Source organism: Peromyscus leucopus, chromosome 16_21 (genome assembly GCF_004664715.2).
Source record: "Peromyscus leucopus breed LL Stock chromosome 16_21, UCI_PerLeu_2.1, whole genome shotgun sequence".
NCBI classification, from domain to species: domain Eukaryota; kingdom Metazoa; phylum Chordata; class Mammalia; order Rodentia; family Cricetidae; genus Peromyscus; species Peromyscus leucopus.
The window spans coordinates 69,976,019-70,552,734 of NC_051084.1; the positions used below are offsets into that span (position 1 = coordinate 69,976,019).

General features: G+C 39.7%; 3 protein-coding genes and 2 pseudogenes across 3 annotated transcripts; 1 reads left to right on the plus strand and 4 right to left on the minus strand.

The window, feature by feature from the left end:
* Nucleotides 1–40,844: 40,844 nt before the first annotated feature.
* LOC114707454 (R3H domain-containing protein 2-like) lies at nt 40,845–43,242 on the minus strand. The gene is given in 2 exon segments (XM_037199580.1): nt 40,845–41,438; nt 43,180–43,242. Coding segments are annotated over 2 exon segments (657 nt in total).
* Nucleotides 43,243–59,479: 16,237 nt separating this feature from the next.
* LOC114707467 lies at nt 59,480–59,571 on the minus strand (annotated as a pseudogene).
* A 19,827-nt stretch (nt 59,572–79,398) lies between these two features.
* LOC114707455 (3-hydroxyisobutyrate dehydrogenase, mitochondrial-like) lies at nt 79,399–87,906 on the minus strand. Its single transcript, XM_028890184.2, has 2 exons — nt 87,837–87,906; nt 79,399–79,925 (listed from the first exon to the last, which is right to left on the minus strand). Exons 1-2 carry the CDS (start codon nt 87,904–87,906, stop codon nt 79,399–79,401), a joined length of 597 nt encoding a protein of 198 aa, XP_028746017.1.
* A 15,661-nt stretch (nt 87,907–103,567) lies between these two features.
* Kcnh8 (potassium voltage-gated channel subfamily H member 8) lies at nt 103,568–477,134 on the minus strand. The gene is made up of 16 exons (XM_028890182.2): nt 476,302–477,134; nt 351,737–351,970; nt 331,608–331,739; nt 277,626–277,753; nt 271,832–272,072; nt 231,555–231,712; nt 227,004–227,211; nt 181,091–181,288; nt 170,525–170,724; nt 168,995–169,244; nt 162,069–162,283; nt 132,878–132,916; nt 125,859–126,217; nt 123,840–123,946; nt 121,660–121,736; nt 103,568–106,356 (listed from the first exon to the last, which is right to left on the minus strand). Exons 1-16 carry the CDS (start codon nt 476,375–476,377, stop codon nt 105,670–105,672), a joined length of 3,309 nt encoding a protein of 1,102 aa, XP_028746015.1. The 5' UTR covers nt 476,378–477,134; the 3' UTR covers nt 103,568–105,669.
* LOC114707450 lies at nt 254,723–255,353 on the plus strand (annotated as a pseudogene).
* Nucleotides 477,135–576,716: the final 99,582 nt, after the last annotated feature.

The following is a 576,716-nucleotide window of genomic DNA, read 5'->3' on the forward strand; positions in this document are numbered from 1 at the left end:
CCATCTTAACTTTTGCTTCTTTTAAGTGATTTCCCTTTTCACACCTTTGTCTAGCTTCCCCCAATCCTTTCTGCTTTTGTCTCTATCCCAGAGTGCTTCTGTCTCTCTCTCTGTCTTTGTCTCTCTCTGTCTCTGTCTCTCTGTCTCTCTGTCTCTGTCTCTCTGTCTCTGTCTCTGTCTCTGTCTCTCTCTCTCTCTCTCTCTCTCTCTCTCTCTCTCTCTCTCTCTCTCTGTGTCTTCATCATCCTGCCTTTGGTCTTAGTTCTTTTTACTGCCTCTGTTGCTCCCATTCTGTTGCCCTTTCATGAACATCTTCCTCTGACTTCTTACACTCTACTTGATGTCTCTAGCTCCATCCAGCTGCCACCTCCCCATCAAACATATCAACTTCAATTTCTCAAGTTATCTTTATCAGTTATTTATCACTATTTCTGAGTGGATCCAGGATGGAAAATGAGTGATGGGTGTTTCTAAAAATGAAAATATTTTTCAAAAGCACTAGGGTGCAGTCATTGACATTTGGTAGCAGGGGTTCCTGGTGGCAGACATCCTCTAACACACACTATGTACCTTAGAAAAAAGCTGGTGACACCTAAATGGAATTTCTGGCTGCAAATGAGAATGAAGGTGCTCATTGTAGTTCCCGTGGAACTCACTCTTTCAGGGTCACAGGAAGAGGTGAGCCTAGAACTCATGGATACAAGTCTGACTGCACTGTCACCCCAGCAGAGCCATGGAAGACTACTAGGCTCAGAACGTGAGAGTGGGGGAAGGCACTGCTTCTGTTAGCTTTGCTTTCTGGTGTTCAGCTGTGAAGAAGCTGAGATCTTGCCATACATGACTTACCTACTGTGTCTTACTAAATCATTCTGCATGGATCACACAGGCTGGTGACCAATGGGTGTCTGTGAAGAGGCTGCTTTAGTTCTTCTAAGGACCATTTCAGATACTCTTGGTAGTGGAGAAGCAGATTTTCTCTGATTCCAAGGAAGCAACTCCCATCCTTGTATCTGATTTCACCTGGGTGATTTATGTGTATGGCCAGTAGTGATAAGTAATAAAAGGGTCCCACTGAGTCCTGTTTCTCTGGTAACAAAGGCTGATCTTATCTAGTCAAAGAAATTAAATTTGGAAGGAAGTCTATTTGCAGAGGGTGGTTTCTCAGTTATTAAAAATGTTTGCCCATGTATTCACCTTTACTAATATTTTTTATTTCATCTGGATTCAAGTTGCTGCCTTGTATCTTTTCATTTCAACCTGAAGAACTCCTTTGAAATCTTTTTGTAGGGCAGGTCTAATAGTAACAAAGTTCTTGAGCTGTTTATCTGAAAGTGTCTTAATGTCTTCCTCATTTATATTTTATTATATATAAATAAATATATATACATATATGTTTGCTTATGTATATAAACACACAAATATATATGTACATACATATATGCACATACATATAAATATATATGTATACACACACACGTACGTATATACATACTTGTGTGTGTTTACACACACACACATGGGTGCATGTGTGTATGCACATGTGTGTTCATGAGTACTCGGGGATTCCAGAAGAGGACACTGGCTCCCCTGGAGCTAGAGTTACATGCAGCTGTGACCCCCCTCAATGTGAGTGTGCTAGGAACTGAACTCAGGTTCTCTGCAAGAGCAGCAATTACTATTAATCACTGAGTCATCACTCCAGGCCCTCTCCAATGTCTTTGCTTTTCCATGAATATAAGAGGCATTATTTCATAAATCATCTATAGAACATTTCATTTAAATCATAACTGAATGCCACTAGAACTTTCAAATAAGTTATAAAACTTTCTTATCAAGAGAGATTTTTCCTAAGTTCTCTTCTCCTCTCACCCTCTCCAAAGACTCATGTAGCCCAAAAGAATAACCTTGAATTCTCACTCCTCTTATCAGAAAGTGTGGGTGCTTTTGATAGATCAGCAGAGCCATGTGGTACAGGGTCTTCTCAGTGGTACAGCTCTCATAAAGGTAAGTCTTCCTGAGATCTACATCTCCCCTAGATATGTGGAACCCAAACTCTTGGTTTCCAGAGAAGAAAAAGATAATCAAAGTCAATGGTTTTCACACTAGGCCCTCAGGAATACTTGGCAATGTCTAGAGACCCTCTCAGAGTCATAACTGTGGAAGGAGTTGTTACTGCCTTCTGGGGAGTTGAGTCTAAGGTTGTAGCTGCTATTGGATGAGTCTCCCACCTGCTACTGAAACAACCAAAGTGTCAGTAGTGATACAAAGAAGAAAATCTGACATAAATCATTGTTCCTAAACCCCTCATTTCTTAGAAAAATAATTCTTTAGAGGACATTTCTTTCCTTTCTTTTAAGGTTCACTATCTAGAAGCACACTGTCTGATAGAGTAGCAATGAGCCACAGGAAATACTAGTCTGTATCAAGGGATGAAACATGTGTACAACACATATTGGATTTCTTAGTACAAAAGTAAAGTAAAATATACAACGATTTAAAATATTAATTATATCTTAAAATGATAATTTTGAAATATAATAAATTAGATTGTTAAAATTAATTTCACTTAATTCATTTTTACTGTTTTTCAGCATGGCTACTAGAAAATTTTAAATTAAAAAATGACTCACATTGGGTTTCTGTTGGATAGCTTAGGCCTAGAACTGAAGAAAAGATCATTTAGAGGTTTTAGACATCCTGCTCTCATTGCAAACAATAATAGCTTTTTCAGTTTCTTCACTCAGAAGATATTGCTGAGCACAAATTATGTACTAGTCATTGAAAGTATGAAAGATAAGCACACCTTCCTTGTGGATAATTCATAGTCTTTTGAAGAAGCCAGAGTAGGTTATTAAAAGGATTGTAGAAAAATGTATCATGAGTTTGTATGGAAAGCAAATTGTATGGAGAGAGTGATTGGCTACATGGATGAGCCAGCATACATGACTACAGAGGAAGATAAGGAATTATACTGGGGTCTTTCTCTCCATCCTTGGAGTTTGACCTGCCCATTCTCTCTTCTGATGCTTATTGTCTGGAATGTGGTCTTCATTCTGTCTGTATGAATGAATGGCTGAAACACTGCTGTAGCTGATCCTTTGTGACTTTGAACTTCCAGAAGTCTTCATTTGTTGATCTAAGTAAGCACTTAGTGATGTGGTTTTGATAGGATTCTCCTGTTATAAAGTGTTGAGAAGCATTGAATGGAGTACAGACCAATGTTGATTATATGAGAGAGTACTCATTCAGGAAGTCCTTATTCAATTAGTACCTGCTTGTAATTTGTTCTTGGGTTGATAGGATAGGAAAGTAATGAGAAACAGAGTATGCAATATATTATTTGAGAATTTCATACCTGAGTATAATATATTTTGCTCATATACCCCTCCTCCCTCCTTCAACACAGGTATATATAGCTGACTACCTGGGCTTGGTCAACATATCACCAGGCTTGTCCCTGAAGAAAACTGACTTGTCTCTCTCTTAGTGGCAGCCAGCTGTTCATAGTTCTTTAACTAGGGTGGAGCCTTTTGTGCCTTTCACCCAACCATTCTGGAATGTTGACTGCCTTGGTCTTGTGCAGGTAACCATATTGTTAGGAGATGTTGGATGCAGCATCTCTGCCGTGTCCAGAAGACACTATTTCTCCACAGTCCTCCTAATTCTCCTGAATCTTACAATCTTTCCACCCCTTCTTCCTCAATGTATCCTGAGCTTTGGGTGTAGGGTTTGTGTTGCAGATGTTCCAGCTGGCAATGGGCACCACATAGCCACTCACTCTCTGAATTCATTCTCTGGACCAAAGTGTTTCCCTCTCTACTGATAAAGAAGCTCCCTTGATGAGAGTGGGAGCCTGTCCATCAATGTCTCTGCTGAATGATGTCCTGTGTGCTTGATTCCCCATGGAATCTTGCACTTGAACTCCCTTTGGAAGTTTGTCACTGTCATTCGGCCATACAACTCCTTTTTATCTTTTAGACTTCAGCTTCAAATGCTACATTTTTAGTAAGTCTCCTGATCACTGCCACCCAAAGAAGAACATTTACTCAATACTCAAGACATTGTATCGCTCAACACAGCTTTTCATCCTCTGTATGAATGAAGATTCAGCATTTCACATTCTTCATTAGACCATGTGTTCCAAGCAACAGTGCAAATATCTCTTTTCATTCTGTTCCTAGCATTCATCCCAAGTCTGACAGTGTGTCTGAAGATAGGTTTCACAGTAGCTAGGCACCAAAGCAAGGGTTATTTGCAGATGATCTCAAAAGAATATATTCCAGAGGAAGGAGAGATGAGGGAGCAGGGCAGGGCAGATAAGAGAAGAGATCAGCCAAGATACACTTTCAGGTGATGTCACAGCCTGAGCCTAACTCACTGAGAGCACTGAAGTCCTTATTTGTCCCAGATCAAGGCAAGGGAGTTAGTCCCCTTTAGGCCGGTCACTGGAAATGAGTCACTCTTGGGGCACATAAATCCCTTGGGTATTCCAGGCCTTCACCTTTATAAGAAAAACAGGTAAATTGGCTCTGGAAGCCTAAGGAGGTTGTCTGAGGCACATAGTAAGGATGAACTAACAAAAGCACGGCACAGAAGGTAGAGAGTGGTAAATAAGTATCTGTTAATGGATAATTAAAAATTATCTTTCAGATTGAGTGACAAGAACAGAATTAATCCAAATTATTATGTGGGCATTCTGTGTGGTATAATTACAAGAGTGACAAACATGAGATTGTGTCTTAGAGATGTAAGAATTGGGAAAAAATTATATTTCATTTTAGAGAATAAATAATCAGCAGCTGATTGGTTTACTTGAATATATGTAAGAAATATTGAAAATATTTATTAATTATGAATCCAAATATGTTTCTCAGGAGAAGTCAGGTTAATTCAAATCTGTCTAATATTTTCAATGGATTTTGAAGGAAATATAACAACGTGTTACAATGATTCAGGGATGAAATGTCTCCCTGAGGCTCACGTTTTAATAATCAGTCACCAGCTGTTTGGAGAAGATTGACCCTGTAGGATGTGGATCATTGTGGGATAGGCTTTATAGTTTTACATTCTAGCTTTACTTCCTGTTTACTATTTCTGTTCCTTGACTCTTGATGTGATATAACTGACTGTCTCACCCACCCACTGTCACAGCCTTGAAATTCCTACTGCCATGCCTTCCTTCATGTGACTGAGCATTCATCCAAGCCATGTACTAAATACACATCTCAACCCTTAAGTTGTTTATTGTATTCTTGTATGATATTAAAAGGCCTTAATAGCATACTTCCCAGGGACTCAGGAGAGAAAACTACGAATGGCAAGAACTATTTTCTGGAAATAAATCTAAGTAGACCATGCTCTTTGTCCATCTACTTTATTCCTCTGGGATAAAATCCTATCTACACAGCTTCAGTTCTGTACTTAGGTCTAGTTCCTTTCTGTTTAATTCTCTCTCTATTTATCTGCTGTCCCCTTTAATTTCTTTCTTAATTCTCTCATCTTAGTTCTGCCCCATCTAGGTTCTCATTCATCTAGTTCTTTCCCATCTCAGCTCCTCTCCCATCTCTTTCTTTCTTATCTTGTTCTTCTCCACCTGGCTCATCCTCATCTTCCATCTTGTTCCTCTAGTACTCTCTTTTAGCCCTTCAATCTAGTTCTTTCCATCTAGTCTGTTCCTCTCCAGTTCTTACCCATCTAGTTCTTCTGTTCTCTTTTTCCCTCTCTTTCCTCCTCTCAGTCTCCTTATTCTCTCAGTTCTCTCTAAGTTTCTCAGGAATCCAGTTATAAACCCAAGCAATAGCAATCCTCTGGCAGAGAAAGGTCACCAGGCTTGAATTCTTACAGGGTCATAAGGGCAAGTAAGAATTTTCTCAGGCAGTGACCACCAGGCTTTCTTTTACAACCCAAAAGGGGAGTGGTAAAGGAGGAGGTCAATAGAGAGCTAATGATCAGTTAGTGTATGAAGAAGGGGATCTATGTGCTCAGTCTACATTCCTAGAAGTGCTTAGGTAAGGAGTTAGGGGGTCTATTAGTAAGGTTGTATAAGAAAGGAGGGTCTCCACTTGGGAGGCAGAGGCAGGAGGATCTCTGTGAGTTCGAGGCCAGCCTGGGCTACCAAGTGAGTTCCAGGAAAAAAGGCGCAAAACTATACAGAGAAACCTTGTCTCGAAAAACCAAAAAAAAAAAAAAAAAAAGAAAGAAAGAAAAGAAAAAAGAAAGGAGGGGACAGATGTTTCATTTGGCCTTGGGTGCTTGATAAGTATTTTAGATAAATAACAATGTTAGGAATTCTAAGAAGCAAGCATAGCATTATAAGAAAATCACTGTAGGAACCAGTTAATATGCATACAAAAGCTAAAATATCACCAAGACCTCTTAAGCCATGGCTTGACCTTTGGGAAATTCCTTGGCTTTTCCAAGTAGTAGCTTTTGTGATAGTAGCTGAATTCCATTACGTTTTCCTGTGGCTTGCAGTATTGTACTTTATTTTTTTCTTTTGTTTTATTAAGAAAGTTTTTATTCATTCTGCATACCAGCCACAGATCCCTCCCTCACCCCTCCTCTCGCTTCCCCATAACCACCCCTCTCAGCCCACCCCTCCATGCCCTCCTCCGAAAAGGTATGGCCTCCCATGGGGAGTCAGCAAAGCCTAGCACAATCAGCTGAGTCAGGTTCAAGCCCCTCCTCCTGCATCAAGGCTGTGCAAGGTGTCCCACCATAGACAATGGGCTCCAAAAACCCAGTTCATGCACCACAGACAGATCATATTCCTATTGTCAGGGGCTACTGTACAAGTTAGTTTAAATTGGATGTTCATGCTGGTTGATGAACTATTATCTCCTCTAATTAAGAGGTTTCTCTTGTTCAAATCGAACCTTTATCAATTTTGATGGTACCCACAGCTTATCTTCTCCTGTAGAAACAAAAGCAAAACCTCGTCCCCAACGTAATACATACCCTGGTTTCCATTCTGAGGTCAGCACATCCTTAAAGTATATAGGCTGATTTAATTCTGTAGTTTTTTCTATTACCCAATGTCTCTCTGTAGCTGTTGTTCCTTTCTCATTGGCATTCAGAAAATTCAAAGTTAATAGAGCATTATGCAGTCTATTTCTGGGGTTTTTGTTACTCCTTTTTGTTTATTTAGCATATCCTTTAGAGTTCTGTTTGATCTTTCTATAACTGCTTGACCTGTAGGATTATGTGGTATACCTGTAATATGCTTTATATTGTAATAAACAAAAAACTGTTTCATTTCAACAGAGACATATGATGGAGCATTGTCAGTTTTGATTTGTGCAGGTATACCCATAATGGCCATAACTTCTAGCAAATGAGTGATTACAGAATCAGCTTTTTCAGAACTCAGAGCAGTTGCCCATTGAAATCCTGAATAAGTATCAATGGTGTGGTATACATATTTCAATTTTCCAAATTCTGCAAAGTGAAACACGTCCATCTGCCAGATTTCATTCCTCTGAGTACCCTTTGGGTTACATCCTGCTGGTAATGGTGTTTGATTATAGAAGGAACAAGTAGGACATTTCTTTACTATTTCTTTGGCTTGTTGCCAGGTTATGGAAAAATCCTTTTTTAAACCTTTACTATTGACATGATGTTTTTTATGAAATTCTGAGGCCTCCAGCACATTTCCTATCAATAATTTATCAATCTCATCATTGCCTTGTGCTAAAGGGCCTGGCAGACCAGTATGAGATCGGATGTGAGTTATATATAAAGGATGACTCCTTTTTCTGATTGTATCTTGTAATTGAATAAATAGTGAAGTTAATTCTGAAGCATCAGGGATAAATTCTGCAGTCTCAATATGTAATACCACTCTTTCAGCATACTGAGAGTCAGTTACTATGTTGAGAGGTTCTGAAAAATCCATTAATACCAACAGAATAGCATACAATTCTGATTTTTGCACTGAATTATAAGGACTTTGAACCACTTTACTTAAATTTTCTGATTTGTAACCTGCCTTTCCTTGTTTATTGGCATCTGTATAAAATGTACGAACTCCAGATATGGGTTTTTGCTGTACAATTCGAGGCAAGATCCAATCAGCTCTCTTTATAAAATCAATTTTGTTGCTTTTGGGATATTTGTTGTTAATTTCTCCCAAAAAATTACTGCAAGCTCTTTGCCAAGGTTCACTTTCTGTCCATAATTTTTCAATGTCCTCCTTAGTTAAAGGTACGACAATTTCTGCTGGGTCTATTCCTGCTAATTGACGAAGTCTCAATTTTCCTTTCCAAATCAAGTCAGAGATTTTTTCCCCATAAGTTTTTAATTTTTATTTGGTTTATTTGGTAAAAATATCCATTCCAATATAATATCTTCCCTCTGCATTAATATTCCAGTAGGGGAATGCCTAGAAGGTAAAATAACCAAAATGCAATCCAGCTTTGGATCAATACGATCCACGTGCCCTTCATGTACTTTCTTTTCTACCAAAGCCAATTCTTTCTCAGCTTCAGGTGATAATTCTCTTGGACTATTTAAGTCCTTGTCACCTTCTAAGGTTTTGAACAAATTAGTCAGTTCATCATTTTTTACCCCAACAATAGTTCGTAGATGAGAAATATCTCCAAATAATCTTTGAAAGTCATTAAGAGTCTGTAGTCTATCTCTCCTAATTTGCACCTTTTGGGGTCTAATTTTTTGTAGCTCTATTTTATATCCTAAATAATTAATAGAATCTCCTCTTTGTATTTTTTCAGGAGCAATTTGTAATCCCCAGCAAGGCAAAATTTTCTTTACTTCTTCAAACATTCTTTCTAAAGTATCTGCATTTGAGTCAGCTAATAAAATATCATCCATATAATGATAAATTATAGATTTAGGAAATTTTTTATGTATCACTTCCAATGGCTGTTGTACAAAATATTGGCACAGAGTTGGGCTATTTAACATTTCCTGTGGGAGGACCCTCCATTGAAATCTTTTAACCGGTTGAGAATTATTATAAGTAGGCACTGTGAAAGCAAATCTTTCTTTGTCTTTTTCTTGTAAGGGTATTGAAAAGAAACAGTCTTTTAAATCAATAACTATGAGAGGCCATCCTTTTGGTAACAGAGTAGGCAAAGGAATTCCAGATTGTAGAGAGCCCATCGGCTGAATTACTTTGTTAATTGCTCTAAGGTCTGTTACCATTCTCCATTTACCAGATTTCTTTTTAATAACAAATACAGGAGAATTCCAAGGGCTGGTTGACTGTTCAATATGGTGAGCATTTAGCTGTTCTTCTACCAGCTCTTCTAAAGCCTGGAGTTTCTCTGTTGTTAAAGCCCATTGCTGAACCCATACAGGCTTGTCCGTTAACCATTTTAAAGGTAGAGCTGTTGGTATTTTTGGAAGATTATCAGTTGTTGTGCCCTGTTCTTGTATAATATGGATGGCTGGTGACCACTCAAAATAATGTCTTTTAATATTTCTCTCAGAAACATGTGCTAGTTTATGATTTGTTTCTGAGATTGGAGGGATTTTAATCTGAGTATTCCATTGTTGCAACAAGTCTCGACCCCACAGGTTCATAGCTATGTTAGCCACATATGGTTTTAATTTTCCTCTCTGTCCTTCTGGACCTATACATTCCAGCCATCTTGCACTCTGTTTCACTCCAGATAATGTCCCAATTCCTAACAATTGAACGTTTACCTCCTGAAGAGGCCAAGCTGGATGCCAAAATTCTGGTGCAATTATGGTAATGTCCGCACCTGTGTCTACCAGACCAGACAACAAAACACCATTTATTTTTATCGTTAATTTTGGTCTCTGTTCATTAACAGAAGTTTGTCAAAAAATTTTCTTTATGTTTTCTCCTGAATTTTTTATTCTCTCTGTTTCATCATCCTGACCAGCATGATTTATTCCAATAGTCATTTGGTTATTTAATCGCTCTCCAGAGCAGGCATTTCCTCTACAGCTGCAGGAAAGGTTTGAACTGGTTTTGCTATGGGGGCCTGCATGAGGCCCTCCGGGAGTTTCCCGAAAACTGAGGCAAAGGATTACCCTGTCTGTCCTTTGTTGATCTACATTCGTTGGTCCAGTGTTTTCCCTTACCACACCTTCTGCATACTCCAGAAAGAAGGGGCATTATGTTGCCATTGTTCCTTGAAGAAACATTGCTTCTAGGAATGACCTGTTTACAGTCCCTTTTCAAATGTCCTTGCTTTCCACACCCAAAACATCTAACACTCCTCAAACCTTTTGAAATTACTTCTCCTACCCACGTATCATCATGCTCATCAACCTCAACATTAATTGTTTCTCTAATCCAATCTTCCAAAGGTGCAGATCTTGCCCTTAACGGCCTGATTATTCTTTTGCATGCTGCATTCGCATTCTCAAATGCCAAAGCTTCAATTATTGCCTTACTAGCTTCTGATCCTGAGACCATTCTGTTTACTGCTGAAGCCAGTCTTTCTAAAAAATCTGTGAAAGATTCTTTTGGGCCTTGCATAACCTTTGTGAATGACTCAGGTTTTTTTCCTGGTTCCTCAACTCTGTCCCATGCATTCAAGGCTGCCATTCGACATAAAATTAGGGTTTGAACATCATATAAACATTGTGTTTGTATTGAAGCATATTGGCCTTCTCCAATAAGCTGATCCTGACAAACTTGTATTCCTTTATCCCTCCATTGTGTTTCTACATTTCTAGCTTCCTCCTTAAACCACGTTAGAAATTGAAGTCTCTGGCTGGGTTCCAGAACAGCTTGTGCAAGGTCCCGCCAGTCCTGTGGTATAATCCTATTATATGTTGACCAAGAGTTTAACATTTGCTTTACATATGGGGAATGCATGCCATAAGATACTATTGCCTCCTTAAACCTTTTAAAATCCATCAGTTCAATTGGAGCCCAGGTATTTTGTGTAGCCATTTGATCAGGCATCTGCTGTACGGTTACAGGATAAATTAAGGGTGACTGTGTGAAAACAGGCTTTCTTTCTGTAACCTTATGATCCAGACTTGAACCAACTTCACTGTTAAAATTAACAGGTTTTTCTAAAGCTGTTATCCTGGCACTTAAATCGACTATCTTTTTAAATAGTAAAATGAGAATAAGCATGGTGATAAACTGCATAATTCGATCAACATTAATCTTCTCATATAGTTGTTCCATTGTCAGACTGCCTAAAATTTCAAAAACCCAATTTTCTTCCAATGTACACAGAAAACCCATTTTTTTAAAATGTGGAAAAAATTTGTCTTTTAAATAGTTTCCTTTATGACTTACCAAATCTGCGTAGAACAGTAGAAATCCGAGCGAATTTCAAAACAGCCACCTAGTGTCCTAGGTGTGAATCCAGAGAGAGAGAGAGAGAGAGAGAGAGACAGAGAGAGACAGAGACAGAGACAGAGACAGAAACAAAGAGACAGAGAGAAAGCAAGAGAGAAAGCAAAAGCGAAAGCAAAAGTGAAAGTGAAAGTGAAAGCGAAGGGGTAGCCGGCTAAAGCTTAAAGCCAGCCACTTGTTCCCTCTTGAGCCGAGTCAAGGCTTGGCTTTACAGACAGGGGCCCTGTTTAGCAGGGCAGGCCTGAGTTGTTTGTAGCACTGGCTTTAAGCAAGCAGCTCACAGTCCACCCTGAGGCCAAGCAGACCTTGGGCCGGGGCTAGGGAGCTGGCTGCTCCGGCTAGGGAGCCGGCTGCTCAGGCTAGGGAGCCGGCCCCAAGCAGTTTTTAATGGATTCGCCCCATGTTGGGCGCCAGATGTAGATGTAACCAATCAAATAAGAAACACAGAGCCAATGTAAAAGAGAAAGCCGAGAGGTCAGAGCTCAGAGATAAAATCTTACCTCCTGCGGTGCTCCTAGCTTCCCCGAGAGAGAGCTACTTCCTGTTTGTCTGTGTTTAAATAGTCTTTCTGTTCTACCTTCTCATTGGTTGTAAACCCAACCACATGACTGCCTCATCACTGCCTGTAAGTACCGCCCTCCAGGTCTTAAAGGCGTATGTCTCCAATACTGGCTGTATCCCTGAACACACAGAAATCTACCTAGCTCTTCTAACCATCACGCTCTTGCTATGGCTCTAATAGCTCTGACCCCAGGGCAACTTTATTAACATAAAATTAAAATTACATTTCAGTACAAATAAAATATCACCATAAGGGGCTCCTCAAACAGACCAAGCTACATAACTTCTTGCACATGCAGAGGGCCAGTCCAGTCCCATGCAGGCTCCACAGCTGTTGGTCCAAAGTTCATGAGTTCCCACTAGCTTTGTACCGCTGTATCTGCAAGTTTCCCCATCATGATCTGATGCCCCTTGCTTATAGAATCCCTTTTCTCTCTTTTCCACTGGACTTCCAGAGCTTGGCCTGGTGCTTGGCCATGGCTCTCTGCATCTGCTTCTATCATCTACTGGATAAAGGCTCTGTGATGACAGTTAGGGCATTCACCAATCTGATTACTTGGGTAGGCCAGCTCAAGCACCCCCTCCACCATTGCTAGTAGTCTAAGCTAGGGTTATCCCTATGGATTCCTGGGGTCTTCCCTGGCACTAGGTTTCTCCCTATCCCCATGATGTCTCCTTCTATCAAGATATTTACCTCATTGCTTTCCCACTCCACCCCTATTCCAGCTTGATCATTCTGTTGCCCCATGCTACCATCTTCCATCCCCTACCCTCCATTAACCCCCATCCCCAGTTTACCCAGGAGATCTCATCTATTTCCCCTTCCCAGGGAATACCATGCATCCCTCTTAGGGTCCTCCTTGTTACCTAGCTTCTCTGGAGCTATGGGTTGTAGTCTGGTTATCCTTTGCTTTACTTCTAATATCTACTTATGAGTGAGTATATATCATGTTTGTCCTTGTGAGTATGGGTTATCTCACTCAGGATGATATTTTCTAGTTCCATCCATTTGCCTGCAAATTTCCTGATGTCATTGTTTTTGTTTGTTTATTTGTTTTTACTGCTGAGTAGTACTCCATTATGTATCACATATTCTTTATCCATTCTTCAGTTGAGGGATATCTAGGTTGTTTCCTAGTTCTAACTATTATGAATAATGCTGCTATGAAGATAGTTGAGAAAGTGTCTTAGTGGTATGATTGAGCATTTCTTGGGTATATTCCCCAAGAGAGATATCATTGGATCTTGAGGTAGATTGATTTCCAATTTTCTAAGAAACTACCATACTGATTTCCAAAGTGGCTGTACAAGTTTGTACTCCCACCAACAGTGGAAGAGTGTTCCTCTTGCTCCACATTCTCTCCAACAAAAGCTGTCATCAATGTTTTTGATCTTAGCCATTCTGACAGGCTTTAGATGGTATCTCAGAGTCATTTTGATTTGCATTTCCCTGATGACTAAGGGTGTTGAGCAAATTTCAGCCATTTGAGATTCTTCTATTGAGAATTCTGTTTAGCTCTGTAGCCCATTTTTTTAAAAATTGGATTGTTTGGTATTTTGATACCTAGTTTCTCGAGTTCTTTATATATTTTGGAGATCAGCCATCTGTCAGATGTGGGGTTGGTGAAGATCTTTCCCATTCTGCAGGCTGATGTCATGTCTTATTTGTTGTGTCCTTTGCCTTACAGAAGCTTCTCAGTTTCAAGAGGTCCCATTTATTGATTGTTGCTCTCAGTGTCTGTGCTACTGATGTCATATTTAGGAAGTGGATTCACTTCCTATGCCAATGCATTCAAGATTACTTCCTATTCTCTCTTCCATCAAGTTCAGTGTAGCTGGATTTATATTGAGGTCTTTGATCCACTTGAACTTGAGTTTTGTGCATGATGACAGATATGGATCTATTTGCAATCTTTTACATGTTGACATCCAGTTATGCTAAGACCATCTGTTGAAGATGCTTTCTTTTTTCCACTGTATGGTCTTGTCTTCTTTTGTCAAAAATGAGGTGTTTGGATTAATGTCAGGGGCTTCATTTCGATTCCGTTGGTCCACATGCTGGTTTTTATGCCAATACCAAGTTGTTTTTATATACATCTATTTTTATAAATATATATCTATATATAGAGAGATATTTTTATATATATATCTACTATAGCTCTATAGTAGAGCTTGAGGTCAGGCACGGTGATGCCTCCAGAGATTGCTTTAATGTACAGGATTGTTTTGGCTATCCTGGGTTTTTTGTTTTTCCATATGAAATTGAGTATTATTCTTTTGAGGTCTGTGGAGAATTGTGTTGGGATTTTGATGGGGATAGCATTGAATCTGTAGATTGCTTTTGGAAAGATTACCATTTTTATTATGTTGATTCTACCTATCCATGAACATGGGAGATCTTTACATTTTCTGATATCTTCTTCAATTTCTTCCTTCAAAGACTTAAAGTTCTTGTCATACAGGTATTTCACTTGCTTAATTAGAGTTACCCCAATGTATTTTATATTATTGTGGCTATTGTAAAGGGTGATGTTTCTCTGCTTTCTTTCTCAGCCTATTTACCATTTGTATGTAGGAAAGCTACTGATTTTTTTGAGTTAACCTTGTATCCTGCCACATTGCTGAAGATGTTTATCAGCTGTAGGAGTTCCCTGGTAGAATTTTTGGGATCACTTATATAGACTATCATATCATTTCAAATAGGGAAATTTTGACTTCTTCCCTTCCAATTTGTATCCCCTTGATCTCCTTTTGTTGTCTTATTGCTCTAGCTAAAACTTCGAGCACTATTTTGAATTGATATGGGGAGAGTGGACAGTCTTGTCTTGTTCCTGATTTTAGTGGAATCACTTTGAGTTTCTCTTCATTTAATTGGATGTTGGCTGTCAGCTTGCTGTATATTGCCTGTATTAGGCTTAGGTATGTTTCTTGTGTTCCTGATATCTCCAAGACCTTTACCATGAAGGGGTGTTGGATTTTGTCAAAGGCTTTTTCAGCATCTAATGAGATGATTATGTGATTTTTTTCTTTTGGTTTATTTGGTGTATTACATTGACAAATTTTTTTTTAAAATATATATTTTATTTTACACTACCATTCAGTTCTACATATCAGTCATGGGTTCCCCTATTCTCCCCCCTCCCACACCCTCCCCTTACCCCCAGCCTACCCTCCATTCCCACCTCCTCCAGGACAAGTCCTCCCCTGAGGACTGCGATCAACCTGGTAGACTCAGTCCAGGCAGGTCCAGTCCCTTCCTCTCAGACTGAGCCAAGTGTCCTTGCATAAGCTCCAGGTTTCAAACAGCCAACTCATGCAATGAGCACAGGACTTGGTCCCACTGCCTAGATGCCTCCCAAATTGATCAATCCAATCAACTGTCTCACCTATTCAGAGGGCCTGATCCAGCTGGAGGCCCCTCAGCCTTTGGTTCATAGTTCATGTGTTTCCATTCATTTGGCTATTTTTTTTTCAATAATTGAGTAAAACTGAAATTTATTATAAGCCACAGTTGTCCTAGGGACCTCCATGCTATATATATAGCCTCTATGGTTCTATGGGTTGTGGTCTGATTGTTCTTTATTTTATATCTAGAATCCACCTATGAGTGAGTACATACCATAACTGTCTTTCTGGGTGACAATTTTTTTTTTTTTGTATGTTGAGCCATCCATGCATCTCTGGGGTGAAGCCTCCTTGATCATGGTGGATAATTTTTTTGATGTGTTCTTAGGTTTAGTTTGCCAGTATTTTATTGAGTATTTTTGCATCAATGTTCATGAGGGACATTGTAATTCTCTTTCTTTGTTGCATCTTTGTGTGGTATGGGTATCAGGGTAACTGTAGCCTCATAAAAAGAGTTTGGCAATATTGCTTCTGTTTAGATCATGTGGAATAGTTAGAAAAGTATTGGTAGTAGCTCTTCTTTGAAATTCTGGTAGAATTCTGTGCTGAAACCATCTGGCCCTAGGCTTTTTTTTTTTTTTTTTTTTTTTTTTTTTTTGTTGGAAGACTTTTAATGACAGTTTCTATTTCCTTAAGGGGTTATAGTTCTATTTGAATTGTATATCTGGTTTTGATTTAATTTTGGTATGTGGTACCTATGCAGAAAATTATCCATTTCTTTTAGTTTTTCCAATTTTGTGGAGTACAGGTTTTTGAAGTATGACCTGATGATTCTCTGGATTTCCTCATTGTCTGTTGTTATGTCTCTCTTTTCATTTCTTATTTTGTTAATTTAGATGTTCTCTTTGCCTTTTGGTTAGTTTGGATAAGGGCTTATCTATCATGTTGATTTTCTCAAAGAACCAACTCTTTATTTCATTAATTCTTTGTATTGTTCTGTTTTTATTTTATTGATTTCAGCCACCAATTTGATTATTTCCTGGCATCTATTCCTCTTGGGTGAGTTTGCTTCTTTTTGTTCTAGAGCTTTAAGGTATGTGGTTAAATCTTTAGTGTAAGATTTCATCAACTTTCTTATGTGTGTGTTTAGTGCTTTGAATTTTCCTCTTAGCACTGCTTTCATAGTGTCCTTTAAGTTTGAGTATGTTGTACATTCATTTTCATTGAATTCTAGGAAGACTCTAATTTCTTTATTTCTTCCTTGACCCACTGGTGATTCATTTGGGCATTATTCAGTTTCCATGATATTTGTTGGCTTTCTGTAATTTTTGTTGTTGAACTCTAACTTTAAGACATAGTGGTTTGATAAAATATAGGAGGGTATTCCAATTTCTTTGTATCTGATGAGATTTGCTTTGTGAACGAGAAGGTTCCATGAGGTGCTAAGAAGAAAGTACATTCTTTTTTGTTAGGGTAGAATGTTCTGCAGATATCTATTAAGTCCATTTGAGTCATAACATCTGTTAGATCCCTTATTTCTCTGTTAAGTTTCTGTCTGGCAAATCTGTCCATTGGTGAGAGAGGGATGTTTAAGTCTCCCACTATTAGTGTGTGGTGTTTGATGTGTGATTTAAGTTTTAGTAATGTTTCTTTTTCATATGTGGGTACTCTTGTATTTGGGGCATAAATGTTCACAATTGAGACTTGGTGAATTTTTCCTGTGATGAATATGTAATGTCCATCATGATATCTTTTGATTGATTTTAGTTTGAAATCTATTTTGTTAGATATTAGTATAGCTATACCAGTTTGCTTCTTAAGTTCATTTGATTGGAAAGTCTTTTCCCAGCCTTTTACTCTGAGGTAGTGTCTGTTTTTGAAGTTGAGGTGTGTTTCTTGTATGCAGTAGAAGGATGAGTCCTAATTTTGTATCTGTTCTCTTAGCCTGTGTCTTTTTATAGACAAACTGAGTTCATGGATATTAAGGGATATTAATTACCAATAACTGTTAATTCCTGTTGTCTTTTGGTGGTAGTTTGTGTGTGTGTGTGTGTGTGTGTGTGTGTGTGTGTGTGTGTTAGATGGGTGCATCTAACTTCCTTAGGTTGGATTTTTCATTCTAGTGCTTTCTGTGGGGCTGGATTTGTGAATAGGTATTGTTTAAATTGTGTTTTGTCTTGGAATGTGTTGTGCACTCCAGCAATGGTGACTGAAAGTTTTGCTGGGTATAGTAGTCTGGACTGGCATCCATTGTCTCTTAGTGTCTACATTATGTCTGTGTAGAACCTTCTGACTTTCAGAGTCTCCATTGAGAAGTTGGGTGTTATTCTGGTGGGTCTGCCTTATAAGTCTCTTGGCCTTTTTCCTTTGCTGCACTTAATATTTTGTCTTTATTCTGTATGTTTAGTGATTTGATTATTATGTGGCAAGGGGACTTTTTGGGGGTTCTAATCTATTTGGTGTTCTATAAGCTTCTTGTATCTTCATAGATATTACCTTCTTTAAGTGGGGAAAGTTTTCATCTATGATTTTGTTGAATATATTTTCTGTGCCTTTGTATTCTTCTCCTTCTTTTATCCCTATTATTCTTAGGTTTGGTCTTTTCATGGTATCCCAGATTTACTGGATGTTTTGTGTTATGGCTTTTTTGGCTTTAGTGTTTTCTTTGACTGACAAATCTATTTTCTCTATTGTATCCTCTACATCAGAAATTCTCTCTTCCATCTCTTATATTCTGTTGGTTATGCTTGCATCTGTAGTTCCTGTTCATTTACTCAGATTTTCTATTTCCATCATTCTCTCTGTTTGTGTCTGCTTCATTGTTTCTATTTCACTTTTCAGGTCTTGAACTGTTTTCTTCACCTGTTTAATTGCTTTTTCTTGGCTTTCTTTAAGGGATTTATTGATTTCTTCGAATTTTTTGTTTGTCTTTTCCTCAACTTCTTTAAGGGAATTTTTAATTTCCTCTTTAAAGTCCTCTATCATGTTCACAAAGTTATTTTAAAGGTTGCTTTCTTCTCTTTTTTTTTTTTTTACATTATGATGTTCAGTTCTTGCTGTTGTAGAACTACTAGGTTCTGTTGGTGCCATATTTATGTTGTTGTATGTATTTTTGCACTGGCATCTACCCATCTCTTCCTCCTATAGGTGCAAGCAATGTCTGTGTCTGGGGGAGCTTTTCTTGGTCCACTCTGTCTGGCTTTGTCTGTGTCTTAAGGCACCACTCTTGGTCCAATCAGAGCTCTTGGTCCAACTGGAGCTCTTGGTCCAATCAGGGTTGGTAGATTCTGTGTCTCAGGGAGCTGCTCCTGGTCCTATCAGAGCTCTTGGTCCTTTGGTCTAATCAGAGCTGGCAGATTCTGTGTCTCAGGGAGCCACTGAGGTTGCAGGGGGATGGATGGATTTGGGGCAGGGAGTAGGTCTTATAGATTCCAGGGTCCTGTCCTATATGGGGTGTTGGTGGGAATGCCTGCCTGCAGGAGTCTTCACTGCTGCCCTGCATCTGGGCCAGGGATGTGGAGGGGGGATGAGCTTTGCCCCCCGGCCCCTGGGTCCTAGAGACAGGACTCTTGGCCTGGGAGAGGAGACACTTACCTCTTGGTCCTGCTTCTTATACTTTAAAAAATGTTTTTTGGTAATTTCATACATGAACACAATATATGTATACCTTATTCACCTTCCCTCCCCCAGCTTCCCTATTTCTCTTCCAGGTTTCTCTTTCTCCCTCTCTCTCTCTCTCTGTGTGTGCATATGCATGTGTGTGTGTGTGTGTGTGTGTGTGTGTGTGTGTGTGTGTGCGTGTGTGTGTGCATGTGCGTGTGTGTGTGTGTCTTTGCTACCAACTCTGATTAAGGATGTCTGTATGCCCATGGGTGAGAAGTACCAGCCACTGGAGCATGGACTATGGTACTGAAGAAAACTAATCCTCCTTCTTTCTCAAGCCATCAACCACCAGTATCTCTTCAGCTAAGGGCCTTTGTGGGAGTTGATTGGCTTGTCTTAGTGCAGATTTTGTATCAACACAGCACTGTGAGTTCATGCATGCAGCAGCCATGTGATGTTCAGAAGACAATATTTTGCAGAATTCTCTCCTAACCTCTAGTTCTTACAATGTTTTAACCCTTTCTTCCATGATGTTCCCTCAGCCTGTCTTGTCCATTTTTTGTCATAGTGATGAGAGAAGGACCTAACATGCATATATATTTATGAAATTTCCTTCAATATTCTAATATTGAAATATTATAGAAATATTCTTTAGATGAGCTAGTAATGTCATCTACTGTGCTACTGTTTATAATAGAAAACCCCAAAATGCAACAATACAAAAAATTATGACAAGTGCAAGAAAAAAAATGGCATAGTTTCTCACTTTGCCTTAGGGCTGAATAGAAAATGTGATGATTGACATCTTTGGTCCATATTAATCATTTGAACTAGTGAGATCCTTCCCTGAATCTCTGTGCTACACCTGGTGGAGGGGTCATTATGAGCAGTTCGGTCTCACCAAAATGACTTCTGAAGGAGGCATACATATCCAGAGTTTGCCTTCACACCCGATCATATAGCAACATGTAAGACATGGACGTGTATTACAGGAAAGAGGAGTAGTTACAAGGGAGCGGCTGGTGTAATGAAGATTGCAGGATGGATGGTGCTAGGCCATGAACTTTCCCATGAGCACAGATCTTCTTTTTACTAGTTTTCACGGATGTCAGCACCACACAAGACTATGTACATGTACTGACTCTCAATGTTCATTTCATATCTTTTAGTAATACAAAAACTTTTAGGAAAATTACACTTAAAGCTACATAAATTTAAGGGGAATATTATTTTGGCTGGGTGGATTTACCCGTGTTAGCCAAGATTTTTGCCTTTTCTTCTTCTTTCTTGAAAGCATTACTGACATTCTTGCTGGTGGGTGAATAACCCTATTTTATCAGAAAATGATGGAGAGAACATAATAATAAGAACACATCTATCTTTTGAAATTTACCATTGATTTTGTTATGTATGAATGTTACCAACAATAGTGAAAAGGAACATTTAGTAATCCCAGATGAAATCAAATCTATACATATATGTGGCAAATACCTTCAAATTTGAATATTTGGTATGGGAGAGATGGCTAAGCAGGTAAGAGCACTTACTGCTTTTTTGGAGAACCTGAGTTCAGTTTCCAACACCCATGTTAGGCAGCACACAACTATCTGTAATTCGAGCTCCACAGGGATCCAGTGACATCTTCTGGCCTCTTTAGGCACCTTCATACACATGGCATACAGTCACATGCATGCATGCACACACATGTATACACATGTGTACATGCGCACACAAAATAAATCTGTAAAAAATCTGAATATTTGTGATTGAATTTTTCACTTGCAAAGAAAAGAAATTATAAAACATGTAATGCTGAAGAGAAATGATATGCATAAAATCAATAAAGTAGAAAGATAATATAAATCAATGACTAAATACAGGTGAAGAATTAGAAATAGGAAATTCTGAATTGTTTTGCGGTACTTAGGATTAAACTTAGGACCTATACAACTAGCTAAGGGGGTACTCTTACCCCCAAATACATTCTCAGTGAACATTTTGATCTTGAATGCAACAGAGTGAGGTGTAGCAAATATACAAGAACAGTTGTCAGATATGGAAAGTACAGTGAGAACATCAACGTGTCTGCTCAGAAAAAAAATGGAGAGAATTTAAAAACAGATTTGAAGCACTGGTGGCAGATTTGAAGACAGTTATGAACACTCAAAAAAGAAGGATACTGTAATACTGGCTGCTATAAAACCAAGAACTACAGGACACAAAAATTGCAAAGAAATATTTAACTACTTCTACAGAAAGAGGATATATTACTTATTATTAATGTCAAATAATAAGACCATGGACTTCATAGCATGGAGCAGATATGCCCTTAATTATGATGAAATATTGTCAAAGCAGTGAGGAAAATTGACTGATGGCTTATACTTTTATAACCAGCTATGCTGTTGTAAAAAGGGGAAGAGGGAGCAAAATATGTCACATATGAGATACACTAGGACTTTCCTTTAAAAAGTTATTCACTAATAGTTTCCTGTATGTATATAATGAATTTTAGTCACTTTCACTTCTGTGCTGGCTAGTTTTATGTCAACTTGGCACAAACTAGTCATCTGAGGGGAGGAAACCTCAATAGAGATATTGTCTCCAAAAGATCTGGCTGCAGGCAAGCCTGTAGGGAATTTTCTTGATTAGTAATATGGGAAGGTCCAACCCACTGTGGGTGGTATCACTCCCAGGCTGTTGGTCCTGGATGCTATAAGAAAGCAAACTGACCAAGCCATGGAGAATGAGGCAGTAAGAAACACTTCTGCATCTGATCTTACTGTCATGTTCCTGTCTTGCTTTTTTCTACCCTGACTTCCCTCAGTGATGGACTTATCGTAAGTGTCAGTGAAATAAACCTTTTCCTCCCCAAGTTGCTTTTGGTTGTGTTGTTCCATCATAGCAACAGAAACCCTCGCTAAGACAATCCGCATTCCATGCCCTCATGTCCCTCCCACTCTTGCTGGCACACTTTTTCCTAACAAGTGTTCATGGCCCACTGAATCTGGGTGGGAAGTTATCAGATGGACCATGTATTTGTGGCTATACCACTGAAGAAGCTGACAACTCCACCCTACAACCATTAATTATAGTTATTCTTTCTGGGAGAGGTGAGGACTCCTGAGTCCCTCCCTTATCCACGATGAAAGTTTGGTAGGTAATATGTGCTCTCTAGTGCAGTAGTGGCATGCCTGTTTTGGGGTAACCAATCACTTTCTGAGTGGATTTGACCCTATTCCACGAGAAGAACTCATGTCTGAATCTGCAAGCCTGGTCAAGAGCCCATGGCTGCAGATGTGGCAGGCCCTAGTGGGGAGCCTACAACTGTTGTTTTGCTAAACAGACAAGTGTTGTCATTTTTTAAAATTGTTGCTGCCTTTTTAGCCACAGCAGTCTGAATCAGCAACTGCAACTCTGCCCACTACTAGCAGTAGTTAGGCCCCAAGTGCTGAAGCCAGAGGGAATTCTGTTCCCTCAGATGCCAACTCTTTCAAAGCTATGAAGGGAACTTAACTAAATCTGTCCCTCTAGTGAACTCAAGATTCAAAAGTTAAGATGGAATTCTGTTCTTCAGAGAAGCTGAATAACAAGTAGCTCACCTCCTCTCCTTGCTCATGTCCTCCAGAAAGCCCTCCTGCTTCTCCTTGACCCTCCTTAAAAACCTTTCCCCACCTGGCTCCTCCCTACCACATCCTGTCAGCTAGTTGGTGACTCAGCCTCCTGACCAAAGAGTTAAACAAACACATCTTTCCATCATTAGACAAATGTTCCAGAGTATAAACAAAAGTAACACACCTTAAAATAATATTCTACAACAGACAAGTTGTCAAACTGCCTTCTAAATACTCAGGTTTATACCCATGATTAATGCTTTATCAAATCTTCATCCCAGAAACTTCATAGCACAGCAAGGTTAATGCATAAGCACTAAGAGGCTTTTCTATCAATTTTCGAGCAAATGTCTCTCACTAAATCATTTTCTTCATCCAGAGGAAAAATAAACAACTGAGTGGAATGAGGTACAAGAAATTAAAACCATAAATTCAGTGAAATATAAAAATTTGTAGTTAAGTTTTAGTTGTAAAGATAATGAAAAGTAAATATTATCCATGTAAGGTCACAATGATAGTGTATTGCAGGCAATTGGCTGCTGTTAAGGCAAAATTTATTGTCAGAAAGGGACTATCAGATATCTTCAAAGTGAAAGGATGAAGACCCACTACTTTGTGGAGTTAATTTTTTTTGCTTATTTTTTTATTTTCATTGTTATATGTTTGAATTTCTTATGTGGTTTGGATGTTACTCCTTATCAGATGTAGTTTGCAAATGCTTTTCCCATCCCCTGGTTCTCTCCTCAGCTGTGCTGATGCATTTTGCATTGATGTAATACTATTTGTGTACTTATGGCTTTGTTGTCTGTGCTTCTAAGTTCCCCATCCAGAGTATGCTTTCTCAGACAAACATCATCAAACATTTCCCATCTTTCCTTATAGTAATTTTATAGTGTCTGGTCTTAGGTTTAATTCTTGAACTTATAATTTCTAACACTAAAATACTGATAACTATAGTCCACATAAAGAAAACATTTCATATTTTCTTGTAACTTTAAGTGTAAAGAATCCTGAAACCAGGAGTTTGAGACCTGATATGAACTAATGTGCTGGGGCTTTACAAAGCCGATTGTATCGGGAGCACCTGTTTGAAGTGACATCTTGCCCAGGTTGGGCTTTTTTGGATATTGCTCCCGGCCTGTTGAGGCCAAGGGTCCTGATCACTGCCAAATATTCACTAAGTTTTCTTCAAGTCCACAGACTTTACTGCCCTGACTAATCCCCCTTGGGGAATTACAGCTTGAGCTATCTAAAATTCTTTCAGCTTTCTTTGAAATGGAAATAGTTCACTTCAGTGGCTACTTTCTTGTGAAATGGTCCCTGCATCTGTCCCCTGTGATGGGAGCCACAGGACAGTGGCAGAGGAAAGCTAAGTCCTAACTAGTTTCAGCTAAGAAGCTGTCCTACCCCCCCAACAAAACCCCACAAAAAACAAAAACAAAAACAAGCAAACAAACAAAACCAAAACCAACAACAACAAAAACTTCATGGAAACTTAAATGTGACGATGGTTGTGTTTAGAAGACTTCACTTTTAAAATAAAGGCACCCAGATTTCCTTTAATACATAATTTTCTTGGATTAAGTATGCTTGCTTCTTCATTAATTACTTGAAGATGCAGAGATTTATATCTAATTAATAGAATTCATAGTCAACTAGTAAGCTACCAGAAATGAGCTCCCATTATTAATTTCATGTAAATTAAGGAAATCATAGCATTTAATGTATAGTGAGTAGGCTGATAGTCAGTTTGTTTTAAGAATGAGCAGTCTGCATGCAAGAGTGATATGCAAACTGTATCCAGCACCTATAGCCACTGACAATGAGTTTTTAAATGAGGTTTCTTAGAATAGCAGGCTTACATGTCAAAGGGGGTGGTTCTACACATATTAGAAAATTCTGTAGAATACAAATTATAGAAGACATTTAATGTATTTTCTTTATAAATTATCTGAGTACCTGAGACAAGGGCATCAATGTCATCAGTTTTGTATCTGTTGCTGAGCTTACCAGGCTGCAGAGGATAGCTCCAAACTTGCAGTCACACAATTGGCCTTGGTTAAACTCAGTGGGTCACAAAACAAAACTAGACATGCATGTCAAGAAAGATGTGGAGGGAGGAAGAGTAGACAGGAGAAGGAAGGATTGAAAGAGGGTGAGAGTGATCAGTATGCATTAAGTACATGGATGAAATTTTCAAAGAGCACATTTAATTAATACAAATCTTAAGAAAGAAATCACCTGAGTACTCATAAATATTATTAATGTTCTGGGTGACTAATTGTCAAAGTAATTAACCAAGCTGTGGCAAAGGCTATGTTTACAGTTAATAGTCTACCAAATTTATTTTAAATTAACTCAGGTTCTGCACAAAGATTTTTTTTTTTTACTCATTATAAGCCTCAACTTTCAATTAAGGAGCTGTTATTATTCAGCTACAAAATTAATAATGGAAGATAGAATTGATTGAGTGCTTGCTGTATTTGCAGGGTTTGACTCTCAGCACTTTACAGATGTTGTGCCATTTAACCCTCTTAATGAACATTCTGAGGTGTGTACTATTGCATCCTCTTTGGAGATGAAGAAGTAGGTTACCAAAGACTCAGAAGCACAAAGCCAATAAATTACAAAGTCAGGATTAGGAGACAGCCTGACTAGCTGCAGAGTCAATGCTTAATCTTTACTGAGCAAGTTGCCTTTATGATAGGGTAGGACATATTGTGTGTTATAAGTAACACATTCTCTCTCTCTCTATTTCCTCTTTCCCTTCATTCTTTTTTTCTTACCACCCTTCTTTCTTCTCCCCATTACCCTTTCCTCCATCCTGTGTGTGTGTGTGTGTGTGTGTGTGTGTGTGCGTGTGTGTTCCCGGGGGTCATAATCTGGGCAACTTCTCTACAATTGACCTGTGCCCCCAGCCTGTTATCTCCAGTGTTTAATGCTTCTTTGCCAAAGAATTTGTACTAGTTATCTTTGGCTGTTAACTTGACTCTGGGTAAAGTCATCTGAGAGGGGGAATGCCTAGATTAGAGTGGCCTGGGTGCATGTCTGTGGGACACCATCTCTACTGTTAAATGATTTAGGAGCGTAGCCACTGTGGGTGGAAACATTTACTGCGTGAGTGGTCCCGGAATTTATAAGAAAGCTAGGTAAGCATGGGTCTCTGAGTGAAGCATCCAGCAGCATTCCTTCACAGATTCTGCTTCAGTTCCTGTTTAAGTTCTTGCCCATCTTGATGTTTTTTAATAACAGAATGTGACCCGAAAGTGTAAGTCAAATAAATTATTTCGTCTCCCAAATTGCTTTTGTCCATAGTGTTTTCACAGCAAAAGAATAAAGCTAGACCAGAACAGCGTTTCTATAACCACATGTTGTGTTTGGTGACTTGTCATGACTATAACAGCATAGAAGACAACTTAAATGAAGGAGAAGGGTTTTTTTTTCTTTCACTTTTTTGGAAGTTTCAGTCCAATGTCAGTGGGCCTGTAACTCATGATGGGAGTGCAAAGGGAAGAACCAGCTTGCCTTAGGGAGGCTGTAATGTAAAGGAGACCTCAACTCCTTAGGGTCGTGCCTCTCCATGATTTAAAATCTCTCATTTGGTCCCATTTCATTTTTTATTCTTTAGTCTGTAGTAATGGCTAATCTTGGTTGTCAGCTTAACTGCAACTGGAATGAACTAGAATCCAAGCAGCTGAGCACACCTGTGAAGGATTTTCCTAATTGTATCATTTGAGGTAGGAAGACACCCAAAAATCTGGGCCACCCCTTCTGGTGGCAGCCTACATAAAAGAGCATGGAAGAAAGAAACTTTGCTTTTGCCTATTTGCCCTCATTCTTGCTGGCAAGTCCATCTATGCTGCTGCTGCCAGTGTTAAAACCAGCTCTCCAACAATTCTCCAGGACTCTAGTGCCAGACTGTGACTACTGAGGCATCCAGCTTCATAGACTGAACAACTATTGGATTCTCAGCCTTTCTATCTAAGATAGCCATTGTTGGACTACCAAGATTACATGCTATAAGCCAGTCTAATTATACATATATTCATTATATGTATATTTACTCTCTGCCATCAGTTCTGTTCTTTTAGAGAACCTCAACTAATACATCTTCCTTATTTATTTACTCATTTGTTTGTTTATTGAACATATGGTAAGATTTGCCTTTGGGGAGTGTAAAGTTCTGCCAATATTAGTACATACATATCTTATAACTGTCATATATGGGAAGCAGAGTAATTCTCACACCTCATTGATTCCTGTCAGGCTGTGTGAAAGGTTGATTTATTGCTTTGTGGTTGCTGTTTGTTTGTTTGTTTGTTTTAACCGGCTTTTTTGACTTCTAATTCACATACAGCACAACTACCATCCACAATGCAAATATGACTACAGTTGATTTTAGAAAATGTTCATCACCACAAAGAGAAATTCTTTATCTTTTCAATACCATCCAAGCAGTGCCAACCAGACTAAGACTGCCAAAATTGTGAGCTAAAACAAAGCTTCCTTTTATCTAAATTGATTGCCTCAGGTGTTTGCTGCCTGTGGCGGTTTGAATGAGAATGGCCTTCATATGCTCATGTATTTAAATGCTTGGTCTCCAGGTAGTGGAACTATTTTGGAAAGTATTAAGAGGCATGACCTTGTTGGAGTGGTGTGGGCTGGTTGAATGAGGTGTGATACTGGGGTGTGGGCTTCCACATTTCAAAAGCCCGTGTTAGGCCCAGTCTCTCTGTCTCTGTCTCTGTCTCTGTCTCTGTCTCTCTGTCTCTCTCTCTCTCTCTCTCTCTCTCTCTCTCTCTCTCTCTCTCTCTCTCTGTGTGTGTGTGTGTGTGTGTGTGTGTGTGTGTGTGTGCCTGTGGATCAGGATATAAACTCTCTGTTATTGCTCCAGCATCATGTCTGCCTTTCTGCTGCCATGCTCCCCACCATGATAGTCATGGACTAAGCTTCTGAAACTCTAAGAGATTCTCCAATCAAACACTTCTTTTTATAAGGACCTTGGTCATGGTGTCTCTTTACAACAATAGAACAGTAGCTAAGATGCTACTGTACACAGCTGACAAACGCAACTAACACATACTCCAGTTTGGAAATCAGAGTCAGTGTTATAAATCACTATGTAGGACATGTGTCCCACTTGTAAGTGTTCATTTCTTTTCCTAGCATTCTCAACTGGAGGACCACATTGCTGGGGGATGTCTTTCTTTACACTGTGAATGTATGTTGTTCCCATTGGTTAATAAATAAACTGATTTGGCCTATGGCAAGGCAGCTTAGAGGCAGGTGGGAAATCCAAGAAGAGAAACAGGAAAGAGAAAGGAAGGGTGGGAGAGAAGACAGACTGCCATATTGGGAGCAACATGTAATGGGATGCAGGTAAAGCCATGGAACATGTGGTGATAAGTAGATTAATAATTATGACTTGAGTTAAACTATAAGAGCTAACTAGCAAGAGGCCTGCCATAGGTCATACAATTGGTAAATAATATTAAAACTCTGAATGATTATTTTGTAAGTGGCAGTGGGACTGCAGGGCTGAGCAGGACCAGAAAAACCTTGTGCTACACCACATCTCAATGTGGCATTTGGCAATTTGAGGGTTCAGGTGAAGTAAGTGAAGTTCTAGAGTCGGGGTTCTGGGGTGGAGATGACTGGGCATCATGGAAATGACTGTTATCAGGAAAGTGACCTTATTTGGAACATACAGATTTGTTTGTTTGTTTTTTTGTTTTTTCGAGACAGGGTTTCTCCGTGTAGTTTTGGTGCCTGTCCTGGATCTTGCTCTGTAGACTAGGTAGGCCTAGAACTCACAGTGATCCTCCTGGTTCTGCCTCCCGAGTGCTGGGATTAAGGCGTGCGCCACCACTGCCCGGCGGAACATACAGATTTAATTACCACTAAGAAATGCCAGTTTAAAGATTTTCCAAAAAGAATGCATGGATTGTTAGATTTTATTTGTTGAAAGTAATAGGGTTCAGTTTTGTAGTGATTTGAAAGACAAAGTCCCTCATAGGCTCATGTGTTTGAACATTTGGTCCCCAGTTGGGTACACTGCTCGTGAAGAGCCCAGAAATATAAAAACTGTAACCCTGTACATTCTAGGAAGACAGGAACTGACAGTTAGCTGCCACTACAGACAAAGGTTACCTTTTTTTTTTTTTAACTGTTCAGCATTTTTTTTTATTTTTTTTATTTTTTTAAGTAAATTTATTTTACAACATCATTTAGTTCAACATAATAGCCACAGATTCCCCTGTTCTCCCACTCTCGCCCCCCTCCCCCTCCCCCCATCCCACCCCCCATTCCCATCTCCTCCAGATCAAGGTCTCCCCGAGGACCGGGATCGACCTGGTAGACTCAGTCCATCCAGGACCAGTCCCCCCTCCCAGACCGAGCCAAGTGTCCCTGCATATGTCCCAGGATTCAAACAGCCAACTCATGCAACAAGCCCAGGACTCGGCACCAACACACGGCTGCCTCCCAAACAGATCAAGCCAAATGACTGTCTTACCCGTTCAGGGGGCCTGATCCAGTTGGGGGCCCCTCAGACTTTGGTTCATAGATCCTGTGCTTCCATTCGTTTGGTTATTTGTCCCTGTGCTTTATCCAACCCTGGCTTCAACAATTCTCGCTCATATAAACCCTCTTCTTTCTCACTAATTAGACTCCCAGTGCTCCACCAGGGGCCCAGCTGTGGATGTCTGCATCCAGATTCCTCAGACCTTCCTTGGATGGGGTTTATGGCACAACTAACAGGGTGTCTGGCCATCCCATCACCGGAGTAGGTCAGTTCCTGCCGTCTCTCGTCCATTGCCAGCAGTCTTTTGTGGGGGTATCTTTGTGGATCTCCGTGGGCCTCCCTAGCTCTCTGCTTCCTCCCCTTCTCATAAAAACATTTAAAGAATTGCTCAACATCCCTAATCATCAGGGAAATGCAAATCAAAACAACTCTGAGATACCACCTTACGCCTGTCAGAATGGCTAAGATCAAAAACACTGAAGACACTTTATGCTGGAGAGGTTGTGGAGCTAGAGGAACTCTCCTCCACTGCTGGTGGGAATGCAAGCTTGTACAACCACTTTGGAAATCAATATGGCGCTTTCTTAGAAAATTGGGAATCAATCTCCCCCAAGATCCAGCTATACCACTTTTGGGCATATACCCAAGAAATGCTCAATCATACCACAAGAGCACTTGCTCAGCTATGTTCATATCAGCATTGTTTGTAATAGCCAAAACCTGGAAACAACCTAGATGCCCTTCAACTGAAGAATGGATAAATAAATTGTGGCACATATACACAATGGAATACTACTCAGCAGAGAAAAACAATGACATCATACGGTTTGCAGACAAATGGATGGATCTAGAAAAAATCATCCTGAGTGAGGTGACCCAGACTCAGAAAGACAAATATGGTATGTACTCACTCATAGGAAGACACTAGATGTGGAACAAGGATGACTGAACTGCTACTCACATCACCAGTGAGGCTACCTGGAAAACGGGACCCCAAAAAAGACATGGAGAAATGGATGAGATCTACATGAACAGCCTGGTCATGAGTGGGAACAATGAAGAGCGACGGTCGAGGGAAAGAGAGTGGGAGATCCTAGCTGGATCAAGAAAAGAGAGGGAGAACAACGAATAGGAGACCATGGTAAACAAAGGTTACCTTTTAACAATAGCTCCCTGCCTTGCAACTGACAACTACCATGGACCAAGGATAATCTTTACCTCTACATGACTTTCCGTCTTGCATTGTCTTGCATTCTTTCCAGCTGCAGGGAAAACAACTGCATTAAGATAGTTACAGGCTTTTGCAAATATCTTAATGTAACACCCTGTAAGTAAGCCTAGCCTCAAGATTTTAAAAAGCTCTTTGACCCATACCTGATGCTTAGTTTTCACTATAATAAGAGGTTCAAAACCTTCCCTCACTGTCACAGTGTCAGAAGCCAAAACTCTGACTGTGGCCCCAGGGAGCGAGAAATTTCTTTTTGGCCCATGGTGTCTGGAATAACTCTTGTATAATATTAAAAACAATATAATATTAAAATATTATACTTCCCAGGGGCTTAGGAGAGAAAACCACCAACAGCGAGAACTGTTTTCGGGAAATAGAATCTCACCACACGGAGTTCTTTAGTCCATTTTCTTTAATTCTATCAGTCTCTAGCTTTACAGTTATATACCCAAACAATCACAATCCCCCCCTCCAGCTAGGTCACAAGCCTGAATTTCTGCAAGGTCGTAAAGGCAGGTAAGAGTTTCCTCAGGCAGTGATTGTCAGGCTTTCTTTTACAACCTGAAAATGGAGTGGTTAAGGGAGGAGGTCAGCTGAGAGCTAATATCAGTTAGTATATCAAAAAGGGAATTTATGTGTTCAATTCTATAAATCTAGGAGTGGTTAGGTAAGAAGTTAGGGGTCCATAAAGTTAGTCAGGCTGTAAGAAAGAAGGGTCTGAGCTAAATTGTGTAAAGCTATTACTTAGAGTCCACCTGACCTAGGCAGTCTCTCCTTGTGGAATTTACCTTAAATCAGGAGACTAGCATGTGGTGGTCTGGACTGTTATTTCTGTTAGTCCTTGAAAGTGGCTAAGGGAGATACCTAATTCCAGTGCTGAAAGGGGAGAAATGGATGGGCTTGGGGGGAGCCGGGGAAGAAGCCTTTCCTGAGGCTGTTCTCCAAATATCTTGAAATAGTCCACACTGTTAGCAATTCTTAGGGAAAAATAATGGGAAAGCTATGAAGGCACACATGATATTCATAACAGAAGACAGCTGATATAGAACAAGCCAAATAGCATCAAATGCTCCCTGGGATTTGGCTTCCTTTGGAGGAATTCCTTGATCCCTTCAGGTAGTGGCTTTGCCATAACCAGCTAAGTTCTTATAATATATTCCTGCGGTCTGTAGCAAATAACATTTGCTCTGGTTAGTAGACTTCGGTGGTCTCTTCCCCATTTGCATGTCTCTGGGACTCAACACTTGGAGAAGTTATGGAGCTCTTAAAGGATGCAGTCCTGCTGGTGGAAGTACATCCCTGGGGTTGGGCCTTAAGAACGTATAGCCTGTTCTACTTCCTGTACTGTCTTTCTACTTTCTGTGTGGATGGAAATATGATCAGCCAGTTCCCTGCTTCTGCCACCCTTCCTTCCCGTACATTGTGGAAGCTGTCCCTCAGAAACCCGTAAGTTAAAATAAACCGTTTCTTCTTTTGGTTGCTTGTGTTGGGGTATTTTATCACAGCAGCAGTAAAGTGATTATCATAATTCTTAAGCAAAAATCCCTGTAGCTTATGTTTTATGTATGGTAGTTTCATTAAGTGCATGCTGGCAGTTTGTCTTTTTCCAAGTGCTTCCGTTTGTCTTTAGATCCAGAAAAGTCCCCAGCAGCAGAGCTATATTGAAACTTTTAGTTTGTAGATGAGACTCAGGGATGGAACTGACTGGGGTGGAGAATGCAACTGTTCCCCGAGACAGAGCCTGCAAGCGCCCAACTGGACTAAGAGGCCAGTTGGCAGACAGACCTCCTGCAGACAGGTCAGATTACCACCATCTACCATATGCTAAGACTGCAGCTACTCCCTGAGACAGAGCCCACTAGCACCAGTTGCACTAAAAGCTGCTTCGTAAGATGAAAAGTCCATCAGCATCGACTAGACCAAGAGCTCCCACTGGATCAAGAGTATCAATCAGACCAAGAGAGGCTTCCTCAGACACAGACATCGCTTGCACCAAGTGGAGAAAGAGAAGAGTAGACGCCAGTGCAAAAATACAGTCAACAACATAAAAACCAATATGGCTCCATCAGAACCTATATCAGCAAGACTTGAACATCCCAACACAGAAGAAATAGAAGATATCTACCATAAAAATGACTCTAAGAAGATATTCGAGATCTTAAAAGAGGAAATGAAAAATTCCCTTAAAGAAATCGAGGAAAAGTCAAAAAAAAAAAAAAAAAATGGGAAGAAATCAGTAAATCCCTTCAAAGCCAAGAGAAAGCAATTAAACAAGTGAGGGAAACAGTTCAAGATTTCAAAACTGAAATGGAGTCAATAAAGAAGACATAAACTGAGGGAATGCTGGAAGTGGAAAATCTGAGTAAATGAACAGGAACTACAGATGCAAGAGATGGAATAGCAGATCTATGGTGTTGAAGATCCAGTAGAAGAAATAGATTCATCAGTCAAAGAAAATACTAAAGCCAACAAAGTCATGACCCAAAAATGTCCAGGAAATTTGGGACACCATGAAAAGACCAAACCTAAGGATAATAGGGATAGAAGAAGGAGAAGAATACCAATTCAAGGGCACAGAAAATATATTCAACAAAATCATAGAAAAAAAACCAAAATCATAGAAGAAAACTTTCCCAACCTAAAGAAGGAAATGCCTGTAAAAATACAGGAGGGTTACAGAACACCAAATAGACTGGATCCAAAAAAAAGTCCCCTTGCCACATAATAATCAAATCACTAAACATACAGAATAAAGAAAAAATATTAAGAGCTGCAAAGGTAAAAGGCCAAGTAACATATAAAGGCAGACCCATAAGAATAACATCTGACTTCTCAATGGAGACTCTGAAAGCCAGAAGGTCCTGGACAGATGATATGCAGATACTAAGAGACCATAGATGCCAACCTAGACTATTATACCCAGCAAAACTCTCAATCAGCATAGATAGAGTAAACAAAATATTCCATGATAAAACCAGATTTAAACAATACCTGTCCACAAATCCAGCCCTACAGAAAGCACTTGAAGGAAAAATCCAACCAAAGAAAGTTAGATACACCCATGAAAACACAGGCAATAGATAGTCCCATACCAACAAATACCAAAGAAGGGAAACATACAACACTATCACCAAAAATAACAGGAACTAACAATAACTGGTCATTAATATCTATCAATATCAATGGTCTCAATTCACCTATAAAAGACACAGGCTAACAGAATGGATATGAAAACAAGATTCATCCATTTGCTGCATACAAGAAACACACCTCAACTTCAAAGACAGACACTACCTCAGAATAAAAGGCTGGGAAAAGACTTTCCAATCAAATGGATTTAAGAAGCAAGCAGGTATAGCTATTATCTAATAAAATAGACTTCAAACTAAAATCAATTGAAAAAGATCAGGAAGGACACTACATATTTATCACAGGGAAAATCGGACAAGATGAAGTCTCAATTCTGAATATTTATGCCCCAAACACAAGGGCATGAACATTCATAAAAGAAACATTACTAAAGTTTAAATCGCACATCAAACCCCATACACTAGTAGTGGGAGACTTCAACACCCCACTCTCACCAATGGACAGGTCTGCCAGATAGAAACTTAACAGAGAACTAAGGGAACTAACAGACATTATGACTCAAATAGACTTAATAGATATCTACAGAATATTCCACCCTAACACAAAAGAATATATCTTCTTTTCGGCACTCCATGAAACCTCCAAAATTGACCACATGTTTGGTCACAAAAAATTGAAATAATCTCCTGTGTCTTATCAGACCACCATGGTTAGATTTCAACAACAACAAAAATTACAGAAAGCCTACAATCTCATGGAAACTGAATAATGCCCAATTGAATCACCAATGAGTCAAGGAAGAAATAAAGAAAGAAATTAAAGTTTTCCTAGAATTCAATGAAGACGAATGTACAACATACCCAAACTTATGGGACACCATGGAAGCAGTGCTAAGAGGAAAATTCATAGCTCTAAATGCCCACATAAAGAAGATGGAGAAATCTCATACTAGTGACTTAACAGCACAACTGAAAGCTCTATAACAAGAAGAAGTAAACTCACCCAGGAGAAACAGAAGCCAGGAAATAATCAAATTGGTGGCTGTAATCAATAAAATAGAAACAAAGAGAACAATACAAAGAATCAATGAAACAAAGAGTTGGTTCTTTGAGAAAATCAACATGAGAAATAAGCCCTTATCCAAACTAACCAAAAAGCAGAGAGAGAGAGCATACAAATTAACAAAATCAGAAATGAAAAGGGGGACATAACAACAAACAATGAGGAAATCCAGAGAATCATCGGGTCATACTTCAAAAACCTGTACTCCACAATTTGGAAAAGCTGAAAGAAATTGACAATTTTCTGGATAGGTACCCCATACCAAAGTTAAATCAAGACCAGATAAACTATTTAAATAGACCAATAACTCCTAAGGAAATAGAAACAGTCATTAAAAGTCTCCCAACATAAATAAATACATACATACATAAATAAATAAATAAATAAATAAATAAATAAATAAATAAATAAATAAATAAATAAATAAGCAAGCCCAGGACCAGATGGTTGACTTCTACACAGAATTCTATCAGATTTTCAAAGAAGAGCTAACACCAATACTCTTCAAAGTGTTCCACACCATAGAAACAGAAGGAACATTACCAAATTCTTTTTATGAGGCTACAGTTACTCTGATACCCAAACCACACAAAGATGCAACAAAGAAAGAGAATAACAGACCAATCTCCCTCATGAACATTGATGCAAAAATACTCGATAAAATACTGGCTAACCGAATCCAGCAACACATCAAAAAAATTATCCACCATGACCAAGTAGGCTTCATCCCAGGGATGCAAGGATGGTTCTGTAGCTGGAGGGCTTCTCTCCAGGTTCCACCAAGCCCCGAAGTCCCACAATCCACGTATAAAATAATCACTCAGACGCTTATATTATTTATAAACTGTATGGTCGTGGCAGGCTTCTTTCTAACTGTTCTTATATCTTAAATTAACCCATTTATATAAATCTATACCTTGCCACGTGGCTGGTGGCTTACTGGCGTCTCAACATGCTGCTTTCCTGGCGGTGGCTGCAGTGTCTCTCCCTCCTTCTTTCTGTTTTCCCAATTCTCCTCTCTCCTTGTCCCGCCTATACTTCCTGTCTGGTCACTGGCCATCAGTGTTTTGTTTTATAGGGTGATATCCACAGCCTGGTTCAACATATGAAAAATCTGTCAATGTAATACACCATATAAAGAAACTGAAAGAAAAAAAACCCACATGATCATCTCATTGGATGCTGAAAAAGCCTTTGACAAAATCCAACACCCCTTCATGATAAAAGTTCTAGAGAGATCAGGAATACAAGGAACATACCTAAACATAATAAAGGCAATTTACAGCAAGCTGACAGCCAAGATCAAATTAAATGGAGAGACACTCAAAATGATTCCACTAAAATCAGGAACAAGACAAGGCTGTCCACTCTCCCCATACTTATTTAATATAGTACTTGAAGTTCTAGCTAGAGCAATAAGATAACATAAGGAGATCAAAGGGATACAAATTGGAAAGGAAGAAGTCAAACTTTCATTATTTGCAGATGATATGATAGTATACATAAGTGACCCCAAAAATTCTACCAGGGAACTCCTACAGCTGATAAACTCCTTCAGTAAGGTAGCAGGATACAAAATTAACTCAAAAAAAAAAAAATCAGTAGCCTTCCTATATTCAAATGAAAAAGGAGCTGTGAAAGAAATCAGAGAAACATCACCCTTTACAATAGCCACAAATAATATAAAATACCTTGGGGTAACTCTAACTAAGCAAGTGTATGGTAAGAACTTTAAGTCTCTGAAGAAAGAAATTGAAGAAGATATCAGAAAATGGAAAGATCTCCCATGCTCATGGATAGGTAGAATCAATATAGTAAAAATGGCAATTTTACCAAAAGCAATATACAGATTCAATGCAATCCCCATCAAAATTCCAACACAATTCTTCACAGACTTGGAGGGAACAATACTTAACTTTATATAAAAAAAAAACAAAAAACCTAGGATAGCTGTTTTAAAAGAATTAAATAACTGTATTAAAAGAATCTTGTATAATAAAGCAACCTCTGGAGGCATCATGATCCCTGACCTCAAGCTCTACTATAGAGCAATAGTAATAAAAACAACTTGATACTGGCATAAAAACCCACATGTGGACCAATGGAATGGAATTGAAGACCCTGACATTAATCCACACGCCTATGAACATATGATTTTTTACAAAGAAGCCAAAATTGTACCATGGAAAAAAGAAAGCATATTCAACAAATGGTGCTGACATAAATGGATGTCAACATACTGAAGATTGCAAATAGATGCATATCTGTCACCATGCACAAAACTCAAGTCCAAGTGGATCAAAGACCTCAACATAAATTCAGAGAAAGTAGGAAGTAGTCTGGAATGAATTGGCACAGGAGACCACTTCCTAAATAGAACACCAGTAGCACAGACACTGAGAGCGACAATTAATAAATTCAGTTCTTCTTAAACTGAGAAGCTTTTGTAGAGCAAAGGACATGGTCAATAAGACCATACAACAGCCTACAGATTAGGAAAATATCTTCGCCAACCCCGTATCTAACAGAGGGCTGATCTCCAAAATATGTAAAGAACTCAAAAAGCTAGACATCAAAATACTGAACAATCCAATTAAAAAATGGGCTACAGAGCTTAACAGAGAATTTTCAACAGAAGAATCTCAAATGGCTGAAAGGCATTTAAGGAATTGCTCAACACCCTTAGTCATCAGGGAAATGCAAATCAAAACAACTCTGAGATACTGACTTACACCTGTCAGAATGGCTAAGATCAAAAACATTGAAGACAGCTTATGTTGGAGAGGATGTGAAGCAAGGGGAACATTCCTCCACTGTTTGTGGGAATGCAAACTTGTACAACCACTCTGGAAATCAGTATGGAAGTTTCTCAGAAAATTGGGAATACATCTTCCTCAAGACCTAGTTATACCACTCTTGGGCATATACCCAAGGAATGCTCAATCTTACCACAAGGACACAAGCTCAACTATGTTCATATCAGCATTATTCATAATAGCAAGAACCTGAAAACAACCTAGATGCCCCTCCACTGAAGAATGGATAAAGAAAATGTGGCACATATACACAATGGAGTACTACTCAGCAGTAAAAAAAAATAATGATATCATGAAATGATATCATCAAATGGATGGAACTAGAAAATACCATCTTGAGTGAGGTAACCCAGACTCAGACGGACAAACATAGTATGTACTCACTCATAAGTGGATACTAAATGTGAGGGAAGGGATGGCCAGACTGCAACCCACAACTCCAGAGAGGCTAGCTAACAGGGAAAGACCCTAGGAGGGACACATGGATGACCCTGTGAAGGAGAAGTAGATGAGATCTATACAAATGGACTGGGTGTGGGCGGGTGGCAAAGGGTGAGGAGTGGGAGATGAGAACATAGGGAAATGGGAGGGTCAAGCTGGAACAGGGACAGAGTGGTAGGGTAGGGAGGAAAATACCATGATAGATGAGGACATTATGGGAATGGGAAGAGGCAGGGTGCTGGGAAGGCCCTCAGGAATCCACAAGGTTGACTCTACCTTGGTTCGCTAGCAGTTTTCCAGAGGGTGCTTGGACCGGTCTACTCTAGTGACCAGCCTAGCAAATAACCTAGCTGTCATCATAGAGCCTTTGTCCAGTGACTGATGGAGACAGATACTAAGATCCACGACCAGGCACCAGGCTCTGGGAATCTAATTGATGAGAGAGAAGAGAGATACTGCAGTTGAGGGATGTCGAGATCATGATGGGAGGATGTGCAGAGATGATAGGCCACACTAGTGGAAGCCCATGAACTGTGGACTGCTGGCTGTGGAGCCCCCATTGGACTGGACTAGGTCCTCTGGATACAGAAGATGGTTGTTTGGCTCAAACTGTTTGGGGGGCACCCAGGCAGGGGGGATCAGGATCCATCCCTGGTGCATGGGCAGGCTTCTGGAAAACGGTGTCTGTGGTGTGACACCTTGCACAGCCTTGGTGCAGTGGGAAGGGGCTTGGACCTGCCTAGGCTCAGTGTGCTGGGCTCTGCTGACTCCCAATGGGAGACCTCGATTTGGGGTGTGTGGGAATGCAGGGTGGCTTGGGAAAGAGGGCTGGGGGGTGGGAGGAGGGAGGAGGGTTGATCTGTTGATAGTATGTGGAGTGAGTAGAAAATTTCTTAATAAATTAAAATGAAAGAAAAAAAGAAAAAACACAATGACAATGAAAAAAAAAGAAGCAGCAAGATGGTGTAGCCATTTTAATGTTGGACAAAATAGACTTAAATGGAAACCAATCAGAATATATAGGCAAGGAGACCACATACTTATAAAAGGAAAAATACACAAAGAAGGTATTGCGGTTCTTAACATCTATGGATCAAACACAAGGGCGTCCAAGTTTGTAACAGAAATGCTACTATGGCTTAAAACACATATTAACCCTCACACACCGATAGTGGGAGACATCAGTTCCCTCTTCTCACCAATAGGCTGATCATCCAGACAGAAAATAAGCAGAGAAGTACTGGGTCTAACAAATGTTATAAACTAATTGGATCCAACAGATATCTATAGAACATTTCACCAAAACACAAAAGAATATATCTTCTTGGCACCTCATGGAAATTTCCCCCAAATTTACCACATACTTGGACACAAATAAAAATTCTCAATAGATACTAGAAAATTGAAATAACTCCCTGCATCCCATCAGACCACCACAGATTAAAGCTGAATATCAACAACCACAAAAACAACAGAAATGTTAAAAATTCAACCAAAATACTCTTTACTGAATAAAATGGATCAAGGCAGGAATTAGAGACTTTTTAGAATTGATTGAAAATGAATACACAACATACCCACACTTATGAGACAGAATACAAATAGTTCTAAGAAGAAAGTTCACAGCACTAAGTGCCTATACTAAAAAAATTGGAAATATCTCATACTAGTAGCTTAAGAGCACACCAGAAAGCTCTAGAACAAAAAGAAAGCATCACACCAAAAAGGAGTAGACTGCAAGAAATACCAAACTCAGGGCTGAAATCAATAAAATAGAAACAAAAAAGTCTACAAAGTATCAATGAAACAGTTACTCCTTTGAGGAAATCAATAGGGTTGACAAACCCTTACACTAAAAGGCAGAGAGAGACTGTCTAAATTAAGAACATAAGAAATGAAAAAGGGGACATGACAACAGATGTCAAGGATATCCAGAGAATCCCAGAGACATAGTTGGAAACCTGTATTCCAACCAAATGAAAAAATCTAAAAGAAATGGAAATTTTTCTATATAAATATCATTTGCCAAGCTTAAATCAAGATCAGATTGTAATCTGAAGAGACCTATAATCCCTGGTGAAAAAGGAGACAGTCATTAAAAGTCTCCCACCCACCCCCAAAACAAAGCAAAACAAAACAAAACCCAAAAAATCCATGGCCAGATGGTTTTAGCACACAGTTCCATGGAATTTTCACAGAAAAGTTAATGTTAATACTCCTCAAATTTTTCCATAAAATAGAAACAGAAGAAACATTGCCCATTCATTTTATGAAGCCATAGTTACTCTGATATCCAAACCACATAAAGAAAGACCCAGCAAAGAAAGAAAAAAATACAGACCAATTTCCCTTCTCAACATAGATGCAGAAATATTCAATAGAACCTGCAAACTGAATCCAAGAATACATCAAAAAGATCATCCATCATAATCAAGTATGCTTCATCTCAGAAGTGCAAGAATGTTCAACCTACAACCTCCCCTCAGTAACTCCCTGAATAAACAAAATAACAGATTAAATAAAATGTACAGTGAATACACCCAGCAAACATCTGTAGTGCAATTGAATACTGTGTCTGTTATTGTGGCACAAACCTCAAATGAATGATATACAGTGTTCTGGGGATCGTGTGTGTGTGTGTGTGTGTGTGTGTGTGTGTGTGTGTGTGTGTCTGTGTCGGAGTTCCAAGATTAAACTCTACAGGATTTTGGAAGACAATGTAGGAGAAATGACAGAATGGGGAAATCAATTTATTTTTTTAAATTCTGTCCATATAAATATTTACATGAGGACCAAAAGAGGACGGGAGATTGAGATGGCATGGAAATGGGAGAAGAGGGGAGTATAGGACCTTCTCAATTATACTTCACCAAAAATTAATTTCATGGTGGGAGAAGAGATAAAAAATGATAGAAAAGAGCCAGGCAGTGGTGATGCACGCCTTTAATCCCAGCACTCAGGAGGCAGAGGCAGGCGGATTTTTTAGTTCGAGGCCAGCCTGGTCTACGAAGTGAGTTCCAGGACAGCAAGGACTAAACAAAGAAACCCTGTCCTGAAATATATATATATATATGAAGGAGAGGGAAACAGAAGGGGACCAACCAGGGAAAATAGGGACGGAAAGGAGTTCCGTGACAGTGTGAGAAGGTCTGCTTCTCTTTTCAGCCATAAGGTGGTAGACTGGCTCAGTTGTTCTGCCTTGGCTGCCTCTACTGCCCCCACTCCTACCGTGCCAGTCCCTCCCTTGGTCCATTTATTGGGAGCTCGCTGGCTCCAGGATCCTCAGGTGGTAGTTCTTTTTAGCCCCTCAAAGTTTAAAGTGACTCTAGGCAGCCAGGGGACTGGGGAATACACCCACTATGGTGTTCGAGACAGCGAGGTCCGAGTGGCAGCCATTCTCTCCTGTCCCTCTGCTGTTATCCCCACCTGCACCAGGCAGCCCCTGAGCATCCTTAAGCCAGTGGATCTTGGTGCCAGACGTGGCAAGCTGGGTGAAAAGTTTGTCTACCTCTGTACGGGTGATTCCTTCGAGGAGGTCTGTTGCCTCCAGCACCCTTCCCAGCACATCTGCTGTCCCCAGGTCAGTGGCGGCAGATTTGAGTGCTCGTCTCTTTCTTTGGTTTCCGTGCTTCAACCCACTCTGTCCTTGGTGCATGGTGTGAGTTGACTGGTCATGGAGCAAGGGATGACAGATGGACAGATTGTATTGCGATGGCTGATCCAGCAGGGAATAGCACCCATCATCCTGTACAGGACACTCAGACTGGGGGAATGGCATGAGGACAGGCAGGGGACGGAGTCCAGTGCAGACATTGCTGAGGCTGGTGACAGAAGAGGGTGCTGGAGACTGGATAGACAAACAAAAAAAGAAATACCACGTGACCATCTCATTAGATGCAGAAAAGGCCTTTGATAAGATCAAACACCCCTTCATGAGAAAAGTCCTGGAGACATTAGGTATTTAAGGGGCAAACTTCAACATAATACAGGCAGTTTATAGCAAACCCACAGTCAACATCAACTTAAATGGAGGCAAACTCAAAACAATTCTACTAAAATTAGGAAAAAGACAAGGTTGTTCACTCTTTCCTTATCTATTCAATGAAGTACCTGAAGTCTTAGCTAGAGCAATAAGACAACTAAAGGAGATCAAGGGAATGTAAATAGGACAAAAAGAAGTCAAAGTATCTTTATTTGTAGATGATATGATAGTATATTTAAGTGACCCAATATTCTGTTGGTTTGTTTTAACCAGCTTTGGTACTTCTTGTTTTATCTTATTATATTTTATTTTGTTATGTTTTGTTGTTCTTTTCTAATGAGAGACAGAAAAGGAGTAGATCCAGATAGGAAGGGAGGTAGGGAGGAACTGGGAGGAATAGAGAAAGGGGAATCTGTAATCAGGATATATTATATGAGAAAAGAATCCATTTCTGATAAACGGAGTGGGAATATATTATTGTGATCCAATAATTTTCCAAAGAATTCTGGGTTAAAATTTGGAGGCAGGAAAATGTTTTCCTCCCAAAGTAAACAAATTGTTTTATGCTAGAAAGACATATTATATTAATATTAATAACATATTAGTCATGTTTTATGGAAGAAGTACTTGTTTGGGGAATATGATTCCATTGACATTGATTTTGCTGCTGAACCAGAGGGTGTCCCCATGGTTTACTTCAGTTCCTGCTTTCTCAAGGTATCAGTGTTATTGTAAAAGGAAGACTCACAGGACTGCTGTGCAGTGACTCACTCATCGACTCCTTTTAATACACAGTTCATATGGACTCCTCCCATATATTTTGAGATTTGAGACACAAATGACCTGTATATAAAGGTTAACTGGTGCCAACCAACTACTAATATATTAAGAATGGGACTTACTTCTGAAGCTGTCTTAAATTTTTTTTTTGTTTATTTGAGAGTATGCCTAAATATCACCAACCTGTGGCGTGATGAACAGAGCACACAGCTCTGTACATGGAAATAGGAGGCAAGAGTTTGAAGTCAGCTGGAAGCAAATTGTTGTAAAGATGAAAATTCCTTTACTGGAAAGAGAGAAACTAGTAGAGATAGAGCTGAAAGATAAAAACCAAGCCAGGCCAGTGAACCTAACACTAACTGGATATTTTACCACAAGAAATTTAAGCAGTGGCTCCCATAATTTGGAGTTGAAGTAAAATATTTTATTAAGTAGTTCCAGCTCATTCATCTCAAAATAATTTATTGGATATACATACACAAAATAAAAATAAGTACATTTAATTCAAATATCTTGGACTATTAAAATATATTAATGTTAATATTAATCAAGTAACAAAATTAATAAATGTAAATGGATCCTCAAAAACAAATAAATAAGCAAAAACCAAATAAAATGGAAAGACTGATAGTGCAGAAGCCAGACAGAAATAAACAGACTAGAAGTGCAAACATTAATCTTGATCATGATTAAATTAATTGAAATAGAGAAATATGATGCAAGATATTATAAAAAGAGGTCATGTACCCTAGAGAACCACCTGTTATTGCCCCTTCCCTAAAATAAATATAATTTCTAATTGCATTCTAAGCACTTGTCTTCATACCTGTAGAGAGTTGTAGCTCTCGCCTCCCAAACCAAAGAAGCTTCTTTTTGCAGCAGAGACCATTACAGAAACCTACAACATGCAGAGAATGGTGAGGTGCCCAGCACCAACTGATAACATTCACAACATAACCTCTACACCTCAGGCTCAGAGAACATCACAGAAGAGGAGACAGAAAGATTGTAGGAGCAAGAGGACCAGGAAGTGTGCTGTGGGATGGTCTTTCTGTATGCTGTGAATATGTGCTGCTACCATTGGTTAATAAAAAGCTGCTTTGGCCTATGGCAAGACAGGTTACAGCCAGGTGGGAAATCCAAGAGACATACAGAAGAAAGGTGGAGCAAGGAGATGCCATTCAGCCATCCAGGGAGAAAGATGCCAGCAGACTGGTAACACTGTTGTTTATTAAGTGGCACAATGCTTTCTTTCATTAAGTGGCACTATTTACCATGTGAGAAGAGCCACAAGGTACAATAAAACCCACTATAAGGGTTTATTAAGGGAAGGGAACAGAAGGGATATGCTTAGGCCTATGGGAATGATCTTGAAGGAAAAGGGGAGAGGGATAAGTGGGAACTGCTATTATAGATTTGCTCACACATGTGCACATGGGCTTACATAGCTATGCCATGCATGAGCATAGATTATGTGATCACACTGCACACAAATTACATGATCGTGCAGCACATGGATTACATAGGACATAAGGCCCTGGGATAACTAAGCATCTTGCCTGGCTACTGGACAGTGCATGTGTGGTCATGTAGCTAGGGGAGTGTCTAGGAATTCTAACAAACACCATGGCTACATGACAAAATATAGATTAATAGAAATGGGTTAATTTAAGATATAATAGCTAGCTATCAATAAGCCTGAGCCATAGACCAAACAGTTTGTAGTTAATATAAGCCTATGTATATTTATTTGGGACTGAATGGTGGTGGGACACAGGAAAAGATTTGGCTATATCTGGTATTTTAACGTGGGGCTGGAATTTCCACATAAGTCCTGACAAAAGCTTAAAAAAGGATTCTAGACCCACAAAAATGTGAGTCAAATGCAGCTTCTTAGTAGCCAATTTTTTTTTTCAGATAGGCTCTGTTGCTGGCAGCTAAGAGATGCATGGCTCCTTTAACCGACAGCTTCCTGGTTCATGCTGGAGGCACTGAGGGTTCTTTCCAGAGGTCCTGCTACAGAGCACTTAAGCTGGGTTTTTGGGCAATGTTCTGCAAGCTGCTTGATGGCTACATAGACCTGCTGCTTCCCAGAATTGGGGCAGTAAGCATGACTACCAGAATTGGCAGTGCACATACCTCTGCCACGTTGAAAAGCCAAATGGGGCAGAGGCAGCAGCCAGGGCTCCACTTCAGATCAAGCCATGCAGCTTAGCAGTTTAAAAACTCTCTTGGCAGAAAAAGATTAAAGATACACAATAAAATAGATTCAGATGGATAAAAAAAACAACCTCCAAACAGGTTATACTGTGTTTAAATATATATACATACATACATATATATATACATATATATATATACATACATATATATATATTTATATAGGTTTGGGAGAAAAAAGAAAAAGGGTAGAGAAAGTCCTTAAAAAAGAAATAAAATTTTTAAAAAGCCACATAGAGATGGAAAATATAGAGAGAGTCTGGATACTATATATTATTGTGTTGTCTTTGTGATTTTTTTTTTTTTTACTGCAGAGAAACATTTGATTTTAGGGACTGCTAAATTAAACTAACATATATATTTTAAAGGTATCTTGACTTCAAAATTTGGGTCTAAGGATATGTTGCTTTGGAAAAGAAGTTATGCTTTTGTTTCCTCAGAAGATGAGAAGCTGTGGACTCCTTCTAGGTTAATATGGTTCCATCAAGGAAGACCCCCTGAGAGGTCTCCAATGGAATCTATGGCCTAGATTATCCAATATCCAGAACAGCTTCAAGACAAATGGCTGAGACAATGCAGGCTCATAGACTACTCCAGTCAGGACTTGACCATTATCCTAAATTTTCTCAGGGTTCCTCCAAAGATTACAAATGCCCCCAATCAGCAGGAAATAGTCTAGAAAACTGTGCCCACATTTCCAAAAAAATGGATTATGGATGTCTGCCTTTGTTTAGGGGGTTTGGTTACAAATTGTTATTGGTCATAGTCAATCTCTTTCTAAAAGAAGAAAGGGGCATATGATATAGAAATGATGAAAAAAGGTAGATTATTAAATCTACTTTAACCCAAAATATAATTGTTAATCTCAAAATACTTTACATTGGTACAGATTTTGGTTTATTAATACAAATTTAAGGTAAATTTTATTATACTGCATATATATTTCTACTCTTGTTTAAGGTATTATATTTATGCAACTCATTTAGAATTATAATTTATCATTAAGAAATACAGATTAATAGTCACCTATGATAAGCTTATATTCATATTAAGTTTTTTAGATATATAAAGATATATTTCAATTAGATAGATAATCTTCAAACACTTTGAAATCCTACAGAATATGACTTTTAAAATGTTTTAAGAACTTAGACTTTTCTGGACAATGAGACACATCTCCTCCTGGAAGTATCAATTACTTCAAAAAGGATGATGGACACCGAAGAAACTCATTATGGAGTTTGCTTACAATGTGGAAAAGGCTACCCATTTGGGCAAGAAACTGCTCTTGCCTGGACTGCTTGACAGTATGTTGTATAAACTGGACATGTAGGACCCATAGGAAAGTGACCATTAAACTTTGCCAAAACAAGGTGAGATGGTCCTTCAGGTTCCTGCTTCACAGAAGAAACTGCCAGGCATTCTGCAGGACACAGAGAAAAGCAACTGATGAATTTTGCCAATAGGCAGAACAGTCCTTCAAATTTCATGCTTCACTGAAAAGTATGCCAGAGACTCTAGGCCTGTAGGCTGAAGATAGATTCTTCAATGTTACAAAAGAACTTTAGATGACTGTCCAGACAGCCAGATGTCTCTGTCATTTCTAGAATTATGAAAGTTGATTGTAATGCACTTCCTATTTACTCAGGTAATATATCCTTCAGGGTCTTTGATATAGTTGAAGACTAGATAGTTATAATTATGATCTTAGTTAGTTATAATAAAAGATAAATTAGATATGAAACTTTAGACTCACAAAGATAGGATAAAAAATAGAATATTTTCTTTAATTCTGCCAAATACAGATAGACTATATATTGTAACTGTAATTCTTACTTGGGAATTGTTTTGTTATATGTAGTTTTACTATGTTGAAGTTAAAACCTTCTTTTTTGATTAAACAAAAAAGAGAAAGTGCTGTGGGATGGTCTTTCTGTATGATGTGAATGTGAATGTGTTGCTACCACTGGTTATAAAAGAAGCTTCTTTGGCCTATGGCAAGACAGGTTATAGCTAAGGCAAGAAATCCAAGCAAAGATATAGAGAAAAGAAAGGTGGAGTCAGGAGACTTTATCCAGCCACCCAAAGAGCAAGATGCCAGCACATCAGTAATGTCACAACCACATGGCAAAATATAGATGGATAGAAATGGAGTAATTTAAGATGCCCTTTGGCCTTCTGCCATCATGAATAAATATGTGACTGATGTCTCCCAATGATATAAACCAGAGATAACAAGGTTACCATGTCTAATTCTAGTCCTTAAAATCAATAAAACATTGGGCACTTCTTCAAAGCTACTCCTCAGTAAAATAAACAAAACCCAGATGTTCATAATCTGATTTCTAAAGATACAGAGTATCCTTTGTGGACATGATAATAATGGAGTTGTTTTTCAGATCATGAATAGACTTAACCTTAGTGATTTCACAATCTCCATCCTTTAAATTTATCTTCTGTTTTTGACAAGCTACCCTTTCTAAAGTCTGACTTTCCTGTCCACATTTTAATAAGTAAATCTCTTTTTCAAATTCTTTGATCTCTGAGTTCATATTTCACATCAACATATTTTTATATTTCCTAGGATGGAGATAGAAATACATGTATCCCACATGAACATACTTTTGTGTTTCTTGAGATAGAACTGCACATAACAGCTGATGAAGTGTGAGAAGGGAAGTTGTATTTTTCTCTAAGGTTGAGTTTCTATCACAGAATGACTTGAAAATCTCTTACTGGTGTTTCTAGTGATGCAGTCCCTATGAAGACCTACCTTTGGGAATTTATGTTCTCATAATAGAGATGACAGGAAGATTGTGGGAGAAAGATATAGCACCAGGTTGGAGTCTGCCTGTCTTCACAGTGTTTAGAATGGCATATGTGTTGTCCTACCTTCTGAGTTCAAATTTGAGCTCTGTAAGTTACTAACTATGAAATAATAATTCATGTAAATGCTCTGTGACCTGTATTCCTTGCCTAATAACTGGGGAAAGTGAGGCACCTGCTGGACAGTGTTCTGATGAAGAGTAATTGGAATAAATGAACATAGGTTAGTAATAGAGTGCTATGTGAATTGTAGTTACAATTAGTTTGATGTATTTTGGATTCAATTTGAGATGTTTTCCTTAGATAAGACTTAAGATCAGTTGAGTTCTGTGACCACACATGTGGTGTTGGTGGTTATATTTTTAAAGAGCCAAATTAAGTATGTATTTAACTGTTTGCCTCAGTGAAAAAGAACATAAAGTTGCCTTAAATAAGACAACCTGTCAGTCATATTAGGAAGCAAAACTTGGGGGAAACTGGATGGGAAATCCTACTTTGATAGTCTAGGGGCAAGATCAGCTTTGTCTTGGAGATAAGTGTGGTACAGCAGCTGAGCAGAGGTTTGAAATTAGAGCTGGCTAGAAAAACGCCAGGAGGCCTGTGGAGATCTCAGCCTTCCTTGGCCTTTGGCAGGACTTGGGAGCAGGCACAGCCTGGACTGTGAAGTCAGAGGCCACACAAGTTGTTACAATTTGGATAATTTATGAGTAGATACTGGAAATACCTACACAGACAGGACACAGAAAGGACTTAGTACTTGATATAATGCAGGTCAGCTTTACCATAAATTCAAGCATTGTATATATTCATATTCTCAATTTTCCAAATCAGAAAACCAAGGATGGGTGAGTGAAATGTAATAGCTCTGATTATTTTGATTGCATGTGATCCAAACCAGTGTGAACTAGTTAAGGCCAAGTGAGGAACTTGGGGCTGATATCTAATCCATGGAGTAGCTAGGATAACCCTGAGTACCAGCTTTTTAGAACAAGAGAGAATAAAGGTATCAAATCCCATTCTCTTCCTGGCCCCTATTCTCCATACACTTCTCTACATGTCAACTTCACGCATTCACAGTGATTTTTTGCCATATGGTTGGAAACATGGGTTCTGGAAGCTCACTGCCTCACACTTTCACTACCCAAGAGACATAGAGGAAAACTGTCTAGTGTAGGCCACATGGCCACTCCTAGGCCATTGATGGAGAAGGGATCAGATATTGACCTTGGTTGCCTTCATAGTGTCAACAAGTCTGGAACTTCAGTTTCAGATGGAGAATTCAGAACCAAAACTCTTTAATTCTGGGTGACTTGTCCTAAGTCTTACACAGCTTGTAGATGATGGAACTGGAATTGCAGTTTGTGCTGTTCTGTTCTGTTCTGTTCTGTTCTGTTCTGTTCTGTTCTGTTCTGAAGTGCCTTCCTTTCCTTCCCGATGTGTAGTGCTACTAATGATATCCAACAAAGGTTTCATGTCTTTTAAAGTATGCTCATTAGTGGTGTGAAGTCCCTGTATCAATGCTCTCAGAAGACCCCTGTCATGTAACTTCTGATTTTTTGTCTCTCAAGAACCTCAAACTTTGTCACAGGGCAGAATTTAGCAAGAAACAAAGCCTAAGGAAGTGTTTATCTAAGGATCTTAAAGCTATGCAAGTCATTAGCTTGTATGTAAACTTAGTGAGCTGTTTACTTATCACTGAGAGGAATATGGGACTGTGGTATTCTGGAGGGAAGCATTTAAATTTTATGTTTTTCAGTTATAAAAAGCCAATGACTTTTTAGGAAAGGATTTCATATCTTTAGCTTTTATGTCTTCAGAAAGTCACCCACACAGCTCACTTGCTCACCTGTCTGTCCTTAGAAATCTTGCCTCATGTTCATATATTACCATTGCATTTTCTATGATTGTGGCTGGGATTAGAAAATTCTGCTTTAATCCATATTTCTTTTTTTTTTTTTTTTTTGGTTTTTCGAGACAGGGTTTCTCTGTGTAGCTTTGCGCCTTTCCTGGAACTCACTTGGTAGCCCAGGCTGGCCTCGAACTCACAGAGATCCTCCTGGCTCTGCCTCCCGAGTGCTGGGATTAAAGGCATGCGCCACTACCGCCTGGCTTAATCCATATTTCTAATGCAATCTGAAAAGTGAGCCACTATCTTATTTCTTTTTGTATTTAATTTTGCCTCCAGATTGGTATGCCCTTCAGTTCTTACTTAATATTTGCCTGGTATATGGCTTCAAATTTTATTTTTGGTATGTTTGAATTAAAAAGGAGAGCTTTGTGTTCATTAGTATGTGACTTTCACATCATGCAAATGCATCAAGGAAAAGCCCAAACAGTGAGAGTTCTGTACCTTAGAAAATTTGCTCTGGTTTCTGATGCCTCTTATCACACTGCCTTCCCATTTCTAGGATGTGGAAGCCTAAAGATATTCTGTATGTTGGTTGAGTTATAACCATTGCTGAAGTCAAGCCAACAACTCACTCTCTTTTTTGATGTGCATTCTACTTTCTATGACTTCTTACTTTGTGGGGGTATTCTCTTCAGGATAGAAGGACATCTTGACAGTGACAGTGAGGCCCTAGAGGGGAAAGTTTGAGTCTGCAAGTTTCTTTTGGAATGTGAGTTCTGTGTACTTATCTTGTCTTCACCATTTCTTAGTCTTTGTGGCTTTGGATCCATGCCAACAATATAAGTTTCTTATTAATCTTGGAATATAGCAACTCATCACTTACTGTTTCACAGGCCAGGAATTGAGTACAGTTTAATTGTGTTCAGCATCAGTCACAGCAAGGCTCAATTTAGGGAGAATCAGCTTCCAAATTTTCTCACATGGCTACAGAGAGTCTCAGGCTTCCCCTGGATATCAACTAAAACACAGCCCGGAGGGTCTCACAACCTTGTACTGGCTTTCTGCAGAACAAGTGAGCAAAGAACAATAGAGATTATGGGATTATAAGTGTGCACCACCACCATACCCAGCCTAAGAGTAAATGTTTAGACTTTCATAATTTAGAGAAGTTATATAATATTGCTCACATCCAGTTTTATCTGCCTATAGTTTAAAATAGTATTCCTGACCAAACTGTCCTCCAAGATTTGCAATGCTATATCAAGAGCCAACCCCATATATACTTTGTAGGTCCTGGTACCATTTGGCTGGAGTGAGTCTGCATGGTGGGTAGGGCACTACAGAGTTGGTGTATTTGTTTGTCTTCATGATATAGGTCAATACTGTGCATGCTTAACTCTACATGTTGGTCCTAAACCTATAACCACTATAATGCAGTTACTTAGTGATTCATATTATATTAAAAAAATTCCTGTCCATTCTTGGAATCTTTAAAGAGTAGTGCTATCATTATTATAGGTTTCAAGTAGAGTTCAATTTAATCTAATTCAGAAAACTTCCTGTAAACACCCTTTTATTAGCTACCCTTTTCATTATAGAAGCAAATTATAGAAAGAAGGATTGGTTCTGGCTCACAGTTTCAGGGTATTTCAGTCACTTATGGAGAAAGAGGCATAGCAAGGTGAGTGTGTGGCAGGGCTCCTCACATGTGGCTGGATAAGGAAGCAGAGTGTAGACTTAGAGCCCGAGACAGCTATACCCTGCTAAGGCCTGCCTCTTGTGACCTATGTTCTTTAGGACAGTCTCATGTACCAAGGATTTCACAAACTCTCAAAATAGAGCCACTTCCTGGGAGCAAACTAAAGTGAGCCTGTGGGGTCATCTTCCATCAAACCCTAACAGTAACTCTTTCTCTGACCTTGAGGATTTTAAAATTTGTATTGATGACAGATGTTGGAAGCCTTTCACTTCTCTCTTATTCTTATATTGTTGACATTCTTCTCCCTAACTGCACAGCATATAAAGTATAACTTCCAATGGTAGCTGTGTGTGACCTTTGAGAAGAAAGTCTATCCTCTGCTTGAATGGCCTTTCTCTTGATATTAGACAGCCACAGTGGCTTCAGAATGACACAGTACTGAATACATGTTGTGTAACTATAAAAAGGGCTGCCACCAAGAAACTGCCATTTGGATTTGTGTTCTTTCTCCTTTGGCTCTTTTCTACAAACTCAAATAAGAATAAAAGGAAGAGAACCCTTTTCATGGCAATCTATGTAATAGTAACAGGCTCCAGGAAAAGTATCTTTATTCTAAGCACCAGCCTGCAATTCCATGTTGGAAACTCCAAGATGTTCTCACACTTCTCTACACTCTCCATTAGGCACCAGATTTTTTTTTTTCCTTTTGTTTTTTGAGACAGGGTTTCTCTGTGTAGCCCTGGCTGTTCGAGAACTCACTCTGTAAACCAGGCTGGTCTTGAACTCTCACAGAGATTTGCCTTGTTCTGCCTGCTGAGTGCTGATATTAAAGGCATATGCTGCCACTGCTGAGTATAAGCAATATTTGAGGTCTCATCCATAAACATGACATTTATACCACCCTCTAAGGCACGGGGAATACTATGAAAGAGAGACTGGGAAGTATATGAGTTGTAACATAAAGGTGAAGGACTATGAAATGCCAGTCTCCTCACTTGATAAAATATTTTTAGTCATGACCTCACAGCATTTGTGGTTACTCACAATGAACCCTCACATGACTGGCCCTGTCAACAATCAGTTGAGAACTAGAAAGAGTTTGCAGGGGTGGACCACTCATTCCTGAACTATAGACTTTTGATATACTCTGGGAGAGTGAGAGTCATGATCTTCAGTTTTGTACCCAGTGCTGAGCCCATGAGGCAACAGTGGATAGTTACACAGACTGTCCTAGTTAAACTAAACGGGTCATGAAACAGAATGTACAGATATGAATATGAGAGAGATCTGTAGAGAGGAGAAAGGGAAGACAGGGTAAAGGGGTGTGAGGAGGGGAAGGGGTGAGTGGTCAGTATGTATTATGTATGTGTGTGAATGATCATCTTTAATTAATTTTAAAGCAAAAGTATATGCTATCAAATTTCATTTGAGTTTGAATTAGGAATGTGCTCTGCTACAAACAGAAGAAACACCATAAAACAGTGGCATAAATAATTTTTTGTTTCTATTTTTTTTTCTGAAAAAAATCTTAGAAGCCAGCAAAGTTAATCTTAAGTTAACAAAATTAACTCAAAAAATAAGTAACCTCCTATATACAAACAACAAATGGATGAAGAAAGAAATCAGGGAAACAACATCCTTCACAATAGACACAAATAATATAAAATACCTTGGTGTAATTCTAACTACAGAAATGAAAGATCAGTAAGAAAAGTACTTCAAGATTTTGAGGGGAGAAATTGGAGAGGATATCAGAAGATGGAAAGATCTCCCATGCTCATGGATCAGCAGGATTAACATAGTAAAAATGGCCATCCTACCAAAAGTAATCTACAGATTCAATGCACTTCTCACCAAAATCCTAACACAATTCTTTATAGATCTTGAAAGAACAATTCTCAATTTCATATGGAAAAAAAATCCCAGGACAGCTAAAACAATCCTTCCTGTACAATAAAGGAACTTTCAGAGATATCACCATTCCCTGATTGAAAGCTGTATTATAGGGCCACATGATATTGGCATAAAAACAGACAGATGGATCAATAAAATTGAATTGAAGACACAGGTGTAAGTCCAAATACTTATGAACTCCTGATTTTTGACAAAGAAGCCAAAATGTTCAATGGAAAAAAGAAAGCATCTTCAACAAATGGTTCTGGTGTAACTGGATGTTGGCATGTAGAAGAATCTAAACAGATCCATATCTATCACCCTGTACAAAACTCAAGTTCAAGTGGACCAAAGAACTCAAAAAACTCATAAAACCAGATACACTGAGCCCAATAGAAAAGAAAGTGGGAAATAGGCTTAATCGAGTTGACACAAGAGACAACTTCCTAAATAGAACACCAATAGCACAGACAATAAGGTTGACAATAAATGGCACCTCAAGAAACTGAAAAGCTTCTGTAAGGCAAAGGACTCCATTAATAGAACAAAAGGACAGCCTACAGAATAGGAAATTATCTTCACCAATCCCACTTCGGACAGAGGGCTGGTTTTCAAAATATATAAAGAACTCAAGAAAATGGACATCAATAAACCAAATAATCCAATTAAGAAACAGATCTAAAGAGAGAATTCTCAACAGAAGAATTTCAAATGGCCAAGAAACACTTAAAGAAATGATCAGCATTCTCAGTCACCAGGGAAATGCAAATCAAAATGATTCTGAGATTCCAACTATCAATGGTTAAGATCAAAACCACAAGTGACAGCTCCTCTGTTGCTGGTACAAATGCAAACTTGCACAGCTACTTTGGAAATCAATATGGTGGTTTCTCAAAAATTTGGAATTGGTCTACCTCAAGACCCAGCTATATCACTCTTGGGCATATGGCCAACTAATGCTCTATCATACCACAAGTACACTTGCTCAATTATGTTCATAGCAGCTTTCTTCATAATAACCAGAATCTAGAAACAGCCTAGATGTCCCTCAAGTGAAGAATGGATAATGAAAATGTGGCACATTTACACAATGTATTACTCAGTATTACTCAGCTGTTAAAAAAAAATAATTGTGGTAGATAGTTTTCTCCTGTCCTGCAGTCCCACAGCTGCTTATAAAATAATCACTCAGAGGCTTAATATTACTTATAACTGCTTGGCCATTAGTTCAGGCTTATTACTGACTAGCTTTTACACTTAAATTGACACATAATTCTTATCTATATTTAGCCATGTGGCTTGGTACCTTTTCTCCATTCTGCCTTTTCTTTTGCTTTCTCTGTGTCTGGCTGGTAACTCCTCAGTCCACCCATCCTCTTCCCAACATTCTCCTAGTCTGCTAATGTCGACTATACTTCCTGCCTGACTACTGGCCAGTGTTTTATTAAACCAGGGCAAGAGCATTATCCTACAGAAAATAATATGAAATTTGCAAGCAAATAAATGGAACTAGAAAAAAAAATCATCCCGAGTGAGGTAACCCAGACTCCAAAAGAAAAACATGGTATATACTCACTTATAAGTAGCTATTGATGCTGGGCAGTAGTGGCACATGCCTTTAATACCAGCACTCTGGAGGCAGAGGCAAGTGGATCTCTGTGAGTTCAAGGCCAGCCTGGTCTATGAGTTCATTCAGGGATATTACACAAAGAAACCCTATCTCAAAAACCAAACAACAACAATAACAACAAAACCAAAACAAACAAAAAAACCCTATTTCTATAAGTAGCTATTAACTGTAAAGTAAAGGATAATCATGTTACAATCCACAGACTCAGAGAAGCTAAGTAACAAGGAGGACTCGAGGGGGATGCTCAGATCTCCCTGGGAAGGTAAAATGGACTAGGTTTTGTGGGTCGTCTGGGGGCTGGTGGGGATGGGAACAGGAGGGATCGGGTGGGACAATGCGGGGTGAAAGTGCTGACAGAGAGGGAGTGAAAGTGCTGTAGTGAGGTAGAAACCTAGTGCAATTGAAACCCCCAGGAATCTACAAGGGTGACCACAGCTAGGACTCTTACCAACAGGGATACATACCCTGAACTGGCTATCTCCTGTAGTCAGGCAAGACTTCCAGTGGAGGGATTGGGACACCAATCCAGCCACATAACCTTTGACCTATAATTTGTTCTGCCTACAAGATGTGCTGGGGTACACAGATTGTGGGAGTGGCCAATTAATGACTGTTCTAGTCTGAGACCCATGACATGAGAGGGATCCCACCTCTGACACTGACTGGACCACCAGGATCTACAGTCTGGTTGACCCAGAGACCTAGGATAAAACCAAACACAATGGGAGGAAAACAAATAATGTCAATGTAATGATACCTAACGGTTTCTGCTGTACTCATTGATTGGTTCTTAGCCCAACTGTCATCAGAGAGGCTTCATCCAGTAACTGATGGAAACAGATGCAGAGACCCACAACCAAACATTAAGCTGAGCTTGGCGAATCCTACAGAAGAAGGGAGGGCATTATAGGAACCAGAGGGCTGAAGGACATCACAAGAAAACCCACAGAATCCACTAACCAGGGCTCATAGGGACTCACAACTGAACCAACAGTAAGGGAGCCTGCATGGAACTGACATAGGCCCAGTGCATATATGTAACAGTGGTATAACTTGGTCATCGTGTGAGACTCCTAACAGTGGGAACAGGGGCTGTCTCTGACTTTTTTGCTGACTTTTGGGACCCTATTCCTCATACTGGGTTGCCTTACTCAGTCTTACTACAACTTGACATGCCATGTTTGGTTGATATACATTCGAGGCCTGCCCTTTTCTGAATAGAAATGGAGGAGGAGTGAAAGGGAGGCAGATTGAAGGTGGAGGGAAGGGACTTGGAGATATAAGTAATAATAATGATGATAATAATAATAATAAATCATTTTTAAAAATCTTAGAAGTCAATTGGACTATGATATAACCAGAGACTCTGGTTTTTCCTTCTTCCTATTCTAAAAAATCACCCTGTCCTACCCACACCTCCACAAGCCTCTTGCTCCATCAGAGGCTGTGCCACCACCCTATCCTTTCCTCTCCCCATAGCCCTATCCTGCCCTAGCTCCACTAGAGGTCAAGCCAGCACCAAGATTCCCAGAGGCCACTTGACACCCAGAATCCCAGTGGACCCCTGACTAAATCAGAGGCCACTCTGTCAGATCTTCAGCTCCCCAACTCAACCAAACCCCCCTACTCCACCAGTGGCCACAGGCCACTCCAACAGGAAGACCAGTGAAGAAACAGAAACCAAAGAACAAAACACCCATCCACCAAAAACAAACTCAGAAATTGGCTCCTAGACCTATAATCATCTCAAAACCAAATGCCTAGACATCAGTGTAAGAAGATAATCAACAACAGCCAGAGCAACATGTCACCACCAGAGCCCAGCTGTCCTACTGCAGCAAGCTGTGAATATTCCAACATAGCTAGAGCACAAGAAAACAACCTGAGACCACCTTTATAAAGATGACAGAGGCCCTTAAAGGGAAAATGAACAAATCCCTTAAAGCCAAGAAAAAACAAACAGGTGAAGGAAACAGTTTAAGACCTGAACTGAACAAATCCCTTAAGGAAATCCAGGAAAACACAAACAGTGGAAGGAAACAGTTCAAGACCTTAAAATGAAAATAGAAGCAATAAAGAAAATATAAACTGAGGAAATTCTGGAAATGGAAAACCGAGGTAAGTGAACAAGAAATACAGATACAAGTATTACCAAACAGAATACAAGAGAAAGGAAGAATCTCAGGTGTTGAAGATACAATAGAAGAAATAGATACATTGGTCAAAGAAAATGTTAATCTAAAAAAAAAAAAAATCCCTGACACAAAACATCCAGGAAATCTGAGACACTATGAAAAGATGAAACCTACAAATAATAGGAATAGAGGAGAAGAATTACAGCTCAAAGAAAATATTTTTAGCAATATTATAGAAGAAAATTTTTCTCACCTAGAGAACAACATGCCTATAAAGATATAAGAAACTTACAGAACACCAAATAAATTATACCAGAAAAGAAATTCCATGTTCCAAATAATAGTCAAAACACAAAATACACAGAAAAAAGAAAGAATATTGAAAGCCTCAAAGAAAAAGGCCAAGTAACATATAAATGCAGACCTATTAGAATTACACCCAAGTTTTCAGTGGAGACTCTAAAAGGCAGGAAGTCCTGGACAGATATCCTGCAGACTCTAACAGAACACAGATATCAGCCCAGATTACTATACCCAGCAAAACCTTCAATCGCCATAGATGGGAAAAACAAGATATTTCATGACAAAGTCAATTTTAAACAATACCAGTCCACAAATCCAACCCTATAGAAGGTGCTAGAAAGAAAACTCCAACACAAGGAGGTTTACACTACCCAAGAGAATACAGGCAATAAATAATCTTACAATAGCAAAACCCTAAGAAGAGAAACACACACACACACACACACACACACACACACACACACACACACACACACATTCACACATACACACTCTCTACTACCACCACCATACTAACAGGAAGTAACAGTCATTGTTCATTGATATCTCTTAACATCAATGGTCTCAACTCTTCAATAAAAAGACACAGACTAACAGAATAGATGCAAAAAAAAAAAAAAGATCTACCATTCTGCTGCATCCAAGAAACACATCCTAACATCAAAGATAAACATTTCCTCAGAGTAAATAGTTGAAATAAGATTTTCTAAGAAAATGAACCTAAGAAACAAGCTGCTATAGCCATTCTAATATCTAACAAAATGGACTTCAAACCAAAGTTCATCAAAAGAGACAGTGAAGGATATTTCATATTAATTACAGGAAAAGTCCATCAAGAAGATTTTTCAATTCTTAACATCTATGCACCAAACCCAAGGGCACCCACGTTTACAAAGGAAACTCTACTAAAGCCTAAATCACACATCAATTCTCACATGTTGATAGTAGGAGACCTCACCGATGGACACATTATCCCAACAAAAACTAAACAGAGAAATAATGAACCTAACAAACATTATGAACCAAATAGACCTAACAGATATTTATAGAACATTTCACCCAAATACAAAAGTATACACTTTTTTCTCAGAATCTCATGGAATTCTCCAAAATTGGCCACATAGTCACAGTGCAAATCACAACAGATACAAGAAAACTGAAATAACCCCTTGTATCCTATCAGACCACCATGGATTAAGACTGTCTACTAACAACAAGAGAAACTCTACAAACTCATAGAAACTGAACAACTCTGAATGACCACTGTGTCAAGGAAGAAATAAAGATAGAAATTAAGGACTTCTTAGAATTCAGTGAAAATGAATGCATAACATACCCAAACTTATAGGACACAATGAAAGTGGTGCTAGAGGGAAAGTTCATAATACTAAGTGCTTTTATAAATAAATTGGAGAGATCTCATACTAGTGACTTAATAGCACACCTGAATGTTCTAGTAGTAAACACACACAAGAGGAATAGATGGCAGCAAATAATCAAACTAAGGGCTGAAATTAATGAAGTAGAAATAAAGGAAACAAAACAAAGAATAAATGAACCAAAGAATTGGTTCTTTGAGAAAATCAACAAAATAGATAAACCCTTATCCAAACTAACTAAAAGGCAGAAGGAGAATATCCAAACTAACAATATCAGAAAGGAAAAGGGTACATAACAGCAGACACCAAGGAAATCCAAAGAATCATTAGGTCATACTTCAAAAACCTGTACTCTACAAAATTGGAAAAATAAATGGACAAATTTCCTGATAGATAATTTAAATCAAGATTAGATAAACAATTTAAATAAACCTATAACACCTAAGGAAACAGAAATAGTCATTAAAACTCTCCCAAAGCCTCCTGCCCCCCAAAAAAGAAAGAAAAAGAGAAAAAGAAAAACAATAGAAAAGAAAATAGCTCAGAGCCAGATGACTTTAACACAGAATCTATCGGATTTTCAAAGAAGAGCTAATACCAATACTCCTTAATAATCTTCCCAGGGGCCCAAAAGAAGCTACTAACAGTGTGAATTATTTTCAGGAAAAGAATCCAAGTACACCATGCTCTTTGTCTGTCTACTTTATTCCTCTGGGATAAAGTCCTTTCTATACAGGTTCAGTCTGTTCTCAAGCCTAGCTCCTTTCTTGCCTGATTTCTCTCTACCTTTATCTACTGTCTCCTCTAAGTTCTATCTTAATTCTCTCATTTTAGTTCTGACCCACCTTGGTCTTTCTCACCTCTTTCTTACCCACCTTGTTCTGCCCCATCTGGCTCTTCCTTATCTTCTGTCTCATTCTTCTAGTTCTCCAGTCCAAATCCTCAAAAATCCTCTCTAAGTCTCTAAGGTTTACAGTTACATACCTATGCAATAGCAAGGCTCTAGCTAAAGCAAGGTCACCAGGCTTGAATTCTTACAGGGTCATAAAGGCAGACAAGAGTTTTCCTCAGGCAGTAACCATCAGTCTTTTACAACCCCAAAAGGGAGTGGTAAGGGAGGAGGTCAACTGAGTGCTAAAATCAGTTAATATATCAGAAAAAGGGAATTTATGTGCTCAAACTACATTCCTAGAAGTGGTTAGGTAAAAATGTTATGAGTCTTTAATGTTAGTAAGGCTGTATAAGATACTACACTTGATCTTAGCCAAAAGGCCGAGAAGTGATGTAAGGCTGTATAAGAAAGGAGGGTCTCAGCTTAAATTGTATAAGAAATAAAGCTATCCACCTCACCTAAGAGACAGGTGTTGTTTCCATAAGGGTGTTACCTTAGTTCAGGAGATCATTTGGCCTTGGATGCTTGATAGTATTTTAGATAAATACACTCTAAGGAGTTCTTGGAAGCACACATAGCATACAAGAAAAATCATTGTAGGAACCAGATAATATATATACAAAAGCTACAATATCACAAAGACTTCTTAAGCCATGGCTTGACCTTTGGAAAAGTCCTTGACCTTTCCAAGTAGTAGCTTTTGTGATAGAAGCTGGATTCCATTACATTTTCCTGCAACTTGCAGCAAAATTATTCCACAAAATAGAAACAGAGGGAACATTGTCAAATTCTATGAAGCCACAGTCACCCTGACACCCAAACCACACAAAGACTCAACAAAGAGAATCACAGACCAATTTCCCTCATGAACATTGATGCAAAAACACTCAATATAATACTGGCAAGCCAAATCCAATAACATATCAAAAAGATCATCCACCATGATTGAGTAGGCTTCATCCCAGAAGTTCAACACACAAAAATCTGTCAATTTAATCCACCATATAAACAAACTAAAAGAGAAAAAATTCACATGATTATTTCATTATATGCTGAAGAAAACCTTTGACAAAATCCAACACCTCTTCATATAAAAGTTTTGGAGAGATCATAGATACAAGAAACATATATAAACATAATAAAGGCAATTTATAGTAAGCTTATAGCCAACATCAAATTAAATGGAGAGAAACTCAAAAGCAATTCCACTAAAATCAGGAACAAGACAAGACTGTTGACTCTTTTTGTACCTACTCTATGTAGTACTTGAAGTTCTAGCTAGAGCAATAAGACAACTAAGGAGATCAAGGGAATACAAATTGGAAAGGAAGAAGTCAATGTATCTTTATTTTCAGATGGTTTGATACTATACACAAGCAACCCTGAAATTCTACCTGGGAATTCATACAGCTGATGAACACCTCCAGCAAATAGGCTGGATACAAGATTAACTAAAAAAAAAAAAAAAAAAAAAAAAAAAAAAAAAAAAAAAAAAAAAAAAAAAAAAAAAAATCAGTAGCCCTCCTGTACACAAACGACAAACTCAAGGGTTATCTTTTGCCTGCATTTGGGACACTTTTCCTCATACTGTGTTGCCTTGTTCAGCCTTAGTATGAGGGGAGGTGCCTAGTCTTGCACCTTGATATGCCATGGTTGGTTGATATTCATAGGAGGCCATTCCATTCATTCTGGAATGAAACTGAGAAGAAGTAGAGGGGAGTCAGCAGAGGGAAGGTTGTGGGAAAGACTTGGAGGTGAGGATGGAGGGTAAACTGCAGTTCTGGGATGCAGACAGGACCCTCCTATGTAATCTGGAGTCCTTGAAGAAATTTCTCCCATATGTATTTTAGTCTTATCATAAATATTATAATGTTTGTTGTCTTGCACAGTGACTCACCATCTTCCAGTGGCTAATCAATGAATAAGATCAAGGACAATTATTTTCCATATCAATAACATATTCATCTACATGATAGCTGAAACCTTACATGCTTACTAGTTTGAATATTTCTGTAGAGATCATGATAAAACAATATATTTATAACAGGAGAAATTAAATTTAAATGCTTAGCAATGTTATTCTTGCCTTATTCAATCCACTTAGGTATCCATGTGGTGGCAGAAAGGTGTTGGCAGTGTTTTGAATGTTCTTATTCATTTACATATATGGTGGACAGCTGAAATAGTCAAGTAGGTGTTTTGTTGCCTCAACTGTATAATTTGGGAAGAAGTTGGTGTGATACCTCAGTAAAACCTCCCACTCTATCCCCTACAGACAAAGAGAAGCTTAAACCAGGATTCCTAAGTATAGATAAAAACTTAGACCCCTTTTCCCCAGGTGGCTGTATCTGCTACAGGGACTTTGGAAAACACAGTCAGGATATTCAACCAAAAGACTAAAAAGGGAGGCAGGTTAAAATAAATTATATGGTCTGTGCCTTTAAGAACTAGCCTCACAAAGAAAGGGGAGCACTCCTTCCAACCTCCCTGCTGTGAGTGAGAGATTTGGAAGAGCCTCCCTGGAGGCTTGTATACTTAGACAACACCTTACTTTTGCATTCTGTACCTAAAGTCTCCAGTGGCAGCTTTGGGGATTGTGATCTATGCACAAGACCCTCACTCTATTGTCTCAAAAAGGGGGCTTTAGACAAAGATATCTCAATATAGATAGACCCAGGCCAGTTTCAAGTCCCCAGAAATGATGGCGCCAGCCCCAGGAACAAAAGAACAGAGTCAGGATGTCTGATGGTAACCAATTAACCACGAGATGCCCCTCTCTGGAGATAACATGACCAGACCCCAGAGAGGAGTTGTAAAACTCCTGACAGGGCAAGCAGATAAGCTAGAATAAGATAAAGTCCAGGCCCAGGAAAAACTGGACCAATCAAGGATGGACCCGTACTAACCACCTCCCCTCTAAGAAATTTTATGGGTTTTGCCTATAAAAATTAACTTCCCCAAGAAAGAGGAACTCTTCTCTGCCTCACTTGAGATGGCTTGAGATGAATTCCCTGTCATGACTTGTAACAGATAAACCTTGCTTTTGCATTCTGGTATGCTCGTCCTTGGTGGTCTCTCTGGGGGTTACGATCTGGGCACAACAGTTGGCAGTTTTAACTTGGGATAGCCTCTCTGTGGTTCTATAACTTTACAAAGCTGGATGTGGGGTGCAGCCAATTGCCTCTGTAATTCATGCATTGATGTCAAGGCAAGCAAGTGCATGACTGAGATTTGGAACCATAGAGAGATGCCTTTAGGATATTTGTATATAGAAAAAATTTTTCCTTCACTGTTGTCTTTGTTACTGCCATTCCTAAAAGGGAGTGTCCATATATTCAACATACATATAACCCATAGACACTTTGGATGGCTCAAAATCAAGACAGCATTCCTAGGATTTAAAATTTAACAACTCTCAGTTTTGTGTTGCAGATAGTTATCAGATCAGAAGGCACTCTGGGCTCTCAACACTCTTTTACAACAGTTAAACAACAATAGCTTTTAACAACAATAGGCTTTTTGTCCCCCCATGACCTCATCTCAGAGACCTTGGAGACTGACCAGGATTCTTCTCACCATTCTCTGCTTTTAATCCCTCACCTGTATGGGCCACATCCACCCTCTTTGCAGAAGGCATTTGTCTTGTTTCAATGACATATTTCTCACAGGATTTGATTCTAAAGCATCCCATATAGAATTTTTTTCTCCAGTTTGGTCTAACATTTACCCTTCCAGCAAGCACCACAGCCTCATTTGTGTTGGTCTGAATTAATTCTGTAATTATTTTCTTATTTTTTGTCTCAAATCTTGGTGCCCCTTTCATTACTTGTGCTGTTTCATGATGATATAAAATATTGAAATTGTATAGAGAAAAATAATAAAAGGAAATTCTTACTCATGACATGACAATCCATTTGGAATTCACAGAGAGTAATTCTGGGAGATAGCTGCATTATCACCTTCAGGCATTGTGTGCATAGTCATACTCTGATTCTTCAGTCCCTATTCTTTCCATGACATCGTTATTCTTTGTCCCTATCTCTTCTGTTTTCCCAACTGCTTGAGCACATTAAAGTTACAGAATAAAGAAAAGGAAAGAAATGCTATAGAGGCAACAGTTTGAATGTCAATGGCCCTCATGAGCACTGGTAATATACCCATTCTGACCGCATTTAAATTGGAGACTAGGTATGGCTTCTGGTGGCTAATCTTTCTGTGTCAGTAGACAAGGAGTCCTGAATGAAAAAACAAGATTTCCAGCATCTGATTATCTTTTTAGTCCTGAATTTGAAAGGACAAATTCTTTTTACTTAACCAGAGTGGAGGCCAGAGCACCTCATGTTTCAAATGTTGAGAAATGTTTTAATAAGGAATTAAATTTGATAACAGCATACAGGTTTTAAGGATGGGAGAGTAGCTATAAACTTGGTTTAAAACTTAGCTAAATTCAATTACTCAGAAGAGATTTAATGATAGAGGGCTGAAAAATTAATATATTCACAGAGAATAATGGGAATTAACGAGTTTGGCTCAAAAACACATTCTTCAGGAAAAACAATCTTGCATCCATCCTCTTATATATGCTTTCCCAAGTTGTATCACCTGAGTCCATTATTTTAAATTATGGAAGTCTTAATGGTTGTTCAAATGATGCAGATTAGGAAATTCAAGCAAGGAAACCTAGTGTCTAGGGATAAAGAGAAAAGACTGACTTGATCCATTCTACCCCAGAGTACAAAAGTGAGGTGGGTGGGAGGGATGTCTCAGAGAGATTCCATTATTACTGTTTCTGACTGATACCAAATTCACAGTGATACAAACTTCTCCCACTTAATTTAGTTCAATTTATGGTTGAACGAGTCTCTCTCTCTCTCTCTCTCTCTCTCTCTCTCTCTCTCTCTCTCTCTCTCTCTCTCTCTTTCTCTTTCTCTCTCTCTCTGTGTGTGTGTGTGCATGAATGGATGTAGATTATTACAGAATGTTGGTTTCATCTTGTAAAATAATTACATGTTCATTTGATGGTTGTCCTGAGCATTTACAACAAAAGATAGCCAGAGAACCATGCAACAGAGCAGATGTGCCGGAAAAATGGTCTATATTCTTCCTCCCAGCTACAGAAGACAGCAGCTCTCCTCTATCTCCACCCAGTGCCTGGGAATTTCTTTCTCTTGTTGATGACACCACCTAATATGACCCCAACGCCAGTGGTGCTCTACTTGTCTTTGTCAGTGCTGAATGTATGTACCCTTTAGGTATGTGCCTGTTGAATTCAGTTTAAATCAGTTAAGGTAAGAACAGACATTTTGTAATGATGTATAAAAGAGATACAAAAGAAAAAGAAAACGACCTGATTTTCCTGTTATAGTTCCTTTTGACTGGGAATAAATCATTGACTTCCCTTGTATTTTTTGAGATGATTTTCCCTTTTCTCAGACAAGACTTAAGATGAATGATGTGCAGGTGATACACAATAGATTTTAGAAAACGGCCGTGATAGAAGAACATAGGAAAATTGTGGAAGGAAAGGGTACAATTCTTCTGCTAACCCATTCCTATAGTCTCTCAAAATATTTAGCAAAAGCAGTGTTACAAAAAGTCAGATCACTACAATTCCACACGAGGTGGAATACGGACACACACAACAGCAGCAACAACAACAATAGTAATCAATGCCACACACGGAACACTAAATATTAAAAAGATAAGCAAGTAGGAAACAGTCACGTCTCATTTTATCTCAGATAAAACTGAAGCACTTTCTAAGATACCTGGCTGTTCCATCTGTCATAGTGCAAACATTTCTTATGCCAGTCTCATTAAAAAATTAAAGCCCGGCATGGTGGTGCCTGACTTTAATCCCAGCACCCAGGAAGCAGAAGCAGGCAGATCTCTGTGAGATTGAGGCCATTCTGGTCTACAGATGGAGTTCCAGGACAGCCAGGGCTACACAGAGAAACCCTGTCTTGAAAAACAAAACTAAATAAATAAATAAATAAATAAATAAATAAATAAACAAACAAACAAGCAAGCAAATTATCAAAGGAATTAATGTCTAGATAATGCTTACATCTCTGCCATATTATAAAAAATTGAAGTGGTAGAGAAATACTTCAATATTCTCAAAATGCTGCATAAACAACAGAGATCTGACACACTTCATGCTGGCCATTTCCACCTGAGGAGAAATTACTCTATTAAGCATTGTTTATCATCACATAAAAAAGTTGCCTTCTAAAACACTTTTCATTAATAATTTATTGGTTTCCAATGATTTATTAAGAGGGATTTTTAAAGATTGAATTTGGAAATTATCATGGAAAATACATATAATCTCTAAATCATCTACTGAATCTAGAGATGAGTAAATAATCTTACAATTTAGGTTATAAAAAATAGCATAATTAGGAAGGAGGGCAAAACCAGACATATGCCTTCCCTAACTACTACATATTCAAAATGTGAAAGGCTAGGAGCTCCACAAACAGACCAAGCTATACAACTGTCACACACATGCAGAGGGCCTACCTTAATTAATCTACTACAGGCCTAATGAAAAATATTAAATGCATGAAAAAATAAATAATATGTTAACAAAATAAAAGATAAGTGACATGTCTTAGTTTGAAATCTGAAAGTGCTTCAAGCATATTTTCTACAGAAAATATGTTATTAGGTTCCTAACCAGATTAAATATCATAGAAAATTAAAAGAGGAGGACAATGTCAAGACTTAGTGAAAAACTTTAGAAAACAAGAAAAATGTTCTGAGAAAATAGGTGTAATACACACAGAGAAGTATATACAGAGACACAATCAGCAGTTCAAACAATAAGTTATTTGTCACAGTTGTGATATAAAACATATTAAAGTGTGTTTCTATAACTTGTTCTGATCAGTCTCCAAGATCTTCAGGAAAAATATGTAAAATAGTACAGAAAATCATAAGGTTCAAATAACTAAATTTAAATTTTGTGAAAAAAAACTTAGTCTATTGAGTGTTTAAAAAGTAAGGACTTGGCAGGATGCTGGGGAGATACTCAGTGATTAAAAACACTGGCTATTCTTTCTGAGGACCCAGACTTGGTTCCCAGCACTTACATATGAAAATTCACAAACACTTATAACTCCAGTTCTAGGGGGATCTGATACCCTCCTCTGAACTCCTTGGGCACATGTATGCATGTGGTGCACATACAGATAAGCAAGTACGAATATACAACTAAAATACAAATAAATCTTTTTTATTTTTATTTTTAAAGTAAGACTGTGGGTATGCCTCAGTGTTAGAACATTGTCTACAATGTCAGGGTTTGATCTGCATCTCCAGGAAAAACAGTAAGTAAGACCTTTTTGCAGATAAAAAAAAAAAGAGAAAGCTAATTCCTGGATGGGTCTCCATATTTTCAACATAGTTTTTTTTTTAACTGTTTGAATTATGTAAAGTATAGAGAAACCTGAAGTCCAATTACTGTATATGAGTGCCAAGCCAGCATTTGTGTGTGGTTACAGTATAGACATACTTTTAAGTTAAACAACAAAACAGTTTTTTCACCACCCTGTTTCTTACTTACTAATACAATGCATATAAAGGGACATAAGAAAGGGATGCAAAACCTGATTAACCTGCAAACTAGATTAGAAAAAAAAAAAAAAGAAGAATTACCTTTGAAAATAAAAAGAGTGAAAAGGAAAGCTACTGGTTAAAAATCTTATTCATGGAAATTTATGGGAGCCAATCTGAAAAAGCACAGTTCTGTGGAAAGGGGGGAAATTATGTAGACAACAAAAAATATGTATTTTTGCCAGGAGTAAGAGGTGTGGGAAGCAGGGTAAGAAGAATATTTGGACTACAGAACACACTGTGGGTGGTGAATCCACTCTGTGTGAAGTAGGATGATGAATGCGTTTGCATTTGTTAGAATCTGGGCAACTGTGGCTCTGAGGGAAGGCTAGACTGTAGACGCCATTGTATCAATGTTGGTTCATCAACAGCACCAGCTGTATCATACTGAAGACATTAATAGCAAAAAAGCTGGGGTGAGGATGATGAGTCCATCTAGGAGCAGTTTTTACAGCCCCCTAGACATTAACAGGCCCCCAGACTTTAGCACAACTAGAAAACAGCATGTAGGCAGCACCACCTCCCAAAATGAGAACAAAGACCTACTCCATCAAAGTCCATAATTCTGGGAAGGTCTCTAAATGTACTAACTTTTCTTTTTGACTTCTGTTGTTCTGCTTCTGACTAACTGTTCTTGCTAACTGAGGTGTGTGAACCCAGGATATGATTTTTGGACTTATCAACCTGATAACATCTTGGGACTGCACTCACTCAGGTCCTGAACAGCTGTGTAGTTGCTGACTGGCTAACAAAGACTTTCTATTGTTTTAAACCCATGTCTAAGGACTCTTCTCTGGTTGATAACCTCATAACATTTCTGAAGGTCCCAGTGAGATTCCTAAAGACCAGACCTTGAGACATCAGGGGTCTTGGAGCCTCTTGGAGTGAGGAAGAGTGTAGTAGTCAAGAGACTTCTGGGGGTGGGCAACATGATATGTTTCAGGGCCCCAAGACTCCATTTGATCAATCAGTCTGTCACCTCTGGAGATAAGTCTGATTAAGGTGCCTTCTGTTTAGAACACAAAGGAAAGTTAGGACTGTCATGGCCACTGGTCCAGTGTCTGGGATCCATAGGAGATGGCACCAGACTTCCCTTGTCTGTTCAGGTTGTATGGTTGTCTTTACTATGTGTCTCTGTGTTTAATTCTGTCAGATCTGGAAAACAGATCTAAAATGGAAAGGAGAGTGATACATCCTAGGACTATGGCTGCTACTCAGGAAGATTTCCTTTCTGTCAGGATCACAGGCTCTGTCAGGCTGCCTTTTTTGTGTGGAGTCCTTTCCTGCCCCCCACAGTTCTGGTAGCCACTTTCAGCGCAGCTGCTGATGTTGCTATGGTGATGCTGGTGCTAACAGTGGGTGCTGGGCTGCCCTGGCCCAAAGGGAGTTTTGTATATGAGAGCAAAAATCTCCAGACCTGCAAAATTTATTGGTTCTTTTTTGGAGTTGGGTGGTCCAGTGATGATTTTTACTATCTAGAACACAGTGACTGGCCCAATCAATTTCCCTGTGTTGATCAGTGCCTTTCTCTGGTGTGAGATTCACCCGCTTTTCTCTCTCTCTCTCTCTCTCTCTCTCTCTCTCTCTCTCTCTCTCTCTCTCTCTCTCTCTCTCTCTCTCTCTCTCTCTCTCACACACACACACACACACACACACACACACAGAGTTTAAGACCTGTGCCCTCTTGATGGGGATCTGGATTCTTTTGGCTAGGCCAGGTGGCTCAGAGAAACTCAAATCCCCTGTCTATTATCTTAGCCACAATGAGGAAATTGATCTCCCCAGGTCTGTGCCCAGACTGACTGTGCCCTGAGCACTGACTTCAGGCTTTAAGTGCTTTGTGGCTGGTTTTTCACTTCTGCTTATGTTCCTGAGGTCCTGGTCCCCTTCCTTGTGTGGAGGTGAGGAGGAATCCAAACTGTTATCCAGGACCCAGCTCTCTAAGCAGAGTGTGCACAGGGAGGAGAAAATTGTTCCCTGAGCTGCTTGCTCCCTCCACCCCTTCCTAGCTCTCTGCTCTAAGCAGCTGCATTGCATCTGGGGAAGGAGGAGGCAGCCCCACCCCTACCCTGTTCAGACCCAGAGAAGAGAGGAAGTTCTGCTTCCTCTTTCATGGTTTATGTCACCTTTTCAACCAATGACCTGCATACTTTTAAAATTAAACACCTACCATTCTCTGAAAAGAATGGAAAAGCTGCTTCTGGGCCAGGCAGGGGGGATTGCTGCCTGACAGTGTAACCCAGATAGAATTTTCCTTTCTGTCCAACACTGACCAAGATAAGAAGGCTTTGGACAATTTTTACCAATCCCTTCCTATTTTTTAAAAGAAAGATTAAAGACATGTGGTAGAAAATAATGCTTTTGTTATGTAGTTGGTCCCAGATATTAGAAAAAATCTTCAAAAATTAGAAGGTTTGAGATTATAAATACATCTCAAGTATTGGAGATTGCTCAAAAGGATTACAGTAAACACACACACACACACACACACACACACACACACACACACACACACACGATAAAGGAAATTCCAGAGGGGGAAGAAGGAAGGAAACTGTCCTGTAAAGGGGGTTCTAGCCCAGGCATTGTCACCTTGGAAGAAGCCAGTGGCCTGTCTGTCCAAGTTGATCACACTTCCACTGGATGGATGGCTTTTTTGCAGGCATTGCCACTACAGCCGTATTAGTAAAATAAGCTGACAAACTGTCTCTGGGCCAAGAACTGTTCCTAACCACCCCTACCATGTAGTAGCCCTCCTGAGGGGGAAACTAGAGAGATGGATGTACAACACGCAAATAATGCAGTTCTATAAATCTTCAGCCATCAGCCCAGCTAGCTTGCTTCTAGATGACAACCCAACAAAGCCTCTCCAAGACACCAGCCATGTTAGGGTCATCAGATTCTACAAACCAGATAGGCGCAGTCAGGGTCCCCCAGTGTTCACTCTGAAGGGAGAGGTCCTGGCTTCTCTGGCTTTAGCCTGCAGGAGATTACAGCTCAGCTCATCCAAGTAGGCACTGACAATGAGGGAGCACTACTGGCCACAGTGAAAGATGGACTTAGATCCCATCTCAGGCAGGTCCCTGGCCCCAGCTACTGCTGTCTCTTCAGTTGTGTCTGCTGCAACCTCCACTCTGGTCAGAGGTTGGCAGACCAGGAGCTTCCACCCACTCTCCACACTTTCTGAAAGTGACTGATGTGGTTTGGCCTGACCTAACAGATGTCCCATTAAGAGAAGAGAAAGAGGTACTGTATGCTGATTAGGACAGTTTTGTTCAAGATGAAATCAGGTGTGCCAGGGCCACAGTTGTCACCTTAGATAAGACAGTATGGTTGCAGTCCCTCAGTCCCTTATCCTTTCATCCCCTTTGCACCCTCAAACTCCCCAGTCTCTAAGACCCTTTGCCCCTCAGTCCCTCAGCTGCTCAACCCATCAAGAGAAGAATACTAGCACAAAGAGCTGAATTATTGGTGTTAACCCACACACTTCAAAGGAGTTCTCTAACCCCTAGGCCACAGGGGCACATTCTGTGCCCCTACCTCCCAGCCAAAGCCCCAAAGAATGGACAACAGATTCTTTCCCCACCTTACTCACCAAACCAACCATCCCCTGTGGTACCAGTGACCACCAGAGCCATAAACCCACCCTGCACCAATTGGGAATAGCTGTTCCGCGAGACAGAATCCATCAGTGCTGATTGGACTAAGAGCTGCTCCCTAGACACAGAGTCCATCAGCACTGATTAGACCAAAAGCCCTGATTAGAGCAAGAGCTCCCATTGGACCAAGAGTATCAATCAGACCAAGAGAGGCTCCCTTAGACACAGACACTGCTTGCACTTAGTGGAGGAAGAGATGGGTAGACACCAGTGCAAAAATATCATCAACAACATATATACCAATATGGTACCATCAGAATCTAGTGGTTCTACATCAGCAAGACCTGAATATCCCAACTCAAAAGAAGCAGAACAAATTGACCTTAAAAATAACTTTAAGAAGATGATAGAGGACTTTAAAGAGGAAATGAATTCCCCTAAGGAAACCAAGGGGAAAACAAACAAAAAATTGGAAGAAATCAATAAATCCCTTTAAAAAAGCCAGGAAAAAGCAATTAAACAGGTGAAGGAAACAGTTCAAGTTTTAAAAACTGAAATAGAGGCAATAAAAAAGACACAAGCTGAGGGAATGCTGGAAATGGAAAATCTGAGTAAACAAACAGGAACTATAGATGCAACTATAACCGACAAAATGCAAGAAATAGAAGAAAGAATCTCAGGCATTGAAGATACAATAGAGGAAATAGATTTGTCAGTCAAAGAAACCACTAAAGCCAACAAAGTCATAACACAAAACATCCAGGAAATTTGGGATACCAAGAAAAGACCAACCTAAGAATAATAGGGATAAAAGAAGGAGAAGAATACCAACTCAAAGACACAGAAATATATTCAACAAAATCATAGAAGAAAACTTTTCCAACCTAAAGAAGGAAATACCTATGAAAACACAAGAAGTTTACCGAACACCAAATAGACTAGACCACCCAAGAAAGCCCCCTTGCCACATAAAAATCAAATCACTAAACATACAGAATAAAGAAAAAAATATTAAGAGGTACAAAGGAAAAAGGCCAAGTAACATATAAAGGCAGACCCATCAGAATAACACCTGACTTCTCAATGGAGACTCTGAAAACCCGAAGGTCCTGGACAGATGTTATGCAGATACTAGAGACCATGGATGCCAACCCAGACTATTATAAACAGCAAAACTCTCAATTACCATAGACAGAGTAAACAAAATATTCCATGACAAAACCAGATTTAAACAATACCTATCCACAAATCCAGCCGTACAGAAAGCACTAGAAGGAAAATACAACTTAAGAAAGTTAGATACACCTATTGAAACACAGGCAATAGATAATCCCACACCAACAAATACCAAAGAAGGGAAACATACAACACTATCACCAAAATATAACAGGAATTAACTATCACTGGTCATTAATATTTATGGTCTCAATTCACCTATAAAAAGACACAGGCTAACAGAATGGATATGAAAACAGGATCCATCCTTCTACTGCATACAAGAAACACACCTCAACTTCAAAGACAGACACTACCTCAGAGTAAAAGTCTGGGAAATGACTTTCCAATCAAATTGACTCAAGAAGCAAACTGGTGTAGCTATCCTAATATCAAACAAAATAGACTTCAAACTAAAATCAATCAAAAGAGACCAAGATGGACATTACATATTCATCACAGGAAAAATTCACCAAGATGAAGTCTCAATTGTGAAAATTTATGCCCCAAAGAAGATGAACATTTACCTCTGAGGAGGCCAATCTAGATGTCACAATATTGGTGAAATTATTGTTATATTCATGCCTTTGTGTAGTAAACTTTCAATTACAATGCCATTTATTTGTATATTTAGCTTTGGTCTTTGATCAGTTATGGATGTTTGCCAAAATACTTGTTTTATGGTCTCTCCTAAAAATTTTGTTTTATCTACTGAAGCTGTTCTGTCATCCAGGCAGTATGGCTTTTAACAACAGGTATTAAGTCTTTTAATTGCACTGCGAATGAGTTTTCCCTATGCTGACAGGGAATGATTGAACCAAATTTGATGTTGGGGCCTGGAAGAGGCCCCTTAAGGCATTTCCTAACGGGAAAGGTTTACCTTGCCTATCCCTTGTTCATCTGCATTCATTAGTTCAGTGCCCATCTTCACCACACCTTATGCTGAGGCCTTCTGTTTGAATTATCTCTAGAAAAAAAACATTGTTTATTGGAACATCTTGCCTACAACGCCTTCTTAAATGACCTTGTTTACCACAATTAAAACATCTGACCTTTTGATATTTCTTGAAACTTTTAGATATCACTTCTCCTCTCTAAGTATCATCATAAGTATGAGATCCAGAGTGGCATGTGTTCTAGAAAGCCTGACTAGCTCAGTTGGTAGAGCATGAGATCCTTAATCTCAGGGTTGTGGATTTGGGCTCCACGTTGGATAACACATAATGCATTTACCTTAATTGTTCTAGTATTACTAAAAAGTCAGGAGTCAGATATTGGGATAAACCCCCCATAAATCCACAGAACAGGAACAATCCACTGACCCTACTCTCCACATTTTGTCAATCAAAGAGCCCGAGTAAATTTTCTAAGCCTTATCCTTATTCCTATGTCTCTCTATCCTAATCCGAGTCCTTCAAGAGCTACATGGCTTACTCTAGACAGCCAAACCTGAACTCAGCCCTCTGATTCACGTTTAACTTTATTGGCACTCTCAGAGTGACAATTGGAACAAATCTCCTGCAACAATGTACCTCCTCCATCTATATAATCCTCTTTAGAGTTGCTCACACTGTTGTAAGATTATTCTTTTCACTGCTGAATACATTTGTTCATCCACTCCCTTATTGATAGAAGTTCTAGAAGTTTCCATTTAGAGACTTTCATGAATAAAGCTACTCTGAGCATTGGCATTTATTTTGTGTGGGATGTGTGTGTGTGTGTGTGTGTGTGTGTGTGTGTATGTGTGGTGTGTATGTACATGTGTGGTATGTGTGTACATGGGTGCTTACATTTGCTCTTTTGATTACTTTCCTTAGAATCTGTGTCTTTGTTTGGTTTCCTATGGCACCAGAGAGCTGAACCTTGAACAGACATGGAAGAGTTAGCAACAAGTGTTCAAGTGTTTTCAGGGAAACTGCTTGAGGTTCACAGTTTCATTAATAAAAGAATTCAAAATTGGCTTATAAAGAAAATCAAAGATGAGATTATAAGATAAAACAGTACCCATATTTGTACTTGTTTTTTCTCTTTTGTCTCTTGGTCTTTTGGCTCTTTGGGGGCCCACCACCTAGCTCCCAAATAAATACATGAAGACTTAATTCTTTTTTATGGATGCCCAGACTTAGTTTGGCTTGTTTTTTTTTATCTTATAAAGAAAATTTTTATTCATTTTACATACCAATCAAAGATCCTCCTCTTCCCTCCTTCCTCCCCTCCAGCCTCTCCCTCCCAACCCACCCCCCATTCCTCTTACAAGAAGGTAAGGCTTCCCGTGGGGAGGTACATTTAGTAAAGGCAAGCCCAAGCCCCTCCCCCTACCTCAAGGCTGTGTGAGGTGTCCCATCATAGGTAGTAGGCTCCAAAAGGCCTGCTCATGCACCAGAGATGGATTCTGATCCTACTGCCAGGGGGCCTCTTAAGCAATCAAGCTATACAACTGTCTCGCTATGCAGTCCCATGCAGGCTCCACAGCTATTGATCCAAATTTCATGAGTTTCCACTAGTTTGGTTTGGTTATCTCTGCAGGTTTCCCCATCATGATCTTGTTGCCCTTACTCATAGCATCCTTCTTCTCTCTCTTCGACTGGACTCTTGGAACTAGGCCTGGAGTTTGGCTGTGGATCTCTGCATCTGCTTCCATCTGTTAATGGAGAGAGGCTCTATGATACCAGTTAGGATATTCATCAATCTGATGACTAGGGTAAGCTAGTTAAGTTCATGCACTGTCTCTACTATTTCTAGTAGTCTAAGCTGGAGTCATCCTTAGGGATTCCTGGGAACTTCCCTAGCACCCAGTTTCTCCCTATCCCCATGATGTCTCCCTCTATCATGGTATCTCTTTCATTGCTCTCTCACTCCATTCCTGTTCCAGCTCGATCATCCTGTTCCCTTATGTCCTCATCCCCCATCCCCTACTCTCCATTGCCCAACCCTCATCCCCAGTTTACTCATGGAGATCTTGTCTATTTCCCCTTCCTGGGGCAATCCATGCATCTTTCTTTGGGTCCTCCTTGTTAACTAGCTTCTCTGAAGCTGTAGGTTGTAGTCTGGTTATCCTTTGCTTTACATCAGTTCATTTATATGGTATATTACATTGAGTGATTTTTGTATGTTGAACCATCCTTGTATTTCTAGGATGAAGCCTACTTGACCATGGTGGATAATTTTTTGATGCGTTCTTGCATTTGCTTTGCCAATATTTTATTGAATATTTTTGCATCAATGTTCATGAGGGAGATTGGTCTGTAATTCTCATTCTTTGTTGCATCTTTGTGTGGTTTGGGTATCAGAGTAACTGTAGCCTTATAAAAGGTGTTTGGTAATGTTCCTTCTGTTTCTATTGTGTGGAACAACCTGAAGAGTATTGGTATTAGCTCTTCTTTGAAAATCTGGTAGAATTCTGCACTGATACCATCTGGTCCTGGGCTTTTTGTTGTTGTTGTTGTTGTTGTTGGAACTGTTTCTATTTCCTTAGGGGTTATTGGTCTATTTAAATAGTTTATCTGGGGCCGGAGAGATGGCTCAGTGGTTAAGAGCACCGACTGCTCTTCCAGAGGTCCTGAATTCAATTCCCAGCAACCACATGGTGGATCACAGCCACCTGTAATGAGATCTGGTGCCCTCTTCTGGCCTGCAGGGACACATGCAGGCAGAATACTGTGTACATAATAAATTAATAAATCCTTAAAAAAATAGTTTATCTGGTCTTGATTTAACTTTGGCATGTGGTACCTATGCAGAAAATTGCACATTTCTTTAAGATTTTCCAGTTTTGTAGAGTACAGGTTTTTAAAGTATAACCCCATGATTCTCTGGATTTCCTCATTGTCTATTGTTATGTCTCCCTATTCATTTCCGATTTTGTTAATTTGGATTCTCTCTCTCTGCCTTTTGGTTAATTTAGATAAGAGCTTGTCTATCTTGTTGATTTTCTCAAAGAACCAACCCTTTGTTTCATTGATTCTTTGTATTGTTTTCTTTGTTTCTATTTCATTGATTTCAGCTCTCAATTTGAGTATTTCCTGGCATCTATTCCTCCTACATGACTTTCCTTCTTTTTTGTTTAGAGCTTTTAGGTATGCTGTTAAGTGACTAGTGTGAAATTTATCCAACTTCTTTATGTGGGCATTTAGTGCTATGAATTTTCCTTTTAGCACTGCTTTCATGGTGTCCCATAAGTTTGGGTGTGTTGTACATTCACTTTCATTGAATTCTAGGAAATCTTTAATTTCTTTCTTTATTTCTTCCTTGACCCATTTGTGATTCAGTTGATTATTATTCACTTTCCATGAGATTGTAGGCTTTCTATAATTTTTGTTGTTATTGAAATCTAGCTTTAAGCCATGGTGGTCTGATAGAATACAGGAGGTTATTCCATTTTTTTTTTTTTTTTTATCTGTTGAGATTTGTTTTGTGATCAAGCATGTGGTCAATTTTAGAGAAGGTTCCATGGGGTGCTGAGAAGAAGTTATGTTCTTTTGTGTTAGGGTGGAATGTTCTGTAGCTATCTATTAAGTCCATTTGAGTCATAACATCTGTTAGGTCCCTTATTTCTCTGTTAAGTTTCAATCTGGCAGATCTGTCCATTGGTGAGAGTGGGGTGTTGAAGTCTCCCACTACTCATGTGTGGGGTTTGATTGTGATTTAAGTTCTAGTAATGTTTCTTTTACATGTGTGGGTGCCCTTGTATTTGGGGCATAAATATTCAGAATTGAGACTTCATCTTGGTGGATCTTTCCTGTGATGAGTATGTAGTGTCCTTCCCAATTTCTTTTGATTGATTTTAGTTTGAAGTCTATTTTGTTAGATATTAGGCTAGCTACACCAGCTTGCTTCTTAAGTCCATTTGATTGGAAAGTCTTTTCTTTCCCAGCCTTTTACTCTGAGGTAATGTCTGTCTTTGCAGTTGAGGTATGTTTCTTGTATGCAGCAGAAAGATGGATCCTGATTTTATATCCATTCTGTTAGCCTGTGTCTTTTTATAGGTGAATTGAGTCCATTGATATTAAGGGATATTAGTGACCAGTGATTGTTAATTCTTGTTATCTTTTGGTGGTAAATCTCTTCTTTGGGATTTACTGCTGTGATGTTATCTATTGCCTGTGTTTTTGTGGGTGCATGTGACTTCCTTAGGTTGGAATTTTCCTTCTAGTGTTTTCTGTAGGGCTGGATTTCTGGATAGGTATTGTTTAAATCTGGTTTTTTCTTGGAATGTCTTAATCACTCCGTTCATGGTGACTGAAAGTTTTGCTGGGTGTATTAGTCTAGGCTGGCATCCATAGTCTCTTAGTGTCTACATTACATCTGTCCAAGACCTTCTGGATTTCAAAGTCTCCATTGAGAAATCGGGTGTTATTCTGACGGGTCTGCCTTTATAGGTGACTTGGCCTCTTTCCTTTGCTACTCTTAATATGCTTTCTTTATTCTGTATGTTTAGTGGTTTAATTATTATGTGGCAAGGGAACTTTTGGGTGGGTTAGTCTATTTGGTGTTTTATAAGTTTCTTGTTATCTTCATAGGTATTTTTTTCTTTAAGTTGGGAAAGTTCTCTACCATGATTTTGTTGAATATATTTTCTGTGCCTTTGAGGTTTGGCCTTTTCATAGTGTCCCAGATTTCCTGGACATTTTGTGTTATGACTTTTTTGGCTTTGGTGTTTTCTTTGACTGATGAATCTATTTCCTCTATTGTATCCTCTACACCAGAGATCCTCTCTTCCATCTCTTGTATCCTGTTGGTTATGCTTGCATCTTGAGTTCCTGTTCACTTGCTCACATTATCTATTTCAAGTTTGTGTCTTCTTCATTGTTTTTATTTCACTTTTCAGGTCTTGAACTGTTTCCTTCACATGTTTAATTGCTTCATGGTTTTCTTGGAGTTCTTATAGCTGAAGTTTTTCTGCTCATGCCTGGTCCATGGTTATGTCAAATCTCCCACTCGAGTCTCCCAAGTAAACACACAGAGACTTATATTACTTATAAACTGTATGGCCATGGCAGGCTGCTTGTTATCTGTTCTTATATCTTAAATGAACCCATTTCTATAAATCTATACCTTGTCACGTGGCTCATGGCTTACCAGTATCTTACATCATGCTTCTCCTCATGGTGGCTGGCAGTCTCTCCCTGCCTCAGCCTTGTACCTCCCAGAATTCTCCTCTTCCTTGTCCTGCCTACACTATCCTTCCTGCCTGGCTACTGACCAATCAGCATTTTATTTATCAATCAATCATAGCAACATGTATTTACAGTATACAGGACATCCCACAGCATGTTCTTTAAGGGATTTATTGATTTCTTCCAATTTTTTGTTCGTCTTTTCCTCAATTTCTTTAAGGGAATTTTTCATTTCTTCTTTAAAGACCTCTAGCATCTTCATGAAGTTATTTTTAAGGTCGCTTTCTTCTGCCTCTTCTTCATTGTGATGTTCAGGTCTTGCAGTTGTAGAAGAACTAGGTTTTGGTGATGCCATATTGCTCTTTATGTTTTTATATGTATTTTGCACTAGCTTCTACCCATCTCTTCCTCCAATAGGTGCAAGAGGTGACTGTGTCTGAGTGAGCTGCTAGTGGTCCAATCTGTGCTTGTTGTGCCTGTGTCTCAGGGGGCCACTCTGGGTTTAATCTTAGCTCTTGCTCTATTTGGAGCTGGCAGATACTGTATCTCAGGGAACTGCTCTTGGTCCAATCCAAGCTAGCTGATTCTGTGGCTCAGGGGACTGCTTTGGTCTTATCGGGGCTCTTGGTCCAATCAGAGCTGGCACATTCTGTGTCTCAGGAAGTCTCTCTTGGTCTAATGAGAGCTCGCAGATTCTGTGTCTTAGGAAGCCACTAGAGTCCCAGGGGGTTGAGTAGGTTTGGATTAGGGCATGGGTCTGTTAGACTGCATGGTCTGATGGGGGCTTTTGGTAGGGGAGCCTGCCCACAGTAGTCTTCCTTGGGCAACTTCCAACTGAGAAATGGGAGACAGATGCAAACAACTTTTAGGAGTCTTGTGAGAGTAGAAAGAGACAGCTGGCAGCCTGGACAGCTATGCAAAGTTCTTTTGTAAAGTTGGGGCATCTATCTTCAGCCCACAGGCCTAGAGTCTCTCAGTCACTTTTCTCTGTGTCCTGTAGAATGTCTGGCAGTTTCCTCTGTGAAGCAGGAACCTAAAGGACCATTTTGCCATGCAAAGTTCAGTGGTCACCTTTCTATGGGTCCTGCATGTCCAGTCGATACATTTTTTCAGGCAGTCCAGGCAAGAACAGTTTCTTGCTCAAATGGCTATTTTGCCAAGGTGAAGATAAATTCCATATGGAGTGTCTTTGATGCCTATCCTCCTCTCTGAAGTAAATTAGTGCTGTCAATCCCAGACAGGAAGTCAGCAACCAGGAATGAAGGAATAACCTCACTTGGTTAACAGGACAAACTTTCCTCTTGTTTGTCTTTGTAATTGATTTCTTTCCTTTTTACCATGGGTTCCATCTTGTTGAGAAAACATTTGGTTTTATTTGCAAAGTGGAGTAAATAAAATATCCTGATCAGAGTGTTCAATTTTGTTGAAGGTGCTCAAGGATCAGACTTTTTAAAAAAGTCAGCTGAGCTAGTTAGCAGAAACCATCAGGTATGTTTGCTAAACAAATAAAAGCAGCATCATTTAAAACTGGGTGAGAAATTCCAGAGATTACTGTAATGTAGACAATCAAAAGAAGGCAGATGACCTTTGATTAAACCCATCAGAGGGTGAGCTAGGAGAAGGCTCAGGATAGAGCCTGATTTCCAAGGGTCTATGTCCAGAGGGCACATCAGAAGGTCTCCTCCTCCCACAGATACTGGAACACAGATGAGAAGTCTTTCTTTGAGTAGCCTTTGGCATATATCATCCTGTATATTTGGTGGGCCAGGTTTCCTAGAAGAATTGGGGTCTTGGTGCTAGTGGCAGAGTCTTGAGCCAATCCCAGATCCTTAGTCATGAGTGTTGTTCCAAATCCACCTTGATAGTTATTAGATGAGGGGACTCCATCCATCACCCCAGGCACAGGATTGTAAGTGTCACTGGACCAACATTGTCCAGAGCTCATATTCAGGATCTTAGCCAACAATTTTGGGTCAAGCCCTGACGTGATTCCAAGATTCATAGCTTCAGTGGTTCCAATCATGCTTATAGCCAACAGCATGTTGTTGTAGATCTTTGCAGACTTCCCAGTTCCAACAGCTCCACAGTACATCACATCAGAGCCCATGCACTCCAGCAACTCTTTGGCAGCAGCAAATTCATCTTCAACTCCTCCCACCATAAATGTCAGGTTTCCAGACCGAGCAGGTCCAGTATCTTACATCTTGCTTTTCATGGCAGCAGCTGGCAGAGTCTCTCTGTCTCAACCTTCCATTTCCCAGAATTCTTGGCTTTTTTTTTGCCAGCTACTATTAACTTAAATTATCCTGTCTATCTTTGTCCTCAGGGCTTTTATCTTTCACTATTACTGTATACCTTTTCTTTCCTTCTTACTGTGTGTCTGGCTGACTGAGTGGCTGATCCCTGACATCCTCCTCCTTCCTCTCTTGTTCTTTGATCTTTCTTCTTGTTTCTCTCAGATTTCTATTTCTATTTCTTCTTGCTGCCTGCCAGCCTTGCCTATCCTTTTTCCTGCCTCACTATTGGCCATTCAACTCTTTATTAGAACATTAGGTTTTTTAGACAGGCAAAGTAACACAGCTTCACATAGTTAGACAAATGCAACATAAAAGAATGAAACACATGTTTGCATCATTAAAAAAATGTTCCAGAGCATAAACTAATTTAACACATCTTAAAATAATATTCTACAATACATAGTTACTTGAAGATCCCAGCAGCTTCTCAGAGGAGAGGTGGAAGAAAAGCCATGACTTTTAAGCTAGGTGTGGATCAGAAATAGTCAGGTGATTGATAAAGGAAAAAGCAGGCCCAAGGATGGAAGTAGTCTAGTAGGCTGAGAAGGAGCCCTCAGACAACAGCCTCCCACTATCTGTTTAAGTTTCCTAACTCTACTTCAGGCATGAGTCAGAAGACAGGCTGGAAAGGAAAGGCTTCCCTACTTATTAATGATTGCAGAGCCTTTAGTTTTCTGGAATATTAGTGGAGCTTCTTTTAGTTCTGTTTCACAGGTAGAACAACCACTTCAAAGAACCTCATTTCTCTTTCAGTTAGGATCTAATCCTCTCAGCTGACCTAGTAGACAGTGGTTCCACAGAGGAAACAAGAGTTTGGAAAGGGCATGAGAACATGGAAGTACAAGCCAGTGATTATTTTGATCCAAGCAAGAAGGCCAGCCTCTGTGAGATATTTGCATGCTCAATTATACTGCAAAGAACCAAACGTGAATCTAAGTGGAGATATAACTAACTTCCTAAGCCACAGAAAGCTAAAGCTCAATTAGTGTCCATTTTCTTTATCCATAAAACTCATGAGAGCCCAAGGCAAATGATAACACAAAACTGTAAGTCAATAACATGCATGTGTCTTTTCAAGGTGCAAATGAAGGGACAGAGATTTGTAATGTGAAAAGTCAAAGAATTTGTGTATTTGGTTGAGAGAATATCTAAAGCTTATCCTAGTCTGGTTCTTAACTTACATTCTAACCCCAAGCAAGGTTCTGAACACATCAAAGCCCCTTTGAAGGAAGGAAGAACTGAACATTTTGGCTTCTATGGTAACAGATGCCACTTACCCCTGACAATTTTATTCTTAGACAAAATCTACCAGCACCAGATATGGAAACAGAATAGAAGGGGAGATAAAACGTGTGATCCCAGACCTCAGACCCAACCTCTGTACAGAGGATTTACTATCAATAAAGACAGAATTCCCAGGGCAGGAACTTCCATTCCCACCTCTAATTATATTTGCATACTGAGATAGCTAAGAAATTTTTTGTTATTCTGAACCACAGTGTTCTTATCCAATTTCCCCTGATAGAATAAAAACAGAAACTGATATTAAATATAAACAACAGGTATCTTAGTATGTTCCCAGTAGCAACGTCTTCAGTTATAGGAGAATATATCCAATTCAAACCTGCATTGGCCAACTAAAATCCCTAAATTTTGAGAAAAGTGCCATAATTCTTTGGTAATTGTATAGCTATATAACTAGTTAAAAAAGATTTATTGTGTTCTCCATTTCCAGAGATTGTGTCTCTAAAATTATGCACTCTCTTGGAGTTAGCGAGCTGGCTCACTGGTTAAGAGGACTTGCTGATTTTCTAGAGGTACTGAGCTTGATACTCAGCCCACCTCTGGTAGCTCACAACTGAGGATTGGATGCCCTCTTCCTGTATCCAGGGGCACCTGAATTCACATGCATATACCCACTCAGATATAAATATATATAATATATATATAAATATATAATTAAAAACAAAATAAGTCTAGAGATAGCTCAGTAATTAAAGGTTTGTACTCACATTTAAAAGGATGTAATTCTGTTCCTAGAACCCATAGAGGTTTCTTCAGCTTCCCTTTTAGGAGCTGAAGAGATGGCTTAGTGGTTAAGAGCACTTGCCATACTTGCAGAGGACAGGGGTTTAGTTTCCAGCAATCAAACAATGACTTTCAACTGTTTGTAACTCTAGTTTTGCATGACCCAATACCCTCTTCTGATTGCTGAAGTCACCAAACACACATACAGTGCACATAAATATGTGCAAGCCAAACACTTGTACACATAAAATAAAATTATCTTTAAAAATAAAATATATTCTTAAGAAAAACATCTGCACTCTCTTTTGTTGCCTTTCTCTTTACTTATTTCTCTCTGTCTCCACTTTCTTCCTCTGTTTTCAAATATGGCTAAGTGCTGGGACTAAAACTCCTTTTGGATGGGGAAAAGCCTTTGATTCTGTGCAGTCTGTTTCGTGCTCTTTGGAGAAGAAGCTTAGACATTCTGGATGTTATTAATGGTCCCTTATTCCATTCTGCTGAGTTGGGGTGAGCAGTCACGTGCCACAGGTTCCCTGTGGTCTTGCAGATTCAGCCATTCCTAAGTTCTGCTGGAGCACTCAGTGTTCTGTGAAGCAATGAACCTAGTAGAGGACATGATTATGAGATTAGCTTAGTGTCAACAATATTTCTTTTAATTTTTGGTGCAGGGGTTGAACCTAGGGCCCTGTGCATCATAAGCACGAGAGTGATAGTTTCTGATCTTCTGCTGAGCTATACCCAAGGCCCTCTGTTTTGTTCTTTTTGGTTCTACTATTTGAGAGTCTTGTTGCTGTTGTTGCTCTTAGAAGTAGGGTTCCAAATGAGGGCTGTGTGTGTGTGTGTGTGTGTGTGTGTGTGTGTGTGTGTGTGTGTATGAAGAAAATATGTCCTTAACCCTTTCACAAACATTTCTGAAAGACACAACTTCTATTGACATAAAAGACATAAGAAGTCTATTTTTGAATTTTTATTCATTTATTCATTCTTTTCATTCGCTCATTTGAGCACATGACTAGTAGCATCTGTGTTCTCTCTCTTTCTGTGCATGTGTGTGTGTGTGTAGAATAGACAGAGTATCTAAAAGTTTATAATCAGGTGAAGAGAGTATTAATCAAGTGAGTACCCTACATTTAAACTGAATATTCTATGTCAGGAAATATCATAGTGGTATAAGAATGTAAGCCTTAAAATGTAACATTTGGGCTGGAAACATGGTGCTGGAGTAGTAGCAGAGAGCTACATCCAAATCCATAGGTGGAAAAAGTGACCCTAGGTCTGGCATGGGCTTTGGAAACTTCAAGTCATACAATCTTATAAAAGAAAGCATTTACTTGGGGGTTTGTTTTGTTTTAAATGGTTAGTCCATGATTATCTTAGTGGGAAGCAGACAGGCATGGTGCTAGAGCAGTAGGTGAGAGCTTTACATCTGTATTAGCCAACAGTAGGCAGAGAGAGAAAGGTATTGGGGGCTTTTGAAACCTTAAAGCCTACCACCAGTTACATACTTCCTCCAACAAGGCCACACCTCCTAATCATTCTAATCCTCTCAAATAGTGCCAATCTCCAATGTTACCCATAAGAAATACATGAACCTTCAGGAGCCATTCCCGTTTTTTTTTTTTTTTCCTTCAAGACAAGGTTTCTCTGTGAAAGAGTCCTGGCTGTCCTAGAAATCATTCTGTAGGCCAAGCTGGCCCTGAGCTCACAGAGATCTACCTGCTTCTGCCTCCTGAGTGCTGAGATTAAAGGCATGTGCCACCACTGTCCAGCTTTTGGGAGTGGTAAAACAAACAAACAAACAAACCTTAGAAACAATATTACAGAAATTAATGTTGAAAGAATCCATCTATTTAGAACACTAAACATGTACTCAATATTGGGCTTTGCCATGGTACAGAAAGAATGAGTTGTCCTAGGAAAAAAAGACCTGCTTTGTCATTTCATGTTGCAAAGACCATGAAAGAGGTAACAGCAGTGATAGTGACTGATAAGATAGCTGAGAGCGATTGGTTACATTGAAAGCTATAGACCCTATGTTGTCATTTTGAATTTGATTTCTGTTTTAGTTAGGGTTTCTATTGCTGTGAAGAGACACCATGACCACAGCAACTCTTACTAAAAAACAAACAAACAAACAAACAAAAAGCATTTAATTGGGGTGGCTTATAGTTTTAAAGGTTTAGTCCATTATCATCATGGTGAGACATGGCAGCTTACAGGCAGACATGGTGGTAGAGAAAGAGCTGAGAATCCTACATATTGACAGCAGGCAGCAGAAGTGGTCTGAGACACTGGACATAGCTTAAGCATAGGAGACCTCAAGGCCCACCCCCACAGTGACATACTTCCTCCAATAAGTCCACACTTATTCCAACAATCTCTTAATAGTGCCACTCCATTTGGTGGGAGATATTTTCTTTCAAACCATCATAGCACCTCATTACTATCAAAATACATATTATTCTTACCTTGTTTTGTATGTGTTAGGCTTTACTAAATGATTGAAAGGTAGGATCTAAATCAGAACTTAGGAATGTTAGATTAAAATCTGTGAGTGTTCTGAGCTTTTCACAGAGGCAAAACAGAATACTAAGACTCTGCATTGTAAGTGTCTAAGAGCCTAGATATGAAGTCAGAATTAACTTTTGGGAAGAACAAGCTGAGCCAGGAGCTGCATTACCCAAGAAGGTAAAAGGATGGTGGCAAACACAGGGTGTGAGTTCAGACACAGGTAGTGACAGTATTGTGATTTAAGTAGCAGACAATAGTTTGGTGGATTGAAGCCAAGGAATGCGTTAAAGTCACACCATGCAACAGATCTCACGAGAGAGGTTAATTGGGTGACGGGGGTATGCTGATGATGCCTCTGAGTGAGGGTGGAAATAGAAAGAGAGCTGAGAGATAAGGTACTTGCTTTTGATAAGGGGATCTAGCACATGCTCACAGGGAGGATACAAGACTCATGGTGACAGTGGAAATGTGTCACATCTTGGTGGCTGATGATGACATGTCCTATTGTTGCTAGGTTACTAAAATCAGGCTTAGGGGTGGGCTTATCAACATTGCTCCCTCTTATTTATTATAAAAGGTGAGGAAATATTTAGGTGTGACTGGTGAAGCAGGGATGGGACACCATGCTCTTTAGACTACTTCCTGTTGTCTAGGGCCATCAACATCTTTGGGCATTGTTGATCCTCATTGTCAGGGCATATTTGGTAGTCATGAGCTTCTGGCTCTGTGGCTACCAGCTGGTAGTCCTGTAACATTAGCTGATTAATTGTTTGATTAGAGCTTTATTTTAATTTGTCATTGGAGGAATGCAGAGAAGAAATTGCTAAATCAGGGTGTGATTAGTAAAAGAAGGAGAGGGGTCAGGAAGGGACATATCTACTTCCATATGGGTACTCAAGGGCCCAGGAGCCGGATGCATCAAGTTGTTCCTTACATTTTTATAAGTCTGTCTGAAGTTGTTAGATTTTTGTTTTCTGCTGTACCTTGTTAGTTGACATAGAAGCAGCATTTTGGAAGAAAAGACTTTTTTTTAGCTGTAAGAAGATCTAGTTCCTATTGGTTTTGGAGTACCACTGCTACCAAAGAGTCAATTTGTCCTTGAAGGATGAGCGTGGTTTAGGCCACTTGCTAGAGGTACTAGATGAACTAGGAAAAAATGATGATATGAGGCCAGGGAGACGGTTAGTCCTGCTGTCCCAGTGGCAACACCTACAGTTATTCCTGCAGCAGCTACAAGAGCAAGATTTGAACCACAGTTTTATTATGTCAGGCAGCTATTGAGTCCACTATTAGAATCAGGGGCAGAGTTGGCTCTGGTTCCAGGGCCAAAGTGTATTTCTTTGGCTCTGGTTTCAGGGTTAGAGTGTGTTTCTTAGGTTCTGTGTTCAGGGCTAAATTTGGATTTCTTTCACTGGTTCTGGTTTCAGGTACAGGGTAGATTTCTTTCACTGGCTCTAGTTTCAGAGTCAGGGTGGGTTTCTTTCACTGGCTCTGGTTTCAGGGTCAGGGTAGGTTTCTTTTGATGGTCCTTTTACCCTACACCCACAACTAGGGGAAGAGAAATATTAGCACTCAAACTCCTGACTGACTAGCAGCTAGGCAATGGTAGACTTAAATACTAAAAATAATCGAGGTGTTTAGACACTAGGGCACTGAGCTGAGGGTGTGTGTGTGTGTCAAGGTTTACTGTTTTGTTGCATTCTAGGGGATTTAATGCTCCTACAAAATGTGGCCCAGATGCCTTAGAGCAATTTGCCACACCAAAGAGGGTGATATAAAAAAGGTAGCGAGTTGTGGCAACACTGCACTTGAAGCAGTTGGTAAATAGAGAGGTAAGATTATTTGACAAGGAAAAGCTGTAAGTGGCAGTTGTGAGCCAGTCCCAGGAGAAGCACACAGACAGTAATCCCCAAAGCAAGCAGATTGTGTGACATTAAGGAGCCAGTAGGCCAAGGTCAGAGTCTTTAGAAGGAGAAGAAATGACAGGCTTGTATTATTTAGGAGAGGGGAAGTTGAAGAGGTTATGACCCTAGAAAAGTGTTAAATCCCCTTCCTGCCTCCCCAATATCCAGGGGTTCAGTAATCAGGATATATTTTCTCTGGATTTTAATTGTGCTCTCTGTGTGCCAGGAGTTGAGGAAATGGTAGAGCTTACTAATAGCATCCATTCCCCACCTGGGATCCCATGGGCTCATGATATAGGAGGTAGAGGGCCCCATCTTGTTGATAGAATTGGAATGAGGATGTGTATATACAAATGATATTGGCAAGACCAGTATGGGCAGTCTCCATATCTGTTTGGCCACTATTGCAGCCCAAGAAGAACAGCTTCCATTCTGCAGACAGGGCTCAAATGGAAAGTCCACAGTATATCAAAGCTAAGACTTTTTCTGTCTGAAGGGGTTAGGGAAAAATAATCACACACACTCTCTTAATGGTTTCACTTCTTTATTCTCTCATCCTTTTATTATGCTGTTGTCTCTTATGTTGCACTACTCTGTTACTACCTCGTGTTGTGTTCTCTCATTGCTCCATTACATATCTCCATCCTATCATGTCTTTTTACAGTTTGTATGTCCCAACAAACTTTTTCAGGAAATATAAGAGTTCTAATTATCCATGAATACCTGCAATCCTCATTTGGGGCTAAAGAGTCAAATTATTTTCTGTAACCTTGACTGGTCAGAATTTATTTTCACAAATTGAGGTCAGGAATGGGTGCAAGGACTTAATCATTTGCCAACTAGCAATAATTGGGCTGTCTTTGTATTTACAACCTAGCCAGATAGTACAGCTGTGTGTCCTTGTGAATTAAAAATCAAAAATATTTATCTAAAAAACCGTTAGCAAGGCATCTGGTCTAATCTAAAGCTCATTTGAAGCTTTGTATCAGCTTATGGTTCTCAGCCATAAAATTAGAGGAATTTGAGCCATTCTGGCTCCTAGTTTATCATTAATTTGAGCTATGATCAGGAACAGCTTCTTAGTGGAACTCAGTAGGCCCTCAGTGTGTCAAAATTATACAGCATCTTCCTGACAATCCACAGATATAAATGAACAGAAGATTGAGATGTTTTCATGAGATAAACATACTTCGATACAGGCAGTGGGGGACTCCCCACATACATATACATTATATCAGATACTAAAGGTACAACAGAAGTGAAAGACATTCATTCTGGAGTCTGTTTTCTCATAAGCCTTGCTTGAATGAGATATATCCATCAGAGTTTTCCTTTTGGTGGACTGACACCTGAACTTCAATTGTTGCCTGCTGTTCCTCCGACATGGATACTGGCTACTGGCAAGCCACTCTTTGCAATAGCCTTGTGTCTGGTCATAGTGAAAGCAGACAAAAAGGTCAATAAATGAAGGAGGGATGGATATAAGGTAATGGGGATTTTAATTGGCTCCATAGCCTGCTATGGAACAATTTCCTAATCCTATTTGGAGGGACTGCTATAAGTGAGGGTTTCTTCAACCTCAAATCTCCACATGTAAGAGTTGCCCTGGACAGAAATGGTCAAGAGGCAAAGGAGGAAAATCTACATCCAATCCAGTGGAGTCAAGCATGGCTGTTAGGCTGAAGCTTCCTTCTTCTGGAAAGAGGGACAAGGCAGTTGACTTTTGTGTCTTTAGAAACTTAAGGGAACAGGGTCCTGTTGGGGATAATGTGTAGGAAGGGAAGTTATCTTGAGACAGATGAGTAAAGGGCTTGAGGTGAAATAGGTTAATCCAGTGAGGAAGACTCTTAAGTTTAGCAGCTGTGGTGGTTATAAGAATCACCCTGGAGGGGCCCTGCTATTTAGGAGAAAGGGGAAGGGATGTTGGTCTAGAGGAGAGAGAAATACCTGGTCCCCAATGCTGATTGGGGATGAAAAGGAGTTGGCATATGTCCAGGTTAGTCCGTGGTCAGTAAAGTTCCATAGGACAGAATGGAGATGACAGAATAAGAGAGTGAGTAGGTGATCAGAGAGACATGAGAGTCTGGGTGAAAGATCAAGAGTCAGAACTGGCTGTCTGTACATCTACTCAATGAGGTGGGAAGAGGTCATTTGGGGAGAGCCTGTAGTCTGAGAAGGGCCAGCAGCAGGAGCTTTATCCAATCAAGGTAAAGTTCTAGTTACAGTTTGACAAGGATATATATATATATATTTTTTTGGTTTTTCGAGACAGGGTTTCTCTGTGTAGCTTTGCGCCTTTCCTGGAGCTCACTTGGTAGCCCAGGCTGGCCTCAAACTCACAGAGATCCGCCTGGCTCTGCCTCCCGAGTGCTGGGATTAAAGGCGTGCGCCACCAACGCCCGGCTACAAGGATATTTTTTAAAGAGCAGTTAGTTTGTTCTGTCTCTTCTGAGGAGTGGGGATAGCATGGGTTATGGAAATGTGAAGGGATATTGGGGGCTTGGATAGGGTTCGGGAAGTCTGGGAAGTGAATTCAGGGCCAATGCCCAACTGGAGGGAGGCAGAGATTCCAAACTGGGGAACAATCTCCAGGAGGAGGAGGTCAGAGACTGAGCCCATTTGTTAGTGATTGGGATGCCTCTATCCATCCTGAAAATGTGTCCACCAAGACTAGGAGGTACTTAATGCATCAGATTGTGGGCATGTGGGTAAAGTCAAATTGCCAGTCAGTTCTAGGGAGAGTGCCTCTGGCCTAGTAAGTATGAAAAGGAAAGCTGTGAAAACTAGAGTTGGGGTCTGACATATGACAGATTTTACAAGATGCAGTAACAGCCCTTAAGAAATGCAAATCCTCAGGGATAAGCTGTAGGTGAGCCTTAACTAAGTGAAATAAGGCTTGGCTATCAGGATGAAAGCAAGTGTAAATAGGACAGAATTTGTCAAGTGTCAAGGGGTGATAGTGGGGATGTGGGTTGTAAAGCAAGGATGTTCTGTCATAGGCTGCAGCTCTAGCTGCCTCTTTAGCTTAGTTATTTTCCTCTGAGATGATTGACTTGTAGGTCTGATGGGACTGGCAGGTGGACAATTCCTTTAGCCATGGGGAAATGACTTTTAGTATGGCCATGCTTTTGTTGGAGTTGGTTGTTGATCCTCCTTTTGTTGTAACTAGTCTGAGCTCTTTCTAGATGGCAAGGAGGATGGGAAAGGCATATTTAGAGTCTGTGTAGACATTTAGGGATTGTCTTTGTGACACTTGGAAGGCACAGGTGAGAGCTATTAGTTCAGCCTGTTGATTAGTGGTGTGGGCAGGGAAGGTTTATGCCTTGATGACCTCAGCACCTGACACAATAGTGCATAGCTCTCTTTTTGGGTATCTTTGTGTAAAAAGGAGCTGCTGTCTGTGTACTAGGCATAGACAGCCTGAGACAATGTGTGCATGAGGGATGGAACAGTAGTTCCTCTAAGGTTTCAACACAAGAATGAGAAGAGAAGTAATCTGTGTTTGACTGGAGAAGAAGGTTTGAGAAGGGCATTGTTCTCATAGCCCTGTTTGGTGGAAAATCCCATCCCTAAGCCAACTTTCAGTAACCTGGCAACATCAGAACTCCTCATCAAAGCCCAGTACCCAGTTCCTGTCATTGGTGATGATAGGGGGAATGGTGTTCGGCAACAGAGGAGTCTTGGATAGCCAAGACTTGGGGGTCTACCTGGGAGGCTGGCAAAGGAAATCACAGGTTGGAACCTCTTTGTTGGGGAACTAGGAGAAGGAGGAAAGGAGTTCCTGGTGAATCTGGGGCTAGTTAAATGAGAGAGCAAAGGAAATAGAGGCTCCCACTTTGACTAGAAGATGCCTTCCCAGTAAAGGGATAGAACAGGTTGACACTACCAGGAAAGAATGAGTGAGAGGAATGCCCCTAAAAATGCAATTGAATGGTGGGGTCTGTTGAGATTGGTAAGTTTGTCCCCTTAAGCCAGCAATAGGCAAATGAGGAGAGAGGGCTCCCCAAAATTCCATCAGGACTGAGTAAGTGGTCCTGGTGTCTAAGAGGAAGGAGATGGGTCACCCTGATACCATAATGACTACCTGGGGTTCCTTGTAGGAAATGACAGTGGTCAGGCCAAGAGCGCCTGGGACCCCTTTAGTAGTCCATGGCTGGGCCTTAGAGATTGGATGGAGGGTAACCTGGGTCTGATGTCCTTGTGCTACAAGGGACACAGAGGCAGTCAACAGCCCAATATCCCTCTTGATGGCACCTTGGACATGGCCAGGGTAGCCTTTGGGGATTAGGGCAAGCCTGGGCCTAGTGATCCTCTTGACCACATTTGAGTCAGGGACCACCTTGAGGGTGGTCCTCGACCCTTAGGAGGCACAGGAGCCACAGCCGTCTCTGAAGCTGGTTGAATGGCCTTGGCCAACATTTTGTATTTCTGTTTGTGGGCTTTTTATCTCTCACATGGTAGACTTGAAAGGACAGCACTAAGACTTAAGCCTGCAGGGTTAGGAGTCCTCTCTCCAGATGCTTAAGCTTGGCCCTAATGTCAGGGAAACTCTGGGAAATGAAATAGGTCATGACCTCTTTGAGTTTCTTATAGTTCACTGATTTAAGGGCAACTTTACAAGACCAACCAGGAGGCAAGTTGTAAACAGATCTCTACCTAGAATGCCCTCTAGGGTTCTGTAGTACCACTGGGCATCTCAGTTGGGGACTGCCTCAGCCCCACCTGGGTGTGCTGTGTGAGTTTGGTGGATTTCATCTGCATGTGCTCTAGCCTGATCCCAAACTCACTTGCACTCCTTGGGAAGTAGGTTGTTTGTTAGAATCGTGTGTGTGTGTGTGTGTGTGTGTGTGTGTGTGTGTGTGTGTGTGTAAGGTGAGATTATAGGATTGGATGATAAATTGGAATTCTTTAATGAAAGTAGAGGAGTTAGAGGGGAAAACACCAGTTTTGTTTTGTTTTTTCTATTTGAGAGAGTTCACTTAAAGAAAAGGGAATATGTACTTGACCAGGCCATCCACCCTGGTAACCTCTCACAAAGGGAGAAAGGAGGAGGTCAAACTGCAGAGTGGGGTGAGTGGTGAGGGGGGGACTGAAGGCTGCTGGTGGGGTGAAAGTGGGTGATGGAATGAGATGGTTAGGGTAGGACATTGCAGGAGATCGAGAAGAGAAGACCAAAGGAGCCAGAGAAGAAAAAGAAGCTCTGTGTTGGAGCTGGTTGTGGGGGGGGGGCACTGGTTAGCAGAATCAATAATGGTGGAGATTTCCTCTGGTTCAGACTTTACAGCTAGAAGGAGCTGAGTAGGGGAACAGGAAGAACAGAAGGAAGGCTTGGAGCGAAGATAAGAGAAAGCTTGGACATAGGGAACCTCTCTCCATTTACCCAATTGCTGGCAATAGTTGTAAAGGTCCTGTATAATACTGGGATCTAGGGTGTCATTAGGCTGCCATTTGGATGGTTATCTAAGGGGTATTGAGGTCATATTCAACTGCAAAGGCAGATAAGGTTAGAGGCCCTTAACTCAGGTGCTAGGTGTAGCTGGCTGAGGTTCTCCAAAAGGCATCCCTAAGGAGAACCTGGAGGTACAGACTGTGATGCAGTTCCCATAGGTGATGTGGAGAGGAGGTCCAGAGCCTGAATTCTGAGGTTTCTGAAGGACTCAGGGGGAACTGAATGAAGGCACAAGTCAAACAATGGGTTGTCACCTCACAGTTCGAGGGCAAAGACTAAGGAGCCCAAGAAGATGTAGATGGCTGGCTGGTACCAAGCCTTTTGAATTAAGTCGAAGGACAAAAACCATGTTCAAAAATTAAGCCTGACCCAAGGAAAATGGTCAGTGGTGGGGACCTTAGGATTAAGAGGATTAACTATAGCCTTAAAGACTGTGGCTGGGGGTACCTCCACCTCCAAGAATACCAGAGGGGTGCCCAACACTCAATAGTTACTTCCTCGGACTCAGGGAAGCTTTTTTTTTTTTTTGCCAACTGGGAGGGGAATTTACCAATTGATGGTCTTGGATGGGATGCACAGAGATTGGTTAGTGGGAAAATGAGCCTGTTGCAGGTGGTCCTGGTATGGCTCAGACCCCTGAGAAGAGATGGCATATGCACCAGGATATCCTACTGAAGCTTGACACAAATGTTATGATTTAAGCAACAGGTAGCACCTTAGTGAACTTAAGCCAAGGAACAACATAAACTCTATGGTGATATTTCATTTGTACTGAAATGTGATTTTATTTGTATGTTAATAAATAAAGTTGCCTGGGGGTCAGAGCTAATAGCAAGCCATCCCAGAAGCTGGGCGGTAGTGGTGCATGCCTTTAATCCAGCTCTTGGGAGGCAAAGCTAGGGGGATCTCTGTGTGTTCAAGGATACAGCCAGCATGGAGACACACGCCTTTAATCTCAATACCAACTATAGAAGACCTGGAGGTCTGTAGAGACAGGCAGTGATGAGGCGGTCATGTGGTTGGGTTTACAACCAATGAGAAGGCAGGACAGAAAGTCTATATAAAGACAAACACACAGGAAGTAGGTCTCTTGGCTGAAGAGCATAGCTGCAGAGTGAAGGGTAAGGCTCTTAGCTCTGAGCTCTTGGGCTTTCATCTTTGCATTGGCTCTGTGTTTCTTATTTAATAAGATGGTTATTTCTACAAAAGTCATACTATGCAACAGATCTCATGTGAATTTTATTGATGGAGAGGAAAGTATGCAGAGGATAACTTTAAGACAGGGTGGAAAGGAAAAGAAAGCAGGGCGTAATGGCACTTGCTTTTTATAAAGGATCTAGCTTAAGACATAGGGAGGATCTGGGACTCATGACAACAGTGGAAATGTGTTGCATCTTGGCTCTGATGATGAGTCCTGCTATTGTCAGGTAACTGAAAGTTGGCTTAGGGATGGGGTTTTCCACTAAACAGGGCTGTGAGAACAATGCCATTCACATGTCTTGAACTGCTTTTTAAATTTCTGCAGAGACCATCCGTAATTGAGAAGCTGAGGGACAAGCCCTTGAGACTGGACTTTCACTTCAGTTCTTCCACACATGCTGAATATGATCTCTTTCAGATTTCCACGTGTATAAATGGAGCTGATAATTCTGTAGTTAATGGGACGAGGTTATGATGTAAACAGGTATCTCAGTGGACAGATCTACATGAAAGTTGGAGACCATGTTAGCTAATTGATGAAGTGAGAGGGTTATGAACACTGGAGGGACAAATACAAGAAGCTGAGTTCTAATTGGCTATACTGTAACTGGACAGTTTAAAAAACAAAACAAAACAGGAAAACAGAAGCTAACAGGCCCCTATCTTGTCCAAAAGAGAGAGCATAAGTTTTCAATTCCAGATGAGGATTCCATTTTACTTTATGCCATACTTCCCAAGCAATCCACCTTGAAGTGAGTATTCTGTGTTTATTTCATTTTGTTTTGCTTTGTAACTCTTTCAAGGAGAAATTGGCTTCTGCTCAACTGAAAAACAAACCGTCCCATTTTGAGTGCATAAGTTATCACTTGCTGTGCAACAATTTATCCCAGAGGGTAATGTCATGAAAGAACTCCATTGCATTGGGTCTGGAATTGGAAGGTAGGTTGGATAAGCCTTGTGTCAGAGTCTCAGTCTCACACAAGACTGCATTGAAAACACAGGCTGGGATGCTATGCAGTGTGTTCATCATAGCTGTTATTGTTGTAGCCATCACAAGAGCTAATGTCCAGTTCAAGGGTCTCCTGGATTAAGACGGGATTGTTTGCAACTTGCAAAGACTTCAGTCCCTTGTAAGATTTTAGCAGACTCTGACCTCAGTAAGTAAGTTCCCCAAATGAAATACTAGCAAGAAAGGTCACACTCCTTTGTTATGTCACAGTTGAGGTGACATCATTTCACTTTTTTTTATTTGCTGGAAGAATTCATTAAGTCCAGCCCACAGTCAAGAGGAAGGGGTCATAGGAAGGAGTAAACACCAGGAGGAAAGCATCTCTGGGCCTCTCAGCAGTTGGATTCAGTACATTCTCTTCCTGCAGATTGTTATGTCAGAGATAGGAGCCCATCATGATGATTGAAAATGAACACAGCTAATTACCTAAAAAATGAAGACACTCCTGTACTGTATTGAAAACCCTCTATAAATGAAAAATGGAGTTCTTCGCTTTCAATACATGAGTTATTTCAAGTGAATCACTCCTGATTTCATTTAGAGCAATAAAAAGACAGCCACACAAAAGCTCCTGTGTGTCTACTGTGGCCTCTAACATGGCCCTCTCCTTGAGTAACCTACTTTTAAACAGGCCCTAGTGAATAAAGGAAGTGAGGTCCCTCAATATATGGTTTTCAAAGTATATTTACACTCCATTTAAGTCAACAACTTTGATATTTGGCAGAGGTCTCTGAGTAGATGATGGAAATATTTTATCTCACATTTGTGCTGACTTTCTTGTGCTGATATTTCAACTTACAGGATAGGGATTTAATGAGGACAGGATGAGGGAGGATAAAGAACCTTCATTAACTCTCAACACTTAACAATGATTTCATTCTTTTACAAAGAAGATTCTGGCAACATACCTGAGAATTTGGAATCCCCCCCCTCAAAAAAAAATCATGTTTATCCCAGAATAGTTAAATTAGGACAGGAAGACTCACATTTAACTTATATTTTAATGAGAGAATGAGGAAAAAGTTGTTTGCCCATTTTGGGTGTTTGCATGTGAGTGTCAAGGGCATGCCATTTTATTTTGGAAAAAGGAGAAGTCTTGTATGCATTCCATCCTATTGTCCCACAGCAGGAACTAAGCTATCAATGGCAAGCTATTGGAGGACCTTTACACATTAGGAAAAGGAGTCAACTCCTTTGACTTGTAATTTTTGAGAAATAAGAATAAAATGCTATGCACGTAGGTCATTTATTTTCTAGACAGTAAAAATCCCTCAAAGGGACTATGCTCAGGGAACAGGTTAGTGATGCTGAAGACAGTGTCTGAAAAATGCTGTGTGGAGTTCCTGCCTGACCCTGAGAACTACAGTTCAAAGTTGAGATATCAAAGTCCTGTCTCCACTCAGTCTTTACTCCCATTTGATGTAGAATTAGATGCACAAAGAAAGCATGTCTTTCAAAGAGCCTGATGTGAATGCTACTTTGGTACTGAGGAACTGTGCAATGACAGATCTTATAAGTCTCCACATGGACAATGACCCTTGCCTAGGTCACATGGTTGTTGAGCATGAAATACATGCCTGCAGACTGATTTCATCTGTTGTGGAAAGCCTTAGCCATAACTTGACTCAAAACCTAGACCGGCCACACTAGAAATATGTCTGTCTCTTTTGTTTCCCCCTCAGTTTCATTAACTATGAAATGATGATGAGAGTAAATATCTGATAAGATTGTTAGGATAACATGAATTGACATATAAAGTTTTGGTCGTAGCACTAGCACCTGCCACCCTGTCTTGGCATATTAACTCTTAACTATTTTTATAATTCCTTAAAAGTTCAGGCTCATTATTCGATTTTGGCTCCAATATCTTCATCTATATAATAAACTTCATATTACATGCTCTGAGCACTTGCAGACTTACACTTAGAAAGGGTTTTACAAATCGATGTGCTTTTGTGGTTTCTCTTGATGTTGTCCTGAGGTAGGATGTCATTATATTGGTAGGGCTGGCATTAAAGTAAAAGCATCAGCTTTCTGTCTCTGTGCCCCCAGTATGGAATTATAGAAGTCTGCCACTATACCCCAGCTAAGGTTTCTCTTCCAAATTTAGGTTCAGGACAATGTCAAGTATATACTTATGAACATCCAGGAGAGTCTGGGAGCTTCAGTATGGAGCTGTGTGGAGTGTAACCTTTGGAATCTAAAAGGGATGAGTGTGGATTTAAGGGAAACCTGGAAACAAGAAGGAAGAAGAAACATGTTTTGATTATCAACAGCCTCTAAGACAAATGGTTATTGGTTTATAGATGACTATGAACTTGAGTGGAAGGAAACAGTAAGTTAATAATCAGAAACATACTGATGGGTCAAGAGATTAATTAATTGAGAGAAAGGTTAATTAATTGGATGAATATATGACAAAGACATCACAAGTAGATGTTTTAATTGATAGTTACATCACTAGTGAGGAAGTTAAGGGAGAAAAGCATGCTACATCAGATTTCACCCTGGTGCTTTGGACTCTGCTAGCAAATATATCCAGTTTACTTCTCTGTTGCTATGATAAAACACTGATGAAACCAAGTTACGGGAGAAAAAGCTTTTTTTCTTTCTTATGAGTTTCAGTCCATATCAAGGAAAGCAAAGCAAGGCAGATGATTGAAGTAGAGATCACCAAGAAACGCTGCTCACTGACCTACTCCCTTCGCTTGCTTATTTACCTTTCTTATATAACCCATGACCATCTTCCTAGGAATGAGACCACCTGGATTAGACTGGGCCTTCCTATATCAATTAACTACCAAGAAAATGTCCCCATAGAGCAGTGGTTTTCAACCTTATTAATGCTGTTAACCTTTAATAGTTTCTCACCTTTTGGTGACTCCCAACCTTAACATTATTTCACTGCTATGTCATAACTGTAATTTTGCTAGTGACAAAATGCAATGTAAATATCTGATAGCAACCCCAAAGGGTCACGGCCCTTTGAACTACTTTCATAGTGTTATCCACAGGTTCGTTTGATGGAAGTGATTTTTCAACTGAGGTTTCTTCTTCCTAGTGTGCCAAGCTGACAATCAAGACTTGACATCACAGAAGGTAAGAGACACAGATCTGGTTCCCTGAAAGTCTTTGAGAACTGAGCACCAGCTTCTCATCTGCTTGGCAGTTGTTAATCCTCCTCATACCCACCTATCTTCCTCATTTTCCCCTTTGCTTATCAAAACCTCCTGTAAAAGAGATAAGGAAATGTGGGAGTGTCTTCTATATGGATTCAAATGGGTATGTTGTATTTGTCATCGATTGCAGAAGAAACCCTTGGGTCTTCATTAAACTTACTTTTGGTAACAAAAGATGTCTACGGACCAGGTAGTGGGAGATACATTAGTTACATTTTCACAAAGAATATAAACCCTTTTAGAAAGACTCTATGATTTCAAAACTAGTAAATTAAACTAATAAAATAATGATGTTGATAAATATGATCCTTTTGTAAGCAGTAAATCCAATGAGCTTTTGAGTGATAGTTTTTATTTAAAATGACTGTCAAGGAGTATTTTAAAAATTTAAAGCTAATTGAAATCTTCATTGTTCTAGTTACTTTACACAGTAGGATTTTATGTAAATAGGGTCATCTGTTGTCAGTTGTCACCTTGCATTGTGCCCTGCTTGATTCTGGACTGGAACTTGTAGTATTCCCACATTGCCTGTAGAGGGTGCTGGAGAGGTGCTGCAGAGAGGGGCTCCTTCCCTTGGTGCACTGCATTGCTGTGTGGGTGGTTTCTACATCTCAGAGGTGCCCAGTAATATCTGAGGCACTCTCTGCTTCAGCTCCTTCTGTGTTCTTTCTTGAACTTACCTTGTTCACTTTCCTCCCCCAAGCTTTATTCCTACTTTCCCTCCTCAGCCCTTCCACTGCCTGCCTGCCAATCTTATGGAGGCAACCCAGAAGACGTCTTTGTGGCAACATCTATATCTTTACCAACAAAGTCTGGACCCATCCCTTGAAGGCCCTGTTCCAAATATGCCCTGGCATTGGTACCCTTCTTCCACCACAGGATGTCCTTTACCGTTCTCTTTTATCCTTTCTTAGGATCTGATCCCCTATTAATAATTAATGTTCCTTTACATTAAGCATTCCCTTTTCAAACTATTACATGGCTTCTGTCTTTTTACTGGGCCTGTTTGTATCAAGTAGCAGATGCTATTAACCTTGCCCATATCTATGGTATGCACACCATTTCATGTCATGGCCAGCACATTCCATACAAGCACCTGGAACTCTCTCCTCAGGCGTTGGCTTATCATACAGATGAGGCAAGCCAGGAATATGGTGGAGTTCAAGTCATGAAAGCAGCCTTCAGATCCCTGACAGATGGAAGTTGGATGATGAATAATCTGACTTCTGCTTCATTACATGGTCATAGTCCTTTTAAAAAATATATTTTCATTTAGAATTTCATACTTAGATACAATGTATTTTATTCACCCCCTACTTCTAAACACTCCACTGACTGAGCAATTGTGAGTTCCTGCATTAGCTCCTGTCTTCTGCAGCAATAGTTCTCTCAAGAGGTCTGAGAGCCACACTAATTCAGTCAGTCCTGCTCTATGATACCCCAAACTCCATAGGGTATTGAGTCGATGTGTACAGTGATCTTCTACAGTGATAAAATCACTCATTGGTCTTTCCTTGCCTGCCTTTCTCCCCACTTTCCAACCAAGGTTTTCTGATGTCATCCCCTAAATCATTCACTAAAATCTCCAGACATGCTTCTATGCCTCAGCCTCAGAGATGAACGAAGAAAGTATCTAAGAAACCAAATAGTCAAGCAGTAGAGTTAAGCACTTACTCCATCTCTGCCCATTTCTCTTTATGTTTCTTCAGGAACCAGCTTTATAAGGATAATTTTATTATGCATTCGAGAGATGAAGACCTAGTAGGCCTATTCTAAACATATAAGCACTATGTATGTTCCACAGAGAAAAAATTAACTTGTTTAAATGTGAATCTCTCTTATGCATGGTGGCTCTGTAGTGCAACCCTGTAACTCCCACACCCAGGGAGCAAGGGAAAGAAGATTGCCACATGTTGGAGGCCAGACTGGGCTGAAAAATGAGAGCTTGTCTTAAAACTCAAAAGCAAAATAGTGAATCTCTGTGTTCTAGTTTCTTGACTTGGGGAAGAAAGGGTTTATTTCATTTTACAGGTCACAGGCCATCATCAAGGGAAACAAAGACAGGAACTCAAGACAGAAGCTTGAAGCAGAAACCACTGAGGAATGCTGCTTACTGGTCTTCCCTGCTACACACACACACACACACACACACACACACACACACACACACACACACACGTTACCCTGCCTAGGGATGGCACTGGCTGCAGTGGGCTGGCGTCCTCCTATGTCAATGAACAATCAAGGAATTCTCCGTAGGGCAATCTGATGGGGACAATGAGGTTCACTCTTCACTTGGTGTGTCAAGTTGAAACCCAAGATTAGTCATTACACCCTGTAAAGTTTTTTTCATGGCAGGGACCTAAGTAACATTAAAATAAGAAATAATTTTTAATGACAGAAGAATAATTTTCTGTATGATATGCCATCAAGGGGTACTATCTCTAATCAGATCCTAGATGGCACATTATTTTCTGTGAGTGTGGTCAAAATATCATGGTGTTGTTGTTGTTATGGATGATAGTTCTGTTATGGCTGATAGTGGCATAATTGTTTGTTGAAACCTGAAGCTCTGGTGTCTGAGTAAAACAATTATTTGAAATAAACATGAATGAAGCCTTGGAACTACTATCTTCAGGCTTGGGGACTTGATGTCACAAGTTCTACAGTTGTGAGCCTCTGTTATAGTCTGTAACCATTTTTCTCTCAATCTCAGCCTCATAAGCCATCTTAAGACAGCATTTTCATAAACATGTCCATGGCCTACACCTCAGAAATAGGACAGATGGTGTGTCAGAGGTCGATTCTAATTGGAACACATGCCCATCTCTCAGCACAGTTTAAAACGGAGAATAGTTCAAAGAGAAAGTGATGAGTCTCCAGGAAGAAATTGGTGAGCATCTTATGATAGAGACACCATTACCATGCACACAACTCCTCCTGCCTAACATCCCCCTCAGTTGACATCTCCTGTCTAGATAGAGTGGTGGTTCATATCCAGAGTTCAAGTTCTGCTTGGCTATCAGAAGATAGTGGTGACTATTTGATTTGACTCTACGGGCTCTCTGATTAGAGTAGGAAGAGACAATGTCGCTTATTCAGGGCAACAGGTTACCAAGGCAACATTCAGGAATGGAGATTTCAACTCCTGAATATCACTGCAAATGTTAGTAAGGGGCCCTAATAGACCCAGGGAACACTAGCCATGTGGCTGCAGTGACCACAGGCAGTTCTCTGAATAGGACAGTCAGGTATGTGCCTCTCAGCACTATTCAGACCATGACCTGTCTGTTGAGTTCTAGGATTTTTCTCCCTTGGGACAATAAACCTCAGTGTAAGAGAGAGCTATATCTTGAGTTCAGGGGTAATACCAAGGGGGATATGATACTCTTCACCCTAAAGGGAATTCCTAAATAAAATAAAATAAAAAACCCAGTTCTTTCCAATTAATTTTGTTCTCAAGAATAAAAAGCATGGACACACTTTTAAGTCTCATTTTCTCCCAATTTATTCTTTGTTGTGCCCACATGTATCATACACGTTTTACTTTTTCAAGACAACTAGGGAGAGAGAGAGAGAAAGAGAGAGAGAGAGAGAGAGAGAGAGAGAGAGAGAGAGAGAGAGAGAGAGAGAGAGTATAGAGACTTAATCAACTTTAGCATAAAATTCCCTCTAGTCCCAGGCTCTTCTCTCCAAATGGAGGAACCTAAGCCAGAAGGAAACAGCCCAAGAGGAAAATGCTTTACCTTCAAGCTATATTTTGCTTACCTGTCTTTTTTTCTTTCTTTTTAGAATGTATAGCATATTAATTGCTAGAAAGAACAGGTGTGGATGTAGGGTGTCTCTGCCTTGTTGGCCTGCCTTAACATCTTTCAAGAGCTATTTATTCAGCTCTGTTGTTGAAAGATGGAACCCAAGGGACAAGTTCTTTCAGGACACTAGCTGCAGGGAGTGACATTTTACTCATTTCTTCTGGAGGTACCCACTGGCTTCCTGGGGTTTCAGGGGAAGCTTTGAAGGCTTCCCTGTGAACTGCTGAGTGTTTCATCAGCTCTGAGGGTCACAACCACTTACCACTGAGAAACTTCTGAGGACTTTCTTAATCTATACAGTTTTTTTTTTTATGGCCTTGGGTAGTGGATATGACTTCTCTGTGAACTCCAAAGCAATAGCAAATATCCTAAGAGAAATTTGAAAACGAGCAATAGAAAAAAATGGCATGTGTTTATGGAACCCATTCCTCTTAATGAGTAAATTCCATGAGTCTATGTAATTGTAAAGAGGTTTGCAAAATACCTCTTGCTCAAATAAACCCAAGGCCACATGGTTTGGGGCTAAAGAGGCTGGGAGCAAGTACGATAGATTTTTTTTCTATCTTGTTGCCTCCGTTACAAATTTCTTTATTACAGGTGAGTGCTGACCTGGGTCCCGGCACTGTAAGGGCCTGTGATGGGTTGAAAGTTGTGTTCTGATCTGTGGAGAAAAGACATGTTTTGGTCTCATGTTTCAAACACTAGCCTAAGACAAGGAACAGAGAATAAGAGAGGACAGGAGGAGAGCAGAGGGAAAGGGAAAAGAGAAGGAGGGTCAGGGGAGAAAAAGGAGCTGGGGCGGAGGCTGCTGGAGGTAAGGAAGAGTAGAAGAGTGTGGGGAGGAAGAAACTGAGAGCATGAAGGGAAGTGGGAGAGGACCTGGAGGTGAAGGCCAGGGGGATACATTGGCATTTGCTTAGTATTCCTTTTACGTGCCAGGCGGTGGGCTCTCACTTAAACTGCTTCTGTAATTCTCTGAGGTGCTGCAAGTTAGATGTGGTGTAAGCCCTAAGTTTAGATGAATAAACTGAAACTCAGAGGTATCAAATAACTGCCTGAGGTCATGCAGCAAGGACCATCCAGACTATATCTTGAAGTCAGAGTTCTGAATGTCTACCTTCTTAAGATCCTCTGTGAAATGCATGATTTGAATGAAAGTTGGAGACTAACTTAACTTTGGGGTTAAGCAAGCTTATGAACATGTGACTACAGACTCATGGCTCTCTTTTATGGGTTTTAGATGCTGGTCCATTTATATACACATCAATAAAATGTAAACTTGTATTTCAGGAGAGTTTAGACCAGTATTTTTAATTTTTATTATATGTTAGTCACCAGGGAGCTCACCAAGTGGTAAGTCCCTCAGACTAGGCACTGGCTTAGAGCCAGATGTTCAATGTTTCAAACATACTAGCTCACATCTGATAGTCTAGAACATTCAGAACAGTATCATTCTGTCCAATAGCCAATATTTGAGAGGACACTTGCCTATTAATAGCAAGGTAATAATAACAAGCTGTATTTATAATTAGCTTCAATTATGAGAAAATTCCTCTTAACATTGAACAAATAGATCTCACATACTCTGCCTGGTTTACTTAAACAGAACTACATATAGAAGATTTAAATAATATTATTACATTTTATTTTTAAAGTGTGTGTGTGTGTGTGTGTGTGTGTGTGTGTGTGTGTGTGTACACATGCATGTGGATGCCTGAGGAAGCTGGAAGAGAGTATGGTATTTCTTGGAGCTGAAGTTGCAGGTGAGCTACCTGGTATAGATCATGGTAATTGAACTCAGGTCATCTGAAAGAGCAGCAAGTGTTCTTAGGAGCCCCCTTTCATTTTTTAAAATAATTTTTTTCTGAATGGTATTTTTAAGGAAGTGAACTTGTAAAGAAAATAACTATTTATGTTACTTATGGATCTGGAATTTGTTCCTCAGCAGTCGGTGGGTGAGGGGGAAATGCTGGAATCCCAAACTGCACCTGTGATGAGAAGATGGGCAGCTATGTTCTTTGCTGGGTAGCCATCAGAGAACCTCACACAAGAAAAAGGTACGATTTCTCATCTCCTATAGCAACATCATGGCTTGCATCGCCTAGATCAATCAAGTGCTGCCTCAGATGTGGAAGAATCTTGTGTGTCACGGTGGAGGTGAGGTTGGTTCTGAAGAGGAAGGCACTCTCAAATAAGGGACCTTGGGAGCCCTGCCATTTCTGAGGTTTTGTTTGCTTTTATCCAGCTGGTTCTTAAGCCACTAAAATCAACTGAGAGAAGAGAAGATGCTGTCTAGAAAAATATCATGTGTTTCCAAACATGTCATTGGCCATCCCAAATCCTTAGAGAGTAAGACTTCCTACTTAATCACCTACTTAAAAAACCAGAAGCAAGTATTTATTTATTGATTTAGAAGAAAGTTAATTACTTATGAATTTTAAAAGGCAGCAAAGGGTGGGTGTGGATATGAAGCATCATTAGTGGTCATTTGTGTATATGTTCTAAAATTTAAAACAATATGATGAGGAAAATTTAAAAAAAATATCCCAATTGTTTATTTTTAAAATAGGAACGATGATGACTATTACTATAATTTGGTGGTTATATGAGAGAGACTAATACATGTAATTTCCAAACATCTCTTGCTATACAGTCAATACCAGAGAATAGAATGTGAGTCTCTGTACTTGGCATCAGTAATATTCCTGCTGGTTCATCATGTGGAACTTCATGAACCTGTTGGTTCAATGAACTCTCTTTGAGTAGCACTTAAAATAAGTCAAACATAAAGAAGAAAGGGAGATGCAAATGAACACATGAAATCTAGACCGTTGCTCTTTCCTCAGTTTCCCCCAAACTTAAGAAAAGACTGAAGGTTGAAAGTGTGAAAAATAGACTGCCTCAGCCTTTGGGTAGGTTGCCTAATCCTGTGTTGTTTCCTTAAGAGTTCTTTTCTGGTTCTGCCGCTCCAGCCAGGTTAGGGTGTACAAATCACAACACCAGAAACCTCAGCTTGTTTTGATATTTTTTAATGATGAAATTCTGCATTGTTTATCCTCTGTAGTGGATATAAGGCCAGAAGAGCTCCAGAATATGGACTAATTGGGAAACTGGAGAAGATGAAGGCCTAAATGTCCTTAAATACAATATGCAGCTTAAATGAATGTGTTTATATCATTGCCAAACATAGCATTGGAATTTGCATGTTGGTGTGTGTGAAGTACTGGAAACATTTTGGGTTCTAGCTGTGAAGATCCTAGCCATGTAATCCCAAGTTTCCCTTCTCTTGCCACACACATGGCATCTGCTGTGTAGCTGTCAGCCCCATGGGGAGCTTTAACTTCAAAGGTTCAATGCTGCCCTAAGTTAATCGAGTATCATGGGCAGTCTTAAATGGGTACTGTGCCCAGCAGTCATAGTCCACAAGTCTTGGCCTCATTTGGAGATGTATGTTGCTCCATGGCCTTTCCTAAAATGGGGAACTAGAGTAGGACACATTCATAGTTTTGAACCCAAAGGCTCAGTGTAGGTTATGATCACATATTATACACACAAATTTTAGGTTCTTAAACCACATAATACACTGCTCAGAGGACTGTTACATCTGCTGCTGGCTCCACAGCATTGCACAAGTCAGCAGAGATGAGTAGCCCTCTCCATTACCAGGCCAAACCTCATGGAGTTCACACTGAGTCCATGTTTTTATTTCAATAATAAAATGTGACCCCACTGTCATATTTTGGTAGTCCAGAAATGTGAGGGTTCACTTTTTTTTCTGTTTTCTAAACTGCATGCAGATAAAAGAGGATTCCTTTAGAAACTACAACCTTCTAATGATAAATAATTTTTGATTTACTGTACATAACAGTAGTGCATTTCTTGTTAAAACAGCAAGCTTTTTTTTTTACCAAAATGAAAAGAAAACATTCATTTTTTATAAATAGTTTAAATACATATTTCATACCAACGTTATAAAAATAGCTTTTTTCAATAAATAAAGACATTTTCATTTACATGGCAAATAACGCGTGGCTAGCTAACCACTGGCTACCAGCTTTATTTTACTGATTGTCTAGGAGATGACATGCAGTAATAATTGTCCCTCTACCTTCACAAAAAGGAAAATAGATCAGTGGGAGCCATGCACCCCCGAGGCCAACAATGCTATAGATACTGTTCAGGAATGACAATCAGGCACTCAGGAAAGACTTTTGCTGCACTTCACAAATGCACTATGACAAAACTCATCCCTAAACTCTTTGTCTGGGGTTTCTATCTACTCAGACCCTCAGGGTCATAGGATGGTTACCAAAGTCTGCCAAACAGACCAGTAAGTTAATACCTGTACATAACAAGGGTTGATGCTTTTCAAGATCTAGAAATTGTTTGCTACAGTAGAGAAGTGGATCTGCCTTTCTCTGGCCCCTTGCCCTCTTTTCTGCAGAATTCCCAACAATGCTTGGGCACCATGCCTACTAGAGGCCCCAGAGGCCAACTAGAGCTGTCATGCAGCAGCAGTTTGGCATTGGAAGCTGCCCTTATGTGCTGATATCATACATTTATGGCTTTGCTGTCCTTTGCATCTGCTGTACTTGTGACAACTTCTGGAAAGTTCTCCAAGGATTCTGTAGAGGCTGACATCATTGCTTCTTGGTCCCAAGAGCCTGGTAAGTTTTCCAAACTGAAGGAACTCACAGGTCCGTGGGTGGTGCTGCCCTCTTCTGATCTACTTGGGAGAACCAGGTGCAAGGATGTTTCTGATGAGGAGCAGATGGAGGATGAGAGAGTGGCTGAGATGGACTGCAAAGGTGTCAGTGTGGTATCAGAATGGGGGGAGATGCACCTTAGGAACTGCAAGTGACCTTCCTGGATAACCTGGCAGTGGGAAGGGGAATAATCAAGGTTTGGAGAATGATGCAGTTCTCTGTCTGCTGGGTTTTGCTCATGAGCTTCAGTTCGTTGAGGGCTGCTGCCCAAAGAGGAGGGATCCACACTCCAGATGTCAGAGGTGACATTACCATGATAAAGCTGCGCTCCACCTGCCTGAAAATGTAGGCAAGGCTGGTGAGCACTCCAGCTCACCCTGGTCTGTAGGCTTTCTCTGGAAGGACACATTGGAGCAGGATGCAGAGAACAAAACCTTGATGGCTGCTCAGGTGACAAGATGTTTTCTAGAAGTTGCATGATGTTCCTCATATCTTTCCCTAGTTGCGAGACCTCCTGAGTCAATGTTGTTACCTGTGTGGAGAGAGCAGAGCCAACAACAATGGTCACAGGTACACAGAGTGGACAGGAAGTGAGCACTGAAGACAGGAAGTGAGATTTCTTAGTAAGAAGGCCACTCCAACTCAGAGCTAACCAAGCTCAAGGTGAGTGAGTAGGCTGGGCATATAGATGAATGTATTTCCTGATCTAAAGACACACCCACTTTGGAGAGATGAGTGTGGTTAGGGGTTTTAACCAGTGACTGGGGTATCATTGCAAGGAATTAGTGGTTTTGAACATCAATGACAGCTTTCACTTCCTAAGAGTGGATGGAATGCAGATAGGTACACAGATGTCACTCAGTGCCTGGAGGGGCAAATACCATGTGCAAAGCACCAGACTCACTGAGCCTTGACTGAACAGAAGCTCTCTAGCTTAACATTTCCTAGGGGAGGTCTTCTGACAACAGATCCAGAACCAAAGGGACCTTCAAGAAGGAGAGGGTGGTGAGAACTCTTACCAGATTTTCTAGCAAGAGAGTTCTTGGGAGAAAGAGACTGTGAAGTGGTTAACTAGAGGCAAGCAGTATGAGCACCCAAGTGCCCTGGGGTCTACCAGATTACCAGAAGGTCCTTTAGTTGTATCTCAGATTGTATTGTATCTGCTTTATAGATGTAACCAACCGTCTTATTAATATAAGAAACACAGAACCAATGTAAAAGAGAAAGCCGAGAGCTCAGAGCTCAGAGCTAAAATCTTACCTCCTGCAGTGCTCCTAGCTTCCCCAAAAGAGAGCTACTTCCTATGTGTCTGTCTTTAAATAGTCTTTCTGTTCTGCCTTCTCATTGGTTGTAAACCCAAACACATGACTGCCTCGTTACTGCCTGTAAGTACCGCCCTCCAGGTCTTAAAGGCGTATGTCTCCAATGCTGGCTGTATCCCTGAACACACAGAAATCTCCCTAGCTCTTCTAACCACCACGTTCTTGCTATGGCTCTAATAGCTCTGACCCCAGGGCAACTTTATTTATTAACATACAATAAAAATCACATTTCAGTACAAATAAAATACCACCATACTGCTTCACTTGCTGTAGTGGTGAATATTTAGCATTTATCAGATTCTCAAAGAGATAATCCCTAAACACAAGAACCACAGAAAAGTATTCATTTAAAACAATAATAAAATCCACTGAAAGGTTGTATTCCTAACCTTAGATTTAAATTAAGACAACAACAACAAAAGCCCACAGAGTCCACTAGAAGACTGAATGTGGCTCCAATCTGTGCTTTCTGAAGGAAGTCTGCATCCCCTCAAACAGGACACACACAAATTTCCACCTCTTGGGTTACCCAGCACTAACACAATGTTGTAATGCTTTGCCATCTCTATTTTAATACATCATATCTTATGATGGTGTTGCTGTGAATTGATTTCACTATCACAACCCACAAAGGTTCCAATGGAAGCAGCTGAAGCCCCAAATAAATACCATCAAGACCCAAACAGAGCAGTCTCAACATCATGATACCAAAACCAAAACTACTGTCTGGGGCAGGCTGCCAGGCTTCTTTATCTCTCTCTCTCTCACACACACATTTAAAACATATCTATGTATCCAGTTTTTGTACAAATGTATACCTTATGATGAATATGCCCTTGAAGTCCTCCACTCTCCCTCTTCTCTCCCCAGTCAGTCCCTTTGTTTCCCTGGACAGCTTTATTTTCATTGTCTAGACATTCCTAGTTTATCCATCCCACTTTCTGTGAGAACATTCTGAAACTAATTCTTTTTTTAAATTTATTTATTTTTTGTTATTAAGAGATTTATCTATTTATTTTACATATCAACCTCAGATTCCCTGTCCTCCCTCCTTCCACCCCCCATTTCCATCTCCTCCAAGGCAAGGTCTCCCCTGGGGAGTCAGCAGAGCCTAGTACATTCAGTTGAGCCAAGTCTAAGCCCCTCCTCCCTGCACTCAGCCTGTGCAAAGTGTCTCACCATAGGCACTAGGTTCCAAAAAGCCAGCTCATGCACTAGGGGCAGGTCCCAGTCCCACTGCCTGGGGCCCCCCAAACAGTTCAAGCTAAACAACTGTCTCACTTATCCAGAGGGCCTAGTCCAGTACCATGGGGGTTCCTCAGCTATTGGTCCACAGTTCATATGTTTCCACTACTGAAAGTAATTCTTTGTAGCCCCAACAGGAAGTGGCCCTGCTCAAATTCAGGCATTTAGAAAAGTCTAGAAGGAAGTCATTCTGTGGTTCAGGCCACCAACTGTTAACACATTCACTCAAATTTTAAGAACAAAACTCTTTGTGCTGGTGTGGAACTGTAGGGAACCAAATGGATGCTTGTTTGGCTTATTTTCAGTGGATCTGCAACTACTGGAAGCAGAACATGCCTCTCCATCTCATGATGGAGTGGAAGAGTGAGTATGAAGAAATCAGTAATTTTGCCAATTCTACATGTGTTGATCACACCCACTCAGGGTCACAGGATCCATGCCCCACATACATGCTGATGGTTCTATAGACTCCTTAGCTCCATTATCAGCATTTCAGGTTATGTTCTGCCACCAAATGGGATGATAGAAATTACATCTGAATGGCTCTCTCTGTGGGCACAGTGAGCCCATTCCTGAATCAAATTCACCTGGGTTGGTGGATTAGCTGAGCTTTCAGTCAGGATGCCCCATGTGGTGGTTTGAAAGAAAATGGCCCCCAAAGGGAGTGGTACTAATAGGAGGTGTGGCTTTGTTGGAGTAGGTGTGGTCTTGTTGTAGGAAGTGTGTCATTGTGGAGGTGGGCTTTGAGGTCTCATGTATGCTCAAGCCATGCCCAATGAGACCCACCACTTCTTGTTGTCTACAAGTCAAGGTGTAGGATACCTGGCTACTTCTCCAGTAACATATTTGCCTGCACGCTGACTTGCTTCCCTCCATGATAATAATGGACTGTAAGTGAGCCACCCCAGTTAAATGTTTTTCTTTATAAGAGTTGATGTGGTCCTGGAGTCTCTTCATAGCAACATAAACCCTAACCTTTCATTCAGAACTGGATAAAGATAGAGCATTGGAGGACTGAATTTGAACTTTAGGTATATTAAGAATTATAGTATTCAGTGAGAGTTTTAACAAATCTATAATGATACAACATTTTAATGATCAAATAAACCAAAGACAAGCAGGGTTCAGTATGTGAAACCTAATACTGAGTCCCAAAAGTGAAATGATGTTTTATTTTAAAAATGAAAAGTGTGTGTGTGTGTGTGTGTGTGTGTGTGTATGCACATGAGTGTGATACCCTCAGAGGCCAGAAGAAAGCATCAGATCCCCTGGAGCTGGAGTTATGGGTAGTTACGAGCCCCCTCACATGGGTGCTGGGAACGGAACTCCTACCTATTGCAAGTGTAATGTGGTTTCTTAGTTGCTGAACCACCTCTTCAGCCCCCAAATGGTATTTTTTAAAGATTGCTTATTTCATGAAAGACATCAGAATTCAGGCCTTATCTTTTGCTGTAGTATGTTTTCACATTCATTCTGAAGGAGTTAGGAGATGCTTGCTAATGTGTTTAGAATCTCTACAGAACACAGTGACATAAACCATTGCCTCATGGATAAGAGTTATATAGACTGTCAATTCAACATCAGATAAGTAAATAGTGTAATCTCAGAAAACAATTCCAGACTGATTAAACAGTAAATTCTCTTCAAAGCAAATTATATGAACAACAACAACAAAAGATTTGCTACAGGGTAAACACCATAATTCAGAATAAATGCATTTCTAGCTTTCAAAATAAAAATTTTCCATTTATTTAGAGCCATGTTCTTGACATCTAACTTAAACTGTATAATCACCATAACTTTTGGGCCATGAACTCTGAATGGGAACCTATGGACTGCCCTGGATCCAGGAATATAAACACATATTAACTGTTCCAAAAGGCAAATTACTATCTTAACTGGGACTAAAAACAACATAGGAGTCAAGAGAATAGAGTTCTTAAGTGATGTGAAGGAAGATTTCCATCATTGTGCTCCTGGGGACACGCCCCTGCACCCTATTAAAGTTCCATGAGGGAATTAATCCTTTGCAAGGACAAGGTCTGTTGCCACAAAGAGAGACAGCATCTCCTGAAGGCGGAAACGATGGTGACATTGATGGGGACAGGGACTTCCACAGGAGACACTGTGGGTTTGAATGCAGTGGTGTGTGCTGGTTCCTGCTGGGTTTCCTGACAGAGTCTATTCTAAGATAGGAAAACAAGTCCTGATTAAGTATGAGAAACAAAGAGTTTACTTTTTGAGGGTTGTAGAATTCAAGCCTCTACCTTCTTAAAAACAAACAAACAAATAGAATTGTCAGTGAAGATTGTTGAGGCTGCTTTCAGTCTAGGACTGTCCAGTTACAGAGTCAACATGGAACTTAGTGCCAGGGACTGTGAAGTGAAGCAACACAGCCAAGCAGAGCCATCCAGACCAAAAAAGGGCAAGCTTTCTTCTTGCCCAGCAGCAACCTAAAATCCTTACATATTTCTGCCACTCATATTAGAAAACATGAGTCTTCCCAAGCCCCACCTCTTTTCTATCATTTTTTGTTTGTTTGTTTCTAGAAACTTTGCACACGGGAGGCTATGTTGATGTGGACTTCTGATTCAAGGTAGAGAGAATGGATAAAAGGAACATTATTTGATGTGTATTCTCCACTTGTAGATTGCTTTTCATGCATTCATTTTCTTTTTTCTTCCTTCATCTCTCTTTTTCATTCTTTCTCTTCCTCCCTTTTCTTTGTCCCCTCTCATCTCTCTTCTCCTATGGATGAAAATCCAGCAGTCTGGATTTAAAACTGTTGGCCAAACCAGTTTCACCTTTACCACATGCCAGCAAACTGCTCACACCCAACATTTCCTCTTGTCCCAAGTCCTGCCAGAAAGGGGAGCAAGGAAAACACTCTTTGTGCTTCCAAGTGACTCGCTTCTCTGGTCCTGACACCAGAGCATCCTAAGACTCCCCTCTTTTATTTTTGTGGAAGGATCATACATTGAGGTCTCAGTTCACCAGGGCCAAGCAGTTGTGTTGGAAATGCCTGTACTATTAGTAGACATCACCTCTTGTCACACACAATAAACTTGCCAGCAGTGATAATCCCACACACCGCACTGACCTTGACACACGTTTAAGAAGGGAACCACTAACTTACCACACTTTCTTATTTCTCCCACATCCAGGATTCCTTAGAACGTCTGTGTCCTTATTGGCCTACATTTCCAGAGTACCTTGTTTACTGCTGTTGTATTTAATCAGCTCTACTGATATATTTTTACTTGTCTCCCTCTCTCCACTGAATCATTTTCCCATAAGAACTGTGGTGTATGGCTTAAATAACATAGATGTAAACTTTAGTCCCTATATAATTGGTTTTATGTCAGCATCCCATGTGGCTGGATTTGATAATGGATACAGAAACTAAGCTCAATTGAGAATTTCTGCATGGCAGAGAATAGTAATCCAGAGGACAGTCCGGAGGAAAGGGCAACCACAGTCTTCCTTTGCATCGGTCTGTTCTGTTAACACTGTTAATATCAGAAGCTCCTTGAATTTTAGCATGGTCTGGCATGGATTCCTGTGGTAGTGCAATAGTTGGGGCTATTGGAAACTGTGCTTTAAGATTCTATTTTGCCAGGTTAAAGTTTGAATAATTGCAGTCAGACAAGTTGGGGATTCTCTGACTGTGAGATAAAATGTAAGGATGTACAAGTTGGTGTTGATCAGAACTGAACAAGGACCTGTATGGGCTAAGTGCAGGGAGGTCAGGGACTTTACTAGTTTTTTTAAGTAGCTCAAGTTTCTGTACAAATATTGCCATATAGCACACACTCTAAACTTTGTTTTGGTAGATGGATAGTTTAATTGAGAGTAAATTGTATGGTGAATTTCTTAACATGTGTTTCTATTTTTTTTAACTAAATTTAAATATTTTTCCTACTGATTTAAACTTGCAAGGACAGAAATAATTATCACCAAGCTTCTAGCAGGAAAGAATGCTTCATATGGTCTGAATATCTTATCAGAGTTTCTACTGCTTAAAACTGAGAGATTCTGGAGCACATAATTTATTATTTACATGGTTCATCTGTGAGGCTGACCACTATTTTTCACAGTAACTGCAGACACTGTCATACATTCTATTGTGGCTTTTGGTGGAGACTGAGATTTGCTGTTTTGTTGTGTTTATGGCATGTGTTTTGGGAATAGGAGTGTAAGTCAAACCACATCCTTAGCTATACTGTTTGTTTCTTGTGAAATAGCTCTCCTTCTTCTGTACACTTTCTCTTTCTGAATCCTATCACTATCACTATAACCCATGAACTCTGGAACTTGGTAGTCAGAGAAAAACATAGTATTTTCATTTTCATGTGTTAGTAAGCAGATGGGAATGCATCTGGTGACGTAATCTTCTTGGTATGAAGAGTTCGTGACCTGCCTCAATGTTTGCCAAATGTGCATATTTTCCTGCTGGACACTATTTTCTTAAATTCAGGGGTACTAACTGCAACACACACACACACACACACACACACACACACACACACACACACACACACACACGCACACACATTTTATAGGCTGATTCTAATAATTAAGTGATCTTTCACCGAATTCCTTGTCATCTTTATTTGTAACGAAACTGTATACTGCCTAAGTGTGGTAGCACACGCTTATTTCCCAGCTACTCTGAAAGTTGAGGCAGGAGGCTCATGAGTTTGAGGTTAGCCTCAGTATCTTATCAAGAACTTGTCTTAAAATAAAAAATCCTGGAGTTTTATCTCAGTGACTGCAGAGCCCCTGACCACATGTGCAAGGACTTGGGTTCCATCCTCAGTACTGCAAAAAGTCACATATATTTACAGTGAAAAACATGGTGGTGACTGATGTGTATTCACTGTGCAATAACTATCTCAAGCTAATTTATGGACCATACTTAGCATTTTTCATTGTTAGGAAATTTAAAACGTGTGTTCTTAGCAATGTATCAATATATAACACATGCTTAGCTATAAACAAACAGTGCATCTCCTGAGCATCTTCCTTTGTCAAGCTGAACCTTGTGTCCTTTGCCTACCACCCAGGCCTCACAGTTCCTGGTAGCCCCAGTCTGCTCTCAGTCTCTCTAGTTCATTCCCAGTTCTCACAGAATTACGTCCTTTGGTTAAGCCCTCACACCCCGAGCTGTCAGCAAGCATGTGGCCCTCTTTTGTTTTCTGTCATGTTGGTGAATCTCTAGGTAGTATTGAGCTGTGTGCACACGGCTCTTGGCAGCTTTCTTACGATATTGGTGGCAGGCATGGCCTTGAAGGGAGAGATCAGAAGTGCAGTGGGACTCAAGTCTGATTATATTCAACCACACAGTTTCATGTAGCTGAAATAATTTTACAAAGAGATGTTTCCTTACAGGTTATCTGGCTTCCCCAGTCAATACAGGAATGAAAGGAAAATGTTTGGTTTTTTCCTTTCTCCCAAATCAATGTTTAAAAAAGCTTATCTGTTGCCCCCTGAAAGTAATCAATTGGTTGCTTATTGATAAACATTAGAAAAAAATTCACAAATATAGGATATTAACATTGTATCCACTATATTTATTATTTCCACTGAAACTCATGTTTGACAAGTATGCATATGTTGTGATAATCTGTAGACTGGTACACTGCTGGGCTCACTAATGTTCAGTCATGAATTGGGGAGAGACTCACAAGGGTTTGCCTTTCCCTGAGGATATGCAGGGACAGCTAACAGCTGTTCAGAGTCGCTCTTCAAGTTGTCCACAATCCTATAAGTAATCTCGGCTGTGCTCACCTACACCCCTGTAAGTAACCCATGCTCCTGAGGGTAACTCCTTATCTTTATCCCTCTAAATAATCCTAACTGAATTCAGTGGTTCACACGGAAAGAGTTAGGTGGGGTAATTGCTTTGGTCTGTTGTTGGTGCCTTTTTTTGATGTGAATAGACCTGTTTGTCTTCTCAGGAAAAGATGCCCAAACAATATGCTACTGTATCCTTCACAGAGTATAGCTGCCTCAAGGTCCAATGAGGAGTCTGCTCACCTCTTCATGTGAATCTTTTATAAGAAATCCATTGAATAGAGGTCCGAGGGACTTTTAAGGTCCAGAAGCCCACCCCCAAACTACTAAGACTGGGAAATACATTAAACAGACATACATGACAAGCTGCAAAATCAATGATTAAGAATACAATTTCATTTATAGTAGAACCAAAGGAATGGAATACTTGGAAATAGATACAAACAAATAGGTGTGAAGCTGGGAACTGAAAATTATAAAATATTGCTTGGAAAAACCCTAGACACATACTGAAATCCTTAGTTCATGAATCAGAATATCTTCACATGGCAGTATTCCTAACCATGGTACATAGGCAGAAATCAAGGGAACATCACAGAAGAAGAGGCAGGAAGAAGGTAAGGGTTGTAGGGTAGAGAGAAGCACTATCAAATGTCTTCTTGGTTTGACATGGCTATTTTACATATGAACTCCCAAGATCAAGGTGAACCCACTATTATTATTCTGCTAAATGGATATAGCATCAAACTGTCCTCTAAATTTGCCTCTCTACCTATAAAATAGTACAGATCTCAGACCTCATGAGATTAAGTTTCTTTGGGTAGTGGATGGTGATTAACACAGAAACTCACAACTGGCCAAAGTGCAGAGAATAAACATCAGCAGAGTGCTCAGTCACAAATGGGACATCTGTATTACATCCCCTCTCAAAGCTCAGGGGCCATCATGGAAGAGATTATAATAGCCAGAGGTCAGAGAGGACTCAAGAAAAAGCATGTCTTTATGACATGATGGGGCCTTTGCACTAATAAACTAACAGCAGCTGTGGGTGCCTGCATAAGACCAGCACAAGATCAAGTCATTCGACATTTTAGTGTGGAGCAGGAAGATGTTGACAAGAACCCTCCCAACTGGGGAGCTGTGGGCAGTTGATAACCTCTAAGGAAGGGAGGGTCAGGTATATTTAAGGGTATGGCTACTGGTAGATGGACCATACTCCAATGGATGTCCCCATAATCGGGCAATTTATGGGCAGCATAAATTAGAGTTGAAGGGTTATGAAATAAAAAAAGAGAGAACATATGTAGGAGGTAGGATGCTGTGGGATGTTCTGTATGTCCTGTGGGAGCCCGTTCTTGGGTTCCTCATGGCTTTACCCAGCAGGTCCGCATAGAGGATGATTAGGACCACGGGCCTAAGTTCAGGTGTCTGGGATGGTCTGCACTTGGCTGTGCTGGGGAATGGTCTGTATGTCAAATTGCTCTGATTGGTTAATAAATAAAACCTGATTGGCCAGTGGCTAGGCAGGAAGTATAGGCGGGACTAACAGAGAGGAGAAAAGAAAGAACAGGAAGGCAGAAGGACCCACTGCCAGCTGCCGCCAGGACAAGCTCATGTGAGAATGCCGGTAAGCCACGAGCTACGTGGCAGGGTATAGATTTGTGGAAATGGATTAATTTAAGCTATAAGAACAGTTAGCAAGAAGCCTGCCACAGCCATACAGTTTGAAGCAAACTGTGTTTACTTGGTTGGGTCTGAGCGGCTGTGGGACTGGCGGGTGACAAAGATTTGTCCTGACTGTGGGCAAGGCAGGAAAACTCTAGCTACAATAGGAGGTAGAAGTGGATCTAGGAGAAGTTAGGAGGAAGAGTAGGGTGAATATTTTCAAAATACATTGTCTGAAATTCTCAAAGAATTAATAAAAATATTTTTTAAATTTCAGTATGGAGTGCAGAGGAGCTCACAAAGCTCCATCCCATCTGAGGAACTGTTAGCAGTTGATGGCTGCTGAAGGAGAGAGAGTCACTGCTTTTTGGGAGCGTGGCCACTGGTAGGATGACACCACAATCATATGAGTACATGGGCAACATTAATTGGACTCAGAGGTAAGTAAGTAAATAAATAATGGTATGCATGAAGTTGGGAGGGAGATAAGAAGATGTAGTCAGTCATTCGGAGATCAGTTGAGATTGATATGATCAAGATACATTGTATACATACATGAAATTTAAAATAATAACTAAAAATATTAAAAGAAAGCATGCTTTCCTATTAAATAAGTGTTTCTAAAGTTGGCACAAAACCCCAGACAGCTGAAGCTATCTTGAAAGAGGAAACTGAAGATGGAGGACACTTATCTTTCCATTTTGGAACTTGCTACAATGCAAAGCAATAAAGACAGCAGAGAGCTGGGACACAAATAGACTAGTCAGCAGAATATAATTTTGAGTCCAGAAACAGGGAGGTATGGTGGTGCACACCTGCACTCATCTCAGGGGGCTGAAGCAGAAAGATCACAAGTTTGAGGCTATGCTGAAAAAAACTCTAAGTAAAAAATTTAAGGTCAGAAGTAAACTGCAATGGTTAATCTAAATTGGTAGTGTCACTGGATTTAGAATTGCCCCAGAAACAATCCTTTGGTGTGTCTATGAGGATATTTCTAAAAATGTTTAATTGAAGAGGAAAGACCCATGCTACATGTGGTGTCACTGTCCTATGGGCTGTAGTCCCTGAGTGATATAAGGAGAAGTGAGCCGAGTGCCAGCATTAACTTTTCAGAGCCTCCTGAGTGTGGACGCAGTGTGACAGTCACCTCCCCTGCTGCCACCCTCCTTCCCCTTGAACTGCAAACCAAACAAATCTTTCTTCCTAGCATGTTTCTTGTCAGACATTTGGTTATGGCAACAAGAACAGTAACACATGCATTAGTCTTCACATTCACAATCCACTGATTTATGAACATCGCTTTCAGACCTCTCAAATGGAAAGAGTGTTTTAACCAATGGGGCTATGAAAATTGACATACAAATAAAGCTAAATGCACAACTCATACAATATGTGCAACTTAATCCAAAATAGATCAAAGGCACAAACACAAGTGATTACAGTATAAAACAGAGAAGAAGAAAACAGAGGAATAAATATTCATTACACTGGATTTCTCACAAATATGACCCCCAAAGTACAAGAAAAGAAATGAAGACAGATTAGCTGTCTCTACAATCAATACTCATGTGCTTCAAGGGATACCATCAAGGAAGTCAAGCTTAGATCCACAAAAAGAGGAGAAACTCATGTGTTTCATAAGGAACTTGGTTCTGTAAAATGTAAGGAACACTTAAGAGTTAATAATCAAAAGACAACCCAATTGAAAATGGGGAAAGGATGGAAAGGAACAGTTCTGCAAAGAAGATCAATGACCAAAACACCGGCAAAGGTGCAGAGTGTGAGCAACTGTAGGGAGCTCTAACACAGAAGGAGGCAGAGTCTAGTTCTCAGGACTAAAGGGGCCACCATACTTCACACTTGGTGTTTACATCCTCCATACAGTCCTAAGTTCACACTGGAACTCCTAGTGCAGATTTTCTTACCTGCTAAGAGAAGAACAGTATAAGATCTGGGAAGACAAACACCTTGCTGAAGTAACTGAATGTGAACCTTAACTATTGTTTCCCTCCAGGGCAGCTTTTCCTTTTCAGCAGTGTTTATGTTTTGTGCTCACTATGCCAAAGCACTTTTTCCTTAAACACTTCGCCATGTCTTTCTGGGTCAGCCAGATTTGAGAAACTAGAGCACATGTAGCATTTACCGACAAACCTCTTCAGAAATGTAGCGTTTGACTCTCAGAGTCCACAGCCCCTGAAGTGACTTTTATTACTGTCAAAGACTTTCTCAGAGTCACAGCTTCACTGAGCTATAAAGCGTGGACACTGTATCTAAAGCAGGCTAATACTGGTGCCTGCTTTACAGCTTTAAAATTCCCTTACGTGTTCTGGGAATGTAGGTTAAGAGCAATATTATGCCTTTTCTGACATTTAAAATGTATTTAACTAGTTAATTATGATGTCTACACAGCAGGGAACAATTCCATATATTTGAATTATATACATAAATACATAACTTATTCATCATATTTTGTGTGTGCATGCATGTATATGTGTGTATATGTATGTGTGTGTCTGCAAGTGCACATGCAGGTACCCAAAGAGGCTAGAAGAGGCTCCAATCTCCTGGAGCTACAAATACAGGAGGCTATGAGGGCATGAGCACCCTGACATGGGGGCTGAGAACTGAACCCGGGTCCTCTGGAAGAGTATAAGTGCTCTTAACCACTGAGCCATTGTTCCAGACCCTGTATGTTAAATCTTTGAGCAGATATCAGAGTTCAGATTCATCAGTGCTCCGGCAGTGCACTCGGTGCCTACAGTGAGCACCACAATCTCTGCTCTGCCGCTGTCTGGCATTTTGGTAACAGACTTCAGGGTCATGCAGTAGATTTCACATTTACCACCAATGTATGTCTTCCTTAATAGTAACCAAATAAAGTATAAAGTAAGAGTAAAGCAATCAGCTGATTCCATCTACAAAAAGTAGGACTTACACAAAGCAGAGTGTTAGGCTTCGACTTGATTATTTTCTATGTCAACAATATGACTTTGTAACAGATGTGAGGAAAACACAGGTAGGAGGTTGTAAGGAGTAACTGCACATTCTGAAGCCACTTTGTATTTTTACTGTACCTGGCTTGGTGCCTTTTAATATACTACACACAAGGTCAAGGCTATATAAATTAAATTGTGTGTAAAGATCAAAGTTGTTTATTTGTTTTTTGTTTTGCTTAAGATACAACCGTGAGGAAATCAGATATTTTACTCTAAGAAAAAATCTAATCTTTAGAAGGAGGTGATTGGTCCACTAATAATTTTATTTTGGCCTTCTTACTTTGATGAATATTTCTCAACAGAGGAACAATGATGAATATATCGAATTGCAAGGCTCCTTTGTTTTCCAAATGGATCTCTGTTTACACAGACTGCTGGGCCACATTATCAAAGAGCAATAATACAGTGATCACTTCTTTAGCCTGACTTGGGCAGTGACCACACGCGGAAGAAATAAACCTCCTTTTCCAAGAACAGCTGACTCTAAGATTCAGTTAAGAAGTAGATCACTTAGAATTCTTACATGTTTGTGTCAAATGGGAATGGGAAGAACTCCAATGGCATTATGGGTGGTTTTAGCCAGGGCAATGTCTGAAGAGAAACTGCTCAAAGGAAAAATGATGTGCAGATTGCCAACAAGATCTCTAGCTGTTTTTTGTCCCCTCCTGCTTCAAAAAGCTACTTTATTTTAAAATCTTAGATATCTGCATGTATGTCTATGTACTATGTGTGCCTGGTGCCCACAGAGGCTGGAAGAGGCCCTGGATCCGACAGAAGTGCACTTGTAGGCTGGTGAAAGCTGCACCTGTGGATGCTAGGAACCAAACCTGGGTCCTCTGCGAGAGCAGCTGGTGCTCCTAACCCCAGAGCCATCTCTCCAGCCCCTTCTGTAGTTTTCAGTGGGAGGTTATTTGGGTAATCCCCATACAGTTTGGACTAGTCACTATGATTTAAGAACTGTCAGTCCAGTTAGGGAGTTCTCTAATACTGTCATTTCTGTTCTTCTCCTGGTACTTCCCCTCTTAGTCATTGTCTCACTTCAGAAACAACAGGATGGAAGGAGATGGTGCAGCTGAGTGTAAATCTTCACTAAGAGAGACCTGGGCTATGCCAGCTGCACTACTGTGTTACTACAGATCATTGCAAGTTGGTGTGACCACATGAATTTCACTTATAAAATTCTCAGTATCAGTCCATGGTGATCCTACCTAAGATGATAGCATGTGAGTTCTAACTTCAATCTGGAAGGGGACTCTTTTACCCTCTACCTCTCCACACGTCCTTCCTGTGGTCCAAAAGAATCCCAAAGCTTCTTGAATTTTTCCTGTGAAAGTTTCTCTAGACTGCTCTGTAGCTCGGCCTGTGAAGAGTCTCAGTCCTTCTTTTCTTTGTTTCTGGGATGAACATGTTTGAGTTGTCCCCTGCAATCTCTCAGAGGTCCCCAGCAGGCCTGAGTTCCAATTACCCACAGGTTAACTCATTAACACACATTTACTTTTCACCTTCAAGCTTTTCTGTTGTTTTTCCAGCATGCTTCATTGGCCACTTCCAAAATAATTATTTGCATCTAAAATGTCCCAGAATGTGTTTTAAACTGCTGTCATTTGGGGAAAGCAATTAAAACCAAGGCAGCAACCAAGAAGCTACCTTATTCTATGTAAATGGACAGAAAGGTGAATCTCATCAAAACAGAAAAGTAGGCCCATCATTCCCCAAGGCATGGTCTCCTAGATCGAGTACACATCTGAATGAGAGGCATCACTGGGGAGACAAAGCATATTCTAGAGTTGACTCTTGATGGTGGTTAAATGAATAAAAAACTAAAACTTACTTAATCACATATTTTAAAATAGATGAATTTTATGATATCTAAATATATCTTAATAAAGTTGTTGAGAATACTTTATTTTACATGGACAACCCTAAGGTTCAGAGAGGTAAAGTTCCAATGCTACATAGCAAACAAGTGTTGGGTAAAAAGCAGAACTTAGGCAAGAATGACTCTGAGAAATTACATTCTCCCATGGACTAACAATCTTGCTTTAACTCATTGAAAACTGAGGGACATCAGTTAAATAAAACATCTGCTCAAAATATAGGTTATATTGAAAAAAAAAGTTGCCACGTGCTGTCAAGGTTGGAGAAAGCACACTCTAACAGCAAAGAGGACCTGTGTAGTATCACACTCAATCACATTCAGGTCAAGTGTCCTCTAAAAGTCCCTGTCCTGGGGCAGACTGACCCCTCGGCCTATGACAGAAAGAGGAGAAAACAGCAAAAAGACAAAGAGATTTAAAATACACCCTTGAGAACAGCTAGAAGATAAACCATTTCTAATAGAGGTTGCTATTATAAAAACATCTACAGTGGGAATAGGAAGCCAGATGCTCGCCCATGGAGAGACCTCTTTGCTTTGCACAGGTCCCTTAGTGGGGAGCATCATCAGGCTGCTTATCAGGGCTTCCTTAGTGCCTTTCTGCTGGATGTTGTAAGCACCAGTGCCATGATGGTGCTTCTGCTTCTTTTCCCTCTGTGGTTATTCCCCGTGTCTTTGCTGGGTGTTATAAGGGTCTCAAGTGACTGCACTTTGTTATATATCTGCTGTATCTGTCTTGGACAATGGGTCAAAGGGCATGCATAACTATCTCCCTACTTATGCACGGGGAAATGGAGCTTGCTGAGTTACAGGATAGGGAAAAAGTCCCAGGGCCCTTTGAGGCTCAGGCAGTTTCTCTCCAGGGGCACAGCTGGTTATCCTGTCACACCACTTCTGCTGTAGGTAGAATTCTGATCTCCTTCTCCCCTCCATACCTCACTGTTGAGCTTGTTTATTTGCTGCTTTGTTTCCTCAGCCTTGATGAACAGAACAGCGGCTCCGACCTCCGGGTCTGAAAAGTGACACACACAAAGTGAGTCCTTAAGGAATATTCAAGCTTTGGGATGTATTCAAGCTTTGGGATGGCTGCAGTGTGGAAGGAAGGCTGTCACCTCAATGTCCCTGCTGCCTGAGCTCATGGGTTCTTCCTCCCCAGGACCAGACAAACCTTTGTTCAATTTTTGGGCAGCACCTGCTGTACTCTCAGGGGCAGTCTCACAGCACAGTGGTTGGTGACCACACTGGCTGCATGTGTTCCCACACACAGTCAGCATGTTCCAACGTCATACTCTTGTCTCTTCTCATTCTCACTGTCACTCCCCATGCCACACACACTGACCATGCTTCCCTTTTCCGTCGGAAAAGGGATTTGCTGTGCCCATGAGAACACTTCCATGTCTGTTTCAGGGGCTAATCTCTTTTGCTTCATATCTTTTACTGCACCACTCCCTTGCTCTTGTTTTTTAGTTCTCTTCTCTATCCAGGGTAAGAAGCACAAATAAATTATGTCTTTGTGAAAGAAAAGATTTGATGGGACAGATTAGCCTGTCCCTGATCAGCTGTGAGTAGAACACTTGTTTGTGGAGGAAGAAAAATCACTCAAAACAGATCAGAGTAGTCATAAGAGCCAATTTTACATAGATGCCTTGCAGTCACTCAACAAACCATTCCCATCATACACAATAGGCCAATACCCCTTTATAGGAAATGGCAGTGAATAAAGAGCCCAGCAAAGGGAGGAGACATTTAAAAGCAATTAGGCAGTGGGTTTGGATTTCATGCTAAAGGCTGGTATAAAACACTCAGGTTTTAAGCACTGAAGTTGAGCCACACAAGTATACTTATACTTTAAAAATGTTCTCTCTGCATTAAAAAGCAATGTGAACTCAGGGAAGAAATTTGGTGGCAACGAAAGCAAGGTGTAAGTGTGGTCGTAGAAGGACAGGTCTAGGCAGAACTGAGAGTCACTTCCAAGGCAGAAAAGAGAAATTGTTGCTTAAATATTTGAATATTAATGGTGGGACAAGGGAAAGGAGGAAGCCAAGAAATGAGTGGGTGAAAAGGGCAAGGCTCTTCATTGACCCCAGGGAACCACAAAGAAAACGTTGCTGCAGAGATTCATTACTGGCTTTTGTATTTTGTATTTTGATGTGACTATTATTTCCAAAGTAAATTCAATATATATAATTAGTTGAGTTAATGAATTAAGACTCTACTCTTTCTCCATTTGCATCAAGTCTTATGTGGACCCTCTGTTTTCCCAGAAGGCAATGAGTGCTAGGAAGGATTGCTAATTGCCAATAAAATGCTGAATTTACTAAACAGTAGAGCCTCATCCCTGTTGTTAAAACTATCCATTCAATATCTTTCTTGGGTTTGGGCTTATACAGGGGGCTGCTAGTTGGCAGGAGAATGGAACACAAGGATGTTAGCATTTGCTCAGAAGTGAGAATGACATGGCCAGGGAGTGCTGGTCTTGCATATCAGTTTTATTCATTTTGTTTTATCTACAAGCATTTAACAACTATTCAGTGCCCCATCTTTATTAACTGAAGGTATGTTTTCCTTATTTGTCATTTCTGGTCTTGATCATATTGACAGATCCTTTTTGTGAGGTTGACAGAGGGGGGAAGAGATCAAATTGGGCTTGAGTTGGAGATATCTTTATACTAATTCACTATCCTTACAGGTTGGTGTTTCATATTCAATTGTCCTACATCATTGCAAAGTTATTTATTCTGACAGTCTATAAGTATATAACCTCTCACCAAATAAATGTTTAAGTATTACCAATGTTTTCAGAGCATGCAACCAGAATGGTATTTCTTCTAGATAATGTTTTTGTAAATTTATCTGGATTTATAATAGGAAAATAGGGACACCCTCTGATGAATACCAGAAACTGGATACTCTGTTGGCCAGGGATGGTAAATGGCAGGGTAGGGGGCCCGATCAGAGGACAATTACAAGCAATGACCTTAGTAGCTGGAAGTGGCACAGATGCCAGTCAAATCACTGAGTGCCATGAAGAACCCCAGGAGATCAGCAGGCAACAGTGCCAGACAGCACACATTACAGAGAACATCACTCTTGAAGATGACTAACAGGTGCTTACCTCTGAGTGGAGGAGAAATTCTGGGCTCTGGCCTGATTTGTTCAGAGCCAAAGTCAAAAGTCTGAGTTTCCTCATTGCTATCGCCATCTTCAATTCCATCAACAATCCTGGGTCAAGTACAGGAAATCAGTCAGCTGTGCACTTACATTTATGAGTTCCAGAACTTATATAAGACCTCTAGGACATTTCATGTTCAATTTCTAAATTCTGGGTGCTACAAAGTTATGCTAGCCCCATAGTAACCAGTTTCTGAGATGACTCTAGGGGGCCTGACTACTAGTTCTGTATGTATAACATGCACTTCAGAGTTTGAAAACAAGTTTTAGAAGGAAGCATAAGCCATTTAAGGATTTCTGTATTTTTTATAACTAAAATTATAATATTTGGGACATATGGTATGACATAAAATATAATACCAAAGTTAATTGCATTTAGGGTTTATTCACTTTAAAATGTGGCAATTAGGAACTTTAAAATTATATATGTGGCTCACATTTTAGCTTACATTTTATTTTTGTTGGACATTGATGCTATAGAAATTAGATTTATTTATTCTAAGATTTAAAAATCAGATTAACACACACACACACACACACACACACACACACACACACACACATTTTACCTCCATCTAAAAGAAAACACTTTAACTTAATGACTGAAACATCACAGAAAACAAGTTCAATGATACCTCTAGACAAAGACCTAAAACTACTTATTTGAGTGTTAAAGAATTTCATTTATTTTCTCAATATGTTTGTTGTTGTTATTCTGGGAACTGAAGCTAGGGCATCATGAGAGCCAGGCAAATATGTTCCACTTAGCTCCAGCCCCAGCCTTAGTGTTTAAATCACTGAGAGTAGTTGAGTCTTTTTCCTTGGTAAATGGTATCTAGTTTGCTCACTGCTGAATATAAGTATGTTGTAGAAAATGTATACAGAAAGACAACACAATTCAAAAGTGAAAGTCCCCAGTCATTTACTGCAGCTATAAACATTTTGGCAAGTGTCCTTGTAATGCTCTTTATCGAAAAGAACACCAACTCATGGGACCAGCGTGCGATCCTCGTGTCCCTTCTCTTCCAGCTCTGAGACTTTTCTAACTAAAAGTTGTCATGCTTTCTTCATGTTCAGCCTAATGTGCAATACACAGATGCTGTAGTGTCTTTTCTGCAAGTGGATAAAGAACTAGTATATTAGAGTCATCATTTGGTTTACAAGTAGAGAAAGAATTTGTATCCAGTTTCCAGTCCTTACTGTTGCTGAGGTCTTTGACAGAATTTTTAAGTCTTAAGTTTATTTTTACAACATTATAGGAAGAAATAACATAAATGACTTCTCCAGACTCCAGGAAGACTAGGTACAAAAATGAATAGAAAATCACCTCACAAGGTGCATGGAACCTAGAAGCATTCAGGATATTTTCCTCACGTGGGTGCTCAGCTGGTGGGGTTCTAATGGTTCTCATTGCCTTCCTGGAACCACAGCATGGGTTTTCTACCATCTTAATATCCTGTAGTTGATTCTAAAGTGACTTTATTTCAGTGCAAATAAAACTAGCTTTACTAAAAAGAACAGAAATAAAACTAGCTTCAGTTATGCACAGTAACATGAAAGGACAACAGCCTGCAATCATTCATCATATCAACCTGTTGTTCCATAAAGACTTGGGGGTTAAGGGGTAACACTGAAGGGTCTTTCTCTCTTCAATTTTTATTGTGAATTCAATTATAAATTGCATTATATTAAGTAGAGATAAATTAGTACAAAAGAAGAAGTGATGAATATTTACTGGAACCCATTTAAATTATCGTACAATTTTCATAGCACACAATACACAGAAATCTGAGTAGATATGGTTAAAAAATTCACACATGGTTCAGGAAAACTGAACAACTGAGGTTGTGAACTTATGGGACAGAAAGGCTCAGAAGGCCAAATAATTTATTAGGCATGTATGTGAGCACATGCAGAAGTGTGGGTGCTCCCTTGGGAGACTGCTGTGCTGGTGAACTCTTACCTTGGACTGAGCTCTGGGGTTCCAGCACTATTCAGACTGCAAAGCTGCACTCTCAGGTTCTTCTCTTTCCTTCGGCCATGGTGAGGTGGTTCAGCCTCTTGCTTGGCTTTCCGGGAGTTAGCAGCGGAGACTCTGATGGGTGAGTGGAAAGGTACTGTCCCTGAGGCTAGTTGCTTTAGGCTTAATCCTAGGTAGCTCTTGTTGCCTACAGTCTTCTTGTGGTGTGAAGCAGAGGGTCCCCTTGTGTAGATAGGAGAGAGGGAGGTGGTCTCCTCTTCTTCCACCTCCTCCTCCTCTTCCTCATCTTCCACAATGGCTGGCAGTCTCTTGTTGATGCTTCCATTCCCCTTGGGCTCTGCCTAGATCAGTGGACAGTACAGATTAGCACAGATTGCCAAGAGGCACATCACTCATACCAGAGGTTCTACTGAAAAAGATCGAATTCCTTAGAGACTAGTAAACCTTTGCACATTGTGCTATTATTTTCCAAGTTTTAAAAGGTTTCCTAGTTTTCATCCCTGGGTTTACCTTTTCTGCTTTCCTGGTTTTAGCCCCCAATCATTCACTTAGACCTTAAAAATATTTGGGTGGAGAGCTGTGTGAAGATGTATTGTACATGCTTCACACCTAGATTTACTCAGCTACCCACTCATAATCATAATAGATGGCACTCTTTTAGGAATATGGACATTTTAATTTTATTGCAGGGTCTTGGGTTGTAGGATTTAAGGCTGCAGTGTCTTTAAGAGGAACCCACACTTGAGAATATAAGTCTCTATATTGGACTTCATGGAAACATGAAGCATCTGTGGCTTCCTTGCTTCTAGCTCCCCTTGTTTTTATAAGTCACTAACAAGATATAGAGCAAATTCCTGCTCCTTTGGAGAACCTTGAGATATGTAGGAAAAACAGTCTTTCCAGAATCCATCTCAAGAGCACCATGCTGTGAACCAGGGCATTCAGTCTCATCAGTCAAATAAGAGATGATAGGAGAGAAATAACTGATATAAAGCGAGAACATGGGTGGAAGAGGCTAGTCCCTCTTAACTATAATAACTAAAGTAAAGGCAGAGTAGCTGAGCAGCAGGTAGAAGAGGCTAACCACTCTGAATTATTGCAATGTTTCTTGCTTAGACCTAGACATGATCTCTCGACATGTTCACTAGTCACTTTACTTCCAGAAAATAAATTCATTATTCTGTGCTTCAGTTTCCTTTCAAAATCCAATTGTGTATATACACTAAACAATAGTTCCTAATGAAAATAATAGTTAACACTGAAAACACCTAGGATTATTATTGAAGTTTCATGATCTGCCATGGTGATTATGCAACAAGTACTTGGTTTATTGGTGTATTTGGATGTGTGGTATCTATAATAGTTACAATAAAACAAACAAACAAAAATACTGTGGTGGCTTTGAGTCCCTAGCTCATTTAGTTTAGGTGTTAGCCACTAAATCCAATAGACCATTAGTTCATTCAATTTTTTTGTTAATCTTAATACATAAAAATTTTTGAATAAAATAATGTTCCTAGCTACATATTCTTTGTAGCTACATATAATTATTCTAATTAACATTGAAGCTATGCATTCTTTACTGTAAAGTCATGGTGCTGCTTTTCTTTGTTTATTCTGTTTTTAATACCATTTAAAACTTTGTACTTTAACAAAAATTGGACCCTCATGGAATTATACAGGATCACTGTGTACTTTTATTGTAGAACAGAAAAATTAGCTTGCCCTGCTAAAGACACAACAGGGCAAACTTATCAAAGAAATAAAAAACCTGAGTACAATCTCTAATTAGGTCTGTTTATACTGGCATTGACAATTTATTCATTCCTTTATTTGAAGAAGTCTCCATTGGTTCTAATAGAATCCTCTGACTGATAACTTACAAAATATTTGTACTTATGTGAGTTTATTTAAGTCTTATAATTACACTTTGTCAAGGAGTCTTGGTGCCTTGAGCAAGTTTCTGGGAAACTGACTTTTACAATTAAGATGACAGATACTACTTATACCAAGAATTCATTCTCCTACAAGCATTATTGTAGACAAAACCTAAATGTGTGCTATTATTAGATAGCTAGCCTGTCATTAGCCTCTGTTTAGGAGAACTGGTGTGTAGTTCAAATGAGAAATGTTCCTGATGGTTTCAGATGTTTGAACACCTGGCTCCCAGTTTGTGGCTTGCTTGGGGAGGTGATGCAGCCTGCTGGAGGAAGTACATTAGTGGGGGTGAGTTTTGAGAGTTCATAGTTTCGCCCTAGTTCCAGTTTGCTCTCTCCGTTTAGTGTTTGTGGCTGAGATGTGATCTTTCAGCTTCATGCACTGGTCACCATGCCTGCCTGTGGTCATGCTCCCTGTCATGATATCCCTCATCTCTCTGCAACTGTAGACCAAATAAACTCCTCCTTCTATGATTTGTCGTGGCCATGGTGTTTTAATCACAGCAATGGAAAAGTAACTAAAGCAACTAGTTACTTTCTTCAGGGCATCTGTGTGGAGCACGTGCTTCTCCATGTTGCTGCAATACTCTTATACACTACCAAGAAGTTCTACTACAGAGCTCTCCTTTCACTGCGGTACTTTTCTTCACTGACTGTCAAATGCTTTCATGAGGCTGCACTGGGATTTTGATAGTCAAATTTGAATCTCAAATTGGCTTCTTGGTGTTCTGCTAGAACTGCTGCCTCAGACTCACAGATGTCTGGTCAAATGGTCTAAAAGGCAGGACAAAGTCTTGTGCTAAGTGTATGGTTACACATATTCCTGAAGTCCTAGGCCTTACTTTCTAGCTATAACCTTGGTAGGAACATAATCCTTATGAATCATGGCTTCCTTATCTTCAAATTAGGAACAGAGTGAAGAGAATATTAAACATTGAACATTAGATTATGTAAATTAGATATTAAATAATATAAAATTAAGTGCTCAATATTTAAAACATTAGGAACTGTAACCTGGAATTTTGATCTAAAATAATCTCTTTCTCCCTTAAGTTTTTTTTTTCTTTTATTTTTTCAAGACAGGGTTTCAATGTGAACAGTCTTGTCTGTTCTGGAATTCACTTTGTAGATCACACTGGCCTCGAACTCACAGAGATCCTCTGCCTCTGTCTCCCAAGTGCTGGGTGTAAAGGCATGCACCACCACTGCCCAGTTCTTACACTGTTTTTTTGACAGAGAATTTTAGGATAGCAATAGAAATGAACCAGGACAGTGATGATGATGAAAATGGCATCTACACCAGGGTAGAGGCTGGTTACTCCTTCTTATACAAGCTTTCCTCTGTCTTACTTAAAAGGTTGGTAGCAATCCCTGGGACTATTGGCAACAGAATGTCCTAGGTAGCTTTAATTGTCAACTTGATACAGCCCAGAGTCATCAGAGGAAAACCTTCAGTGAAGAAATACCTAAATCAGAAGTACAAATCAGACCATGTACCCATACAGATCTCAGTATTACGATTGCTTCCCATTATTACCAACACAGGTAGGGAACACACCTCCATTTTGACCCTTAGCCACTCCAGGCAGTGAGTCTTGGGAAGGTAAGAGCCCAGTCCTCTAAGCTTCCATGTGGCTAATGAGAACCCTACTATACACAGAAGGGAAACTTCTAAACTAAAGACAGCTAAAATGGAGAGTCAGAAAATTCCTGGGATCCGTCTCAGCACCAGGGCTGCACACACATGCTATCATGCCTGGCTTTGATGTGGGCTCTGGGGATCTTATGCCATACAAGTGTTTTACCCCTTAAGTCATCCCCACAGTCCTTCAGATAAAGATTTCCAAAGTGTACTCGTGAAAATTCCCACAAAAGAAAAAAAAGCAGATCAATCCAGTCTAGGCTGTATAGAGGAAAGTTAGCAACACAAGGAAAAAGTTAGAAAAACAGATGGGGCAATCAGCAATGTGGAAGCAGAAGTCAGCAACATGGAAGAGAAACTTAACAAGAACACTTAAATTTTGAAAGAAATTAAAATGTCGAATGGAAAGCTTAGTGAACTAAATAAAAAAAAAAACACAGTGGCAATCATCATCAGTAGATTTGATAAAACAGAAGAGACTACCAGGGTTGGGACACGATATGGAGGAAATACTATAATTAAATATCAATTAGGGAGAAAAATAAATGAACATAACTCCAATATCCAAGAATTCTTAATATAATCAAAAGTTCAAACTTAAGAATCTACAGTATATAAAAATAAACAGAGATTAAAAACTGAAGTAGTAGAGAATCCAGACAATGGAATGATAGTAAAAATTTCCCTAACTTAGAGAAAGAAATGGACACCAGAATGCAAAATGTATTTAGTACCCCAAATGGACATGGGCAGAAAAGAACTTCTCTGTAATAAAATAGAGCCAAGATGTCAGAAACACAAAGCAAGAAGCAATATTTAGGGGTAAATTCCAACTCACCTTACAAAGACAAACACATCAGAATAACATCCAAACTTTCACCTGCAACCATAAAAGCCATGGAAGAGGGAATGACATGTATTAAGTCATTAAATTAAATAACTGTCAATCAAAATTGTATACACCGTAAAGCTGTCTTTCAAAATTGATGGTAAATGAGAATATTTTAAGACTAGCAAAAACTAAGGTGCTCCATGACAGCAATGCCAACATTAGAGAAGGCACTTAAAGGGAGAGAAAAGTCTCCTGGGAGCACAGGAAAGAAAACACTTTATGAGAAGAGAGAGGAAAAGAGGAAAGCTGAGAAAAAATCCACAATGTCCAAAATGTAAACCAGAAAATCCCTAATATTAAGAGAAGAAAGAATATACACAATGATCTAATCAACCAGGAAGACAAATAATAAAATCACAGTACTTGATAAATATCTCTCAATAAAAACCTTAAATATAAATAGCCTCAATTCACCAAAAAAAGAAAATTAGACTGATTTTCTAGATTAAAAAATTATTTCTGGCTATCTTTTGTCTCCACAAAATATTGGCAAAGACACTGATAGGCAGACAGTGCCTACAAGAAGAAAGTCTCTATGTTAAGGGAATGGTAGGCCAAAACAAGCTGTCTTGGCTATTCTGATCTCTAATAAAGAAGACTACAAGCCAAAACTAGAAGGGACGAAAAAAAGGCTAGGGCATATTAACAAAAGGAACAAAAGATACAGCAATTATAAATATAAATGCATCAAAATTACAACTCCTAATTTCATAAAGTAAATATTAATGGGCCTAAAAGCTCACATACGTTCTCATATATCAGTAGTGGGTGACTACTATTATTCATGTGCTTAGCATTTACAAGTTAAACTAAATTATTGTGGAATATTATTTTAACTATGTAAAGATGTGTTACATTTGTTTATGGTGCATTTCCTTAATTATGTGAAGATGTGTTGCATTTGTTTCATGTTGCCTGCCTAAGGCACCTGATTGGTCTAATAAACACCTGAATGGCCAATAGCTAGGCAGAGAGGAATAGGCATGGCTGGCAGGCAGAGAAAATAAGTAGGAGGAGAAATCTAGGCTCAGGAGAGAGAGGAAGAAGGAGAGAATCAGGAGAAAGAGAGGGACATGCCCAGGGCCAGGCCAGGCAGTCAGATACTGGAGGAAGCACAAAAGTAAGATATACACAAAGAAAGAAAGGTAAAAAGCCCCAAGGCAAAATGTAGATAAATAGAAACAGATTTAAATAAGAGCTAAGATAATGCAGAACATTCATAACTAATAAGAAGTCTCCATATCATGATTTGAGCAGGTTGGTGGCCTAAAAATTTAAGCCTGGTACACTGAATGCAATGCTCTAATTTTAAACTATGACCCTTTCATGCCACTGACAGAATAGTGTGTGTGTGTGAGAGAGAGAGAGAGAGAGAGAAAGAGAGAGAGAGAGAGAGAGAGAGAGAGAGAGAGAGAGAAGGAGGGAGGGAGGGAGGGAGAGAGGGGGAGAGAGGGAGAGAGAGAGAAGGAGGGAGGGAGGGAGAGAGGGGGAGAGAGGGAGAGAGAGAGAAGGAGGGAGGGAGGGAGAGAGGGGGAGAGAGGGAGAGAGAGAGAGAAGTGGCTAAATATAATATCATTGATATCATTGCTGAAAGCAGTGGACATTAAAAACAATGATTTAGCCACAGTAAATGTTGGAAGCAACATATGGATACAGATGGATAGCATCTGTGTGTTATTTGGGTCAGAAAAGCACTTCTCTTGTAAAACTCTGGTAAAAATTTTAGACAAAGATTTCTCATTCTTTTCCCATACCATGTTTTATGTGATGTTTAAAAATAAGGAGCAGTGCTATCTGTGTGGCTGATGTGACACAGACAGACAGACAGGCCACATGGAGAGAAGCAAAGAGATCAGATCAGGCTTGAAGTGACTCCAATCAGAAGATTCATTTCTTTAATGTGGCATCACCACAACAAGCCTAGTGCAAAGCAGTTGGCATTAAGGAATGATAAAGACCAGGGAAGTAACTGATGAAATAGAGAGCAAAGTACCATGCATAGACTCAATCAAACAAAAATTAACATTTTGAAATAACAAAGCAAATTGGCAACCCTTTTTCAGAGGAACTGAAAGTAAAACAAAATCCAAATTAATAAAATTAGAAATAATTCAAAAGAAATCCAAAGGATTGAAAACAAATACTTCAGAAACTTTATTTTTAAAAAAATATAGAAGAAATGGATATAATCCTAGACATTATGCTCTTGCATGATATAAACAATGTAAGCAAGAAATGGGGCTTGAAGAGTTATCTTTGCTTCTCTACAAAGAAAACCTCAGGGCTGGACTCACTGCTGAATTCTATTAAACCTTTAAGGAAGATCTAACAGCAACATTCCTCAAAATGCTCTGTAAAATGGAAAGAGAAAGAACACTACCAAACCTCATTCTATGAGGCCAGTCTTATCATGACACCAGAACTAGATAAGAACAAAACATTCAGAACCATGGTTGAGTTCTAGGTCAGCCTTGGCCACATAGCAAAGCAAAATCAAAAATCAAAAATATAAAACAAAAGCCAGCCATACCTGTGAGACTGCTGATTTGTTTGATAATCTTGATATTACCTGAAAGAACAAACAGACTGTTTAACAACCATTTAAACCTTTTCAATGGAATATACATTTCAAGAAGCGTGTGTTCCTGTAGAAGAGAAGAGTTTGCTAAAAGGTGCTTCTAAAAGGTCCCACCCTCTAAGACCTCTACTGATCAATGTGCATCATAATAGAAATGGCAAGTTGATTGCCTCTCACCGGACATACCATAAGCCACAGCACCAAGCTGAAGCCCACCATGGTCTGCAACCCAAGTTGAATGTCTACCTACAGACACAGCAGGCGGGTCCCCCCCCCCCCCCACTGGGCTTTCCTAATCTCTCATGCAGAGTTCTCTTGTTTTCCCTTCAGCTCTGTGAAAGCCAATGTCCTCCTTGATTTGACTTCTTCACCATCTGCCTCCCTTCTTGCTTGACTGTTGGCAAGAGATGAGATCTGTTTCACTCACTGAGGTGTTCTTTTTGGGATAAAGTCTCAGGGATCACAGTCTTCAACAACTGAATTTAAGATCACATTACTCACAAAAAAAGAAAAAAAGTCCTGACAATCAAATTGAGACATGCTATCAAACACAAGATAGATTTCAATCCTCGACATGCAAAGATATACCTTAGAATAACTTATGACCTCAGAACATACCTGTATAAAATTAATCTGCAGAACTGCAAAAATTACCCTAAAACACTTATTTTCTATGATTTATAAAAAGCTCTAGAAATTATGACATATCCTGACATATCTGATATAACCCATATCTTTTAAACCTAATTACAAATTCTTTTATTTTTATGTGCTAATAGAAGCTATAAATTAACATAATTTTATTCACATGTGCAAATACACTTGAAAATAGTTCACATGGTGAGCCAGACATATTTTCTAAATCTGTCTCCCATTCATTATTTTCACCCTGAGATGATTAGGGAAGAAGATCTGTCATTATTTATGCACATGTGGCATCATTATTGCTGTGCAAATACATGTTTCATCAATGTTTAATTTTATGAAAGTAGTCAGCCCATTCTGCATCTGCTTAGTTGCCTAAATATGCATTAATCAGAAGCGTTTTAGACATAAGTTTGCAATAATTCCCCAAACAGTGACAAATAAGACAGCTGAATAATTAAAAATGTGAAAAACAAGACAAAATTACGGTGCTCTTGATATTATGGTAGACATGAAAATGTGCTTCAAAAAATCCTGTTAGTTACAGCTTGGGCTAAAGAAAGAACAATGATATCTAGGAAGTTTTAATACCCCCTTGTTACAGATGTCTGAGAAAGGATGAGAGAGATGGTGAACTTAAAGTCCTGGGATGTGGGTAAGCACCCAACTCCATCCAAGTCTCCCAACTTTAGGTTGATTTGCGTCTGAGTCTCAGGTGAACTTTCTCTATTAGTGCCTCTCAGGCATCCCTGTGTCTATGAGTCAACATGGGATCTCATTAGAAGATATGTTATGATGCAGCAGGTCTGAGCTGGGTTTGAGAGTGCATGTTTGCAGCACATTTCTAGGTGTTATTGATGCTGCTGACCATGAGCAAATAAATCTGAGGGCAAAGCACTATGGATACATCATTCTTTGCCTGCCAATTAAGAATTCAGCATTTGATTTGAAAACACCTTGGCAGTGGTTTCCAGCATTATGCCTTTTTACTCTCATTGTGATCCTTTAAGGTAGGTGTTAGATATAAACTTTAAAATATCTATATTGCTAAACAGGAGATAAAATTACTAGATAATATAAAAACTTTCTCAAGGTTTCAAGCCAGCAACAGATTAGGAGCTGGGAAGTGAGAGCAGGTTAGGCAGCTACAGGGAGCAAACATGAGCACACATTTTTATTTTACTTTTTGAAGTTTTATTATTGTTAACACTTATATTAAAATATCACTAAAGCATTTCCTCCTATTTCCTTCCCTTCTTCCAACAATGCCCACCATGGCTCCCCACATCAATACCTACCAAACTACTGGCCTCCTCCTCCCTTCTTGCTATTGTTGCAGGTATCTAACATATTAATGCACAAATATATAGATATAACTTGCTGAGTCTGCCCAGTGTTGCATGTGCATGATTTCAGGAGTGACCACTTGGTACTGGATAACCAATTAGAGTATTCCCCTATGGGGGAAGACTACTTCTCTTGTTTTCAACATGCCTTAGTTGCCTGTAATTATTTGTTTAGATGTCCAACCATATTTTCAAATATGACTTGTATGGGATGTATTTCTACTTATTTACTTTTTTGTTGTCCTTGATAAACAAACATGGCCTTATGTCATCTCTTACTGGACTCATCCATGGTCTAGAGTGAAGCCGGGTTAATTATATACTATAACACACACACATATATACATATATGTAGTTCATATACTATATATGTGCATTTGTATTTGGTAAATTTCCAGCATAGATTCTTTGAATTAATGCAAACAATAATAGGTTCAACCTATATTGTTTGCTCCCAGGGTCTGTGGAAGAGTCTAACAACCAGCTGAGGATTCTAATCTGAGGGATATTCAATGGATCTAAGCACACTGAGTTCTTTAGTCCATTCACTTTATTCTTCTAAGTCAAGTCTATCTATCTGCACAGTTTCTTTTCTGTTCTCTTACTTAGCTCCTCTCGGTCCCTCCTGCTCTCAGTCTCTCCTGCTGTTCTCTCATCATTCTACCTAGTTCTTTCCATCTCCATCCTCATCTCTGTTGTTCTCAATCAATTATTTTCTTGCTTTTCTCTCATAACTGTCAAGGTCTTTTCCATCTTCTCTCTCTTTGTTCCCCCAAGCATATATATCTCCATTCATTAACAACTTGTCAGTAAAAACTGCAAAACAAACTCTCAGGGACAAATATTGATAAGAGTCACACTTGGCAAAGACTTAGCTTATTTGGTGATTGACAACAGCTGTAGGTTGTAAAAAGTTCTGGCTATCTCTTAAAGGGATAGCTACAAAGGTTACAAGGAAAGAAATTAAACCAATGAGGGATTTAAGGAAAAGGCAAAGAATATGTGTACTATTTTATGTGATTAATAATATCTAGATATGGTTAGTCAGTTAACAGCCTTTTTCTGTTAGTCACCTGAATCTCAGGACCTATATAATTAGTCTACTGAGCCAAAAATCTTACATTAAAAACTGGTGTAGAATTAAATACAAAGTGTTAATTGTTATTTGAATTAGAGTGGGGAGGTGCCAGTGGAGAAGGCTTAGGGCAACATAGGTGCTATTGATCTCTTGAGGACTAAAATATATAAGGCCAGACACCTGCACTATCACTTCTGGTTCTCTATAATTCTTCTGAAGAGTGTTGATCTAACAAGGCTAGGCACCTGCAATTCTGCTCTGTGAAAGTTCTATGAAGACACTTTGTCTGGCCGATATTTACTGTGTCATTGGCTAAAGATGGAGAACAAGACTTCTAAGTGTCTACAGTCCACATGGAACAATAGATCTAGTTATGAAGTCTATTTTAGTATGTTTCTATTCATAAAAATTGTACAGTTAAACAAGAAACCACCTTCTAGATTATCTACAATTATGTGTGCTCATAAGATTGAGATGCAATCATGAGATTACATGTACACATAACATGGCAATGCACATTAAATGGGGAGAATCATAGCTGTTATTGCACAAAAATAACAAGAGACAGCCAGATCATTCAAAAGGCAGTAATTCCATAACACCTTGCATGATGATTCCTCTAACAGAACCCTTAGTTCTGATAGGTTGACCTTCTGAACACTATTTGTCATTGCTGTATACTCTCATGGATTTTTGCTACCAGTGGCTCTCAATATTGAATAAATAAATTTATTTACATATGATATTAAATGCTCACGTTTAAAAAGTACCATGATGCATTCATTCTTGTAACTAACACTTCATGCTGAGCTAGCTCATGTAATGGAAACCCAGGAATTTACAACTAAACTTGACCCAACAGCTTCTGGCACAATGTGTTCCACACCTACTTGGTAACAGAACACCTTGAGAACTTGAAAAAATGTCTTTAACAAATCAGACTCTAACATGCTAACTCTAGTAGAAATCTCTTTCAGTTAGTACTGGGTGGGGTATAATAACCCAGTCCAGGTTAGGTTAGAAGACCTGCACAAGGTAGACCCAATCCATTTCAGCATCGATAAAGAAGGGCCTCATGAGAACCCATCCATAGCTGAAGAGCTATTGTCATTTGATGGCTGCTGAGTGGGGAGAATCAGTTTTCTTCAGGCATATAGTCTCTCCGCGGGTTGCCTTTGCTTCCATGGATGATCCCACGCTCAAGTGTTGTAGACAGCACTAATTGGACTTAGTGGGTTATATACTAAAAAGATAACCGTGAAGTTATATACTAAAAGGATAACCAACATGAAGTCAGGAGAGGGAAAAGGTGGTGGGGAGATTCATTTCCCAGCTCCAACTGTTCCTGATTTGAAGTCAATTTGAAGTCAATTCCTGATTTGGTCAGAGTAACCTGACCAAAAGAATTTACACTGCTTAAAATAACTATATTCAACTGAATCCCACATCCTTGTGATCTGTTTCCAATCATGCTACATTGGCTCCACTTTAGTCTGTAAGATCAGACACTGGCATGGTAAGAAAGCACAAGAGCGGGGTTTAGAAGACATTCAGGATACCCTCTGATCAGTTACCTTCTGAACCATGTCAATTAAATAAGATGCTTGGATTTGGTGTGAAAAAATCACACATCCCAACTCCAGTGGGTATCTCAATACTAATGTAAAACATAAAGCATAGTATGCTGCCTAGGAAACCAATTCCACAGTGACTGGGAGCACTGAACAGTTCTTTTTGTTGAATACTGTTGTAGTCAGCAGACTGAAATGGGGGCACTTTGCTTATGTAGACTTAGTAAAGCTCACCTAGCCATAAGAAAGTTACCACAGAAGGTAACAGGCAAGCTCTACATGGCCAAATGCACATGTACATTTGCTTAAGAAAATCTCTGAAATTTTAGCATGAGAAGGTGTTCATCATGTCCTTCATACTTTTACCAAATATTCAATGGCTGCTCACAGTCAGTATGATGTAAGGTTTCTAAGATTAGTTTTGTTATACTCAGGATGGTGACACACATGCATTATGTGGAAAGTATTATTGACTAAATATTTGGTTAAAAATGCATGTCTGTGAAAATTTTCAATGAAATTATAAGACAATGAAATTTAGGATGACTCATGCCTGTAGTCGTATTTATACATTTCTACTGGGGCTCAAAGATGGATGTTGACAGAATAAAAAATTGTATGGTAAAATACACCTGACATATCTCCAATTTTCACCCTAGGTCTCTTTCTAATATCTCCACAAAAACTACTTTCTTTATGGGAAAAAAGTCATTCTCCAGTTATGTACACATGAATGTGTGTTTCTATTTCTTTTCTTATGCAATTTTATATTATGACTTGGGATTTTAATTAGAAGTTAGACATTGCCTAAATGTCTTAAAATAAATGGTGAAGAATCTAAGGAAGAGGTTTGTTGGAAGAAGAGTGAGCAATGGCTCCTTCCCTGAATTGTGCTATATAGACAAGTTAGAGTTATCATATGAGAAGTGTAATGACTGGTTTTAACTTTGAACTTGACACTCTAGAACCACCCAAGAAGAGAGTCTCAATGAGAGATTGTGTAGATCAGGTTGGCCTGTGGAGATGTCAGGAGGAAGCTAGCTGAGCACTAAGCATTCAAGCATTCATTCTCTCTTTGCTGGTGACTGTGGGTATGACTGACCAGCCTCTTCAAGTTCCTATACCCCTGACTTCCCCACAATGGTGGACTACAGCATGGAATTATGAGCTAAAATAAACCATTTCTTCTAAAATAAACCATTGCTTCTGTCACATAAAATGGAAAGGACACTCTAAGAAAGAAACCTAGTGACAAAGTCACATCTGAAGTATAAGGAGAATCACAGTTGACACCCAGGAAGTGGCCTCCTCTTATCAATGTAGGAAAAAGATGGGGCAAGTCAGTTATAAATGAGTATAAAACATTTATAGTAAGTCATTCTTAAAATGGTGGTTGTTGTTGTTTGTTTTTTACTCTTTTGGGAGGCCTGCCATCCAGCTCCCAAATAAATCACATATGGAGGCTTATTCTTAATTATGAATGCCCAGCCTTAGTTTGGCTTGTTTCTTGCCAACTTTCCTTAACTTTAAATTATCCTGCCTACCTTTTGCCTCTGGGCTTTTCTTATTATCTTACTTCTGTAAATCTTACTCTTACTCCATGGCTGGCTGTGTAGCTAGGTGGCTGGTCCCTCAAAATAATAAAAAACCATCAACAACATTTTGACACCCAATGTGGGGCCATATTTCCATGTAGGGCCTGAGATAGCTGAGGAAAACAAAAAGATATGGCTCCTTTAAGAGTTTCTGCCTTAAAGTAAGCCCTTGAGCAGCCAGCATGTTAAGTAAGAACAAAAAACTAAGTAAAAATGCCTGCCACAGTGCAAGCATCAGCATTTTAGAGCTCTAGGAAGGTCAAATGCGGTTCCTGGTCAGACAAACCTCTGACCATGAGTTTCACACTTGGTTTTTACAACCCGAAAAGTGGGCAGTGCCAGCCAAGAGCCACATGCAGAGGGTTAGCAGTTTAAAGTTTGCTCATGTCGTCAAAAATGACTAAAGATATGCAGTAAAAGAGGTCCAGATGGAAAAACCTCTAACAAGATTCCAGTGTGTTTTGCAATGTGTATAGGCTTAAGAAAGAAAGAAAAAGGGTATGGAGAGTCATAGAAAGAAATAGTTTAAAAATAGTAAAGTCTTTAAAGAGAGAAGTAAAGAAATATAAAAGAGTATAAGCCACGTAGAGATGAGAGATACACATGGAGTCTAGATTCTGTATGTTATTGTGTTGATTTTGAATTTTTTGATGGTTAAAAAGTAAAGGACAGATGCAAAGAGCCCTGGAATTGAAAGAGGAACTGTTGAAATAAATCAGCCTATAAACTTTAGGAATGCCTTAACTTTTAAAAAGTCAAAAAATGTATTTTTCAAGTGGAAATCAAAAATGCTTTGGAGTTTTGTTCCTACAGGAGATGACAGGCTGTGGATTCCTCCAGGGTTAATATAGATCGGGTCTGATCAGGCAAGACCTCCTGAAACTTGACAGGTGATATCTATCAGCAAACGTTACTGCTGGTCTTCCTGGGACTTGATCATTATCTCAAAATTTTCTTTCTGAGACCCTAAAAATACTTCACCCACAGACAGCAGAAAGCAGTTTGCAGAATACTATGCCCACATACGGAGGTACGTTGTCTTTGGTTATTTGGTGGGTCATGGATGTTTGTTATATTTAGGGGAATATAGGAATATAGGATAAAAAGACAACTATTAATCTCAGATGTTTTGCATTGGCATGATTTTGGTATATTGATACAAATTTAAAGTTAATTTTATACACTGTATATAGGTTTTGATTCTTGTCTAAAGGCTTTTTGTATATTGATGCAAATTTATGGTTGTTTTTGTTACCACATATTGTATATCTATTTATACTCTTGTTTAAGGTATTATACCTATGCAGTTCATTTAAAAATGTAAGGTAAAGTTCTAGTTTTTAAAAGCTACTATTATGAACTATATAGGATAATCAGGAAACATAGGTTAGCAGTTATTATTTATAACAATCAAATTTGTACATATGTTAGGTATGCTTTCCAGATCATATAGAGATCTATTTTAGATAGAAAGATGGTCTTCAATCCTTTCAAAGACCTATAGAATGTGGCATTTAAAATGTTTTACTAATGCCGGGCGGTGGTGGCACACGCCTTTAATCCCAGCACTCAGGAGGCAGAGGCAGGCGGATCTCTGTGAGTTCGAGGCCAGCCTGGACTACCAAGTGAGTCCCAGGAAAGGCGCAAAGCTACACAGAGAAACCCTGTCTGGAAAAAAAAATGTTTTATTAACATAAAATTTTTCATGACAATGAGACACATCTGCTCCTGGTAGCACCAATTTACTTCAGAGAAGATAATGGGCATTGAAGAAACTCCTGAAGGAGTTTGCTTTCATTTGTGGCAAGGTTAGCCATTGGTCACAGAAACTGCTCTTGCTGTTGACTGCTGTCAATGTGCTGAGCAGACTGGACATGCAGGACACACAGGAAAAAGACTATTAAACTTTGCCAAAACAAGGCAGGACAGTCCTTCAAAATTCCTGCTTCACAGAAGAGTTTGCCAGATATTCTGCAGGACACACAGGAAAGTGACTGCTGAGCTTTGCCAAAGCAAGACAGGATAGTCCTTTAAACTTCTTGCTTCACTGAAAAGTTTGTCAGGTACTCTGGGCCTGTAAGGTGAAGATGAATGCCTCAATGTTGCAGAGAAACTTTGGGTGACTGTCCAGGTAGCCAAATATCTCTGTTGTTAAATAATATTACATCCTTCTGGGTCTTTGATGGAGTTGAAGACTAGATACTTATAACTGAAGTTTTCTTTTGTTATGATAGAAAGTAAGTTAGGTGTAAAACTTTGGACTCACTAAGATGGGATAGATAATGGATTTTTCTCTGAATATGGTAACTACAAATGGACAGAATATTGTGAATGTAATCCTTATTTGGTAATTGACATTGCAGATAGTCTTACTATGTTTAAGTTAAAAACTTTTTTTTTTGTTTAGACAAAAGGCGGGGGGATGTTGTAGAATATTACTTGAAGGTATGTTACTTTTGTTTATGTTGCATTTGTTTAACTCTGAAGCTGTGTTATTTTGCCTGTCTAAAACACTTGATGGTCTAATAAAGAACTGAATGGCCAATAGCAAAGCAGGAGAAAGGATAGGTGGGGCTGGCAGGCAGGGAGGATAAATACAAGGAGAAATCTGGGGTGAGAAAAAAGCAGCAGCCAGAGAAGGAGGAGAACTCCAGGGGCCAGCCACACAGCAAGCCAGGAAGTAAGAGTAATGAAAAAAACCTAGAGGCAAGAGATAAGTCAAGGAAAGCTGGCAAGCAACATACTAAGCTAAGGCCATGCATTTAGAATTAAGAATAAGCCTTCATGTGTGATTTATCTGGGAGCTGGGTGGCAGGATCCCCACCCACCCAAAAGAGCACAAGAGAAAAAAAACAACATGACCTAATCCAACTATGTATATACTCCTACAAAATGATTGCTGTTTTTTTTTTTTTGGTGTGTGTGTGTGTGGTGTGTGTGTGTGGTCTGTGTGTGGTGTGGTGTGTGTGTGTGTGTGTGTGTGTGTGTGTGTGTGTGTGTGTGTGTGTGTGTAGTTCTTTTTAAAAGAGCTTTTCTAGTTTTTTGTTTTCTAAGCTTATGTCCATGGTACTGAACAGGGACAATCTGCTCTAATGGGGAAGATGCATGCATGAGTATTTTCAGAAACCTATGCTCTTTAATTTCAGTTATTTAGCCTTTGAACCTATTGCACCTGACCACTTGCTAGCCTGTTTTTTTAGGGTTTGCAACATTTCATTTTTTGAAGGAATGACTCTGGCTTTAGAACTATGAGTATTAATCCTAATCCAACCCTAACCCTAATTATAGGTCTAATGCTTAAGGCTTACAGATCTTCATCCATGGCTCCCTGACAGGATTCTGTTTGGTTTTCTTCCATATACAATGCCAGCATTTGTTATTAATCACCAGGAAGGAAATGTGGCTAGTAGGCTTAAAGAAAAATGTAAACTGTATAATCTAGGATACGAAAATATTTCATTTGGCCATCCGGATCTGGAAGTATTTATGAGAGAAAATACAGTGATACAGAACAGTCACCATATGCTCTGCTTTCAGGGACTCTAATCTTAGCAGAAGAAAATGTAAGTGGGATTACCACATCATGAAAAGCTTAACATCTTGCAGATGTTTATCTTAGAGGTTTTCTTAATCATTTTTCTCAATGACATGGAGCCAAAGCTTTTAAATCTCATTCACTTGTTGAAATGCACCTTCTCCCCCCCACCCCACACCCCAAGCTGGTTTTCTGGCTCATCATTTTAAGGAACTACAACTTTCCCTCAGACTCAACATCTTGTTTGAGTCATGTTTCTGACTTCTTGGCTGCTGTTTCTCCCACTCAAAGCTACCATTCTTTTGGTCCCAGAATACTGGGTTTAAATGGTGAACAAATTAGATATCTTGAATCTATCAGAGTGTAGATTGCAAGATCTGCCTGCTGAGCACAGTCTGCTGTATTGTAAGCAGGCTGTCTCTGCCATATGCTGTTCTTTCTGCTGCCTCCATCCTTTTGAAGAACTTCATGGAAAAAGTACTATTAAAGCTGTTTATCCTGGGATTTTATAATTTGTTTTTAATTTTAATTTTATGTCTACCAACTTAGTTAACTTACAACTGCTTTAATCATGCCACCCACTACCTTATGCTGTAACAGCTGACTCAGGTTTTGAGAGATTAGGGACCTAACAGGAAATGTTCCAGGTGACCAAGGATGACCTGTGAAGCATTCCTAGACTCACAAAGCTCCATGCAATGAAAATGTTGGTTGCAGCAAAGCATTCAGGATTCCTATGAAAGTAAATTCTAGGACAAATAACACAATAAAAATTTTGTTTTATGAAAGTTCTAATATACTCACAGGTAAAGTATTTGCAATTTGACTGAGAAGTGTGAACAAAATATAAACTAAAAACAGTGCTTTGTTCATTTACAGACTCAATCCTTCAACACAAACATATGTGCACAAGTGTGTGGGTGTCTCTAAAAAGTACTGAGAATGGATTATTTGTTGGCAAATGTGATATACTCACATTTAAAGAGTACTTTAAGAGATGTTTATTCAGTTTAATTAAGACTTTAAATTTCTTACTGGAATATATCTGAGACCATAAAAGAATTAGAATACTATTTGGTATATTTGAAATGACAGTAGACTGGAGATTTTACATGTTTCCTCTTTAAAAATGGGGTGAGGTAAGGGAGGGAAGAAAGGACAGCAATGTACATAGCACTCTGAAAAGCACATTCTTGAGTGGGAAGAAATTTTCCCAGAGTGAGACCGCAGTCCTAGAACTACTAATGAATGGATGTCTGCAAACAAATAGGAACACATACACTACAGGGAGAGAATTAGATAAATGACCAAGACATAATAATGCCACCATGTTTCTTTCCTTCTGGTTGTGAGATACATTTCCTGAAATACTTGCTTGCACTGGACTTTTTATGGGCTAAGACAAGAAATAGAATTCAGGCTAAAAAGGTTGAAGTGAATGGATTTGGATGCTGACTACAGCTTCTGACTGAATCATGTCTAGAGTAGACAAGGGCCTTTCTCTTTTGAGGTGGAAGGTATTCATAGACAAATCTATCAGGTTTTATTCAGAAGACTAGAATTTGATTAGGTTTGAATCCTTCACTAATTCTGAAATCTCAGAGAGTGCACCAGACACTCAGTTGCCATGTCTATGAGCATGATCCAAACTCCCAGAGATTAAAAAATAAATTAAATGATCTAATGTAACAAATCATATATAATATACAGTTAGTAGATATTGGCATCTTTTCCTTTATGTGTTACTACTATATGTGCTACTAAATGTTCATTTGGCAGAAGAAAATAAAATATGGTGAGATTTACTCTTTTTGAAACATATACTTGGTGTGGTTCATGGGAGAATTTATTCAAGTGAGCAATTCCTCTTTGATGCATAACCCACTCAGGTCAGAAATCTAACCAAAGACTGGTTTCTAGTTCTATGAATAAAAAATTGCTGCTTCTCTTTAAGCTAGTTTGAGTGGGTTAATGGCACCAGTGATCAAACAAAAAACTTTTTTTAGGAACTCTTACATTCTAAGTTTCTATTATTCTGTAGAAAATGAAATTGATCTCTATCTATATTTCTATCTATCTATCTATCTATCTATCTATCTATCTATCTATCTATCTACCTACCTACCTATATATCATCTGTCTCTTATCTATCAATCACCTATTATCTATCAATATATCATATATCTTTTATCTATTGATCTATCATATATCTTTTATCTATGATCTATTTATCAGTCATTTATCTATATATACCATATATCTATAAAAAGCATATATCTTGATTACTGTCAAAAAGTGCTGTGGTTGGTTCCTTTACCTATGTGTTTGATTTTATAAAGCTTTATTGGTGGAATTTTTTTTTAAAAAAATTATTTTATTTTACTTTAATTTAGTTCTACATATCAGCCACGGATTCCCTTGTTCTCCCCCCTCCCGCCTCCCTCCCCTTCCTCCCAACCCACCCCCCATTCCCACCTCCTCCAGGGCAAAGCCTCTCCAGAGGATTGAGATCAACCTGGTAGACTCAGTCCAGACAGGTTCAGTCCCCTCATCCCAGGCTGAGTGAGCCAAGCGTCCCTGCATAAGCCCCAGGTTTCAAACAGCCAACTCATGCACTGAGCACAGGACCCAGTCCCATTACCTGGATGCGTCCCAAACAGATCAAGCCAATCAACTGTCTTACCTATTCAGAGGGTCTGATCCGGCCCCCTCAGCCATTTGTTCATAGTTCATGTGTTTCCATTCATTTGGCTATTTGTCCCTGTGCTTATCCAACCTTGATCTCAACAATTCTAGCTCATATAAACCCTCCTCTTTCTCACTAATTGGACTCCGGAGCTCCACCCGGGGCCTAGCCATGGATCTCTGCATCCAGTTCCCTCAGTCATTGGATGGGGTTTCTAGCACGACTATTAGGGTGTTTGGTCATCCTATCACCAGAGTAGGTCAGTTTCGGCTCTGTCTTGACCATTGCCAGCAGTCTATTGTGGGGGTATCTTTGTGGATTTCTGTGGGCCTCTCTAGCACTTTGTTTCTTCCTATTCTCATGTGGTCTTCATTTACCATGGTCCCCTATTCCTTGTTCTCCCTCTCTGTTCTTGATCCAGCTGGGATCTCCCGCTCCCCCAAGCTCTCTTTCCCTCGACCCTCACCCTTCATTACCCCAACTCATGTCCAGTCTGTTCATGTAGATCTCATCCATTTCTCCATCATTGGGCGATCCCCGTGTCTTTCTTGGGGTCCTGTTTTCCAGGTAGCCTCCCTGGTGATGTGAATAGCAGTCCAGTCATCCTTGTTCTACATCTAGTATCCTCCTATGAGTGAGTACATACCATGTTTGTCTTTCTGAGTCTGGGTTACCTCACTCAGGATGATTTTTTTCTAGATCCATTCATTTGCCTGCAAACCTCATGTCATTGATTTTCTCTGCTGAGTAGTATTCCATTGTGTATATGTACCACATTTTATTTATCCATTCTTCAGCTTAAGGGCATCTAGGTTGCTTCCAGGTTCTGGCTATTACAAACAATGCTGATATGAACATAGCTGAGCATGTGTCCTTGTGGTATATTTTAGCATTCTTTGGGTATATGCCCAAGAGTGGTATAGCTGGATCTTGGGGGTTGGTGGAAAATTTTAATGTAGAGTTGGTACCCCATGCTTTTAGGATTAAGGGACTGAGCAAGCATTTGCAACTTTATTTTAAATATATACTAAGTTCCAACTGGGTTTCAGGTGGAATGATTTGTGCTTGAAGTTCAAGTTTCTCATCTCCCTTGCCTACTTGCTGAAGAACTCTGGACAGTTTTAGCTTCTCTGATCCTTAGCCAGCTATCTTAGCTGGAATATAAACCCACTTATTTTAATATGCACTGCACCCTACAGGTTCAATTATTTGAATGCTTAAGCAGGTGGCATGGTTCTGGGTGGTTGTGATAACTTTGAACATGAAGACTAACTAGTGCACTACTGGGGGCAGACCTTTGAGGTATATGACCCAGACTTCTAGTCTTGGCTTTTTTTTTTTTTTTTTTTTTGGTTTTTCGAGACAGGGTTTCTCTGTGTAGCTTTGCGCCTTTTCTGGAACCCACTCTGTAGCCCAGGCTGGCCTTGAACTCACAGAGATCTCCCTAAGATGCCCACCATGTCTTCCCTACCAGCATGGACTGAAGTCCCCAGAACCTGGGAGCCAGAATATACTCTTCCCTTAAGCTGTATCTGTCATGTATTTTATGTCAGTGATGATAGAAATAACTAATGTGACATGTAACTTATTTATATAAGTTTTTGAAGGGCTAAAATAACTTAAGGTTTGCAAAGTGCTTGGCACAGAGCTGGGCTCATGGAGCTACTACTATAGGTCGAGGTGAAGGTAGGGCTGTGCTGTACTAGCAATGGGGCAACTCCAGAGAGGGCATTTGTGCACTTCTAAACCCTAAACCACCACCCAGAGCATATTTGTGGTAGGGGAGCCTCCCTCCCACATTCTGCATCTCAGTGGGGTGAGTCTGAGAATTCCTGGCAGATAAACTAGACAGTTTTTCATTCTGAAGGTCTAAATACACAGAGCCAAGCCTGTTGGTGAGTATGTGTGTTCATATGCAAATCTGACACTCTTTATTTCAGGCTAAACATCTGCTGTTCCCTACAGGATGGAAAAAAAACAGGGAAGGAAAGATGTTTTTTGGGTATTGTTTATGGAATGGCAGGTGACCTTTCTTCCTCTACCTTTCCCAGCCCAACTTACTTCCCCAACCTCTGAAGGAGCTCAAATTTAACTTCTTGGGTCTCACTCTGCAAGCACAGCTTGGATTACTCAGATGGCACCAAACATGATTGATTATTTTTGTAGGGTAGGTGCTGTCTTTGTTGACAGCAAGGGAATGCACAGGAGAAAAATCCAGCAGATCGTCAATGTCCCTCATATGCTCAGGTGTTGAGGGCTTGGATTCTTGTGCACAGGTGAGGTTTTCAGTAACTGAATGAAGACTATGAGGGCTAAGACCTGACAGATGGGTTAACCCAACTGTTTATAAATCAGTGGGCTGTTGGAAGGTGGCAGGCCCCGTTGAAGAAGGCAGTTCATGAGGGTTTGCCCTTGGAGAGTAGACCCGTCCTCTCTCCTCTCCTTTGCCACCACAATTTGTACTACCACAGCTTTCCACTGTTTACTCTGTTCACCACAGCCCAGAAACAGCAAGAGCCCAAGTTAGACAACTGTGGACTGAAATCTCCGATGCCTTCAGCTAAAAGTAACCTTTCTTACTTAAGTTGATTTTCTCACATGTTTTGTAACAGAAGCAGAGAGCTTACTAACAGAATGAGTCACTACAGGATGGCTTAAAACTTTGTACGTATGTACGTCTAAGTGGTATTTAGGTGCTGTGGCAATGCCGCTGAGATACATTTTCATGGGAACCTCCAGTGATGCAAATACACAGAAGAGACCCATCCTCGCCATTACCTGCTCTGCCTCTTTTATCCAGCAACAACTCTGCCCACCAGCCTTTCTCTGCATCACCTCACTTATCTCAAGTCTTCATGCCACAGGGTTTCCATTGAAGCCACGAAGCTTTATAGTGTGTCCTTTCCCTATTTCATGCCCCCCTCCCACACACAATGATTGATGAAGGTGGCCATTTGACTCAAGCTTTACCACCTAGTGTTTCTATTCCAGAATTAGTCTAGAATTCCAGAATTAATCAACAACCCATTTCTTCTGTTTAGATGAGTAAAGAAAAATGGTGAGTGTAGGAATAGAAGAATAGGGATATGATACAGAGAAAAGTTAAAGTAAAAAATTGAAAGAAAATTCCACCAGAGGTTTGAGATGCTGAAGATTAAGTTTCTAAGATCTAGGATGTATGTGGTGTGTGTGTGTGTGTATGTGTGTGTGCGCGTGTGTGTGCGCGCACGTGCATGTGTGTGTGTGTGTATACTGTATGTGTGTCTGTGTCTATATGTCATTGTAAATAGTGACTCCCCTTTCTTACTACTCCATTTGGGTTGTTTTCAGTCAGTATCCTCACTGTGAATCACCCCAACATTCATTAAGAGTCTTAGAATGATTTTGTCAATGTCCTTATACTAGCTCTAATTCTAACATAAGTTCTCTTTAATTGTAGAAGTGGCTGAGGCCAATCATATCGCAGAGGATAAAGCAGAGAGCCTGAGTTATCATTAAGAAAAACTGGGCTAGGTGGTACCCTTGAGATGGTTCAGCAGGTAAGAGTGCTTGCCAAACAAATCCAATGACCCAAGTTCAATTCCTGGAAACAATGGTAAAAGGAGAGAGCAAACTCATGAAAGTTTTCCTCTAACCTACACACATGCACATGCACAAGCACATGCATGTACACACACACACACACACACACGCACACGCATGCACACACACGCACACGCACGCACGCGCGCACACACACACACTGTTAAAAAGAATAGAAAGAAGCACTGGGCCACTTTGCTGGTAGAGTGGTAGGCAGTGTCCACTCTGAGAAGCTCACCTGTTCATTCAACGTCGTGAGCATCAACACAACCCTGGGCTCTGGAGATGCTAAATGAGACATCTTTGCCTTCAAGGTACCATGTTTGCTTCAATTCCTTCTGAAACCACCTAAAAACTCCAATATGAGAAGTTTCCAAACATAATTTGGATACAAGGACCATGTCCAGATTGTTACCCACTGACTCTCCCTGCTTGATGCTCTTAAGGTTTATAGGTGAAAGGCTGACTACAGGAAAATTTAAAGACTTTTTATTTTTGTTTCCTAAAGGAGGAAATTTCAAGAGAGACAACTGAAAAACCAAGACATCTTGCTGGGCCACAAATGGCAGGAAAAGTTGACATGATAAAGTGACATGTGAGTCCTTCAATGTCAATTTTCCGAGAATACTTCTCTCAGAATGGGACAGTATTAATTATGTTCTCTTACTACCCAAATCTGTGCTAGCAGATGTGTACCTATACACAGGCTACTCTTGGAGAACTAAGAATCTAGACTGTCAGATGTGATTTGTAAAATTATTACTATTTTGTAAATAATCTTAAAAGAAAATTGCTTCCAAGCAGCCTGATTTTGTTTCACATTGAAACAGGGATAAATTTAAACCAAGTGCCTTCCCTCTCCCCATATAGTCTTGAAATGAATTACATCATAATATAGTCACACCAACAGTATAAGATGACTGCAAATCAAAGCTTTCACCTAAAGTATCTAGTCAGTCTCCATTCTAGGAAGCATGGAACTGAATACCATAGATTTAGGAAAGCTTAGTCACAGAAGAAATTGCCTAGACCAGATGCAGTTCAACAGCACACAAAACTCAATGCTTTCTCCAGTGACAAGTCTGCCATAAAAACACAAAACTAGGGCCTGGGGAGATAGTTCAGTCAGCAAAATACATGGGGACCTGAATTCAATTCCCAGCCTCCATATAAACATCTGAGTGTGTTGCTGTGAACTTGTGCTGGGAAGGAGGAGCCAGGGCATCCCTGAGGTTTTCCAGCCAACCAATCTAGTCAGGTCAGCAAGCCCTAAATTGCAACAAGAGACTTTCCCAAAATCAAGATGGACAGTTTCTGAAGAAAAGAACTTAAAGTTGATCTCTGGTTTCCATGCACATATACATGTGCACATATAATCACATGTACCTGCACACATGCATAGATACCATCACACTTGAATACATATACAACTGCACACACATACTAAATAAATAAATAAAATAATGAAAAAAGAAAAAGGAAAAATGGAGATAAAGCTTGACTTTTGTGTGTTAGAGACCTAGGGTTCAGACCTGGATAGAAATATGCATTCCCACTTTGATACCTCAAGCTAACACCAAGGAGGGATGTGAGGAGGAAGACTGGACAGATTTCATCACCTGCACTGCAGATCTGTTCCCCACAGCTCATCATTGAGGGCAACATATGGATGGATTATACACTGGTGAATTATTTTTTAACCACAGGTAAGTCACCTTTTCTAGAAGCTTGGGTTTGTCAGTTTAAATTCATTTCTCCTTTCAAAATGTTTTTCTAATGAATTGTTTTATCTTTTTCTTCATATGTGAATGCATTATTTTGATCCAATCCACCCCTCACTCCAACCCATTCTGGGTCCTTCCCCCAAATCATTCCTCTCACCTTCACGGTCTTTTTTAAAGAATACACACACACACACACACACACACACACACATACACACAGACACACACAGAGACACAGACACACACATGCATGCACACCACACACATACAAACCATACACACATCACATACACACACAAACACACACACACACACATATACACACACATACACATAGACACACATACAGACGACACACACACAGGCACACACACATGCAGACAGACACACACAGAGACACAGACACACACACACATGCATGCACACCACACACATACAAACCATACACACATCACATATACACACAAACACACACACACACACACACACACACACACACACACACACACACCTTCTGAGTCCAACTAAGATTTCATGCAGTATTTGTACGCATGAGTCCACTATAGTGTGAGAAATCTACTAGAAGCACCACCTCTTAAGAAAACTTTCTCCAACCAGCCATTAATTGCCTATAGCTTCTCAAACAAGGAGTGGGGCCTTATAATCCACACCCTCCTCAAATACCCATGCTAGAATATCAACTAGATTAGCTTGTGCAAATCTTGGACCAGCAACCAGAGCTCTGAGAGTTCATGCAGCAACTGCTTGCTGTGCCTGACACTCTTTTGCAGCTGTACTCCTCAATCTCTGGCTTTTTTTTTTTTTTCCAATTTTCTGTCCCTTCTTCCCTGTTTCCTTAGCCTGGTAGGAAGAGATTTGATGGTACCCTCAAATGACTGTGTTGTGGCCCAGGCAACACAAAGAGTGATTGGTGGATAACAGTTCTACTTCTTTGGTCTCTGGGGCAGCAGTGTTTTATGGGTTGACCCATTTCTATAGAACATGGTATGTTTGCTAGAATTCAAAGACAGATATTCTTTCATCCTCCACTTGGAGGACCTATATCATTCATACTGCAAGCTCTTGTTTCCATTGTTCAGTTAAAGTCACCACAGGGCTCTTGAAAACCCTGTGTTATAAACTTCACATAAGTGAAAACCTGTTGTTTTTCAGTGAAACTGGTTTTTATTTCATTGTATTTCTTTTGAACGTACTGACATTCTCTCTGGCTTGTGGCTTCTGAGGGGTGCAAGCCTAACTTCCCATAGTATTGCACTTTAGACACTGCCCTGGCTCTATAGCCAATCAGACCCTAATCTCAGCAGGGCATCTTGTGTCAGCAGTACGTTTGGCCACATGGGATAGAGTGTAGGATATAAGAAACTTCATAGAGTAAGCATTCTATTAGGACACACTGATCATGAATAAGAACACATACAATCCAAACAATTTTGCAACCTGTTAAATGCTTGGCAAACCTTAAGACAATGTGACAGGAATGTGGGAGGGACCAATGCCAGCATGTGGTTATGTAAGGCAAGAGTAGCAGCACTTCATGTGGGGGAACAGGTGAGGAGGTGCATAAACCAGGAGCCCTGAAATGCAGGATTGAGTGAGGCAAGACAGGCTGGATTCCTGCCAACACCACATGCACCAGGTGGCCTGGGAAGGCAGGCAGGGAAGGAAGGCATAGGACCTTGACAGTTATGGTAAGAAGTCTGGATTTGCTAGTTTTTTGTGCAGGGTTGAGGCCTCCTTAGGTTGCACCTGTCCACCTGTTGTTTTTGTTCAGCTCATGCTTTGGGGTGATGCTGGTGAGACTTTTATGGGTGTAGTTTCTGACATTACTAGGAGACACAATCTCACAGCAAACTGTCTGAGTGTCTAGATCTTACAATTTTTCCATCCTCTCTTCTTCCACTATCTCTGATCAGGAGTTGTATTTTTAATGTGTAAGTTAGGACTCAATTCTGAAACTGCAATTTGATCGGTCGTGGTTTTCTGTAATTGTCTCTACCTGTGGGATTGCCTGTGATCCATATGTGTTTGGGGGGGGCCTAGTGAGACCCTGAAAGTGTAGTATAATATTATGGTATATCATATTCATGTATTTCATAGGTTCACAGATTTTTTTCAGATACGTGTTGTGGAATAGAATAATTGTTAAATATATAAAGATGTATAAAATGTATAAAAATGTGTGACATTTGTTTATGCTGAATTTGTTTAATTATGTAAAGGTGTGCTGCTTTTGTTTATGCTACATTTTTTAGTTAAGTAAAAATGTGTTGCTTTGCCTGCCTAAGGCACCTGACTGCTCTAATAAAAAGCTGAATGGACAATAACTCGGCAGGAGGGAATAGGCAGAGCTGGCGAGCAGAGAGAATAATATGAGGAGAGAAGAGGAGAAGAGGAAGAGAAAAGGAAGGAAAAAGAGAGGGAGATGCCAGATAGCCACCAGCCAACTAGACACAAGTAGGACATACAGAATGAAAGAAAGGTAAAAAGCCCCAAGGCAAAACATAGATGAAGAGAAATACAGCTTAAAATAAGTTATAAGAGCTACTGGAACAAGCATAAGATAAATCCAAGCATTCATAACTAATAATAAGTCTCGTGTCATGATTTGGGAGCTGGTTGGAGGCTCAAGAGAAAGCCTGCTACACACAAGTAGTTTGTGACATATGATAGACCACTGAAGTAAAACTGGATAAGTTGGTCAGTACAATAAAGATGTATGTAGCTTAGGGTTTTTATTGTTGTATTAAAACACAATGACCCAAAGCAACTTGAGGAATAAAGGATTTGTTTTAGCTTACAAATCTACATCACAGTCAATTACTAAAGAAAGTCAGAGCAGGAACTCAAACAGGCCAGGAACTGATGCATAGGCCACTGAGGAGTGCTGCTTACTGGCTTGTTTCCCATGGCTTGCTTAGTTCATTTTCTTTCAGCATCTAGGATGACCATCCCAGAGGTGACACAGGTTACAGTGAGTTTGGCTTTCCCACATCAATAATCAATGAAGAGAATGCACTACAGGCTTGTCCACAGGGTCATCTGGTGGGGGCATTGTCTCAGTTGAGATTCTCTATTCCAAAATGACTCTAGCTTGTGTCAAGTTGATATAAAATGCTGCGGGCCACAGGAATATATCATACGAACTCAGCTGGTTATGGCAAAGTCCCTGGCAAAGATCCCTGGAGGGATCAAGGATTTCCTCCAGAGGAAGCCAAATTCCAAGGAGCTTTTGGTGTTACTTGGCTTGTTATATATCAGCTGTCTTCTGATATGAAAATCATGTGTGCCTTCATAGTTTTCCCAGTTGATTTTTCCCTAAGAAGGGCTAACAGTGTGGACTGATCACTCTCTGGACATACACATTTAAGGTATTTGGAGAACAGCCTCAGGAAAGGCTTTCTCTGGAATCAGATATCTCCCTTGGCCACTTTCAAGAACTAGCAGTAATAACAGTCCACACACAAATCTCCTGATTTAAGACAAATTCCACAAGGAGACACCACCTAGGTCAGGTGGATGTTAAGTAATAGCTTTACACAATTTAGCTCGGACCCTCCTTTCTTACAGCCTTACTAACTTTATAGACCTTTAACTCCTTACCTAACCACTTAATTTTCTGTGCTGACAGCTATACTCAGCCAGAACCCCAGTTCAAGCCTCCCTGTAATTATCATCATTGGCAGTATCCATCCAGGTCCATCCCCAGATGGAGGAAAGAACCTTATCAGAGATACCTCTGTACTCTCTAAGAACAGACTTAATCATCCAGACTACCTGTTTGAGAAGGCCTGGCAGATGTGCCAATTAAGCTTTACTTACTTCTTTCCCAAACCTTGCCTCTAGTTCCAGATCTCCCTTTAACTATCACCAGAGGCATCTATCTATACACAGGTTGCCTAGCGACTGAGTACACTTTCCCCCACCCTGCAGAAAAAATGGCAGATAGCTTGGACAGATATGAGCCACAGGAAAAAAGAAGACAGTTTTATTTTCCCCCATTGACCTAGCAACTTAAAGATTCTTAACATTTTCTACTAATCATGTTTAAGACTATAGTTAAACATATAAGATGCCTCTTCTTAGATATTACCCAAATTTAGCCTTTAGTTAATTCATTTCCCCATTGGTCACTTCCTTTTGGGGTTGCAAATGATAATTAACAGATATTGCCTCTCTATGTGGTTCTTATCACCCCTCCGTTTGACCCTGGAAGCCTGGTTTTACACTGCGAAGGGAATACTACTTGTGATTGTATATATACCAGGACTTCCAGGGCACTGGAGGACAGAGAGGAGAAAAGAGAATGAAAGAACTAGATGGGTAAGAACTTGAGAGGAACAAACTGAGATGGGGAAGAACTAGATTGAAGGGCTAGAAGAGAGTACTAGAGGAACGAGATGGAAGATGAGGAAAGCCAGATGGGGAAGAACAAGATGAGGAAGAACAAGACCAGAGAGAAGGAGATGGGAGAGGAGCTGATATGGGAAAGAACTAGATGGATGAGAACCTAGAAGGGGAAGAAGTAAGATGAAGGAATTTAGATAGAACCTAGAGGGGACAACAGATAAATGTATAGAGAAACTGGGCAAGAAAGGAGCTTAAAATGAGAGCAGAGTATAAGCTGTGTAGAGAGAGAACTGACAGAATAATAAAGTGTATGGACTAAGGATTGATGATTGATAGGTAGATTTATAAATGATAGTTAAGAGGGAAAGAGGAAGAAAAGGAAGGGGAGGAGAGAGAGAGAGAGAGAGAGAGAGAGAGAGAGAGAGAGAGAGAGAGAGAGAGAGAGAGAGAGAGAGAGAGAGACTGAGGTAGGGAGGAGAGGGAGAGAGGACCTAGACATATGATAGTGAACAGAAGAACGCTAAAGACAAAAAGACACTAAAATAGCCATGGAGGAAGTGATGGCAAGTTACTTAAAAGAGCAGCAATTAGACTGGTAAAAATTTCTCAACATAACGGAGAAATGCAGATTAGCAACTTTGAAGAAATGAGAGAAAAAAAAGGAAATTCATACTTATAAGCATGAAGAAAAGTCAGAGATGGATTCCTGCTTCCCTAGAAGCTGAACATTATTACAAGTGTGAAATAATAAACACTGGTTGCTATTGTGCAAACACAGATGACGGACACTATAGAGTGATATTTGGAGCAATCTTAGAAATCAGTGCACTTATATGAACTAGCATGTAATAGACATGGCATAGAGGTAAGTATGGAAAGTAAGGCCTCATTCAATTATGATGCTGAGAAAATTCATTAAGTATACAGAAAAAATAAGTAAGAGTTTTACCTCATACCATTAACAAAACAATTCTGGATAGCTTAAAGGAAGGTAAAAGGGCAAACAAACATTAAAATAACAGAAGGAAATAAAATCAAATATCTTTATGGCCTCATGTTGTAGAATCATTTTTTAAAAATAAGATATAGATTAAATTAGCCTTAGAAGAAAATATTTACAAGCTCAACTTATTAAAGTAATATCATCTATGTATTATATGGTACTAAATGTTTGCATATTCACACAATGGATGTTTTAGGTAGCTGTGGTAGTGAGGGAGAAACGGCTATTTGTAAGAGCATGGGTCAATCTTGGAAGCAATGCTGACTCCAGTGGAGGGAGCCTTGCAACATGGCATGTGCTGCCATTTGAACATCATGTGTGTCCCTAACCCCCTCATGGTGGGGCATTGGCCAAAAGAGTAAGCTCTGAGTTCACTAAGTGACTCTGTCTCAAACAAACAAACAAACAAACAAGATGGAGACTGAGGGAGGGAGACACCTGGCATTGACCTCTGACCTTCACACATGCATACCTGGATGAAAGCCCTGAAACAAATATCAGACACTAAGGGAGAGTTCACACAGACAAAAACAAGCAAGACCATGAAATGAGTTTGGGTGTGGCACTGGGTTTGATGAGGAAAGGGAGAAGAAAGAACAGGCCAAGTTTGTAGAGGAAGATAGTGTGCTTTGAACATACTAAGTCCTAAAGGCCTGTCCTCAGCAGTTTGATATATAAAGCAGAGTCCCAAAGAGACAAAAGCATGGAGCCAAGAGCCCTGTAATACTCTTATTTTGTAAAAGAAATAGTTACATTTAATATATATGTTTCACAAAACATATATATTACATATATTGCTTACATTTGCTTACTTTTTGTCATTTTAAAAATAGTATTGCATGTAGCATCATGACTCTCCACTTAATACATGAGACTATGCTGAAACGTGTGTGTGTGTGTGTGTGTGTGTGTGTGTGTGTGTGTGTGTGTGTGTGTTCAGTACTGGGAAATGAAACTTGTGCTTTACAACGCTAGGTGAATAGTTTACTACTAAGCTATATCCCCCCACCATCATCCCCAAAGTCTTTTATTTTTGATTCAGGCTCCTTCATATTTGCTCAGGTTGGCCTTAAACTTCCAATCCTCCTGCCTCAGTCTCAAGAGTAGCTGGGATTGCAGGAGTGTGCAATTATTCTGGGCAAAAGCAAAACAGAACTCTGGTGTATTCAGTTTTGCAAGTGCATCACAAAACGATGGTGCTTATGTTCAGAACAGTGGGAGGACTTAGGCATTGTGATGAGTTGTCAGATTTGTAGCCACTGTGAGTTGGCAGCAGGAACCACCCAAGTGCCATTAGAAGATGCTGAGGGTGAGTGTTTCTCACACACACCCTTGCTTTCAATCCAGAGTCTCTCTCAGATTGTTGGGGTTACTGCTTGTGTTTCCTGTAAATAGCAGCTCAAAGGACATCACAGTGAAGACTGGAAGACACTAAATCTCAGGACCTCTTCCCATTTTAACTAAAGAAGCAGGGAGACAGAAAGAGGTAGTTTAGCATTTTATGCTCCTCAGATAATATATTGTGAGTGGAAATTAAAGAAGAGATGAGATGACAAACACATTTATAATGTTAATAGGTTCTAGTCATCATTAGAAACTTCCCGGTATGATAGGATTGAAGAATTTACCCCATTGTTGGCATTTATTGCTGCACAGCCACCATGCCATCAATAGCCAATCAGCACCCACCATGCACAGCAATATAATATTTATGTGTGGTTACGTGAACATCTGAGTTTTAGCCTTCTTCATTTTTGAAAACAGTTATTTTGGATGCTCTCCAATCATTTTGTTTGTTTATCTCAAGTTCCAATCTCTTTATGTGAAGGAAAACTAGATTTCTCAAAAACAGATGAATTTGTGTTAAAATCAATTTATAAAGCTTACCATAACAAATGGTGAAGCAAGTAATCTGCGTAGACAGAAATGGCTGAATTAACCAATCACTGTGGGCCACCAGGAGCTACAAACGGGGCCAGTACGGAAAATATGCCAATAATATAAGATACATAATCAGCATAAGGTCAAAATAGCAATAGGTAGTTTTTCAACAAAGTTAACAAACATTTTATATACTTTAACTTTCCTGTGAGAATGAGGTAAGAGGTCCTTCTAAAGCTCTGCAGTTCAATGGAGCTGCAGGAGCCGCGTCCCAGTGTGCCATAGCTCCACCAACTGTAGACAGCTCCTTCCTGCTTCTGCTTTATTTCCAAATGGGCTGATGTCAGTCTTGTTTTCATTATTTTGTTTTTATTGTTTATAGTTAGACAGTTTCATCCACTATGTGATGAGACCCTGTGGACATCTGATAGTTTATGAGTTACTTTGTACAAGTAGCCACTCAATTTTTCAGAATAAGTGACTTTAGGTAGTTACATTTATTCTGTTTCCATGTCTGTTACAGTGCCATTGCTCTACCAGAAACCCTTGTGATTGGTTAGTTCTGTGTGTGTGGGAGAATTAAGGAATAGTATTTGAGTCCAAACTTGTTGACAACAGAGCCACATAGTAGATGGAGCAGCAGGACTCTTTATGCACAGACTGGTGTCAGGATGTAGCTTTTCCTGAAAGTCAATAAACACTGGAGCAGTAGGAAGGCTTTCCACGGGGTTATGGATTACACAGAAGACAGGTCCAAACTTATCCAGCCATGGAACTGTATCCCAAGATTTTGGAGATATATATGTTATATTTCTTTTAAGCCCTCTCAAAACACTATTGGCTATGCTTTATAAAGGCTATCTCTTTGTTGTATTTTCACCTCAGTCACTGGGTCCCTGTCACCAAGTAGCAGTCTGTCCTGTCCTAAGTACTTGGTGACATTAGCTCAGGGAGGGACAGCTACCTGCCTAGGCCCAGAGCAGCAGTATGGTTCCCACCGTTGCATTCATCCTTCTTTCCTGGTGTGTCTCCTCAGGCTCCCGTTCTGTACTAGGGACACTCCTTACAAAGAAGCAATGCTTTAGGGTTCCAGCCACAATGATATAGCCTTCACTGAAAAACACTGTGGTCAAAAGGCACTATAAAGCTGGACATAATGCACTGATGGAGTAAAGATTTCAGTGACTGTGATCTCTGGGAAAAGGGAAAGACACCACCCTGAGCACCATGTTGAGGTGCTTTTCAGGGTGGGCAAAGGGGACTGTCCACTGTTGCTTTGATAGACAAAACAGCCAACTAGAAAGGGGAAGTTTTGCAGGGCAAAGAGTTAGGATAAAGATCAGAGGAGCCATCCTGTGTAGAATTTGGGGTGTATATTCCCCAGGGTGGGGGTAGCTTCATCATTGCAGGGTCTGAGTATTAGCCAACACCTAACTGGCATATGCAGGGCCCAGCACACCAAGAACCTTAAATGCAAGGATGTCTGTGAGGAGGCTGGGTTGCAGAACATGAATTTCACAGTCACATTGGCCTGAGGACCTGGAATTTGAAGCCAAGTTGGACCAAGAGCAAAAGACTTAAAACACATTGAGGTATTAGCAGAGTTCAGAGAAATCATTTCAAGAGGGAGGGAAACACTTCAAGACTAAGGGCAAACTGAAGAGTCTCACAAGTCCAAGATGATTGTGAACATGACAGAGGTGACCTGCTAATGTTCCATCAGAAGAAGAAGCCTTATCCCACAGAGAGGAAAATGATGTGGAGAAGCTTTCATAGGTGACACTGCTTTAAAAAGGAGTGAATGATAGTGAGGAAAGAAGGAGAGGAGAGAAGGGAGGAGAGGAAAAGGAGAATCAATAATACATTGGATGAAATTAGATCTTAATGTCACATTATATTTAAAAATCAACTCAAATAAGAGACTTAAATGTAAGACCTTCTTGACATTGATCTGGCTAATGACTTTTCTTTTGAATGTGACTCTAACACACCAGTAAGGAAGTACTAATTAAATTATGTCAAATTTAAAAGTTCACAGCAAGGGAAACAACCAATGGAGTAGGAAAAACTGCAGAATGCCAGCTAACTATACATCTGATAGAGGTTGATATTCAAAATATGTGGGGAACTCAAAGAAACCAATGGCAAGAAGACAAATAGACTGATTAAAAATGGACAAAAGAGCAGTATAGACATTCTTTCAAAGAAGATATTCAAAAAGAGTTGGGCATCATTCCTAATCATGGAAATGCAAAATAAACTAGCCTGGTCTACACATGCTAAATTCCAGGACAGTCAGGGCTACATGGTAGACCCTGTCTCAAAAAAAAAAAAAAAAAAGGAAATGCAAAATAAAACTGCAATGAGCTATCCTCTCACAGCAGCTGGAATGACTGCTGTCACAGAGCTGAGACATGACTATTGGTGGAGATGGGAAGAGGGACTCCTCACATACTGTGGGTGGGAACACACAGCAGACATTGAAGTATAGCTACCACTTATCCAACAATTCTACTACTGGCTATGTATGCAAATATGCTGAGACCAGTATGTGTCAGAGATACGTGTGTGTTCATGCTCATTGCCACATTCTTCCCAATATTCAAGATATGGGTCAACTTGAATGTCTATCAATGAACAGATGAATAAAGAAAACACAGTATTTATTCACTCTCGATGGAGAAGGAAGTTCTATCATTTACAACATTGGTGAACTTGGGAGGGGGCTATGCTTAGTGAAATAAGCCTCATGTGATCCTGTATGATTTCACCTTTATGTGGAATCTGGAGAAAGCTGGAATCATAGAAGCTGAGAATAGGATGGCAGTTACTTGAGGCAGATAGGAGATATTGGTCCAAAGACACAAAATTTCATCTCTATTTCATCATGATGACTATCATTAACAATGATAATGTATGCACATTTCAAAACATTGTATATTTCTTAAAACTGTGATTTTTATACTGTCATGGAGAACACAAACTGCACCTTGAATTTTAAGATTCAGTCTATTGCATGAGATGCATGGGAGTTATTTAAGGAAAAGGCAGGACCTTTGTTACTCAAGAGTAGACTTTAAACCTGGGTTTTGTTCTCACATACTGACCTAGCCACCTGCAAGTCTGCATGACCACAGCCACTCTGAATCTGTCTGTTCTGCTACAGAAATGAATTGACACTTATCTTAAAGGGTATTTTAATTAATAAAATGCTTTATATAGGAAGATTGCTTAGAGTAATAGGTAGCCAATAAATATTGACCCTCATTTTCTATTACCAGTGGAGAGGATGGGATAGCATGTATTTATCTAACATCACTTATACCCCAAACCTAGATGAAAGAATATACAATACCCATTTTCTATCTGTTTTTCAAAAGAGAGAAAGCTAATGATTACCCAAAATATCTGCATATTGTGGATTAGTCATAACCACAGTTTCTTAAAGCTCTGAGTGCTGCAACTATCTGAGATAAGACACTGATTGTTACACATGAGCTGCATGTTCTGGCTTGCCTTTCAACAATCATGCCTGTTAAGTCATTATCACTGACACATCTAATGAAGTCATGCTCACAATCAGCTTAAACACAAGGCACAGTATAGTACATATTTTGACAGGAAAGCTGTTTGTATAAACTGAAACATGAAGCAAATATATAATTGCACAAAATGTTCATTATGCTTTAAGTGTGACAGTCTTTGGCTTGAATCCATTTAGGAAAATTTGGACACTCTGAAATAGATTGTTTGGGGTACCATTTTAACAAAAAGATTAGTTTCTTGCAATTTCCTGTCTAGCAGTTGAAGGGCTGAACACGCAGCAAACTCTGACCCACATACTTTCTCCTGAAATCTTCAAATGCTGGAGGCGTTACTTATTTCCAGATAAGTACTGTGTATCACTGAAACTGCAATTAGACATGAGCACATGAAGATGAGCAAGCAAGAAACTGCCTACAAATAGTCCTTTCCTTGCATGTTAGCAAGGATTGCAGGTTCTAGTGAATCCATCAATTAGCCAGGGGCTGAATACCTTACCTGTAGAGCCCTTTACAAAGAGGCTATGACATTTGTCTCTGTTATATCTGATCCCCAGTGTCACGTGCTAATTAGAAAGGGGACTTACATCGCTCTCATGACCTTCTCGAAGGTTGTATGTGAGGTCGTGCTGGATGTCTTCTACGAATTTGTGTGCGTACTCAGGGTAAAGGCCCAGGACCTCAAAGAGACCTTTAAGGATGATACACTGAAGATCACAGTAAGTCAGAGCCTTCACGTCAGCATTGGTCTTGATCACTTGGTCTTTAATTGATAGATTTGCTCCAATTAAATCCCCCTTCCCTAGGAAGAGTGAAAAGAAAAAGAACCATATTGTTTTGAAAAAAGGCAGAACAACTGGGGCCCAGTCCCTTCATTTGCCTTACAGACTCCACTTCTCTCAATTGTACAAGAAAGAGAAGATCACTGTGAGCAAAGATACTCAATTTCAGCAGTATTGAGAGTTGGGGCTCCATTGCTTTTTTGCTGTGGTATGCAAGATGTTAATACCTTCAAACGTTGTCAAATGTCCTGTGCAGATAAAACAGTCACTGGTTATGAACACTGGTCTAGAGGACATGGGTGGATGATTCAGGTATCCTAGATCATCCATGGGTTCTAAGCAGCTCTCTGACAGAATTTGGAAAATGACTTTGGACCAGTCAATTTGTCAGTCACTTTAACCATTCGGGGGTAGTAATAACTAATTTTCCTAGGTGGAAAAATGGCTCTGAGCTTCTCAGGTCAATGCATCAGGAAACCTATTGTCTAGATTCTAGAACTTTTGGTAGTAACAGAAGTGTGATATTCAACAGACTAAGGTTCTTTCATTTACTTGTGACCATGTCTCCAAGATGGATAGGGGGGTGAACTGGAAGGAGAAAATTTCCATCCCTTTTCTGAGTCAGGGGTAGGGGTTGAACATTTCGGGCCATGGTTTGCATATGTAACATCAGAGCATGCCTCTCAGTTGTCATGTTTTGTGACAGTGAAAGAATGTCTTTCTCCACTTAGACAGGAAGTCAACAGACCAAAAACTAGGGTCTCACATGATGACTACTCATGGGTCCAACGTACCCCAATTCCCCTTATCTAGCAGCAAGCAATACTGCTGTCTACAATAATTCAGCTGCCTTCTGGGAGCTAATATTGGACAATTTCATCTTTTAAATCTTTTAAGTGATTTCAAGATTTGAAAGTATCAGAAAGGAGAAACAGCCTCCAGGGCCAAGATATTATTGAATTTAACTTATGCTGTACTTTGGACACAGCCACAAAGTCACCCAGAAGCCACACAAAAGACATGAATAGACCTTTAATTCAAACTTGGGCTGAAGGCTGGAGGAGCAGGAGTATTTCACAGAGATCATTAGACACTGGTGTTAACCTGGGTTTCTAGCGAGTCTTCACAAAGAACACTGTTCCCAGGGATTAACTATGATTATCTAAACAGTCTTTTTGCTATCTTGTAAGCAACTGAGGTCAACAGCTGCACAGTCCTCAATACTAAGGAGGCCATGCCACTGAAATATTATCAAGTGGGCTGGAGAGATGGCTCAGCAGTTATGATCACTGGCTGTTCTTCCAGAGGTCCTGAGTTCAATTCCCTTCAACCACATGCAGCAACCAATGGTGGCTCACAACCAACTATAATGGGATCCGAATGCTATGCAGACAGAGCACTCAAATACATAAGATACATAAATAAATAAATCTCTTTTTTAAAAGGGAATGTTATCAAGTAAATTGCCCCACGTCCATATTCCATTATTTTCTTTAATTTATAATTTTCCTCAATATAATATATTAATTCATTATTTGGGAATTTCATACAGTGCACCCCAATCACACTTGATTCCCATTCCCCCCAGATCTACCCTCCCCAAAAAAACCCAGAACCAAAAAAACCCACCAAATCCAATTTGTGTTGCCCACATACTCTTTGTAGCATGGTCAAACTCCCAGTGGCGAGCCTCTTAAAGAAAATTGAGTACAACCCCCACCCACCCCCTCATCCCCGCCCCTACCTCCTGCCAGAAACCATCAACTGTGATGAGCTACACATCAGCATCTTTATAACAGTTTTTGAGGACTGTCTTCAATAGCTTCCTGCCTGGACTGTTTCTTTTTTTTTTGGGTGGGGGGGTTGTCACAGAAGCCTTTAATGTCTCTCATTTTCAGTTATGAGTCTGCAGTCATTGATACTGCTGCAAAAGAAGCTGCCAACAGCAGGCGGTGGCAGGACAGATCATGAACTTCCACATGGTTTCTACCTGGTCCCCAGCAGCATCAGGGATCACAGATATCAACTTGGACTCTGGCGGCAGTGTGGACCATGGAAGTCTTTTGAGTAAACTTAATCCAGAAAATGAACTATTCTTCATCTCTGGTATCTTGCTGCTCAGAGTCAGGGCGATCTTGTGGCTGGGCAGTGAGTCTGCTGGCAGGATCTGCTCGAATCCCAGAACATTGTATTCCACCCTGCCCTTGGTGCTGGCCACCCCGGGCATAGCCACCGTGTCAGTAGTCCTTGGACAGTGGCCTCAAGCTCTCCTCCCCGCAGCAAGGAGAGCCACGCTAGGGGCGGCAGTTACAGCAGAGAGGCTCTATGCTGTGGGTCAGGTCTGCAGATGGAGCAGCAGCACCGGCATGGTGTGTGACAAAAGGCCAAGGCAAGCCCAGTGGTAGCCTGCAACTCCGGGTGGCTCAAGGACCAATATTACTCAGGATGACGTGGTCTTTTCCCACCACTACCACGTGCCCATACCTGCCTCCGACTTCACATCTCTAGTTTGGCTTCTCTCTGCTGTGATTGCTGCTCCATTATGCCATCTCCCCCCCCCCGCCCCCAATTCCATGAAATCACTTTTTAAAAGCATCTTCCCATAATACCTGCCTTCTTTTAGTTGTTCATTGAAGCCTCCGTGGATCTTTTAGGTTCCTCAGAGCGGCTCTGAGGCCCTGTGGGTACTGGCAGCTGCTGCCACATTATTTATAATAGACAAAATTCCAAGTCATGTTCCTCACCTGGCAGTGCTCTGGCTCTGGCTTGGGTTCTGGTGGTGGCAGTGGTGGCCACAGCTCCTCCATCTAATTTCTAAATGTTTATATTTTATTATATTCAGCATTTTTGAAACAAAATTCCTGACCAGAAACTCATAAAAGCCCATTCTATTTATTAGCAAAAGGAAACATGAAATTAATCACATATGCTTGATATATTCAGATTGTTTATGAAATAAAAAATTGAAGGTAAATTATCAAATTCTATCAAATATTAACTTCAAATTAATATTAGATTTAAACATTGAAATTAAGTCTACTTTGGCAGAAGAAAACAAAGCATATTATAGTTTATATTTTTAGTTTCTGGTCACCTTTGAAAAAATTCAAGCCTGATTTATTGTTGTCACTAATATTGTTAAATTTGAAATTATGTTTTCTGAAAAATCTACACAGTCGCTTAACAATGTAAAGTAGAGGATGGACGTAAGATACAATCACAGACAGGGAATAATCAGCACAGCGACTCTACATTTTTCTATTTGAGGATGATTACCAGGACAGTGTCATGTAGGAGATTCTGTTATGCCAGGGACATTTGGAGCAATGTTAAGGCTACCATACTTTCATATTTATGGTTGCTGTGGTATGACTATAAGCAGAAGAATACTGCAAACACTTAGCTAAATTTGGCACCTTGGAAAGAATTCCAGTTTTGTTTTTGACTTGGTGAGTTGTTCATGGAGCATGGATAATGGGTTGAGTCTCACACTGAGTTCTGGCTAGGCTTCCTTGCCTCAGTAACTGCTCTGTAGATTCCCCCCTGCTTTTATTTTGAGATTCCTGAACTATTGTCTTAACTACTCCAGGTCTTAGTATCCTTATTTCCGAAAGAAAAGAGTTATTTCTCTGTCCGCTGTGGGTTATGGGTAGTCTCCATCTTTTCAGAGCTGGTCTTTGAGGATCAACAACAGTAACAAAAAGGGATATTAATTACATAGAGGAAGATAAGTATCATCTGCCAGGACACTGTTTATCACTCATTGCTATTTTTTGCCTTCATGAGAAATTCCTGGGACAAGTCTCTCCAGGCATCAGATCTGGAAATGCTTTTGTGTGCCGATTGGAAGATGGTGTTGCTTTAGCTCTTATATAAACACTCCTTCTCACAAGACTGCTAATTCATTTCAGTGGTAGAATGAACTCTTGTTAAGTAATTAGAGACCAAAGATGAAGCTGTATGTGCTGTGGGATAATGCAGTGTAGGCTGAATGAGCTGCATGAAATAATATTAAGATGAAGAAAGTCACAACATTCCATTAACATGTTAACTTTGGATCTTCACTTGTCTGTGGCATCATACCAGAGTTTAGAATGATCATGGGACAAGCTGAACTTACACCAGTTTGGGTATATACATGGTGGGAGCAGAGCAGTGAAATACCATCATAAAATCACAATTTATGGAGAAATTTGGAGCATGGAGCAAAAGAGCAATGGAGTAAATCTTTCAGCAACAAGTAATTTTTAGTTATAAGAATTATTACTATTGGATCATGTTTTATAAGCTATAGCAGTGACATAGAAGCCATTAAATTTGCACCTTTTTGCTCTAATGTCATGGATACCTTCATTTTTCATCCCTAAAACTGTTGCTAGTCACCAAATTTAAAAATGGATAAGAATTAAAAGAAAAGCTTGACTATTTTTAAATGGTGTGTTATATCTGCTTGCATGTATGTCATATCTGAAAAAATGGCCAGATGCTCTCAAAAGTAGGCTGTGTCAAGAGGAAAATCAGCAGGCTATAAAAATTTCAGTGGCACTAGGGAAACCCAAGGGGAAATATGATTTAAACAATGTTTTGGAAGCAAATTAGAAATCGTTGTCAATTCTAAGCCAGAATCACAAAATGGTAGAATGATTGTTCTTCAACTTTACAAGTCAAGAAGAGGGAGAGTTCCATGTAGGTTCCCCAGCTGTGGATGTGTGTGACAGCTGTGTGGCTTGATCTGTTTGTAGGGCCCCTGGCAGTGGGACCAGGACTTATCCCAGGTGCATAAGCTGGCTTTTTGGAGCCCATTCCTTATGGTGGAATACCTTGTTCAGTCTTGATGCAGGGAGCAGGGGCTACGTCCTGCCTCAACTTGGTATGCCAGACTTTGTTGACTACCCAAGGGAGGCTGTACTCTCTTTGAGGACTGGATGAGGGGTGGGATTGGGGGGATGTGGGGTCCAGAGAAGGGGAAGGAGGGTGAACTGGGGTTGGTATGTAAAATGAAAAAAAATTTAACACAAAAGAGATAATAAAAAGAAAAAGATGGAGGGACTGTTTTAGCATCTTCTGCACTTACACAGAGGAGAACATCACAGAAGGCTAATAAAAACTGAGTCAAATCTTGAAGGGCAAGCCCCACCTTTCTGCTGTTAGTGAAACTGAAGTTCACAGGAAGCAGTGAAAGCTGCAGTCACAAGGTTCTGACAGCACTCAGTCACCAGCTAGTCCCTTTTAGTTGATGCAGTCACAATGTCATAGTCTATTAGCTATGCTGTAGCACAATGAAGCTAAGGTATGATTTATTTCTCATGGTTCTGGAGCTGAAAAGTCCAAGGTGAAGGCTTGGCAGGTTCAGTGTATAATAAAGGCCAACTTTCTCTTTCTTACCCACTGACTTATTGTGTTATCATGGCAGAAAAAGCCAAGTGCTTCTCTGAGGCTTCCACTTTCATGTTCTAGGTTCCCACATCCTAATTCCATCTTGCCAAGGACTGGGTTTCAGGAGATGAATTTGGAAAACACATTCAGATCTGACAAGATTTTAGGACTTGATATTGGACCTAAGGCACTGGTTTATATTTGGGCCTCAAGAATTATCACTTCTCTCTTCTAAAATATAATCTGTCTGGAAGCTCACCACCTCAGTAGCAGACTGACAGAGCTGACATAATATGAGAAGTATTCTTTAGATAAGGAAGGGGCAGTGGCCTACCATACAGAATCAGAACATGCTTCTATATCTGTGTCTACATTCTGTGAAGGTTTAAACGTCTCATGTACTGAAGTACTTTGTAAAGCATTGTTCACAAATCAGTTTCTTAGAAAATTAGAACAAAAAGTGCTGTGTTAACCATTTACTGACATGATTTTAGACATTGCTGTATTACATCACAGTTTAAAAGGTACCTGGGATTCATCTGATGCTCAACCTCCCCACATCCCTGGGCAAATTTTCCATCTTGTCCTTCTCTTGAATTTAAACCCAATAAGGGCAAAACTTCTAGCAATTTCTGTTATCCACATTCTTAGTGCTCAGACCACTGTCCAGTTCACTGCCATCCTCAGTAAATAAACAATAAACAAATGAGAGTGAATTAAAAAAAACTCATCAAGTTGAGAGATGATTTTTTCCAGATTAGCCCACATAGCATTTTCTGCCAGCTGCCTTTTATATTTCAATGAAAAACAATTATGTCTAGTATTTGAAGTCAACGTCATGGCACAGAGTTTTCACAGTTATGAGTTTTCTTTGAAGAACTAAAAGGAGCTTGTGTAACCCTAGCAGTATTAGATTAATGGCAGTGATGAAATTTGTTCTCAAAGTTAAATCATTTTTTTTTGCGCTATTTCTGGCACAGATAAAAATTCTAATGTTCTTGGGACTGGCTCTCCACAAAATATAGAAACTCTCCATACAAAATGAGCTGCTGTTCCATAGGAGGCTGTATGCATTGTGATTAGAAATCAGGAAGACTTTACTATACATGGAATCTGGGTACAGTTAACTAAGGGGACATTTACTCACTTGTAAAATGAAGATGAAATTTACTGCCTGAACTTTGATTGTATAAAAATAATGATATGGTGTATATATAACACTTAAGTCAATTGAACACCATAAGGGGTCCATATATGTGTCTGTAATTTGTCAACTCTTATTAGCATTGCCTTTTCCCTACTTTGTATTCCTCATACTCCAGAGTAAAATTTCAGAGTTTTCAGCCCAAACCTACCTAGAATAGCCAATACCATGCTGTCTTTAAGAACTTCCATGGAGCCTGAGCACACAAAGTAGATGGCCTGCAGAGCATCTCCCTGGCGCAGCAGATACTCTCCTGGAGCACAGAATGATGTTTTGATGTGGAGAGACAGAGATCTAAGGCAGCCCCGGCTGGCACATTCAAACAGGGACAGCTGTAAGATCTCCTTGTTTAGATGCATTGTGATGTCAGAGCGCAGCTCATCTGGAAAGTCTTTCAAAAGCTGTTGGGGAGAGGAAGGGAGAAAGAAAAGTGTAAGTTGGGGCTAATCAGTGATTTTGCAAGACACCAATGGCGCTCTTCGTACTTGGGTCAACTGCACTATATAAGAGGAGGTTGATGTATTCTTTGAGATTCCTCTGTACAATCTCCAGGGCTATATAGTGACAATGACCTTAATTATGTATTACCAAATAATAAATAATAAACCTGATAATAATAATAATAATAATAATAATAATAATAGTTATTATTGATAATAAACCTGGAGAAATTTTTAAAAATTCTAAAGTATCCTGGTAGGAAGGCTTGTGACACTTCTGTCAAGAGTCCTATTGCGGATAGATACACGGGTTTGGACCCACTGTCCTTTCTCAATGTGTCATCATCATATACAGAGATCAAATATTAAAATACTTGTTACTAAGTTTCAAATATGAGAGAAAATGTGGTATTTGCCTTTCAGTGTTTGGCTTACTTCATTAAACATATTAATCTCTAGTTCTATCCATTTGTGCCCTGAAAATGACATAATTTTTTTTCATGGCTGACTAAAATTCCATTGTATGTGTGTGTGTGTGTGTGTGTGTGTGTATGGGAGTAGCTATGAAAGTAGAAAGGGGACCATCATAGAGGAAGAGGGGATCTTAAGGGAGGGTTGGGAGGGGAAAAGAGAGGATCGTGGACTACATGTGGCATGAAAGCAGAGGGTTTAGTGGGTCCCAAAAAGGAACCATCAGGAAGGGACTCCCATCCCTCTTCCTTGAGGGGTTGAGAAAGCAGTAAATAAAAATATAGCATGTATAAAGCTGGATTATTTTATAAATTAACTAAAAGAATATTGGGTTGGTTGATGTGTTGGTGGACTAGTTGTTGTTTGGGGCTGTTTCTTGAATTCTACAGATAACCATATTTGCCTGTAACTTGTTTCTTTTTTAACTTTAGATCATGGTAGCAAGTTTACATTGAGTAATCACTGAACATTATGACATTAAACTGTCTTAAGGATGAATACTTTCAAAAAACACAATGAGAAAGAAAATAAATCCATTTGATTGAATAAACTAGTAAAATGTTATGAAACTGTCATCACAGAGTGGCATTGTAAAAACATCAGTCCTAATGCATAAAGGATGGTAGGATGTAGGTCCATGATGGCAAAGACAAAGAGATAAAAAGGCTGGTAAATGTGTCCCTCTCTTATGCCTACATTAGAATACCTTCCCTTTACTTGACAATATGTGATTTCTGCCTGAAAATGTCAAAATAAGAAAGGCACAATACCTCATTTGAATCTATTCCATTGTTGACTGACCAGGTTGTCTGAAAGTACTCAAGCATCCTCTGCTTGAGCTGCTGAGGCAGGTGATGCACACGGATGAAATCCTTTAGGTCCTTGGTTCTAGTGTGATACAGACTCCACCTGGAGTACATTCTCTGTATAATGGCAGTCACATTTCCAAACACCAAGGCATGCATCAGAGCTAGAGAGCACAACAGAACACAGGATAGTAAGACAAAGGCTCCTTGTACATATAAGTCTAGTTTACAGATGGGTTAGAGTAAAGCATGCTTATGTGGCCATACTGATATGATTGCTTTGCTTAGGAAGTTATGGGCATAGCCACTCTGTCGTAAGATCACTCAATCCCCAAGCAGTTGTTTTCCCTTCCCATGGCTTGATCCAAGTAAAAATAGCTTTAATAATAATAATAATAATAATAATAATAATAATAATAATACATGAAGTAAACCCTTTGACACATATGCAGTCTCTTAGCTGTCATGTGGATCTGAAAACTTTTACTTTGAATTCTATCAGCGTATTATTTCAGTAGTTACACATAGTCTATGAATCTATGAACCACAAAAACAAGTAAGTAAATAAAAATAATAACAGAATATTAAAACTGGTGTATTCACATTACTGTTAATATTAAGACAGTTGTTATAAATGTAAGGATTCCCTGATAAGTGAGAAACTGAGGTGATTATGAGTTCAATTCTCATCCTCACTTCAGCTTTGCAAGTACTTTAATCTTAAGGGAGAAAGCTCAAAATCTGAGACCATGAAAGTTACAAAATAGTGTACTCAAGCACAGACACTTGATGTAGGGTGCTGTCACTGTCCTGGTAACCAGCCCACCTATGTACACAGGGATCCTTGTTTCAATGAGGCTGGTCACTCAGCTGGTATTTGTTTTGCTTTCTTTTCTCCTGCAACAGTGAAATACCCTGTCCAACAGCAACAAAAGGGAGAAAGGAATTCACCTCAGCTTACAATTACAAACTACAGTCCATCATTGTGGGGAGATCAAGGCAGGGACTTCAAACAGCTTGTTACATCACATCCGTAGTCAAGAGCAGAGAGTAATGAATGCATATATGATTGCTTGTATGCTTGATTTCAGCACTCATAGGGAGTTCAGTTCCTCCTGCCTAGGGAGTGGTACCATTCACAGTGGACTGGGTCTTCCCATACTGATTAACAAATCCTCCTAACATGTGTTCACAATCCAACCAGATCTAGACAATTCCTCTCTGAGACTCTTTTCCCAGGGGATTCTGGCAGATAAGTCAATCCATGTCTAAAACTACTAATAGAATTTGGCAAGATACATGTGTTTGTTCACCAGAACTATGGGGTGAATGGGAAGGGATGGAGGGGGTTGTTTCTTGTAGAGAGAATCACAGTTAGAGGACTGAGTTTGCCTTCCAGGAGTTTTCCTGTTTTTGGAAGTAGCTGGCAACAAAGCAGAAAAGACACTGTCAGATTTTGCATCTCATAGTGATTGGCAGAATGGAATGAGAATAGTTTGTGTAGATACCAGTAGATGACTCAAGAAGGCTCAGCTTTACCTAGGGCTACAAAAATAGAAGACAGAAGAGAGCCTGAGTTCTTATATTCACAGGCAGATCAGTTCACAGTGACACTAATTTTGATCCCTGGTCCCTACCCTGGAATAGAACACAGATGAGGTAAGAAGCACAGGTTCTGTAAAATCTCCTGTTTCAGTCATTTTTGCCTTAAAAGGGGACTACAAAAATAATAGCATATCTGTGAGGGTCTATCAAATGGTCCTGGCACCATAATGTCAGTATGGAAGGAACGGCAGTAGAAGTTTCCTGTCACCAAAGTGTATGCTCTGTAAACATGTAAAGACATGAACAAACCTATCCTCCTAAATATTTTAGGACAGCCCCAGTTCAATATTCCCTCATAGTCACCAGAAATTGCCAAACGCCAATGTATAAATTCCATTCTAATCTAACATTTGGACTAAAATTCTGCAGCAAGTTATATATCATATATTTTTTTTATAAAATAATGGCTACTATGCCTATAAAGTCACATTTTAATGACAAAATCTTAGCATTTTGCAAAAGTTACTTGAATAGAGTTAAATTAGGAACTTCTATCCAGGAGGCAATGTAATACAGCTGAGAGAATAGAGGTTGTGCAATCAGACAAATCTAGATCTGAATCTTACCTCTCATTTTCCTAATTGTGTGAATGTACCAAGTTAAATCTCTTTTTAAAATGATAAAAAATTAGAGTAGGGCTCTTCTTAAGATGGCTATTGCTTGCCATGGAAGCCTTTCATCTCATGTTTGATACAGAAACCCTTACAAACCGTAAGGAGAGAACCAATTGCACAAATTTGTCACCTGATCTTTACACACATGCTGCAATATAAGCATACACGCATATGTAGACATACTAAGTAAACATTCAAAAATAAAAATGTCTTCATTAAAAAAAATCTGACGTGGCCCCATTTCTTTTACACATTAAGTAGACAGGCTATTATCTTAAGTATAGGGCTATTCTGAGCTATAAACCATGGAGTACCCCAGTCTGTGTAGAAATATCTAATACATGTATGAAGCAGGAGTTGTTCATGCTAGCCTTTTACTTGAAAGTACAAAATATTAAAAATGTCAGTGCACTCAGGGAGTAAGATTTGGGGAAAGGATTTAAGATTTTGCTGGGAACTCTTCAAGAGTTACCTCACTCTTGGTAGAAATCATTTCTTGATGAAAGAATTCAAGAAGTATTTAACTAGTGCCGGCACACATAAGAATACAAAAGCAGAATGCTTCCCAAATGTCCAAAACATCTAAAAGAAAACGGATAGTCCTTAACAACTTTCTGGTGTGTGGCTTTGTGGATTCTAAGCACAACAGCTCAGCGGCTTAAATATTTTACTTGGAAGAAAAGATATTTACTTGCAAAAAAAATTCACTGAAGAAAAGAACTGATTATGCTCCAAGTCAAAGAAATAAGACATAGATCCAGGCTCTGCTAATGAGCTTGGGCAAGGCTTGGACACTCTGCTATCTTTAACTGTGTGTAGTAGTCTTCTTCCAGAGAATAAATCAAGTGCAGAGAATAAGCCTATTTCATTTATTTTAACACTGCTCTTCTTAATTACCTGTATGATTTTAACTTTTCTTTGCTTAATTATAATGTGTAAAGTGCTTAACTCAGAGAAGTAATACGTTCAGACCATTTAGCATCCTAATTGTACACTATCAATGAAATAAATTACTGGATTAATTGTAGCATTAATAAATGTTGTTGGAAGGATATCATCTGTCTGAGTCACCACAATTTCAAAGTCTTATTTTTGCATAGGAACACTTCTAAATTAAGAATTCAAAAAATAAAACCCCAGCTCTCATAGTTATTATGGCCTTTTGGGCCACTGAGGCTCACTCGTCATTCTGTCTTGGCAGAGAGTGTGTGTGTTAAGTGTCAGGCAAAATCTTTCCATCTGTGAAAGTTTGATTCAAAAACTTCTGTATCCAGGTCAGTTTGGAAATTATCAATCGCTTTCCCCTCTCTCAGAAAACTTGATATATATAATTCTTGAGTGCTACACTTGCTGAGTATATTGGAGGCTCTTTTCCTTTGTGTGGGAGTTTTACATGAAATGCATTTTGTAAAATTTTATCTCAGTATCAGGTCTTTGAAAGAACCGTCCCAACTGTGGTTTCAGGAAAAGGTAAATAGGTCTCAGAGGAAACAAAAACCACCAAAGTCTGGCACTGACTTTTGTCTTTTCTTTCTTCTCCTTTCTCTTCCACTATTCTCGTTCCTTCCTTGAACTTGGGCACCAATGCTTTCCCATGCACAATATTATTGCTGATGCTTTTAACAGCTATTTTGCTGTGACTGCATAGTCTGTACAGGGCCTCCTTTCTCTTTATAGGAAAGGAGTCCAGAGCTCAACTTTCAGATGACCTTGTTGTTTCCTGTCTTTTCTCCCTCCTTTTCATCGACCTGGAATTTTCCATTCTCAACTAACTGTCCTGGGTTAATACTGAGTTGTAGATGCCAGAAAATAGAGGAAACAAAATGAGAATGATTTCTTGAAAGTTGAATTTAAATGTTTCAAAGACATGTTAAGAATGGCATGAATTTAAGTTCAATAAAATCATGGCAGGGAGTGTTGTGTTGCCAGATCAAAAAGAAGTGTGAAAATAATGCTCCATTGGAACTAGATATGTCACAATTGTGAGCCATCTTCACAGGAAGCTCTGTCCAGCCATCAAGGCCGAACTGACCAAGCAAACTTATCAGTTAACTCTATTCAGTTAGTACTTAGTTTTAAAGAAAGATTTTCAAAAATATGAAAAAAAATCATCTGTTTAGTGTCAACAATAATATAAGGAGCTTTGTTAATTATTTCAGAAAAAAAGATACATTAAAAACTACATTTTGGTCATGCATTATGCATAATTCTCAATTTTTGTGTAGTACCAATTTTTCTAAATGTGTATTACAATAGGAAATATGCTAAAGAAGCCAGGTAACAGGTCTCTGATCTGAGTGAACACCCGTATTGCCAATAAACTGTGACCTTGAAGGGCAGCATTTGTCCACAGACATCTCTGTTTCCAACCGTCTAGCCTGCTTGGCATCATTACCACATAGCATAAATTTTTATTGAGCTAAATGAATCAGTTGCAACTCAGTAGTGTCATCAATAGTTTTATAACTGTAAACAAAAAGCTAAAAATTTTATGATAACTGGTTCAGAAAATTCATGCCCACTTCCCTTGAAAATGGCAGCCTTTTGAAATCTTAGGTCCTTGTGGTTATCATCCACATGTTAGACAAAATGACTTGCTTCAATCATTTGGATCATCTCTGTTAATAAAAACTAAAAACAACCTCATATGAAAAATAAGAATTTGGCTCTGTTCCCGAGCTCTCATCCTCACTTGATAGCTACATTATTTTTAGCTTGTCTGCCCCAAGTTTACAAGGTAAAACTAAAGTAACACACACACACACACACACACACACACACACACACACACACACACAAGCACATGCATGCACATGCACACATGCACACACAAACACACAGAGAAAGATACACAATGCTGAATGCAAAACTCAATGAGATTTCATATCTGATGGAATGGCTTTCAGATTGGTAACACATTCTGTAAGGCTCATGTCTTTCAAAGCCATCAACCACCCTTCTCACTAAAGGTAGCTACACTCACAAAACAAATTGCAACCAACAAACTGATCAAATTTTGAATTTTCTCTACCCAAAATCATACAGGATGTAATCTAGCTTCTCTGCTCAGCAATGAGTTTGTGATTCATCCATACCTTTGCAGAACAGTTCATCTTCATTCTGATATGGTTCTTAGTATTTTAACTGTCTTATAAGTTACTCATTTATTCTGTTAATGGCATTTCCTGCTGGATATTCTGACAATTACTCTTCTATAGAGAACTCTCTTCCTCCTCCCTCATCTTCTCTTCTTTCATTCCCCACTCCCTCCATGATTCCCTCCCTCCATTCTCTCCTCCTCCTCCACAGGATCTTGGCACCATGATGTTTTGACTCATTGATCCAAAGTAGTGGAATTGATGACAATGTATTGAAACCTAAGAAACCAAGATGCAAAGAATATACATTCACATATGCACACAATTCATGCTTAGGCATACACACACACACACACACACACACACACACACACACACACACACTTCTACTGGCTATATACATGGAAGGGGCATCATTGGGTCACAGAGTACAGGTGTATTCATATTTGATGGATTTTGATAACATGATTGCTGACTGGATAGAAATGCCCACTAACAGCATGGATTCTCTCTCAAAGCACAGAGGGCTCCAGAGTTTTCAAGCATGCAGTTCTTGTGAGTGCAACATGTGTCTGCTTCTGGTTTACATCTCAATGAGTGACACTGGACAGTGTTTTTACAAGCCTGTTGTTAACACAAATGTTAAAAATCTTTCCTTGAAACAGTTTTTCAAATGAGTTTTAATGTTCCCATATGGATTAGTATACTTTTAAGAAAATATATCAGAAAGCAGCCTTTTGCATGGTAAATATGTGCAAATACCTAAACTCTTGTAGTTTACTCTTCAAGCTTTTAGTGATGTATTCTGATAAGGAGAGATGCTGCAGTTCAATTTATAGTTTTTTGTAAAGACAATGAGGCATCTATGGCATATTTTAGAAACACTTGGGAAATTCAAGTTCATGAGAATGCGCTCTCATGCTGTCTTCTTATCCTTTCAAGTTCATTCTCACAATCCCATTTGTAACTAATTTTCATGTTGTTTAGCAGGGGTCCAAGTTAGCGTTAACAATATATATACACTGGACACAGCAACACTTTCTTTAAAAAACATCTTTATTACTTCATTTGTCTGTCTGTCTGTTTGCCTATCTGTCCTGTCTATCTATCTGTCTGTCTATCTATCTATCTATCTATCTATCTATCTATCTATCTATCTATCTCTCTGTGTGTAAGTATTTGTATGTGTATTTGGGTGTGGATATGAGTGTGAATGTACCATAGTACATGAATAAATGTCAGAGAACATTTTGTGGGAGTCAGTTTTCTCCATCCACCATGTGTGTTTCAAGGATTAAATCAAGTTTTCAGCCTTGGCAGCAAGCACCTTTGTCTGGTTCCCAATAACACTCATTGACCATCAATCTTCCTTCAACTATAGTCTAGAGTCAGTCATGTCATATCTGAAATGATCATATAGATGTGGGCTTTATTCTAAACTCCCTTCAATGTCATCAGTTCACTGGTGAGCTTTTCACCCCACATCACATTTTCTTAACGACTGTAACTTTCCAATATGCATTGTTACTTGGAATGCAGATCTTTTGATTTTGTGTCCATTCATGTTTTGTTGTTTTGGCTCTTTTCAGCTCTGATTCCCACTGCTTTTAAAAACACCTATTAGTTTGCAGACATACGTGCACACAGATACATGGCTGCTTAGACTTTTGTTATAGAGATCATATGGGAATTTTAAGTTAACTGGGTAAAACTGGTATCATTGCAACATTAAACTCATCACTTTGTATACTCTCCAACAATCTAAAACCATTTGTAAAATTTCTCACTAATGTTTTGTAGTTTTCTGTGTACTTCTACAGAATTCTAGTTAAAAACTTCTTCCATAGTTGAAGTTTCTGTATTGTTTTTAATCTACATTGTGATTAAATGTTACTAGTAGATATGCATACAGTTGATTTTTTTGTTTGTTTTTCAAGACAAGGTTTCTTTGTGTAGTTTTGGTGCCTTTACAATGAACTTACAAACTATCTGAACCTTTTGAATTACTTATATACTGAATATTTTCAAGGTTCTTGTAGGTTTTTCTATGTACGAAATTTTAAATAATTTTGCTTAATTTCTTTACTGTGCACTTTAAAATATTTTCCTATATATCATTTATGTTTACATTCCATAATTACAGATACTTATAGAATATACATATTTGTGGATATCAACATGGGAAATTTTGATTCATTTATTTTTATTTTATATGCATGAATGTTTTGCTATTGTGCATGTCTGTGGTACCATATGCATGCCTGGTGCCCACAGAGGTCAGAAGATGTCATTGGATCCCTTGGACCTGTAGTTATAGATTGTTGTGAACCACCATGTGCTTGGTGGGAATCAAACACAGGTCCTTTACAAGAAGAGCAGGTGCTCTTAACAGCTGAGGTGTCTCTCCAACCTCTTAAAATATAATTCTATCCATGTGCAAATTATAAAACATGTGAAGCTTCTGAAGAGATTTTGGAGCAGGGAGTTTTGCGTCTTCCTAGGTGGGTTCACCTTCACTCAGCATTGGTGTAGCTCTGTCTTAGGTGGTCATCTGGTCATTTGCTACTCCCTTTGTCCTCTAACATTGCTGTTGTTTACTATAATAGTAACCATTTCTACTGTTACCAGCTTCAGCAGCTTTGTATGGGACTAGGGATTCCTAATAAGATACCCTAGGTTTAAGTCCATAGTAATATACACTTTAAATTTTAAGTTTTACCTTTTTTTCTTTTTAAAAATTCATTTGTGTATATTTATAAAACTTAAGTAAATAAAATTAATTCATGTAATATGATACAGTGGATGCTTTACCAAAAAAACTGTCAGGTCTTAGTGAGTCTTGGCATCCATATTTAGTCTTTTGTGGCTTTTAGTCTAACTTAGGATTAATATTATCTGTTTCTTAGTGCTATGAGAATTACATGAATAAAGTGTACTATATTGTGAATTTTTTATAATTAGTTCACAATGATGTGTAAGTAATTTGTTAATTAGGAGATATTAAAATTTGGGCTTCATTTCTTTTAGCCTAAGGTAGTTTCAAAATAATAAAAAGTTATTCCCACAAACACAAATGGAAAAACCTCAAGAAATTCAACCCACTTAGGTCATTTTGCACGAGAGTAATCTACATTTCCACCTGCTGTTTGGACACCTCAAGTCCCAATGCCACTTACACACTGTTTTTGCAACAGGAAATTTGATGAAAATCAATTTAACAAAGAATTAACAAAGTGACATTATCAAATTATATCCTGTATATTTTGGGTTTGTGACCAGTATAGTTCCCGTGTTCAGTGAGAAGCTGGGAATAGATTATACATTTACAATTTCTGGTCGAGGATCACTCACTAAGGTACGTTGGTCAAAACAGTATGCCCAGTTGTCTAACAGATTTCTCAAATGGACAAATTAGTAAGCTTTAGCATTGAGCATTTCATAACATTTTCAACAGGGGAAGAAGAAACATGGGCAACCTTTTTTTTTTTTTTCTCCTTTTTGGTTTTTTGAGATAGGGTTTCTCTGTGTAGCTTTGCACCTGTCCTGGAACTCACTCTGTAGCCTAGACTGGCCTCAAACTCACAGAGATCCACCTGCCTCTGCCTCCCGAGTGCTGGAATTAAAGGCATGCACCACTGCTGCCCAGCTGGGCAACCTTCAATAAGTATAGACTCTGTGTACTTGCAAAGTGCTTCCCATTTTGTTAGGCAGGAAAAAAAATGGGCCACTGTGGAAAGTGGAATTATGTGAATCCTAACACTAGATGTGAACAAGCCACCATGGGTTCTGGTGAGTTGTAGCTCTTTAGAGATGAGAATTCTTGTTCTCTGCTCTCTAGGCTATAAGCATTTGGCATCAACCAGGAGCCTTTTAAAATCGCTACAGTCCCAGCACACTGCTTCAGCATTCTTTCCAAGGAGGACTGCAGATGCTGGCCCTCCTTGCTGACTGCTTCTCAGCTTCCTCACTGATTTGGCACTAAGGATCCCCTGCTTGGTGCTGTTCAAACTCTTCATAAATTCCAGCTTCCCCCTGTAAGCCAGGTTATAAGTTCACCAAGTAAGCCTTGTGTTAAGATGCTGATTTCACTGTGGGGATGAAGATCTCTGCAAGTGCTGCATACTTTCTACGTCCTATCTCCCGTGACACTAACTGATACACTTTCTACTAATATTTGGGATTGAGGGCAGTAAGTGAATATAGTAAGATAGGCTTTGGGGAGATGCAAACAATGTCTGGTATAAGGATGCTTACTTCACCCAGATGGATGTGTTAAAGCTTTAGATTTGATAGGTCAGCAACAGTAGTATCAATCATGGGTCAATTCAGGAGGTTCAGAAAAGAGAAATTACGCTAAATATTTCATGGTTTTGCTGGTGGCACAGGGCTGAAGGAGCAAAGCTGAAGTGTGGAGGTCACTGGACATATTTAAGGGAGGTGCTGGAGCTGTACGAAGTAGGTGAAGAGGCGTAGGCAGATTAACTGTGACTTGAGGTATGGTGGCAGCCCCAGAATACAGAGGTCTCTGGGGAGTGTCTGGAGACTGTAAACTGAAAGCTACTGCACCCCAGAAGCAGGCAAACCTTGCCCATCTTCCTGCCTATCAGTCTCTCACTGGTTCCCCCTACCAGTAGAAATGAAGTTGGCTGCCAAAGTAGAAAGGTTTGTGGAGTCACACCGCAGATTTTCATAGCAGAGTATCAAAAGGAGTTTAGGGCTTTTGAAAAATGGTGCAATAACATGCTGGTTGTAATAATGCTGACCCCACAGACATGCCTCAATAATTACCCCAGTATTGCACCAAAGCACTCAGAACAAGAGGTGGGACATTTAAAATGATGAAAACATGCAAATTACTTGCTCCTTGGAGTTTTTTTTAACAACAATATATTAAGCATCCAAAGTTTACCACACTAGTATGAGTAAAATTTGGTAACACTAACTTTTGTGGGAGTTTCTAGCATATGCCTACAATTCAGACTCAGGGAATTCCCATGAGATAAATGATATGTGGACTCATCAACACCACCATGGTCTCTGCTAACTTACGTGTGTACATTAAATTGCCTGTCACTTACTTCCTATGTAGTGCTTCTGGTTAAGTTCTAGTCCAGTATGGAGCAGTGTATTGCTATTGTGTTTCAGACCCAAGCAAAACATTAGGGCATCTGGAGACTCAGTTCCTTTTCTTGCTTCAGAATAAGGTTCCTCACCTCCAATCAGCATTGTACAGATGGAGAAGATCTTCTCTGCATCCGTGTTAGCAGACACATTCCCAAATCCAACGCTGGTGAGGCTGCTGAGAGTGAAGTACAGGGCAGCAATGTAGGCACTTCGGATGGATGGGCCCCCCATCGTGTTGTTGCCATAGTACGGAGATTCCAGTCTCTTTCCCAGCTCGTGAAGCCAGCCTGCAATGGAGGAAAAGGGATAGGTTTAGAATGGAAAACTAAGTCCCAGTTTAGCTCATGTGGATTTCTACATATGAACAATTGATAGTGTGATTAAGGGGAAACAGAGGTAAGAGGAAATTAAAGGCACATTATATATTGTTGCTATAAAATCAGAAATATCATTTTTATTCATTGCAATACAAAATACAATAATTTGATGATCAAAGTGGTTAGTGGCTGCAGAAGATGAAATAGAGAGCTTAGCAACTGTGAGTGGCACACATGTCCATGAAACTCACCTGCTGTTTTAAAGGAGCATAAGGGCAGGATGGTGTTGTATTTTACTTTATTTGTTTGTCTGTTTGGTGCTGAAATAGAAAGAGCCTTGCCTACCTAGAGAGTACTCCACCGCTTAAGCTACACCCCATTCCTGAGTACATACTTTAAACCCTACATGATAAACAACTTCACACAAAGGGCCTTTACTCCAGTTGGGTAAAACCCTCTCCATTTTTTAAATTCAGTGATACTTGGTTACCTTCTAAGCCCCATCTGTTTACCTTAGGCCTCCTTGTTTAACTCAGCAGATCTCTCCAAAAAACGTCACTCTTTGTTAGGGTCTAGAGAGCAGGGAACCTGGAAGTATTAAGTGGTACTAAAACAATGGTTTTAGGATACAGTGTAACATTATCAAGGGAGATGTTTTAAATATGTCTAGTTGTTATAACTCAATTATATTGTCATGGAATTATAAAACTTTATTAACAAAATTGAGAGAATAGTATGTATAATGCTGGTATCATCTCAATGGAAACACAGCACAAGACCATTTTAAAATATTTTATTGACCTAGGCCACTACCCAGGGCTAGTGAAGTTATAGATCTGAAGTTATGGATCTTGGAGGAGAACTTATAACCACCACTTTACTAATTCAGCATAACCCCAACTGCATTCTAAGTATTTGTCCTTATACCTACAGCAAGTGTAGTCCTCGTCCTTCCTCAAGGAAACTTCTCTTTGCAACAGATGTAGAGCCTTACAGAAAACGAAACCAATCAATATGCAGTTATGGAGTCTCGTCCCAATAAATACATTTACAATACAATGCCTGCATGTAAGTCTCAGGGATCATTGTAGAAAAATTGTAAGATCCAGAGGATGTGAAAGTTTGCTGTGAGACTGCCAAAATCTGAGCAGGACAAGGACAACAATCAGCATAACCAACATGGATGAGGGAAGCCCACGAGGCCTCATTCCTACACAAAGAACTCTATAACCGAAGCGGCCCACTGGGCCTCAGTCCTAGACAAAGAACTCTATAACCAAAGTGGATGAGGGAAGCCCATGAGTTCTCAGTCCTACACAAAGAACTCTCTAGCCAAAGTGGATGAGTGAAGCCCAGAAGGCCTCAGTCCTACACAAAGGAAAATGAGCAACTAAGCAATGCTGAGTGGGAGAACTAGGCTTCCCCAGGGAAAATCACACCAAAGGGTTATCCAAGTCTAAAGGGTCAGCCCTGAAAACACATGCATATAAGTAATGTTATACAGACCGAGCAGGTTGTATTTATGTATCTAAGAATGTAGATGCATGTAACAGCAGTTAAAGAAAAAAAGGGCCAAGAATTTGAAATAGAGTGAGGAGGAGTATATGGGAGGATCTTGAGGGAGGAAAGGTAAAGGGAAAATTGTTTAATTATAATCTCAAAAAATGAAAAAAATACAAAAACAGAAAATGTCTTTTAAAATCACATTTCTTATCATCACAATTAAGTAAATTAAACAATTCAGGAAGCATAAGATATTTTATTTAAAACATTTGCCATTTAAGATTTTCTATTTTATAATTCTCTCTGTGATAAGCATGCAGGCTTCATATGACTTTGGGATACTATTCACAAACAATATGCACTTTATTTAATGGCTGCCAGGAAAAGATGGAATTTTTGTTAAGCTTTTTAAAAGTAGTTATAAGTTATAGTTTGTATAACTGGGTTGGGTAATTAAAGCTCAAATTAGGAAGAGCTGAGGATTCCTTGACAGCCAGAGAGAAGCTTGGTGAGAGCATCATTGCTGGTGTCCTTGTCACCAGAGAAGTTTTTCCTAGCCTGCAGCTTTTATCAGAAAGGTCTAGGAAGGGTCTAGCAATGGCTTGCTGGCAGTCCCCCTCCTATCCTAGCTCAGCATTTGCTGTTAAGCAGGTGGAGGAGGGCAGAGGAACTGCCTTTGTAAAGGTCCCAGCTGTTTCTGTACTACACTTCCAATGAGGGCTCTTAAGACCCGCTACTGCTGGGAAAGCTTCACAGAACTACATAGCCCACCCAAGTTCTATCTGCATTAACTGAATCAGAACAGCTGCAGGAGGATTTTAAATGTTCCTAGTGGGATCTAACGTGAGAACTGGGCTTGGAGACACCACATTTTAAACCTTAGCAAGGTCCTGACAACAGCAAGATTTAATGAAGTTCGGTTTATAGAGTGACTCATTAATAAATGAATAGCCAGTTATCATTTTTATGCTAATAAGAAACCAAGGACAACATTGCTGTGGACATAACAATGCATGGACATTTGGGAATCTGTGTTATGTTTCTACATGAAGAGCAATGAAAGTATTTTTTTGATGAAAGAAAAGCAACAGGATGTAAGTATGACATTGCTAAGAGATGGCCACTCACTCTGTCTAGAAAAACATCATGGAAGGAATGTTCCTAGGTTGAAACACAGACCTAAAACTGGACTCTGATATTTATATGATGTGGAAACAGCTAATCCCTTTAATTTCTCTGTTGGGCCCTGACTCCTGTTCCTTGGGTAGCTGTTGCCTTGCTTGCTGACCTTGATCAGATGTCCTCCCTATGCTAATTCTCTGACGATTTCCTTCCTCCTAAACATCTTACCTGAGGGTCCTTGTTTGTGTATCCTGTACATTGGTGTAAACAGCTAGGATGCAAGTATGTAAAACATCTGTAGCGAACTTCTGCCCTCCAGGGTTCTCCCACTGTGCTGCAAACCTGTATTTAAGGCCTCCTCCCTCCTTCAATAAACGGCATTCTGCTGAGATGAGTGACTTGTCTTGTCTCTCTGTTTTAATCCTCAGGCCCTCGCTCAGACATAGTGAATGGGTAGTAGTGTGGGCACTACATTTCTCATTTTAAACGTTGGTCTAACCTGTGGGATTACAGTGACATTAAATAAGATGTCACATGTCACATAAAAACTGCTTTACTTCTCATTTTCCCCTTTTTCTTTTCTTCAGGCAGGAAGAAAAGACAGAGGGAATTATAGGAACAAAACTGGCAGGAACCCCCTCATCTGGGATTCTTGTTTGCAGAGGAGCAAGAACTTCAAAATATTTACAACTGCTCAAGACCTTTCATCCTTCTCAGTTGTTGAACTTGCAATTTTCTTCTCTGTCTCTGTCTCTTTCTGTGAGACAGAGTCTCAAACCCACAGAGTTCCACTTGCCTCTGCCTCCTGAGTGCTGAGGTTAAAGGTGTGCATCACAGGCAAACCACGTTTACAGGGAAATGTGCTCCACCCCCTTGTGCAACTCCAGTGACTTCTGGTTTTATTTTATCAGACTATAATTCCATCCAAGGTTTTGCAGAGTCATGCTATGATTTAGCTTCTCAAAAGAGAGAAGAAAAATTAAAGTTTCCTACAAGTTTTGAAATTTAAGAGCCACCAAATGGTATGCATAGCTAATACAACACAATTAACTGAGACTTGCCCTTGAGAAGTCCATCCTACACTTGAGTATGCTTTACTTTTCATGAGTCTCTTAGAGAAACCCTTGCCTATGCTCAAAGTATTCTTCTTTCATTCCTCGACATCCTCTTTTTATCTCAGTCCTCATCTTTAGGCCTATATTAAGATTATCTTTAACAAAATATGCAAGTTCTCTTTGAAGAAGATAGGCCTGGAATTCTTTCCTGAGTCAAAGCAGAAAATCCCACTTTGACCAAAGCCTGTAAGAGATTAGACCCCGACTGCTGAGGGGATAGGTGTCTCTGTCATCGCCACTGACACTGTTACCTAAACTGAGACACAAAAGGTGCAGAAATTCAGAAAATTATGAGAAAAATGTAAGAGTAGCTATGAACTAGAATGAAAAAGAGAAGAAGCGGTAAAATTTACTGGTAAAACCCGGGAGAACAGATGGTATATTTTATCATTTCCTAAATACAGGACTTGGAGAAGAAAAAACCCAAGGAACAACAGTTCTTAATATTTGGAGAGTTATGCATCCATTTATATATCTAAAGGAGGCACAGGACTGTGTGTAAGTGGAGACATACATACAACTTTTGCACCTCCTTCTGTAGCGTATGGGTTCTTATACATTTTTATACATGCTCCATCCAAGAGCCCGGATTAAAAAAATCTGCTCTAGAATTTTAAGTGGAGGAATTGGGAAAGAGCTGACAAAAGACGATTTGATAAAATTTGGTTAACTGCCTTGTGAAACAAGGCTTAGAAATAAAGACAATTTATTAAACAGTAAGAGATAACACAAATGCAAGAAACCAAATGTGTATTTATGCCCCACCCTCAGCTTAGGAGCTATTGGCAGTTGATGACTGCTAGGGGAGGGAGAGTCACTGTTCTTCAGGGGTGTGACCCACGAGAGTGCTCATGCTCTAGTAAACAACCATATAACCATATGTGTATGTGTAGTGCTAATTGGGTTCAGTGAGTTACAAAGAAGAAGAGGAAGAGGAGAAAGTTGGGAGGGAGATGTGATGTTGGTAGGTTTAGGAGAGTTTGTTTGGAATGGTGACTAGGAGGTGGATCTGATCAGAATACATAGTATACATAAAATATTTTTTAAAAAGCAATGGAAGTGCATGTGTAGAAAGAAGGCATTATACAACAATAAGGCTGCTCTCTCAAGAGTGCTCAGAGTGAAACAAACAATACAACAGGGACAGCAGATCCTGGTGTGCTCTAGGAAGAGGCAGGACACAGCAGTGAAGTAGGAGCAGAGTCTGCATCTGTATGCATCACTTTCAGGATGGGGCCCTCTGCAGAATTTGACTCTCTGAGGATAGCAGTGGGAGGCTGAGTAGCCAGGGCCAGGTTCTTCCTCAGGACTCCTTCAAGCTGTGCTCCAAGGGAGCATCACTTCATCTTTGCCTGACAGAGACTTGATTGGAGAAGTGAATTCCTTTGCTGCTCTTTGGTCTTCCTTGCTAACCACAGGAAGGTGGAAAGATGTCCCTGCCCAGAGAATAAATATTGCTTGACCTACTTTTTGGTTTTAGTCAAAGCAAAAGGAGGAAAAGTTGCCACACTGAAACCTCCACATACTGTGCAAGTCCTGTAGTCAGACCTGGAACTAGGCACTAGAACCTTCTGCTGACTTTAGTTGATTAGAGTAGCTACTAACTTGCAGAACTCAGCTTTCTCATTAAAAATAAGTGGACAAGGTGTCTAATACCTTTCTTTACTTACATGCCTTAATTTGAACGAGAGTGAAACATTTATGTTTCTGCAGCAAAAATGGTAGTTTGTTAGGACAAACACAGACTATATTTTCATTCCCTGCCTAGTCTTTTACACGTGTGAGATTACATTTGCGCAAACAACACACAAGAGAACAGACCTACTTTTGTTGATACTGTATCTCTTTTCGGTCTAGCCAACTGTTCCATCTATTTTGAGAAACATCTTGTTTTTGTAAAGGGTTGCTTCAAATTGCTGTAACTGACAGAACAGAAGCAGTGGTGGTAATGATGAGGGGGAAGAGCCCTGGTAGTTTGAAGGGAGGTCCCACCCACAAATCTGGAGACTGGTTCTGGACTAAATAAAACTTCACAGAACAGCTTGTCTGAAATGAGCACTCATGTTCTATAGTGAGACAGTTCTCGGCAGAAGACATTATTTAGCCAATCTTGACTCCAGTCTTTTTTTTACACCCAGGAAACTTGTATTTCTAAGGGGAAGGGATACCCAAGACCAGTCTGCTGCCTCTGCTCAGGACTTCCTTCTCCTAAAGAACGGTGGAAAGAAACAAGCATATGCAGAAAGACATAAAATATATGGAACACACTGTCATATGACAAAAACAAAAGATTTACAATAATCTTGCTGCTAAAATAGAGTAGCTGAAGAGCAGAGAAGAGATTTCTGAAATAAGCAGGTGGTGGATCTAGACAGAATGGTTCTTTTTTTTGTCTAACGTTTTTTCATATTTAGTTCATAAAGAATGACAAAGGGACATTTAGTTATAAATATAATTCGGCCTGCTGGACATTTTGACACTCACTACAAATACTTCAGCTCTTACAAAAAACTACATTTAACTTAAATTGAGCCCCAATTAAAATGAAGTTCAGATGGAGAGATGGCTCAGAGGTTAATAGCACTGCTTGCTCTTCCAAAGGTCCTGAGTTCAATTCCCAACAACCACATGGTGGCTCACAACCATCTGTAATGAGATCTGGTGCCCTCTGGCCTGCAGGGATATGTGCAGACAGAACACTGTATACATAATAAATAAATAAATCTTTGAAAAAAAAAAGTTCAGAGTGATATGTGTGAACAGGCTTCTCATGATGGCACAGAGGTAGGCTAAAGATAGAAGTCACCCCCTCTGAGCACGTTATCCTGGTTTGAAGCACATTCAGCTAAGTTGTCCATCATAGAAAAGTCAACAGCATTCAGATGCATGCAGTAAAATGGGAGTTTCTTGTTCCTAGGTTGTCTAGTTACTAATTCATCATTTAAAGCTAAATTCTTGTGTTTTAATATAAATTCTGAAATTAACTTCATTGGACCTGAACTCCTTTATTATACTGGATTAAATAATATCCAAGGAGACCTTAGGAAAAGTGTTGGAAATTTGGGGCAATTGAATTTTGGTGGATTTTAATGTGAGCAAGTCTCTGCATTTCTGAAAAGCTGTGGTCTTATGTTGCTTGAGAGCCTCTGGAACAAGAACTCATCATCCCACAGACATTCACACACAGAAATCTGCCTTTCCACTCCCACAGCTGCTGTCCACAGGGTCTGCTCCTATTCCTAGGAGTTACACAGGTAAGTTGAGGTTCCCTTTCCTACAGCAGACTTCTAATGTTGGAAGACATTCTTCCCACATGAGCACACTTAGAAAAGCTCACAATGTGCATGATGGTTCAACATGCATATTTGGTTGCATACTTGCTGTGGACCCAGTATTTTGTTTAAGTACCTATATTTAACCCTGAAAAGAAGTTTTAAAAATTTTTCTCTCTAGGGTTCCCACATTAATATCTATAGCCATATTGCTTACATGTATACATTCACAATCTGTATAAGTAGGGCCCACTTTGGAGACAAATGTATCCCTGGAAGCTGATTTATATTAGCATCCAGTAAATGCTCACATATTTTAGACTTGGAATGTAATGTGATATGTAAGAAAATAGGATATGAGTTTCTTTGGTTTTATAAAAACATCAAGAATCTGAAAACAACCCAGTAAAATGCAAACAATTTAGAGATTTACATGTGTCTCTAAATATGTACCTACAGAGAAAGGAAGAAATCAGCAAATATCCAAACCTATAATTCAAGCATGGCACTACTTAAGACTGAACTGTGTTGTAATTGAAGGGACTTTATCCAGCAAACATAGCTCTGGCAGGCCTTGCCGTTCTCCCTCATTACTTCTGCCTTGCTAAAACCCAAGAGATTACATTCTTAAAGCTAGCCACACAGGTCTATTCTCTTATTTGCTCAGTTCTTCCTCATGAGGTTGACTACCAAGGTCCAGCTATCAAAGTATTGAAGTTCAGCAATCAAAAGCCCCCTTTTGATTACCCTAAATAACATGCCCAATTAACATTAAACACCTCATCCTAACACAGGGTTTCCAATTTTACCTTGAGAAATTGCCATTTGCCTATGGGCCAAGTCTGTGTCCTCTTTATCCAGAGACAGTCCTTCCCTACCTCCCTGTCCTCTTCCCCTTCTCCCTTGTCCTCTATCTCCTGTCTTTGTCTCTTATTCCCCATGCTTTGTTCCTATTGGGAAAATAAACATCCTTTGTACTGAGAACTTTGTCTTGGGGTGCTTGAAATGAATATCAGTCCCTTCAGTAATGACAGTAATCTAGAAGCAAGAATGAGGCAGACTAGGGTTTCCTTGTAGTTTCTTAGCGAGTAGTTGATTTTCATCTGCCCCTGCTAGAGTTCTGCACCACGCTTGGATAGTGCCCTTTTCATGCTATGGATGCACAGTAACCCTAGGGAAGAAGCACAGTTGCTACCCAGTTTTTGATCCATTATTTCACTAATGATTGCATTTTAGGAATTGCTATCCATATTTGAAAGATAAGGAAACTAAGACTTAGAAATTATAAGTAACTTGTTCCAAGTGGCTTTGCAGGGGTTTTAAGCCATCTCTGTGTGCTGCTTGGCTCAGCAAACATCTTTAAGAAGCAGTAAGGAAGGCACTCTGAGCAGGGAAGGCAATGAGACAAGCACACTCAGGAAAGTTGGTAATGTACACATCTGGAACTCAGTCCCAGTGGAAGAATCTGCAGATAGAACGGACACTGACTAGATAGTATAGGTCAATTAGTGAGTGCATCTTGTAATTATAAGGTGGCCTCACCAGTGGAGGCTGTACTGGGCACTGTATCTCCACTAGTGAATGAGAGCAAATGAGACTTCCTCAGTTTGGACAGCTAGCCTACGTGTGAAGTCTATCTACATGTGGGAATCACCTAGTGGAGGGACCCTGGATGATGCACAGATGTCTTCTAGCAGGCACTGTTTGAATGCTAAGTGCGGAACTTCTTCAGCTTTCATAATAACTAACTGTTTGGCTTTTGGATGGGTCTCAAGAGATGAATTATCAGTTTTATCTCTTTATAAAGAAAGAATTAATTCTGAGAGGCAAACCAATAACTTTCTGACTTAAGTAACCCTGTTCTTTTTGTTACCCCAGAAGAAAAGGTAATCACTTCATCTGTATTTTTTTTCCCAGTCTGCTTTGATTCTTTACTTCCAGGACATTGAGATACAGTTAACAAACATATGTGTGTGTGTGTATATATGTATAAGTACATATATAAATACATATGTATAAATACACACATATATTTATATATAATCTTTGATAAACAGTATAGCAGTTTGACATAATGTATACATTGTGAAATGAGTACCAAAATGAAGATCATTAGCATATCTATGAACCCACAGTCACATCATTTTTAGAGGTGAGAACTTTTAAGATTAGCCTTCAGAATTTTCAAATTTACATGTTTACATTAACTCTGTTATCTTTGACTATATCATTCACATCATCAGCTAAAATGCTCATTCTCTATACTACGTGATCTGTAATTATCATTTACAATTGTGCTGTGATGAAATATTTTGAATAAATTTGCACTTTTAGTGTCCACTGTTCTGAAAATAAAAAATGTGTTCCCAGAGCTTAATGTCATACTAGAAATGGATTATTTATCAAAATGCAAACAACAGTATGAACCTGGCATATGTACATACCTTGATATTTAGAATTTGAATCCTACTGTAAAAATGGTCAAACTGTTTCAAATAAAATGTACTAAGAATAAAAAAAAAAAAAAAAACCCAGCACCATAGTTCATAATTGTCCCTGCTGTGGGAGAACTCTTCTGTATGCTGTGAATGTATGTTACTCTCATTGGTTGATAATAAAAGCTGATTTGGTCCATAGCCAGGCAGAATAAGGCTGGGTGGAACAGTCAAATGAGATACAGGAAAAATAAAGGTGAAGTCAGGAGGGATGCAAGCCAGCTGCCAAAAGAGCAGGATGCCAAAGGACCAGTAAGCCATAGGCCGTGTGGCGATGCATAGATTAATACAAATGGGTTAATTTAAATGTAAGAGCTAGTTAGTAATAAACCTGAGCCACTGGCCAAGCATTTATAATTAATATAACGTTCTGTGTGATAATTTGAGAAGCAGCTGTGGGACAGAGTTGGGACAGAGAAAAGCCTCCATTTACATGTTCCCCTTCTTCCTTCTGAAGGCCCACTAACTCCCCTTGTATCTCTTTAGTAGAAGCGGAAAAGCACTGTGATCCTTGTGACTGGAAAGATGTCAGGTTACTGGATGACAAAGGACTGGTACTGGAGCAGTGGCTGTGTGCACCATGGGGCCTGTCACCATCTCAGCCTTCCTATCAAGGGGCTGAGGCCAGGCAGGGACCATTCAGAATTCAGAGGTGAGTGAGGGACATCGTGAGAAGAGTCCAACACTCGAGTGCATGCAAGTTTTCATATGTATATGTGTATGTATGAGGGAGGAGGTATAGCTGAAATCAAAAGCATTAGAGGAGTGTTATATTTTCTGCTGAAGATAACTTTTTTCCTCTCCTTTGGGGCAGTGTTTGGGACTGAATGCAGGTCCTTGGGAATAGGAAGCAAATACTACCACTGGGCCGTACCCACAGCCACAGTGGCCAAAGATGTAATGCTCAAGAGTAAATGACATGGAATAGGGCCCTCTAAACCAACAGGATTGATACACATACGAACTCACAGAATGAAGGCAGCATACTCTGAACCTGCAAGCAGCTGCACCAGTTGGGGTCCTAGAGCTGAAAGGAGGCGTGGACACAGGCCCCCATCTCTAACCCAGAAATAATTGATAACTACTTGCAAAGGAAAACTTAGTTTTCTTCAAGGGAGTCTCACTGGGGAAACAAACTACTCTTAAGGGCAGGCTGCATGTCCAGCAATAGATGGCCAACAGAAGACAAACTAGCATCTTTGGGGGTTCTTTGTCTCATAGTCAGGGCCTTTAAATTTTTTTATCTTATATTTTATCTTTATTTAATTTATATTTTTCATTCTTTTTACCTTACAGGTCCTTTGGGTATATAATATAGCTTCCAGTTTAGGGTTTTTAGGGGTATCCTGAGTATGCAAACAAGTGAGTTTCTGCATCTATATCTATTTCTCATGCTTTTTCTAGGGCTCTTTTCTTTCTATTTGTCCTATTCTGACTTGTTTGATTTTGTTTTATCTTATTTTATTACTATCCCTTCAAAGCCTGTTTGTTTTCTATTGAGAGACAGAAAGGGGGTGGATCTGTATGGGAGCAGAGGAGGAAAGGAAGTGGACTAGAGGAAGGGCAAACTGTAGTCAGGGTGTATTATATGAAAAATAATCTGTTGTGGAATATTATTTTAAGATGTGTTACATCTGTGTATGCTGTGGAACATTTGCTTAATGATACAAAGATGTGTTACATTCTTTTATGTTGCATTTGCTTAACTCTGTGAAGCTGTGTTACTGTGTCTGTCTAAAACACCTGATGGTCTAATAAAGAACTGAACAGCCAATAGTGAGGCAGGAGAAAGGATAGGTGATTCTGGCAAACAGAGAGAATAAATAGGAGGAGAAATTTGGGGAGAGAGAGATAGAGGAGCAAGAGAAAAAGGAGAAGGACATAAGGGGCCAGCCACCCAGCTACACAGCCACTCAGACAGACATGGAGTAAAAGGAAAAGAAAGATATACAGAAATAGGAAAAGGTAAAAGCCCAGAGGCAAAAGGTAGATGGGCTAATTTAAGTTAAGAAAAGCTGGATAGAAACAAGCCAAGCTAAGGCTGGGCATTCACAAGAAAGAATAAGCCTCCCTGTGTTTACTTGGGAGCTGGGTGGCAGGCCCCAAAGAGTAAAGAGCCAAAACAGGAAGAGTAAAACAACAACAGCTATAAAAATCTATTCCAAAAGGACAAAGAAGAGTGAACACCACGAATAACATTTCGTCTTCATTGTCTGTCTCGTACAGCCCTGTCGCATGGAGTATAGAAGAAACACATCAGGCATCACCCAGGTGCCTGCCACTAAGTTATTTTTTTCTTTAAGAACCCCTTAAATTTTTATATAGTTTAGCGGTGCACGACTGTAATCTCAGCACTTAGGAGATAGAGGCAGGAGGATCACTCCAAGCTCAATACCATCCTGGTCGGCACAGGGAGTTCCAGACCAGCCAGTGCTACACTGAGAGTCCCTATTTCAAATAATAACAATAAAAAAGAATTAGAGCATAGAGTTCCTTATGTATCCTTTATTTTTTACCCAATTTCCACAATTTTGCTATTCTATATTATCATGTATGTTTGTCAAAAAGTGTGCAATTAGTACTGGTACCTTATTAACTAAGCTGAAGATTCTTCGTATTTTAATTTAAACTAGAGTTTGTTCACAGACTTAGCCTTCAACACTGGAAGGCACTATGTCTTGGCTGTAATACTGGGCTGATGGCTAAGGGAAGGATCAGTGATTTCAGGTGACAGGGAAGCAGTCCTTACTTGTGGGTGCCACTAATTCACTTTGATTGTCACATTTTTAAGGGACAAAATTTTCTTTTGAGGCAAACTACTGAAACAAAAATAATTTATTGTAACATAATGGAGACTGTTCTGTGAGTCCTGTCTATGGCATTGTCAGTAATCAACAGCCAATTCTTTATGCACCACAAGCTTTTTGTATCTTTTGTCAGATTTGGATGTGAGGTGAAACAATATTGAGAAATCTTTAGGTTCTGTTTCACACCTAAGATCTTATGAAATAAGTTGCTGTAATGTTTCTTCACAAATGGTTAATACTGTTAAAGGCAAAATGCTGGTATGATTGTGACTTCATCTTTCAGTTTTACAATGAACACTTTCACTGTAACCTTTGTTTCATAATAGTATATCATCAACTAGGGTAGACTTGAGGTGAGATGCAAAGGGAAATAAAGATAGCCCAATTCCTTAATTAAGCTATTATTATAGATTATTAAGTATTGCATGTCTAAAGAATGACATTTTTCTCAATACTAAACAATCGTGATTCTTATAACAGAATCCTAAACCCAGATAATTGTGTTCATCCATTGTTTAACCCATGTTTTGTTTATGGTCATCATGTGCCAACCAGAGGGCAAAGCAAAGTCTAGGTTTTGTGACCATGCCATTCTATCATAAAATAAATAGAAATTGGATAATGTAAGGCCAGATAATGACAATGTCATAACTTCCAAGAGGGAAAGATGACAGTGTAGAGGCAGTAAAAGAAGTCTATATTGTTTACCCTCAATGTGTGAGGTAAGCTGTGCAGTAGTGACAGTAGTGACAGGAATCCAATTCCCACGAGAGGCTGGTATTTGAAAAGCTAACATATTTTTTTTCAATGATGAAGGCTCATCAGCAGCTACTGCTGAGATAAAGATGAAGGCTATTACACTATGGAGCACATGATACTTCTACCCCATTTCCATGGCTAACCAATCCTTCAGACCAAAGGATCATATGTGCTCTTAGAATAATCAAGAACAACTGACTACTTATGCTAAAATGACTCCTGTATTTGCCAGTCTCTGTGGTCTACTGAGAACTTGAAAAATTTTGCACAATAAAAAAAGCTCTGAATGTTGATTGGGGGTGCCCTTCAGTTAAGCACGGTGTGATGGCTACTGCTGTCTCCTGCAAACACCCAGAAGACAATCCTCTGAAAAGACCTGTGAGGGATTTTCTCCATTTAGATTAACTGAAGGGAGCTGCACTATTCCACAGACTGGGGTCCTGAGCTGAATACAAGGGAGAAAGTGAGATGAGCACTTCTTTGCTTCCTGACTGCAAAAGCAATATGATGAGATGCCGCCAGCTGCTGCTGCCATGACTTCCCTGCCATGATGGACTGTGCCCTCAGACTGCGGACCCAAATAAACCCTTGATTCCTTAAGTTACTTTTGTTAGACTATTTTATCATAGCATTAGGAAAAGTCACTAATTTTAAGGATTACACTGCCAAAATAGGTCATCATGAAACACACACACACACACACACACACACACACACACACACACACACACTGCCACCACTAACAACCTCCCCAAACATAAACAACCCTAGCAGGAATGAGAAGCATGAGATGATCTGAAAGCACAGTTCAACAGTTACTGTGGAGTTTCCTGATTGAACACGCAAAGAAGCACAGCATACCATATGTTTCTGACTAACTAGGGCACTTCCAGATGCTTTCCAAATCTCAACTAAAAATAGAGGAAATTGTAACAAAGATTAGGTTCATGGATAAGTTGGCAGAGCACAGACTGTGGACTGCTTGCTTCAGCCTTCTTACGTAAAACATGTGCAGTTAGCAGTACCTTCAGAGCTGTACCCCAACATGGACATATCTTCCTTAGGTTAGTTGCTCTTGTGGCTTAATTGGTTTCTAGGATATGCATCCATGATTGAGCTTGGAGTATTATTTCCAAAGATGAGTTCTCACTCAGAGATAGCTTAATCTAAAACACTTGGTACTTGGTGCTTGCATTGGGCCAAAAAATCTGCATGAGGAATACAGATTAGAATAAACCTAACGGAATCCAGCCACATCACTTTATTTCATTATTGATGCACTAAAGGGTCCATTATCTGCTAACAGTTTTCTTCTTGATGTTCCCTTTCCCCAAGAGTTTAGAATGACAAAAAAACTAGAGAAGAAAAGTTCAGTGACATGTTTCCAAGGTGTGAACAGTTTTCAGCTGATGTGTCTAGTTGTATGGCAGCCATTTAACTTAAAAACTCTGTTATCTGTTGAAAAGGTGTCTTAAGTTACTCTTGTGGGCAAAAGTTAAAGTTCTGATAATATTTCTTTCAAGTGATTAGAGAGAGGCACATTGCACCATAACAAGAGGTACTCCAAAGCACACCACACCATGCAACACACTTGAATGTTGTACTAACGGTCTATTGGATGTTCTTTATCATAGTTCGGTATCATTACTCTCCCCAAGGCCTTTTCTTCAAGTTTCTAGGAAATGTCAAAATCTCTGAAATGTCAGTCTTTAGTCTCCTTTAGAAGGGTATATTCTGACTCTGAAAACAACTCTCAAGACTTGATGGCTTACGGAATACAATAAATAGTGAGAGTTTGCTTAAGTACATTCCAAAATGTTCTTAGCCATGACTGACTAAGTGGCTGTCCTGGAAGTAAACACAGCAATGGGAGCACTGAAGAGATCTGAAGGTCTGACAGAAAACTTCTAAATTACATACACAGTGCTGAGGAACGGACACCATGCAGAAAAGCAAGAAATACAGGAAAGATAGAAGAGAAGCATGAATGTCAAGGTGCTTTACGACAAGCCCAGAACAAGAGTACCACAGATGGATGAACATGGGAGAGCTGTGTTGGAAGGATGCTGTCTACAGTTTTCATTTCCCAGTCTGCGCTTACTAGCTGATATTCTCTTAGTCTCCTTCACTCTAGATGGCGATGACAGCAGCTCATGTCACAGGCTGTTTTGAGGTTAAGTGACACCACTCCTGCAAAGTGTCCAGAGGAATGCGTGTGGAAACATACACAGCAGACAACAGGCTGTGCCCGGAGGAATGCATGTGGAGGCATACACAGCAGACAACAGGCTGTGCCCGGAGGAATGCGTGTGGAAGTATACACAGCAGACAACAGGCTGTTGCTTTAAAGAGAGAGAGGTTTTGTTGGACTAAGACACATAGAGACTTAAAATAGGCTCCATTGTTGAAAACTTACAAAGTATAAAGCCAGTATTCTGATAAGAAGAAAATAACATATACATTTGCTTCACTCTTGGGAGTCAAGGACTTGTCAGCTACATTTACAAATGACAGCTTCTATCACACACACACACACAAAAATGAACAAGACATAAAGAAATTTTCTGTTATCAGTTTGATTTGCTGCTCCTCAACACACAAAGATAAATGTTATGTGTTGAAATATTTTCATTTGTGCTTTCATGATGCACTGATCACATAAGGTAATTATAGACTTCTATTTAATCCTATACCATATAATTTAATTTCTTGGAATTGTAAGAGCAAAGGGTTATAGTCCCCAATGTAAATATTAAGAAGGTTGAAACAGAATACAACCAAGGGTAGCTATGTGTTGGAGAGACCAATCAGGTGTGGGATCTGGACTTGTCAAAACTGAAAGTCATTATGCTGTTTGGTATGCTGTTCTATGTCCCCATCTTTTTTGTCTGTCAAGATTTTGATATTCACAGTTGCCTGATTAACTCTATCTCTTTCACAGAAATGGTGACCCTTGTCAGTTTTTCTCTTGTATCAATGTCCTCTTCTCCCTGCAGATAGGAATGTCTGTTTCATGATGCCCTCTCCCCTCTGCTTACTGTCATCATACAAAGGCTTGTGGCCTTTGTGTTCTTTATGTGGATGGAAAGTTTTGTGAGGTCTCTCTCCCTCCTTCCCTTGGGAGCCCTAGCTTTTTTCCAAGGGTAGAAAGTGATGTGTTAATGTTCCGTGTAGGCAGTCGTGGGTAATAGAAGAGCTTTTTGGAACCACAGATTGAACTCTAGCTTCTTCTTGATGCTCCATTTTCCAGGAATAGACTTCAGTTACTCTCTTACCAACTTTGCAAGAGATTTTATATAGGTCAGATCTACACTGCAGGACTGTATTTTTCTTATGAGAATCTACTGCTTCATGTAATTTTTTTTGGGGGGGAGGTGGATTTCAAGATAGGATTTCTTTGTGTAGCCTTAGATGTTCTGGAACTCTCTTTGTAGACTAGGCCTTGAACTTACAGAGATCTACCTGTCTCTGCCTCCCAAGTACTGGGATTAAGGCATGTGTCATCCCTGCTCAGCTTTTCATGTAATTTCTTTGACAATATTAAAGTTATTAGATAAACTAGGCCTTCCAAATAACCTGTTAATAATAGAAGTATTAATAATAGAAGTTATTTAATAGTTAGTTAATATTAGAAGTATTTGACTTCTATTTTCAGTCACGGTTACCAACTATTTGACTATAGATCTGTATGTGGCCATGTATAATGCCTCTTTAAAGAGAAGATAGGATAGTGAGAAAGTGTTTTAATCCCCATCCTGGTACACAAATGCTGGTTTAACTCACAGTGTAACCCAAGGAAGCACATTATTTAATCAGAAGTCTGATCAGGGTCAACAAGAGCCTTTGAAAGTAGTGCTGAATGATGGAACATCCTTCAGAGCAACCAGAGCCCATCTCCCTCTGAGGTCATTTTTAAAAAATCCTATGAGGCTGCTCCTACACTAGGGTTTCCCTCTTTGAGCATTCTGAAATTATGTAGACTGTCAAAGTCCTCCTTGGTGCTTTGTCTCCAGCAATGGTGGTCTGTTTTCTCTTTGTTTTGTTTGTTCAGGTTTGTTTACGTTGTTGTTTAGGGCCTTGGCAGCAACTGTCCCTTCATGACAAGACTAGTTTCTGAATTCTCTGTTCTTACCTTGGATTCCCAGCCAACTGACAGTCACATCAACTCTGTTTGCTTTTCCTCTGGTTACTTCTGATCTATTTCCTTTAACCAGGAAAAGTGAAATTTTAACTTAGCATTTCCTCTGTCCAATTTCTGCATCCCCTAGTGAGTTTGAACATAAACCATGTTCTTCACCACGCTTTGCATGTTAAAGTTTCTGAGAGTGCAGGTGCGGGGATAACCCTGTCTTGCTGCCATCCAGGACACACTTCTGTCCATACATCCCTGGTAAAGCATACTTTATGCAATCCTTGATTTGTCTGTGTCTTTAGTTCATCATCAACACCTTCTGTCATTGGCAGCTGGTTCTCAAGGACTGTTGAGCCAAAGTAGTGTGGTGCAAGAAGTTGTGTCAAATATATTTAACATTCAAGTTCTCAAGTTTAAAAATAGTCTCATTTCCTTCAAAGGTATCAAAATCAGAAGCTACAGTAAAATATGTATTTAAACTGCTATAGCAAAGACAGATGCTCAGTATAATGGCTGACACCCTACAAAAAACTTTGAAGAAAAGTAGCAGGAAAAATGGTGAAGTAATGCTCCCCTGTGTATGTGTAAGTGAGTGTGTGTGTGCATACACAAGTGGGAGAGAGAGAGAAAAGAAGAGAGAGAGAGAGAGAGAGAGAGAGAGAGAGAGAGAGAGAGAGAGAGAGAGAGAGAGAGAATAATGTGGGAGGTTAGCATAATTCTCCCTCGTGCCAAGGAGTTTATTGCGTTTTACCTTGAGGATAATTACCAAAAAACTTAAGGTACATTTTGTTTTTCAACTTAGGAAACTTAGAAGTATCCAGTAGATAATAAAGCGAATAGCACTGAAACGTGGGAAGCTGTGGGGAAGTGATTCGTGTTTGTTGTTGGTGCTCCTGTGCACAGAAAAGCCAACACAGAAGCACAAGACACCCTTCAGCCTCCAGAAACCTTCCAAATTGCTGGGACTGAACCCTCATGCTGGATTCTAGATAGAAACTTATAATTACAAATCATTGCTATGATGCAATAATTATACACATTTTGAGGCTACTTCAAGATGCGGTAAATTGTTTTATGTGATGTGATCTTATTTAAAAGAGTTTTGTCATCTCAAGTTTCAGCCTCCTATGGAAACTGTCCTATTACCCACACGTCATTCATTCCCTTAGCGGTTGTGCTCAGTCTCCATGGAGACCTTGCCAGACATCCCTAGGAGCACTGGAGATAGAATCCTGACTGATCTTACCCAGGAGGCACAATTATCCAAAAGTAAAATTCCCAGTGATTAAAACTATAGAGAAAAAAATCACTTATCGATGGAATAATAAATTTTCTAAAACTTTAATTGAGAAAATTAGATTTCAAAAAGTATCATGAAAAAAAGCCGCATTGAAGCTGAAATGGGAGATTTAAAATGCTATGGGTTAAATCTTTACTATAAAGTTATCACAGATAAAAAGTCACTCTAATAAATACAAACAGAATTGAAAAGATTATGATAAAAACAAACCTTTTACAGATATGTAATCTAAAAGTTAGATTAACTTGCTCAAATTCTGGAAAGTTCTCTGTAGGTAAGAGGTCTTAAGTGAGCTGCCATGCAAATGAAAATGCCTGAATTAGTGCACACCAGGAAATGTGCTTCGGGATCAAAAGACCTCGGACACTGCACGCAGGTTAAAGTGAGGGCTTCAGTGTTAGAGAGTCATGTTTACACTTAACCAAAATCAATTCAGTACTTGATCAGAGATTGTTCAGCTGTCCAACAAATACTTTTTGAATTAGAGACTCACAGAAAACAGAGAATTACTAAAAAATAATTTTATAAGGCATGTTACTCAAAGAGAGAATATTCATTTTTGTTAGTCCAGTCAGGCCTGGTGGCATACCTGTGATCCCAGCACTCTGTAGGCTGAGGCAGGAGGATCAGGTGTTCAAGCTCAGGATACTTAGTGAAAGCCTGTCTCAAAAGAATAAAATTTTTACTAATTATATAAGTGGGTTATTAACTCCTCTCACTCACTGTTCCTCCCTGCCCCTGCATCGGCTTCAACACACACACACACACACACACACACACACACACACACACACACACACACGCTGGCCCTAATCTCTGTAACAGATGACTACCATGCCATTGTAGTGGGTAGCCATTCCAGCTTTGATCTGGAAGTTCCAACCCCCATTGAAGCTTCGGTAACTGTCATGCCTACAAGGTGGGGCCAAAAGAAGACCCTGAAGACCCGAGATCCAGAAGCGCCATCTCTCTTGGTTCCTGGACCCTGGATGCCGAAGGTAGACCAAGCAGAGTTCTCCAGAGAACACTGCTGGACTGCACCACACCTTTCCAAGATCCTGTTACCTATCCCTTTACTTGTAAGCTACCCCACAAAATAAACCTCCCTTTTAACTACGTGAAGTGGCCTTAATAATTTCACCAATATGCCATCACTTGTTTCTACCAGTCACTACATATATTGACAACAGAGAAATTACAGAACATCATCTGTTCTCAGTTGGCATATTAATTTGAGTTAATAACACTGGCATATTCATTTTTTATCTCTAACTTTTCTAAATTCAAACACATTATGTTTTGGATAGTCATATATCTGTGTTGTTCTGCACAAACATTTTTGTATGACACCAGTAGAGCCCCCCTCCCACAATTGGAGTGTGACATCCTGACACCTGTAGCACCACGTCTTGGAGTGTGGTATTATGTACTCTCATGAATGACAGAATCTTGATAAGACACACTTGCTAATTGACTTTTGGAACAGTTCTCTGAATCATTCTCCAGTGTGTCACAAAGAGTCTCCACATATCCCAAAATACACTGTTTCAGCCACAGAACAGTCTCACTAACTGTAAACCTAGACAAGTACACTTTAAAAATCAATGAAATTAGCTAGCACTAAAACATGATTTTATGGCCAGATGATAAAATTAGAAGTACTGCCCTTCTTCTGTGTGTCATGCTCAAAAAAGCCAACCTTGACTGAATTCCATTTCAGTCTTGAAAAATTGCTAAAAATAAGTCTGTAATCCTTGACCATTGCCAGCAGGTTGTTAGTGCAGACTTCGAGAAGTTTGGGCCATTGACTTGAATATGCTAACAAGTTGTGCAGAGCTTCATATGAAGCAAGTCTAGTTGTCAGAATCAACAAAATCCCACCAGGTCAATACCAATAAGGGCAGCAGTGGTCCTGAACACAGACTGGGTGGTCAGTGACCCCTTCTGTATCACTTAAGGCAATGATGTCACTAATATCTTTATTTTATAATCTTTGCTTTAGACATATAGCACTCATATTTGCATATAGAAAATGAAGAAGTGAGATTTTTAAAGTATGAATTTTAAATGCACATTCTTAAAAACAAGCATGCTGGAAGATTTTTCACAGGTATCAGTCCTGAATTCACAGAGGATTTCATGGTCAAAGGTCAGCTATAAGTCACACCTGTATAGAGTTTGATGCACTACTGAAAGCTACATGGAGCTAGATGTGAAATGACTGGTGCATTAGCCTTTACCGTCTCAATAGGCTCTCTGTTTCCTCATACATAATGAGTAGGTGGTAGACAAGCATCACAGGACTCGAATCAACCAGTAATGGAAAGGTACGCTCTTAGATCTGGGTGGGATTCTGGGCTCTGAAGTTCTGAGGAATTTGACTTGAGTTTCATCTATTTATTTCTAACTAATCTCAGCAGGAAAGCAAAAAGAAATAACTTTCCCTCAAATATATTAGGTCTATGTAAAGGTCATGTCAAGCAGGAGATTTTGGCATTTATTTCCTTAGAGCTGAAGACTGTGAAGTCTGTTTTAATTATTCTTCCTTTGAGAGGGTACTTGGAAATTAAATCTCTTAAGTGCAAAGAGATTTGCAACACTGGCACACGACAAGAAAGGAGAGAAGAGGAACAGAGTATTGTATGCCAGATGTCTAATTAGTTCAGATGAAGCAATTATTTTTTGTTTTCTATCATGTGTTATATTCAATTTTGTTAAAATTTCATACTGGGGAAGGACTGCAGTGGAAATGCTTTATTCATATAAGCATTCCCACAATTAGGATGTCAAGAAAGTTCTTCCTAAGTTCAAGGGCAAAGTGTAAGATCATGAACCTCAGACAACATCTGTGTGCGAGTTCATGGTGGGGGCAGCCATATGAGGTGTTTAGGGGGACACTGAAGGGCATCTCTCCCTACATTTCTTTCTCTCTTGACTTTAGATTAAATTCCTAATGTCTTATTTAATCAGCCAAGCCCCTCTCTCTGATTCTGCTTTCCTAGGGTTGAGCTGTACATTCCAGCTCAATCCACAGCCCATTATGGTGGTTTCAGTCATCTGTTTACTCATTTTTTTCTCTGGGACTAGGAGAGTGACCAATGGTCATGATCATGTTTCCCAATCTTCAGTGCTTGTGCTATGCTTTCATTTTTTATTCATTTGCCACTGTTTTATTTTTAACTATTAGAGATTTATTAGCATAGTTGAATTCCCAGATTTCCCCCAGAAAACAGTCCAGTTTAGCCACAGAACATTACTGTGGTGCTGGAGACTTTGGCAAGTTCCTTGATGGGAGTTAGCACTCTCTACTGTAGTGGGTAGCTGTTTCAGCTTTGACCTTGAAGCACTGCCTCAGTGAGGCAGCCAGTAACTGCCTTGCCTACCTATGACATGCCCCTGGGGCGTGGCTGAGATGGGAACCCATAAGACCCGAGATCCATGATCCGTCTGGGCTTGCCCTCGTGGCTTCTCATGATCCTGCATGCTGGATGGCAGACTGAGTCAAGAGTTCTTCAGGGAACTGTGGACTGCACCTCACCTCTTCTAGATCCTGTAACCAACCCCTTTACCGGCTGTAAGTTACCCCAAAATAAACCTCCTTTTAACTACATGGAGTTGCCTTGTTAACCCCCCACATTACTCCACTTCTCCCAGAACATTGTTTCCTCAACCTATAGTTTAATCTCACTCTGTTTTGACCTAAGTGTTACTTTCTCTGCCAGACATTCATTGCATGTTGTCACTGCAGCTGTTCTCTACACTAAAAAAATGAATCCTTGCGACAATCACTTTAGCATGCTGTGGGAGTTCCTGCTTCTGTACTTTCCTCACACTCAGCCTCTCACCTGAATGGTTTCTAATGAATCCTCAAAATGGCTCCATTCAGGTGTTGCCTTTGGATTGTATTGGAACTACCTCCACTCTTTTCTGATCCTTTACATAAGTTTTTATACATACAAATACATAAGAAAATTGATTTTTTGTCTTGTTTGTTTGTATATTTGTTCCCCACCCCTTTTTGGTGCTGAGGATGCCACCTAGGACTAAGCATGTGCTCTACCACAAGCTATATCCCTAGCCCTTACATTTTTGCTCTTTTAATTTTTTAAAAAGTTCTTGGTGTGTGTACATTTTTGTGCAGTCTGTTTTTTAATTTTTAATAATGTTCACTGTCAATAGCACCATATTCTCTTGAGAAAGTCAACAATATGCATTTCATAGGAAATCTGGGAAATCTGGCAGAATTTGATTGCAACAATCTCAAAAACTTCTCCTCTGCCCCCTGTACTCTATTTTCTCTGTAATTATTCTCTCAGAAACATAACATGAACTATATGAATTTTCATACATTCCATAAGGGTTGCTCTGGTGAATGCAGTAGCTGAAGAAATGATTTTCCAGAAAACCTTTTGAGGCTCTCCTGTCAAGACACCAGCATTATTTATGTTCCTGGTAACTGGAAATTTTGTTTGAAGCATTAGAGATTTAATGTCTTAAGTTTAAATGCTTTCCCCACAAACGTAATCCAAGTGGGAATACATTTTAGAATAATTAACTGCTATTTATGTAACTTCATTTCTTTCTTTTTTTTTTTTTTGGTTTTTCGAGACAGGGTTTCTCTGTGTAGCTTTGCGCCTTTCCTGGAACTCACTTGGTAGCCCAGGCTGGCCTAGAACTCACAGAGATCCGCCTGGCTCTGCCTCCCGAGTGCTGGGATTAAAGGCGTGCGCCACCACCGCCCGGCCTATGTAACTTCATTTCTATATGTCAGAAAAAAATTGTCAACAAAAGTTATGACAGAATCTATATAAGATTATTTGGAAATAAACTGACACCATTGTTCTAGAAAGATCATGAGCTTATAGGATATATGTATGCTAGGCCACCCCATATAAACACTAGCAAGTTCTATAAGTGAGTGTGTGTGTGTGTGTGTGTGTGTGTGTGTGTGTGTGTGTGCATGTGTACATGCACAGGCATGCTTGCATTGGTCTATAAAGAGAAGGGAAATGTTCATATGCAAAAATGAGAAGCAGGAGGTCTATCACCTGTTGATGCCACAGGGAGGACAAAGATGGACAGATGGACAGCTAGTTACTGGCAAAAAACTATGGGTTTTCCAGGCTGTGGAAGAGACACTAAAGAAAACACTGAAATCGACAGGCAGGACACAAAAGAAAGGACTGCTGAACCTTGCCAAGACAAGGCAGGAAGGCCATTTAAAAATTCTGCATCACAGATAAGTCTGTCAGATATGCTAGGCCTGTAGGATGGATGCCCCAATGTTGCAGAAGAAACTTGGGTGACTGTCCAGGCAGTCAGCTGTTTCTGTCATTTCTCACATTTTTTGGAAGTTGCTTGTTTGCACTTCCTGATTACTCAGTTAATACTATTTCCTTCTCAGGTCTCTGAGGGAGTTGAAGACTAGATAGTTATAGTTATAGTTTTCCTTGCTAACAAATTTAGAAAAACTCACTAAACAGTTGTAAAGTGTAGAAGTTTGAAAGACATCAAAAGATAGTTTTTGGTTGGTAACACAAATTAGGATAAAAAGTGAATTAGGTACAACATTTCAAACTCACCAAAATAGGATAAATAATGGAGCATTTTCTCTGAATTTGTCAAATGTTAATGGACTGGACATTGTTAATGTAATTCTTGACTATATATTTTGCATATACTTATTGTATGTAGTTTTTCTTATATTAGTTATAACCTTCTTTATTAGGGTACACAATATATCACCACATTGATATATTGTGTACCCTAATAAACTTTGCCTGAAGATCAGAGAACAGAAAAGGCCACTAGATTAAACATAGAGGTCAGGCAGTGGTAGCACACACCTTTAATCCTAGCACTTGGGAGGCAGTGATCTGTCTGGGTCTCTGGGTTCAAAGCTACCCTGGAATACATGAGAGTGACTCAGTCTAGGAGAGAAATAGAGCCAGGCAGTGGTGGCACACATCTTTAATCCCAGTACTTGGGAAGCACACACACCTTTAATCCCAGTAAGTGATGGCTGGGTGGAGAAAGTTATATAAGGCATGAAGAAACAGGAACTAGGGTTTTTTTTCAGGCTGAGGAGTTGGTGAGGTAAGAGGTGGTGGCTATGGCTTGTTCCTTTATCTTTCTGATCTTTCAGTATTTACCCAAATATTCTGGCTCTGGGTTTTTAATTAAGACCATTTAGGAATTTGTGTCCCATGAATTAGTAGTAAAAAAATAAAATAAAAACAGGGAAATATAATGGGTTCTTTAAAATTTCAAATTCCATTCAGGAATTCGACCTAAAGGAAATGCTGGAAACTTTCAAAGTAGACTACATACTGAGGGACATAAAGAGATCTGAAAAAATTTCAGATAGAATCTACATACTTGATTTTAAGTTGTTGTAAGGATCTTCAGTAAGTATATAACTAAATTCAGAACTTGGATAATAGACAGATACATGCAGTGGCTTGAATAAGAATGTTCCCCATGGGCCCACACATTTAAACTCATGATCTTCAGTTGGAGGTGCTGTTTGCAGAGGTTTAGGTCCAGGCTTTATAGAGGAAATACTCCATTGGGGGTGGGCTTTGGAATTAGAAGCCTAGCATCACTCCCAGTTTGTTCTGTTTTATGCTTGCCCTTGAAGATGTGAGCTCTCAGCATCCTGTTGGTGCCGCCATGCCTGCTGCTTACTACCATGCTTTCTTGACGCAATGGACTCGTATCCCTTCGTAACGGTAAGTAAGCTCAAATAAGCATTCTCTTCTTTCAGTTGACTTGGTCATGGTATTTTATCACAACAACAGAAAAGTAACTATAAAACTTTGAACTAAAAATTATAGAAATTATCTCAACAAGTATTAAAGAATGACTACCAAATAGACTAAGATCACTGATACTAATGAGCATAGTTAGAACTTAGTAACAATGTGTTGTCAAAGCTAAGTAACTTGGATAATAATTTCTAAAGATTTATTTGCTTAAAATGGACAACATTAAGTGTATTATCTAGAAAAGGAGGGAAAATGAACATCAGTTAGCCCAGTGTCTAAATTCTCAAAAGAAACAGAACTAGCCAAAACAATGCATAAAAGGTGGTCCATCCAGGGAAAAGAAATTCAAACCCATTGTTGTGCTATTTAATATTCCTGGAATTTCACACCCTGAAAAGCACTGAGGAAAAAAATGAGTAAAGATAATGGAATATTATGGGCTTTTTCAGAGAGGAACTAGCAATAGATGTGACATCAATAGATGTACAGCATGTACACCTGTGCATGTTTACCCAAGAAAGCTGTGTGTGTTTAAGAAAACTTATACTTATTGCTCATTGATCACTATCTGTGTAATATGAGGGGAAAAAAAACAACCTGATATTCTCTCAGTGGAGGGAGAACAAATCCACCAGGAGAATCAGGACAAATCAGAGAGAGGAAGTAAAAAGCTAAGAAAAGAAGACAAAAGCCCCAGTTTGAGGACGTACAGCCTGTCTGATCTCAGAGAAGTTAGTCCATCAACATGTATCTGTTTTCTTGTATATACAGAGGTATTAATAATATTGGGCTCTGATTGACCCAGGCTCCAAGGAGGAAGCATGTTCCTGCCCAGTACTATGATGGACTGAGGCAGAGACCCACATTCAGGCCTGGGGATGACAGCTCCAGGCTTCCAGGAGAAAACACCATCCCACCTGGTTCCTTGCATCATTGTAAGGTAGCGCTATTATGTTGAGCAAATGTCTGGCATGTTATGGGAAAGAGAGAGACAGAATGGTTCATGTCCTGTGGAGAGAGGCATAGCTGAAGAGGAAAAAGCAGTGAGCAGCTGGCTGAGGTGGGTGGCTTGATTGCTATCCAGGGCCATGGTGATGTCTAAGTCTGGGCTGCTGCTGTGGCCCATGTCTGGATTCATGGCCCTCATGCTGCCCCTGTCTGTGTTGATGTCTATGGCACCTGATACAGATGGAGGCAGAGAGCATAGGGCTGTACAGAGTTGGTCCAGCCCTTCCCTAGTTGCAACATTGGGGAGAACTGGACCTGGCCCTCAATGGCTGAAACACTCAGGAGAGACAGTCCTAACCTCACCTGGGAAGCACAATAGGAATGACTGTTTGCAGAGGCATGGGTAAGCTGGCCCTGAGGGCATGAGCATGGGAGAGCAGGTCATGTTTCCCATCTGCTGTGTGATGGCCTGGGTGAGGACCTGGCTGACTGGGACACAGGTGAGCTGGTTCTGCGAATGTGGGCATGGGGGATCTGGCCCCACCCCTTGTATGCCATATGGTAATGTGGGCAGGGGAGAGATTCTCCCTCCCCAATGCCTGTGAAGGTGAGAGAGTTGGCCCTGAGATCATAAGAGTGGATGGAATAGCTGTCCCTGCCCCTCATCTGCCATAGCACTCAGGAGAGTGGCCCCTCCCCCCATCTTGCCTGGACAACACAGTAAAGCTGGCCCTGAAGGTGTAGGTATGGGAGAGCCAACCATGAGGGCCTGAAAGCAGGAAACCAAGCCCTCCCTTTGCTCATCAATGCAAGGGATGAACTAACCAGGGCAATGCTGGAAGGCTCACTTTGGTGGTGAAGATGGGAAAGCTGGCTGGCTGACCAACCCTGCAACTACCCAGGCCCAGAACCAGGGTTATGAGTTGGCCCATCCCAACATTCACCTCATCTGTGATCTGGTGGACCATGTAAAGGGGCCAGTGCTGCAGAATCAAAGATGCAGGATCTCCATGACACAGGACAGCAACAAGATATCCAAGAGGCATCCCATTGAGAGTTCAGCATTGATAATGCAACAGAAACCAGAGGCCTTGAACCAGACCAATGATTCTTCACAATAAATACTTACAAGTAAAGATATATGGACAAATGAGTATACTGTGTGACTCACTGTGACACACTACAGCTTCCATGATGAGATTTTTCCTTTTTTCTCTTAAATTTTATTTTATTTTTTGGGGGGAGGTTGGGGAGGAGGAGGTTGCAAGGGCAGAGGATGGATATGAAGGGATGGGAAGTGAATGGGATCCAGATGCATGATGTGAAAGACACAAGAATAAATAAAAAGAAAGTTTAATAAAAAATATTGGCTCAAAGAATTATTTCACAACTAAATGAGTTAATTTATATATAGTACCTAATGTACTTGGTGCAAAACAAGTCCTGTATGTATGAATTATATGTTAATAATAAATATTATTATTATTACCACTATGGCTTTTTACATTCATGATTATTAACATAGATATTGTTTGACAAGTAGCACATATTAGTTTCATAATATACTTTACTTTTACATTTAGCATCTAAGAAAAATTTTGACACCAATTTTAGAAGGATGAGAAGAAAGTGGGTACACTTGGCAGCAAGTCCATTTCCCCAGCGAGTTATCTTGCCAGCACTCTCACTTTGCACTGGCATATAATGGTCATCTAATCATACAGAGAGGAAACAAATTCTTGAACCAGGATGAGACCTTTCATTTCCAGACATTCTTTTCAGAATGAAATTTTATGATAGGCAAAAAATAAATAAATCCAAGGTTTAGAATATCTCATATCTAAGATCCCTTTGACATCAGCAGCCATTGAATGTGTGAATCAAGCTTGGTCTAAGAGAAAGAGTGGTTTAAACAGAGACAACTCAGTTCTATGAATTTAGTGAGCACAGGCTGAAATCATCCCCTACAGTGAGGGGCTGATAGGCAGGATCTCAACTACCCTGGAGAGAGGAGGGAATGCTTCCAAATGCCAGAATCAGATGATATGGGAGTCCTTCACTGCTTCTGGATATACTTGAGAGACCGAATCAGAAAGTCTGGAACATTTGAGTCACAAGTGACCTGGATACCCAAAATTGTTTTCTCTCAGTTTAAGAAATAACCCTATCTCTCAAAGTTACATACAAGGTGAAGCTGTGGGTTGCACCTTTGCATCACACAAATGAAACCATGCTGCTATATCTAAAAGTCTACAGGAGGACAGACTCCATGACACCAGATTTACTATTAATGAAATACATGCAAACCTCTGGTATCAATTGTTCCACACAGATAAGAACTTAAGACTCAGGTGCAAGACAATTTTTTTAAGGTCAAATCTTTAAGTTGAAAACAATCTGAGAGGCCAACTACTTCTAGAGTATTTTTATTTTATTTGCTTATAAGGATCCCATGAAAGAACATAATGGAATAGACAGGCAATTTCTAACTCCAATAGAATAGACAGGCGACTTCTGACTTCATGTAAAGTATTATTTATATGTGGGTAGATAAATTTGTCATTAGAGATGATCTCCAGTTCTCACTCATTTTTCTAAGGGGTTTATGACCCCAAAAAAGTCATATTCACTAATAATTAATAAACATCTAATTTTGAGAAACAATATGGTTTGAAGGAATGGAAAGTCTAAGTCTATAGTGCTAATTAGTGGAAGGATTTGGCTAGAAGTCAACCTCCAGGCAAAGAATTTGCCCATCATTCTTTGTTCTTCTAAGAAATATATACATATTACTTTATAATTATTTTTCATTTTTGAAATTAATATATAATTGCATTATTTTTCACCCTTCTCTTTCCTCCTTACAACTGCTCCCACATACACCCCCTTGCTTTCTCTCAAGTAATACATAGCCTCTTTTCCTTTAATTATTGGTGTGTGTGTGTGTATGTATGTGTGTGTGTGTGTATGTGTGTGTGTATTCTTCAATATATAACTAAAACTTGCTCAATCCATATAATGTTACTTGTATGTACATTATTTCAGGGCTAAATATTTGATATTAGATAACCAATCAGGGAATTCCTTGTTGTGGAAGATGATTCAGCAGGTAAAGGCTTTTGTAGTCAAGTCTGATGACATGATTTTAATTTCTTGGACCCACATGGTCAAAGAAGAGACACTATTCTTTACAGTTGTCTTATGACATGTATGCCACAAAGAAATAAATGAATATAATGAACTTTTCTCTTACAAAGAACCAAACTTTTCTGAATCATCAAGCAACAATAATAATAATGATGATAATATGTTGGTATTTAAACCATTTTCAGTAAATCTCTTAGTAGTTAATTAAGTAAATAACTTTCTCAAGCTAATAGACAAGTGAAATTTGTTAGTATTTGTAGATGAACTGATTATCTTTTGAAACTACAAGGAACTAATAAAATCTTATGAAGCACATTAGATATGTATTACTTGATATTTTTATGAAATATTATTTAAAAGCCACCAACTTTTTATTCAGTCATAATTATAACAAAATTGCTGTAAAATGGATTGCACTCATAAAAGAACAAAAATGTAAAATAATTAGAAACAAACTTAAGAATAATATGCAACTTGTGTGAAGGAAATGCATAATTTTACTTAATTATAAGAGAATATTTTAAATAAATGGAGACTGAATACCATAACCTTCTGCCAAAAGTATCTCAGTGTTACAAAAGAATTATTCTCAATCTTGTTTCTAAAATGAACTCCAAATAAAATCCCATTTGGATTTTGATGAAAGTATTTTCTTATAATATTGATTTAAATAAAAAGACAGATTTGAATGGTTCCCACTCTGCTTACTCTACCAAGTTTTAAACAGCACAATAATTAAAATGCTGAAATAATAGTGCAAAATTAGACTTGATGGAAGAATGAAGTCTAATAATGTAATAAATCATAATTAAATATTATTAAAATGCCACATTTAATTAATACGAATGAATGAAGTATTCCAAAAATTATATTTGGAAACTGGGTGGGCATTTAAAAATCAATTAATTAATTAACCAGTTATAACCAAGCCTCAAATCAACTAGACCTGACTCACCTTTAACCCCTCCCCCCAAACCAAACTGAATTCTTCAAATGCTCTCCTTGACTTTGGGGCCACTGTAAAGGTAGCATTTTCTGTGTGACATATCTCAAGTTTGACAACATCATTGGTGATCCTACCAGTTGATTTACATGGGAAAACACCAGCGTATAGAAGGGACAAGGCCAGAAGGAATAACATTTCCCAGGACTGACATTATAGACTCTTTTAGGGATGGCATAGGAAGCCAGACTATAGAGAATATACTTCCAAGTCTGAAATTGCAGCAGTGTGAAAGATGTTTAAAATCCAAGAGCAGTCTCTGTAGACTGAAGAACAAGAGGTATCTATGGGTGAGAGCTCTGGATTGAAGTGCTATGAACACTGCCAATCAAAACTTAACTGCGGTTTGAAGATGGACCCATGTTTGGCATTTACTCTAACAGGAAATACAAAAGAGTGGCAAAACAAGATAGGGAGCAAAGAGGGGGCTTAAATCATCAGCACCCTCTTGTTCCTGGTAAGGTTAAAGTCACACATGGGTGAAACCATTGCTTGTAATTTTCTGCCTCAATGTGACCACATAGTATGAAATTGTGTAAGAGGTAGGCAATAGGGTGGAGGGCTGCAAAATGGCATTCTTCATATCCAACCCTTGCGCTCACTAACTCACAACTACCTGTACCATTCCCACACAAGAGCATCCGCCAATCATTCAAGGAAGGGGGAGTCACAGGCCCCTACTCTTTACCTCTGAACTAGATTCTAGGAAAGGTATAATTAATCACTCTCTTTAGTTATATACTCATTGCCAAGCCTACCAGATTTTAGTGAATAATGCCAAACTCATGGTAACACAGATGACCCTGGTTAATCTCAACAAAATGAATAGACATGAATGTGAGAGAGATTTGTGGAGTGGATGGGAAGAATTAGGGGAGGTAGGGAGATAGATAGTGAGAGTGGTCAGTATATAATATGTATATATGCAAAGTCTAAGAACAAATTTAATTAATAAAAATTATAATAGCAATAGACAAATTTAGTGCAATATAAAAATATAAAGACATTAAGGAATCACATCTCTAAAATCAACATTTTAAATTTTCATAGGAGGCATAATGAGACATAATATAAGAATTTTAATAAAATATACACATTTTAATACAGCTCAAGTGACAATACCATCGCTAGAGAGTAATAATTAATCTGAATCACAAATCTTATCTTCTCAAGAATCTTTTATCCCCAGGAAGATGACATGAAGGTTCTAGAGTTTAGTTCTACCACTAAAGTTTATCTGTCTAAATTGTTTGGGTAAAGTGTATTAGTGTGAATGATACAAAGACTGGAAGCATTTGTAAAATATATACATATGTATGTGTACATATATATATGTATGTATATATATGTATATGTATATATATTATATATATATATAGCATTTTTACTTATGTATATGCATGCTTGTACGTGTTTCTATGTGCAGATAGTGTGGATGCCTACAGAGCCCTGGAGAGGGCATCAGATTTCCTGAAGCTGGCCTTACATATGGTTGTGAGCTACCCATCATGGGTGCTGGGAACTGAACTCCATTTCTCTGCAAGAGCAGCAAGCAAGCATTCTTAACCACTGAGCCATCTTAACCACTCTAGCCTTTCCTGGAAATGTTTTGAAATTTCATCCTTAAATTTTAAATCAGCGACTTAGCCTGAACATAGAGGTAGTCAGTGCTCATAGTCTTTTACTCTAAGAATTAATTTTCACAATAAATTATAAATACATCAATAACTTAAGAGCTTTCAATGCATTCTTCCTTGACTGGAATAATGACTGACAATTTTTCTTTACTGAGATCATAAACAAAAGACTTGTTACATATATAAACTTCCTAACAACTTAAATTAATAAATGAAAAACCAGTTATAATTCAAATTAAGTGGGAGATAAACAGTTGAAAGTAAGCAGTTGGGGGTTGGAGAGATGGCTTAGTGGTTAAGAGCACCGCCTGCTCTTCCAGAGGACCTGGATTCAACTCCCAGCACCCACATGGCAGCTCACAACTGTCTGTAACTCCAGTTCCAGGGGACCTGACACCCATGGCAAAACACCAATGCACATAAAATAAAGTTTAAAAAAAGTAAGTAAGCAATTGTTGTCAGAAGGTCTGAGGAATGCATTGGCTGGAATCCAAGTTGATTGAGAGAAGAGGTCAGCCCAGACCACCTTCATCCTCTTGGGACTCTGCCTTTTGGTGAAGACTCAGGACCTCCCCCTAGTTCTTCCCTGCTGCCCCATTCATCCTTCCATTCCATCCCATCTCCAAACATTTGTGACTCCTTCAACCCCCAAAACCATTCTTTACTAGGGACCCACAGTCATACCAGACTAAGACTCAGATCAGAACATCATTCAACCCTCATCAGAGAAGCTTCTAGCAATAGACTGCAATTAACATGCAGACCTACAACTGGACTATGTCCAGAGAGATTTTAGAGCAATCAGTCCTAAATGGGATGTCTTCATCAAACCCCTCCCCTCAAGAAGAGGCAGAAATATCATTGTGGTGGTATTCTAATTGTACTGAAATGTGATTTTGATTGTATGTTAATAAATAAAGTTGCCTGGGGGTCAGAGCTATTAGAGCCATAGCAAGAGTGTAGCAGTGGTGGCACACACCTTTAATCCCAGCACTTGGTAGAAGAGGTAGGTAGATCTCTGTGTGTTCAGGGATACAGCCAGCATTGGAGACATATGCCTTTAAGACCTAGAGGGCTGTACTTACAGGCAGTGATGAGGCAGTCATGTGTTTGGGTTTACAACCAATGAGAAGGCAGAACAGAAAGATTATTTAAAGATAGACACACAGGAAATAGGTCTCTTTTGGGAAGCTAGGAGCACGCAGGAGGAAGGGTAAGATTTTAGCTTTGAGCTCTGACCTCTCGGCTTTCTCTTTTACATTGGTTCTGTGTTTCTTATTTAATAAGACGATTGGTTACATCTACATATTGTAAGAGCCATACATAGGTGGTGGATGACTCTAAGGTATCAAGATCTTCCAGGCACAACAGGGATGTTGTACATATGATTCCAGAGAGACAATGACAGCATGCATAAGACCTTTATTAATGCTAACCAGACAAAATCTCAGATTGAGAAGGAAAATGTGGGCACCAAGTCCTACCCCTCACACAGAAACTAATTTGCTATTGATACCTGCTGGGAAATGGAAAAATATCCATTTTCTCCAATAGAGTGTCTCTGAATAGATCAACCACACTCCAGGTCAGGTCACATGCACAGGAGTAGTTGGCTAACAAAAAACAGACTCAATTTTTTTGTTTGTTTTGGTATTTTTGTTTGCTTGCTTTTGACTTTTTTTTTTTTTTTTTTTTTTAGATATTTTGTCTTTTCTTGAGGGAGAAAAAGAACATAAATGAGTGGGTAGGGAGGTGGAATCTGAAAGGCTTTGGGGGAGGTGAAAGAATATGATAAAATATATTTTCTTTTTATCAAAAATATTTTTTTTCATTCAAAAATATATTCTATAAAATTTTAATAAAAATATTTTAAAATATTAAAAGGTCAGAGGTAAATATTCAAAAGGGGCATTAACCAGGTTATGGTGTTACAATGCAGATAACAGTGCAATAACCTGGACGGTGCAATAACCTGGACAATGTTTTATGAACCAGAAAAGCAAAATGGCTTAATACTGATATATATGAACACTTAACTATATCTGTACTTACTGTAATGACTACCTGGTTCCATGAGAGAAACAAACCAACTCCTTCTTTAAGTGGTATTGAATACTGAAGAAATTAAAAAATTGCACAGCAAAAGACCCCAGAACAAAATCACAATTTAACAGCAACAGAATCCCAGAGTCTGACATTTTTTGCTTTCATTGCCTGTACTTCCTAGTAGTTCACTTTTAACCACAAGAGTAATTAATATGCTGCCTTTTAACTGTACAAATAATGAGGTATCATTAAGAAATATAGAAAAATATAGGTGGGATTATTTCCAAGCACTTAACAAGGACTGATTTTTAGAAATTCTTCCCCTATTAGTAGTATACATGGAATGACTCATCAGGAGATATTCTACATTCACCTTGATCAGTCTGGATCAGAGAGAGCACATGCAGGTGTTTGTGGTATAAAGATGATCCATATATGTCTATTCACACATGTATCTGTATTCATATATACTTGTGTGTATACTGCTAATTATAACACAATCCCACTCTGTAATCCCATGGCATTCCTATGTTTGCAAGTCATTTTACATGGTCTTATTTAAGCTTGTTTGAGGCTCTTCAGATGGATATTATTTATTGTTTCTATTTTATAGATGATGATAATCTTTTTCTAGTTCTAGTATAGATTTACTATGAGATAATATGTGTAGTGTTCTTTATTATTAAAAAATTAAAAACATTGGTTTTCTTCCCTATTATAATATGGAGTTTAAAAACATTTCCCATGGCATTTTTTTTAACCCCAATTATACAAGCTGTTAATTTGTCAGCAGAAACTAATAATATGCACCAAAGATTTGGTAAAATACAGCAGTAGCACATTCTTCAGGGTTTTGTAGATTACACTGTGCCTTCAAGTCCTCCAGGACAGGGGTAAAAATGGGTCACTTTTCTCAAGCCTCTATGACAATAGAAGCTTTGTGGCTGACAGCTTGTGTTCTAACGTATGAGGATATGCAGGAACTCTGGGGCAAAGAGTCTATGCATTGAAACCAGTGTTCTCTGGGTGTGTCTTTGTCTTTGTCTTCAGAAGCCCTGGTGACCTGGAATCTTATCAGCTGCCTGCCTACTATCTGATACACAGAAGTCTTTTTAGAAAGGACTGACACATGTCATTGAAAACTCTTTTTTTTTTCTTTTTTGCTTCATTATCTCAAAATGCTCAAGTAAGTTTAAACATAAGATCAGATTGCAGCAATGATGAATGGACATTTCTATTTCTTCCATTTCTCCAGTATCTATGAGGAAAATGTGTTGTATACTACTCAAAATAATAAGGGAGTCCGAGTTTTTTAAACAAACCATTTACTCTCTGTGGCAAAAGAGAATAAAAACTTGAGTCAAAAAGCTGGAACTATTTTCTGTTTTCCAGAAGCTTCCTTCCGAAGCTGAATAGAGAATTAGAGACTTTTTCCAATAAAGATGCAGTGCTTGATTTTCAATTCCCATCACTAACAATCACAGGAACAGTTCCTGATGACGACCTTCAGAGCTGTGTTTAACTGTTTTAGCACTGATGGTTGTTATTTTCTAGTGGACCTCCACAATCTATTGGGAACAAAGAAATGTGTTGACAAGCTGGGGACTGGAAGAGGCTGAGGCAATGGAAGAAGGAAGGAAACACTGAGCTGCTTCAGATTAGAGCTCTATTACTGGCTGCATATGATCCCTCCAACCTCAATACTTCCACAGCATTTCTACTCAAAGTACAGAGAGATGAACTGGCAACACCCAGGTCTCTTGGGAGCTTGGTGCAAGGAAAGGGACTGGGCTACACCAAAGACCTACTGACCTGTATTTTGAGATCTGTGGTGGCCCTAGTGAGACTTTAAAGTCAAAGGCACCATTTTTAACAGTTAGAAGCTAGGAGTGCTGTCAGCACCTACAATCCCAGAACTCAGAGGGCTAAGGCACAACGATCATGACTTTGAGGGCAGCCAAGGCTACCTAGTATGGATGGCACTGTCTCAGGAAAAAACAAAGCCAGGTAATTCTCAGAGGCCTGGAAGTGCTTACTTCAATCTCTGGGAGACATATTTGTATGTTCTCTATGATCTTCCTTCTTCAACATTTATTTTTAAGTGTGTGTGTGTAGGGTTATGTGCATTGCATGCATGTGCCCACAGAGGTCAGAAGAGTAAGCCTGATTCCATGGAGCTGGAGTTACAGGTGGTTGGGAGTCACACGAGAGTCACTCAGTGTTATTGCTGGGAACTGAAAGTGAATCCTTGCCAAGAGTAGTGTATTAATTACTTTTCTATTGTGATAAATCACTGCCACAAAGGCAATTCATAGAAGGCTTTATTTGGGGCTTCTAGTTCCAGAGCAATAGGAGTCCATCACAGTCATGGTGGACAGCACCATAGCACACAGGCAGGCAGGTATGGTGCTGGAGTAACTGCTGAGATTTCACAACCTCAACCATGAACAGGGAGCAGAGATCACATTTGGGATGGCAAGAAGCTTTTGAAAGTTCAAAGCCCACTCTCAGTGATACACCTCTGACTAGTCCATGTATCCTAATCTGCTGTGGGATGGTCTGTATGTCAAATTGCTCTGATTGGTCAATAAATAAAACACTGATTGGCCAGTGGCCAGTCAGGAAGTATAGGTGGGACTAACAGAGAGGTGAATTGAGAGAACAGGAAGGCAGAGGGAGACACTGCCACCCGCTACCATGACAAGCAGCATGTGAAGATGCCGGTAAGCCACAAGCCACGTGCCAAGGTATAGATTTATAGAAATGGGTTAATTTAAGATATAAGAACAGTTAGCAAAAAGCCTGCCATGGCCATATAGTTTGTAAATAATATAAGTGTCTGTATGTTTATTTTATAAGTGGGCTGTTGGACTGCTGGGCCTTGGGGGCTTGGTGGGACCCAGAGAAAAAACTCCAGCTACACTAATCCTTCCCAAACAGTTCCACAAACTTGAGACCAAGTGTTCAAATGCTCAAGAACTATGAGGGACATCTCATTCAAATTGCCACAAACAGTAAATGCTTTAGCTGGATAAACTATTTCTCCAGTCCTACCCACAACATTTTCAATCCACCCCCTTCTTTATTTCATGGGTCCTCACAATGTGAATCTTATGGAAAAGCCTCATCTTGAAGAGTTTTTATAATCCTTACTGTAAAACCTGTGAGGTAGCGTGCCAATAAATCCTGTCTGCTCCAGGGAAATGTGATTCACTTAGTGATGTAATCAGGCTATCATACATAAGTCTGGTCAGTTTTCCCTCTGTTACATGAGGCATATACACTTAGCAGTTAATAATTTAGAGAGCCTCCAAATCTATCAGATTTATAATGCTTTATCCAATGAGATACAGGTGTCTCAGCACTAAAATTATCAATGAAACATCCTAACTCATATACAAAGTAATTTTTCTCCTTTTCTAGGGTCTTCTGGTGTGTTTGTCTATGATTGACAAAGATGCATTTTGTATGTCTACAAAAGATAAGCCTATTAAAATGTGAGAATTAAGAGACAAACTAACTCTTCTCTTATCAACTACCTTCTATCCCTTGGTAGATCATCTGTTTCAAAGTTCAGCCTGTTATAATCTTAAATTGAAAAATTTGAGAAAGAACATAAAATAATATGTTATATTTATATATATTATGTTATATATCATATATATATATATATATATATGTAATAAATACAAGATGGACCTAATGACTCGGATCAGTTTAGCTAGGGAATTAAACACTAAGAAGGAGTTCACTATTGTACCTGCATAAGGAGTGCAAACTGTGTTCTAGCAAGCAAGATGTATAGAACTTGACCCAATCCCTGCAGTTCAGCCAATTCAACCTCATGTCATGACATCGGTGAAGGGTGTGATGATTCAAAGAAGGCTTTTAATAAATATTTTATCAACTTTTCTGAAGCTTTTAAGTATAAGATTAAATATGTTAGCTATTTGTCCTTTTTTTGCCTTTCTTTTATTATTTTTGGCCAGCTGGCTAGTATACTACTTAAGGGGGGAATTTCTCTACTACATATGTACTACAGAGTCTGAATAAGAGGAAAGGAGTCTATACTGGTTAGTTTTAACCGTTAAGATGCCATCACTTAGACTCACCTGCTGACATAGTCTTAGGAATTATCTTGATCAGACTGGTCTGTGGACATGTTTAAGGGGGATGGTCTTGATTGTTAATTGATGTAGGAAGATCAAGCCCATTATGGGTGGCACTATTACCTTGATGAGGAGTCCTGATCAGTTTGGGTGGTGGGGAGCAATCAACCAAGCAAATAAGCCTGCATAATTCATTTCTCTCTACTCTTGACTATGGATATGATGTGACTAGCTGCTTGAGTTCATCTCTTGACTTCCCCTTAATCATGGACTATAACCAGGAATTATAAGCTGAATAAAATCCTTCTCCTTTAAGCTGCTTTTCATCAGGACATTTTCTCACAAAAACAGAAATGAAACTAAAACCAAGTCTCTTTTTTGTCTTGGCAGTCTATTGATGTAACCAACCGTCTTATTAAATAAGAAACACAGAAACAATGTAAAAGAGAAAGCCGAGAGGTCAGAGCTCAGAGCTAAAATCTCACCCTTCCTCCTGCTGTCCCAGCTTCGCGAAAAGAGCCCTACTTCCTGTCGGTTCGTTTTTTTATAGTATGTCGTTCTGCCTTCTCATTGGTTGTAAACCCAAACACATGACTGCCTCGTCACTGTCTGAATGTACAGCCCCCTAGGTCTTAAAGGCATATGTCTCCAATGCTGACTGTATCCCTGAACACACAGAGATCTTATGGGATTAAAGGCGTGTGCCACCACCGCCACACTCTTGCTATGGCTCTAATAGCTCTGACCCTGAACACACAGATATCTATGGGATTAAAGGCATGTGCCACCACCGCCACACTCTTGCTATGGCTCTAATAGCTCTGACCCCCGGACAACTTTATTTATTAACATACAATCAAAATAATATTTCAGTACAATTAGATTACCACCACATTTCCCCTTTTCTATTTTAATAAAAAGAAAAAAAGCAAAGAGTTATAACTAACAAAAGAAAAACTATATACAAAAGTACAATAACTATATACAATATATACAAGATAAATACCTAAACAGGTATTTGACAAATCAGAGAAAATAATTCCATTATCTATCCTATTTTGGTAAATCCAAGATGTATCTAATGCACTTTTTATCCTAATTAATTTTCAACTATAACTAACTAATCTTCAACCATAACTAACTAATCTTCAACTCCCTCAGAGACCCAAGAAGGGAATAATATTAGCTAACAAAAATAAAAACAGGAAGTGCATGCAAGCAACTTCCAAAAAATTTTGTGAGTTGACAGAAACAGCCAGCTGCCTGGGCAGTCACCTGAGGTTTCTCCGCAGTGTTGGGGCATCATCTTCAGCCTATAGGCTTAGTGTATCTGACAGACTCATTTGTGAAGTAGGATGTACACAAGGTCAACAGTTCAACCTCACATTGGGTGGAGCCAGCCACCGCAGCGCCGTTTCAGGCTTAAAAGGCTGCAGTTTAAAGCAATAGGCTCAAGGTAATATAAAAAATAAGCCACGTAAAGATGGCTACCACACAGAGAATCTGGATTATGTTCTCTTTGATATTTGTAACTGAAGAAAAACATTTGATTACAAAAGCTGTTGAGTTATGCAAAAATGTATATTTTAAAGGTACCTTGACTTCAAAATGTGGATGTAAGGATATGTTGCTTTGGAAAGGAGGCTCTGCTTTTGTTTCCACAGAAAGCCAGAGGCTATGGATTTGTTCCAGATTAAGATACATCAGGTTTGACCAGCCAAGACCACCTGAAAGGTCTCCGATGACACCGTGGCCCAGATGATCCAACATCCAGAATCATTTCAAGGCAACTGGCTCAGACGATACGGTCTCACGGACTACTCCATGATCCTAAAATTTTCTTTGTGTCCCCATAAGATACAGCGCCCCCCTCCAGCAGGAAGTAGTAAGAGAAGCTATGCCCAAATTCCCAAATATACCAAGCTGACTTTGGAGATGTGTAAAAGTTAAAACCTTCCTTTTAAAAAAAAGAAAGGGGAAGTGCTGTGGGATGGTCTGTATGTCAAATTGCTCTGATTGGTCAATAAATAAAACACTGGTTGGCCAGTGGTCAGGCAGGAAGTAGGTGGGACAAGGAGAGAGGAGAATTCTGGGAAGCAGAAGGCTGAGGCGGAGAGACACTGCAGCCGCCGCCATGACCAGCAGCATGTGAAGACGCCGGTAAGCTATGAGCCACGTGGCAAGGTATAGACTTATGGAAATGTATTAATTTAAGCTATAAGAACAGTTAGCAAGAAGCCTGCCACGGCCATACAGTTTGTATGCAATATAAGTCTCTGTGTTTACTTGGTTGGGTCTGAGCGGCTGTGGGACTGGCGGGTGACAAAGATTTGTCCTGACTATGGGCCAGGCAGGAAAACTCTAGCAACAGCAGTCTGATGATATTAGACATTTTTTGGCATGTGACTAATATGTGGTCATTATGTATTCACTCTTCAGGGACCAGGAAGCATAGGGTGAGATCACAGGGAATCCCACTCCAACATATGTAGAACAGATGTTGAGTTTCTTGCCATTTTTACTGTGTCCCTATAGCTCGTTTCTCAAGATTTGTTCTAAGAACCAATGAGTCCATGGGTCCTGCCCACTGATCTCTTTTTTATTTCTATAATTCAGAATGTGAATGAAGAACAAGACTCATGTCCTCACTAAATGTGGAAAGAGCTGTTGTTTTCCTCTGGCACTGTTCACTGGGGTATGGAGGTCAGAGAATTTGAAGATGGCCTTATTTCCTGATAAGAACAGAAGTGGCAATGGTAGGAGCCAGGAGCAGGAGCACCTAATGCACCAGATGCTGTGTGAGGGAGCTTCTGGGAAGAGCTGTACACCCACACCTGCAACAGATGAGGAAACCAGATTCACTCAGGTCATGCCACAACTGGGGCCACAGACCTAGCAAATCCTTGAGGTGGATTCAAATCTAAATTGTAGCAGCTTGAAACTGAATTCTTCCTAATTAAGATCCCAGGAGAGTGCTTTAAAAACAATTTCAATGTCATTAGCTGAACTTTACAGCTGCCATTAATTGAATTCTAGAAATGATAATAATTACAACAAAATGCACACTTATTAACTGAGACATATGGAAGCCTGAGAAATCTCACACCTGTCATTTTTGCAGCACTGAGGGTGGATCCAGTGCCTCTTGCATAATTAGTAAGTGCTGAGTAATACTCCAAGATCTTGTCACATAGCTTGCCTGTATTGAAGTTTCTTATAGGAAACAAACAAAGCAGCCCTCTAAAAGAGGCCAATAAAAACATTTTCTTGCAACCAAATAAATATTCAACTTTAAAAAATACTCTCAAATTTACTTGTGATACATTTCTTCAATGTAGAGTTAAATATAACCCTTAACACTCTTTATCCACATTCCATAAAAACTGTCACACCTTAGCAGGAGTTCAGGATGGGTGTTGGACCTACCAATTATGTTAATTTTAACTCTGTTAACACTCAGAACAAAACATCCTATAGGTAATGCATATGACTTGTTGAGCACAATACCCAAATCAAATGGCAACACTTTACAATGATCTTCTAAATAACCTTCCTATGCAAAATGATATTCATTGGTTTCTTTCATAAGAGTAGTTGTCATAATACTATCATTATGACAGCTATATCAGGTAAGATTTATTGACAGTGACTAGGTGCTAGCTACAGTGCTAATGACTTTATAGAGCTTCCCTTTCCATTTTTTCACCTTTGCATGTGTGTGTGATGTATATATATATGTGGGAAAGTATGCATGTGCATGTATGTGAGTGTGAATGCACCAATGACAGCCTTGCTTGTTGGTCCTCTATACCACATCTTGCTTTTACAGGGAGATCTAAATACAGGATCCCACACTTGCACAGCAAGCACCGAGCCAGCTTCCAATATGCTTCACTTATGTTTATATGTTTGGTAACTTAATAATGACAACCTCAAAGAGACTTAGAGCATTATTGCCATTTTATAGACATTGGAGAGGAAGCAAAGTTAATGGTTTCCTGCTATTCTATATTAAAGGACCTCAGCTTCTAAAAGAACCCTCTGACCTGTTCTGCCTTAGTACAAAGCACAAGCTGTAGAGGCAATATCTAAAGGCAAAATCTAAGGATTTGCTCCATGACATCCAACATACTAGTTTTGGTAGAAAGAACCAAGTATGCAATGAACAGTGTTATTTTCAGATAAATGAGCAAACCCATAGTGATCAGCCTGTTCTCTCTGTCTTAGCCAGAAAAGTTTTCCAAACAGTCTTTCCTTGTAATCTTCCTAACAGTCAACACTATAGAGAGATTTCTAGACAAGTTTGGGAGTCTAGGTTCCTGAACCATGAATGCCATTTAGTCACGAATGACGCTGACTATGAATCTATTCAACCATGCCAAGAGTTGTATCCCAAAGAGTAATCATGTAGAGAATAAATCAACACATATAGAGCTTGCATAACCTACAGCTAGATTTTTCTCATTTGATAAAATAAGTTGGATTTGGGTCCTCTTAGTCTAATAAAAACACCTAGACAAACCTCAAAATCACCTAAATAATAGGTTCATATATATGAAAATATGAACTGAAATATAGGCACATCATTTCACAACAAGTTTCTAATAAAATAATCCAAAAAATACAGTCTTCATTCTAAAAAAAATGACATCTTATAAAAACTGGCATTGACCAGGCATAAAGATGAACTTCTGTTTGTTTTGAAACAAAATGCTAAAGCACTTCAGCTGTCAGTATTGAACTTGTCAAGGACAAAAAGAGAGTAATTGGATAATTGACAATGATTAAAAAGAGATTTGTCCTTCGGACAGAAGAACCTGTTCTATGTGTTAGCCACAAAAGTAAAGAACAATGTGTTCTCTAACAGGATTTTATTTATGTGCTGAATTTTTTGATTTATGGTAATTGGAGGAGAAAAGGATAAAACTTACCACTACCAGAAAGAAATTACACAGTAAAAATAAACTAACAGGTAGAAAAGCTCCAATTATTTAATATGCAGACAAATCTTAGCTAGGAAACAATTTAGTAAGTACACAAGTGATACAAGTAATTTTAGAGGAAAGGCAAGTCCTTATCCAAACATATTTACAGGCATGATGAGCATGATTCCTTTCTAATCACATCACAAGAACTATTTAGACAGGAAATCTAATCTCCAAAGAGATTACTTTTACCTCATCTGAGTAAAAATAGTGATTCTGTGTTAAGCCATGATCTTAACAAAACCTCCAGATATACCCTCAAACTAGCTGATTTTGGGTGTCTGCAGCAGATGGTGGATGGACACTAGCCTGTGATAAGAATACATATATATCATATATTCTTAGGAAGCACACAGTTTTGAATTTGTGTTTTCATGAGAATCATGTATCATGGAATCCAGAAAAAGATTTTCAGTTATTTAGTGGAGTTCTTACATTGCAGACAAGGGAACTGTGGTCCAGATAGCTGAACTAAATTAGTGAAAATCTAAGAGGTTAGGAGGGCAGAAGAGGTTTACAGATGTGAACCCCATGCCTTCCCACCACTGTGGTATGCCATTCTGCCTTTGCCAGGATGAGACCAGCTTACAACCTTCCTGTTATAGTGAACTCTAACACCACGGTCAAGGTTGGGGCTAATATGGTATACTTTCGGTTGCTGTCTCCCTCTTAAAATATGAAAACAGCTCTGCATATTTGTGGGAAGTAAAACAAGAGCTAAATGGCATCTCTGTAGCATAGCTTACACAGTAGAAGGGCAACGAAAAGCATTCCTCATCTAACTCGGATTTTAGAGTGTGAGAAAGCTGAATTTCCCAGCTGGAGACTCTCAGATGACAAACCTTACTTACAGGTCTGGAGCCTGAAGGAAATCAGACCAGGCCTAAGATAGAATCAGATGTGGACCACAAAACAGAATTTTAATATAGACTGAAAACAAAAGGCAGTTCAAATCCTGCAACTCACTGAAAACTGTTAAGACAACACCAGAGCATCCCAGGGAGGCCAGCGGTGTCAGCAAAGTCAGACCCCAACTCTCCCATCCATCTCCTTCCCTCTCCCTCTCCCTCTCCCTTTTTCTCCAGTTGGATCTCATTTTTTTAATCTAGGACACCTTTGCTTCTACACTGCAGTTTTATTTATGTCTTTCATTCATTCTGAGAATTCAGAACCATAGCAAGATATTTAAAACATGCTATGTTATAAAAAAAAAAAAGGAAGAACAGAAGCCCTTCTGAGAAGAAAATCATCATAACACATCAGTCACTTTGTGGAGCTCAGTTGAGAAGAATAAGGCTATTTTGTTTTGTTGAGGACCTGGTAAGAAAATTAACTTTCTTCAGCCTACTTCCTCAAGATCTCCAGCTTGTGTTTAGGGACGCCCTGTGAAGGTTTTGTACATGCTCTGTGGTGAGAGAGTGACATTTAGGATAAAACACAGGATGCTCCAAGCACAAGCTGCCCAGCAGCTGGACATATTGGGCACTTCTCTTGCTGAGAGTCTCCTGTGGTTTAGTCCTCTGCAAAGGGCTGAGCTTCCTCCAAAAGTTCAAAATTGATTTTTGATGGAGAGGATAAGTGAAGAAATTTCAGCCAACTAAGATAGATTCTTTTGATTAAATGTCAAAACAAAAGTGAAAACAACAGCCCTCCAATAGACGGTACTGTGGCAATTTTAGAGAGTGCGGAAAAGATGATGGTTGCTTCAGTGTAAAAAGGTATCTACCTCTTGAGAATTTTCATTCTCTGTAAAAATCCACAGATTAAAATGTGTTTCTGTGCTTGTCTTTACATATTCATTTACGCTAAATTATGTAACACTTGAAAGAGAAACTCCAACATTTTATGGATTGTGGAACTACTAAATGTTTGAAATATTTGTAAATAATCCTGTCTTCTGCTACATTACTGATCCTCTGAGTATGATATGTCCTTTTGTCAGTTCACTTTCCTAATGAGAAAGAGAGAGGCTCATCTTCTTCATTAGAAGACAAACTCAGACGTGAACCATTGTTTTCTTGTGGTTCAACAACTTAGTGAAGGACCTTGGAACAGTTTCCCACGATTTCCTGCTACTAGCTCTACACTGGACAATGACAAGGCAAGACTGCACATTTATCCCAATGCTTCCATAGCCTTGCTGGACATTTTGAACAACTTAGAGCTTTTTCAAGTTTCTTTAGCCTAAAGGTTGAACATTATAAATTTTGATAACAATGCAAGGCTCCTGAAGGAAACTTTTGTCCCTTGTATTTTAAACTGAAAAAAAAAAAAATCAGTGAGAAGGAATGTATTCATAAAACCATGTAGGGAAAAGAGGATTGGCAGGAGGGGGAGGGCATGGAAACGGAGAATGGAGGATTGAAAATGCACTGAGAGTACATTATATACAGATGAAAATAGTCTACACATCCAGGTATAGTAAAAAAATTAATATATAAATGACTAGAAGAGATTCACAAACACCTTTCACTTCCCTCATACTCTACACAACATTCCCTTTTAACTAAAAGTGGAAACTTTTAGACAAGCCCTTACCGACTTCCCACTTGAGAAGGCTGTTGTCCTCCCTCTCCATTTTTCCAATGACATACCAGATACATGCCATCCAGTGTGCAAGGAGAGCAAACATGGACATGAGCAGGGTGAGGACGATTGTGCTGTGCTGAGAATAACGGTCCAGTTTCTGCAGGAGGCGCAAAAGACGCAGCAGCCGGACAGTCTTCAGGAGATGCACAAGGGACACCTGCAGTGGGGAAAGAGAGCCGTGGCTGGGCACAGTGTTTCATGTAACCCACGCCCAAGGCGGGAAGTTTCTGAATGGAGAACGATGCTGGTTTCACCCTGTGGCCCTACTGAGAGTGTTTCTGCTCCTCAGATACCATATCAAAAGGCGAAAGGATGAAGTAAGGTAGACTAAAGGTTACAGAGGTTCATTTAATTTTTCCTGCAAACACTTGACTTTATGCATTATAATTGACTTTTTTTTGCCTGATGGTATACAATTTTTAATATAATGCTCTGCAACTAAGACACACTGAGTGTAAGATGTCTCTCTCACATTGGACACATTTTCTGTCAAGTCTGCTTTCCCTCTACAGAGAATAGATTTGTGTTGTAAGTAATTCATACATATTGAACAAAATCTTAGAAAGTCATAATAAAGGTAATTTTAATTTAAGATTTTTTTTTGGTATTCCTTTTCTGAGGCTAGGTTTTCATTAACTCCATGCTGACCTGGAAAGATTCATTTCTTTAAGTCAGGTGATCCAAAAACTTGAGTAAGTTTTTCACACTCAAGCACCAGTGGCACTTTCTGTGCTATTGGCTAAATTACTTTGTTCCTACCACTATCAATGAACAGAGAAAACACTCAGTGAGGCATTCAGACCTGGAGCTTCTCTACAGAGTGTTTGGAAACCAAAATCAATGGAATGAAAAATTTTGGTGCATCTCCTATTCCCTATCTTTTCCTATAGTTAAATTATAGACTTCTGACTCAAGGGATACTTTCCCGAATTCAGGCATAAATTGAAAGATACAAGCCATTGGTGAACCCAGGCATGGTCAGAATTAGTGTTAATGAGAGGTGCACCTAATACATGCTCTCTAGCCACCTTCACAGAACTGCAGAGAACATTCTAGAGTAGAAAACACAGAGTATCAACACAAGTAGAAACAGTTTGATGGACTCCTTGACCATTTACTTTCTTGGTGGAGCTACAACAGAGGAGGAGAAACTATAGCTTGTGGCTACAATTAGTCTCCTCTTTAAAGAATATAATCACAGACAAGGTCAACATTTTCGGAGGAATTACCTAGAAACAAGCTGGTCAATTGATTTCAATTATTTCCTCTGTTACTTATTTTTCCTTATATCTAAGAAAAATATATGTAGAACATTGCCAGTGTTTGAAAGACCTGAGCAAATAATTGATATAAGAATGAATGGACAAAAAAATGAATAGACAGATCAACATATGAACAGAAGTTCAACAATATTGTGCTCAATCCTAATCTTGTGAGTTATTCTGCACTTAAACACAACACAATCTTTTCTTAAACCTACTTTTCTTCTTCTTCTCTCTTCCTTCTCTCTTCTCCTCCTCTCCTCTCTCCTCTTTCCTGTCCCTTCCTTTCCCTTCTTTTCTCCTGCCTGCCTGCCTGCACACAGGTGTCCTTCCTGTGTGAAAGTCACAGGGTAATCCTCAGGAGTAGGTTCTCTCTTTCCAGTATGATTGCCAGGCTCAGCAGCAAGCACCTTTACCCAATGAGCACTTGGGAACCTGGTGGCTATTGTGCTCTTTTATTTCTTCTTGATATTCTTTCTGGTCAAGTTTAGCTTTCTCTTTCCCTTCAGGGGCAAGATTTCATCTACCACTTATCAAGCTGGCGTGGAACACATGATCACATGCTAGGATTTTATAATCTCTACATTTTCATTTAGAGAATTATCATGAGTGGAGTTTGTTTGATAGGTAGCTGAATTTGATAGACAAGTGACAATTCTTAAGTGAAATGAACCTGGTACGGAACTCCCAGTGAAGGATGTCATCTGATTATGATATTGATGCACATGCCTCATTTTCTCTGGCCTCCGAGGGGGTGGTTCAGGAAAGAATATGGAGCTTTCCTTAAGTGCCATTTCCACTACAAGCAGGGAATGCCAACTCTGATTCAGGAGGACATCCTGGTGATAGACTGGGACATTTCAAACAGACAAAAATATCGCTGAACTTGCTCACACCAGCTTCCTGCTGTGAATGAGGACTCAGGCTTTTGATGAATGGGGGGAGAGATCATGATTCTTATTCCTTTTGGGATGGCTATCCTGAATTTGTCATGAAAGAGCTACTTGTGGACAGGTGTGTCTGTCCAAATTGGTAGCGGTTTCCACTTTTACTAACTGGACATGATCATCTTCCTGACTGGGGAAGCAGAAGGATGTGTGAAAGAGGGGTGGGATTAAAAGATTTCCTGATGCCAGAAATTAGGCAAAGTATTTGATAGACATGTTTTATTTTTAAGTTGCTCAAGAACTTTAGGAATTTTTTGTGCCCATTTTGTGAAGTTTTGATATTTCCTCAGATGGTAAGTGATCTATACCCTGGCGTTTCCACTGTATTTGTCTCTCACAGAACCTTTCACAGTCAGATGCATAGTAGATTTCAGTAGGTGAATACATGAATGGATTGAAAACAAGGGCAATTAGGAGCAGGCAGAGCCAAAGCCTACAGAGCACTTTGTGATGGCCGTACTACATTTTGAATTTCTTCTATGGAAATGTTTTCACTGGACATATTTAAAATCTGGTAGGAGCAGGCTTATTTTAGCTTCCATGTCTAAGAACATTTCTTATAAGTTGTTCTCATCACATGTTTTGTTGTAAAGGGAATAGAATATCTTGAAAAAGCTTTTCTGTTCAAATAAGACATTTTTTAAATTATTAACTTAGTTAAGGACAGCAGACTTGTGCTGCTCTTTAAATGACCAGGCCTGTGAAAAGTAGGAGCAGTGTCTTTGGTGGAAAGCTCCTCCTTCTCTCTCTTGTTTTTCTTTCTGACTTACAGCATTCACAAAGTGTTTATCCAAGATTCCTAATACACTGAGCAAGGGGGAAGCCAGTGAAGTTGTCACCAAATATGAGGATCTCCCCTGTTAATTTAGACAACAATGAGGCTAATAGTATAGAAACACACACTGAATATCTCTTGTATATATTTATCATTCTATATTGCATATACATATTTAAAATTATCTTATTTCAGTACCCAAGAAAAACAGACCATAGAAACCCTATTAATATTTAGTAGAAAAGCAGAAAATTAATTTAAAACCAAACTGTGTTAAGCAGCATTTATTTGGCCATTTCACCAGAGAACTCAGAATACTTTAATAAACTTTTTTAACTTATATACTACTTTTAGATTATTTTGCAGCTTTGAAAAATCCTTGTTTTAAGTCATTGCATTTTCATTAGGTACTTATCTAGACAAATTCAATCTCAAAATGTGCTTTAGAAAACATAGGTAACTCTTCAGTGTCATTGGGATGGATATTACATGTTAACTTTCTCTCTTGTTAGCTTTCCTCCTAATGATGTCACCCTCAAGCTCTCAACTCAAAAAAAAAAAAAAAAAAAGGACTAATCAAATTCTCATGGCACAAGCCATTAACACATATGCAAATATGTAAGCCTGCACTAAGCAGTTGGGATAGAAGTTGTATGTTCATGTTGAAGCCAATGATGTCTGCATTTGAAATTCTGATTACTTTGCTACATAAATTCTTCAAAAAGGATATGATTTCTATGAGGGGGTATCAACTGAGAAGGAAATTTGTTTAATTTGAACTAATGTTTAGTACATTTGTTTTTACAGGCTAAAGTTGGTTACCATAGCAAAAACCATGTGCCAAATCAAAAGTGGTCTTCCTAAACATGTCTCTGGTGTAAAGAAGCAATTGATGGTTTTAAAAATGTCATCACTGATTGTAAAAACAGTTACTACTGCAAATGGAGCACTTTCTTCCTTGTGAGGAGACAAGGTGACAGTGGAAAGAAGAGGGAGTACCAGTGTCAATCAACTCAAGAACCTCAAGATTTATGTTGAGGTTGTGCCATTTAAGGGGGTGAATTCCTGTACTCTAATGCTAGCAGTCCTCTTGTCTGATCAGCCTTCTATTAGCTTTGCTAATGAATAACGAAATAATAAACAGATACAGAGTTAAAGAAGTGTTTTGCAATTCCCCACCAAACTCTCCAGCTGATTTTCTTTTAGGAATCTAAAGTGAAACTTCTATCCTTAGAGGTGGTTTGGTATCAAAGGATTTGTTTCGTTAGTAGAAATTTATGATAAATTCAGGCTTTCTTTCTGCATATGCTATATCTGGTTCTGAGATTGAAGGAAAGAATTAGAAAGAATTTACGGCCTCAAGTGTGAATCTGGCCTGTGTGTCACTGGACAACTCAGAACCTTATTACAGAGGCCACAAATCCTAGTGAGCACACACTGCCAACGACAGTTAATACCAAACATATGAAAATCAAACACAACATTTAAAGGTCACATGGAAGATGTCTCTACTCACCACTGTGACATTGAAAGCATATAGGAGGTCAAAGGGCAGGGCAGCAATCAAATCAATGATGAACCAAGTCGTGACGTAGTGGATGCAAATAGATCTGGCTTCAAAGATAACTTGGCCAGACTTGCTGACATAAGTTGTTCGGAAATTTAGAATAATATCTGTTAGGGGAAAAAGATAATTAGGAAAAAATAGAGGGAAAAGAAGAAGGAAAAGAAAAAGTGAGAAATAATGGAGAAGAGCATAAAGGAAGGGGAGAATTGAGGAGGCAAGCAATTAGAGAAGAAGGGGGAAGAAATGTGTATAAAACTATACAAAATCAAGCAAAAAGTAATTTTAAGCTATTTCAGATTAGTGTCATCATGGATTCATTGTAAATTAATGAGAAAATACTAAAGAAGGGCAAAGGACACTTGGGACACTATGTTCAAATGACTGAACAATTATAGCCATCAGAACAGTAGCAACATTACCAAGTGCCCAACATGCAATATTCTAGAGCTCGTCTGGTGATTGTTCCATCCCCATGGTAGAGGTAAAAACAAATTTATATATCCATATCATTGTAGCCAACAGATGTCATGTGCATAACATTACTTAATTCCATGCACAAAGTTTAGCAGATCACTGTGTGGACAGGAAATTTACCCTTGACTTGAAGGCATGTCTCTTACCAAGTCCAGCAGTTACTAATTTGGCTCTATAGCTTAATCTTTCTCATTCTCTTCTTGCATTTTAGGTAATTATTTTAAAACATTCCCTATATAACTGTTTCATTAAGTGTTTATTGAGTCTTTTACTACATATAATACCCTCATAGGTGCTAATCAAAGGACAAACCCACAACCAATCATGCTTTCTTAAGTTTGAAGTCCTCTTTGTAAAGATGAGTATTTCACAGGTTGATATCTTGTTTTCTGGGTTAAGTAAAATTAAGATGTATGTTTTCTTTAAGACCAAAGGCATGCAGGTCATAGTGAATTTCAGGATGGTTACACACATAAAAGAATGGCATATGTGGGCAGCTGACTCACAAAGAGATATTACTCCATGAGCCTTATTTTGGGGTAATACACTGGTTCAACTCACAAATCAAATCAGGATATATGGTGAAATCAGTATCTCAGTTAGTGAAACTAGGAATTGAGGTAATTACAAAACAATAAAAGCTCTGAGTTATAGAATGGATCAGCATTATCATATGAATTGGCATACTCTGTGGCTAATTTAAATGATTGAAAATAATCAATAATAAATAATAAATAAATGTTCTGTGAGGTGAAAGATATATTCATGATCACATGAATGACCCCATGAACACAATGTTGACTGCTGAAACCTGCTCATTGGTTAAACCCCAGCAAAACAACAACAATAAAAACAGCCAAGAAGATACCAAGTTTTGTTAGGGGATTAGATGGGGAGATAAAGGTGGATATGATCACATTTCATTGAATTTATTTATGAAATTCTCAAGAATAGAGAAAAATATTTAAAACTGTTAAAATATACAAAACAAAATTAAAAATTTCATGGTTATGTTCATTATTAACTTGAATTTCATTTTGATTTTCATTTTTCACTCACCCTTCTGTAATAGACTAAGCATTCATGGCCTCCCTTCTGCACCCAGATATTTGCTGGTAGAATCTATGTACATAGTAATATGGGTCCATTGTCAGGCTATACTTTAAAGCAGAAGGTGGGCTGTGCTGAAGGGCCTCCAGTGGCAGGCCCTCTGAAGAGACTTTTCTTCAGCTCAAGTGACAGGGAATTAAAAATTAATAACAAATAACAACCATATCATGGAGCGAGCTACACAGCAGGGTCAATAGGTGGCTTCTAGGTACTATGTGAAACCCAAGACTGATTGCTAAGTAAATGTCTATTATGGAGGATCCATGATGGTGTGTTAGAACCTAGAAGCACTTCCAGTTTTTGTGTCTCAGAAGCCAAAATCATAGCACAGCTCCTCAGTAGGGGTAGGGTATGGAGCTGTGGAAGACAAGCAGAGGAGAATATCACCTAAAAGTTGACATAGAACTGAAGGACCATCTGAATTGACCACAAGGAGCATCCTTGTTTCTCAAGTAAAGCCCGTTTAGAAGGCTGTGATGAAATGTATGTTGCTTTGGAGACTGTCCCTGCTTTATTCTCATAGAATTCATAGCAAATACGTCTACACTGTCTGCACAGCACCTACTGTGTGATAAGACATGGTACAGCAAGCGCACTAGAAAACATAGGCAGCTGATTCCAGTTGTAAACAAGGAATGAAGCTCATTCTTAAGAGGATGGGTCAGCGGGTCCCCTAAGGAGTCTCAGTGGACTGAGCAGAAGTACATGATCCATACAGTTGACTTGGCCTTGTGAACCAGAGCTGTCTTAAGAGGAACAGCATGGGTCCTGTCATGCATTCTTCACCCAGCCCACTCTGTGGTTTGACCCTCTCTGTGGAATGTCTGAGATCTAGATGGAAAGAGAAGTTACAAGTGCACAGATCCCATCTATCCCCACACACTCTCTCTGAAGAAACTTTTCTTCCATGCTACCATGCACTCACTAGTGACCAGGAAAGTGAAGCTGTTCCATCCAGCTCTGGTCCTGAACAATTCTTGATCCAAAGCGGGCATCACACAAAAAAGAGAAGAGTGAATATCCCTTAACCACTGCCTTCTCCAGGGCTGCAGAGCCCAAGCAGACCAGGAAAGAAGTGTACAACCTGGCATGGAGGGTTCAGCCATGCCACGTGCCACATGCCACATCCCAGCAAGATAATACATGGTCTCTCACCCCCACTCCTCTTTTTTTCCTATTTTCTAAGTTGGTTTGTATATGGACAGCCATATGTAGTCCCCTTTTAGTCCTATTATTGATTTCTTTGTTTGTTGCTCTTCCCTCTTTTTCTCTTCCTCTAATAGTTGATCTCTTTTATTCTCTCCATATATATCCTTTTTCTGTTTTAACATAATTATGGCCTTCACTTCATACCTTTTGTTTGATTACTCCCTGTCTACTTTTTGAATATTTTTGTTTTTGTTTCTATTTATTATTTTCTTTCATCCTAAGATATTGCAATCTTAAATTCTACCACAAACATAGTGACAAAGCCACCATGGCATTGGCTCAAAGCAGACATGGAATAGAATAGAATATCCAGAGATAAACACCCCAGTGTTCAGGAAACTGATTTTCAATATGGGTGCCAAAAACATACATTGGGAGAAAACAAAACCTCTTCAACAAACAGTGCAGGAAGGCAGATATTCCCATGGGGAGACTAAAGCTAGCTAGATTCTAACTTCACCCCGAACAAAAGTCAATTAAAAAAAAAAGGTCTGAGCAGGAGAGGGAAGATGAATAAGAGAGAAATGGGAGATAAAATAATAGAATTCATAATGACCATGTATGGAATTTTCAAGGAATAAAAAATACAAAATTGCACTAAGAACTGTAATATGAAAACAGAATCATTAAGAAAAAAATGTTCAAGGGCTGGAAAGATGACTCAGCTGTTAAGAGTACTGTCTCTTAACTTCCAGAGAACACAGGTTTAATTCCCAGAACCTACTTGGCAGCTCACAACTCTGTATAACTCCAGGATCCAATACTTCACACAGACATACATGCAGGCAAAACACCAATGCTCATAAAATAAAAATAGATAAATTATAAAAAATTGTTCCAAAGGAAGGAAGGAAGGAAGAAAAAGAAAGAAAGGAAGGAAGGAAGGAAGGAAGGAAGGAAGAAAAAGAAAGAAAGAAAGAGAAAGAAAGGAAGGAAGGAAGGAAGGAAGGAAGGAAGGAAGGAAGGAAGGAAAAAAGAAAGAGAAAACGGGGACTTGAGTAATAAAACTACAAAGATACAAATTCTCCCAATGACCATGCAGGTGTATGGAGAAAATGCAAGGTCCAGGAGAGACCACACAGCGCCGGAATGCGGGAGCTTGCACTTCAGCCATGTGAGTGTCTGTGTGGCGGACATGCAGCTAAGCTCTGCCTGGGTTTCTGGTGTTATTCGGACAGTGAGACGGTCAACAAACATTGCTTTACACTGAACATCTGTGGTTACTTGCCATGCATCAGTAACAACGTTGTCAATAGCATCTGCCATGTCATTTGTCACTCATCCAGGGTGAGACAACGTGATAGAGGACTTACAACAGACTATGTTTGTAGTTATAAATAACTCAGTAGTACACAATGATGTTTTAATCTTTAGAATCATCATCTCATTGACTCATGAAAACAATACTAAGATGTGTACATTTTCTTTATTCCCTTTTACAAGTAGGGAAACAGTGATAAAAGAGATGACGTAACTTGCCCAGATGACAATAGTGCATATATACTTAAATTCCACAGCTGACTAACATAGGAGGAGGTGAACTCCACACCTCTGAGTTCCAATTCAGAACTTTGGGTTTTGTGCCTTGGTAGAGACCAGTCACATCAGTAGTCTGGAATCATGGTCTCAGGGACCCTGAATCCCCAAATTACTGTTACTATTAAACATCACATTTTATCAGATGTAAATACATTTAGACATCTGCATTGTTACTATTGAGAACATGAAAGGGTGATGCTGAAAGAAAAGGAATGCTCACACAAGACGGGGGTGCCCAGGTGGTCTCCACCACAGGGTAAGATACTGTGGTGACCCAGTATCACTGCAGCACCAAGCCCGGCCACAGTGGGCAGAGGAGGAGAGAGAATGCCACCAGACCTTTGAGTGTTGTGGACTTTGTATACCTTCTCTTCATCTTTCTAAGCTTGCAGATTTCTGCAGCGTGAGCAATGTAACATGTGCAGTCACCACTTTGGAATGAAAGCAGGCATTGCCATTTCAGTGGGACTGCAAGGAAGCTCAGGCTAAGTAATCAGTTCTAGAGAAACAGTGTTAGCTATCAAACCCATGGTAAAGTTTGGTGCCCATGGTACAGGTTGAGGTTAGTGTGAGAGTTTACCATAAAGTTCAAAGGACTGTATAACTAGAAAGAAGGAATGGCTGTCAATGTTATATGGCACAAGAGAGTGACTGGAATTGATGAAATTAATTAAATATTTCAAAAAAGCTAGTACAACTGCTTGTTCTTCAAACAAGGATGTGATGAATACTCAAGACATGCCAGCTATCCCTATGCAGCTATTATACACTGTATGCATAAACGAAAGCATCACACTGAGCTCCATGTATATGTGCATTTACTGTGTGTCAATTAAAAAATAGATATACATTAAATTGAAGTGATGAACCTACAGAGATGGCTCAGTGGGTAAGGACATTTGATGCCAAGGCTGATGAACTGAGTTTGATTCCTGAAACAATGTGATGGAAAGAGAGAACTGATTTCACCAAGTTGTTCTAGAATCTCCACACATACGCCATGGCACACACAAGCATATGTACTAACAAAATAGACATGTGCATGTAAGGAAAAATTTAAGATAAAAACAAATGCAATGATAATTTCTTTCATGCTTACTAAATTAACATGTCTATCACAAATTTTATAGAAAGCCTGTTGTGTTAATTCACATACTGGCATATCTTTACTGATGTCAAAAACAAACAAACAAGAAACCTGAATAAAGTGAATAGTTACTTAATTGACATAGCAGCACTTTTTCAGGCTATGTGCTTATGTGGTAGACAAAAATCAGAAGTTTAGACTTCTTAATAGAACAGGTAATGGATGAGTCATTACGAAGTACTAATTTAGAAAGCTTTTTATAAGACAATTGTTAGTCAATTGAATTTACTCGATGAAAATTGACCTGCTTGTTCTAACCTGAAAAGAAAGCAATCATAAACTTTTATGAACAGATAGTGACGACACTAACAGATATACTTAAGGATCTATTTTTATTAGCCTGCCTTTGAAACTTGAATACTATTTATTTTCAAAGGGTAAATCCACCTAATTATAATCTAAAGATTGCACTTTTCTCGGACAATGATAAAATGGTACAGTGATTGATCTAAATAACTAGTGTCATTTTCGAGTAACCAGCTTGAAAACATCAAAATACTTTTTGTCAATCATAATAAAAGATGTAGTTCTGGAATATCTACAAGTCTTCACATTTGTCTGTTTTGTACATCTACCCTGATAGTAGTAGACTGACATCATCCCCAATTTACCAAAGTTGTAGAATTGCACAATGAAATCCTGCAGATATAATCGTGTGTGTGTGGGGGGGTATCTTTTCACACTTAGTCTCATTTTTTTTCCTATAATCTAAAAGAAAAGATTGTTGCACCAGTGGATTTTTCTGGCAGAGAATTACCTTAGGTTGGCCCAACAAAAATGCTCAAAAAGAAACAGGTCATTAGGAGCAGATTTTCCCTGAACCTTTTGTGTCTCATTCTCCCCATCAAAGTACTAACCAGGCCTGATCCTGTTGGGCTCCTTACATCAGTGATTGGCATGCAGAGCGCAGTGTGGTTGCAGACCAGTCTCTGCATACTTTCTGCCATGATATGAACAGCTCTGCTCTGTTATACCTTCCCAACTATGATGAACTAAACTTCCAAACCTAGGAGCCAAAAATTCACCCATGAAGTAGTCCTTTTGACTTCCATTCACGGCAATGCAAATGTAGCATTTGATCCAGGAAAAACACTGTCAGATCCAAAGCAAATTAACTAAAAGGAATTCTCCTCCTCAAATTTTTTTATGTCCCCATGTGTTGACATCTGATACATCATTCACTGTGGTCCATGATATGTGGGTCCTATGTAATAAGCCATTAGCAGAAGGACAGAAAGTTATGGCAATTCTGTGGATTACAGCCTTTACAAAGGGCTGGTCCTAATCCACTGCACCAAAATGAAGATATAATTGAATTCTCTGCTGATGCAGATCACAGGTAATTATATTCTGAGATAATGTGCCTTGTTGTCTTCATGTTTTGTATAGTACAATTAAAGACAAATAATAGAGAAATAACTGGATATGTTATTGTTTTCAGATTTCCAAAAGTATTTCTTTTTCCTCCCACTAACTTGCTATGTGTGTGAGCTGAAAAGTTAAGAAGTTAAATGCACTTTCCCGAGTTTGATTTCCTGTAGAGCAATGTCATTAGAATATCCACAGTTCTAAATAAAAGGAAAGGACAGGTTAATTTGATACAGCATAAATTAGTAGATTTTTTTTTTATTAGACTTCATGTCAGGTGGGAAATAATTTAAAAATCATATTGGCTTACTTGTTAAAATGTAAATTAAAATATAATGGTGTGTGCAAGAGCATGTGCTCTACATTATAAATAATTACTAACTTCATTTAACCATTTCTTTAAAAATTAATTGATGTGGTACAGCATGGGTGGAGGGACATTTAACTTAACAAGCTCCAGCTGATGATCTAGAGATATTCTGGGTGTTTCCATTGCTTATAAGGCAGTCCTTTTAGCCTAGCACCATGTCACAGCACATTTGGGCCAGAGAGTGTGGGGAAAATGAACAGAGAGAAGATTGATTAAGAGGCTGGAGGTGAGGATAATCCTAACAAGCATTAGAATGAACCATTGGTGTTATGTACAAAATTTCCTATCATCTAACCCCTGCTAGGCACATCAGCATTCATCTTGCTTTCTTACTCTAAAATGAAAGATTTATGCAAAAGAAAGAGCAATAGATCCAGTGGGAGACAGCAGCATGCAAGAACAATGGAACTCACAACAAGAAGACTAGGGGGAGAAAAGGTCAGATGAAAAGAGGCGGACCCATGCTGATGCTTATTTCTGTTCTGTCAGTGGCATCACTGCTGTCACAGGGATTCATACATATCATGGTACCTTCCATCACCCTTGACATATTGCTCAATTTGAAGGGAAGGGACCTAGAAGTCCTGTATCCTAGTGGTTTGCTTTATGTAAGAATGCCACCATATATTGTGCTTTTAATGATAAATATCCCCTTTCAGCTGATATGTTTGAAATAATTTAAAAATAATTCCAAGATGGTGGCACCATTTGGGGAGACTACAGATAGAACCTTAAGGAGGTGGAACCTTACAAAGAAGTATTGCACTGGGGCTGGGCTTTGGAGGGCTTAGAGCCTTGTCCCCCCTTCCTTCTTGTTGCTCTCCACTCCTTTTATGTGGATGAAATGTGGCTTCTCTGCTTGCTGACTACTGGACAGGCCTGGTGCTCCTGCCTCTATGCCCTTTTCTACCATGATGGGCAATCTCATGTCCACTGGAACTGTAAGTTAAATTAAACTCTTTCTTCTATGAAAAGCTTTCTGTTAGTGTATTTTATCTTAGCAACAAAAAGGGACTAATTCACCATCTAAGTAATCTTTAGCAATGGTGCGCCCTCTGGAGTTTTTGTTTTGTTTTGGCTTTGAGACAGGGCCCAGCTATGTAGATCAGGGTTGCCTTGATGATCCTCCCATGCTAGGATAGAAAGCCTCTGTCACCATGTCTGGTTCCCTCCTATCTACCCCTATCCCTCCTGCCTACCATGAGGCAGTGTGGTGAGCCACAAGAATCTGTCATAGAGATTCAGCTGTGTATTAAAGCTATATGTTGAGCCGGGCGGTGGTGGCGCACGCCTTTAATCCCAGCACTCGGGAGGCAGAGCCAGGCGGATCTCTGTGAGTTCAAGGCCAGTCTGGGCTACCAAGTGAGTTCCAGGAAAAGGCGCAAAGCTACACAGAGAAACCCTGTCTCAAAAAAAAAAAAAAAAAAAAAAAAAAAAAAAAAAAAAAAAAAAAAAGCTATACTTTGACCTGCCAAGGGTCTGTCAAAAGGCAAGCCATGTATTGAATATTTGGTGTTATCAAGCTCTTAATATTTCAGCTGTCTTCTGCTATGAAATTCTTACATACCCAAATATTTCCAGGCCTGCTGAACTTCTAGGTAACTTACTCCCCCGCTGAGCCTAGGAGACAAGCTGACCATTTCCTCACCTTGAGGCTTAGTGGCTCTCCAGAGCAACTGACTGAGAACAAAAGAGGTTTTTACATATCAAGGAGGAAGGTAGGGTAGAGGAACATACCTGAGGAGGTAGAGAACTGCATGGCTGGAAAGAGAAGACAGGCATTTTTCTGTAGAGCAGACAGAATGGCTTGGCTAGAGAGAAGAGAGGAAGACAAAGGTTTTGTAGATGGTAAGGCAGAACTCTTGTAGAGTCCATCAGTACCAGGAGGAGTGGAGATTAGCAGAGATGGAGAAAGAGAATTCAGAGGACCAAGATGAGGCTGCAAGCATAAGAGCTTAGTCATTAGCAGGACTATGAGAGGAAAATGGATGGAACTGAAGCTATGAAGACAGGATTTCAAACCAGAGAAATAAAGTAGTTGGATAAAGAGCTTGGTATGTCTAGAGTTATTCCTGCCCTGAATGCCTTATGGAGCTATAGCTGTATTGATAGAATTTTGTCTTAGAGGAATAAAGTTAATATACATAAAAGCATAGTGCACGTAGATTTTTTTTTTCCTCAGATATCCCACACTGGACATAGCAAAATCCCCAGGACCCCTGAGTAATCAATAAGGTAGTCCTTTCTTCAAGTCAGAGTGCTTGGCTTACTCCTATGAATTCCTTAGATCTAGTTTTACTTTCATCAGCAGCACAGAGCACACTATCCTTGCCCAACAAATGGTCCTCCCTGTAAATATTTACAGTTGTAGCCTCTTTTCTGTTGCTGTGATACAACACTAGAACCATGGCACAGTACAGAAGAAAGCTTATTTGGGCTTGTGGTTCCAGAAGGTTAGAGTGCATGATGGAGGAGTAGAGGTAGAGGATGGCAGGTGTGTTGACTCAGCAGAAGCTGAGAGCTCATATCTTGAACCACAAGCACAAAGCAGAGAGTGAATTCAAATCTGCCTGAGTCTTTAATGTCTAAAAGCCCCCCTACAGGGACATACTTCCTCAGAAAAGGCCATACCCCCTATGTCTTCACAAACAGTACCACCAACTAGGGACTTATAAGACTATAGGAGACAACTTTTTCAAACTACCACAGTTGTCAAACTTAGCTCTCCATTCCCTCGACTGAGGACCTTCATTTGTTCAACTGTGACTCACTGATAATGATCAGCTTCCTCTTTACAAGGCATAAAATATCCAGTGTCTAGTCTGGTGAGTTTCACAGCAAAGTACCATGGGAGAAGGGATGTGGGAATCAACGGTCTCTTTCATGTCTTTTGCTTCACTCTAGATACCAAGCTGCCTCTATTTTTATATTTAGAAAAAAGGTTAAATATCTTAACATAGTAAAGAAGATCACTCTTGAAGGTAATTACTATTCCTTTAGAGGTGAAGTACTAAGAGTTCAACTGACCATCCCAGCATGGGACACCAATACATCAGTGTCCTTCCACTGACATTCTTAGAATCCAGTTACTGTGGTGGTATTGTGTTCCCCAAAATATTGTGCACCTTTTGGGGTCTAATTTTTGTAGCTCTATTTTATATCCTAAATAATTAATAGAATCTCCTCTTTGTATCTTTTCAGGAGCAATTTGTAATCCCCAGCAAGGCAAAATTTTCTTTACTTCTTCAAACATTCTTTCCAAAATATCTGCATTTGAGTCAGCTAGTAAAACATCATCCATATAATGATAAATTATAGATTTAGGAAAGTTTTTACGTATCACTTCCAATGGCTGTTGTACAAAATATTGGCACAGGGTTGGGCTATTCAACATTCCCTGTGGGAAGACCCTCCACTGAAATCTTTTAACCAGTTGAGAATTATTATAAGTAGGCACTGTGAAAGCAAATCTTTCTCTGTCTTTTTCTTGTAAAGGTATTGAAAAGAAACAGTCTTTTAAATCAATAACTATGAGAGGCCATCCTTTTGGTAACAGAGTAGGCAAAGGAATTCCAGACTGTAGAGAGCCCATTGGCTGAATTTGTGTTCACAATATTTTGGGGAACACAATACCACCACAAGTTACCCCACAACCTTCCAATTGAAATGATTCCTTTTAGTGTTCTAACATATTAAATACTGCTATGGAGAGTCCATGGTTTTCTACCCTACATGGAGTCCTTGGAACTCAAAGAAAAGCAAGTCACCTAAAATAAGCATGCCTTTGTTTTTACCACAGGCTTTCAAAGTCTCATGATCTTATGCCAGTACATCCTTATATGCACAATGAAAAGTAAATGTTAAAAATACCTAGTACATCACCATTGAAATTCTTCCCTTACTATCTAAAACTATTCATTTGTATTAGACTGACCCTGTACATGGCTGTCACTTTATTGTGCACTATACCATATCAAAAGACTTCTGTGTATCATGCATAAAACTACTGATTTGGGTTCTCTATAAATTGTTAACTTTTTCAGTGATGTTTAAATCCAAATTAGATGTTGAGGTTTAATTTAAAAATACTTTAATAGGTGTTAGAGAGGTGGCCTAGCAGTTAAGAGCACTGGCTGTCCTTCCAGAAGACCCATGTTCAACTCTCAGCACCCACATGACAGAGACCATGACTGACCGATTGTGAAGATGCTTGAGACTTAAATCTTCCATTATATCCCAGTGAGACACTGACTGTGCTTGTCACAGAGCAGACTCTAGCACATCTGGGCTGCTAAGAATTTCTTAATGACTACACAGCAGAGTGGCTGACAATATAGAAAGAGGAGTCCAATCCCTTGTGCTGTAGACAGCAGGACAAGCATTCCCCATTACTGCTGCTGCGCTTACAGGCTTCCAAACCAAGACACGGGATCTAGGAATGACTTGTCAGAGTTGCCTAGCTCACTCACTGTCATTTCTCTTTCTACTTTACAGACCTGGGATACACCATTCAGTCTTGCTGCCATGCCAATAAAACACTAATAATATTCAGCATTTATTACAGCATTATTCTGTGACAGAGCTGTTTAGGCTGTTTCATGTGCATTCACTGTTTTTAGCCTCATGAGGTCACTGTAAAGCCAGTGGTGTTTCCTTCTAACAATGCGTTCTAAGCTCAGGTCATCTGTAAAGATCACTTACAGTGGCAGGGCAAGATTTCATGCTCTGAAGTGCAACTAAGGCCCTCACCCTTCCTCCCACGTGGTTTGACCGAGTGTGGCTTTGATGAATCTTATTACTCAAGCTAACGTATATTGCTTCCTCAGCATTTCAGTGCTCGTTTTTGTGACACTCATCTTAGAAAGCAAAGGCCCAGACAGGGGTCCAGTGAGATGGCTTAGTGGCTAAGCATGCTTGTGGCCAAGCCTGACGACCAGAGTTCAACCCCCAGAACCACACGGAAGGAGAAAACCAATCCTACAGGTGTTTTCTAATGTTAAGGGGCAGCTGACTGCATTTTCTTTTTAAACTATGTTAGATTTTGATCATGTCCTTAGCTAGAGGTCATCTTTTTTGACTGATTTTTCCTCAATAATATCGTGAATTACATATCATAAATTGTTTCCATTGTTCTGAGAATTGACTGACCATAAGGTGTTTTGTGGTATGTTAACTGTCTGAACATAAACCCATAAAGTAACTGTAAAATTCCACTTTTAACCACTTGCTCACTTGGTATAAAGAAACTACTATGCCTTTCTATGCCTTTAATCTGAACAATTTTCATTCTCCTACTACGGAAAACTGAAAATATGGCCTGGCCATTAATTTTTTTAAATCTGTTTATTCTACATTCGGATCACAGCCTCCTCTACCTCCTCTCTTCCCATTCCCCTCCACCCCCTCAATTCACCTCTCTTCCATATTTGCTTAGAAAGGAGCAGGCATCCCATAGACATCAGCAAAGCATGGCATATCAAGCTGCCATAAAGACCAAGCCTCCCCCACTGTATTCAGACTGGGCAAAACAATCCAGCATGAGGAATAGGTTCCCAAGAGCCATCCAACACACCAGGGACAGCCTTGCTCCCATTGCCAGGAGTAGCACAAATAGACCAAGCTACACAACTGTCACATGTATGCAGAGGGCCTAGGTTGGTCCCCTGCAGGTTCCCTGGTTGTTGGTTCAGACCATGAACCATGCTAACCTTTTCTGTGTTTTTTCCTCTTATGTCCCCAAGCACCCCACCTCCTCCAATCCCTTCTCCCTCTCCTCAGCAGGACTCCTGGAGCTTGGCCCAGTGTTTGGCTTGGCCATCTGAGTCTGCCTCCATCAGTCACTTTATGTAGGCTCTCCCGTGACAACCGAGGTAGTCACCAATCCAATTACAGGAAATGGCCAGTTCAGGCCATGTGTCCACTGCTGCCTGGAGGCTTAGCTGCAGCCATCCTTCTTTCCCTTGTTCAGGCTTCTACCTATTGCATAAAGCCCCCCTGTCCATCTTTCTCATCACTCTCACTCTCTACCCCCTTCTCCACCCCTCCCCCCCAAACCTGATCCCTCAAGTTCCCATGCCCACCTGCCCCCAGTCCAACCAGGAGATCTCCTCTATTTCCCTTTCCCTGGGAGATCCATGTGTCACCGCTTGGTCTGGCCATAATTGAATCTTTGCTTTGAGACATCTCTGTGTTAGCTCCTGATTTTAGACACTATCTCATTAACCTCCACATGCCCAGCATGTGCACAGCACCCACACTCACAATTAAACAAATAAATATGACTTTAAATTTTTAAGAAAAAGCAGGAGTAGAATCTAGATCAATGGTACAGAGCTTGCACAGCCTGTGTGGCCTTAGATTTAAGCACCAGTACAATCAATCAATCAATCAATCAATCAATCTATCAATTAATTCAAATTAATAATCTTCCTATTCTATAGGAAATGTTAAAGAAGATAAACTCAGAGCACCTCAGAATATGGTCACTTATTTCAGTTCTTATTACATATTCTTCTTTAGTTCAAAGATGAGGAAAATTGCATCTAATATTTAAAATTGCTTTTCTTTTCTTTCCTTCTGTCTAAAAGCCTTATAATGTGACTCTAAAATTTGATACGAACTATGTCCAAAAATAGTTGGCTCCTTTTTTCCAGAGTAATAGGATTGTAGCTAGGATGATGCTACCCAACCCCCCTTGCAGTAGATGTGGTTTCATGTCTGGGTTGTTGCACTGGAAATAGTATGTGACAAGTTTGTAGTGTGCCATTTGCTTTTCCATGCTCTTTTGGCTTGTTGGTTTTTGTTGCTGATGGGAGCAAAGACAGATGAAGAGACTTTAGAAGCAACCCATCCAAGATGGTAGATCAGCAGTCAGCCTCAACTATAAAATTATTGTGTAAGATTTCTCTCTCCTCCTCTTCCCTTCCCAACCTCACACAGCCTACTCCGCACCCCCACCTCCCACCCCTGCCCGGATCATTGGATATGAATTGCCCTCTTTATCCCACCAACCCTGTGGCCGCCTTTCCTCACACCCACACATCTCATCGTTCTTTAACCATCAGGAGAGGAGACCCACCCAGTTCTGAGCCCCTACTCCTTAGCAGTCTTCCGTTGCAATTCTTTATCACTTGGTGAGCAGTGTCATCACAGCACAGGTCATTTCTGCAGCTGTCCTGGTGCTGCTTGGTAAACCAAGGCAATGCAGCCACACACAGGACATGTATGTATTTTGATTCTCAGATGAAGGAGGGATACTTTATTAGCATATGTCTATCTCGTACAAAAGAAAATATCATTACATTACTACACCCATTTTCAGACCCTTGAACTATAGTGAGATGACCTGAAACTGACCTTGTATAATGAACAATAACTCTTGCAAAGAAGCTTCAAAAAGCCTGGCTGGCTGTTAGAACTGCAGTGATATGCAGAGGTTTGAATGATGCAGGTCCACAGTGTATCTCGAACTAACTTTATACTTTATCTTGGGCTTGGTCTAGTCCCCTAAGTAAAACTAGAGATACCAATGGCAGGGAGGCAAGTAAGAGACAATATTTCATGTGTGTGACCTGGGAACATGTTGCTTCACCGTAAGGCACATCCATGTCATATGATGATCCACACTTTCATGCCACTGAATGATTCACACATCCACATCATATAATGATCTACTTGTTCCTATCATACAATGATAAAAACATCCACTTCAGCTGGGCCACATTCCCTGGCCACCTCTATGTCAGAACTAATATCCTGTGACTAAGAGATAAAAACCTTTTTTGGAATTTATTAACAGAACAGATCACTAGCCTCCACTGACACAGAAGCTAAGAACGTCATTGGATAGCATCTGAGGCCTCCAGGAGTACTTCCCACATCTTGCTATAACTGCCTTTCTGATGCATTCACCAAGGTATCTTTAAATTGATTTAAGATTTTCTGTATTTTGCTACTGTAAAACTTCACGACACTCTTTCCATGTGGGAATAGGGCACCGGTAGTAACCTAGCTCCATGTTTCCCAGGCCATGATCACTCAAATTTGGCTCGAGAATAAATGTTTATTTCTGTTGAGGTAAGAACTGTGTCTTGATGGTGTCTCCCTCAAACATGTGCAAGAATACACATAATATGCAAATCAGAAACCGAAAATATGTTTGTTTGTATATGTGTGTATATGCATATAGCTGGGTATTTGAGTAATCACATGTGTGTTTATGTACATGTGTGTGATCCCATGGTATAAAGAAGTGGAGGTTTTTATCATTGTATGATAGGAACAAGTAGATCATTATATGATGTGGATGTGTGAATCATTCAATGGCATGAAAGTGTGGATCATCATATGACATGGATGTGCCTTACGGTGAAGCAACATGTTCCCAAGTCACACACACGAAATACTGTCTCTTACTTGCCTCCCTGCCATTGGTATCTCTAGTTTTAGTTCTTTGAAAAAGATTCATTTGTCAGCTGTTACAATCAGTAATTTCCCTGTTTCTTGCCAATTTGTCATTGCCTGGTGCATCTTTTATTTTATTTATGATCTAGCTTTTCAGTGTAGTTTAGATTCTCCATTGTATTATCATGAAGTAAAAATCACCCCTACCTTTTTCCATGCACTTCCTTGGTTATGTACTCAGGTTGATCACCTTGTCTGTTTACATCAATGTCCTTTATCTTTAGATGGACTAGATGTTCTCACACCTATTTTTTTAAGTCACTAACTTAGATATTGCTACTGGCCAAATAAAAAGTGAATGACAGTTTCCTCTTGATTTACCAATGAAAACACTATGTTTCAAAGTTTCTACACAGGAATACTAAAGAAATACTGGTTTCTATGGAAATCAAAATGATGATGCTGTCAGCCCAATGTTATCAATTTTCAAATGTGCATATATCCTTTGTATGTTATTATTTAAAATCATAATATTTTATTTCAGCTATATGTGGTCATATGATAAAATGTCACATTCCTATGGGATCAAACATGGATTTATAATAAAAATATGTATGGGTTTTATCTCTAGCTCTACCACAATGTGACAAAATATCATTTGGAAAGTTAATTATTTTTTCTAAGTAAAAATTTTCATTCGAGTAAAGCAGAACTAGAAATGTTTGCCCTTCATCTACTTATCAATATTCATCAAGTATCTATCTGTGTACCTGTTCATCTCTCTGACTAGCTATGCTAGAGTCTTAGAACACAGCATGACGAATGCTGTTCCTTCTTCAAAGAAATTACAGTTCAATAGCAGATACAAGTGAATAGGCCAGGAAGTACAAAGTCATTTGATGAATGTTTAAGAAATACCACAAAGGGATAGTTCACACAGATTCACAAGACAAACTAGAGATAAATGGGTGACAAGGACCATGATTAGGTAATGATGAGCAAGGTGGGGGCAACAGTTGTATATTTATTTAAAGGTCAAGAATAATATGTGACAGGACTTAAGCAGAGCCATGACATGACCAGCTACACCCTCTATTAAAACCAAGACAAGAAAGCTCTGACTATAGCATGGTAAGCAGATACCAAGAGTGCATGCAGAGAAGGAATTGAGAAGTTGTAGGAAACAGCCAGAGCTAATGGCCACCAACCAGTTCATGGATATGTACTTGGGGACAGAATCAGGTTCAAGATATTGTTTTGAGAGCAATCAACATGGTTACAATAGGAGCCAGTGTAATCACTATCCATGTGAGTGACCTGGTGGAAAGAACAGAGAGAAAGCCAAGGATAAAACCTGGGGGGAGAGGTGTCATGGACTATACAAGGAAAGGGGAAAGAATTCATTGCAGAGAACCACCAGGAAGGAGAATAATATTTGGGAGGACACAGTATAGAATGGAAACCAGGAAAGGGATCCTCATATAAATCAAACTAGATCATTTGACAGAGGGGTTATGGGTGATTAAAAACTCTTCTTTATTCTAATAACACCCAATAAATGAAATAATCAGTGCCCAAATGCTCAACTTAAGTCAGCACATAAGATTTCTCTTCAATTAATGTTTCTACCTTATCGCCCTTCACATTTACTTTTTTTTTTAAATGAAATAGTTTAAACTGTCTGAGCTTTAGTCTTGCTTTTTAATCTATAACTTGAAATGACCCAGCTTAGCTGTCACTTATAGGAGACAAAACAAGAAAGAGGTCAGTCTTTTGGGAGGACCTCTGCGTGCTTAAAGTGGGCATACTTTAAATAAATTTGGGGCATACCATACCACAAAGTATGAAAGCATATCCAACATCTTGTCTTTCTTTTGCCGAGCACATATTTTTATTTATGTCAATATTTAATTTAACATGTTAATAATAAAAAATTGAGTTCGGCAAAGCAATTTTACTTACTACCAGAATCCATTCTCAGAAATATCCACTTTTAAACACTCAGTATCAATTTACTGAAAATATCAAATATAAGCTACCGAGAATCCAGTACATTTACACTCAGCCCTGATTCTAAGTAAGACAGTTTTATTTGTAGAAGGTCTCTCAAAGCTTCCTATACCAGAGATGCATTGCTTTTGTCCTGCAAGGATGAGCTGGGGGTTGGTGGACGCTGAGGAACGACACACCTAAATTCTTCCTGTTGCCACCAGAAAAACTCCTCCCCATGGCGTGGACTCTACATTCATCAGCTTTCTTCTCTGATCATGCCTTCAAAGTCAATGACAAATATGGAGCAGCTTCACCTGTAATTCAAGATGTACCACAAATGCCTTCACAACTTGGAACAAGGCAGTCATTGCTCTTTTACTTTCTGCTAAGCAATTCCATGCTGTGACAAATTTCTTCTACGTAATTTCTTCTACCTTTCAACTATATAACACTTTTGGTTTCTTCAGCCTATCTTTTGTTAATGTTGGTTTTAATTGTCAACTTACCACAAACTAGAACTACCTGGAAGAAAATCTCAAGGAGGGATTGTTAGATAGGGCTGGGCCATGGGCAGATCTACGTGGGATTGCCTTGACTCTGCTGACTGATGTGGGAAGAACAAGCATAAAAGTGGATTACACTACTGTCTGGTTTGGGACCCTGGACTATGTATAGAAGAAGCTGCTGAGTACTAGGCATGTGTGCTTTCATTCATCTCTGCTCTTGCTATGCATATCATGTGACTAGCTGTTTGACGTTCTTACCTTGACTTCTCTGCAATGATGGACTATAATCTGGAATTGTGGATTAAAATACACCCTTTCTCCCCTAAGTGGCTTTTTCATTGGTGTACTTTTTAAATACCCAAAGCATGGGACCAGGTTTGTCAGGCCTCATGCGATTAAATTAAGCCACCTATTAATGAATAAATAATTCTTGTTAATTTAAAAATATGCTTAATTTTGTGGTAGCCATTGTGTCCTGCTGAGTTGGAGACACCACTTTTTCTTGATCACCTGGGTATCCAGAAGTCTTTATTCTGGGGCTGTCATCACAGAAAGATGATGTCCTCATATTTACCACTTAGAGCTGCTAGAATTCCTCATGCTGTCTCTAACGTGTCATTTGGAAGAATTCTCAAGACACCTGCCATTTACTTTGTGGTACTTGATTCAAGAACCTGAGACTCTAATGTGTGCTCTCAACAGTCTAAAAATAAAGACCCATCATCTAAAGGAAATGATGCATACCTACTTTGAGTAATAAGGTGGTTACTCACCTCAATAAGTATATTTCATGTTTTATATATGAACAATGTGATGGGTAGGTAAACATCTGCTTAGTGACTAATATATTTTAAACAGAAAATATTAGTTGTTACAACTAGATAAGCACATAGTTCTTTATATTTATAGACAGACAAAGAGAATAATGATATCCATGGGAATAAAGAATGGGAGAGGGAAATCATTTCATCCATGCCTGAGGGAAATCTAGAATGGATTCATGGTGATGAGGGAGGAAAGAGGCTTTTAGAGATGATGTTTCAGTGACAAGGTAGATGAGACTAGGTAAAGAAGAATTAAGGAGCTCTATCTCATGGGTTCCTAGGAGTTGAAAACATAGAGTATATGCCTACAGTGGAATTAATAGTATAGCTGGAGAAATTCAAGTGGTTCAGCTGCCTGAGGTGTAGGAAAGCAGAGCCAAGTGATAGGAAGTAAAAACAAACAAACAGAAACACAGAGTCCAGACCATGAGTGTGTTCTACATTGTGCTAAGGAATCCCTATATCCACTCACCTGTAAACATCTTGATAGCCCCAGCAAATATTTTAAAAAGTTGAACAATAAATGATGACTTTCTAGGCCCACCCAGGGGCCATAATGTTTTCTGTCATCTAAATGTCTTTAAACAAAAATTTCCTGTATTCAAAATACATTTATTTTAAAATGTCACTACTATTTCTATGTTTATTTAACCCATGGGGTGACAGATCTTCGACTATCCTGCTGCTCCTCCAGATGCAGTTCCCTAGTCTCATCCCTAGCTCTTTGGCAGTTATCTCCCTTTCCTCTCTGACTCTGTCCCCAGTGGATCACAAAGATCTTCTCCAACCTGCCTTCCTCCAACTCATTCCATTATCTCAGCCTCCAACACCAGCAGGCATTCCATGGGAATACACCAGCTGAGCAGGCCAGAACGCAGGCAAGCGAACTGAAGACCTTCACAGCTCCCTCCTCTCTTCAAACTCCAATCCCCAGTCTCATTCCTAGCTCTGCAACAGAACATCTGCTGCAGCCTTCCTTCCCAACCTGCCCATATCTCACGTGGATCCCAAAGACTTTCTGCTCCTACCTCTCTCTCCTGACTAGTTGCTTTATCTCAGCCCCAACTCCAGCATGCACTCTCTACTACTCCACAGGCCTCTGCTACAGGGGAACCAGGTAGGCTGACTGCAGATCTTCCCTTCTCCCTCTGCTTCCCCACACTAAATGCCCCAGTCTGTAGCAGAACACCTACTGTGATCTCTTTTTTCCCTTCTGACTCTATTTCCAACTGATCACAAAGATGTTCTCCTCCAACTTTCCTTCCCCAAACTCATTTCATTTTCCCAGCCCCCAACATTAGCAGGCATTCCTTGGGAACACACAGTCTGAGCAGGCCAGGGAATCAGAGCCATAGAAATTTCCTACAAAGCAACACACAGATATCATACTCTCTGAAAATCCAGAGAAGAAACAGAAACCAAGGAGCAAAAATACCCACCCAACAAACACAAACCCAGAAATCAGCACTTATACCTGTAATCATCCCAATCCCAGATGCCTAGACACCAGCATAAAAACAAAATCAATAACAGCCAGAACAATATGTCTTCACTAGAGCCCAGCAATTCTACCGCAGCAGGCCCTGAATATTCATCCATAGCTGAAGTACAAGGAAAAGACCTTAAAACAGCCTGTGTGGAGATCATAGGAGTCTCTAAAGAGGAAATGAATAAAACCTTAAATAAATCCAGGAAGACACAAACAAACAGTGGAAGGAAACAAATAAAACTATTCAATATGAAATGGAAATGGAAAGAGAATCAACAAAGAAAATGCAAACTGAAGAAATTCTGGAAATGAAAAATTTAGGAATTCAAACAGGAACTGCAGAGGTAAGCTTCACTAACATAATACAAGACAGAGAAGAAAGAATCTCAGGCACTGAAGAAGTGATAGAAGAAATGGATAAATAGTCAAAGAAATTGTTAAATCTAAAAAACTCCTGATACAAAACATAGAAGAAATCAGGCACACTGTCAAAAGACCAAATCTAAGAATAAGAGGAATAGAGGACAGAGACAAAACTCCACTCAAAGGCTCAGAAAATATATTCAACAAAGAAAATTTGCCTAACTTAAGAAGATGAGTATAAAGGTATAAGAAACATGCAGAACACTGTAACATGAATTTTAAAAGGCCTTATTAATAAAAAAACAAAAAACAAAAATGCGGAGTCAGGTATTGGGGTGAAAGCTGAAAGATCACAGAAACAGTACAAGCCAGCTACATTCTTACCTTTATGAAATCCTCAGCCTCAAGAGAGTGAGTTCCTGTTTTCTCATGCCTTATATACATTTCTGTGTCCTGTCGTATTACTTCCTGGGATTAAAGGCATGTGTGCTTCCCAGTACTAGGATTAAAGGTGTATGCCACTACTGTCTGGCCTCTATGTCCAATCTAGTGGCTGGCTCTGTCCTCTGATTCTCAGATAAGTTTTATTGGGGTACACAATACATCACCACAGAACACCAAATAGATTACACCAAAAGAGAAAGTTCCATTTGCACATAATAATCAAAACACTAAACGTACAGAACAAAGAAAGATATTAAAAGCTGCAAGGGAAAGAGACCAATAATAAAGGCAGACCTATAAGGATTATACCTGTCTTCTCAATGAAGACTCTAAAAGCCAAAAGTACTTGGATGTACTCTAAGATATTAAAGATTCCAGACCAGACTATTACACCCAAAAAAACTTTCAATTGCCATAGATGGATAAAATTAGATATTCCATGACAAAACCAAATTTAAACAATACTTACCTACAATTGGTAGGTAAGTGCTAGAAGGAAAACTCCAGCCTAAGGAGGCTAACCATAAACAAGAAAATAAATAATTTCAGACTAGCAAATCAAAAGAAGGGAACCACATCTATCCACCCATTCATCCCCACCACCACTATCATCACTACAACCACCACCACCACCACCACCACCACCACCACCACCACCACCAAAAACAAAATAACAGAAATAGGAATCAACAATCATTGGTTATTGGTCTCTCAATATAAATGATCTAAATCCCTCAATAAAAAGACACAGACTAACAGAATATATATGAACACAGGATCCATCCTTCTACTACATCCAGGAAACACAACTCGGCATCAAGGATATACATTAAAGAAAATCCAAGCAAATGGACTTAAGAAGCAAGCTGGTGTAACCATTTTAATATCAGGCAAAATGACTTTAAACCAACACTAATCAGAAAAGATAGAGAAAGAAGCAAAATATTCATCAAAGGAAAAAAAAGCCACCAAGAAGACATTTCAATTCCTAACATCTATGGTCCAAACAGGAGGGCACCCATGTTTGTAAAAGAAACACCACTACAGCTTAAATCACATATTGACCCTCATACATCAATAGTGGCAGTCTGTAATTCCTCACTCTCACCAACAGACAGTTCATCCAGACAAAGACTAAGTAAGAGAAATGCTGAAGTTAACAGATATCATAAACCAAGTGGAACTAACATATATTTTCCCAAAGTTCACTTCTTTGTACCTCATGGAACTTTCTCCAAAACTGACCACATACTCAGATACAAAGCAAGTCTCAAGCAACACAAAAAAAAAAAAAAAATTGAAATAACATCCTGAGTCCTATTAGACCAACATGAATTAAAGCTGAATATCAACAACAGAAAGCATATAAACTCATGGAAACTGAACAACTCTCTGCTGAATAAAAAATGGGTCAAGACAGAAATTAAGAAATCAAAGACTTTCTAGAACTGAATAAAAATGAATATATAACATACCTAAACTTATGGGACACAATGAAAGCAGTTCTGAAAGGCAAGTTCATAGCATTAAATGCCTACATAACAAAGTTGGAGGTACCTCATACCAGCAACTTCACAGCATACCTGAAAGTTCTACTCCAAAAGGAGTAGATGGCATGAAATAATCAGACTCAGGGTTGAAATTAATAAAACAGAGACAAAGAGAACAATGCAAAGAATCAATTAAACAAAGAATTGGTTCCTTAAGAAATCAATAAGATAGACAAACCCTTATGGAAACTAATTTTCTTAATAGGTACCATTTACCAAAGTTAAATCAAGATCAGATTAAGAAATTTAAACAGGGCGGCTGTCGTGAAGGCAGCTAGTGCGAGGCTGGGGATTGCTGAGTGTTGTGCCCTGCACTGCCCAAACTAGCGAACAATACAGTCAGGATGGCTAAAGGTGACCCCAAGAAACCAAAGGACAAGGTGTCTACTTATGCCTTCTTCATGCAGACATGCAGGGAAGAACTAAGAAAAAAAACCCAGAGGTCTCAGTCAATTTTGCAGAGTTTTCCAAGAAGTGCTCTGAGATGTGGAAGACAATGTCTGGCAAAGAGAAATCGTAGTTTGATGAAATGGCAAAGGCGGATAAAGTATGCTATGATCGGGAAATGAAAGATTATGGACCAGCTAAAGGAGGCAAGAAGAAGGACCCCAATGCCCCCAAAAGATCACCGTCTGGATTTTTCTTATTCTGCTCTGAATTCTGCCCCAAGAGGAAATCTACAAATCCTGGCATCTCCATTGGAGATGTGGCAAAAAAAATCTTGGTGAGATGTGGAATAACCTAAGTGACAGTGAAAAGCAGCCTTATATTACCAAGGCCGCAAAACTGAAGGAGAAGTATGAGAAGGATGTTGCTGACTATAAGTCTAAAGGGAAATTTGATGGCACCAAGGGTCCTGCTAAAGTTGCCTGGAAAAAGGTGGAAGAGGAAGAGGAGGAGGAGGACGAGGAAGAAGAGGAAGAGGAGGAGGAGGAAGATGAATAAAAACTCTTGTCTCCTTGTGAATAACTTAGAGTAGGAGAGTGCTGTGATTGACACATCTCTATTTGAGCTGTGTCTATTGCCCTTGTTAGGTTTAATTACAAGATTTGATCATGATCATATTGTAGTTTCTCAAAGTGTCAGTGGTTTACATGAAGTGGCCATGGGTGTCCAGAGTGCCCTGAAACTGTATCAAAGTTGTACATAGCTCCAAACATTTTTAAAATGAAAAGGCACTTTCATGTTCTCCTCACTCTGTGCACTTTGCTGTTGGTGTGAAAAGGCATTTGAAGATGTTTTCAACTCGTAAGGTAGTGTTAACTATATGGTTGATTATTGGCTAGAAACCCTGAGTTGTCAGGTGTACATATCTATAGTTTGTAAAGAGAAAAAAACAACCCAGACAGATTCCTGATGCTCTTTGATTGGCATGAAGGCTGTGAGGGGAAGATGACTTTTGGAGGGGGCCATAGCTCAGGGCATGCACTGTGAGGCTGGACCTGTTGATACTGCGGTGGGGCATCCATTTCGCTTCAGGTTGTCTTGTTTTTGTATATAGTGTCGTAGCATTCTGCTGATATTCTTAGTTGTGGAAAAGGGGGGAGGGGTCAGCTGGCATGAGAAGTGTTTGGATTTTTTTCTTCAGTTAAGTGCCGTAGATTTTAAACTCTTTTTAAACAAACTGTAGAACTCATCATCTTGTCAGCAAAGCAAGGAACTACTGCATCAATGAAAGTTCAAGAACCCTCTGTACCTAAATCAATTTGCAACATTCTGTTATTTTTTTATGTTTAGAATGCTGAAATGTTTTTGAAGTTAAATGAACAGTATTGCATTAAAAAAAAGAAATTTAAACAGAACTATAACCCTTACTGAAATAGAAGTAGCAACTAAAAGTCTCCCAACCAAAAATAAATGAACAAAAGCAGCAAGCAGAGGCCTGCACAGGTCTGCACCAGGTCCTCTGCATATTTGTCGTAGCTTTGGGTTTAGTGTTTTTATAGGACTCCTGAGGTATTTCTGATTCTTTTGCCTTCTCTTCAGGCTCTTTTCCTTCTGTTGGTTTGCCTTATCCAACTTTGATATTATAGTTTTTGTTTTATATTATTTCTTTTACTTTGTTAAAAACATGAGACTATAGTTTCTGAATTTGGTACATTGTAGATATGCAATATATTTAACTTCCATTTTTCAAAATAAAATAAAACCTCCAGGGGTGATTAGGAGAGATGAGGTTACTTTAATGGCAATTGCTAACTTCAAGGGTTGGACTGAGAAACATCAGTCATCTTAATAACGCCATTTTTACTCAGAGAACAGTATGTTTTAGCTGTGCTTGAAAGAGCAGGAAGAGGAGAGAAGGACATAGCAAGTAATAGCCAAGTGGAACAAACCTCTCACTCCTCTGAGATACCTCTAAATCAAGAAGTCACAAGTTTCTTCTGGGTTTCTAAACTTAGTAACATTCCACTCTTCATATCCCTGCCTCTTTCAAAACAAGCAGCAAATGTTTTCATATTTTATGAGCACGTGTCCCTTCGTATTTATAGTTACAGGTGCATTAGGGGTGAGCACCTCGGGGGATTCTGGGCATCTCACACATGCTTAGATCCAGGCATTCGTGTGCATTGTGAGGTTAGCTTTGTGTTTGTCAGACAAATACAACTCTGGGCATAAATAATAATATACAAAAATCTTGATACTATTTTAAGTAAACGATTCTGTTAAGTGAAGTCACTTTAAAGTACTGTAAAAAAAATCAGAAAGCAACAATGCCACCTAGAATTTCTCAATATAGTTATCACCACAATAAATACTATCAGGGACAGATTGCATTTTGACTAGAGCTTTATTAACCAAGAAACATCACTTAGAATAATTTGATGGAAAACAACTTTTGAGAATGTTTTATATGTATGTGTGCATGTATATATAACCAATATTCCTGTCTAATAATTTTGCTGGGTTCCTTCTGAAAAAATCACTCTATACAAAGTCTTCTGCACTTGTTGTTCCCCTTGCATAAACTCTTATCCCTTCAATCATGAGCAAGTTATTTCATTTCCTTGCTCCTTTATTTAAGTATCAAATTCTCTATAACACTTTCCATAGCCATTCCTCAAAATTGCAGTCTATTCATTCTGTTGCTCAAATTTTAAATGATCTTATAATAAAAAACCAAGTACCAGATATTGGAGTAAAAGCTAAAAGATTAGAGAAGCAGAGTAAGTCACAGCTACCACCTATTACCTCACCAACTCCATGAATCCTCTCACTGAAATCCTCTGAGTCTTCACCAGAAAAGGTCTCAGCTCAACTACTTTAGTTCCTGTTTCCTCATGCCTTATACTCCTTTCTCCATCTTGCCATCACTTCCTGGGATTAAAGGTGTGCATGCTTCCCAGTACTTGGATTAAGGGTCTGTGCCACCACTGCCTGGCTCTGTTTCCATTGTGGCCTTGAACTCACAGAGATCCAGATGGATCTCTGCCTCCCTAGTGATAGGATTAAGGTATGTGCCTCCACTGTCTGCCCTCTATCTAGTGACTGGCTTTGTTCTCTGATCCTCAGGCAAGCTTTATTAGGGTACACAATATATCACCACATGTTCCTATTTTTCTGCTTTATATTTCTGCATCAATTCACCACTGTCTGGCTTGGTATAAGTTTTCATTTTTTTTTGTTTCCTGCTTGTTTCGTATTAGAGAGTAAATTCTAGAAGGTCAAGGGTCTTGTCTGTTTGCCCTGGTCTTCCAGCTCATATCCAAGACAGTATTTGAAAAATAACAAGAACTTACTATAGATTTATTTAGTGAGTGAACAAATATGTTTTCAGAGCAATGTTTATTATAATTTTTTACTTGAGTGGCAAAAAGTCATCTTGGATTTTTAAAATTAAGATATAGGTAAATAGGCATTTATATACCATGATATAATATTCTACATTTATAAGAGGTTTTTAGAAATGTTCATAGAATGGGGAAATATTCCTATTAAAATGTTATGAGAAACCATTTCCAAATGAGCACATACCATGGTGACAATACATTGAGGGGAGTATAAGACGTAACTTCCAGGAAGACGTATCAGGGGTCACAGATGCTTGGAAAGGATGACTAAGGACCATTTGTTTGTTTTGCTTTGTCTTTTCTATTTTAAAGCTTATAGAATTAGAATAATATGTGAACAGATGTCAATTTAAATCAATCAAGACATGATACTGCCCTTGTGTGTGCTGGTACAAGCTTGTAATCCTATCATTCTGGAGGCAGGGGCTCATAGGCTGAAGACAAACCTGGGCCACAATATAAGGGTTTGTCTCAAAAAACAAGCAAAATAAAACAATACCAAGACCTAGGGATATAGCTCAGCAGAAGAATGTTTGTTTAACATGGGCAAAGGCTCCAAGTTAGAATCCCAGCTCTGAAAAAAAAAAAAATCTTCAGAACACCGCTAATGAGTATGATTTTGTTTATTGCAAAGAATGCTGGGGATGACATCAAAAGTTCATGGGTCTGACTAATAGGAACAAGGCAAATAAAATACTTTTTAAAGGCAAAAATGAACCACTTATGCTTTGCTCAAGAAAAATATCATTTGCTAAAACTTAAGTCAGTTAAAGAAAACACTGCCATGAAGTTTCACACAGTTAAGAAGCCCCAGCAGGTCACAAATATTGATAGCTCACTCACCATAGCACTTCATCTGCCCATAGCGATGAAGGTTCTAGAAAGGTCAAGGAGGTAATACTTGAACCATGTTTGAACATTATGATTACAAAATAAATATTCTGTTTCAAGAAGTGTTTAAACAGGTGTTTTTAAGGTAACTTGTTTGGCAGCTTAAAAAAAAAAACAACATGGAAATAGTAGTTTTCTTTATGATGTCCTGTTTCCTGCAGGTATTCTGATATATTCTCTCCCCCTTTTGATATAGGGCACTGTGTTATACTTTGATAGGAATCTGAAGTAGTGAGGTTGTTTTCTGGGTTTTGAGGACTTATTCCTGGATTCAAAAGGAAATAGTTCTTTTTTTTTTGTTTGTTTGTTTTTTTTTTGTTTTTTTTTTTTTCGAGACAGGGTTTCTCTGTGTAGCTTTGCGCCTTTCCTGGAACTCACTTGGTAGCCCAGGCTGGCCTCAAACTCAGAGATCCGCCTGGCTCTGCCTCCCGAGTGCTGGGATTAAAGGCGTGTGCCACCACCGCCCGGCTAGGAAATAGTTCTTTAGTAGCCCAGTAAGCATTGCTTCATTTCTGGTCAGAAATTAAGGTATGCTCAGCATGATTTACTCATATATCAGTTTTCAAGATATATATGATCTTGGAATATGGAAGTATTGATATTCTAAGAGTTATAGCCACAATTGGGGTCAAATTCAACCGTAAGCCCTGACTATGAACAGTTCTTTGAGTTGGTAAAAGATGATTAGTCAACAAAAGGTTCACTATGAAAGGATGTACAAAATGCTGGGAAGAGTCTCCTACACCTGCTCAGGGTTCAAATGTGCATACTGGACTGCATGCAGGTGTAGGCCTTGTTACTACCCTGTCTGAGTATAAAACAGGTAGAAAATGTGAAGAGGAGGAATGATGGGACTGAAAAAGGAGAGAGGTGGGTATGAGGTCCTGAAACCACAAAAGATAATGAATGTTAGACAATCAACATTTCTACCTGCCCTGGTCTCTGATCCTTTCAATGGTAAATAATCCCCAGGCACTTGTGTTCCTGAAGACTGTGACATGGGACACCTTGCTGCTGCTCCTTAGATTCAAAATCCTTTGGTTGATTCAGAATGTATAATCAAGTCATTTAAGATAAAACTGAATTCTTTTATTACTATGAAAATTTGACTTTATTGTAACCTACATGTTCTTCCAGTGTCTAAGTCAGCATCATTAATTTTAGTTCTTTAACTAAGGGGAAAAGCAACGTATCTTTGTATATTTCAGGAAAATGACTATATGCAAAGGAATGACTCTAGAACACCCATTTTCTTTCAGGTCCTTTTGAGATTTGAAAAAAAAAGAAAGAAAGGACACATGGTGTTCCTGGTAGAAATGTACTCCCTCTTTAAGATTCAGGTTCCAATACGGACCACAGCCCTGACAGGAGTTGGATAACATAAACAGTCCCACATGAGGTAGGAACAGCAAAGTTACAAAGACTTACAATAAAGAGCACAATGTGGGGAGAGGAGGTTATAAACAAGCATGTACTTGTGTGTACTCCTAGGTGTTGAGGGCCAGGTTGAACCAAGTCTTTCCCTGAGGCCCTGATACATTGAGAAATGTGCTTCATATGTGCTTGATAGAGCAACAATAGCCAGGGGCTAGGGCCTTGGGGGAGCTGCAGCTTCAGATCCTGAGAGTCTAACTCCTCCCACCTTAATGGACTATGGTTATCAGTCCAAGTCCACTATGTGCTTGGTCTCTGATGCCCGGGAGACATCCTGTGTTCCCCTTACGCAGCAGTCCTTGATTAGCTTCTGAATGACTTCATCCCATTGGTATAGCTTTCCGCCAACTGTCCCTTTCCCCCCCATAAATAGTATATAAAATGCTGTACTTCTTAGTAAACTTCCTTGGTACAGGGCATGGCTTGTGTAAAACATCTTAGTCCCAGCTTTTCTTCTTCTTCTTCTTCTTCTTCTTCTTCTTCTTCTTCTTCTTCTTCTTCTTCTTCTTCTTCTTCTTCTTCTTCTTCTTCTTCTTCTCCTTCTCCTCCTCCTCCTCCTCCTCCTCCTCCTCCTCCTCCTTCTTCTTCTTCTTCTTCTTTTTCCTGTAGCACTGTATTTCTTTTTTTCTTTCTTTTATTTATTTATTTATATTTTTAATTTTATAATTTAATTTTACGTATCAGCCATGGATTCCCTTGTTCTCCCTGCTCCACCCCACCTTACCCCTAGCCCACCCCCCATTCCCATCTCCTCCAGGGCAAAGACTCCGCTGGGGATTGAGTTCAACCTGGTAGATTCAGTCCAGGCAGGTCCAGTCTCCTCCTCCCAGGCTGAGCCAAGTGTCCCTGTATAAGCCCCAGGTTCCAAACAGCCAGCTCATGCACTGAAGACAGGTCCTGGTCCCAGTGCCTGGATGCCTCCCAAACAGATCAAACTAATCAACTGTCTCACTTATCCAGAGGGCCTGATCCAGCTGGGGGCTCCTCAGCTATTGGTATCTTCTCATCTTCTGGTCTTCCCCTCTCACTGTCATGTCATTGAAGAATGACCTGTGGGTCCAGTTCTACTAGGAATCAATTCAGATTTCACAGAGGATGAAGTTGTTAAGTAAACAAGTCCCAGCTATTCTAAAGTTTGTGATTAAGCTTTTAGATTATGATGTCTTCTAGACTACATTACAGGAAGCCCAGCTCATACTTTCAGATCTCATCAGACTGAGCAGGGTGAAAAGATCTGGGGCGAAATCTTTCTCTTGTTCCTAGATGTGCTGATGGGAAACAGGATGAGGGTGCTCTGGATTGAATGCCTCAGATGTTGGATATTGGGGTCATTCTATGCACACCAGCCTTGTGTCACAGCACAGGTGAAGGAAGCTTGTCGGGATTTAGATATGAGATGATAGCATTTGAGGGACCTTGTATTCTATTTTTCACAAAGGACGCTGAGTAGACTGTGTATTAGTAAATGAGACCCCAGGTACGTTGCTCCTGAAAGCTGTGGGTGGGAAATGTCCTAGTGTTCCTCAGGTTCAGAATTATCTGCTTTATTCAACATGTACAAATGAACTCCATGTTTTTCTTTCTTGAAAATTATGTTATTAAAATGAACAGAAGATATGGTATTAAGAGCATTGATGGGTTTAGACTGTGCCACCCCAAGAGGCACCACTTCGCATTCTGCTTTGAGCTGAAGGCATAAAAGACAAAGCAGGGAACGTCCTTTGTTGTCCCTTTTCTGCCTGTCAGTAAGTCCTAAAGTTCCTCATTCTCTGTGTCTGGAGTCCATTTTTAATGTGGAAGACAGCGGTGATGCTGAAATGAAGCTGCAGTGGTGTACATATCAAAATGCTGCTTATCTTCTACTAAGCCCACAGTATCTTTCCCACACACTATCACCAAAATTACCATCCCCAGCCCAAGGCTTCTCTGTTGTTGTTGCTTTATCACTACATACTGTTCTTTATTTTAAAAGTATGTGGAGCTGGGTGATGGCTCAATCACTAGGCAGGCGCTAGGACCTGAGCTGTCACCCTCAGCACCAGTATATGAAGCTGGGCTTGGTGGCACGTGTCTGTTAATTCCAGTGCTAGAGGAACACCAGCTTCCCTTAGAGCTTGCTGGCCAGTCAGTCTAAACAAACAATGAAATCTGAGCTCGGGGAGAGACCCCATTTCAGAAAATGAAGTGAACAGCACTGAAGAAAACACTAATGTTGACCCCTGGCCTGAACGTTCACATGCTCCACTGAGTGGCCCTGCACACACGTATGAGAGCACATACATACAAAGCAAATATATAGATAAATCAGCTCCAGCCTAACAGCTTTTTTGGGCTCTACCTTTTCTTTTTTGAGGACCCCTGCATATAAATAAAATCTGGAACAAAACTTGCCATACGTTTCCTGTCTTGTGTTAATGGGTATTTCGGCAGAGGATGCTTCTCTCAGCAGTTGAACAGTGAGTGAGGCTTCCCAATATAACAGTGCTAGAGATCCGCATGACTCTCCGTTTTCCAAATGAAGGCTTTCAGGTTCTAGTCTGGCTCGAGAGTAATGAACCAGCTGTGCATAAACTGCTTGGTTTTGCTGTAGCAACAGATATGCCTGTGTTAATTACACCCAGAAGGTTATAATAAAAATTAGGTGATATAAAAAGCAGATTCCAACACAGCAAAATGTGGGCTTTTATAAGTCAACAGAAACATTGGTTAATAAAAATGTTATTAACAAAAATAAGAATAAATAAAATAATCAGATAGAATAAAAGTATCTTTTACTTTTTATTTTTTATTTATTTTATTAAAGAAATACTGTGGTTATGATAAACCTGTTCATATTTTTTGAGTAAAATCATTTGTGAATATGTAAGTTGTAATTAAATCAATACCAAATGACATAGTCTTGATGGCTGAATGTAAACTGTTCCCTGTACTTGTGTGTCAAAACCCCTCTGGAACTCAGTAAACTAAGAGTTCCTAAGTCAACACAGGAAGCTAATTTAACTCATGATAAAGGGAACAATGTGCTTCTCAAGCAGGTACAGGATGTCTGGATTGTGACAATGGTCATGGGGTCAGTGGGCAAAGGTGCTCATGTTCAGTCCTGGGCAGGATGGTCTCACATACCAACTGCCCTAGTGAACTGGACCTCCACTGTATTTTGTCACTTCCTCACTCAAGGTCTGGTGCTCATCATGACCCCCTCTCCCTACTTGAATTACCTACTTCTTAGTCTATGTTATCATGTACAATGTGTCTGCTCTTATGGATACTTAGCCAGGCAGTTCTTATTGCCCAACCTTCAACAGATGTTCATAAATCCAAGTTAATTTATTAAAATAATGTGGAAATTTTGACTCTTTCTGTCTTTGGGTACTGTCATACTACAGACATTAAAAATTGAAATATAGAAGAAATACCATGAATGGCTTATTTTGTACTCTGCCCCATATTACGGTTACAGTGTTGTAGTGTTTAAGAAGACATTACATAATATGTATTGCGAAAGGGGGTGTTGATGAGAGGCCAGTGCTTTAGATCAGATAGCATTTCTATTTCTGTGAAGGCTTAACTGTAAAAAGTTGTTTTGTTGGATATTTAGCCTCTGTCACACACAATTAGTTAAACTGATGATGCAGTGTGAAAGTAGTAGCCTGGACTAACAGGAAAGGATGCAACCACCCTAACACAGAAATGAACGTTACTCACAAAAGTTTTCTTTGCTCATCTTCATGCTAGATTCCTTTTCTCATTGGATGCACTGAGCACCAGAGTCCATGCTTGCTGATGGAAGTCTGCTTTTATTTAAAATTGTGTTGCTTCTATAAATAGTAAGTCCCAGTAAACCTCCACGTTTCCTTGCATGCATCTGAAGGCAATTCTTCATCTAGACAGAGGACTGAATTCTGTTATATGCTCATTTTCCACCTCACCAGATCTTACCAAATTGTTTTCGATTCTCTTTGTTACCTACAACATTAATTTCTAATCTTACCTTTACTCCTTCACTGCCCTCCCTTTTTCCTCCTTCCCCTTCCCCCAGCTCTGTAGCCCAGGTTGACATCAAATTCACAGTCCTTCCAACACAGCATCCTGAGTTCTGGAGACGACAGATGTATGGCACAGCACTAGGCTACCTTTTTTATTTGTTTGTTTATGTTTCTCATTCTTTTTCAAATTGAGTAGCAATTATTTAGCTGACATCTAGGATTTAAATTTAAATTTTGTTTTAAATATTAATCTCATTAACTTGTTTTTTACTCAGCAGTAAAAAATTACTTCTCAAAATTAAGGCACTTGCACCAAGATAAATATTAGTCTATTGCTGTGGGATGTTCTGTATGTCAAATGTGTTGCTCTGATTGGTTAATAAATAACACACTGATTGGCCAGTAGCCAGGCAGGAAGTATAGGTGGGACAAGCAGAAGGAAGAATTCTGGGAAGTAGAAGGCTGAGTGAGGGAGACACTGCCAGCCACCGCCATGACAAGCAACATGTAAAGATACTGGTAAGCCACAAGCCATGAGGCAACTTATAGACTAATAGAAATGGGTTAATTTAAGATATAAGAACAGCTAGCTAGAAGCCTGCCATGGTCATACAGTTTATAAGCAATATAAGTCTCTGTGTGTTTACTCGGTTGGGTCTGAGCGGCTGTGAGACTGGAGGGTGAAACAGATTTGTCCTGACTGTGGCTAGGCAGGAAAACTCTAGCTACAGTCTATCTTATCACTGTTCTCAAGACCCTATCCCTGAGACACAGATAAGCACACTCATTTCTAATATAATTCTCCAAAGGAAATGGAAGCATTTTCAGGTAAATTTACCTTGAAGATGCTCTCATGACTTTTATATAAATGGCAGCATGCTGCAAATCACCTGACAGATTCTGCTTGCTTTATTTGATAATGTGTCCTGGAAATGAAAATAACTGCATATACTGGAGACAACTGATTGTCACCAATGGACAGTGGGTACTGCTGGTTGTTATCAATGGACAGCAGGTACTACTGATTATCACCAATGGACAGTAGGTACTGCTGATTGTCACCAATGGACAACAGGTACTGCTGGTTGTCACCAATGGACAGTGGGTACTGCTGATTGTCACTAATGGACAGCAGGTACTGCTGGTTGTCACCAATGGACAGCGGGTACTGCTGGTTATCACCAATGGACAGTGGGTACTGCTGGTTGTCACCAATGGACAGTGGGTACTGCTGGTTATCACCAATGGACAGTGGGTACTGCTGGTTGTCACCAATGGACAGTGGGTACTGCTGGTTGTCACCAATGGACAGTGGGTACTGCTGGTTGTCACCAGTGGACAGTGGGTACTGCTGGTTGTCACCAATGGACAGTGGGTACTGCTGGTTGTCACCAGTGGACAGTGGGTACTGCTGATTGTCACTAATGGACAGCGGGTACTGCTGGTTGTCACCAGTGGACAGTGGGTACTGCTGGTTATCACCAATGGACAGCGGGTACTGCTGGTTATCACCAATGGACATGGGTTCTGCTGGTATCAAAGGGGTCGGGGGTCCGCACAGCAGAGAACTGGTCACCAATGAAGGCTTTGAAAACTTCCTAGTGTGATACTGAAACATCCAGTCAACTGTGCTTTCCAAGTCCCCAAGTCTAAACATTGCTGTGGTAGTTTCAGAAGTTAATACCATGTGAATAGAGCCCTTTTTTCTTTTTCTTTTTAAGATAATTACATATAATCTGTCACAAGATTTTTGTGTATTTTCAGGCAATATTATTTCATATGAGCATATGTATTTATGTGCATATATTCATAATGTTTAATCCTCAAACAGCATCTTTCTCTTATTGACATGTAATGTTCTTCTGTCTCTGAATTACATGTCTTCTGACATGTAATTTTCTTCTTAAGTTTTCTTTTTTCTTTCTCTCTCTTTGTTTTTTTTTTTTTGTTTTGTTGTTTTTGGAGACAGGATTTCTCTGTGTAGTTTTGGTGCCCATCTGGATCTCACTCTGTAAACCAGGCTGGCCTCAAACTCACAGAGATCCCCCTGGCTCTTCTGTCTCTAGTGACAGCTGGAACATGTGTTGCACACTATCTGATGAGGTAAGCCATTCCACCTTCCTTCCTCCCTCCTCTCTCTTCCTCTTCCTCTCTTCCTTTTCTCTCTTTCCTCCTATGGAGCCTTCACTGGCTTGGAACTCACCACGTAAAACAGGCTGGCCTAGAATCCACAGAGATCTAACTGCATGTGTTTCCTGGGTGCTGGGGTTTAAGAAGTGCACCACCATTCCCAGCCCTCACTTTTCTTTATAGCTTAATAAAACTCTACTGAGAGGCCAGTGAGATGGCTTTGCAGGTGCCTGCTGCCAATCCTGACCACCTGAGGTTGATTCCAGGGCTCACACTGTGGACGCCTAAATTTTGTTCTCTGACCATGCATGCGGCACCACACCTGGCTCATTTCACATCTGTGTACACAGAACACCCTCACATTCCCTTAGTTCTTATTTTCTGAGTGTTTTGTATAAGATCTCTAACCAGCATATTTTAAAAATCCATTTGAGCCGGGCGGTGCCTTTAATCCCTGCACTTGGGAGGCAGAGGTAGGCGGATCTCTGTGAGTTCAAGGCCAGCCTGGACTACCAAGTGAGTTCCAGGAAAGGCGCAAAGCTACACAAGAGAAACCCTGTCTCGAAAAAACAAAAACAAACAAACAAACAAAACAAAACAAAACAAAAAAACAAAAAAAATCCATTTGACTACTGCCTCTTTAAAGCGTGAATTGACCCCCATCAAATGCTTTAGCTTAAAAAAAAAATCACTTATCTATTTTGACTGCCTGTTACTTCATTCATCGTATCATGTTGGCCTAGTCTTTCCTTGTGTGGTTTTACTCATCATTTTTCTTTGGATTCATCATATTTGATATTTTCTTTTTCTTCCTTGTTTTAGAATCAGTGGTCTGATGATGATATTCTGATTTTATTTTTTTAAATATATATAATTCATTGAATACATTTAAAGTTCAAGTTTTTTGCACTTACTTTGAGCATTCCAAAATGTATCTACCTGGTATCTTTTCCTTTGGTCACCATGGTTTAAAAATCTTTATCTTCTGCCCACTTAAGAAAACATAAAACACACCAGCATTTAGTTAAGTTCACTAGCATTTTTATCAGCAGGTCCATTGTAACTTGATTTCTTTTTTGTTCCACTAGTATAATACCATTTTTCTCCTCTGACTGTTAATCTAATTTATTAACTTATTTGTTCAATTTTCTTCTTAAGTTTTCTTTTTTCTTTCTCTCTCTCTCTTTGTTTTTTTGTTTTGTTTTGTTTTGTTTTTTGTTTTTTTTGTTTTTGGAGACAGGATTTCTCTATGTAGTTTTGGTGCCCATCCTGGATCTCACTCTGTAAACCAGGCTGGCCTCAAACTCACAGAGATCCCCCTGGCTCTGCCTTCTGAGTGCTGGGATTAAAGGCGTGCAGCACCACCACCTAGCTAAGCTTTCTTTTCTTACCTTAAATTTGCTCCTTTTTTTTGGGGGGGGGTACTTCCATTTTGGGTAGAACGAAATGAGAATCCCCCCAACATTTAAATAGTCCTTTGAATGAGAAACTGTGAGGGACACGATAGCTTTGTTTTGTGGAAATGTTTTCATTGTGTCTGCTCTTCTGGAGGGACTGTAGAAAAGAGCAGGGATGGAAAGAAAAAAGATGGACAGGAGACAAAGAAAAGAAAGGAAGAGGAAAGAACAGGGAAAGGAGGGGTTGAGGGATAGAGAGGGTGGGAGGAAGGAGAGAGGAGGAGGAGCTGTTGCTTCTCTAGTGAGTCAGTTACAGCCTATCACCTTCCACCCCTACTGTGTGAAGTCACATTTCAGCCTAGTTAGTATCCATATAAGTAGATCAATTATCTTCTTTCTCTAGGGTCTTTGAAGATTTCCCTTTTAACTCTTTAGAAATCACACTGTTACTGTGCTGTGTTCAGAAATGAGGACCGTTTTATTTATTCCATGTAGTATCTGGAATTACCCGTGCATTTTACAGTTCACATATTCTTTCCATTCTTAAAATCCTTTGCTCTTAACACTGCATTTAGGCACCTCCCATCTGTCTTTTTATTGTGTTGTTCCAGAGTCGTTGTAAGGAGTTCAGTGACTCAAGGCTAAGATGACCATACAGTACCTAACAGTGCCATGGCCCTGTTTTTCCTTCTTTCCTATGGTGTTCAACTTTCTCAGATGTCTCTGAAGAGACCAAGTTGGGTGCTATAGTCTTACAAAGTAGCCTCCAAAGTTAAGCCTGTTAGAGTAATTGGTAACCTCTTTGTCCCTACACCAGACACCAGCAAACTGAGACAATTCACAGCTCACTCCCAGGACTATGCACACTGCTTCATGCACACCCCTGAGCTCCTTGGAATTTTTAGGATGGGAACAGAGTAGACACCTGCTGAGCCAACTTGTGTGACACAATCTGCAATGTTCAAAGCATGGCTATGTTATAAGGTTTGGAAATAAAGCACCATTGATGAAAATTATCATTTTTTAAAATGGCTACTTATTCAAATGCTACAGAAAGTAGTAAGGTACCTTCACAGCAAGGTAAAAAGCCACACAATGGCAACATCAGGTCTCCAGTGCTATGGCAGGTTTAGTCAACGTAAGCCTGCCTTACGAAACACTCCACTCAACTTTGTTCCTTTGTTCATAACAATGAGGCAGAAAGTAAAAAAGTGAAGGTTCAACTTCTTGTCTTCTTTCCATGAATACAGGAATTTACAGGGAGAATCTCTGTCATCTTGAGCAAATGTGGCTTACACGATGAGACTGAGAGGGCAGCTAGGAGTTTCAAGTCGCCTTGACTAACTCTGTAGTCAGATGTTTTCCTCCTGATGAATAAAGCTAGGCATGGCATTTTTCAATCATGCCAAAAGAGCATTGCTAACTGGTCTGAGGAGGATGAGTTCTGGGGTAAAGTAAATCCAGCAAGATGCTTGTAAATCACATTTAAATAGGTTTGTTCAGCACAGGATTTCTTTGAGGATTTACAGTGCTAAAATGTATTATAAATCCCCCAAAGAAATTTATCATCTCCCATCTTTAATTCTGACTAAGAAACTTTTCTGCATGCAACATTTAATCATTCCCCATTTGAAAAGTACACATATTGTCTAACACTGGCAATAGTGCAAATAATAAAACATAACTTTTTTAAAAACATCATCATTCAGGCACAATGAAACTTGTCCTTCCCAAGCCCTCTTTTATGGACCTGGATAGACTGAACAGTTCAGTGGTGAGGCTTAGAAGCCTCCAAGTGAAAAACTAATAAAAGTGGTACAAATACTTAGTATTGTGACGATCTAGTACTATAGGTAGAATGTATTTTTATTCATAGTATTATTTTTATTATCTCGGGCTTTGAACATAAAGTTTCAGTGTGTAACCCCATCTGGCCTTCAACTCTGGGTCTTCCTGCTTCTGCCTGTGGAGTGGTAGAATTACAGGTGTGTGGTGCCATGACCTGTTATTACTCCATGTGTCATAACTTGGCCACCTTTAAGAAAAGATGCACATGATAAAAGCCAGGGTAAACATAGCAGGAGAAATTGTACTATACACCATTTTCAAATGTGTTATAAGTTGTCTACGTGCTTAAACTCATTTAAAATAGCAAGGTAGCAACAGCAGAAAATTGCAAGCAAATCCCTACTGCCTGTGACATTAAGTCAGTCAGCCAGGGATTCAAGGCAGGGTTTCATAGTGCTGGCAGAGTCGTGTCTCCAGCTGTAAGGCAGTCGTTGCATAAACACAACTGGGTAAAAACAGCAAGAGATTAGTTAGTGGTGGTGGGTGCTGGGAACTGTGAGAATTGATTTGCTACCTAATCAACAGAAATTACAGGAAGAACACAGAAGAACTGAGAGCAGCACCAGAGGAACAAACCAGTCTCCATCAGTCTTCCACAGGAAAACATACCCCAAACAAATAAATCTTTCTCAGAGTCTGAGTTCTCATGAATAAACAGGCCATCCTCTGCCTGAGAGCACACAGTCTCAGAACGGATTCCTGACTCCATGAGTTTTCAAACAAATACCAGGACAATATGGCCAAGAAAAGTCAAGAAACAGCTTTGCTGAGATGAAGGAACTGTAAATGGGCACATTGGAAAGCTGGTAGCATGTGAGCTTAACAGACACTCTGACCTGGTACTTGATGAGACTTTGTGAACTTATCACCTAGAATGAAACTAGGCTCAGATCTGCAACAAAAACCCGATTCCTTCAGAACTTTGACTTTGATATTGAGAATGTTTCCAGGGTGATGACAGTATCATTGTGTTAGTCACAAATCCATACGAGGAAACATCAAACTAAGAGGAGATGAAACCAAGTGGACTGGGAAATTGGCACATCCAATATGTCTATGACTTTATTTTAAATTCAAGCTGTAATGGTACAATATGTTGTTTCATCATGATCAAACAGATTTCTTTATTCTTATAATTTCTTCATAATTAATGTATTTAATTGAAAAAAATTAAATTGATTTTATAGCTTTCCCCAGGTACGCAACTAGACATCATTGCCATCTAGTGGTCTAACACACTACAGTGACCACTTTGGGGGTGTGAGCTAGGGTCCTAACAAGCAGGGCTCACAGATGCAGTGATAACTGGGGCAGGATTCATGGGGAGAGCAGGCACACCTGTCTAGAGCAAACACATACTAACATTCAGTCACAGAAAAAGGTCTATACAGTCAAGCCAATATCAGTCTACTGAAATCCCCAGGCTTCTAGAAGTAAATACTGGGAGCAATCATCCCTTGGGGTCTCCTTAGCTAAAATCAGATACTACCTCTCTTGATTATCTTAGGTAACTAAGCCCTCTGCTTTCTCTTTGCTTCTGTAGGCAGGTCACTTGCTGAGTGCATTTGAAACACTGTGAAATGACCACACACTTAGGATATCCTGAACCATTCTCTGATTCTACTTGTGGGTTTTTGCTAAACTCATCTCTGACTTTGCATACTATCTCCAAGGATGTCAGAATCCAAACAACAGACACTACATCTTCCTTTGAGCCATTTTTTTAAATAAAATAAATATAGAAACATGGGGTATTAGCTTACATGTTTCAACACAGGAACATCAGGAAAACTGGAAGAAGCAATTTTCAGAAATACAAGCATATGAGTCTCCAAAATTTGCATTACGGGCTGAGACACACCCTGGAAAATGAACCTCAGTTCAAATTTTCCACAGAAAATCCTGGAACATACTTGCTTCCCACCTGCAAATCTCTCAGATGAGAAGTTACTGGATCTTACCTATAATGAAAAGAATCTCCACTGCAATGTCACTGACTGTTGTGCTCCGGGTTGTGGACAGGTCCTCATTGCCAATGAAGCACACGTTGTAAGGTACTGTCACAGCTACATAAAATGTTGCCAGCAGAATGAGCCAGTCCCAGCCAGCTTTGAAAGTGCTGAAATGCAACAGGATGAACTTGGATTTTTTTGCATCAGAAACCTTGTACTCTGGAAATGCTGGTTTATCTACAAACACATTCTGTAGATAAAGACACAAAGAAGAGAAGGAACAAAGAGGCATATGATTAGAAATGGAGACCGAACAGCCCTAAATGCACATTGCAGGAGCTAGGACCACCCACACACTCAACATCAAATACCTTACAAGTGACTTGTAAAATCAAACATGAGTCTACTGTCCTGTGCTACCCAACTGTGCCGCAGTCCACTACAGGCTTCATTGTGATGCTGGTCCCACAAGATTCCAAGTAAGATGAAAATCCTGTCACCCAGGGAAGATGCAGGCCACTGTAACACCATGACCTATCTGTGATGCTGCTCTACAGGAAAATACTGAATCTCATTGATAATTATGCATAGTACATATTATTGATCTTAGTAATAGATATATATTCCTGTTTTATGTGTTTGTAATGTAATCTTACTACTGGTTCAGAGTGTGTTCCTATACATTTAAAAAGCTCACTGTCAGCATTTAGTATATAAGCTACAGGCTCATACATCATCTGCTGAACTCATTGCTTATTTGCACATTGAGTGATTGGCCAGTAAATCTATTGGTTTATACACATAAATGCAGAGGCCCAAGGAAGCAAAGGAGTTTGTTGAATTTCTTGAAAACGGAGCTACAAGCATTTGGGGGACACCTGACATGGGGAATGGAGACCGAGCTCAGCTCCTCTGTAGAAGCAGTATATGTTCTGAGTCATCTTAAACTCTAAGCCATCTCTAGCCCAGATACACACGATGTAGATTTTTATTGGCACCCTCTATGGGGTTCCTATAAAACCAAAACTACCTTAATAACACACTTCTTAGAGCATGTCCTACTTGTTACTGGACTAAAATTAAACAGTGATCTTTGCTATATGCACAGTATTCTGAAGATTGTGACTGTTGTGTGAGTAATCTAGATTTTGGTCATTAAAAAACAAAAAGACAGTTATCTCAAATGTCATCTAATAAGATTCAGTTGCAAGTGTCATCCTATACATAATGGAACAACAAAGGCATATTTGCATCTTCTTTAGTATGAGCACTGTCTGCAGATGGGTGGATTTCAGATGACAGTCATCTCTGACCTGAGATTCTGCTGATGTCAGCAAAGATATCTTCCCGTCCTCCACCCCCATGCCCCCAAAGGTAGAGATGACCAGCATTCAGTTGTAAACATCTGCTTGCTTTCCTCTAAAAATATACTAGGTGGCACATGCTTTTGTGCATTGTGGGTGTTGGTGATATTTTTTATTGGAACCAAAACCTAGTTACTTTGATTAATATGGATAATATATTCAGCAATGGACCACCCAGTAAGAAGGAGAGAAGCAGCTACTTAGGGGAGGAAGGTAATGTTCGCCACACAGCTGATTAACAAAGACTAGCTAGAGCTTTTGAAGGCTGCTGAAGCACTTTGCTTTGAAAGCAGTTCAAACCCATGAACAGTTTCCTTGTTGCTATGAGACAAAAGGAGCCTCAACAACAGCAAGTGTGGAAATTCCACAAGCATGCGGCCAGGTACTTATAGACTTTGCTTTGACTGTAATTAATGAAAAATGCAAGAAAAGTAATGAGAACTTAGATTTGAAATTTAACTCGAATGAACAGAAAGAAGTTTTGGATATATAGTACTTGTGGGCTGCAGTGTTGTTTCCTTGTCTCAGTCACTGAGGGAAAGGCAGATAAATATTGTGTGTTCAGGAAGCCTCAGAGCAGAGGATTCCAGGGCCATTAACAGAAATAGGACTTGGAATTATTGGTTCTGCCCCTTGTCTGAGGGTAGGGGTTCCCAGCACGTGTCTACTTCCTGCTAGTCATGGAAGTAGACACAAGCATGTCATGCTCAGGCCCCACGGTGGGCCACTGTTTCACTTCCGGATGGCTAATTGGTGCCACTGCCTGTGTTCCATCCAACTACCCACCTGGTAGTTGAGGGCGAGTTCCAAACCTGGACTTTGCCATAAAACCGAGACAATGAAATACTTTGTGTGTTTGTGGGCTATGTGTGTGGGGAGTGGTAAAGCTCATGCAAGAGCACAGAAAGGAGAGCTGGGGTCCATAAACATTCATCTTTCCAATGTTGATAAGGTACTTTGAAGTTATAATAGCATATAATAAATTCTTTTCTTTAAAGTTTATTTATTTTGTTTTATGTGTGTAACTACTTTTATCTGCATGGGTGCCTGTGCATTACATGCATACCTGGTGCTTATAGAGGCCAGAAAGGGGTATCAAATTCTCTGGAAAAGGAGTTACAGGCAGTTTTAATCTACCATCTGGGTACTGGGAACCAAACCCAGGTCCTCTTTAAGACTAGTAAGTACCTAGTTAATGAGCCATCTTTCTAGTCCTATACATGGTAGATTGAGTTATAACTTTATTCCTAAACATTTATAAAGGGAAATTATCAGGATTTAGCAGGAGTACGTTATGCTTCTATCTAAATAGCTACTATCTTTGCCATTTTGTTGCAGTGCCTCAGATTGTACCTAGTGTGAGAGAAGAAGGCCTAGAGTGAGGACTGTGCACTCATGGAAAGGTGTACTCTGTGTCACATTGATTCCATTTAACTCTACAATGCTGAGACAAAAGCTGAGCAAGATGTGAACATCTCTCAATGTGAACAGCAAGGTGTCCGTTTCATAGACTACCTCAAGAACATAAGTTAAAGTTATTGTCAAATTATTGTTACAACATGTATTTAAAAATTATACTTAGGAGTCAATCCATCTCAGGTTTGACTTAGCTCTTGAAGGGTCAATAATTCAATTCTGCACACATCATTACACAGTCACTTGAGTGGAAAGACTCTACCAGAGTCTTTAACAATCAAGTCAATTCTTAGAACCATAAACGATATGCATGTACACAAAATTATGCAATCCATGGAAACAGGGAAGAAACATCACAGTGTTTATAATCCTCAAACATATGGGGCTTGTCCAAGGACTAAAACAAGGTATTAAACAAAAAATAATAGATTTTGAGCAGCTGTTATTTCTTAATTTTGAGGGGCATGGTTTAGAACCAATAATGCTTGAGTTGCTTAATTTTTATTCTATGAATGATCCAAATGCATTAGTTAACTCCAAAGCCCAATTAAGATGTTGGTTTTCTAAAGTATTTTTCAATATTTCTTTGAAACTGGCCTCTGAATGCACAAGGGGGCAGAAAAATCTTCTTACAGTCACAATACTGGGTGCACCTGACAGGCCTGACTTTGATGATGTACTAATGAGGAAGGCTTATGATATTGGGCACGGCTAGCATTTCTCTCAAACTCCTGAGGGGCTCTCTCCTATGACCTGTACAACATTTATTTCTGCTGGGTAGACCAGCTTCATTCTCTTCTCATTTCATAGAGTAAATAATCAAAATCAAAAGGAATTAAGGTCTTTTCCCAACAGCTTCCAGGCAAACTTAGAGCTTAAGTTAAAGGTATTACCTCCCATCCCCAAGCCTGGACACAGGCCTAAGGAGTTCCTTTGTCTGTGATTGCAGTATGGGAACTTCTATAGGGAGAAGCTACTCAACAATATGACAGTGATTTGAGGCAGAAAATTAAGGTCTGAGCCCTTTAGAGAGTTTAAAAAAAAAAAAAAAAACACCCAAAAGATGGTCCGCCCCCCCCCCCGCCCCCCGCTTTGTTAGGATGCAGCTAATAAAAACAATACATAGTACTAGCCTGCGTTGAGAATTGAATAACAGAATGTAAGGAAGGAAATTTTAAATAGCTAGTGTGATCGAATGTTAGAGGTCATTTTTGTGTGCATGGGCTACTGCAGCTAGAATTGCCCTAAGATTGTTTTCCAGTAAGTGCAGGGCCGTTTCTGTCCTTTCTTCTCTTCCTGCTGTCTGACCATTAGGGGCTCTCTATCCTACTGAAAAGGAGACAGTGATGGAGGCCAGTGCAGACTTCACACCTGGCTTCAGAAGTCAGGGCACCTGTGCTATCAGTGTCCCTGGGCTGACTAGGCATTCTCAGTTACTACCCTCCCCTCTGGGGTTTATACTTCTGAAATGAACAGCAGCAATTAAGCAAGTCACTAAGGACCGGGAGTTATAACTTTTTTCATACATATTTTTGAGTAACACTTTATTGTTTGTTAAATGTAGAGGGGAAAATAGCAAGGCTCAACAAATGCTGTTTAATCTCACTGAGACTTGCAGTGTTTCAGTGAATCTCAAGTAAATGCTTCTCAACTAAAGCAAGAAGACAGTATGGGCTTCCAGCATAACCAAATCTCTGCATATATGAATATCGGTGACACACACACACACACACACACACACACACACACACACACACACACACACTAAAACAAAAGAGAAAACTATCATAGTAAGTCAGAACAAAAAAACAAACTTCCGCCCACCACCAACTGTGTTGGACTTTCCACAGGAGGGAATAGCAGAACAGCCAAGGCTTGTTGGATGACCCCAGGAGCAAGAGTGACCAGAACACTGACTGTGACTTCCAGAAAGGAACCGCATTAAAGCCAAACCACATTTGTAGCATATTCAAGTAGCTCGCCACACCCTGGGTTTAGACACCTTTCTTTGTTTGCTATAAGCACAGAAATCGATACTTTGAACACCTGAGGCAAGGCTTGTTTCATCAGGACTCTGGCTGTAAGGCTCTCCATAGTGCCGATTGCAAAGTAGGGCTGTAAAGCATCCTGTGTCCTCAGCTCCCAGGACATCTGGACCAAAATTCCAAAGGGATTCTGAATCCTAAATAATACTGTTCCTGAATCCACTGGCAAGTTAGACTGAATGTTCATTTTCCATGCATAGTCACCCCGCAGGCCTGCACAGAGTCTAATGACTGCACACTGAAAAGCTGTGTTTGAAGGTGTTCTGGTTTTCTCCACACGGGTGAAGTTCCTTTGTGTTAAAAACCAGGTAAGTGTAAATTTCTTGAGGGTGTGATGTGTGATTAAAACTCTATGAAAACAAAACAAGCAGCTTTTACTGGCACAATGGCCCTTGAGAGGTGAGCACACTGGTTCAGGAGTGTGCTTGCAACAAGCAACCCTTACTGTAATTCACTAAAAGTAAAACTCTATAACCTAATCAGGATAGCTTGTGATTCCAATGTAATGCGATTCAACTCACTGTCTGAAAGTTTCATCTGTTTTGTACAGAGTGAAGTCTTAACTGGAGTGATGACCTGTATTGGCCCATGGTTCCCTAGTTAAGGCACAAAGGGGAATGGGGTAGAGAGTAACATTGACACTGAAATTAAATTTATAAAGTAGTCACTAACTATACATGTGACCTGCTCCACTGTCCTGTGTCTCAATCCACAGTCTGTCTGGTGTGCCCCTCAGCACTCTGCACTCTGACAGAACTGTAATCTCTGTGCTGTCCTAACACTATGATTGCACATGTTTCACAGAAATGCCTCATGACGTTGGCCTTTCCTATTTGTTCTTTACAGGCAAATGCAAGCCAAAGTGGGAAAAAGAATGCTGAAAAGTGCAATAAATGAGTAACTGGAACCTTTCCTTAGTGTATCAAACATTGCTCTCCAGGGGAACTGGTGTCCACAATGTACACACACACCACCTACATTATTTATTTTCAATTTGTTCTTTTCTCTTCTTTGCAGGTGTCCTGAAATGTGATACAGGACGGCTCGACTTCGTCTCCGGGCTGAGTCAAAGTGGGTCCCCGCTCTTGATCTTCCTTTGGCTCTGTCTGGAGGGAAATAAGACTCATCAGACAACAGAGAATGCAACATTTCATCTCACAGATGTCAAGTTCTGACGGGTCATTGCAAGAGTATACAGTATTTTATGTATTTTCAAACACTTGAAATTGTCTGATGACATTTATTTTAATTTTGGTACAATATTATTTACTTGTTTTTCATCATTATACTAACTGCATTGTTACTTAAACATTAAAGTAAAATATACATGAGAAAGAAAGACCATGAGAAGTTCAGTGAGCACAGGATTCTGCTTCCACCCTGCTCTATCATACTCCTATTGCTAACTCTACTTAACACTTAGAAAGCTTCCCCTGCTAGATAATTTCCAATGCAAATGTAGAAATCACATTTAAATTATATTTCTTTGTATTAATAGAAAGTTTATAATAAAATTGTTTATACAGTTTTCTAGTTAGCATTAACTGTCAACTTGACACAGCCTTGTACATTTTACTATTTTTCCACTTTGAATTTAAAAAATTAATTGATTCTTTGAGAAGTCATATGATTTATTTTGATCATTTTCATCCCCAGCTCCTCTCCTTAACTCCCACCTTTCTGACCCCCAATTTCATGTCCTCTTTTATTTGTTTTATTTCATAAGCCACTGAATTCAATTTGTGTTGTCCATATACTTCTGGGTGTGGGGCCCTCCACTGGAGTGTGGTCAACCTACCAGGAGCCACACCTGTAGAGAAAAGTGACTCTTCCTCTGTCAGAAGCTGTCAGCATCCATAGCTCTTCAGCTAGGGTGGAGGTTCATGAACTGCTTCTGGCTCAATGCTAGGATGGTGACTGGCTTGATCCTGGGTGAGTCTTACGCAGGCATCCACAGCTGCTGTGATAATGATGAGTGCAGTGGTCCTGTCATGCCCAGAAGGTACTGTTTTACTCTGGCCCTCACCAACCTCTCTCTCTTAAAGGTCTTTCTGCCCCTTCTTCTTAACTTCTGCCCCCCTCCTCATCGATGATCCCTAGACCATGGGAGTAGGTATGATATCTGGTTTGTGGCTGAGCACTCTATTAGCCTTCTCTGCAATTTGACGAGTTATGAGTTTCTGCATTAAACACTGTCCACTACACAAAGAAATTCTTCTGATGAGGTGTGAGAGCTGCACTAATCTACAGTTAGTGAGATATGAACTTTGAAGACAATTTAATAGTATGTCCTAAATGAGGCAAAATAATAGTTGTAGGTTCACCCTTGGGGACTGTGAACTTGCCGACCATGAGTTCCTGGATAGATTTGGAGCAGGTTCTAATGCAGTCAGAAAGTCATTGGTTCCCTTATTCATGTCACCCTTGCATCCAAAGGTTTATCTTGTCACGATGGTTATTCTTGTAGTTCACAGGGTTTGAAGCTGGGTGGGACTGCTGATGACCTTTTTCCCACAGAAACCTGCACAGCAGTATTATGAAAGCTAAGTAGCATTGATGGAGCTTCATGGAGAGTACCAACTTAGTTTCTTCAATTTCTTGTCATATTTATGCCTGAAATTTTATTACTTGATTTTGTTCTTTATGTAGCTAAGTTTTTTTTATGTTGTCAGGTTTCTTCATTCACCTGCTTCTGGTGACTAGACATTATTATCTTGAAGAACTAAAATTTTTTCACAGAAAAATAATTTTTTAATATGTATGCATGTTTCTTCTGATGCATTCATCTTTTTATTCCAGAACTTGACTTTTTTAAATAAAATATACTACATTACCATAGATTCAAATAACTAATAAAGATTAAAACCCACAAAATAAAAACACTTACATTACTTATATTATTGAAATTGTTAAATGTTCAGATAAGGTCTTCATGTGTTAACTTTTTATTTACCTAGCATCTTGCATATTCCACTTAAAACATAATTATTAGTAGAGTAAGAGTAACTTAAGCATATTTCAATCTACAAACACCCTGAGTTTTGTGACAATGTCTATAGGAATGTGGTAAGACCAGCAGGATGTTTATTGAAATGTTAGTTGATTGCAAAATGACAAGCAGAATTATAATGCTACTAAGAAATGGACCTGAGCTGATATTTATGACAGTCAGTTGGTTCCCTTCTCATGGGAAAATCTAATTAATAGCTGAGATTGTCCAAATTAAACATGAGTAATTTCATCATCTTAGAAGAAAGGCCCTCAAAGGGGAATGTCAAAGAAACATGTTTGTCTTAGTCTTGGCTCTAAGTAGAAGCAAAATATATTCCCTGAAATCTGTCATTACAACTGAGCCCTTGCTCAAGACTGGCTGTGAAAAACCACTCCCCTTACAGGACCTAAAATCTCCTTTTGCTTCCTAGCCAAAGAAACAAACAAAATTTGAAATTCAAATAATTTACAAAGCAACTCATTCTTCTATAACAATATATATACAAAATATTTACTTCAGAGGTACTTATAACATATATGCATGGACACATCAGTAGATACATACACACATAATACAGGTGTGTAGTTGTGTGAATAACTGTAAATCAGTCAAATGTCCAAAAATAAGTGCTATAAATTGCAATCCAGGTATGACAGAGTATTATAGTCCCAATTATCTGGACTTAAGTGAATTAAACGTAAAATAAAAGAAATCCTGTCTATTAATATAGAAATATCTTATGTACACTATTGGAAACACAAACAACAGAAAAACATCAGAGACACCATGGTAAGACTTTTAATTGTATTTACATGAATTCAAAATTAACAGCATATAAAATATAAGTGATGTAAAATGATATGCTACCACAATGCTAGTAAAGAGCCAAAGCAATTCAGAAATGCCATCTCTTGCTGGTCTAATATACCTCTTACTAAGTGATGCTGATGCTTGTCAGATTCCACTGCTCAAAGTGGATGTGGGGTGTATGCTGGTTAGAAAAAAAGTTTATAGTACATATATATTACATTTTAATTTTGAACTATTTTGCAAGAAAGTCCACCACCCACTCAGCAGTGGGTCAGATTCAATTCTTTGGAGTGGTAGTGTGACTGAGATAGAAGACTTGGGGTTGAAATCTGAAGAATGAATGCTGGACAAGAAGGGGCATAAGAGGTGTGGCCATTAACCATAAGGTTAATACAAACTGTGATAGTCTTGGGAAGAGAAAGCTCAGCATCTCTGAGGACACAGAGGAGTTACAGGGAGTCATGAGGCATGCAGAAGTCTGCAGGGCACCTTGCACTTTTGAAGTTATGTGGGAATCTGCCTCCTGGTTCTAAGTCAGCAGTTCCCAACCTGGGAGCAGTGATGTGCAGGTTGAGAAAGGCTGCTCTAGCTTAAAAGAACATTAAAATGTAATAAAAATCGTGAAGACACTTGCTACAGTGAGGAAGAAGAAAGACCGTGCTGTTCACGTTTCCTATCATCCCATCAGTGGCCTGTCAGACATATCTAAGGACCATGGTCTGAACTTTGAGGTAACAGATCATTCTTTTTTGGTTATTTTTCAGGGAATAAGGCCTCACGTCATTTAGGCTGGCCTTAACATTCTAGTGTTCCTGTTTCCAGCTCCTGACCATTGAGTTTTTATGGTGTGTGTCAGCTAGCTTAGGAACAAAGAATTCTAGTCATAGCTTTCTGAGAACAACTCTGAAAATGTCCTGTGTCCAAACTAGAAAAGCAAATACAACAGGAAAACCATGTACCACCGTCTTCACAGATGCAGAGAAGACCCTAAATAAATCATTAGCAAATTGAATATAAAATTAATATACAATTATACCAAACTCCTTCAGGCTTTTGACAAAGATGGTCCTACCTCAGGGAATACAGAGGTCAAATGATCATTCCATGAAATATGGTCGTGGAAAATCTATTAATATTTCTTTTAAAAAGCCTTGACAATCAAAAAGTACAGTAATTATCTCTGACCCAGTAGGATATCTACTATTAGTCAAGAACACAATCATATAAGACAGTTTCTGTGGTTTACTAAAGACAAAAACAAAATATTGAAATGAAAAAAGTCATTATGGAAAATCATGAAAACACAAAAATTCAAGGTAAAGAATGCTGGGTTCCCTCAATACGCAATTCCATACATTTCCTCATTTTTTTTTTTTGCATTTATTCACTCTGAACTGAGTTAGGATGGCATGAGTGTGAATGTTAGTTCAAAGAATATTGAAATAATACATTTCACCATTGATATAAATATCCACAGTGTGGAACAGGAAATGAATTCTCTAATGCTGTTTCTCAGACATAACTACACATTTTGATGATTTTTATTTTTTTCTTGAACATTTTTTTTAAATCTCTAACCTCACATAAAATACTCAACATGAGAACAATCACAGATCACAGATATAAAGACAGTTTATAAGGGAAACATGCCACCGCAATAAACCTGATAAAAAGCATAAGACTGAATTAGTTCAATATAAATTTTATATTTTATTCCCAAATGACCCAGTAATCTGGTTTTGGGAAGGGGATGGAAAGCCTGTGACTGAGCTAGGTGGATAGTTCAGTGGATATGGACACATGGCCCAGTGGTTATGGACAGATGGCCCAGTGGTTATGGACAGATGGCTCAGTGGATATGGACAGATTGCCTAGTGGATATTGACAGATGGCTCAGTGGTTATGGACAGATGACCCAGTGGTTATAGACAGATGGCTCAGTGGATATGGACAGATGACCCAGTGGTTATGGACAGATGGCTCAGTGGTTATGGACAGACGACCCAGTGGTTATGGACAGATGACCCAGTGGATATGGACAGATGACCCAGTGGTTATGGACAGATGGCTCAGTGGTTATGGACAGATGGCTCAGTGGATATAGACAGATTGCCTTGTGGATATGGACAGATAGCTCAGTGGATATGGACAGATGGCCCAATAGATATGGACAAATGGCTCAGTGGTTATGGACAGATGGCTCAGTGGTTATGGACAGGTGGCTCAGTGGTTATGGACAGGTGGCCCTATAGATATAGACAGATGGCTCAGTGGTTGAGAGTTTGCTGAGGATCTGACCTCAGTTCCCAGCACTGACATGGGTCACTCACAACCTCATGTAACTCCAGCTCTGGGGCATCCAACATCCTCTCTGGCTTCTGAAGTCACCATCACACACATAGAACCTATATACTACACATAAATAAAAATAAATATTTCTTAAAGCATAAAAAACATCCTATGACAGCTGGCAAAGGCATGGTACCTCGTAAGCCACTCTGTTTAGATGCCAGAGTACTAGCAAGCGGGTGCTCAGATCACACTGGGCTTGTCCTCACCCCTCAACCCTCAGTTCAAACTGAACTCGGTGGAAGAACATCATCCTGAAAAGGGCCACATTTCCTTTTCAGGACATCCTGAATTCCACACGAGAGTGTTACAGGCTTGACATAAATGAATGAATGAATTAATGAATGAATGAATTAATTAATTAATTAAAAAACTCCAAAGCTACTCAGTTGTAGCTGGTGGTGAATGGACATGGAGTCAGCAAATAATCTTCTTGGAACTGCATTGCAGTCCAGCCTGTTTCTCCACCGGGGCTTCCAAGAGCTCTCCGCATTAAAGTCTATGAAGTCACCACCCCAAGCTGTTTACATGAATGACATGTACCACAGCATCACATCTTAATGCATGCTCTCTGTACAAATACACAGACAACTAGTGCTGTGAGTGGGCATGTGGAGTATGCTAGTCACTGTATAGACTATGGAGTAGAGAATATTCCCCAGAAAAAAATGTGCTCCCACAGAGAGAACCAGGAGAAAAAATAAGAAGGAATGTTGGAGGGCCTTGACAAAGGGACTAATTTACTCTGTGAACTAAATTGTGAACTGAATTAAAGTGGTTACAGAAAGACAAATTGTTATCTTCCATACTTTTAAAGTTATAATTCTGAGCTATTTCTGTAATAATTTAGGGAGAATTATATGATGAATGAATTTCATGATTCTCCATAAGTAAGATTATTAAGTCTTGCAAATCTGATAATGTCACAAAATTTATCAGTGGAAATTTCAAAACAATCATTAATCATATTGTATTTGGCCAGCTTTTTCTTACTACTATTTTCTGGCAATTCTAAACAACAAAAAATATTTTGTTAGTTTAAATTGAAACAATAGCCATGGTTACTACCAGATTTTAATAGTGTATATAAACTTCAAAGTGCCATGTATGCTACAAATTACATGCTGGGACACAGCATTTTTCTCTCATGTGACAAACACTTTCAAAATATATGAAAAACTCTAAAAACTGAACATGAAAAAAAACCAGTATAATTGGAAACTAAGCATGAGACCTGAGACATTTCCACGAACCTTGGGGATATGAACCTGGATACCACAGGAAGACCACACATCTACTGCAGGAGCTCAAGGTGAGCAGACAGCACCAGCATCGCTCAGGATGGGGAACCGACATCTGTGCTGCATTGCCACTGAATCAGAATCTCTAGAACTGTTTGGCCATTTTAAACATTTTTATTTAATTCTGCCACTGTCATACTTATATGCAATTTATTGTTAAACTATTCATCTATTTCCTTCTCTCAGCCCCTTCCCATCCTATACTCTCAGCTGTTACAAAATATCACAATGAATTGGTCTTATTAGAAAATCAACTCTGAGTTTACAAATCAACTTCAATGTCTCATGCCATAAAATATATCATAAAACATGCACTTATTGTAGGCTGAAGTTTCTCTCTCCTACCTGTCTGCTCCTGAAACCCCAGCAGCTGCTTCCCATATAATTGACTTGGAGGCTTAATATTACTTATAAATGCTTGTGCTGGTAGCTCAGGCTTATTACTAACTAGCTCTTAACTTAAATGAACCCATAATTCTTATCTCTGTTTAGCCACATAGTTTGGTATGTTTTCTCAGTGTGGCATTCTCATCTTGCTTCCTCTGAGTCTGGCTGGCGACTCCTGACTCCACCCTTCTTCCCAAAATTCTCCTAGTCTGGCTGTCCCATCATACGTCTGGCCTGGCTACTGGGTAGTCAGCATTTATTAAATCTATTCAAAACACAATTCTTTACACTGTACAAAGGCATTATCCCACAGCATTTCCCCACTGATATCTGACTGTGGGTTTTTATTATTAAGACCAATTAAAAATTGTGTTACAACTTATATACTTATATAGTAAATGTGTATATACTTTTTATCTACCACCCATGTGCAGATGCAAAAAGGTTATTATCACATTTCTAATATTTAAAACAGACACTGACTAGTCACAGATTTGTTAATTTTTTTAATATTTTATTTTTTTATTTTACAATACTATTCAGCTCTACATAATAGCCACAGATTCCCTTGTTCTCTCACTTCCTGTCCCCCTCCCCTTCCCCCCAGCCCATCCCCCATTCCCACCTCCTCCAGAACAAGGTCTCCCCCGAGGACTGGGATCGACCTGATAGACTCAGTCCAGGCAGGTCCAGTCACCTCCTCCCAGATTGAGCCATGCATCCCTGCATAAATCCCAGGTTTCAAACAGCTAACTCATGCAACGAGCCTAGGACCTGGTACCACTGCCTAGATGCCTCCCAAACAGATCAAGCCAATCCACTGTCTCACCTATTCAGAGGGCCTGATCCAGTTGGGGGCCCCTCAGCCTTTGGTTCATAGTTCATGTGTTTTCATTCATTTGGTTATTTGTCCCTGTGCTTTATCCAACCTTGGTTTCAACAATTCTCCCTCATATAAACCCTCCTCTTTCTCACTAATTAGACTCCCAGCGCTCCACCCGGGGCCTAGCCGTGGATGTCTGCATCCAGATTCCTCAGTCCTTGGATGGGGTTTATGGCACAACTATTAGGGTGTTTGGCCATCCCATCACCAGAGTAGGTCAGTCCCGACTGTCTCTCGACCATTGCCAGCAGTCTTTTGTGGGGGTATCTTTGTGGATTTCTGTGGGCCTCTTTAGCTCTTTGTTTCTTCCTTTTCTCATGTGGTCTTCATTTACCATGGTCTCCTATTACTTGTTCTCCCTCTCTTTTCTTGATCCAGCTAGGATCTCCCACTCTCTTTCCCTCAACCCTCGCCCTTCATTGCTCCCACTCATGTCCAGGTTGTTCATGTAGATCTCATCCATTTCTCCGTGTCTTTCTTGGGGTCCCGTTATCTAGGTAGCCTCACTGGTGATGTGAGTAGCAGTCCAGTCATCCTTGTTCCACATCTAGCATCCTCCTATGAGTGAGTACATACCATATTTGTCTTTCTTAAAATTTTTTAATGTAAACAACAAATAAAAAGAAAACCCTCCCTGTGAAGTTGTGTGTGGCATGAGCATTTGAATTTCGGAGGATTCTTAGCAGTCTGACAAGAATTCACTTACCATCACCATTTCCATCTCTCTAGAGAGGGGATACAGGAAGCTATGCATATGGATTAATTATATATTTTTGTATATATAGTATATGTTTTATACAGCCTCCATAATTAATTTTTATTTACTTATTCCTATTTTTGGTGAATATTTTTAGTATATATGCAGGAACAATAAGCAAATAAAAACTGCTCACTCTAGTTAGTTTGGATTTTGACTATGATAGGAATGTGCAGAGCGCATTGGGCTTCTCCTCGGGGGCCCAGATTTGCTTCACTGTAAGTAGGCAGCTGTTCCCCATCCATCCTACTTTGTAGGTAAGCAACAAGACTCAGCTTAATATGTTTAAGAGTTTTTCTCTTATTTGTTTTTTCTTTATCATTAAAAATGCAGAAGGAGCTGGGCACTCAGGAGGCAGAGGCAGGCAAATCTCTGAGGTTGAGACAAGCCAGGTCTACAGAGCAAGTTCTAGGACAACCAGGGATGCACAGAGAGACCCTATCTTGAAAAAATAAAAAACTAAAAACCAAAAGAAAAAAATCTTAGAAGGAAAATAAAAATCCTTGTCAAAATCAACTTAAATTTGAAATACTGTGTTTTCCAAAAATTAGAATTACATTGTTTAAAGTATATAATGGGATATATGGGATACTATATCAATAGGATTATGTCTCATATGCTTTCTGGCATTAAAATAAGGTATCTTTTCACTCCTCACATCAGCTTTATATTGATGAGACGACATGTGCTCTCAATTGCTGCAGTCAGTAGAGGCTCATTGACTCTATACACACATATCCAAATCTATTTGCCCACTGGAAGCAAACAAAAAACATGGCTAAGGATTTAACTTTTGAGAGAAAGACATAAAACATACTTTGAATGTAGAACCCACAGTCTAAAACATTCTGATATCAGAGTCTTCTTTGAAGTAGACATTTTCCCATTTCTCTATATTGTAATACCTGGACCAAACCCTGAGTTTGGCTGACACTATCTGCCTTACCTCTACCAAACTGATTATCATGGAATATTTCAAATATCAACTGAAAATCAGAAGAAATAGGGAAGAAGCAGAGCAATTGGAGATTCAGTGGGTATACCAGCCTCACAGATGATGGGGTCTGGACAGTGTCTAAACCACTTGTAACAGAGGGCTTAGCACAGGGAAAGAGATGGAGACTGGTGCAGAGGACTCCATAATCAGGCTCTTTATCCATGCAGAGGATTACTGAGTTTAATTGTTCTCTGAGAAGAATTTATCTGACTACAGAAGTTAGGAAGGAGTTGTTATAGGCAAACTGGGGAAAAAAATAGAAAGGCAATTGCTTTAGAATTCAATGACTAGACATCAACTTTGCTTTGAATAGGAGGCCTATCACTGAGATAGAAGAACTCAGGAGAATGCTGGGGGAATCATTACAAGAGCAAGTCCTTTTCCTTGAGAACAGGAAGCAAAAGGGTTTTTCATAGTTTTAAATGCAATATCCAAGTAGGAATTAACTGAAGTAAGATAAGCTAATACTCTGACCCATAATTTAACTTTAAAGAATTAGCTATTATGATGCACTCTTGGCATGAAGAAAAATGTAGCTTAAATAGCCACACAAAGCAATGAATTTCTTTTGTACAACCTAAAAATGCTTAATTGCAAAGTGACTCTGAAGGGCTATTCACTTCATTGATTCTTAGAGTACATTTATATTCTTCCGTTTTTAAATGATATTAATCACAGAACAAGGAAACAGGTGCCATGATGTCATTGTTATCCTCCCAGATTTTTACACTTGGGTTAACAAATTTTATAATAAAGTCCAGATTGACCTCAGATTTACAATCCTTCTACACAAGCTCTTGCTTCTTAGGATTATAGACATGTACTAGCATACATTGTCTCATACAGAAAACCGTAAGATTAACAGACAGTAAGATTGGAAGTTATTAATCAATATGGAAACCATTAGCTATTTGAGGATTTAAAAAGACTTCTTCCTATTCTTACAAAATAAAATGCTTAAAATTTAAAATAAAAATAAATTATTGAGAAGTTAACAGAGAAGAAGATGTAACTGTTTTTCTTATTTATATTAATTTTTAGTAGTACTGCTATAATTGAGACACAGTGTCACTATGAAGTCCAATTCAGGTTTGAATTCACAATTTTCCTGCTTCACACTCCTTTTTTTTTTTCTCTCTCTCTGAGACAGGGTTTCTTTGTAGCTTTGGAGCCTGTCCTGGATTAGCTCTGTAGCTCAGGCTGGCCTCGAACTCACAGAGATCCACCTGGCTCTGCCTCCTGAGTGCTGGGATTACAGGCATGCGCCATCACCGCCTGGCCTTACCCTCCTGATTTTTAAGTTTATAGGGATGGACTAGCATGATCATCCTCCCAAGTTTTGTATTTTTTTTAAATCTGTGCTTCTTAATAATGCTAGGTAAATTGGATTGCTGAAAATTTTCATACAAATGCTGATATTTTGATGAATGATTCTGAGTTCATAAAAGCAAAGTTCAGGAAAAATACAGACATACACATGTGTATATGCATATATATGTATATTATATATATATACATATATATGCTGTGGCATGGTCTGTATGTCAAATGTGTTGCTCTGATTAGTCAATAAATAAAACACTGATTGGCCAGTAGCCAAGCAGGAAGTATAGGCGGGACTAACAGAGAGGAGAATTGAGAGAACAGGAAGGCGGAGGGAGACATAGCCAGCCGTCACCATGACAAGCAGCATGTGAAGATGCCGGTAATATATATATATATATATATATATATATATATATATATATATATACCACGTGGCAAGGTATATATTTATAGAAATGGATTAATTTAATTAATTTAAGATGTAAGAACTAGATAGCTAGAAGCCTGAGCCATTAGGCCAAACAGTGTAAATAATATAAGCGTCTGTGTGTTTATTTTATAAGTGGGCTGTCGGACTGCTGGGGCTTGGCAGGACCTGGAGAGAAAACTCTCCAGCTACATATATATAGCTACAATATACATATGTATTGGTGGTTGTATTACATACATGACTAGACAACTTATAAAACTCCTGGGAGTCATATGCTTCTCCACACCGACGGTGACTCACACTTGCCTGCTGTGGAAAGGTGCATTTCCTGCATTTAATTTACAGTTGGTTAGTAGAGAGGATTCAGTTGAGTTGATTCATGAGACATAGAGATAACTGAGATCACAGTGGCCGACCAGCAGAGTCAGTCACAGCTCTGCTGATAATGGGTGAAGTTCCTCTGGCTTCTGTACCCTTCCACCAAATCACATCTCTAAACTGGATGCCTAAGCTTCCATTTTCCAGTTACTAAACCCCGGCTACTTCAAAAAGAATTCATCAACAATGTCAAAATTCTTAAGACTCCAGGTTTCAATCAGAATTAAGATATTTAAAAGTCTAGACCTCTTAATATTTTTGATAGACCTATTAGCTGTCAGTGTCTGTATTTTCTATAAAACTTTAGCCTCTGACCTCTGCTTTAACATATAGTTAAGTGGCCGGGCAGTGGTGGTGCACGCCTTTAATCCCAGCACTTGGGAGGCAGAGCCAGGAGGATCTTTGTGAGTTCGAGGCCAGCCTGGTCTACAGAGCGAGATCCAGGAAAGGCACAAAGCTACACAGAGAAACCCTGTCTCGAAAAACCAAAAAAAAAAAAAAAACAAAAACCAAAAAAACAAACAAACAAACAAAAAACACAAAAACAAAAACAAAAAACATATAGTTAAGTGAACCAATTTACTACATTTTTATTTTTAAATATACTTTACTACACCTACAGCTATTGTGCCCTTTTATTTGAAATTGTATTAATTTAAATTCTCCTCATTTAAAAATATATTGATCAGCACTTTAAAACAAATATTTAGTTCAGTTAATTTTCTTTTGCCACGCACATTGTCCTTATCTATTTTTAATTATCCTTATTTCCTTTATTGATTTTCTTTATTTTTTAATTGGTGTACAATGTATCTGTTTTCCTTCCACTGTCTCCCTGACCTCTCCTCAACCTGTCCTCTTCTGCCCCAGTATTCCCCTCCACCTTTATATTGCACGTGTTCTAACACCTCCTACCCCGTACTTAAAGCCTCTTTCTCTCCTCTCCTCATGGACTCCTTTCTAGTTTGTAAGTATCAGTACACACACACAAATGCAGACATATGAAATTAGGGGGCTGAGGCGATGTCTCGATAGGCAAAGTGCTTGCTGCACAAGATAAGGACCTGAGTTCTGTCCTCAAAACCCATGTGAACAAACAAAAAAGCTGGGTGTGCTGACACATCCCATAATCCCAATGCTGGAAGCCAGACACAGGCAGATCCTGGGACCTGTCACTCAGCTGGTGAGGTTTTTGTCTCCAAAAGTTAAATGAAGAGACACAAAGGAAGCATCCAATGCTGGGTTTCTGGCTGCCATACACGTACATAGACATACAGACACTTGGACCTACACACATGGGAATAGACACATGTAGCAGATAATTTTTTTAAAAATTTTAATAGAAAGATAGGATGCACACATTAGAGGGAACATGAGGCATTTGTCTTTCTGAGGCTTATACACTTAATACATTGTTTTCTTCCCCCTCCCTGTTTTTATTTTATTGAAAATAGACTTTTTTGTATAATATATTCTGATCATAGTTTCCCCCACCCCAACTCCTTCATGATCTTCCTAACCTCTTCTCACATGCGAATACACATCCTTTCTATTTCTCCTTAGGTAACAAACAGGCATCTAAATAATAAAATAAAATAAAAACAGCTTGGAATAAGACAAAACAAACAAACAAACAGAAGAGCCAAAGAAAAAGTACACCAAACACATATAGACACAGAGACTTGCTAGAATTCCATAAAAACACCAAATCTGGTTGGGGCAGGGGTGGCATAATATACCCGAAGGACCTATAAGGTAAAAAATAAAATAAAATGAAGAGCCCTGACAAAACATTACAAAACAAATAACCTCCAAAGATGGCCATTGAATTCATTTTGTGTTGGCTATCTACTGTTGGGCACGTGATGTGCCCTTAAAAGTGCTTTGCAGCCCCAGTGAGACTCCATTGGAGAGAAGAAATTTTTCATTTGTGAGTGGTTATCAATTGGAGAGAGCTTCTGTCTACTTCTATTCTCAGTGCTGGGACCTCATATGATACAGATCCATGCAGGCCCTGTGCATACTGCCACAGCTCTGTGAGCTCAGATGTGTCTGTCCTATTGTATTTAGAAGGCCTTGTTTCCTTAGTGCTCTCCATTTCCTCTGGCTCTTACAATCTTTTTGCCTCCTTTCCACAGGGCTCCCTGAGCCATAAAAGGAGGGATTTGGTGAAGACATTCCATTTAGGATTGAGTATTTCATGTTCTCTCACTTTCTGTACATTGACTATGGGTTATCTATATTTGTCCTCATCTACTGCAGGAGGAAGCTTTTCTGGTCGTGGCTGAGCAAGGCACTGATCTATGAGTACAGCAGAATGTCCTTAGGAGTTATTTTATTGCTGTAGTCCTTTAGCAGAAAAGTAACATTTGGTTTCCTCCTAGGTCCCTGGGCTATCCAGTGTCAGCTTCTTTGACCATCTGAGCAGGATTAGGGATGGGTTCCACCTCATGGAGTGGCCTTAAATGAAATCAGGTATTTGGTTGGTTACTAGATTACAGATACAGGGGACATAATTCAAAGTGATCGAGAAGATTTATCGCAAGTCAGCGTCAACCTAAATGGAGAGAAACTCAAAGCGTTTCCACTAAAACAAGGAACAAGACAAAGCTGCCTACTCTCCATACCTACTCAATGTAGTACTTGCATTCTTTGTTAGAAGAATAAGATAACTGAAGGAGATCAAGGGGATGCAAACAGGAAAGGAAGAAGTCAAAGTATCACTATTTGCAGATAATGTGATTATATACATAAATCACCCCAAAATTTTCAACCAGGAAACTCTTACAGCTGATAAACACTTTTAGCAAAGTAGCTGGATAAAATATTAACTCAGAAAATCAGTAACCCTCCTATATACAAATGACAAATGGACTGAGAAAGAAATAAAGGAAAAAAATACTCTTTACAATAGCCTTAAAAAGAAAGCCCCTTGAGTAAACAAACAGACAAACAAATAAAAACATATTGGAGTAACTCTAACTAAGCAAGTAAGAAACTTGTATGATAAAAACTTTAAGACACTGAAGACGATAACAGAAGATGGAAAAATATTCCATGCTCATGGATTAGTGAGACCAGCATATTAAAAGAGCCATTATGATAAAAGCAAAACACAGATTCAATACAATCCACATCACAATTCCAACCCAATGCTTCACAGACATACTGTTTTCTAGTTTTAAGCATTTAACTTCAAGTTTTATATGTTTTTATGCCTGAATAAAATTCCAATGTATATGTTGAAATCCATTCATCTGTTTAAGAAGATTGAGGCTTATTTACCTTTTTTTTTTTTTTTTTTTTTTTTTTAAATAAAAGCAATGTCTACTGCTAGCTGGGATAAACATTGGAGAACTCAGCCTATAAAGAAATAGATCTGGATTTTATCTGAAGTTTAGGTGAAATTCATGTAAAAATGTCAGTAGCTTTAGAAATGCAAGCCTTACATATTTTAAGAAGCAATAGTCGCTCATGTATTCTTCCTTAATGACCTGAAGCACTAAGGGTACATTTGAAAGTGAAAGAGTTCAGAGACCTAGGACTTCATTATATTGTGTTAGAGCTGGTCTTGTCATGTCAGCAAACCCATTTTAAACTTCTGTTAAAGTTCTTCCAAGTCAACATGTACCTACCAGTGTTGCCAACATCTTGTGGTCAGAAATCTAGACTTCAAGAAAAACCTAAGACAAAATTTCCCTACAATATTAGAAAATAAATTGCTTAAAAATTAAAAAAGTCCTCCTGATACACAGAAGAGCCAGCCCCCAGAGGATCAGTTGTTGCTCAGTGTGAGCCCGTCCTTCAGGGAAGCTAGCAAGCACTAGATAGGCACCATTGCTTTAAATTTCACCTCTGCACCAGAGAACATGACATTAGAAAGAACAGGAAAACCAGTCTGATTGAATGTGAGCACATAATAAACCCAACTACACCACAAATATGTAGTTATTTTCTTCCTGTAACTGTTGTTCTATAAGTGAACACATTTGAAGAAATGACAACTTTTCTCTGGTAAAATTACCCTAATAACCCAGTCTACTTGTACTAGAAGGAACCAAATGAAAACTTAAAATTATACTATTAGTGGCTAATATTTAAAGAAAAATTCTGGCAACTCTCCATTTCCTGTTTTAACCTTTAAATATTATTTCTAGTTTTGTATTTATGATAGACTAGAGTGGCTAACACCAATCTTAGAATAATTGTGATGTTTGCCAAATTAAAGGAACTTTAATTGGACTTAAGTGTCACAGTAGATGACTTTCAAAAACATGGTCTCACAAAAAGTGGTGAAAATTAATTAAGATTGTGTTTGCAACAGGGCTTTCCAATATGATCCCTGCTGGCTTCCAACTTAATACATAGCTCAAACTGAGCTAGAATCCAAGTCTCTTTGTGCAGTCTCTTGAGTATTAGGATGACAATGTATGCTCACACTCAGCATCATTATATCTTATTACTTATGACCCAATCTGACACAAGGAAGATTGTAGACAAATTTCTAAGTGGTCTTATTAAATAAAAAAACATGGAGCCAGAAATAGGGGTGAAAATCTGACAGAGATCAGAGGAATCGGAACAGTCACTGGCTAACCTTACCTCACCATGCAGCAGCTTCCAAAGTGTACTACTTCCTGTCTACCCATGCCTTTATTGCCTTTCTGTTCTGCCCTCTCATTGACTCTTAGTCCAGCGACCTCACTTCCTTGTCACTGCCTGTCTGTACAGACCTCCGCGTCTCTATGCTTGGTACTGGGATTAAACGTGTGTGTCACCACGCTTGTCTCTGTTCCCTAGTATGGCCTTGAACACACAGAGACTCTGCCTGCTAAGTGATGGGATTACGGGCGTGTGCTACAAATGCCTGACTTTTGTATATACTTAAAATGGTTTGCTATTTCCTCTGCTCTCCAGGAAAACTTTATTTATTAACATACAAATAAAATATCACCACATTTCAGCACAAATAAAATATCAACACAGAGGATGCTTCTAGCACCAGGCCAAATCAAGTTTTGACTATCTGAAGTCCATTTCTAGTTAGAAAGACAGCGTCAGAGATTATTGAGATTGGATCAGAGCACATTCAGCACCAAGAACTTGTAGAATGTAAGGGAGAAACTGACTAGGGAGAAAAAAGACAACAGCATAAAAGACATTGGTCTCTGACTGAATCTAGAAAACATGTTGTTCAAACTCATGGGGGAATGATAATCTAAAACTGAGAGAGCTTAAACAAAAATACATTAGTGTACCCCATTCCATGGTTTTGGGAGAGACATATAAAAAACAAACGATGAGTACTTAGCTATGAAAACTTTAATGGGAACTTTCTTCTAATCACTCTGTCTCTTAGGGCTTGGTTCTAGCAAAATTATTAGGATATAAATAAGAAAATTATCTAGCAATCCATGCTAAAGACAAAATGTCTCTGTATATTCTAGCCACAGCAAGAGTCTCCTGTTCTCTATTTTATTTTAATGCTTAGTCACATTTTGGTTAAGAGTTTTATGGAAATCTAATCATATAAAATGATGCATAAATCAAGAAGAATTATGTGTTTTCTTCAATTTTGCCTTCTCAAAAATTATAAGTACTCAATTTTCCCTAACCATTGCTATTATTTTCTATTATCTCCCCAACAGAATTTATGAAGACTGTATGTTATGCTGTCTCTGGACTGTTTCATGGATAATGTGGCCCTAAAGGCAAAATTTAAATGCCTGTCTTTTTTTAAGAGGAAGAATTTAAGTGCCCATTCTGCTACTGAAAAGTTTCAGTGGCTTATTTCATGTGAAATTTGGATTGCAGGATTGGTGAACAAATCATATCATGACCTCCAAAACAACATTGAGCATGAAAGTGATGGGAAGTGTTCAGGAACATAAAGAATTAAAACAGACAGTTGTAAATTTGAGGTACCATATCACTAGGTAATAATACTAGAAGAGAAAAGATGTCACAGTGAGATAATGGTGGGCATCAGTGGATTATCTGCAAGAAGAAAGTGTTGCCAAGGCTCAGGGGAAGAACACAGAAAGCAGGAATGTGTAGAGTGCTCTCAGGATGAGAGAAGAGCGATTGTCAAAGTCGCCAAGGAAGTCTCTTTTTGGGGGGCACCGTTAGTAGACTTACTTAGGAGAAAGGTGACTATTATTTGTAATATTTGGAATTTTTTTTTTCTTCAGAAAAGGGCAATGAGGAAGAAAGAGGGAGAGAACACAGGGGAAATTAAGGAAGGGAGCATTAATTTTGCAGTTCTAAGTTTCACTTGACCTCTATGTGTAAACTATAAACAAACTTCAGGTTAAAGGTTTCAGGTGAGTTTTACTCCCTCTATTTAGTTAATAAATGAGAAGACTGGAGTAAAAAAGGCAAGAGAGCTCAGTATCAGACATTCGAGAGCATTTCTGTCATTCACTTGAAGTTCTATATGTTCTCAATATTTATGTCTTATTATAAATATACCTAAAGAGAATGATAACTAGCTGCTCCCTTATCCCACTTAGGAAATAATCTTACTGACCTTGAAAGGGAAGATAAAGAAAGATAGACAGAAAGTAGGGTTAAAGGTGGACAGTAAGTCTGTCCACCAACTTATCTTCACATGAATATCCATACATGCGTTTCTTCTTGGTAGATTAAGAGTGTTTTCTCTTCTTACTAATTTGGTCTGGTTCTGTAACTTTCTTTGATCATTATAATATGGCAGAAGGGGTATGTGTGACTTTAGAAGTTATGTAGCTTCTATATTTTCCCAGTTGGGATCCGACCACTAGGTAAGGCTGCAAGGTTCAAGTGAATAAAGAAGGAAGAAAAGAAAGAAGGAGGGTAAATATATTCTACATGGTGGGTTGGTGAGTGGCAGATACTAGATAGTAGACACACACACACACACACACACACACACACACACACACACACACACAATGAATAGGTGGATGGATACATAATAGATAGATGGTAGCTGGTAGGTGGTAGATACATAAGATAATACCGATCATTCTGCCTCCTTTAGGAAAGAGTCAAGTTGGACCAGCTAATATTTGAACAAAATCTTTCTAGCCCTGCTATCATGTTCTAGACCCAACCAAGCTCTGAGGCAATGGTAGCTATATGCATAATGTCAGTTGCCCATTGCATGAACCCACAGAATCATGGTAAATAAATAATTTTGTTTAATTTTCCTTGTCATGGAAATTTTGTTATACTGAAAAGACAAATCAGTACAATTAGCCTTGGACCCTGGACTGTAGAGAACAGATTATTAGGAAAACATTGGCAGAGCAGAGTACAGCATCAACTTAGCTCTAGTCTCTACTTAAAATGCCGAGGAAAATCTGACATGAGGAGCAAACCTACTAAAATGTCAGTGCTCCCTAGACACAGTAGGAGTGTTTGGTGGGGATTGGCTGACAAGTCACAGAACACCAATACAGCTCGGGATATTAAAGATCTACTTAAATCTGACACTTTGGACCTGAAAGTGTGGAGTTAATGCCAAGATCATCTCTACATTACCACCAATTAGAATCACTTATGACAATTATCATTAGGGCCCACTCACAACTACTTCCATTATACAAATACCACTCTAGAAGACCTTGTCCCTACTCTCTTAGTGACCCTTTGAGGCAGGCATCAACCCATTGTAGAGACACTGGCCCAGAGGGTCCACAGATTCCTCCTCCAGCAGGAAAGCATGACAATTGGTGTTGGCTCCCTCTCAGGCTTCCCCTTGGATTTTATCATTCACTTTCATAGCCTTCCCTTCTGTAAGTTTGAAAGATAAATTCTCTGGGAAACTGGTCCTTGTTTGGAGTTTTTTTTTTTTTTTTTTTTTTTTTTTGGTTTTCCGAGACAGGGTTTCTCTGTGTAGCTTTGCGCCTTTCCTGGAGCTCACTTGGTAGCCCAGGCTGGCCTCGAACTCACAGAGATCCGCCTGCCTCTGCCTCCCGAGTGCTGGGATTAAAGGCGTGCGCCACCAACGCTCGGCCTGGAGTTTTAAATACATTGAAAATTATTTAAGATGAAAGACCAATTTATAAGAATTAGAAAAATCACCCTAATCTATAGGGGCAGTGGTTTCATTAATATGGCTTCATGCTCTGAAATGACAGGTATTTTTCTCACTGGTGTCCCCATTTTCCTACACTGAAGTTCTTTAGTACTTGTTAGTTCTGAGCTCCTTTGAGATTTATAAAAGTGATAAAGTCTTAGCTTTTTCATACTGTGAATGGACTAGAGTAGGGTATCTGTGAAGAAATCAAGACAGAAGTAAAAGGAGGAAGAACAGAGAAGGATGTTTAAAGCATACAACCATCCTGTACTGCAAGACCAACAAACAGATCCAACCTATTAATCCAGCTATAAAGCACCTTCTTGCCCTGAGCCAGCTACAGAGCTTGGGAGGCAATGTGGAAAATGAATCACAAGGAAGAGCAGACAATTTGATTTACTCATGGTAAGAAATTTGAAAATGAGCCTTGTAATTCATAAGGTTCCTATAATATCACCCAATTCACTTTTCACCCTGAATGTGGCTCCACTGTTGCTGCTAAGCATGCCACAACAGTATGTAGAGCAGCCTTAGTATGTCATTGGCAATGTGATAAGTAAGAGTTGGGAGGAAAGAGAGATTTCTTTATAATAACTGTCTCATTAAAAATATAACATTCCTAGCCGGGCGGTAGTGGCACACACCTTTAGTTCCAGAACTTGGGAGGCAGAGCTAGGTAGATCTCTGTGAGTTCAAGGCCAGCCTGGTCTACTGAGTAAGATCCAGTATAGGCACCAAAACTACATAGAGAAACCCTGTCTCAAAAAACAAGATGTAAAACATTCCTTATAAAGTCTTGTGTAATAAATACTAAAAATACTAGGCAAGATAATTCACTTCAGTATCAAACTCAACTTGTACTGCACCATACAATTATTGAGAGTGTTAATCACATTTAATATAGGATGGATCCAACTATTAACCCATTTATATTTTAACAAGATCCCTCTTCGATTCGTCAGTGTTATAGGATTACAGTGATGGTCTGGTTTTGTTTTTGTATACCAGCGTTTCTCAACTGGGGGTGAGGTTAGGCATGCTTTCAAGGAGTACTGAAAGTGTATGGAGACAGTCTGGATCATTAAAGCTGGTATGGGGCACTGGTCAGGGAAGTTCAAAAACCCTAAGCACAGGACATATCTCCAACAAAATCGAGTAATCTGCCTTAAAATGTGAACAGTGACAAGACTGAGAAAATGCATTGTGTGTCAGTTTTGCATGAATTTGGAAATCTTTTCATATAAATTAACAAAAAAACCCTAAAATTATGTTATTTATTAGATGCAAAAGATAAACTACTTATAAGAAATTATCTTGTTAGTTTATTTTCAAGAATCAGAAGTCAAATGTCTTGAATTGGATAAGACTCAGCTTATTGTAAATCAGTGAGCCATGGATTAATAATTAGAAAAATACAGCTATGGGGGCATTTGGGTCAATTGACTTCAACTGATTGGTTATTTTCCAAACAACATTATAAGTCACAAGATCTGACGAGAGATTTTTCTCTTGAAACAAATCTCAACTACATGCTGACAAAATAGAAAATGATCTCCTGGAGGGATTCTTTCTTTCTTTTTTCCTTTTTCTTCTGCCTTTTTTCTTATAGTGGTACTAGGAATTAGGCCTTTCACAATGGTAAGCCTTTACTCTCCCACTTGGCCACAATACCCATACTGATTTTTTTTTTTAGTAAAACAAAAATGATAGCATCCTTACTTAAATACAAATTATGACTCTGCGATAGCATTAGTGAAACCTATGGTAAGATGTTCTCACATTTTATTTTTGATTCTGGGGTTGAGGAGCACACGAGTGTGTTGGCACATGTGCCCATGATACCATATGTGGAAGCCAGGGTAGGATGCAGCGTGTCTTCTAGCACTTTCTTTACTGCATTCAGGCAGGGTCTCTTACTTCACTGGTAGCTTGCATATTCAGCTAGGCTGGCTGGCCAGTGAATTCTCAAGATCTGCCTGTTTCTGCTGACCAGAGCTGGGGATACAGTCACACACAGCTGTACTAGGGGTTTATGTGGTTGCTGGGGAATCCAACTCAGATCTTCATAGCTGGGAGAAAGTACTTCTACCCACTAAACCATCTCAATGATTTATGATTCATCAATAAAGATCAAAAAGCCAATTCACTTCAGTAAAGGGACATAGATTGACTATATGATGCAGCTATTTATTGAGACATGCTGAAGCATTCTTCATGGGCTAATCTTTGTGGCAATGAACTAATAGACAGCATGAATCATTATTGTTTGAATCTTATGTAACACCCAGAACTCATATCTTGAAGTTTTGTGCACAGCTAAAAGCATTATTATGAGGAAACCTAGTTGGGGATGTTGGGTCACATGTGGTATGCCATGGGAGGATAGATTGGGAATGTCTTTACTTTCTGGCTGCTATTATGCAAGCAACTTAGGTCTTCCATGTCTTCCTCACCAATCTATGCTGCCTAACCATGAATACAACACAATGTTAAACAGAACCATGATTAAGCCAAAACAAGGCTTTTCTCCCTGTGATGCATTCAGGAATTTTATAACTATCAGAAGAGTTTTTTTCTGTCTCTCTGTTTCTGTTTCTCTCTGTTTCTCTCTGTTTCTATCTCTCTCTCTCTCTCTCTCTCTCTCTCTCTCTCTCTCTCTCTCTCTCTCTCTCTCTCTCTCCTCTGTCTTTTCCTTTCCGCAATGGCCCAGGCTGACTTCAAACTCATCATTCTCCTACTTCAGCCCCCCAAATTCTAGGATTGCCAGCATCTGTCACCTGTTTAGCTTCCTAGTTATACCAAAGGGGCTCTGTAGTACAATACTATTTTACTATTTCAACTGTCATTTCTCTGTGCTGGGTGCCATAAAGTGCCTCTGTGATAGCTTTGAAGAGAAGAACCAGTAGACATCTTTGGTTCATTAGAAGAAATGACAACAAGGGCTGGAAAGATGGCTCAGAGGTTAAGAGCACTGACTGTTCTTCCAGAGGTCCTGAGTTCAATTCCCAGCAACCACTTGGTGGCTCACAACCATCTAATGAGATCTGGTGCCCTCTCCTGGCCTGCAGGCATACATGCAGGCAGAACACTGTATACATAATAAATAAATAAATCTTAAAAAAAAAAAAGAAGAAGAAATGACAACAAGAAAGCAGCTGAATCTGCATTTGCAAAGCAATTACAGAAAGGTTAGGAAGCTCTTAGTTCTATGATCTTTGTTGTAAGCAGCACTTTCATGGGTTCCTGATACTCTGTGGTTGGGGCCGTATGATGTCCTTGGACTCTGTGCTTAGACCTGAGTGCCCAAACATGCCTCTTGAATCAAAAACTCTATTGCTATTTTTTGTATCTCACTCTTCAATCTTAACTGAGCGCAAGCCTGTGGCATAACCACTGTGATTCTAGAACATGACTACTCCCAGAATCACACTGGAGATCTTTTCTTTGTTCTCTTAAGTGCAGATCAGAAATACAGTCCTATTCATCTGAATTTTTACCAAAGCTGTACTTCTTCAGGCTGCAGAAATTGCTGTGACCAAGTAGAACAAATATTATAGATGGTTGACACATCCACAGCAACAACCAGATGTTCTGTTAGCTCGTGCATCTTGAGTACAATGATAGCTGAAATAAGATGCATATTGTTGAGACTTCCCTGAGCATGCTGCAGAGTGGACTATAGTAATTTAACAATCTTTGTTTCATCCTAATCATATTTCCAATATAGAAATGCCTAGTGCTGGGGAGGGGTTGAATGAGAAATTACTTGTTAATTATATCAAGGATCTGCAAACTTTGGTTCCTGTGATGATAAATATCATCATCTTGGCAGGGTGTAGATTTACCTAGGAGTGAAACCCCTGGGCATATCTATAGTGGGGTTTCTGGATTGAATTACTTGTAGTGGGAAGACAAATGCTGAATAGGGGCAGCACCATTCCACAGATGAAAGTCTCAAGAATAGAAAAGACAAAGTTCCCTGACCAGTGATGTTCATCTCTTTTTGTATCCTTACTGCAGATGCAGTGGGGCCAGCTGCCTCACGCTCCTATTGCTATGCCTTATCTGCTGTGATGGACTACATCCTTGAGCTATGGACTGAAATGAAACCCTTCTTCACTTAGGTTGTTTCTTCTTAGGCATTTTGTTATAGCAACAAAGAAACTAAGGAACACAGCCCCCAAACAATTGCCTTTTTTGTGAATAAAGTTTAATTGTCTGCAACAGCCCCACTTGCTTACATTGTATCTGTGGCTGCTTTCTTATTTTGGTGGGCAAGTCAAGCAGTTGTGATAGAGCACAGCAAAGCCTCAATCACTGCACATCTTCTATAGAAAATGATTGCCAGGCTCTATTATAGATTCTAGAACAAAAATGACTAAGAAAATCTAACAAGTAATTTTTCCAAATACAAACCTATTTAAGAGCTGACTTTCAGAACAAAGAAAAAGTACAATGATGCAGCTTTATCAAAACTTTTAGAAATTAAATTTTATGTAATTGATCCTAGGTTAATGTAAGTAGGCGGTGGCGGGGCACCTTGGCAAATACATTTGAAGTTCAAATGTTTACCTGATCTATTCATTTTACTGTTATATCACTCCAAGCACACCATAAAATGTAATGTAGGCTTTATGAGAATCAAATCACTTAAAGATGTCATTGAAATGCAAATTCTTAATAAATTCAATAAGAAAAACAAAGTCTATTTTTATCTTTCTCCTGCTTGTTCAGGACCCTCAGTTAGCTGGGGCCTTTGGAAGCTTCAGAGGGATCATCTAGAGTCCCAGCATGAGCCTCTTCAGGAGGTACTGCTTCATTGGCTTACACAGCAGCAAAACTGGGCTTGCCCCTTCATCTTTGGGAACTTGAGAAATGAAGCAGGAACACTTCTGCTTTAAAAAATGTAGTCCAGAGCAGTAGGTCCTGTGGCTGGGAACATTGTGGCAAACATGATGAGTGCCCTCCAGTTCAGGTGAGCTAAGGTGGAAGGCATAACCAACAGCATAATCTATACAGTCCACAACACAGAAACCTGCAAGATTTCCCACCATGTGGTGTGGTTATTGAGTTACAGATCCTTGGAATAAAGAAGCCTTGGGAATGCTCTCACTGAAACTTTCAAAACTGTAGCTTGAAAACTGCAAGTGAGAAGGCGAAATGTTTGGCCTGTGATGCTGGGGGAGTGGCTCAGTGGGTGAGAGCACTTGCTGTCCAAGCAAACTGCACAGAACTCATCACTTGCTGTGTCTGTAACCTCAGTATTGGAGAACATGGGTAGCTTGCTGGCTAATAGGAGGCCTTGTGCCTAGGGGATTAGGGATAGAGTGATGGAGGAAGGCCCCCACCATCTTCTTCTGGCTTCTGTGTATGTGTGCACAGGCACATACATTTGCATACACCACACACACACATACATACCCATCACCACACACATATGCAATGAATGCTTGGCCTGAGGTCACATTGCTCAATGATGATAAAGGTAATAGTTGAACTTTTAACTTCTGAATCCTTTTCATCTGTCACAGAGCTAGTCACACACCTGCTCTAGACTAGATTAGAAAACAGCAACATCAGTCTTCAATAACTCTAAATAACATCAACCCCCTTTTGGTTATGTGCTTGAGCTGGAAGACTCACTCACCATGTAAGAGGACTAAAGCAGATTCTCTAGCATGGCTTCCAGTGGGAGGCCAGGGTCACACACACTCCTTAATATAACCACTTGCATTGCTGGAACTGCAAAGTGGCTCATGAGCTAAGGACCATGGTAAAGCTCCACTAGGCAGGGGCAGATCAGGAGGGATAGGCACTCTAGGGACCTAGGATGCAGGAACTCTCCAGTTCCAAAGGAATAGACTTCAAGAGTAAAGGGAAGGTTATTATCTAAGGAAGCACTCAGAGTTCAGCAGGAACTCTTCTGCTTACTCAGTCAATGGCTGTATGTTTTCAGAGGCAGCTAGAACTGGAAAAGGCTTGTATATCTAACTAGTGAGCCCAGTATCCATCAGAGCAGTTAGAAACAAACGTCTTGACTAATTTAACACTGCCTAAAATCCCAGAGGTTATTTTTATCCATTGTAATACTTGTAACACACACACACACACACCATGTATAATAGGTGTATATATGTGTTGTGCTTTAGTCCAGACTGTATCTAGAATAATACTTTTTAGTATCTCATGACTGCTTTCATTGACTATTGAGGACCTCAAAATGAAACAGAACATGATTGATGGTCCAGAAATAGCACATAGTTACTGTTCTTGTCCTTTGTAATAAGTGCAGTATTCCTAATATCTAAAGAGGGAGGAGGTGATCCAAGGCCAAGTCTACAATATGCTCAAGTCCTACACAAGCATACATTTCCTACCTGTGTGCCAGTGCACTTCCTGCTAGTGATGCTTTTCTATAGCATAAAATCTCCTGCAGATGACAGGTCATAAAGCTCAGTTTTACTTACTTTGGAAATGAGGCAAGAAGAGAGAGAAGTAATTGTATCTATAGACATTTGTGGTTTCTGGGATTGAAAATTTCGAGTCAAGACATTTGCACTGAATATGTCACAGAGTTAAACATAAGTTGGTGTGGAATTTAAAGCAAAGCCATGCTGAGAGCCTCACAAAGGCATTCCTTATGCCTCATTTCATCCTGGAGGATCTGTCTATATTGTATCAATTAGGATGAGGTATTTTGTTTGTTTGTTTGTTTTTTCCAGCCATTTACAGAAAATTCTGCTCAATTTGGCCAAATGAGGAGACAGGGCTTTTTGACCAGGGCTGGGTTCTAACTGGTTCTCAGAAAGCCTCAGAGTTTGCCTCTCAGGTTCAGATCTAGGTGGAGAGTCACAGGCCTGTACCTCCCATCTGTGTGGCACTGATGGCATCATGTGGCTGGTTCCAAAGGTGCAGTGAGCCTCAAGAATATATTATAGAGATTCAGCTGTATATAATAAGCTATAACTTGACTGATGAAGGTGTCCTTTAAGAAGAAGCCATTTATCAAGGAATATATATATATATCATATATGATATGATATATATGATATATATCATATATCAAGCTGATATATATATATATCAGCTGTCTTCTGCTGTGAAATTCTTGTGTGCTCATATATTGCTAGGCCATATTGGCAAACAGTTTAGCTTCTCAGCCCTACTGCTGATCCACTAGGTAACTAACACCCCTACAGAGCCTAAGAGACAGGTGGTTGTAGATGCATAGCTTTGTTTCTTGTGCAAATGAAGCTCAGACAATCTCTAGACCTAAGGCCTAGTAGCATTGCAGAGTTATTGGCTGAGGACAGTAGGGCTTTTTGCATAACCAGGTGTAGTAAGGACTGGAGCAGAATTCCAGAGCCACATACTCATGGCCAGAGGAGAACAGAGGAAGGAGAATTTCTGTATGTAGTAGGCAGAGAGCCGCATGGTGGGAGGAGAAGAGAACAAGGAGAATTTCTGTATATGGTAGACAGAGCTGTATGGATGGAGAGAAGAGAAGGGGCCAGGAGTAAGAGCAAAGAAGGAAGGATGGAGAGTGAAGGAACAAAAGATGAAGATGAGGTCAAAAGCATAGAAGCTTAGTTAGGACTATGAGAAGACAGAAAAAGTAGGTACAGAGAGGAACTGAATGTCAGGACAGAACTGAAGCTCTATAGATAGAATTTTGTCTTGGAGAAATAAAGTTAACGGACAAAAGAGCATGATGTACATAGATTCTTTTCCCTCAGATAACCCCACGCCGGATGCAGCATTTTCCCCAGGACTCTGGGAGGGATTTTCTCAGGGCAGGCCCTTGGGAAAAATCCATTACAAAGGAACATCTGTGTCAGAGGAGCCTCTTGCTGTGTGCAGCCCAGCCTGTATCAGACACCACTCTCAGTCTATGAGGGATATACCTTGGCCAGGACTAGAATTTAAATGTGGGAAACAGTGGCCCAGTTTCTCCAAATACATTACAGAAAGTAGAAGAGATGAACACAAGAAAGTGCCCAGGTTACATATAGAGCAAGAAATTATTTAAGAGATATCTAACATGCAAAAAAGTAATGAAAGGCCAAAGTGGAGAGTTTGGACCCTAGAACAAGAAAGTATGGGCTCAAGTCTTCACACCATTATGTGGTAGCTGTATGACTTTAGTGAAGTTACTCTCTGTAGGTGCCAATTTATTCAGCACTAAAAATGGTGGTGATAAAGGTGGAAAGATGGCTCAGTGGTTAAAACACTTGCCATGTAAGTGTGAGGACAGGAGCTTGGATCCCCAGACATACATGTAACTAGCATACAGGTGTAGTGGCCTACTTTTAATTCCAGACCAGTGGGGGCAGAGATAGGGCATTCCCAGAACAAACTAACAAAGATAGTCATCTAAGCGAACTCTGGGTTTGAATGAGATCCTGTCACAATGAATAAGGTAGAATAGTGATCAAGGATGATTCCCAACTTTGGGCCTCCATGTGCATACATAATCCCAAACATGCATCCATATACGTGCATATAAAACCTTGCTTACATACACATACATGTATGAAAATGAAAAAAAGGAAAAATGGTGATTTTACAGTTTTGTCTATTCAATGGTATTTTTGTGATAATTAAATGAAGTAATTAAAAGCCATCAAATGGTGGTCACACATAGGGTTTACTCAGTCAACATTACTAGCTCATTGGTGTTATTGTTAATAATAGTGATAGACCCCAGACCCAGGGTACTACCTTCTCGGGTGGGCGCCCCAAGAACCCAGACTCCAGTCCAGTTGATGCAAACAAAAAGAGATTTATTGATGGGGCTGTACAGTCGGGCTCCTCTCCTCCCAAGAGTAAGAGTCGAGCCCTACTGTAGCCACATGGGTACTTTCAAAGGAATTGGAAAACCCACAAAAGCCATATGATTACAATTCCCATGCAATTTTGTTCGAGTTGTTTCATGTCTAGGGGCTACTTTCACAAGATTATGGCCTAATCACAGGGTAGGTACAATCACATCCACATGCACAATTTTCCCCAGAACCTCAGGGGGGTATCAGGGCAGGAGTGAATGTTACACAAAGGTTACAGTGGTCTTTCCTGGAACACTTGCAATTATCCCAGTCACAGATGAGCAACATATCTTAACAGAAATCTCCATACATTGTGGTAAGAGTGGTTGAGTAATGGCTGAGTTAGTTTGCCCTTGGAACTAGCTTTTTAGTTCCTCATTCTCCTGGGGCTTGGGGGGTGTAAGCCTGAAGGGTTAGGGTCTTTCAATAGTAGATGCGAGAGTCAGCAATAAATGTTATAAATTATCAAACAATGGTCTCTTAAAATGGAGTGAGGGCAGGATGAATTGTGGCCCCGCGCTGAATATGTAAGAGTGGGTGATTATGAAAATCAGAGACAGAGGAGAAAGCATTCTCATTGGGGATGGAAACAACAAAATGTGACATTGTGACAAGCCAAAGCCCCAGCAGACCAACCGGTTTGAGGGAAACTCATGAGAGGGTCTTAAATGTCAGGCAGTTTTTTTTTAAGCTTCCTATGGGTATTTCTAGCATCTATAATGCTAAAATATCATTGAAAACAAATTTTTCCAGTCTAAACACATATGTATTCTAGCAAAATGATCTTAAACCCCCTGTTTGATTTAATCTATCAGCCAAAAGTAATTTCAAAAGGAGAGATCATTACATTGTTTTTAAAAATATATTCATATAATTACTCTATTAAGAAATCAGTGTGGCAATCAACCCCTTTGAACTCAAGAACATCAACTGATCTTGCCAATAGGAATAGAAAGTTAATCTAAGGGCAATTTTTCTCATTTGAAAGGGTTTCTAGCCTACCTATGTTCTCATCTCTTCAGGCCTTGAAATACTTCTTGCTCACCGTCTCTGATCATAGCGTTATAGAAACCATGTTGTACTATACTCAAGAAAGTCCACAAACTACATAAAAGAAAGCCATATCCATCTGTTTATATTTCATAAAATTTTATTTCTTTCTCTAAATAGGACCCAGAAAAATTTTCTAGAAGAGAAGAATTTTGCACCAAATAAGTTCATTATTTTTGTAAGTTGTTTCATGAGTAAGAAAGCACCATTCTTTAACAAGGAGTCAAAAGTATTCCTCCAAGTGCAATGAAGAGGTGCAATGAAAGGCTTTGGATTGTGGTTCAGGACATTGGGATTTATTCATGTAAGAAATAAACAAGGAAGATTTTTTCCATCTCAAACTCTTTGGCAAACACTGTGCTGACTGTTTCACATCCAGGTACAGAGGTGACTTCTATATGCAGCCCCTATACTTAGAATGACAGAGTTGCCTTACATATTGTAGATAGCCTTACTTGTCAACTTGGCACAGCCTAGAGTCATCTGAGAAGAAAGCCCGATTGAGGAATTGTCTAGATCATATCGGTGTGTGGACATATCTGAGGGAGCTACCTAGATTGGTAATTAATATAACGGGACCCACCTGCTGTGGGCAGCATCAGTCCCTAAGTGGGGAGCCCTGGCTTGTATAAAAGGGCTAACTGAGCATGCTTCTGTAAGAATGGCAGCAAGCAGCATTCCCCATGATTTCTACTCCAAGTGTCTGTCTTGAATTCCTACCCTGACTCCCTCACTGATGGACTATGGCCTAGGAGTGTAAGCCACATATGGTTAAATATATCTGGGTGCAGATATATTATTTTTTCTTCCTTTAAGTTTCCTGCATGCAGAAAATCCAAAAAAGCATCTAATCTGGCAGCAAGAAATCCTATCAGAAAGGCAGGGCCGGGCAGTTTAACTTAACTTGATCCATTAGTGTCCTAAGCCCTGTGACAGCCACTTGAGAAAACTCATGTTCTTCTCTTTGTAGTGTGACTATTTGTGATGCATTTTCACATAAGGACTGCATCTAATGTTTCCATGAACATTAACGTGAGTTTTTGTTCAGTAATGTTATCTTTGGTTTATCTTCTTCCATTACTTTCAAGCATTTTCCTTCTACAGATATCAAGTTCTATGAAAAAATCTTCCCTTGATGATTTCCCCCATCTTCCTCCACTCCTACTCATCACTCTCACTCTCCCTAAACCCTTTGTCTACACCTACTCTGTACTGCACAGAACACTGTAAGTCACTGTGTAGACTCTGCACCTCCCCAACAAACACTGGTAATGCAAAGGTGAACAATGCTTTTTCATCCTCTGTTCTGGAAGTTTGGTGAATCACCACTGGTTGATTAGTGCATCCAAGAGTCTTCGAAAGTAGCCAGCACTTCCCTGAATCTGAAGCATTTCATTAAAACCCATGACACTGTCCTGTGTGACTTTACAAAATTCCCATGAAGTCCTCAAATATTTTTACCAAATCATTGTTACAGTTACATCAGGCAGCTCTTCCCCCTCCTTCACAAACTGAAATAAAATAGAAGTTGGCTAGCATGCTGACTAAACATTCATTCCTCCTTGGCTTCAGGGAAACCCCAGAGTGTTTTAGGTAACAGCAGCCCCTGGGTCTCCCGAGGGAAAACACAGCACAGCAGCCTACTGGAAAGAGAACCACTGACCTGTTACATAAGAAAGGCAGACACCAAGCATGCTCTACCCAAGAGAGATTCAAGGAAACACACATTTGACTAGTGTCAAGTTTTAATTTTATTGTCATGTCCAACTCTTCTGGAAGGCTAGAGAGCTATGATTGAGTGTTATTCACAGTTTGAGGCTGAGGCTCACAGTACTCATTAGCATTTGTTAGCATCACTAGAATTTACATTAGCACAATCAGCCTTGATCCCTTGAAAGATGGCTTAATATAGTGCTTGGTTTTCATTTTGCTCTCTCTCTCTTTTCCCTGCCCCCCCCCCCGTGTGTGTGTGTGTGTGTGTGTGTGTGTGTGTGTGTGTGTGAGTGATAAAGACAGAGAAAGAGAAATACACAGAGACACAAAGGGGTGTGTGTGAAAGGAACAGCTAGGTACTCCAGAAAGCCAGCAAAAGCACACGCTCTCCAGAGTATACTCTCAAGATCACTGGCTGCTAGAAATGAAGTACTGGACAGAGAGAAAACAGAACCATACTTAGTCTCAACAAAGACTGCAGCCAATTCCATAAGCAGCTCTGGGGCTGGGAGGATGCTCTATAGTTGTCCCAAACTTTCCTCCCCAGCTTGCTTTTTGGTCATGGTGTTTCATCACAGCAACTGAATCCCAAAGACAATAGAAAACTGGATTTTCATCGTCTTATGCTTCTCTGTCTCCCATCTGACAAGCCCCTGCATGGGGGTCTACTGGGAAGGGATGTGACCACAGACAGGTCCCTTTTCAGCCTAGGTAATCCTGAGAGCCAGCAACCCTTCCAAAAACTGGAATAGCACTTCTTCAGTCCTAAGCAGAACAGGTAACATGGCACAGTCATCTTGACAGCAGAATAACATTGAAAAAATAAATCTCCATCATTCTTTTTAGGAAAGGGTTTTTGTTGGTTCCCACCATGACAGCAGTCTGCTTTAGCCACTAAGGCGGTTACATCATCACCTGCCACCAGGGCCATACTATCCACCACCAGTGATGCTATACTTCACCATTGAAAAGCGCCGGTGCATGGGCTGCGTTCGGGACCCCATTACCTATGGGTGCACATCTTGCTCACCCTTGATGCAGGGGGAAGGGACTTGGTCCTGCCTCAACTGGATGTATCAGGCTTTGCTACCCACCATGGGAGCACTTCCCTCTTGGAAGAGTGGATGGAGATTGGTTTGGGGGCTCTGAAGGTGGGGGCTGGGGGGAGCAGTAAGAGGGATGAGAAGGGTGGGTCTGTGGTTGGTATGTAAAATGAAAAAAATTTAAATAAGAAAAATAAATAAAAATTAAATAAAAAGGGGGGAAAGGTGCTGGTCAGAGTCACAGTCCTGCTCTTCCTGCCTCTCCTTTTCCTCTTACTACTCTTTCCCATTCCTTCTGTCTGTCCAGCTGCCTCATGTTATGACTCTGAGATGGTCTTTCATGCTTTCAGTGATCCTCTCCTCATCAATAAACCTCTTGTACTAAATCTGTTGCACGTGGTGTGTTCACTTAGTGGCATACCTTGGCAGGGCCCACTGAAATGTACCTATTTCACCTTTAAAAAAATCACTACAGCTTTGCTTTGTAATCTTGGATGACCTCATGTCTATTGTGACCTGGCTTGTCCTCTAATTCATAGCAGATTTCCTGCCTCGGCCTCCTGAATTCTAGGACAACAAACATTTACCATGCATGCTGGAATGGCTCGCAGAGGACCTGAGTTTGACTCCCAGCACATGTGACAATTTACTGTCACCTGTAATTCCAGCTCCAGGAGATCTGACAGTTACTTCGGGCCTCTACAGGTATCTGAACTCACACACTCACACCACACACACACACACACACACACACACACACACACACACACACACACAAATATATATATATATATATATATATATATATATATATATATATATGAATACATCTTTAAAGCAATGAAATATTTTACCACACTTGGCTAATATACTATCTTAAGTAAAAATTTTCTCTCTCAAAAAACAAAACAAAATGAAACAAAACAAAAAACAACTTATGTTTGAGGAGATGGTATTGGGAAAGATTGTTCAGAATCAACAAATAAATGACTTGCACTTTCCTTTTATCACTTTTCTAAACTTGAACTGGTTGGGACTTGTTTTTGTTTGTATTGCTAAGTCTCAAGCTGGCCTTGTGCTCATGACCCTGTTGCCCACGCCTGTGTAATGCTGGGATCACGGGACATACGTCACCAAGCCAACAGGTGTTTTTGTTTTGTGTAGGAACATTTAAATTTATTATTTTTTATTTTTATGATTTGAGCTTTTTTTGTTTTACACAGGCTATAACTGGCCTTTAGTGGGGTGAGTTAGTCAGCGCCCACTTATAAAATTAAAAACATTCTAATTTTTCATGTGTGGAGTTAAGTCACTAGCTAGTGTCCTTTCTTTTAATGAGATTAAAACCAAAAGTGGTAACTTCTGCTATTCTCGACAAGAAACTTAGACGTAAAATCTTTTCTTTGTAAGCAGAGTATTTGTTTTCTGACAAAGGCTGGAATGTGTTTGAAAAGGACATGTGATTGGATGTTGGCAAGTGCTTTGGTGCAGCCAATGACTGGTACCCACGTCTTCACTGAAATGCAGCTTTTGATAGGCCCCCAAAGGCCCAAACTTCCTGCTGAAATGTAAATGGGAAAGCTTCACAACTTAATGTGGTCCTCCCAGCCAGTGAAACAGCAATTCTTGGAGCTTCTAGCTCTTCTTTAAATATTAAAGCAATTCACACAGTGTCTTCTTGTGCAGGCTCATTGGAATTTCTTGTAAGGTTTGGATTTTTTTCATTCTTTGGATACTTCTGCTGTAGTGAAAATGGAATGTAATGTGGCATTCTATTCAATGTAAAGATTATAGTGTAATCAGCAAAAAGGTGTTAAGTTATAGAGTAATAAACCTTGAAATTACTTTCTTACCAAGGTTACTGATTACGTTCTAATTAGGAGTTAGGTAGGATGAGTCAGGGGGAGAAGCTGTCCCTGGAAGGTTGTATGCATAGGCAAGATAGGAGTCAATGGGTTTGAGGCCATATCAATTCTAATTATCATTCAAGAAAAAGTATAGGACAATTCTGCATTTCTATTTCAGGAAATTTATGAGTTTTATAGAATGAAAGCCTTTTAAAGTTTATTTATTTATTGTTTTGGTGGGACTATCAATAACTGAAGGATACAGAAATTGTACTAGTTAATGCTTGATTACACCCCCCCCACACACACACACACCACATCTCTTATAGGGAAAAGAATCACTATTTCAGTTTCAAATCCTGCCTCTTGCTTTATCTCAGTGGCCAATGTTCTCTATAGGAATTGCTTCTCAACCCCTAGTCAGCTCAGATTTTGCTTATTCTTTATACTGAAGTGTTTCTATTTGTCTTGAGAGTCAGCCTAGGTTGGAACATTCATCTGTCACAGCCTAGGCTGGATGGTTAAACACCCACCAGCCCAGGATGGAACATTAGCCTCTCACCACCCTAGGCCAGATGATGACATTCTCAACAGCTATAGGGCTTTCAACAAACAAGTTAATTTTGAACAGTTTAATGTTATTTTTAAATAAAATTTACACATTATTAATTATTGATAAGTTAGTGCTGACTTGGATGAGTGTCAATTGATCTGAAGGTTGATTTTTGAATGCATTTGGTGTTGTTAATTTAGCATGCATATTCTTTTAAAAATACAAGCTGCAGGGTATGAATGCATGAGCATAAATGGTGCAAGGGTCCTTGGGAAATCAATTTCCAGGTCCTGTTATCTGTGTTTAAAAAACAAGAATTTTCTAGTGACTAGACTTTTTTTTTTTAGCAATCACTTTACAAATGACCACACTAATTTCCATTTCCTTGATTTTCCAGTTGAAAACAGTACCAATTTGCAATGTAACAGGTAACACAGTTCACATTATCTTTCATCCCCAAACCAAGGGCTTCCTCTTCGCATCGCTTTTCCCCTCTTTAACTGTCAACTTGATACAGCTTAGAGTAATCTGTAAAGGAAGTCACAATGGAGAGATGGACTAGATCACTTTGACCTGTGAGCATGTCTGGGAACTGCTTTGATTATTAATTTGGGGTAGCCCACCCCACTGCGGGCAGCCCATACCGAGGCAGGTAGATCTGGGATGTGTAACAAAGCTAGCCAAGCATGAGCCTGCAAGTGAACCCCGAGCGACATTCTTGCATATTTTCTGCTTCACGCACCCACTTGAGTTCCTGTCCTGACTTTCCTCAGTGATGGACTGTGGTCTGGAAGCATAAGCCAAATAAACCCATTCTTTCCCTACTTTCTTTTCACTGGAATATTTTATGACAGCAACAGAAAGGAAACCAGGATAGAAATTAGCACCAAGAGTGGGGTGTTGCTGTGATGAACCTGATGGTGTGGCTTTTTATGCTGCAAGATAGTGGAGGATTTGAGAATGTTGAGCTGGGAAAGCCATTGAGTGCTCAGAGCTTGATGAGAGGTTGGAAGAGAGGCATGCCGAGAGAAATGCAGACAACAGACTCTGGCTTGTGAAGTTTCAGAGGGAAACATTCTTTCAAGGCTTATGACAGAAATCATTAGAATGATAATTTGGAGTAAAGTCAGCTGGCAGTGAAGAAATAGCTCTGGTTAACAAAAGATGAGCATCATTGAGGTGAAATTCCTGTGCTTCTTTGGAGCAATAAGAAAGTATTTCCTCAGAGTCAGCACACAAAAACTGTGATCCAATGGGCTCCAATTACCTCTCAAGCAGGAAGCTGAATGCGGCTGTGTATAGGAGAACACCCTGTGGCACTGGTATTGAAAACATGGAAGCTGCAGAACTAAAGGGGTCATGGGGACCCCTTTAGTAAAGGAAAACTACATGACAAGGTTGTTAGGTGGGCAGGAGAAGCAATGGATAAAGGTTCAGTTTTGGTTGCAATTGGAAATCCAGTATATTGGAGATCCTGGGGCCATGGGATATCTGCCAATGACAGTAACAAGTGTGAACAGAGCCAGCCTCAGCCTATAGAGCAATGTGCATGTGTTATAGTTGGCACAGACATGGAACTGGGCTTGTGGAGGCGGAAGACACTAGGAATTCTAGATGCCAGATGTACAGCTACATGATTTGGATTTACATTGTTAGATTTCGGTTTTGCTTGGCTCTGATTGTTCCAATGACCTGGTTATTCCCTTCTGGAATAAGAAGTGTTTAAATTAATATTTCTATTTTACAGATGCCCACAATGAAAAGACTTTGGATTTTTAAAAATACTTTGGATGTTTAGAGTGTGGGGTTTTTTAAATACTGCAGGACTTTTAAAAGTTGAACTATGTTTTATATTATGATATTAACATGAAACATTGAGTGACAAGGAATGAAAGGTTTTAGCTTAACGTATCAAGTTGGTAAGGAGTGGCGTATACTGGTTAGCTTTAAATGCCAACTTTAACCAGCCTAACATCATCTGAGAAGGGATTCTCAATAGAGGAACTGCCTAGATCAGATTGCCTATAGGCATATCTGTGGAGGATTGTCTTAACTGTCAATTGCCCATGGTAGATGGCACCATTCCCTAAGCAAGTGGGGGTCTTGAGCTGAATAAGAAAACTAGCTAAGCATAAGCCTGAGAGAGCAAGCAAACAGCATTTCTCCATAGTTTCTCCTCCAAGATTCCACTTGAGTCCCTGCCCTGACTTCTTTTAATGATAGACTGTAACCTATGAGCTTGAGTAAATTTATCCTTCCCCTGGCTACTTTTTATCAGAATGTTTTGTTTTTTCAGAACAACAGAAACTAGAATAGACTTAAAATGTTCTCTCCTTATCCATGACAGATATGTTCTAAGATTTCCAGACATGTATATACTATTTAGCTTCTGTTCACATACATCTGTGATAAAGTTCAATTAAAAAATTAAACATTATAAGTAACTAATGAGAAAATAAAAATTATGAAAAATAATTTAGGGCTGGAGAGATGGCTCAGAGGTTAAGAGCACTGACTGCTCTTCCAGAGGTCCTGAGTTCAATTCCCAGCAACCACATGGTGGCTCACAACCATCTGTAATGAGATCTGGTGCCCTCTTCTGGCCTGCAGACATACATGCTGTATACATAATAAATAAATAAATCTTTTTTTTTTTTTTTAAAAAGAGAAAGCATTTCCTTAAAAAAAATTAATAAAATTATGTAACTAAGATTCCTCTCTCTTAAAGAACTAAAGGCAAGTGTTAAGATTTTAAGTCATGGTTTACCTTGGGTGACTAAGGCCATGGAGAGACAAGTGTAGAGAATTAGGGTGAGCTGTAGTTTCCTTAGCTCAGTGCCCTGTGTTCCCAGTATCATGGGAGCTGAGACATTTGATATGTGATGATTTTTCCTAAATGGGGATGCTGGAATCTGAATGCTGGGCTTCCTCTCAACTCTTCCTCCGGCCCTGAACTATGCTACTTGTTTTATTTTCCGCACTTTTTCTCTGTTTCTTAATGACTCTCTGGATTTTTAGATTTGTTTTGTGTATTATTTACTTCTTTTGTTGCTATGACAAACTGTCCAACAAAGGCAACTTCAGAAGGGTTTGATTTGGCTCAGTTTGAGGGTCCAGTCCATCATGGCAGGAGGTTGTAACAGCTAAAGTATGAGACAGCCAGACACATTGTACCTGAGGTGAGTACTGGACTTCAGATCACTTTCCCCTGTTACTTCCGCCCGTGTCCTCAACCATGGAAAAATGCTTTTACATTAAGGGTGGGTTTTTCCCTTCAGCCTCTCTCTAAAACACCCACACATATATGTCAGAAGTCCTGTGTTGGTAACAATGAAGAGCAATCATCATGCCTTGTTTTTATATTTATCATTAACAAAATGTAAATTCACCAATTATGCACTAAATGTCTCTCAATATATCTGTTGTGTCGAGAGAAATGTCAACTAAACTTGAAAGTGTCTTAGTATACATGCCTACTTTAATCTGGGCAGGTACTGAGACAATCTGTGCAGCTCTCCCGTGACCCTGCTCACCATCCTTGTTACATTCTCTGTCCTCTCTTATTGTATCTTTGTTAATGTAATTGCCAATGTCTTCTTTTGTGTTAGTTTGATACATTACAGCTCATTGCAGAACACTGAGGAAAAGCAAGCCAAAGGTAAATTTTTAAAGATCCCTTATGTCTTACTATACACCTGTCTTTTCCACCCTTAGCTACATGGGCAAATGGCTGGATACCTGTTCTACCTTAGACAGTTTGCTCATCTTGACTTTTAAGACAGTGTTTCACCATTTGCTAGCCTCCAGGATTTCTCCTGGGAAGTTAAAGGTCTTTCCAGTTCTTGATCCTTTGTGCTGTCTGAAATCCAAAGAGTTAACTTTCTGTTTCATTTGTATTGTCAGGAAACTCAGGTGTTTTGGTTTGGGGAATTTCAACTATTTCATGTATTAATTTCTTACCCTCTTAGTTTCACACATTCTACCTCCCTCTGTTAATATGCTTATTACATTTGTTTATTTATTTACTTATCTCTGTGAGCTGCTGTAGCACTCTATAGTAGAAAGCATCTTGACTTATCTATTTTCTCTGGTGCTTAGAATTTAAGAGTCTCATTCACACTCATTCATTTATTTTTTCATCTTGGAAAATTTTGTTGATTTTATTATGATTATCATTGATCCATGGACTTGTGTCTTTTAAAGTCTCTTCACTGTCATTTGATTGGTGCTTTGGAAATACATAAGTTTCAAATTAGCAGGCAAATGGAGAGAACTAGAAAAAAATCATCCTGACTGAAATTTCCCAGACACACAGAAAGACAAAATGGTGTATATTGGCTTATATGTAGATATTAGATGTTAAGTCAATACTGTTATGAATCATAATGTAAATATCTGATATGCAACCCCTGTGGGAGTCATGATCCACATGTTGAGAACTGCTGAACTAGAGGAAACAGATAGATCTCATTAGGAAAGGGAAATAGAATATAGAGATCTACATGGAAGCAGGAGACAGCTGGAATGGGAAGATGGAGAGAGGAGGAGAGAGGTGGTTGTGGAGGGAAGATGGAGAGAGACAGATAAAATTAAGGGACATTTGAGGGGTAGTGTAGAAACCTAATACAGTAGAGACTTCTTAAAGTATAAAAATATATGAAGGTGATCTAAGTAAGATTGCTAAATAATGGGGGAGACAGTACCAACTGGCCATTTCTTTTCACCAAATGAAGTTTCCAGAACTGGAATTGAGTCACATCTAATTGAGTTGTTGGCTAAAGGGGCCCCACAGGAAGCTCCAACCAAACCAGGCTGTTGTCAAGACTATAGGTTGTTCTCTACAAATTGACAGCAAGGCCCCATTGCTGAAGACAACACCTATACTCATTGAACATGGAGGCATTGAGCTGACGCCTACATAGAACCTTCACCCTACATTCTAAAGTCTTTGGTTCAGGAAAGTAATCTGCACTCTTAAAAGATAAATACAAACACCAAGCCAGCCACAAACCTTTTACTTAACAGTGGTGTGTTACCTGCAATATATGCTAGGGCAGTGATGGCACAACGCTTGTGGGAGCAGCCAACCAATAGCTGATTTGACTTAAGGTGCACTCCATGAGATGGAACCCATACCCAATACTGATTAGATGAACAAGAACCAGAGACTATCCCAAGAACCTAGGGTAAAACCAAATGCTACTTATATTTTTTTTAAATGTAGTAATAAAGTGACTCCTAACAACATTCATTACTCATATACTCAGATCAGTGCCTTACTCGGCCATCAGCACAGAAGCTTCCTCCTGCAGCAGATGGGAACAAATATAGAGACTCACAGCAGGACATTATGCACAGTGAGACCTTGGAACACACAGCTCTAAATGGGATGTCTCTATCAAATTCCTCTCCTCAGAGCTTAGGTAATTCCATGGAAGAGGAAGCAGAAAGAGTGTAAGAGCCAGAGGGGATGGAGAATACCAAGAAAACATGGTCCCCTAAATCTCATGTGAACTCACAGAGACTGAAGCAGCATGCACAGGGCCTGCAAAGGTTTCTATGAGGTCCGGTGCACTTACATTATGGCTTCCAGTTTAGTATGTCTATGGGATTCCTGAGTGTACAAATGAGTCGGTCTCTGATCCTTATGCGTTCTCTTGGGTTCCTTTCCTTCTGTGATTTGTCTTGTGCAGCCTTGATGTAATAGTTTTTGTTCAATCATATTGTATTTTATTTTGTTAGATTTTTAAATAAATGAATGAATTAAAGAGTTAATGAAAACCTAGCCACTAGGGTAAAGATTAACAATTGAACTGTCATTTATACCTGCTGGGAAGGGAAAGTCAGTTTTCACCAATGGAGTAACAATGGGTATACCAAACACTCCAGGACAGGCCTAGTGTCCAGGAGTAGTTGACCAACACCTAATGGACACCAGTTGTTTGGTTTGGTTTTTTAAAAACATTTATTTGGTCACATTTTGGTGTGTTTTTTTTGGGGGGAGGGTGTTTTATTATGTTATCTTGGTTTGAGGAGGTTGCTGTTTTATTAGGTTTTTGTTTATTTTTTAAGAAAGAACAAAGTTCGATGGGTATGGAGGGGTAGAGAATCAGGAAGGACTTGGAAAAGGGGGAAATATATTTAAATTTAGAAAACATTTTAAATTTCAAGTTTCCTGATACATAGTTTACATCTGGAATTTAAAATATCTTTATTTGTAGGCCACATTATATAGTGAATAGAAAATTTCATCATGAAAATATTCAGATTGCACTAACACAAAAAGAGAGTGAATAAGAAATGTATCTTGAAATATATGTTCTTGAGAAAGTGTGTAGTCAGGAACTATCAGAAGGAAGCTCATTGTGGGTGGAGTTAAAAAAGGATTTGCAGTTATAGGGATATGAGAAACTAAGTAGAGATTAAAACATGGATAATCCCAGGTATCACAGTGGCTCAATCCTTGAATGGCAGTCATAATGACTTTGGGCAGTTATCTGGATGCTGCAGAAGACTTAAAACGCAGGCACTTAGGAGCTAGCCTTTCATCAAACTCATTATTTATGAGACATGATATGCATGAGAATGCACTGATTCTCAAGAGTTCAAAGGAGCTTAAAGAAGAAATAACCAGATGATGTAGGAGGCTGGCAGAGAGGAACCCCGATAGTGAGCAGAAGAACATGCAGCTCCTCTAGAAGAGAGGAGTTAGATTTTTTTTTTCTAATAACCAAAGAAAATGAAGTGTTCTTTTACACATTTTGAAGGCTTTTTTTGTTTCCCTGAGAAAATTTAGCTGGGTAACTGATAAATAAAAGCACTTGGTTAATGTTAATTGTGTTCTTTCATACCAGAATTCATGCACGGTAAAATCCTTTAGCCTTGATGTCAGTCAATTTCCTGGAGGGTAGAATGGCCATAGAATTCTGCCCCAGTTTCCTTTCTGTTGCTGTGATAAAACACCCTGACCAAAAAACAACACAGGAAGAGGAAAAGGCTCCTCTGACTTACTATTCCGAGGTGAGGCCCGTCATTTCAGGGAAACTAAGGAGGCAGGAGTTCAAGTGGCTAGTCCCATCACATCCAAAGCAAGAACGTCTGTCCTTGCTTGCTTAGGCTCAGCTGGCTCTCTTCACTGTTCCGTAGTCCAGAGCCCAGCCTAAGGAATGGTGGCACTTAAATGGACTAACAAACAAGACAACAACAACAAACAAACAAGACAATCGCCCACAAACATGCCCACAGGCCAGCCTGATCTAGATAATTTGTTGATAGAAGCTTTCTTCCTGGGTGAGTCTAGGTTGTTCAAATCAACAGTTAAAACTAATCAGTACAAATTTCTGTAAAATGATACACAGAAAAAAAAGAAGGAGAAATGGAACTGTGAAATCGTAACACTGTAAGAGGAGGATGCATTTGAACTTCCTCCCTGGTTTCTGTACAGGGCTCCTAAAACTCTTAGAATTTGCTTGAGAGATGAGGCAAGAGGAGCATATTTTATTGTTTATACTAAATTTCATTCAGGATAGCTGAGTTTATAGGGATGAAGTGACTCTTGGAAGGTGGAAGGTCATTGGCAGAGGAATTGATCGTAGGATTAGAGAATTTAAGTTTTTCACTATCCTCTTCCTGTAGAGAGAGGTTGAAGACTTAGGCAATCTTAATGGCCAATGGTTTAATCAATCATGACTAGATAATATAGCCTCCATTAAAAATGCTAAGTGGCAGGTCTTGGAGAACTTCGGGGTTGGAAGGGGCACTCATGTACAGGGTGAGAGGTATACCGAAATCAATTGGGACAGGAAGTTCTGTTCTAAGGACACCTTCATAATTAATTGCATTTTTGATTATAACATAATACTGTGTATATGTTTTTTTATATTGTCTATATAGTGTTGAATCTCACAACGTAGCAATTTCATGAGTTTCAGACAGTGAAGATGAATTGGGCATAGGCTCAGGCTCCAGCCTTTCTATTTTCTAGCTATGTGACTGTAGGCAATATATGTTTTTGAAGCACTTGAGATTGAACTCAGAACCTTTGAATTCGACATGCTAAGCAAATACTGTATATTAGAGCTATCAACACACCCCATTTAACTTTTGAAAATATTGACAATAACTGAGCATGGTGGTACACACATCACCCTGCAGACTGAGGCAGGAGGATTTTGAACTTAAGGTCAGCCTAAGCTATAAACTTAGAACTGTTTCAAAACATAACATCAGTATTACCTAAATGGCAGGGTTGCTGAGAAGATTAAATTGATAAATATTTTGAAATAATTTAAAGTAGTAACTGAAGTAATTACTCACTAAATGTTCCACATTATTTTTATACCAAAATGCATTCCAGATGGTATACACAAAGTACACTAGAAAGTTTGAGAAAGTAGAAGAGTCGAAAGTAGTTAAAACAAAGATAAGAGTTAAAAAGATGTTAGTTACTGAAGTAAGTCAGCAATGTGCATTTGTAGCTTTCAGTCAATACACATAGGAAAATGAGGATCATAATGGTCATAGATCCCACAGATCTTTGAAACATCAATCAAAAATTGTCTTCTAATCTAAAAGAATTCTTTCCCCCAAATTCAAAACATTACATAATTTACAACCTTAAATGCATTAAAAATTAAACTTCAAAATGGCAGCACTTCCTCAGGGGCCAGATTTTCTCATGATAGTGATCTCCTCCCCCTCAAAATTACAGAAATACACCACAGTTTTATGACAGAGCACAGCAGCATATACACCCCCCTCTGAGTGGTAATAAAACAGATCAAGAACTAAAGAAACTTGGGAAACTTCAGGAGCTAACTATGTCAAATTCTCATTTTCAGCAACAGTCATTTAAAACTGAGTTTATCAGGTGTGTGTGACAGCTGCACACAGCTTACTTGGTTTGCTTCTAAGCATCTGATTTCTTTTAACTGACATTATTTTAAAAATACTCATACAGTGATAATATAATATAAAATCTAGCATATGCTAAAATTGCATTCTCCTCCTCCCTCCCTCCCCCCCCCCTCCTCCTCCTCCTCCTCCTCCTCCTTCTTCTCTCTCTCTCTCTCTCTCTCTCTCTCTCTCTCTCTCTCTCTCTCTCTCTCTCTCTCTCTCTTGCTTTTTTCAAGACAAGTTTTGTCTGTGTAGCCTTGGCTGTCCTGGAACTCACTCTAGACTAGGCTGGCCTTGAACTCACAGAGATCCACCTGCTTCTGCCTCCAGAGTGCTAGGATTAAAGGCATGTGCCACCACCACCCATCTTAAATTGTATTCTTTTTCCTTTAAAAGCTACTTGTATATCACCTAAAATCACTGTGTACATTATTGGTCCTATGCAAATATCTCTTATTCTTTCTGAAGGCTGTTTCAACATTCTTTTGAGTGTTTCCTTTGCAGCGCAGGCGCTTTTTAGAGTGACATACACTAGTTTTCCAAATTTGATTTTGTTTCAGATACTTTGGGGGTCTTGTTCAAGTACTCTCTGTTCAGCCTAGTGTCCTAAAGTATCTCCTTGCATTTCCCTCTTGTAGTTTCTGAATGCATTTTGACTAGCTCATATAGTCAATGGGAGATAAGGGTCTAGTTTGATTTCCCTACATAGTTTAATTAAGTGTATCCTTTCTCAGAACCTGTTTCTTGTACTTCTACTGGTCAGCTGTATAGGCTCTGCTTACTTTCGGGGATACTTCTATTCTATTGGCCAAATTGTCTGGTTCTGTGTGAGCATTGTGTAAAACAAAACATGTACAGATTTGTATACGTTTAAAGTCAAGGAGTGTAATTCTTCCTGCTTTGTTCTTTATGCTCAATATCTTTGGCCATTTTGATTTGTGTATGTATGTGTGATTCCATATATAGTTCAGAAATGTTTTATCTAGCTCCTTGAAGAATGGGATTAGTATTTGGGACTGCACTGAATCTATGAGTCTTTTTGAGTAGCATGCAAATTAACAATCCAAGCACATAGGACATAGTTACACATTTTGTGCCCTTTGCAGTATTTGTCCCAAATATTTGCTTACATTTATTTCTAGGATGGACCTAAAACAGCCTACAAGCCTATGACAGAGCATGTGCAACAGCCATACTCCCAGAGATGTTCCTTGTCATATGAAATGGTCTAAGCTTGACAAAATATTTCCCCAGCAATAACACTGACTTAGAGTGCTAAGGATCAAAGAATGATTCAGAGGAGTGATTTCAGCCAGAAGGGCCCATTCCACAGAGACACCATGTCATACTCTACAGTATATCATGTGAAGACTGAGAATAGCCCTACCTGAAAGTGGTGGGCTCAGCACATTTGCAGAAACTGATTCTAGTTGAAATAAGTATAGTGAAAATTCATTTTAGTTTGCTTAGTTTCAGTTTGGAATTTCTGTACTTGTTTGTGAATACTCCTACATAACATGGTTTGACCTTAAAATCTTAGATGATTACCAGAATTTTAGCTTTGTTTATGTGTTAGTGGTTTGCTTGTGTGTATGTATATAAATACCATGTGTGGTCGGTACCAGCAGAGATCAGAAGAGGGACTGCATCAGATCCCCTTAATCTGGAGTTACAGATGGTTGTGAGTCCCCATATGGGTGCTGGAACCTAACCCAGGTTTTCTACAAGAACAGCACGTGTTCTTACCCACTGATCCACTCCTCTAGCACCCTTGGATGAGTTTTTAAACCAATTCAGTATATTCAATAATTATAGGATAACTGAAATTTTCTTTCTATCTTAGTCTTTAAAAGATTTTCCACAAACATTCCATTTTACTTAATTTTCCATGATGACATAAAAACTGAATTCTGTGATTTCCTTAATTTCTACTGCTCTTGCCACATTTTTCCCTAAGAATTTAACTGGATCAAACATTGTAGGTGTTTGGTTTCTGCTGACAGGACATTTATTTCTGTATAAAGTCAGTTTTCTAAAGTTGATTCTCAGATTTTATCCCATGATGCTTACATAGTGATTTACTGGTCTTTAGTTTCTGATCAACATTTTAAATTTATATACAGGTGTATATATATGTGTGTGTGTGTGTGTGTGTGTATATGTATGTATGTGCATATATGCACACACACATATATATGCACATACATACCTTGTTCAGATTTTTTGACTTATAAAATGTCAATATTAGATACTAAATATTCTGAAAAAAATTCTGAATATTTTATTTGCCAGCATTTTTTCTCTGAAATTCTAATACTATTTTGGATCTTTTCCCTCTAATTTGTATTTTTTTTATTGACCTTTAATGCATGTGTGACAAAGGACAGTAACATTTTTCACTTGTAATTGATTCTTCCTTATTCTGTAAGCAATGTTTATCTTATATAGTATGTCATGGTTTTAATTTCATCTGTTTTCATTTATATAGGTTTTCTGTGGCTCTTTTTGAAAGTCAGCTCCATTGGTTTTGACAGACTTGATCATACTTTTACTACTATAGATTTCCTCTAAATTCTTTAAGTGTAGATAATTCTTACCTGAAAATCCATTGTCTGCTAGGTCTGAAGATTTCATTAGTTATTTGTTCTTTTCTCTGGTGATTCTGCTCAGGGTCATTCATCTTATGGTACGGTGACTGTTTATTATAAACTTATATTTCTTGGTAATTTTGAAAACAATTTTAGGACTGTATTTGAAAATGTTAAATAAATAATATTTAGCTTTATTGTTCTGTGTGCCCAGAGATCTCCCTGATCAGAATTCTGTAAATGGAAATCTCAGCTCAGATTACTGAGTAATCAATGGGAACTGAGTTTTAGGGCCCTAAACTCAAATGACTGGGGGTATGGTAAGGAATTATTGAGGAAGCTCTCTTATGTGTTTTTAATGTGCTACTTGGTAATCAGGTTCAAATAAGCAGGTCTCTTTCTCTGGCTCTGCATCTACTCACACAAGGCATCTCTCACTTTTTACAGACTCACAGTCTGTAAGTCGAATTCTCACTCTGGTCAGAGTCTGTGCCTCGTACCTTTTCCTTAACTAATTCCAGCTATGTCTTTTATTTGCACTGTCCTTTTGCTCCTTGAATTATCACTTCCCCTTTTTGTGTGCTAACATCTCATAATGTAACTTTTTTTAAAAATGCAACTAGAGAATTTTATGTTAGAATGTCTTTTGTATGCCTCTGGATTGTCAAAGACTTTTAAGCAACACTGAAGCTGGTGTTTCGGAATTGGAGATCATTCAGAACTCAACTCCAGGCCCTAATGAATGGGCTGTTTGCATTTAACACATATTGTCATATTGTCTTGCATTAATGATCTGATCCTAGAAAAGAAAGCTGGGGCCTACAGTTTTCCAACACTTAATGAATGATGTCTTCATTAGCATCAGGAATGGCAGATACTTGCCTTGCCTTCTGTCTTTCTAGTTATCAGATTCTATACAGGATTCAGTACCTGACTACAGTATCTCAAAAGTTGTTTCCTCTCACAGTTCTAGGCGCACATGTCATATTAGATTACATAGAAACTTGTATTTGCCAGCCTCATCTAGCTCACCAGCATCACCAGATTTGTTTTTCTCACTATTTTCATTTATTTTTACATTAAACTAAAATATTTTCACTCTAATAATGACAAATGATTATGTGAGTATGATAGTCACTCTAGAAATACAGCAAAATACACCAGCAAAGCACATTTTCTTGCAGATGATGGATAAAATTTCTATCTCCAAACTGGAAAACAGCTACACTGACTGAAGGACTAGCTAGCAGACCCCTAGAGTCTGATATGCGCCTGCAGCTTCCACTGTGTCATGTTGGCCGCTTGTTGAACAGTGGCTGACGGAAGAGAACACGCTGTCAGGTCCTCCAGGAACTGGTTGTGTGTGACATTTTACACCCTGTCTGATCCCTTCATCCTCAAGAGAAGCCCATGTATGCCTGAGAACTTTGCAGGTAGAACGGGGAACTAGAAGTCAACCTGACATACACGAAACTCTCTGGGTTTGGGGTTTAAATGAGTGTCTGAGTCAGTGTTCCATTGCTATGAAGAGACACCATGACCATGGCAACTCTTATAAAAGAGAACATTTAACTAAGGCTGGCTTACAGTTCAGAGGTTTAATCCACTTTCATCAATGGTGGGGATCTCAGCAGTATACAGGCAGGTGCTGGAGAAGTACCTGTGTGGTGATATTTATTTGTGCTGAAATGTGATATTTTATTTGTATGTTAATAAATAAAGTTTGCCTGGAGATCAGAGTCATAGCCAGGCCATTAACAGAAGTCAGGCAGTGGTAGCACATGCCCTTAATCCTATCACATGGCAGGCAGAGTCTCTATGTGTTCAAGGACACAGCCAAGTGTGGTGACACTCACCTTTATTCCCATTACCAACCATAGAGACCTGGAGGTCTGTATAGATAGGCAGTGATGAGGAAGTGATGTGGTTGGGCTTAGAGCCAATGAGAAGGCATAACAGGAAGGCAATAAATGCACAGGCTAGAGAGGAAGAGGTTCTCTTGGGAAGCTACGGTGACGTGGTGAGCTAAGGTTAGTTGGCAGCTATTGCTTTGATCTCTATGGCTTGCACCCCTGTATTTGTCTCTGTGTTTCTTATTTAATAAGACTGTTTAGAAATTTCTCTGCATACCTGAGAGCTGCATCCTGATCCATAGTCAGAGAGAGAGAGAAAGACACTGAGCCAGATCATTTTCCTCATCACATTTTCTTCATCACATTTTCCTCATCACATTTTCCTTTTATCTTGAATGGCAAAAACTCAAAGTATGGGATTTAAAAAAATATGTACTTCAATAAAAACAGAATAAATTTGAATCCTTTAGGTATCAGTATAGTTGCTCTGATTTCAGCATGTGTTGGATACAGAATCAGTTCAGATTTCTTGGAGGAGAACTCTGACTCTTGTGATAAAGTGTCCATTCTTACACAGCGCTCTAATCTGGCCACCGCTCTTTGCAAGTGCTTACTTCCATTATGTCAAAAACAATAGCAGCAACAAAACAGTAATCCTTCAACAAGGGAAGAGGTCATCATGATGGTCCAAAAGGAATGAACATATCTAAAGTGCATAAAATCAGCTGAGATTTAGTTAATAGTTCATCAGTGGCTTAATGCTTATCCTTCTGGATAATATTTTTATAATTTTTTTATCAAATGATTTCAACTATCTTTCAAAAGATAGTTGAAACTGGGTAATATATAGAAAGATCAACAAAAAATCAAAAAGTTTCGTTTGATACCAGATGTAGGAACACGTTTTGAGAGAGAGTGGGGCTTGAGTAACTATGGGTCAAATCAAGTTGAATGTAAGCATGTGGTTATTGGCTTGAACACCTGAGACGTATACCTTTCAAAATTAGGATCCAAGGATTCTAAAGCAGCAAGAATGTTATACAGTTGTATAGCACTGAAGATTGCAGTTTCTCAAACTGGACTTTGTTTACACATTTATCATTCAGACATCTATCAAACATCTATTGAGCACTTACTACATGCGAGGCACTCACTCTGTAAACATGGAGAAAGAACCCTGATGAGCTTAAGCTTTAACAGAGGAAGTAATTAACAATGTAAAATAACATTTGTAAGTTGTTTCAGATAGGCGTAAGGCTGGGTGAGCAAAGAATAGGGTGCTATGGAGGAGTAGGCAGAGCAGGTACTTCTGTTTGGTTGGTCAGACATCTGTCTTGGGTTTATGTGAAGAAGGCAGGGCTCCTCAGTCTTGGTGTGCACCTGATTCCCTAGGATCTCACTGAAGTGCAAATTCTAATATGGAGCCTGAAAGTCTACATTTCTAACCAGCACCCAAAAAAGCTGATATGTCATTCAGTTCTCTGGACCATATTTGAGTATTAAGGACTTTAACTGAAAATTTGGAATGAGAACAATGACGACGAAAAGAATGATCACAGGGAATATCGGCTATGCTGATGATCTGTTGTGGTGGCAAAGGGTTGGGAAAGGAACTCAGTGGAGTCCAGCCTCCAGCTGAACTCACTTCAGTTTTCTCTGCTGGTTTCATAAGAAGCCTTAGGACCTGGTAGGAAGTTATGAAGTCAGATCTGATGGCCATGGGCATCTATGCTTTTTTATGCCTTTCACACACTGGGGCCATGGTCAGTGCACATACTCTCTCTGACTCTTGCCTTTCCACACTGCAGGATGCTTACTCAGACTGGTAGACATAAAATCATAAACACAGAATAGTTTCATAAATGCTCTGATTGGTTGACTCAAGCTCATTTCTAGATTATTTTTTCTTATACTTATTTATTAAAGTATTAACTAAAAGTTAAACCAGAAATCAAAGAAGTTTGATTTCCTAGCATATTTTGCAGCTAGAAATGACACTGACCATGAGACAGAGTATGTTCAATGGTATGGTGACAAAATGCTTGGAGGAGAAGGTAAGACAAGAGCATTCTTTCCCACCAAGAAAGGCAAAGCCTCATGGGAGGAATGCCTTGTCCCTCATCCTCCATGCTTTCCACGGGTGCAACAGGCATCTTTAAAGAATGAGCTCACAAATAGAACTGAACCAGCATGCAGAGCATAGAGGAAGAGAACACCACAAGTTCTCCAGAACCGCTGTTTTAGCTATTCAGCACCGACATTCTAAAACAAGAGTAAGGCCTTACTGCTTAACCTTGCAGTCTTGGGGTTTTCAGGACCTCATACCTGCATGTAATGCACAGCTAACATTCAGCAAGATGATCATCATTATATCTTCCTTCCAAAACCACTTAGTAATTTCTTCAGGTATAATTGCAATATTAGACTTTAGTCACTGTATTTGACCATGTCATCTTATTACAAGGGCTTGGAAGAGTTGGACTATGAATGACATTGCATGTGAATCCCAGTTATTATCACCATGGGAAAAAAATTTAAAAGCTTCATTCATCCCTCCCCCTGCTCCTCCCGCCCCAAGAGAATCTCAAAATAAATTTGAAGCCCCCTCCATTCCCATCTTAGGAACTGTAATTTGGTTTCCCTGACTTGGTGATAACTGATGATGCTGTGGTCACATAACATCATAGCACAGCAAGTCTGGGGCACACCAAAAGAAATGTGAAAATAATGGCACTGGGCTTTGTGCCTGGAAAAAGACAGCATATGTTATTAAGCTCAATTGGTTTGAATGAAAAACTGAATTAGTGTCAAGAGTGAACTGCTGTGAAAAGAATTTTGTAAAGTCCAAACACATATAAATGAGCTGGGAGGAAAGGAATTTTAGAAAACACTGATATATAAGCAAACATCCTCCAGGAAAACCAGCCAATCAGCAACTGATTCAGTGTCTGTAGTGTTCCAGGCACTATGGGACATTCTGAGACATATGAAGCAGTGTCAGCCCTCAGTGACTTGGCAGGAACATGGTTCAAGAATGGAGTCATGTGAGATTTCTGCATGCTTTTGAGAAAAAATCCAAGAAGCCAAGACAAGAGTCGTATGACCTCAGTTTCTAAAGAAACTATACTTTTGTGCCTCCCCCAGGTGCAGCAGATAGGAGTGAGTTTACTTCAGATGATTCATTACAACTGGCTACTGTTATTTGTTATATGCCTCTATGGAAAAACATGTTTTTGCCACACTCAAATCATGTTTGTGATTGGATACTTTACTCATGTGACTCCTCTTAACCCTCAGAGTATAAATTATCTGATGCTTTGAATACAGTTGGCTATTGCATAGACTTTAATTCACCTAATTTATGGGCTCCTTTCTCTCAGGTCCCACCTCTCTTAGAGAGGTGAACAGAGATAACCAGGATGTGTACATCAATAGAAAAAGGGAGGAGAGAGCAACACCGCACATGGAAGGTTGCTCACTGCATGCTAAGTTCAAACCAGACTAAAGAGCTAGGATTTCTATGGGGAATAGTGACGGCAGAGATACACAAGTGGGAAAATTTGAGGACCAGAAGAAGCAGACAGAAAGGAGTACACTTTACCTGAGAGTATTCAGGCAAGCGCAGCTTAACCAGAGGCCTCAAGACTGTTAAAGGGACATGGTACCAAGTAAGTAGTTGGGCTGGCAGGGGCTGGGGGGAGGCTTTGTTAGCTGATGCTTAAATAATTGAACTTAAAACCTGCTTCACATGGGCTAACAACATGTGATGAAGCACCATGGCTGTGTCTCCTTGGTTTAATGCAATGGCCTTGCATCAGGGAGTTAGTAAAGTTAGTAAAAACACATGTAAGAAGTGTCTAGTGTTCCCTCTATCACTCTCTGGAGGCTGCTTTACAGAAGTAGAGCAGCATCTTTCTGTGACACACTCCCATGAGCACATCTTTGTCTTCATCTTTCTTAACTTCCCAACAACATCTCTTCTGTGCATGGTCTCTGTCCCCTTCACAGGTCCCTCCTCATGAATCCACACAGATTCAAAGGCTTGCTTCTCTCTTCATGCCTCTTGTCACCAGCAGGAGTTGCAGGATTTGAACTGAGATATGGATTATGACATCCCAAATGCTACCTTTGCTGTGGATGGGTGCTGCTTAGTTGGCATTTGTGGAATTATTCAACTCACTATTAATTTACCACAATTATGTTAAATGTTAAACATGACTTTTAAAATTAAGTCTAGTTTATTACATTTATTTAATATTATATCCAAATAAATCTTAAAAACTAAAGTTTCAGCAGTTGCTAAATTGAGAAGTGCTTATTTTTCAACCTAAACAGATTTTGTTCATCTTGCTCCACCCCTTTAAGAATCCTGTGATCAGAAAGCCTTTGTCAACACTTACTAACTTACAATAATTACTTACTTACAGAATAATGTTTTTATATATTTTCAGGACATTTAACTTGGAGGAATGACTTCAGATCACCAAGAATTTAGGTTTTCAACTTCATTAATATACAGACTGAAATTTTATATTAAATACGATTTACAGATAGGAAAAAGACTAACAGCATTTCATGCTAAATGAGACGGAGTTGTAGACATGGACAAAGACATTAGAGTTTCCACTTTGTTTTTGAATGGAAGCTTTCTGCTGAGACCACCCCACCTCTCCCCCCAACACATACACACGATGAGATGTAAACTCACACTGGACCACTAGTTGAAAACACAGATACAAACAATCCACAGTGCTGTAATTGACTTTAAGTCTCTACCGCATTCCACAGCCAGTAGTCCTTTCTAAAACGCATGATGTCCTTCATTCCAAATAAAACCCCAGCAATGTAGCAATTAATGATTCAAGTGCTTGTTTAAACAGAAGTCACACACTTTTCAGTTTTTAAATCAGATCCATCAAATTAACTTCTGTAAGGAATTAAATAATTAATACATACTTAATTTATATCACTTAGATGGACTGCAGTGTGGTGTATAAGCTTGAGTGGGGCCACACCTCATTGAGAGTTTTTTGTTTTTTCCACTATCTCTATCTTTCAATACACAGGAGAGCTGTCATTTGAAAAGATTCAAAAGGCAGAAGTCCAAAACCAAACTCAGTATCTCTTCCCTTGGATTGTCCTTCCATGAGACACTATATAGGAAACACTCATACACATTTTTAAAAGTGGAGGCCACTCCTAAAAGGATCGAAATATCAAGCCAGTGGTTCTGATAAACAACTTACTACACAGAAACCCACACAGAACAGTCTCTTTTCCTCTGATTACTAAATCCCATTTCTGTTTATAACATTATTAGCATTTTTCCCATTGTTGACCTTTGTTACACAACTTGAAATACAAGCAGTTTTTTAACAAGCAACTAAAGGACAGAAGGTTGTGTGTGTGTGTGTGTGTGTGTGTGTGTGTGTGTGTGTGTGTGCTCTTAGAGACTTTTAAAGATGTTTGCAAAGCTTGTTTGTGATTTCTAATGAATTTACAGTACAGTGCGTGCTATATGGTACAGGGAACATGGCTGTCAGTAATATCCCATCAAACAACCATCACACTGCACTTCTACCCACCACACATCACTTTAATGTCACTCATCTAGTCAATGCATCTTTACTTCCTGATGAAATGAAGAGGTGGGAAACATTATTATGTTGTTATCTGGTCCTCATGTGAGTCACAGATATGTGACAGGAACTTCTCGTTCCTGTCAAGTGAGTAGTCACTACAAAAATGAGAATGTAAATGCACATCTCCATGATTTTTTAATATACACCAACTATTGACTAAGAGCTATCAATAGTTATCAGTTGCTGCTATCAAAAAGGGCATTTTTTCTTTTTCAAATATTTGAGTGAACAATTTTCAAATGCTTTGCCAGATGTCTGTTTTATGAAAGTCAAACGTACCTTCTTTTTTGTCTTCTGAAGTAATCTTCACTTTAGTGTCTGTTATATCTTTGAATGAGGCCAGAAAAAGGACCACATCTCCCTTTTCATTCTTTATAGGAACAATATCCAATAGGCACCAAAACGGAGACCCTGCAAAGGTGAAGAAGGTACAAGTAAGCCTTCTGTTTCAGCTATGAAAGTCCAATTGGTAACCAAAATACAGTTTTCCACTATCCTACAATCTCCATAATCAGAATGGCAGGTTTCATATCATGAACATCAAGCTATACTCATAGCTCTTGGCTCCCAAATTAAATGCTTTTTTGAAGATAAGGCAGGATTTAGAATAGACACTGGTCTGTGCTAACACACGTCTGCTTGTTCACTCAAACCACACTTCTTCATTGAGCTTGATGTCAAAGAATCCTTCTTGGTGAGAGGCTGACCTGCTGTTCCCTAGTGCATGGAGTCTCTTGAATAAAGACTTTTGCTTGGTGTGAGTTTATTAGACGCTTGATCAATTTAAAACCAATGGTTGTTCATTAGGATGGTTAACATTAAAAAAAAAAAAAGATGGAAAACACCAACTTTGAGGGATGACACCATGCCATTTACACTCTCATCCACAACCAGGTAGTTTTATGTTAATGACACCAATGCTGCTACTTTAATAACGCTTCAGGAGTATTTATATTATACATAATACAGCATTATACATCACCATGAGTGGCTTTTTTATATTATGTGAATTTTTCTGAAATGATGCTGAGTCAAAGTAGCCAGGTACAAGCAAGTAGAGTGAATATATATTCAATTATAATAAGTAAAAAAAAAAATAGCAAAACCAATTGATGGGCATGGTGGTTTGTATAAGAATGGCTCCTATAGGTCCATACTTGAATGCTCATATTTGAATGCTTAATCATCAGAGAGTGGCACTGTTTGAGAAAAAAATTAATCTGTGGCTTTGTTAGAGAAGTGTGCTATCCATGGGTGGGCTCTGAGGTTTCAAAAGCCCACGCTAGGCCCAGTGTTGTGTTCTCTGGCTGCAGATCGGGATGTAGCTCTCAGCTACTGCTCCAGCACCTGCCTGCCAGCTACTGTGCTCCCCTCCATGACGATAATGGATAAACTCTGAAACTGTAATCACGGCCCCAGTCCAAGGCTTTCTCTTATAATAGTTGCCTTGGTCATGGTGTCTCTTCCCAGCAGTAGAACAGTGATTAGACAGTGGGTTAAAGTTTAAATAAGTGGTTATCCTTAAGGAGTGACTAAAAAGCATACAGCACAGGGGGCTCTCACATGCTGATTAAGATTTATTTATTTATTTATTTATTTATTTATTTATTTTTAGTTTTTTGAGACATTGTTTCTCTGTATAGTTTTGGTGCTTGTCTTGGCTCTCGCTCTGTAGAACAGGCTGGCCTTGAACTCACAGAAATCCACGTGACTCTGCCTCCCAAGTGCTGGAATTAAAGGTGTGCGCCACCACTGCCCAGTCCTGATTAAGTTTATTTAACAATCTTTATACTGTTTATTTTCCACATGTGTTTATATCTAATAATACGTCTTAAAAAGGAATGCTATGGTTTTATGTGAACTGTCACCACAGGATCATGTATTGGAAAACTTGGTATCCAGCTTGTGGTGCCCTTTGGGAAGGTTCTGAACCAGTGGTGGATAGAACTTTGCAGGAAGAAGAAACCCCCAGGATGATGCTGGAGTTTTAACTCCATTTTGTCTCCTTCCTCCCTCCCTGCCCCCTCCCTTTCTCCCTCTCCCTTCTCCCTGTACTATCAGTGTGCAGATGAAATGTGATCCCTTTGCTTCCTGGCTGCCAGGCAAGCCCCATACTCTTGTGAGCCAAAATTGCTCCCCAAAGTTCCTTTTTCCAGGCTATTCTACCACAGAAACAAAAAAGTAAGTAATACAGACAATAATCAAATTCCATTCCACTTTGGGAGTAGAAGAAACCTATCATAAAGACTCTCATTAAAGGCCATTGGACTCAATGGGCTTTGCATAATGCTTATATTCCTTAATGTTTTATTGATATTTCACATAGGTATTTAATTTCTTCCTATACTTCTTTTTCTACTAAGCAAACTAGAATATCACTGTTTCAAGTTGGGAGTCTTTCTCATCAATGCTCTAACTACAGTAGAAAAACAAAAAGCCATCAGATCATAGCGTCAGATCCTAGAGAAAGTGATAGTGTCTGGGGCTAGAGAGATGATGGCTCTGCATGCAGTCTGCAATAGCTCTGGGACAGTGTATTCCATCTCCTCTAGCTCTAGTAGTAACCCAAGTCTATTCCACAGTGTAGACTCTCCTCCTTCACGCACAGACAAAATGGACATGGGCAACTTCTTTCCAGCAAGTGACGCAGGCCCAGATGCACAAATCTCTCATAGGCCAAAGCTAGGAGTTACTAAGTCACTCAGCCTTGAATTCAGAGATGCAAGTGATTCTTAAGAATACAGTTAGAGAGCAGAAATCTTGTATCAATTTGAACTTTGGCTGTATATAGCAATAGTAATTACCATGTAGTAATTACCATGTAGGTCAGAAGTACCAAAATAAACAAGGCTCTGCCAGGATTTCAGTTAATAATATTTTTAATTTCCAAGGATAAATACAATTGATGGAGAAAAGTAGTTTATACCTTCTATGGAAAATATAGTTTGGAATTGAATAAATAGTTATCTTGGAAAACATGGGTGTTATATGAGAACTCATTGTGTGCTTTTGTATACTCCATCATGGTTTAAATATGATGTATATCAGAAGCTCTTGTGTTTAATATTTGGTCCCTTGATGGTGGTGTTATGTTGTGAGGTTCTGGAAACTTTAGGAGGTGGATGTAGTTAAAGGAAGTGGGTCACTGGGGGTGGTCCTTGAAGGCTATACATAGTCTCTTTGCTTCTGGTCCAGATGAGATGACTAGTCTGTCTCACATACTCTATCCATCATGATGCTTCTACAAGCCCAGAAGCTAGATAATCAGCAATCTCTAAACTGTGAGCTAAAATGAATTTTTCCTCTCTTGAAGTTTAATAGGTCAAACATTTTGTCCCATCCAGGTGACATACTCCAGAAGATAATATTTAGCAAAAACAAAAACTAAGGATAAAATACTAAGCATGTGGCCATGGTTTAATCATTTAATCAACACAGGTATGAAATAAGGTCTATTGAGTCATGAATGGTCTTGTTCACTTTGATCTACACTGTCATGATAGAGAATATTTTAGTTGTTCAAATATATCACAATACCTTAAGGAGACTATGGACAATGTTTAATTCTCTGTTTTTATTTTAAGTATGATCTTGAGTAGAGTTTAATAATGGATATGTGTTTTTTATTGTAACTATACAATATCCTGAGTGTGCTATGGGATGGTCTGTATGTCAAATTACTCTGACTGGACAATAAATAAATAAATAAATAAATAAATAAATAAATAAATAAATAAAACACTGATTGGCCAGTGGCTGGGCAGGAAGTATAGGCGGGACTAACAGGAGAAAAGAAAGAACAGGAAGGCAGAAGGAGTCACTGCTAGCCACCGCCATGACAAGCAGCATGTGAAGATGCCAGTAAGCCACGAGTCATGTGGCAAGGTATAGATTTATAAAAATGGATTAATTTAAGCTGTAAGAACCATTAGCAAGAAGCCTGCCATGGCCATACAGTTTATAAGCAATATAAGTCTCTGTGTTTACTTGGTTGGGTCTGAGCGGCTGTGGGACTAGTGGGTGACTAAGATTTGTCCTGACTGTGGGTAAGGCAGGAAAACTCTAGCTACACTGAGTGTTAACAGCATCACTGTCAAATGACCTCACAAGGTCTCCAGCAAGAGTAGTATTTTCTGTTTTCTGAAAACATATTTCATATTGACTAAAGGCTGGAGTGAGACATTGACTAGTCTTAGAAGTTATGCCCAGTGTGGAAGTAGGCAAAGAAACTGCTACCCATGGCAGTTGAGGGGCGGGAGCCTCATGTCTTTCACAGAAAGCAGGAGGCAGTGATGGGAGTCCTTTGGGCTTTGCCCAGAAATCTATCATTGCTCTTTCCTTGTCCTGGCTTTAGTAGTTCTCACTCTTTCCTCTACAGCATTCTCCCTAACTCTAGTCTTCCTCTCATGCTTCAACAATAATCTCTGAGAACATAGGCCCTCCTCAAACCCACAATGATTCCTTGATTGTATACACCCTCAGTGTAGCATTTCATGGCCTTTAAAATGTAAGATCTGTTTTCCAGTAACTGCAAGGAGGAGCAAGAGTGAGCTGTGTAAGGATAATGAGCAGAGCTGATGAAAGCATGGCACTGAAAAGGAGGAGAAGGTCCCTGGAGAAGCCATAGCTGCATATGCACCTCCCTTGATACCTACCACCCATGGTACAACTGAGGTGGAGATGAAAGTAATGACTGTTTAGAGAAACAACAGGTAAATTCTCACCTTTCTGAGGGGCTGCCTATCTCGAGTGAAGGTTTGTGTGTGTGTAAATTTTTATTCATTGTGACTGAATTTACCATGACTAGATGCCCAACCCTCCAAATGCCCTAGGATGCCAGTGAAACTAATTAACTGGGGGCCTTGGCACTTGTGAAACAGTGAAAGTAGAGTGGGTTGGACATAAATCAAACCAGCTAGAGACTAGTATGAACTGAGCAGAGGCTAAAGATAACCTTCAGTTCAATGTTTATTGAAAACTGAGAGGAGTTGTTATAAAATGGTGTTTGAGGTTTTTCCCCCACTGAAAACTCAGTATGTCTGGTGGTGAGTTAGATGCTAGAGCACCTATTAGCATGCATGAGGCCTGGGTTTTAATTTAATTTAAAATGACTAGAGCACACACATCAAACATTAATAGTGGTAGACTGTGGAGTTTGGTTTATCCTTCCAGGAGCTTTGTTTGGGGGATTTTCTAGAATAAGAATAAAGGAATATATAGAGAAATTCTGACCATTTTAGAGGTTAAGGCCAGAAATGAAAAAAGTTCAAGGCTGGATCACAAAGACAATTGGGCACCGTCCATGTGAAAGCCATTTCTTAACAAACTCTTTGAAGTTTTACAAGTCCAAACACATATTCCTCATCAAACTTTGAGAAAGTTTCTTTTATTCAGGATATTTGGGGAAAAAAGAGTAGGGAAGGAAGGAAAAAAGGAAGGGAGGAAGGTCTAGTGATGTTGAGCTGATTTGAATGTGCTAAGGGTTTATTTTGTTTGGGTCTTGTTTGTGTTTTATTTCAAGTTCCCTTTGTCCTTAAGAAAAAAGTAATAGCAACAATGAAAACTTTATTCCTCTTCAAGGAGGATGTGTAACCATCTCTTAGCAATTATAATGATTAGGAGCAAAAGAAGTTGGAGAACTTGAGATCTAAAACAAATCCCCAAGACACATTTCTTCAGTCAAGAGTTCTAGCATCCTCATTCAATACAACATTCTCAAAACTGTAGATCAGCAGATTTATAGTTGCTTAAAACCAAAGATGAATACTAATAATTCAGTATTTTCTATGTACAGTTAACCATGCATTCACCTTGAATCACAAGGAAACTTGAATTCACAATATATCAAAATATCTTGAGCACTGTATTTGCTAGGTTTGGACTGCGTTCTGAATAGTATGCCAGATGGATTACACAAATCCTGTCTAAACTCCTCACAGGTCATTCTAGCTGAGTCTAACCATACTCTATAGCTGTGGAGTTTGAGGTGTAGGCTAATCCTTGGAGTCACAGATTCAGTGAGTGCCAAAGATGTGAGTTTGCACACAAGGCTCCCCAGGTTTACTTGATTGTGTTCTTCTGGTGACTCTACTTTATGAATAACACTTTGAGGAACAAATTTCCATTTCCATCTCATTATTCTTTTTTTGAGATAAAACATACACTTTTTAAAAATTTTGTGTTTGTGAGAGGAAAAGGAAAGGCTCTCTCTGTACTACCAAAACTCCACTTTCAACCCCCCAAAAAGAATAGGGCTTCTTGGTACAAAATTCCTGCTGTTTTAGTTTGGGGTTATAATTCATCCTTCATTAAGGTGCACACAGTTTTAAAGCTTGAACTTGTGTATTGGACGACATAGTAGGATAAAAACTTCCAGTGCTGGTGCTGCTTCAAGAAAGGGCACTATGAATCAGGTACCATGCTTGCAGTTTCAGAGGGTAGCTACCTATGCAGAAGAGGCATGCAGCTCAGCAGTGAAACATCCATCACCACAAGGCCTTGACTAGACCCCCACCTCCCACTGAAGTTCTACTTCTTCCACTCTGGAGAAGCTTCAGAAGTGTTGCTGTGCTTACCAATGTCATTGTCCATAGGACATACAGCAGCACTCCCTGAACTCCTAAGTCTGGAGCAACAGAGGGAAGGAAGCTCCAGTTCACACTGGAGCTATGGGCCTATCTCCTCAGTAATGATCTGGAGAAAACCTCAGATGTGACTGATAACCATTATTGAACAGAAAATGCTCTACAGGTTTGGTTTCAGAACAGAACAAGCCACTGAGATAGACTCATAACCTTGATACTTGACTTTAAGAAAACAATTTAAGGTTTCATCAAACTTGCAGTTCCTCTGAGCAAGAATTCAACTTAAATAAGAATTTGAGGATTAAATTAACACCCCAATTGCACAAGGCCAATAAACACACATAATGTTTATACAAATTGCAACATAGAAAACACAGGCTGGGATTCTTTGTTTTCCCCCAAAGTATTTGGAGATTACAGTGAGAGAAACTGGACATAAAGCTATTTATTCATCCATCTGATATTTATTGACTGTCTCCCATGGCAGACACTTTTCTAGTTCTTTGGCTATACCAATTAGTGGAAGAGAATAGACCCTTGCTGCAAGCTCTGAAAGAACTGACATTCTAATTCAGAGAGAAGTACAAGAAAATTACTAATGTGATATATAAGCAAATTATATAGTTTGTTAGAAGGTCCTAAATGCTACAACAGAAAGAATATGGCAAGGGAAGATGTGTGATTTGGGAAAGTGTGTAGGACTGTGTAGTAATTCTTTTTTGCTGTACACAGTATGTGTGTAGTGTGTATGTGTGCATGGTATGTGTGGTGCAGTAAGCTGACCATGGTCAAAATGTTAGTCACTGTAAAGACTGAGACTGGACTTCAAATCATGACCTTCAATATTATGGACAATTTATCAACACATAGCGAATTGAGTTTCTTTGTATACTACAAAAGGAATAATTATCCAAGAGATGAACAACCTACTTCTGATACCCTAAAAGGAACATTATCATTTCATTTGCTATTGATATATTGATTACAATAAGCTTGTGTATGTAAAATTCTAGCATGTCATTAGAATTGTGCTTTAAAACTTCAATAATGCAGTGTAGGAGAGACAGAAAATAAGTACTTTGTAAGAAGCAGAGATGTCTGATGAGAATTGGAAAAAAGAAAGTAATCATTGAAATGAAGTGGATAAGAATCACATGACGATTCTTCACTGTATACATATATGATTACTGTTTTAGGTGGCATTTAGCACTTTCCAAGAATATGCTGACAACACATATGCTAAACATTTGCTCCATTGTATAAACTTAATTCCTAGTGAAGACTAGGGAATGCCCGCCAGATTGCCCTGAGTCACAACTTGGCATGCAACTATGGCAAAACAGTCAGGGATCTTCCATAACTTCCAGCACCTCCAGAAGTACAGTACACACTTCACTAGAACTAGAAGCAAAACCCAGTGTCCAGAAAAGCTTTGTTCTATCTGCAGCACTCTGATGACCTTGCCTTTAGACCCATTATTTGACACAAAGCAGAGAGTTTTGTAAGAAATAAATTTATGCATAATATCTTCTATTGATTCTAAGGTTTCCTCCCACAGGAAAAAAATCCAATATATAATTAACAAAAGAAAATAAAGAATTGTACAAAGTGGAAAGGGCTCTGGTGGGATGGTGTTATTCACCTGTGGAGGTCAGCAAATATATTGTATAGTGTGTCAAACGGTCAAAAATTTATACATGCAGTTCATCTGGATTCTGATTCCAGCTACTCAAATAACCAGAGACAATGTGGAACCTGGGTGCACGGTTGTTTTCTAATAAATCTTCATTTACAAAAACAAGCAGCATGCCAGGAACTAGCCATGATTTGCCAATTCATGATATAGAAGCCTACAGACTAATAATAGTATGAGCTATTAACAAGCTTGGTGTAGTATGAGTGGGAGCCTCTATTTCCTTCACTTCCCAAATCCTCTTGGCTCTGGGGCCGTTCTCTTCCTCCTTGTCTTCCAAATCACACAATCTGACACACACTTTCCTTACAGCTTCCTAAGTGGATCCCTAGGTACGGGACATCCAAATCTCTCTATAGCCAAACATCATTTCCCTTCTGTCATCCAATTGCAAACCCTACAAATTACATCACCCAGGCTCAATATCCATTCTCTCTCCAAAGTCTCAGGGGACTTTAGCCTCTTATCTCTGACCCATTAAGAAAAGGCCTTCTTCACCCTATTTCTTTCCCCTTTCAAATCCCCACACTTGCAATTAAGCAACCCAATGGAAGCTACCACTTGATTCAGAATCTCTGACTTATTAACCCTGCAGTGGTCCATATCCATCCAATAGTACCCAACCCCTGTACTCTTCCTTCTACCATCCCTCAGGGATCTTTGTTAGACCCCAAGGATACCTGTTTTTCTATTCCTCTGGATCCCCAGTCACAAAATACCATTGCCTTTGCTTGGACTGACCTGGACACTCACCTTTCTTCCCAAGTACTTGGACTGCCCTACACCAGGAATCCTGAGACAGCCACAATCTACTTGGCCAGGTGCTAGTGTCTGGCTTACTCTTTTTAGCTTGTGCAATATGTAGATGATCTTCTCCTCTGTAGTCTGTCCCTGCAAATTAGCCAGGCTGACAGCTGTGCTCTCCTGAACTTCCTACCTCACCCTATATGGTCCAGCTGTCTACCCCTCAGGCCACTTATTTGTGACTATTTTTCCAACTCACAAGGCCATTATCCTCTATAGAACACAGTCCATCATGGAAGGGACATGTCAGGAGGAATGTGAGTTAGCTGGTCCTATGGCATCAGCAGTCAAGAAGCAGACAAGAAGTAAAGTGAGGCTACAAAACCTGGAGGCTCACACTCCTTTAGTAGGTCTCCATTTCTTAGAGCTTGCTCAGTCTTCCAAAAGAACACCCCCATCTGGAGACAAAATATTCAAACTCAGGAGCCTGTAGATGATATTCTCATTTAAACCACAACCATAAGGAGTGGAGGCTGGAGGAAAGAGAATGGAAGAATAAACAAGGAGACAGGCTATGGACTGAGACAAGCTCGTGGGTGGCTTTAGACAAGCTTGAACAGTTTGTGTTTATCGTGAGGGAGGAAAGAGTCACTGGCGGCTTTGCCATAGGTACAATGTATCTGCAGTGTAGGAAGACAGTCTTAAGGCAATCAGGACAGAGGATTTAAGGGGGGCAGATCTGGAGAGTGGTTAAGATGAATTTGTACAACTCAATCTCCATATTAAGAGAAGCTGAAGTAACAACAGTATAGGAATAAGTCTCAGACTCTGGTGATTGTGTGGTGAGATTAGGCAAGGGAGCCTAGACAGTTGCAATGACCAGCTGAAAGGCCTTAGCTAGCATCAGGTATTTTGTTTTCAGTCTTTTTTCATCTATCCCATGGTACACCTTGAAGGCCACTGCTAAGACTTCTGCGTGTGGAGTTAGAAGCTCCCTCTCTAGATTTTTAAGTTTGACCTCAATGTCAGGGAAACTCTGGGAGAAGAAATACCACTTTAAGGGCAGGCTTACAGAGATAGGCCAGGAGGCAAGTTGTCTAGACTTCCTCAGCATGTGCTCTAGCCTGGTCCCAGACTTGTCTGCACTCCTGGGGAGAAGGTTGTTGGTAAGAATCATAGAAAGTAAGGTGGTAACATTGGGTGATATATTAAAGTTGTTTACTAAAAATGGAAGAATTATTCGTATAGGATTCCAATCCTTTTCTATTTGAGAGCATTTGATTAATGAGTAGGGGATGTGTACCCTGACCAAGCCATCCACCCTGGCAACCTCCTGAACTCCTGCAAAGCCTCTGTGGCTGGTTTAGGATGGTAGGGAGAGGTAGAGGTGGTCTCACAGCAGCATGGGAGCAAGCAATGGAAGGACTAAGAGCTGCCATTGGCCTGAAAGTGGACACCTGAGAGGGTTGGCTTGGGAGCCTATTGCGGAGGATGGAGAAAGAGAGACTGAATAGGCCAGAGAGGGAGAGAAAGGACTGTGGGTTGAGGCTGCTGATATAGTAGAGGGATGCTCTGGTTTGGCCTTCATAACTAGGAGGAGTTGCTTTTTTCTTTGGTTGGCCTAAACCATGTGGTCACTTTTAATCAAAATGAGGGTGAAGTCAGATGGCAAAAGCCATCCTTTCCAAGCTAGCAAAAATGGCTGCCAGCCATGTGGCTGCTTCCATCCCAGGGGAGCAGGGGAGCAGGGGGAGCAGGGGAGCAGGGGAGCAGGGGAGCAGGGGGTGGGGAGCAGGGGGAGCAGGGGAGCAGGGGAGTAGGGGAGCAGGGGTGGGGAGCAGTGGAGCAGGGAGCAGGGGGTGGGGAGCAGGGGGAGCAGGGGAGCAGGGGGTGGGGAGCAGGGGAGCAGGGGAGCAGGGGAGCAGGGGAGCAGGGGAGCAGGGGAGCAGGGGAGCAGGGGAGCAGGGGGTGGGGAGCAGGGGAGCGGGGGTGGACAGCGGCTAAGATGGTGGCAAGTGTCATCTTTGAAACTGCCTTTGTGGTAATTGTTAACCATCAACCTCTTTGTTTTGAGTTTTAAGTTAGCCCTCCTGTTACACATTTTACTCATTTTTAACCATACCCAACATACTTACAAATATTGAGGTCCAGAAAGTTTACGTAACAGTGTTACAAAGATTCATAAGTTAGCAAATGTTTTAAAGAGTTAAACCCAAACCAAAAGGAGTATGGAATGAGTAGCAGCAATCCCCATGGGAAAAGTCTATCCTTTAGTCCTGTTTTGTTCTCCTTTCTCTGCCACATAGTCAGGCTGTCACATAGTCAGGCTGTCACATAGTCTGTCAGGCTGTCACATAGTCAGGCTGTCACATAGTCAGGTTGTCACATAGTCTGTCAGGCTGTCATATAGTCTGTCAGGCTGTCACATAGTCTGTCACATAGCCAGGCTGTCACATAGTCTGTCAGGCTGTCACATAGTCTGTCAGGCTGTCACATAGGCTGTCACATACTCAGGTGGCTTGCCTGTTATGAGACAGAGATTTTGGAAGAAACCTTTAAACAATCATGCTTGGGTTTAGAACAAGGGGAGCCATACCTGAACTCAGAGCCACTTTTTAACTGAAGTGAGACAGCATAAGGTAACAGTCTAATGCCCCTCATCCCTAAAAGATACCCGAATCCCTATAAAACTGAATCCAGTAAGCTAAGAGCAGAGAAGGCTTAGATATAGGAAAATTTGAGTCCTGACTACAGTAGGCTACAGGAATGTGAGCTGAGGGAAGCATCAGCATGTGAGGAGTCGAGCAGTGTGTGCAGGGTGTGTGCAAGCTGCTGCTGACCTATTCCTTTGCTTTCTCTCCCTCCTTCCAGGTCCCGGTCCTGGCTCCCTCTTTGTAACAAACTCAGAGATCCATTAACCATATCTTAAAAGACAGGACATTTACACGGTATTTGGAGGACATCAGAAAAAATAAACAGACAAACAAACAAACAACAAAAAACCAAACAGGGCTTGGAGCAGAAAAAAGAGGAAGCTTAAATATAGGGAACAGGAAATCTCTTTCCATTCCCCTGATTACTTGCAATATTTGTGAAGGTCCCAAATGATAATTGGGATCTAGGGTGGTGTTAGGCAAACATTTGTATTGATTATCTAAGGGGTATTGAGAACAAATTAGATAGCAAAAGTGAAAAGGTTTAGGGCCCTTCAGGTCAGGTGTCAGGTGCAGAGGCCGGAGGTTTTCTAAGAGGCATCCAAACGGGGAATGAGAGTTTATGGAAGACACTGTTCCCATGGATGAGAGAGAAAGAAAATGTCACTGTAGCCTGTAGTCAAGGGTACACCCAGGACTCAGGGAGGCCTGTAGGAAGACACAAACCACTCAGTGAGTCTTCATGGCACTCAACAGGGGTCAGGGGCTTAGCTAGGCTGAGCCCAAGGGGAGACTTGGGGCTTTTGTGGAGGCCAGAAGGCAAGAATGGGACTGGAGCTACAGGAGGGGTTCTCGTTTACTGGAAAGGGTCAGGAACAGGGTCACAAAAGCCAGGAGGGCCTAGAGGAACTGTGGAATTCATGATGACCAGAAGGTGAGGAAGAATATGGACAAGGACAGGAGGAGAAGGCAGGAAAGGGCACAATAGCACAGTTGGGACTAAGGAAAATGCAAGACCGCAGTCTGCAGGGAGGGTGTGGGGCAGGGACAGGCGAAGAGGGCCAGCCATAGCCTTAAAGATCATGTCTTGGGGTTACCTCTGCCTGAAGGGGAAATTTACCAAATTACCATTGGTGGATATGATGCCTATTGATTGGTGAGCCAGAAGGTAAGTCTGCCTCAGGAGCGCTAGAGGTGAGGGATAGGGTCCCAGTGAGGCTCAGACCCCGAGGTGGAGTGCAGGTGCCAGAAGAGCCTATCCAAGTCACTGAATCAATGTATGAGTCAAGGCTCTGAGGGGAAAAGTATCCTGGCAGTTGGGATCCAAGGAAGACCACAGTCACACCACACAGCAAAACTCATACAAGCATTTTATTGGGGAAAACACAGGAAAGTGTCTGCTTCTGCTTGAGAGAGAAGCAGAAGAGAACTGAGTGGGGGGCAGGCTTCATACAGGGTCTCTTGGGGGGTAGAGTTTTCCAGGGTAGAGATTGGTGGGATTTCAAGTCCTGCACTTGGGGCAAGCTCTGGGATTGGGGTGATTTTGATCTCAAGGATTGGTGGGATTTCAAGACCCAGAACTGAGCTCAGGCATTTCACACTAAAACAAGACCCACATACATGCACCTTTACATACATGTGCACTTATGTATGTGTGTCTTCTGAACTCTTCGTCAACCTGCTACAAACACTTTGGGGTTTGCTGTATTTGCATTTCTGTAATTCACTTCTGGAAAACAAAAGACACAAGAGAGAATATAAAAACCCTGATCTCCAATCAAAATTGGGAAGATACACTGAAAAGTCATTTTTAAAGAAGTCTTTAAGTAGCCAGGTATGATGGTATATTCCCATAATCCTAATATTCAGGAAGCTGAAACAGGTTAGAAGCCATAGATTGATAATTAGGCAATGTCAAAAAACACCCAAAGCAAAAAGTCTACAAGATAAGGATCTTGAGCCAAAACATAAAGAGCAACACATTTGCACTTGAGGGCACTGCTTTGTAGGTTCAGGACAGCTTCACCCAACTCATTTCACATAGCTAATGTCTGAAAGGCTAGGAGTCAGTCAGACAGATAGATTCCCAATAGATAGACTAATAGGGAACAGTCACAAATACACAGTAAAGATGGCAAATTCAAACATTTATCCTTACACTCCTGACTGGAAACAAAGGTCTAAAGCCTGGCAGGCATTTTCTTCCACAAGTACAGCCCTCGCTGCCCCTGCAGATGGATCTGCCCAAAAAGGTGAAGGCCTGATAAGGACATGTGTACCCTAAGGTTTAGGCCTACTATGATCACCTGCTGTCATTCAAACTGGCAACACTAAATTGGGGGATAATGACCCTTAAAACCCCAAGCCTTCAAGGAAAGAATGTATGTGAGGCTCCCCCCCCACCCTGCCCCCTGCTCTGCAGAGAATCTTGCTCTCTGTGTTTCTTCACTCCTAATGACAGCCTTTCTTCACTGGCTGATTCTGTCTGCCATGTCTGAGATTCTTCCTGCTTGACCTGCGCTTGAGATTTTTCCACCTTTTAATTCTTTAATTGGCAAGAAAACAAACCTGATCAAGTATGTAACTTCTACTAACCCCACATAGAAAAAGCAACTGCCCAAACCAGTCCAAAGCCCTGACTCACAAAACTGCAACATATGATAATAGATACTTTAAGCAACCCTGCTGCAAAACGGCATATTACTCAGTGGAGGACATCAGGGCAGTGCACAGACTCTACCTTTTCTCTTAATCAATCTGCAAGCTGTAACCATTTCATAGAAAATAGCTTTCAAAGTCTTATATTCACAGGTTTTTTTGGACAACAAAACTCCTTGGAGAGCATCACAAACACTTATAAATGTTAACAGAAATCTTTGTGCAGTCTAGTTTTCTTGATTCCAGCCATGTACAGATCTAAGCACACTGTCCTGAAGGTTTCCCTGGATGCTCTTGGTTGTTGGTGATGCCACAGTTCCATCTAGGTAAATGGCCTTGTTCCGGTATCATCACAATTATACTGCCTTCTTCTTTGCCCAGGTTCTGGTGGGCAAACCATCTTGTCTTGCTAAGAAGAATCTTTTTGTTTTTTCAGGGTTCCTCAATCTTAGAATACAGTATCCTTTGTTTTCTGTCATCAAGACTAGTTTCTTAATCTCTTGTTGAAATGCATCCCAGATGGCTTGCCTTACTGGTCTCTAAATATTGTATTCCTATATAACTACTAATTATGTCTGGGCTGAGATTCCTCACAGACACATCAGGTACACTGTAGAAACCGTTTTCCAATAAAAGTGCATTCTTGTGGTTCATATAATGCACAGATGAACACAGTACCCTTTGCTCTGAACCTTGGGCTGTTATACAGTATTAGCTACAAACCCATCTCTCAGGAATCAAACTGGGGAAGCTCTACATACTGAACATTTAAAATGTTAACTTTGAGAATAATTTGACATTCTGAAACCCCATTTTTTCCTACATTTCTATACTGAACTCGAAGTCGAAAATATCTACAGGGTGTAATAAAATATTCCAGAAATCTGTCACAGCATCATGTTGAATAACTGAGCATAAAAACTCACCCAGTTTTATGCATAAACTTAGTGTCAGGAGGAAGAAAAGTAATGAAACAGAGAGACACTGAAAACTTTAAGACATCGATAAAAGAAACTGAAGAGGACACAAATGAACAAAAACACATCCCATGTGTATAACTCTGGAGAATCAACATTGTTGAAGTGCCCATTTCTTGAAATACAATATGTCTGATACAATCACTATAGACATCCCAATGGCATTTTTCAAAGAGATGAGAAAGCCAATCCTAAAAATTAGATAGAAACATGAAAGAGCTAAAACTGTTAAGGTAATTATGAATAACAAAGGCTCAATAATGTTGGAATGTTGCGGTCATCACTCCATCTAGTTTAATGCGATATTGAAAAACCAGAGCATGCAAAGCAATATGGTGCTGCCATGAAAAGAGACACAAGGTAGGTTGGAACAAAACACAGAGCCAGGAAATGAAGCAAAATGTGTGGATGGAGAGGGAAGGGGAAAGGAAGGAAGAGGGAGAAGAGGAGGAAGGGAAGGGAAGGGAAGGGAGGAAGAGGAGGAAAAGGGGGAGGAGAGGGAAGAGGAAGAGAAGGGAGAGTAAGAAAATTACCCTAACAATAAAGCTTGCCTACCTACATACATTAGTTTTAGAATATTATAAACAATATCATTGTACCTGCCACCATGCATAGTGGCAGGTGCAGAGAGTAAGTGGATGTTCCACCCAGGTGGGCACGCTGCATCAGTAGTAGTACTGTGAGTCAGTGATGTTCCACCCAAGTGGGCACACTGCATGGTGGTAGTACTGTGAGTCAGTGATGTTCCACCCAAGTGGGCATGCTGCATAGTGGTAGTGCTATGAGTCAGTGGATGTTCTAAAATTATGACAATCTGAACAAAATGAAGCCCAGTCTTGTCTCTTACAGGATAGTTTATATTCTTGGAAATTCAGTGAGAAACCACCACTTTGTGCATCTAGGTGATTAGAAACCAACATTTTACTGCTGGAAGGTCTGAGAGGCTTGTTGAATATGATTTAAGACACTGAAAATTCATCAGAAATTTGTTAAGCACCCTGGAAAGAGGTACTATCTCCAATTTAGCACATAACACAGGCGTTTAAGAGCAAGGACTTTGGAGTGAATGCTTCTATGTAATGGGTTTTTTTTTTTATTTACTAATTTATTATCATAAGTGGGTGACTTAACTCTTAACCTAATGTGAATTTGACCCAGTACTTTAGGTTAGTATCTTCCCCTCCAAAAAAGTATGTATCGAAGTCCATTTTCCAGTATCTATTAGATAACCATATTTGGAGATAGAGTCTTTAGAAAGATAATCAAGTTAAAGGAAGCTCTCACACTAGGCTATAACACAAAATGACTAGGGTCCTTCCTCATAAAAAGGCAATCCTTGGGCCAGTGAGATGGCTCAATCTTTCAACCAGAGCTAGATATCTAGGGCCCACATGGTAGAAAGAAAGAACGATTTCAACAAATTGTCATGGAATTCACCCATGTGTGCCATGGCTCATGAACATACATATGATAAAAAAAATAAGCAAATAAATAAGTTTAATTAAGATAATAACAAATTTAAAAGGGGGAATTGGATTGTAGGTACTCAGACTAGGTAAACCCTGTGCAAGGATGAGAAAAGAGATAAGGGTGGTGCTTCCTCCAGCCAACCAATGCCAAAGATTGCCACAGAACCACCAAAGCAGGGAGACATGAAGAAGGACACCCTCTCACAGTCCTCAGAAGGACCCAAGACTCTAGATAACTGATTCTTGGACTTGTAAGTTCAAGAACTATAAAGCAATTAATTCATCCTCCTTAAGGCTCAGTTTTTTTTTTTTTTTTCAGTACTCAGTGGAACGGGATCCAGAACAGATTTGTGTACTAAGAAAGTTAGTTAGATAAAAAAGTTAGAAAGCTAGATTTTGATAAAGTTACAATATACAACTTTCATTTCTTCCATAAATCTTTGTCCTAAGACACGTTTTATATTTCTGGCTACCATGCTTTTCTTTTCCCCAGGAAGGCAAGTGATTTTATTGGATCTATGGAAGGTAGCTTCTTTAGAGAGAAGATACATTTTGATGCACTGTAGAGGCAAGAGAGAAGATACATTTTGATGCACTGTAGAGGCTTCGATGGGTGGCTTCAATTAGGACCTTCTGTAATATATAGAAAGCACCAATCACTGCCTGTGAAATATAACAAAGCAGCTAGAATGGGGCAAAGTATCTAAGGCTGAACGTGTCTGAGCTTGCTGTCCTTGGGTTGAGGGATTTTGAGGACAAGCCAGAGATGGTCTCACCTATACCATGCTACTCTGGTTGGACAGCTTCTTGGAAAGACTGAACACTAAAGCCGCCTTTGTCCTTGTCCCAGTGGGACTGGAGGGAAGATACTAGCCAGGCTGACATTGTACCAAGATGGAGGACACACTCTATTTTTGTCGAAAATGCCATAGCATGAAAGAATGAACAAGTCTGTTTATTCAAAGTCTTCATTATTTTTGAGTGAGGGGTGGGGTGCATAAATCAATTTCTTTACCACTGGAAGGGCAGAAGATAGCAGAGGATAAACACTGACTGCTTTGACCAGTGTCCTCATGAAGGAAGAAGGAAGACTATACAAACTTTATAGAGCCTACAAGACAGAGGACAGTGAGGTCATCTGAGGAGCATCTCCAGCCACAAAACTCAGTTATAAATGCCCAGTGGGGCAGCTGATCAGCCAAGAGTCAATGGGCCAGCAGCTGCCCGGAAGGAGGCATTTCCAGAGCTTATTAAGGGGAACGTGCTCCTTGAGGAAAAAAAGAAAGACCCTTTATGTCATGAGCATTTTTTTAAAAATGTGAAATGCAGATATATCTTCATGTATCCATAAATTCCCCTAATAATTTCCATTTCTTCCCATGGGCATTCATTAAGGAACTACCAGCTGACAAATGTTCCTCAAGACTCCAGGCTCTGGGAATGGGACAGTCACTAATGTACATACTTTTAGAGTCCCAGCTGCATGCAGAAACAGATGCTCACATGAAGGCCTCTGATGCAGCACAGTGTAGATGACAATCCCAATTACTTATAACTTGATCAATTAGTTGCTCAGAATGTCAGACAATTCCCTGGGGTGATTGCTTAAAGAGAACTGGAGCCATGAATGATTTCCACTCACGTGTCCAAGGCTATAGGCATACTTAAGAAAATGGGTTCAGGAAATTCTTCCAGATATTTTAGATAGTGCCACTGTAATGTGCTTCCTACTTTAGACAATACTACCTCCAAAGCCTCCACCCTCTCCTCTTCCCCTACATTATGCTCCTTGGCCCAAATCTTTCTCAGTAGGAGCATTGTGGAAATTTTGAAGAAGCATAAAAACAAAGGCTCTATCTGGATGTGGAATGACCTATACAAGGCACCATGCCGAGGAAGGAAGAGTCTGTAGTCAGCGGGTATTTTGCACAAAGGATATCTTTCCTGCTTTGTTCCACAGGATGACAGCTTTATCAGTGCTCTGCCAGTCTACAGCCTCAGTGACTTACCCATGTTCTTTTCTCTCAGGCTTCTTTTCACTCACTGTGGCATAATTACACAGAGCTAGAATCCTTTCATTTGATCATATTTGCTATTTAGGCATTCTCTATTGTCACTGAAAAAACACAGTGGTCTGAACTATGGTTCTAGTGCCAAAGAACTGGGGCATCTTGTCCTAGAGGGGTGCTCTCCAAAAGGTCATGATGACTGTGTGTCCTAAAGCCACATGATCAGGGAATGCCCTCCAAGGACAAGTGTCTTCTAAAGGTGGGTGAATTTTCTGTTTTTTTTCCAACAGCATTGACTTCAGTGCCCTCAAATACTGAGGACTGGAGGCCACAGTGCTGCTGATGCTCCACAATGCATGGACAGCCTCACAGAACAAAGTACTACTTGCAGATGTCAACACTGACAAGGTCCTGAATCTTTGAGCTGGAGTGTCCTTACATGGTCATTCCCCACTGAGTCCACATCCCTGCTGCCTTTTTCACTGTTATAAGAACAGGAGTCATATTAGATTAGGGTTTCACTTTATTGCCTCATTAAATCTTAATTGCCTCTTTAATGCCTTAAAACACAATCCCATTAGGAGTTATGGCTTCACTACATGATTTCTTGTCAAGATAATTCTGTCCATAGTACCAGGGAAAAGAGAAAAGAGAAATTACAGGGGGAAAAAATTTCATCTTAAGGGATTTTTCCATAGAAATTCTGTAAGTCAGTACTTTTCATGTGTCATTGTCCCAAATCATAGTTGTATGTCTCTCCAATTACAAAGAAGGCTAGAAATTTATTCTCCCATTTGATACCTATACACTCAGCTAAAGCTAATGAGCATCTGTTAGTAAGATGAAATGATAACCTCTTCTAATCCTCCACTTAGCATCCTTCCCATATGTAAACTTTCAGAGTCTTCACAGGGCCTGTAAGCTATGAGCATCTACTCTCTTATGGGATGTTAGCACCATAGATGCCAGGCCCAGCTCTAGGTCCTCTTTCTTTGAGAAGAGACTCACAGAACTGCACCCAGGAGAAAACACTTGGCTGTTTTTTCCCCTCACTGGTAGTTTTTAGTCCCAGCAAACTGACTCTATTCTGTCTTGCTTTGTCTTTAAAATTTCAGACAGTAATGAGAAAGGCTGTATGTGGATAGAACAGGATTAAAAGAATGCACATGCTGATGTCCCTTAAATTAACTTCATTTTCTGACAGGAAACCCTGGGAACTCTGCTTCAATTGACTAAGATTGACATGTAGTTCTTAAAAGTATGAAGCTTTGAAAATCATCCCTGGATAAAAGCTATTTATTGGAAACTATTATGCATGTGTACACTTTTAAAATGACTATAAATTAGAAATAGTAGAGTTTGTTTTAACATGTTGATTTAACATGTTAATGTTAACCAGTATATGCTCATACACTGATATAACACAGTTTTAATTTTTATATAAAGTTACATTTAATTTATGAAGCGTTAGTGATGAAAACAGGGCCATCATCCACGTCATCTGTGAATTTTCTCCCAAACACAGTTTTACTGTTCAGCCAGAATGGACAGAACAGGTAATGAACTGAAAAATGGTGACACCTTACCCTCTCCAGCATGTGCCAAAGCAAGGCGACTTACCGTTCTTCTTGTAGAACATAATTTCTCCTTTGAACTCTATCTTCTCCTCCAAGGATTTTTCTATCTGAAGCATCAGTTGCTCGTTGGTCTCCACACCAAACAAAAACTTGCAACTGCAGCTCTTCTGCATGACTTCAGTTCGTGCAAACCCAGCCAGCTCACAGAAGCCATCGGAACAGTAGACTATGGGGAACCCCTTTGCCACTTGGGCATTGGCCAGGATGAAGTTGCTATCTGGAGGAAACAAGAAGACATTCAGCCACTTAAAGCTCTTCTTTAGGCCATAATTTCAGGCATGTGCTCAGGTCATGGTGCTAAAGATGGTGTTCTGCCCTGCCTTGAAAGAGTCCCAGACTTGGATGAGCAGTGCTGGCTAGGCTCTGACTTGGCCAATGTGCCCATCAGCCTGCCCCAAGCCACTCACCTTCTGTGTGCCTCTGAGAGTGGCTCCTGCCATGAGCTGCCTGAGCAAGTTGACCTCTGAACCCATTGTTTTTTGGATCTCAAAAGCAGACCCTGAGGCATGAATTTAAGTGTGAGTCATGTCTGCGGGAGGTGATTCCAGGTTGTGACAAGAGGAACTTTTAGAGATGAACTTTGAAGGACGAACAACATATTTATAGGAAAAAGTGATACATGCTAGAGCTTGACTTCAAAACAAGGCATCTCCAATGCTTGCCAATTGATTACCAGGATTTAGGGTAAAGTATAAACAGTTTATAAACACATTCATTCATTCACACAAGAAACAAATGTTATACACTGACCATAAGTATCTGAAGTGGAGACTTTAAATATAATAAAACTGAAAATGAAAAGAATTATGAATAAGAAGTTAAATTAAAAAGTAAGATTCATTATAATATCCTGTTACATGGAATTAATGTCTCAAATACAAATATATAAACATACATACATATACCAAATATGAAATGTTAATATATATGTACATACATACATATTTGCACACATATACATACAGACATACACATGTTAATATAACATCTAGAATCTGTGCTTGTCTCTAGAGAGAGTAACTTTGTGCACAGAAGAGTGCACCTGTATTTTACCATATACTCTACTGTGTACCCATTGGATTTATAAAAAATTCTTTATATATTGTCTACTTTGAAACACCATGTTTCAAAGAGATTTGCAGCAGGCAGCTGTCTATCATGCCAATAGAAAGGAGGTTCTGTGGCAACTTCTTGATGGCCAGTGGGATAAACTCGGAACATCCAGGCCATTGTGTCCCTATCTCTTCATAAGCATCCCAGAACAGTTCACTGTCAGCTTTGCTTCAGGCAGTCCTGGTCTAAGAGTATAATTCATAGTAACAGTATTTATATCTTGCCTTGGCTTCCTTGGTTCATCCATTCCCAAGTCAGAATCTCCCTCTTAGAGTCAGAGCTGGATAACAACATTTGGAGACTTTTGAATCACATATTCTTTGGAAGCCACCAGAGTGAATTAGATTATCCTAGACTGAGAATTCTCTCACATTTAACAGTATCATTTATTGACCATTAAATGTTGGACATTGTCCAAGGTGTGAATGAATAAATTGCATGTGACCCTGTCCTTAGGATAACATGCTTCTGGCTGTGTGGAATTCGTAGCTCAGTCTACAGGAGGTAAGTTACAGAATCGCTAAGCCCAAGGGCTTTGCTTCACTTTCTGACCTTGGTATGCTCCCCTCTCTTCTTTAAAATTTGATTAAGTGATTGCTTAGAAAACATAAAAGCAGAGCTTGGCTTAGTTGTCAAACATCCTGAAGGAGCTTTAATGTCATTTTATGTTACTTTATAAGTGATTTTTTTCAATAAATCTCTGACACATATTCATTGACTTTCTGAAGGCAATGCCAGGAGATACAGTTCTACCCTTCAGTAAGTACTAGGGCAAAGGACAGCTTGGGAGAAATGTGTGAATAAGAATAGTGTATGATATGGTTTTAAGATACTATAATTTAGCCGGGCGGTGGTGGCGCACGCCTTTAATCCCAGCACTCGGGAGGCAGAGCCAGGCGGATCTCTGTGAGTTCGAGGCCAGCCTGGGCTACCAAGTGAGTTCCAGGAAAGGCGCAAAGCTACACAGAGAAACCCTGTCTCGGAAAAAAAAAAAAAAAAAAAAAAAAAAAGATACTATAATTTAATTAAAGAAATGTATGACTATAAATATTAACTTAATGCCATGCTAAGCTCTGAATCAGTCGTACATAGTTAATAATTATCACTAGAGTTAGGAATGTAAACATCCCAGGCTTTGAAAATGGTTAGCCTGGAATAAGACAAAAACAGACAAAGATGACATGTGAGAAGCACTGGCGTGGAACACATGCCTACATGTACAAGTGTCGGTGGGCGAAAGAGGAAACAGGAACGGAGCTGGAGAATGAAGCCATAGTTTCTCTTGCAGCCAAGTTTGCCCACTACTTCAATATATAATTGCATTTCAGTTCAATACATCAGCAGCTTTGCTGTGTTTGTCTGGCCAAACTTTCTCTGTCTTTCTTTTCTCCTAGAGACTTGTGATTCAGGTGCTTCTTATATATGATCTGTATATACATTCTTTTTTTTTTTTTTTTTTTTTTTTTGGTTTTTTTGAGACAAGGTTTCTCTGTGTAGCTTTGCGCCTTTCCTGGAACTCACTTGGTAGCCCAGGCTGGCCTCAAACTCACAGAGATCCGCCTGCCTCTGCCTCCCGAGTGCTGGGATTAAAGGCGTGCGCCACCACCGCCTGGCACATTCTTTAAAAGTAAAGCAAAAGTCCTTCAACCTAAGGTTATTACACTCACTCATTATTATTACTAAACCACATTTCTTCTTAATGACCTTAACTTGTGCTTTCTCTTTACTGTGTTTTGTGACTTTTGTCTTTACAACTTTTAAAATTGCGAAACATATCTAAAATTGTATTTTTTTTTTAAAAAGTTAACAACTGCTAATTTTGGTTAACTATAAAAACATCTCCTTGTTTATACATTATGCTATGTTTTCTTTCTCACTGAAATAAGAAACTCACCTGAATGTTTATGATGATAATCTTTATTTTCATTGCCTACTTGCTTATTATTTGTTATCCCTTATGCAACATTGCTCATGTTTCTCTTCTGTTGCTGAGATAAATCACTTTGACCAAAATCAGTTTGGAGAGGAAAGGGTTTATTTGGCTTACACTTCCAGGTCATAATCTGTCATTGAGGTATATCAAGGCAGGAACTGAAGCAGAAACCATGGGAGACCATAACATGCTGGTTGACTTTCTGGCTCATGCTTAGCTAGGGATGGTGCTGCCTTAAGTGAGCTGGCCTTCCGATATCAATGAACAATGAACAAAGACAGTCCCCCATTGGCCAATCTGATAAAGAAAATCCCTCAATTAAGGATTGCGCTTTCAAATAGATGAATCTAGGCTGTCATGTTGGCAACTGAAGCCAACTAGGACAAACATATCATCCTTTTCCTCATTTTAAGGTATATGCAATATTATTTTGCTCCCCATATCTTTTAATGGCATACTCTTTAAATTAATTCTCATAGTATCTTTGCAACTGTTTGCAAATATAAGAAAAGAAGAACAGTGCTACAGAGTTCTAATGAGCGGAAAAAGATGAAGTATTATCAAGCCATTGGATCTGTGTGTTTCAATTAGGATTATAGTGTATTTGAGTAGCTAATTCTTCCTGCAAATATGCCACAAAACAAAACAAAGGAATATACTTAGTCTTCTCTGTTTATATTTAGCACTTGTCTTCAATATATAATTGCATTTCAATTCCGAAGAGAATTTGTGGCTGTCTGTGCTTTGGAAAGCTTAGTGTACTGGCCACATGAATGGTCCTTCTGTTTGGAAAGTGTCATTCCTTCATCCTGCTATCTACTCAGAAACATATGCCTTTCTAAATATCAATCCCGGAATTCCCAAAGAAGAAAGATGGCATTTACTTTAGAATTATGTAAAACAAAGCCAGGGCCGTAGTGATTAGGAACTCATCACTGCCATACTACTATGTGTACTTATGCTCAGGGTATTTAACTTTTCAAGGAATCAATTATGCACATGTGATATGCATCTGAATGTCACAACACTATTCTCTACTGGTTTTAGGTCATCATTTTGTGTGTTTCTGGTTTGAAAGTGACAGTAAATCACAGGACACATGTACATGCCAGGCAGTTGGCTACAGCTCTGTTTCCTGGCAGAAAGCATTCATAGAGCAGCAGGTAGAATCCAGTGTTTGCTAAACACCCAGGACATTTGGTCTGACCTTCGAAGCACAACACTACTTCCCTGCTACGCCCACAGCTGTGACACCTGTGTAGCTGTAGCAAAGCTTGAAAGCTTGCCGCTGTACTAGAGTCTGGCAGCTAAAGGGCTGAGGTTGAAGCTTCCTGGAGTGAGACCTCAGGCAGTTTCCCCACGTCCAACGGTCGTCATGCGGCCTGAGGATCTCAGGGCGACAGTCCTTGTTTGCACTAATCATGCTTTTTCTCTGTATGTCTTTTCTGTGTCGGGGGGAATGAATCATGAAGGAAAGAAACAACTTTGGAGTGATTTGCCTTTCATGGAAAGGCTAGCCAGGACTAGAAAGCCTTGGTGCCTTTATAGTAAGGAAGAAAGTCAACAGATCATAGAAAATATGAAGCCAGACCTAAGGTATTGGTATAGAAAGGTATATGACAATTAGAAAGATAGATGAGTGTATAAATGAAATTATACAAAAAGTATATGGAGGGTGAGTTAAGCCTTGGCTGGTAAAAGTCTGGGTCTCACAGATGTGGTCTTTGGCGCGAGACAGATTTCACAAAATTCTGAGATCATGCCCTTAAGCAACAACCCCCATGAACTCCAAGCTGCAGAAGTGATACACAGAAATAGATATTAAAGTGCTTTGCTATTGTCTACACAGAAATAGATATTGATATATTTTTGCTATTGTCTTTTGCTGATTCTATGGAATTGTAAAAGTTTGCTGATTCTGAGTAATTGTAAAAATTAACAGTCTGATGTAATCCCCTGCCAAGTTCCTTGATTGTAAAAGAATATAAGCACTGGTTTTACAGAAGTAAATCTACAGCAGCACATCAACACATTGTGTGTCTGTCTGTCATTTCCTCGCCGATTCCTGACTTCTCCTCGAGCCTTCTCCCTGGTTCTCCCACAGTGGTGGTCTCCCTCTGGGTGGTCTGCGGCACTTCCCCACTCAAAGAAAGATCGGCAATTCTTTGTTCCCAACTGAAAAAGGAATGTAGAGGACTAGAAGTTGGAAAGCAGAGAAGGCAAGCATTGCGTGGACTTGTCATGGAGTTGCTCCACTTTAAGGTCCTAAAAATTAGTTATGGTAAGCTTCCATTCCCCACCCAAGACTAAAGATCAGAATTAAATATGTGTGGATGTGTGGTTCATTATTTTTACAACATCATGAATTTTTACTGAAAAGAAGCCGTTTTCTGTCCACCAGGTATAATGAGTAATCATTTGTCTTTTTCCATTTTTTGGTGTGTGTGTGTGTGTGTGTGTGTGTGTGTGTGTGTGTGTGTGTGTGTTGCATATTTTCATGTGAAGGGGTCCATGTGTATGGGTGTATACAGCCATCTGTGTGCACTGAAGTGGAGATCTGAGACTGATATTGGGAATCCTCCTCCAGTGTTTTTCCACATTATTCACTGAGGCAATGTCTCAAAGTCGCTGATATGGCTATTCTCTCTAGACAACTTTCTCTAGGAATCCCTTGGCTCCTCCTTCAGAAGCTGGAATTGCAGGCTAGTTGCCAGAGCCATGAAGCACTTACATTGTTTCTGGGGGTCCAAACTCCCTTTCTCATACTTGAGCAAATAATAACTACTGAGCATCTTCCAAACTGAAATGAATAAACTGCTGAAAACTTTGTTTTCTTCTCCCAGGTTCTGAACCCAAAGCCCTTTTTTGAAGACATCATCTATTGGTGATATCACCTACTTCAGTCTTTCAGTTGCCTCTGTCATATCCTCCAGAAAGTCAATATTTCCAAACTATGGGAGCCACTTGCTTCTTTGCTCCAAAATACTTTGCATAGATGAACTACACAGTCTCACAGGAGGCAGACAAATATTGTTGCTATGCAAATGATCTGGTTTCCAATCTCGTTCACTTCCCTTGTATATCAGAATGCTTCTAAAATGTTCTGGCTGAAAAATACCTTCCTTATGGCAAAAGCCAGTAAGTGTGTATTCCAAGGGACTCAGAACTATTGTCTTAAGCTCAATCAATACTGTTTAGGAATCTTATATTAAAAGTTCATCAGAATTTTGCACTATATTCTTTAATATATTTGTGCTCATTAAAAGGTTTTTAACTTCATTTTCATATGTCCCTGCCAATGTTTAAGGTCAACTGAAACTTCAGGAGGAAGAGGCACTGGTTGGTTTTATATCTCTTTCTAAATATTGTTTGGTTTAACGCAGCCTAACCTAGGCTGGAGAGTTACAAGTCTAGGTAGAACATAGCATGTTCAAGGAGTTTAGGCAGATCCATCAAACTTTCCCTATAGCTTCAAATATTTAAAGATAATAACAGCGGCACTTAATGCAATGATTACTCAAATGCACACCACAGAGCCAGTCAAAGCAACAGAATCATTGATAGATGCTGATGTCATTAAGGGGAATCTGTATATCCTTAATGCTTTTTACCAAGACATTCAGGCTTTAATTGTCCAAATCTTTATCTCTGACTCATGCCTTTGATGATGGTTATCTTTTAAAGCTAAACCTTGTGTGTAATCCTCCAGTACTTGTATTAACATAACTTGCAGAGGAGGAAGATGGACAGGTTCAAATCCTTTAGCCCTCATTTTCCTGTAAAGGCCAACAAGCAAACACAGGCATTTAACTTTCTTTCCTGAGTTGTCAGCATGTTTCATGAGTTACCCTGTGTAGATGCTTTGATGCTTCACATTGATTGCCATCTTGACAGGGTCTAAGTTCATCTTGAAAAGAAATCTCTGGGTGTGTCAATCAGGGTTTTCTAGATTAGGTTACATGAGGTGGGCATGCCCACCTTAAATATTGGGGCATCATTCCATGGGATGGGTTTAATAAGATTATCTTAAAAAAGAGAACTAGCTAAACAGCACTTAGAGGTGTGCTATGACCACCTCACTCTCCCATGGCCATGCCTTCCCTGTTCTGATAGAATTCCTTTGTAATTATAAACAAAAAAAGCCTTTCCTTTCTTAAGCTTTGGGTCAAGTATTTCATCATAGCAACAAGGAAGGTAACTGCCACAGTGGTTCAGCTGGTAGCATGCTCTTCCAGTATGCAGAAAGCCCTGGGTTCAAAGTCCAGTGCTGCATAAAACAGGACATTATGATGCGTGCATGCCTTTAATTTTACCATTCAGGAGGTCAGAAATTTGAGGTGATTCTTAGCTACACAGTTAGTTGGAGGTCAACCTGGGCTACATAAGACTGTCTCAAGTAGGAAAAAAAAAATAAAAATAATTAGCCTTGTATAAGAGTTCAATCAAGGCAGATTGTGTGTCCCTGGTGACAGTGAACATAGTTATCTCTGTGGACCACTTCGCTGTTGGATACAGAATATTAATGTCTATGACGTTAGAAAATTGCAATCATCTTTGCACTTTGCGTTTCTTCGGGGGGGGGGTTGAGTGTGGCCTTTCCAAGCATAATGATACAGGCCTCAGGTCAAAGTTCTCAGGATAGCCTCTGCTTAAATCTAGAAGTTACTTACATTGGAGGGTTTTTCTAGTATTATTTTTAAAAAGCAGATGAGAAGTTTATAATGTGTGTGTGTGTGTGTGTGTGTGTGTGTGTGTGTGTGTGTGTAGAGGGGGTTCTCACAGTCCTTAAACTTTATTTGCTCCCCACTGTCATTTTCCACAATGTCATATTGCTGGCTTTCATCACTCATTTATAATTTGATATTTAAAACTACTATTATTCCAGAAAGACCAATATTAGAAGAAAACTCTGAAATATCACAGCTAGAGCTTGAGTGCTGAGATGGAGTGGAAAGCAGAAATTATATTTGTCTATGAGAATACATTGCTCCCTTCTTTCCAACAAACAGTCAAATACAAAAATGCCCTCCATAGGCTACCCTCATGAGTAGCATCCTGAGCTGACACCTTCAAGAAATTCAGAATCTATAGCCTTGTCCTTACTGAAAAACAAAATATTGTATACATAAGACATTTGAGACACTCCTTCAGAATAACATCAGAAACAGCTGCCAAGAACCTAGTGGCTGGCCAGAGAGATGGACCAGTGGGTAAAAGCACTTGACACAAACCTAATGACTTCAGTTTGATCCTCAGAATCCACATAAAAGTGGAAGGAGACAACTGACTCCACAGAGTGGTTCTCTGATCTACACACACACACACACACACACACACACACACACACACACACACACAAATTAATAACAATATATTGCTCATTTTTTCTCTGGTTTTGTTTCATAATTAAACTTTTGAACAAAATGGTATATTCAATCATCTGCTCACTTTTCTAAAATTGTTTTTACTATTTATATTCTGCCATGTGGGTGTACACTTGAAGTAATAGGGGCTGGGATAATTCATTTATAAATATAATCACAATTATAATAAATTATCAGCATATAGAATCTATGCAACGAACATATGTGGAATAAATGAATGAAAGAAACTTAAATTACACTAGTCTCTATGAAAGAAGAACAATTTAGAGTGCAAAGCTTTTGTCTGAATCTCTATTTTATTGTTAATCACAAATCAAGTATAATAGGCTTTTTCTTTTTAAATAAGATCATGGAGCTAGAGAATTGGCTTAGATTAAGAGCACTGGATGCTCTTGGAGAGGACCTTGCTTGGTTCCCAGCACCCACAAGGACTCCAATGGCGAAATTAGTTAGTGTATGGTACTTTATTAGATAGACATACAGTCAGATCATATAAAAATTAAATAATAAATAAGATCAGAAATACCCTGTACAACTCATTTTGTGCCCATACCTTTCCTCTTACATACTGATTTCAGAAAACTCTTTGGCAAGAAAGAACACAGCTTTATTTTCTTTCAGAAAAAAATAGTGAGTGGCTAGAGAGTTGGCTCATTGGTTAAGAGCACTGGCTGTTCTTTCAGAGGACCCAGATTTGAGTCCCACCACCTACACGATGGCTTGTAACCTCCTTTAACTCCAGCTCCATGGTATACGATGCCCTCTTCTGCCCTCTGTGAGCACTACACTCACATATGCATACCCACACAGACACATGTACACATAATTACAAAATAATAAAAATAAATCTTAAAAAATTAAAAAAGTAAGAGAAAAAAGATTGATCATAATAAGAAAGCTAAATAATGGTAAACAAGGCTCTGTCTTCTGTATGTATGAAGTTGCCAGGCACTGCTATTCTACCATGTGGGTATGAATTAACCATTCTAGCATCACTGAGGGTTTGTCGGGGTTCTAAATGGGCTAATTGTGATTTGAGCACCCCTCACAGTTTGAAGTCTTGGGCTCCAGAGGATGGTGCTGTTCTGAGAAATTGTGAAGCTCAGCAAGGTAGGTCCTAGTGGCGGAGACAGGCTGTTAGAGATGGCTTATAATCTGACTTGGTTTCAACCCAAGCTGCCTGCTCCTAACTGGCTATAATGTAAACATGCTACCTGCAAGCTTCCACTGCCACAGACAAAGCCATTACTGTCTCCATGCCTTTCCCACCATGATAGACTGTACCCGTGGAATCTGTAACCTAGAATAAATCCTTTGTCCTCTTATATTTTTGCTGCCAAACATTTTGTCCCAGTGATGAAAGAATTTATTCGTCTACTTTGGAGCTCTCTAGTATAGGCTGCTGCTCCTGAGACCTGCCTGAGTCAGGGCAGACCAACCTGTTGCAATTACAGGAAGACTAGCACAAGGTAAACATCTGTATTGCATGCATTACTCCTGTGCTTTTATATCTGCACACCTTGCCCTTCCCTGTTGAAGAGCACCATGAGAAAGCCCAACTTATTCTCTCCTTATACAAAGGCAGAGAAGGAGAAAGTTGTCTCACAACTGGATGATGTACAAACATCAGCTCCCCCAGTTCAGACAAGGTGAAGATGGAGAGTTGGAGTAAAATTGATGGGCCACGTTGTTCAACGAACAAGTCTCATTCAGGGTAATTTTTTTTTGTTCCTTTAAATAAATATAAATCATCAACTATGTAGCTAACTGATTTAAATTTTACACCTTTGTAAAATTTACTTAGGAGTTTACCTAAAAATACAGTTAAGACCACTTACATAATTATATTTTTGCTGTGAAAACCAAGTGTGTTTTTCTTCTTCTTATTTATTCTACTGAAAACAAGTTAAATGGAATATAGCAAATGAAACCAGTGAACTACTGAATACCCATATTCTTCAAATATTTAATTTAACTCATCCCTCGGTCCTCATGCAACACAATCAAGCTCTTGCTGGCAATTATGTTTAATTCAACAAGTATTACCTTTTAATTTTAAAAATACTGGGGACAGACTCCTTATTTCAAATACTGGTAGAGATAAAAAGTGATTAATTTGCCATATGCTTGTTAGTTATTTAACTTATTTTGTACTTACAAAGGACTTTAAATATAAATTTGTGCAGCCCACATTTACAAACAAGGGTTCAAAGCACACTTGAAGATTGGCTTTTTTCTCATTTGAGTTTCGATTGTATTCTGCAGAACTAATGATATTCAAATGATTTTCCTATCTTGGCAGCATTTTCCAGAGCTGCATCTGTCCACTGCGAGTCTTTTCTGGTTCACGGTGCTCATGTTAGCTAAACGGGAAAGACGGTGACTTTACAAAACATAGTTGTAGCAGGAAGCATGGGTCTACACTAATTTGGTAATTACAGATATTCGACAGCTGTGATAAAGGTCTGTCATCTACTACAGTTACAACAAAAGCAGAGAAAGTGCCAAACTCTGATGAAGGGGAAGCCTGAAGGAAACAGGTCTGGAGGACTTCATGAGAAGGAGGAAGTAAGAAGAAAATCACCTCTACTAAATAAGCCCCCAGAGGTGAGTGCTAATTCCACACTGATGAAATGAGGTGGAGTGGGAGGCACCAAGTCAATCAAACAGACAAGGGAGAAGCAGCTAGCAGCCACTATTCAATAAGCAGCTGTGTAAACAAGGCACCCTGGGCAGCAGAATGCATTCTGAACTTCTGGCCTTCCAATAGTATCTCAAGGTGTCTTTATAGACAAAGGGGCCTTGGCTCAGACAAGTTCAATAGCCTAACAACAGTAAATAGCAAGTTAAACTATCTTTGTGGGTATAATGTCTCGAGTTAAGCAGGTGACAGCTACATGGGAACTAAGTCAGATCCAACAAGGAGTTCCTTGTCACCAAGTCCAGTGTCCAAGTATGACATTCACCCTTATCCAGTGCAGCAGCTCTGGTTCCTTTCTTTTACTTGTACTTCCCAGGCTTTAACTCATGTCTGCTAATCCAAACTTTTCAAGCCTGGGCCTGGGACCATCCACTGAAACAAGACAATTTAGATGATGCCCATGCCACAAAAACTAAGACTATAGAGGCAAGAGAGATAGCTCAATGAGTATAGGCACTGGCTGCTCTTACAGAGGACCTTGGTTCAGTTCCCAGCACCCACATGGTGGCTGACAAACCTTATAGCTCCAGTTCCAGAAACCTGATGTCCTCTTTTGGTTTCTGTGAACTCCTGTACCCATATGATGCACATACATACACACAAACATACATACATACATACATACATACATACATACAGATAAAACACTCATACACATAAAATAAAAATAAGTAAGTCTAAAAGGACTGATTAAGACCATGGAAGTAGAAAGATGGCTGAGCAGTTAAGAATGCTTGCCACTCTTGCACAGGACCTGAGTTCAGTTCTCACCTGACCACTAACTCCAGCTCCAGGGGAAACAATGGCCTCCTCTCACTTTGTTTTTTTTCCTTCCAGACAGGGTTTCTCTGTGTAGCTTTGCGCCTGTCCTGGAACTCATTCTGTAGCCCAGGCTGTCCTTGAACTCACAGAGATCTGCCTGCCTCTGCCTCCTGAGTGCTGGGATTAAAGGCGTGCGCCACCACCGCCTGGCATCCTCCTCTCACTTCTACCTGCACCTGGGCTCACGTGCACATAGCTACACACAGACATACAAACATTCACATACTTAAAAGTAAAAACATATTTCCTTTTGCTAAAAGTTAAAACTATCTACTCCAAGGGGAAATGATCAGGGCATATTCCTTAGTCCCACCTGGAAGAGGACACCATCTTGGCAGAGGTATCTTCTGGATTTTTAAAGCTTGAAGGTATTGCCTTCTGAATAATAGTTCTTTGATTTTAATGGTTTTCTTTGCTTCCTAGAAAGACTTTTAATAATTAACCACAGTTATTAATTAATTTATTAGTTAATTAATAAATAACCACAGTTCCCAGAACTATACAAGTTCAAAGTCTGGGAGGATCACCAAGTCAAGCCGCCATCTTCATCCCCTCTGTATGGCTCCACAGTGTGCTTGCCAAGCCTATGCCTGAGTCAGTGTGTTCCCTGCTATATGCTGATGGGTGATCACCCAGCCTATATCTGCGCTTGGTCCTATTACCAAGAATGATATTTGCAAAGAAAATCATGCCTGCCACTCTCCGATTTAAATTCTGAAAGGTTTTCTGTTGCACTCAGAATGAGACCCATACTCTCTGCATCATATCCTACAGTATTGCCTAAGACTTCTCTGGCAGATCAATTGCACTTGATCATGTTCTCAGCTCTGACCAGGCTCAATGCCTTTGCCCATGCAGTTCCTTGCTGTGGGATATCTTTCTGTGTGCTGTGAATATGTATTGCTCTGATTGGTTGACAAATAAAGCTGCAAGGCAGCTTGGAGGCAGGCAGGAAATCCAAGCAGATATACAGAGAGAAGAAAGGAGAAGAGAGAGATGCCAGCCACAGCCAAAGGACAGTGAGATGCCAGCACACCAGTAATGCCATGGCTACATGGCAACATATAGATTTAGAGAAATGGGTTGATTTAAGATGAAAGAGCTAAGTAGCAAGCGGCTAAAGCCACGGGCCATATAGATTGTAAATAATATAAACCTCTGTTTGTTTACTTGGGTCCATGTGGCTGTGGGACCTTGGTTGAGAGAGATTTGTCTGGACCGTGGGGGACTAGGTAGGACCCGAAAAACTTCTGGCTACATTTGGCTGTCCAATGTGGAGCAAGGAGTTTCCACCCAAAAGCTGAGTGAATTTTAAAAGGGGTTCTAAAATGGAGCCAAGAGCAGCTTCCTAGTTATGTCTCTCAGACAAGCTGTGAGCTACAGTATGGCGGGTTCACAGCATGTGGGCTTGACCTATAGCATGGTGGATTCCTGCTGCAGTACACAGAGCTATCTCTAGTGCACTGCATGGTGGATTTAGCTTTTGCTAGTAAAGACAAAAAAAAAAAAAAAAAAAAAAAAAAAGAAAAAGAAAAAAAAGATTTCTGGGCTACATGCTCCTTGATAGAGACATAGACCTACTGCCTCCCAGAGTTGTTGGAAACCATGGCTCCCAGAGCTGGCAGTGAATTACCTCCACCATGTTGGGAAGCTGAGGTGGGTGGAGCCAGCAGCCAAGGCTGCCTTTTCAGTCCTAGACATGCTGCAATTTAAAGCAATAGATTCACAAAAAGATAGATTCAGATGGAATAAACCTCTAAATGGTTTACATTATGTCTAAAAATGCATGTAGGCTTGGAAGAGAAAGGAAAAGGAGGATAGACAGTTGTATAAAAGAAATAGTTTTAAAAAATAAAGTCTTTAAAGAGATAGTAAAAGTAATATAAAAAAAAGCCACGTAAAGATGGATATCGCACACTGAGTCTGGATATATATATATATATATATATATATATATATATATATATATTATCTTGACTTCAAAATTTGTGTCTAAGGATACAATGCTTTGGAAAAGAGGTTCTGCTTTTGTTTCCACAGAAGATGAGAACCTATGGATTGCTTCCAAGCTAATATGGTTTGATCAAGGAAGAACCCCTGAGAGGTCCTCAGATGTTCCAACATCCAGAACAGCTTCAAGGCAACTGGCTCAGATAATGCAGCATCACAGATTACTCCAGTAAGGACCTGAACATAATTTTTAATTTTTTCAGGATCCCCATAAGATTGCCAGTGCCTCCAGTAAGCAGTAGTAGTATGAGAAACTATACCCAAATTTCCAAAATATTGTTAATGTTTATTTATATTTAAAGGGAGTTTATTATAAATGCAATCTCTTTCTAAAGAAGAAAAGGGGATATTATAGATATGATAGGATGAAAGGGTAGATTATTGAATCTAATTTTAAAGAACAACAACTTGTTTAAAATGTTTTACATTGCTATGGATTTTAGTTTATTGATACAAATTTGAAGTTAATTTTATTATACTGTATGTATATTTCTACTCTTGTTTAAGGTATTATGTTTATGCAACTCATTTAAAATTCTAATGTATAATTAAGAAATACAGATTAATAATTAGTCATCTATGATAACCACACTTATAGCTATATTAGTTAAGTTTCCTAGGTATACACAACTATATTTCTATTAGGTAGGTAATCTTCAAACACTTCAAAGACATACAGAATATTGCATTTAAAATGTTTCAAAAACTTGGACTTTCTGGACAGTGAGACACGTCTGCTCCTGGCAGCACCAATTTACTTCAATGAAGATGATGGGCATCAAAGAGACTCCATATGGAGTTTGCTTTCTTTATAGCAAAAGTTAGTCATTTGGGCAAGAAACTGCTCTTGCCTGGACTGCTTGACAGTATGTTATATAAACTGGGCATGCAGGACCCATGGAAAAATGACCACTAAATTTTCCTAAAACAAGATGAGATGGTCCTTCGGATTTCTGCTTCACAGAGGAGACTGACAAACATTGAACAAGGGACCGTGGGGCTGAGTAGGACCTGAGAAATCTTTCAACTACAGTTCCCCAATTTCTTTTCCACATTTTGAGTTTCTAGTTAACTGTAAACTTCTAGCATATTGAAACTTTCAATCATCACCTGATATAATCAGGAGCTGCTTCTGTTATTCTATTACATTACAACTTCTTTTCATTAATATTGAGTAATTGCATGTAGCTCTCACATTTCATCAACAAAAACTTTTTTCTGCAACAGATGGAGACTATTACAGAGAGCGACAATTGGTCAAAGTGCCGAGAATAAATGATGCTGGAGTGTCCTGTCCCAGTTGGTACAAAGTAAGGCTCAGAGAAACTCAAGGAAAGGGAGGGGAAAATGTTCTAAGACCCAGAGGGCCAGGAGGTCTGTTGCTGGAATGTGTCTTCTAGACGTGATAGGGAAGCTGCACCCGTGAAATATCATCAATATAGCTACCTAAAAAAGATCTACATAATGAAAATGTGGATGTGGGTGATGTCACAAGGTCCCACGCCCAGATGAAGAACTAGAGGCAATCGATGGCTTTTGAAAGAAAGAGAACTGTTTTTTCTAGGGATGAGACTACTGATAGGTTATCTAGTCCCAAGTGGTCAGTACTAAACACATGTACATAAAGGCAGTACTAAAGGGACTCAGCGGGTGTTATATTTACATATGTGTGTATATATGTAGCAATAACAATTAAAGAAGATGTAGTGGGTAGCTGGCCCAGCTTTGACCTAAAAGTACCACCCCCATTGAGGCTTCGGTAACTGTCATGACTACAAGGCAGAGCCGAGGGAGGACCCCTGAAAACCCAAGATCCAGATGGGCTGGCTCTCTTGGTGCCTGGACCCTGGGCACTGGAGGTAGACCAAGCAGAGTTCTCCAGAGAATACCACCAGACTGCGCCACACCTTTCCTAGACCCTGTTACCTATCCCTTCACTTGTAAGTTACCTCACAAAATAAACCTCCCTTTTAACTATGTGGAGTTGCCTTAATATTTTAACCAATAAGAAGAGGTCATGAATTTGAGGGAGGGAGAAGGGAGGGTTTGGAAGGGAAGAGGGAGGAGTGAAATGATGTAAATACAGCTTTCCTGAATAAAATTCTCAAAAAGCTGAAAGGTTTAAATTAAAAAGAAATAAAAGTAAAGTAAAAACTTGAGTACTACAATCTAATTAATTAGTATTTTAGTTATTTACAATGTATTATTATATGCTCACAAATAAGACCACTATACACAAAACAATAAATATTCATTCAACGGTATGATTTCTAGGGAAGTGATCCCTCTTATTTTATATCCTACCATCAGACACATTTTTGTATGTGTTTTTTCTACCTGAATATTAGTGCAAACTCTCTGTGTGTCTGTCTGTCTGTCTCTGTTTCTGTCTTTCCCCTCTTTCTCCTCTTCTCTCTCTCTCTCTCTCTCTCTCTCTCTCTCTCTCTCTCTCTCTCTCTCTCTTGTGCGCGCGCACACACACACACACACACACACATTTTCCAAAGGGAATATTGCCCATTCTACACCTGTACTTTATTTTAACACCAGGGAAGCCACTCACTCTGCAGCTTACAGGATCATGGGGAAGGTCATTTCTGATGATGATTAGATTTTAGATTAGGCATAATTTAGACCTAAGTCATGAATATATGTATTTCATGAAAATGAAATATACCTGGTGCTCGTTTTCTATCTGTAGAGACACCTAGTCTTTACTTAAAATCTACTGCAGCTGGATTTCAGCTCATTTGTGGATAGATAGATAGATAGATAGATAGATAGATAGATAGATGGATAAATAGGTAGATAGATAGATAGAGGCTGTGTGATGATGCCTAAGCCACTTAAGCTGCTACTCTTCTCTGGGTCTTACTTATAAAGAAGAATTGGATCATATGATCCTTAAGATTTTTTCTATCTAGGGTATGGGGATGTGCAGGCACTAACTAAAGCCTAATGTTATAATAAATGACATGAAAACACTGCACCCAGTTTAAATCATGGAAGAAGGGGAGGGGGAAATGGGAGGATAAAGGAGAGGATGAATGAGGGATGAAGGAAGGCAAACAAAAAAGAAGCAAAGGCAGCATACAGACAGACAAACAGGGGAAGAAGGAAGGAAGACAGGGAGGCCAGAAGAAAAGGATGGATGGCTCATGAAATTAAAGGAAATGTAAATCACATGAAAACAAATGCTGTGAAGGCAAAAGTCATGAAGAACTAAGAATGATTCTCAAGAATTTAAATGATTTTCAGTAAAATATTTTCTGGCAGGGTAACAATTGAGGGAAGATACAAGGGGAATGATGGGGTGTTACATGCACAGAAGAGTTTCCAGGCAGATCAAACAAAGGTGAATTAACCTGAGGTAGGAGATGCTTGATATATTTGTGGAATAGCAAGACAGGACAGGATGACTGAACAAGGGAAAGGTTGGTGTGTGTGTGTGTGTGTGTGTGTGTGTGTGTGTGTGTGTGTGTGTTCAGAAATCATGCACAGTAAGGAAGACACATCCATACCATTCTCCATAGAATTCAAAGAGCTCTGGATTTGACTTTGCATAACAGAGGTTCTGGGTAGTAGAGTGACTGTTGACTCTGACAGGACTTCTCTCTTGTTCTATTGAGATCTAAAGTACCAAGGGCATGAGACATTGGGATGGCCAGACTGAGCCCATCAGAGTAGTCTACAGACAAAAGCGATGCTTATGAACTACCAAACCTGGATCATGGTGGGAGTGGTCAGATCTGAGACTGTAGAAGTGGCAGCTGAGGATTTGCATTGCTGTGGGACAGGACTACAGTGGGTGATTTAGGAATTTAGGCATGAGGTCACACACTGCTCATGGCTTACAAAATAGAGAGACAGAGGCATATTTTGTGAGATTAAAAAGGAAGATCTGCAAGTTTGGAGGATTTCAAGAGCTACATCTTATATATACCAAGAAGCTTATTAAGAGGAGACAAAGAAGTAGGAAGTTGAATAAATTATTCTGAGGGTTAAGGGTAATAACTGTGCAGGTGATATAAATGTGGAGTTAGGAGCTAGCAAGATGTGCCAGCAGGTAGAAGCACTTGCTTGGATTGAACCTGAGCTCAGTCCCTAGAACACACATGGTAGAAGGAGAGAATCAACTCCCACAAGTTACCTTCCGAGCTCCATGTGAGCATGGACAAACACACACACAATAAACAGACATGCATACATAAATAAATGTAATTTTAAAAACAAATAAATAAATGTGGAGTTAGCAAGTAGATGGCTTAAGGAGTGAGACAAACCGAAGAGAAATAATATCCAAGTTCTAGAGTCAAGGGACTCAGAGATTAGAGATGATAAAATTCAGAAGAAGCTATCAACTAGGAATAAGAACAAATGGCCAAGGAAGTCGAAGAGAATCAAGGAGACCCTGAAACCAGTGTTTCTAGGTAAATACTAAGCATATTTAACTCTAAATGTGATTTGCAAGATAGACTTTTCAATAAATCAATATACTATTCTGTTTGAGTTGAAATACCAGAGAAGCTCCTGTTGTCTCATTGTACACGTGCAAAAAAAAAAAAAAAAAAAAAAAAAGAATACTGTGAGATGTCAGCAAGCTTCCTGCCTGCCCTGACTCTGCTTTGCTGAGCTATAGACATGGCTCAGAAGTCAAGTGGATACTGGAGAACCCACCAGCCTTTCAAGTAGAAGGCTAAAGGCCTGGAGTTGAAATGAATTTACTTCTATCTCAAGTGTTTACTTTAATTCTCAAACCAATATAGCCACATTATGAAGTACTAAGTAACCAGAAAAAACATACATATGTGAATACATTATAATCACACTATATGTATCATGTATGTGTTACCACCATTCTACTTTTCTCCTATTGATAAAAAATATTACATTAGTTTCTATGACTTTTTTCTTTTCATTTTAGAAAATTGTCATCACAGCATGTTTATAATGGAGAAACTAATTTTTTTTAACTTGCTACCATCTGACCAGCTTAGTAAGTCTTCACAAGGAGACATTTGACTAAGTCAGTTTGAATATACCCAGTGAGGTATTTTACTTCAAATTGAAGAGAAGCTTGATAAAGCAAATGCTGCTATCATTCAGGCCAGGGAGGTTTTTCACTTTTCTGACCCATTATTTCTGCTTTGGAATATAATTACTGTATCCAGAGCTGTGCCAGTCATCTTGAGACCTTGAGGTGACTTGCCTGGATATGGCAAGACCAATGAATGGAGAAGAAAAGCTTGGATTTTTGATGATGCAGTTGAACCAATGCCAGAAAAAAAAACATATAGTCAGAGATTTTATTAGGTAAGAAATACAAATCCTATTAGCCTAAACCACTGTTATCTGAGTTCTCTGGTATTTGACATTGAAAGCACTCCTAAAAGAAAAATAAAATAGCATGAGTATGTTCCAATTTATTACTGCTTTCATAACTGTGGTGATAATAGTCAATATCCAGAGTTGCCTATTCTGGGAGTAACAAAGGCACCCTGGGAACTTTCTAGGTTTGTTTCAAGTGTTCATTAAAATTAAAGCTTGCAATTTCGTACATCTGGTGAAATGAAAAAAACTGTCATTGAGGTTGGAGTGTGAAATGTCACACTTGGTTCCAAATGCTGGTGCTCTTTGGGGAGATTGTAGAACTTTTGATACTTGTGACCAAGCCAACAGAAGTGAGGGGTCTTTTTCCCTTTTGGTCTGTGTGGTGGAGTTGTGGGTATGCATGTGGATACAGGTGTATGCATACTCACGGTGCATGTGCTGCATGTGGATACAGGTGCATGCATACTCACGGTGCATGTGCAGGTCAGAGGCTGATGTTGGGTGTCTTCCTGGATTGCTTGTTTATTGAGACAGAGTCCATTAGTTGAACCCAGAGCTCACTAATACAGGTAGTCTAGCGAGCCTTCTCGCTCCTGGGATCCGCTGTTTTCACCTTCCGAGGGCTAGACTTAGAGGACGACCACTATGCCCACCTGGCATTTAAATCAGTGCTGGTGTCTTCATATTTGGGGGACTAGTGATTTATCAACTGAGCCACCTCTGCCTGAGAGGTCTTGACAGTTATATCTACCCCCATTTCAGGCCTGAGCTCCCTCATTCCAGCTTGAGCTGTATGGTTCTTGACCCACCAAGATGTGATGCTACCTCCATGACATCTGTCATGTCTTCCCCCACGATGATGATCTGACACTGTCAGTCAAAACAAATCCTCCTTTTTTCAGTTACATCTCTGAGAAAAGTAACTAATGCAAAACGTTAGCCAGATTCTACAATTGGCAACAATAATCCATCAAAGGAAGGGTCCTCTAGAATATAAGAAGATAATGTTTTCCCACAATGTTTTCTCTGTTTTGTTGTACTCAGATGTTAAGGACAGGGAGGTGAGGTGACTGGTTCTTGTGCCCCCATAAAGGCTTTTCTGACACTATTATTCAGCTAAGATTAGAAAATAAGATTTGTTCCTTCAGCATGTGATTATTAAATCACAAAAAAGATACCATTTATTTCCTTGATCCAGATAAAAGGTAGCTGATGCAGGGTCACATGTTTGAAGCACTTACATAAAAAGTATGAGCCAGTACTGTTCTAACTTTGTTTAGAAACTGAAGCAGGCCTAAGACAGACAAACAATGGGAAACATGGGACTAGGTAAAGGGCTCCATGGTGGAGGTGCTGACTATGCACTGGAGTCTGGATCTCCAGATGTGAGTAAATACAAGTGGGTTCAGAAGGTGGAGATAATCCCTGAAGCAAGCTGGGTAGTGGAATAGCCTTATCACTGAGCTCTCCTTCAACTGAAAGTTACTGCTTCAGTGAACAAAGTGGAGAACAGCTATAGAAGATTCAATGTCAACCTTGAGCCTTCACAAGCATAAACACATATGCCATACACCTGCACACACACACACCAACATGTACCCACACACGTAAATGTACATACTTACATATGTACATCTTTATATACAAGTATGCATACTTGCATTTATAGTACACACACACACACACACACACACACACACACACACACAAAAGAACAAGATAAAAGAAAGATAAAAGGCATTCAATCTTTTGATGAATATAATTCTATCTAGTGGTAAAACTGCTTTAAAAGCCATAAACTACCTTAAGTTTGGTGATAAGAAGATGGCTGCCAGCACAGATCCACCAGAAAAGGCATTACCTGGATGAGTATTAACCAAGCCTAGAATGGTCTAAGGCTATTTAAAAAAAAAAAGCCATACGAAGGACAATGTCACATTTTTGATGTGTATCCTACAACCCAGTTCTGAATTTTGGAGATCTTTATTTCTTAACATGCCCTAAAATTTAATTGCTAAGTGCCTATGATGGTTAGTTCTTGTCAATCTGAACCTGATACAAACTGGGAAATAGATATCTCAGCTGAGGAAATACTCCATCAGATTAGCCTGTGGGCCAGTGTGGGGCATTTTCTTGATTAATGATTGATTTGGGAGGACTCAGCCTACTGTGGGCGGTGTCATCCCTAGACAAGTATGCCTGGATTATAACAAAGCAGGTTGAGCGAGCCATGGAGAGTAAGCCAGTTAGCAGCACTCCTCCATGGCCACTGCATCAGTTCTTGTCCTCAAGTTCCTGACTTAAAAGCTTGCCTTGGCTTTCCACGATGACTGACTCACAGTTGAGAGGGAAGTGTAAACCAAAGAAACCCTAACCCTCCCCAAGTTGGTTTTGGCCATGATGCTTACCACAGCAACAGGAAGTAAAGTAGAAAATTATCCCATTGTAAAATTGATTAGATGTGTGAAAATCATATACTTATGGGCAATAGTAACCATATTTCTTCCTACCCAAACACACGTTTGACTTGAAAATTGCTTTGAAATAACAGGTGGGCACAAACAGATTCATTCTTACTCTGAGACCCTGACTGTACTAGATTCTATTGTGAGTTCCCCACGGTCCACAGAATTTACTCTAGCAAAGCTGATATGGTAATTGCTTATGTTTCTTTGTCTTCCTTGTACTAGCTCCAAGTTAAATCTAGATAAGACAAGCTTTTCATCACCGCAATATACAGGGCCATAATTATCTATTTATATTTTCTTGTGTATAGATTCCTATTAATTACTGAACTCAGTGAGTGAATCGCTGTCCAGTAGATGTGTCTGCCATGGTAGCCTCTAGTAATCAGGTCAGCTTTTCTTGTATTAATATGAAGGGACAGCTTTTAGAAGTCACCTGTGATGGTTAGTTCTAATTATCAACTTGACACAACCTAGAATCACCTGAAGAGGAATTTTCAGTGATGGATTACCAATATTAGGTTTTCCTATGAACATGATCATGGACTCTTATCTTGACTAAATTAATCAAGGTATGAAGAGCCATCTAATATAGGTGGTACTTCTCCCTGACCAGGGGCTCTATAGATTGTAGACTAGAACTGCAGAGTGATCACTGGACACTAACATGCATACACCAATTCATCACTCTTAGCTCTTGACTATAGACAGAATGTGACCAGTTGCTTCAAGTTTCTTCTGCCTTGATATTCCCACCATGGACTGTAACCTGCAATTCTCGGCCTGCTGAGCCCTTTCTCCCTCGGCTGCTTTGGTTAGGGTATTTTATTACAGCAACAGTAACCAAAACTAAGATGCTACTAGGACTTTTAAAGGGAAGCAAATCAAAATGGCCACATATATCAAACAAGTCCTATCCTGAACAAGAGTGCACCTAAAGGTCTGATGAGAACAGAATTAGAGCCTGAAACCAGATCTGAGTTTTGCGCTCAAATATTGGACCATGCCTCCTACATGAAGAATGCTGTCGTTTAATCCCCCAAAAGGGTTAGCAATGCTGAGAAGGTTTGCCTAAAAATCTAAAGACTCTTAGCTGCTCACCATCCAAAGGTACTTCCTGGACTTCAATGCCAGTCCTGTTTCCAGGGGGTTTCTGCCTATTTTCAAAATCGTAATAGACTCTTAGAAAATCTGGTCTGCACTTGGCTACATAGTATGATGTTGTTTAACTGGCCATGAAAGCCACATTTATATACTGATTCTTGTATCACTATATGTAGCACATATAAAAATTAAAATATCAATAAATCAAATGACTGCCACAGAAATTACACTAAGACAAATTAAAATGATGAAATAGGCTCAATCAAACTTTAAAACCAGTCAGTTTTTTGAAAACTGCATATATACGTACTGTACATAGGATATCAGGGATAGGTATTGACATTTTTGTTTAAAATTAATAAATTGGGCTTCTATTACTTTCCTTAGATATTCCACGTTGCCATGATCTGTATAGATGTGTTAATGGAAAGCACACTGTTCTAAGGCTATAATTTGAATGAACAATTGTATTCATTGTCCCACCTTAAATTTATAACTCATTTGTTGCTAGATCCTAGAAATCTAAACACTAAAGTACTCCAAACTCTGAAGCATTCTGATCAGCAACAGTGAGATCAAATTAGTTCAGATAATGAAATACTTCAGAGGTTAGAGCCATTCATTTGTCAATGACAACTTCTAAAATCTGAGAAATAAAAAACAAAAATGTGAAGCCGGGCGGTGGTGGCGCACGCCTTTAATCCCAGCACTTGGGAGGCAGAGGTAGGCGGATCTCTGTGAGTTCCAGGCCAGCCTGGGCTACCAAGTGAGTTCCAGGGAAGGCACAAAGCTACACAGAGAAACCCTGTCTTGAAAAACCAAAAACCAACAAAAATGTGAAACATTGCAAGTAAGAGATATTCAACTGATAACACTCTTGGTATATAAGAAACAGTTCTAACTTATTTTATAAAAATCAGAAATTACAGTTTTCTTCAGTCAGTCCTTTCGTATAGGTTGAACTTGAACCAGCTTTCTCTTGCACACCTACTCACAAAAGCACACACCAGAGTTTCCTGTTCACCCTATTTCATTTTCAGGAAAAAAAAAAGAGCAAAAAGAAACAACAAAAATTAAAAAAAAAAAAATGTCACTGGAAAGATACATGAGCAGAAGTTAGGCCTGCCGTACATGTATGTGGCAGCTGTGCTCTGGAGAGCTGCACATCCCACTTACCAAAGACAGCCAGATGAAGAGTTTTGAGACCTGAACCTTGCATGAAGTTCCTGCCAGCCCTAGGTCCCCCTGGTTACTTCAGGAAAGTGATGAATGGAAAACTCCCTATGGGTAGCCTGGAACCACCTCTGTGCTATAAATATTCACACATCACCACAGGTCTAGGGCTGTGCTATCTAATGTACTTGCCTTTTTCTCACCTCTCATCCCCTTCTACACGTGTATTACCAAGATTTATGACGTGAGCTTTAAAAACTTACCTAACTATAAGGTCCTATTGCAATGTTTTATGAAGTGAATGTGTATCTATGTTCCAAATGAGCATAATCAAGTCAGTATCTCATGCCTTTTATACTCCTTCTCCTTACATAAGCTATAAGAAAATCCATTCATTTGATATTTTTCTCACTTAATACACACTAACACAAAAGATGACTGCCATTATTCATGCATAAAACATTGAAGATAGTAACAGAACCAATATCCAGATACCTAACATGAAGAATACATATTATTCAGACTTCCATGTTTGCTTCTAACTCGATAAGGTTACAGATAGCTGGCATGCCTCCCTCAAATCTAGTTTTTCTCTCTTTCCTCAGCAAAGTTGCATAGATGCTCTAGACACACACATCATTTGTAGTAGGCATGTATCCAACTTCCCATTGTTCTTATATTTGTATCACATTTGAATATAAGTAGCATATAGAAGTGCATCATGTATTCATGAAATTTATATAAATTGCATCATTCTTTTTGGGTTATTCTGAAACGTGTTTCCACTGGTGGTAAATTTTGTTTCTTGTATGAATTCTTATTGGTAACTATATACTAAACTGTTCTATTTCAACTACTTAGATGTAAATATACACTACAATTTGTCCAGTCTTTTATAGAGATCCTCCCTCCCTCCCTTCCTTCTTTCCTCTTCTCTCTTCTTCTTCCTATTTGATTATTTAAAAACAACTCTCTTAGGTAGCTTTAATTGTCAACTTGACTCAGCCTAAATTCACTGAGAAGGAAGTCTCAGTTGAGGGGTTGCCTAGATCAAACTGGCCTATGGGCCTACCTTTGGGGGATTTCTTGATTGTTGATGCAGAAGAAGGCAGACTGCTGTGTATAATGCCATTCTCTGGGGTTGTGGTTTAGGTCTGTATAAGAAAGCTAACTAAACATGAGCCAGTGGGTAAGCAAGGAAGCATCATTCCCCCATGTTCTCTGCTTCAAGTTTGAGTTCCATTCCTAGCTATCCCTCATGATGGACTGTAGCTTGTAAGCTGAAATAAACCTTTTATTTCCCTAAATTACTTTTGGTCATGGTATTTATTACAATAACAATAAAACTAGAACCTAAACAAAGCAACAGAGTGCAGATACAGAAGAAGCAGAATATCTTGAGGGTTGTGAGTACCTTATAGCTTATAAACCATTGTAATTTATGAACTATTTTTCTGAGAATTCTAATTTTTCTACAAATAGTTAACAAATGTCCCCTTAGCCTTCAAACAGGCTACTTATTTCACTTGTGATTACATCCTGAAGTTGGTCCCTATGAAGTGTGCTGACAGCAGCAATAATACCAAATTACAGCTGCTTTTGACGCTACCAAGAGTCAGTAGTACTGGACAAAGATGCAGCCATTGAGAGAGGAAGTCAGTTTATATAAGGAGAAGGAATATAAAAGGCATGAGATACAAGGCTAAGAAACAAATTGAACTTTAAATCAAAGCACAAGAAAATGGCAGATTCTGTAGACAAAGGAGCTACTTAGGCTGACCCATGAAAACTACTTCCTGTTGATCAAATATCAGCAAGGCATCAAAATAAGATTGGTCCTCATGTTCTCTGGATTTTACATCAGCTGGCATGGTACTGCAGTGAAGAACTGTTTTTGAACCTACCGATTCCAAACATGTATGGATCAGGCAGGTCATGCATCTGTGCATTTCACAAAGGGACTGATAAATCATCTGGTAAAGGATGATGACTACCCAAAGAGGACTGCTTTTTTATTGATCTGTTAAACCTGTTTCTAAGTTTCACAATAGCACTTCATAGGCTACTAGACTTTCTTAAATTCTGTGTGAGCCTGAGTAATTGAAGCATAAACTGAAGTGGGTAGGGAAATTATAGTCCAGGCCTCCGTGATGAATGGAAACTACTCTGGCAAATTGAACCTTTGGTTTGTCCGTAACTCTAATCCTTTGACATCAAACATCCCTTTGATGAAGCTGCTGAAATATTGTCTGCTACAGATTCTAAATGAAGGATATGTCTGGAGGGAAATAAAACCCAGAGTCAGATTATCTTCTTGGCAACCAACTTGGCTACCAAGTCACATTAAAACATTTTCAAACTATTGATTGAAGTAAATTAACATCAAAGGTGTGTTTTGTTTGCTAATCATTCAGGTACCTTGCTATGGACAATGTATTTTCTAAAAAAAAAAAGAACATTGTACCATTAATTCCTCACAAGTTTTCCTTGCTAAAAATATATTTCAATTATGTTAGAGCAACACATGTCTCAAGTGTACAGTTCAAAGAGTTTCAGAAGCTATGTCACATAGTCTGGAGTCAGGTGTTACAAATCCTCTTTGGAGTCAGGTCTGGACTCCTTGTAATTAATTTGATATGTTGATGTAATATTTCAGGCAGTATTGTGCTTAGCTAGCAAGGGCTAACTATGGGATGTGTTTCTAGGAAAAAAGGAATGTTTGCAAATAAAAATGAAACCTTTTGATGGAAAGGCAGCTCGGAGAATGGGCCATTTGCCTAATCAGTTCCTAAACAGGAATTACTTCAAGGGTGGGTCCCCCAGATTACAACCAGTAACTACTCAGCATTTTGCTGTTGAATACTTTCAATCTACAAAAGAATACCTTGGGACAGAGGGAGACAAGCTATTATGACTCTTGTAGGCTGGCCCAATAAGAAAGGGTTATTTAAATAAGAGTCAGATTACAAAGTACCATTTCATGGCTCCAGGGAAGCAGCCACCATCTCTCTTTTCAAGAAGCTAAATTTGCTGTTACTTTAAACCATTCTTATTCTGAACATAGTAAAAAGTACTAAATAAATTGAAAAATGCCTGGAATAGCTCACACCAATTGAGGAAGCCCCATTCCTGCCACCCCAAACCCCACCTCTCAGAGAAATTGCCAAAAGTCCAGGTCCACCCAGATTGTAGAGAACACATCATTGCTCTCCACCTACAGCTCACCCTACTCCTCCCCCTCCAAACCTCACTCTCTCAGAGAATCGACTAAAAGCCCAGCTCTGGGCAGGGGTCCAAGACTCTGCCCAAAAGCTTACCATAGCATGAACCTACCTTGGGACATGTCATCACCCTACAGGGATTTTAAACCACCCCCTTTAGAATGGCCATGTGATTTTTCTCCTGCTTTCTTTCCTGAGAATCCCCTTTAAGTACTTTGCTCAGATTAAACCTGGTCCTATACTTTTTAATTTGGCTAGATTTGGCTTACTGTGTTGGTGGAGAGACTTAATATTGGGGTACTGAAACATTTCACAGTTGATCAGTTATTATATGATATAAACAACCAAATAATTTTATTTCATCTTTCTTACCTTTTAAGAGAAGTTGCAGATTATCTATAATTTGCAACAAAGGGAATTCTCAGATAATCAAAGTACTGTCCTTACCCTGAAAGCTGCATGGCAAGGGTGGGGGAGGTGTCAGCATAAGAAAAAAAGGAAATACAATGAGATTGGAAGATGAATACTTCAGACATTTAAAAATTACAATTTCTCACTTTCATTTGATTTATATTTCCTCTATGAGCACCAGCTCATTTTTCAATCCACATTACTGACAGCAAAGCAGCTCACACTCTGGACATCCTAAACTTTGTTAGCTGTTTTCTTACGCTCGTGTGTTCAGGTTCTTCACTTAAAACTCTTTCATTCTCATCCTTGTCATAACGGAGAACATCTTTCATGTTTGTCTTAAAGCAAATTCTACATGTTGGAAGCTTGGGTTCAGAGAGAAAGGACATTCCTAAAGCTCTTGGTACATGTTACAAAACAGCCTTCTCAAGTATAAAAGCACTGTGGCAAAATACATGGCCCTCAGGAGCTGAGTCACCTACCAGACACACAACGCACACAGAGAAGCCTTCACATCCACCTTGATTTCTTCAAAATTTGCAAGTTTTCTGGATTTTTTTACAGATATCTGCAAGTTTTACAGATAATCTTTTTACACTGGAGAAGAATTAATACATATTTCCATTACATATGCAGAGATAATAATAATTGTTTTTCCATTTAAAACAATGGAAGCACTGGTCACGGTTCTGAGGAGACTAAGTGCCAGCTCTAAACGGACATCTTTGTCAGTTTCCTTCCCACCCCCTACCGAGACTCAGAGAAGATCATGGAAGACAGAAAGAATGTGAGAGTTGGAGATTATAGAGAAGAGCTGGGAAATGCTGTCTTCTGGGCTTGACAGCAATAGTGGTTATCTGTTATGGAATATTATTTTAAGATGTGTCACATTTGTTTATGCTCTAGAACATCTGCTTAATGATGCAAAATTGTGTTGCATTCTTTTATGTTGCATTTGTTTAACTCTGTAAAGCTGTGTTCCTTTGCCTGTCCCAAACACCCAATTGGTCTAATAAAGAGCTGAACGGCCAATAGCTGGGCAGGAGAAAGGATAGGTGGGGCTGGCAGTCAGAGAGAATAAATAAGAGAAGAAATCTTGGATAAAAGTGTAGCATGAATCTTAACAGGTCTTATTAATAAAATCAAACCTGAGGCCAGTTATTAGGATGAATGCTGGAAGATCAGAGAAGCAGAACAAACCACAGCCACCTCACCTTGCCAGTTCCTCAGCTGATCCTCTTTCCTCAGATTGGAAGCCTCTCTGTCCTCATCCAGAATGAATCTCAGCTCAAAAGCCTAAAAGCTTAACCAGCTCTAGTTCCTGGTTTTTACGCCTTATATACCTTTCAGCTTTCTGCCATCACTTCCTGGGATTAAAGGCATGAGTCACCATGCCTGGCTGTTTCCAGTGTGGCTTTAAACTCACAGAAATCCAGATGGATCTCTCTCTGCCTTAGGAATGCTAGGATTAAAGGCATGTGCTACCACTGCCTAACCTCTATGTTTAATATTGTGGCTGTTCTGTTCTCTGACCCCAGATAAGTTTATTAAGGTGCACAATGTATTGGGGAACACAATATCACCACATAAAGGAATGAGAAAAGGAGGAGAAAAGTATGTGAGGGGCCACCACCAGCCCCATAACCAGACACAGACTAAAAAGGAAAGAAAAGATATACAGAAATAGAGAAAGGTAAAAGCCCAGAGGCAAAAGATAGATGGAATAATTTAAGGTAAGAAAATCTGGTTAGAAATAAGCTATGCTAAGGCTAGGCATTTATAAGAAAGAATAAGCCCCTGTGTGATTATTTCAGAGCTGGGTGGTGGGACCCCCAAAAGAGCGAAAGAGGAAAGAGTTAAAAAAAAAAAAAAAAAAAAAAAACAGTTACCCTGCACAATACTGGCACAAGATCAAGCCAGTAAATTTCTGATAAAAATGGGGGAGGGGATCTTGAGGCTTCACCCTTTACGGAGCAGCTATCACTCACAGATGATGAATGCTGGGGCAGACGGAATAAGTTTTGAGGTAGGTCTTCCATGCTCTGGTGGATGGTCTTACACCCATGCACATATTGGTACACTAATTAGACTTATTGGATTATCAATAGTAATAATCATAATGATGTGACATTTGGAGAGAGAAAGTATGGAACAGGTATATGTTGGAGGGGGATATGAAGAGTGAATGTGATCTTATTTCATAGTATATATGTATGGAATTTTCAAAAATATGGGAAAAACTCAGATTGATGGGTATAAAAAAATGATCTGAGAAAAAGAAGGCCATTTTTGGTATCATGTAGCTAATGACATAACTTTTATTTTCCTCATGACTTATCACAGCTGCTAAAGTCATGATGCTTTAGGAAGTCATCATGGCATACCTCTGACCCCTCTCTTCATGAATTAAGGTTCTCAGTAGCATGAAAGGTACACTGATTATTTAAACATCTACGTAAACCTTTATAAGTATAAAATTAAGACAACTACCAAACAAAATAAAAATTAGTCATACAATCAGAAACTGTGAACGTCACCACTCCAACCATACAAAGCTTATGAGTGATACTTTTCGATAATCTCAGTTAGTAAGCTATATTATTCCTGGTAAACATGTTTAAATATTGTTTTTTAAGATGAGAGTCAGTGAGGGTGGCAACCTCTTTCTCAACTACTTTCCTACTGCATAGTTACCTTGCTCAGAGCGATGACCTAAAATCTGATAGAAACAGCCAGGAAGGATTTATTTTGGTTTGGGCATCAGTAGTGTTCATCTGTAGGTGCTTAGCCCCATGTGTTTGGGCAGAAATTTTGACTGGAAATATGTGGTTTCAGAGGATAGCTCACATTAGAGTGCACAGGTTGTAGAGAAAGATGATACAGGGGAAGTATTCATGTCAAGATAGCACAAAAGAATATATCCCAAGCAATCCTGCTTTCTCTAACTCAACCTCCCCTCCCCTTACTGTTGAGCCATTCTTTATGTGAGAGCTCTTCTTCTCAGGCCATCTCTGGAAATGCCTTCAACAGACACCCAGAAGTGACCTCTCTAATCTAGGTGATTCTTGATACAATGATGTTAACAGTCCAAGTAACATGTCTACCTTTGAAAACTAATAAACAACGGAAAAAAGATTTAAAGTCTATAATGAACAATATTTTTTTTTAAATCACATTATCCAACTCATGAGGTTTTAAGCAAGTTTACAACTGGTATTACAAATGCCTTTAAAGGTCTTACTAGATGCATATTTGGTAGTGTATGTTTTACTTTTAAAGTTTCCTTTGAGCTACTCCCCTAAAGTGCATAGCACAGATCAAGTGTCTAATACAATCTTGTTCGTATTGAAACTCTTCCAGCTTCTCTCGCATACATTACTTACTGAACCACTAGCCCTTTTATTCATAACTTTCCAGTGAACATTCTGGCTTTTATCTATTTTGTAAAACAACCTGATAAATCCAAATAAACACAAGTGACCAAACTATGTTGGTGCTACAACTAATGAATAAACTTGCATTTTATTTGTCAACAGGGATACTTTTCATCCTAGTGAGATACTGAGCTAACAAGGGTGTGAGGAAAACACCAATCATGTTTTCCCATAATGCCCCATACCTTTTATTTCATGGTTTGTTGATCTGCTCCTAAAATTCCACGTATGTGCCACTGTCGTCCAAAAGGCTCTGTATGTTTGTACATTCATTTTAGAACACCCACGTCATGTAAAATATCCTGAAAATTCTAATGACTTTTGATATGGGCACAGCGTGAGATGGTGAATAAAGGTCAATCAAAGGTCATTCAGAACTGAGGTCAATCAAGTTTTCTGCAGAAGAGCAGACATTATATTTGTCTGTCTGTGTTTGTTTCAGATGAGGCCTCAACAGGTCTTGAATCACTGTGCTTAATCCATTCTCCTGCCTCAGTTTCCAAAGCAGCTTGGACTCTAGGTGTGCACTGCTATATCTGGCTTTAGAGGCTAAATATTTTAAGATATCACAGAATATCTTTATTGACATCCAGCTGTTATATCGTGGCATAAGCCACAGAAAATATGCAAGGGTAAAACATTAAAATATATCAAACAAGTGTTCCATCATCCTTCTTTCCTTTTTAACTATTAATGTTTTTAGCTTGTTTGTTCAAATGAAGAGAATGAATTGGATGGTGCTTGTGGGATCACATGGCACTATTCTAGGGTCATGCTGAATTACCCTTTAGTGGTGAAGTGATCCCGAAAAAAAAAAAATGGATCTCCTCTCTGCTCAGGAGTCCACACAGGAAAGAAAACGTACAGAACACTCCCAATTAACATGCAGTCCCAACAAGGAATCCTGAAAGAGCACAGCATTGCACATGGGAAATACACACAATGGACACTCATTTCCCATCTAAATGTCTTTCTTTCTATAACCATTGATATTGTTTATTTGTGTGTGTGTGTGTGTGTGTGTGTGTGTGTGTGTGTGTGTGTGTGAAGGTCAAAGGATAGCCTGCAGGAATCAATTCTTTCCTTCCACCATGTAGGTCCCAAGGCTTGAATGCAGGTAATTCAGGCTTGGCAGCACACATCTTTGCCCACTAAGCCAGCACACCTTCTCTGAGGCCAAACAAGCTTGGACTCAGATCAGAGCACTCATTCTGAGCCTTGGTGAGCTCACTGAGCTGCAGCACTGGATAGGTATGGATGATGCTTATATCTGAGGTTGAGTGTTTTCCTAGATCTGCCATGTCAACTAATCATTTCAGGTTTTCCTTAGTGCTGCTCCATTGCTCAACTTCTTCCTCATCTCCCAGAGCACAGCCACTGCTGTGGCTGCATTGTGTAGGATCTGTGTGTACCACTGTGTGTTTCTTTTGAATAATACGGTAGAGAATAGAACTTTGCCTGAGTTGGAAGAAATGAGAGCAGTGATGAATTGGGTACAAAAGAAGCCAAAGAAAAATCAGAAATGGAGATGCTTTGTTTCTTTTTCAAGAATAGAAGAAAAACCAGGCTGAGGAGCCCAAGGATTACATGGGCTCCCTACAAGAACAAAGGGGCTCCCCATCTTATGCTTATGTATAAGCTACAAAGAGGGTTGGAAGGAGCAGCTCTACCAGTTCAAGGAAAAAGATTCCATGCAGAACCTAGAGGAAGTAGAAATAGTTCTGAAAATCAAGCCAAAGTCTGTGCTGGAGTGGAGGGATGGGGATGAAAAAGCACGGATCTCTGTGTGTCCAGGACTATGTAGGCATTTCAGAGTCAGAGTGCTGTTGCTGTTCCCTGGTAGTGGAAAGCTTTGGGGACATTTTAGGAGTCCTGCTCGTCCAGGGCTCTGTCAAGCTTCAGGAGGCACCATTCAGATCACATTGAGATTTGTGAACAACACCTGAACATGTGACAGGAGTCTTGCTGCATGCATATATATGCAGATGTGTATATATAAGTACACTAAATATCTTATACTACAGAATTCATATAAAATTTCACATAAAATATACAATGACTTTCTTCTCCTAAAGCCATCCTATTAACATTACTGGCATTGGTCAGTACAATCTGTGTTCCCAATATATATTCCTTCAATATTTTTCAAATTATACCTCAGAAAATAAGTATTTGATGTTTTCATCACTAGAAAGCCTAAGACTATGGCAAGCTCCATACACCCAAGAAAAAAAAATGCCAAAAGATTTAGCAAATGTATTTGTTGTCCTCATGATGTAGTCTACAAGCCTTGAATTAATAATGAATACCTATGAATAGCCACAAAATAAAACCCACTTCTAAAGCTACTAGCAAATATGTATTTTTACCTAATACACTAGAAAAATGCCTAAGGGATTCATATGCATGGTGTGTGTGAATGTATATGGCATGTATGAGTTTTGTACTAGCTTCAGATCTCTATAATGAATAAGAAATTGTCTAAGTCAACCATATGAATGTGGGAACACAAGAAACAATAACTATTCTCCAAACATTGAGAAATCCTATTGCAACGTCTAAAAGCAATAAAGAATCATCAAAACCACATTAATCAAACACAGTGTCCATAGGGCACAATTTCACAAGACAAGAATTGAAAAGAACCTTTCAGGTTTAAGGCAAATTTCTTACCATTTAGGAATCAGAGAAAAACCTTTAATCTGACAAGCCCTTTGATATAAGAGAAACATATTAAAAACCAATCACAACTAGGCCAGTCATTACATCCCAGCACAGAGGATATAATGGCCACACTTTTTAGCGTTTTCAGCTCACTGAGTGACTGATGGTATGTAGAATCACTGCCAAGCCATCGAAGCTTCACCACTTCAGTTTCCTTGCCTATAACTGATGAATTGTATCTTTATAGACTTTTCAACACTTAACAGTCTATACATCTACAATGTCTGCACAAAATTTTGTCCCATGCTGGAATCTATCAGAATTCCTCAGAGGAGCAGTCAACAGTCTCCAAGGTCTCTTGACATGGCTTCCATCTTTCTTTTATTCTATTTTGGAAACCTCATCAGTATCTCATCTGGATCCACTTCCTCTTGCTCTTCATTATGGTTGCCTTGGGATTATTTTATTATTTCTTTCCTTTTTCTCCAATGAAACTTTCTTTCGCTGTTTTCTAGTGTTATTCAGAGCCATCTTGTGTTAGAGTTTTGTACAAGTGTCATCATTTTATAAGCTATATGATCTTGGGTGTCAAAGGCCAGGCCTATGCCAAGTGACACCATTCATGTAGTGCCCAGCAAGACCTTCTCCAAAACATTTCCTTTGGGATGACCAGCGGTTCCTACTTCGGTGGAAGAAAACAAAAGGTCACTAAGTCAAAGATAAAACCAAAAGTGAGTCTTCATCATAAAAATTCTTGTGGGAATCAGTGTTTTATAGAAGAAACAACTGTATTTAAAGATTATGGTGAATTGTTTATTTAAACATAGGCCAACTTTTCAAATAACATGGTTCAGGTATGCAAAATAACCATCAGTGAGTAGGTTTCTCAGCAACTTTCAGTGAACTATTGCCAAGTGTCTCAAAACAAACAAACAAACAAACAAACCTAACAGCTGGAATAAGGTTAAGTAAGTTCTAAATAGGAATATATCATTCACTAACTATTAGAATGTGTCAGAATTTGTCTATTTAATATTCATGAAAAAGTTGTGGTTAGATCACTCTATTTTCCACAAAAGGAAAAACATCATTTTTGAAACCACTAAGATAAAGTCAATTCAACTAATTTTAACATCAGTGTAAATCCTATCTTTTAGGGACGCATACATTCTCCCAGAGGGAAGTAAAAGTCAACACATGGTGGGTCACTCATATCATCTTAATCTGCTATCATTTACTCTTCTATACCAAATATGGTTTCAAATATATTATTTTTTCCCATCTTTCTCAAGCCTCACTTTGCATGACTCTATCTCAGGAAAGGTAACAAACATTAAAATATTTAAGATGAAATTAATAATGTGGAATAATGGTGCAACTTTTAAAAAGGCAGAAATTGATTTATAAAATTCTCAAATAAACTGAAGAAGGTGATCAGTGATTACAAGTGATGAACCACTGAAGAACTGAACCATGGAGGGACTAGGGTATGATGTCACACTTCTACTTGGTAAAGCAAAAACCAGAGACAGAGATAATGAATCATAAACCTAACCTACTCTAGCACTGTGATTTAGAAATGAATGACAGAGACAAATGGCAGAGGTATACACTGAAACTTCATATAAAGAGCTGTCTATTAGGATCCAGGTCAAAACAAACAGATTTAATGCACAAATTCAACGTGGAAGCTCATACAGAAAGACTTGAGAGAGAAGAAAAGGAAATAAGTATTTAAAATCTATAGACAACCATTCCCTGGATCCGTTTGGTCTTGGCTTTAAGAATTGCACTTACAGTGACTACAACTTTAGACATAGTCAGGCTCTCCCTGGCTCTCTTTCTAGTACTTCTATTCATTATATGCATGTATACATGTGTATACATATATGACCTCAACATACTGTGACTGGGGATGAATCTGAATTGTCCATTGGTTCATGATTTAAAGACTTGACCCTAAGTTTGTTGGGCTCTTTTGAAGCTGTGGAGCCCTTACAGGGTTGGACCCAAGTGGCCATAGGGACCTCTGTTTCAGGCTAGCACTCTAATTCCTTATCCACTACCATGGGAGTGGTTTCTGCTAGTGTTTCTACACTTCCACTGCCATGAACTCTGGTGTGCCATTCTTGTATGAATAACTGAAACACCCCCAAAATCAAAATAATTCCTTCCTTTCTTAAGCATCTGTCAAGTTTAAGCTTTTGTTATAGCCGTGTAAAAACAAGCAATACATGCTCAACATCCTTAGTCATCAGGGAAATGCAAATCAAAATGACTCTGAGATCCCATCTTACATCTGTCAGAATGGCTATGATCAAAAACGCTAAAGACAGCTTATGTTGGAGAGGATGAGGAGCAAGGGGAACACTCCTCCACTGTTGGTGGGAATGCAACTTTGTACAGCCACTTTGGAAATCAGTATGGCAGTTTCTCAGAAAATTGGGAATCAATCTACCTCAAGACCCAGCTATACCACTCCTGGGCATATACTCAAGGAATGCTCAATCATACCACAAAGACACATGCTCAACTATGTTCGTAGCAGCATTATTTGTAATAGCCAGAACCTGGAAACAACCTAGATGACCTTCAACCAAAGAATGAAAAAAGAAATTGTGGTACATACACACAATAGAGTACTACTCAGCAGTAAAAAAAAAATAATATCATGAAATTTATAGGCAAATGGATAGAACTAGAAAATATCATCCTGAGTGAGGTAACTGAGACTCAGAAGGACAAACATGGCATGTACTCACAAGTGGATACTAGATGTAAAGCAAAGGATAACCAGACCATAACCCATGGCTCCAGAGAAGATAGCTAACAAGGAGGACCCTAAGAGAGACACATAGATAGCCCAGTGAAGGAGAAATAGATGAGATCTACAAGAGCAAACTGGGAGGGGGGGTAATGGAAGGCAAAGAATGGAGGGTAAGAGCTAGGGAAAGGAAATGGGAGGTTTGAGCTAGAACAGGGACAGAGTGGGAGAGCAAGGAAAGAGATACCATCAGAAATGAAGAGGTCACGGAATAGGAAGAAACAGAGTTCTAGGGAAGTTCCCAGGAATCCACAAGGATGATCCCACCTTAGACTACTAGCAATAGTTGAGAGGGTACATGAACTGGTCTGCTCCAGTAACCAGATTAGTAAATACCCTGTCATCAGAGAGCCTTCATCTAGTTACTGATGGAAGCAGATGAAGAGATCAATGGCTGGCTGCCAGGCTGAGCTTTAGGAGTCCAATCAATAAGAGAGAGGAAGGATTCTACAAGCATGGAGATCATGATGGGAAAATGTACAGAGATGACCAGCCACAATAGTGGAAACCCATGAACTGTGGACCAATAGCTGTGGACCCCCCGTGGGACTGTACTAGGCCCTCTGGATACATGAGACAGTTGTCTAGCTTGAACTGTTTGGGGGGCCCAAGATCCATCCTTGGTGCATGAGCGGGCTTTTTGGAGCCCAGTGTGTAAGGTGTGACCCCTTTCACAGCCTTGGTGCAGTGGAAAGGGGCTTGGACCTGCCTCAACTGAATGTACCAAGCTCTGCTGACTTCCCATGAGAGACTTGACTTGGAAGAGGTGGGAATGGGGAATGCATTGGGGGGAGGGGGAAAGGCTGGGGAGCAGGAAGAGGGAGGAGGGGGGATCTGTGGTTGGTATGTAAAATGAATAGAAAATTTCTTAATAATAATAAAAAGAAGAAGAATAAAAAAACAACCAATACAGAAAACTGGTACCAGAGAAATGGGGTTTGGGCTATAATGAAACTGACTCATGGTTCTCAGGCTGTTAGAACTGGTTTTATAGAGGAATGTGGCTAAGTTTACCAAGTTAGAGAGGCCCTAGAATGCATAAGCAGAACTCAACTGGCAGTTCCTCTGGGAGCTCAGAAACAAGAAAGCTGATGGAAATACAGACAGTAGAGGAAGGCTGTGTCCTGAGGTTTTGGGATGGAACAGGGGTCCTCAAGAACAGTGAGCCACCTGTGTTATACTCTAACAATCTGGTTCTGTTTTTTGCATGTTTTGAAAGTTGGAGTGAGGCTAAACCCAGAAGTAATGGACTGATTAGTTTGAAGGAAGAGATTCCAAGAGAGCACAACATTCAGGTTATGGCATGACTACTGACTGCTACTTTTAGCCAGGTTTACAGTGAGGGCTGGGAGGCTGGGAGGATAACATAATGATATAAAAACAATGCAGTTTGGTCTGAAAATTGAGTATGCAACATTTAAAGTTGAAGTTGAGTGTGGTTGAGTGTGGAAAAGCAGATGATCTGAAAAGTCTGGCATCACTAAGAGAAGCCACTCCCTTTGGGCTGGAACATCAGCACAGGTGCCATGTAGAAAGAGCACTGGAATGATTTTCCTTTAAGAAAAGAGTGACTTAAATGAGAAAGACTAAATGGCAGCCCACTAGAGAGAAGCCATATAGGGGAGTGATTTTCTGGGTTGACTTGCAGTGTTACTCAGATTACATCAGCAGTCCAGGAGTCCTGGCTCTTCCTGTAGCTGTTGGCAGAACTTAGAAACACCCATGTGGTATGTCTTGCAGGAACAAAGCACCAGAGAAAACCCTGTGGTGTTAGACAATATGAATTAGTACAGGATACTACACAGAGACCACATAACAAGGTGATATGGTGCATAAGGCTTTAAGTAAAGCTCAAGTGTAATGTTGACCCCAATGTGCTAGAGACTCCAGGGACACAGAACACCTGCTGATGAAAGCTGCAGACATGGCATGGTGTCATTGCAACAGAAAGACCATATGTGCTAAAACTTGCAGTTCCACAGGGGTGGGCTTTCCAAATACCTTTGAGTGCAGATGATCCTAATTCATACTTACACATCATATTTGAGCTGTAAGGCTTAATATTTCCATGCTGGGCTTCAGTCTTGCTTTGGTCCAGTCTTTCTTTTCTTTCCTCTTGGTTTCTTCATTTAGAATGAGACTGTTGGAATGCCTGCACTGTACTATTGTATATTAGAGTCATATAAGTTACTTTGGTTTGTTTTTGTTCTTTGGGTTCATTTTATTTTATTTTATAGTACTGCAGCAGAGATACTGCTTTGAGTCGCAGTAGAAACTCTGGACTTTTGAAAAGCATTGGAAATATTAAAATAATAGATCCTCTTGAAGTTGGACTAAGTGTACTTTTCATTATGCAGTAGCCCTGACCTTTAGGGAAGAGGATCAGTATGTTATAGTTTGAATCCACAATGCCCCCATCTAATGTTTGAACGTCCAGTGCCTGTCTTGTGCCATGTGTGAAGCTGTAGCCACACTGGAGGTAAGACCTGCTGGAAGTAGATTACTGCATGGGCACTGAAGGTGTCACCAGCACTTGATTCTAATTCAGGTTCCCTGATTTAGATGCAATGTTTCCATTCCTCAGCCACATGCTTCTGTTGCCCATAAACTCTGCTACGCTTTCTTCACTCAAAAGTCAATCATCTCTGAAACCATGAGCCAAATCAACCTCTTAAGTTGCTTCTGCCTTGAGTTTTATCAGAGTGCTGAGGAAGTAAGCAATATGGCAGCTTTTAAAGAGGAGAGGCTCAAGAGATGACTTCCTGCTGAGAGAGCGCTCATGGCGATGGTGCAAGGAGCAAAGTCCTCCTGCAGTAGATCACACAGGGAAGCAGCAGATAATTTTGACTGAATGGAAAATTCAATTTTAGGTAAAGATATTAGAATAGAATTGTTGGGTAATGTGAGCCTCTATTTTAATAACCTGCATTTGGACTTGTTAATTTCATAGCAGAATTACCCATCCTGGTACCTGCTACCAGCTCTTTAAAGAAACAAAGAGAGAGAGGGGTATGACTGTGCCTTCTGTCATCACTTGATTCTGTAGGGATTGAAAATGTAGCTGTTTCTTCCTGAGAAAGCAGAATGCAGAGACTGTCTTTTACTATTCTTTGTAGATATTATCCTAAATGCCTCCTACAGCTATTTGGAGCATTGATTTTGGTACTGATTTATTTCTTCTTAAACTAGGCAAGTATAGCCAGTATAAGATAAACTAAATATATATGTTCTCAGTGCAACTTAGATGTGACTACTTAGATGTGACTCCAAACATACATGCAAGAAAGTATGGCAGAAGGGAAACAGAATGGGGGATAACATCACATGAAACCACTATGTATGTGAATGCAGGAAGATATATATATATATACATGTATAAAATCTAGAGATTAAACCTAGGTGCTCATAAATGCCAGAAAAGTGTTCTACCACTGATCTATTGCTCTATATCTACAGCTTGAAATTTTACTAAGATGAGTTCTTGCTAATTTTTCCAGACAGAACTTGAACTTGAGACCTCTTATTTCAGTCTCGGGGAAACCTGTGACTCCAGGCTTCTGGCATGGACCTTTTGAAAATCTTACAAACATAGATGATTGTAGGCTGTGTAACAGCAATGTCCTGGAGCTTGGGCTTCTTGGAATCCCTGATATGTCTCCACTGTGGGAGAATACATTCTGATCAAAAATCAGAGGACCAGTACTTTCCTCTGAACAGACTCATGTGGGCAGCACTATCAGGGTTGGGGGAGAGGACACCATTGTTCAGGAAGCATGTGATAGGTTGTCAAACAAGGACTGAGACAAGTTTATTGCTCATGGTGAACTGAAGGATTAAATGTGCTGCCACAGTCAACAGATACCCCCCCCCATATTCATCCTGTCTAGTCATGCATAACATTGCTATCCATGAGTGAACATGGCTGAAGGTTGATGCTACATTGTATCAACTGTGTAACCACTCCTTCTTTGCAGTCTCATTCATTGTAGATTTGTGGATGAACTATTTCCACACTGAAGGCTTCACTGTGAGGCCAGATTACCCCTCCAGATTACCCCTTCCAAGCACTTCTATGAGCTACCAACTTTCCACCTATAGGTAAACTGCTTAAAGCAGTCTCAGTGATTTTTGCAAGGCATCATGAGACTGAAGAGTGAGTTCTGTGCCAATGAAACCAAGGTGCTCATGCAGCCTATGTGATGTTTGTGAGCTGTGCTCCCAGATGGCCCTGCAGTTTTAGCTGGAACCTGGCAAGTTTTGATCACATATCTACTGTGTGTCTATATCTGTAGGAGGCCAGAATAAAAAAAACAGCAATTCATAAAGAAAGTGTATTTACTCTTGTTAGACTCCACATTCTACAAAACAGATGCTAATAACAAACAGCTCATTATATATAAATGTGGGTTGTAAGACCAAGAAACACACAGGGGCTGAGCTATCTCCAAGGTTCTCCTTGGAATTTCTCCTGACATAGGCTATCAGGAGCCCAGCAGAGGCCTTGATGTGATTATTAAGGTAACTGGATGTGACATCTGAGGACTGTCTTAACCTCATTCACTCCAATTAAGTCAGAAAAATGTCTCTAGCAGCACTTTGTGGTCACTTTAGAAGCTCTTCACTTCTGATATAAGTAGAAAAGTCACAGTGAGTCCTGAGATCCAGTTCCTCTGTGGTCCCAGTGACACTTCTTCATGTGTCAAGTAAGAGTATAAGCAGTCAAATGAGGTTCCTGCCTTCCCCGAAGGAGCCGATTTCAGGAGATGGGGATGAAAAGTTCCACCAAGATATGCTGTCACCACTGACATGGCCTTTGGACTCCTGGTATAGGAATTCCAAGGCTAAGTCCTAGAGATCAAGGAAATATTTCAGGGTGTGTTTTGGCCTCCACCAACCTTCCAGCTCCCATATGTTTAAGCTAGCAAAGATGTGATTGTCTTAGTTAGGGTTGCTTTGCTGTAATAAAACACCATGACTAAAGGCAAACTGGAGACAAAAGGGTTTACTTTGTTCACAGTTCCAAATCACACTCCATCAGTGAAGGAAGGAAGGAAGTCAGGGCAAGGGCAGGAACTTGGAGGGAGGAGCTGATGTAGAGGCCAAGGAGGGAGACTATTTACCAGTTTGTTCCACATCACTTGTTCATCCTGCTTCTTTACCGCACTGAGGACCACCATGCCATGTGTGATGTGGCATCACCCGTAGGGAACTGGGCCCTCCCATACCAATCACCAGTCAAGAAAATACACCACAGGCTTTCCCAATCTGACAGGGCCATTTTCTCAGTTGAGTGTTCCTCTTCCCGATGACTCAAGCCTTTCTCAAGTTGGCATAACAACAATCAGCACAGCTTGTATTTTTTTCAGCTACTACTGAGTCTCAAACAGTGTTTTGCATGTTTGAAACACAGAAGAATAAAATAAAAAGCCTTTCACTAGGCCAACACCGCAGGGTCAGGGCCAGAGCAAGACAAACACAAAAAACACAGTCAGCTTCTGCAGACCAGTGGCAGGGGCAGGAAAGTTAGGAAGTACAGCAGAAGCTACTGAGTCCAGTAGGGAAAGGAACAATGATAAAGAAGGGGACTGAAGGAAGGACAGCAGCGTGATCATGAATAATGTGATCAGGGGAGACATCAGTGAGGAGGGGAGACTCAAAAGACTTCAGGGGGCAGCTACTCAACTGTGTGGAAGAAAAGGGGGACTCTCATGCTCTTCATGGAGATAATGCTAGTAAAGGTTGGGGCACCTCCAGGTACTTGGGGCTTAGTAAGGGAGGCAGTATAGCTTTCCAAAATGAGCAGAAGTTGGTGCCCCATCTCCAATTCAAGTTGTAGCATAATAACCCCTGGTGACTCAGATATCACCTTATTTGGAAATGGCCTATAGAAAATTCAGTTAGTAAGATGCCATACTTGGGATTGGGTGGGCATCTAATACAATATGACTTTATATCATATTTATATCATTATATCAAGGAGACACACACACACACACACACACACACACACACACACACACACACACACACACCAGGAGCATGCTATCTGAAGACTAGAGTCATGCTGCCACTAAAAAGCACCTACAGAAGCTGAGAGAAGCCCAGAAACATGCCTCTAACCTCTAGCATCTTCAGAGCAGGCTGGTCCTGCCAACATCTTTGTCTTAGATTTCTAGATAAAATAAATGTTTAAGACACTGGGTATAGTAGGCCCAGCAAACTCTACAATAGCCAGGTCAGAGCTAGAGAAGCAGAAGGCAATAGGTCTCAATGGGAGTAGAAGCCATTACTGCATCCTGAGGGAGAATTGGTGCCTCCTGACCGCAGCCTGATGAAGTCTCAGAAAATAGACACAATGAAGGAGCTGAGCAGAGGTGGAGCCACCAGTGACAGAGAAATGCCATCTGGGAATGTCTGGGACTTTTCAAACTACCACCATTGTCTAGGGTTATTCTAAGAGCAGAAGCCCATTCAAGGAGCAGTGGTAATCTCTGAAGAGAGAAGACAAATAAATCCATCAACTTCTTTAAGAACACTGATAAACCACTTGAAGCCCAAAAAGAAGTCTCTTAATTCTAGGTGGTTTATTATGATTAATGAAGTCTTACAATGTAATAAAATTGGGCCAACAAGATGGTTCATCAGATGAAGCTGCTTGTTGTGCAAGCCTGATGACTTCTATTCAGTTCCGAGGAGTACCAGGAAAGAACTAGCTCAACAAAGTTGTCCTTGGATGTGCACACATGCATCATGGTATTCCTCTACAAACATGCAATGCACACACAATAATAATACATAATTTAAAAAGAAATTTACTAAAATTAAGAATTAATTTCTCCATCAAAAGAAGAATAAAGAATGTAAATGATAAAACTTTGGCCTGAGCTTGATAGATTGTGAATTTATGCTGAATGAAACCACTTTGAATCTTGATGTTTAAAGGAATTCAGAATGCCAAGGGTAAGATATCAACATCTAATTTATATTTACTGACAAAACACTTAATTCTGTCAATGTCAATACTCTTCATTTCCATAGGTGAGGGTGTTAGAAGGCACATGGTCTTCCACTGCCTCCCTACAGGGCTTCTTTTACTCTCAATTAAAACATCCTCAGTACCAGCAGAAGGACAGCTAGAAATCCAGGATGACTTTACCTAGGTTCTCTCCTTAGCAAGAAACAAGAACAAGACACACCAAAGGGAAGTCCTGCTAAATGCCTTGGTCCTCAGGGGAGTGAGGGGACCATGTCAGTCCAAAAAGCCCAGACTGGCTACACAACTTAGGTAAACTTAGGTGAACCAAACTCTGGCTTTAAAATTTTCTTCCCATAGCTGATACCCATAAGCACAGACTCTGAAGGCAACTCACTTGGGTTAATCCAGCTCAAATTTATAGAAGTTTGAGTAATTAAGTATTTTGTGCTTCAACTTAGATAACTGCAAAATAAGGATAATAGCACTGATTTGTAAAGCTGTAATAAGGGTTAAATGATCCAGTGCTTACAACAGCCTTGAAACATTTCTGTAACTCGGTAAATATTGCACAAGTATTTCTTTCTTTTGTAATTTAAATTTTTTCATGCAATAGATTGTGATCATATTCTTTCTCCTCCCTCAACTTCTCTCAGGTCCTCCTAATCTCTCTACTTTCTCAATATCATGTTTTCTCTCTTGCAATAAATAAATAATAAATGAATAAAATCAAAACAAAAAACCCAATAAGATGAAAAAAATAACACAACACAACAAAAGCACACAGCAATCATGGAGTCTGTTCTTTGTTGCTTAGCTACTCCTGGGTATGGAACTTGCCTGAAGTGGGGGATGATATACTCAATGACACTCCATTAGAGAAAAGTGATGTTCCCTCTCCCAGTAGCTGTCAAATTGCACACAACTTTTGATTACAAGTAGGTTTTCTTGGTCACTTTCCCTTATCCGTGCTAGAGTTTTGTCTGGTTTAAACTTGTTACACCAGGATTTCTTAAACACAAAAAAGTATGCATTTTTCTTAGAATATAGATTTGGGGGGAGGAATGTGTAATAGTGAATAATGTAGTTATCATGGGAGATTCTGGGTTAACTATTCAGATGTAAAGAAAAAATAAACAACACATTATATTAAAATAAAGTTCTTAAAATGTGTACTTGCAGAAAGTCATGCTTGTGCTAATTATAACTATTCAAATTTCTTAAGCCACAAATCTAAATAAACTGGAATAAACTTTTCTCAAACACAGGCAATTGGTTTTCATTCTACTTAATTTCCAAAAGTAATGTATACAATCTTAGCCTCAGAGAGTATACTGTTCTATCCATTTATCATTTAATCACTTGATAATCTCAGGAGTTTTATTTTTTGTCAATATCCTCTACTGAAAGATGAAGAAATGATCCCAGAGACATTAAAGGCAATCTCTATCCCACGCTACTACCTGGACAGCAGCAGCAGTCAACAGTCTGTTATTCTTCAACACCGCCAGCCATGCTACCAAACTGCTCACCCTGCCCAGAGTGCCTCTAGATTGTTGTCATGGTACAATCCTAGAGGCCAAGTAGAAAAATCAATCCTGTGGATATTCATTTTCTTGAGAACAGCACTCTGACCACTGCTAAACTACACTTGGGAACAGGTGCTAAATTACACTTGGGAGCAGGCAGCTTACATTTTCTTGAGGGACACATGTCATCATCATAGAACTGTAACGAAGAAGAGGCTAAAACAGCTAAGACCACATAAATGCCAAGGAAGGTTTTGTACTGATGAAAATAAATATTTGCTTAAATTCTGGGCTTCTGGTACAATTTGCTAGTTTTTAAGGCCCAAAAGATAGAGAGGATACATAGGACTTCTTTAAGTAGAGAGCCCAAGGTCTACCAGTAGACAGATCATAACTAGGAGACACAAAGCAGAATACCGTCCATTTGGGGTAAATGTGACATAGCATTAGTTCCATCCAAAGTTCTTGAATAAAATCAACAATTTATCCCAGAAAGAGAACCTGCCTCAACCGACCCTAAAATTAATTTTGTTTTTATTACTTTTTCCTTCTATTCACTGGCTATAATAGAGTGGGCAAAACCATTCCAGTAGTCAACAAGCAATGGGAAAGCATAAAACTTGGTGGGAAAGTGACAATTCAAGCTGATTGTGAAAGGTAGATCTAGCAGGTTCAGGAAACATGGAGAAGGGTTATTAGCAAAACTGTTCATTCTAATTATCAGAGGATCTGGTTTCTGAATCCCTAAATGATTAATTACAAATGTGCTCATTTTATTCTAAATTACTACTGATTTTGTAGTTCCCATTTGGCTCTGGCTGCCTTCAAAGGCAGGTTTGTTTGTAGTTTACTGACACTTTGTAAGAATTGCTTATAATTTCATCTGCCTATGAGATAACTTCAGCCTCATAGACACAGTGGTTGTACTGAAGGCAGTGCAGAAGGCAGGACAGTGCCGAGGGCAGGGCAGTGCCGAGGGCGGTGCCGAGGGCGGTGGAAGAGACAGCTTCTCTCAGAGGATCCCAATGAAAGCAATGTCAGTCATTTTATTATGAATCTGATTTTAGAGGAAGGGAAAGGAAAGCTGTACAACTACTACATGATTACTACCAAATGAGCAATGAGAAGCAGGTTCCTACAGGTAGTGCTGAGTAGAGTAAGAGACCCCAATCCATCTTGGGTCCATCATCAGGAGAAACAGAGAGAAAGATGACCCTGAGCAGATTAAGTGTAGGTCTGCATGCAAGAGAAAATGGGCACATGGAGCACTAGCAACAGTGGGTTCAGGTGTTAGGGCATTTGAACTAATTACCACACACTCAAATTAGTCCAATTCAAAATAATCATCTTCCAGGCCAAGATGCTTCAACATGTATAACAGGTTGAGAGAGAGAGAGAGAGAGAGAGAGAGAGAGAGAGAGAGAGAGAGAGAGAGAGAGAGAGAGAATGAAGGAGTTGGGAAATCACCTCAGCCATGAAAATGTGATTGATGGAAATACAAGAAGTGGTTGGCTAACCCTATTACCATCACCAGTGTCAATATGTTCAGAGCTATATGGCACATGTTGCAACCCAGCTTTCAATGAAGACAGACCTTTAGGCAAAGAGAGGATATACTCAATTTATTGAGGAAGTATTACAGAAAACCATGGAGGGGTTGAGAGAAGCATGTTGAGAAGGGGAAAGTGAGAAAGGATGTGCTATCTGTAACATTGACCATATGTCTCCTCACCCATCCTTAAGTTGGTTAGCAATTGGCCTGGTCCATTGTGGGAAGAGAGGAAATGAAGTTATTGACCTCCTATGTGAAGCAATTCTCATATACTGAGAGTACTTATCCGAGTAAGAGTGTGGCTGTACTTGGAGAAATCAATAGTTCTACCATCTAGGGAAAAGGCCTAGAGATTCATGAATTCAATTGGGGTACATAATAAGGTAAATACAGAGAATTTGTTGTCAAAAATTTTTGCCAAGCAACTAAATCCAAGAATGCATTAAAAAGAAACCATTCATTATAATCAAGTAGTCTTCATCCCCGAGATATAGGGATGGTTCAACATACAAAAATCTTTCAATGTAATTCACCATGTAAACAAACTGAAAGAAAAACCACATTATCATCTCATTAAATGCTGAAAAAGTCTTTGAAAAAAATCCAACACCTCATCATGATAAAGTTTCTGGAGAGATCAGGGATACAGGGAACATACCAAAACATAATAAAGGCAATATACAGCAAGCTGATAGCCAACGTCAAATTAAATGGAGAGAAACTCAAAGCGATTCCACTAAAATCAGGAACCAGATAAGGCTGTTCACTCTCTCCATATATATTCAATATAGTGCTCAAAGGTCTAGCTAAAGAAATAAGGGGAAAAATATCAAGGGGATACAAATTGGGAAGGAAGAAGTCAAACTTTCACTATTTGCAGATGATATGATAGTATGTATACATGAGTGACCCCAAAATTCTACCAGGAAACTTCTACATCTGACAAACACCTTTAGTAATGTGGCTGGATAAAAGATTAATTAAAAAAAATCAGTAGCCCTCCTATATACAAATGATAAATGGGCCGAGAAAGGAATCAGAGAAACCATACCCTTTAAATAACCACAAATAATATAAAGTATCTTAGGGTACCTCTAACCAAACAAGTAAAAAGCCTGTATGACAATAACTTTAAGTCTTTGAAGAAAGAAATTGAAGAAGATATCAGAAAATGGAAAGATCCCCCATGCTCATGGATAGGTAGGATTAATGTAGTAAACATGGCAATCTTACCAAACACAATCTACAGATTAAATGCAATCCCCATCAAAATTCCAACACAATTCTTTACAGACCTTGAAACAACAACAGCTTTATATGGAAATACAAAAAACCCAAGATAGCTAAAATAATTCTGTATAATAAAGGAACTTCTGGAGGTATCACCATTCCTGACTTCCAGCTCTACTATAGAGCTATAGTAATAAAAACATCATGGTATTGGCATAAAAACAGACAGGTGGATCAATGGAATTGAATCAAAGACCCTGGCATAAATCCACATACTTATGAACACCTAATTTTTTTTTAAAAAAGAAGCCAAAATTATACAAGACAAAAGAAAAAGCATCTTCAACAAATAGTGCTAGTATAACTGGATGATCACATGTAAAAGAGTGCAAATAGAGCCATATCTATCACTCTGCACAAAACTCAAGATCTCAACATAAATCCAGTTACACTGAACCTGATAGAAGAGAAAGTGGGAAGTAGCCTTGAACATATTGGCACAGGAGACTACTTCCTGAATATAACACCAGTAGCACAGACACTGAGTGTGGTGGCATTGTGCTCTCCAAAATATTGTGTACCTTAATAAATTTATCTGGGGTCAGAGAACAGACAGCCACTAGATACAAAGGCTAGAAAATGGTGGCACTCACACCTTTAATCCTAGCATTCCAGAGATAGAAATCCCTCTGGATCTCTGTGAGTTCAAGGCCACATTGGAAATAGCCAAGCATGGTGACATGCCTTTAATCCCAGAAAGCCAGCCTTTAATCCCAGGGAGTGGTGGTAGATAGCAGAAAGATATATAAGGCGTGAGGACCAGAAACCAGAAGCATTTTGGCCTGGTTAAGCATTTTGGCTGGATAAGCTTCAGGCTTTTGAGCAGCACAGTTCAGCTGAGATTCATTCTGGATGAGGACACAGAAGCTTCCAGTCTGAGGAAACAGGACCAGCTGAGGAATTGGCAAGGTGAGATAGCTGTGGCTTGTTCTGTCTCTCTGATCTACCAGCATGGACCCCAATAACTGGCCTCGGGTTTGATTTTATTAATAAGAACTTTAAAGATTTCTGCTACAACTGAGATTGACAATTAATAAATGGGACCTCCTGAAACTGAAAAGCTTCTATAAGGCAAAATTGGAGCCTACAGAATGGGAAAAGATCTTCATAGACCCCACATCTGACAGAGGGCTGATCTCCAAAATATATAAAGAATTTAAGAAACTAGACATCAAAATACCAAATAATCCAATTAAAACATGAGGTACAGATCTAAACAGAGAATTCTCAACAGAAGAATCTCAAATGGCCAAGATACTTAAAGAATTGTTCAGCATCCTTAGCTATCAGGGAATTGCAAATCAAATGACTCTCAGATACCATCTTACACCTATCAGAATGGCTAAGATAAAAAATGCTAATGATAGCCTATGTTAGAAAGGATGTGGAGCAAGGGGAACACGCCTACACTGTTGGTGGGAATGCAAACTTGTACAGCCACTGTGGAAATCAGTATGGTGGTTTCTCAAAAAATTGGAAATCAATCTACCTCAAGACCCAGCTATACCAACCTTGGGCAAAGGATATGTATTATCTGATATTTGAAAAAATCATGCAAGTTTTAGATCTATTAATTCTTTTTTAAATTATTTAGGTGTATGTGTCTACATATGTATATGTGCACAAAGGAAACCAGAGGTGTCTAGTCTCTTGGAGCTAGAATTACAGACAGTTGTGAGACATTCAATGCAGGTGCTGAAAATCAAAGCCAGAAGAGCAGCGAGGGCCCTTAACCACTGGAGGCATCTCTCTAGCCTTGGTTTTACTAATTCTTATGTTCTACTATCATACCACTCATTGAGCATGCTACCAGTACTGTCTAAACAGCCTAACAATGTCTTTTGTTTTGATATGATCCTCACTGTGTTATGAGGAAGAGAACACAGGTACAGCTTCTAAGTGTTATGCAGAGCCATATCTCACTAACCTAAACACAGTAGTTAGAGGGATGGCACATATGTGTGGCTTATGCTAGGACTTACTGGTGCACTGCAACACATTTAACTCATTCTGAACACAATTTCCTTTCTGTAACATCAAGACAAGTGGAAGAATTTCTAATAGTAACTCTCAGATTCATAGTAAGGATTAGGAGAAGTAACACAGAACATGTGGCTGAGTGAAGGCCACATAAATGTTTACTAAATGGTAGTTAATGACTCATAGAAAGAATCATCATAAATTAGCACAAATGTCAAAATCCATATTTAGGAAGATTCTTACCAACTTGGCATAATGTCCCATACTAAAATTATAATAACTACCACTATAAAGGGCAAATTCTCTCACTTCAAAAGGAATAGAGAATAAGAAGGTTCACAAGTTAAGAGCTGAGGGTGAATAGTGAGTAACAATTACCAAAAGTGTCTACACTTTGCAGCCACAAGTACTACAGAAACCACAAAAAAAAAAATATCCAAAATAAGATGAAGCTCCCAGGTTTCCTTGAGCTTATTTTTGTGGAAAATGTAATTGTGATTGTCAGGCAGTAAGACATGCTTGGAAACAAATCTGTCAAGTGGAAAGTGTGTTGTGGGGACCAGGGTCAGCAAAGTCTTTCCGAGAAAGTGAAAACAGAGCTGAAAGCAACTGAGAGAGTGAGTGTGACTTTTCAGAGGAAAGTGTGTGTCAAATAGAAGGAACCAAGAATGCAGAAGCCTGTTGGTAGACATTCACATGGCATACTTCAGGGACAGTAAGGGGGCAAACAGAGAGGAGACAGAAGAACATGAAAGGGAATAGGAAATAAAGCCAGAAAGAAAGCGGTGACCCCTCATTCAGGATCACCCAGAACCCATTGAGGAAGTTGCTGGATGTTGTTAGCAATGGAATGATGTGGGTTGATTTATGTCCCATCTACTCCATAGAGAATAGGCTGTCAATCAGCAAATGGGTTAGGAGCAGGGAAGCCATCCATGCAAAAACTAATGGCCTGGGCTAGGATGGAAGCAGAGAAAATGAATAAGAATTTGTAGGCTTCTGGAAGGAATTTTAGGAAAGAACCAAGAATGAGGCTGGTGGTTTAAATGTGCAACCAAAGAGAATAAGCCACAAGAGTATAACTTTTGGTGTTCAACCTGTAAAATCTCATGAGATTAAGAAGACTAGGGCAGGGGAATATAGAATCAAAAACTTGATTGTTGGTATTAAGTTGGATGCTTGTTTTATACCCAAGGGAAAGTATCCAGGAAGCAGTTATAGAATTCAAAACAGAGGAAACTGTTATGGAGGTAAACAGTGGAAAGTCTGTAGATGCCTTTAAAGTCTTGCAATTGACAGGTTCACAGACTTAAAATGGCTAGAAAGGAGGAAATATTCAAACATAGGGGTCTGAGACACCTTTGTATTAAGTAATGGGCAGCACTACAATGCTCTACAGGGTCAGTTACTGCTGCAATGAGGACCATCCTCCAGAAGCACAGGGCTCAAAGAGAATCCACCACAGAGTCAGCATACTATGACTTCTTTATCTTGTGGGGGTAAGGGGAAAGATACTCACACACTCTCTTGATGGTTTCCTTCTGTATTCTCTTTAGTCTTCTTCTATAGTTTCAATTCTCTGTATCTTTCCTGGTGTATTCTTTCTCTCATTCTTGATGTTTTCCCTCTAACTCACTTTACTTTTCCCTTCCAGATTATATAACCCAGCAAAATCTTTTAAGCAACATGAATATTACAATGTGGTTACACTCTATTTTTTAATTGAATGATTACAGTAAATACAAGTTTATAAAAAGCATGTTTTCCATATTCCTTACAGGACTAAACATTTTATGTATTAGAGGTGAAAAACAAGTTATCCCAAGAACCCATGTGTATTCATGTTCAAGCAACTTATTAACAGAGTATGAGCAAGCAGGGTACTTTTCTCAGGTAGTTCTTTTGCTGGCAGGCTGCATGTTGTGATTACAAAGAAAGGACCATTTTATTATTTATCTCAAAAGGTAATTTTATAAGATATCTTAGAAGAATCACAAATCTAAACTTTTATATATGAAAAAGAACCAGTCAACTCTATTTTAAATCCTTATGGTGTATACCCACTTATCAACAGATTTTGTTTTTTTATATTAGGAAGTTGAGGGTACAAATGGACACAAGGAATTTATCATCACCTTTGGTCACCAATCCATCCTAGCAAGAAAGGTATGTCAGCTAATAATAATTGGGAGGCATTGTTCTTGTTCCCTGACCTTAATGAGTTCCTCACTCAACTATGTGCCTTTCTAAACTTTAGCTTATCTTCTTGGCTACTGGGTCTCAACTGTTTTTCTTAATTATAAGCCCAAGCCATATTCTATATGGCTCCTCATTAGAAACTCATGTGTTTAGCTCTGTGACACTTCTGTGTTTTGTTTTTTATCCTCTGCTTTATCAGAGGCAGGGGCAATATTTTATTCTATCTTTACCTCTGTTAATTTTTCTACTAAACTAACCACAATCATAATCCCTAACTATATTTATTTAAAAAACCCCAATCATCAAAATCCTATTTAAATTAACATTATTATTGTATAAAATCATTGTTTCAGTTAAACAGTGCAGCATAGGAGAAAATCATCTTCATAATAATTCACAGGTAAAAATGCCTAGTAGAATGGGATATTTCCAAGAGATGATCATACTGCATTAAGGACAGTGGTAACTTCCTCACACCCATTCACACCATGCCAGATACCAGAGAAAAATGGCAGTGGCAAACACGCAAAGACACAGCAACAGCAAGAAGCATTCTGGGGCTGAGGGTCTCGGGGCCTTGCCTGTCTGATTTTCACCCATCCGAGTTTTGTTTTCTGGTGGGCCGATCCCCAGAAGTCAATTGCCATCTGCTGCCCCTCTGACATGGCCACCAGCAGTCAGTAGGGAGAATATTCCTTTTAGTTTACACAGAATTAGCTGCCTCAAGAGAAGATGGGTTTCTCTACCATGTGCATGAGGAGCACAATCTCCAGACAGGGATACTACAGGGATTCCTATCCAGGTAGGAAGAAGACCCATAGCCTCCACACTCAAAGCCACTGATAAGAAGATAGAAGACTAGACACCGGGGAAAGGTAAAGACATTGCTCTTTGGTTTTAAGCAACTCAGAACTCCCTTAGCCTTTAATTTTTCTCATTGATTAAATAAAGGGGTTGGAAGAAATGTTCTTGAGGATTTTCTTGGGAAGCCTGAAAGTCTGTGGTTGGTAGGCTATAGAAATGAATATGTTGTGCTATTTAACTCAAATGTTAACAACAACAACAAAAACAAAAACAGCTATATAAAATGTCCAACATGACATAAGTGAACTGCTGATTTGCTCAAAATGAATTAATTATATGCTTGGCAGAGCCTTTCCAGTTACCTTTCTAAGAACTCCTCTTGTCCTTTTCCTCAGTGCTGAGTCTGTGATAAACCAAGGTAAAGAAAGAAAAATTAGGCCAAGTCAAATGATATGAGCCTCAGCTGTGAGAAACATACCATAATGGATGCCTTGGGACATGTGGACAGTCTGTTTCAGGATTTTCCAGAGAGATGGTCAGATGGTTTAAAAGAGGGAAAGAAGAAAATCACTACCCAGGAATGCACAGTGTTTGCAACAAAAAAGGCCAAACACAAGGTCAGGGTGTATTGGAAAGAATTAGTTTTCATGTTGGGGCTTGGAAAAGAGTGTGTTTTCCAGGCATGATAATAGACTTTAGGGGTAAGTGGGCTGGGCTCCAAGACCAGCTCTAGCAGCTATAGGTTGTTGGTAAGGCTACTCAGTTCTAAACCAGGTCTAGGACCATCCTTTGAGGGTACTTATTAAGAAAAGTGTGGTCATGATATTTGAGACAATTTATACCTGGAATCACAGGGGAAATTAGTACCTCAAAGCTATCCATATCTCGATAAACAAGGTGGTAATTCAGTTCCAAGAGAAGCAACACTGTGAACCAAGTGCACAGGTCCAGCACTCTTCTAGTTTCATTCTGCTGCTATGGCAAACAGGATGGTCAAAAGAACTTAAGGAAGGAAAGGGTTTCTTTCAGCTTACAGGATACAGTCCATCACTGGGGGAAGTCAGGAAAAGATCTCAAGGAAAACTTTGAAAGAGAAACTGTGGAGGAAAGTTGCTTGCTAGCTAGCTCACTTGTGCAGTCCCCAGCTAATGTTCAGCTAGTTCTCTCACACATCCCAGGACCATCTGCCTAGGGACGTTGCTGCCCACAATAAACTGGGCTCGCCAAGTCAATTAACAGTCACAACAATAACCCACGGACACACCCATAGGACAATCTAATCTCCCAACTGAGAGTCCCTTCTCTGGTGAATCTAGGCTGTGTCAAGTTGACAGTTTAACTAACTAGGACACTTTTTCTAACCTGTTTGAGAACTGAGTACCACAGAAATATTTCATTGGCATGGTCTGGCTTCCCTGTGGTGGTGAACAGAGCTGCCAGGGCAGATGAGAGGAGCTCACTGCATTCCGGGGTCCAACACTAACAGAGCTTAGGTGGTGCTGTCAGGGAACCTGCTATCATATTCTCACCAGAATCACTCACTTCTAATTCTCATTTGACTTACTAAGGTATGTGAATGATTCTGGTTTGGACCTAGGAGATGGTGCTATTGCTCTAATGATTTTGACTGGTTTATGAAATTTAATCTCCTGTGATGGCACAGCATGAATTTTACAGTGTATTGGGGCTCATACATTTATAATAATTTTGAAGACAACAAAATTTTAAAAAATACATACTTTTAAAAGTATCATGCAAAAGAAACTAAATATGTAAATGAATCACCTCACATATCATGCTCTACATGAAATGGGAGCAACAAGCCAAAGGCTTGAGCAACCTGTGGGTAGAAGACTAGTCAGTCATCAGGATGCTAGTTATCTCATGGCTAGACAGGATCTCAGCAGATATAGATTCATTTCACACATTTGGGAAATATAATGGGAGAAAATCAAATAATGAGGGATAAAAGCGAGCAGAAGTAGAAGAGAAGCTACCATGGGCTGTCTTGTGTCCCTTCTTGTTCCTTGTTCTCCTCTGGTCATTTTTAATGTGAATGTTTGACTCTTCACCCACAGAATGCTAAAGGCTTCCCTGGAGAGAAAAGGGAAATCCCCACAAGATATTTTATTAGAACTAGGAGTGATCTTAGCGAGTACCCACTTCAAAGTCGACATTGTAGAAAGAAAGAGAAGGCCAGCAGAGGCAGAGAGGGCCCAGCCTCAGTGAAGGAAGGCCTGGTATGCAAGCAGCTTGCTTCCCACCTGCAGCCTCAGCATATGCAAAACCTCCTCCAAAACTTTCTTCTTTGAGCTTAAAATTTGAGGCCTTCTCTCCCTCCTCCTCAGCCCAGGTTATAGTAATCGTGAGAGCAGAGGGCACACAACTCATCAGTCACCTGCCAGCAGAAACATGAATCTAGCAGATCTTAAACAAGCGTGTGGGTGAAGTCTTTGACTTCACACAATGGCAGCTGGAGTCAGTGCCTCTCCTGGGTTTCATGTTCCTATTGACTACACACCTCCCAATATGCAAAACCACTTTGTGTTCAGGGTCCAGCAGATGGGGCTCTGCTGTTTACTTGGAGCAGATGTGAAGAAACAATCATTTGCTTACTGCTGCAAGGGAATTCAAATCTCTTGGATAATTTGAAACAGTCCACATGACTGGTTTAAATGCTTTAAAATGTAATAGCCACTCTCTGGGTAGGTGTTAAGTAACCCACCAAACTCTGTGAGATTAAATTAGCTTTGCCAGCAAGATTCTATTCTATTTTAAAATGGCCCAAGTCCTTTCTTAAACTGGTCAGCATTAATTGCTAAATGATCACACTTCTTTATCCTCAGAAAGTGAAATAACATTGGCTGTAAGAAATATGATATTCACCCAAGTGAAAAAAAATGTGTTTTAATTATTTATTTTTATTAGTAAGCAGGCATGCAAGTACACACACACATATACACACTTTTTAAAATTCATTTCCTTACTTGTGGTCTCAGGACTGAATGAAGAACAGTTCTTTCCAGTCAGAACTTGTGGTACTGTCTGTGAAGAAGAGAAATAAGAAAAAGCACCTTTGGAGTGCAAAAGTACAGACCTAACCTCTCCTGATCCCTGTCTTTATCTCTGAGTTCTTCCAAAAGGTCAAATTCAGGTTCTCATTCCATATTCTTCTCACCCATGGGAAGATTACAATACAAACTGGGGGAAACCAATCTCCCTTCAGGACTATTATCATTGAAAAAAGGAAAAAGCCCAGGTTAGCCAAGAAGCCTCCTTTGAAATCTTTAGTACCCATGGACCTCACTTGTCCATCACAGCCTGTGCTCCATGGAGCTCCATGTTCTCACTTTTGTATAACAGCCTGTGCCCCCATGGGGCTCCATGTCCTCACTTGTCCATCACAGCCTGTGCTCCATGGGGCTCCATGTTCTCACTTGTCCATCACAGCCTGTGCTCCATGGGGCTCCATGTCCTCGCTTGTCCATCACAGCCTGTGCTCCATGGGGCTCCATGTCCTCACTTGTCCATCACAGCCTGTGCTCCATGGGGCTCCATGTCCTCGCTTTTGTATAACAGCCTGTGCTGCATGGGGCTCCATGTTCTCACTTGTCCATCACAGCCTGTGCTCCATGGTGCTCCATGTCCTCACTTGTCTATCACAGCCTGTGCTCCATGGGGCTCCAAGTCCTCACTTGTTCATCACAGCCTATGCTCCATGGGGCTCCATGTTCTCACTTGTCCATCACAGCCTGTGCTCCATGGGGCTCCATGTTCTCACTTGTCCATCACAGCCTGTGCTACATGGGGCTCCATGTCCTCATTTGTCCATCACAGCCTGTGCTCCATGGGGCTCCATGTCCTTACTTGTCCATCACAGCCTGTGCTTCATGGGGCTCCATGTTCTTACTTGTCCATCACAGCCTGTGCTCCATGGTGCTCCATGTCCTCACTTGTCTATCACAGGCTGTGCTCCATGGGGCTCCATGTTCTCACTAACAAGTGGGCTCTTCCTGATTTGCAGAGGGTTTTTTCTCTCAAAAAGGCTTTGTCTCCTCACCCCCATTCACTGAAAAAAATTTTCTTATATAATATATCCTGATTATAGTTTCCCTTCCCTCTGTTCCTTCCAGTTCTCCTCCTCCTCCACTTTCATGCAGATCTACTCCCTCTCTCGCTCACTAGAAAACAGGTTTCTATGGGATAATAAAATCACCATCCTTCCATTCAGTTTCATAAGAACATCTCAAGTCCTTGAAAATATACATCCAGGTAGAATTAGAGTATTAATGTATGGAGTGATGGGGAAGATACAAATTTATTCTTGAATAATATTCGGACATTTTCTGACCAGATCATCTATGTATTTTACTATACACTGAAGATCAACAATAGGAAAATTAATGATATCTGAAACATTAGCTGTATATCTTTATAGTGACTAAAAATAAGGTATTACTTAAAAATTGACAGGAATATTTTTAAATTGATTGATGACATTGATTCATAATTCTTTCCTTGCTATATTTATAAGAACAATTAATAACTAATATTTTAAGTTGAACCAGAATTTTAGAAAATTAATTTCTGCAATATGTGGCAATTGACATTTTTTAATGTATTATTAGCATATAAACACACGAAGACCGCATCTTCTGGAGATTTCTGAACTCCACCATCAATAATTTTAAGAATTGCAAATTGGAATTAAGGACATTGAATATCTTCAATTTCCCATAAAAAATGAAGATTTGGTGATGAACAGTCTTTGTATTTTCACCTATTGGATGAAAAAATCATGGTGTTTGAGACATCTGTCTTTGACTTTCCTGTACACAGCTTGGCATATTGCTGGAAATATAAGCCATTATTCATGAATAAAATGAGGTAACTGAGTTCCAGTGTGCTTATTTTTACTGGCATAATCTAGCTGCCTATTTGTGTTTCTTGTTATAGGAAAGGCCTGACAAAGGTATATCCCTACAGTGCTTATTTCCAAGAATCTCAAAATACTTCATAAAATTTTTATATTGTCTTAAAATGATTAAGAAAAAAACATGATATATTTCCTTAGACATGATACCGATATTACTTAACCTCCATTTTAATACTCTAGACCAGTGCTTTTCAACCTTATTAATGCTTTGACCCTTTAATACAGCTCCTCATGTTGCTGTGACCTCCAAGCATAAAATTATTTTCATTGCTACTTCATAACTGTAATTATGCTACTGTTATGAATCATAATGTAAATATATATGTTTTCTGATTGTCTTAGGCAACCCCTCTGAAAAGGTTGTTTGACCCCTCAAAGGGGTCATGACCCACAGTTTGAGAGATGCTGATCTACACTGTCTATGGTCCCAAAAAGACATGTTATTTAGGTAAGTTGATTTCCCATTTCAACAACCCAGCTCATGACTTGTAGCCACCACCCCCCACCTCCCCTGTATTCATGGTATTTGCCATCCCAATGTCTGTCAAATTAGCTGTCATAACTTCTGTCTCTTTATTGCACCCCAAGACGGACACATGGATTGCCCAATGACAGAGAAATGGATGAGATCTACATGAACAACATGGACATGAGTGGGGTAATGAAGGGCAAGGGTCAAGGGAAAGAGAGCTTAGGGTAGCAGGAGATCCCAGCTGGATCAAGAACAGAGAGGGAGAACAAGGAATAAAAGACCATGATAAATGAAGACCATATGAGAATAGGAAGAAGCAAAGTGCTAGAGAGGTCCACAGAAATCCACAAAGATACCTCCACAATAGACTACTGGCAATGGTTGAGAGACAGCCTGAACTGACCTACTCTGGTGATAGGATGGCCAAACACCCTAATTGTCATGCTAGAAACCCCATCCAATGACTGAGGGAACCGGATGCAGATTTCCATGGCCAGGCCCCAGGTGGAGCTCCAGGAGTCCAATTGGCGAGAAAGAGGAGGGTTTATATGAGTGAGAATTGTTGAGACCAAGGTTGAATAAAGCACAGGGACAAATAGCCAAACGAATGGAAACACATGAACTATGAACCAGTAGCTGAGGAGCCCCCAACTGGATCAGGCCCTCTGCATAAGTGAGACAGTTGATTAGCTTGATCTGTTTGAGAGGCATCCAGGCAGTGGGACCTGGTCCTGTACTCAGTGCATGAGTTGGCTATTTGAAACCTGGGGCTTATGCAGGGACACTTGGCTCAGCCTGGGAGGAAAGGACTGGACCTGCCTGGACTGAATCTACCAGGTTGATCTCAATCCTCAGGGGAGTCTTTGCCCTGGAGGAGATGGGAATGGGGCGTGGGCTGGGGGGAAGCTGGAGAGGGGGGGAGAACAAGGGAATCCATGGCTTATATGTAAAATTAAATTATAAAATTAAAAAAAAAAAACTACTCAGCCCTCATTAAAGAGGTTACAGCTCTCTTCCTCATCCCCAGTATTTCTCTGAATTTGTTTAAATTAATTGTTTTAATTAAGAATGAAGGACATACCTCAGTGATAGAGCACATGTAAAACTTGTATAGGACCCTACATTGGACCTTTAGCACTGAAGAATAAAATAATAGAATAAAAATATTTTAAATAGTTTAAATAAATTATTTTGTTCAAAATACGGATTTTAAAAGGGAAATAAAACCAATAACCATACATAGAAACAGGTTTTTGAAATCCATTCAGGATGTCTCTCCTCTTTCTGTTCGCAAAAAGGGTACCAAAGCTTGAAGCTATCATTTGGAACATCAATGGCTGAGGCTGCTAGCTCCAGAGGTTTTGTATAACCATCCCCAAAAACTGCTGTGGTGTGAATAACAGCATTGCAAACAGCGGGCCCCAACACCAGATGAGGTTTTGCAACTGAATGCAGGGGTTGTAAAAATTTTGGCAACAGCAAAAGGTTTCTGAATGTTCAATGACCAAATTGAACTAACAATCAAACACTGAATGAAGCTAAGGTGTTTGTAGCAGTGCTGGCACGTGTGACTCAGTGTGACCTCACTGCAGGGTTCTGAACACACCATGAGAATTCTGCACTGTGCCTGTTGTCACAGAGTGCAGCAGGATCACTGCTGCCTGGGACACCTCAAGCCTAGGCTTAGATTTGATACTCTTGCACCTTAAAAACTGCAGTGCTTTAACTTACACAGACAAGGTTTACTGCTCTTACAGAAACATAATTCTTTAATTGCAAAAGATACTTTGTAACATTTTCCTACATCATTAGTCAACATGTAGGAATCAAACTACTGAGTTTTTGAATTGTATTGTTAGACTTTTTACTTACCTTAAAATTGCTATTTAAGTTGTTTACTTGACTCTCATAGAAAATCTTAAATGGATTAAAAGCATTAAAGGAATTAATGATGGAACAGAATTTCCAGTAATTTCTAAAGTAGTCCTAAGTATACCCCTGCCAATTTTATACTATGTACTTATGTACACTTACATCTCAGCAAGCGTAAAATCAAAGCATCAACAAATTCTGAAAAAAAAAATTGAAAGTGCTCTTTTCCCTGCAGTATCAAATATTCAGTCAAGATTTATATTATATAAATAAACAACATCCATCTTACTGGTATACAATTTGCTTTCATTAGTAAAATTATATATATTCTGAGGAATTGTTTTAAAGTAAGTTTCTTCATGATATATTATCAGTAAATGCTTGCTTTTTTATGCCATTTTATATGCTATAAAAATGTCTTAGGTTAAAAAAGGGTGAAAGCAAAATGTGAAAACGCCTTGGTGTGGAATAGACAGCTCCTCCAGCAATCCCATCTATTCAATTCTGTTAACAAGATCACAGAAGAGAAAACAGTAACATCAGAACATCACGGTGGAACCTGACTTCTTCTGGCTGTGTCCATTAGAGCAGAGAGGCATCTGCTCACCTTTTAATCTGTAGTTAACAATATGTGGGAGCAATAACTATATGCATGCACATGGTATCTGTGTGTGGGTATGTACACATGAGTTCAGGTGGCTAAGAGGCCATTGGATCCCCTGGACCATCTGGCATAATGCTAAAAATCAAGCTCAAGTCCTCTGTATGAGAACTGTGTGCTCTTGTTCACTAGGACATCTCTCCTACCTAATTATATAATTTTAAAAGCGAATAAAAAGTGACAATTTTTATTCCACATATTGGTAAACTACTACAATAGTCTATTCAATATTCTAAAATAAAAGTCTTTCTAAAGCTAGAATTAACACAGTAAGTAAACATCAATATACTTCCTTTTTGATTGTTTGTTTTGGTTTCATTGTTTTATTTTGTTTCTTAATCTCTTAACACACTTCCCAAAGTTTATGTTAACAGTAGCTACAACATGGGCAACATTCATTCAGATATAAGACAATCTCATTATTTTGTTTTTAATCAAAGATGCCCCAAGTTTTAAAAAAAAAGAAGATATACTAAAGCATTTAGGGAACTTAAAATAGTATTATGAGGTACTTTAAATTCTTACTGAAGTTAGCTCAGTATCAATACAAGCAAGAAAGCTTAACATGTTTGTGTGTTTTAGACATTTCTTAGCTGTTTTCACCTCTACTAAAATGTCAGCATTACTGTATTGAAAATGCATTAACTTGTATTTTTTAATTGTTTTTAGTACTTCTACTTTACATTACCAATGCATGGAATATATATTTGAATTGCAGACATTTCTAACTTACTTCTCACACAGTGTATGGTCTATGAATGAAAAGCATTTTTTTTTTCTATGAAGACTAAGTTTCCTGATTAGCAAAAAGCAAATTGTGGTACATGGAGTATTTTTCAACTTTAGCATTTTTATTTCTGAACATATTGCTGTGGGATATCTTTCTGTATGCTGTGAATATGTGTTGCTCTGATTGGTTGATAAATAAAGCTGTTTGGCCAATGGTGAGGCAGAATAAGGTTAGGTAGCACATTCCAACTGGAGAGAGAGGAAGAAGAAAAGAGAGGTGGAAGAGACAGTGTGAGCTGCTGCCAGGAGAAGCAAGATGTGAAAGTACAGGTAAGCCACAAAGCCATGTGGCTACTTAAAGATAAATAGAAATGGTTTAAGTTATAAGAGCTAGCTAGTGAGAAGCTTGAGTCATAGGCCATCAAGTTTGTAAATAATATAAGCCTCTGTGTGTTTATGGGAGACTAAGCAGCTTTGGGACATGAGTCGGAGAGATTTGTCCCAACTGCAGGCCAGGCAGGACACAGGAAAATTTCTGGCTACAACATGTAAATCTTCTCATGGATACTGTTTTTTATTTTTGTTTAGAATAATTTCCCTATACAAAAATATGCTATGATTTAAAAACAAAAAAAAGCACCAACAATTTGTCTGTATTGTAGCTTTTAGAAATTTAAGCATGTCAAAATATATAAATATATTCAATTAATATAAGGAGCTCTAGCAAACACCCCCCATAATTCGAGATATTTCAAAGTGCAATTACAATATTCCAAGTTAAATGTCGTACACTAATGGAGTGTTCTTTGTTTAGTCTGCTGTGTCCTTTGGTGAGACTCCACATCTGTATGTTCTGGCCTGCAAGCACTGTTTGCAAAAATAACAGTTTGTTATGTACTCAAAATTTTAATGAGGTTTTGCCATTCTGTTCTTTAATTCTTACTAATTTTGAAGCACTAATTTTTTTTAAATATTTTATTTTATCATATGTGTACGTTTCTGTAGGTTTGTGTGTGTCTTTGTGTCTCTCTGTGTATGCCACATGTGTTTGGAGATGCCTGTGAAAACCAATAGAGGGCATTTTATCATGTGGATCTAAAGGAATAGGCAGTTGAGAGCCACTGGGTCGATGGTGGGAACTGAAGTTGAGTCCTCTGAAAGAGCAGCAAGTACTCTTAACCACTGAGAGATTTCTCCAACCCCACATGATGTTTTTGGTTTTCAGCAAGTTTGAATCTTCTGGCTGATGAGAGAATAATGGCATGTGTATAGTCCCCATAATAGGTGGAAGTGTCAACAAACTTTTTCAAGTTACTACTTATCAATTTTTAAAAGAACTTTCCAATCTAACATTTCATGAAGCATTCATTTTCTTCTGTCATTGTGACCTAAAGCATTTAATGCAAAATATAAAAGTTCCCCAAACGATGCCATATGCTACAAACTTGAGTCACAAAGCTACAACACAGTCTAGACTACTCTCTACAGAGTGAGACTACCCATGCTCTGTTTCCTTTAAAGGGGGTGGACTTAGAAAAGCCTGGAAATGCAGGTAGTTTGGTTATTGGTATTCAACTGTATATTAAAATGAGAAATGTTATTGGACAATTCCCCTTGCACAGTCCAGACTAGCAGAAGCAATAAGCAAAGTTTAAGTCCATAAAACTGACTTCAGCTCATTTTGCTAACTGAATCATAATAGTTTATCCTTAAAAGCTAGAAAGTTTTCACAGATGCTAAGCTAAACCAGAAAGAATGCCAGGAAAACAGGTATAAGACAAGATGGACCCAAACGAACCAGGACATATGTTCATCCTCTCAATGAAGCCTTTTGCACTTGCTCTTCTAACTCAGAGGAGAGATTATTTTTACCCAAATCTCCCGACTCACTAATTTGGCTCAGAAAACATGTTTGTGAAGTTAATATGGCCAGTTTTATCTTTTAAATTAGTGATGAATCTGTCAAACAATAAATTGACCTTGCATTTTGCCTATTCTGTCTTGGGTGGATGTTCTGATGGATAAAATCAGTCTGGATAGCTCTTCAATTGCCTAAGAAATTACTGAATTAAGATGTGGTGCCTGGATTAGTGACATAACACTGAAAAAAGCGACATCGTTAAGGATATACCCAGAGTTTGCTGTGTAGCATCTGGAAGTGTTACATATTTTTTTCAAACATTCAAGTTTATATTTCTATTGCAGGCATTCAACTTTACACTCACTATGGTGTTTGGCAATACTAAGCTAAAATGCTGGCACCTGTGGCACAGAACCACCACCATCCTTGGCTGTAAGGCTGGCACCTGTGGCACAGAACCACAACCATCCTTGGCTGTAAGGCTGGCACCTGTGGCATAGAAACACCACCATCCTTGGGTGAGAAGGGCTTTAGAGATAAATAGCATAAGGCACAAAATTATCCTCCCCCCCACCCCAGTTTAAAAATATCGTTTGGATTTTAAACATTTATTTTAGATTTTAAACATTTATTAAGTAGAAATGAAATTAAAGAAGAATGTATAAACATGTTGGGATAATGGTGTTCTTAGCTGTGTATATGAATACCTAATGTAATTTTTATGATTTTTTATTTATTTCTTGAAAATTTCATACATTTATACAAAGTATTTTGATTACTACCCCCAGCTCTCGCTACAGTCCTCACCTCATCCTTCTGAGCTGTGCCCTTTGTTGTTACTATTGATAATTATTCACATAATTGTTAATATATTTTTCTTACAACTTTGAAAACATTTTGCTGACATTCCTGCCAAACCTGAGGGTAAATTAATCAAACAGCATGAATCCATGGACAGAATTTCACCATTGCACTCTTGCTGTGCAAATAGCATGTAACTTCCCATCTCCAGATTAGAGAAACTTGCAGCTGAAAGTACAGTTGCTTGATGGCACTAGTGTATCCTATTAGTGAAAATCAAGTGTGTAACAAAAATAAGATGATCAAGACATAACCAAGCCAGAGTTAATTTGAATATTCTAAGATAAATGTAGAATAAGAAATCTTAATGTGTTGAAAATCACATTGACTAACTGCAAATGAAGCATTCATCCAGATACAGAAAAAGTGGATATCCAAGTGTCTGCACAGAAAAGTTTTGTGACTTTGGTTGTGAGCTGTAGGGCTTTTAGTAATCTGAAGAAGTGCTGACTTTGTTTTTTAATATAAAACTTCAGTATACATAAATATTTAATGAATTGTTAGTTATTTCTCCATCATCATTAAAAGTAGGTATCTAAAAATGAGTAAACTATGAATTATTCACCCATGCCTCTTTTGAGAACAGCTCTCCCTATGTCCCAGAGCTTTGAAGTTAGTTGCTTAGCCTGCATAGGCTGGGGTTCCAGCACAAACCCTCAGTCTGGATGCGCATTTTAGTCATTGTTAACAGTGTACCTGTGAGAAATTCTCTTGTGGAAAGCCAATCATCTTTAATCAGTTGTTACCTCTGGAACCTGGATAGAACTGGTTTCTAGGGTGAGGTATAGAATAAATGGCTCTCCCTAATTACTAGGGTTAGGGGTTCATTGAATGAGTTGTTATGTAAAAACTTGTGCTAACATACCACATGGCAAATCATAGTCTGACAATTTAAAGAAACACTGCTTTACTATAAACCCACTCATTCTTAACTGTGGTGTCATATCAGGAAACCAGCTGAATAATGCTTACTTTCTTGGGCAGACAGGGATGCTCATGTTATAGCCTGGATTATAATATATCATATATTACTTGGCATTAGTAGCACACCTAGCATGTTCAACAAAACTCTCAGTGATTAAACAACTTCAGATATATTAGAATATACCTGAAGAGATGATCATTCATAATATTTATAATAGTGAGATATATACTGCCAAGTGATACTTGACAAATATGTCTACGTGCATTTAATATGTATGTGGGAATGTATGCAGCAGTTAGAAGAACTTTTACCATTCCAAGCTGAGAATACACATTTATAATTTGGGGAATATTCTTTTAGTGAATGATTGAAAAGTTGGCCCTTTGTTTCTCATCATTTATGTAATGTCAGTGAACTGATCCATTAAAAACGTGTGTCTAACAGTTGTGGCAGTTGTGAAACTTACTTTTCTAAAAGCGCCCTGCCAGGGGAAAGAGGGGAAGGAGAATTAAGCTGAGCTTAACACACGCTTTATTTCTACCAGCTTGATTAGTGACGAGCAGCAGTAAGACTCTGTACATTAGCAGGATGCCATGAAGTGTAGATGTAACCAACCGTCTTATTAAAATAAGAAACACAGAACCAATGTAAAAGAGAAAGCCGAGAGGTCAGAGCTCAGAGCTAAAATCTCACCATTCCTCCTGCAGTGCTCCTAGCTTCCCGAAAGAGAGCTACTTCCTGTGTGTCTGTCTTTAAATAATCTTTCTGTTCTGCCTTCTCATTGGTTGTAAACTCAAACACATGACTGCCTCGTCACTGCCTGTAAGTACTGCCCTCCAGGTCTTAAAGGCGTATGTCTCCAATGCTGGCTGTATCCCTGAACACACAGAGATCTACCTAGCTCTTCTACCAAGTGCTGGGTTAAAGGCGTACGCCGCCACCGCCACCACTTCCACCACACTCTTGCTATGGCTCTAATAGCTCTGACCACCAGGCAACTTTATTTATTAACATACAATGAAAATCACATTTCAGTACAAATAAAATACCACCATAATGAAGCAAGCACAGCAACCCTGTGTGAAGTACTTATTTGAGAGGAGGGTAAAATCACTTGGAATGTCCTCAGTTCTCTATGCCTTCAGTGTGTTCCCCAACTTTATGATTCTTCTGTATAAACATGAGGCTCATAGTAGGCTGATTATAGGCAGATAGATATTGGATAACTAGTCATCTCCTCTCCTTTTTACTACCCATATGCCTCAGCTTGGAGTATGACTTGTGGCTCTTTCTAGCAGGTCTAACATGGAATCCTCTTTTCTGTCTCCCCACTTTGGTTGGACAGGGCTGGAAGTGTGTCAGTGCCCCACACAAGGAAGACTTAGGGGTCAATCTTAGCCCCATTCCCAACACTGGATTCTACCTCTCAATTTTTGACCTGTTGTTTGCTTTACTCTAAATCAATAATAACAATAACAAAACTAATACAATTTAATCCTTAAAATGGAGCACACAGGCTGACAAGATGGCTCAGCTTCCAGTGCAAGCATGAGGAAATGAGTTTGAATCACCAGGAACCAAGTAAGCATCTATAACCCCAGACTCCTATAGGGAGATTGAAGGTGAAGAACCAAGTAAGCATCTATAACCCCAGACTCCAATAGGGAGATTGAAGGTGAAGACAGGAGAATCCCCGGAAAGTCACAAAACAATAAGGGCCTGCCTCAAGCAACATGGAAGTGAGGCCCCACAACTGAAGCTGTCCTCTGACTTCCACATGTACACTTCGGCACACATTCACACATATTCACATACACATACACACACACAGACGCACACACACACACACAAACACACACAGAGAGACACACACACACACAGACACAGACACACACACACACACACACAGAGACACACAGACACACACACACACATACACACACACACACACACACACACACACACACAAATAGAGTGATAAGTAGGCAGACTTTTAAATGGGTCACTGTCTATGACCTTCTGCAGTTATTTCTACACATAAGATTTTGTTCTTCAACTACTTTGTGGGCTCTGTTGAGAAATTCAACCAAGTTCTTTGAAATTCTCTATTTTATTTTATTTTTTTATTGGTTTTTCAAGACAGGGTTTCTCTGTGTACTTTTGGTGCCTCTCCTGGATCTCACTCTGTAGACCAGGGTGGCCTCGAACTCACAGAGATCCACCTGGCTCTGCCTCCCAAGTGCTGGGATTAAAGGCGTGTGCCACCACCTGGCTTGAAATTCTCTATTTTAGACTGGCTAAATTAACACTTCATATTCCACAGACTTAATTTTAATTTAGTGGGAAATAAGAAAGGTGATAAACAGGGTCTATCTTGTCTCATACCAGTTATGAGACGCAACCCACTCAAAAGTCTGGTCATCCTGTTCCCAGCAACAGGAAGAGATGGCAAGGGAAAAAGGGCCACAGAGACCCTGAGCTCAAACCTGCAGCAACACACTTCCAAATAGTGAACCACTTACCAAAAATAAAAGCTACTGCTGACCACACGCTTTTAGCTGTCATCAACATCAAACAAAAGCCATTTCTTTAGATAGAATTTCAGTTGCTGCAGCATGAGAGGACACATGGCTCGTCCAGTCCTTTCTAGCATCCTTCAGAACAGGTCAGACAGGTGATTCTAATGTTTTTAAGGCTCACTCTATTATTTTGTTCAAGTGTGCACCATATATGCCTAGTTTTATACCATGTCCAAATTGTTTTCTAATGTCTTAAAAATGCCCCTTCACAACAACAGAACTTATTTACAAAGCACTTTATATTTTACAGCAAACTTTACATCTACCATCTCATTTGACTTTTACATAGACAAATACAATTGTGAAAAGTAAGTGTTGTTTCTTAAGGAATGTTCCCAGAGTGTCTTTACCTTTAAAGGTAAAGTAAGATCCCTTCCTTGATAGGCTCCTGTCCAGAGCCTCTTTATAACACCACCATTTTTTTTTTTCCAGTTTAGCACTCGGTACCAAAGACAACAGTCTGCAACATTTTAGGGCTGATGTAACAACTTTCTCTGACCAATTTTAGTCAGAGGGGTCAGTGGCTATTTGTTCAACCAGAAGACCTTGTATTCTACCACATTTCTCAAAGAGTTTTCAACCCAGCTATCTCATTTGATCTCCGTACACACATGAAAGTCAAAAAACAAGACACAATCATGTCTTAGCTTATGTAGCCTTGTACCTTTTGGATCTAACACAGTACCTGAGAACTAAGAAATACTACAGAAATGATGTCAGCCTAAAAGAAACAGATAGGACAAGGAAATCAGTGGTGGAAATGGAAGCATGGCGTATTCAGAAGGAGAGCTTGGAGCCCAAGGAAGTACAAAAGACAACTGTCATTTGTTTAGGTACAGAAACCTCAATAATTTAATCAGTATCCAATCCTTGCAGACATTCTCTGTGCTGAGTATTAAATTACAGGTTTTGTGAAGAAGTGTGCATTACATGTTGGAGTCAGAAGATGCCCTCATTGTTATTTTGAAAATGGTATATATCTGAGAATCTAAAACTTTAGTCAAATAAAGAATAAAAATTATCTTTGAATGACACTAACGTTGGCTTTTAAAGTAAAATGCTTATTCTCAGAGCTCTAAAATAAAACACATTTTGTGCCTCTATTAATAGATCTTTCTAGAAGGCTGTGTGAATGTGTTAAATTTATTATGGCAGTTGTTGGTAATCCTGCACTTAGAGCAGTGGAAGACATGATGAATGCTGTTTCTAATAATATTTTATTGGCTTAAGCTTTAGCAAGTTCATAGACCATTTCTCAACACACTGCTACAGGCATTTCAGATTGAAACACACAAATTGTCTCTTTCATTAGAATCAATTTGGATGAATATAGATGATAGATAGATAGATAGATAGATAGATAGATAGATAGATAGAAAGAATTAAACTTCAAATCCAAGCTAAGGCTTTAGAAAATAAGAAAGGTACAACTTTAAAAATCATAATTACATCAACTAAATGCATTATTTGTTTAACCAGAGATAAATTTTGTCAGCAATAAAAGAAATATGATCTTCTTGGGTCAAGTTGGAAAATGGAGTCAGACACTGTATCACCCACCTGTGACCCTAGCACTGTAGAAGTGAAGGCAGAAGAAGAGTTAAAGATCCATTTGAGAGACAGGGCCTCACCCTGTATCACCACCTGTAGAAGGAGCATGGCCAGTACAGCACATCTCTGCACTTGATAGTACCCTTGGAACAGACACATGAAGAAATAATGTAAATACAGAAGAACAATGGTAATTGGGACAATGATAAACTTCTTTGAAGATAGACAGCAGATGGGCCTAGACTAGTGTTTGGATGCAGAAACTTGACTAATCGAATCAGTATCCAATCCTTGAGGACAATATTCTGTGTGGAGTATTAAATTACAGGTTTTGTGAAGAAGTACGCATTACATGTTGGAGTTAAAGATGCCCTTATTATTATTTTTGAAAATGCCATATGTCTGAAAATCTAAAGCTTTGAGTCAAATAAGGAATAAAAATAATCTTTTAATGATATCAACTTTGGCTTGTAAAATATAGGACTCTATCAGAATTAAGATCATTTCAAAGAAAATCATCGGCAACCCTAAAATATAGGAATTCTTAAGAAAATACAGACCATTGAAGTAACCATTCTGAGATACTAGCTCTTTGGGCTGATAATTACTGTGTTTGTTACTTTTTTGAAGAACAAAACCAGACATGAATCCATTCCACCAAAGTAAGAATTCTGACTTGGACATTTTAAACTCATGGGGTCAGTCCTGCTGAGTGCAGCAGAAAAGAGTCATAAGGAAACTGTAAAACACTGACCAGTGTGAGGGAAAAGTTGAAAGTTGTGGTAACATTCCTATACCACAAATCCAAGAAGGAGGTAACAAAGGAATATCAAAAAAAGAAATCTGTATTTTACTTAGCCTTTGAAAGACACAAAAAAAATAAAATAAGCAATTGCACATAAAAAGACACAAAAAAAATAAATAAGCAATTGCACATAAAACACGGGTAGGAAGGAATTACGTCAATGGTCAATTAGTAGTAAACAAAATTTCAATGTCATTAATTAGATTCATCAAATCATATGTCATTTTTTGTTCATAATAGTAGCAAACATTAGAAAGCTTATGAAATACAGTGTGCACCCTATTAGGAAGTGAATAGTCTCATATGTCTTTAGTGGGATCATATAATTAACACAACAAAAAAGAGACGGCTGGCATACTGACTAACAACATACTGTGATCTAATACTGCCATTTTTAGGACTATTTAATAGATGTTCACAAGTTCCAAATAAGTTAGGTTTACTTCAACATTTTTCAGTAATAAAAACTAAAACCTTAGTACATACAAAAAGGCAAAATTTGACAAATTATACACTGTTCTGGTTTATTTTCTATCACGCTGATAAATGCTACAACCAAAGTGACTTACGGTGGAAAGCGTTATGTTGGCTTATGGTATGTCCCATTATGGTGGGAAGGCAAGGAAGCAAGCCTGGCATCAGGAAGAACATAACATTTTATCTGCATATAGGAAGCAGAGAAGAAAAACAGGAAGTGGGACCATGCTGTTAAAAAAAAAACTCACCATCTGCCTTGAGTGGTTCTTGTTCCAGCAAGACTCCACAATCTCCTCATAGTAGCACCACCATATGGAAACCAAGTGTTCAAACACAAGCATTTGGAGGCACAGTTCTCTTACAAACCACGACATACTGTTGCTGGAGGGCTTCTCTCCAGGTTCCCCAAGCCCCACAGTCCCACAATCCACTTATAAAATAATCACTCAGACACTTATATCACTTATAAACTCTATGGCCGTGGCAGGCTTCTTGCTAACTGCTCTTTTATCTTAAATTAACCCATTTCTATAAATCTATACCTTGCCACGTGGCTGGTGGTTTACCGGCGTCTTCACAAGCTACTTCTCCTGGCGGTGGCTGCAGTCTCTCTCCCAGCCTTCTGCTTCCCAGAATTCTCCTCTCTCCTTGTCCCACCTACCTCCTGCCTGGTCATTGGCCATCAGTGTTTTATTTATATAGAACAATATCCACAGCAACATACACTCATTCTATCAAATATTCTGTAATACTGTGGAAGAACTATGCTAATTTGCACACATTGCCCTTATTATAAGATACTATATTAAAGTGTTAAAAAAAAAGTCGACACATATATTAGCATATATGCTAGCTAGTGCTTTGTCAACTTGACACAAACGAGAGACATTTGGGAAGAGGGTACTTCACTTAAAAAAAAATGTCCTCCACCAGATTGCCAGGTAGGGAAGTCTGTGGGTCTTTTTTTAATTAATGATTGGTGTGGGAGGACCCAGCACATTGTAGGTGGTGCCATCCCTGAGCAGGTGGTCCTAGGCCTATGAGAAAACAGGCTGAGCAAGCAAGCCACAGAGAGCAAGTCAGTAAGCAGCATTCCTCCATGGCTTCCACTTCAGTTCTTGCCTCCAGGTTCCTGTCCTGACTTCCCTTAGTGATAGACTGTGACTTGGACATATTAAATGAAACAAATCCTTTCTTCTCCAAGTTGCTTTTGGGCATGGTGTTTCATCACAATTAAAACACTGACTAAGACAGCATAGAAACAGCCACAATAAATAAGAAACTGCAACACACTGAAGATAGAGGCCATTTTTATTGTGTGTGTAAATGCAATAGCATCATGAAAACCTTTCAGGAATGCTTACTAGTCCTTTGGCAGAGGGATTAGCAGGTGTGTGTGTGTGTGTGTGTGTGTGTGTGTGTGTGTGTGTGTGTGCAGACACACATGCACATGCACAAATTCACAGATTTGGAAGGCTGTTTTTCAGTTTTACATGTGTGCATTACTTAAATTTTATGTACTCATAATTTATAATTTAAAAGCATTTTTCAATGGTCTATATATTTTCATCTTTTTGAAGATGTATTTTTCCTTGAAAACTTTGGGATATGATCATACTACTTCCTAAAAGTCATCTAACACACAGATTATACAAACAATAAAATTAGAAACAAGGCATGTGACTAACACTTTTGAAATCTAGCTCAAAATCAGGAGTACCTGTACTCTGAATTCTTTAAAAATAAAATAGAAGGGCTGAAGGGTTCTCTGTGGGCAGTTACTTGAAACCATTAGGACCTGAGTTCAGATTCCAGCATCTACATCCCAAACCATCATGGTTTCCTGAGTACCTGCAATACAAACTCTGGAAGGCAGAGACGAGAGTGTCTCTGGAACTTGTGGGTTGCCAATCTAGTTGAAAATGAGTTAACTCCAGGGTCAGGGGGAGACTTGTCTCCAAGGAATAGGGAAGAGAACGATAGGATGACTCCCGACTCCCACCTCCAATACCCACAAACAAGGGTCACAACCCTACACATGCATGCACATACACTATACACTCATGCGTAAATAAATGAAGCATAGGAAAGTTAAAGTAAGATCATAAACATGTAGACTTAGCCTTGCTTTTAAGAGAAGTATGTTTGGGAGATTATAAGTGAGGAATCAAAGAGGGAAGAGAACCTCTTCCCATGCTCAACAGTATCCTCAGCCATTCCTTACATGTTTTGAAAGTCAAATTATTACCACTTCCACGTTTCCCGTTAAAGACTCCGGACTTCCTGCCCATACATCCGATAATACCTTAACTATAAATGAATGGGATGCACAGACCTCACAAGGGGAAAATTCTACTCATAACATCCAGGCGTAAGGCGTATCTATTTTACGCCTTACGCCTAGTAAGAGGTCAAACAATTTCACTTGGGTTGTTTATTCACTATTTAAAATATTTCCTCTTGGAAACCCGCAAACAACAGTCATCAGAACCAGGGACAAGCATCCTGGCTAGCTACAAGTGGGGCTGGCTGTGAGTACCGACGCCTGGAGTGGGGCTGGCTGTGGCTACCGACGCCTGGGCTGTGGCTAGCTGTGGCTAACTGACGCCTGGACTGGGGCTAGCTGTGGCTACCGACACCTGGGCTGGGGCTAGCTGTGGCTACCGACGCCTGGGCTGTGGCTAGCTGTGGCTACCGACGCCTGGGCTGGGGCTAGCTGTGTGCACCAAAGCTGCTGTTCGGTTTCCACTCTTAAGCACCTGGGTCTCCTCTGGAGCTCGAGGAAAAGAGACTGTGGCCCACAGGGACTGCTGCTTAGAAATACAGAGGACAGCAAACACACTCTTAGAATTTCTACAGCAGACAAAGGGGAAGAAAGCATTGATTAGTTTCAATGGTTATGGTAATCAGTGAAAATCAGGTGCTTGTCAGTTGTAAGACATTTGCTTTGAAACCATACTTCACAGACGTGATTGTGTTTCAGGTTTCCACTCAGCCAAGATGGAGTTCATAATTTCCCTTTACTAGGCTACCTTGGCTAGCTCTGAGGCAGTTCTGCCTAAAAGATATTACTCAGGTAGCCATCAGCATTTACTAAGCATTTATAGACACAAAAACAACCTTCACCGTAAAAGGGATAAGAGGTAGTTTAGTCTGGAGACAAATATGAATGACCATGACCTGGGAACAAAGAATTAGGTCACCCTAAATTCAATGTTAAAATGTGGAAGCTGTTTAATGAAGTTTTCATAGTAACAGAACAACAACAACAAAAAAAACCCATAAGTCATGTCACTTTCCTGAAATATTGTTGGAAACATTAGAGAGGCAGGTTACAGCAAAGTTGGGCAAACTCTGCTGTTGGCTTCAGCTTTTGAGTTAGTGGAATCTAGCTGTCTGCTAAATTAATAAATTCCAAAGGAAAAACAGTGCTCTGTACACTCCAAATGATTCACCCAGTGGTCACAAGGCTGTCAGGTCAGACACAGATGAGGGTAACAAATGGTTATTAAGAGGGATAAGGATGACCCAAGATTACCTGTCTCTGGCCTTGGGACATCCCTGACTCTCCACAGTCACTGATGTTCTAACCACTTATTCAGCCTTGCAGAAGGTTTAATGAAGACTACTTTGGGTACTGTTCACACATTCAACTTTTATAAGGAATTGGTATTCATTAATGTATTTTTAAATTGTAGTCAGTGGCTATATATCCTTTCACAAACCTGATAGATTGGTTTTGTATTTATTTGTATTTGTGGCAATTAACATGTAAAATTTCAGCAGTACAAATATGATGAAATTTGTTCTTGGTTTATCTTTTAAAATAAATTTATTTTATTTTATGTGTATGAGTGTTTTGTGTGTGTGTGTGTGTGTGTGTGTGTGTGTGTGTGTGTGTACTGTGTGTACAGTGCCAACAATGGCCATAAGAGGACCTCAGATCTTCTGGAACTGGAGTTACAGTTGGTTGTAAGCCCTGGGGTGGGTGCTGGGAATTGAATTCATGTCTTCTACAAAAGCAGTAAATGCTCTTAACCACCTTTCCAGCCTCCATTTTTGTGTGTTTTTATATTTTCAGTTCTCTCATATTCTTTCCAATTTCACCCTTTCATACTTTTAAACTTTAAGCTACTTTACTATTAGCTCACTAACTGGCATGTTGCAATAATTCTGTGATTAACAGCAAAGTCATTAACACTTGATAATGGAACCTTGCCAGGTAAATTTCTATAGGTACCTATGAACCAGACAGGAGACACTAAATTACACAAAATTTTTGGTTTGTAGACATGAATTACAAATTCCTGAAAATTAAGCAACAAACATTTCTCCATAAGAAATTGAATTCATTATAACCTTCTAAAAGGTGTCTTCCCACCAATTATTTAGTAAATCAGAAGCAAGTCAAAAAGCTGAAATTATAGAATCAAATCTTATTCAGGTAGTCCACAATATGAAGTGCTTTATAATTTGTAAATAATTATAAAAAAATCAATATTCTGAGAACTAAAGTGACCCTTTAAAAAGGAAAATTGACATATAAGAATTGTTTAAAAAACTATTATAAACTAAATAAGCCTCATAGAAAATATTTATACTTTAATACTAAAAATAAATTAAAAATTTATACTTATAAATTAATTCATGAAAATCTAATCAACTCAGAATTTAGCATCTAATAGTATGTTGAGGAAGAAATGACTATTTATAATTATGCATATGGTAATAGAGCATATGGATTTATAAATGTTTTTCCCAGTCTAACACAGGACAATGCAGCATTGCATTTAACTACTGAAGTTTCTTCTACCAAGTACCTTTGGTTTGGTTGGCATGTTAGAATTTTTAATCTGCAAGTTTTGAATAAAAAGCTTGGTCCAATATTTAGGGAGACAATGATTTATCTAGTCACTCAAATATACTGGGTTATAAGCATGATCCATACTTTATGGAAAATGGAAAACATGTAGACTTACAACAGTGGCTCAGGTCAGGTCTCTACTGAGGCCCAATACAGGAAAGTTATTCTATCTAGACAAAGAACAGAATTTCTTGGCCTTGGGTGGAAACCTAACATTCCAAGTCTACTAATCCAGCTGAGCCTGTCAATTACATGGCAGAGGAAGGCTAATTCACTTTAAACTGTAATAGAGAAATAAGATGGCTAATTATCCTATTCATGAGATAATGTTGTCTTTCTTCCCAGAAGGCCTGCTCCTGTGCTATAATCTCTTTTAGGTCTCCTTATCTTTCTGAGTCAGAAAGGTGTATCTTCTCCTTTTTCTTCTGTCTTTTCCTTTGGAGTCAGTAGACGTATGCTTCCTGTAGGGGTTTGAGCTGATTTATTCTTTCTCTGAAACTACCTCCTTGTTGCCATATGGCTACTTCCCTAAATTCAAATAACATTATTTTCTCTCTTCTTCTTCTCCATCTCCCTCTTCAAGGCAGCTGAAATTTACAGCTTGCCTGACTTTTCTTTTAAACTCTAATGAAATTATCCTTAAGCTTCCTTCTGAGTTCACTATTATATTATTTTATTAATGAGACTAACAACACAAAGAAGGAGCCCCAATTTCCCTGATAACAGAATCCTTTTCTTCAAAAATATACATACTATAAAAAAAAACCTAACAATTTAAAAACCCTAGTTCATCAACACACAGCATTGATATAAGTTAATACTGCAAGAAACCATGGGCTCCTAATTTCTCTGTAAATGCCAAATGTTCTGAGACAATCACAAGATACTACAGAACAGGAGCTAACAAACAAGGATGCTGGGACTGCTGGCCCATATGAGACCAACATATGTTCTATGTTTTACTTGAACACAACCACACTCACTCACTTATGTACTGTCTTTAGCTACTTCATTTCCATAGTTGAGATGCATGTCATATGGTCACAACATACAACACACCTATGATCAAGCACTTCACAGAAACACTGTAAGCTTCTACATACTCCACAATAAGAGGCCATGGGCATACCTAGACAGATACTATGGTAAAGATTGTACTTTAAAACATCATCTAAAGCCCATTAAAGAGAAAATAATAATAATGACAAAAACAATTATTGAAAATAGAAAACATATTACCAATTTTATTAGCTTATATACAACATAAAATTTTACCTATTATTGTGTCTCTGGATTCAAAATATATATATTTAATGGCACCTGGAAGTAGATAATAATTGTAAAGATAAAGAAAAGATAAGTATATAAGTGAGTCATTTTATAAGTAGGCCTGTCATATAGACTCACAGTAACTTATTCAACCCACAGTAGGTGCAAGCAAATTAATGTGTTCTCAAAAGGTTGGGTTGAAAGAATCTGAAACACTATTACATTACATGTGGAATTTAAAAATATGTAACAAAGGAAACCCTATATGTGTCTTCCAGCTTGTATTAAAAGGCTTCTGAATGGCAGGTAACAGGTGAACTCTAAATGATACTCCTTCTCAAGAACCCAGGAAATCATTGGTACCAAACTTTCTGGGTATTTGCTGTGGAGTTTGGTAAAGACAAGCTCTGGCAGTCCTCACCATCAAAGGTGGCTTTGACTTTTCATGTGGAGGTTGGTATTATATGTAAAGCAGCCAGTACGCTCTGATGTAGTAACTGACATCAAAAAAAAAAAAAAAAAAAAAAAGGATCAGTTTCCTTAGCCAAGCTTGGCTTCCCTGCTATTATAGTAGGAATCTATTGTTTTATTACTATTTTATACATTTTTATTTACAAGTATCTACTCGTGAATATATGAAGCTATATCATGATCAAACTGTTATGTGTGTTGATTCATTACCATTACCTTTACATTTTTGAAAAGTTGTGTTAATTTGAGTTTTAAGTTTTTCAGTTTATTCTTTGTATAACAAATGTTAGCTAATTTTGACTCATGGACTGCTTTTGTATAGTCTACAACACAATTTTTTTTCCCTAATTATTTTTAGGTTGCTATAAAACAGAAAACATACAATGAATATTTATTTAATGACAAAGGAAAATGATATTGGATTCCAACTTCACTGTCCAAAACTAAAGTTTTATTCAAATGCAACCATGCCAGTTTGTTCATGCACCACATGAAGCAATGGGAGAATTGACTGGGAGAATTATCTCTTATGCTTCATAAAGTGTTCAACCAAACCTTCATGATGTTGGATGGAAATGTAGGGCAGGCGTATAAAATTCCTTGAGTGTCTCCACTGAAAAATTATGCACTATCCCCCTTCCTCCCTCTTAGAGGAAATCCAGTTTTGATGGGTGATGTCATTCTGAATGCTGTGAATATGTGTTGCTCTTTAAAAGTAGGTTCATTTGCCGGGCGGTGGTGGCGCACGCCTTTAATCCCAGCACTCGGGAGGCAGAGCCAGGCGGATCTCTGTGATTTCAAGGCCAGCCTGGGCTACCAAGTGAGTTCCAGGAAAGGCACAAAGCTACACAGAGAAACCCTGTCTCAAAAAACAAAACAAAACAAAACAAAACAAAGTAGGTTCATTAATCTACCTTTTCATCCTATCATATCTATATTATCTATCCCTTTTTCTTCATTAGAAAGAGATTGCATTTATAATGAACCTGTTTAAAATAGAAATAAACATTTTTAAATAATATTTTGGGAATTTGAGTGTAGCAATCTTATGGGGATCCTGAGAAAGTTAGGAATTATGGTCAAGTCCTGAATAGAGTCGTCTGTGAGGCTGCATTGTTTGAGCCAGTTGCCTTGAAGCTGTTTTTGGATGTTGGATCATCTGGGCCATGGTATCATCAGAGACCTTTCAGGGGGTCTTGGCTGATCAAACAATATTAGCCACAGGTTCTCATCTTCTGTGGAAACAAAAGCAGAACCTCTTTTCCAAAGCAACATATCCTTAGACACACATTTTGATGTCAAGATATCTTTAAAATATACATACATATTGGTTTAACTCAGCAGCCATTGCAATCAAATGTCTTTCTGCAGTTAAAAATCCCAAAGACAACACAATCCAGATTCTCTGTGTAATATCCATCTTTATGCGGCTTATTTTTATATTACTTTTACTGTCTTTTTAAAAGACTTTATTTTTTAAAACTATTTATTTATATAACCACATATATTTCTTTTCCTCTCTCTTCCAAGCCTACATACATTTTTACATATAATGTAAACTGTTTATAGAGTTTTATTTTATTTGAATCTGTCTTATTGTGTATCTATTGCTTTAAACTACAGCATGGATAGTACTGAAGTGGAAGCTTTGACTCTGCCCATCTCAGCTTTTCAACATGGTTGAGATAATTTACCGTCAGCTCTGTGAATCATAGTCTCTGCTGACTTTGGGAGGCAGTGGGTCCATGCCTCTAATCTAGCAGCGTGTAGCCCAGAAAACTGTGTGTGTGTGTGTGTGTGTGTGTGTGTATGTGTGTGTGTGTGTGTGTACTAACAAAAGCTAAATCCATTATACAACATACTGCATGGTTTGGAGACACCTCTGTGTACTGAGACAGGAACCCACCATGCTGCAGGTCAAGCCCACATGCCTGCGAACCCACCCTACTGTAGCTCATGGCTTGCCTGAGAAACACAACTAGGAAGCTGTTTTTAGCTGAGTTTTAGCTTTTTTTTTTTTTTTTTTTTTTTTTAAACTTCCTCAGGTTTTGGGTGGAAATTCTTGCCCCATGTTTTGGTGCCATTTGTTGCCATAAGTTTTCCTGTGTCCTGCCTGGGCTCATGGTCAGGACAAATCTCTCTCACCTGCCAGTCCCTCAGCCACTCAGACCCAAATAAACATACACAGGCTTATATTATTTTTTAAATACAGCCATAGCAGACTTCTTGGTAGCTAGCCCCTACATCTTAAATTAACCCATTTCTATAAGTCTACACTTTGTCATGTGGCTTGTGGCTTCCCAGTACCTTTACATCTTGTTTCTTCTGGCGGCAGCTAGCAGCATCTGCTCTGTTCTGCATTTCACCTTCCTCCTTTCTAGTTAGAATATCCCACCTAACCCTATTCTGCCTCACCATTGGCCAAACAGCTTTATTATCAACCAATCAGAGCAACACATATTCACAGCAAACAGAACAACATCACTTTTCACGATTTCATCTCAGAAACTTGATGTTTTAAAATTATTTCTGTCATTTTTTGAGATTATAATTACATCATTTACACCTTTGCTTTCCTTGCTCAAAATTCTCTCATATCCCCTTTCTTGTTCTCTTTCTAATTCATGGTCTTTTTTTATTTTCATTAATTATTATTAAATGTTTATGCATATACATATGCATACATATTTAGGAATATTATTCCTAAACATAAACTACCTGGTATATATAGTGTTACTTGTGTGTATATTTTCATGTCTGACCACTTGGTATAGAGTAACTAATTGGTGTGTTTTCCCCAGGGGAAGACACTTGCCTGTTCTCAGGATTTCTTAATTGACCATCATTCTTTGTGTAGGGCTGAGGTTTCATGGGCTTCCCCACTTCATGTTAGTCTACTATCATCCCTGTTTAGCAAATGTTTAGGTAGTCACATTGGTGACACTTTATAGTTGTAGCTTCTGACATTCTCAGGAGGCACAGTTCCCATGAACTATTCTCTGGTCCTTATAACCCTTTTTGTCTCTTCTTCCAGCATGATCCCCGAGCCTTAGATGCAGCAGCTGTAGTGTAGGTATGTACTTTGGGACTGGGCCCCACAATTCTGCATTCTGACTGGTTGTGGTTTTCTGGAATGCTTTCTTTGTTGCAAAAAGAAGTTCCCTTGAAGAGGGATGAGGACTCAATGTATTGGAAAAGACCCAGGAGAAGGATCTTTTCTCAGGTCTTTGTACAATCAGTTCAACATTCCATTACTCCAAATTAATTTGATATTTATTGAATGCTCCTATGAATTTCACTTCAACACAGTTCCTTACAAAGTGACTTAAGTAAAACATTTAGTGTGAATGTATGTTACATCTGTAAGAAAGGTATATATTTTTTCTTAAAAAGCTTATCCTTCAACAGAATATCAAATTTGTGCTGCTTTCCCTGCCCCCACATCTACATCTGGTGAAGGCAAGGCACAGAGAAGTGGTCTGTTTATGCTCTGCCCTTTCAATCCATGAACAAAAGACCCAGGAGAAGCACCCTGTAGCAGCACAATAATTGATGAAATGCCAGGTGTTCATTCAAGGTCTTCTTCAGGAAAGACTTTTGTAAATGAAACAAAAGGCATATTCAAGTAGAAAGGACACTCATCTCACGCTAACAATGGCAGGTCAAAAAACTTTTTGTTTCTTCTATTTGAAAGGAGGAGTACTCTGCCCCAAAGAAACTGGGAGTAGACACCCAGAGGATTGTGCCCAAGCAGCCACTTCCCCCGGATCACCTGAGATGACTCAGGAATCCTCATCCCAGCAAGTTAATATTGATTCACCCAGTTCTTTAGAACCTTTAGACTTCATGTTGTCTTTTTAAAGCATATTTGCTGATGGATTTCATTGTTTTGGATTTTTATTTTCACTAAATTGTTATTTTCCACCTGACACTCACCTTAGCAGTGAAAGTGAGCCTAGCAACTGTAAGGAGAGCTCCACAATTGACACAATGCTAACTCTCACATTCTGAAGCAAAGACAATTACACTCAGGTGTGTGTGTGTGTGTGTGTGTGTGTGTGTGTGCGCGCACTCATACACGTGTGTGTGCTTGCACAGGTCGGGCACTGAAAACTGGTTCAGGATACAAAGAAAAACTTCAAAGAATATTTTCAACAATGGTTACATTTTTAGAATAAATGAGAAAATACATAATAATTGCTTTGGTAGAATCATCAGTAAATAGGATATAGGAGTTTAAATAATATTGATTCAGTGTTTTCAATAAGATTCAAGTCTCCTTCAAAGAGAAATAGCAAACAAATCATAGGAATGACAACTTACTGACTGTCAATTATAGCCAGTGATAGATAATAATCCTCTTTCAGGTTGCGGTCTAAGTGGTACTTTCTTCCCAAATTAAGATTATGCATGAAAACAAAATATCACATAAACTTACATTCTTTTATATAGAAAGAAGTTATCTGTAAATCTTTTATCTAGCAAAGGACTTGTATCTCTTATAATGCAATAATGCAAAAGACCAGCACACAATCTTCATCTAACTTGAAATATTTCAAAAGTTATCGACATCTAGTAAGTATACAGAGAGTGTGTAATAGCTTTTTTTCATTAGGAAAATACAAATTAAAATCACCAGCTATCATTACATATCCACTTGAATAGATATAAACTGAACACAGACAATAAAGTATTTGTCAATAATGTAAACAAACTGAAGTATTCCTATTTTAATAGTAGAAATGTAAAATTGTATGACCAACCTAGAATACAGCCTGTTAGTACAAGAAGATAAACAAATGTCAAACGACCCAGTAACACCACTCCTAGGAACTGCCTGAGGTAAATGCAAAGATTTGGATGTGAGAATTCATAGCAGTACTGCTTATTAGATTTCCAAACTGGGGCCAACAAGATGACTTGGCTCATAAAGGTGCTTGTTGCCAAAGCCAACAACCTGAGTTTAACCTCTGGGATGCACATGAGGGATGTAGAGAACTGACTTCTACAAGCTGTTCTGACCTCCACATGCATGCCATGACATGTGTGCATGCATTCAAGCAGGTGTGCATGCATACACATGCACTCAAGTGGTAAATAAATAATAAAAAGAGCTCCAAATTGGGAACAACTCAAATGACTGCTAACTGGTGTGTTGAAAAACCAATCACAGCATGTCCATGTAACAGACTGCTGACTGACAACAGAAAGAAACAGAATATTGATACATCCTACTACAAAAATTAACCTCAAAACATATTAACTGAAAGAAACTAGATGAAAAAGACTACATTCAATGATTTCATTGGTGTGAACATCCACAAATCGCAAATTCATAGAGAAAGAATAAAATCAGAAGTTTCCCAGGTTTACAACATGAGCTAATTTCTCACAAAGTGGTGGCAAACAAAAATGCTTTAAAACTGAACTGTGGTGATAGGATCAAAGCTTTTTATGTTAACTAAAATTTCATTGACTCACACACTCAGAAAAATCTCATAGAATACACATTACTAGATTTCAATAAAAACATAAAAATCAGTTTAAAACTTGATACCATGATTACTTTATGGCAGGAACTAGAATAAATTCTAGATTAAGTTCTTCAAGGCTAAACTATCTAGAAAACATCTATCTTAGCCCTAAGGTTGGGGATGTAGCTAAGTGCTAAAGTGTTTGCCTAGCATTGCCCAAGAGATGATCTCTCTGCCTCCTTCCCCCCACCTCTCTCTCTCCTCTCTCTCTCTCTCTCTCTCTCTCTCTCTCTCTCTCTCTCTCTCTCTCTCTCTTTCACACACACACACACACAGCTTTATTAAATATTACATTTTTCTAATTTTGTTGGAATGTTTAAAAGCAATTGCTACATATACAGCTAAAATGTCCCCAAATTAAAAAAAAAAAGAATTTGTTTTCTATTATATTGCATTTCCTCTAGCCAGTATCATGATCGTCTGTGATTGTTCAGGTAATTGCACAGAGCCGTCATTTATAAGTATAGGTATTCATTGCAATATATATTATCAATTTGGTATGATCATATATAAATATATTTTGCAAAGAGTCTTTATGCATACCATATAATGCAATGTTTGAGCGGATTTAAAAGACAAATGAAAACAAACAACTTTTGGTAACTTTTGACACAACTTGCTGGGTGAGTACAATGAACATAATTTTAAGGTTTCGAGAGCAATTTTGAGGCCTGAATTCAAATGGAAAGACATAGGAACCTGTCTAAGATGAGACTCACTTTTCCAAAGATTGAACTTCATAAAATTGGTCACTGCTTCTTACTCTGATATCACTGGTGATTGCCAATTTCAAAAAGAGCAATAGTCTTGGGAAAAGACCAGTTTCCATTTTGACAATTTCTGGTGTACTTAGTCATAATGGCATCAATAAAGAGTATCTCTGTGAACACATGTGATACACACTTCAGAACACTTTCATCACAATTGAAAAAGCCTGTGTGGCTCTATAAGCAAATACAGGTCATACTGGATCACCTTTAGGAAGTTCTGAAAATAGGCAGAGGAAAGATAAAGTCAATTTGATAGTCTTTTATTCTACTCTGATCAAATATTTTCTCTGAATTTTTCCATTGACAAGATTGATTCTGAAGCATAGCCCTTGATTTTAGCTTTAAAAACAATCTTTTTTGAGACAGGATCTTATCACGTATCCTTTTCAGCTTCAAACATGTGAGCGTGCTGTGGTATTGGATTCCCCCAAATATTGTGCATGCTAATAAATTTATCTGGGGTCAAAGACAGAGCATCCACAATATTAAACATAAAGGATAGGCAGTGGTAGCACACACCTTTAATCCTAGCATTCCAGAGGCAGAAATCCATGTGTTCAAGGATACAGACAGGCATGGTGACTCATCATGCCTTTAATCCCAGGGAGTGGTGGTAGAAAGCAGAAAGGTATATAAGGCGTGAGGACTAGAAACTAGAAGCATTTGGCTGGTTAAGCTTTTAGCTGGTTAAGCTTCAGGCTTCCGAGCAACAGTTCAGCTGAAAGCCATTGGGATGAGGACATAGAAGCATCTGGTCTGAGGAAACAAAACCAGCAGAGAAGTTGGCAAGGTGGGATAGCTGTGGCTTGTTCTGGTTCTCTGATCTTCCAGTTCACCCCAATACTTGGCTCAGGTTTGATTTTATTAGTAAGGCTCTTTAAGATTCCTGCTACAGCATGCTGCTTCAGCCTCTCAAGCACTGGGACAGCACGTGGGGTTTAGAAATATTTTGAAGGTTTAACATTGAGCAGTTGATGTCATGTAAGAAAAGTGGTACTGAGTGCCACTGATTATTACCCTTTGTTCTCTCATTCTGGGCATGTATAAAAACATCAGTTTTCTGTCAGAAACTAACCCATGCTTTAGGTTTTATTAAATGATTGTTTTTTTTTAATATTTTATTGAATTAAGGTGTAATTACACTGTTTTCCCACTTCCCTCTTCTCCCTCCAATCCCTCCCTGCTGCCCCTTGCTCTCTCTCAAATTCACGGCCACTATATATTAATTGCTGTTACATACATTTATTTCTAAATATGTAAATACTACTTTCTGAGTCTGCATAATGTTACTTGTGTATATATGACTTCAGGCTGACTATTTGGTATTGGCTAAGCAATTTGAGGGCTCTTCCCTAAGGAAGACTATTCCTCTTCCTGCCTGCTTGTCTTTGTCTTGGCTTGAGGTCCCATGAGATTTTCCCCAAGCATGTTAGCATGTCTGTTGGTATGGTCCTTGTGTATGGCTGCATGTTAGCATGTCTGTTGGTATGGTCCTTGTGTATGGCTGCATGTTAGCATGTCTGTTGGTATGGTCCTTGTGTATGGCTGCATGTTAGCATGTCTGTTGGTATGGTCCTTGTGTATGGCTGCATGTTAGCATGTCTGTTGATATGGTCCTTGTGTATGCAGCCATGTTGATGACTCTCTGCATGCAGCTTCTCTGACATTTCTAGAGGATGAAATCTCAGAGCAGACTTCCTGTTCCTCTGCCTATTACAATCTTTCTGAGAATTAGGTACTGGAGTTGTGTGGTAAATGTGTCAAGGATGGGAACCTCAAGGTCATTTGTTCTCTGCATTTTAATCAATTGTGGTTTTCTATAGTAATCATTGTCTGTTGCAAGGAGACATTTCCTTGATGAAAGGTGAGGACTACACTTGTCTATGGGTTTTTAGACTGTGTTAGGGATTATGCTGATTTAGTAAAGTAGTGGTTATTAAGTTCTCTTCCAAGATCCATGATTTTCCTAGTCCTTGGTAGTTGGCTAGGTTTACAGAGCTAGGAATGATATCACTCTTGTTGAGTGAACTTAACTCCAATTAGAGAGCTGTCAGTTACCAACAAGGTACACGTGCTACTACTGCAGCCTTGGGTATCACATTATACTGGTTATAGTTCATAGGCCTCCCAGCTGAGTAGCACTGTTGGTTGTTTCCCTCTGTTAGAAACCTAGAGGCACGTCCTCATGAAAGCTAGTCCTTGGAGGAGGCTTTCAGGTCAGATCCTTTTTAGATCCTCTGGGTCCTGTGTCCAAAATCCGTGGTGTCAGCAATAGTTTACCGTCAACATCTGTGAGGCAACAAATGCAACAGCAATACCCTATAGTTTGGGAGTCTCTTGCACAACCCTGACCAACGACTCAAATGGGAGCTTCTCGGTCTATATCTCTTGGAGAGAGTATTATCAGCCCACAAGGGAAGTTTTCATTTACAGCATATAGGTATATGTATACACAGACTTAAACGTGTTATATGTAGTTTTAGGTAAACAAATAATACACAGAAAAGACAACAAACGGTGCTGGGAAAACTGAGTGTCCACGTGCAGAAGAATGAAGATACACCTGCACCTGTCACCTTGCACATAGACTAACTCCAAATGGATCAAAGACCTTGTGAAACCTTCTAGGGGGAAAAAAAACAAGCAATAGCCTATGTGATAGAGATGTAGGAAAGGACTTTCTGAATAGGAATCCATTTCCCTAGGCATCAAAGCCAACAATTGAATAGAGGGACCTCCAAACACTAAAAAGCTTTTTAACAGCTAAGGAAATAATTAATTGACTGAAGAGGAAGCCCACAGAGATTGAAGACTCTTTGCTATCTACACATCTGACAGAAGATTATTATCCAGAATCTACAAAGAACTCAGAAAAACAACGCATTAAAAAAACAACAACAACAAAAAAAAAAAAAACAAAAAAAAAACAGGCTTCAGATGTGAACAGAGTTTTCAAATAAGAAATAAAAAATGGTTAAGAAACATCTCAGAATATTGTTCATTGTCCTTTGCAATTAGGGAAATACAAATGAAAACAACTTCAAGCTTTCCTCTTTCCCCAAACAGAAAGGAGAAGATCAACAAAAGAACAAGTGCTGGAGAAGATGTGGGGGAAAGGGAATTCTCATTCACTGCTGCTGAGATTGCAAACTTGTCCAGCTTCTTTGGAAGTCAGTGTAGAGAACTCTCAAAAAGCTAAAAATAGTCCACCATGTGACTCAGCTATACCCTCCTTCATGTACGCCCAGTAGACTGACATCCCACTCCACAGACACTGGCTGAGCAATGTGCGCTGCCACATTATTCACAATTGCTGGGAAATGGAAAATATATATCTAAATGTCATTCGACTGTCAAATAGATAATGGAAAAATATGGTAATATACATTCCGGAATATTATGCATCTGTGAAGAAAAATGAAATCATGACAATTTCAAGATGAAATCATGAAATTTGCAGGTAAATGGAAGCAACTAGAAAAAAATCATAAATGAGACCCAGAAAAACAATGTCACATATTCTCTCTCATCTGCATTTCCTAGCACACATCTCTAGATGTGAGTATATAACCAGGAGAAACAAGAAAAGTAGAGGGGGACAATGGAAGGAGCAATCAGGAAGGGAGTAACAGGATACAAGTTATTTGGAGGAGAAAATCAGGAGTGGGCTCTCATTAGGGAGGATGGGGAGATTAATATGGTAAGAGGAGGGAGGAAGGTAAAATAACAGTGAGGATGTCTGGTAAATAATTCTTCTTTTAATGGGAAGTCTACTGTTAGAAGTCTTCCCATTTCCTTATTATGGACTTCAACAACAAATGAGATTGATTTCCATTTGTACTGTAGCCACCACTATGGTCTCAGGTTGAGAATAGACTCTAACCTTCATGGATAGAAACTTCTTTTCCTAGAATTTCCATATCTCTGAACAAACATTCCAATGTTTCTCCCGAGCTTTGTTTAAATAGCAGTGTATGTTATCATATTTTTGAAGAGTAATAAGGAGAATGGTTGGTTCTATTACTTCTGATACCATTATTTTATTATTAAATCCACTAAAAATCTATTCAAAAATATTTCATGTTTCACTAAAAATATATTCAAAGATATTTCATGTTTCATGACCACCTCTTATTAAATTTGATCATAAAGCATCTATCCAGTCTCCTAAAACACCTGTAATGAAGAAGAACTTCACTTTTAAGTTACATGTGTACTGGGCATTTTAGACTGCCCTAGCTAACTTGAGGGGAAAGAACTGGCAGCAATGTTCAGTTCAAAATTTATTCCTATACTTGGTTACTGAATCAGTTAAACTACTGATGAAGTAAAATATACAACCGTGCATTTCCACTTAATTCGATTAATCAGCCTCGTTAGAGATGTAAGTTGTGCGATAAGTAATATTCTTGATGTTGACATGCAGATCCATACTAACAAAATATCTTTCTAAATGACCAGGGAAAACTAAATTATTGCCATCATAGCTTCATGGCTACAGAAATATTTGTCCTTATTATTTTTAAAAATGTTTACATATATTGTATCTTACTAACTCTGCAGACATTCTCCCATTACAAGTAAAAACCAGAACAAAATTGACCATTTATCAGAAATTAATACTACATAAAAGCCCAGAACCTGCATCAAAGACTCTTTCAGTTAAAGGAAAAGCATCACACTGCAAACAGCTTTTCTGAATAATGCTCCTCACTGCCACTCATCATCTGCGTTAGATTTGCTCGTCTGCCTCCTTTATACCATACACACAATTCCTAACTGATTATTTTTCCTCTAGTGTCTCAGCACTCCAGATTCACTGAATTCATATCACTGTCACTATCACATCACTATGCCACCTGGCATGCAAGGTCTGAATCACTCTGGTCAAATTATCATTCCATCCTTCCCAAATTTTCTTCCATATTATTTGCCTTGCTATAATAAAACTGGGAGACACACTTCCTTTCTACTTAGTAGATCACACTCAGGGTTCAAGCTGCAGTCTAAATGGTCCTGTACCCTTTCTTCCTACAAAGCAGCTCCCTTCATCTGTCCATTCATAGCACTGGAATGAGATTCTGTATTACGTGGCCTTCTGAGCTATGTCCCAGTCATGTCAATCTTAGCTCACTTCCTATGTCATAGATGTCTTGAAGACAAGCAAGACACTGTAGGCTAACTTCTAAACACTCTTATTAAATAAACACAGAGTCAAATAAAGAGTTAATAGCCAAAGAAATCAGAGCAAGAGCCATGACTAGCTTTAGCTTACCACCAGCAGTAGCTTCCCCAGAGTGAGAGACCTCTTCCAGCCTATTCTGTGCTTTTCTTGCTTTCTTGTTCTGCTTTCTCATTGGCTCTAAGCCCAGCGGCATGACTTCCTCATCACTGCCTGTCTATACAGACCTCCAGGTCTCTATGGTGAGTACTGGGATTAAAGGCTCCTTTTACCACATTTGGCTGTGTCCTTGAGCACACTGAGACTCTGCCTGCCATGTGATCAGATTAAGGGCATGTGCTACCACCCCCTGACTCTGCTTATGGCTCCCTTTGACCTCTGATCTCCAGGCAACTTTATTTATTAACATACAAATAAAATCACATTTCAGCACAAATAAAATATCACCATAAGACACATTTTTCTATTTCAGCTACATCTTCAACAATGTGTAACAGTGATTTGAAAGAGCAGCTATCAGGCTTATGGCTGAAACACTGAGTTAGAGGCTAAAGATCAAGAGATTGAAAGAATGTCAATTCTTTCTAACTATTCCCGTGTGAAAGGAAATGGCCAGTTGAAGTGGCCATAGGTTTCAGTTTTCCACAGATACATCAATAAAAAATTCCCAAAGAAGAAAATATAACATAAATCAATAACATTTTAAAGAAGAATCATTTCTCAGTCTTACTAACAGTCAACATCACAATGTCCTGGAATAAGCTACCCAAGCACAATATTTACTTCCCTGTGCTATTCAGTACTATTAGATGCCATGAATTAGTGAATTAATACTGATAAATGGACCAAGAACCAAGAATATACTGAGAAAGTGTCCCACTAATTTTGATATTTAGAAGAAGAAAGTGGCGTTGCAAAGCATGTTCCTGTAATACATAATGACATTCAAATTCAGCAGCTACAAGCGTGGCAAGAACTAAATTAACTACGCCAGAAGATGGATGACTCCCATTAACTGCATTTTAAAACCATGTTAAGATAGCATTAATTATGAGCACTTTTCATTTTAATTGATAGCAAACAAAAAAGGTTAAGTCAATTTTATTTATTTCAAAGAATTTGTAAGCAGGCAACCACACTACCACATGAATAATTAGGATATTCATTACTTTTAAAAGTGAATTTTGGGGTGGGGGTTGAAACAGGGTTTCTCTGTGTAACAGTGATGGGTATCTTGGCACTCACTTTGTAAACCAGGCTGCCCTCTACTTCACAGAGATCGGCCTGCCTCAGCCTCTGAGTGCTGGGGTTAAAGGTATGCACTGCCATGCTTTGCTTGATAAGTGATAGTAAATCTTACACAGAGTTATTTGCCTATGACTAACAATAAATGGAAGTACTGACTGGATAGTAATATCCATAAGGAATCATGAATTTGGTTTCTAAAGGTGGTCTTTCTCCTGAGCTTAACAAAAGGAAGCCTCAAACAATAATCAGGACCCCTGAGTGCCTTTACCCATGTGTCCCACTGTATTCCTTTGTTATCTGTACTGTCATTTCACTTTGAATAAAGTTTTTCTACTGTTTTTCAAAAAAAAAAATCATTAATTTGAAGAGAGTGGGAAAAGATAATTGTTCTCTTATTTACCTAATAATGTGTTCCATAGATGGAGCAATTTATAGTCAGTCTTTACTATTCCTGGATCCTTAGCTGCAAATGTGCCTACTCACTGAAACATTTGTAACCACAAAGTCAGTGTGTGTGGAGATTGTGCAGTCACTTACACGTGCCCAGTGAGATCTGAGTTACTTGGTGCGCATGTGTTCCCATCTTAGGATGAACCAAGCCAGGATCAGCCTTTTTCTTCCCACTCTCGCTGGAGATAGGTATCATTTCAATGTCTACTCAGTAGGATTTTTTTTTTGTTCTTTTAAATGGCGAATTTGCTATTGAATTGGGCTCCAAGTTTAACATTGAGGCACTATCTATAGTTTCTAAGCACAAGAATGCAATGCACTTTGGGGGAAGGGGAATGAATGTACAGATGAGCTTGAGATGACTACGTTGTTAGTTTTAAGTTCAACAATGACATATAAACAACAAATATCAGCACCCCTTTAACTATAAACATAGACAAAACTAAATTATGGGCAACTTTTTGTTAGGCTAGATACTTGCAGGAACTAAACCCCATATCTCCCTTGAAAGAAATGGTTCAGTGTTTCCTAACTCAGTTCTCATGAACTTGATCAACTGGAATTCCACCTAATAATGAGAACCAACTAGAACTATTCAGGAATAGACACATGGCATAGGATAGGTTGAAATAAAGTTATGAAATTAAGTAATTAAGAGATACTGTTAACAAAAAATCAGATATGAAGGATTTCCTGCTCAGTCAGTTTGCTCTAGTCCAACTGAGAGACAAGAATAATGACATCAATATCCTCAATACTCCTAATTCCTATGTTAAGGTCAGGAAGAAGCATAGTTTCCTATCAGCTTCTCCGTTGACCCTAAAGACAGAAAACAGTCCCAAAAGAATCTGGCAAAAGCAACATAGAACTTATCTGGTACATTAGAAGCAACTAGGACCCACAACACCAGTGTTTTCAGATCTTTCCATTGTTTCCAATATCGTAATGTTCTTGCTTCAACTAGGATGGTCACTGTGGTATTCAACTGTGGTATTCAAGTATGTGCAGGTTCCCGTACTGTCTAGTTAGACACTTTCTATAGCACAGTGTATGGTGAAGACAAGGCCTAATATCCAAACAAACCCATGAATTTATGTTCTAAAGTTTTGTTGAAATAAATGAGATGCAGCCAGGCTCAGTGCACATCTATTTTCCAAGATAGTCAAGAGGCTGAGATAGGAGAATCACAGTTCAAGAATATTCTGTGCTACAGTAAGTTCTAGCCCAGCCTAAGATTCTATCTCAAAGTAAAGTGTAGAAAGAAGGTAGAGGATGCAGCTCGATGGTGCAGCATTTGCCTAGCATGTAAGCCCCATATTCAATTCCATAAGACAAAAAAAAATCATTGTTTTTCCCTATCATTAATTGATGGGATAATAGATGCAGTGTGGTCTTTAGTAGGACTTATCATGATTTAAATCACTGAAAACTGTTAGGCATTGCTCAGGTTGCCTTTCTTATCCTCAGGTCTTGCCTGATACCATAGCTTCTTCTCTCACCTACACCCTTGTTCACTCTTGCTTCAGATGTCTCCTCAGTATTTCTGTTGCTGCCTTGTTCTCATTAAATGTCGCCTTCCTCAGAAGCCCCTTTCTGACTCTCCCATGCCAACCTTTTCTCTGCTCGTGTCTCTTGGTTTCCTTGATGCTGAGCATACTCTCTGCACTGATCTTGCTTGTGTGCTTTAACCTCATCCCCAAGGGTTGTCAGAATAAAATCAGAAAGCCAGGAACTTTTTCCATATTATTCACAATGTATTTCTGGTACCTAAAAACAGCACCTGGCCTACAGCATGTGTTCCATAAATGTCGTTGCTCTGAGTTGGGAAGAAACAAACAAACTTCTGAATTGGCAAAAATGAAGAATTCAAACAGCGCTATAGACTACTTTCTCATGTTTCACCAGGAAGAAGGTATACATTCTCTCATACACCATATGGTATATAAAAGGTGATCACAGTCAGATAAGGTATGATTACAAACAGTTCTCTGCCTATATTAATTGTCTGGTTCCAGAAAGTCCTGGGAATATTACAGGATAAACCTCAAGCTCCCAGAAAGGAACTTCACTCTATCCCCAGGATATAACTGGCCACAAAACAACAACAGATTTATTCATGTAGAGTGTACATACAGAGGACTGTTTTTTGTTACTTTGGATACTAGAACCTGGATAATTGAAACTCAGCCCAAATCCCAGACAGAACACCCACTCAGTAAGTTGTACCACTTGCTAAGGTGAAAATAAAAGGAGCACTACTCTCCCCGACTTTACAGATTGTAATAAACAGGGCTTCTGCCTCAAACCACAGCTTGAGAAGCAGGGGTGCCCACAGGATCCTCATAACATTCAATAAAGGCTTAAAGCCTAACCAATCACCAAGAATATTGATGTCTAGCTGAAAATGCGGAGACTAGATTTTAGGAAATGTTTTGCTGAGGTAGATGCTGCCACTCACAGGACATCAGGAAGAGTCCAAATCCCGTGTGAAACCTGAAGATGTCTTATGCTGTTCTTTTCATCGTTCTGTTTCCACTGTCCTGCCTTTGTAGAACTTCAACTTTACAAAATGGTAATTTACAAAGAAAGAAAAAAAATACTGCAGACAGCTCTTAGTCTCTGTTGTACAGGAAGGCAAACTTCATACTTCTAAGATGTCTGTAATCTTAAATGTCTTCCCATGGATGAAAAATCTACACAAAATATATGGGACTCTCAAAGTCAAGCATTCTCCCATGTGTTCTTCCACAGAGCAAACACAGGAAATGCCAGAAAGCAAGGGTCTAGTCAGCCGTACCTCTCCAAGATTGGGCTTCTTGCCTTTAAGAAGTTATAGAAGGTAAACTTCAGGTCTGTTCAGATGTTTACACAAAAATCAAAATCAAAAAGGCATTCTAGGTGGACTTGGAGATAAAACTCTAGAAAATATAAAGTTCCAGAGTTGAACAAATATATCACCCCAAACTCAGCCGCACACATTTTCTCAGAAAATTCTAATCATCACAGGAAACTAGTTCAGAGAAAGTATTGACATCATGATTTGAGTTTTTATCATTTGAGGGCATTATTTCTAAAGAATATACTGTATCGAAATTGAACCTAAATTCCCACACAGTGGCTTAGAATTCAGTAGTTAAGGAAACTATCTAATACTAAGTGTGAGTACCGTACAAGAACTTAGACTTGGATTTAAATATAAATATAAATAGCTCACAGATTTTTTTTCCTTTTTAAATGTCACAGAGAATATTAGTGAACACAGTTTACGTTTAGCCTTTGAGTTAGTTGGATAAATATATGGTCACCAGAGGAATCAAGATGACAAACTAACTTTCATTACAGGAGCTGTAAAGAAATGCACACTAGAAACTGCACAAGAATTAGTCCTCATGTTCTATGCAGAGTTTATAAAAATATAAGCATGAAAATAGCCTGTCAACTACTTAGCATCACATAAAGTATGAAATATGTATTGTCATTTTATATACCAGCTTGAAATAAAATTAACACAGGAAAACATCACCAACAAAATTACAAAAGTTATTAGATATGTTTCAAATGACTGACTTCTTAGAGAAATGAGTAAACGTGAAGATAGTATTCTAAAAGTCATTGCATATTGGTGACATTATTAGCAGGGCTTGGTTTAGAAAGTGTTTGTCCTTTAAAACTCAAAGCATTGCATTCAGAATGAAGAGACCAAATGTACCATTAGAGAAAAGGAAAACAACAACAACAACAAAAAAAAGTACAACATATTCTGACTAATTGTGAAAGACTATATATAATAAATACACAAATCTATTTCTAAGAGACTTATCTCTTCATTAATAGAAGCATATTAGTTTTTAATTAACAGAAATGAAACAATTGTGGTGGATCTAAAAATTCCTATTCAAAAGAGAAAGTGAGAGAAAATCTGGGAGAAACATTTTACTACACAGGTATTAAAATAATGTAAGTGATATGTATCTCTCCATTACCACAATCTCAGGTGTTAATTAATGAGGCCATTTAACATGCTAGGCTCCACCTTGAAAATAGTTAACACATTTTACTAATATTCTAAATTCATGTGGCAGAAGCAATGTGAGTCAAATAGGGGATATGGTGTTCTTCAAGACTTTTAGAAGCATTTTTATTTAAGTGCATGTGTGTGAGAGAATGTATATCGCATATGGGCCCATAGGGGTCAGAAGATGTCAGATTCCCTGGAGCTGGAGTTGCAGACAGTTGTGAACCACTGATGTGGGTACTGAGAACCAAACTCAGGTCCTCTTAAGAACAGTAAAACTCTGAATCACTGAGCAATCTCTTCAGTCCAAGGACACAGTCTAAGACACAGTAGAAAAATAAACTCATGAAAAACGTGACAGTTAAGTTTCAAAGAAGGACCTAGTCAGAACATTTAAAGGAAATCCTCAATGAATACTAGCCTGGTTGGCTCCATGCTACATTCCTCTTCCCTAAAGGCAGGGGAGACTCAGGCTTGTGAGCTTGCTAAGTGATGATTCACAATTCCTAATGCTCATATGTTCCTTCGGTGGGATCTTAGCAACAGTAGTGAGGAAGCCATTATATCTGCGAGTAATAATTTGACTAATAAATGTTGCTCAGAGACTCCAATATTTGAGTACTCAGCCCCAGTTGGCAGGGCTATTTTGGGAGGTGGTGTGTCCTTGCTGGAGAAGGTACATTATTGGGGCAGCTTCAAGTGTTCATAGCCTCATCACATTTCAATTTGCTCTCTCTAATTCCTGTTTGCAGTTGAAGGTGTGATTTCTCAGTCTCCTGCTTCAGCTGCCTGCCACCATGCCTATCCCACCATTATGGACTCTCTTTCTGGAACCATATACCCCAATAAACTCTTACTTCTATAAGTTGTTTTTGGTCATGGTATTTTATCACAACCACAGAAAAAATGGCTAATACACTGTGTTTTGTAAAGAGCTATCTTATTCAAATATGTTTGCACAACTGCTTTCCGAGGTCCAAAGACAGACATCAGATGTTAAAACACTTCTAAACAAGGAGGAGATCTATTTCATGCAGCTAAGAAGTAAGCTGTAGAGAAAGTGAAGGAAAATGTTACCTGCCACAGGATAGTTTCTGTTCTTTACAGTTCTCTTAATTGTTTAGCCCAGAAATCAGAGGAAAGAATAAGATGGTATGAAAAGGGAAAATTGGGAAATATATTCAGAATAGTGAGTTGGGTAGGGATGGTGATGTGGCAAAAAAAGAAGTAGAGTCACATGCTGTCTAACCTCCGGTACATACTCTGAGCATGCAACACTAAGCTTGTGTATATTTATGCAGATGTAGCTGGTACTACCTACTGAACTACTAGGCTCTAGAAATAGCTGTTAGTTCTAGGTAACCACAGACCTTCATAGCCTGCTAATGCCATGAATACTGCGGGCAATAGTAATACAGGGTTAAGTATTTGAGATGCCAAGTTATCTAAATAAAGGCAAGGCAAAATAGTAATCCATGGTACATTTTTCAGCTCTTTTCTGATTTTACAGGACCATCTCTGCAGATGACCTTGGCCACTGACCACATCATTGTGGAGCTGCATGACTGTGTAACACAGAGATATTAGATGGCAGCACAGATGGAAAGATGAATAAGACTCCTGTAGAAATGCTCAGATGCAAACTCTTACAAACACTGATGCCAGGAATTAGCACTTAAGTAAACCCTGGGAAAGAAAGATGTTTGTTTTCTTTAAGGATAAGTAAGGAAATATGTAAAATGTAACTATCAAAAATAACTATAACTGTGCACAGAATTCTTTGCTTTTAGGTGAACTCGTGTAGATACTGATTTTTCAAATTCCATTGCCTTCTCACTGTTCCAGTCTGCTTTCTATTGCTGTGACAAATACTGACCAAAACCAACTTGGGAAGAAAAGAGGCTGTTTCATTTTGTGATTCCTGATACAGTTTATCACTGAGGGAATTCAGGGCAGGAACTGAAGCAGAATCCATGAAGACAACTGTTTACTGGTTTGCTTTCTCATGGCTTGCTCAGCCTGCTTTCTTATATAACTCAGCCTACTTTCTTATATAATGCAGGACAATCTGCTAAGGGGTGGAACTACCTACAGAAGGCTGGGACTTCCCATATCAATCATCAATCAACAAAATGCCTACCAGCCAATGTGATGGAGGCATTTTCCTAAACTAGGTTGACTCTTCCTAGATCACTCTTGACAGAAAACCAACTAGCACTCTCACTAATCAGAAAAGGCGAGTAACTCACACATCTGTGATATGTACATTTTTATTCTTCTGTTCTCAGTCCTTCACCTTCATGCAACATTTGATGGTGAACAAAAAACTACAAGGTGAACAACTGAGTGTTTTGTAGACATAAAGTATTTACTTTGGGATTTCAATTTAAAGAAAAAATAAAACAGGTTTATTGCTGGAGCTATTTCCATATTTCTGTATTTGAGGACGTGTAGGATCTTACATACCTTACGACAAATATTAGATACTCAACGAATACCCACTGCATACAACTGTGAAAACATGGGAGTTGTCCAGGCAGCCATTATTTTAGCTCCATCTGCTCTGCCAAAGGTGTACATGATATCTGCTGCTCAGGAGACTAGGCCTTCAAGTCACCACTTCCCAGATCTATATCAAGTGTTGAAACAATTTGTGTACAAAAAATACAACATGGCACTTGTTTTTCTTTAATCAGATGCCTGGGCCCCTCCTAAGAGATTATGACTTAATAATTCTGTGATGGAACCTGGGAAAGTGCAGTTTGCAGGAAGTTGGGCAATCTGGATATGCAGCATGGGTGAAGAGTTGCCTAATTAGAAATAAATCCTTATTCCTAGGTTTATTGATATTGAGATATCTAAGTGTGTGATGTGGTGAGTGTGTGAGAGAAGTGTGTGGTGTGGAATGTGTGGTGTGCAGTGTGTCTGTGAGTTATGTGGTATGATATGTAGGGGTGCGGTATGGTATGCTTCCATGTTGGTGTGTATGTTTATTCTCTTGGTTAATCTAACTTAAATAACATTTTACTTCCCTTTCAACACCTTATACCGCCAAAGATACCAGTAGTTGACCAATTGGAATGAAAGCAATGAAAATAGAAACAAATAGAACTGTTATGCTGGGTTATCTCTGTGGCAAGCATATGTTTGATATGCACAAGGCTTTGGATGTAATCCTTGGATACCCTTCCTTCCAAAAAAAAATCCTTCTTGTACAACCAAAAGGATGGAAGTGGTGTGGAGTCACTTCCTACCATAACCACAATAAAAGACCAGATGTGCAATAAGCCAAGTCTAATTGTGTTTCTTTTTCAGAAGAGACAAATGCCTAATTTTTTCTGTTTTGCTGTTTTAAATTCTATGTTTGTAAAGAAGATGAGGATTATACCAAGTAAGCTTGTTGTATGGTTTAATGAGACCATAAATCAAACATTATTAGAAAAGAGACTGATGTTGTGTAAGAAGTCTGTGAGAGAGAAGTGAGATGACGGCCGTGAGGGTGGTGTCAGTGGCAGCAGCGATAAAGATGGTAGCAGCGGATTCTGACACAAATGGCTGTATAGTTTGAAAACCTCTAGCTAAGTGAATAAAAACATCTCCTAAAATTCCTGTTTGCATGTATCAGGCTAAGAATATTCAACAGTTGTTTGTATATCTACTATGGATTCGGTGCTTTCTAAGGCATCTAAGGAACAATCATTAAAAACACAAAATTGTTTTCAAGGTGTATGGATGCTGGTGAGGAAGACAGGCAATAAAGAAAAGATAATAAAGAATAAAGTTATTTCATAATAATTGTCTGCAAGACCTAGCTCTTTTTCCAAACTGTACATAGCTCCAAAAGTAAGTTTACAATTTAGGTACTAGGTATGAGCGTTTTAATTTTAACCTAATAACTAGAATTTTATCTAGGAAGTAGACATTTAATTTTAATCTAAATAACAGAATTTTAACTTTCAACTAGGTGTTAGAATTTTAATTTCAATCTAGATAGTAGAAACTTAATTTTAATCTAGATAATAGAATTTAGAATTTTAATTTTAATCTAGATAGTAGAATTTTAAGTTTAATCTAGGTGCTAAAACCTTTTGCTATTTCAAAAATAGTTTTCATTTTTATGTTGCCCAACTAAGGAAGGTAGTGTGATATTCCCATTACTGTGAAGTAATAGGTTTTGTTAAGAAAAAAATCAGCAAATCCACTGACAGTAACTATCTGCAAAGATGAGAAGCCTTCCTGAGGCCTACTCCCTCCATGACTTAGAAGGGGAATTAGCATATTCAGAGAAGATTAATCCACTGTCACATACTGAGTGCAGACACTATCAAGTCCCTATCCCTACTCAAGCTGAAGGTCTTCAACAGCTTATCACAGAGAAAAACCAACTAGCTAACCAATACCCACTTAGCAAAAGTACATGGAAGGTGATTTTTTTCTAGTTTACAAAAATCTTAGCTTCACAGTTTTTTGGGGAACCATTAGCTGTGCTGTGTTGTGAGTTGATTGTATATTTCAGTGAAAATAATAAGCCTGCCTCCCTCCTTCCTGCAGAAGATATCACAGCACTGACTTAAAAACACACATGAAATGTGTTAAGTAACTCTAGTAATCAGAGGAGAGGAGTTGTCACTCACAGCATCTGAATCATAATAGGTTCATTTATTTATCGATTCAAGCTACTATTACTTGCACATTAAGGAAATGGAGAAATTGACACATCTTTACCATATTAACTCTTAACACACAACAATATGAAAAATAAATCATAATCAAGGGTCATTCATTTTTTTCTCATAAATTTTTTTTTAGTTTTTATCCCCAACCATTGAGAAATAAATAGATACTCAAGGATAAATGTCTAACAACAAAATATGAGTTATGTTCTTCAAGGGACATAATTCAACCCAGAAAACTCTAAGCCAGTAAAGAAGTCTCTGAGAAATTAAAAGGGGGATTTGATTTTCTTAAATCTTATGTTTCTTTATAAGATAAAGTATCCCACAGAGGTTGTAAAGTTGGAGCACATGAATATATGAGTCTTCTGAAGGGCTCACAAACAGGAACACATCTGGTTCCTTCTCAAGTCAGTAAGAGTACTTGGGGAAAATATATGAGAAATATGTAATGTTTTCATAATAAAACATTGCTATAATCTCACCAGTAATAAAATTCAAGAAGGTTTTTATATAACAGAGTAATAAAATGGATACACTCTAGTTCCATTTCTGTTAAAGTTTTATCATAGCAGGTTTTGATATCTCCACATTTTTAACTAGTTAGTTTTAATGCCAATTTGACACGCCTGGGAAGAGGGAGCCTCAGCTGAAAAATTGACTCCATCAGATTAGCCTGGGGACATGTGTGGGTGGATTCTCTTGATTGCTAATTGACAGAGGAGCCCACTGTGAGTAGAACCATCCCTAAGAGGTAAGCCTTGACTATATAAGAAGGCAAAATATGGGCTGGAAAGCAATCCACTAAGCAGAGTTCCATGATGGTCTCCTCATTCCTGCCTCCATGTTTCTGCCTAGACTTACTCCAATAATGGACTGTATCTGTAAACCAAATAAACTGCTTTGTCCCCTAAGTTGGTTTTGTTTGGTACATTACCACAGGAACAGAAACCTAACTTGGGCAGGGAGACAAGAGTCAACACAACATACTCAAATGAGCTAAGCAAAAACCTGTTTTCAGGGCTGAAGAGTTGGCTCTGCAGTTAAGAGCACCAGCTGCTCTTCCAGCAGACCCAGTTTTAATTCCCACCACCCGCATGGCAGCTCACAACTGTCTGTAACTCCAGTTCTAAGGGATCTGACACCCTCACATTGACATATATGCAGGCAAAATACAAATGCACATAAAAAAATAAATCATTACAAAAATTTAAAACAACAAAAAACTGGTTTTTATAGTCTTAGCTCTTCATTGATACCAATGTTCTGAAAGGTCGGGAAGAGGATTTAAGGACTGGGTCTTTAAGAGGGAGATGAGTCTTAGTTCTTGTCTCAAGCTCATGTAGAATGTCTTCAGTGAAACACTTGAAGAATACCCTCAGGAAATTTTTGGAAGCCAGTATGAAAACCAGGGCTATGGTCAGCCTGCTAACCTCAAGAAACACAGTAATGATGTAAAGAGAGATTGTGACAGAAAGGTCCTTCCTCTATGATGTCTTTAGAAAAGCTGGAGATGCAGCCTGGATGTCCAGTGGACTGTGTTCTAGTTATTTTTCTGTTACTGTGATAAAACACTTTGACCAATGGCAACTTAGAAGAAAGAAAGGGTGTGAGAATCAGAGGAAGCCTTGAGTGGATGTGTAAAGAACAAATGAAGTCCTGAGTGACTATATATAGTTTGACATGAGCATGGCCTTGGCAAGGATCAATACTTAAGACCCAGGAGAATTTGGCAAGGCCTTTCCCTGTGGTGAGACTCAGAGGGATGGCAAATGTTGATGGTGTATGCAAGTACAGGAGTTTACAAACGATTGATCAGTGTGTGCAAAAAGACAGCTTCTTCCCTGATGGTTGTAACCTAAGATGGTCCCCTACAGATACCTCCCTTGAAGACTAGGTAACTCCTCACTCTGCTGTACATAATAAAAGTACCGAGTTTCTCAGTTGTTGGCTAGTTGGTGCCACTCCATCAGATTGAGTACAGTCCACCTGAGCCAAGCTCTTCCATCTGTGTGTCTGTCCTTTCTTCATGCTCTCACTACCCTAGTCAGATTTCCAGGACCAATCCACGCAGGATGTGGTAAGAGGGTTTATTTGAGGTTACATTTCCAGGTCACACCTATCATTGACGAAAGTCAGGGCAGGAACACAAAGGCAGCAATGTGAAGCAGAAACCATAGAGAACACCACTTGTTGAGGGTTTTCTTTTCTTCAGCTCTCTTATTCAGCCCTGGTCTACCTAAGTATGGGTGGTACCACTCACAGTGGGATGGGTCCTTATACAGTAATTAATATTAAGACAGTCCTCCACAGACATGCTCTACATCATGGCTTTCCTCTCAGATGACTTTTGAACTGTATCAAGTTGACAATTAATGATAATAATGTGAAAAGAGTCATAAACTAGACATGGATATCATCATCCGAGTCAAAGGAACAAGATAAGTAATAAATACTATGGAGCAGTGAGTGTATGTATGGATGTGCATATGCGTCTGTGAGTCTGTGTCTGTATGTTTCTCTGTATCTGTGTCTCTCTGCATGCCTGTGTAAAGGATAAAGTTTAAGAACGTAAGAAAATGTGGAATCACTTTTCATGACCCCAAAGACAATGTCATACTCCAAAGATGTAACAGTGAGATGGCTCACCAGCCATCTCACCAGAATCCAGCAGTGGTTGAGTAGAATGACCCCGTCAGCTTTATGAGGCATGCATGCCAATGACATCTTACCTTCAGTACATTTCCACTAAAAACCTCTCTGCCCCATCTCTTTTCTCCTGCATCCATGTTCATCACAGATGAAACTGAAGCTCTGTAATTAACATTTAGTGATAATGTCACTCTAGGTATCCAGGACATTCTGACCACTTGAACAGCAAATACAAGAAGAAACCACTACACTACTGGGCACTGAGTCTCTGTAGGGACAGGGGGCTGGCTAGAGAAACCCACCCTGAACCTGGAGCCCAGAATTAGGGAAGGATGGCTCAGATAAAGCCAATGAGAGAAACACAGTTTAGCACAGATCAGAGCCATCTCTGCCCCTGTCCAACTGACTTGTGAAATCAACCAATCACAGAGCAGGACAGTAGAATCCTGGCCCTAGGGCCCAGGACCAGGGAAAGAAACACAGCCTGTGTTTGGGACCTGATCCGGAGAAATGAGCACTTTGTCCCCAAACCCAGAACCCAGGAAATATGCCCTGACTCTGAAACTAGTACCAAAATATCACTCTTGGCCCCTAGAATCAGAGTCAGTGAAAGAAATGTGCCCTGGCCTTAGAGGTAGTGTCAAAAAGCCAAGAAAGGCCAGTGAAAGAAACACAGTTTGGCCCTGAAATCAGGACCATCTCTGCCCCTTGCTCACAAAACTGACCAATCCCTGGGCAGAAAATAAACTAACCAATCACAATTGACTCTGCCCTCTAGACATCCTATATAAACCGCCCTGCCTGGTCAGTTGTGAACTGTTCTCTCCACCCTGGTAGAGGCAGCTACTCTCCTGGACTACTCCTTCCCAAATAAACCTCATTCTCAAAAGAGTATTGGGTGAAGACCTTCATTGACAGCTAAACAGAAGAACCTTGCTGGGATGTCCCATAGTGGACTGAGCCAGGGGGAGCTGAACAGAAGAACCTTGCTGGGACATCCCATAGTGGACTGAGCAAGAAAGAGCTGGTAACGCTGAGCCAGAGATGGTGGCTCTCCAGGAGAGGAGCAGGACTGCTGTGTCCTGTGGGGAAACCATCCCCCATCATACCATCATACCAGGTATATCCTGACTTTCCCAAAGAGTCAGGATACCCTTCCTTGCTGAAGCAGTTCCAGGCCCGAATCTCCCAAGAAGTCAGAAAATCTTCCTTTCCAAGGTTGGGCTATTTCTTTACAGTCTCAGCCATCAGAGCTAAACAGCTTCAGGTGTCTGGGACACCTTCAGGGCAGAGCTCTTGTCCTAAGTAGCTCTGAGGTGTCCGGGATACCTCACCCTCTAGGGGTGAACTGTCTCCTCACAGTTTCAGCCATTTACTAACATTTTGGTGCCGAAACCCGGGACACCAAACCCAGAGCTTTTGCAGTTTACTAACAGTCTCTATTAACTAACTCAGTTTCTTTTTTAAAACTATAGAAATTAAAAGATCTTTTTATTACCAGAAATGCTTTCTGTTGACCAGAAATACTGTGGAACTGGACCTAGAGTTCATCTAAATACAAGGAAGGAACCATTTTCATAAAAAGTTTGAATAAACTTTGGCTGAGAGGTTCTCATTCAATTATATAATGTTGAGGCAATAGATCTGATGTTTGTAGATTTTTTTTCAATCACAAACTAATTCATCAAAGGAAAGCTGATGCAAACACTATGTGTAAAGAAGAGGGATAGAGAGGGACAAAGAGGTAGAGGTGTGTGCTAGGCCCCTCAAGGTGTTGACAGATGCATTAAAAGCAGTCTTGAGATAATAAAAAAAAACCCTTTGATTTCTTAATTATACTTAACTGTTCTGTTTTCATTCGGAAGATGAGAATTCAGTAGGTCCAGGAGTTTTCCAGAAGAAACTTGTTAATGAGTTACCTTCTTTGAACACTTGCAGAAAGCTGTTACTTCTCACCTTTCATATTTGAGAATCACTGCCGTGTGACTGGAACAATGCTCAAGCACACATTCCATCATTCTAATGGTTAAGCTGCACACATCTGCCTTGTTCTATTGGCTCTTTTAGGGTGTTTCAACATTTGAAACCAAGCCTTCTTAACCCCCTGGAGCTGCAAGTCCTTGCAACTTACTGCATATGAATAATAAATGGCAAAAGGGAGCTAAGCTGCATGGGAAGACTCCTACCCAGCAATAAGGGGGAATGAACTATGTTTCCACTTGTAGGAATCTGAAGATTGATATCGAAGTAAAATAACGACCTCAAAAGCATTTACCATGTATGGCTGTGTCATCACAAAATTACAGAGTGAACACACACTAGTAACAGTCATGGATTTAAAAGGGAGGCTACTATGGCTATAAAAGAATGGGACAAGAGCTCTATGTGGGGAAATGGTTCTGCAGCTTGACTGTGGTGGCCATTCTAAGAATATACACAGAATTAAATAGTATAAAATTAAATACACATACACAAATATGCATGTATAAATTAATTAAAACTGAAATATGCAAATAAATAGTCTTGATAGTTTTCTGGTTATGACACTACTACATAGAGAAATAGGATGAGGAATATATGGCATCTCCATGGTTTCTTACAAATGCAAATGAACTTATAACCATATAAAGGTATAAGTAAATGCTAGAACCTGGATACTTTGTACCTTTCATGCCTTAAACATTTCATCAATGGGAGCTTACTAATTATTAAAAGCCATGAAAGCAACAGTGCAGGAATGCCTCATAATGACATGAGAGTAGAACCATATTCCCTGGTTTATTGTATTTCATTTTTATTATTGGTTTATTGAGTCAAGGTCTTGTTTTGTAGCCTAGGTGGAGTAAGCTGTGACACAAACACACTGGTAAAAACAATGTGCTCCTTTGCCCATGAGGTTGATTAAGTGAATCTTTTGATTTTTCCCTCTCCAACCCTTTCTGGCAACAATATGATATGATTTTTAGAAAACACAGGCCTAGGCCAGTCAGAACAGGTAAGAGCCCCCATCTGCACTCTGAACCCTCCCACTACCTCAGTTTCAAGCCCAAAGACCCAAAGCCCTGGTATCACCCCTACCTCCACCTACCCATTCCCACTTCTATGAACAGGCCACTACACTAGCAGACATCCACTTCTCAGGTGCAGGACACACCAGCCGGAACAGGTAGCCCACCTGCCATTTGAACCATCCCACTACCTCAGTTCAGAGCCCAAAGATCCAGGCCTCTCATAGCTCATCACCCATTCCCACCTGCACCTACCACCCACCTGCTCCTGCTGCTATGCTCTCACCCTATGCAGGCAAATACCCACAGCTCAGGTGTAGACCACACCAGTCAGAAGAGCAAAGATCCCCTGATGGACCAACAGCCATGCTACTACTAGAAGTCCAGCCCCCAACTCTGATGGAGACCCTCTGCTAGATTAAAGGTCACACTGGCCACCAGAAATACAGACCACAAAGACCAGAAGGCCAAAGAAGAAACAGAAACCAAAGAACAAAACCCTTATCCAACAAACACAAACTCAGAAAACTCAGAAATTTGCTCTAGGACCTATGTTTATCTCAAACCCACACACCTAGATGCCAGTAGAAGAACACAATAGCCAGCGCAATCTGACACCACAAGAGCCCAGCTATCCTATTACAGCAACCCCAGAAAATTCCAACACAGCTAAAGCAGAAGAAAATAACCTTTAAACCAACTTTATGAAGATTATAGAAGTCCTTGAAGAGAAAATGAATAAATGCCTTAAAGAAATCTGGGAAAACACAAAACAATTGGAAGAAATTAACGAATCCCTTAAAGAAAGCTAAGAAAAAAAAAAAACAGGTAAAAGGAATGAATCAAACTGTTCAAGACCTGAAAACAGAAATAGAAGCAATAAAGAAAACACAAACTGAGGGAATTCTAGAGATGGAAAACCTAAGTAAGCAAACAGGAAGTACAGACGAAAACATTACCAACAGAATACAAGAGATGGAAGAGAGAATTTCAGGCATAGAAGAAACTGATACATCCATCAAAGAAAATGTTAAATCTAAAAAGTTCCTGACAGAAAACATCCAGGAAATCTGGGACACCATGAAAAAGAAAACAAAAACAAATGTAAGAATAATAGGAATAGAAAAAGGTTCCTAGTTCAAAGGCCCAGAAAGTATTTTCAATAAAATCATAGAAAATTTTCCTAACCTAAATAAGGAGATGCCTATAAAAATACAAGAAGCTTATACAACACCAAATAGATTGGACTAGATAAAAAGTCCCCTCACCACATAATAATCAAAACATTAAACATACAGAACAAAAAAAAAATATTAAAAGCTGAAAGGGAAAAAGGCCAATTAACATATGAAGTCAGACCTATTAGAATTACACTTGGCTTCTCAAAGGAGACTCTAAAAGCCAAAAGGGTCTGGACAGATGTCTTGCAGACTCTTGAGAGACCACGGATGCCAGCTCAGTATAGTATACCCAGTAAAACTTTCAATCACCAAAGATAGAGAAAATAAGATTCCATGACAAAGTCAAATTTAACACATATCTATCCACAAATCCAGTCTTACAGAAGGTACTAGAAGGAAAACATCAACCCACAGAAGTAAACTACACCCATGAACACAGAGGAAATAAATAATCTCACACCAGCAAAACCCTAAGAAGAAAAATTCACACACACACACACACACACACACACACACACACACACACAACTAACAACAACAACAAAATAACAAGAATCAACAATCATTGGTCATTGATATCTCTCAATTGATATCTCTCATATAAATGGACTCAATTATCCAAGAAGAAACAGGCTAACAATGGATTTGAAAACAGGACCCATCCTTCCGCTGCATACAAAAAACACACTTCAACATCAAAGATAGCCATTACCTCAGAGTAAAGAGTTAGAAAGAGAATTCCCAAGCAAATGTACACAAGAAGAAAGTTGGCGTAGTCATTCTAGTATCTAATGAAATAGACAACCAACCAAAATTAATCAAAAGACATGGGGAAGACATACTCACCAAAGGAAAAGTTCCACTGAGATGACGTCTCAATTCTAAACATCTATGCCACAACTGCAAGGCCACCCACATTTATAAGAGAAATATAAGTTTTGTGAGACTTCAATACCCCACTCTCACAATTGGACAGGTCATGCAGATGAAAGCTAAACAGAGAAATCATGGAAGTAACAGATCTTATGACTCAAGTGGATCTAACAGATATCTATAGAATATTTCGCCCAAACACAAAAGAATATACCTTCCTTCTCAGCTTCTCACAGAAATTTCTCCAAAACTGACCACATACTAGGTGACAAAGCAAGTCTGAACAGATACAAGAACACCCGTTGTATCTTATCAGACCACCACAGATTAAAGCTGGATTTCAACAATCGCAGAAACAGCAGAAAGCGTACAAATTCATGGAAACAAAAACTATCTACTGAATGACTGTTAGGAAAAGGCAGAAATAAAGAAATAAATTAAAGACTTCCTAGAATTTAATGAAAACGAAGGCACAACATACCCAAACTTATGGGTGTGAAAGTGGTTGCTAAGAGTTAAGTTCACAGCACTAGGTGCCTTCATAAAGAAATTGCAGAGATCTCATATTAGCAGGTTAACAGCATGCCTAAAATCTCTAGAACAAAAAGAAGCAAACACACCCAAGGAGAGTAGACAACAGGAAATAATCAAACTCAGGGCTGAAATCAATACAATAGAAACAAAGAGAACAATACAAAGAATCAGTAAAACAAAGAGTTGGTTCTTTAAGAAAATCAACAAGATAGGTAAACCCTTATCCAAACTAACTAAAAGGAAGAGAGAGAATATCCAAATTAACAAAATCAGAAACAAAAAGACATAACAACAGACACCAAGGAACTCCAAATAACCATTAGGTCATACTTCAATTGTTTGTTTTTGCTTTTTTGGGGGGTCAATCACCTACCTCACAAATAAATACACACAGGGAGGCTTATTCTTTCTTATGAATGCCCAGCCTTATCTTGGTTTGTTTTTGCCAATTTTTCTTAACTTTAAGTTATTCCATCTACCTTTTGCCTCTAGGCTTTTTCCTTTTCTTACTTCTGTGTATCTTACTTTCACTCTTACTCCATGGCTGGCTGTGTGGCTGTGTGGCTGACCCCTAGCATCCTCTTTTCGTTGTTCTCTTGCTCTTTCTTCTTTTCCTCCCAGATCTCTCCTTCTATATATTCTCTCTGCCAGGCCTGCCTATCCTTTCTCCAGCCCTGCTATTGGCCATTTAGCTCTTTATTAGACTATCAGGTATTTTAGACAGGCAAAGTAACACAGCCTCACAGAGTTAAACAAATGCAACATAAAAGAATGTAATACATCTTTGCATCATCAAACAAATATTCCACAGCATAAACAAATGTAACACATCTTAAAATAATATTCTACAACATTCTTCAAAAACATGTACTCCACAAAATTGGAAAACCTAAAAGAAATGGACAATTTTCTTAATAGATACCAAGTTAAACCAAGATCACATAAGCAATTTAAATGGACCTATAACCCCTAAGGAAATAGAAGTAGTCATTAAAAGTCTTCCAACCAAAAAAAGGCCAGGGCCATACTGTTTTAGCACAGAATTTTACCAGACTTTCAAAGAAGAGATAATATCAATACTTCTCAATTTATTCTACAAAGCAGAAACAGAAGGAACATTGCTAAGTTCCTTTTATGAGGCTTCAGTTACCCTGATACCCAAATCACACAAAGATTCAAGAAAGAAAGAGAATTACAGACTAATTTCCCTCATTAACACTCATGCAAAAATACTCAATAAAATACTTGCAATTAGATCCAAGAACTCATCAAAAATTCCATCCACCATGATTAAACAGGTTTTATCCCAGAGATTTAGGGATGGCTCAACATACAAAAATCTGTCAGTGTAATCAACCATATAAACAAACTGAAAGAAAAAAAAATATGATGATTTCATTTGATGCTGATAAAGCCTTTGACAAAATCTACCATCCCTTTATGATAAGCCTTGGAGAGATCAGAAATACAGGGAACATACCTAAACATAATAAAGGCAATTTATAGCAAGCCAAGAGCCAACATCAAATTAAATGGAGAGAAACTCAAAGCAACTCCACTAAAATCAGGAACAAGACAAGGCTGTCCATTCTGACCATATCTATTCAATATAGTACTTGAAGTTCTAGCTAGAGCAATAGGAGCACTAAAGGAGATCAAGAGGATCCAAATCCAAAAGGAAGAAATCAAGGTATCATTATTTGCAGATGATATGATAGTATATATAAGCAACCCCGAAATTGTACCAGGAAATGCCTACAGCAGATAAACACCTTCAGTGAAGTGGCTGATTAACTTAAAAAGAGAAAAATCAATAGCCCTCCTATACGCAAACAACAAATGTGCTGAGACAATAACCAGGGATACAACACCCTACACAATAGCTGCAAATATAAAATATTAACCCTAATAAAGCAAGTGAAAGGCCTCTATGATAAAAAAAAACTTCAAGGCTTTGAAGTTTGAAATTAAAAACTATAACAAAAGATGAAAAGAATCTCCTATGCTCATTGATAGGTAGGATAAACATAGGGAAAATGACCATCTTACCAAAAGCAATCTACAAATTCAATAAAATCCCCATCAAAATTCCAACAAAAATCTTTACAGGCTTCTAAAGAACAATACTCAACTTCATATGAAAAAAACAAAAACCCCAGGATAGCTAAAACAATCCTGTATAATAAAAGAACTTTTGAAGGTTTAACCATCCCTGATTTCAAGTGGTACCACAGAGCTGTAGTAATAAAACCCACATTCACACATCTATGAACACTTAGATTTTTACAAAGAAGCCAGAATTATAAAATGGAAAAAAAAAAGAAAGGATCTTCAACAAATCGACTAACTGGATGTCGGCATGTACAAGAATGGAAATAGGTCTATATCTATTGCTCTGCACAAAACTCAAGTCCAAGTGGATCAAAGACCTCAGCATAAATCCAGATATACTGAACCTGTTAGAAGAGAAAATGAGAACTAGCCTTGAATGCATTGGCTCAGGGTACAACTTTCTGAACAGAACACCAACAGCACAGGCACCAAGATCAACAATTAATAAATGAGACCCCATGAAACTAAAAAGCTTCTGAAAGGCAAAGGGCACCATCAACAGTACAAAACAGCAGCCTACAGAGTGGGAAAAGATTTTCACTAACTCCACGTCTGACATAGGGCTAATTTCCAAAATACATAATGAACTCAAGAAACTAGACACCAACAAACCAAATAATCCAATTTTTTAAAAGATGGGTATAGTTCTAAACAGAGAATTCTTAACAGAGAAATCTCAAATGATTGAGACATCCTTAGCCATCAGGGAAATGCAAATTAAAATTACACTGAGATTCCATCTTATACCTGTCAGAATGGCTAATAACCATAACATAAGTAACAACTCAAACTGTCAAGGATGTGGAGTAAGGGTAACACTCTTCCATTGCTGATGGGAATGCTTGTTTGTACAGACACTATGGAAATCAATATGGTGGTTTCTCAGAAAAATTGGAATAAATCTACCTCAAGCTCCAGCTATACCACTCCTGGGCATATACCCAAGGGACACTCCATTCTCCCACAAGGACAGTTGCTCAGCTATGTTCACAGCAGCTTTATTTGTAATATTCAGAAAATAGAAACAACTTAGATGTCCCTCAACAAAAGAATGGATAAAGAAAATGTGGTACATTTACACAATGGAGTACTATTCAGCTATTAAAAAAATAACCATGAAATTTGCAAGCAAATGGATAGAACTAGAAAAAATCATCCTGAGTGAGTGAGATAATCCAGCCCCAGAAAGAAAAACATGGTATGTACTCCCTTATAATTGAGCATTAGCTGTAAAGGATAATGGTGCCACAGTCCACAGACCCAGAGTACCTAAGAAACAAGGAGGGCTCAGTCTTTCTGGGCAGGGGAAATAGAACAGTTATTGCGGGAGGACTGTGGTGTGGGGGGTTGTGGATAGGAACAGGAGGGAGCAAGGGAGCAGATGGAGTGAAAATGGAGGGAGAGAGTACTGGGAGAGACAAATGAAATTGATGGGAATCTCAGGTGCAATGGAAACTCCCAGGAATCTAAAAGGGACTACCTAAGATTCCTAGTAAGGGAGAATATGGGGCCTGCACCAGCCATCTCCTGTAACCAGGCAAGACTTCCAGTGGAGAAATTTGGACACCAACCCAGCTACAAACCCTTTGACCTACAATTTGTCCTGTCTACAAGATATGCTGTGAGGTAAAGGTGGGCCAGAAATTGGGGGAGTGACCAACCAATGACTAGTCCAGCTTGAGACACATGCCTCGAGAGGGAGTCCATTCCTGACATTATCTGGAGTGCCAAGAACCAGAAGCTGGACAACCCACAGACCAAGAATAGAAGAAAACCAGACAAAAAACAAAAACAAACAAAAATACCACAGGTCTAGCAAGGAGGACTAGTTACCTCAATTCTGCCTGACACTCATCTGCTCAGTAAATGTAAGCAATTAATTCTGGATCTTCATCTGTAGAATGGGGATAAATACAAGAATATACAATAGACCAGTGGTTCTCAACCTGTGGGTTGTGACCCCAATGGAGGTTGTGTATCAGATATCCTGCAGATACTGACATTATGATTCACAACAGTAGCAAAGTTACAGTTATGAAGTAACAACAAAAGTAATTTTATGGCTGTGGGTCACCACAACATGAGGAAGTGTATTAAAGGGTGTCAGTATTAGGAAGATTGAGAACAACTGCAATAGCATGAAACAACCATCCCCAGCTCATGTTGCTGTGGGGAACAAATGAAACAGATACACACAGCAGAGAACATTCATGATTATTATACATGTGAATTACAACATCTGAAAGATGTGGAAGTCAGATACACCCTCTGGCCACTTGCCGCTGGCTCCATGGCTGGTGTGCCTTCAGCAGAGACTCAAGCTTAGAGGACTAGGTCTTGTGGTGAGTGGGCTTGTTACCCTGTGCCAACAGCTCACCCTGATGACTTTGAAGGTATCACTCTGCAACTCAGGCTGGCATGGAACCTTATGATAATGAAATGAACAAATGTGGAGGAAATACCAATTAGAGCACTGGATTCAAATTTCAATTCTTTTTTTAAGATTTATTTTTAGTGTGTGTGTGTGTGTGTGTGTGTGTGTGTGTGTGTGTGTGTGTGTGTGTACAGTGCCTATAGAGGCCAGAAGAGGGAGTCAGGTCCCTGGAGCTGGACTTACATGTGGTGGTTCTGAGCCACCTGAAGTGGGCACTGGCAATTGAACTCCCATCTTGTAGCTGAAGTTTTCTCCAGTCTGCCCAGCCCCACAGACCCTGCAGCCACTTATAATCATACAGAAGCTTATATTAATTGAAACTGTTCGACCATTAGCTCAGGCCTACCACTGACTAGCTCTTACATTTAAACTCAGCCCATTTCTGTTAATCTATATGTCGCCACATGTTCCATGGCTTTACCTGTGTGCCATAATATGCTGCTCTCTGGACAGTGGACTGGTGTGTCCTGACTCAGCCTTCCTCTTCCCAGAATTCTCCTTGTTTGCTTACTCCACCTATACTTCCTGCCTGGCTACTGGACAATCAGCTTTTTATTTATCAACCAATCAGCGCAACACATTCACAGCATTGTCTTCTCAAAAATCGGCAAGCACTGTTAGCCACTGAGCCACCTCTTCAGTATCCAAATAAAAATTTATTGAAAGTAAAAGCAGAGAAGTAAGAGCATGAGTTTTGCCATTTAAAAACACAACCTCAGGCCTAGGACAGACTAATGACCTGAATTCAGTCCCTGAAACCCGCTTAATAATATGAGAGAAATGACTCCCACAAATTGTCCTATTACCTACACATGTACAGACATGTACATACGCACACACACAAATAAATGTAACTAATAAAAAATGACACTTCCTCTCTAGGATCATTGGCTTCTTGTCTCCCAAGTGAGAACAATAAAATATCTGGGAACAATCATAGGCCAACTCATTCCATGAACAGAAATAAAGAGGTATCAGAATTATATATGTGTTGAATATTCATCTTAATATTTTATTAACAGCTAAAAGTATAGATAATTTTCCCTTGCCTATCAATGTCCCTTGAAAATAATTTTAAAAAATATTATTTTAGAAGTTTAATTTTGAGCTTGGCCAAAAGTCAAGTTTAGTCCAAATGACTGAGAAAATATCTTTATGAAGTAAAATACAATGACCAGAGAATGCCTTGAGAATGAAAGTAGGAACTAAGTAGTAAAATAATACAATACTATATTATAAATAAAATGAATTTTATTTATAATATTATAAAATAATATTATAAATAAAATGAAAACTAATTTTTTTATTTTGGGCAATTGTATTGATGAATTCTTAGAATTATTTTTCTACAGCCATTTTGAAGCTTGAAATTATTCAAATTAAGGGAGGATAATACAGAGAGAAAAGAAAGGAGGATATTTGAAAAAACCATTGGGAGGTATTATTTTATGTTTACTTAAATATATAAATATATCATGTAACAAATATATAATATATAGTTTAAATGGAGTTATGCCACATGGGGTGAAAATGCGCCCCTCAAGATCCTTCCACTATCTAACAAAACCTCAGAGCCAGGCATAGAAAATCTCTCCTAGAGTCATTGGTTGGGAGAATCCAAGAGAGCCATGAAACTATATTTGTTGCCTGCCAGAGCTTGAAGGTAAGACTATTATTGAAGACAGCACAAAATTTGGACCCAGGACTTGGAGGAATTAGACAGGAGCTAACCCAAACGCTTCCTCCCTGAGGACTAGCTCCCGCAGTAGATGATGGTATGATGCAAACTGCCAAGGGAGAAAAGAAATCAATAGATCCACTCAACTGTAAAGCTCATGAAGCACAACAGCGACCATCATGGCAAGGTGTATCCTAGGGTGTGATAGTGGCACTTTTGAGAAACCAAAAGAATTGCTCTGATAGATAATCAGAAGACAATTAATGAAAAGACTTAGCGAAATATGAAAATAGGACAAAGTGTCTTAAATATCAATATATAATAAAAAATTTTAAAGTTAGAAAACATGTATTTTTAAAAAGTAAAATAGCTTTAATTAAATTTAGGAACAAGAAAAATTTCCTTTATGGGCACTATGTTTCAATATGTGTCTTAAAACAGTTGTTTAGGCAATAGGAAAAATTAGGGGAAAGGAGAAGAGTTATGAAACAGAAAATATAAACTTAAGATCATATTATTTGAGTTTGTATTGTTTTTTAACTTAGAAACTCCAAGGAAGAAACTACAAAATTATAACTTTCCCAATAATTTACAACATCATTAATCTGCCTGGTTAAGATAAAAATAAAAGTATAGAAATCAATAACCTTCTAGAAATAAACATGATTAATTTGAAAACAACAATGCAAGAAAAGATTCTGCTCAAGAAGCAATTACAAAAAACTCTCTCTCTCTCTCTCTCTCTCTCTCTCTCTCTCTCTCTCTCTCTCTCTGTGTGTGTGTGTGTGTGTGTGTGTGTGTGTGTGTCTGTGTGTGTCTGTGTGTATGTGTGTGCACGAAGACAGAGGTCAGCTTAGCGCATCATTCAGGGGTCATTCACATGGATTTGAGGCAGGGTTTCTCACTGGGATCAGGAACTTGCCAATTGGACTAGATTGGATGACTAGCCAGCACCAGGGACTGCCTGTTTCCACCCCTACCACCACACCCCATCCCCACAAAAGTGCTGGGATTACACGTGTGTCACCAGGCCCAATTTTTTATGTAGATTCTGGGGATACAATTCAAGTCTTCAGACTCACACAGAAAGTGACTTCCCTGACTGAGCCATCGCTCATCCCCAAAGATCAAATTTCCAGGAATAAAATCCCCAGGAAATTTGTAAGAATTTTATTGAAACTCTCCAAAAACAATAGAAATACTCAGAAAGGTCTTGGCTAGGATTTTCAGCACTGTAAACACTTACTTGGCTTTCACATCTTGATGACAGTCCATCATCTAAGGAAGTACGGGCAAGAAATCCAGCAGGAGTAGAGAAGGAAACCACAGAGGAAAACTGCTTACTTGTTCTTCATGGCTTCCTTGGGGCCTGCTTTCTTAACCCTCCCAGGACCATCTGCTCAGGTATGGCACCATCTATAGTAGCCTGGGCTCTTGAATACCAATCATTAATTAAGAAAATGTCCCACAGACTTGCCTAGAGGCCAGTCTTGTCGAGGTGATTCTTCAATTAAGGTTTCCCTCTGCACAGGTGACTCTACTTTGTTTCAAGCTGAAGAAAAACTAACCAGCACATAACATATGAGAAAAAGTTGGTAAACTTTAACAGAAGTTTAAAAAACACAGAGGAACACAAAATGTGATGAGCCTGTCATCCGATGAATTGTTGTGGAAATTGGATAGGAATTTGTTAAGAACATACTTTAATCCTTAACCTCAAACTCAGCAAATGAGATTGCAGAGCTTACTAACAGAGGATAAGAGTCAAATATGCCAAGTTTGATTCATAAAATAATACTTAAGGTGATTTCAGAGTGAGAAAGGACAGAGCGTGACACAGAAATCTACAAAGCTTAACAGAAAACCTGATTAATCCATCCATATAAAAGTCAAACTATCAATTAACATGGGAGGGATGTGAAATCCATGGTACCAAGAAAGTGTTTGGTATTTTATAGTGTAAAGAACCCAATTACAGTCAGGAAGTGGTGTTGCAGAGCTTTACTCCCAGCACTCAGGAGGCAGAGGCAGATAGATCTCTGTGAGTTCAAGACCAGCATGATCTATAAAGTGAGTTCTGGGACAGCCACATCTACACAGAGAAAACCTGCAAAACAAAACAAAAAAAAAGTAAGAAAGAAAGGGAGAGAGAAGAAGGGAAGGAGAGAGAGAGAGAGAGAGAGAGAGAGAGAGAGAGAGAGAGATCTAGTAACATAAAAAAGCAATATTTGAGACAAATTCTATGGAAATGCTAGACACTTATTATTATCTTCAAATAAGCCACCTTATATGGAAGAGGACAACTTCTTGATGGTAATGTGAGCACTGTACATGTAGACAAGAGCACTGGCTGCTTATCTAATCAATTCCCTAAAATTGAGAAGCATGGGCTTGTCAAGACCAGTTATAGGATCATTGTTTTCAGATGATGGAGCGGTAATTCAACCCAAGGCAGTCTAAGTTATACCATGGGATTTCTGCCTTATAGACCGTAACTCCCTTCTGCCAGTCACAAATTCACAGCAAAAATATTTACCTGTGTGTTAAAGTTAAAAGTATAACCAAGTTTATCTTCTATGTTATTCTTTCCATGGAAGAAATATCCCTAGTTACAAATTGGAGGGCAGTCCACTTGTCAACCTGGATCCTCAAAACTTTGACAACAGCTGAACTCTTACATAGATCCATCCCTCTAGAAAATCAAATAAAACAGCAAGAATGATACATGCTCTGGTCTCCAGTTTCTTTAGTTCAATAACTGAAACAGGAAGCTCATTTGGATGACAAGTACAGTCAAGATGTCTGTGCAGAAGACCTAATAGAACAAAGGAAACTCTGGATTACATTTGAGAGCAGGAGAACCAAGCATGCTCATTTCGTCTTGTAAAGTCACTGAGGAGAAAACTGAAAGAACTTCTGCTAAGGGATGTGATGGTACTGGACACAGGAGAGTATAGTTTCTTTTCATAAAAGGAAACTGAAAATAGGTAGAAATTTTTCCTTTATAAGACTCATACAAGGTATAAATACAAATGATGTCACTATAAAGTTATAAGAATCAAAATACCTTCAGAAGGAGATTAGCTTCACAATAAAAAAAAAACCACAAGGATACACTAAAGTCAACACATCAGCAAATTCTAAGCATCAAATCTCAAAGAAAGTGGATTTCTTTTTCATGGACAGTAGATTTTATTTGATGAGTAAAGCTGCTTTGCACAGTGAATACAATTTTACGTCCAAATGTGAGTCTTAAATACCAATTTAAAAGACTTTTTCAGTGACAAGTACTTAAATCATAACCCAGTAGAAGGAAGGGAAACAGCATAAGCTGAAAAATGGCTACAATTAAAGGATCAATCTTTTTTGGAAAAGGTAGAAACTAGAAATGATATCATGCAGCCCCCAGTGTTTACATGTTTCCAGATGCTGCACACACATACAGTGGTAGTGTGACACTGCAAACAGGTCACAGGTTCATGAGATGTGGTAGAAGTCTAAGCTTGCATTTTGTCAACTTTAACTAAAAAAGGAGATGCCTTCTAGGCTTTGGGTTGTGGCCAGAATAGACAGATGGGAACCTGCTTAGCATCCATGTAGATATAACAATAAACATGTTTATTTTGGATCTATCCTACAGGATCATTTCATAACTAATGTAATCATAGAATCCTAGGTAAAAGAATACTAGTTAACTATTGATGACAAATGTTAAGTATCTAAAATCTGACTCTTGCCTTCAAGGAACTTCAAATTCTTTTACTGTTTAGGTAAGTATAGAGCAAAGGCTCTGTTGTAAGTTCAAGAATGGGAAGAGTCAGGGCTTCCCAGAGTTCATAGGTGGATACTGAACAATAAAAGCCTAGAAGAGCAGATTAGAGAGATGAGCAGGTCATTTTTAAGCAGAGGAAGACCCCTAGTACTCTGGGAACCTCTCAGAGAAACTTTTAGGGTAGGTCTTGGTGTTCACAGGGCATCTTTTGTTTCAAGTCATCAAGGTCTGAATGAGCAGATGAATTGTGCTGCAGCATCATCTTCAACTCTGGTTAATACTGAGATCTTTGGGTGTCATCCAAGAGGTAGTAGTAAGCCAATGGACAGCCATAAGCAAGTCATGTGACTCCTCATAGAAGTCACTCTGAGTATAAGGGAACTGACAGGACAGGAATGGGAGAAGAAACCACTGGCCTTGGAGTCTAGTTAGAGTGAGTTCATGACCGTAAAGATGAGAAAGGGAGGACTCAAATTAACACAGGACAGGACATGAGGGGTCAAATTGTGGTATTTCTGTAGCAAAAATATAAAAGAACTATAAACCAACTACAAATGTGGGCAGTAAAGGCTAACTTAACTTTCTAAACTAGAGTCGTTCAGGTGGACAGTATTGCTAAGAATAGGGCCCGAAAACAAAACAAGACAAATATGCTTGATGAGCTAGAAAAGATTATTAGTCTGTCTGGGGACAAGTGACTTTGAAGGGCTTAAGGGAGACAGATAGCTGCATTAACAGCAGCAGAAGAATGCAAGATCTGTCTTCCACAGAATTTACAAGCTAGGAAATACATCTGAGTGAGATGACTGAGAAAACTCCTCAGTTGTTCCAGTTGCTAAATTTGAATGATGCCATAGGCAAAACTGTGGTCTTATCTGTTTTGTTTCTAGGCTCTAATAAACCAAAATGGATTAAAAACTTAAGAGTGTGAATGTTGCCGGCAAATGCACACTGGGAGAAGCGCACTGTGTGTGGCAGTCATGATTCTGTGCCTTTCAGCTGTAGACGTCGTCCAGCAGGCATCCAGGAACTGAATGCTAGCACACCTGCCATCAGGGTCACCAAGACTGAATTTCAGCAAACCTGCAATCTCTTTTCTTCATCCCAGGAGAACTCTACAGTAGAATGCAGGTGTCAACTACCCTGGAGAAGAGTAGTCAAGGCTGCAACCAGAAATCAACACTTTCTTCTTCTAGCTGTAAGTTAACTCCCTTGGGTAGGTATGGAAGAAAATGGGCATTTCTTTCAGAAAATGACCACATCAGTCTATGAGGCCCATAACCAAGCAAAGAAGTATAATTAGGTTCTCACAGGGTACTCTGGATTTAAAGACATTCTATAATTGGTCTACCTCGTTTCTATCATCCACCAACCTCTATCTTGCCCCTTCTTATTCTTGGTGGTATGTTTTTTTTCCCTGAAAAATCCATCTAAATGTCAGTGGCAAGAGTTTCAGAAATTGGCACAATCAATGGAATGGGTTTGGATGTTATGATCTATAAACTTTCCTATTCAGGCGTTAGTTATTGTATAAAGACTTCTCAGCATAACTAATACTCTTAGCCCTTTCTGACCTAAATTATAACAGTTTGTGTCTATGCCATTTTGCACCCTTTGAGAAAAAGACAAGCTTGATTTATCCCAATGCTTTGTATATAAATAATGTCAGGTAAGCATTATTAGAAAGGTAAGACAACAGATGAGGTACTCCTTTCTTCATGCAGAATATGTCTTCTCAGAAGTATGTCAAATCTAGGACATCTCAGGAACAGGTAACCTAGGACCCTCCACACACTCACACACAGGCCTTTGTTCTCAGCTAAGCTCAGTGACAGGATGCCTCTGTCTGTGACTGTTGGCTTGAAGGTAAAGCCAAATTCAAAGCCTAAAGGAAGTGTGAGCATAATGCTACTTTTAACCTATTATATACAATTTTTGTGTTGTTATAATGTTGTCAAAATAAAATTATCTGATATCATTCTTTAAAGACTATACAACTTTTTAATTATTTGAATATATTATCAAAAGAAATGCATTTCTGGTAAAGACATAAGTCTATTTCTTGTAATCCAAATGTTCTGTACATTGTAGAAAATGTATGGGACTGTCTAAAACCTCTTTTAAAGGCAAAGAACCCAAGAGAGTGAATGCATAGTCTCTTCTCCTTCCTCCCTCCTTCTGCCCCACTCTCTTTTCTCCCCCTTTCTTCCTCCACCTCTCTGATAAAGTAAAACAAAGCTTAAATTTAAAAACATAATTCAGTTTAATACAACCACCCTCAAAGCAAGAGTGCACCCTGCAGAGTTTCTTGAATATGAAACAGAGAGGTAGGAGGCAGGGAGAAAAGCACCTTCCACCGAGTTCATACAGAAACTAGCTTAGTTAGAATCTTCATTACCATGGTAAAAAATAGTCAAGTCACCTTAAACTGTGCAGACTGGCCTTGGGTGCTGCTCCTTACAGATGCCTTATTCTTGCTTCCACATCCAGCAGAGGCTCAAGTACAGGTACCTCCAGCTCTCAAGGGGGTTCAGGGCATCCTCCCTATACCCAGGAGACTTGAGACTCATTTTCAGAACATTTCCCCATCTCCCACATTGCATCTACATGAGAGGAGAAGGAAGACAGCTTATACCAGCATGTCCTAGGCTGCTTCATACACACACCATCGTCAGAGTGAAAGCAAACTTTCCCATAAGTTAGACCTTATGTTCCTAAAGGTTTCAGATGTAAAATCAGCATGGCATCCTGTGTACTGAATTAGCAGAATGTGCTCAAAAACCTGCTTTGTGAACTAGCAGGTGTGAGGCTCAGTAGGCTAGTACAATGGTGAAGAGACACCAGCTGTGGCAGGAGGAATTCCCACATGGATCCTAAGAGTCTAACCTATACATACATACCCCATGGAATCTCTTCCCTGGAATATCAGCAAACACATGAATATGCAGATGAGGCAGAGGTTAAGGATATAATTAAGATGAGCACTGAGCTGGTCTTGAGTTCATCGGAAAGGAGATTATCTTGAATGGTCCAGACTTAGAGGAACTTCTTCTAGAGACTCTCTTGCTGATCTTAAAGAAGTAACTGTTCTTTTATGAGACCATGCATTGGAGAGGCTGTGGGGAAGTAATGCAGGGCAGGCTCTACCTGTTAAGAGGAGTGCCTGGCTGACAGATGGCAAGAAAAACAGGACCTCATTTATAAAGTTACAAGTCTGCCAACCACTGTTTTAGGCTGAAAGGGGACTTCAGGCCTCAGATGAGACCACAGGTCCAGCTGACAACTTGTTTATGTCTTTGTGGGCCTCCCAGAAGAGGACTCAGCTGATCCATGCTTAGACACCACAACTACAAAGGGGAGGTGATAAACTTCTATGTTGTGATGAATATTACACAGAAATAGAACACTAACATAGGACACTTGGTTCCTAAGCAGAGATACCAGAAATACAAGAGTCTATATTAAGAGCAGGTTAGAAAAAAAAAAAAAAAAAAAAAAAAAAAAGCAAAACCAAAGAGCACAAATCTTCGTGAACTTCAGGAAGCAGAGTGCCAGGCTGTTTCCCTCACACAAACTTTACCAACAGGCTCACACATAATAAAGTGCACTGCTTTTTATTGGCCTCCAAGTGACATTCTCCAAAGCACAACCCAGCAAGGCTTCAGAGGAGCTATGCTGGCTTCTGTCCTACCTTACTGTGCCCTTGCCCAGCACTAGGTGCACTGTGTTTCTTCCTGCACTGTATTTCTTCCTGCACTTCCAACATGAAAATAATAATAATAATAATAATATCAATAAAACCCACATTGAAAACTGCCTCCACAAAGAAAGCATTTCAACATTAATAAATTTCTTTAGATCTTTTGATCAGGCTTTATAAGACTACATAAATATATACAAATATTAATGAGTATCACCTTTGTTTTGAAGATGTTAGGCACCACCTCATTAATGGGGTACATCAGGTTACAATTTGTCTTAGTAACCACAAAGGGAAAGAAGCATTCTGTCCAAATTTAGATAAGGCTGGAAAATGTAGGCTAATGCACCATAAATGCTTGAAATGGACATGTCTTTATATCTTCCAAAAAAGAAAAATAACCTTTCATCAGATGGTACTTAGTGACAAATATTCATACTTAAAATACTAGGGATTTTTTCTAAATATGTCCTTAAATGTTTTGTTGTTATATTTTCTCTTTAGCATTTTGATAATATTAACATACTTAAAGCCAATATTGATTCAGAAAAGTTATAATGTACTAAACACAGTTAATAAAAGTAGCTATGTAAGCATGAGCTATATATTAGGTATGATGACAGTTATATGTGCCTGTGTGATTTAAGTTAGAAGTGTTAGTCCATGTAATGAATCAAATAATTTATTATAATTTTTCCTCCATAAATGGAGCATATGGATCCAACAACTGAAGGATTCTTGGTTTCCCTGTCTCATTATACTTTAGTTAAACAAACTAGATGTTTCAACATGTATACTTTAGTTATAATTTTATATAAGCAATATTTATTTTCCAGTAATGTTTATAAATTACATACTTGAAAAGGAAAGGAAAGAAAATTTGATTGTCAAATCAGCAGAACATCATTGAGTAACACAACTAATTTCTTTTCTGTTGCCCTGTCATACTATAAATTGTAGGACTATGCTGTAGATTTCTGGATGGGAATAATTTTTTTTCCACTGGAGAGACTTGTAGATGATGCCCTGAGTTCTTATAACATTTTAAATTCAATAGTAAATCAGGAAGGGTAATAAAAATCTGTGCATTCTTTAGGTTAGAAGGGGAAATTTTGCCAGGATGTTTTTTCTCTTTATTTTTTATTAAAATAAGACTACTAAAACCCACATGAGAATAGCTATAAAACATACTCCAGAAATGAAGTAGAAATGAACAGTCAACTCAGTATACACAGAATAAAATAGCAATATGAATAATTCAGCAGTTTTTAATTGCAAAGGTGACACTTTTGATGCTTTAAAACTTGCATATAGCCTTGTCTTTAAAAAAAATGACTTTAACGCATGGATCAAGAGAAAGGAGAATGTTCACAGGAAAAAGTTTCAAGGCTACCACTATTTAATAAAATTGTGTCAGCAAGAAAACATGTCATAATAAGATAAACTAACCCTTTAGCTGGAAAAGTGATAGTCTCACAATTCTAAATTTAGTAAATTCTGTGACTGAGAATTTACTTAAATTTCAGATTATTCAAGTGATCCTGAAATAAAAAAAAAAAAGATTAAGTGAAAAAAATAACAATCTTTTTTGTAATGGAGTTTCTTGAGAGAAAAGGTATCCATTAAATTCCGTAAACAAAATCTTTCCACTGCCAATCTTCATGTTTCTCACTAGTTGGCAATACTGTGATTTCATGCACCCTGGATCTCTCCAAGAATCCTCAAGATTCTGGGAGCACAGAGCAGGCATGGTCACCAAATAGTTTTACATAATTTTTTAATTGTGCTAATGTTGACATATGATGAGCTTCTCAAATAAGGATTTAAATTTTTCTACACACACACACACACACACACACACACACACACACACATCTATCTCTCCACATGTGCACTCCTGCTCATCATGAGAATCAGAAAGAGGCCACATCCTCACACTATGGCCTTTTTGATTAGCAAATGAAATCCAAATGTGTCTCTGCAGTGGTTCCCAGGATTCTGCTGGGATGATTTAGTATGCACCGCACTCTATTCAACCTTCAAAACATGCATGCAGGACCCATGTTTAGAGCACCTTGGTTTGGAATATTCAACTTTAAGAACTGCCATCTGCTCAGAACTGCTCTTCAGGGATCCTGGTTAGAGCAGCTAGAGACAATAGTGCCGATTTTTGCTGGTGGTGGCATTGGCCAAGGACTTGAACTTGACCTCAGATAATTTCTCTTATTGTCACCTAATAAAACACAAATCTCTAGTAGCAGTATCTGATTCATACAAACTTCCTAACACCAAGTAATACGAAAAGGGAAAAAGTGGGTAACTCTAAAGGTTATTTTAAAAGAACAGCTACAAAAAAAGAGAGAGAGAGAGAGAGAGAGAGAGAGAGAGAGAGAGAGAGCAAAGAGTCACATTAGCCTTGATTAGGTTGGATTTCAAAAATAAAAGCCAAACAAAATTTAAAAAGTATTTCACCCTTCTGTCATGCAAAACTTGCTCAAGTCTTCCAAAAGGTTGAAATCTTGTGTCCCACCCTAGAAGGGTGCGAGAATCCAGAGTGCCCATGTGGAAGTGGAAGTAAATGTTAAATTCCATAGAGGCTTCAGGAGATGAGTCTTGTATAACAGACGGGAAAGGGGACAAGAGCTCACAGAAGCTGCTTACAATGAGGACATGGATATTCTGGTGGAACCTACTGACAGCATTTGTTAGGGACAGAGCTAAAAACCAACTGCAAGATCCCCAGGCTCCAGCAGAAGGAGCCTAAAGGAGCGAGGATCTGACCGTGGTCCTGAAAGATCACAGGCTATTTCCAGAAAGACACAAAACACCATATTTGCATGAACATTTTTTTCCAGTCCAACCAAAGAAGTCAGATATTCAACTGATATATTCACAAAACTCTGAAACTTCCCCTGTGGTGGAGTCAGTCTTCACAACGCCCAAGTCCTCCTTCCTCAATAGTCTTTCCTCGAGTGTCGTGTTAATTTCAGCGTTAAGAGGCGAGATTCTGACAAACTCCCAGTAATCAGAAAGTCTCCGGACAGCTCACACCTAACCAGGCTGATTACTCAGGATTTCTTAAACTCGAATGGGAAGTCAGAGGAGTCTGGAAAGCCTCCAAACTCTAACCCGGGCAGCCTCGGAACTCCAGAAAAAAATAAAGTGCACAGCATCCCCCCCTGCACCAAGCTCCTCAAGGAACCACACAGTACAGGTCCCAGCGCGAACCCCTTGTCCATCATTCTTTAGATTTGTGTTCCAAACCTAGGCAATCAAGGGAACCATCTATAAGAATACCAAATGCTTTTATGATTTTTTTTTGGGGGGGGGGTCTTGTTTTATTTTGTTTTCTTTCCTCCCCTGGCTACTCTGGCAAGAAAAGAAGGCAAATAATTGTGCGCATGAAATCAGAGAAGCCGGAGCAAAAGTCCAGGAGAAAAACCATCCTAGGGAAATTGGCAACTCAGGCAAGCCCTACTTACGTGTTCCGTCGAAACGGGTGGCGATGGTGTCCAGGAAGGTGTTCTGAGGAGCCAGTAATCCTTTCATAACCGGCATTTTTCCAGCTCGGTGTGAAATTCCCCATCAAAGTTTGTCCAGAAGGATGGCTCTGCAGGAAAGTACCAAGCTGGGAGAAGCCACCGGGAGCGTGATGACGGCAGGGGCGGGGGGCCAGGCGTGCAGAGGATGGGGCCAGGCAAGGAAGTGGGGTGGATGGCAACAGACGGAGGTACTCCCCGGCCGCCGAGCCGTGGCCAAGGAAGCCCGCGATCAGCACTCTGAACCCGCCTCCTTCCAGGCTCCGTCCCTTCCTCCTTCTTCAGCGACACCCCCAGACACCCCCAGGGTCTCTCAGTAGACGGTGGCCCTGGGCACCGCGCCCTGACCTGAGTTCTAGGGTCTCGGAGGACGGCGCCCTACCTGGGAAAACCGTGGCGCTAAGCCTCGAGTACCCCAGGGACGCTGAGAAAAGGAAAAACGCTAGCCAGCCAAACTCCCGCCCCCCTGGAGCCGGGAACAAAGACCCCTTTGTTCCCGCTCGGTCCCTCTCCCTGGAGACCAGAGTCCCGTGGGTGTGGTGTCCTGGAGGGGAGGAGATAGGTCACCGCAGGTAACCCGCCTCCGCCTAGAACTTGGGAGGGGGAGGCCCCCATGGTGGTGTCCTAGGTAGCAAAGACAGCCCGAGGCTTCGGAGGGATGTGTCCCCCTTCTGGTACACCTGCCATCCCCAGGTCCAAGTCAGCTGGGTGCCTACCACCACCACCCCTCGGTCACCAGGGTCTCCCTAGCACTGGAAAACCGACCCAAGCTTGAGGTTTTGCGACCTCTCCTTCCTCAGCTCTAAAAGAGAATTCAGGTACCCTCCCTTGGCCAAATTCTCCGTGCTCTTCCCAACCCACACAAACTAAAAGGGGGAAAAAATCCGCTTAAATCCTCAGTAGTTTCCCACTCTTCTGTGAAATATGCTTAGAGTGGTTCTCGAAAAGTTTGCTGTTTTTATTGATTTACAAAATACATGGAAGTAACAGAGTTGAGTTTTCAGTGTAAAAGCAGCTTCAATACGACCCCCCCACCCGCACCCCCAGCGTATCGGCTCTAAGCTCCACCTCCACCCAACCCCCCGCCACTGGCCTAGTGCCAGGAACTGCAGGTGTCTCAGAAAACTAAAGCGGTCTCTGCCGCTTTCCCCCGGCTCACGAGGGGACTCCCTCTTTTCCTACATTATGCTGAGGAAAGCCACCCAAATCTGGGGTGCATCCCTATGAGAGGGCAAAGACACATGCGAGCCCGGGCTCCACTGAAACCCTGACAAAGAGGAAAGGGAAAGTTACGAGCCCAGGAGATAAGAACAAACAGAAGCCCAGGTGCTACTGCACCCGGAAAGGAAGGAGGGAAACGCGAACAGGTGTCTGAGGCACTGCAGGGACCTCTGGCTCCCCGCCTCCAGGATTCATTCGGGCGTGGCAGCAGGTGTAAGCGGCCCCCAAACATCTGGCAAGGGCTCTTTGCTAGAATCCCCGGGGATTCTGGGGGTGATGAAGGACTCTAGGGGTTTCCTCGCTGTGGTCCTGGGTTCCGTGAGGGCGGGGTGAAGAGAGAAAGGAGGCGGCTCCTTGTTCCCGCCCCTAGTTCTGTTCTTCGTGATGCATTTCCTGCCACCGAGGATTCCCTTTGTGTTGAGATTCCAGATCCGCCCGCCACACGCGGGGGCGGGCGGGCCCGGGATTCCCGGTGGGTGGCCACCTCGTGAGGCTCTGGCTGCGTGTCCTTTTTCCTGCGGGTTACCGCTGCTGGCCAGCGGTGCACCCTCACTCCCCCTACCCCCTCCACCCTAGCAAATGCTTCTGTCAGGAGCTCGTTGTTCCTTGTAGGGAAACCCCCTACGTGCCCCCCCCCACACACACACACACACGCACGCGCACAGCTGAGCTCCGCTGGCTCCCTCTTGGGCGTAGCCAGGAGAGAGAGATGGGGGAGTCTCTGCTTCTGCTTCAATGGTGCCTGGCGCCCAAGAAAACCCGGGCTGCCTCTGCCCGTGGGAAGTGGCTTGACGCTCAGCATGAAAAAAAACCCAAAAACTCTTTGATCTGGCCTAACTTGCTAGAAAAGAAGCCATACAGCAGCTTAATAATGGAAACCTAAAAGGCAGTTTTGATTCCTTGGCAAAAGAAGTCAACCATGTACCGTTTAATATTTTAATCTTTTCTCCAATGCCCAGAACAAGTCAAGGCTAGTGCTAGGTACAATATCCTTGTCCTAAATTCACCTTGGATCCCCGCCCTCCCCCAGCCCCCCACCCCCAACCTATGCTTGGTCAGTGGACCACAAAACCTCTTCTTTCGTTTTTTCTGACTGGATGTCTTTCATAAGAAGATATCATTCATTACTTTGGTCTTGAGTTCCAGGATCTCTAAGTTCTGCTCAAAGACGCATTGCTATTCCTAAGTGGTTGTAGCACCAGAGACCAAAGTACACTATTAGAGCGTGACCACCTTGGGAGTTGAAGCACTCTGAACCCTCTTAACTGTATTTTGTCATCTTCAAATCCAAAACAGAAATGCATTCTGAGAGGCAGGTGTTTTCTTTGTCACCTGTCCTAAACCTCATCTTTTCCTTAAAGGAAAATTCCTCGCTGATGGACTAAAAGAACACCAACTCATTTTATTGCAAGTCCTTCTCCACAATGGATTCAGAACTTTCTCTGTGGCCTAAACAATGCTATAGCATAACCCTATAACACAACCTAAAGCCCTTTTGGAGAGGTCATATTTATAAAGGGATCATATTTTGGACTCTACAATGTAAGACAAGGCACAAAATCCCTATAGCGTTAGATATGTTAAACTGGAAGGCTCTAGGTAAAACTGACACAGGTAAAGCTCACTGATTGACTTGCAGAACAGTACCACAGAATGTCACCGAATTCAAACACAAATCATATTTGCAGTATCTTGCAAGCTGAGCTTTGACCACCAAGATGCCTGCAGAGATACAGCTTTTGTTATTCATTGTCAAGACTCTGTAGGCTTCTTCTCAATGACACAACTGTGTGGGTCCTTTCACTGGTTCACTGAGGTAGACTTGGGTAAAATGGTTTCTTTGGTCTGTTGTATGTCTCCCCAAGAAAAGTCATACAGTACTCCCTTTCCAATGATATTTCATCTGGGGCCCTAGCCCGTGTGATGATGTAAGGTGATATTTTATTTGTACTGAAATGTGATTTTATTTGTATGTTAATAAATAAAGTTGCCTGGGAGTCAGAGCTAATAGCAAGCCATAGCAGAAGCTGGGCAATGGTGGTGCACACCTTTAATCCAGATCACATGACAGACAGATCTCTGTGTGTTCAAGGATACAGCCAGCATGCAGACACACGCCATTAATCTCAGTACCAACCATAGAAGACCTGGAGGTCTGTATAGACAGGCAATAATGAGGAAGTCATATGGTTGAGTTTACAACCAATGAGAAGGCAGAACAGAAAGTCAATAAAAAGACAGATACACAGGAAGTAGGGCTCTTTCTGAGGGGAAGGACGATAGCAGCAGCAAGGGGTAAGAAGGGGTTTTTAGTCTCAGCTCTTAGCTACTCCTCTGACCTTTTGGGCTTTTAACTCTGCATTTGGCTCTGTGCTTCTTATTTAATAAGACTGTTCATCTACAATGATGCCATTGACATTTGTGGGGGCAGGCATCCCTTCTCAGTTAATGTTCTGGTAATACCCTCAGAGGCAAGCCAAATCCAGCCAAGTTGAAAATAAAGATTGACCTCCACATACTCCTAATACAAAGTTATTCAAATACAGTAAATATTACTGACTCTTGTGTTGAGTGGCTGTCCACTTAAAAAAGTGAATTTGGAGTCAATCAGCTTATAATTTCCAATGGCTTATTTCAAAAAGTTATAAACAATAATTGACCTGCATAAAGGTGCATGACATGGACAGTGAATAACTCTCCTACCGAATTCAAATTCTGAAAAATGTATAGTAACTATGTGTCATTCTATATTGAAAATAAATTTTAGGCCACTCATGCGCAACAAGAAAGAGAGTTAAAGATCCACTACAGATGTCTAACATGGTCACAGAAAATCCTTGGGTTTTAGGTCACTGTCCAAGACATGACTTCCATCACTGGGCAGCCAGTTCCTAAAAGCCACATTTGTACTCATCTGAGCATTTCAAAGGAAAAATGAGGAGGCACTTACCGCCTATGATCCACTATTGCGTCCTGCTTTGTGCTTCTTGCATAGTCAGGGTGGTAGGATTATGTTGCAGTAGTAAATAAAGACCCATTCAAACTTATCAAATAACTAGTGCAATCCGGTGTCCAGGGTACCCTCATTACACATGCTTCAACAGAAGCCTCCATTGCTGTCATTAAACAGAAAAACTGTCTGGAAGGTCTGCTCTTCTGATTCTTCCAAGCAATTACATGTGTCACTTATTTCAAGGGCTTATTGATGAAGACCCCTGAAGGACAGAGAGAGGGAGAAGGCGAGAAAGGGAAGAGGGGATAAATAAGCATGTACTTGGGTCGCAGCCAACCTCATCTGTTTGAAAACAACCACAGTACCACTGTGATAGTTAATTTTGTTAGTCTACTTGGTTAGCTTAAGAAATGCCACTAGTGAGTCATGGATGTGTGTGTGTGTGTGTGTGTGTGTGTGTGTGTGTGTGTGTGTGTCAGTGCAGTTCTAGATTAACCAAGTGTGGAGAAACTCATCCTGAATGTGAATGTCACCATCTTGATGGGCTGGGGTCTAGGACTGAACAAAAGTGGAAAAAGGAGCAAGCTGCCTGAACAACAACACTGACCAGAACAACCACCTACTCATAATTCTGTGATGTCAGTGAGTTAACTGTAAAAGCAAACATAGTAGTCGCTAAATTGCTGTAAGGACTGAATAAACGTAGAAGACTATTACTTTGCTTTGTTTGTACATCTTAAGAAGCTAGCTAATGGATCTGAGGTGATTGTTGGGTGGTGGGTTGTTGAATGTACAGGAACTTATCCAATAACATCCTTGATTCTTGAACAATTTTCATAAGAGTTCAGTCACAGGATCAAGTCACATTCCATGCCTTACTCCTATTCCACAATGCTGAGCCTACTTAAGGAGTTAAAGTCATTAAGCCCCATCACTTATGCATTAAGTCTCATCATAATGGCCTTGTGAAGGTATCCTGTCATAAGAAGCTCAATAGTATGCCCCCTGTACCTCTTCAGTTTTTAACCCTCTACTCTGGTCTCTCATATAGAAGTTGGAGCCAGGAAGGGTTTGTGTGTAGTAAGAGGGGAATATGATTGGAGTATGATACTAATTAAGTATGAAAATATCATAATGAAATCCATTAATTGGATCCTGACTTATAAAGCCAATTAAAAAAAAAAGGTGTAATTTTAAAATGTCTAGAAACCCACACTCATGGGAATTCTATGGTAATTAACTTTAATTTCCTAATCTCTCAGAGTTTATAATTCTACCCATCTTGTCCAGTCCTTGTCTTCCACATTACCAGCTTCCCCATCCTAATTTTTTTTCTTTTTATCCCATATAAGATTTGTTCCCGATACAGATTAATGGCTCTGTTTCTGTATTAGTGCATGCCTGTAATCCCAGCACATGGGAGGCTGAGGCAGGAGGGTCATAAGTTGAAGCCCAGGCTAAGTTATAGAGTAAAACCTTGTATACAGCAAGTATCACAGAGCCAGTCACACTTTCATGAGTTGCTTTCAGAGTCTATCCCAATTTCCTTGCCCTTGTATCCTACAGCTTCACTCCTCATTTTTGCTGGTTCTTTCCTTCAAACTAATAACACCCCACACTCATGATCATGAGGGATCCCTTTCCTTGATTGGTTCAAACTTTCATCCTTTGTTCACATGAAAATTTCCTCAAAAGAGAGACTGTAAATCTTATAGTCTTTATTTACTGCCGTTTCCATATTAGCCTTGTATGATCTGTTTTTTCAACCACCCTATCAAGATGTGTCCTTTTAAATCAGTAATAACTTAATTTTCTTTTTTAAAAAAAAGATCTACCTATTTATTATGTATACAGTGTTCTGCCTGCATGCCAGAAGAGGGCACCAGATCTCACCATAGATGGTTGTGAGCCACCGATGTGGTTGCTGGGAAGTGAACTCGGGACCTCTGGAAGAGCAACCAGTGCTTTTAATTTCTAAGCCATCTCTCCACCCCATAACTTAATTTTATAAACAAATGAAGATATTTCAGTTCAAATATTTCTGAATTGTTTTGGTTGTGCTATCCTCAATACTGTCAGTTAATTGCTTCTTAATTTTTTTGGCTCCACAAATTTATAAGACATCGGACTTTCTGGTTTGGGACAGAAAAGCCTTTCCTGGCCACATTTTTTAATCCCCTTCCTTCAGGTACTATTTTCCTGTTCAGAGATGCTACAGACAGGGCTGCTGAATGCCCTGTCTCAGTTATCGTAAGTGTCTCCACCAGGAGTGCACTTTCTAGATTCCCATGCTTCCAGAATCCAGCTGTGGGTCTGCTGTCACTCTGCCTCTCATATCTGTCACCTTTGTTAGACCCCAAGAAGCCTTCCAGCCTGTATCTAAGTTCTAAATATGTATCGAATCCATGTTTTTGATTTGTCCGTTTTTTGGGTTTTGTTTTTGTTTTTTTTTTCACATCCTGATCTTTTGAAACAGGGTCTCATCCAGCTTAGGCTAGCCTTGAGCTTCTAATATAGCTAAGAAAGAGCTTGAACTTCTGGTTCTTGTGTCCACCTTCGATGCTGGGATTGCAGGTGTGTGCCACTGCACCCAGCTGCACTTTTTCTTTGAGCTTCTGTTTCATTACTGAATTTATTTGCAATATCCTCAAGTTTCTCCATCTGCTTACAACCCTGGTTCAAGGTTCTCTACCACATCCTGAGGGACTCCATGGAATGTCTTCCAAGTGATTTGATGGCTCAGAGCCACTGCCCACTTGGATTCTGTAACTCCTCATGGTGCCTCTGGTTTCATCTATCTCCCACAGTTCATTTCTCACTGCCTCAAAATCTTATGCTCAGGGAACTTTCTAGAAAAGTCCCCCACATATGGCATTCTTCTTTGACTGTGTTTGATCAGAGTGACCTCATCTCCTGGTGCTTATTTTGCTCACTGGCCACCCCTCAGTTGTATAGCATCTGAGCTCTGCTCACCTGTGCACCTTTAAGCAAACAAAGTAATTATCTCAATTTACATTGTTTGTTCCCCAGTGTATTCCAGGCAGCTTACAGAGTCCTTAGCGCATTGAACAGGCAAAATTATTTTATGGAGAAAATAAATATTAGTTATCATAATTATTATCCCATCAATACCAACTTATTAATTTATTTTTATTCTATGTCTTTTATATCACATATCTTGATCCCATTCATTTTCCTGTCCCTTCATTATCTACTCTCCACCCCTGCACACTCCCCAGATGAACAAAATTTAAGAGAAAAAAAGGAAAAGAAAAAAAATAAAACAAAATAAGGGAAAAACTTAAAAATCTTTTTGTGAAGCTGAAGTGTGACACAGTGAGTCATGCTGTGAACCCTTTTGTCCATATGTCTTTACTTGCAAGTGTTCATTGCAAAGAATCATTGGTCCGGTGTTGAGGCCTTTGGTTTCCACTATACTATTGATGCTGGGCCCTCACTAGTGCTTCTGGATATCCTGTTGCTGCCCTGTATTGTGGACATCCTGCAGCTTTGGGTCTTCAGGTCAGGTCCCTTCAAATGCTCCAGCAGATTATAGATGGGGTGGATGATGGGGCAGGCCAAGTCATAACCTTGAGTCTGGGCCTGGGTAGCTATTGGGTTGGTCTGCCACATGTGAAATGGGGACTGCTCTCCCATGCTTACAGCTTTGGGGCTGGCTCACCCACACCTGCACAAACAGGATTGGCTCTATTGTGCTGCCCTGGCAAGGTTCAGGGCCTGCACTCCCAAATGTTGAACGTTGCAGCTGGTGGTGGTCAGGGATAGTTCTCCCACTCTTATGAATACGGGGTCAGCTCTCTCACCTGCCTCAGGCATTGATGGGCAAGAGGGGGGCATCATTCCCCCACCTATACCACTCCAAGACTGAAGAAAAGCAGGTGAGCTCTCCCATGCTCACAATGTTGGGGCTGGCTCACCCACACCTCTCCTAATAGGGTTGGCTCTATTGTGCTGCCTTGGTGAAGTGCAAGGTCTGCTCTCCCGAGTGTGGCAGGTTGTGGGAAGCAGGGTCAGCTCTCCCACTCTTGTTACCTCATGGTCAACTCTCCCACCTGCCTTAGGCATTGATGGGTTGGCAGGGGAGGGGTGGCAGTGGGGAGCATCTCTCCCCTGCCCATGCTGCTATGTGGAGATGAGGGGTGAGGGCTAGGACTCACCTCATTCTCAGTATTGGCTCACCTGTGCTCTCATCAACAGCGTGATCTCTGCTGTGCTGCCCAGACAAAGTGCAGGGCTAGCTTTCCTGTGTGCTGCCACTGGTCAAGGGGTCAACTCCCTCACCATCTCAGCCCACTCCCTTCCTCTCTGTCTGCAGGATCTGAATCTCTCTCTCTCTCTCTCTCTCTCTTAAATACTAATAGTTTTTACTATTAGTTGTAGTCAGAGTTCTCTTTTCTACCCCCCAGTTCCCAAATAACCGATATGGAGACTTAATATTAATTATAATTATTTGGCTGATAGCTCAGGCTTATTACTAACTCTTACAACCTAAATTAATCCGTTTATATTAATCTACATTCTGCCATGTGGCGCGACCTCTTTTTCACCTTGCATATCCTGTTTCCGTTCTGTGTCTGGCTAGTGACTACTTTGGTTCCGCCCTTCTTCTTCCCAATGTCTTCAGTCTGGTTCTCCCCTAACTTTATCCTGTCCAGCTATTGGCCTGTCAGTTTCTTTATTAAATCAATTGCAGTGACATATATTCACACGGTGTAAAAGATTAGTCCACAAATAGTGTCCACCTGGCTGGTGTTGTGAGGAACCAGGTAGGCCTGTGTTGTCTTCTTGAAGCCTGGAGTAGAGTGCCCAGGCCTGTGTGTAGACCCCTTGTCCTACTCACGTCACCCTGGTGCTGGGCTGGGCCATGCTTTCTCATCAGAAAGAGATCATTATAGTGCCTATGGCACTGGGCAGGCTCCTGGTGGGTGCCTTTGGCTGCACAGCGAGAGGTTGGGGGTTTCTCCGGAGTCCTGTGAGGGTTAGAATCCCTCCCTTATTTTTTTTAAATGAAACCTTGAGCTTGTAAGCTAGTTACCTTGGTAGTTTTTTGGGGGGAGTCTTTTTTTTTTTATCTTCCCACCCTCCTGCTTCAGTGCTGAGGCCTGAACCCAGGGCCTTGCACTTGCTAGGCAAGCATTCAACCACTAAGCTAAATCCCCAACCCATTGAGCTTGAAAGCTTATGGCCTTATTTCATGAAGCCTTCATAGAAAGCTAAGTAGCACATAGGAAGCACTAAGCAATGTTTGATGAAATGAGTGAACAAATGAATAGAATTAGCCTATGGCAGGTCTCTGTGTGGAGCAAGTGTCAACATTGACATCATCCCCCATTCATTACTGTTCACTTTGCTCTCCAATCTCTTGATTCCCTTGTTGGTAGATGTCCTAAATGTGGATGTGTTGGGGGAAGGAAAAGGCTCTCGGTTAGTTTCCACTGAAATTGGAACTAGAGGGATATTTTGAGTGCTTTCCTCTATATTTGAATGGGGAAAGTAAAGAGAAGTTGTGATCCAGATTTGTGGAGGGCATAAGGTCCTTGTGTTCACAGATAAGCACTGGGGAATCCAGGAATGTTAAACAAACAGGGTTGTCTCCTCAGTAAAAGAGATGTGTAATCTGCTTTCTACCCAGAAGGCTAAGAATGGATGTAGTTAATTGACTGAAGACCTATAGAGCCAGGCCACAGCTGACTGCCCAAGACTCTTATGCTTATCTCAATCATTCTTCTTAGACCTTTATCTTGAGCAGTGTTTCTTAGTCAATTTATAGAACTTTCCTTTATGGAAGAGGTCATATGTACCTTGCAAAGGGTTTTGATGTAGTCATGCCTTAAGTTTTGATTTGCGTGTGGGATTGAGTTGTCACCAGGAAACTTTTTTCCAAAATCATACTGTACTTAAAAATGTCTAAAACAAACTGCCAGTGTCAGACTCCAGAAGTATGAATCAGCACCAGATACTGAGTCACAATGAACAGAACTTTCTTCTTGCCTCACACCAAGCATTACTATGCCAACCCTGGTGTCTGTAGAGACCCCTACATAGATTCCCTTCTTCAAATTATTTAATAGGAAATGTTTGCTATTAACTACATTCTCTCTCTCCCCTCTTTCTCTGCACATATTCATCTTTTTATGTGTGCACTACACGTATGCTCTTCAGTGGCTCTCCACCTTGTCTTTTGATGCCACCTCTCACTGAACCTGGAGCTTCCTAATTTGGATAAGCTGGCTAGTTAGTGAGCCCCAGAAGTTCTCTTGTCTCTGTGATCCTACCCATAGTGTTGAGATTACAGACATGCAATGCCATGCAGACTTTCTGTGTGGGTTCTGTGTATCCAAATGCAGATCCTCACACTTGTATGATAAACACTTTACAACTGAACCATCTCCCCAGGTCCAAATTAGATTCTTCAAATTTCAAAACTGTATGTTTCACTATTTTTCATAAACCTATAAGTGTTCACTATGAACACAAGGTCCCATCCCAGTCTGACCAGGCATTCATTTTCTTAAGATATAAATATTTTAATAGAGAAGCCCTATTCACCAGTGGGATGACTATTAACCTAAATGAACTGCATGTTACTGGATGTATAAATGTTGTGATAAGTGAATGATGGGTGAAGGCTCTGTTCCACATCACATTTATAAATTAATCTTTCCATTTTAAGCTATTTACACATGGATTAAAACTTACAAATATAAAATAATATAAGTGATGCAATTATTAGAATGAAGTCTGGTATGTTTCCCAAATTATTTCTGATGATGTTGTACATTTCTGGATTTATAGTTTTAATAATCAGATTCAAAATGCATTAGAATGACAAAAATTGGGGATTATGTAAAGGTAGGATATGTCCTAGTCCTATAAGCAGTTAATCAATCTCTGACTTAAGTAGACTTTGAGACACCACCTTGCAAAAGCAATGAGCATTTGAGTGATGAGAAGATGACAATCTTTTCTGACACTAAATTCTAAGGCCAAACTGTCACTTTGTTTTAATGAAGTAGTAAAATATTATACACTATAAAAATGTGTTCTAAAACCATTTTAAATTAAGTCTAATTCCTTGAATGAATACTTACTCCCTCTGCCTTCAGATCTCCATTTCCTTTGGCTTAAATATGTGTGATCTGTGTTCAGAATAAACTTTTAAAATAAGGTTTAGAATATGTCTTAGAGGAATTGAACCTGGACTGGGAAGAGGGATCAGCAGGTAATTGCACTTTCTGTGCTGACAGAAGGACCTGTATTCAACTTAGTAGCACCCATGTGAAAACCAAGAAATGTCAAATAGATACAGCCACATGTGTACAATAGTCACAGGGTATAACCATAGCAGTGTGGGAGAGTGGAGGCAGGACAATAACTGGGGCTTGCTAGCCTCCAGCATAGTACCAGGTTTGGTAAACAACCATCTTTGGAGCTGGAGAGATGGTACAGCAGTCAAAGCTCCTTCAGGAAAGCAAGAAGACCAGAGTTTGGATCCCCAGAACCTAGCTAAATGCCAGGTGGCCATGGCAGCCCACATGTAGGTCTGGTCTAGGAAGATGGGGAAGACAGGATTCCTGGAGCAAGCTGCTAATAAAATTATCCTTATAGGCTAGCTTTGGGTCTATTGAAAGATCCTGCCTCAAAGAATAAGATGGAAGAATGATTGATAGATTACTCCCACATCAACCTCAGGCCTCTGCACACATGCACACAGCTGCACATATATGAGTCCACACACGTGGGTATATGAATACCCACATGGATGTACACCACAAGCTCATAAGCATGGAAACAAACAAACCAAAAACAGGACAGTGTTTCACAGAACAAGGCATATATTGATAGCGCAAGAGGCCTGGTGTCTTCCGTGGGCCTCCCCATATGCACAGGTGTACCTACCCTAACACACTTATACATATGGCACACATGTGTTTTTGTGCACATGAAAGAAACTTGGACCCTAGAAAATGTTTTTGTTCCCCCTGAAAACCCATTTCTTTCTGATCCCTGGAGAGAAAGACAGTTCAGTGTTTTCTTTAGCGCAGTACAGATGAAGGCAGTGATGCTTACACCTTCTTTCTCTTCTCTAGACTCTAGGTTTCTGTTTTTAGACTTTCACACAAGAAAGTCTTTCCAGAGTTTCCTGCTGCTCCTTTGTATGTGCTTAGGCCCAATGTTTTAGCAGAAGACGAGAACAGATCTCCAGAGCGGCTGTGGATGGTAATAGCATCATCACTGAGAGAACTAAAAACATGGGTATAGGGGAGAGAGGCTGAGCAACCATGCTGGAGAGACAGGGACTATAGAATCTGAGTGTTGGTAATCAGATATATGATTCCTTTCCTTCAGTTCAGGCCACTAGCTTGGTAATCCTCCTTCCTGAATTGTAGTAGTACTATCCGAATTCTCTGTTGGGTAGTTTTTCATGCAGCATCTATACATGTCTTCTTTTCCAATCTCAGCCTGTTCTCACGAATAGTAATTTTCTTGGGACCTGCAGAGATGAATCAGCTGTCAGGAGAAATTTCTGCTCTTGCAGAGAACCTAGGTTCAATTCCCAACACCCACGTGGTGGCCCCAACCCTCTGTAACTCCAGTCTCAGGAGATCCAGCAGCATCTTCTGGTCTCCTCAGGCACCAGCCATGCAAGTGATGCACAAACATGAAAGCAGGCAAAACACCCATACACATACATTTTAATTAAACAGAATTTAAGATAAATACTTTAAAAGTTTGTTAAGTAGTATTCATTACTTGTAAATATTGCATAGTTTTCATTCCCTTCTAAATCAGAGTGGTCCTTAAGGCAGGCATTTTACTGCTGCCTTGTATGTTTCATGGCATCCAGCATGGACCTCTCTTCTCTTTATAGACTGCTTGGACACATTCATATTTTCTGAATATGATGGACTGCTAAGAGAGTGAAGACTGAAGAAAGAAACATAGCTGGGGATTCCACAATGCCAACTTCTTCAATAACAACCCTCTAAATAATTCAATGAAGCTGTATCTTTGCTTAGATCCTTAACTCAGCCCCTCTTTTCCCTTTCCTCATTGTATTACTCGGCTTCTCCCAAATGTAGCTCAACATTTACTTTCTTTGAATGGCTTCTGCTTCTAATTCTTTTCTACTCTGGTAGCCACTTTAATTTAAAGTGAGTCAACTTTTGAAGGTTTTGTTTTTTCTGTCTCAATGTTGTTTCTATGTGAACTGGAAGAAGTGATTCTGGGACATTATTTTTTTCCATTTGCTGATTATAGAATGGCTGGCACTTTGTAACACCTCAATAAATGGTGACTTCTTCCCTATGTAGCAGCGTCAAATGTACTGAAAGTTGTCCTGTGAGCTAGTCACCAAGGGACCAATGTGACTCTAGTGATATATCAGTTCAAAATTGAGCATAGTAAAGTGAAATAAAATCTAGTACCTTTTAGAACAACAATGCTGATGAAGACCATAAAGGTGATGCAGTCACCCTGGAAAAGCAAATGTGGTATACACAGAATAGACTTGACTTTCCTAAGGCCTAACAGCTAATTCAAGAGCAAGACTTCAGTCTGAATTGTCCAAGTCAAATGCCCTTATGACACTGCCTTTGTACCTCTGCTCTTTTGTGGATCAATACTTCTTAAACTATGAACACTTCTTGATGTTGAATTCCTAAAGTAGTCTGCAAAGATTACCTTCATTCTTTTCCTTTGAGACTTAAGTTTTCTGATAAAATATTTATGGCAGCTCATCTTTTGTAGACCACCTTCAAAGCTTCTCAAATCTGTTGAGTCATTGTATGTGGACAAATTATTTCTGAAGTCACAAGATAAACAAGGCACATTCTCTAGAAACTCTTCCATATTAAAGGGCAATGATATATTTATAATAAAGGTCTTTCTAAAAGTTTCAACTTATGGTTCTTAAACATTGCAGACCTATTCTCCATGGACAACATTCAGCTGAAATAGAGAATGTGATGTTACCTAACAGGCTGCAGAGCAACTGCAGTGACACTTTATAAAATGATCTAGGGTCTATTGTATAACTGCCTTTTACCTTGACTTTCTACCAATCTTCCTCTTTGTGCTCCCCACCATTTTACGAAGTGTTGCTCACAGTGTGTAGCAAAATCCCTACTCATTGTAAGGCACTCTCCTCTGCTCCAAGCTGCTGTCATCTTTATGATCACTATGCCTACTTGCAAGAGTCCATTATCATTGAGCCTGTGAGTTATTAACATCAGCTCTAGTAGGAACGGACAGGAGGGTCATTGGTCCCTCACATGACATCCCAACTGCTCCTCTCAGCCACTTGTATTCAATTCTGCCCTACTTGTATATGGCTTCCTGGCCTCGGGGAGAGAATAATATGTATAGGCTAGGGAAGACTAGATGACTGGGGCTCTTTGCTGGTATAGGGAAGCCATCTTCCACACTGGGTAAAGACTTTCCAATACAACTGCTTTGGGGTCACCTGTATGTTGATGGCTTCATGGCTCAGTTGATGTCCAGGTTTCTCTTTCCATAGCCTGCAGAGTACCTTCTCATGACAACGAAACTAGAATGTAGGGGTAAAGGCTCTACGAGCTCAACCTCTCTACATTTAATGAGCAGTGTAGATGTTGTCCTTGGCAATGAGGCCATGCTGTCAGCTTTCAGAGAGGGACTTTCTGTCTTAGCATCAGCCTGAGTTATTTAGGGATCTCCATGAGACCTCCCTTGGCCAACAATTCAACCAAACGCAACCTAGTCCCACCACTGGAAGCCTTGCCTGGTTACAAAAGATGGCCAGTTCAGACCCCATGTCCTCCATTACTAGGAGCCCTCATTAGAGTCACCCTCATAGGTTCCTGGAAGTTTCCAGTGTACTAAGTTTCCACACCATCCTTCCAATGTCCCCCAATTCCAGCTATCTCTCCCAGCACTCTCTTCCTCCATGTCTCCCTACAACCTGATCCCTCCCACTCCTATCCCCTTCCACTCCCATCTATTCTACTCCCCCTTCCCAGGTAGCTCAATGAGTGTACCCCCCAGCCTTCCTCTTAATCTAACCTGTTGAGTCTGTGGATTGTAGCTTGATTATCCTTCACTTAATAGCTAATATCTACTTATAAGTGAATATATACCATATTTGTCTTTCTGGGTCTGGGTTACTTTACTCAGGATGATTTTTTTTTTGTTCAGTCCAGATGGAGTGGACACAGAGACCCACAGCCAGACATTATGCAGAGAAAGAAAGAGTCTATATTGGAAGTCTCTGTTTATCCTCTCCCGTCAGAGATCAGGACCTCCTCTCCAAAGGAGGGTAAGATTATAGGAGTCAGAGGGGATGGAGGTCACCAGAAGAACATGGCCCACTGAATCAACTAAGCAGGACTTATATGGGCTCATAGAGACTGAAGCACAGGGCCTGCATGGGTCTGCATCAGGTTCTCTGTGAATATGTTATGGCTGTTAGCTTGGTGTTTTTGAGGGACTCTTAACAGTGGGAGCAGGTGTATCTCTGACCCTTTTGCCTGTCCTGAGACTCTTTTCTTCCTATTGGGTTGCCTCATCTAGCCTTGATATGGGGGCTTTTGCCTTGTCTTATTGTACTTGTTTTGTTCTGTTTGCTGTCACTTCTCGGAACTCTGCTCTTTTCTGAAGAGGAAATGGAGAAGGAGGGGATCTAGGAAAGAGGGGAGGTAGATGGGCTGGAAGCCTACAGAGTGGGAGAGGATCTTCACCAACCCCACATCTAGCAGATTGCTGATTTCCAGGATATGTGAAGTGCTCAGGGAACTAGACATCAGAGAACCAGGTAGTCCAATTGAGAAATGGGTTATAGATCTAGACAGAGTTCTCAGAGGAGTAATCTCAAATGGTTGAGAAACACTGGAAGAGGTGTTCAGCATCCTTGGCCATCATGGAAATGAGGATGGGGTGACTCTCCGGTTTCATCTTACACCTGTCAAAATGGCTGAGATCAAGGACATAAGTGACAGCTCATGCTGAGGGGGGAAGGAAAGCACTACTCCATTGATAATGGGAGTGCATTCTTATACAGTCATTTTGGAAATCAATATGGTAGTTTCTCAGAAAGTCAAGAATCTATCTACCTCAAAACCCAGCTATACCACTCTTGGGCTTATATCTAAAGAATGCTTAATCATACCACAAGGACACTTGTTCAACTGTTCTTAGCAGCTTTGTTTGTAATAGCCAAAACCAGGAAACAACCTAGATGTCCCTCAACCAAAGAATGAATGAATAGGGTGTGATGCATTTACACAAGGAAGTATTATTCAGCTGTTAAAAATAATGACATCATGAAATTTGCAGGCAAATAGATGGAGCTAGAAAGGGTCATCCTGGGTGAGGTGGCCTGACCCAGAAGGACAAACATGGCGTGTCCTCACTTGTAAGTGGATATTAGTTGTAAAGTAAGGGATGAGCATGCTACAATCCACAGACCCAGAGAGGCTAGGTAACAAGGAGGGCTCAAGGGGTATGTTCTGATCTCCCTAAGGAGGGGAAATTAAAGGAGGTTTCAGGGGTGGACTCGAGGCGGTTGGGGATGGGAACATGAGGGATTGGATTGTGGGAATATGGACGAGGAGAGTACTGAAAGAGCTGACTGGAAAGGAGGTCGTTTCAGGGTCATGTAGAAACCTGGTGCAAGCAAAACTCCCAGGTATCTACAAGAATAACCCCAGCTAAGACTTATAACAAGAGTGGACATGTAGCCTGAACTGGCCATCTCCTGTGACCAGGAAAGACTTCCAGTGGAGGGACTGGGACACCAACCCATCTACATAACTTTTGGCCTACAGTCTGTCCAGCCTGTGGGATGTGCTGGGGTAAGAGTGGTGCAGAGATTGAGGGCGTGGTCAGACAACGACCGGTTCAGCCTGAGAGCCATTGGCCAAGAGAGCACACCCCTGACACTGCCTGGAGTGGCAGAACCCAGAGGCTGCATGGCACAGAGAACAAGGATATAACCAAACAAATGGCAAAAAAAAATGTCAATGAAATGATGCCTAACTATATTTTCTATATTCATAGATTGGTACCTAGCCCAATTGTCATCAGAGAGACTTCACCCAACAACTGACAGAAACAGATACAGAGATAATGTGATTAAATCTCTAGCAACACAGAGAATCGGCTTGATGATTAAAGGAATTTATCTGGGGGTTAACTCACAATCATGGGAGATTTATCATAGGGTCCAGGAAAGCTGAGCTATGTCCCAAGCTGAACGGCTTGGTCCAAGATCTCAGCATCCAAAACATGAGGTAGCCAAGAGAGAACCACATACTTGCATCCCAGGTCTTAAGACTCCCCGGTGGCCATGCCCCAGGGGCAGGTACCTCAAAGTCATAGGCAGGTGTAACAGCTACAGTTGCCTCTCTAGGGGCTGTGCTTTAGGGCATGGCTTAAACAGCCACCCATTACACAGAGACCTACAGTAAAACACTAAGCAGTGCTCAGGGAATCCTGCTGAAGAGAGGAGCCAGAAGTGTCCAGAACATCACAAGAAAACCCACAGAATCAACTAACCTGGGCTCACAGGAGCTCACAGATCCTGAACCAACAACCAGGGAGCCTGCATGGTCTGACCTAGGCACACTACATGTATTCGACAGTGTGTAGCTTGTTCTTCTTTTGGAACTCTTTACAGTGAGAGTAGGGGCTGTCTCCAAATCTCTTTCTGGCTTTTAAGAACCTAGTCCTTATACTGGGTAACTTTGCCCAGCCTTAATAGGAGAGGAGGTGCTTGGTCTTACTGCAATTTGATATGCCATGTTTTGTTGATTTCCATGGGAGGCCTGCCCTTTTTTGAACAGAAACAGGGAAGGAGTGGATTGGGGGTGGTGGGGAGAGGGAAAGTGCAGGGGAGGGAATGGGAGGAAAAACTGTGGTCAGGGTATAAAATAAATAGATAAGCTTAAGGTTAAAAAAATAAAAACAAAAATAGATTAATTTTTAATTAATTAAAAGGAAAATATTTTAAAGCATTTTTAAAAATTTATTTTATTTTTTATGGTTTTTTTTTTTTTTTGAGAGAGAGTCTGACTATATAGCCCTGCCTAGCCTTCAGTTTTCTATATGAAGTAAGGTGGCCTCTAACTCACAGAGATCAGCCGGCCTCTGCCTCCTGAGTGCTGGTATTAAAGGTGTATGCCACCATGCCTGAATATTTTATCACTTTTTATTTATATAAATATGGATATGGGGGGTTTGAGTATATGCATGTAGTTACAGGGGTCCTCAGAGGCCAGAGTTTCTGAAACTGGAGTTACAGGCAATTGTAAGTCACTTGTGGTGAGTGCTGGGGAATTGAACCCTGGTCCTCTGCAAGACAGTATGTGCTTTTAACGCTGAGCTATGCTCTCGTCCCTTAAGCATTAAAAAAAAATTATAATGATCTCCTTTGTGTGTGTATGTGTGTGGGAAAGGTTGGATGTGTGTGTGCACATTCCATGGAAGACATGCAGAGGTCAGAGAAGGACTTGGAGAGTCTTTCTTCCATTAAGCTCTATGGGTTCTGGAGATGGGACTGTGGCCATGGCACTTGGCAGCAAGTGTCTTTATCCATTGAGCCTTCTCACTCCTAACACAATCTTTAGACTCTCTTACTTAAACAGTGGTGGGGTGGTGGCACACACCTTTAATTCCAGCACCTGGGAGACAAAGGCAAGCAGATCTCTGTGAGTTCAAGGCCAGCCTAGTCACAGAGTGAGTTCCAGAACTGCCAGGGCTACACAGAGAAACCCTTCCTTAAAAAACCAAAAAAAAAAAAAGAAAGAAAAGAAAAGAAAAGAAAACAGTTATGTATAGCATGTTATATATATTTGGTTTTTCGAGACAGGGTTTCTCTGTGTAGCTTTGCGCCTTTTCCTGGAACTCACTTGGTAGCCCAGGGTGGCCTTGAACTCACAGAAATCCGCCTGCCTCTGCCTCCCGAGTGCTGGGATTAAAGGCATGCGCCACCACAGCCCGGCAGCATGTTATATTTATAGAATAACTAATATTTATGTTTATGGCATTCAGGAGGAAGGTAGAAATGTTATTATGAGCCTAAAGAGTTAAAAGCTAATAAACTGCGTTGAAATGTTCTTTTCTCATGATCCAAACCCTTTATTCTCCACACAACTGTTCACTGAGACAAAATTTGAACAGCCTCTAACCTGCTGCTGCCTGTTCACTCGCTCACAAAACTCACAGCACGTCTTGATTTACCCACTGCTTTTTTTCACATGGCTGTAATGACTCCATTCTCAAAGTCTGTGTGATGTGAATCAGGAGGCCTGAGGCGAGACATGAGCACAGAGAATGCAGATCACGTGGAAAAGTCAAAGCCTGGTCACCAAGCTCAAAGTCACTGATTGAAGTCAACATCTTTCACTTTTCTGTGGCATGTTCTCCTGTGACATACAGCACAGACATATGTGTTCTGGTGCATATAGCTGGAGCACTAAGGCATGTGTTCTTTCTGGAATGATTTTACTTGTAGCAAGGTGACAATTATTTTACTTTAATATCATCTGAAAACACTTATTAGAAAACAGATTTCCACATTTTGATACTGATTAAAATGTCTAACATTTTTATATATATTTATTTTATGTGTATGAGTGTGTTTGCCTGCATGGTGTGTGTGTGTGTGTGTGTGTGTGTGTGTGTGTGTGTGTGTGTGTGCGCGCGCGCGCGCTCCTGGTCCCTGTGAAGGTCAGATAAGTAATTTGTATCCCCTGGAACTGGAGTTACATGTGTTGTGAGATGCTGTGTGAATGCTGGGAATTGAACCTGGATCCTCTGCAAGAGCAGCCAGTGTTTTTAACAGCTGAGCTGTTGGGGTTCATAGAGGTTTTTTTTAGTGAGATCTGTGCTTGCTTTACACAGAAGGGCTGCATAAGGGGATGGATTGACCACATAAGTTTGGAAGGGTCTGCACTTGGCTGTGCTAGGGGGAGATCTTTTGCTCCACCCCTTAGCATTTCTATAAATAGCCCTTTAGAAGAGACAAAAGGAGCTGGTGGGTTTTGACCCAGACCCTCCCGAGGCTATCCTGTGTTTCTATCTGTGTCTCTCTCTATATATTTCTATCTGAATATTTCTCATTTCTCCCTGCTCAAGAGTGCCCTGGGGGAAAAAGTGGGGGTGAGAGCCAACCAACTCTCCATCCCAACAGTCTAAATAATTTAAAAGACTAAAAATGACAGGCATTTCCATCAGAACCAAAATATAGAAATCTGTTTTTAATAAGAGTTTGAATTATGAGAGAACAAAATTTCATTGTAATGACTAGCTTTTTAGGTTCATAACATGTCAGATGGCTCTGCCTGTAGGAGGTGGTATATTCAGCACTCACATATTCTGACAGAGAGAGCTCTAAACTCATGTAGCCCTTCACACTCGCCACATCTGGTGTCAGCCTTCAGAGCTTTCTGCTGCTGTAAACGATGAGCCTCATCAGACCAGAACTGTGAGGTAAGTTCATGGAGGTCTGCTAACCAAGAAAGTCACTAACCAGCACCAGAATATTGTATAAACCCATGAAAATCAATCTTTATACATAAACCCTCTGAGATTTGAAGATTTCTTTTCTACCCTGGTTTCAAGTGCCTAGGCACACCAGTAAAGAAGGTGGTACTCCCGGGGGCTTGTCTAAAAACTTCCAAAACCTCTAAAATATGTGGTGTAAATTTAATATTTGGACATCAGAGAGTGATAAAAGTGTATGCATAATCTAGGAAGATATGTCAGACCACAGCAAAAATGCACATGATACTCGGTGGCCTGAGATGAGGTCTCATCTCATTGCATTTAGCAAGTCATTATGAGACCAATGTGAGATTTGGAAAGAATTATGTGAACCATAAGTAAAAATGAATAAAATACAGAAATTCAAGGCCTTATATTAGTGAAAAAGACACCAAGCCCCAAGAAAAAAGAGTTAAGAAGGCACTTTCCAACAGCTGATAAATATAATCAGGACAAAGCCCAGATTTAGTGCATGCCTCAAAACTATTGCTCTGGTTGTCCAGTTAGGGACAAAAGATATAGGGTAGAAAAGTAAAGAAATGCCACAGATCAAGAAAAAAAAGAAACTAATAAGGCTGAGAGAAAATATAGGAAAAGTTTTAAATCCTGATTTACTTTTGCAAAATGCACAAATTTGACAGGAAAGTGTGTGTGATTATTTAAAACATGGCAGTCTTTAGGGTTCCAAAATTCCACAGGCAGGGGACAAGCTGACAGATGGAGAGCCATACAGCCCTTAAGAGAGCAGATGCTTGAAAACCCACTTTAAAAAATGGCAGAGAGAACATTAACAGGAAGGAAATCTCCCACCTGGTAGAGGGAGACAAGAGTGACTGAGGCCCTGGGAGTTGAATGAGGGCATGGCAAGTGAGTGCAGTCTACAGAAGATCAAAGTTGCTGTTAATGGGAGCATTAATGTGCTCACAACTCTTCCCTTCTCCATGGGAGACTGTGGAAGTCATCCAGTTCTTTCCCAACTCTAGGGTGTGGGGAGAGATTAGAGCAGATTGGTTATCTGTTTGATGGATATTTGGACCAGTCAAAGACTGGAACTGAAGAACACCTCTGACAATGAGACTGGTGTGGAAACCAGTGTTCACACTGGCTTATCTTTGGGAGAAGATGGATTGCTCATTGAGTTGGAATGATATCAACAAGAGAATGTGTGTTTCCCGGAGGGTTAGGGGGTGGTAGAGATGGTTCCTTACTCAGTCACCTTTCAGGTTGTGAGGCCAGACAGTCAGCTGATACCCAAGACACGCAAACTAGAAATAATGTCTGTACTTTAATGTTTCAGACTCGGTAATCTGGGGATAAACTTTCATTACAGTGTAACATAGCTTATCTAGGCAAATAAATATAGTAGTTCACATAGTAAATACGGAAATGAATGTTTACAAAATGTAAACTTTTGGCAGCAGCTAATATACTGTTACTGGGTATTTAGAAAATATTGTTCATTAAAAAATAAGTCACTGATATATACACTTTTGAGATTAAGTCTTGCTACCATTAATATGATTGTTAACATATATGTCCTTTTCGTTAGTAGAACCATAATTTGCATGTTTGATTATTTGATTGCCTGGACTTTACTCAAAGGTGTGTGTGTGTGTGTGTGTGTGTGATTATGATTGTGACAAGTTAAATACATTCATTTTATTCTTGGTATGGCAGTTTAATTTCTTTTTTATGCTTCCTTAATTACAAAATCTTATTATATAAAATTAAAAGACATTTCCTTATTGCTTTGTAAACATACTCTACATAATTTGGGAACTTTTAAAATATTACTTACTTTATTATTGTGCATGTTACCTATCATTCTTTTCAGTATAACACTCAAGTCCAAACTTTCCTCATAAAGTCTTTTATGTACATTTTTAAAATATTCATTCTGTTTGTCTTATTTTTATTCTAAACTTGATAGAACCTGGAATCACCTGGGAATGGGAGCCTCAACTAAAGAAATGACATAGTCAGATTGGTCTGTAATACTCTCAGGAGGGAACTTCAGTCTATTGTGGGCAGCACTAGCCCTACACAGGCAGGCTTGGGCTAGATAAGAAAGGCAGCTGAACATGAGCAGTGAGCTTTTCTCCATTCTTTCAGCTTCAAGTCCTGCCCTGACTTTTCTCAGTTATGGATTGTGTCTTGATGTGTGAACCAAATAAATCTTTTCCTCCTAAAGTTGTTTTGGGGTTAAAGTATATTAGAGTTTATAATGATATAGGTGAAACGACTTCAGAAGATCTTATTTCTGAATGAGAATAGGTTATAGCTTAATTTACTCTCACTAGAATGCCATTTCTAATGAATGCTATAAAAACAAACTATATCTAAAAAGCTGTCTTTTTTTAAGTATAAATTTTTTTTAAAAAAAAGAGAGATTGTAAAATATATTCTAGTGTAATTGGAAGTATTTTTCCCAGTGACATAGCAAAGAAGAATGGATTAGAAAAGATGGTGCTGGGCTGGAGAGATGGCTCAGTGGTTAAGAGCACTGGCTGCTCTTCCAAAGGACCTGGGTTCAATTCCCAAGACCCACATGGCAACTCACAACTGTCTGCAACTCCAGTGTCTGACACCCTCACAAGACATGCGTGCAGGTAAAACACTAATGCACATAAAATAAAAACAAATAAAATTAAAAATAAAAGAAAGCATAGTGCCCCTTGCCAGATGATACACATCTCAGATCTGTCAGAATCCCTGCACAGTAGGGACATAGAGATGGCTTCTTGTGAAGAGGTCTTTGAGTTCAGTGTCTGAGATCCATGTGGTAGAAGGAGAGAACTGATTCTTACCAGTTGTCTTCCAATCCCTTGTAAACAAAAGATTTGTTTGCCAAACAGTAAAGAGTGTTGTGGGATATATGGCAAATGTGTTGCTCTGATTGGTCAATAAATAAAACACTGATTGGCCAGTGGCTAGGCAGGAAGTATAGGCAGGACTAACAGAGAGGAGAAAAGAAAGAACAGGAAGGCAGAAGGAGTCACTGCCAGCCGCCACCATGACAAGCCACATGTGAAGATGCTGGTAAGCCACGAGCCACATGGCCAGATATAGATTTATGGAAATGGATTAATTTAAGCTATAAGAACAGTTAGCAGGAAGCCTGCCACAACCATACAGTTTGTAAACAATCTAAGTCTCTGTGATTACTTGGTTGGGTCTGAGTGGCTGTGGGACTGGCGGGTGACAAAGATTTGTCCTGACTGTGGGCAAGGCAGGAAAACTCTAGCTACAAAAGAGAATTATTTTCCTTAGCCAAGAAGTACCATTTTTTAAGCCTGATTCAGATTCTCCTTTGTCAGGGCTTTATAATGCTACCAAAGAACTATGGCATGTCACACCTTCCACATCATAGGCTTCATCTCCAGATGTCTTTTTAAGGTCAAGATGACTTCCAGCATCTGATGGACAACACTGTCTTCTTCCTTCACATCCATCAGGATAAAGTGGGAAATTTTCCCCAGGAATTCAGAAAAAGCTCATAGCTTTTAATGGACCATAATCATGTGCACCTCTGAAGTCCCTCACCATGATGATCTTATATAAGGAGGGAGAAACAGAACATGCAGAGAGAAGGCATCCATTCTTAACAGGAAGTACATTCATTCACAAGTTCCACAGAGGTAATTTCTCACACATAATACACACATTCACACACACACACACACACACACACACACACACACACAGAGAGAGAGAGAGAGAGAGAGAGAGAGAGAGAGAGAGAGAGAGAGGAGAGAGGAGAGAGGAGAGAGAGAGAGAGAATGGTCTTTATTCTGGATTCTTCAAACCAGTCTTTGTCTATCAAAGCAACAGGCCATAACTGCTATAAAGTTTGAGCCCTAGCATGAGTGAGACTATACCCAGGTTTAGCTCTTTTACTGTTTTGGTGGGATAATTCCAAAGTGCATGAATGATTCTGGTATGCAGAGCAGAAATTCATATAACCTATAGAGGTAGGCCTTGATAATTCATCCCTCTGTGGTACACTTCCCTATCCTCTCTCCCTTCTCTACTCCTTGTCTGATATTTTCTTCTCCTAAGAAAATTCTTTGCAGATGTGTCCTTGGCTAAGAAGCTGCCTCCAGGGAAATCAAAACAGACAATGATATTAAAGCTTCCCTGTCCCCTAATCATTTCAGATAAAGCAGTTATTCTGCAAGATGTCCCTGGAACTCTTTCCTCTTGAATATAATGGAGATAATAAACCCTGCCCCACTTTCTTTGACAGGACTTCTATGAAGAACAAGTGCATAATGCATACAGAATGTTTCATAAGATGTTGGACAAATGAGCATGGCCATCATTATAATTATCATATACTTAAGAAAAGTCAAGCTCTTCCATCATTGGCAAATTGACAACAGAGTCTTCAGCAATAGGAGTATCAAAAGCAATGCCTTTTGCCTTCCCTTGAAATCAAAAGAACAAGAATTAATAAAAAAAAATCATATGCTCCATCACAAAGGGATAACCTGAGGTATGTGTTTGTGAGGCTGCAGCTCCCTGTTTATTTGTTGTGAATGCCAGAGATCTCTCAACAGGAAAGAAACATAAAATAAGCAGGTAATAGATGCCAAGAAAGGGCAAAGGGGAGCTGCCTTCTGGGCGCTCATCTCTCAAAGCCCAACGTAGCCTGAGCAGATGCAATCTCAGGCTTCACAGGGCTGCCTGTCCCAAGCATGACCTCTGCCAGTCACTCACTCAGGGAAACATTCAGGGCAAGTGAACAACAAAAAGTCACAGTCTTATGATTTTTAAAATTTTTACTCAAGTTTGGAACACATATGCTTTATTTTGATGCGCTTTATTTTTATTGCACACCATTGTATTGTAATACACATAAGAAGTTCCTATACTGTAAGCAGACTTTTCAAGGAATTGTGACAATATGAATGGAGCAGTAATTTCCATACAACCATAAAAGCAGGCACCTGTGTACCCTGCATGGCCCCTCTCATCACCGCCTCACTCTCCTCCAAAGGTCACCTGACTACCAGAGATGGAGTCTGCCCTAACACTGAATTTCATATACATGAAATCCTGTCGTGAATGGTTTATCTCTCTTCTTACACTAAAGTCTTGCTTATAAGACTCATCTGTGCCGGGCGGTGGTGGTGCACGCCTTTAATCCCAGCACTCGGGAGGCAGAGCCAGGTGGATCTCTGTGAGTTCGAGGCCAGCCTGGTCTACAGAGCGAGATCCAGGAAAGGCGCAAAGCTACACAGAGAAACCCTGTCTCGAAAACCCCCCCCCCAAAAAAAAAAAAAAAAGACTCATCTGTGACATCTCTTGCAGCATTTTTACTCTGTGATAATCACAGTCTAATTTTACCAGTAGTTATCCAATACAGTATTGATACACACTTATAATTACTGAATTTACAATTTCTTTCTCATAAGACATTGTGTAGATATATGGATGCATATTATTTTGGATGCATACACTGGAATTATTGGACCATTTAGAGAATTTATATTTAATTCTAATGAAAATTATGTTCTAAAACAATTGATCCATTTATAATCCTTTCAACATTTTATGAGAAGTGTTCCACATCCTTATAGAAACTTTCACTATCAGTTATTTAATTTAACATACCCTGAAAATTTTTAGATTGGTTTTAAATTGCAGTTCACTGATTGCTAATGGGTTGAATATCTTTTAAAGTATTTCTTGGCCACTTAGATATCCTATTCTGTAAAGTGCCTATTTAAATTTTGCTCATTTTTTACTGATTCATCTGTCTTTCTCTTCTAAATTTAAAGACAACAGAAAGATTCCATCATTCCTCAGGTAAGTTTTTTGTGACAAATTTCTCTGGTTCTGTCACCTTCCCATTAATTCATTTAAAAATACAAATCAAAGACAGTATTCTAGATGGACTGGGTTTTTCTTTTTCTTTTTCTTTTTCTTTCTTTTTTTTCTTTTTCTTTTCTTTTTTTTTTTTTTTTTCAATTCAGAACTCTCACTTCATTTTCTCTTGGTTTGTCATGGTTTTGGACAGTGTGGCTCCAGAAACTCTTGGTTTACTTATGGGATAAATTATATATATTATTTCAAAAAGGTAGACAATGTGTAATGATCAAATGAAAGTAATTTGTATATTCCTTTTATCATTATTTCATTGCATGGAACTTGTTTCTCCCAGATATTTATAAAATATACAATATGTAATTTCAATCTGTAATTACATTACTAGAATATGTAATTGTAGAAGCAATTCTTCCTACCCAACTGTGCTTTGGTAAACCTTGCCAAACCTGTCTCCATCCTCCTGCTAGCTGGACTTACTCCTCTCTAGTCCTATTATGGGTTCACCTTTGAAAATTTTAACTTCCGCAGATGAGAGAAAACATATAGCGTATGTCTTTCTCTACCTGGCATATTTTACTTGGAATTATGCTGTCCTAATTAGGGTTACTATTGCTATGTCGAAACACCATTAACAAAAGCAAGTTGAGGAGGAAAGGACTTACACTCCTTAATTCGTTGTTGAATGAAATCAGTACAGGAATTCAAGCAGGGCTAGAACCTGAAGACAGGAGCCATAGAGGAGTGTTGCTCACTGGCTTGTTCCCCATGACTTGCTTTATTATAAAATCCAGGGCTACTAGCCTAGGAGTGGCCCCACCCAAAAATGGGCTGGGCCCTCCACTATTAGTCACTAATTTTAAAAATGCCCTAAGGTTTTCTTATAGCTGCATGTTATAGAGGCATTTTCCTCAATTGAGGCTCCCTTGCTCTAATAACTCTTGCTAGTATCAAGATGACATAAAACTAGCCAACACAGAAACCTTCTATTTCCATCCATGTGCCTTTAAGGAGATGAGTTCATCCTTTTAACCATTGAATAATATTCCATATATATATGCATTTTATTTATCCATTTACCTGTAATAAAGAGTGCTACATTCTTGTGAGATTTCAGCAGTCTCTTTAATGTGATGACTTCATTTCCTTTGGATGTATATGCAAAAGTAGGTTTACTGTACCACATTAGATTTATATTTTTTAGAAGCTTGCTTATTATTTTCTATGATGTCTGACATCTGTACTTACTTTATCACATGGTATATGAGTTCTTTCCTCTGACTCCTCTCTTGCAAGGCAAACAGATGGCAGTAGAAGGCATGTGTGCTGGCTAGTTCTATGTCAACTTGACACAAGGCAGTTATTGGAACAAGGAAGTCTCAACTGAGAAGATGTCGCCGTAAGAACTGGCTGGTTTTGAGTTGTTGTTTTTCTTTTTTGGTGATAGCCATTTAAAGGGGTAAGATAACTTACTATGATTTTGATTTGCACTGCAGCCATCACAAGTAATACTGAGCCTTTTTAGGTCACTGTTGCTCATGTGTTTATCTTCTTCTGAGAGCTATCTATTCAGGTCACCTATCCATTTTTAGTTGGAAATTTTTCTATGTTTTTAGTTCCTAATGTTTTCCACATATTAATATATTATTAGGTGAATTCCTCTTTAAACATTCCCTCCATCCTGTAGGTCTTTTTCTTCAGCCAGTTGATTGTCTCCTTTGTGGTTTGACATAATCATATTTCTCTATTTTTCTGTTACCTGCCTCGTACTTTTGGGGTTCCATTTGTGTATACCAGTTTCTTGAAATATTTATTATGTTTTCTCATAGTGTCTTTTGTTTATTTGTTTTATAATTTCAGGTATTGAATTGATTTTGAGTTCATTTTTTGCAAGTGGTGAGGTTTAAATGTTTAGCTTCAATCTTCTACATACAAGTCCCAATTTCTCCAGCATCGTCAACTTGTCCTTTCATGGTTGTTGGTGCCTGTGCTGTGAATCAGTTGGTTGTAGCTGTGGACAGTGGCTTCCATTTTTTCTATGGTTATGTCAGTTGTTTGTCAGCCCCATGGTGTCCTGGTTACTGGAGCTGAGCAGTATGTCTTCCGCTCAGATATATGATGTTCTAGCTTTTTTCTTTTTACTCAAACTTAATTTGGCTCTTTTGGATCTTTTGTGCTTCTATATGAATTGTAGGTTTGCTGTTTCTGGTTCTATGAAGAAAGTTCCTGGTATTTTGACAGGGCTAGTCTTGAAGCTGTTGTGTGGACATTTTAACAATGTCATCGTTCCAATCTGTGAACACAGGAAGTTTCCAATTCTTACACTTTTCTTCAGCTTTTCTCATCAATATTTTGTAATTTCTATCACATATGTCATGTGCTTTCTTGGACAAATTTATTCCTAGGTATTTAGTTTTCATAATTATTGTGAATAAGATAGATTTCTTAGTTGCTATCTCAGCAATTTCATTCTTTTGTGCGTGTATCCATTTTTTCAAGTATAAATGGTAAAAGAGCTTTCTTTACTCCAATGAATAGTTTTGCTAAAAATCAGATAGCTTTGTTCTGGGTCCTCTATTCTATTCCATGTCTGCTTGTGCCTCTGCCCTGCAGGTCTTATCGCTGTGACTCTGTGGTAGAGCTTGCAAACAGCTATTGTATTATCGCCAGAACTTCCCCTTTTATCTCAGGACTGCTGTGGATACTGGGAGTCTTTGCACTTCTATAGGAATTTTATAGTTGTTGGCTCTAGTTTTGTGAAGAATGTCTGAGATTTTGTTGGGATTACATTCACATGGCCATTTTCACAATATTAACTTTTGTCAAGTTGTGATCTGGGGAATCCTTTCTTTATTGCATATAGATGTATGTGAATGTTTTGCCTGTATGTATGTCTGTGCACCACATACATGTCTGTGGTGACCATAGAGTGGGAAAGAGGAAGTTGGATCTCCTGGAACTGGAGTCACAGACAGTTGTAAGCTGCCATGTGGGTGCTGTGAACAGAATTAGTGTCCTCTGGAAAATCAGCAAGTGGTCTTAACCACTGAACAATCTCTCCAGCCCTATCTTTCCATATTCTAACTTGTTCTTCAATTTTCTTTTGGAGGAGCTTCTGAATCCCCTTGCCCCACCTTGGACTCGTGACTAGATCCATGTGGTCACTTTGCACTGTGGTCACTTTGCACTGTTGCCCTCTGTTTCTCCACTCTGCTGTTACTGTCACCCTGTGTTTTCCATGATCTTCCATAATAGCTGAGCTGCATGTTTCTGGGTTTATGGCAAAGCAGCAAATCATGGCAGAACGTACAAAAGAGGAGGCCATTCATCTCATGGAAGAGAGGAAGCAGACAGGTTCCTGCCCTCAAGGGTAGTGTGGGAGTGGCAGTGTAGCTCACATTCTACCTCTTGCAGTCCTACCTCTTTCTAATAGTGTATTCAAGTTTTAGGAAGGCATGTTGGCATACGCCTTTATTCCCAGCACTCAGGAGGCAGAGGCAAGTAGATATCTGAGTTTGAAGCCAACCTGGTCTATAGAGCTAGTTCTACACAGAGAAAACCTTGTCTCAAAAAAAGTCTTTTCAAATTTTGGACCCATCAGTAGATCAAAACTATTCATTAGATTTTTGACTTTCATAATATAATGTTTCTAGAAATGCTCTCTGACAAACCCAGATTTGACTTTACTAATCTCCTAGGTGTTTCTCAACCCAATCAAATTGAGAGTCAAGACTAAACATTACCCAGTCCACTTGGTTTGTGATTTGTTATGCAGTACATATGCATACATGTGTGTGCTACATACATATACACACATACACATACATATCATATACATGTACACATTACATACATATATGCATTACTTATGGTTGGGGTTCAGTGAGATGGCAACAGTGAAACAAAGAGTCTTGTTTGGGAAAACATTCCAGCTGAATTCAACAGTCCTCAGGAACTGCAGTGCATCTGTGATTCAGAGGCCTTTGGAGCTTTTCCTTTGTAGAACAGATAGAAATAATCAGAGTACACCAGTTTATTTTAGGAAAAAAATAGAGCAAAGTAGGTTGATAACTTAAGGTCGGAGAAGGAAGACAGTATGATATTTCAAACAGGGTGATCAGATTAGGTTTTATTGACAAGACTAACAAGGAGGAAAGATTGTAAGGGCAGGGGAGCTGTCCATTCCCACACAGAGACAGCAGTATGGAGGAAAAAACAACACCAACGCTCTAAGGAGGGAGCGTGCTTGGCAGGTTCAAGGCTCAGTAAAGAGGTCACAATGGCCAGAACACAAGGGACACGGTGGATCCTGCTGAAAGGGAGTAGAGGGGGCAGTGCTGGCCCTGGGAGAGCTCTGTTGACCTGGAACAAAAGGGACTGAGAAGAGAACATTCTGCAGGAATGTTAGAGGCAGCTGGGGCCTGGTCTCCAAGAACTGTCACCTGGATTCTTCAGCAGCTAATGTGGCTGCATTACTCCCTTACACTAATGACAGCCACATCTCTGGTACACGGTTCATTTGCTTAACTGTGTGTTCTGTTAGTGCCACCAAAAGGTACAATTTTTCAAAGTAAGGGCTTTCTCTTTTAATTTCATGCCTGTGCTGGAAAATTTACAGGCACACCTGTCACTGACTGGATATTCAAGGAATGTTTTTGATTGAAGAAATTCAAAGATGAAAATAACCATGAAAATTTAAAAACTGTATCATTTCGTAGTTTAAATTTTTTATCTACATGAGGTATCTCATGACTTAAAAAAATGTAACAGTATAGAAATGGAGGCTAAGATACAGGAAATGCAAAGGTCATGACAACATGTGCCTCTGAGAGACAGATACAGGTAAGATGGGCTAGTCTCAGGAGGCCTTCAGTGGGTTTTATTGTTGCTGTTTATTGTTGATGTAAAACTGCAGTGTTAACTTTGCAAAACTAAGCTTGATATCTTAGAAATTCTCATCATATGTATCATATATATTTATCATCATATTACAAAGACTAACTGCTGGCATATGAAAATTTGACATACCTTTTATATATAGAAAATTAAATCTACAAGGCTTTTGATATCTGCTATTGTCCATAAAACACACACAAGTAGGATTTTTGACATTTAAGAGTCAGTATTGCTTTTCTCTTTAATCTTCAAAATCAATTTCCTATTCCATATCTCCCATGGATTTTATCTTTTAAAAAATTATATTTGTCTCTGGCTTAAGCAACTAGTGAGAAGAGAGGGGACTGACTAAGATACAGAATATGAAAAGAGATAATAGTTCTTGTCGGGTCTTATATGCTTATGTAAATTCTATATTTTCTTTTTTTTTTTTTTTAAGGGCTCATAGAGAGATGTTCTAGTTTCATTTCTATTGTTGTGATAAGGTACCCTGACAAAAAGCCACTGAGTGGAGAAAGCATTTATTTTAACTCACAATTCCAGGTCACAGTTTATCACTGCAGGAAAGCAACCAATCACATCCACTATTAAGAGCAGAGAAATGAATGTGGACAGGCTTCCTTGTGTTCAGACCCCACTCTTTACTTACACAGTCCAGGATCCAAATCAAAAATGGTGCCATACAATAAGCAGGCATTCTCACCTCAATCAATGTAACAAGATCTCTCTCTCTCTCTCTCTCTCTCTCTCTCTCTCTCTCTCTCTCTCTCTCACACGCACGCACGCACGCGCGCGCACACACACACAGTCCCTCATGAGAGTCTCTTGTCAGATAGTTCTAGATTGTATTGAGTTGAAAACTAAAACTATCACAAGATAGAAGGAGTATGGATGCATATTTTAAATTACAGGCATGGTGATAGATAGCAACTTAATTCAGGGCTATAGTAAAGTCTCAGGGCATGCGGAGTAGAGAAAGGAGGAGACCAAGCTCCAACATCTTATTCTCTCATCTAGGAAATTATGGACAGATTAAGTGATACGTATGAACATACTCCAGATGTTGCTACTTTTCTGCTGAAATCCTCTTCATGGATGGCATACTTTTAAATAAATATGGATTACAGAAAACACATTTTATAACCCACATTCATGTAAGAGAACAACAGATCAGAAAAGACAATGTTGAGTTTTTATCCCTTTGCTAATCTGTAAATAGGATTGAAAAATCCCATATTTGTCTTATTTTGACATTTCTTGAATGCCCATTTTTACCTATAAATAAAATTTTTTTAATCACAAGTGAGTTTTTTAAAAAACCCATTAGAAAAACACTACTTAAATTTGATTAATAAACACATTACATTTTATAATGAGCAAAACCAAATGCCATGTATGTTCTCTTACTCTATTCCATTCTCATTCCGACTTTTATCATAGAAAGACGCATGGGGCTTAGTAACAGAGCTTCAGAAACACACAGATGTGCTTTGGTTACTCTTCACCACCATTCTTTTAATATTCGTAAAATATTTTATAAGGACTCCATCTCTGCCTGCAGTGTTACTTCACAAATTAAAAGTTATTGTAATTACAAAAAGTTATATTTAAAAGGTTTCATCTGACTACTCATTACAATACCTGCAAATAGCTGAACAAAAAAATTAAATTTAAATATTTTATTAATTTTGAATATTGCTGCAAGCTGCAGGAAAATGTAATGGAATTCAGCTACTATCACAAAAGCTACTACTTGGAAAAGTTAAGACTTCTCCAAAAGTCAAGCCATGGCTTAAGAAGTCTTTCTTAAGAAGTGATATTTCAGCTTTTGTATAAATATATGTTAGCTGGTTCCTAAAATGATTTTCTTGTGTGCTTCCAAGAACTCCTAACAGTGTATTTATCTAAACCACCTATCAAGCATACAAGGCCAAACAAAACAACACCTGTCTCCTAGGTCAAGGAGGATAGCTTTTGTGGTGGTATTCTAATTGTACTGAAATGTGACTTTGATTGTATGTTAATAAATAAAGTTGCCCGGGGGTCAGAGCTATTAGAGCCATAGCAAGAGTGTGGCAGTGGTGGCACATGCCTTTAATCCCAGCACTTGGTAGAAGAGCTAGGTAGATCTCTGTGTGTTCAGGGATACAGCCAGCATTGGAGACATATGCCTTTAAGACCTGGGGGGCTGTACATACAGACGGTGACGAGGCAGTCATGTGTTTGGGTTTACAACCAATGAGAAGGCAGAACAAAAGACTATGAAAAGACATACACACAGGAAATAGGTCTCTTTCAGGAAGCTAGGAGCACGCAGGAGGAAGGGTAAGATTTTAGCTCTGAGCTCTGACCTCTCAGCTTTCTCTTTTACATTGGCTCTGTGTTTCTTATTTAATAAGATGGTTGGTTACATCTACATCTGGCGCCCAACGTGACAAGAATCCATTAAAAACCACTTGGCTTGGCGGCAGGTCCGGTTTCCCACAAGGATGGCAGGCTGGGCAACCCCCTATTCTGAGCGGCGGCTTCCTTGTGCAATTTTAGGGTGAGACCCTCCTTTCTTGTACAACCTTACTAATAGACCCCTAACTTTTTACCTAATCACTAGGAATGCAAACTGAGCACATAGATCCTGCTTTTGATATACTAACTGGTCATTAGCAGTCAGGTGACCTCCTCTTTTACCTCTCCCATTTTGGGTTGTAAAAGAAAGCCTGATGGTCACTGCCTGAGGAAAATTCTTACCTGCCCTTATGACCCCGTAGAATTCAAGCCTGGTGACCTTGCTCAGCCAGAGAATTGCTATTGCTTGGGTTTATAACTGGATTCCTGAGAGACTTGGGGAGAACTGAGAGAATAAGGAGACTGAGAGAAAGAAGGAGGATTTTGACTAGAGAATTTGAGGATGAGACAGAGAAAAGAGAACAGAAGAACTAGATGGGTAAGAACTGGAGAGGAACAAACTAGATGGGGAAGGACTAGATTGAACTGCTAACAAAAAGTACCAGAGGAACAAGATGGAAGATGAGGAAGAGCCAGATGGGGAAGAACAAGATGAGGAAGAACAAGACGAGAGAGAAGGAGATGGGAGAGGAGCTAAGATGGGAAAGAACTAGATGGATGAGAACCTAGATGGGGAAGAACTAAGATGAGAAAATTAAGATAAAACTTAGAGGGGACAACAGATAAATGTAGATAGAAATCAGGCAAGAAAGGAACTAGGCATGAGAGCAGAATAGAAGCTGTGTAGAGAGAACTGACACAGAAGAATAAAGTGTATGGACTAAGGAGGTTCATGTACATAGATTCATTTCATATCATCAAAGATTAATTATCAGCTGGTTGTAGATTCTTCCTGGACCCTGAGAGGGGACTAGCGAGGGGCTGGACCCCCATAGTCCTCGTTAGAATATAAAAATCCAAATCAAATTACTTTTATAATTATGGGTACATGGCCAGCAAAAGTGACATATACATTATATATAGATAAATAATCAATATAAGTGTTTTATACTTTCTGTAGAGATAAATTTTTCATGAATATGTGATAACTTCCTCACCAGTTCATAAACACAGGGTTCAGACTGGCTTGATTCCCATTTGAATTTTCTTTAGAAATGTGCCCAGCAGCCATAGTAGACAAGGAATGAGTTATGTGACCAGCAATGCCCTACAGTTCTTTGTAAGTTAGCCAAGTCCTGAAAACAAAATTTGACAGTGACCTGTAAACACATTACTGAAAACTCAATGAACCCGTAACTTCTTATGCTTTTTCCACTCTTATACTTTTTTACTCATGAAAATGTTTCATGACCCCAGCTATTAAAATACATGAAGTAGATATTCAAATCAGATTTATTAATAGCAAACCATAAAGAAATCTCTTTCAAAATAATTCTTTCATGCACATGTAATTTGACCATTTTCTAAAATGAAAGCAAATTTACACACTAATGGGATGGTTATGTTCATTTACTTTTATATACAGAATTAAATCTTGGGTAAATATTTGATATTGAAAGGGAAAAATCAGTAGCCATCTTAAGAGACACTCCCCTCACCTCCTCTCTGGTATTTGCTGACCAGCAGTTTTAGAACAGACCAGAAGTTGAACTTATGGGAAAGATAAGGCTGGGACAATAAATCTATGTATCCTGGACTTGGAAAAACAAGATATGAGGAGTAATAGGTCAACTGACCAGAAGTTGAACTCAGAAGAGAGTAGGACTGGAACAATAAATCTGAATGTATATGTCCTGGGTTCAAATAAAGCAGGACATATGGAGTAAAAATGTATGTCTGTAGATACCCTGAATTCTGTTAGCCATCAGTAACCTCATGCTTATAGTCTAGCCAGTAACTTCAAAGAACTACCTCACCGCTATCCCCCTCGTCCAATCCCAAGATGCATGTAAACCTTTCCTCTATACGATCCCTTAAAGTGAGTGCTTGGGCGTCCTCCTCCACCTGCTGTGTTGGATGTTGGATGGCAGACCAAGCTTGCTTGTTTTGTTACTAAAAAACCTCTGTGTGTTTGCATCAGATATTGGCTCTGCGGTGGTCTTACTTGGGGGTCTTGCGCGACCTGGGCACAACAATATATGACACAGAGTGAGAGTGTGTTGGTTAATTTTGTCAACTCAGAACAAGCTGGAGTCATCTAGGAAGAGGGAATGTCAGTTGAGACAATGCCTCTATAAACTTTACTTATGTAAAAGTAAAGCTTACCTGTGAGCAAGTCTTAGTCCATTTCCTCAAATAATCATTGATGTGGGAGGCCCCACACATGTGCTGTGGTCCTGGGTGGTTTAAGAAAGCAGGCTGAACAACCCGGGGCCATAAGATAGTCATCAGGATTTCTCCATGGTCTCTGCTTTAGTTTTTGCCTCCTGGTTTCTGCCTTGAGTTCCTGCTCTGACTTCCTTCAGTGGTGGAGTGTGACTTGAGGGTTTTAAGCTAAAGCAGCCTTTCCTCCGACATTGCTTTTGCCTGTGGTGATTATCATACAGAGGAAACATTACTAAGACAGGAGCATCTCCAGTGCTTCTCAGCCCTGCTGTCTTCATCTCATGTCAGTACACAGAGCACCACTTCCCACACATACCAGGACAAACAACAGATGCATGTTTATAACTATACCAGAAGTTGTTGAAAATTCTGTCACAACCCAAACCAATATTCTTTTAACTACTTATATGAAACTCAAGTCAGCAATTCAAATAGCAAGTTTTAAAAATTAAACATTTTAACACAAAAGACTCCAAAGACACACCAAGTTAGTAATTACATGCTAATGAATGACTACAGGTAAGAAAATGTTAAGGTCTTTGCTTTATAAATTAAAAAATTTGTATCCGTAAGGGAAAACACTTGTATGTACAGTAAAAACCCTGCTATATAACGTACAATGATCTTAAATCTGAGCTGAGGTGTTCTTCAAATGCTGCTGACTGTCATTGTGAGGGTGGCATGATGCAAAGTGCAGCTGTTCACAACCAGGCCTGCGGCGACCCACTGTATCATGCCTGAGCACTGCCAGAAACCCAATTAATTGTGCATGCAATTTTGAAAGATTTTTTTGTTGTGTCTTGTTTTTTTTTGTTTGTTTGTTTGTTTTTTTTGGGGGGGGGTCACTGTACATCCAGAGATCTTCTACTATTGTCCAATTTTCCATGTCTGGTATAGGACCCCACAGGAGCATGGACTCAGATAAGTAGAGTAAAGCAAAGAATGAAGAAATACCTGTTCTGAGAAAGGGGTTGCTGTTTTTCACTTAAACTTAATGTTCTCAGGACTATCATTTAGAAACTGTTTAACAAGCAGAGAATAAAAGACTGTGGAGTGCTCAGTTCTGATCAGGACATTCACATTGTATCACTACTCCAAGGCTCAGAGATCTTCCTGGAAGGAGGGGTGGAAAGATTCCAAGAGCTGAAGGTAATAGATGACATCAAGGAAACAATGTTTTCTAGACACAACAGGACAGAAGTACTTATGAATTCATAGTGATTGTGATATCATGCACAAGACCTCTGCAAGTTCAAGGCAGACAAAAACCCAGATTAGAGGGGGGAGAATGAGCACAAAGTCCCACCACTAGCTGAGGAGCTACTGGCATTTGATGGCTGCTGGGGGAGTGCGATAGTTTGAATGGGCCGCATAAGCTCACAGGGAGTGGCACTATGGGCAGGTGTGGCCTTGTTGAAGGAAGTGTGTCACCATGGTGGCAGGGTTTGAGGTCTCTTGCTCAGTGTCACAATCTATTTCCTGTTGCCTTCTGATCAAGATGTAGTCAGAACCATATCTGCTTGCACACCACCATGCTCCCTGCCATGATGATAATGGACTTAACCTCTGAACTGTAAACCACCACTTCAGTTAAATGTCTTCCTTTATAAGAGTTGCTGTAGTCATGGTGTCTCTTCACAGCAATAGAAACCCTAACTAAGACTGGGAGGAAGAGTCAGTTTTCTTTAATGATGTCATAGCAGGAAAAGGTAGTGCAAAGATTCCTCCATCATATATTCTTGTTGAGGCCATTTTAGGTTTAACTAGAATTTCATTGCCTTGGTGGAGAATCCCATGGAAAATTACCCAACTCTATTTTAGGAAGCCTAGGTCAAGCTGCCTCAGCTAACTTATCTTAGGTACTGTTAAATTTCTTTGTTTGCACAAAACCTCCCCCTACTGCTGCAGAATTAGATACCAGGATGCAATGTTTGCCTTTAAACACCTATTGTTCTCAAGCTCAGGGCTACACTTGTGTCTCTAAACACTTGAGTACAGTTCCAGCTGGCTGGAATAGAGACTTTCAGTTTGCTATGAAGTGGTCATCTCTGGTACGCTCCCTATAATAGTGTAGCAACCTACCCTGATAAGCTGGCCATACACCAGGGCAGCCCCTACTCCCAAGGCTAGCTGGTCAACCAGACTGTATAGAGAAAGAAGAAAAAATAGCAATCTCAAAGTTAAGTGGGAAGGAATGGGAAGGTGGAGAGGGTGGTAATGGGAGTATTCAGGGGTGAATGAATATATACAAAAAAACATTGTATGGAGTTCTCAAACAATTAATAAAATATTAGGAAAATGAAATGAATAAATATAAATAAATGGCTCTTTATTGAATGCAGTAGATGGAGGCTTTTCAACCTGCACAATGTAACCAAGCAACTTAAAGCATGAAGGGCTATTAAACTTGGAGGACATTTTTAAAAGGGAAGTAAGAAGGGTGAATTTGTGTGTAACATTTTCAAGTACCTTACCATATACAGAGACTGAGCATTTGAAATTTGGTTTTCAAAAATGTCCACATATCAATGCCCACTTAGGAACTCAGTAATCCCCATAGTCCAATTTGAAGATGACTACCTGAGGGGGTTGTATGCAGATCTGCCCAGTGTAAGAGGAACAGAAATGAATGCAATAGCAAAAAAAAAAAAAAAAAAAAATGTGATGATACTACTTTTATGAGGGTAGCCAACTGTTCTCTGATTGGATCTGAGCCCTCCCTACTCCACAGGAAGGAATCCATACCATTTACCATAAAACTGTTAAAAACTCATGGCAGGGAAGATCACAGGTTCCAGATAGGAACTCAATACTGTTCTTTTGCTGAACTGACACAGTGTCAAACTCCCTTCTGAATATTTTCACAGCCATAGGCAGATGCTGCTCTCAGTCTTAATCAGGGAAGCTTCTCTTTGCAGTGAACAGTCTCTACTCATGGCTGCATTAGGTGCTGAGAATAAGTGGTGAGTGGGCTCAGCCCTAAGTAAGATCTTTGTACCATGCCTCTGCAGCTCAGAGAACACAGCAGAAGAGGGAATAAAAAGAAGAAGGGCTGTGGAATGCCATCTCCTGGAGAGACATAGTCATTGCAGTCCAGACTCAGCAGCTGCAGCCTGCACAAAATAGGCTCGTTGACAGTCTAGCATGGAGGAGGAAGGCACAGAGCCCTACCTATCATTGCTACACTGCTTGCTGCTGACAGATTCAGGAGAGGGAGAATAATTACATTTAGATGTGTAGCCACTCAGACTCCTCCAGGCTCCAGTGGATAGTTCCCATCCAATGCTCATACAGATGACCCTGGTTAAACTAAATGTATCATAAAACCAAACCAAAAGTCATGAATCTGGGGCAAAGGGACTGATTGGGGTGTGGGACATTTATAGGGGTGAGAGGGAGATAACAGAGGACAAGTGAGAGAGACTAACCAAATGTGTCAAATACATGTGTGAAATTGTCAAGTAAGAGAATCGATCAATAAAAAGACAAGGAAAAAACTCAAGCCTTATGGCTCATACTCTTATATCTTTACATGTCCTAATTATGCACAATGAATGTATATTATTTTATTATATAAACAAACAAAAAATGTACCCTAGAAGCATGGTCTCAAAGAAATTCTGAGTCTAGACACTAAGGAAGAGCTATAGAAAGAAGACACAATGTGGCTGCAGTGAATCTGGACAGCTCAGCACTGAGGCTAAGGACTGAGCAAGGGCGGAAGTGCCAGGCATGACATGGGGGTGGAGCCAAGCCAGGACACACAGTGAGACCTGTCTCAAAAACCCGAGGGCAGACAGGCAGCTCATTGGTAGAGCATGTGCCTTGTATGTGAAGACCCTGTTTATCCCTATCACTGGAACTATAAAAGACAAGCTTTTCATAAAACTATAAATAATGAATTTTCTTTAGCAGTGACATTAGGTATAATTATGTCTTTTTATTATATTTTTACATGCCTAATTATATAAAATAAGTGTATATTATATTATTATTAGTTTTTAAAACACCAAAATGGGGATGTATCCATTTATATATTTATGATTAATTTCAGTTATCATTTACTCCTTTATCAATAAGCTTCAATCAGTGAGTGAGTGTCAACTGACATTTTCTTTGAAAATACTTAGAAGGGGCCATTAAAAAGATTTACTCAATTTTTCACAATCACTGTCTGCAAAGAGACATCACCCAAACACCCAAACAAGGGAAAGGCAGTTCAAGGCCCTAACCCCAACAGAGACAGGATAGAAATTAACTGACTGGATGTAGATTTCCACCATAGACAATACAAAGTAAGGGGAATCTTCCCAGAATAGGATTGCTGGTATTTAGTTTTAAAAGTTATGTTTAGTTCACACAGCTGTAATTTTCTAATTATACTCAGCTTGCCAAAAGGAAATTTTGCAGCATTCTGAGTGTCTAACAAAATCAAGATCTATTCCCACTGGGACACTCTGAGTGTTTGCAATTATACCCAAAGACCCATGTCTGGCTTATGAGGGTTTACCGTATGATCCCTTTAAAGGGTGAAGGTTTCCTGCCCAATTTATGTCTGTGCTAAGGTCCAAAGCTTCTGAATGAAGCAAGAAGGCAGGCTAAAACTAGTGGAAACGCATGAACTGTGGGCCATTAGCTGAGGAGCCCCCATGGTACTGGACTAGGCCCTCTGGAGAGGCGAGACAGTTGATTAGCTTGAACTGTTTAGGGGGGCCCCAGGCAGTGGGATCAGGACCCGTTCCTGGTGCATGAGCCGGCTTTTTGGAGCCCAGTGCCTATGGTGGGACACTTTGTGTAGCCTTGGTGCAGAGAGGAGGGGCTTGGACCTGCCTCAACTGAATGTACCAGGCTCTGCTGACTCCCCATGGGAGACCTTGCCTTGGAGGAGGTGGGAATGGGGGGTGGTTTTGGGGGGAAAGGTGGGGGGAGGGAAGAGAGGGGAATTTGTGGTTGCTATGTAAAATGAATAAAAAAAATCTCTTAATAATAATAAAAAAAGAAGGCAGGCTCTTTAAGACATGGAAAGCAGTTTAAACTCAGCATGAGTGAAGATTCAGCTTTCCTGTCAACACTGATCTGATTTTTAATCCTCTCTGGTTCACTAACTTCCTTTTTTCTTAATAACTACATCATTAGGTCCCATTTCTCCTAAGGTGGTATGGGAAGTGAAAGAAATCTATATGAAAATTTCAGGGCTGAGTTTCTCATGCTTCTTTCTGCAGTGATTCATTTCAGCACGCACAGCTTACTGAAGCATGCATGGCTTACCGAGTCAGTGCTGCTGGCAGCCTCCTGTGTCACTCTGACATCACCTGATAAGGCTGTGCACACAAAGGCTGACAGGTTAGAAAGTGATGTGTGCCAAACACAGAGAAGAGAACAATTTAGAGAGGGTCTGCTTGCTTAGATGGTGACTTAAAGTAGAGTGACAAGCTGATATTTCAATAAGACACATTGTGGAATCTCTTACACAGCAACCTGGGAGAGAATCTTGGAGTGAGGGGCCCCAAAGTTTATTTCCTTAGCTGTACTTGCTATATTGCCTTTAGAATGTCACAGCTGGTGTCCGCTCTCCTGAGTTCCGGATCTGTCTTAGGTTAGCAGCAGCACATCCCCACCCAGGGCACCCGCTTCTACATTTCCTGGACAACCAGCCACAATGCAACATAATGGGAAATGTGCTAACTGTTTTATAGGCTACACTGATACCAATTATAAGAGAAAGGAGGATCCACCTAATAAGTAGGAAGCAGCACTCAATATCTTCACCATGCTAAAGGAGCAGCAATCTACTTCTGGTTAATGTGGTTTTTTAATCACAAATAGACAAGAAACTATTGGAAGCTTCTCTGTATGTGTTCATACTCTTTCATCTGGCTTGAGTCATACTAAAGGATGTTCTAATTTCATGTACTTTGTGCACCCTGAATAGACTCAGGCTGGGCAGGGGATCATTTTGCCACACATTGTTGGCATTGTCCCAGTCATCAATCACTTACAGCTTTTTCATGCATGTGAATAGTTGAGATGGGCTTACAGCTTTCCCATTATGCCTGTCCTGATTTTGGTATTCACTTTATACTTTATCACAAAATGAGTAGGTAGAGCTGCCAGTGATGTAGGACTTGAAGTTTTGGTCAAATGTTCTGATAACACCAGCTATTTCCTGGGATTTTCCTTTGTAAGATTTTTATTTTTAGTATTTTTCAAATGATTGGCTTTTATTTCTTTCTGAGACATTTAATTGTAGGTTTATGACTACTTTTATTTGTGTGTGTCTGTGTGTATGTGTCTGTGTGAAGGTATGCTGCATGCATGTGTGTACAGTGAACACCAGAAGAGGGCATCAGAAACACTGAACTTGGAGTTACAGGCAGTTCTGAATTACCCAGTGCAGTTTCTGGGAACCAAACTCCAGTTCTCTGACAGAGCAGGAAGCACTCTTAACCACTCAGCCATCTCTCTAGCCTGAGACCTGTCATTTTAACACAAAGACTTGACTTCTCAAATCACTTTTTCCCTAAAATGTTACAAACAATTTGTTTACAAGCATCAAGAAAAACATTACAAAACCTCCAAACGCATCCATTTGGGCCATGGTGGCATCAGTACTTTCTTCCTAAAGGGAAAACGTAAAATATGCCATTAAGCTCTTGTTTTGAGGACCAAGCTTCGGAGTAGTCCTCTGAATGAAGAGTGGGTACTGTTGGGCCTAGTGACTCTAAATCTATCTGAGCACCGTATTGGATGCCTAGTTGGGAATTTCATGGACTCAGATCTCCTCCTGTCTTGTGAACTTTGCTGAGAGGCTGGGTCCTGCCTGGCTCTTGGAGGCTCTACAGTGTGTTCCCATTCAGTTCCTATCAACAGTTTCTTATCCTAAATACGTTCTCCCCACTTAAGGCTCCCATTCTACCTCCTGTGTGACTCTTATTCTTTTCCACTGGTTCTTGTAAAATCAAGCTCATGGATTAATTAATTCTTGTGAATGTTTGTTAAAACATTCGCTGGCACATAGTATTAAAATTCTGCTCAAGCTCTCTTTTAATAAGACAGTATTTCTCCAGCAAGCAGGGCTGTTTGTTTTTCTTTTGGCCTTGGTGCCTTTTCAAATAAGCCTGTATTTAAATCTAAAGCAAAAATCAAACACATTTAACAACAGTGATTATTTTCTTACTAAAAATATGGCTTCTGAGAGTCTGGCTGGAGTTTCCTGTGGAGGCCAGTTGCAGGAAGCCTGCTGAGAGAGCAGCTCATGGTGAAATCGGCAGAGAGGACTGGATCTCCACACTGGGGGGTACAGTTAGTCAACACAAGCCCGCCAGTCCCCTTCCCCCACAGTCTGGCTGGCACCACTTCTGTCTGAGGACATTATAGCAGGATGACAATTGAGAGAAAGCTTGTGCTTCCTGGCAAGAATTGAGAGAGAGAGAGAGAGAGAGAGAGAGAGAGAGAGAGAGAGAGAGAGAGAGAGAGAGAGAGAGAGAATGAATTAAGGGCACTTTGAAAACAGTCCCCTCTCCTTCTCATACAGTTTTTAGTGGTATCTGTCTGGTCTGGTGTGAGGCTTTGTGGTGAGCACAGTGACATGCTTGGGCATGGTGCCCCCCAGGTCTGAAACAGGGGGTCTCAGAGTGTGGTTCCCAGACCACAGCAACTGTAGCTGGACCTTAGTGGGGGCTCTAACCTACCTCTCCTCAAGGTGAATTCAATGCATGTTGGCATCTGAGCTTTGAGCACAACAGACAAATCTGGTCGGCCTTCTTGAATTGCGCCTACAAATTGTTTCCTGGATTTCTTTGAGACAAACTTCGTGATTTCTCAGACTCTGAGTCCTCCCCGGAAAAGATCTTTACAGAGGCCGAAAACAACTTGTGACAGTACAGTGAGTATCGGCATCATCTATGGAAGGTGCTCACAGGGAGTCAGAGAGATGACTCAGGGTTTGCTGAGGCTGAATGGGTTTTTAAAAGTCAATAGAAAGCGACAATCCTCAAAGACTGGGACTGATTTTAAGGGTAGACCAAAACAAGACAAGCTGTTAAGACAGTTGCAGCGATTCTGCAGGCTGAAGGAAGTGGGAACCCTGGTGGAGGGAATGAACTGGCTTTCCCAGCATTCTTTACCTTCAGTTATATTCCTTTCGTAAGCCCTTGCTGTTTGCGTAGGAACCCCGCTGCGCCCCAACAAGGTCATTTTGAACACTCGCTCCCGCTGACTGTAATATTTTGGGAGGTTCTGGAAATTTTATGAGGTAAGCCTCCCTGAAAGAAGTGGGTCAGTAGGGAAGGCCTTTGGAGCTATAGACTAGCCCCAGCCCTAACCTGGCCTCTGAGATCCCTGGCTCCCTGCTGTGTAAGCAGTTATCTCCAGCTGCCACACCCATGAGCTCTGACTCACCTTTCCTGTCAGGACCTGAATCATGGCCCACAGTAAATCCTCCCTGCCTTACTTCTTTCAGGGATCTCATCACAGCAATGAGAAAAACAGCCAGCACAGAGATTAGCCCTTTTCCTGGGGGTAAGGAGGAACTGAACTATGGCTAAAGTTATCCCTGAAAGCAAGGACCCACAGTCAAGGAAAGCTAGCTTGAGAAAGACACCATCATGAAATGACAGCTGACACAGGGAAGCCTGGTGTTTTAACTTAGAAAAACACATTCTTGTACGCTCAAAGAGAACATTAACATGTTCCTGCATCCAGACTAAAAAAACTTCAGCTCCTTCTCTAGTCATCAGAAAGGAAGCAATTTCCCAGCCACAATAAGTGCTACTAAGTATGCCAGTTGACAATGAGACTAGAATGTGGCTCACCCAGCCAGATTCCAATCAATCATATTGGAATGTCCCTCTTTTTCTAAACAGATCTAAAAAGTTATTTATATCTGTGAACTTATGGAAATATTTGAAATGAAAATACTTAAAAATGAAACATCTGCATATAAGATATGCTTGCTCTAACATAATGTTTTTAAGGTCATAAGTACAAATGCACTCACAAACCTAATTCTATTCAGTGGAAACACTGTTTGCAAAAACAGCTGGCAGCCTGCTTTCCCTTCAAAGATCTTTCTTCCTGTAAACCATCACCTCAACATAGAACACACTTTTACTAAACAATGAAAACTGATATTAAGCCACACTTCCATATTTACCAACTAATTTACATTGCCTCTTGTGATTCAAGGAATAAACAGACATGCCAGAAGGGTGGTGTGTATTTTCATGTTGTGGCACAGTTCCATTCAAGTGACAGGTGCTTTGAGTCAGGAAATCCTCCCTCTACTTCTATATATCAGAAGATATAGGATAAAGTTCATGAACTTCTTAAATATTCAGTTGAATATAGGTGGAGTTTTTCTGCCCCACCAGTCAGCTCTGTCTTGCCAGCCAGCTCCCAGCTCTCTACCACACAGAGACTTATTATTAACTATAAATGCTCAGCAGATAGCTTAAGACTGCTACCAACTAGCTCTTACAACTTAAATTAACCCTTATTTCTTATCTATACTCTAGCAAGTGGCAGTACCCTTTTTCAGTACAGCATGTGAATCTCCTGCTTCCTCTGCATCTGCTGGTGACTCTACCCTTCTTCTTCCTAGCCTCTCTTTTTGGCCACTGTCCTGCCTAACCTCTACCTGCCTAGCTATTGGCCATTAAGCCCTTTATTAAACCAATGAGAGCAACATATATTCACAGTGTGCAAAAAGATTGTTCCACAGCAGTTGAAATTATAAGTGAACCCACATGAGCCTGGAACCTTCTACTTTGGAGGCTTACTATTTCTTTGATAGATATAGAGGTATACTGATTATCCATTTTATGGCAATATTTAATAATTGCTTATTTAGAATAAATACAGAAAACACGTATCAAGATGTTCTTTTTATAAACACATTTATATTTCCTAGTGATTGAGACAAAATCTCCTGAACATTTCATTTCATCCCTGTTTCTGTTGTTCTGCCACAGCTATCTTTAAAGTCTTTGGCCAATAGTGCCTTTCAGAGTGTTTTATCTGGCAACCCTGATAATTAAGCTCCACCTAAAAGGAGGTTGGCCATTTGCTCATGTCAAATACTATAATGTTGAGTGTTACCAGTGATTATACTTTGAGTCTTGCCTTTATTAGGATTTGATTTAGTCCAAGAATAGTATCTTATACTTCAAAACAAAACTGTTCAGTGAGAAAGTCGTGAGTCACTCTTTGAGATAATAAATCACACAGAGTTTATCACTACGTACTTATGTGTTTTATCTTAGAGCTCATTGGGGGACAACAAAATGTTCTTCCCTTGTTCAAACATTAGGAAGAGACATTCAGCCTAATATAAAATGTCTCAAATTCATGTTCCTACACAATACTAATGGTTGCTACAGTGAAGTTCTCTAAATGTCTGAATAGACATATTCTAAACATTATCTTCTAGAAATGTTCAGAATATCAGATGTGTCAAGATTTAAGATCACACTATAGTTAATCAATTAACAAGTATCAGGTTTGTGTGTGTGTGTTTATCAGGTGTGTTTGTGTGTGTATGTATGTATTATGCACATGACCTCACATGTGCAGAGGCCAAAAGAACACGTAGGGTGTCTTGCTCAATTAGTTTCTGCCTTATCTTTTTTTTTTTTTTTTTTTTTTTTTTTTGGTTTTTTGAGACAGGGTTTCTCTGTGTAGCTTTGTGCCTTTCTTGGAACTCACTTTGTAGACCAGGCTGGCCTTGAACTCACAAAGATCCACCTGCCTCTGCCTCCTGAGTGCTAGGATTAAAGGCATGCACCACCACTGCCTGGCTGCCTTATCCTTTTTGAGACAGGCTCTTTCACTGAATTCAGAGGTAGGCTGGCAGCCAGCAGGTCCTAGAAATCCTCGTTTCTCATCCCTCTTAGTCATAAGGCCACAGAAGCTCATGGTCACACTTGCTCTTTACTTGACTACTGGTCAACCCTGACCTACACACTTGCACAGCCGGTCCTCTTACCCACTGAACCATCTCCCTGGCCTTTACATCCATTTTCAAAATGAAATTTTTTTCTTATTTGTATGTTTACCTGGAAGACAACTGAATTGCTGTGGATATTGCTCTGTATAAATAAAATGCTGATTGGCCAGTAGCCAGGCAGGAAGTATAGGCGTGACAAGCAGAGAAGAGAATTCTGGGAAGTGGAAGGCTGAGGCAGAGAGACGCTGCCAGTCACCGCCATAAGAAGATGTTAAAATACTGGTAAGCCACGAGCCACATGGCAACTTAAAGATTAATAGAAATGGGTTAATTTAAGATATAAGAAAAGCTAGCTAGAAGCCTGCCACAGCCATGCAGTTTAAAATAATATAAGTCTCTGTGTGTTTACCTGGTTGGGTCTGAGTAGCTGTGGGACTGGCAGGTGAGAGAGATTTGTCCCGACTGTGGGCCAGGCAGGACCAGAAAAACTCTAGATACACTGAATAAATATCTGAAGAGCATAATAACACAAATTACATTAGTGTGATAGTAATTCAGTGTTTACTTTTGGAAGTGTGAAAGTGTATGACTAAGAGTGATTTGGGAAATTGCCTGAGCTTGGTAAGGCAGAGCTCATAGTGCAATGATTACCATATTCTTTCTTGTCCCTCATGTTCTTCATATGTGTGATTTTAATATTTATTTTTTCCATGGAGAGGTAGGGCTTCTGTCTTTTACCCTTGGCTCTGAATAAACTTGTTACTGTATAGAACTTGATAGTATATGAAATCTGAGGCCAGTTAATAAGAGTTGACAGCTTCCACTTGGTTCTCTTTGGAATCTGACATCATTTTATGAAGAATCATGGACCACATGGATTACTCTCTGTGCAATTGTTCTGGCTGATCAGCAATAGCCTGGGTTGTCATCTGGATGAGTGAACAGGTAATTCTAACCCCAGATACCAAGTTACTCTCAAAGCCATCATGGAGCAGGGATAAGACATGTCTGTCTTCATGACCTCATTGCTTGTGGGATACCAGGAATATATGTGTGTTGTTCAGGACTCTAGTTACTTAAGGGTATGTGAGATAACTGGTTGTGGATTAAGGAGTAACTACTAGGACAACTGACGAGAATTGGTGGCACAGATCTCTACCATTCATCCCTCATCACTGTACATAATTACCTAAACACTATGAAACCAGAACATAGCACTTGTTAAAGTTTGTCTGAATGGCTTATGTTGGATCTCCGCTACTGACTGAGGTACTTGGTGTGGTGGTATTGTGTTTCCCAAAATATTGTGTACCCTAATAAATTTATCTGGGGTCAGAGAACAGACAGCCACTAGATACAAGGCTAGAAAATGGTGGCACTCACACCTTTAATCCTAGCATTCCAGAGATAGAAATCCCTCTGGATCTCTGTGAGTTCAAGGCCACATTGGAAATAGTCAAGCATGGTGACACACGCCTTTAATCCCAGAAAGCCAGCCTTTAATTCCAGGGAGTGGTGGTAGAAAACAGAAAGATATATAAGGCATGAGGACCAGAAACTAGAAGATTTTGGCTGGTTAAGCATTCAGGCTTTTGAGCAGTAATTCAGCTGAGACCCATTCTGGATGAGGACTCAGAGGCCTCCAGTCTGAGGAGACAAGACCAGCTGAGGATCCTGTGAGGTGAGATAGCTGTGGCTTGTTCTGTCTCTCTGATCTACCAGCATGGACCCCAATAACTCGCCTCAGGTTTGATTTTATTAATAAGAACTTTTAAGATTCCTGCTACAACTTGGAGGTCCCAGATTAATGTTTAACTCTATTCATATCTTCAAGATTAAGGGTGAATCTCAACTTTCAGACAAAATATGTTCAAGACCCATAGGCTTACATTACTGTGGGACTTTGGTTGGATCCTGGGGAACAGGCCTTTCTTACCGATCCTCCCACACCACAGGCAGTGCCTTCCCTCTGCCCACAAACTCTCATTGGCCTGTAGTAGAATATTTTAAGATGTGTTACTTCTGTTCATGTTGCATTTGTTTAACTCTGCAAAGCTGTGTTACTGTGCCTATGTAAAACACCTAATGGTTTAATAAAGAACTGGCCAATAGCAAGGCAGGAGAAGGGATAGGCGGGGCTGGCAGGCAGAGAGAATACATAGGAGAAAACTGGGAGGAGAGATCTATGATTGAGCAGCCAGAGGAGGAGGACACCAGGGGCCAGTCACCCAGCTACAAAAGTAAGAGAACAGTAAAAGCCCAGAGACAGAAGGTAGATGGGATAATTAAAGTTAAGGAAAGCTGACTAGAAACTAAGCCAAGCTAAGGCCAGGCGTTCATAAGTAAGAACAAACCTCCATGTGTGATTTATTTGGGAGTTGGGTGGAGGCCCCCCCAAAAGAGTTAAAAAAAAACCCAACAATATTGGCCTCACCTGTGGTAACTATTTTTTGGTCTATGGAATTTATTTTGTGTGTGTGCACTCAAGAAAAAATTTAAACACTACTACTGACTGCTTTAGTCCTTTACTCATAAGCATATAGTTTTAAAAATACCAATTTTGGTTTTGAGTTCTTTTTAAAAGTCAGAAAGTTTATATAAACTAAACACAGTTATAGACAGCCAAACACCATAAAAAAGAACATGTTTTACCTGGTCTATTATGCCTTCTGGTCTAGGAAGCTAGCAAATAGCTTGATAAAACTTAGTTTTAAAATAGGGACAATGTCCAGATATTTTCTTGTGACTAGACATCAAAGAAAAGCATCTAAATACAAACTCTTACATGACTTTTCCAGGCATAGATAAAGAATGGACTGTTCTCTCACACAGAGAGGGAAGAAATTCCACCTGAATCTAGGTTGGTAAACCAAGAGTTTTGGGGGCTTGCGTTCAGGAGCAGAGGTGACTCAAAAACAGAGATGCCACCCAGTCAAGCTTTTACTTCTTATAGAATGTTGGGGTTGGGAAGGGCTAATGAGACTCTCATAGAAGATCTCATGACCTTCTCTCCTTTTTCTATGAAGGAATGTTAATGTGCACAGGTATCATGAGGGTCACCACAAGTGGCTCTGGTTCAAGATGTCACGACATACGGAAAGCAGCTATCCTTCACAGTATTTTGCTGTAGAAAAAGCCTCCATAGTTTTGAACAAGTTCCTCATCATCTTTACATCTCAGTTCCTCAATTCACAGACTTTTCTGGAAGCTGAAGGTTGTGTAGAGCATAATGACAACACAAAGCTGGGGGTGTTATAAGTTTCCACAGCTCCTCCAATCTAGAAGAACACTTTCCTGTGTTTCCAGTCTCCTCTAGATCACTGGGAAAGAGTTCTTTGCCTTTTCTTCTGACTTCCTTAGTATGGTCCTTATATAGTAACTGATGTGGAACTCATTAGAGGACTCATCATTTTGTAAAGAATGCAGGGAGGAAGGAAGCAAGGCATAACTACAAAGTAAATAAGAGGTATATAATCATAAACTTGTTTAAAAGGCAAGAGAACCAGTTATAAACATGTTGTTCTCTGAATTAAAGATTTCTTCTATTTCTTCAAGGAGAGTTTTATGAGCACATTTCAGAATCAATCATTTTTTATCAAACATTGCCCAGAACTCAGAGTTTCTAGTCAGTACAAGGTTTCACAGAAGCTTTATGTTTTTCTTTTTCTTTTTTTCCTTCATCTTCAAGGAAATAAACAAAAAGGATTGTCCTGTAAGCCTATGTCATGTCATAATTATTGTCTTGTTAATGAATAGTTGTAGCAAGATAAACTGGAGCACCAGCATTCTTGGAGTGTCTGGTTAAAGCTATAGGAGACCAAGAGAAAATGAAAGAGATAAACACTATTTTGGTCCCCAGCCTGTGAGCTGGTACAGTCATCTGAACAGTTGGCACTGCCCATGAATTTAATTACCATAAGCCGGCTCTTGTGCATACATGGTAGTTCAGGCCAAAGTGACGTTACAAAAGCTTTTCAGTGGCTAATGTGTGTGAAATAGCTTTTGTGTAGAAGGCAATAGAGTTGGGATTTCCCCAGGGAATGCCAGGAGTGAATCTGTCTTCCTGGATTCTGCAAAATGGAGACTTACTATTTTTCTTTCAATTGTTTCAAATCCCATTCTAGTGAGGAAGAAAGAGTCACTGAAATCTTGGTTTTCCTTTTCTCTCCATCTCCTCTTCCTCCAAGACAGATACATACTATGTATCACAGACTACTCTTGGCTGGCATGGTCTGCTTGCCTCAGCCTACTGAGTTATGGAGTTAAAGGCCTGAGTCACCATGCTTGATTCACTGAAGACTTTATTATAGAGTATTTGCCTTGGATTGAATGTGTCAAATTTCAGAAGATGCATTTCTTACAGGAGAGAAAAGGCAGGGACATTTAGTATTAAATAAACACGTGTCTATTAAGACAAATTTTCATTTGCATCCCCAAAGCTGTTGTTTTACAACTATAATCCCTTCTATTATGAAGCAAAACAAATGCATAGTATCTACTATATATTTATCTGTAGTTGTAAAAATTTATATGGTTATATTTACTCATATAGTGTTAGGATTATATGAAATTGACTGCTTTGGTGTGTAATTGCATATAAACTACGTATATTTTCCTGAATTTCTATTGAGTTATCCACAATGATTCCAGCTATTCAAGGAACAGAAAGTGATGTCTAACCGCACAGGTCAGGGTAGGGGTATTTGAGGGCTATCTTTCGGGAACAGCTCCTATTAGTTGTATTCTCTAGTGGGCTGAATTCCTTCAGGGGTTGCTAGTGAGTCCTTCTTCATGGGGTCAACATAGGTGCTAGCCTCTGACCAGAAATCAGAGAAGTAGATCTATTATCAGTTCTGGGCTCACATCTTGTGTCCTGCTTTGACATGATTACTTTTGCTTTCATTCTTAAAGACTGCGCTTAGGCTGGGGACTTATGTGGCACTCCTGCCATCTAGTGTACACAAGTCTTCATTACAGTTTTACAGCACAGCACTTCCAATAATGGCAGCTAGCACACACTACTGTGGCTGATAACTCCGTTAGAGGTTTCTAGTGAATGTAAGATACTAGTTCAGTGAAAGGGTTTCTATTTGTATCACATTTTACTCACTGTGACTAAAATTGTTTCCCATTCATGGCTCTCTCACTTGGGGCTCTTACCATTATGCAAGAAAATACATAGGCATATCCTTGGTCTTTGATTTGTGGAAGAAAGCAAAATCACTAAAATTAGATTACTCATTGATTCAAATCAACCAAGCTTCCCTTGCTCTAATGGTAATTTCTAAACAAATATAAACATTGTGTATAAATAATATTGATATATTTGACTCCATTATGGTTTGACAAAATATCTCTAGGCTTTAGCTAAAAGGCAGTATAGAATGCTGGGTAAACAGCCTGAGGTATTGACAGCCAGTCCACCTGGTTTGGACCTGACTCTTCTACACAGACTGTTGTGCACATTTTGAGTGTTAATGGGGAGGGCTGCATACCTCAGCTTCTTCATCTGCAGATGAGAGTATCTCTTTCTAGAGCTATGGCATATAAAGAGGTATGTTTCACTGTGTAGAAAATGAACTTTTGTATCCTTTGTTATGTAGCCAGAGGAAGCTGTAGGCATTATTCAGGCTACACATTCTGTAGTTAAAAAGGAGGAATCAAAAAAACCCACCCCGTCAATTTTTTTTTTCTTGCACAGCCAGAACAGGCGGACTTTTCTTTTCTATGCTGAAAAATTGCATTTCAAGGATCAACACAGAGAATTGGCCAAGAAAGGAAAACAAGTGGGGAGAGGGAAAAATGAATGTTATCAGGAGTTTTCAAACAGCAGGAGCACTGCCAAATGGTTTGTGAGGAAAAGCATCTGCTGGTGGGGCTCCACTCACTCCACCCTCCCCAGTTATACTCAGTGAGCCAAAACAGAAGGGAAGTGTTACAACTGCCGGAGTGATTGAAAAAAAGACAAGAGTCGGGGCTATCTAAGCAATTCTCAGAACATACAATCTATTGCTGCTGTCCTTGGACCTCCCCACCCCCAGGGTGAAAGGTAAGCTCCCATTTCTGAAGACACTGTGCACTTTAAGAAACGGGATGTGGAGACTACTGAGCTGGAACTGAACTGAAAACTCTCTGCTGAGAACTAGCTTTTATGGTGCCAGAAATATTGTGCATGTTTCCAAAGGAGGAAGGCAACCAGCAGTTCTACCCAGATATGGTGCCTGTGACCCACATCAATGACCAGCGTGGTACAATAACCCTTCAGGTACAGTCACTGCAAGGATATCTTGGCAGTAACCAAATGCTCCCTAATGGATTTAAAGCTCAACAAGAAGGATACTATGCCTGATACTGGACACTTAAGCTAACTACTCAGTGCTAGCAAAATCATGGTTATTGTAGGAGACACTACAAACAATGATTCTGTAAACCAGTGTAATCCCTACCAACAGTCTACAAACATTTGACCTTATACCAACAGATATGTGTAGTCTTCAATATTCATCAAGGAAACTTCTCTTTTTTACAGACAGAGGCCACCAAAGAAAACTGTAACCAATCGAAATGCAGAGTTGTGGAGCCCAGTCCCAGTGGATACATCTACAAAACACAGCCTTACTTAAGGCTCAGGGAACACTGCAGAAGAGGGAGAGAGGATTTTAAGAGCCAGAGGGTCAGAGAGTTTCCTGTGAAACTTTATCTCCTAGTTATATCCGTACAGTCTCACCAACATGACCACCAAATCCTGTGAGATTTTTATCTCCTAGTTTTATCCGTACAGTCTCACCGACAGGACTACCAAATGTGAACATAACTGATGACAGTAATGAACGTGCCAAACTGGATGCGGAAAAGCCAGTGAGGCCTCAACTCTAGACAAAGAACTACAGGTGACTACGAAAAACTAGGAGTGGGAGAAACGGCCCTCCCCGTGGAAGAGCAGCACACTGGTTGGTTGTCCAGTGCCAGCCCTGACACATATACTCAGGTAGCATTATATGGACTGAGCAGGTTGTATTTAGTAGTGTGTGTGTGTGTGTGTGTGTGTGTGTGTGTGTGTGTGTGTGTGTACTTACACATATATGCACGTAGTAACAGTTAATGAAAGGGGGCATTGATTTGAGAGATAGGAGGCATAGAAGGGAGGGTTTGGAGAAAGGAATGGGAAGTAAGACATGTTATAAATATAATCTGAAAAAAAGAACAAAAACAGAAACAGAAGCCCATTTCATTGTGTAATATAATCATAAAATCGACAGACTAGACATACAGACAGGACAGGTAGGCTGCAAAGCAGTCACAAAGTTAGCTAGCAGTCAGGTCAGCTCCCAGAGCCAGCTTCAGCAGATGGCATTAAAGGTCACTAAAATGACATTCTCAGTGGTAGCTGGCCTTTATGGCAAGCACTGATCAGACCAATTAATTAAAATATGTAATTAGGAAAGAGCCACCTGGTTTCGCTAACACTCTAGTCCTGGCTAGTTTTGTGTCAAGCTGGGGTCATCTGAGAGGTGGGAGCCTGAACTGAGAAACTGACTAAATCAGATTTAGCTGTAAGAAAGCCTGTAGGAAATTTTCTTTTTTTTGCATTTTTATTTTATTTTATTTTAACTTTATTCTTTGTGTCTTTCACATCATGTATCTCACTCCCACTCATTTCCCCGTCCCTTTGTATCTGCTCTCTGTTCTCCCCCACCCCAAAATGAAATAAAATAAAATTTAAGAGAAAGAAAGAAAAAAACAAAACAAAAAGGAAAAAAATCAGTCTCATCATAGAAGCTGTCGTGTGACACAGTGAATCACGTGGTAAACCCTTTTATCCATATATCTTTACTTTCGAGTGTACATTGCAAACAGTCATTGGTCTGGTTCAAGGCCTCTGATTTCTGCTACACTATGGATGCTGGGCCCTCACTGGGACTCCTCTTGGATATCCTGTTGTTCCTGTGTCATGGAGATCCTGTAGCTTTGGGTCTGCAGTTCTGGCCCCTTCACATGCTCCAGCAGATCACAGATGAGGTGGATGTTAGGGTGGGCTAACTCATAACCCTGGTTCTGGGCCTGGGCAGTTGCAGGGTTGGTTAGCCTGCCAGCTCTCCCTTGTCCTCACCACCAGGGTAAGCTCTCCAGCACTGCCCTGGCTGGTTCACCCCCTGAAGGGATGAGCAAGGTGTGGGGCCAGTTCTCCTACTTTCAGGTCCTCAGGGTCAGCTCTTGCACACCCACACAATCAGGGCCAGCTCTACTGTGTTGCCCAGGTAGGTGAGGTGCAGGAGCCACTCTGGAAAATGCTGCAGCTGGTGAGGGGCAGGGACAATTCTTCCACTCCTCTGACCTCAGGGCCAGCTCTCCCACCTGCCACAGATGGGGAGGGGTGGGAGTGGGTCATCCCTCCCCTGCCCACATCACCATACAGTTTCAGTATCAACTGGTCAATGCACTTATTACTGTTCTGATGCCCTCCAGTCCCCTAGGAATCAGGGTTACTTTCTCCCAGAGGTGTGAGGACCCAACAGTGGAATGCCTTGAGCTGTCTTTGGAAATGACTCTTGGGAATCCTTTGTTCAAAGCAATAGTCTTCTTACAGCACAGCTGACATGTTATAGAGTGACTGGTTCATATTCATGTACAAGAACCTGGTCAGTGACTCTGAATGACCCAGCCTCAGGCTCCACTTGGAGTGGGTGAGGCCTTTACTGAATCCTCACAACAATCTCATGTCTCCTTTGGCCTGTCTTCCTTTCTCTTCTGTATGTATTGATCTTAAGAATATGCTCTGAGAAATCAAAATGGTGTCCCCTCTAACTCCCCTTAGACTCTGCTTCCTGGCAAACTTGGCCAAAGTGGGACAGTGAGTTTCTTGTCAGACAAAGGCAGTATTGCTTTACCATGATTAGCACTTCCTCACAGGAATGAGACTGACAATGTAGTGCTTTAGTTTTTCAAGCAAGAAAGCTCTCCAGTCCAAGACTACTTAGAAATCTCAAGTGATTTCAGCAGTTTCTAGGTGTTAGGTAATGTGTTAGTGGTAGCTGAAGAAACAGTCCAGGATTCCATCAGTGTCCATCCTACAACTATTACATCAACCTGAGAACATCACTTCACATTGCTATAAACTGCTCCCTCAGCCATAGGTAGGGATGGTGAAAGTAGTTTTGCCTTCTTCATAGGATTTCAAAGAAAATACAACTGAGTGATAATACAGTCACCTAAGTTATGATGAAGTTATATTCTGAAACACTCCACATTATGTCAGAATCATAACTGAAATTTTTCATAAATAAAATGTGACTTTAGCTGGGCAGTGGTGGCAAATGCCTTTAATTCCAGCACTCAGAAGACAGAGCCAGGGGGACCTCTCTGAGTTCGAGGCCAGCCTGGTCTATAGAGTGAGATCCAGGACAGGCACCAAAACTACACAGAGAAACTGTCTCGAAAAACCAAAACAAATGAATGAATGAATGAATAAATAAATAAATAAATAAATGTGCCTTTATACTTCTGACTTATTGAACATTGCTTCTCAACCATATGGCTTTCTGGGGTGTCTCAGCTAGGATTTCTATCACTGCAAGAGAACAACATAAATAAAGCAACCTGGAGGGAAAAGGGTTTATTTTATCTTATAGCTTGGAGTCCATCATCCTGGGAAGTCAGGTCAGGAACTCAAGGCAGGAAGCTGGAGGCAGGAACTGAAGCAGAGGCCATGAAGGAGGGCTGCTTACTGGCTTGCTATTCTGACTTGTTCATCCTGTTTTCTTTCTCTTTCTTTTTTAGTATTTATTTATTTTACATTCCAACTGCAGTTTCCCCTCCCTCCTCTCCTCCCAGTCCCCTCTCCCACCTTCTCTCTGCCCCTTCCCCCGTCCACTCCTCTTCCATTTCTATTCAGAAAGGTGCAGGCATCCCATGGGTATCAACAAAACATGGCAAATCAAGCTGCAGTAAGACTAATTACCTCACCTTATATTAAAGCTGGGCAAGGAAACCAGTGTGAGAAATAGGACCCTAAAAGCCAGCAAAAGAGTTAGAGACAGCCCTTGCTCCCACTTTTAGGAGTCACAAGAAGACCAAGCTACACAACTGTAACATATACGCAGTGTCCCTAGGTGAGTTGATGCAGGTTCCCTGGTTGCCGGTTCAGTCTCTGTGAACTCCTATGAATCCAGATTAGTTGATTCTGTGGCTTTTCTTGTGATATCCTCAACCCCTCTGGCTTCTATAATCCTTCCTCCCTCTCTTCAGCAGAACTTCTGGAGCTCACTCAGCCTAATTGTGGGTCTCTGTGGCTGTTTCCACCAGTTGCTAGATGAAGCCTCTCTGATGACAATTGAGCTACACACCAGTCTATGAGTATAGCAGAATATCATTAGGCATCATTACATTGGCATTTTATTTTCTCCAATCATGTTTGGTTCTATTCTAGGACTCTGAGCTATCCAGCCTCTGGGTCCTGGCACTCCAGGTAGTGTCAGGGGTGGGCTCAGTCTCATGGCATGGGTCTCACGCTGGAACAATCATTGGTTGGCCATTCTCACAATCTCTGTGACACTTTTACCCCAGCATGCCTCATAGGCAGGACAGACTGTAGTTCAAAGGTTATGTGACTGGGTTGTTGTTCCAGTCCCTCCACTGGAAGTCTCATCTGGTCACAGGAGATGGCCAGTTCAGGCTATGTATCCCCTGTTGCTAGCAGTCTTAGTGGGGTCATCCTTGTAGATTCCTAGGAGTTTCCTTTGCACTTTCAGCCTGCTTTCTTATAGCATCAGGACTAACTTCCCAAGGTTGGCACCATCCATGGTGAACTGGGCTCCCCCACAACTATCATTAGTCTAGAAAAGGCACTAGGGCTTGTTTATAGGCTAATCTGATGAAGGCATTTTCTCAGTTGAGGTTACCTCTTTCCAAGTAACTCTAGTGTGTGTCAAGTTGACCTAAAACTGACCAGCATATGGAGTCTCAGCTTTTTACCCCATGGTCACACAGTAGTCTGGAAACTGTGGCTCAGTACCCAGTATCTGAAGATGGTTGCCCTGAATATCACCAGCCTAGGAAGGATTAGGCTTCCAGCTTTGAAAAATGGCTTTTACTGAATGCATATCATGTGTGCAGTCCAAAATTTGTAAGTAGAATGATCATAAGTCAGGGATACCTGTGTAATGTCCTTTAACCAGAGTACCTACTAATATAAATTAGCTTCTCCCATTGAGAGGAGCCAGTCATGATTTTTTCAGTAGGGTAAGAAGCTACTATTAACAATAAATCTAACAAACAATTCTGTTATCAAAACCCCATGCCGTGTGCTTTAAGTTTATATGTAACAAGAACAACCTGTACAGCTATCATAGGTAAAAGTTCATTGTCTTGTGGGTCTTAAGGAAATGTGGTTATATGAGGGAAATAGTGCATCCTCAAAGAGTCAGTTATAAGCATCTCTGAGTAGTGTTTGGAGACTTGTGCCAGGTCAACAGCTGCCATCCATACTGACATCTGCTATTCCCCATTCAGTGGTTTCTTTTGTGGGGTTACTGTTATTTAACAAAAGAGGCATTCACTTTGCTTCTTGCCAGTTTTCCTAGTAACTTCTGCTACTGCTGATAACCAAGGCAACTTACTAGAAGATAATATTTCTCAATATAAGCAAAGGATGATAAAGGAATAGGAAGAGTGATGATACAAGATAATGGGATGGAGAAATGGGAAAGTGATTTTCTTGAATTATTGGTGCTGGAGTGATACTGCTTGCTATTTTTATTAAAGCTAGCATTATCTCCACTCAGTTTTATAAACTCCAGCCTTCATAACAATTGTCTATTTCTCTAAATCTTTCCAATCTTAAAAAAAAAAAAAGCTCAGTGTAACACAACCAACCTTTCTATCTGCATCAGAAAACCACACTGGATGAAGCTTCAGGAATCGAAACCCCAGTGACTAATCTTCATAGTCCTTTGGTCCAAATGACCAAGATATTCAACCATAATTATTGAAGTCATCTTGATGGAGTATGGATACAGCAAAAGCATCTTTTCCATAGGACGAAGGCCTGAATTTTTGAGATAGATCCATAAATTCAGGAAGCTATTTAATAATTGTTGATGCTAAGAAAAATGAAGCTGTCAGCCAACCAGTAGAGAATGGAAGATTAGAGCAGGGCCTGAGGCTCAGGGCTAAATGGTTACCCTGGTATAAGTCCTGACGTCTCTTATCTTGCCAATGGAACAATAGCTTTATCCTTTTCTTTTGGTTTCTTCTCCTAGTCACTGCCAAATCTGAAACTGTAGAAGTTGTCTTTGTAGTTATTATCAAAGATTAACTTCATTTTCAAAATATAATTGAAATCAAATTGAAGTGTCATTCAAGGGGACTGGACATGGCTCAGAGGCTGGGATAGCGAAGAGTTCTTGCAGGAGACTGGAGGTGACATTCTACCTGTCACTTTAGTTCCAGGGGGTCTTGCTCTGGCCTCCATGAGCACCCTCATGTACACACTCATGCATGCACACATGTAGGCACACACACACACACACACACACAATGAAACACACTTTAAAACTCATCATTTTAACTGTTAGAAGCAGTACTAGATGGATAAAGATAAAGCATTTTATCTATTCTCACCACAGATGACACTTTCCATGTTTATTTCCTCTTGCTAAGATGCAGCTCCCTAATGGCATACTCAAAAATAGTTACTGGTTAATATGGGGTTGGATGGAGATTTGGGGCTTAACCTCTTGATCTCCATTTCTCAGTGATATAATTTTTACTTAGCTATTAGTATGAGTAACAATCTTTTTTTTAAAGGTTTATTTATTTATTATGTATACAGTATTCTGTCTGCATATATACCTGCATGTCAGAAGAGGGCACCAGATCTCATTACAGATGGTTGTGAGCCACCATGTGGTTGCTGGGAATTGAACTCATGACCTCTGGAAGAACAGCCAGTGCTCTTAACCTCTGAGCCATCTCTCCAGCCCATGAGTAACAATCTTAAGTAAAGCTATAATAAAATATCAATATTTTCAATCATGTGAACAGTTATGCCTTCATTTTTAATCTGTTTGAATTTTTCTTTTAACCAATGTTTCTGGTTGCTTGTATCTTTTTTTTTTTTTTTTAAAAAGCTGGATTCTTATTTCTTTCTTCTTTTTAAATATTTTTATTTTATAATTAATTTAATTTTACATATCAGCCCACAGATTCCCCTGTCCTCCATCCTCCTACCCCTCAGGCTTCCCCCTGAATCCACCCCCCCCATTCCCACCTCCTCCAGGGCAAGGTCTCCTCTGGGGATTCAGCCCAGCCTGGTAGATTCCATTGAGGCAGGTCCAGTCCCCTCCTCCCTATGTATCTTAGTTTTAACAATTCTTCTCAAAACTCACTCAGGTTTTCTTCAGTGACTTTCCTATTCAGTACCTAAGTGATGGTTTCCTAGAGATAAGAATAAGCTCCCCAGTACCACTGTGTGTTCAGTTCCCACCCCACTCAAGGGCAATGAAACACAGAAACTGTCCCACACAGATTTACTCACTCCACCTTATGTGTTATTACTGCAATATACCTTTATATCTTCTCAGCCCACAAATATAGTATCATGATTATTGTTACATGCAACTTTTAAATCAGTTGAGAAGAAAGAAGATTTAATATTGTGTACATTTGTGTTAATATAGGTATCTATCTATTTATCTATCTATTTATTTATTATTTATTTATTGAGGCAGATTCTCACTATGTAGTCCTACGTTGCCTGGAACTCACTATGTAGATCAAGATGGCCTTGAATTCACAGAGATCAGCCTGCCTTTGTATTTCAAATGCTGGGTTCAAAGGCCTGTGTCACCATGCCTGGCCACTTTTATGTATGTGAATATATGTGTGACTGTGCAAGTGAATGCCATGTGTCTGCAGATGCATGTGGAGGCAAGAAAAGGGAATCAGACCCAGTAGAGCTGGAGATACAGGTGAGGGTGAGCCACTGGGTCCAGGTGTTGAGGGCTGAGCTCAGATCCTCTAAAATAAAAAAACAAAAAACAAAAAACAAACAAGGACTTGAACAACTGAGCAAACTCTCCAGCCATTATTTGGTTAATTTCTATCTATTTATGTTATCTACTTAATGAAGTCTTGCATCATACTGTCTTCTAATTTTTTGAACACAGTTTTTCTTGCCTTTGTGTATATTTAATAGTGGCTTCCTTTGTCAGCATGTTGTGCCCAGATTGCAACCCCAAGAGAGACCACCAAAGACGAACATGCCAGAATGCAAAAGCAAGGTTTAATTCTGGATATCCAAAAGCAATACAAGCCTAGGCAGGGACTTCGGTCAACAGATCCAATGCAGTGGAGGCTGGAGGAAGTGCCCGCCTGTCTGCAAGGTCGGTTTTTAAATGCAAAAGCCACAAGGTTACATCATTTAGGGGTGCTAGTACGGGTACAATTCTGATTGGCTCACTTCTAGGGGCTTTCTAGAAGTCATGGCTTAATCTTATTTCTAAGGGGGTGGTTGCCCACCATCATTTCTCATTGGCTGCCCTCAGGTGGGGACATTTCTGTGGTCAGTTACTCTGGAAACCAGGGAGAGGACAATCCATAGTCCAGCAGTCATTTCCTTGTGACTGCCTTGTGACTCTGTACTTTTACACTTTTTGGTTTCTGGAATCTGAACTGACTGGTTTCAGTAACTAATGGCCTATTCCTAAAAGAAGAAATCTTAGGCCTTAGTTTTAGGGTGAAAGCATTTTGGTCTTATTTCTAAGATGGCTCATTTTGGTCTCACAAGCAAAGTCTGACATCTCTCCCTTTCAGAGAATTTTTGATGCAACAGAGTTTTTCCTCTGTGCATGGACCATTTATTTGTCTTAATCTTAAAAAAAAAAAAAACAAAAAAACAAAAAAACAAAAACAAAAAAAACACACACACACACACACAAAAAAAAAAAAACCTGGACATTTAAGATGTATTTCACATTCCTTGCTTTGATTTCCACTTCTTCTACAGGTTGAGGCTCATGTGTTAGTTATTTAACCGCATTGTGTTCTTACCCTGCAAGGAAATGTCACGAAACACGACAGAATCTGCTTATAAGAGTTTTATTAGAGATAAAGGGATAGAGAGTGCGCAGGCCTGTGGGAGAGACACATGCGTGGAGAAGAAGAAGGAACCGGGAACATGGCACTCAGTTTTTAAAAAGCTGGGTGTGGCCAGGTCATGTCACTACTCCATGCGTGTACGTAGATCACATGGCCACGTTGTGCGCTTACTTGGCCATGAAAATGTCATGGATCCTGGTCATGCAAGACACCTTGACCCGGAAATGGCTATCTTGACCTGGAACTGGCTAGGCGGAGGTGTTCAGGTCCGCCAGGTATCCTGGTTACAAGAGACACCCTGACCCGGAAATGCCTATCCTGACCTGGAACTGGCTAGGCGGAAGTGTCCGCCTGGTATATGTGTCCGTGGGGGGCGTGTTGTGAACCCTTCATCCCTGACTCTTTTCTTTTTAAAAAAGAAAAAAAAATTGTGGTTGACTGGGTATGGAGGTGACGTTTCTCTCAAAGACTGCTTCCAGCTGAATAGTGGGCGTTGGTTGGCTCTTGGGGGGATGAGGGGTATCTTGTGAAGTCCTGGGATGATGGAGGAGGTCCTGGAATGATGTTCTGCCGTCCCCTCATTCTGCAGCTGTCCATCCGTGCTGTGGCTGGGGACCTTCTGTTTGACAAGATACTGTTGACATAGAAAGAGCTTAGAGAGAAAGAATCATTATTATTTTATTTTGGAGTTGGCATTTGTCTGAGGTAGATCTGGCCTGCCCAGATAGAGGCATGTGACATTTACCTGAGGTAGATCTGGCCTTAGTACTCTGCTTAATTTCTATCTGAGACAAGCCTTATTAGAGGTAGTTTATTTAAGGCACCTGTTTCCCTTATTAAGTTAGCATTTAGGAAACACAGGTGATCAGTTGCTGAATATTGAACAATGATAGATTGTTGTATTACATTATTCCTTACTGCCTGGATATTTTTGATGGTCCTTTTTGCCTCCGGCTATGTGTGGCCCTGGTTGGGAAAGGAAGGGGTGATACCTTATTCCTCTGGAATTGGTGACAAGGCAGTGGATCCTGATGTCCTCTGGAGCTTGAGAGTGAGAGGCCCTGTTTGATTCGCTGTATATTTTTCTGGGACGGAGGTGAGATAAAAGGTTTTAGATGAGACAGGTGGACCCAGTGAGGAAAGCCCTCAAGTTTAGCAGCTGTGGGGGTTACAAGAATTGCTTTGAAGGGTCCCTGCCACTTAGGGGAAAGGGGTAAAGGGCGCTGGCCTGGAGGAAAGAGAAGAATCTGATCCTCAACGTGTATTGGAGGTGGGCAAGGATTGTCACACGGCTGAGGTAATGAACAGTCTGCATAGCTCCATAGAATAGACCTTAGGTGACATAAAAGAGGAGTTAACAGGCTATCTGGAACAGTTGGAGGCTTGGAAAAAAGACCTGGTGTTAGAACTGGCCTTCCATACATTAGTTCAAACGGAGAGATTGAAAGAGGCTTTTTAGGGAGAGCCTGAGGAGAGCTAGAGGCAATAATCTTACCAAGTTGAGATGAAGTTCCTGTGACATCTTAGTAAGAATAGTTTTTAAAGACTGGTTGGTACGCTCCACCTTTCCTGAGGATTGGGGGCGGTATGGGATATGGAAATTCCATGAGATATTAAGGGCCTTAGCTAGTGTCTGAGAAATCTGGGAAGTGAACTCTGGACCATTATCAGACTGGAGAGAAGCAGGGACTCCAAACCGAGGAATAATTTCTTGGAGAAGAAGGTCTGCAACTGTCTGAGCCCGCTTATTAGAGACCAGATATGCCTCCACCCAGTGTGAAAATGAGTCCACCATCAGGAGGAGATATTTAATTTTTCTGATGGTGGGCATATGGGTAAAATCAAGCTGCCAGTCAGTCCCTGGAAGGGAACCTCTAGCCTGGTGGGTGGGAAAAGGCTGACTCCTGTACTTGGTATTGGGATCTGTTTTTTTGAGATCTCACAAGAGGCAGTAATAGTTCTTAAAAACTGTAAATCCTCAGAGGTGGGCTGCAGGTGAGCTTTTACGAATTGAGACAGAGCAAGATTATTGGGATGAAAGAGTTGGTGTAGATAGGAAAGAATTTGTCTGGTGTCCGGAGTTTCCTGTGAGGGTGTAAGCTGTACTGTATGGATTCCCTGTGGTGGGTAAGGTGAGACTTGACCCTGGAGGGCCGCTGTTCTGGCTGCCTGGTCAGCCCAGTTGTTTCCCCTAGAGATGATGGAGCTGTCAGTCTGATGAGACTGGCAGTGGACAATTCCTATAGCCCTAGGGAGGTGGGAAGCCTCCAGCATGGCCATTATTTGACCTTAGTTAGATATGGATTCTTCTTTTGCTGTGAGAAGTCCACGCTTCCTCCAAATAGCAGCATGGGAGAGGAGGATATGAAAAGCATATTTTGAATCGGTATAAACATTTAGAGATTGTCCCTGTACCAATTGGAAGGCATGGGTGAGAGCTATCAGCTCAGCCTGTTGGTTAGTGGTGTGTGTGGGTAATGCCTGTGCTTCTATCACCTCAGTGTCTGACACTATGGCATAGCCCGCCTTACGGGTCCCTTCATATAGGAAGGAGCTGCCATCTGTGTACCAGGTATAAGTAGCCTGAGGCAATGTGCCCTCCTGTATGTGTGAAGGGTGAGGTAACAGCTCTTCTAAGGTTTCAGTGCAGGAATGAGAAGGAGAATAGTCAGCGTTAGGTTGAGGGAGGAGGCTTGAAATGTTAAGAAGTGGACAAGTCCAGAAAGTAAGTGTGGCATCCTCTAGTAATGCCACCTGGAGAGAAAGAACTTGGGAAGGAGGTAAAGTTTGTAAGCCTTTATAAGTTAAAAGATGGGACAGATTATGGTGAGAGAAAACAGTAATGAATGACCCAAAACTTAGCTTCTTTGATTCCCGAATAAGGAGCTCTGCAGCTGCTAAGGCACGGGTACAAGGTGCCCAGCCCTGACTGGTAAGGTCTAGCTTCTTTTTTCTTTTTTTTTTTTTTTTTTTAAGATTTATTTATTTATTATGTATACAGAAGAGAACGCCAGCTCTCATTACAGATGGTTGTGAGCCACCATGTGGTTGCTGGGAATTGAACTCAGGACCTTTGGAAGAGCAGTCGGTGCTCTTAACCTCTGAGCCATCTCTCCAGCCCCATAGGTCTAGCTTCTTTGACATATAGGCTACAGGTGCAAAGGAGGGTCCCAGCTGATGCCCTAGAGTTCCCAGGGCAAATCCTTCTTTCTCTGCTACATAAAGGGAGAAGGGACGAGTTAAGTCTGGGAGATGGAGCGCTGGAGCCTGAAGAAGAGCCTGCTGGAGCCTTTGGAAAGGTTTAGTGACAGGATGAAGAAGGGGCTCATGTGGCGAGCCCTGAGCTGCCTCATATAAGGGGCGAGCAAGGAGAGAGGAAGACAGAACCCAAGCTATTCCTAGGAAAGACAGGATCTCCTGTTTAGTGGAAGGGACTGTGAGGGACTGGATTAGATGTTTTCTGTCTACAGCAATAGCCTTGTGAGTTGGAGTAATGGATAGGTGACCTGGGGAGTTGACAGCTGAACTTTAGAAGGAGATACCCTGTAACCCCAGCTGGATAAGAAATTTAGGAGAGCAGAGGTGTTAGTCTGGCTAACCTGTAAAGATGGGCTACAGAGTAAAATATCATCTACATACTGTATTAGTTTAGAACCAGGGAGAGACAGAGAAAGCAGGTCAGAGGCCAGAGCCTGACCAAATAGGTGTGGACTGTCTCTGAATCCCTGTGGCAGAACAGCCCAGGTCAGTTGTGTGGACCGGTGAGTGTCAGGGTCAGTCCAGGTGAAAGCAAAGATATTTTGAGACTGAGGACTGAGAGGAATAGAAAAGAAGGCGTCTTTGAGATCTAGAACTGAGAAGTGAGAGATTCCTGAAGGGATAGTGGATAGGAGAGTGTAAGGGTTAGGCACTACAGGATGGAGAGGGACCACTGCAGAGTTAATGAGCCGGAGGTCTTGAACCAGGTGGTAGGTTCCATTAGACTTTTTAACTGCAAGTATGGGGGTGTTAAAAGGCGGAGAGGTTGGGTAGAGCAGCTTCTGAGGAGGTCAGAAATGATAGGCTTAAGTCCTCTTAGGCTCTGGAGTGAGAGAGGGTACTGAGCTTGGGTGATATACCTGGCAGGATCTTGTAGCTGGATAACAACAGGCTGATAGTGTCTAGCAATAGAAGGATTTTGGGTATCCCAGACTTTTGAGTCTACCTGAGAAGCTGGTAAGGGAAAAGAATTGTCAGAGTCAGAAGAGTTAGTGGCTAGGAGGAGGAGTAGAGGAGCTGCTGGCGCGTCTGGGATGAGGCGAATGTGTGGAGCGAAAGAAATGGACACTCCTACCTTAGCTAGGAGATCCCTCCCCATTAAAGGTACAGGGCAGCTTGGCACCACTAAGAATGTGTGTGTGAGAGGGATGCCTCTGAAAATGCAATTAAGTGGTGGTATCTGCTGAGGTAGATAAGGCTGTCCCCCAACCATGACAATAGGGAGACGAGCAGGAGAGGTGGGCCCCCAAAACTCTCTCAGGACAGAGTAGGTAGCTCCAGTGTCCAAAAGGAATGAGATGGGGTGCCCATTCACTTTAATTATTACCCTTGGTTCCCTGTGTGAGATGGGAGTGGCCGGGGCAGAAACCGGGCAGCGTCAGTCCTCGCTGTAAGCCAAGACTACAAAGTCAGCCGGAGGGTTGTGGTCATCTTCGTCTGGCGTTCCTATGTGGCTTAGGACATTAGCTGACCAGTGACCCATTTGGTAGCATTTTGGACAGGGCTTTACTGGTGCCCTTCGTGAGCCGGTGGTGCACGCCCGTGCCCAGTGGCCTTCTCTCCCGCACTTGAAACAGGGACCAGACGGCTTTCGGGGAGCCAGTTGGACGGTGCTTGCCAGCATCTGGCAGCTCCTTTTATGGGCTTTTTCATCTCTACCATGGTACACCTTAAATGCTATCGCCAGCATATCTGCCTGTGGAGTCAGAGGGCCATTCTCCAAACGTTTAAGTTTGTCTCTAATGTCGGGGAAGCTCTGAGAGACAAAGTGGGTCATTAGCAGCTGCCTGCCCTCAGGGCTCTCCGGGTCTAAGCTGGTGAACTGAAGTACAGCCTTGGTGAGCCGCTCTAAGAAGTGAGATGGATTTTCGTCCTTATCCTGAATTACCATTTTTAGTTTTTCACAGTTTACTGGTTTTAGGGCAGCCTTACGGAGACCTGTCAGGAGACAGGTAATAAACCTATCTCTGGCTAGACAGTCACCCTGGGTGCTATAGTCCCAGTGTGGTTCTCGGTCAGGAACCACCTCAGCTCCTGTAGGGTGTGAAAGGTTAGTTTGATGAATTTCGTCTGCGTGAGTCCTAGCCTGCTCCCATACCTGCCTGCGCTCCACAGGAAGTAAATTATTAGAAAGTATCATGAATATATCATGAAAGGTGAGACTATAAGATTGAGTTATATAGTGAAACTGTTTAATAAAGGAAGCAGAATTAGAAGTGTAAGAACCCAGCTTACTTTCTATCTGAGAGGGTTCTGCTAGAGAGAATGGAACATGAACTTTAATCAGTCCATCCACACCTGCCACCTTTCACAAAGGGAGAACAGTGGAAGGGTCTGGATGGCTGGAATCAGCCGATTTAGCAGCTCGAGAGCGGGTGGTAGGGGGAGTGAAGTTTGGAGTCAGGGCAGGGCCTTTGGAAGCAGCCCCTGCTGAGGAAGAAACAGCTTTAGAAGAGGAAGAGTCTGGAGGGGGAGCAGAAGGAATAGTTGTTCTAGGAGTTGGAGCCGGAGGTCGAATAAGTGGAGGTTCATTAGCAGGGTCTAAAGTTAGAGATTCTGGAGTCAGAGAATCCTCCAGTTTAGGCATAGCTAACAGCATATGAGCAGGAGAAAAAGAATCTAGAAGAGACGGTTTAGCACTGAGAAAGAAAAACGCTATGACATAGGGCAACTCCTTCCGTTTGCCTGAATGCTGACAGTGATTAGATAGCTCCTGTAAAATATTGGGATCCAAGGAGCCGCTCAGTGCCCATTTTTTGTTATTTTCTAAAGCATACTTTGGTCACTTTTTTGAACATAGACGAGTTAGCTTAGAAATCTTTATGTAAGGCATTAAACTGAGAGGTTTTAAAGCTTCAGCAAGACAGTCTAACAGAGAGGAAGGACTAACAGGGTTGGAAGCCTTGTTTCCCATGTCTGCAGTGGAGAGGCAGAAAAATAAATAAATAAATAAAATAAATGTGATCCGGAGCCAAGGCCCCAGGTGTCCCCAAGGCCAAGGATGGATGCCGGGCACAGGCTGCTCCTTGGTTCATCAGCCACAGAAGCAAGGTGCCCCTCCACGGTGAGGAAAGGATTCCCCGGGAATCCAGACAGTGTCTGCTGCTTCATTAAGCTGGGACGTGTCAGCCTCATGTGGCTCCCAGGACGCACCCAATGGTGGTGGTCCCAACACGAGAAATATCTCAGGCTGCAGACGTAGAAGATGGCTAGAAATCTTAGGCCTGCGATAGGGGCCGACCGTACAATGAAGACCGTGGCTGGGGGTTCCCCAGTCTCAAGAATACGTGTGAGGCACTGGATGATCAACGGTTGGCCTCACAGATTCAGGAAATCGTTTATGCTGGTCAAAAAATGGGGGGACTCACCAATAGAAGAAAGCGGTGTTGGATGCAATTTGGATGCGGTTCAGGCAAACGGAGAGCAGTCTGTCGTGTACAGAGCAGATTCCCTGGTTCATGGGTTACCAGGCGCAGGGCGCCCGGAAGCGCCCGTTCGGTCTCGGCACCAAAATGTTAGTTATTTAGCCGCGTTGTGTTCTTACCCTGCAAGGAAATGTCACGAAACACGACAGAATCTGCTTATAAGAGTTTTATTAGAGATAAAGGGATAAAGAGCGTGCAAGCCTGTGGGAGAGACACGTACATGGAGAAGAAGAAGAAACCGGGAACATGGCGCTCAGTTTTTAAAAGGCTGGGTATGACCAGGTCATGTCACTACTCTACACATGGCGTAGATCACATGGCCACAGTTGCGCTTACGTGGCCATGAAAACGTCATGGATCCTGGTCACGCGAGACACCTTGACCCAGAAATACCTATCCTGACCTGGAACTGGCTAGGCGGAAGTGTCCGCCTGGTAGATGTGTCCATGGGGGCGTGTTGTGAACCCTTCATCATGAGAGTCCCCTAACTTGCTTATTTGCCACTGGTTTTCCTAAATTAATTCTGTAGTGTCTATGTTCCCATCAGTCTTTTATTATTGCTGTTCCTGCCTTTAAAACCAATTCTGGTTTTTCTCTTTCAACATGGTTACTGCAGGTCCACATAATAATCAGTTAAAGACTAGATGAAGACATTTTGGTAAACCTTTGTTAATATGTTCTCTGGTCAGAATGTGATTCATGGTCTCTCAAAGCTTCATATGTTAAATGATTGGTCCCCAACATAGTACCATTGTGAGATAACAGAACTTTTAAAAGATGTGACAAGTGAGGTCCTTTGCTCATTAGGAGTGTGTTCTAGAAAGGCCTGTAGGACCCACCTTTCTGTGCTCCCTGGTTCTGATGTAATGTTGTTGCACCAACCTGTCCACATCCTAAATTTCTACCATTGGTATTGCCCTTAAGATGACACTATCAAGAGGTGCTTCCTAGCACTTCAACTGTGATGCGCTGTGCAGACAGTGGACCTCCATAACTATGAACAAAACAAACCTCTTCCTCTTTAGAAGTTCCCCCTATTGGAGGGGCTTGGACTCTCATGGGGGTACCTCCTCATGGGAGGCCTTACCTTCTTGTAGAGGGACTGGGGGTGGGTTGGGAAGGGGAGGTTGGAGGGGCAGGAGGAGGGAAGAAGGGGATCTTTGGTATGTAAATTAAATTAAAAAATGTTTCTTAATACAGAAAAAGAAGTTCCCCCTATCAGTTAGTTAATTGCAATGAGGCAGACGTGAATAATATATGTGGCATATTTAAATGACTGTTCTCATTTTAAACAGTTTTAAACTGAGATATTCACATATCCCACATATACTTGTAAGCTCTAATGCATTAGTCAATTCTGCATGATTCTAGTGAAATATCTTAGGAAAATAATGAGAATACTTATTTGGTTCATTGTTCCAAAGTTAACATTGTGTACCTCCATTAATTTGGCCTTTGGTGAGGGCAATGGTCAGTGGCATGTTCTAGTGAGAGCACATGAAGAAGCAAGCAGACATCTCTTCTCAGAGAAGAAAGGATGGAGAGGACCCCACTACATGTTTGGGAATTCCAGAGGCAACACAGAACCACGTGGCTGAGAGAAGAGAGGAAGACAGAGGTTCAGTAGAGGGAAAAGCAGATCTCTTGTAGAGTTTATCAGGGTCAGGGGTAAGGAGCCAGGAAGGATATAGATGGAGAATGAAGGGACTGAGGAGGAGGAGGAGGATCAGGTCAAAAGCATAAGAGCTTACTAAAACTATGAGGACAGGGAGCCGGGGGAGGTGGGGGGAACTATAAGGACAGGAAAACTGGACACAGAGATGCTGAATGTGAGGACAGGGCTGAAACTGTGTAGATAGAATTGACTTACAAGAATAAAGTGAATGGACTAAAGAACTCGGTGTGTTTAGATTCATTTGATGTCCCTCAGATTAGTATCCTTAGCTGCTTGTAGCATCTGTTCTGGACCCTGATAGAAATCTCCTCAAGGCAGGCACTTGAGGTGTGAGACCAAAATGAGCCATCTTAGAAATAAGACCAAAATGCTTTCACCCTAAAACTAAGGCCTAAGATTTCTCCTTTTAGGAATAGGCCATTAGTTACTGAAATCAGTCAGTTCAGATTCCAGAAACCAAAAAGTGTAAAAGTACAGAGTCACAAGGCAGTCACAAGGAAATGACTGCTGGACTATGGAATGTCCTCTCCCTGGTTTCCAGAGTAACTGACCACAGAAATGCCCCCACCTGAGGGCAGCCAATGAGAAATGATGGTGGGCAACCACCCCCTTAGAAATAAGATTAAGCCATGATTTCTAGAAAGACCCTAGAAGTGAGCCAACCAGAATTGTACCCGTACTAGCACCCCTAAATGATGTAACCTTGTGGCTTTTGCCTTTAAAAACTGACCTTGCAGACAGGCAGGCACTTCCTCCAGCCTCCACTGTGTTGGATGTATTAGCCGAAGTCCCTGCCTAGGCTTTTATATCCTGAATTAAACCTTGCTTTTGCATTCTGGCATGTTTGTCTTCGGTGGCCTTTCTGGGGGTCATGATCTGGGCACAACAGAGGGGAATTTGTTACCCATCCACAGTAAAGAATAGAGAAAATAAATGAATGCATGTCTGTTAATTCTGAGCTTGTTCTTGTGCTTACACAGTCCAGAATTCCCTGCCTAGGGAATGGTGCTGCCCACACTGTTGGATCTTCCTAACTTAGTCAATGTAATTATGACCATCTATTACAGACATATAAACAGACTACCATAATCCAGACAATTCCTCATTGAGCTGATCTTCCCAGATGATCCTACTTCATGCCATATTGACAAAACTTACCCTAACACTGCAATTAGGTCCTACCTCTCAAAATTTCACCTCTGGACAACTCCATTTGGGGGGCTTACCCTCTTGAAGAGATGAAACTACCCATCTTTAAATCACAGTCACTAGCACGTGCCAGACTGTTGAACTGGGGATAGAACATGAATTACAAAGTCATCATTTCTAGCTCTACTAAACCTGAAACCCCCTAACACATCATAGTGAAAAGGGATAAGTATAGGGTAAATGCTTTTCCTTTACTTCTTAAAGCTTGGCTCTATTGACCATTTTTAAATTATTTTTACTAGGGGTTAGACCATATTATTATTATAATGAAATACTTAGGACTGGGTAACTTTATAAATATAAGAGAGCCATATCTCTGGTATCAGCTTAGCTTATATAGCACCACACAGCAGAAGGATGTGTAAGAAGAAGAAATTATGCTGCCACAGTGAAAGTCAGAGAGGATTTCAAGTATCAGGAATGGGCTTGTAAAACAACATGCTTTTATGAAAGTTAAGTCAAGGGTCCATGAGCACTCTTTTTGGCCTTTCTGAGTACAGTGTCCCAAAAAGTCTGTGGTTTCACTTGTAGGAGGTCCCACCACCTTTATGTTGGTAAACTGAGGACCAATCATCTACCACATGAGCCTCTAGAGGCAAAAACCACATTAAAATCAAGATAGGTAGATACACACACCAAAACACACAGTGAGATCTGAGATATTTGATGAATAACTGCTACAGTTGCAGGATTCATGGCAATTTATGATACCTTTGATCTCCAATCCATTTTATAAATATTTGTCAATGACTAACAAAGTAGATCACCACACTTTCATTCTCACTCTTCTCTAAAAAGAAAACAGAGAAAGGACTCAGTTTTATTTATTTTGACCCCAGAATATGCCCCAACCCCTTTAACATGCTGCCTTCTCCAGTAATCACGTGTGCAAATATTCTCATCAAGGAACTGATCCATCTATTTCTACTCAGACAACCTATGTGACTATAGTAGTTAAAGCCAAGAATCTTTTATGTGATATTGCTATTTCATTGGGCCTACAGAATAATCAAAAGCTCATAATTTTCCAACCCATAGAAGCTCTGACCTACATGTGGTAGGATGTTCAAAATGATAATGAATGGGTTGATTGAGGCATCAAATATGGTTTTTATAATGCAATCTATTCCTGTATGGTTGCTTTCATAGACATGTATTACAAATCACTATACAAGTCATCAGAGTCTATCCAGCAAATATAATTCATCGCTATAAAAGTGCTATTGCATATATCAAGAATCTGCAGTGTCAAGGAGCCGAAAAATGACTTTGAACAGGCATATCAAAAAGTATGGTATAGTTGAGACACATCGAGTTGATTTCCTTGTTTTATTACAGAGGCCATGAGGAACTGCAGATCAGAGAGAAAGATTTACATGCTGAAAGGATGGATTATGTAGTTAGTCACAAAAAGAAACCAAGATAGTGACATCATTTCCCATTTTACAAGCAAAATGAGAAAAAAAGATATTTGCAGAGATGAACTGAAGAGGAGATAGATATCTCTTGCTTTCAAAGATTTATTTCTCCATTTATAAGGGATGTTTTCTCCCCTGCTGCATGCATTCCAGAATAGCTTGGCACAGGAGAAACAGCTTTGCTCAAGGGATGCATCTAGAGCTTTATTTTCAGAAGGCCCTTCCATGTAGAAAGTCACATCTTTGCCCCTAGGTAAAACAACTGACTTGTGAAACAGTGGATGAGTAAAAATGGGGGATGACTGCTCCCAGGTGTGGTTGAGGACAAGAATTTTAAGGAAGGTATAAAGAAGAGTTCAGCCAGGGGCATTTGGAAGATTACAGAGCAGACAGAGAAAGTAGCAGGCTGAACATGGCCAGTGGAATGGACCTGGCCATGAGAGGAGATAGGCTGAGTCAGAGAGGCAGAGAACAGACAGGGAGCAAAGAGAGGGGACCAGGAGCCAGGAGCAGAGGACCAAGCAGATAAAGAAAACATGTGGCCAAAACAGCAGTTTCCATAGTAACCAGTAGCAGGGGGAAGGGAAGCCTCTGAGGAGGTTTAGGGTAGGGGACAGTGGTGAGACTTGCTGAGAGGAGCCAGGACTCTGTAACAGGCACTTGTGAGGCTGAGAGAGCCTGGCAGCTAGAGTGCTTTGGTATGCTAAATAGGTACCTCAGTTAGCCATTTGTTCTGACAGTGGATAATAATTTTTGAAAAGAGTATTAGTTTTAAGACAAATGTCCCAGACCCATTTGCATGGGCTTTGTTTATACTTCCTGTTAAGTTACAGCCTGGGAAATCATGCTTCCTATAGTGGGAATAATACATAATAAACATAGCAGTTTTAATTAAACACCATGCAACACTTATCTCACATTTTTGGAGGATGAGGTCTTCTTCTAATCTTGCTTACTCTTCTTTATTTTTATGTGTTGTGTGAGTTCCTGTGTATATAGATGTTTGTGTGTGTACATGTGTGTGTGTGGGTGTGCATGCACATGTGTACAAGTGTGTGGATGCCTGAGGTTGATGTCCATTGTCTTCCTGTATCGTTCCCCTTTCATACATTATGGAGGAGTCCTTCCTGAAGCTGAAGGAAACCACTGAGCTGGTTTGGCTAGCTTACTACAGAAACACTGTCTCCACTTCCACCTTTGCTGAAATTACAGGCAGGCTGCCACACCCAGCCTGTGGGGACAGGGTCTCTGGTTTCCACATTTGTGCAGCAGATGAATCTGCTGATGCATCTCTCAGTCCTGTGCATGTCTTAAATTGGTCACCTGCTCAGGAATACACAAGGGTGCCTTGTAGAGGCTAACTGGTGTGTGCCACAGGAGAGCTTGCATTCTCCTTCAGATGCCATGGGATGAGTGGTTACGTGAATTTTTAGAGAACACTCAGCTCTGACAATATGTCACTGTGCTTCTCCAAGATCCATAACTCCACTTTCTCCTTCCTCTCACCGCTCCCCTTAACAGACCCAGTTAGGTTAACCTGCTTTCTTAGTGAAAGGGTTAGTAGCTGGCCAGAAGGGAGCTCTGGATGCTGCGGTGGTGGAAGAATTACAAGCCATGGTTACGTTTTTTAGAGCTTTACTAGGAGAGAGAGAGAGAGAGAGAGAGAGAGAGAGAGAGAGAGAGAGAGAGAGAGAGAGAGAGAGAGAGAGACCATGCGGAGGACAGAGAAAATATGGAAAGAGGGCCCGTGGGAGGGCATGCCCATCAGCTGTTGCACGCTGATGATGTGATAAGGACAGAATCCTTATACTTGGGACCAGTATATTTTTGGTTTTCTTACAATCAACTATCTGTGCTTTAGCTACAGTCACAAACATTCACTGATTTTTTTTTGTTGTTGTTGTTGTTCTATGATGAAAACTAACAGAGTGATTCCTATTCTGCTCCCTAGACCCACCCACCCTCAGAAGGAGGGGATTAGACCAGTGCAGATTGTATCCACCAGTATCCAGTTATGTTGGCAACTGCCTTATCATTTTGCATATCACAGAATTCAAGACAAACTGGGCCAAAAAAAAAAAATCACCAAAGCCAAGGAATTCCCTAAAACCTTCCCAGGGAGACTCATTATTAAATATTGGGGCCTGACTGGCAAAGAGGAGACTAAAAAAACTCAGATTAAGACTGTGAATAAAGAAGTTCAGGAGGCTGGCATGGTGCTACATACCTGCCAGAATCCAGAGGCTGAGACAGGAAGATTTCAAGTTCAAGGCTAATCTGGGCTATGCTCCTCCATACAGCAATGTAGCTAGAGTTTTCCTGGTCCTGCCTGGCCAATGGTCAGGACAAATCTCTCTCACCCTCCAGTCGCACAGCTGCTCAGACCCAACCAAGTAAACACACAGAGACTTATATTGCTTACAAACTGTATGGCCATGGTAGGCTTCTTGTTATCTAGTTCTTATATCTTAAATTAACCCATATCTATTAGTCTATAAATTGCCACGTGGCTTGTGGCTTACTGGTATCTTACATCTCACTTTTCATGGCAGTGGCTGGCAGTATCTCTCTGCCTCAGCCTTCCACTTCCCAGAATTCTCTTCTCTGCTTGTCCCGCCTATACTTCCTGCCTGGCTACTGGCCAATCAGTGTTTTATTTATTAACCAATCAGACCAACATATTTGACATACAGAACATCCCACAGCACTTCCCCTTTTCTTTTTTTCAAAAAGGAAGGTTTTAACTTTCACATAGTAAAATTACAGATAACAAAACAATTATCAAGCAAGAATTACAATTATAATGTCTAGTCTATTTATAATAACTAGTCTATTTGTATTTGCCAAAATTAAACAAGATATCCTATCTATTCTATATTTGTGAGTCTAAGGTTTCATATCTAACTTATCTTTTTATCATAACTAAGGAAAATTATAACTAGTCTTCAACTACATCAAAGACCCCAGAAGGATATAATACTACCTGAGAAATGGGAGAAGGAGGCAAGCAACTTTCAGGAGTCTTGCAAGAGTAGACAGAGATAGCTGGCAGCCTGGGCAGTCATCCAAAGTTCTTCTGTAAAGTTGTGGCATCTGTCTTCAGCCCACAGGCCTAGAATCTCTCAGTCACTTTTCTCAGTGCCCTGTAGAATGTCTGGCAGTTTCCTCTGCGAAGCAGGAACCTGAAGGACCATTTTGCCAAGCAAAGTTCAGTGGTCACCTTCCCATGGATCCTGCATGTCCAGTTGATCAAGCAGTCCAGGCAAGAACAGTTTCTTGCCCAAATGGCTATTTTTGCCAAGGTGAAGATAAACTCCATATAGAGTGTCTTTGATACTCATCCTCCTCTCTAAAGTAAATCGGTGCTGCCAGGAGCAGACATGTCTCACTGTCCAGAAAGTCTAAATTTTTAAAACATTTTAAATGCCATATTCTGTAGGTCTTTGAAGTATTTGAAGATTACCTATCTACCTGAAATATATCTATGTATACCTAGAAGACTTAACTAACATGGTTATGGGTATGATTATCATAGATGACTAATTATTAATCTGTATTTCTTAATTATCCATTACAATTTAAATGAGTTATATAAACATAATACCTCAAACAACAGTAGAAATATACATACAGTATAACAAAATTAATTTGTATCAATAAACTAAAATCCATAGCAATGTAAAACATTTCTAAACAAGTTGTTGCTCTTTAAAAGTAGGTTCATTAATTGATCCTTTCATGGCAAGAATTCATTAAAAACTGCTCTGTTTAGCTTGGCGGTGGGCCTGGTTTCCCCCAGCGGCAGGCCCGGCTCCCTAGCTCAGGCCCAGCTCAGCCTAGGCCCCAGGCCTGACTGACTATAGTTACAAGCAGTTACCCACAGCTGGAGCTATTTGCTTAAAGCTGGTGCTACGAACAATTAAGGCCTGCTGGAGGTACTGGTCAGCTACTAACTTGAGAGAGACAACTAGGAAGCTGTTTTTAACTCCATTTTAGAATCCTTTTTCTCAGGTTTTAGGTGCAAACTCTTGCCTCATGTTGGGCACCAAATGTAGATGAACAATCTTATTAAATAAGAAACACAGAGCCAATTGCAGAGTTAAAAGCCCAAGAGGCCAGAGCAGTAGCTAAGAGCTAAAAACCCTTACTTACCCTTTGCTGCCGCTGTTGTCCTTCCCCCTCAGAAAGAGACCTACTTCCGTGTGTCTGTCCTTTTATTGAGTTTCTGTTCTGCCTTCTCATTGCTTATAAACCCAAGCACATGACCTCCTCATCACTGCCTGTCTGTACAAACCTCCAGGTCTTCTATGGTTGGTATTGAGATTAAAGGCATGTGTCTTCATGCTGGCTATATCCTTAAAAACACAGAGATCCACCTAGCTCTGCCTCCCAAGTGCTGAGATTAAAGGTGTGCGCCACCACTGCCCAGCTTCTGCTATGCCTTGCTATTAGCTCTGACCTCCAGGCAACTTTATTTATTAACATACAAATAAAATCACATTTCAGTACAAATAAAATATCACCATACAGCAAAGCCTTTGGTGTTCAGAACAGCTGCAACTTAGAGAGGAATACTGATGTTTTCTAGTGGTGCTCTTACCCTTCGAGGAAAAGTCACACAAAAATCCACTAACAAAGAGTTTTATTAAGACGAGGAGGAAAGATACATGTGATCAGGCCTGCTGAAAGGATACGTATGTGAAGAGGGCGAGGGAACATGGGGGCTGTCTTTTAAAGGCCAAATTGCACCTGAGCACACAGGCCCGTGTGGCTATTCTACGCATGTGCATAGAGCACGTTGATTACACAACCACGCAGCCACAGGGTCATGGGTCATGCAGGGCATATGACCCGGAAATGACCAATGACTAAGTGTCCCGACCATGGGGGCATGGTTGGAATTTTTATCAAATACAGTATGTCGTTCTCTGCAGTTTTAAAATGAGTGATGCAGGTTAACATCAATGTAACCTACACCTGTGGGACAAAACTAAGAGAGAACATCCAATTGTAAACCCTACTAAAGTTAAAGTGGAGATTTGAATGTAATTCAATAAAGTATGCCTGAATGAGAGTGAGAAAATTGAGGCTGCTTGAATCCTGGCTTGTTAATTATTTTAAGTCCCTTGACTTCATAAAAAGAAGTGTGTTCACAACAGACAGCAGCCACACATACAGTGGTCCTTCATTATATTTGGGAAATTGTTCAAAAGCACATTGTAAGGAAAGCATGGAGAGTGCCCAAGAATGGGTCCTACCCTGGAGGCCAAGCGGGATTTTCTAAACCCAACTATCTGTTCTCTACTCTCATATTTAAATCTAAAATGTGGGATTTGGCGGGGGAGGGGAAGAGGACAAGGAGTGAACCAGGAAAAAGCAAGAGATAGAGCCTCATCCATAAAAGATATTCAATGTACTTAATCAGCCACAGGGAATACAGAAGGAATTTTAAAAGACCAGTTGGTTTGCCCTGTGCATGTGTCGCACCTTAATGCTAAGGTTAAGTCAAGGTCCCGCTGAACTGAGCAGTCTTGCCTGGGGCTGAAAATAAGACAGTTTGATACATACTGAGCTACATCTAAGCATGGTCTTTCCTGGCTGCAAGCCAAGTTACAGAAACCTTTGGAGAGTGACAAGCAGTTTTGCTTCCTCTGGATTCATGGGGAAGGGATCCTTTTCCCATCAGAAAGCCAGATTCAAGAGAACAGCTATCCTGCTTTGGGTGATTTTGAACAGATCCAGCCAGATTGAGCTTTCTTGGGCCTGGTGAGCACAATGTCAGTAGTAGATGTCTCTCCAAGTCCCACCATTACTAAGGAGGGTGTATGTGCTGTATTTGTTTGGGTCTTTACTGGTTCTTCCTGTAGTGGAATTCAGGCCTTTAAGCTCTAACACTCAGCTGAGAGGGCCTAATATTAGACACTGTATGATATGTTATTCACTAGACTAACATCACAACATGGTGATAAATACAAATTATGTTGTCATATTTTGAGTGCTGTAGTTAGTTTAATTACAAAGTTGTTTTTGCTTTTATTAGTACTTTAACATGTTTCTCACAGTTGTTTTAAACATATATATTATAATGTTTATTTTTCAGTGCTTAAAAATATATGCTTCCCATAGAATTCTTGGGAAATATTATAGCAAAAAGAGGTAAATAACCACAATCTGCAGATTTACCCCTGTAACTGTTTTTCTCTTTTCATTAATCTCAACTTCTTAGTCAGTGACTCACAAATGCCTTTGCCTTAAAGCTACCAAGAAAGTAGTTTTTCTGGGTGCTGTGAGCTTGCCTGTGACAAGGAACAGAGCTGGGCCACTGTAATAATCACCACAAGTCATAACATGAATCAGAAGTTGTACACCTAATTGGACTCAGTGGGCTAGTCAAAGAGAAAGGGAGAGAGGGAGGGAGGGAGGGAGGGAAAGAGGAAAGAAGAGAAAAGAAAGAAGCCGAGGGTATGAAGATGGTAGAGGGATGTGAAGAGCGTAGGACTCGGAGTAGAGGTGGGAGTGAAGCGTAGATTTTATCAAAAGATATTATATACATGTATACATTTATAAAAGAATAAATAAATTAAGTAAATAAATATTATTTTGACTTCCCTCATTGTTTAAGGAAGGAAGTCATAAATGCCATTCTATAGAAACAGAAATATCTCAGTGAAAATCTATTAATATTACTTTTATTGTTGAGACAGAGTTTTATTATATGGCCCAATCTAGCCTTGAACTCATGATCCTTATGCTCACCCTCCTGTGTGCTGGTATTATAGATTTGTTCCATCATGTTCACTTGTAATTGTTATAATTGAAACTAAATAAAGATTTAAGTTTTGTTTTAAAAAAAGTTGTGTCTCTCCATAGTTCTTTTAGGATGGATTTCAGGGGCCAACATTCTGTGCCAAGTGGTATGAAGACATTTAAGTGCTATGATAATGTTGCCCTGATACTCAATTTTATGTGTCAACACACTAGGTGGTGCTAGACATATAGGTGGGGGCAATGTCTGTAACTAGCAATGTGAAGTAAATGAAGCCATTATCAATAATTCAAGTGAACCTGACCCAACCAGTGAGTGCATTAGGAGCAGAACCGAGGCTTCCTGGAGGAGAAATCCCCGAGAACTTCAGCCTCAGCTCACATGCTGTCATTTTTAGACTTGCCTCCTAAATGATCTCCCCTAGTGTCTAGCAAGGCCCTACAGCCATTTAAGTCAATTCATATATCTTCATGCATTTAATATACAGATATCCATGTATGTAATACACATCAATGCTATATATAAGCATACCATATACATGAATATAGATATGCCATATGTACAAACGTACATGTCATTTACATATTACACACACACACACACACACACACACACACACACACACACTATTTCAGTTTCTCATGTGGAACTCTCACTGATTACATAGTGAGACCCTTTCCAGAATCACGGTGTGAGGCAGTCCTTCCTCCCTTATTGATGGGTTCACTTTCTCATGAGGCAGCAGCAGTTAGCTGCAGGCCTGATATTTAAATGGAAAATTCCAGAAATTTAAAAGTTGTTCTGAGTAACATGATGATACATCACCATGTCTCCTTCATCATGTCTTAGATTTGAATTGTTCCTTTGCCCATTTATCTGCACTATATACGCTACCTTTCTGTGTGTCCAGGAATAGCCATGCAGGTAATCATAGGGATTATTGCAACACTGTAGTTATGGTATTCAAATAATACTCATTTTACATCATGACACCCCAAACACAAGGCAAGAGATGCTAGAAATTCAGGTGCATGCCAACTTTTGTCAACCTATGTAGATCTGTCTGGGAGACGAGGGACTTGAAGACCTTAAAGAATGGGGTGAACTACAGTTTAATACTGTAGATAGTTTCAGTGTACTTTTAGACATGAATGTAACAAAGAAAGCAATGATCCAAGGAAGTTGTTTGAATTCAGAAAAACATGTAAATAAAGGCCAGTAAGCACACACTAAATAGTGACAGAGCAGCCATTTCCCAGAACTTTCTCAGGACAGACCAGTTTCAACAGAATTGGCTGGCACAAACATATATATACACACACACACATATACACACACACATATACATATATATACATATATATATATATATATATATGGTGAAAGAATTACTGCTTGTTGCACATGAGAAAGAAGAAAAGTATAAGGCAAACTCTGAATCTGTTTAAGAAAGGTGAAAGTTTATGGATGAGGCTTCTTGGGAAGCAACTGCATGCTCAGGCTGACTAAGATTTGAGAGGAATTATTGATGAGGTTTTAAATTGAACACTGACATCAACAGTATACTAATGCAAAAGCCAACTTCTGTCTTCTCTGTTCAAAGAACAAGACTTGAAAACTGTGTTTTGGGGCATAGAAAGGCACCTCTGTGGTTAAGAGCACACTTTGCTCTTCTGAAGGATCCAAGTTTAGTTTCTAGCACCCACATTGCATCACTCAAAACTGCCTATAAGTCCAGTTCCAGGTGATCCAATGCCATCTTCTAGCCTCTGTGGACATAGCACTCTTATAGACAAACACACATACACACATATTTAAAAATAAAATCTTCAAAAATAAATAAATACATTATTTTACTTTTCATGAGGACATGAAGTCAACTTCCCCAAATCAACATAAGAAGATGAGCAAGGTTATATGCATGTCTGTCACCCCAGTGCAGTTGGTGTGCATGGCTCTATGCATGTCTGTATCCCCAGTGCAGTTGATGTGGGGTGGGGATAAAAGGATTTTGTTTCTGGGGCTCATTGATACTTGTCTATCTCCAATGTGGTGGTTATTCTTCATTGTCAGCTTGACTACATGTGGAATTAACTACAATCAAAAAATGGAGGGCACACCTGTGAAATAATTTTTGTGTTGATGAATCCACTTCTAATCTGGACTTTTGAGGTAGGAAGACACACACCTTTGATGTGGATCTTGACTTGGATCTTGAAGCAGAAAAACACCCTTTTAATCTAGGACACACCTTCTTCTGGAAGCCTATATAAGGACAGGGAAGAAGGAAGCTTTTACTCTTTGCATGCCTACTCTCACCTGACTAGCCAGTCCATTCCTTCATTGGTATTAGAGCAACTTCTTCAGAATCCCAGCATCTACAGAAGACCAGCTGAGATACCCAGCCTTGTGGACTGAGCAACTTTTAGGTTCTCAAACTTTCTAATCATAGCCCACCATTATTGAATTAGCTGGACCACAGCCTGTAAACATTTCTAATAAATCACACACACACACACACACACACACACACACACACACACACACACACACAAATAAATTTGCTTTTAAAGAGAGATTAAAAAATATATCTTTCAAAGTATATTTTTAAGCCTAGAAAAAAATCAGGGTGTTTTTATCAAGATAATGTCCATGCTTAAGTCTGTCTCTTGTTAGGTCTCTGATGATGCAAGAAACAGGCATCCACTCTGAGATAAACTAAAGTTTTACTCTCCAACTTTATAACCTTCTTTGTTTTTGAAACCTGTTAGCTACCATTCTAGTTAAAAGGACTGTTTTATGGTGACCTGTGATCTTACTTTAATCAAGTGTTTGAAGCCTTTAGACATATTTTTGGCAACCTTTGAAAATGAAATTCTAAATTAAAATCTTTTGACCTCAAATGAACTTAAAAGGCTTCAGATCAACCCCTAAAATATCTCACAAGAATTTAATGTTACTTCTCATAAAAAGAGAGTTGTTTACTAAGCATGGCAGTGCTTAGCTGTAATCCCAGTACTCAGGAGGTGAAGGGGGAGGAACAAGAGGGCAAGAACAGCTTAAGCTATAGGAAGACCCTGGCCCTGCCCCATGCCTAAAAGAGAGATGTTACATGAATTAAGCAAATTTGACGTGTGAAGCTACCGGAAGCACTGTCAAACAGTGATGCTGAATCTTTTTTGAGTCACATTATGTGTATTTCTTAGGTATACATAGTACCTGTATGATGTGTGTATTATGGATCTCTTGTTATGTATACAGGCAGCATGCAAATCTATGTATTTCTATTATATACACATATTGTTGTCTTCTATAAATTGTATTTAAAATTGTACAAACCCCATGGTGCCGCTGCAGTGCAGTCAGTCGTGACTCTGGTACCTGAGGTTGTCAGATGATGCTTGTCTCAAACATTAGCTGTTATGGCTGTCTCTATGTCACGGCTGTAGCTGCCCAGGGAAGCTCTCTAACTTCCTTGCTCACATTGCTTTAGCTAACAGGACTATGTGTGCAATGAGTGGTGGAATCACTCTGTGCTCCAATAAACTGAAGTAAATAGAGATTTAATTTGTTTAACATTTTTCTTTGAAATCTCATAGCTGACCTTTTTCAGTAGTGATGAAGGAAGATGGGCTATGGAGAAATGTTTCCCCAGGGAGTGCCCTTGAAATTTGGCATGTGCTTTAAAATGAAAATTCTGAAATCACTTAAGTGGGTCATAGGAAATACCATGTTCTCTTCAGTCACTGGTTGCTGCCTTAATGAAGAAAACACATTTTTATTACAGCCAATCTCCTACTCCTCTTGTCTTTGTAAATCTAGTAACACCTGTAACCTCTGCTGCTAATATCCCTTTTTTCCTTGCTGGTTCCTTTGGGGTAGAACTTAAAACTGCACCATGCTGGGACTCACCCATTCATCTTCACCCCTGAACTCCAACAGTGCAGATTAATTCTATCACACTGGCCACTCAAGGCTTACATTCTGTTGTTCATCCAGCCAACTCTTTCCTCTTGCTCTAGATTTCTCAAGAAAGACCTATGAGCCCATCTCTCAGAACTGTGAACTATCAGTCACACACACACACACACACACACACACACACACACACACGGAGGGAGGGAGGGAGGAAGAGAGGGAGGAAAAGAGGGAAGGAGGGAGGAAAAGAGGGAGGGAGAGGAGGGTGGGAGGAAAAGAGGGAGAGAGAGAGAGAGAGAGAGAGAGAGAGAGAGAGAGAGAGAGAGAGAGAGAGAGAGAGAGAGAGAGAGAGAGAGACTCAGACTCCATCCTACTCTTACCAGGTCAGAAATGATGGGGTAGAATGTGAGCTGGTGTTCTTAGCAAACCTGTCAGGTGGTGCTTACTGATTCCATTGATGTAGAATGTCAGCCAGGGTCATGCCATTTTTTAAAGTTCTTCCATTTTGGGTGAATTGTGGCAATTCCCAAAACTGTAGTATGTTGCTTTCAAGAACTAAAGTGACTTGTTTGTCTAGACTCTTGCCCTTTCTGTGCTCATATCTAAGCATAATCAGAAATGGCTTGACTATGGGCTCCTCATCAATGACTTGATATAGAGCATCCCCACATACTCTGGAACCTGTAAGATACGTCACACACTTTGCCATGTGGTCCTGAACTCTCCTCAGCTCTGGTACACTGCTGTTTGTCTGTGCTGTTGATAAGTCTACCAATTAATCTCTTACCCCCAAAGGATAATCTGCCTCAGTGTCTGCCCCCCCCCACCCCCCTTGAGCCACAAACCTGAAACTTTTCATTTGAGAACTCTACTTCTATATCCTATCCATATACCCCTGGATGATGTGAGAGTCCACTTACTGTTTCCATAATAGTTCAGGTCATAGATTCAAGCAGTAACAGTGACAATGAGAAGGCAAACCAAAGCTCTGACCCCAGCTAGCTAAATATTCATGTTTGTCAGTGTTTTGGCACACAGTAAAACACGGCTGGAGTAACGCCTCTTGTAGCACTTTCACATCTTCTTGTCTTTAGCTTGCTCTCAGAATTGCAAAATAAATCATTCTCTCATAAAACAGTGCACTCATTTCTAAAGCCTTGTTCAGAGTTCTCTTGCTCTTTTTGTTAATAAGGGCTGTGTCTCTTACGCTTCTGTTTTTTGTTTCTTGCAGTGCTGGGGATCAAACTCAGGACTTGGCACATGCCATGTGAGAATTCTACTACTGAGTCACCCTCTCTCCATCTAAGAAAGCTCTGATGTTTGTCATAATAATCTTTCAGGTTCTTTCACTGTTATAAATCATTCTTCATCCCTGGTTCACTGACATTTTTAGGCTGATGATTCTTTGTTGCAGGTACCTATCCCACATGATATTGTTCTCTAAGCTGTGACACTAAAGATTTTCCAGGTGTGTATGGTGTAGGATATATTCAGTTTTCTCCGGAAGTGAAAATCAACTCCAATTAAGAGGCGTCTGCTAAAATAAACAGCCATGAAATCCTCAGGCAGAGCAGATATGTCTCAGAGAGCTCAAACCTTTGAAGTTTCAAGAAGTGTTCCATTGTGTCTAGGTCTTCTAACTAGCACAGAATGATTTTGAAAATGCATTTTATAATTCACAGTTTTAGATTGCTGAGAAGATATTCTTAAGTTTATCCTATTCACAGCATCCATTAAGCTCAGAATATTCTGAAAGTTTACTGTCTGAGAATCCTCATTTATAAACACCACAGAGTCCAGGAAACACAATCACTATATGTTTCTTTTTTTCTGGCAAGGAGGGGTCTTGGCAGCATCTTGGACTGTTGATTCAGATTGTCATCCCTCTCTTCTTCCATTAAGTCGTAATTCAACTCTTTCATGATTTTATTCATTCACTTCTGGTAATTATTGCTGGCAATTGTGATGTTAATGAGTTATGTGGAGCAGCCAGAAAGAATGAAATATATTTTTGGAAGTTAATGGTAGCGACAAGGTGAATGGCCGCAGAAGTCAGGCATCTTTCTTACTGTGCCCCGATTTATTTTCTAAGTCAGGTGTTCGTGTGAATAGATAACCTCACTTAGAGCAGGAAGTATTTTGACAGGAAATTTACTCTGATGAGCCATAAGAAGGCTTTTATGAAGCTGCCAGTAATACATTGTGTCTGATACTTTTTTCTTTTTACACTGTTTGAGTTAATTTTGAAGTCTCCAATCTAAGCAGAAGATGCTGATTGACAAGAAAGCCAGACTTTCCATAGCTTCTTTGTGTTTGAATTCTAAGTGGTCTTACATTTGCAGTATTGTTCACCAGGGTGACATTAAACAATCAAATCCATGAAAGAGATGACTGCAGAAAAGCAGACCCTAGTGACAACACATATCAATAGAATATTTTCTTTTACTTTTTTCTTATTCTCTAGTGACACAGTGGTTGAAACAACCCCCCATTTGAATGCCTTTGATTCAATCAGCTGTGTGTTTTATCCTCAAATGAGCTTGAAATATTGGCACTTTACTGTCAAAACCACCTTTGTTTCTAAATTAATGCCCAATATTTACATACCAATTTGCCCAAACTCGTGTCTTTCTTTACCCTTCACTTTCAGAAGCTACTCTTTCTCTATAGGATTTGCACAGTGGGGCACAAGGCCCACAGGGCACTTAGCTTCAGAGTCTCATAAGTGCTGTTGTAAGAAGATTTCAAAGGGAAATGGGCACTAATATAAATTAGTGGTTTTTTTTTCAGGTAAAATCAACTTGTTTTGTTTTAAGTATTATTTATCAACAAAGCCATTTAAACAGGAAAGAATAAAAAAACCTACAAGGTAAGAAATTGTTCTCAACCAGACTCGATTTGGGGAATGCAACATTGCTGTATGTGATGTAAGCTGCAGCTATCAGTGCTGCCCCACAGGACTTTGGAAATGATGGATATGTGCTATGCAGAAGTGTTCAGTACTGAGTCAGTTGCTATCACATGTAGATAGTGAGAATTTAAAATGTGATAACTCCATCTGCTGCAGAAAGAAGCTTGTTTGATGAAGGGTGAGAGCCGCACTCATGTGTGGGTGTAAGGATGAGTAGAATGCAATTGGAACTTGTACTGGTTTGAAAAACTGGCACTAGTAGGTAATCCTCTAAGATCCATGACCTCCCCAGTCAGGAGTAACTGGCCAGGTTTCCAGTACCACACATAACTTCTTTCCTGTTAAGCATATCTTAAGTCCAATTAGACAGATGTTGGTTACCGCCAAGATATATGTGCTAGCTACTATCGTATCTTAAGGGATATTTCACCATGCTGGTCATTGTTGGAGTTCACAGGCTCCACAGCTGGGTAGGAGTACTTACTGCTTTCCTCCTTTGGCATCTTGCATATCACCTTCTGACACTATGACAGTTAGTTCATAGTTTGCCATGGAATGTGGATGGGGGAAATCTCTCCAGGCCCTACCCCTAGCTGAGAGGCCATAGGCAATTAATATCTGCTTTGAGAAGAATTAGTCCTGCCCAGGGATGAACCCCCTAATTAGTTATTAAATGTCAAGTATCCAGTCCTAAAAATCATACACAAGCAACACTAAATAGACTGAGCGAGCTGCATGTACATTTTATATAAAAATATATTTTAAATTGTTATTGTTACATCTATAAGATACCATGAATTTGAAAGGAAATGGGGTGGGAGGGGTCGAAGAGGGGCAAGGGAAGGGCGAAATGGTGTATTTATATTTTAATTAAAGATAAAAAATATAATAAAAATTTTCAGTAACTAAAAATGTGCTAACTCTAAGTAAAGAACTGAATTGTTAATCACATCCCATTTAATTAATTAAAGTTTAAATTTAGACAGCATTTATGGATAATATATTGTACAGAAAAAAAATCTGTTTGTCTGTATGTCTGTCACAACACTACACAATCCTGATTACTTTAGCATTGAACTAAGTTTTAAAATGAGGAAATGTTAGTCCTCCTGATATAAATTCCACCTTTTATAATTACACAGTATTTATGTATTCCTAGGTTTGATTGACAACACTCTGTTGAGAATTTCTGAGTCTGTATTAAGTGTTACTTATCTGTACTGTTCTGAGTGATGTCTTCAGTTTTGGTGACAAGGACTTAGTATCATTGTACATAAGGTAGAAAGATTATTTAGGAGACTGTGAGATGTTGGTGTTAACTGTCCAGCACAATTCTCAGGTAAAACCACCTGGTCCTAGAATTTTCTAGTAGAAAAAAAAATACATTTAATTGATGCTGTGGTTCCCAAATTTCCTGTGTTTGGGCTCTGCCCTCCTGGAGCAATGTTCAGAAGGGTTTAAGGCTTGACCCTCCTGGGGCAATGTTCAGAAGGGTTTAAGGCTTGACCCTCCTGGGGCAGTGTTCAGAAGGGTGGAAGGCTTTGTTCCTCATGCAGCAGTAGTCAAAGGTGAAGCCTTTGGAAGGTCATAAGAGTTCTGACCTCATTAAGGGATTGATCAATTGCTGAGGTCATAACTTAATGAGCTGGTAAGAAGTGATAGGAGCTTTTTGTGCTGTGCTCTAGTTGAAGTAATATCAATATGTAATAAGAGAGAAATCTGAGTCAAGAGAAAAGTGTGTTGCCAACAAAATGGAGTGGTTTTGGAGACAAATGACCTGAATGTGCCTTCCAGAGCTAATGCTATTGGCTATGTAAATCCAAGGAATTTTATTTTTCTAATTAGCCCATTTGCTGTTGCTATACCAAAATGCCTGAAGCTGGGTAATATGTACACAAAAGAGCTCACAGTTTTGGAGGCTAGAATTCCAAAATCAAGTAGCTGCTTTTCTTTTGTCAAGGTGTGGGGGGCTTTGGTGACGCCATTACAGTACTTGGTATCACAGTGGAAATGCATGTGAGAGGAATCACTGGGCCCTACAGGAAACCAGAGATATTTTAGGGATCACATTTGTCTTTTTATGAGTCTCCCTTGTGAGTGCTAACTTACTCTACAAGATCAATATCAGTTTTTCCTTCTGTACTGTAGGCACTGCTCATAAGGATCCAACTATCTTAAGTCCTAAATCTTAGATGTTCCTTAAAATCTCAGCATTGATAAGGTGAAGGCCAAGATTCCTACCCATGAGCCTTTGGAGCACCATGAATATGGAATCAGAGAAATGGCTTCATTTGCTGAGATTTCTCCCTGTGGTACTGATGGTACTGCTCAGAGAGTTATTGTTAGAAAGAATTGTGAAGAACTGGTAATAGTGTCATGGCTAAATCAACAATCACTAACAATGGCGTTAGACTGACAGAGTTTTATAATGATGTAGAGCAGTACTTCCTGAGAATTTTCTGTGAAGAAAATCTTCTGTTTTCTCTGTCCAATAAGGCGGATGTTAGTAGTAAATGGCTGCTGGGCACTTAGAAAGAGGCTAGTGTGACTGAAAAATTGGCTTTTAAATTTGATTTAATTAAAAATCATTTAACTCTAACTTGTCATGTGGCTTTAGTGGCTATTGTATTGTACAAGCATCATACAGAATAATACAAAGAATCAATTAAAAATGGGAAAGGATTTCTTTCTCTTCTTGGCTTTCGTGTTCTTACCATTCCTGACCTGGGATGGCTCCTTAAGGTTAGAAATAATTGACTAAATAAGGCAGACATGGAGACCCACATGTACTGAGTAGGATTTAAAAGTATAGAAAACTGTGCTGAAAGTGAATTTATTAAATATAATCTGACAGACCAGAAAACCTTCTAGCTAACTCTATTCCTCAGAAGGGACTTGAAGACATTTCCATCACAAGCATGGTAAGCGAACCCTTGGAGAGGGACACTGGCATCATTGAGAAGCCCAGTGGAATGATTTCCTGCTATTTATAGGAATGGAGTTGTCTATGACATTAGGGATAATTGGGAACCAGAACAGAGAACACCAAATTAGATGCAATTACAAGGTGAGAATCAAGGCCAGTATGAATCAGATGGCTTCAATCTGCAGTATCTCTGACAAAGGCATATATAGTGCAGTGTACCCAAGAGGAAGGTGGATGGGCAGCCAATAAGAGTCCTGTTTGCCTACTATAGCAATCAAAGATCAAAAGTCAAGCCAGGCATGGTGATGCAGATCTACAGTCTCAGCAGGTGTGGGGAGGGGGAAAGCAAGAGGATCAGGAAGATGACCAACTTGGATATATAGTGAATGTGAAGCTAGCCTGGGCTACATGAAACCTTACCTCAAAGAAAGTGAGTATCCAAGAATATTTATGAGAAAAATAAATGAAAGAATTCTTCATTCCACTCCACACAGGAACAGTTCTTAGACCAGGTAGGTGGCAGCTCTATTTTTTAATGAAAGGGTTTTCTAAATCCCTTGATGAACTATCCTGCAACTCAGCAGCCAGGACACACAGTAGCAATTTACCTAGTCTTTCCCTGAAGGGCCTTATGGCTAATTGGCAAAGTAACTCTGGAGAGCACATTAAGGTCTTTTGATGGCTCTTATGTATACAATCACAGATAGTACTGAAATCAAATGGCTGCAAAGTGGCATCGTGACCCCTTTGATACAATAGGAACTTGCAAATCTATCTTAGAGACCCCACTGTGTCTACAGGTACACCCTGGGGCTGGTTTTTAACACATGGGTATAGAATTGAAACTAATATACTTAATAATTGGAAATAGAAAACATGTGGGCTTGGTTCACAAACTGTTTTGGCTGATGCATTAGTCAAGACTCTCTAGAGGAACAAAACCAGTAAAACATTCTATGAACATTATGTCTGTCTGTCTATCGAGGAAAGTTGGCTCACATAATTATAGAGGGAAAAGTCTGTATCTGCAGTATAGACTGGCAGAATAAAACCAAAAAGAGCTTATGGTGCAGTTCCAATCAAAATGCTAGCAGCCTAGAGCCCCGGGAGTCCCAGTGGAGTAGATGAATCTGAGAGTATTATGTTGAAGAAACCCTCTTCTTTGAATATCCATTCCTTTTCTTCTGTCCAAGCATTCAACTGTTCAGGTAAAACCCAAACACACTGCAAGAGATGCTCTGCCTTTACTGAAGCCCACTGATTCATATATCAATTACATCCACTACTGTCTTCCCACTGCAGCTGGATGTGCCGAATTGTATCTAAACTGAAAGGCTACAGCCTCCTCAAGGAAGGCTTCCTAAAGGATGATGCTGATATGAAAGTCTAACAAGTAGAATGTTGAGCAGAGTGTGCTCATTATCCTGTGCCTCAACCTAACTCAGCTACAGGGATTTTGATGCTATCTGATGGCCACCACCAGCATCTGTACTTATGCATGCTTACACACTGAAAATAATAAACAAACAAACAAATAAATGAATGAATGAATGACTTAAAAGAATTTTGCTGAAAGAGATACATGAAATTCATTGCTTTGTGCAACCCATGCCAGTAAATACAAAAATGAAGGCCAAGGTAAAGTAGTAGGGACTGTTCCCACCACAAAATAAGCTTAGACTGTAATTTGCAAGTAGTAGCTCAAGGACTAGAGATACAGAGGCTTTTATAGGATAGCAAAGTGAGGCCTGTGCAGATGGCACTTGGGTACAAAAGGTGTCTGCGGCCTTCAGTATTGCAGAGATGGTTTGTAGATGTTTTTTCTTTAGCTGATGCCTGTTAAATCAAATCTGAATCTGGCTAGGTAACAATGCAGGGGAAGTCAGAAGCTGGGGTTTTAATGTAGTCAGGAACATAATTTTCAAGTCTTACTCAGCAACCAAATCTGGTTATTTCCTGCCTTGTATGGAATGATTTTATTCCACTGTTTTCCTTATCAGTCTGCTTTTAACACTAGCCTCTAAAAGCAAGTATTAAATGTGTCAGGAATATCCCTTACTGTTATTAATTAATTCAATTCTATAGGATAGAAGAATATGTACAGTGAGGATCTTGGATGCCCAATAATACTTATGCAGGAAGATTCCTTTATTGTATAAAATAACAGAGAAGACACCAAATTAAAATAGATGTTTGTTTAAAATCTATCTGAATAATATACTGACTGTGTAGCTTTGGGTGGAGCCTGTAACCACTTTCAGTTTTTTCTTTAATAATTGCAAGCAATAATATGCTTTACATATATGACAGTTAAAATTTCAAACAGTATTTTGGAGTGTTTCATATAAAACAATGCCTACTGTTCAGTGAAGTCTATTAGTATATCCTAAGATTCAAAGAAGAGACTCTCTGGGGTCTCTTTGTAGCACTCCTCCAACCATGGTGGTCCCTTCAGAAGTGTGTACTCTCAGATTTGGAAATGAATTTTCCAAATGACAGGTTGCAGTCAAAGACTGGTAAGACTTTTGGTTCAAGATTCTGAGAAGAGACACAACAATGAAAAAGTCTAATTCTGAGTTCTCCAGGCTTGGGAATTCTGTAATCCTGGATTGGGTGTAGTTTTAATCTGTTTTCTAATTTCATTCTATTGCAGTGATAAAACACTCTGACCATGTGTAACTTATTGGAAGAAATAGTTTATTTCAGCTTATTTACAGTTTCATTGGGGGAAGTCGGGGGAGAAACTTAAGGAAGAATTTGAAAGCAGGTCTGCTGCTATTCTATACAGCATAACTTTCAACCAAGAAAACAACTCATAGCCAAAGGAAGAGCAGCAGTGGGAATGTTGCTTGCTGGCTCGTTCACAGACTTGTGCTTACCTAGCATTCTTATACAGCCCAGAACCAAATGCCAGGGGATGGCACTACCTACAGTGACCTGGGTCTTCCTATATCAATTAAGAAACAAGACAGTCTCCCACAGACACGCCCACAATCCAACAGGATCTGGGCGATCACTCAGTTTAGACTCAGGTGACTCTACCCTATGCCTAGCTGACAGTTTGAGAAAAAGTATGTCCTGCTACAATACCGGGATATATAACACAGAACTAACTTGTGTAGCTTCCGTTGCTGGAGGATGTGAAGAGACACAAAACACATCCTTACATCACAAATCTATTCCCCAGGCATTTAGCACCCCTCAATACTTGTCACATTGGGGTTAGTTTTCCAAAAAATGAATTTTCAGGTACACTGATCCCTTAACAAGCATCAATGGGAATTCCAACCAACTTTCAGAAAATCTAGAGAAGTGTTACAAAGAGGCCATGAAAATTCTTCTCTTTGAACCTTAGGACATATATGTGTGTATAAGTACACACACACATCTCTAGTATATATATATTAGGATGTTAAAGACATAAATTCAAAACATATATTATATATATATTAAAAGGGGACTGCATACCAATTAGTTTTGCTCACTCATGAATACATTAATTTTACATTGTTAACCCTATTTTTCATTTATTCTTTTTAAAATACCAGTTTTATTTCACAAAATGAACTTAAGACTAAGTGTCATTTGTTAAAATTATTCTAATGCATGTTTACGCTATTTTTTTCTTATGGAAAATAATGGAAGCTTAAAATATCTGATTTGATTAATTTCTTTAAGGAATTATTATATATTCATTCAAGAAAAACTCCTGAACCCTTGTCTTATGAATGAAACACTGTGCTTTTCCAGTCTGTGTGGATGTAGTTTCTAGGTTAGGCAAACTTATATTCTGAGCCTTATCTAGTTCTCTGAATTTCTCCTCAATCCACCCTCACTAATCTTTCCATTTAAAACAGCACTTTATCTTATCATCCAACATAACCATAATCCAATGTTTTATTGTTTTTTCATGCAAACTTTCTATCTTTTCCAATGAGCGTCTCCATTTCTGTGGGTGACTAAGAACAAACAGCTGCAAATAATAGAAATGACCCCTTCCTCTGACCCTGGGTTTGATATTTCATGACTCATCCATCATCTGTTTGACTCTCCAGCTTCTCAGGGATCCCAAAGAAAGAGCTTCAACTTCGAAGGTTATAACCCAGAAGAAAAGTGTTGGTCACCAGAGAATCAAGTGTTTTTGGTGATTGACATATAAAACAGTGAGATATGTAGCTGGTGAAGTACATGTGACCTTTTATACAGGACACTGGACAGACAGCAATTTTCTTTAGTTATCGTTTGTGATCTTTAGAAGGAACAGTCTGTTGGTAATTGACTCACCAAATCTGACAGCCTGAGCATTTCATACCTGGCCCTCCTGCAAGAGGTATGAGCTCAGAGATCAGCAGCTCACATCCACTGGCTGTGTAGAAAGCACAGGTTGTGGTAAGCAGCCAGAGTACTCATTTTATAATCTCCATTCCTACAACACAGCACCAGCAAACAGGCATGCTGGGTTGGCAGGGGCTACCACTGTAGGGTCCAAGTCCAGCTTGGTGGCTGTGCAAGGGCTGAGGTGTTCTGGCACCAGGAATGGAGAGGATATTCTCAGCACCTGCCCACAGCATGCTTGCTTCCAGGTGCTGTGATAAACATTCTGGCTTTTCCATGATTCTTTAACATTATTCTTCAGGCCAGCATGAGACAATAAAGCAAGAGGAATGTGGATGGAGTCCATGGATGGTGGCACATGAGACCTCCTTTCCTGCAGGATGTTACACACCTACTCGGCATCCACCCCTTGTTATGTTTTCATACTGTTATTTTCTTGTGTATGAAAAACTCATTGTAATACAATTCAGGTGCAAGCTCCTTCATCAAAGTGTCTTGCATAACAGGAAGCTTTTGAGTAAAGATTCTAATAATAGCTAATGTGTGTAGTGTTTTTCTGATACACATAGTATTCCAAATACTTCATGTATGTAAATCTATCTCAATCTCCATGACAACTGGATGAAGCAGATATGATTATTTGTCCCACTGTCGAGGTGAGAAAGAAAGGGACAGCAGAGTGGAGACTGGCATTTTGTTTGCTTGGGAGCAGCCACAGACCAGACTGAGGCAGTCAGAGCTGAATCAACTTGAGGTTGATGGTCTGCAGACTGCCACTCCTGAGGTGGTGAAAACAGGAAGTCATTCAGTCACAGGTGGCTCCTGTTTACCCATATGCAACACGGACACATGTTCATCTTTCTCATGAAAATCTGTTCTCAGAATCACAGAATCCATGAAAGTCACAGTGAGTACCACAGGGCTCCTCCGAAGAGCTAATGCAAGACCCTGGGAATGGAAGAGCCACATTTGGGAGCCAGAGCTCTCTGATATCTATGCAATACTCTATCTCTTTCTATAACTATAAAATTGAGTGTTTTCCCTGGTTCCATTCTGAGTTAAAATCGAGGGGCAGTTAAAATTTATCCAAAGTTATTTTGTAGTTAGAGCCAAGTATTTAAATGAGACAAATGAAGTAGTCTTTTTCATTTTTTTTTACCCACTTCTGACTTTTTTTTAATTGAAAGTTTCTTTTAAGATTTTTTTTTTTTTCAGCTAAGCTGAATATCTCAAACATTTTTTAAATGAACTCCATGGTATCTTTGGAGGTTCTTTGTCTCATAATGTCATGTCAGGGCTTCCTTCCTTTCCTTCCTTCCTTCCTTCCTTCCTTCCTTCCTTCCTTCCTTCCTTCCTTCCTTCCTTCCTTCCTCCCTCCCTCTTTCCCTCCCTTTTCTTCCTTCCTTCCCTCCTTCCCTCCCTCTCTCTCTCTCTCTCTTTCTTTCTTTCTTTCTTTCTTTCTTTCTTTCTTTCTTTCTTTCTTTCTTCTTTTCTCTCTCTTTTTAAAATTAATTTTATTTTTAATTTTTATCCTATGGGTCCTTTGCATGTATTATAGCTTCCAGTTTTATGTTTTTAGGGGCTTTCAGATTCTGTGAAGGAGTGATTCTCTGCACCTCTATATATCCTTTTCTTGTGCCTTTTCTTGGATTCTCTTCCTTCTGATTGTTTTTTTTTTCCTATTCTGATTTGTTTGTTTTCATTTTATCTTATTATATTATATTTTATTTTATAATTATACCTTAGATGTCTGTTGATTTTCTAGTGAGAGACAGAATGGGGGTGGATCTGGATGAAAGGGTTCTGGGGAGAAACTGAGAGGAGTAGAGGGAGGGAAAATTATAATCAGAACATGTTATAGTTAAAAATCTTTTTCCAATGAAAAACTAAAATGAAATATTTATTTAATGTGTGTGTGTGTATGTGTGTGTGTGCGCGCACGCGCACTTACATGTGTGTGGTTACCTGTGGAAGCCAGAAGAGAGCACCGGATTCTCTAGAGCTCAAGTTCCAGGTGGTTGTAAACTGCTTGACATGGATACTGGGAATCTGACTCCTGTCCTCTTCAAGAGCAAGCAGCAAATGCTCTTAACATCTGAACCATCTCTCCAGACCCTAAATAACAATTTCTTATGGTCAACTTAACATCAAGACTTCATTTATGGGGCTCTCTGCCTAGGAAGCTGCTTTGACTAGAAGGTAAATATTTAAAATTTCTCAGATGAAATAGTTAGACCCAATTAACTAATGCATATTATATCTGCAGCAATGCTTATTACATGATACAGAAGAGATATAGGCTGTGATTTTTCCTATGGGCATTTGTGTCAGATTGTGATGTATCAGGAGACCTAGGACATTTGTTGTCATGCTTAGTACTACAGAAACTTTGATGCAACTGTGCTCAACCATCCCGGAAGTAAACTTTAAATGTAGGTTTTCCAGAAGTGCCCGTGCAGAACAGAATAAAACAACAATAAATCCTCATTTTAGGTTTATTTTTCTTTTAAGACAGTGAGGTAACACAATGAAACTCTACAATAGTCTGCAACCACCACTGTATTCTGTTAGACATGCCTATAGAAATACCTCCTATTGTCATTTTTGGAATATGAGAAGCTGTACCAATATGGGCAGACCAGTTTTTGACAATAAACTCTAGAAATTTGTTTGGAAGTTTTTTTGTGCCATCAGCATGCCATCAAGCAGTTCTTCTTGAAAGCACCTGACAGAAAGAGGTGCATGCCCTCTACCTCTCAGAAGAAGCAATAAATATCATGTAAATGCCATCCTGACAGCTGGAACAGTGATGTATGGGCAAGCTGTCTTAGCATTGTCCCAATGGATACCCTGATTTCTCATTATGTATAGAAAGTGGGTATTTCTAACATTGTCCTGTGTATGCTGTATATGTAGGAAGAGACACAGATGCATATAGAGAAAAGAAGAGTTAGGAATCTAGGAAGAATTATTATTCTGTCACCGTCTGTTGCTAAAATCCCTCCCTTGGGGGAGGCATAAACCAAGTTACCCTTCTACATGTCTACCCAATGACAAACCAAGGCATGATTCTGCCAATGTTCACACTGAGGAATCAATGAATTCATCAGGATTCCTTATAGAGTCTAGATGACAGTTTACTTACAGGAATATGCTGTTTCAACCCCTAAGCAGGTCAAACTTGGAAAGCCTTTATCCAACAAAGATGAGGGCTTCTCCACAGCTGCATGGATGCAGCCACCCTCCCCTAATCTTCCCTGGCCTGCATTACCTAGCACTTCCCCCAGGCCATGCGCAGTTAAGGCAGAAGTGCATACAACAGGTGGGAACATCTGTAGGCTCAGAAGAGAGTTCTGTGACCCTCTGTACCCTTTCACAAAGGGATGTAAACAGTCAACAAACAAAGATGGGATGATCCTTTGCAAGAGGACACAGCTGAACTCCCTAAGATGGAGGATGCTTGGCTCAGAAGTCAGTCAGTCACTCACAACACAGGCATTTTGTTGTCTATGGGGGGATCCAAAGTGTTACTGCACATATTACAGAAAGTATAAACATCAGAAGCATAATGATGTCATATCTTAGTGGGAGTGTTATTCATTACTTTGAAGTAAACTTCGGAGGGATGTTCAGGGGAATGGTTTGTCAGGCATGTCTGATTCCATAGAAAGGGGAAAGTAAGTGCTGGCTGTGGAATGGCTGACCTACAGGATGCTACTCATTGGCAGGTATGGGTTTCCTCCCATGTGCATACACATGTGAACATGGACGCACATACCTAATGTGTGCACAGGCAGGATGCCATGGCAAGTGCAATCTTCCTACACTTAAAATGGGAAGTTTGTAAGTTAGGAACTTCATTTTCAGTCCTGAAAGTCACACAACCTCATTCTTAGAAAATGGATGGGAACTTCGGGAGGATTGTGGGAAAGCACATCACTTCTGTAATTAAGTTTCAAGGCTGTGAATGTGAGTGGAAACAACATTCATTACTGGACTCTAGGAATTATCTCTACAGCTTCTCTTACTTTTTTGAAGTCTATTACTTCTGTCCATCTGTCTGTCTGTTTCTAGATCCTTTTATCCCTTAGATATCATTGGACAGTTTTAGTCTTCTTATTTTTATATTAGCCACATACTAGTTTCTGTTGATGCCTTCCCCCACCAAACAAATACAATGTTGTTGGCCTTAAAGGGCATGAAGTTACTAGAAGAGCCACATACTTATTCCTGTGGTCTATTATTCAGAAATTTGTTCTACAAATGATCTTTGAAGGGTGCTCCAGGTAGCTCTGAGGCCATTGGGTTTTAGAAATACCTCATGTGGAAGACAGTGAAGCATTGACATTTTGTTTGTTTGTTTGTTTTCGAGACAGGGTTTCTCTGTGTTGCTTTGTGCTTTTCCTGGAACTCACTCTGTAGCCCAGGTGGGTCTCGAACTCACAGAGATCCTCCTGCCTCTGCCTCTTGAGTGCTGGGATTAAAGGCGTGAGCCACCACCGCCCGGCTAGCATTGACATTTTTTGTTGTTGTTTCTTTTTAGAGACAGGGTTTTTCAGTGTAGCTCTGGTTGTCCTGGAACTAGCTCTGTAGACTGGGATGATCTCAAACTCACAGAGATCCATCTGCCTCTGCCTCCCCAGTGCTGGGATTAAAGGCATATGCCACCACTGTCTGACCAGTGTTGACTTAATATTAACCATTCCATCCTGTCTTATTTGCTATGGATGGCAATGTACCCAGCTAAAAATCATAAACTGCAGCTATGGCTGACACTGGAACATAAGCATAGCCCATAAACATGTCTAGGGTTTCTGGGAAGTATTGGGCTCCTCATAGAGGTACCCTCCCTTTCTGCCCTCAGTGTAAGCAAGATGGTGTGGCTGCCATACTAAAACCACTCCATGCTTTAAGTACCAAAGGGTATTTGTATATAATAATAGATAAATTCTGAGTTCTTGACATTTTTTTCCTAAGTAGTTAGTAGATACTTGGACTCCCACGAATGTACTTTTTTAAAAAAATAAAAATAAACCTCATATACTCAAATATCATTAGTCTAGATCATTAGTAGCTACCCTTTCCCCAAGTGGCACACTTTACAATGCACAAGAAATTTTGGGTTACTAAATGTATTCTTTGCAGGTTGCTCTGGAGGCAAAATGACTAGGAACCAATTCTTCCTGCAGAGGCCTCTTGTCTGAGTAAGTTGCCTACAATACTGCTGGAGAAATCTCTGCTTGAGTGAAGAGAGGTCCTGCTTTCCTTCCACTTCTACTCAGCAAGTCTCTGTTACTTTTCATTCCTTATTACCTCCATGCATCTGAAAGAATCAACCGGAGTTGGATAAGCCCTCAACTGAAGGTGAATATCTCAGCTTGGATTTCCCAAAACCATATCTGTGCATAAAGATGAACTGCAAATCTATTTGGCACATGATTCCTGCAGAGAATTGAGACAGGAAAAAGAAGGCAGTACATGCAGGATTTTTTCACTATGTGAGTAACTGTGTGACCCCCAGAGAAACAGCGTAAGTCAAACATGTTCAGCTAACAACCCAGTATCTGGTGTGCTAAGTTCCCAATGTACTTACACTATGCCTTTAATCTCTCAGGCCAGTGATGCAGGGTGGTGTTCAGAGTCAATTTAAAAGAGAGAGAGAGAGTAGAGTATGGTTGCACAGCCCTGTAATCCTACCCTTGAAAACCATTTTCTGCTTTCTTCTTTGTTAACCTGACTACTGTGTGCACTGTATGTTATAGGGTGAGTTACTGTCCTTCTTCTTACCCAGTGCCTGTCCTGCTGTTAAATATAGGCACTGATGTGGGGAGAACAAACTTTGAATGGTCTCAAACTCAGCAGAAGTTGATGTCAGCCACCCCCACAAGTCTTCCTCAGTGCCCCCTCACACATGTCTTTGCTTCTAATCTGCTGATTTTGTTTTGTTCAGTCCCTAACAAAGCAACTAGTCTGTTTTTCTTGTTCAAAATTCTATGCATTCCTTACCTAGGCTCTTTTTTCTTCTGCCGTGATTAGGTTGTTTTGAGTTGCCCAATGTGGGTTCTGGAAACAAACTCAGGTCCTTTGCAAGAGTAGTATGTGCTTATACTGCCGAACCACATCTCCAGCTCTGTTTTCCCCACTTATCCCTTCACATCTCAAATATTCTTCCTTTTTCATGTCCTTTTATTGTGCCTGAATTTCACATAAGAGAGAAAATATACCCTGTTTGTTTTTGTGAGACTGG

Coding starts and splice junctions, on each gene's coding strand:
- LOC114707455 (XM_028890184.2), bottom strand. CDS start 87,906: ATGACCAGACACAAGGCTATTGCAAAGAGTGGCTTGCCAGTAGCCAGT. Junction 79,926..87,836: donor CCATGTCGGAGGAACAGCAG/GCAACAATTGAA, acceptor GCAAGATGTAAG/ATACTGGACCTGCTCGGTCT.
- Kcnh8 (XM_028890182.2), bottom strand. CDS start 476,377: ATGCCGGTTATGAAAGGATTACTGGCTCCTCAGAACACCTTCCTGGAC. Junction 331,740..351,736: donor TATGTTCTACAAGAAGAACG/GTAAGTCGCCTT, acceptor TCACCTTTGCAG/GGTCTCCGTTTTGGTGCCTA. Junction 123,947..125,858: donor ACCCCAGAGCTCAGTCCAAG/GTAAGAGTTCAC, acceptor TACTTGACCCAG/GATTGTTGATGGAATTGAAG.